Below are 487587 nucleotides of genomic sequence, written 5' to 3' on the forward strand. Positions count from 1 at the left end.
AATTTTTAACCCTGTTCTAGTTTTTCACTATGCATTTAACTTTTATTCTATTATATTTACTTTTTTTAATACTTTATCATCATTATTATAATTTTTATACATATTTAATTTCATTTTCCTGTAAATTTTTGTTTGTGCTTATTCACTGATGGCCATCTATTGTACTCTGTTTTCATGCCTTTTTAAGTTCGTTTAGATTTTATTTCTGTATATGCAATTATTCTGTGTATTGTATGCATTGTATGAGAAATAGGTTCTGTGGCTGGTTTCTTCACAGCATTCAGTTCCATATATTTGGCATTTGTGACGGAAATTAATGAGTTTTCTGTAACTTCCATTCACTTCTCATTTACTTGTCACCTTGTACCCGTGCACGCTAACTGTTGGCAGCGCTTTCATTGCACTGTCATTGTCTGCATTCATCCTAATTAACTAGACAAGCTGTAATTAGCTATAACTGATTCCCTTATATTTCGCTAAACATAACAACGCTAGTTCTCTCTCTCTATTTTTTTTTTTTTTTTTTTTTTTTTTTTTTAATATTTAATTTGAACCGGGGAATATTCAGTAGACACAAATTTTGCAATTTAAATTCAGTTGTCTATACATATATATATATATAATGTAAGAAAGACATACTAACTTAACTTAAAAAGAAACTTCATATTAAAACAATAACTACTACAAGCTTCTATTTTTTGGTTTATACTATAGTATTATAATAATATGTATAGTGTAGTATTAGTACTATGGTGTTTAGTATATATATTATAATATACATATATATGTAACCCTTGTACACGCATTGTAATATTTGGTTTATAATAATAGTATATACATTATAGTATTTGTGCTGTGGTGTGTATTATTATAGTGTATATATTGTAGTATTTGTGCTATATTTTAGTATACATATATGCTATATTTAGTAATTTCGTGTGACACTCTGTGATTTGTGCCTTTACTTAACACTCTCCTACCTTGCACATGTGCCACTCGGAACTGTGAATCAGCGTAAGTACTCATTACCTGGTGAAAATTAGTGATTAATGACCTAGCGAATTAGTGGCCTATTGACGTACGCTGATCTAGTGACAGTAACACAGATCGTTGCAGTGCTACTTTTCAGTGATTTAGTGTAAATTCGGATGACAATGATTAATACAGATACATCTGTAGTTCTAAATACAGCCAATAATAACAAACACCAACATCTGTGTTTGTGGCCAGCCAGGTAGCCCGGACCATTATGTCACCTTCTGCCCACTAACACGAGAGTGGCACATGCCGTTTTACAACACAGATCCAGCCTATAAAAGATTCTTTATTCGCCAATCAGCTATACTTAAAAAACTCAAAAGTATTATGGACAGACTGCAAGCATTAGGCCAGGACTTGTGTGATTCGGCTTAACCACAACTCTATCCTTTCCACATAACCAACCTTTATATCCAATGTACCTATGGCAATGTGCTTATGTATCGTGCCTTCATTAATTGTCACTCATTCTTACCTATGTTATTAATTGTCATTCATTATTTCATTAATCACCAGTGCATCTCCAATAATTGTTGCATACCATTACTTTAGTTTTAACTATCTAGATCAACGCACTTTTGTATCCAACGCACATCATTTGTTTAAGTGTACCATCCTTGTCTATGTATGTAAAGCCATGTAGAATAACACAGGATTTTGTGCTGTGACTAATCGTCATATATCGTTTTACTGTACAAGTACCATTTTCAGTGCATCTTCTGTATCAGTGTTTAAGCGTATCATTTCTACTGATGTCTATATTGCCATGTAGGATAACACACGAGTATGTATAATCATTAATCGTCATTTTTCGCATTAATACACAATTCAGTGTATCAGTTTTATTAATGCATAGGTGTTAAAGGTTTCATTTCTAAAAATGTATACATAGCCATGTAGGATAATTTATGTTCATGTATTTTTATTAATCGTCATCTTTCATATTTAACCACAAGTACCATCTTCAGTATGTCGTTTCTAGTATTAATGTTTAAGTGTAACACCTCTACTAATGTATGTATAGCCACGTAGGACGATACGCGATTATGTGTAAATATTAATTGTCATCTCTCGCAATGATGCACAAGCATTACACTCAGTGCAACATTTCTGTCAACTTACAGGTGCTTAAAATGTCTTATTTCTATCCATGTACGCATATCGCAGTAGGATAATACATGATTATGTGTTATCATTACTTGTCATCTTTCGTATTAATGTGAAAATATCATTGTCAGTGTACCATTTCTATTAATGTATAAATGCATCATTTACCATGTTATAAATGTTTATTAATGTATAAGTGTATCATTTCTATTACCGTATGTATAGCCACTTAGGATGATACACGATTACGTGTTACCATTATTCTTCATCTATCGTATAATGCATAAGTGCCATTTTCAGTATTTCATTTCCATTAATGTATAAGTGTTTAAGTGTATCATTTGTACTAATATATATGTATAGCCAAGTAAGGTAATACACGAATATGTGTAACCATTAATTGTCATCGTTCACACTGATACACAATTTTCATTCTCAGTGTATCATTTCTGTCAACGTATAGGTGTGTATGTATCATTTTTATTGATCTGTGTATAGTCCAGTAGAATAATGTATGATTATGTTATCAGGTTCAATGTTCCGTCTTACCTTCTTCGGGAACATGCAAGGACCTGACTCGGAACAGAGAGCTTACTAAAGCTATGTTCACTAACTGTGGGAAGTAGACAGGATATACAAGAAGGGTATACAAAACCCTTTATTTTTCTCTATTTACAATAACTTCCGTACTTCGGAATACAAAGACCCACTACTTGGGGTCTAAACGTAAAAATATAAAATTAAAACTAAACTCTAATTTAACTTTAAAATGATAAACGTGGAAGATTGGCCTTATATTAACAGGAAGCCGTATGTAGTACAGAGAACTGTGAACACTACAATACGTTTAAAAATTATCAAGAGGATTAAAACCTCTGGCCTGGAAGGCAACCAGCAACTGAGTAAAACTTCTAAGGTAAGCGGCCTGCTTCGACTAACTCCTTCCTCTCTCTCGCTTGGCAAAAAGCCACAACTTAAGTACTTGGCGTTCGCCAGACAAATTTTGCATAAATAAGTTAACGCTTTTAATTCTGGCCGGAAGTAGAAAATAAGAAGTGATAGTAAAGATTTAAAATAAAATAAACGTTAGTAAAACTTAAGATCCTTACATACTTCCCGCCAGAGTTAATTAGTTTGAAACTGAGGTCTAAAACAACCTTGTTGAAAACTTTTAGCTCTAGAATCTAACGCGAGGCCAATCTTTTACAAACATTTCTTACTAGAAACTATAAATTTAAAAAAAAAAATTGTTTTTACAATAGCAGCTCCCAGGACACACAATTTTTTTCATCTGTACTGCATCTAAACAGGAGCTTTTATTCAAATCTGGTTCTTTCCAGAGATCTGGAAGGAAAACTAGTTTAATGAAAAGTTACACAATGAAATGGCAAGTAACATGTATAATTATATTTCTCTTAACATTCTTATTTCATTCATAACTATTTTAGTTATCTCTCCCCGTGCTCTCTGATATGTGTTGTAAAAGAACACCAAACACGAATGTGTTTATGTCTATGTGTTCAACACTTCTTCCTACAACCAAACACTAACGTGTTAAAATTCAACATACCAAGACCTCGTAACACACCCTAATTTCAACTCTAAACCCTGAGGTACTATTCTGAAAGTGGCTAACTCTGAAGTGTAGCGTGAGAGAGCCTAACTACATCATTCAACCTTTAACACATATTCACCATGATTTAGTCTTTTTACAGTCACACGAATAAAAAAAAATTTAACATTACTTTCACTTTTACCATATCACGGTATTTCTTAACATTTAAAATAACAGATCACATTGTATATAAGAACATATTAACATGCCGTTAATTTTATACATTTGAAAACATACATTAGTAGTACATTGTTAACTTCTATTCTTTTCAAAGCAAGTGCCAATTCTTTCTACATTGAAATACTACATTTCAAAAAGTCTTTCAGACTAAAACTTCTTTCTTGCCAGAATGTTTTAAATAATATTTATACAATAACGTTTTACAATATTTAAGTCTTTACACAAGGCTATTATACATCAACTTTAGTTTTACGCGCGAGTAATTGAAAAACATAATACCAAAATCGGTAACAACTCATTTCTCGCCCTTTTGGCGATAAAGGTAGACCTCGCATGAGGTAAAACGTCTTGAAATCTGCCACTTGCAGTAAGAATGAAAGATTAACTTAAGTTTGCAAAGTAACATAAAATTTTACTTATCTTTGTGATATTCGGACATTCTTTTCTGGGCCCAGTCCTGAAAGCTCGTGCAGATTGTTGTTTGATTTATCCTCCTTCTTGTACGGGCTCGCCCTTCAGTGCCTTCCTCTAGATGCTTTCTTTTTTCTCCAGTTCGGTCACCATTGAATACCTTCTTTTTCGCTTCTGCCTGTGGTCTTGGTCGTTTGATGGCAGCTGGTCTTGTCGGAACCGGGAAACGTCTTTCGTGTTCTTGCTTGGACCTCGTTGCTGGCCGTTCAAATTTTCCTTCTAATTTTTCCTCCGTCGCTGGTGGCCCTTCCGCAGTTCGGCGACATTTGCTGCGGAGAGTCCTGTCGGATGAGTAGATCTTCCGTTTTAGAGCCCGGTTATATTTGCCGTCATTTCTCCTGGCTCTCTTTGCATACGTCGTCCTTCTCCCTTCTTCATTGTGGGGGTGTTCGTGAGCTCTCTTTTCTGGACGGTGGAAGGGCTTCTTTTTCTTGTTACCTTCAATTTTCCCGCGGGGAAACTTTCTTTTCACTTGCTCCTGCCTCTTAATGGCTTGCCCTTGTACTTGTCGTTGTTCCACCTCTGGAGCTCGTGCCTGCGGTGTCTGCCGTGCCGGATCCTGCAAAAGATCTTTGAAATCTTTATTACGATCATAGTAGGGTTTGATTTGATCAATGTTTGCGGAGCAGGTTTCACCATTTCTAGCTTTTAACACTACTACAGCGTGAGTTATTTTTTCTATGACATATGGTCCTTCAAATCGTGGAAAAAATTTGGCAGTTTTATCTTCTGGTGCTGAAGAAAGTGAATGCTTAATTTTTAAAACTTCATCCCCTACTTTATAAGTTAATCGCCGTCGTTTCAAGTCATAATATACTTTTTGTTTTCTATGTGCTACTTCAGTATTCTTCTTTGCTTCCTTAATTAGTTTTTCTATATCACCCATTTTAAATTCTGGGGCTCTTTGTTGCAGATAAAATAGTTTATCTAACGGCGTTATAATCTTTCTGCCTAAAAATAACTCAGCAGGAGTTTTGCCCGTTGTATCATGTTTTGCGGTCCTAAGGGCGAAAGCAAATTCATTGACATAGTTATCCCAGCTTTTATGAAAATTTTTAACATAACTACGGATAATTTTCACTATATTTCTATTGACCCGTTCCGCTATATTTGATTGCGGCCGATACGGGACCATTTTTAAATGACGTATGCCCAGTTTTTGGCACATGTCTTCAAATATATTACTTACAAATTGAGGACCATTATCCGATATAACTTTTAGGAGCGCCCCGTATTTTAAAATATATTTATTTAAAATAGAATCAGTAACTAATTTCGCGGAGGCTCGTTTTAAGGGAACAATTTCGGTCCACTTACTAAAATGATCAACCATAACAAGGAGATAGCGACTTTTATTTAACTGACTTTTTGGGAAAGGGCCCAATAAATCGATGCCAATTATTTCATTTGGAAATTCGGATTTAATACTATTTAGAAACCCGGCCGAGCGGAAATTAATATAATTAACTGCTTGACATGTTGGGCAGGACTGGACATACATCCTTGTTAACTTTTGCAGTTCAGGAAAATAGACTGCCTCGCGTACGCATTGGATAGTTTTTCGAATACCAGCATGAGAAGCTAAAGGGCTGTCAGGGAACTCCTGCAGGATATTTAATCTAAGACTAGCTGGGATAACAGGTCGAAATTCGTTGTTGGAATTCGTAGATTTTGTATAGAATAATAGACCATCTATTAGTTCGTAATGGGCCGCCCTATTTCTTATCGCCACAATATCTTGGTGGCTAAAATTTTCAGGATCCTTTAAATACTCATAAATGTTTCCAAACGCAGGATCCTTACCCAGTTCGGTTATTACAGTTTCTCGGGAATTTATTGTACATGCTGTGAGCATTGCCACCTTTACGGTATTTCCTTCTTCATCTATTTTAATTCTGGATAGGGCATCTGCTAGGATATTTTCCTTTCCGGGGGTATGCTTGATTACCAGATTATATTCTTGTAGCTTGAGTGCCCATCTTATTAACCTTGGGGATAAGTTTTTCCCTGAGTATAATCTAGTTACCGCCGCATGATCAGAGTACACTATTATTGGCGCCTTTCCAAAATAGACTCGGAACTTTTGCAGTGCTAACAGAACTGCAAGTGCCTCTCTCTCGGTCGCGGAATAGTTTCTTTGTGTTTGATTTAAAGTTCGGCTAAAAAATGCCACAGGCTGCTGATTTTGCGAAAGTACCGCTCCTACCGCATAATCCGAAGCATCCGCTGAAATTTCTAAATTCTCATCCTTTTCAGGAAATTTCAACACAGGGGCTTGCGTTAATGCTAGTTTTAATTTTTCGAAAGCACCATTGGCTACGGCCGTAGCCAATAGTGCTTTCCACGAGAATCTTGCCTTTTTCCTTTTTAATTTTAACAATGGTTCAGCAATAGCTGCAAAATTTTTTTATAAAGGACCTATAATATGAACGAAGTCCTAGAAAAGAAGAGAGCTTCTTTGCCGTGTTCGGAGTCGGATACTTTTGTACGGCGATTATTTTTGATTCGTCTGTCTCTATTCCTTTCTGAGATATCTTGTAACCTAAATATTTTAATTCAGGGGCTGCAAATTTGCACTTTTCGACATTAACTTTTAGACCGGCCTCATTTAATAAAGAAAACACCTGTCTTAAATCCTGTACATGTTGGTCGAGATTATCACTAGTAATAATGATATCGTCTAAATAGGTAAATGTGGACTTTCCAAGAACAGGCCTTAACACAATGTCCATACATCGGTGAAATGTTGCCGGCGCCCCTGAAAGGCCAAACGGCATACGCAAAAATGCATAAGTGCCAGACTTGGTTATAAAAGCAGTCTTAGGCACGTCCTCAGGCCTAACCCCTATTTGAAAATAACCAGTCGTTAAGTCTAAAGTCGTCATATATTTGGTGGATGTTATGTTCCTTAGGATTTCTTCAATAATAGGTAACGGATATATTTAGTTATGGAGTTTAATTTACGGTAATCAATTGCGAATCTCCACCTTTTTGGATGTGTCAAAGGATAGTCATTATTTTTCTTACATAAAACCACCGGGCTAGCATAACTACTTGAGATGGGCGTTATGATCTTTTTACGTAGCATATCGGTGATATGCCATTCTATAATTTTTTCCTTATTCTTATCATACCGATATGCTTTGTGGCGAACTGGCATTGAATCTCCGGTGTCAATACTATGGTTAGTAACCTGAGTAAATCCTGGAATATCACTAAATAACGAAGCAAATTCACTTACCACTTGTCGGATTCTTCGCTGTTCTTCATTAGGCAGGTGGTCAAGATTTAACATCGTCGGTTCAGCCTTTTCTGCACGAACTGGTTTCATTGTCAGCTTAAGGGACGCTTCATTAAAATCCAGCGTTGCTTGTGCCTCTGAAAGAAAATCTATTCCTAAGATTATATGTGCTTGCAGATTCTTTACTATAAAAAACATCACCTTTACTTGTTCGTCCTTGATACGGACATACAGCGGTAATTTACCTATACACTTACATTTTTCTCCTTGCGCCGCTAACACTGTCGTATTATCCGAATTATATATGCGGTATTTCCGAAAATACTTCCTAAAAAATTCTTCTGCCACACAGGAACACTGCGCGCCTGTATCCAGGAGTGCGGTGGCTGGGATATTATTCACCAACACTTCAATCTTCGGAAGAGTCAAATTTTTCACCATTACTGTATTTAACTTGAAGGAAGAGGGGTTTTCTTGGCCTTCGGATTTCCGCACCCTCCCGTCAGCAGAAATCCGTTTTAGTTTAAATTATTTTTCATTTCCGTGCTTTCCTTCTTTTTCCACTGGCCTTGAGAGGTTTTTCCTCGATTGCTATTGAACTGTCGACGTTCGCCGGCTGTTTTTGAATGCTCGGGTTTCAATGCCGTTTTTGAATGCCCACTGATTCGCTTTGCTTCCGTAGCCGTGTGCTTGAGTTTGCTGTAGTCTTGGCGCACCAAATTGGTTTCGCTGTTGATATTGGCGTCTTTTTCGACGTCCGCCGTTCTTCTACTTTCAAACTGGATTGCTAGCTCAAATAACTTTTCCAGTGTAGTCGGATTTCTTAATTCAATAAAGTCTTGCACTTAGGGCAGTAACCTGGGCAAAATCACTTGAATTATCTCAGGATCCGGACGGTTTCCATACAAGAGTTTGAAGAGGTGAATTTTTCTTAAAATAAAGCTTGAGAGATTTTCGATTCTTTGTTGATATATGCTGAAAAGTTCCGTTTCTAATTTCGCACGTTCCCTTACAACAGGGAAGGCTTTTACTAGGGCAGTCTTGAAATTCTCGTACGTATAGGTGGGACTTCCTGCTCGACCCAAGAGACTTCTGCCTATACATTTGAACCAGTTAAGCGCTTGGCCCCTCAAAGCGCTGGTAGCTAAGGTAACTTTTTGAAATTCGTGCACGGGGTAGAGCATGAAGTGGTCATCCAATTTTTCCAAAAAACTGGTTACCGGTGATTTTCCATTAAATGTTGCTTCTGGTTTCATCGAAGCGCGCATGGTCTGGACGATGTAACCAAATCCTTCCAGGGCGGCAGCTGGCATTTCTGGATTCTGAGCCGCTTCTGCAGGCAGCACAGGTTCTTCTTGAAACTCGGCCATGGTTATTCTTCTTCGTTGGGCGCCACTATCAGGTTCAATGTTCCGTCTTACTTTCTTCGGGAACATGCAAGGACCTGACTCGGAACAGAGAGCTTACTAAAGCTATGTTCAATAACTGTGGGAAGTAGACAGGATACACAAGAAGGGTATTTGTTGTTTGACTTCTGAATTGGTATATTATATTAGAGAAATAGAAGAAATAAAATGTCAGTGAAGAGGTTTCAATACTCAGTTTTGTTCATTAAATATGCAATTTAAAAATCTCGTACTGTCACTTCTGGCTGGAAGAGTGGAAGTACCTTTATAGCTTATTCTTGGCAACGTTCTACTTGCTTGTAGTTCGTTGGCCTTAAACCCTGATTTCTTCGATTTCTGCTAATACTGCTGCATAAAATAAATTGAGCATCAAGATACTCTTGTGTAGTAAATTAGCAAAATATCAAGGAGTTCACTGCGCACACTGAACTAGCTTTCGATAACATTCTAGAGACGCCAGTCATCTTTTAAAATATCAAACTCCAGGACACAAAAATGCAGTGTCTATCTCATTGACATCAATGATCAGAATTTGAGTATTTATTATAAGCTACATAATGCGGAACATAACATACGACACTCAAGAATATGCACTGTCATCTGCATAGTTCAGTAATATAAAAGATACAGCATCATCGAACAGTTCATATCACTGTCTCAATGTGACTTCATACTAAGAATGATGCAGTTTATGAGTTCATGAGGTTGGTCAATAAAGTTTCCAGGTCATCCACCACATTAGCTCTAAGTGGGCTAGCGTTGTGTTTTATAAAAAGGAATTGTAGTCCAAGTGTACTCCTGAAAACAGGGTTCATAGATGTCTTCTCTAGATCTCACAACAGTCTTGGAAATGGAATCCAGCAGGACAACGCCCCATGTCACAAGGCTCAAACTGGAGTGGTTCGAGGAGCATAAGGATGAATTCTAGTTAGTGTCCTGGCTAACCCGATACAGCATATTTGGGATGTTACGGAGCATCTTAGAGCTCAAACACCACCATGTCGGAGTATCTCGATTTTTCGTGACCGTTGCTTAGACATGTGGTACAATCTGTCTCCAGTCATCTGCCAAGAACTTGTGGCATCCATACTAAGGCGAGTTGCAGCTGTTTTGGAGGCCAAAGCTCGTGCAACGCATTATTGAGTAGATGTTCATAATGTTTTGGGTCTTCAGTGTAAAGTCACTCTCCCTGCACATTCATAATGTTTCCCTTGGGACATTGTCATCTTCCTATAAAAATTCCTTCCACATCAAACAATCTGTATCTTCTAAAGGTTTTCCTGAAAGCGTTTTAAGCTAAGAAGTTATTTTTCCTCGACGTGTCCAATAACACATTTGAAGTTGTGATATTTAACGCAATTTGAATTACTAGGAGGGGCAAATTTTTAATTAGTAAAATGCTTAAATGAATTTGAGAGATCTTTTCCTTTCCTCTGGGTGACTGTCTTCTCTGAGTTACAGCACCTCCACCTAATTTAGAGGTTTCGTATCTTCCATCGCTTTCCTCTCTTGAGATTTTATCTTGGCGATTGCCATTACCGAAATATTCTGCCCAATTTAAAACCGCATTGTGCCATCAAACCTAGGTCTCCTTCGGCTACTGGCTTCCGAAAATTTCCTCTTTGCTAGCATCTTCATGTACGCCTATTCATTGAGAATCGCTTGCTTTCAAATTTCATTGCTAGTGCAAACAATTCTTCTTGTGTACCAGGGTTTCTTAGCGCAAAAAATATTCTGAATCTGAAGAGAATGGATGCTTCGTTGAGGACTTTCTAAGGAAAATTGGAAACTGGCTCGTATACACGTTACACGTGGCCTTAAGAAGGGGAGCTTATAATTTTCGCTCCCTGGTTCACTTACTTTATGGAGGCCATATAAAAAGTTGGATTTCATATTTAAAAATCATCTAACACAAGGTATAGAAAGCTTTCAAAAAATTCTCTACTTTTTTTTTTTTTTTAAGAAAATCTAAACTCAGTAATTGAACGTACACTTTCGAATTCAATAACGTTACGAATTTTGTATTCAGAAAGGTAATTTTAGAATAATTAAAATTGAAATTGTTGTATTTTTCCGTGCAATGCAGCGCGAGACAAATGTTAAGAGAAAGCTACGCAGGAAAAATAAGAATACAGGGCACGTGCATTTAACATTGAGTAAATGGATACATGAATAAACGTAGTTGAATAAACGTAATTGACCACTATGTTAGCTGTAACCGTAATTCCATCCTCTTATTGCTTTCCAGAAATCTCGAGAAGCAGAAAGTACTGGAAATTTCTCGCTACCGGTTGAAAACTATAAAAGGCAGCAGAAAGAGCGTTTGAGTTCAGTTGCCTAGTTACTGTTGTTGGCAGTTGCTTAGTTCCGCGTGAACTGAGACATTAGACATTTCTTTAGATGTTAGTTATCACAGCTTTCTCTTTAGATTCGCTTTGCATTGCGTTATATTTTAACATTTCTAGTAGTTTGAAGTATAACTATCCTACTAAAAATGCCTCGTAGAAACCCATAAAAAATTTTTGCGGGGAATTGGCCTACGGGTACCCATACCCATACTCTGCGGGTACCCGTAGGCCAAATCCCCGTAAAAACCCACATACAGAAACCTGTACAACTGTACGGGTACCCGTAGGTCAAATCCCCGTAAAAACCCACAGACAGAAACCCGTACAATCGTACGGGTACCCGTAGGCCAAATCCCCGTAGAAACCCATAGAAAGAAACCCGTACAGCTGCACGGGTACTCGTAGGCCAAATCCCTGTAAAAACCCATAAAAAGAAACCCGTACAGCTGTACGGGTACCTGTAGGCCAAATACCCGTAAAAAACCATAGAAAGAAACCTGCACAGCTGTATGGGTACCCGTAGGCCAAATACCTGTATAAAACATGTAAACAGAAACCCGTACGACTGTACGGATACGAGTAGGCCGAATCTGTGTAGAACTGTAGGCACTATAAACAAAATCCCAGTAAAACCCATAGCCAGAAATCAGAACTTTATGCATATCCATTCGCCAAATCTCCATTAAAAAAATGGATATTCCGTATGTCTATGCTTCGTAAAAAACAGTAGACAAAAGCACGTACACATATACAGGCACCCATACGCCAAATCCTGTAAAAACCACTATACAGAAATCCACAGACCAATAAAGGTACCTCTTGGAAAAATCGCTGCACAAAACAATACACAAAAACCCATAGACAAAACCAATAAAATTATACCATAGTAGAGTATCCATACATAGAATCGTACATAGAAACGGGTATCCATATATAGAATCTCTATAAAAAACAATACACAAATAGAACTGTAGATCAAACTTCAATAAAAACATAAACCAGCAGAAGTACATAATTAGCACTGATGAAATGTACAGAACTAAATGGCGGAGAAAGCATGTAGAGTAATTTTAAATTATCTAGAAGCCCCTGTCCTTCTCAATGCACGTCAATATCTACAAACAAATTACAAACATTTGTGTTAATTATCTTTACAAAAATTTAAACTCCCTTTATATAATTTTGAAAATAAAATGAATAGAAAGATAATAATCAAAGTCATGATTCACAACCATCGAATGATATATGTACATATATATATGTAAGAAAAATAAAGAATATCCAAAAGATTAAATTAGCAGCGTAAAATTAATTTTCCTTCTCTATTCTAAAAATTGTAATCTCTCTGCACTGCATCATTTCGAGATTAATTCCTGTCATGTGACTCTTACATAATTTGATGCTGTAAAAGGAACTAAAACTCAAACAGCCAATAGTAATTTTACAGCAATATTAAATATAAAATAAAAATGCATCGAGAACCAAAATTAACTCGGTCTGAATTAAGATTTCACCCTTAACATAACGCATTTGCTTTCTACGCTTTGGCCTAGCTGGACTATAGTCTGTCAGCTCCTTGTTTCTTACTACAAATTTATCAAAGATGTAAATTTTTGGAATAGGGAAAAATAATGTGCCAACTTGTTTGTGGCTGCAATATTTGCTGAAAGAAAAGTTGAATTAAATCTACTTCGACTGCCAAATTTCTTATTCATTTTGGACTGGAGTTTCAACATCTCTAAGCCATCAAAATTCTTGCGGTTCATTACGGATTCAGCTGCTTGTATTCGACTAAGAATCTATTACAAATGTATACATCTCATTTGATGGTTGCGAATCATTACTTTGACTGTATATATATTATTGATTTGATTATAAATATATACATATAGTACTGTATCTCACTGCATATATTTGTATTTCAGTTCTTTAATTGGGAAATTAAACAGTGGTATTTAATTACATCAGCTTGTTTAACAATTTGATACCTAATGAGAAATGTATTGCCAAGGGATAGTACTTTCTAGCATCTGCTTAAATTTTAAGTTACCTACAATGCACTAAACCAAATTTAAAAACAAAACTAGAAGAAACCCTAATTTTCAGGAAGAGAAACACTATTAATAAGCAAGCAAAAAGAATAAGGGACTTGCACATTAGAAGCTTAATATACAGTTCAAATTTAGCATACTTGCTATCCCCTTAAAGCTCGCTTACCACTGATAATAACACCCTGCAGCTTATTATGACACGCATACACATAGATGTTTTGCGTAGAAGAAAGGATGAATCCTAGAATATAATGTAGTGAAGAAATAATAGTATACAAACACTATGTCGATCCTATTACAATACTTTGATTGTTACCTGTATCTCTCAGAAGATGAATGAAACATGAAGATAAAATATAATAAACTTAATAATATCCAAAATACAATAAATTATATTGTAACAAAACAAACTTTAAAAAATTTACAAGTCTCAACAAATACCAATTTTCAACGCACAGTTTGAGAATTAAGGAAATATCTCATAGCGTATAATATTTTATTCCGTATCTCACTTTTAGTGCTATATAATCTTTCACAGATTTTATATAAATAAAATCTATAACATAATGGGTATTTATACTATATGTAGCTCTTGATGTAAAAAAGATTAACTTTCGTACTGTAAAAATTCCATCTATGTGAATAAGTATGAATATACTCATATACACATAATTATAAGTATCTATTTATTAAATAACTAATTTAATGAAACTAAATTCCTATAGAAAAATGGGGAAAGTGTAGAATCGCCCACTGCTTGGCGTGTTTTTAAGAATTGCACATACTCGGCTTCCATGTACACATCAACCTATTTTCACTTAAAAAAACATCCCGAATATACTCATATACACAAAATTATAAGTAAAGTATTATTTATTAAGTAAGTAAGTATTATTTATTAAATAACTAATTTAATGAAACTAAATTCCTATAGAAAAATGGGGAAAGTGCAGAATCGCCCACTGCTTGGTGCGTTTTTAAGAATTGCACATAATCGGTATCCATGTACACATCGACCTATTTTCACTTAAAAAGTCAAAAGAAAATTGACAAAAATCCAATTCTCTTTACTCTTGTATAAGGCGCCAAACAAACGCCAAATAAATAAATGGGCGATTCTACACTTTACACGAAAAAATATCATTTACCTATATATATTAACAATTTATTATTACAAAAGGCTTTTCATATATCATCTCAAAGGAATATAAATTTAATTAAAGCGATGCATTATTGGAATAAATTTGAGTCAGTGTTTTAGATATAAGTTATTTAGATTTCTATTGTAGAAAGAATACTTTAGAAAGTGTATAGAAATATTATTTTGAACCATAAAAATTCTAAATAGTAAAATTTAAAGTATTGAAAAGGTAGCTATTGTTTTTGCAGTAGATTATATAATATAAAAATACCTCATGCTGAGCATTTTCTGCATTTACAATGCCAAATGAAATTTGTATAGTGCAGTATTTAACAATATAAATAAATCTTCCGTACAGCCTTAAACAAATGCAGTTAAAATTACTGTCATTGCAATTAAGCGGATATAGCACATATAGTTACATTTGTTTACAAAACGTTTTACGTTAATATCTATACAAACAAATAAATTTAGTGCAGAAAATTGTAACTACCATTTCCGCAATATAACTAATGAAAGAAAATAATGTTTAAATATTACTCCAACTATATTTGAAAGCAATGCTAAAACAGTGCCCTTACAAGATTCATGATCCGAAAAGTTTTGGTTTTAATTGTCTTGTAAAAACTTCCAATTACTTCTGCAAAATTCATACCCACAAAAAAATTACTACACCTAAATCAATTGATTATACAGTGAAACGTTCCTAAAACAATCAACTCCACAATTCCAGATAATACCAGTTTCCTGTAGCCTAACAAAACTATAGTGATTTTAAGTACTGCTATTTAATTATGCTGACAAATATGTCACTGTCATTTAAGAAAATAACCACTATATGAGGTTTCACTTAATGTAATTCACAAATCTATTTCTATTTCAAAAGCAATTTATGAAAAACACATTTGAAATTTTCTTCATCAAACTAATAATAATGAAAATTAAAGTATGCATAAAAATGATTACATGTGTTTTAACAAAATAGCACAAAATATTTAATGTAAAAATGTGGTTCTAGTCCCATACTTGTAAAGAAAAATAGACCAAAAAGAAAAAAAAAAATGTAAGCTACTATGATCATGTAAATTTTCACATGATTTTAGTTGTGAAAAAAATATTTCTTAAGCTTGTGTGTCTTTTCTACCCTATTCAATAAGTAATAAACACATTAAATATTTACTTCATTAATAAAACTTACCTTTTTTGCTCGCGAAATATAATTAGTACATTTTTTAAGACATAAAAAAAACATTCTTTTTGCTCGGCCACATTACATTAGTCGAAAATTTGAAAATTGAATCATGCAAAATCATTTTTAAGTAAGGTATGTTCAAATTTATTAGTACATAATATTCAAATGATAAAGCATCTACATGAACAAGCTTTAAAAAGTATTTCTAAACTGTAATAAAAAAAAATTCCAAAATGCAGTTTCAGAATTTTCAGTAGAATGCAAAAACTATATTTCTGCATCTGATCTAAACACACTGAACCAAATTATCAAATTTGAAATTATCACTTTTCAGTCTTTAAGCACATTGCTTTTCAGGATAAAAGTAAAGATGGAAAATCCATTTCACGCACAGAAACTCCATTTCACAACTAGTCAGCTATCAGCAAAGTTCTCTCAAACATTAGAAACAATTACACGTGCATGGCTTTAGAGGTAGTATTTGCTTTCATATTCATAGTCAGTGCTGGTATTTTATTAATTATTACTAATTTCTAAACAGTAAAACATAGTAAAATTTGTAATACAGTAAATCGTAGTAAATTATATATTGCATTACTATATCCACAAAGAAAATAACACCATCATCGCACAACAATAACTAGCAGGCGCCATATTGCTTGTTTTGGGAAACTTCTGAGAGTGGGGGAGAGAGCATGGGAGGGGGGGATTTTTTCCTCCCGTCAGCGTTAACACGGAGAAAAGTTTTGCGATTGTGAATGAACTTGGTCGCGTTAAAGAGATGTTGGTTGATACCGGTGTTTATTTGTAATATCAGAAATGTAAGTGCTTATGTGTGTATATTCAGAGAGCCAACTTGTAGCAAAAACCACCTCCCTAAGACGACCGCCTCTGAAAGAGACCAGTATTTCTGAAAACATAAGTATATTTTTGTATTGAACATTCCCTCTGTAAGACGACCATTCACAAAGAAAATTGGGAAAAAAAATTATGAGAAGGGGAGTATATATTGGTATTGAGCATCACCTCTCTAAGGCGACCACTAGCAAAGGTAAATTTTTATTTGCGGCTGGCCGCCTTAGAGAGACCTCGTTGTGTGTGGTGTATATGATTACTGTTAGTTTCCGAAAATTTTTTTTAAATCAAATAAATAAGCCTATTTAGTAAAAAACCTCTCTAAAACGACCACCTGCGTTTCCAGGTTATTCTGATGGTCTTAAAGAGATCATATTTTCATTCTGTTAATTTTATTGTTTATAAGAAGTCTATTAACGTCAGATAGAAAAAATAGCATAAACCTATATAAACCAACAGAATATTTATTATTATATTGATACCAGTAAGAAAACCAGTAAAAGTCAATATAAAACAATACAAAATAGTAGAAAGTTCTGACATTGATGTTGGTTGTATGGGTGTCAATTGATACCAGTAAGAAAACCCACAGAGATCAATAGAAACCAGTAAAAGTCATTAGAGACCATCAAAAATTTTATAGGTACCAGTAGAAAGTTTTACTGGTTTCTATGGGTCATTTTGAAACCAGTAAGAAAAACCCACAGAGACCAACAGAAACCAGTAAAAGTCAATAGAAACCCATAAAATCTTATGGGTACCCATAAAAAGTTTTACTGGTTTCTATGGGTCATTTTTAGCAGGGTACTGATTACACTCCGTGATATTGTGAACACTTGTACGAATATATCTCTGACGAAAATTCCCGAGATCTGACACATTTCTGTTGATTAGAATAAAATTTTATTAACTTATTATCGGACTTGTTACATTGAATCTATTACGAACCCGTAAGCACACAACAATATTAAGGAAATAAAGTCAGTATAAGCCTTTTTCGAATACTCTACATATGCACTGGAAAATTAAACAATTTAAATAAAAAATTCGAAGTATTTTCACACATTTTTAATAACTTATTTTTTGAAAACTTCGATAATTTTAAAATTTTAATTTTAAAAAGAATCACTTTTCATAATTATTTTAACAACAATTTAAATATCAAACTCTTATTAGGGCAACATTTAACACTAGCAAAGTTTTTTTTTTTTTTTTTTTTCTCACAATTTAGCTTTGTCGAGCTTCAAACTGAGATAACGACAAAACAGCAGAAGGGGGAACCATTCGTTGTGCAGAAATTTTCACAAACATATAAAATAAATACTCTTGAAGGAACATCATTGTCTGTGCGGAAATATGCTTAATGATTATTTCATTCATACGAATGATCAATATTCCCATAATCTGGGTGTATCATTGCTAAACACATAAAATCAGTAGTTGCAGCGCTAGAAATATAATTAGTTTAACGCTCTGTCAAATATAAGTTGGAAAGAAAAGTTCTTAAATCACAAATTCTACTAGTTTTGCCTTGACATGCATGAAGTTCCCTTAGCTTATGACTGCTGCAGCAATGAATTTAGCAAATATGCGAGAACGTTATCATTACTCAGTATTCGCCGCATCATTTAATTAATAATGATAGGCAAATACCCAGTGGGCTCACACTTCAATCATTTTAATTATGATGCAATCTAACCTTCGGTGACGTGGGATTCACTAGCAACCCTTCTTCGGAAGTCACTTACTTGGTTTCCTCCTTGCCATAGGGATTATCCTTCGTAGTCATCGATAATCGATATGCTCTCCGAGGGATAATTATACAGTGAACAGCTGTTAGCAAGTTATTAATGTCTAGAATGTTGCCACTGGTTACTAACTTAGATGAAATGCATAGGAAAACGCTAAGGAAATCATGAGATAGAGAATAATGTAAAAGTTGATAGTAACGTGAAGAAGCGGTTGGTTCTCTCAAGAGCATATGACTGCATTGCCATCCATCAGGAGTTATGTAAACAAAACCTTTTCTAGATATAAAATAACTGTACCACGTTTCAAATAAAGCAAATTCACATTGGACTGACAGACATTCATTTTAGGCATAAAGTGCTTGTGCATTCCAAAATGCAATCTAACGTGGTTTTCTCTTCATCCAGAACAAGCATTTGAAAGAAAACTAAAATTTGCAAAAAAGCATGAAGATAAATAAAATAAAAAAAATAATAATAATAAAAAAAAAATAAAAATAAAAAAAAAGCTGAAAGGTTTCAGATTTTAAATCACGTCCAAAGAGGCGTTTTTCTAACTTTTTTGTGTTACCTTTATTTATTAAATATCATGTTCTTTGCACTTAAACCATGAAATTCAGTTCAGTAGCAATGTTACAAAATAATTTTAAAACGAGCCTATCTTTAGAATTTCCGATACACAATTCCGCTCACTGGAGATAAAAAGGTTTCCCCCCCCATTAGTGTTGCCATTACTCGCTTTGAAATCGTTGAATTTATTACTCAAAAATTCGTTAAAGTTTTACAAAATATGAAATCGATCATAATACAAGTTCCAAATTTCAAATTTGATCTTCCACATGCCCATATTCGTAGGAGGATTACGTCATTTAAAATTCGATGGCTCTATGTACCGTTGTTTTATCACAATGCGAGAAATATACATACATTTATGCAGATTTTTTTTGTGTAATTAAAATATGTCTATCTGATTGTATCAGGTTCAATGTTCCGTCTTACTTTCTTCGGGAACATGCAAGGACCTGACTCGGAACAGAGAGCTTACTAAAGCTATGTTCAATAACTGTGGGAAGTAGACAGGATACACAAGAAGGCTATACAAAACCCTTTATTTTTCTCTATTTACAATAACTTCCGTACTTCGGAATACAAAGACCCACTACTTGGGGTCTAAACGTAAAAATATAAAATTAAAACTAAACTCTAATTTAACTTTAAAATAATAAACGTGGAAGATTGGCCTTATATTAACAGGGAGCCGTATGTAATACAGAGAACTGTGAACACTACAATACGTTTAAAGTTATCAAGAGGATTAAACCTCTGGCCTGGAAGGCAACCAGCAACTGAGTAAAACTTCTAAGGTAAGCGGCCTGCTTCGACTCACTGCTTCCTCTCTCTCGCTTGGCAAAAAGCCACAACTTAAGTATTTGGAGTTCGCCAGACAAACTTTGCATAAATACGTTAACGCTTATAATTCTGGCCGGAAGTAGAAAATAAGAAGTGATAGTAAAGATTTAAAATAAAATAAACGTTAGTAAAACTTAAGATCCTTACATACTTCCCGCCAGAGTTAATTAGTTTGAAACTGAGGTCGAAAACGACCTTGTTGAAAACTTTTAGCTCTAGAATCTAACGCGAGGCCAATCTTTTACAAACATTTTTTGCTAGAAACTAGAAATTTAAAAGAAAGAAATTTGTTTTTACAATAGCAGCTCCCAGGACACGCAATTTTTTATCTGTACTGCATCTAAACAGGAGCTTTTATTCAAATCTGGTTCCTTCCAGAGATCTGGAAGGAAAACTAGTTTAATGAAATGTTACACAATGAAATGGCAAGTAACATGTATAATTATATTTCTCTTAACATTCTTATTTCATTCATAACTATTTTAGTTATCTCTCCCCGTGCTCTCTGACATGTGTTGTAAAAGAACACCAAACACGAATGTGTTTATGTCTATGTGTTCAACACTTCTTCCTACAACCAAACACTAACGTGTTAAAATTCAACATACCAAGACCTCGTAACACACCCTAATTTCAACTCTAAACCCTGAGGTACTATTCTGAAAGTGGTTAACTCTGAAGTGTAGCGTCAGAGAGCCTAACTACATTCATTCAACCTTTAACACATATTCACCATGATTTAGTCTTTTTTACAGTCACACGAATAAAAAAAAAAATTTAACATTACTTTCACTTTTACCATATCACGGTATTTCTTAACATTTGAAATAACAGTTCACATTGTATATAAGAACATATTAACATGCCGTTAATTTTACGCATTTGACAACATACATTAGTAGTACATTGTTAACATCTATTCTTTTCAAATTAAGTGCCAATTCTTTCTACATTGAAATACTACATTTCAAAAAATCTTTCAGACTAAAAGTTCTTTCTTGCCGGAAAGTTTTAAATAAAATTTATACAATAACTTTTACAATATTTAAGTCTTTACACTTCGCTATTATACATCAACTTTAGTTTTACACGCGAGTAATTGAAAACATAATACCAAAATCGGTAACAACTCATTTCTCGCCCTTTTGGCGATAAAGGTAGACATCGCATGAGGTAAAACTTCTTGAAATCTGCCACTTGCAGTAAGAATGAAAGATTAACTTAAGTTTGCAAAGTAACATAAAATTTTACTTATCTTTGTGATATTCGGACATTCTTTTCTGAGCCCAGTCCTGGAAAGTAGCATAGATTATTGTTTGATTTATCCTCCTTCGTGTGCGGGCTCGCCCTTCAGTGCCTTCCTCTAGAAGCTTTCTTTTTTTTCCAGTTCGGTCACCCTTGAATACCTTCTTTTTCGCCTCTGCCTGTGGTCTTGGCCGTTTGATGGCAGCTGGTCTTGTCGGAACCGGGAAACTTCTTTCGTGTTCCTGCTTGGACCTCGTTGCTGGCCGTTCAAATTTTCCTTGTAACTTTTCCTCCGCCGCTGGTGGCCCTTCCCAGTTCAGCGACATTTGCTGCAGAGAGTCCTGTCGGATGAGTAGATCTTCCGTTTTAGAGCCGTGTTATATTTGCCGTCATTTCTCCTGGCTCTCTTTGCATACGTCGTCCTTCTCCCTTCTTCATTGTGGGGGTGTTCGTGAGCTCTCTTTTCTGGACGGTGGAAGGGCTTCTTTTTCTTGTTACCTTCAATTTTCCCGCGGGGAAACTTTCTTTTCACTTGCTCCTGCCTCTTAATGGCTTGCCCTTGTACTTGTCGTTGTTCCACCTCTGGAGCTCGTGCCTGCGGTGTCTGCCGTGCCGGATCCTGCAAAAGATCTTTGAAATCTTTATTACGATCTTTATTACGATCATAGTAGGATTTGATTTGATCAATGTTTGCGGAGCAGGTTTCACCATTTCTAGCTTTTAACACTACTACAGCGTGAGTTATTTTTTCTATGACATATGGTCCTTCAAATCGTGGAAAAAATTTGGCAGTTTTATCTTCTGGTGAAGAAAGTGAATGCTTAATTTTTAATACTTCATCCCCTACTTTATAAGTTACTCCCCGTCGTTTCAAGTCGTAATACAGCTTTTGTTTTCTCTGTGCTACTTCCGTATTCTTTTTTGCTTCTTTAATTAGTTTTTCTATATCACCCATTTTAAATTCTGGGGCTCTTTGTTGCACATAAAATAATTTATCTAACGGCGTTATAATCTTTCTGCCTAAAAATAACTCAGCAGGAGTTTTGCCCGTTGTATCATGTTTTGCGGTCTTAAGGGCGAAAGCAAATTTATTGACATAGTTATCCCAGCTTTTATGAAAATTGTTAACATAACTACGGATAATTTTCACTATATTTCTATTGACCCGTTCCGCTATATTTGATTGCGGCCGATACGGAACCATTTTTAAATGACCTATGCCCAGTTTTTGGCACATGTCTTCAAATATATTACTTACAAATTGAGGACCATTATCCGATATAACTTTTAGGGGCGCCCCGTATTTAAAAATATACTTATTTAAAATAGAATCAGTAACTAATTTCGCGGAGGCTCGTTTTAAGGGAACAATTTCGGTCCACTTACTAAAATGATCAACCATAACAAGGAGATAGCGACTTTTATTTAACTGACTTTTTGGGAAAGGGCCCAATAAATCGATGCCAATTATTTCATTCGGAAATTCGGATTTAATACTATTTAGAAACCCGGCGGGGCGGAAATTAATATAATTAACTGCTTGACATGTTGGGCAGGACTGGACATACGCCCTTGTTAACTTTTGCAGTTCAGGAAAATAGACTGCCTCGCGTACGCATTGGATAGTTTTTCGAATACCAGCATGAGAAGCTAAAGGGCTGTCAGGGAACTCCTGCAGGATATTTAATCTAAGACTAGCTGGGATAACAGGTCGAAATTCGTTGTTGGAATTCCTAGTTTTTGTATAAAATAATAGACCATCTATTAGTTCCTAATGGGCCGCCCTATTTCTTATCGCCACAATATCTTGGAGGCTAAAATTTTCAGGATCCTTTAAATACTCATAAATGTTTCCAAACGCAGGATCCTTACCCAGTTCCGTTATTACAGTTTCTCGGGAATTTATTGTACATGCTGTGAGCATTGCCACCTTTACGGTATTTCCTTCTTCATCTATTTTAATTCTGGATAGGGCATCTGCTAGGATATTTTCCTTTCCGGGGGTATGCTTGATTACCAGATTATATTCTTGTAGCTTGAGTGCCCATCTTATTAACCTTGGGGATAAGTTTTTCCCTGAGTATAATCTAGTTACCGCCGCATGATCAGAGTACACTATTATTGGCGCCTTTCCAAAATAGACTCGGAACTTTTGCACTGCTAACAGAACTGCAAGTGCCTCTCTCTCGGTCGCGGAATAGTTTCTTTGTGTTTGATTTAAAGTTCGGCTAAAAAATGCCACGGGCTGCTGATTTTGCGAAAGTACTGCTCCTACCGCATAATCCGAAGCATCCGCTGAAATTTCTAAATTCTCATCCTTTTAAGGAAATTTCAACACAGGGGCTTGCGTGAATACTTGTTTTAATTTTTCTAAAGCACTATTGGCTTCGGCCGTCCACGAGAATCTTGCCTTTTTCCTTTTCAATTTTAACAATGGTTCAGCAATAGCTGCAAAATTTTTTATAAAGGACCTATAATATGAACAAAGTCCTAGAAAAGAAGAGAGCTTCTTCGCCGTGGTTGGAGTCGGATACTTTTGTACAGCGATTATTTTTGATTCGTCTGTCTCGATTCTTTTCTGAGATATTTTGTAACCTAAATATTTTAATTCAGGGGCTGCAAATTTGCACTTTTCGACATTAACTTTTAGACCGGCCTCATTTAATAAAGAAAACACCTGTCTTAAATCCTGTACATGTTGGTCGAGATTATCACTAGTAATAATGATATCGTCTAAATAGGTAAATGTGGACTTTCCAAGAACAGGTCTTAACACAATGTCCATACATCGCTGAAATGTTGCCGGCGCCCCTGAAAGGCCAAACGGCATACGCAAAAATGGTTAAGTGCCAGACTTGGTTATAAAAGCAATCTTAGGCACGTCCTCAGGCCTAACCCCTATTTGAAAATAATCAGTCGTTAAGTCTAAAGTCGTCATATATTTGGTGGATGTTATGTTCCTTAGAATTTCTTCAATAATAAGTAACGGATATACCGGATATTTAGTTATGGAGTTTAATTTACGGTAGTCAATTGCGAATCTTCACTTTTTTGGATGTGTCAAAGGCTAGTCACTATCTTTCTTACATAAAACCATCGGGCTAGCATAACTACTTGAGATGGGCGTTATGATCTTTTTACGTAGCATATCGGTGATATGCCATTCTATAATTTTTTCCTTATTCTTATCATACCGGTATGCTTTTTGGCGAACTGGCATTGAATCTCCGGTGTTAATACTATGGTTAGTAACCTGAGTAAATCCTGGAATATCACTAAATAACGAAGCAAATTCACTTACTACTTGTCGGATTCTTCGCTGTTCTTCATTAGGCAGGTGGTCAAGATTTAACATCGGCGGTTCAGCCTTTTCTTCACGAACTGGTTTCATTGTCAGCTTAAGGGACGCTTCATTAAAATCTAGCGTTGCTTGTGCCTCTGAAAGAAAATCTATTCCTAAAATAATATGTGCTTGCAGATTCTTTACTATGAAAAACATCACCTTTACTTGTTCGTCCTTGATACGGACATACAGCGGTAATTTACCTATACACTTACATTTTTATCCTTGCGCCGCTAACACTATCGTATTATCCGAATTATATATGCGGTATTTCCGAAAATACTTCCTAAAAAAATCTTCTGCCACACAGGAACACTGCGCGCCTGTATCCAGGAGTGCGGTGGCTGGATATTATTCACCAACACTTCAATCTTCGGAAGAGTCAAATTTTTCACCATTACTGTATTTAACTTGAAGGAAGAGGGGTTTTCGTGGCCTTCGGATTTCCGCACCCTCCCGTCAGCAGAAATCCGTTTTAGTTTAAATTATTTTTCATTTCCGTGCTTTCCTTCTTTTTCCACTGGCCTTGAGAGGTTTTTCCTCGATTGCTATTGAACTGTCGACGTTCGCCGGCTGTTTTTGAATGCTCGGGTTTCCTTGCCCACTGATTCGCTTTGCTTCCGTAGCCGTGTGCTTGACTTTGCTGTAGTCTTGGCGCACCAAATTGGTTTCGCTTTTGATATTGGTGTCTGCTTTCAATGTCCGCCGTTCTTCTACTTTCAAACTGGATTGCTAGCTCAAATAACCTTTCCAGCGTAGTCGGATTTCTTAATTCAATAAAGTCTTGTACTTGGGGCAGTAACCTAGGCAAAATCACTTGAATTATCTCAGGATCCGGACGGTTTCCATACAAGAGTTTGAAGACGTGAATTTTTCTTAAAATAGAGCTTGAGAGATTTTCGATTCTTTGCTGATATATACTAAAAAGTTCCGTTTCTAATTTCGCACGATCTTTTACGACAGGGAAGGCTTTTACTATGGCAGTCTTGAAATTCTCGTAAGTATAGGTGGGACTTCCTGCTTGACCCAAGAGACTTCTGCCTATACATTTGAACCAGTTAAGCGCTTGGCCCCTCAAAGCGCTGGTAGCTAAGGTAACTTTTTGAAACTCGTGCACGGGGTAGAGCCTGAAGTGGTCATCCAATTTTTCCAAAAAACTGTTTACCGGTGAGTTTCCATTAAATGTTGCTTCTGGTTTCATCGAAGCGCGCATGGTCTGGACGATGTAACCAAATCCTTCCAGGGCGGCAGCTGACATTTCTGGATTCTGAGCCGCTTCTGCAGGCAGCACAGGTTCTTCTTGAAACTCGGCCATGGTTATTCTTCTTCGTTGGGCGCCACTATCAGGTTCAATGTTCCGTCTTACTTTCTTCGGGAACATGCAAGGACCTGACTCGGAACAGAGAGCTTACTAAAGCTATGTTCAATAACTGTGGGAAGTAGACAGGATACACAAGAAGGGTATACAAAACCCTTTATTTTTCTCTATTTACATTAACTTCCGTACTTCGGAATACACAGACCCACTACTTGGGGTCTAAACGTAAAAATATAAAATTAAAACTAAACTCTAATTTAACTTTAAAATGATAAACGTGGAAGATTGGCCTTATATTAACAGGAAGCCGTATGTAGTACAGAGAACTGTGAACACTACAATACGTTTAAAAATTATCAAGAGGATTAAAACCTCTGGCCTGGAAGGCAACCAGCAACTGAGTAAAACTTCTAAGGTAAGCGGCCTGCTTCGACTCACTGCTTCCTCTCTCTCGCTTGGCAAAAAGCCACAACTTAAGTATTTGGAGTTCGCCAGACAAACTTTGCATAAATACGTTAACGCTTATAATTCTGGCCGGAAGTAGAAAATAAGAAGTGATAGTAAAGATTTAAAATAAAATAAACGTTAGTAAAACTTAAGATCCTTACAATTGTACTGAAATGAGCTTTTGAAACATTTTGAATTTTAGAGTAATTTACAGAACATTTTGTTAGGCATAATAAATTTTAGCACTTTCTCACACAAAAATGAAAAAAAAAATTTTTTTCTAAGTTTATCATAAAAAGCTCATGTCAGTAAATATTAGGAAACCTAATAAATTAGCCAGAAAAATTTTAGATACCTGTGAGCAGTAACTCCTGAGAAAAGGTACATACATCGAGTATAAAAAAATCACGTTTAGAGAAAAATGTGTTTTTATGTAAAATTCCTCATTGATCAAAGCAGTCGAAGACAAATTAAAACTAGATTTTTTACAGTTCTAATTTTCATAGAGATTGAAGAATGGTATTTTTAGAAAGATAAAAATGTAGAGAATTTGAATATGCAAAAATCCGAAATCAGAATTTTTGAAGATTTTGGGGTTCCAATATTTCTTAATAATAAAGGTGTTAATGTTATCTTTTCTCATGTACGTAGGCAATCTAGGAAATGAAAGGGCTGATTGGTTGGCAAAACAAGCTACAAATCTTCAAGTAAATACTCCAATGATACTGCTTAAGGTCATTTTTCAAGGAAAAAAAAATAGGGATGATACAATACTCAAGTGGAATGAATTATAGAGGAATTCTACTACTGTCTCCTTGACTAAATTATATTTTCCTTCCATTCCTCACAGACTGAATAATAAGCGCTTTTTCTGCAATTTTCAAATTACTCAGTTTCTAATTGGACACGGTAATTTCAATTCGTATCTGAAGAGATTTAGATTACCTAATACAGACTTGTGTTCATGCAGTTTCAGGGGAGTGCAAAATGTCGAACATTTGTTGTTCTATTGTTCAAAGCTCACGGAAGGGCAAAAAGAACTCATTTCTAGGTTAAATTCTGTGAATATTACATTTCCTCTTCCTTTTCACGTATTTGTCCAAGACAAAATTGCTTTCTCTTTCTTCTGTAAATTTATCTCCTTACGTGTCATCTGTGAATTTGTAAGTTTACTTTATTTTGTGTTGTGTTGTATTTTTTTTATCTTACCTCTGTAAGCATTGTGTAATAAATACTATGTGGTGCACAAGGAATTTATAATTTTCAATTAAAAAAAAGTTAGTTAATTTAATAGTTATCATTTAAGTACGCAAGAACCAGTTCACATACAAGTACAATGTTAAATTATACTCTCTTAAAACAACTGAATAGACTTCCTCCCTAATCACTACCAGATTTTACGAGTAAACTGTATCTGTGGTAACGATAATAATTCAGTCATACGATGTAAATTATTAAAAACTATTAAAAAGGAAACGGATATAACGATTTGGAATAGAGTTCTCAAGATATTAAAAAACACAGTTCAGTGGTCTTGAGGCATGACTTTGGTAAAAGATATATGGAATTCAGAGATATCAAATATTTCTCTGTAAATAATTTTAAAACACTTTTTAATGCGAGGGCAATCCGATACTATTTTCTCGTTATCACAGGAAACCATGAAGAAGAACCAGTTTCCGAATTAAGGGTGTCGACGTTTTATCAATATTCGGGTGCGACAGAAATGAATTAAAAGTAGAATTTAAGTTGACAATGTTGAGGAGAAACAAGAAATCATCTATTTTTCTAGCCTACATACTCATGTAATTCATAATGAGATATGAATTAAAATATGAAGTATTTAATAAATATGCGTGGAAAAAATTTGCGAGAAAAAGTCTTCAAAACAGGCGGAGATTGTAGTATTAGATTAATTCTGTTTACATTAATTTATTGCATAGATTAAAATTCCCCCAGTATGCACTGAATATTAGACATCTTTCATTCATGCATTTTTTTATTGATATTACTGCATAATTTTTTAATTATTTTGCCTAGTTACTTGTCTACTTTAGTTCCCTTTAATTTAAGAATTTTATTGCCGATTCCGTAAGATAAATCCAAATTTTGCATTATAAGCCAGTTTGTACAATTAAATTTCTAATACACTGAATCCGTTGTATAATAATAGCTATAGTTCCATAGCTATACTTTAGCTTTTTGCGAAGGAAGTTTGCCTTAGATAAGTGACATTCAGTACAAAGGTTTATTATAGCTCTTAGATATACTAGACAGTTTCAAAGGTGGTCATCTTAGGGAAGCTCATCACGAAAATTTCACTATATTTGCATTCCATAGTAAGTATGATATCCTTTTTAAATTATCACAATATTCATCTTTGACTAAATATACTAAGGACATTCAAACCTTGAAGTGATAAAAAAAGTTCTTATTAATTTTAATTCAGCATTCCAAAAGCAGAAAAAATTTCGTGTTTTCATTTCGAAAAAGAAACGCTATGCTGTTGATGAAGTGAAATTTATTTGCATCATTATTTGCTGAAATAACCTTTAAGCATAGAACGCTAAATTATTTGCAAGAAATTAAGAATGCAACACTCAAAACGACGCTATGAGGTTATATGGTAATCTACATTACTACAGTCTTTTATTTCCCTATTAAAAGTGATCTTCCTAAATATTTAAATAAAAAAAAATTACAAAAGCCTCAGAAAATTCGAATGATGAAAATTAAACAAAGATTTGAATTATCGAATTTCTGATTTTTTATTTTATTTTATTTTATTTTATTTATTTATTTTTTGAAGTCCAAAGGAGTGTTAGTCCAGAAGGGCTATTATTTTCGAAGCGGCATTTTGCACCGGTACAAAAACGGCGTATCACTTTTTAAATTGCTGCCACCAAATATTATCACCCTATATTATATTTAAAGAAATTAAATAATGAAGAATCTGCATGATTGTCTGCATGTTTTTCACACTGTGAAAAAACAACAGTACCTAGAGCCATCAAATTTTGTATAATGTAGTTCTCCAACCGAATATGGACACCTAGAAGCCCGAATTTGGAATTTGTTTCATTGTCTATTTCATATTTTGTAAAACTTTAACGAATTTTTCATTAACAAACCCAATGATTTCAAAGCTAGCAATGGCAATACTGTATGAAAAAAAAATTATCTTCACCACGAAAGACTGTATACCGGAAATTGTGCTGTTTTTAATATTTTTGGTCCAAAGGGACGTTAGCTCGAAAGCTCTCGAAACGCGTACGTGTAATGTAGATGGGAGGGGAAAAAATCTCTCGGGCATAAGGTAAAATCCCAAAGCTTTTAGATTTTTTATTTTTTATTTTAAGATTTGAATGTCCCTACCCTAAGCTATATATCGGATTACCTAATTCTACTCTTAGGGAAATGCAACTAGGGCTTATTATTCATTTATTAATAGTATCAAGGTTACGTATTGTTTTAGAATGTTAAAAGCTGTTGTCGCGTATTGTGTAAAACCGTGATATTCTAGCTTTGCCAATGGTCTCCCCCTGGTATGATAATAATATTTTTAGTTCAAAGGGGCTTTATCTCTGAAGAACTATTGTTTTCGTTTTGCGATTTTGCGTTGAATCACTACAAATGTCCGTTTCACTTTCCAAACTGTTGCCACCAAATGTTAAAGTCCTGCATTATATCTGAAGAAATTAAATAATGAAAAATCTGCATAAATGTATGTATATTTCTCGAATTGTGATAAAGCAACGATACACAGAGCCATCCAATTTTGAATGACGTAACCCTTCTACGAATATGGGCATGTGGAAGACCAAATTTAAAATAATTTGTTTTATGATCGATTTCATATTTTCTAAGACTTTAACGAATTTTTGATTAACAAACTCAATGATTTCAAAGCGAGTAATGGCAACCTTGTACAGAAAAAAAAATATCTCCAGCGCGGCAGTCTCTGTATCGGAAATTCTAAAGATAGGCTCATTTTAAAACTACTTTGCGATAATGTTGTTGAACTGAATTTTATGGTTTAAGTGCGAAGAACGTGATATTTAATAAATAAATGTAACATACAAGAAACGCCCCTTTGGACGTAATTTAAAATCTGAAATCTTTCAGATTTTTTTATTTTTTATTTTATATTTTAAGATTTGAATGTCCCTACCCTAACCTATATATCGGATTACCTGGTTCTACTATTAGGGAGATGCAACTAGGACTTATTATTCATTTATTAATAGTTACTTGTAAATAACTGCATCAAGGTTACGTATTCTTTTAGTATTTTAAAAGCTGTCGTCACATGCTGTGTAAAACCGTGTTATTCTAGCTTCGCAAACGGTTGCCCCCCTGATATGGTAATATTTATTTTATTTTTTAAGCGTTTTGCTGTCATCGCTCTCTTTAACGACAAGCGTTTTGATATGAGGAAAAGAAGCTGAATTATTCATTTTTCCGCAGTCCTCGAGAGCTGGTTTACGCTTACATATAAAAAAGTTGTTAATAAAACAATAATAATGGAATAAAAATAAAAAATGCTATCTCGCAGCTGCGGTTTATCGTTCTGCTAGGGTACAAGAAAGAAAAAAAAAATCAGTAGTCTAATAAATAAAAATTCCGAAGGGTTGCTTTTTATTGCAAACGTCAACTACTGTATTGAGCTTCTAAAATGCAAAGGGAAGGGCAACCACAAGAAGATTTTAGCAAACCTATGGCTTCTAAGAAAAATGATTACAGCTTATGTTTCATCGTAAAGACACTCGTAAAGATTCATCTGTGGATTAATGTTTCAAATCTTGGGTAATTCCACTTTCTATTGCAATGTTTGCAGAAACAGATTGTAGACTACATAGAACATGGAGAAACAATTAAAAGATTTAACGAAATAAACTCTCGAATGCTTGTCACAACATATACCTGAACATCGAATTGTTGACTCGATAAAAGTTTCTGTGAACTTGATTGTTATTTAAATATGGTTGAAAAAGTACTTTCGAGAAGTTAATATCCCTCTTGCTTATAACTCATATGACATTTAAAATTAATAAAATACACACACACACTAAATAAAAGGAAAACGCTCTAGGAAATTTTTATATGCGTACTTAAAAAATGAAAAAAAATTCAATCAAAAAAGCTTGAATTTTTTCATTTTTTAAGTTTTCCTCAATCGTTTCTATGTCCCTCAAAATGTTTGACAGTGTTCTCATCACCTATAGGAAAAAAAAAAAAAAACGTGCTCAGCAAGTATATTTGTTTTTAAAAAGCATATTATAATCAACTCAGGACTCATCATTCAAGGACACATCCACTATTTTTGGCACTGTCGAAATTCTGTTTCCATCCCTTTAGCGTTCTGAGCACCTCAAAGTTGGAAACTTTATTTTAGGTTTTAGTTATCTGTTAATCAAAAATTCTTTAAAGTGTAACAAAATACGAAATTAATAATAAAACAAATTCCAAATTCCAAATTAGAGCTTCCAGATACCCATATTCGGTTGAGGATTACGTTATTCAAAATTTGATGACTCTTGGTACAATCGTTTTTTTCACAATGCGAGAAACTACATACATTTATGCAGATTCTTCATTATTTAATTTCTTTAAATATAGTAAAGGACGATAATATTTGGTGGCAACAATTTGAAAAGTGAACCGATATTTATAGTGAATCAACCCAAAATGACAAACCGAAATTAATAGCCCTTCTGGGCTAACGTCCTTCGGGCTAAAAATGTCTGATTGCACCTTTTAATTCGGGCGCCACTGTAGAGGTTCTCTCATCAAAAGAAAAATTATTCTTCTTATAATCATTGTTTCGAATATCATACCATAGCCATCACTCTTTGAAAATTATTATAGTTAACATATATAAATATTTTAATATGTATTTATTGCGTATACACAGTTAATTACTGACTGTTCAACCTTCAGTTATCCGATATTCTATGTTAATGGACATGATAAAATTGAATATGTAATAAAAATTATAATAATTATTATTAAGAAGAAGAATATTAATACACGCTGACAGAAAAAAATCGGAAACGACTTTAAAATGGTTATTCGAACATCATTCAGTCCTTTTTTTATCGGATAAGCGTGATACCTATGCTGCTATAACTGCTGTTTAGAATTGTGATTGTCATTTTAATGCATTTAATTACGAATTTTACAATTATGTCACATCATTAATCCCCTTCAGGAGTAAAATACATGTAATGAAACTAAATTTCTTGAGGAATGCTATTATTCATTACTGTCAATCATTATCAAACCTTTTTGCTTTTCGCATCCCATTAATGCAATGAGAAAAATGTTGTCAATTTGGCGAGGAGATTGTGGTAACCTTGCCACTCATTAAATGACGAATAACTCTGCAGCGAACCCCTCGACCGTCAAGAGAATCTTTCTTGTTGACAAATCTATTCCCTAACCCGCGGCATACACCCTGCCTTATGAATAAAAACACACCGTCGTAAAAGCAGTGCTTTGAGGGCCGGCTTGACTGCAAGACCGAGCTTACGGGCCTTTTACGATCATGGGCAATACTAAACAATTCTCGTAAAAACATTTGGTACAAATGACGCATATCTTTACATGGAATAGAGGCAGTTTCAATTCAGTAGAATGCGTGTTCAGTTTCTTTTGGAACAGTTCCCCGGCAAATCAGCTATCTTTATGTAGCTGTATGTGCACCCAAGTAGGCGATAACTACCTGACTTGAAAAGTATCAATCATACGGAGTTAAAAACTCACAATGAGTAGTTTATTGAATGTTATTAAAATTCTACCTGATCAATTATTTTTCAGTAAACTGCAGAAACTGCAATTCCACAACCAGTGATTGATGCCAACACGAGCAGTAACATGAAATTTTAACCGATTATTAATATACTTTGGACAAAGTTAGTTTCAAACACAAAGGAACGCACAAGGCCTATGAGGAATTTAACAGAAGCTCTTCTTTAACTACAAAGCGTTTAAAAAATTATAAGGAAACGCGAGTAAAACGATCAATAAAATTTTGAATTTAGATTTACTGTGAAGGAATAAAATTATATCCTTCTCCATCCTGAAAAAAAAAAAAAAAAAAAAAAAAAAAATGGAGACAGGAGGTAAGAGACAGAGAATTCTAAAACTATGAACCAAAGTCATTTCATATGGAGGATTATTTTAACTGGAACTGAAAAACTATTCTTTATTCGAAAAGTTCACATGGCGTACTCACCTGTAAGCAACAACTGAATTTGTCTGTTAAAAGGTTTTAACGTGCTAGTTATTGAAGAAGTGTATGGTTTGACATCATCCGGGACAGTTTACGGTGTCAAATAATCTTTCGACCATTGAGCTCAATGTGAACAAACGACGTTTAAAGCAACGGAGCTTTAGAAATCAGAAAACTTTTGATCAAAACACAAGCTATAAACACCTATTATTCAAAACTATGAACCTCTGACCTTAACGTGTCTCTAATCGATATGATCCGGGATAAAATTTCGTATCATTTAAGTCTGTAGAGTCATTAGCTTATTCTGAAAGAGGAAATGTGAAAAATGTGCAATGCCCTTAGACTCGAACTCTGGACCTCTCGAATACGCTTCCAGTTTGCTTCCAATTACACCACAAATGTACAAAGAAAAGGGGGAAAAATACCTTATATACCCCCCTCTTAAAGGGCGACTGGGGTCGCCAAATCTTGGTGGTGACGGATTATCGTCCACCACCTTTTAGTTCGGACGCCACTGTAGAGTTTGTAGGTAATTTCTGAAGCAGAAGTCAGGAAAAATATGCAGTGCCCTCAGGTATGTTAGGAATGCTAATGTAACTGTGTGATAAATAATATTTCAATTTTAATTAATAATTTTTCTGCTCTTTTTTTACATTTCAACTGGAACTACCCTAACGTTTTGAATATAGGACTTATACGAATATAACATATCGGTTTCAATGCTCATAGCAAAGAATGATTTGGCGAAAATCGGTCTCTCCAGCTTTCTTGTGTTTTCCACGATTTCCTACGGTGAGAATGTTTTACTTGAAAGCAGCTGAGGCATGAATGGATTTACGCTAAAGATAAATAGAGTAACGTCTAGGACTGCAAATCTGGAGTCATAATTTCAATAAACTCAAAAAATTAAATTGATAAGAAAAAGTATGCATACTTATGAACATAGCAAAAATATTTATGTGCGCACACAAAACGTTAAAAACGCCCCTTTGGACGTAATTTAAAATCTGAAACCTTTCAGATTCTTTTTTTCTTTACTTATATTACGCTGCCAGAGTTTCTTCTTCGAAATCTTTGCTTTCTAATGAACTCAATTATTTGAATTCGTCAATTATTTGAACTCAATTATTAGCCCAAAGGGCTATTAATTTCGTTTTGGCATTTTGTGTTGGTTCACCATAAATGTCCGTTCACCTTTCAAATTGTTGCTACCAAATAATAGAGCCCAGCATTATATTGAAAGAAATTAAATAATGAAGAAGCTGCATGAATGTATGTATGTTTCTCGCGCTGAGAAAAAACAACGGTACCTAGAGACATCAAATTTCAATAAGTTGTTCTCCACTAGAATATGGAGATCTGTATGCCCGAACTTGGAATTAGGAATTTGTTTTATTATCTATTTCATATTTTCTTAAACTGTAATGTTGCGCGCTTCCAACCTGCACGCAACAATAGTGGTTGCTGAGAACTGGAAAGTAGACAAAGTCTTGAGAAAGGTTTAAGTCCCTTTTTATTCAAATCTAGAAATTACAAATGCGTGCTCTTGACGGTCACAAACTACGCCGACCCGGCGGTAAAACAAAAATAAGAAACTGAAAAGAGATAATAACAAGTGACTAACTACGAGGCTCTCTAAACGTAACTAACCACACCGCGTTCTAAGATATCGCTGATAATTCAGGAAACTTCTGAATATTACGTTGAACAATTAACAAACTGCCGAGGCAAGCACACAGGCCGAAACGCGTGGTTCTTCAATTTCTAACTAGCCACCTCCACGCTCGTGAGGCAAGAAAGCACACTTTCGAACTCGTTTCCCTTCTGTTTAACTCAGATTACTTCCGCTGATAATTTGAATCCTTGCGCGTTCTACTAAAATTTACATACTCTGGCATTGGCAATTCCAGGGGAAAGTAAGGCTTGACAGGAAAGATAGTTTAAACTTAAAATAAATGTTAGGTAAAATAAATATAAACCCTACAAAACGTTAGCGAATTTTTGATTAAGAGACTCAACGATTTTAAAGCGAGCAATGGCAACACTGTACGAAAAAAAAAAAAAAAAAAAACATTTTTATCCCCAGGCGCGCGAGACCGTGTATCGGGAATTCTAAAGATATGACCATTTTAAAATTATTTTGCGATATTGCTCTTGAACTGAATTTTATGGTTTAAGTGCGAAGAACATGATATTTAATAAATAAAGGTAACACACAAAATGTAAAAAAAAAAAAAAAAAAAAAAGCCGCTCTGGATGTAAATTAGTATTTGAAGCCTTTCAGATTTCTTTTGAAATATTATTTTATTTATTCATTTCCTTTTGAAAGGGTATTTTTTCCATGATCATTGATAAAGGTTTTAAAACATTTTCATTTTGTCACTCCATTGTCAGAAACATACTCCGTTGTTAGAAATAACATTATTAACTTTATCATCATTCTATTTCACTCTTCTGTCAGCTGCAAAATTTTACGGATCTCTAGAAGTTCAATTTTAAGATTAATTTCTCACCTATCATTAAAATTCGTTGTTCAATTCTTGAACATTCCATCTTTGACTTTTAATTCTTGGGGAGTTTATGCATAAGTTGTCAGTGGAGTTTGAGATATATCTTCCAAACTAAAAGAGTGTTAAAACTTCGCGTTAAGAAGCACGAATGTTATGTCCTTAAAGGAGGAAACTACAAAATCTTCGATACCGATCACATTTGGAAATTGATTACTGTTTTGACTTTGAATCTGTGAAAATTCTCCATAAAGCTTCGTCACTTGGTGAAATGGAACTCCTTGAAATTTTTCACAAGAATTTATCTTCTTTAGTTAATGAAATTAATTCCAATTCGAGTTCGCTTTGCCATAGTAGTAATTCATCTCATTTTGGAAAACGTTTTCACTCCTAAAGAAGAGGGGCCTGCGTCTGATCGACCTCGAAGTCGATGCAGTTTCATTTATAATCTACGCCAAATTAAGGTTGCTTTTTTGTCTACATTTAAAATAACAGCATTTAGTGGGCGTATCTTCGATTTTTGATAGGCTACTGGAAGTAAAATTATATTTCAGCATAAAATTCAACTTGTTTAATTCGTGATCTTTTTTCTCCTTTTTCTCCCATTGCTTCTGGAATGCGTACAGCATATTTTAATTTCTTTTCGATTTTATCTTTATAACAACGTATCAGCATGTTATGATGGACGTTTCAGAAAAAAAATATTTCGCAGCCCTTAATATTTGTTGAATAAATGACAACTCTACTCCATTTCAAAATTACCGATGGGTAAAGTCGTAAACAACAGAAGAAAAACTTTGCGAGGTCGTCGGAAAATCAATTAGAAAAAATGAGGCGCAACCAATGGTCGTTTCCTGGTCTTAATAGCAATTTCTTTGGCGGAATTCCCTAAAGCCGGTGGAATGACGACACTATTAAAGAGAAGGTTGTGGGTGGACATACTGCTTTTAATTGCTCCGTTCTTTGTTTTTCAACTCCTAGTTGAGGAAATGTGTTTCAGTTGGAAACAGGAAGTATACCTCGCATTTCGTTTTTTGGAATTGTGCTCATAATAAAATATAAATCATTCTCTGCACTCATCGTAATGTATATCTATTACAGTATCACATTCAGGATCTTATAATGTATATGATATTAGACTGGTGTTCTCAGCCTCGCGATACCAAATGCGTAAATTTAAAATTGTTTTCCGCAACCCATATGCAAATAATTGCTCAAAAAGGATTTTTAGAAGCATATAAAATATGTTTTTCTGTTAATAATTAATTCATAATAATAAACTAATTTGTAAATTACAAGTGTATGTATGTGTTTGCCCTGTAAAAAAAAATGATGCTTCAAAACTTTAGCAAATAGCCAAAAATGTCTCCCTTTGCACATTTGTGAACCACTGACTAATAGGACAAGAAATTTAAAAAGAAGGCACTTTAATCAGGCACATAATGTCAACTAAATAGATCAGAAGTTTATTATATATATGATATGATGACTGGGAATATATATATGTAAGATAAAAATATGAAAGCAAACTTCTAAATTTAATTCACTATCAACTCTTTTATTTTCTATTTCACTTGGGAACTTCATCTATCTGTCCCAAAAATAGCGCTTTAGTCTAAACTGCGTCATTCAAATTAATCATGCGATCTTACGTAACCCTTAATGCAGACGTCTCTTGACAAATCATAACATTGTAAACCAAAACTAAAAACTGACTCCCTTCCTTCTTTCTATGAACTGATGCGACACTTTTTCTTGTGCTCTCCTCTTGGCCAGACGTCTTTCTGCAATTATGTATGTGCTACTACTTTCGCTTCAATGGGAATAATATCAAAATTGGAAATGTTCTTTAATAGGCACGAGTAGAGTGCCAAATGAATTGTGGCCACAAGTGAATTAAAATAAATAAAAGGAATTTAATCCGGCTCGATTGCTTATTCTTCAAAATGGATGGACGCTCTAAGCTTCAAGCATCTACGCAACTAGTATTTCTACGCATTTATGTCTCAGTGTTCTTATTTCAGTGCCTCCAAAAGTGTTCTGTCATTACATTCTTCGGCCAGTTCTAATTATGAAGAAACCTACATGGGTGTGTTATTCTGTGTTCACAGTGAATAATGGGAAACGTCCTGTTTCACCGAAAATTTTAATGCAAGTTTGTGCAGCATTCATAATCAAATCTTTCATGTCTTGTCGTATAACCACAGTTTCATTACATATATACATGACTTGGGAAGGAAAAACATTCCTGATGCAATATTAAAATCAAACGCATTGTATATTGTTGCGTTTTTTCCTTCTGACACCAGTTATTGCGTTATTCTTTTTTCTGACACCAGTTGTTACGTTACTTTCTTCCTTCACGTTCGTACGGGGTTCGTATGGATTTGGAGTAAATAATGATGATACTACTTGATGAAGTATCGAAACACACTTTATTAGGCCAATATTAAATCAGGACAGCTTCAAAGTCACTTTTACAGTCTTTGAAGATCTACTATAAACACTCGCTGGAACAATCAACGACACAGCCTTCAGGTTATCAGGCTATCACGGTGGAGACAGCTTCACTGCAAAGCACTAGAGTACAGCTCCCAACTCTGCTTGGTCGTTCTCGGAACTCCACGTACTCTCGAGACTCTCCACGCTGCAACTCGCGATGCACTCGACACACAGAGTACAGCTCCCGACTCTTCGGTTCAGTCGTTCCCGGAGCTCAACACGCTCTCTCGACGATGCACTAAGAGACTCCTTCGGTGCACTCGACGACCCAGTCGGCACTCGCTGGCCGGGTGGCAACTCGATCGACTCCACACGGACTAACTGACTCGAGACTAACTATCTCGCCCTCGCACTCTAGACGAGGCACACTCTCGATACTAACTAACTCGCACTCCAGATGAGGCACTCGCCCTCTCGATGAAGCACACTCCCTGATTGAGGACCAAAAGGGTTTATATAGCTTTCGGCTTGTGTTCGAGAACATTCTGGGTTAAACCGGTCAGAATTCGTTACAGAAGGTTCTCCAACCGTCCATGGTATATCGCCAATTTTGTCGCCAAATGAGCGATTTCTCGCCAAATGCGGCAACTCTGCCTTCTTTTGCTATTTTATGGCAACCCTGAAACTGCTTTGTGGGGAAGCCATCTTACCGCGCCTGTACATTTCGTAACAATATGTTATATGAATAACATCCTGACCCTGAATGGAGTAGACACTGATGACTCGAAAATACAAGACAACACTGGGTCTGGTTTATGCAGTAAACGTTTCCCCCAATGTACTCCCGTGGGACTCTTCATGTTGGATTTTCATGCAGAGATCCTTGCAATCTCATTGGCTGGAAAACCTCAAGACAAAGTTCGATTGTTTCTCTAAAGCAGTTATTCTAGTACAGCGTGGTCCTACCCGCGGCCGTCTTATTCATTTTGTTGGCACTTGGCCTTCTTACTAGAAAATAAAATGTTAGTTAAACATTTGCAAAAACAAATGACCCTTCTTACTGTTTTAAATAATAAATAATAAACATAAATAATTTTATTAAATATAATAATTAAATAATAAAAATTTTAAGGATTAGTGATACAATGAAAACTTGTAATATTGTAAATTTTTAAAGGGGAGCAAAGCCCAGAGATATAGAGCATTTATTGCATTTGTGAACAATTCAGATGCTGAGTATGGTGACATTTTCATTGTACTGTCAAGTGCGCTGGCTAAGTGCTGGAAATTGTCTGCAACAGTTTTTTGGATTGAGGAATGAAATTCTTGCTTTCCTCAAAAAAGAAAACATTGGGCATGAGTATCAAGAAAAATTCGTCCAGTTTTAAAATAATCTTGCTTTTCTGACAGATTTAACATCCCATCTAAATGTTTTAAACTTGAAACCATAAGGCAGAAAACAAAATATATCCTAGCTTTATGGACATATTGAAGGTTTTCGCGAAAAACGTAGTGTAATGCAAATTGCACTGAAGTCAGATAATACGGTACGCTTCTCATTTTGTCAGCGGCTGAAAGAACAAAATTACACAAATTTTAGTATGTTTCATGAAATAATTACTGATATCAAGAACACATTCCAGAACAGATTCCAGGACTTTGACTCTCTGAAAAAAGAACTTTTATTGTTAAAACCCATGGTGAATTTGAAGTACACGAGGTGCCTTGCGACCTTCAAATGAAAATTTGTAATCTTCAGGCAAATCTATTCTACCAGACTAAAAAGTGTCATGTCACTGAACATTTCTGCAAACTAATTTCTAAAGAACGTTTTCCCAAAACTGCATAAATTCTCTTTGCAAATATTATCGCTATTTGGCAGTATATATGTGTGTGAAAATGCTTTTTCTGTTTTCAAACAAATTAAAGCAAATGAGAAATCGCATTGAAAGTGCTTCACTGGAATCGAGTCTGAGACTTTACCTTACTGAAATTACAGTGGGCATTGATAAACTTGTATTAAAAAAGCAGTTCCATTCATTCCATTGATTTCTAGATTGTAAAATAAAGTGATGTATTAAACTAGTGATTTATATGTAATTCATTTTCTTTCTTTAATGTCTCTGGCCGTCACTCTCCTACACTAATGTTTGATTGGCCCTCGGGTAATTAAAGGTTGGACCACACTGTTCTAGTAGATTCCAAAGCAGCCATCCAGACTGTAGTTATAAATCATGACACAGATACCCAGATTATCTCAGAAATAAGACAAACCTTGAACTTTCTTTATAAACACAGCAAAACAATCGTTTTTCAATGGATCCCTTCACATGTAGATATCGACGGTAACGAAAAGGCAGACCCACTAGCCAAGAGAGGAACTCTTGCACTACAAGACAGCAAATCACTTCCTCTAGAGTCACTTAAAAGGCATATTTTTGAGAAATTAATGGATACTCTTAATGGTCTGAAATGTCTAAATCTGACCAGGCAGCAAAAGCAACAGCTAAATCCTGGGCTAACATTCAAGACTCATGGAAAAAGGCTTTGTCAAAAACCCGTAAAGAGGCTGTTGCAAACTTCAGACTGCAAATAGGTCACGATTGCATGGCACATCATCTTAATGAATTTGGCATCGAACATCTTCTTCTTAATAGAACTAGATAGTCTCAGAAACGCGGTGAGATAAGTAAACTATATTGGAATGCCAGAGCTTTCATGAGTTCCTTGTAAAGACTACATCTCTTTTGTCCCTTTCCTTGTTGTTTAAATTTTTAACTTCTTACTTCTCTTCCCATGTTCATTTATTCTGATTCTTTATAAATGTTTGTTCTTTTTTATTATTTATCATTGTTCATGTGTGATACTTGAGCTGTTTTATATGTTTGGATTGATATGTAACAACATATGTAACAACGTAAATCAGAAGTTACCAGAAACCATAGTTACCAGAAGCTTTTTCATGCAGAGGATTTTATCCTAAATTTAAAAGAGCTTAGTTTGCTCACTCTAGGAGCGGAGAAATTTTGCTCTGTTCCTAATATTTATTGAGGAGTAACAAATAGTCAGGCTTTTCTTTTCTTTTCTTTTCTTTTTTTTTTAAGTAAGGGGGGCTCACTTTTGTCCACTTTCTTTCGGCCATACAATTATTCCTGAATATTTCGAATACCACATAAAATAAAATAAACTTCAACATTTATATTTAAAACTTATATTTATGCTTAAAACGCATAAACTGAATTGCAAAAATTATAAACTTTTATTGCAGATTTGCATTTGGTTACTTCTTGCCTGTTTTATTGAACAATAAAAAAGTACTATGCCTTACGCAAACTCAAAAACCTCTTTTCCCATGTATTGTCAAAAAAAACTGTTTAAAAATGTATTGAAATACTTGACGCTTTCAATTTTAAAATTTTTTCCCATGGAATCTTTTAGTACAAAGCACATTTTAATTGGTGCAATCTCCCAGTGAACATAGGCAATTAGAAGCCATTTTCAGGCAAGATAGAGCACTGTATTTATAAACAATCACATTGCGAGAACAGGTTTACATTGCAACAGTTTGGTCTTGAAATACAGTGTTTGATTTTTATCCATAAAACCACAGTTCCATTCATCATTGGAACATCCACACAGAGACATTATGCTATTTCGAAGCAGGCGAGATGAAAAATCAGCAATGCCTTCGCCGGAAACTGAACCACACGGACCTCTCGAATACGCGTCGAGGGTGCCACAAAGGCATGCTAAGAAGGCGGGAGAAATACATTACATACTTCCCTTTTTAAAGGGCGATTGTTGATTAGGAGACCTAATCGCCACATCCTGGGGATGGAGAATCATCATCCACCACCCTTTTAGTTCAGCCGCCACTGTAGAGACATTAGGTTATTTCGAAGCAAGAGACGTGAGAAAATAGGCAGTACCCTCGCCGGGAATCAAATCTCGGACCTCTTGAATACGCGTCGAGCGTGCTGACTACTACACCGGGAAGGCATGCTAGGAAGGCGGGAGAAATAACTTATACACTGATGTCAAGAATTCAAATAGCGGCTCAGCTTTCTTCCTCACGACGTGGTACCGCCATGAGATTGAGAGAGTAAAACTGGATCCCATAAAGCCTGAATCCTGAGATAAAAATATACAGAAACTAAGAAAAACAATTTCTTAAAAAACTGAAATGTCTAATACTCGGAATTTCGACTCATTGTTATTTTAGCACATCATCTTGCTTAAGTTTTGATTAATTTGGCGCATATATCTTTTAGTTTAATTTATATTTACTGCATACATTTTAATTTAATTACATGTATAAGAGTGTTACCTGCAGCCAAACCCATTTCCAAAGTGACATTTATATGTTTTTGTATTTAGGATGGTTCTAAAATATCCCTATATGGTTAGAAAAGAAGTTATTATCGTATTGCTATATGCAATGACCTCTTTTTAATACAGTCAGTTCGGTTGACCATCTTAAAGCGAAATACGCGCAAAGACGTCTAAAATATATTTGCCATTTTTCGCCTGAAACCAGAAAATTTTCATCTTCGTATTTATGTACAAAACTAGCTCACTAGTATAAATAATTAGTTATTTTTCTTCACCGTTGAGCTTGCTTTCGAACATAATAATTATAATAGTGTTACGAATTTTAATGTAATGTAACATGAAAAATCGAGAGGGAGAAGCTATGCCGAAAAAGTAAGAATACATGGGAATATTGAGTAAATGGGTATCTCTATAATTTGGCGAGATATCGTCAAACTGGTAACTGTTTTGATAACTAATTTTCGTCACCAAATTTGGCGAGAAATCGCTAAAGTTTGCAAACTTGGCGACATTTTGGTCCTGTCCCTGTAAGAATTGGAGGCTCCCTTCAGCCTACCTGGACACGAGTGTCCCCATAGCTCAAAAGAAGGAGCCCCGTATCTCCACAAACGAGGGCAGCCAGTAACCCAGCCACCTCTAGACAACAAACAAAAATACTAAGTTAAAAATAAGTAAGCACATCTAACACAAAATTACAAACCAACACACACACACACACACACACACACACACAAAAAAAAAAAAAAAAAAAAAGACCCCACAAATTCACAACATAAAACACCACAGATATCTAAAACCCATACAAATACAGAATTCAATTTTAACAGAAGATTCCTACAAGCGCCCTATTTTCAATGATAAATTTCAATAGAGGAATAGTATATGATTTAAAAACTTTAAAATTAATGGCACTTACATTAAAATCAGTAAAGCTAAAAATCCGTCTAATAGAGGCTGTTAAACTACAATCAACCACAAAATGCCTTGCATCACCATCAACCTGGCAACTATTACATAGCTTATTTTCCTGCAGATTAAGGCCCACCAGCGGCCGAGCGGTAAAGTCGCTGAACACTGGTAGTTCGGTCCGAGGTTCGAATCCCACGAACGGGCTGGCTGCATGGGCGTTTTCGTGGTTTTCCCCATGTGTAACGTGTATACGAGCTAGTTTCCCTTAGAAAGTCCTCCACGAAAGGCATCCCTCCCCTTAGGCAGATAGCCCTAGTGTGCTTTGCCATAATTAAATACACCACACCACCACCTGCAGATTAAATCGGTTGAAATAGAAGGGAAACCTACCATGTCCAGTTAAAATCTGATTAGCATCAATATTGTTCATACATTTCATTTCATTCGTGATTTTAATTAGTTCCATAAATCCTTAAAGAGAGCCACTTTGCTAACTTAAAATTCTTTCATTCTTCGAATAGCAATTCTCTTCAAACTTGTTACTTTAATATCCATTGCACTGACATTTGAGACCGCCTGCTTGGGCAGGCTGTCGGCCCTCTCATTACCAATAAAGACCATATGGGCTTTAACCCAATGTAGCTTAATATTTAAATATGAACTCAAAGTTTCTAAATGACTCTTAATTTCGACAATTAATGGACTGAAATTGTCCGGTCCCTGTATCACCGCTATAAGTAGTGTAATTGAAGAAATGTAATTGATCACTGTATTAGCTGTAACCGTTTGTTCTCTTAGTTGCAGTTTTTCCGTTCAAATATTCTAAAAGCTACATTGATTTGGCGAAATCAATATAATTTTATTATAATACCTTTGTAATAAATGTTAAAATACTCTCAGTACTTATAATAATCCGTATTTATCAATACTAGTATACTAGTTGATACCCGCCCGCTTTGCTGGGCACACTATCAATATGAATGTGAACCTAGACTTCTTATATGGACGAAATTTCTAATTTCGAATTGATAATTAATGCAATTTTTTTTACTTTAAAATCGGGAAATATACTTTCAGTCAGTGAATCTGTCATACAGAGATTTTCACATCACCGATGAGGTACTGCGTATTGGCATGCGTCCTTATTATTTAACGTCCTTATTTTTAACTTAATATATTTAATTGTTATCACAAGTTTCATGAAAATAAATGTTATTATCTTTGTTATCAAATTTTTTAATCAATTAGATCAATTCATTAGATGCAAGTTATTTACCAATTTAATAGTTTTAGAGGAAAACGCATTCATTGGCAACATTTTATTTCATATCTAGTTTTGGCAACAATAAAAGAAAATTCTGAACTTGGGTTTGAAAACCAAATGTAAGAGAAACTTCTGTTGTATAACAAAAATCTATGTTGGATAGTATTTACGTAAAATTCGTTCTTAGTGCGCGTCTACATAGTGGAATGAGTAACTATGAAAAATTTTAAGTCAATCAGGTGGATAGTTTTGGAGATCTCGTGATGAGTCAGTAGTATTTCGCTTATATAGATTTATAATAATTTTAATTCATGACAACAATTAAAGCAAATTCCTCATTTAGTCTTGCAGAAATAAATTAAAAATCATAGACGCTAAAACGTGTTTTAGTTCATACATACGGCATCACTGATGAAATTGCGGAGACATTAGGTTATTTCGAAACAGGAGATGTGAAAAATGAGCAATGCCCTAACTGGGACTCGAACCACTGACTTCTCGAATACGCGTCGAGTGTGCTGACCACTACACCAGGAAGGCATGCTAACAAGACGGAGAAATATCTTGTAAAATAATCGACATACGAATTGAATTCATATACGTTTCATAAATTAATGCAAAAATCTGAAAACATGTTATCCAACGTTATTGTCGGGACGATATGAGATAAAAATTTTACTAATTTTTTTCCAAGACACATGACGTTTTCTCATCGTTTATTAATATTTGGACGCTTTCAGTTTATAATCAGAAAACATATGCTTGCTTCATAATCCGCTTTTTGTCATTTTTTGAAAATTTAACGGCGAGCTTTTTAATGGCCTGACTCTTGCAAGATAAAGTGTGTTACTTAGCTTTTAAAAGCATTTGCAAGTGATATATAATATTTTACTTATGCTTAAAAGAGAAAGAGATCTTTTTCAGCAATCGAAATAATAAATATTCGAAACAGGGATTTACATCTAAATGTTTTACAGTTTTGAGAGCGCTGTAATCTATAACCTTTCAAATAAACTGAGAACAGCTGTTTTGAGAAGCCCCAAGCATTTATATATAGCAACTAAGAAATAAGACTACTTAACGCGACTTTAAAAGAAATAATTTTATGAGTTGTAGTATGGACTTTAATAAAGGTAGCTAAAGTAGTTTTATTCATCCCTGCTTTTTTTGAAAAATTACATTTTTACTTTTTCTTTGCTGAAAAGTTCTTTTATGAGTAGATTTTTAAATCCTTGACAATTAATAAATTTGAATCTTAAAAATGCAAGACAAGACAACATTTGCATTAAGCAGACTTAATCAGACAAGAGCTTAGCAGACATCGGAGTCTAAATTTCAATCAATTATCTTCTGAGAAGTCAGTGTGGTAGAATCCCCAATGCTGAATTCTCTCATCAAAGCTATAACTCCACAGTCGCTTCCGTTACCCCACGCAAGCCATCGTAATTTCTCGAAATCCGGCGATTTAAAATAGTCAGGGGACAGAGACGCGAGGGAAGAGGACCGCATATGGTTCTTTACGATGACTTCTCAACCAAAATAGCTCCCGTTTTCTAGTAAAGCAGCCATTTCGGAAGCTCAAATCGTGACTTTCCGATTCCCCAAAACAATGCCCGAGTCTCCCATAAACAGTGACTAAATGTACATTTTTTGGCGGAGGTGATCACGCACAGCTTCTGCGCATGGGAATATACACAGAGGTAAGAGTTGCTTTTACCATTCAGCGAAAAGAAAATGCTAGAAAAAAAAAGGTACCTAAGAAAGATAATTAGATTGCCCTTGTCTAGACGGAGCTGAGAAGATTTGGTGAGGCTTTTAACTTGGTAGTTTCTCCTGCGACTTCGGCCACCCCCACTTCAATTTTATTTTCGAATAAAGTTACAATGCATTCTCCAGTGGCGAATTAGGCAGAATTAGAAGGCCGTGGAACAACATCGTTGCTTTTTGAACGCATGTTTGCAGATCGTATATGGGAATTTTATTAGACATTTTTTTGCGTTTATTTCCTACATTCTATAATGATTGCTTTGTATCTTAGAGATTATTTTTATTAAAATGCAAGTACCATTATTACTCACCACTAAGTTGTTATAACCAGTACAAATTTATTGTTTACGAAAGTGACGAAAGTGATATAAAACATTATTCATAATTGCTGTACCATTCTCCTACTCCAGTATTACTGCAAAGTGGCCACCTCTGCATTCTTATCAATCTGTTCACTATTTTATCACATCATGCCCGCTGCCCTGGATATTTCGTCGCGAAAATTTAATCTTTTCTTCGCTATGATTAGTGCCATATGCCAATGAGCCTATTAATCTGTAAAATCTCTCCTTTTCGCTTTCTGCCTTAGTGTTGTATTTATGTGTTTTAAAAAAATACCAAAAAATACATAAAATTAAAAAATACAAAAAAAAAAAAAAGTTTAAAATCATAAAACTTCCAAAAAAATCAAAACTTGATTTTTCCTATCCCTAAATTTTCTCGAGCTAATGTAGCTCCCTCTAGTGTGCATCATGATAACCAATTATGCAATTTTCTTATTTCTGCTCACTGCTTAGATATTTTTCTGATGTGGAGGTACATGGTTTTGAACCATAGGCACTCCGTAACTCATAATCATTGGCATTGGCATAAAACATTATTAAAGCACAGCACTAATTGCAAATTTAATCCAAAGCCGGTAAAGAAATCCTACTACATAGTTATAACTATCACTTTTTTTAATCGCTATGTAAAAAAACCAAAAACAAAAAAAAAAAAAAAAAACTATTTTAATTACAAAGAAAGTATATAATAGCTGAATATTTGCACTGAAGAGTTTGTAACACAACAACGCGATAAGATATAAAGATGAAAAAAGAATTCCAAACATACACGAGGTGGAAAGTAAGTGTTTGTATTAATTAGCCTGTAGGGGCATTAGCCAGAACGGCTATTAGTCTCATTCGCTAAAAGCGTTGAATCACTTTTTAAATTATTCCCACCAAATATTATCGCCCTGTTTTATAGTTAAAGAAATTAAATAATAGAAAATCTGCATGAATGTATGTATGTTTCTCGCATTATTAAAAACAACGGAACATAGAGCCATTAAATATTGAATAATGCAGTCCTCCACCCCAACGTCGACAACTGAAAAGTCCGAATTTGTTTCATTACCGATTTCATATTTTGTAAGATTTTCACGAATTTTTTATTAAAAAACCCAACGATTTCAAACCAAAGAGTGGAATAAACTGCACGGAATGAAACATTTTTATCTCCAGGGCACGAGATTGTCTATCGGAAAGTCTAAAGATATGCTGTTTTTAAATATATTTAACCCAAAGGGGTGTTAACTCAAATGCTCTCGAAATGGCTTTCGAAACGTGTATGCGTATGCTAATGAAAAAAGCGCCCCTTTGGGTGTAATATAAAATCTAAACACTTTTAGGTTGTTTTTCTGTTTTTGTTTTTGTTTTAAGGAAAGACGGTTTACACTGGTTCGTATTAAAAATTATTCAAACTGTTAATTAATAGATGTTTTCTCATTTTTTTTTCTTTTTTAGTCCAAAGGGGCTTTATCCCTGAAGGAATATTGTTTTCGTTTTGCGATTTTGCGTTGAATCACTATAAATGTCCGTTTCAGTTTTCAAACTGTTGCCACCCAATATTAGAGTCCTGCGTTATATTTGAAGAAATTAAATAATGAAAAATCTGCATAATGTATGTCCATTATGCAGATCCTCCCATTGTGATAAAACAACGGTACATAAAGCCATCGAATTTTGAATGACGTAATTCTCCTACGAATATGGGCATGTGGAAGACCAAATTTGAAATTTGTTTTATTATGGATTTCATATTTTGTAAAACTTTAAGGAATTTTTGATTAACAAACTCAAGGATTTCAAAGCGAGACATGGCAACACTCTACGGGGGGGGGGGAAACTGTTTTATCTCCAGCGCGCGGAACTGTGTATCGGAAATTCTATAGATATGCTCATTTTAAAATTATTTTGCGACATTGCTATTGAAAGTAATTTTATGGTTTAAGTGCAAAGAACATGATATTTAATAAATAAAGGTAACACACAAAACGTTAAAAACGCCGCCTTGGACGTAATTTAAAATCTGAAACCTTTTAGATTATTATTTTTAAATTCTGCTAGCTGTACCCGGCAGCGCGTTGCTGTGATTCAGTCTGGTTAAATTTAAAGAAACGAAAAGAGAAAGCGCATGTTTCTAATATGTTTAATTTAACAATGCTTTGGGTATACCACATTTCTTGTTCTTCCATTGTCTGTGCAGATATAGATATTGTCTGGTTTGTAGACTCTAGAACATGCAGCATATAACTGCCCATGTGAGAAGTAATCCGTATCTAGATTTAAACCGCATAATTCTAAAGAGGAATAAATGAATTGGGAACTACAATCTCTTAAATGGAAATTGGCATATCCGTTAGAATGACTGGATTTTAGGAATGAGGATATTTTCACATTTGAAAGGTATTGTCAAGTTCGTTGCTTCTACGACGTTGCTCATTAATTTTTGCTTCAAGCCAATTGCCGTTGCAATCCTTTGGTTGGCTGATATTTCGTAACATGATAATTGGCACACCTATTTTCAATTGCAGCACGTGCGGAGGCATCCCTGCCAAATAGAGTGAATTCAAACATTCTGTTGAGTAATAAACCGCTTTATCTGGGTCAACAGCAGTGCTGACGGACTTGTATGAGACTTCCTCGTTTTGAATGTTACACTAAATAATTTTAAGTTCGTAGATGTCTTTGTTATCGGCTGCAAGAATAGCTCGTTCACTCAGCCAATTGTGATTCTTATAATTGGTTTCAATATTGGGAGATACTTTTTCAACTGACGATCCTAAATTTATTCGCAAGCACTGGTTGGCTTAATCGCTGAATGAAACGATATGGAGTGCAACATCTTAGTATTTGTCGGGGAAAACTATCTGCGGGCATGGAGGGTATGTCTCAGTTCAAGGAAAACTTTCAGAAATTTATCGAAGTTGAATGTTTGACCGCACAATTGTACAATTGTGATGAAACAGGGTTAATTTATGAACTGTTAATAGCGAAAAGTCTTGCCTTCAAGGAAGAACAGTTAGCCCCTGGTTCTAAAAGGAGCAAGGAGAGGATAACAATCCTAGCATGCAGTAATGCAATAAGTGACCAAAAATTAAAACTTGGTGTCATAGGAAAATCGAAGAAACAGCATGCCTTTTTTAAGCACATTAAAATGGATAAACTTTCCGTTTTGTATTTAAGCCAGTCAAATGTCCGGATGAGCTGTGCAGTTTTCAAGAATGGTTCCATGAGGTATTCGTTCCACTGGTTGAGCTGTGTTTAAAAATCTAAAAACTTGCCAAGGAAGGTTATTCTGATTTTGGAAAAGATGTCTTGTCACCCAGATACTGAGGAGTTAAATGGGGAGATATCAGCAATGTTTTCAGCACCCAGTGTCTCAGTGTTATGCCAGCCAATGAACCAAGGAATTTGGGTTAGTCTCAAGAGAAGATATAGGCCCAAACTGTTATCCTCTCTTCTTTCTGCAAACGATGATGATCAAGATCTTATCCAGAACATAAAAAAAAAAAAAAAAACCTAACCTATTAGAATTAGTTGGATGGGAGACGGATGTCTGGAACGAGTTAGAGTCATTAATACTAGTTTGTTCCTGGAGAAAACTCCTTGATCACGAAGGAAACGAGTTAGTTGAACATGACGATGCAGAAATGCAAATTTACTCGACCTCCTGAAAAGAGTTCCTGGATGTTCAGAAGCCAATGAAAATGACGTCGAACAGTGGTTCCAGAATGATACCGAGCAAGACATTATGTCTGATGCAGAAGTTATTGCTGCTATCACAGTTAATGAAGAAATGCCGGAAGATAATGAAGGCTTTGAGTTTGAGAACTCCACCGAACAAACTCCTAAGATATCATATAGTGAGGGACAAAAGCTGTCGAAACCTTCCTACAGTATTTTGAACAACAAGTTGCGTCGGTAATAGACTTACTTTTCCTTCGTCGTCTTCATGATGAAGCAGCAAAACTCAGAGTTCAATGCGAAAAACAACAGGACATTGCGCATTTCTTTTAAAAAAAGTAGCAACTTTTTGCAAAGTCGGCTAGTTAGTTTTCATTAGACAGCTTTATACCTTCATAAAGTATTTTTTTGGGTCTGTATCAGGTAAATTACTGCACACTATGTGTTCGTGACTCTTCATTAGTAAAGGCTCTATGTCTTCAAAAAGTAGGTACTTTTCCTTTGTTCAAGGGTATTTTAGTAATTTAAGTTTGAGTTACAATATTGAATTCTTTGTAAACTGTTGTGTTCTCAAGCAACCAATAAATAAACGTACTGTATTTTTTGAAGAAACACGCGCACTTATACATTTTGAAACCTTTCTTCATAAGCCGGGATTTTCACAAACTCGGCCTCCTTTCGGTCTACGTTAGGCCAAGTTTTCGAAACTCGACTTGTAATTGGATTTTTTCCGCTCGCTCATCTTACTTTTCAACAATATGGTAACAAGTGTTTATGGCGCCCTCTGTAGGTGAAAAAACAGAATTTTATATTTTGGTCTTAAATTCCTTTTGTAATTTCATTCATTTAAACCATTCAATGTTCGCCCATGGAAGTAGTGCATATTACTAGAAAGCACAAGATAATAAAAAGGATTTACCTCATCAAGTATAGATAAAAATTAAACTTTCTGAAATTTTGTTTTGTTTTGTTTATTATTTTACTTGATATTGCTTCGACAATTTTATCCTATGTACTTTTAACTTAAAAAACTAATTTTTCATATTTTCTTCTCTTAAAAGAATATTTATTTTCTGTTATCTTAATACTCAATGTTATTAACTTTTAATGTGCAATTAAATTTTACATAGAAGTTAAATTATTAATTTAATTTTTACCAAATTCTTTTTTCCATATCATTTTAAACTTTGTAATTTTCATCATACTTTGAATTTTAAATTACTTATCATATTTTATGAACATATTTGTTCATTTACAAGCTGTTTATTATATTATTCGATTTCAGATGTTTTTAAAAAAATGTATGAATATTAATAACGTTCTATACTAAAACTGGGAAAAATAAATGTTTCTTTATGAACAGAAAGTGTAATAAATAAATTAAAATTAAAGAATACGCAGGAAACTAGAAACGATAAAAAAGGTGTCAAAGAAATTCAAAATTATATTTAAAATTTAATTATACAATACGATTTTATATGTCATGAGTAAATCCAATGATTAACTTAAAATTCAGAACATTTTAGAGAAAGTACGAAGAATATTAGAATTACATTCAAAATTAAATAATATAAGAATTAAATAGCGTGTAAATGAGCAATTACATTAGTAAAATGCAGAAAAATATGATATGGACACCATATGACTTCCTTGTTCATTAAATTATACACATTTATTGCTGCATTTCATTTAAACTTATTTCCCAAATTTCATTAGAAATATATTTCTCATTCAATCAATGCAATTCTGTTTTCCCAGCAAGTCAAAAATGCATAAAGCCTCAAAATATCTTCATTAAAAATTGTAGAAAAACACCAAGTACAATTAAACCAACTAAAATTAGAGTTTCTAAGCAAAACAAGAGATTCGGCTAGAGAAACACAGATTTTTCGATGCAAGAAACTAAAAGTTTACTCCTGGTCCCACTCCGCAAAAAAGACACTGAAGATGCAGAAGCTGACTTAATTCACTATTCTGCTCAGTGTCATATGTAAACAAATATGGCTGCTCCGTTAGGCTTAGACGTACTTGAACTTTTAAATTGTTGATAATTCTACAGCTATTGCAGCAAATTAACTAAAGGCATAAAAACCTTAATCAGAACATAAGAACAACATAATTCAACCATTTTTAAAGTAAAAAATGCACAATTTACTATTATGTAAGAATAAACAAAAATAGAGCTCACCAAGAAGAGTAACAGAGTGGGTATACATGTATATATATATATATATATATGTAAGATAAAAATATATGAATCAAAATTATAGTTTAAACTATAAACATTAAGTCTTCCTCTCGATTCTAAAATTGTAATAACTTCTCTGCATTGCGTCATTTCTAGATCACTCTATGGCCCGCGCAGCTCTGATGACGTAATAACCGTAAACCGAAACTTTTCTCTTCGCGTGCTTCCATCTTTCATAACTACGCACTTCAGCTTTTGCCCTCTTCTTTGCTAAGATGTAATTTCGCTGGCTTGCTTTCTTTCTCAACAGTATCAAAAATGTCAATCTTCTGTGGAAAGGCACGACTAGAGTGCAAAGTGATTGTGGCCACAAATATCAATTGCAAATAAAAATGGAATTAAAACTGCCTCGACTGCCAAGTTCTTTAGATATTACCAAGTTAGCATTACTAGCATACTACGCAATCAAAATCTTCTTCAATATGGGTCTCATCACGCATCGACAGTGTTCCGGCTTTTCCTTGTGATTTTATTATGACATATATATATATATATATATATATATATATATATATATATAACATTTGGTGCAGCCGATTGCAATCAAAAAGAGAGGTGAACAACTACATATTATAGCAGTTCTATACATAAAATTTCAACGTTCTGAGGCTACTCGTTTTTGAGTTATGCGAGATACATGTGTACGTACGTACAGACACCACGAAAAATTCTCTTCAGAATTCATTTTAAAGCAGTTTTATAATTTTTTTGGAGGAAAAGAGTCTTTTATTCTGTCCTTACGTACAGATGTCACTCAGAAACATCGTCAAATTGTATTCCATAGCCGTCAAAATGGTTATTTTCGTTAAAATATGCTGTCCGGAATTTTTCGCGATTACAATTACTTCGTTCAATGAAGTAAATGTAATGTAAAATTTAGCGTATATTGAAAATTACAAAATTTATAAAGGTATGGAAAAAATTCAATGCCAGAATTAAATTAAACATTAAAAATTAGTAACATTAAGTATTAAGATTAAGGAAAATAAATACGTTATTATGAATAAAAATATAAGAAATAATTTTAAATGAAAAGTACATAGAAAACTAGAAACGATAAAAATGTCAAAATAAATTTAATTTGAACAATAAACAAAATAATTTTTTTTCGAAAATTTTGCCTGCTACTCTCTGATGAGGTAAATCATTTTTATTATTTTTTCTTTCTGATAATATACACCGTTTTCTGAGACGTTAATATACTGAGACAAACTGATACTGAATGGTTTATAGGATAGAATTAAAACAAAATTGAAGATCAAAGTGTATGTCTCAAAATGTATTTCATCAACCGAGGACACATCCAGCATTTGCATGGTAGTATCCTGGTAGTTACATATTTCGCTGCCAGCTTTGAAAAACTAAATACAAGGGTGAAAACGAAATTAGGAGCAGTAGGAACCATGCACATCAACGCAAAAAGCTACCTGGGACAACTTACATCCACTAGTGATGTCATAGATGATGTTATTGGTCTCACCCTCTGTTGTGACGTCATTCATGACGTTGTACTTGGCCGCTAATGAAGTTGTTGATGACGTTATTGGATTCGGAGGCACTGTTGCAGAAGTGCTATTTTACCACTACTAAAGAAATTATTGCATGGATTAAAAATTATAAAAATAAACTATTTATGGAAGTGACGATGTCTTGAATAAAATGTGCTGAATCCGTAGTTAGCAAACTAAATGGTGAAGTTTTCAAAACAGATGAGAAATTCTCAGCAAAACTATTATAATGCTAAAGAAAAAATAAATATATCATAATCTAGGGATACCTCCCCACTCTCAAAGAACAGAATTTATGTAGCAACGGAACATTCGTTTGAAAAGACTTTTGAGCTGGAAATATTGACAACTTCGAAGCAAAACTGATTAAATGTAATTAAGTTACGTATAACTTTATGTACTAATAAGTTTTATCTATTTAATGGGCTTACAGACGTACTAAACGCAACATTTACTTCATTCTCAGTAACACGAAATAAATCCTTCTTTGGCATTGTACAGTGTTATGGCATACTTGATAAAATAAGTAGTGTTGTGTACGTACGGGTTCGTAATAGATTAAATGCACACAAGTCCGACGATAGGATTATAAAATTAATTTTTTTAAATGGAACTTTCCACAGAAATGCTCATATAAGTGTTCACAGTATAACAGAGTACTGTCATGCTCATATAAGTGTTCACAGTATAACAGAGTACTGTCAGTCGTTACACTTCGAATTGCTATGAACGTTAAACAGAGCACAAGCAAAGCGCATCTGAAAGGAGAAAACGTGCAACACCAAAGTCGCTCTGAGTTAACAACTTACAACAGCTGCCCAGAACAGATGGACTGGAATCGGACCAAATGGTCGCCAAACTTGGCGACTTTAGGCAATTACTTGTTAAATTTGGCGACAAAATTGTCGCCAAAACTGTTGCTGATTTGGCGATAACTCGCCAACTTCACGAGATAGCCATTTACTCATTTCCCGCGGAGCGTCCTCTCTGTAGATTTTCATTATACAGAAAAATACAAATTCACATATAATTTCACTAAAGTTATCCGTACATGTATGTACAAAACTCGTATCAATATCTAAAATGCGGAAAATTTGAAATTAACGCCAATTTGGTATATTTGTTTCCTTTTACTTTTGGGGAAGCCCCGACAGCACCGAGCGCTAAAGTCCCTGAACACTGGTAGTTCGGTTCGAGATTCGTATACCGCAAACGGGCTGGCTGCATGGGAGTTTTCGTGATTTTCCCCATGTGTAACACGTTAATACGAAGCAGTTTCCCTTAGAAAGTCCTCCACGAAGTCATCCCTCCTTTTCGTACAGTCCCTTAAGGCAGAGTACGTAAATAATAATAATAACTTTTTGGGGAGAAACAAGGAATTTTAGGAAATCGGTAAATCCGAATTCAGCTGTCTTTTTAATACTGTTCACAAATGCATTCTTTATTTCCATCTATAATACAAAAATAGACTTTTTAAATTCCTGCTGTTAGCTCATACACTCCCTATATCTTGTTCAAATTTTCAGTCGTTAATAAAATACTTTTTATTCATACACTCAAGTTCAAATACATTTTTCTAAAAATTGTAGTGGATGACACTTTGTAGAGATATCAGGTTATTTTTGGAAAACGGAGAGATTATTAATTATTAAATTAGCAACTGCCTTCGGGCATCGAACCACGTACCTCTGTAATACCGACGCAGCGTGCAGAACCACTACACCACGAAGACACGCTAGGAAAGGCGGGAGAAATACCTTATATACTCCCTTTTTTAAAGGGCGACTGGGGTTTTAGGAGACCCAATCGCCAAATCCTGGGTGTGGAGAATCCTCATCCAACACTCTTTTAGTTAGGGCGCCACTATAGAGACATTAGGTATTTTTGGAAGCAAGCAAGATGAAAAATGAGCAATCGCCTTCGCCGGGAATCGAACAATGGACCTTTGGAATATCGCCCCAGCGTACAGAACCACTACACCACGAAGGCACTAGGAAGGCGGGAAAAATACCTTATAACTTGATGTTAATACAGTTTTTTCTAATTTTTTTCACATTGCACAGTTTTTTCACTTTAATTCCTTGAGTCGCATCTGTCACATTGAGTCGTGTGAAATCATTAGATGAAGTAGTAATTAAAAAACTAGACTGCTCGAAACTCACTGGAAAGGTTCCTTACAATAATGAAACATTACAAGAAATGGATAGAATGAGAAATTATAGACCACCATCGGGTTCATAAATTAGAAACGAAAAAATTTTAATAAAAAGTAACTAAAATAAAATTTTTCTTCGTTGACCTAAGTAGGAATTGACTTTAATTTTTTATATATTACTTGTTTTTTCCTCCGTACGTACGTTTTCTGTATAATACATTTCTTTATGTAATTGTCACACATATATGCAGGGTTCTGCTGTATCTATCATCTTATATCCTACTAGTTTACTAGATTGGAAGTTACTAGATTGGAGTTTACTAGATTGGAAGCGCTTTAGTCTGAAAGAAATGATGAAATCTTCAGAAGGTTAAAATAACTTTTTCATTTAACTCTTGAAATGAACAGAAAATTACAGCCATGTCTGATGCGATATGGAGCATCTGCTACTTGCGGGTATTTAAATTAATGTAAGATAAAGTTAAATTCAATGTAGGTAACGTAGTCTGAGACTGCCAGACACAACTTAACTACTTAAGCTGGCTCATGATAATTAACAACGTGTATTTTAAGGCTCATGATAATTAACAGAGTGTATTTCAAACGTCAGCTAGCAAGATGCTAAAGCCGGTATATAACACTTTGGCAGTACTGGTGATAATACTGTTACGAAATGTACAGGTACGGTGGGATAGCTTCCCAGCATAGCAGGTTTAGGGTTTCCATATTGCAAAGGAAGGCAGGGTTGCCACACTTGGCGAGAAATAGCCCATTTGGCGACAAAATTGGCAATATGCCATAGGAACCTTCTGGAACGAATTCTTACCGGTTTAGCCCATACTGTTCTCGAACACAAGTCGAAAGCTATATAAACCCTGCTGGTTCGCAGTCAGTTAGAGTGCCTCGTCTACAGTGCGAGATAATGTGTCTCATCTAGTTAGTCCGTGCGGAGACGATTGAGTTGACAGCCGGCTAGCGAGTGCCGAGTGGGTCGTCGAGTGCATCGAAGAGTCTCTTAGTGTGTCGCGGTTAGTGCATCGTCGAGAGAGTGTGTTGAGCTCCGGAAACGACTGAACGGAAGAGTCGGGAGCTGTGCTCTGTGTGTCAACAGGGCATAGCGAGTTGTAGCGTGGAGAGTCTCGAGAGCACGTGGATTTCTGAGAACGACCGAGCAGAGTCGGGAGCTGTACTCTGGTGCTTTGCAGTAAAGCTGTCTCCATCGTTATTGCATGACAGTGTGAAGGCTGTGTCGTTTCCTAATTTATGAGAATTGGAAATGTAATTTTTTACCCAACTAATGGATAATATAAGAGAGAAATATTTCATTTATTAAGGACAAATAAAGAAAAATGCACGAGATATTTACGAATTTTGTGGCTGAGTTTCACATTACCGCTTTTTCGAAAAAGATCCCGTAGAAAATCTTACAATAAATTTTTAGCCCAAAGGGGCAATTTGCTCAGAAGGGTTATTAATTTCGTTTTGTCATTTTGCGTTGATTCACTATAAACGGCGAATCAATTTTTAAATTGTTGTCACCAAATATTAGAACCCTTATTATATTTAAGAAATTAAATAATGAAGAATATGCCTATATGTATATATGTTTCTCGCATTGTGATAAAACAACGGTACCCAGAGCCATCAAATTTTGAATAACGTAATCCTCCACCCGAATATTGGCATCTGAAAGCCCAACTTTCAATTTTGAATTCGTATTATTACCTATTTCATATTTTATTAAGCATTTAGGAGTTTTTGATTATGAAACTGAACGATTTCAAAGCAAGCAATGGCAACACTGCACGGGGGAAAAAAAATCTCTAGCACGTGAGACTGTGTATCCCAAATTCTAAAGATATGGCCTTTTAAATATTTTGTAATATTCCTGTTGAATTGAATTTTATAGTTTATGCGCGAAGAACATGATATTTAATAAATAAAGGTAGCGCACAAAACGTTAAAAAACGCTCCTTTGGGCATAATATAAAATCTGAAAGCTTTCAGGTTTTTTTGTATATTTTTTAATTGTGTTAGATGCGAAGTAGTAATTAAATAATTATTAGTACATGTTTGTAAACAGATGATTACATTTATTAACAGTTTTTCTTCTCGTATTGCATGAAATCAAAATTTTTATTTAAGTGAATAGTATTTTAATGCTTTAATATGTAACATAGTTTTTTTTTTCCTTTTATATACTCTAATTTTATGTTACACGATTTTTAAAAATGTACCTCAGTTGGTATTTCGGTGATTTAAATGTAAAAAATTATCCAGAGATTATAATAAAAATTAGAAAAAGATCAAAACTGTTTGTTAAGCTTCTTGAATGAAATCTCTAAAAATCTTTTAAAATTCGTGAGGGTAATCACAGCAGTTTTGACCTGTATAAAATTGTAATCGCACATAAACCATGTCCTCAATACTTCCTACATCAAAGAAGAAATCCACAAAAGTTGTTTAAAAAAGAAACGAACTAAGCTAATGCTACTAATTAATTCCTGTTCATTCTTTTCCAGCAGGCATCAGTTAAGAACTTACAGTTCAGAACTTATCAGTTCAGAACAGACTCGAATGTCATTGCATGCGTATCGGTTATCCTCTTAAAAGCAGCTTGATATGTGTTAGATAGAAATTTATCCTCCTAACAAAGGACGAACTAAAATCCAAGTTATTCAAGAAAACAGTTCGACATCCAAATATTTAAATCTTCATATTATTCGTCTTTAGGACAAATTCTTCAATTTTCTCCCAAACTGGATGCTGTTAACTCTTAACGCTTTTGCAATATTCAGAAACAATAAATGCGAAATTCGATTTTTCAAGCAGTTCAGTTTTACAGAATGAAAGAGTGTTTAGCCATTTAAAAGCGTAGATTTTAAGTTATTCTGAAATACATACATACGTTAATCACAAAATATACAATTATGCAATACTGATTAATTTATTCCCATACTAGCGGAAGTACACGATACAGTTAAGTTAGACTGAGAGTAATGTGTCTAACAAGAGAGAGCGATACCGCTGTAATCCTTCTTTAATAACGATGCAAAAAACACGATTCGTAGTCATACATTTTTTCAGTCTGATGCGATATGGAAGTCACATACAAAATTTCGATAGAAAAGTGAACTAATTCTCTCTCTCATTATATCAGCAACAATGGCACTCAGCTTTTAATGATGTTTGTCTTTCTAATCAAATGGTTGTGAAAGCTCAAGTTCCATCCAATATTTCACCTACATTCAATTTTAGTCGATTAAATGTGGCAAAAAATTTATCATAATGCATCAGAAATCAATAACGCGAATAAACACAAAAACACACGAACAGACATTCTGCTTTATATGTATAGATTTTGTAAAACTTACAAATTTTTGATTAACAAACTCTACGATTTGAAAGCGAGCAGTAGCAACACCTTTCGAAATCAAGCATTTTTATCTCCAACGCGCGAGAGTGTGGCCACTAGGAAAAATGAGTGCGAAAATGAGCGCTTTCATAGTTTTGAATTAATATTTCGGCTGATGAAAGTCGTACGAAGATGGGAATAGTCGAAATGGCTTCCCACGAATTTTTGGATTCGGGAATAACGTAGTCAGTGTTTGGCAATGCTATTTTTATGTCATCGTAAATTTTTTATTAATAGACTCTAGGATTTGAAAGCGATCAGTGGCAACAACTTTCGAAATAAAGCAGATTTTCCTCTCCAGCTTGCGAGACTGTTATCACTCGAAAAAAATGAGTGCGAAAATGGTCGTTTTCACGAGTTTTTAATTTATATCTCTGATTTTTTAGGCACTTTTTTTTTGGACAAAATGAATTTAAGATCATACAACATTATATATATATATATATATTATATATATAAGCTTTCTTCTTTATATATATATATTCTTTATATATATATTATAAAAAAGCTTTCTTCTTTATATATATATTATATGATGATATCATTGCCTTTAACAACCATAACAAAATAGAAGCAGCTAATATCTACCCAACTAGCTTAAAGCTAAATAAAACAAATACGGTGCAAAAAAATGTAGTATACCTTGACCTTAATATCATTGATTACAATTTTATTAAAGTCAAGAGGAGAGAATTCACTTTTTCTACACTAAAGTTAAAAAACTGGAATTCTAATATTTCCAAAAGAATCATCATTAACACAATTTTTTCACAGCTTCTTAGAATAAAAAGGATCTGCAATACAACAGAACACTTATAAGAAGAAATACTTTATTTCGTCACAATTTTAAAAAATACCAAATCCCTAAGAAAATAATTAAAAATACTTTAAAAAAAGCTGGCATTAGCCTTACCAATTTTTAGATAATTAGTTTTGGATAATGAAATTTTCTGCTTAAAGCCTATTGGAGGGCACATGATGGATGGCTAATTCAGATTATCTAATGTAAAAATTGTATAAATGTAAATGTACAGTTAATTCTTCTACAAACATTTTCTTTCCTCCAAAGTTTTGGCACTCTACTTTAATACTATTATGTAATAGTTTTAAATTACTTAGAAGGCCAGACTCTGCTTTTATTAACAAAATCGGGCCTTTTCATTTTTCATAGTAGCTTGACAGCCCTCTAGCTTGAAGAATGACTACTTTTATTAACAGATGATTATTTTCCAATTTACACTTTCTTTTGAGGCCAAAAATAAGTAATTTTAGCTGAATTAGCCATTTTCACTTATTTTTAACAGTTTTGTTCTTCCTACAACTTGACTGACGCCATTTTGAGTTCTTTCCGTGTCTTTTCTCCTCTGTCACCCCCTTCTGTAAAAAAGAGGGGGACAAGACTTCCCGCCAACTTACTCTCGCAGCCCATTGGCCTCTTCAGTTTTAATAGCTTCGCACGATGACGTCATTGTACGATAAGGAAGGTTGGTTTGAACAAGAAGGGATTTTGCGCCCTTTTTCCAAAAAATTTTTCGAAAGCTGAGGACGGAACCTCTCAGGTCAGTTTTTTAATTTTTTTTTTTTTTTTTTGTATAAGTTTTTGGTCTTAATAAGACCCTGCGACGTTTTTACTTACTAAAATGAATACTTTTTTTTACTTACAATGTTGATTACATTTTTATCTGTTTACAGCACCTTTCTTCTAATAAAAGTTACAAAGTCTTTGAGGTCTAAAGGACCAGCCCGTACGTTGATGTGTATTTTGACTAAAAGCAGACCGCTATTTATTTTATTTTATTATTTTTCTACTTTGATTTTGATTTTTATTTTACATAGCTCGGAATCATAATAGCCTTTGACACCTTAATGTGTTTTCAGCGGACGCGTCGGGAAAAAGAGACAGAGCAGTGGAGCTACGAAAAAAAATTTATTCAAAAAAAAAAAAAAAAAAAAATTCGGAAATACTAATATTCTTTTATAAAAATTTTTTTTCGCATTAAACAAGAGCTTCAATGGTCTGTTTCGGCGAAACGCGTAATGGTATTTAGCCTATTTCGTAGAACAGTTTTTTTCCCTTGAAAAGCCAACTGAGAGTACGAGTGGGCTAATTTACCATTTTTCCGCTATTTAATTATTGTTTTATTTAATTTTGATCTTAATTTTTATGTATAGGCTTATTATATATTGGCAATTTTTAATTTTAATTTTTTATGTATAGGCTTTTTATATTGAAATTTATAATCCATGTTTTTTGTAACTTCCTTATATATATATTTTTTTTCCGTCCATCTATTTTTCATGTGAGTTAACTTTTCATATTACACAACGGTCAGATTAATTAATTTTTTTCGTGCATTAGCAAGTCTTCCAGCACTAAAATTTGGCAGTTTTATCGCGCTTATACAGTTTTTCCAGTTTTACCAGGCAAATTTCTTATTGTTTATGTAGTACTATGTTACAACATTTCGTGGAGCTACAGCTCCTGGTAACTTTTTAGCAAGGTTGCTGCAATGTTCCTACCTACTACTATTCTTTCAAATCTTTTTGCAGAATTATGCGCAAAAGTTTTTGAGACCAGATAGGTCTTACGTCTAATTACCAGTTCGCTTTACATTTTCTTTTTCAATTAATATATATATATATATAATTGTTTCATAAGAATGAATTTAATTTAATTAAATAAATTTAATTTAAATAAATTTAAATACAAATTTAATTAAATAATTCTTTGCGCCATTGCTGCAAGGAATGAAATTTAAATTTAAACAAATTAAATTTAAATTTTAACAAACACGTATAAAAGTAAAAAAGCAAATTTAAAGCCAAAATTAAAAAAAGCAAATTTAAAGCCAAAAAAATTTTTAAAAATATATATATATTTAAAAAAATGTGTAAACATATAAAAGATTTAATTCTCGAACTAATCTACAATATCATTTAAATTCAGAAGCATAAGCAAATCAAGTGCAAAACCAATCCATGAAAATAAATTCACTAATTTAGCAAATTAAAATTAATCCATACATTTTTTTTTTAAATGCATAAGTGAATGATTGTTGAGCAGGCAGGAGACAGACTTATCAAGGGGAAGTTGCTTCCAAACCTAACTCTACAATCATTCAATTCGTGTTTCGTCATTCATGCAGGCAAGGGTAAAAGTCAAAACCAAAAGTAAAAAGTGAAGAATGTCCAAAAAGAAATACCAATAAAGTGGTACTCTTAGAAATTAGCATTTAAGAATTAAAGTTTTAAAAGGAAAATACTAATGAAGTGTTTTGAGAAACAAGCAAGTAAAGTCAAGTATTAATTTAAACTTTTTTTTTAAAAAAATTAAATTTAAAAAAAAAACTATTTTTTTATAAAAAATAATCTAGAAACTAATGTATTTTAGAAACCCTTGTCTACAGAAACCTCCCCGACACGAATATGCATATCAATAAAAAGAAACTAAAAAAGAACTAGACATAATCCATATAAACCAATAAGAAACATAAAGAACTAATTTATAATTTTTAAAAAACAAATATATACTTAAAAATATAATTTCATATCTAGAAAATACTTAATATATATATATATATATATATTATATTGTCATGTGTTTAAGAGTTTAACATCAGATGCGGTAAACTGACAAAGATATTTAAATAAATTTTAAACGGAGATGAAACAAAAAATTGGCAATATTCCATCTACCAAATTTATAAAATGTTTTTCAAATTTCATATACAGTTACTCAATAAAGTCTGCGTACATCAAGAAAAATAATATCAAATCCAAATTTTAAGGTGCGAAAAGGGTAGTTTCTTAAAGTTTTATTTTTTAAATATTTGGGATATTTTTAAATATTTCAAAGGGACTTTGAAATTATTTAACTGTAATATTTTCATATCTAATAATTTATGCACACTAATTTTTAAAAGATAAGTGACCAGAAATCAAAGCCAATAAAGTTTGCGTACAACGCGAAGGAGGCGGGGGATTTCTAATCTAACTTTTAAACTTCAAACTTCAGAATGCAAAGAAGGTTACACTTTCAAGGTCATTGACTTCCGAAGCAAATTTCACGTTGATTGGAAGTTGACATTTCTATTTTCTTTGACGAAAATGACAACCAATAAAGAAATTTCTTTAGTTACGAGACAACTCATTATCAAATTGAGAGATGAAGGTAAAACTCTTCGTTATATTAGTAAAACCATTGGAAAACCATTTTCTAGTGTGCAAAGAGTTATTCAAAACTATCTTGACACTGGTAGTCTTGCTGTAAAACCAAGATGTGGGAGACCGAAGAAGCTAAAGCAGAGAGAAGAAAGAAAAACTCTTACGAATTAAACAAAATCCTAAACTTTCTGCTGCAAGCATTGCAAAAGAATTTTTTTTAGCTAGCAACAAGGAAATTTCTCCTGAAACTGTACGAAAAGTGCTGCCAAAGTCTGATTATCATGGACGCAAACCTAGGTCTAAGCCATACGTTTCCGAGACAAATAGAAAGAAAATAATAGCTTTTGCCAAAACATATTTAAAGTCTTCGCAGGACTTCTGGAACAATGTAATTTGGTCAGATGAAAGTAAATTTAAAAGTAAATTTACAATATTTAAAGTTAATGGCCACCCTACTGTATGGAGAAAACCAGGAACAGAACTGAATCTGAGAAATTTAAATCCAACTGTCAAACATGGAGTTGGCGGTGTGATGGTATGGGGGTGTATGTCGTCGAAAGGAGTTGGAAATTTTCACATTATTGATAAAGTCATGGATAAGTAGGTTTATCTGGATATTCTGAAGAAAAATCTATGAGACAGTGCCCGAAATTTAAACCTTTCTAATACCTTTATTTTCCAACAAGACAACGACCCGAAACATACAGCTAAAATTGTGAAGGAATATCTCCTCTATCACACTCCAAGACAGTTTCGTACTCCTTCACAGTCACCAGACCTCAATCCAATCGAACATTTGTGGGCAAAATTGGAGAAACGAATTCGAAAACACAATATTACGCGAAATAAGCTAATTAGTAAATTGCAGGAAGAATGGGTGAAATTTACGTCGGATGACACTGAAAAATTAGTTCAGTCAATGCCCAGACGTCTGCAAGCTGTTTTGAAGAATAAAGGATATCCTACAAAATAGTGAAATAATGTAAAAACTCATATTTTGCTTTTTTTTTTTTTTTGAAAGTGTACGCAGACTTATTGGAGGGAATTTCTGAGTTTTTTTGACAAAATATATTTTTGAAAAAATGTAGATAGTATTACACTGATATTATTTACTTTTTATTTAAACTTACAATTTTAGCTAATAGAAGGAAAAAAATGCAATGATTAAAATACATTTTTCTATGCTTTAAGTGTTTTTTAATTTAAAATTTAGTCTGTACGCAGACTTTTGTGACTAACTGTATATTTTAAAATTCAATGAAAACAGGGAAAAGAAACGGATTAATTTAGTTTTGTTTATCGATGAGAACAAGATCTGCGGAAAAAAAGAGGGAAAGAAAAGTAAAAAAGTAGATTTAAAATGAAGATTATTTTACCAAAAAAGGATGGAACAAAGTATAAATCATGCAAATGGTAATTTGCTTTTTAATTGATCTCAGAGGATTGCGTAACAACTACAAAATTGCATCAGACATCTAAAGAACTCAGCTGGTTAAAGCTGCAAACAACATCAAAAGAGATAACTGCTTTAAAGTAAAGAAAAATTGTCACCAGTTTTGTTCTATCGTACGGTTGCAACGTATTACTGCTTCGCGAACTTTTTACTGTTTAAACGTATTTTACCAGTCATGAATATAATAATTCTTTCTGTTCAAGGTTACCGCACTGCCAACTGACGGAAATTCATCACTTCATGAGTTGCATGTTACTATAAGCATATGACGCTCGGAATAGCATGTTCGGCAACCCTGGGAGATACAACTCAACAACAAAATTCACACAGAAAAGCAAGCAAGAAACAAATAAATAACATCCCTCAACGCGTACCGGTGCCTCACTTTCAGGCTTGTTCATTCCAGCAAAAAAAAAAAAAAAAAAAAAAAAAAAAAAAAATCCTCACATGGCCTGAGGCTTGTCGGTCCAGCACTGATTGGCCGCCGCCGGTTCGCGCCTACAACAGGTAATCTGGGAAGGTAAAGCGGTAATTATGGCACGGTCAAAAAGGGCCCACCCCATATGGGCCCATCAGTTTCAATAACCGGAGCCGAGAAAAAGATGACCTTCGAGACCGCTAATAGTCAGCTCCTGATGCTGCGGTGATGGGCCGGTTACCTATTGAAATTGGGAGCTCCGAGGTTGGATTTTGCAGCAAGTTCGCAAAAATGAACACCAGTATTCTCTCTTTGAAAGTTAACGGAAATATTACACATGGACGGAATATTACCATTCTTCAGAATTTACTCTATCTGATACCGCGATAGAAATTCTAGCAATAAATTAATAGCTGAACAGTCAATAAAGATTGTGCGCATCGTTGCTGTACCTTTTACAGATCTTCCCCCAACCCTTTAATAAATTAACTGCGGATCTGATTAAATTCATGATATAGAATCCATGAAATTCCTACCCTTCATTTAAGAAGACTACATAGACGTTAAAAAACATATAAATGATATCAAATGAGATCTTAGGAACTATCCTGTTAAAGTGATTTATGTCTTTATATTGTAAGTAGTGTCTGCCTTAAAATGTTCCTATATGTATAAGAAGACACTAGAATTTGTGTAAATGATGGATTGTAATATAGAGAAACTGTTTAAAGTGGAAGTAAAATCTTTGAATTTTGGCAAGGTACGTAAGATCAAAAATTACTAATTTAATATATTAGAATAAACAATTAAAAGTCATCAATAGAATGGCCATTCAATTCTGAATGGCAAAAGTTTCTTATTCTGTACCTAGTTTTCAAAGCCACTTTTCAGTGTTCCCGAAAGAACTCATTTTTAAATATTCTTAATTTTAAAATACTTTTTAAATTATACCCAGGCTTGTTCCCAAGAGGAAAAAAATCGGATGTGTACACCATATGACTTCCTTGTAAGGAATATTAAATTATAAGCATTTTTTCTTGCATTTCATTTAAATTTTATTTCATCGAATTTCGTTACAGGTATATTTCTCCTTCAATTAATACAGTTCTCTTTTCGCAACAGGGAAATATACATAAGAACTGAAAATATCTAGATTAAAAATTGAATGATATAGAAAAACATGAAACACCAAACACAGTCAAAAGAATTTTTAAAAAAATTACAATTAAAATTACAGTTCCTACGCAAAAAAGAGGGCAGATTTTTCGGTGCACAAAACTGAAAGTTGACTTTTGGTCTCACTCGACACAAAGACACTGAAGGCGTAGAAACTGACTTCATTTGTTGTGGACGCTGTGCTGAGTCAATATATGGGATAATTTAATAACTTAAATGAAATGATAATTCCAGAATGGATTAAGAATAATTTAATTCGCAATAATAAAAGAAGACGTTACTTCTTTGTTGCGAAACTTAGCTTCTCTAGCTTGGCAACAAATCCAGTATTTTGCTAAATTTCAAGCGTAAACAAATATGGCTGCTATGGTAAAAAACAATTAGGCTTAGCCGCACTTAAGCAACTTTTGAATTGTTGATAATTCTACAACTATAACGTGCAGCTTAACTAAATCCATAAATACCTTAAACGGAAGATAAGAACAGCATAATTCAATCATTTTAAAGCAAAAAATGCACAATCTGCAAACATAGAAGAGACATATATTTATATACTTTTTGCGACTGATTGCAACTAAAACAGGAGGTGCAAATCTGCATGTTGTAAGAGTCCTATAAAGTGTTTTTCCCACTTTTTCTAGAGTTCATTCGTGGTGTAGTGGTTCTGCACGCTGGGCCGATATTCGAGGTCCGTGGTTCGATTCCCGGCGAAGGCGCTTGCTAATTTTTCATCTTACCTGCTTCCAAAAATACCTAATGTCTCTACAATACTACAGTTCAACGTTCTGAGCCTACTCGTTTTTGAGTTATTCGAGATACATACATACGTACGTACGTACAGACGCCACGAAAAAAAATCTCTTCTGAATCCATTTTAAATTAGTTTTTAGTTGTTTGGAGAAAAAGAGTTCTTTATTCTGTCCTTACGGGCAGATGTCACGCAAAAACATCGTTAAATTGCATTCGATAGCGGTCAAAATGGATATTTTCGTTGAAATATGGTACCCGGAATTTTTGGTGATTACAATACTTCCTACAAGGAAGTAAAAAATGGATTTATATTTAAAAACCATGAACGGGGCATTCTATGCTTCGAATGAATCCCACAATAACCTTCAATAAGATTGAGGATACAGTAACTCAAATTCTCGTACTCTTTCTGTTACACGCTTCAAAATAGTTTTATCGGTGTCCTAGAAGAAAGGAATTATTAAAACCAATTTAAAAAAATAAACCCCCGCAAATGTGCTTGTTTTAATTTTAGCAGACCGTGATCACCGGTATCGCCTGGTGGCGGTTCTGACTGTTAATCTTTCGAGCAAAATTTAGTGTCCTATATTTAGAACTTTTTAATTTAAAAACAAATTCTGGAAAAAGGCTAAGATCTGCACTGTTATTCAAATAATTTTTGATAAATTCCTTAAGAATTTGAACGTTAAGATTCAATAGTTTTAAGTATGTACTTCATTTTCTAAATTTTGTTTGTATATTTTCAATAAACATTTGACAAAATCAAAGATATACTTTAATTCGTTAACTTCATACTTCAAGATTTACTTCAGTTAACATGTTTCTATACTAAATAAAACTCCCCTCTCTCCTTTCTTCTTAATATTCTAAGGGTTTCTAAGGGACCCGATCGCCAAATACTGGGGTGTGAAAAGTCATCATCCACCCCCCTTTTAGTTCGGGCACCACTGTAAAGACATTAGTTTTTTCGTCGGGAATAGAACGCGGACCTCTCAATTGTGCGCTGAGCGTGCAGACCACTACACCACGAAGGCTCGCTAAGAAGGCCGGGGAAACACCTTATGATGGCATGTGGCATATTGGGAAGTAAGAAGAGACGAAATGCCGCTGGAATAGTTTCGGTACACAAATCATTTTAGGGAACATGAAGCTTGAAAATTCTATGACGTCACTTCCGACTGGATGAAAGGAGAGATACCTGTATTCCCTGAAATGTCCCTTATTCCTTGCAATTACTCTCTGTCTGTAGATCGCCAAACTTGAATTTCATTGAATTCTTCTCATTAAATAAATTGAAATCAGTTGTGTGCGAAAAGCTCTTTAACACTACGCTAATTGGCAAGAATGCAGTGATTCAAGAATGCAATACCGCTCATCTTGACATTAATGGCCGACAGTACTTATTATGAGGTACACAAATATTATTCCCGCACATCGTTATTTTTTGCCTATGTGTTTCCATTTAACTCATCTCCGTGTAGTTTCCTAATAGGATAGAGGCTTTCACAGACTTTCATTATCGACGAACGTATTCTCTCGATTCCATTTCACAGTGTGTCTTCATTTGCCTGTTCAGAAGTAAGGTCATAGGACTTTGAAATCTCATGTCTTCTGATATAATCCCGAAAATATTCTAACAATATTTCGTTTTCTTCTAGCCTGCCGAATATGTCGTCTAACACTGCGGAGTTTTATTTTTTTAGAAGGGGTGAGACACCTCGTATAAAACAATTCTATTTCGAAACCATTGCACAAATCAGATTTATTTGCGAGTTCAAAAATAAATGAATAACTGACACCATGTATATTTTATTTATTATTTTATGTTTTGCTTTACCAAAAGCAGAGTACGAAATATAATTTGCTTTTAATAATGTTAATAAAATTGTTTCAAATTTAAATCATGTCATTTAAAATAAGAACTTTATCATTGCAAATCAGTCATATGCATTTGAATTAAAATATTTTCGTTACACAAATAACTCTCAAATTTGCTCTTACCTAAAATTAGAAATGTGACTGAAACCGAATTTTGAATTAAGCAAAATTATATTTTATATAAGAGTGTTTCGAGAAAGAGACAACGTTTTATGAATTTCTAAATATGATACGGTGATGTCCTTTTGTCTATCAGAAGCAATATACTATGATGACACTGCACCTTAAGTTAAAGAGATAGTTGATAGTTGACGGGGGACGTGTGCACCATCCCTTTACCGTAATGGTTAATTGGCATATGCAACACGTCCACCTCTATCTTGAGCCAGATGGACCACACAGGCGCCTCGCACCATACACCGAAACCCAGCGACCAGGCCATCCAGGTGGCAGTCCAAAAGACCAAAGAAGCCCCCAGAAGCATGTTCACACCAACCGCCCGGGCCTAGTATTTATTGAGTCAAAGTTCAACAAATACATGGCCAGACAAGGGCTCAAAAAAAAATAAATAAATAAATAAATAAATAGATAAATAAAGGGTACATTTGAAGTTTTGACAAAGCATAAGATTACAAAGGTGCAAGTGCCAGTTTTGAATAAATACTAGAATCACATAGACATAATTAGAACAAAACACATACAGATAGCGATAACAATAGAAAACCAAAGGAGTAAACACCATTACAAAACTACTACTACTACATACTACAATACTACAAAACTACTACTAGAATACTTACAAACAGTACTACAAACTGATACAATGCTAAATATTACAAAACTGCTACATACTAGGCTGATAATAATGCTGATAGCATGATATCGATGATGTAATGATCTTAATACTGATGGTAAGTTCAATACAATAGTTAGTGTACAAAGCAAGGATACAATACATAAATACATTATGCAACTATATAAATACCAATGCAAGGTAAAGAGGATACATTATACAACTATATATACACGCATACACACATATATACATACATACACATATACAGATATATACTAATACAAGGTAAAACGATACTAATGATTCTGTACGAGATGCAAGACAAGATAGATAATTCAATATAAGATCAATAAGCCATATTGTTCAATACAATAGTTAATGCAAAGTTAATAAAACACTATTTATATTACTATACCAACTGTATATTTCCTATATTAGTGCAATTTTATACGACGCATATCTATACGATGCTCACAATTTAATATATATTACACAGTACTGTATTGCAGGGAACTTATAATTCAATTTTATACAAGATGATACATATCTATACTATGCTCACAATTTAATGTATATATTATATAATACATTATACAGTACAATATGATTTACAACTAATACGTAAGATAATGGATGCTATATCATTCAATTACAAAAGTTAATGCAAAATTATTTATATTACGATACCAACTACACATTTCCTGTATTGCAGGGGACTTATAGTGCAATTTTATTATGTATACGATGCTCACAACATTGCAATTTCATATAAGATGATACACATCCATACATAGCTCACAATTTAATATATATATTATACAATACGGTTATACGATATAATATAATGTACTGCAAATACGTAAGATATGTGATACAATAGGTAAATTAACATGCTTACAGGGTTAGCATACAAGACACAACAATAGGTACAATACAATACTAAGAGTAAATAAATAGAGTATGTGACAGTATATAGACAAATGCAATGTAGAAAAATACATATTGTCAAGTAATTGGTAATAATTCTATGCAATATGCAATACAAGACATATGATACAGTATAAAATCTATAAGCTACGTCTATGATACTATTTATAATTTAATGGAATATTTAAAGCAAAAAGAGACCAAAATACTACTTTAACTTTCATACAGTATTTTAACATAATTCCTAGTTCAGTAAAATAATTAATACAATATTTAATTCAATACGTATCTCAGGGTATAAAAAGAAGTACAATATATTTATTCTTAATAGTATGATGCCTATAAGACAATGTTCTTAATAACTAAAGCGAATTAAATGCAATACTTTGTATACAATACACAAAAGCAACACTTCAGTACAATACTGAGGATAAAAAGACATATTTTGCAACAGTATATATATACAAATGCAATGTATAAAAATACCTATGATCAATTCAATATTATTAATTCTGTGCAATATGCGATACAATGCAACAATATAGTTATACCAATATAATGTATAAAAAATACTTATGATCAATTCAATATTAATAATTCTGTGCAATATGCAAAACACGACATATAATTCAATATAATCAATAAACTAAATCTGAAATCTAAAGTCTAAAATTCTGCATGTAATTCAATAAAATAGTTAACGCCAAGTTGAATCAAGACTACTTATAACGTTATGCTAATAATCCAGTTTCTGTATTGCAAAGAATTTAATTTACAGTTCCATACTAAAGCATACATAGCGATACGATGTTCATAATTTCAATATGTTGCATCACTTATTCTTAGGGTAGAGCTTGTAACTCAACATAATATTACATAACTACCAACTTAATACAATAATTAATGCAAGAATTAAAATAATAAGTAAATTAAGTTAATAGACTAGTTAGAATATAATGCAGTACTTAGAGTGCAAATATTGTATATTGTAATTATAATGAAATATGATACAATGCTAATAGTTTGATACAATAGTTATTACAATGCCCGATACAATATTTTTGATATATAACCAGATTAGAATACTTAATATGTAGCTTGTAATTCAGTAAGATAGTAATACCATATGTATAGTTTGAGGTTGCGAGTATAATACTTATTGTGCAATATCTTATAGTGCATTTAAAATACAATACAATTTTTAATAATATTTGTAACAATACTGGGACTATTAAAAAGAAAGAATATAGTTATAATATGTAAATAGACAAGAATGCAACTGGAGTGTACAAAAATACAATTGTATTATGAAAACACTATGTAAACAGACAAGAATGCAACTGGAGTGTACAAGAATACAGTTGTATTATGAAAACAGGAAAAAACCATTAACATTAGACAACCTGACATAGATCAGATCCATAACTGTGGAGAATGTCCATAATTTTTGAGAGTTTTCTGATAAGGTACTTCTGCTTAATTAAAAATTTACTAAATGCTAGTTGATTATCCACAGGGAAAGGAATGTGAAATTCCTCCGTTAACGGGCATGTAGTAATATAATGTTCAGGTATGCCTAGAGTTCCGCAGACACAATATTCACTATTTGCAATTCCATGCTTGTAAAAGTAGCTTGGAAATGGACCATGCCCCGAGATATATCTTACTAGTTGATGATTTGTTATCTGACGACATTGATCCACATACGTAATATGATTGTACGTTCGTCGACCAGTTTCATCAGTATCCCATTCTAGTTGCCATTGGGATATAACTTTTAAAAGAAGAGCTCGTTTTAAGTGAGATGTTGGCCACTTAAGAATCACTTCTTCGGCCTCGGCATCGGTATTTTCGGCAGCTGATTTGGCTAACTTATCTGCCAAAGTATTACCGTGATCCCCAGCATGGCCCTTAGTCCAAGCTAGCGTGATGTTATTTCCCACTTGATTACGAAGTTCACATTGGATGTCCGAGATAAGCGAAGAAGAATGTCTGGGGTTTTGAATCGCTTGAAGCGACGAAAGACTATCAGTGATAATTATTGCCTCCATAGCACCACTTGTTTTACAGTGTTGAACTGCTTTGAGGATGGCTAGGGCCTCCGCTTGAAATACACTATTATTTCCATGGAGATGACCCAGCCACTGATAAATTGACTGACCATTATGAAAGGCTACAAGGGCACAGCCTGTCTGTTGATCTATTTTAGATCCATCAGTGTAATATTGAATGCTTGGGATAGGTGGCAGTGTTACGTCCTTAAGGAAAATCCGAAGTCCTGTTCCTTGAAGGACTGGATGCACATCCAAATGTTGTGAGGGTTGTTCATAGTGCAATGGTGTGAAAAGTTCATCAAATAGGATGAAAGGTTTTTTCAAAACCTTGACGGATTGTATTGCTGCTTCCTGCAGAATACGTAGATGAAGAGGTATCAGTCCCGCCATGACATTTAATGCACTGGATGAGGTAGTACGAAACGCCCTAGTTATCTGTAAGGCAAATTGACGCTGGAGACTGCAAGTGGCGCACTTTGCGACCCTGCATGGGTTCAGCCCATATAGCAGCCGCATAGGTGACCATTCTCTCGATAACGGTGAGATAAAGAACCTTTTGTATATAGGGACTAATTCCCCATCCACGACCCTGCATTTGACGCAATTTACATGCAATTATAACAGTTCGTCTCTTTAGTTTCAAAACATGCGGCATCCAGTTCAGTTTCTCGTCAAAGATAACGCCGAGAAATTTGAGCTGCGGTTTGATAGGTATACGTGTACCATGAATGGTGATTCGAGGCCGTCGAACCAAAGATCCTCCTTTTTTAGGGATTAATAAAATTTGCGATTTTGGTTCGGAAATTGTTAATTTAATTCTAGAACATAAGTTATAAAAGAGATCACAGGTTTCAATAGCATTTCTTTGCAACTCTTCTCGAGTTCGTCCTTGAATGATAAAAACTGTATCATCTGCATACGCACATGCCCGGGTATGTGCTGGCCAGTTTGCGGCAATAACAGAATTAAATGTTATATTCCATAAATCAGGGCCAGCACAAGAACCCTGCGGACAGCCTCTGTTTTGTTGTCTTGTAATAATGCCATGATTAGTGGAGTAGATAATTTTTCTTTCCGACAAGTAACTTTGAAATGCAAGAAATAAATTCTGAGGACAATCAGCTTATCGAAGTGCCTCCAGTATTGCAGGCCACCACAGTGAGTCAAAAGCATTCTTTAGATCTATACTGATGAAAGCACTGTGGTGACCATTGTTGCGATTACGATGTATATCTTCTGTAATTTTTGATAATACTTGTAGGGTAGACCTACCTGGTCTAAAGCCATATTGGTGATCACTTAAAAAGTGAATTTTGTGAAGATAATGTTTTAAACGGTAGACAATTATTCTTTCATAAACTTTTCCCAGAGCAGATAATAGACATATAGGTCGATAAGATGTGGATAATTGCGGATCTTTGCCTTTTTTGAGAAAAAGAACCACTCTTCCAGCTTTGAAGATACGAGGAAATACACCATTAAGAAATAACTTATTAAAATAATCACAGAAAAAGAAGATGTGGGAATTAATGATTACACGAATTATAGAATAGTCAATCCCGTCGGGGCCTGGGGCCCGTTTTTTTGGAATACTTCGAAGAGTGGTTTTAATTTCTGTAATTGTAATCTGTGGATCATCCTCTGTGTTAGGAATAGAAGTTTGCTGCCTAATTGACAAGTGCTCTGGGGAGTCATCTGTAATATCATCCTGAGGAAGAACTGATGCTAGAATATCATTAATAGTATTTTCTATTGGGCTAGACCCAGCAAGTGATGATTCTGAAAGATACGTTGATGCAGGCTGGAAAAGCTTATCTCGAGCGATTTTATAGGGTAAGCCAAATATTTCTCTATTTGATGTGCAGTATTTTCTCCAAGCTTCTATTTTGCTCTGCATAATCATCCGTTTATATAGAGCACGCTCTCTTTGAAAAACTTGAAGAGTATTAGATGTTATTCCATTGCGTCGTTCAGATTTTAATCGTCGCCTAAGCGCACGACACTTCCGCTGCTGTATGCGAAGATCAGAGTTCCACCAATGTAAAGTATGGAGCTGCTTGGTAGTTCGCTTTGGAAGTATTTCGTGACAAATATCTTGAAGATTTTGCATTAAGGACTCTGAAAAACGTTCAATATCTTCAGATATGGTTAAAGAGTTGATTTGGTGACGAAGACGATTAAGAGTTCCACGAATTTTTCGACTAAACTGATTAATTTTCCTGCCAGGAAGATTATAACGAGGTAAGATAGGTAAAGAACTATGTTGTGTTACTTCAAAAGTGATATATTTATGGTCAGATAATGAAATCTCATCTCTGACCGTCCAATTACTTGTTAAGTGAGAGGTATTGGCGGATGTAAAGGTCAGGTCCGGCCAACCCACAGCATATAGTCTGTCGAAAGTAGGAATTGTATTCGTGGCATTGAGTAATACATAATTTTTAGAAGATAAGAAGTCTTCTAACAGACGGCCTTTGGGGTCTGTTGTTCGATAGCCCCAAGCAACAGAGTGAGCGTTAAAATCGCCGCTGATAATCTGATGTTTATTACCAAGAACTCTTGTATAGTGTTCCAGGAAAGAGATTGTAGTGCTGATATCATCTGAGGGACTGGAGTAGATCGAAAATAATGCTATAGTAAAATTTTCTAATTCTAATAAAAGTGCTACTTGATCTTTAGTAATAGTAATAATTGATGGAGAGAATTGAGGGTTGCAATTAATTATTGCTGAGCGTGGAGGATCTTCTGAATTTTCTTGATGATATACAGTCCATAATAAAGGAAAACCAACCACTTTGCCATGTCTAGTATATGGCTCTTGAACGAGAAGAAAATCAATTTTGTTGCTTAACGCAAACTCTATTGCCTGGGCAGTTGCAACTTGAGCTTTCTGAAGATTAATTTGCAAGAATTTGATGTTAGGAACAGAATTACATGAAACATTATACTGGGCATCTCTACTCATAGGTGGTGATGCTTCGGATTCTGTCAATATTACTTTGGTAGCAGTAACAGGTGTTGGAGTTTGCTGCGTGGTCAATCGGGACTTGATATCTGCTGCCGTTGTTATAATCGATGCAATTGATGCATGCTGCTGTATCGGCATCGGCCGAACAGTCCTTGGTATCGTGTTGTCCAGCACACAATGCGCAATAGTGGACGCTGCGGCAGTCTTTTTGCAGGTGCCCAAAACGTTGGCACTTGAAACATCTTTTGACATTAAAGTGCTCAGTGATAAGGTGGCCTTGCCAGCCGATGTAGATGCGAGGGTTGCACATGAAGGTTTGATATGCCCTTGGGCTGCACTCGGCAACCCACTTGACATTGCGTCGCTGCTTTAGACGAAATATAAGTTTAACTTCGTCACTAGTGAGGCCAAAGTCTTCTTGTATGGTAAGCTGTAAATCCTCCTGTGTCAGATCTGGGGATAAATTATGAATTGCAATAAGGGTTTTTTTTGTTGTGGGATTCTTTACGTTAACAAATGTAGCTGCGCGATCAGACGTTAAAGTAGCTGCTAATTTTTTCCGATCTTCTTCCGACTGGCAGACCACCGCCAATCCACCCCGTTGGATAGGTTTGATCCGTTTAATTTGGACTCCAAGTTTCGGCAAAGGAAATTCTCGGGAAAGTTTATCTCTAAGCTTCCTGCTAGTTGTGTTCTCTTTTGGATATATTAGTAAAGTAGGTGTAAGAACTGACGGAAGGGATTGCTGTAATGCAGATGCATAAGAGTGTCCAGGAGCTGGAGAAGGCAAAGCAGGGGGATTTGGAACTAAAGGAACTTGCTGCAGAGATGAAATAATAGGTGGGTTATGAATAACTTCACAGCAGACCACTGTTGATGTATTCACCTCAGCCTCAACTGTGGGTGGTTTCGGGATGTAATCCGGGCCCTGAAGAGCCAATTGCCGTAACGCATCCAATGAATGGAGCAATTTTTCTCGTGGTTCGAAAGGAAGTGTATACTTTCCTCCTCGATAGAGAGTTGCAATGGCACGAATATGATCGTATAACAAATTAACTTTGTCACTATAATTGTTATCAGTTGCAAGCAATGCAGTAGGATCAAAGTTGTCATTCACTGGATCATCCGTAAACGAAACTGATTGTTGAGGCATAGCGATGCGTGAATATTACATAAGCTCACACTAGGTAATTAATTTCCCATAAGAAACAGACTGGTATAATATAATTACAAATGACGTTAATATGCTTTATATCAGTAAAACATAATGAATGTTCAATATAAACAGAGAAATAATATATTATTATATAAAATAATATATAATCAATCAAAAATATGTATACGATATGTAAAGGCACACAGAAAAGGCTCAGAAAGATATAACACAGCTAAAATAACAGTAAACAGTTTTAAAAACTATGGAGAATACACTGTAAGGAGTTTGTCGAAATTGCACTCGACGACGTGAAGGAGTTGTGTCGAAATTCACAAAGTTTCGACAAAATCAAGTATCATGTTTAAACTAGTATTCCGAGCCCAATGAACAGACCCTTTGGTGTTACTAGCATATTTTATAAAGTTTCAGACAGCAATCAGAAAATTAAGTTTATTTGGGTCCAGATTTTAGCTAGGTTCCAGAAAAGGTTAGTCTTAAGATACTAATATCGAAGATAATGCAGTTATAGCCATATTGAAAATATAATATAATAGTATATGAAGAACTTACCAATTTGCCGAAAACCCGGTAATCCTAAGTGCATTAATTACGAAGATATTGATTTTTGAAAAGAAATCACAGATTTCTGGACTTAGAATTTTTTCGACGGACTTCCTAAGCCTAGTACGGCAACCACGTGGTGGCCAGGCGGCACCCTTCCGTTACAAGGACGGCATATGAGGTGAACAAAATTATTGAACACACTTTTTCACAAATTTATTGAAAACTACGATGCACACATACTAATGCGATGTATCCTTGGATTCAGCTCACATTCACGCACAATTTGATTTATCACACGCAGTTCGCACTGTGAAACTTCCACTTGAAAAATCGAAAAATACCAGGAGCGCAACGCAGCGTGGTCTTCACAGGTCGACTGTCTAAACCGGCTCTCTAAGTTAAAGAGAGGAAGACAGAGCAAAAGTCTTTCATTCGCCTAACTTTAAACCAGGTCTAACTTCCAAGATTCAGTGATCTTAACCTTCTAGCACGCGCGTACGCGCGAAATTTACGACAAATTCAGTTTTTAATGCACATTTTTTGTATATCGAAACTGAGACGTCTGAAAGTCATTTCTATTCCTCCTTTCTACCCTTCCCCACATCATGGAATGTGCCAAAAGGAAGTCATTTGACTTTTCTTTCTTTATTTTTGGGAGGCTTTTCTGCTACGTGGCAGCTTTTTCATAAAAGTTACTACACACGCGTGGTTATGGGTGAAAATTCATGAAAAAAAATTTTTTTCCTCAAATATTTTGTAAATTTGTGTTAATAATTGCAGTGTATTATTTTAATTTTTATACATTTGATTTCGTAATTTTTATATCGGTTTTCATGGCAAAGAAATATGGGCAACCAGCTGATTTTGCTCGCATTCTTCAAGAATTATCTGATGTGGAAAAGGAAGACAGGGAAACCTTTGGATGGGAGAACAATAGCGATTTCCATTCTTATTTTCTTTTTATTTCTATTTTTTAGAAATAAATAGAACTATTAAAGTTAGTTTAAAGTGCGTTTTTGTAATCAGTAAGAAGTAAATTTCCTTGCAGAAGTAAGTAATGCTAAACTTACTTTTTTTCCTACCAAGGTGAGTGTGTTTTCCTTTTTTATTTGTGTACACTTGCCTTTGATGAATATTAAAATTAGCTTCGATTTTAAAATATAATTATTAAATAATACATTTAAAATTTTCTATAATGAAATACACCATTTCATTTCCATCTCACTAACATAAGAACTTAAAAATACTAATTTACTTATATTTGAATGTGATATCATTTGTATTTTGCAATAATAAGGTTAATATTTTATTTGTTAACAAATTTATTATCATAATTCACTTATTTCTGTCGTTTTTCGTGCCCAAAACTGTAAAATAACGGATGTCATAAAAATATGACGCGCGCGTGCTCACGTAAAATTGCCAAGCGCGCCTCCTGGAAGGTAAAGTATAGGAAATAGAAAATGAGAAAATCTCTAAAAACAGAGAGAAATTTTTAAATTCAAAGGCGTTTCTGATCTTCATGAAACAGGTTCAGGTTCAGGTTCAGGTGGAAATGTAGTGGGACACCCAATGTTTACTATAAGTAATGTAGATATAGTCCCACTACACTTCGGTTTATTTTTAAAGTAATATTCAAAATAGTACATAGTATAATATAACACATAATATAACAGTATAAATAGTATATCGATATTTTGATTGATATATCTATTAGATATAATTATAGTAGTTATAATAGGTATAATAATAGTAGGCTAACAGTCATAATTTATAACAGTTCATAATAGTTCCTTGAGATAAAGTTTATTATATGAATCTGTATCTTCTTCCTCTTCTTTTTCCTTTTTTTTTTTTTTTTTTTTTTTACTATATCATTATTACTGCAAGGGTTTATTTTTAAGATAATTAGATAATAAAAGTTTTAGATCAATTACAGCTTCAAAAATAAATTTTGACATTAATTACATTAGTGCTCACATAAATTTTTGCCTATTGAAGATAGATATTTGATTGTATTTTCTATTTTATTTTTTAAATGTTTGTTGGTCATTGCAAAACGAAGGAAGGCATTGATATTTGAATTAGGCAATTTAATATGAGTTGACTTTGTTAAGGGACATTGAGTAATATAATGGATTGGATCATCTTTATTTCCTCATACACATTGCTCAGAGTTTGAGATGTTGAATCTGAAGAAGTATGTGGGAAATGGCCCATGTCCAGTTAAAAAGCGGTTTATATAACCATTGACCATTATAGTAGGTAGAAACATTGCAGCGATAGGTCTTACGTCTCATTACTTGTTAGCTTTACAATTTCTGTTTCAATCATTGACCATTATACATGTATCATTTACATGAGGTGCTATTTGATCTAATTGTCTTCCTGTATTTATTGTTGTCCATTCTTCTTCCCGCATCTGGAGGCTGATTTTATGTAGATATTTCTTGAGGTATGATTTCGGCCAGGAGATTTTTCTTGAAGGGATATTATTGTTGGTAGTAGCTGATTTGGCTGCTGAATCGGCTTCTTCGTTACCAAGAACTCCGACGTGAGCCTTTATCCAATAAATGTTTGGTGATATTTGAGGATATTGGATAATTTTGTTAAAAATATCTTGAATTATTTCAGATGTGTGTTTGAGATTTTGTAGAGCTAGTATTGCTGATTGACTATCTGAGAAAATATTGATTTTTTGTAAATTTTTATCGATTGAGTATTCTATTGCCATTCGAATTGCGTGTAATTCTGCTTGGAAGATACTATTTTCCTTGGAGAGTCGATTTTGGAGAGTTATTTTCTGGGTTTGATCAATTTGTATGATACATGCACAGCCAACTCCTAAGTCCATTTTCGATCCATCTGTATATATTATTGGTGGAGATATATGATTGGTTGGAGGTTTTACTTTGCTATATATTTTAGGATTAGAAGCAGGATGTCTTCTGTAGGGATTGACTGAAATTTCAAAATTGTTTGGATTAAATATTTCATCATGTAATATGCAGGATTTTTTTAATTTGAGAACTGTGGCTTTTGCATGTTCAGTTTGTGCTAAAGTATGAAGAGGTGCTATTCCTGAAAGTACACATAGGGCAGCATTTGATGTTGTTTTATAACATTTTATGATCCGGAGAAGGAATTGACGTTGTATGGCTTGCAGTTGTTTTTGTTTCCGAACAGTCATAGGCTGCGCCCAAATTTCTGCACCATATAAGACTATTTTTGTTATTACTGTATTGAACAATATTTTTTGAATATGAGGATTTAGTCCCAATTTAGTCCTTAGACATAACGTAAGTTGTTTGCTATTTTTTGTGTTTTAGTTCTGATATATTTGAGATATTCAATCAAGTTGAGGTTTTTGTCAATGATTATGCCTAGAAATTTAAGTTTTGGAACTATTTTTACTCTATTATTTTCTATTGAAAATTTTGGTAGTCGAGTGATTTTTGAGATTTTTTATGGAAAATTATACCTTTTGATTTTTCTTCACTTATTGTCAGTTTCAATTTGTTGCATTCAGTTTTAAAAAGATGAAGAATTTCATTTACATTATTTTCCAGAATATTTCTTGTTCTACCACTGATCACAAAAGCTGCGTCGTCAGCAAAAGCAACACTTTGTGTATGGGTTGGCCATTTGAAAGATGTTATTGAGTTAAACTTAAGGTTCCAAAGGTCAGCACTAAGGCAGGAACCTTGTGGACAACCTCTTTGTTGAGCATATTCTATTATCTTATTGTTGTATATTATAAAACTTTTTCTTTCACATAGATAATCTTGAAGTAAGTTAAATATATTTTTTGGACAATTTGCTTTTCTTAATGCTTCAAGTACAGATGGCCACCATAATGAGTCAAAAGCTTTGGTTAGATCCAGGCAAATAAAAGCAGAATGCAGATTATTGGAGTTATTGATATGAATTTGGTTTAAAGCTGAATCTATGGCATTCGTTGTCGATTTATTCGGGATGAATCCAAATTGATTATTGCTGATAAATTCTATTTTTGTTAGATGATGTCGTAAGCGATTTGCTATTATTCTTTCTAAGACTTTTCCTATTGCCGGTAATAAGTTGATTCGTCTGTATGACTTTAGAGTATTTGCATCTGCGCTTGGTTTGCTAAACAAAATGACTTGACCAGTTTTGAAATGAGTAGGAAATGTGCTTAATTGTAGGCACTTATTACTGAGATCTAAGAAAATAGTTCGATCAATAGAATGAATAAGTTGGACTATTTGGTTAGGTATTCCATCTGGTCCTGGTGCATTATTTCTTGCTAAATTTTTTATTATATTAGAAATTTCCTTTAATGTAAATGGAAAGTCATCCATTGTATCTGGAGCTGTGTAACTATTTCTGATGTACGATTGTTCAGGAGTATCTTCTTGAGAGGAGTCTTGTAGAAAACTTGTTCCATGATATTAGAAAGAGTTATTAAAGTTGCATCTTGATCTTGATGTTGAGATTGATTGAGGTTTGAAGTAATGGAGATTTGAGTTGGTTTAAAAACTTTGTTCATACAGATCTTGTAAATATTTCCATACCTTTCTGTGTTTTTGGTACAATAATCTCTCCAGCATTTATTTTTAGCTGATAGTATCATTTTTTTTATACATTGCCTTTTGTTGTGAGTATATAATGTAAAATTTATCTTTCAGTTCTTGAAGGGAGGCTTTTTTCATTTTCCTATAGAATGCTCTTGTTTTTGTTTCTCTGTATCCTTAATTCTTTAGTCCACCAGTTTAAGTTAAGTTTATTATTTGGTTCTTGGGTTATAAATGATTGTTTGCAGCAGTGCTGTATGAATAATGTAAGGTTTTCCATTGATTTATTGAGTGTGATTTTATCAGATGAATTATTGATTTCCCGATGGATCTTAAAGAGATCTTGTTTCATGAGCTGATTTAAAGTTTTAATAGATCTTGGATTAATTTTAAATCGATGAGTTAAGGTTATTTCAAAATTAAGATCTATTCTGAATGAGATTATTTTATGGTCAGATAGCGATATGGTATCTAAAACTTCCCATGATAAAATTTTATTAGCTATTGATATGAGGTTGTAGTTAAGTCAGGCCCTCCACGTCCATGTATTGTTTCATACGTAGGTAGGCTGTTATCATTATTATGAAGAATTAAATTATGTTCTGCTATAAAATCTTCGACATGTTCACCTCTTGTATCAATATTATTATATCCCCATATTGTATGGTGGGCATTAAAGTCGCCTCCTATTACGTGTTGATATTTTGAATTCTTCCTTATTATTGAAGAAAGGCTTGTAATGTTATTTTCTAAATTTTCTAATGGCGATGCATAGAAGGAGGTGATGATAAGTTGATTTTCTTTATTATTTAATACTATGGAAACTATATCTTTACTTGTAAAAATTATTATTGGAGATAAGTATTTGTTATTGATGATGATAGCTGATCTGACTGAAGATTTATCTGAAGATTCATATTGAATACAATTCCAACAGTTTGGTATTCCGCTAACTTTTCCATTGACACAGTAAGGTTCTTGTATGAGGATTATGCCTGGATTGAGCTCGGTTGAAATTTGGACCAGGTTTGTCATAGACGAGTGGGCTCTTTGAAGGTTAATTTGTTGTATTTTGAGAGTCGAAAATTCTTTATTTTTAAGTATGATTTTCATGAAACATGAAAATAATACTTAATCTGTATCATTTTTACATCAGAGTTCAGCCGTCATTCTAACGTCATAACCTAGTCGTCATTGTAGCTAGCGCGCAGTCCAGCATGGCAGGTCAAAATGAAGTACAATGGATACCAATGTATAAACATAGGTTGTTGTTGTTGCTGCTGTGACTAATTAGCTTGTCTGAAATCAGAACAACCACACGGAATGCATCGTGGAAAGAAGTCAAAACTGCGCCTGTCGCTGGTAAGAGCCTTGGTTACAGGTGACAAAACGACTTTCCAATTTTGAAGAAGGGCATCCCCGGGGAATGGGTCCGAGGGTCTTCCACCCCTCTTCTCCTACCACTGAGATTTCTTGAGGACTTTTGGTTCGCTGCATATTTTAAGTGTCCTCATGCCGCACTGACCCTGTATATTTACAAACATTCGTGCCTTCTCCGGGATGCGATCTCGTGCTCTTCGGTTCAGTAACCCAGAGTCACTAATCACTATCCGGTTGGGCAGCTTAACCTTAGGTAATGTGGCAGAGGCCAGTTGCAGTACGTATTGAAACCCAACACACAGTAATTTGAAATTTATACTACTTCACATTTCAAAGAACAGATAGTTGGACAACAGCTCGCAGCCAACATCATACGAGACAATCAATAGATACCATGTTATGTGGGATTTGGATAGCAATTCAGAAGAAGATTACTCAATTTATTTTCAGTTTTTTTACCGCGGCAAACCCTAATTGTAATTATCTCTTTGGAGTTTAGTCTCCTTAGACATCTCCATGATTTTAATATTCCTGCTGGAAATTTCTTAGCTGAGAATATCCAGACAAAAATGAACCTGAATTATAGGCCAGTAATCTGATTTAGCCCTTTGCGGCACAGTGTGTCCGGTCTGGACACACCTAAAAATGTCCTTCTGTACGCACAGAAGAACTGACTGAGAAAGGATTTTTAGGTTACTATAGGTTACTCTGAACTTTCGTTATTTATAGTAGATGGCAGCTCAACACAAACCAGTCCATGTACTTTAGCCATGTTTAGTTTTTTGAGACCCTCATTTTTCAAAGAAATCTTCCAGACTTTTTTAGGGTATAAAAGGAATTGTTTGAAAAGAAATTTCTGTGTTATTTCTTTGGCTGTATGCTATTCTCTTTATTCTATATTAGTTTTAAATTTTCACCTTGAAATCTTGCCTAAAATCAAACTGCGAACCCTAGGTGTGCCCAGACCGGGCTCACCGACCATCTAGGACAACTGAGAGTCTGTATTCTTTGTTTCTCCACATCTCATCGGTCAGTTCATTGACAACAATGCTCGTTTCAGTACTCTTTTCGAAGCTCTATTCAATCAGTGCGCCCACTTTGGGCACACCTACAGAATTAAAACAATAAATGTTATCTTCACAAAATTTTACTTGTGTACTCCTCTAGGCCTAATTAGACTGCCTACTTTTTTTTTTTTTTTTTTTTTTTTTTTTTTTTTTTTTTTTTTCGTCTTTAAAAGGTAGCGGGCCGGAAAGGGTTAAAAGTAGAGGATCGTAGTTTTAAGTGTATCTTCAGAGGTAGTATAGAGGTATTTTCTTCTTTTCTTCAGTCAGCAAATCCTAACATCAAATTTAGAGCTTTCTAACCAAAATTCTGTTGTTGAGGATGTCTTCTTATTCTTCGTCAAAGTGTATTTATTTTCTTCTGTTCTTCAGTCAGGAAATGTTAACGTTAAATTTAGAACTTTCTAACCAAAATTCTGTTGTTTTTTGAGAGTGTCTTCTTATGCTTCGTCAAAGTATAGGTATTTTCGTCTTTTCATCGGTCAGGAAATGTTATCGTTAAATTTAGAGCTTTCTAGCCAAAATTATGTTTTTTTTTTTTTTTTTTTTTTTTTTTTTTTTGGTATCTTTTTATTTTTCGTCAAAGTTTTGAGTTGTGGAAACACCAGAGAGTTACGAAACTTCACGGGGAGGTCCTCCGAATACTTATAAGTACGTATTTTTTTTTTCTTTCTTTTTGCAGAGACCAGGTTAAGTCAAAAATTTACTAAGTCAAGAAGTTTTATAACATCTACTCTATCGCCGATCAAATCGCTGTATGCTGCGTCACGGTTTTTTCCGATTTTAATACCATAATTCTGATTGGTCTTTTGGTTTCGTTTCTTTCCCCTCTCTCTCTCTCTCTTTTTTTTTTTTTTTTTTTGTTTGTTTGTTTTTAATTCTCTTGAATCACTTAACTTTTATGCTTCGGACGGATTCTTTTGTTATGAAATCCGTCAAAAATATTCCACTCAGTAGTTTCAGTGAGAGATCCTCGTTATATATCTCTAATTAATGTGTTTTTTTTTAAAAAGGAATAAGTTTAAATTGACTAATCTTAAGTATAAGGCAATAAACCGTTTATCAACGACGTGTTTTCTCTCTGCATTCAAACACAGTTAAAATATCGAACAATGTAATTGCATGTACACTTATTAGAATCTTATTTTATTACGGATTGTTAAGATAATTGCAAGATTTTTTTTTTTTTTAAATGGTGGAAAGTTAACAAAGTAATGGGACGCAATTTCTTTACATCTCAAATAAAATATGATACTTGAAAACAAGTCATTAAAGGTCTGCATTTAAAAATAAAATTCATACAAATTCTAGCCTACATTACTTTTCGATATTAATCTTAAGTTTTTTAATATTGCTAATATATTTTTATTTTTAATCAATATTTTTACTTACTTATTTATTATATATTTATATTTCATTTATTTTATTTATTTTTAAATTTTATATTCAAAATAAGTTATTTTTACTTATTTCTTATATGGAATTCATTATTTTTGGATTGATGCAATGCAATGATGTAATCTGCTAATTTTGAAAGGAAAATACGAGGGCATTTCGAAAAGTAAAGATACACCGTACGCCAAAGGAAAAGAAAAGTTTTGGTGAGCAAGTTGGCAACACAGGTGTTAACCTTGAACCGTTAGCTTTCTCCTCGCGGTCGTTCGGCATTTCAACGTTGATTCTGGTTGGAGTAGGTCGTGTTTAAAATGGCTGCGCCGATTCAGAATCCCGCCAAATGCGAAGTGCGCTCTATCATACGTTTTCTTCATGCAAAAGGTCAGCGACCAGCGGATATTCACAAAGAAATTGTTTCTATTTATGAGAACATTATGAATCGACAAAATGTAACGAAATGGTGTCGTCATTTCTCTGAAGGTAGGACCGATGTTCATGACGAACAAAGAACAGGTCTGCCATCTGTGATCTCTGATGCCCTTCTTCAGATAACAAAGGAAGCAATTCGTGCGAATAGACGTCTCAAATTGAGAGAATTGCATCAGATCATACCAGAAATGTAAATGACAAATCTTTATGAAGTTGTGACTGACAAGTTAGGGTACAGGAAATTGTGTGCGCGCTAGGTTCCAACAGGCGGCAACCTTCTATGACTGTGGGATACAAAAGCTTGTGCACCGACTTATGTTTGGATAACGGGGGTGATTATGTCGAAAAATAATAAATAATCTAGTTAATAAGATGTAACTGACGTTTTCTAAGTAACTGTTTTTTTAAGGAATGCGAGCTATTGTATCTTTACTTTTCGAAATACCCTCGTAAATATATATTACATCTGGTTAGGCAGTGCTTGAAATCTCAAAACATAAAATTATATTAACTGCTTATACCGTCAAATTCTTTAAGTACTATTCAGAACATCATAATTCTTCGAACATATGAAACTAGTCCTTTATATTAACTTATTATAAACCAACATTTTGACAACATATGTTTATATTACTTCAATAATTACAATAGAAACATTTGTTTGCCTCTTAAGTTACCGCAGAGTAGCGGAAAAGGAGCAATAAGGGGTCTTCTGAAAAATAGTTATCGGTAGAAATGAAAGCTTTGTTCTGTCACTATAAACAAGAACGGTAATTACGAAAATGATGGGTTTCAAGGTCATATATATATATATATATATGTCATGATAGCTATTTTTGAACCTCTGACAAATCACGACGTGGTTTGTGTTCAGTGCAATTCGAGTTGTAAAAGTGGGCTTTTTCCCTCTCATCCGATTGGAACCCTTACTTTAAGATAAACTTAAAGGAAATGACAATAATAAAATAAAAGTTAAACCAAAAACCCTTTTATAGCGCTTCCTTTGCTTTTATGATTACCACCTTTTTGAGCTTTTCTAGTGTTTGTTCTGACTTCTGTAATGTTATTTTCATAAAAATAATATCAGAAAATAGTCTTAATAATCTAAGAAACTGTTAACTTTAGAACTAATGTAAAATTTTGAGATCAACTTATTTTTTATATAATCGTCATTGTTTCATTCAGAAAATTTATTTAAAAATGTAAAAGTAAAAATATTTTTGTAATGATTAATTTATGAAATAAAGTTCCATGGAAGCGATAGTACTAGAAAGGTCATATTCAATATTGTTATTAATTTATATTTTCAGAAATATTGTCATTTTCAAAGGCGATTGTGGCAATCGCTACCAGAGAATTTGCTGTAATTAACGCGAAATTAGGCATGCCATTATTTTGCCATAGTGTATATACCTGAATTGAGAAGACAATAGTGATGTAAGAAGCGATTAGTTAAAATAAAATTTTCAACTCGTACTGTACCGATAATAACATCAAAACTAGAAATTTTCATCAGTTTTTCAAGCTCAATTTTTTTGACAAGGATGTGCAACAACCCAGCTGTAATGAATATCTAGAAAACGATTTATTTGGAATTGGGATAACGTCAAGTATTTCGCTGTTGAGATGACTGAATTTTTTAGCTTGTTTAATACCAATTGTTTTTTCTTCTCTATAATTCTGCACACTTTTCCGATATTTGATGGAAATTATCGTAAACGAAACCATGTCATAAAATTTATTTAATTATTTTCGAAACTCTTTCGTTTTTGAAAGTTTATTTTTTAAATTTCAGTTCCACCATTTTCTTACTTCTGAGTCAAAATAAAAAGAGTCAAAGTTTCAAATAATTTTACTGAAAACGTCCTTTCTTGATTAATGATCGGACCTGCTTTCTTTCTCAAAATTTATATTATATAACTTATAAGGTACTTCTGCTTTCTTAGCATGCCTTCGTGGTATATTCGTAGGCCCGCGTATTCGAGAGGCCCGTGTTTCGAGTCCCGGCGAGAGCATTGCTCATTTTTCCTCTTTCCTGCTTTCAAAACATATCTAATGACTCTACAGTGGTGCCCGAACTAAAAGGTGGTGAATGATGATTCTTCGCCACCAGGATGTGGCGACAGGTTTCCTAAAACCCCAGTCGCCCTTTAAAAGGGGCAGTATATAAGGTATTTCTCCCGCCTTCTTAGCATGCCTTTGTGGTGTAGTGGTCAGCACGCTCGACGCGTATTCGAGATGTCCGTGGTTCGAGTCCCGGCGAGGGCATTTCTTATTTTTCATATTTCCTGCTTTCAAAAAATACCTAATGTCTCTACGAACTCATTTACATATTTCTTGCGAAAAAGAGTCAAAGTTTCAAATAATAACTATCAAATACTTGCACAAAAAATAAATAAATAAATAAAAACAAAATCTGAAATGTTTCAGATTTTAAATTACGTCCAAAGGGGCGTTTTTTAACATTTTGTGTGTTACCTTTCTTTATTAAATATCATGTTCCTCGCACTTAAACCATAAGATCCAGTGCAACAGCAATATCGCAAAATAGTTTTAAAACGAGCATATCTTTAGAATTTCCGATACAGAGACTCACGCGCTGGAGATAAAAATGTTTTTTCTGCACAACGTTGCCATTGCTCGCTTTGAAATCCTTGAGTTTGTTAATCAAAAATTCGTCAAAGTTTTAAAAAATGGGAAATCGATCATAAAACAAATTTCAAATTTCAAATTTGGTCTTCCACATGCTCATATTCGTTGGAGGATTACGTTATTCAAAATTCGATGACTCTATGTACCGTTGTTTTATCACAATACGAGAAATATACATACATTTATGCAGATTTTTCATTATTTAATTTCTTCAAATATAATGCAGGACTCTTAACATTTTGTGGCAACAGTTTGAAAAGTGAACCGACATTTATGAGTCCGACGCAAAATGCGAAAACGAAACTAATAGTCCTTCGGGATTCAAATCCCTTTGGACTAATAAATAAAATAAAATAAATAAAAAATAAAGCATTCGAATCAGCAGAATAGTCAGACATTATTGCATTTCCTTCTTAAAACCGAATGGAGCTCACCGGCACCCGAGTGGCAAGAGACAGAACTACTGGACGGTATCATATCGACTCAGGTTCAATACCGTGGCAAAGAACTCGTGGCTATCTGCTTAAGACGAGCGATATATTCGTGGCAGACATTTCTAACACGTTCGTAACCCAGCGCGATCCGCGAGGATCAAATTCGACTGTCGGTTTCTTGGATGAGATGACTAGTATTCAAGCAATACGTACCAACGAAACCGCATAAGTATGGTATAAAACTCTTCAAACTGTGCTTCAGCAAAAGGTACACATGGTCTGCGAAAATATATTCTAGACGTGATACCAGAGGAAGAAAGCAAGTTGGTATAGCCGAAGAAGTCCGCATTGAACTTGAAGATAAATTACTAAATGGGGGAATAAATTTGTTTGTCGAAAAGTTTTACACAAGCTATGAATCAGTAGTCAAATGTATAGATTTTAAGACGCATGTCGTTGGAACTGTACAGCACAACAAAAAATTTATGCCAAGTTTTGTAATGTCCTACCCACTGAAGAGAGATAAAGTGACAACACGAGAAGATGACAACGGTACTGTGGTGTTAAAATATAGACATGCGTACTAGTGGTGCGTACTAGAATATTATCAACAAAGCATGCATCTATTATACGACTTCAAGTTCGAATTCTACTCATCGTGCTGGTCCTCCGAAACAGAAAACTTTGGCGATGAAAACTTTGGCATATAATAATAAAAAAATTGGCATCGACAGGATGAAATGTTGTCACATGCCAGAACAATACAGAAAAACCTCAAGTGGTATCGGAAATTAGAACAGCAACATTTACTGTAGGAACAACTACAGTAAATGTTCATATCGTGTACCAGAGAGCCACAAGTAAAACAGGACATAATATTTTAACTTTAAAATGATAAACGTGGAAGATTGGCCTTATATTAACAGGAAGCCGTATGTAGTACAGAGAACTGTGAACACTACAATACGTTTAAAAATTATCAAGAGGATTAAAACCTCTGGCCTGGAAGGCAACCAGCAACTGAGTAAAACTTCTAAGGTAAGCGGCCTGCTTCGACTAACTCCTTCCTCTCTCTCGCTTGGCAAAAAGCCACAACTTAAGTACTTGGCGTTCGCCAGACAAATTTTGCATAAATAAGTTAACGCTTTTAATTCTGGCCGGAAGTAGAAAATAAGAAGTGATAGTAAAGATTTAAAATAAAATAAACGTTAGTAAAACTTAAGATCCTTACAGTTTGACTTCTACATTAGTACTTGTTCGGCGTGAAATTGTATCATAATATTGTACTTCTCCACTAGTTACAGAAAAGTCAAAGGTCACTAGTGACCAGTGGCATAATGACTAACATCAAGAATCATGAATTTGACTGCCATCATTGCCCTTTGTTTGCTGTTAACAATGGTCTTCGCTTTCATTTGCGTTTAGCATTGTATCTAGGTTTACTTACCCTGCCCATACGCGGAAATATCTTAACAATTGTATAAAATGTCAAGGATACCTAAAACATTAAAACAGCATCCATCATGCATCACTTTCGGCGATAAAAGCAGCATTGAAAACAGTAAAAATCACCAGAAAATCCCCCATGTCATAAATAAATCAAACAGCCAGTCAACGATCAGTCAACAAATCTAAACCTGCGTTCGAAATTAATCAACACTCAAAAAACATGCAAAATAGAAACATTACACTGATGTAGATAAAAGACCACAGTGAAGACTTAGGTAACGAGGCTGCAGATGTATTTGCATAGAAGGTAGCACAAAAGCAAATAGAAGAATTCCTTGATAAACATATCAAGACTCACACGAGAAATAACATACACACACAAAAGTTGACCAATATGAAGGTTATCGGGGATCAACCTGTTGGTCATTGGCGATCAGCCTGATTTGATAAAAAAGAAAAATTTTTTTAAACATTTATCTAAATTTACTCTTCTGTCTCACATTATGGGTTACTTATAGGTCATTCTTGGCCAAAAACCTTGAAGGACAGTGAAACCCTTAATTTCCATTTTATCATAAAAATTTAATATATTGCATTGCCACACACTGAGGATCCATTGGTCACCAATATTAAGCAACGGCCGTCGATTTGTGTAGATCTTTCGACGCTGACCGTCATCTTGCTGGTCGCCCGCAACCAACAGCCTTCATGAGCTCTGTGGCGCTAGCTTCGCGTTAGTTTCAATTTTAAAATGCATCTAAATGTACTCCAACATCAAATGTATATAACGTCATATAACTGTCAGTTATCATCAATATGTAGGCCACTGATAACCAACAACTTTCAAGGGCATCGATGGCCTATGATTTAATTTTAATTTTAATAATCTAAATTTGCTGCACTGCTCCACTGGTTTAGGCTAGGTGACCACAGCCTTTAAGTGATCAGATATTTTAACGGGTTTTGATGACAAACAACCCTGACGGGCACAGATGTTAACTGTGCTTGAATTTTATTTTTGTTAAATCACACTTTACGATAAGCTGCAAAGTTCACACTTGTCACGCATTGACAAACAGTTATCTCTTGCAGGTCACCGTAGATAACCTGTAGATAACTGCTGAAAAAATGTTTGACGGTTTCCAGCGTTCTTCAGTTTAATTTTATTTTATAAAAAGTCATTTAAATTTACTTAATTACCGTACATTGAAGACTTATTAATTAACGCCAGTGACCGGAAAAATGAAGTTTCCGGGTAACCAATAGCTTTGAGCGGAACGGATGTGATTCGATTTACTTTTAGCTGAAGAAAATATCTGTACGACCTGTACTATTCCACACCAGTGACCTCTTGGTTGATCAAAAGTGATCAACCAATCCAAAGGTCCCAAGGTACTCCAGTAACCAATCAATAGGTCATTGAAAATCAAATGTTTTGATGTGCACTAGTATCTTATGATTCAATTTTATTTTTTAAATTTTATATAAATTAACTGTACTATACTGTAGTGGTGATCTAGTTGTTGATCGTTGGTGACAGTAAACGTGAAGATCACCAACAAGCATTAATTTGGACCTGCATCAGTACGCCTTGCGTTAATGTCATTTATTTATTTATTTATTTATTTTTAAATTAAACTGTACCGCTTTCCACGAGTGAGAAAGCCTTGACCAACACCGATGAGCTTTGATTTAATTTCAAGTGAAAATTGAATTTAAATTTACAACATTGTCCCGCAGTTGTGAGATACAGAGTTATCCGAATAGGCCATCGGTTTTTAGGTCTCTAATTACCAACGGTCTTGAAGGGCCTCACTGCCCCGCTATTAAATTTTGATATTAGAAATGTTCTTAGTGAGTCCTTTAGTTAGAAACTGAACTGTCACATTACATTATGTTACTCTACCATTAATACATCATGAATTTGTTTTGGCGAGTGTTTCCATTTCGCAAAGTATAAGATTTTAATTTATCTACTTAACTTATCTGCTGTCTATTAACTAGTTCTCAGAGTTCTGATATTCAGCAATACAAAGGAGTACAAAAAATATGTAAAAGATTATTCTCTTCATTAATTATGACAAAACATACAAGGGCTGTCTGCTTCAGAAGAGAGATGCCTTTATGAAAGACTTTTCAAAGGAAAATGTTTTGTATTCCTGTTACATGCACGGAAATCATGAAAAAGCTCAACTAGCCAGACAAAGCCCATTTGAATCCGGTAGGAACTACCACTGTTTAGGGGTTTTATCCATTGAACTATTGGTTCAGATACTTTTCAGAATCCGAACAACTGGAACCTAATTTAAATATCACGAATGTGGGCTCAGAATGATAAATGAAACTTTTTTTTGCAAAAGCATAATCATAAAAAGCTAATACAACGTAAAACGTACGAAAATACTATGCCTCCCCCCCCCAAGAAAAGGAAAATTTAGTTTCTGGAATAATCTTAATTTTATATATTATTGTTCTATATATGTGTGTATAATTTGATAACTTCCTCTTAGGTATAAATCTACAGAGCTAATTATAATTTAACAACTCTAATTTTTCAGTCACATGGGTTAGGTTATTTAATTACGGCAAAGCCTCGAGGGCTATCTGCCTAAGGCGAGGGATGCCTTCGTGGAGCACTTTCTAAGGGAAATTGGCTCGTATACACGCCAGTCACATGGAAAAATATCGAATTAAAGGAAATAACGGGGAAAAAAAAAAAAAAAAAAAAAAAAAAAAAAAAAAAAAAAAAACACTCCTTTACAAATAGCTTTACCTGTTTATTAAGAGTTTGGAATATTTGAATACGGAGTGGCATATGATCCGGTAGTAATCTAATTTTGTGTGTCTTACTTGTCAAGATGTCTTCGCTGCTTTATGTTTTTGTATTCCAACGCCCCGTTTGCCGCGTTATTTTCTCGATTCGATGCCCCGCGCGCTGGTCATCCAATAAGATCATTCAATAAAGAGAAGTTGACATTCTTAGAAACCTCACCTGTGTTTGGCGCGTTTTCGCTCTATTTGGCGGATATGTAAATTCTCTTCGAACAAAAGCGTCTCCTCGATTTAGGGGTTAGTGCAAAATAAGTATGAAATGGTAAGCAATCTTTGTTTAAAATACTCTTAGAAATTTACGACATAATTCTGAATAGGGAAATACCAATTCAGAAGTGCGGGAGTTACCAAAATGTCAATTAAGTTGTAGTTTCTTTATTTTAGATTTTTTTAAGTTAAATCTATTCCATGATTCCTTTATTTCAGAGGTATGTCGATTTCTTGTACAAAATGCGGATAAGCTAAGTGTAAAAGAACAAAACTACCTTAAAACTTTAGAATTTATCTGAGGGATATTTCTACTTTAAACGTTTCTTTCCATTTGTGTTAAGGTGCCTTGCATGCATTATCTATGAGATTCAAGACTTAGGGGTAAGTTGTGCTGCTAAATTAATGGTAGGTAGGAATTTGCTTGATCTTTTCAGGATTAGAATTTTAGTTAAGATTTAAAAAAATCTATTAAGTAAGAAAACCTCTGGTAACGAAAATGTGATTATAAATAGTTGTCTATAGATCTTATCAGGCAGTGATCTTTAAACAAATATTTGTTACGAGCAACTGTATTTAGGGCAAGGAAAACGCATTGTCTTTTTCCTCTCGATGAACTTCTGATAAACGCAAACACGAAGGTGTTTTGTTTTACTGCACACGCTTTCTAAAATTTTGCTCTCAGAAACTGTTTCCTTGAATTTTGGCTCTAAGTACGACAACTTAACATGTTAAGCTCAAATTTTTCTGTAACATAAAATAAAAGATAGGTCATATATATATTTAGTTATACTTTATTTCGATTAGTATTATTTTATATTATATTTAAATTTCACGAGTTTTTTAATTCAAGATTCTTCTTTTAAATGACAAATCTCAGTGACATATAGACATCAAGGATTGGTAAATGCAATAGTAAAATACTTTTTTCAATAAATTGTACGCTTAGAGGCAAATTAACTAATGAAAATATGAATCACCTTTTAACTGTGCAATTAATGCATTTATATCTGACAATCTGCTAAGACTATTATCATAAGATATGTGAAAGTCATATATTTGGCCAATATAATATTTATGATTAGTCTGTTCTAAGTATTTACAAATAAAATTTCAAGTAATAAATCGAAAACATTTTTTTCATAAATGAATTTTTATTCGTAACTTCGAACAGTCGTTATATCTAAATAGAAAAAGTCATCGACAGGAAATGTTACTGTTCTTTACTTTGGGATTATTTCATCCATGTACTGACTTATTGCGCCTAGCTACCGAAAAAGAAATACTTTAATCTTTTAGAGCTCAAGTTTGGACTTTTCTTTATAATAGGCTGACTAATAAGTAAATGAGTTTTTACTATAAAATGTGAAATTGTACGCCAAATAATTAAACGGTGGTTGAAATTTCGGTGGTGCTTATCAAATGTGGTATTATTATGGTGAATTCAGAATAGTTGCGTTAGGGAAAAAATCGCCTTCGAAATGGATTAAGCCTGTTTAAAATTTATGCCAAATAGCTTTTTCCCTTCTTTTTCTCTTAAGAGTTAGCAGATAAAGATTTTGTCCATTGCAACATGGATTATGGATTATTCAGTTATGGCAAAGCACACGAGGGCTATCTGCCTAAAGAGAAGGATGTCTTCGTGGAGGACATTCTAAGGGAAACTGGCTCGTATACACTTTACACATAGGGAAAATCCACGAAAACGCCCACGCAGCCAGCCCGTTCGTGGGATTCGAACCTCAGAACAAACTACCAGTGTTCAGAACTACGAGAACTACCAGAACTACTTACTTTTGGCTACTCAGTTTTTACCACTTGGCCGCTGGTGGGCCCATTGCAACATGAAGCGAAATGTTTACGTGATATTATTCTGGAGCAGTTTCTGTCTTTATATCTTGCAACGTATCAAATCTGTTCGCTTAAAACCGAAGATAAATGTCACTTTTCTCGCTCTTAACAGTTATTAGATATAGTTCATTGCAGTTTAAAATAAAATAATGCATCAATTAACCTAGTCTATAAGGTACTTTTTCCCTTCTTTTTTCATGCCTTCGTGGGGTAACGGTAGCGCACTTGGCGTGTATTCGAGAGGTTTAGGTTCGAGTCCTGGCGAGGGCATTGCACATTTTTCACGTCTTCCACTTCAGAAAAGCCTTAAGTCTCTACACTGGCTCCCGAACTAAAAAAGGGGTGGTGGATGATGATTCTTCACCATCAGGATTTGGCCGGCTGGATCCCCTAATCCCCAGTCGCCATTTAAAAGGAGTAGTATATACGTTATTTTCTCCCCCCCTTTTTTTTTTTTTTTTTTGCATGACTTCGTGGTGTAACGATAGCATATTCGGCACGTATTCGAGAGGACCAGGTACTCGCAGAACTTCTAGTATCAGGAATTTGGTATTATTGTCCCATTTCAATTTTTTTCTTAAATAAAAGAGTATGTTAGTTTAGGATTAGGATTATTAATACTAATAACAGAAATCTTATTCGATAGAACTAATAATGTCATTAACGCCGCACAAACGAGACAGTGGTTAGAGACTCCTTCTACCGTACCGAAGAGCCGTGTTCGAATTCGGAGAAGGCATGGATGTTTGCGCATGCATAACGTTTTTGCGGAATGGAGGCACGGTAAATATACGTCAAGCCAAAAGTCCTTTCGTGTGGATTAGTGGTAAAAGAAGCGGTGTGGAAGACCCCCAGACAGCCCCCGGTGTTCTATTCCTCAAAACAGGTGTGGAACTGAGCAAAATCATACTGCCACTTATATGGTGTGCAAGGTTCTTAATGACAAGCATAATCTAATACGCCTTCCCACGATGTATTTTTAACCTCTCTCATCACTCAAAAAGAGGACACATTTTAATGAATGATTAGAGTAGCAAATTTGATTTTTTAGTTTCATCTGCTGTGGTCTTTTCATATCATTTTAATGGAATGATCATTTTAATAAGCGTCCACCGTATTAATATTGCCAGTAAGCTTCACTTAGAATGAAGATGCACAGATATTTACCTCCGAAATCAGAGAAAAATTAAATGTGAGAGACGAAAATGAATTATTTTTATAAAGGCTCTGTGTTTCCCAGGAAAACGAAGGATCCCAGAAAAATATTCTTAAAAATATCGAAGGATTTATGTTCACGCCAGATTTTTAATAGTTCTAGAAGCTTTTCATGAATATTTACGCTATGTATGAAATGATGCATGACATCAGCCCTGTTACCCAAAAGCTTATCAGAAAGGGTGATCTCTCAGATTTATATTATCCTTAATAATTCTGGAGCATAGAAGAGGAACCAGCTTTCAATCGTTGTGGCTGAGTGTGAATGCTTACAGATGAAGACAACAAAACATGAACTTGAGAAATTTCCAGTCTTTATTTCCACGCATATAAAATCATCTCCATAGGTGTTTATCCAATCATAATGAAATCCGAGATATTTCTATGATGCAATCATAACGAAATACGATAAACTGCTATGTAAATTGATTCTTAAAATTAAGACGCAGGCATTTTAGCCGGGGAAGGAAAGCGAGGAGAAATTAGCAAGGTAGAAGCTAGCAGAAGTGACGTAATTAGTTGCCAGGGGTATTTATACCAAATTGGATTTACAAGTACAGCTAATCTACGATTGGTTAGTTAGTAGCGTTACATAACGTAGAAAAATCTCGAATTTGGGAGAACAGATGAATTTAGGAGGAGAGCACCAAATTTAGAATGTTAATTTTGAGGTCGCCAATTATTTCTTAAAGCAGACATCGTATTTTTTATATCTTACACACACTCACATATAATATATACGTATATATTAAGGATAATATAAATAAAGAATTAAATGGAAGCAAATATTTTAGGACAAAAATTTCTGGCAACAGTTTAATATTTGAAATAAGAAATAGCGTATATTGTTTGATATTTTTAAATATATCTTTCTTAATATTAATATTCTTAGCTTCTTAATGTAATTCTTCTTCGAAAACTAACTGGGGACTGAAGGGTATGTTTTTGTGTTTTTCGAAGAGAAATTTTGTCATTGCATAAGTCCAAAAGATTGTGAAATAAATAGTATTAAAATTTCTAAATACTAAATAAGCAACATTACTAATCAGAAAGGGAAAAACCGTCAGTCAGTTTTCTTCCATATGGGAAGAAGACTCCAAACAAATAACCGAAAAAGGCATGTACTGTTTCTAATGTTAAATCGTTGATAGCAATAGAAAACATGCTGACGCAGAAATCAATTGAAAAATATTTAAGTACCACATCTGCCTCAACAGTAAGTAAAATAGTAAACCAGGATTTATAGCTTATAAAAGCTACAAAAACATAATGTTCTCTAGCTTTTCGCTGAAGCATTTGCCTCAATATGAAACAATCTGTAGAACCCTGTATGAAAAACTACTTAGTATGCGATAAATGGAAACACGTTGGGACTCTTGATGGGTTTAGGACTGTCGCAGGATTTTCTTATAATGAGAAATTAAAAACAAAATGAGTGGGAAAATTTTTGAAATCAACTCAATGTACCACCAAAAGAAAGTTTTATGTCGGATATTAACAGAAGAAACTCGATTTGTTTACTCCAATGACTTTCAGTGTGTGTAACTTCATTAAGGGAAATCAAGAAGTCATACTTCTGAAAGTACCACTGCATTTCTTGAAAAATAAAGACTAATATAGGTATTGCGCACATACCTATTCAAAACACTCCTGCTAAGTCCCCTAATGTTTCACCCATCGATCATTGTGCCTTTGGTCTCTTTCAAAGAGCTCTTCCTAAGCGCAAACCCACAATGATCGATGGACTGTGAAAACTAGTGGAAGAGCAAGGAAAGTTAATACACATGTAAATATTACGAAGAGCCCTTCCAGAAGGAATGGAGATCACGATGCAGGATCTCATAGCCACTTTTTTTTTTTGGACTTAAGTTCCAAAACAAAGTCCATCAGATCGAATACTTAAAACAGTACGCCTTAATTTTAAATGTTAATTAAACGACTCCTAAAACATTAAAAAATGTGTAACAACTTCTGTATATACATATATTACCAACAGATAATAATAAATCAAAATCATTATGATTTATTATTACTTCTTGGTTAATTAATTAATATCGCAGGATTCTGTGCTACTTTATTAATAATATATAGCGTCTTAATTTGAAATTTCTCAACTTTGTTTTGTACATGTTGTTTTTCAGAAGGTTATACAGATATATAAAACATCTCTAACATATATATATATATATATATATATATATATATATATAAATGAGTAAATGTAAAGTAAAAACAAGTTCAAGAACCTTATCCAATAATATGCTGATAGCAGCACCGATTGGGGGTAGTATTACAAAGTAAAAATTAAAATAATTTATTTAAATCCCTCCCGTGCTCAGCTCGGATCAAAACATATAAAATTAAATCGAGAAGCACAGAGACAAATTACATGGAAAGGTGCAAAATAAGTATAAATAATAATAATAATAATAATTAAATATGAAAGCTTTCCGATTTTATATTACGCGCAAAAAGGGACACTTTTTTCTTAAATTTTGTGTGTTAACTTTATTTATTAAATATCATGTTCTTCGCACTTAAACCATAAAATTCAATTCAACAGTAATATCACAAAATATTTAAAAGAGCATATCTTTAGAATTTCCGATACGCAGTCTCGCGCGCTGGAGATAAAAATGATCCCCCCCCCTCCGTAGTGCTGCAATTGCTCGCTTTGAAATCGTCGAGTTTGTTAATTAAAAACTTATTCCAAATTCCAAATTTGGACTTCCAGATCCCATATTCGGGTGGAAGATTACGTTATTCAAAACTGGATGGCTCTAGGTACCGTTGTTTTATCACAATACTAGAAACATACGTACACTTATGTAGATTCTCCCTTATTTAATTTCTTTAAATTATAATACAGAGCTCTAACATTTGGTAGCAACAATTTGAAAAGTGAACCTTTATTTATAGTGAGCTAACGCAAAATAGCAAAACGAAATTAATAGTTAGTCCTTCTGGGCAAATTGCCCCTTTGGACTTAAAAAGAAAAGAAAAAAAACTACTATCTTCTTTCTAAGTTTTAATGTTTTATTTTTATTTTTACTTTAGATTATGTATATAATATTATATATAATTAATGTATATAATCTAAAGTAAAATTGCAAATATATTTGTAACAAATAAAAACCTTATTAATATATTATTGTAATAATATATTGAAACTATATTATTGTAATGTGAATATTACAATTGTTTTATGTATGCTTATCGCCGTCCCAACTGCTTATCGAATAAGATACTTACTTAAAGTAAAAAATGTGAGGAGGAGCAAAATTTAATTGCAGTAATTAAATATTAATGAAAAAAGAGTAAATCGAAGTATTCATGCAGGATGCAGTTTTCAAATTTCCCTTAGCTTTAAAATACGAAAGCGTTATTTTCTTATTCCGCATGCCTCGGGAGGAAAAAAGGCCTTATCTTTGTAGAGACATTAGGTATTTTTTGAAGCAGGCATCATGAAAAATGAGCAAACGCCTTCGCCTGGAACCTCTGGAATACCACCATACCACGAAGGCATGCCAAGAAGGCGGGAGAAATACCTTATATCTTTACTACTTTTTAATTTTCGAGAAATCACGAAAAGTAAAACAAATTCTGTGATTCTTCTATAAAAATTGACAGTACGTTTCGTTTACCAGGAATGGGAAAAACAGGTCCAATAACGGCTTCATTGCGTTAACCGTTAATTTACCGGATATGCTTATACAGACACGTGAGAATAAATCCTTACAAATTTATTATTTTAGAAATGTTTTAATATTAATATAATTTTCATTAATATTTAGAGAATTTCATTTAAAATTGATTGTATGTGGGAATTTTAAAGTAATATCAAAAGTCTCGCACCTTTTAAAAATGGAAAAGTCTAGCAAAGGAACATTATAATAACAGATGCTTTAAAACAGAAGTTTTAAGTTTTGTAATCAAAAACAGATATTTTTTAATTTAATTTCTATAAATTATGGCTAAAATATTCTCTCATTAATAATTTCCGGCCTTTATAAGTGAAATTACTTAAACAACGAAGGTTTAATCTATAAAACAGGTTTTTCAAGTTTCCTGGATTTTCTCCACATAAAATTAATAATTAGCCAGATCCCTTTAGATTTCCAATAAATCATTTCAGAACAGCCTAATAACTTCTCTTTCTAAATAATCTGTTTGAGAATTTACTTATGTGGTAATAAAACTTTCATGTTAAATTAAAATCAAACAGCTTAACTACTTGGTAATTTCACATTTTGCATTATGTAGTTTCTGACTTATGTTATATTTTTTACTTTTACCCGGAAGTTTAGAAAATCTTCCACATTTTCACAATATTTTAATGAAAAATATTGGAGAAGATTGTATATTTTACAATGTTATATATATCACTTACGCTTATATATGACGTTCTTTTCCCTTACTTGTATAATTATCTTTTAGATGCTCAATAAATGAATAAATTTTCTGCTGCAATAATATATATTTTATAGGAGCTCATAGTAAATAAATATCAAAATTCTGTAATTGTATTTAACTTAAAACTGTAAAACTCAACAATAGAACCGCATTCATCACCCCTCACACTATACCACCATTCCTACTTTGAATGTTCCTAAGCTAATGAAAATATTCCGATACAGGAATTACCTTGAGGTAAGGAGAACAGCAGATGTGTTATCGGTTATAATTTCTAGAAACGCAAAAGAAAGTATGTCAGATACTTTCCCTCCTATATGCATTTTAGAAAGCAAACAATAACGGTTTTCTGTAATGCCTTTGAAAATCTGAACTAATAGATCTAAGGCATTTTAAATGCATATACCTGTAACCAGAAATTTAAAGACCCACGTAGGTAGCTGGAAGCAACTCAGTTTTAAATGACATATTCTTCTGGGCTACTTCCGGTGTCGTATAAACTGGTTTAGTATTACACTCTGACAGTCTAGCTTCTGAAGGCATTTACACGGACCCGGTTGCATATTTCACAAGTGCACATCTGTGTAGCCACCGAGGGAGTGGCATCTAGGATGGACCAATGGGCATCTAGTAATAATTCTGTCATGTCCAGTGACCTATCGCGTGCTTTAACATTTAAGCAAGATGTTTGAAAATATTTTGCCATGCAATTTTTTGTAGAAAATAATTAAAGCATCGCCGATTTCTTCTGAAAATTTTCATTGCTAAGTTAGATCAAATATAAGTAATTGCGAAGAAAGAAATATGTGATAAACATTTGAGCCCAAATGCTATCTTTATATAAAACTATGCATATGAAAAAAATTTACTCCAATTATATATGTAAATAGAAGTTAGCTATTTTTATTGCAGTCTATATGAAAAAGATGTTCTATAATAATAGCCAATGCTAGTGAACTGTACTAATTTGCATTCGTATACATTTAGCGTGTTAAATTTCACATTTAATAACTGTTCACTCTTAAATGTACTGTTTACACAAGAAATGCTCATCAAACAGAATGAATTTATCTTATTCGCAAGAAATATATTTAATTTATTTACATATAACTTTTAATGTTAACAATGGATATAATCAGATCATACACAATATGTACTCTGAATCTTACACTTTAAAAATCAAAAGAATGCAAGCACTGAAATAAGAAAACATTGGATACATTGTAACACTTCTATTCCTTCTCAGCTGAATTAAAAATATATATATATATATATATATATACACTTAAATTCTCTTAATCCACAGGTGTTAGTAAATGCATAATACTCTAGGCTAATTGTAGCTTGAGTCATTTTCTCGATGCAAAGAGCGATAATATGCCGTGAACATCAATCCAAATATTAATGCGTGATAAAAATCGAGAAAGTGAAATGTCAGAGATTAATTAATCAGAAAACGAAAGCACTACGAGATTTTCTACTAATTACTCTATATTTATAACTGCTAAACAAATCCAATTTCAAACGTAATCAACATACGCTCACATGCACGAAGATTTAGCGTTACAAGAGCAATTGAAGCTCATTGGTCCATTTTCGAAATCCCTCCCTCAGTGGCTACGCTGATGTACACTGTGAAATATGCGACCCGGTTCTTATTATCCGAAAGGACAGTCTATACTGTCCCAGAGGGTAGTGGCATAAGCCATCCGAATGGGTAGCGCAATGGCAAATTTTGAACAGTTTCAGTGTACTCCATAAGCACTGCATGTACACTATGTAAGCACTGTATGACCAATATACTATATTGGTCTCCATGCTCCTTGGAGTGGTGACCCTGGGAAGCTGGTGTAGCGATGTGCTGTTGTAGTGAAAATTCAATTTAAAATTACGTTTGAACTAGAATCCGCTTGTACTTGGGAATCCAAAAACTTTGCGGCAAGTCGTTCTAGTATTTTTTTCCTGGGAAGTTCTTGATGAATGCCTACCTCCCGCATGATACAGAAGTAAAAGCCACGTGCAGGCACGTGTTACACGTGCCTAGTGTAATTAAAGGCACATGGAGTGCCTTCAATTCTGGTGGAAAAAGTAACTCATTATTATTATATCCCACTTGAAGAGTAGAAAACCACCTTATGAAAAATCTGTTATGAAAAGAGGAAAAGTTAAACCATATTATTGTTTGAATTCTGACAAAACACATGTTCAAGGCCCTTGGGATATCAGTTACATCAAACTGGTGGGATTTCGTATATATGTTTTAATCTGACGGCATTGGTTAAAAAAGTTAAGGGACCTTTATAATTAAAGAATTTTAAGTATAATGACTCTGAATTTTCAAACGTGTTCCTTATCTGTCATATCGAAAATTAATCTTTTAACTTCGGTCATTTTGTATGCAAAAGTTGTATGCCTACTTTAATTAAGTTGTATGCTGATTACTTAATTAAAAGTAATCAGCAAAATACTTGTAAAGCTGTACGCACAATTTATATTTAATTAATTAAAGGAATGTTTCATTAATGATGACTTTACTCGATGATAGCCAATTAAAATTACATTTTATTACTTACACGACCCTCTATTCACTGGGCAAAAGCTTTTTTTTAATGTGTTATTTATTTTAAGAAATTTTCTAATTGGATGTATATGTTTAAAATCAACATTTAAGAAAATACGCTTACAGAGACCTTTTTCGAAAGCCATCTGTAACAGTGATTTTAATTTGTGTACATGTAATATGTAACAGCAAATTTTGACAAAGCTCTGCAATGAACTGAAACCTCAGTGATAATAATTTTCCCTAGACAAATCCGCGGTAAGCCTTTTTAGAACACCTGGCTACATTTATGCTGCGTATGAGGAAATTCGATGGTAATTTCAAAGCCTAGATGTAGCAAGGAATTTTCAGGAACTTTATTTATTTAACCATCGGCTGTTGTATCTTTAGTGGTTTATAAATTATGTTTATGTACATTGAACAAGAAATGTATGAAATAATTTCGTTTTAATCTGCTACATTTCAGTTTTACAACAATTTTACTAAGTTTATCACTGTTGTGCACTGAAATTCAAGTGGCTAAGAAAATGACTTCCGAGAATGAATAAATAATTTTACAAAATTTAAAGTAACAGGACACGAATTTTAATGAACTAGAGTTTTTCTGTTTAAAGTAACTTTTGTCTCTCAGATTTACCAATTATATTAATAAGCTGCACTACTATTTTAATTATGAAAAAATTAGAAAAAACTGAAAGAAGAAAAGTGGAAACAAAGAAAAATTAAAGGAGATCACTCGGACTTTAGCATATATATCATCTATTAAAATATACGTACAAATAATTTTGTTTATTAAATTTTCAATATAAATGCATGTTTTAATATTTAATAATATATAATTTATATTACAAGAAGGACTTATATACTGTATACGTGTTGGTAATAGTTGAATAATTCATATTTGTAAACTAAGTAAGTGTTGTATTATTAGAATATTTTTTTTATGTATTTGCCAATTATACAGTCTATCTGCGAATCAGTAACTTACTTAACCAGTTATTTATTTATTTATTATAATAGTAAATAATAACAATATTGGTAGTAAAATAACAATAATTTAGATTTTACATAAAACACAAAATGCAATTTTATATGAAATCTTCACCAATCTAGGGTTACCTTCCTCTTTAATTTTATATTTCATACAGTTCCTCTCTACATTTTACATGGCATATTTATTTATTTTTTATTTATTTATTACCATAACATAGTCAGTGGGAGAAAATTTCATAAGAAATGGATTCAATAAAAGTTAAGCTTTATTAAGACCAACTAATAATTAAGATACGATAACACGCCGAATAAGTATTAATTGAGAAGTTGAGTATTTAATTAATTTAGAAATTTAGGAATTTAGTTCTTGTTGTTTTACTTCTAAATTAAGACCAACTAATGTTGGTTAGATCAGAATCGAGACACAAATTTTCATCCTTCTTAATTTTTTTTAACCTAAAAATTATAGAAAGAGGGAAAAAAGAGAGATTGATATTTACACACTTTTTTCAATAAGCAAAACACTGTTATGGGTCTTGATGCGCGTGCTTATATTCCTAAATTATGAGTATTAAATTATTCCTAAATTACGAGTCCAAAATGAATCCTAAATAAAAAAAATTGCCATTATTCAAAAAGTTAGTTCTTTAAACCCCTTTTCTTTCAATCTTTTTCATGGAGGTTAAAAAACTTAAGGAAGGAGTGTAAGTTTATTTTTTTTTTTAATTTCTATTTATTAATTTTTTTAGAAGGGCCCAAAAATTCTAGTCACGGTTCTCTCCATTGCGAAGTCTAACACTGACTTGTGGCACCGACTGCCACATGTATTTTGATGTTACAACGGCGAAACTTGAAATTTATCAGATTGGGTATGCATCCTAGTAAGTGATAAATCATCATTCTTGCATAGTTTGGATGTTCTTCCCACTTAAACCACATAAAAGTCAATAGACAGCCTCGCACGCTGGGCATAAAAATATTTTTTTTCCTTACAGTGTTGCCATTATTCGCTTTGAAATAGTTGAGTTTTTTTAATCTGAAGTTCGCTAAGTTTCAGAAAATATGCAACGGATAATAAAAAAATTTGAAATTCTAAATCCTGTCTGCTAGGTGCCTATGTTCGGGTGGAGGATTACGTTATTTAAAATTTGATGGCTCTAGGTACCATCGTTTTTTCACAGTGTGAGAAACGCACATACATTCGCGTAGATTCTTCATTATTAATTTATTTAAATGTAATACAGGGCGATAATATCGGGTGGCAACAGTTTGAAAAATGATTCAGTCGTTTATAATGATTCAGCACAAAATCCCATTTCGAGGCTAATAGCCCTTCGAAGCTAACGGTTCTTGGGCTAATGAGACTTTTGAATTACTGTTATACCGAGCGAGTGTATATGAGTATCTATAATCAACTTCCAATTTAGAGGGAGTGAATTAATCGTATTGCAGCTTAACAGGACCCTGTCTGAAAAAAATTTCAGTTTGTTTATTGTACAACGATGGAAAAATTCCTCTTACATTAAACACTGATATAATTTACTTACCAAAAAATATTAGACTTTTTATTAAACCAATAGTTCAGATAAATTGTTAATAGTATTTTTTCATTATCCATTAAATAAATGATTCTTTTTTTTTTCTTTTTTCGGAGGAATCGTGATTTAACCGCGGACATTGTCTGTTGTTGTTATCCCAGTAAATAAGAAGAAGCTGAGAGTCATTTTATATAAATTATTCTTTTATTTGATAAATGACACTTCTGCAATCAAAAGAGAGTAACAGAAAACGTAAGAAATCATTACGGTATCAAAACTTCTGCTAAAATCTTTTGAAACATAGACTGTTCGTTATACAATTTTCAGATTACATTATGTTTTAAGACTTATTTGTGAAGGCTGAAAAAATATTTTAGTTAAGAATATTCATATAAAGGTTCTATTTTTTTATCAGATTTGAAAAGAATCAGCTTTACTTTGAGTTTGCACTATTTTACTTTGCACGAAATACAGAATATAGGATACAGAATACAGGAATCGTTTCAGCTTTTAACTAGGCTTTTATGATTTCATCAGAATTTTTTTGAGAATTTTATTTTTAAAATTTCCTTAATTTAAATTATAAAATTTAATTTCTTTTGTTAAAATCTAAATTTTGCTGCCAATATTATATTTTTATAACTTTAAAAGAAATAACGAATCCCTTGCGCTCTTAAAAAATATCACTAAATTTTTAGAAACAAGTAAATCTGAAACACATCGGAATATATAAGCATAAAAAATACAAATATGAATAGTTAACTGGAAATACGAAGCTACGAAAAGTTAAATGCAGGAAAAAATTTTTTAACACTTAGAAAGTTTGAACACTATTAACATACTGAAAAGAAAAAAAAAAGTTACTGACCTAAAAATGTAAGTATTCAGTCGAAGTCTAGACGATTTAAATTATTCCTGGGACGCAAATATATCATAGTTGAGAAATAAATGCAGAACTATAATTTTGTACACTTGCACCATATCTATCCATCACACTGGGTATGAAGTTATTTTTCATATGACATAGCATGGCAATCATGATTATTCATGTCTACAATGTTTACAGCAGTAAATTTTTTCAAGTATAATACGAGGATATTCATATCAGGTCGTATTTCAAGAATAATTCTAATTGAGCTATGACTAAATTAGCAAATTTAACTATACATTCAATTCCAAAATTAACTGCATGGAACCGAGAAATGAATAAAGTAAAAGGTAGAGACACAAAATGTCCTTTCAGCGTTCTTTCCTCTTACTTGAATATTTAGAGAAAGTTTTCGACGATAAGATTATTGTGCATGATCTGTTAGATAAACCAGAACCACTGCAAATCAAGAAATTTCAATACCATAATAATTAAATTGCATAGCATTGTGTCCCTGTCATATTGAAACTGAAGGTCATAATCATTCAGCTTAAAGAACGAAACACTAGTTCGGAAATCTGAGCTCTGTTTATTGATCTCTCTTTCGTGTTTTCGTACATTACAGAAGCCATATGAAACCTATTATACACCATATTGAAAAAAAAATTACATTTCAATTTTTCAAACAGTTGTTAGTGGAGCTCCTACAATATAGGTTACAATAATGTGTCGAATAACGATTATTGGAGAAATTAAACAAGAAGAACCAGAATAATGTTTGTAAATTTTGCAAGACTAGTTTGATGGTTTGTACAGAACCATATTCTTCAGCTGCCTAAGTGCAAATGAAAGGATGCCTAAGTGAAAATGAACGACATAAACCATTAAACGAAATTAGACCTGCTAAATTCACAAACATTATTCTAACATTTTACTCTGAGATACACATTACCTAATTTGCATTCTAATGGGAACTGTCTAAAGTAGAGGTTGTAATATTTTATTATTTAACAAATAACTATATTTATTATTGGAGTGGCAGCGCCCTATTTGTATCATGTAATCGTTGCTCAGCAACGTAACAAATTGTTTAAAATTGTTATTCTAAAATTTTTACCAGTAGTAGATGTATGAAAAATTTGTAACTAAAAGATTATATTTAAATTATTTATCTCCGTAAACTAAAAATAAAATTTATGTTTTATAGAGAAGATCATCTGTTATTTTGTTAAATACTGCAAAATACGTTACAGTCTTATAAAATACGTTACAGTCTTATAAAATTGGAGGTTCCACCGAGATCCTGAAAATAAGAATGCAATTATCAATTTCGATATTGCTGGTCTCCTAATCCCAAAAAGTTGCTGAAATTTTGCGAACAAATTTGCTAGCACCAATTGCCGAGCTTATTGTTTTCGAGAAGAAACGGATGTCAGAAGTCTGACGTCTTAAAGCCAGATTTTTAAGCGGATCATTGAAAGGTTATCTTTTGTGTTTCTATAACTTGCGTCCGAGCAAAGATTTGTCAGAACAGGATATTGATGATCTCTGAAGATAAGATAAATGTTTGGTTTCATAAAATTTTTTATTGAAATTAAGTATTTCATTTCAGAATTATATTTTAATAGTGTAAGTTTTTGTGTAAAATAATTGATACTAAAAATTTTAGGCGTAAATTATAATTGGTAAAAAATGTATTTTAAAATTATTATTTATCCTTTACTGTTATTTGTAATGAATTTTTATGTGGATAACTGTTATGTATAAGCCATCCCGGCATTTATAAAAAAAAAAAAAAAAGAACTACTAACTGTTTTTTTTTTTTTTTTTTTTTTTTTGAATTTGCTGCCAAGCAGACGCGAGGAAAATAAGTAGTAACGTTAAACAAATAACTATATTTATTACTGGAGTGGCAACGCCCTATTTGTATCATGTAACCTTTGCTCAGCAACATAAGAAATTGTTTAAAATTGTTACTCTCAAAGTTTTACCAGTAAACTAAAAATAAAATTTATGTGTTTTACAAAGATCATCATCTGTTATTTTGTTAAATACTGCAAAATACGTTACAATGTTAAAGCAAAATAATAATACAACTGGGGGCTAACTAACATAAATCCCTACATGGTGCTACTTTGGTAGACGGTTGCACGGATTTTTGGCGATTTATATTGGCGCAATTGTTGGCGCGGTTTTTATAGTCGTCAGCCATCTTGAAAAATGCTGTTTTTACGTATTTTACGCATAGTAAAGTATTCGAAACTTTAAAATTTTTTTCAAAAGCTCCGCCCCTCCCTATAGTTTAGCATGGTAATTCAGAATTGAAAAGCTGGGTTACTGTGCATGTAAGGCAAAACCCTTTAAAATAAATAATGTGTTTAAAACTCATCCCATATTCAGTTCAGAATAAACATATGCAAAAATAAAAAATAAATAAATAAAAAGGTGGGAAGGGGGAGAAAAAAGAAAACATTTAAACAAGATGCACAGTGGTTGACTGCAAGAAAAAGGGGGAAAAGGTATCAAAACCAAAAGTGAAATAAGAAATTTAAATCCTTCGCTGCATCGTCATCGGGGAGGGGGGAGTTAGCGAAAGAAGAAAATAAATCAATCTGTTTCTGAATCAACATAAATGCAAATTAAAGTTTAAAAATTAAAATAATTTAATTAATAATAAGAATGACAATTAAAATAACTTGCATCCTTATCAGTCCAAGCCCTACAGGCCAAAATAAACAGAGTAAAATATCTTCAAAATTACAGCTTAAAAAAACAAAAAAAAAAATTTAAATTATTATTATTTTGAGCAGAACATGTCCAAAAACAAACAAAACATCCAAATATAATAAAATAAAAATGTATATAAATTTTGAATCATTCAGGTCGAGTAGAAAACTTAAAAAAAAAGATTATACCATTAAATTCATAAAGAAGCAAAAAATGCTTAAAATCTAGTAATGATGATTTCAATTTAAGCGTATCGAGTCCATAAAATATGTATAACACAAGTTATATAACATATAAAAATTTGAATAAAATTATAAAACGAAAAATAATAAACAATAAAAAAAGTCTAGAATATTGCAGCAACTAAAGTTTTGAAAAGAAAAATGACGTATTCGTTCTATTTGATAATAAACCGTTCCTAAGCATATAACGGAAGTAAGTAATGTATTTAGAATTACGAATTTCAAATTGATAAGTAGCAAAAATAATTAGAAATTTAGAATATATATGTATGCTGTGTTTTACTTATATTAGGCATGAAGTTCATTAAGATATGATTTTAAGGTCTTTATAATGTAATTATTCTCATTTAATTCGTGCAGAAACGTTCTTCGACACAAAGACGCTTATCAAATTATTGGTGTTGAAAAATAACAAAACAATTTTTTCTCATCTCTTTCTAAGAGTTCAAGAGGATTGAGAGGAAAAATAAAATTAATCTTCCTGAAAACAAGTAAACTTTTATAAATTCAAATTTCAGAATGTGGAATGCTTTACATATATAAATGAATTAAAAAGCCATTAAAATACTATAATTTCTATTTCATCTGTCGAGAATTAGCCATATAAATTAAAAATTAGTTTTAAGCTAAATGCAAAGTATTTTATACCCGCACAATAAATAAATTAATTAAATAAAGATATAGGTATGAACCCATTATGTTTGGTTTTCTTACAACCGTTAAGCTATCATCATCTCCTTATATGGTTTGGTTTGGTTTATGTAATTATGCAAAACCTCGAGGGTTATTTGCTTGAGAGCAGAGACGCCTTCGTACAGGACTTTCTAACGGAAACTGACTCGTATACATGTTGCACGTGGAGGAAAACCACGAAAATGCCCATGTAGCCAGCCCGTTCGCGGAATTCGAACCTCGGACCGAACTGCCAGTGTTCAGCGGCTTTACCGCTCGCCACTAATGAACCCCATCTTCTTATATAAACCAGTCTGCTTTAGAAATTTTTCCACGTAGGCTTCTTTTCCTCCCATAATATAAGTAATTATAATATTACTAATATAAGTAATTCAGTCTAATCCGTCATCATCTTTATATCATATCCAAAATGTGGAATACCTGCATATGTAATGCAAAATAAGCTAAAAAATAAGTACGTTTAAAATCAATCCTGTATTCAGTTCCGAATAAACCAGATGCAAAAACTTCAAGAAATAGGGGGCAAAACATGCTAAACCCAAAAAATGGAAGAAAATATAAATATCTGTAGTTGTATCGTGGTCAGGGGGTTGGTGCTACGAATGAAGTAAATAAATAAATTAGCCTTTTCTGAACTTACAAGGACATAAAACTAAAATTTGTGTTGTGAATTATCTCACTTGTCTGACCGTAACATCAGAAAAAACCCACGAAATTCATCGTGGCATAAAAATCTAAAATTATATTTTTATGCAATTTTATAAAATTAGATTAAATAATAAAAAACAAATTTATAAAATTAGATAAATTTAGATTTTTATAAAATTATATTTTTATTATTTTTTATCTAAAATTAATCTTAGAAAAACAATAAACTCAAAAACTATCAGTAATTTGTGTCTTTATCAGTCCAAGTCTTAACACCTACCTATAAGAAAACATGTTCATTATAACGCAAAGGTACACATGCAGTCATTTTGACGGTGTATGCATTTTTAGTCCAAAGGGGCAATTTACCCGGGATTATTAATTTCGTTTTGGCATTTTGCGTCGGTTCACTATAAATGTCGGTTCACTTTTCAAATTTTTGCCACCAAATATTACATCCCTGCATTATATTTAAAGATATTATTTAAAGATTTATTATTTATTTTTTATATAATGACGAATCTGCGTAAATGCATGCATGTTTCTCGCATTGTGATAAAGCAATGGTGTCCAGAACCATCAAATTTTGAGTAACGTAATATTCCATAGAATATGGGCATGTGGAAGCCCTAATTTTGATTTGAAATTTGTTTTATTATCGATTTCATATTTTGAAAAACTTTAATAAATTTTTGATTAACAGACTCAACGATTTCAAAGCGAGCAATAGCAGCATTATACGGTGTGGTGTATTTAATTATGGCAATGCACACTAGGACTATCTGCCTAAGGGAAGGGATGCCTTCGTGGAGGACTTTCTAAGGGAAACTGGCTCGTATACACGTTACACATGGGGAAAACCACGAAAACACCCATGCAGCCAGCCCGTTCGCGGGATTCGAACCTCGGACCGAACTACCAGTGTTCAGCGACTTTACCGCTCGACCGCTGGTGGGCCAGCATTATACGGAAAAAACACTTTCATCTCCAGGGCGCGAGACTGTGTATCGGGAATTCTGAAGCTATGCTCATTTTAAAATGATTTTGCGATATTGCTGTTGAACTGAATTTTATGGTTTAAGTGCGAGGAACTTGATGTTTAATAAATAAAGGTAACACACAAAACGTTAAAAAAACGCCCCTTTGGGCGTAATGTAAAATCTGAAAGCCTTTTAAAAATTATTTGTTATTAATGTTTTTTTTCCTATTCAAAAATATCGAAAGGAATTAAAAATTAATGAACATTTAAATTAATTAACAAAGTTTGTTAAACATAACTGATAATAAGTGCATTAGAATTTTGAAACTTTTACAAAAGCAGTAAACTTATTGTTAACAAAAATTGACATATTATATGCTGGTGTAATGCAAAGTTTATAAACTCTACCAGTTCCAATCAACCAGTGTTGCTAACACGAGAACGTAAAAATGCCCATCGGTCACAAAATATCCAAATATTGCACCGCTAGGACCGCTGAATTTCAGAGAACACCAACATATAATTTTAATCACCGGAAACACATAAAACACCAAAACAAAACACTATTTCACTGTATGGAGGATATGTTGCAAGATATGTGTCATATGTTGAATCCGATATTTTCTTTAAACGATATATACAAAATTCAAAATTTTGGTGTCGTCTTATAGAGCAGATATTCACAAATAAAGTAAGCACAAATTCGCCATTACCACGATGATTTCTCCTCAATTCAAAATAAACTGCAATCATTATCGTGTTGGCAATACTGGTTGATTGGAACTAGGCACCCATCGGTAACGTAAAAATGCCCATCGGTCAAATTGACCGATGTGTACCTGTAGCTGTTAAGGCTGAAGCGCGTAGTGCGAAAATTGTACCATAAAGAAAAGAGAAAAATCCAAAACGATCGCGAAATAAAAAAAAAAAAAAAAAATTCTAAAATACTGAGTAGCTTAAGTCTAATAACGAAACTAATTAATAACACCTGAATAAACAAAACCATATGCAAAAGTTTGAATGCAAAAAAATTCGAAAAGACACAAGAATTGCAAAGAAATTTCGCAAAATGTATAACCATACACAAAATGAAAACAATATGTGTATGGTATATCTTAATAAATGAAACTGATAATCTTCTTTAGACGAGTACTTTGTTCATGCACTTCGTGATGTGTCGCCTTATTGAAGCTCCGTTTATTCTGATGCCTGGTTTTAAAGGGAAGATTTCTTGAGACGAATATTAAATCCATTTAGAAATGTTTTTACATAAATTCTATCAGTTTGTAGGGTTTATATTTATTTTAACTAACCTTTATTTTAAGTTTAAATTATCTTTCCTGTCAAGCCTTACTTTCCCCTGGAACTGCCAATGCCAGAGTATGTAAATTTTAGTAGAACGCGCAAGGATTCAAATTATCAGCGGAAGTATTCTGATTTAAATAGAAAGGAAACGAGTTCGAGGTGTGATATTCTTACTTCACGAGCGCGGAGGTAGTTGGCCAGAAATTGAAGAACCACGCGTTTCGGCCTGTGTGCTTGCCTGGAAGTAGTGTTAATCGTTCAAGTGATCTTCAAGTTTGCTGAATTAGCAGCGGTATTGTAAAACGCGGTGAGTTAGTTACTTTTAGAGAGCCTCGTAGTTAGAATCTTGTCTTTAGTTTCTTTTCAGGTTATTATTTTTATTTGACCGCCGAGTTGGCGCAGTTTGTGAGCGTCAAGAGCACGCACTTGTAATTTATTACGTTGAATAAAAAGGGACTTAAACCCTTAACAAGACTCTGTCTTTTATCCAGTTTTCACAGTCACCTCTTGGTTGCGTGCAAGTTAAAAGCGCAACGCTACAAGTTCATGCTACTCATTTTTCAATGCTGAATTACCATTTGCACAAAGACTTCCGCTGAAATTTCAAGATTAATTTTTCATTTCATTTTATGTCAGGAAATTGTTTTCAATCATTGGTCTAGACAGGGCTTCTTAAACTTTTTTTAGTCGCGACCACTTTTTATCACTGAGATTTTTGTCGCGACCCCAGGACCCCATTATATTTGTGAAAATTTTGTGAGTTCCCCATGAGCATTGCGCAAATCCGACACACGCGTGAGTGAAACTGTTAATTTTTTCACTATTGTAATATAGTATTGCAGTTTTAAGTCATTAACTTTAATTTCTAATTTTAAGACAATGAACAATGTGAAAATTTTAAATAAGTAACAGACGGAATGACAGCGTCACGTGCAAAGCAAGTAGAACGAACTTTTATATTATAAAAAGAATGCGTCGAAACGTATTCGTTTTTTATTTGTCTGTATTGTCTTATCGTTATTTATTTTCGGGTACATTGTGTAAAAATATTTGATAATTGTAAAATTATTATAAGTTAAAGAAATATCAAAACTGCTAACATTTTTGGCGACCTCCTGCTTCAAATAATAGACAAAATTTAAAAACTGAGTAGATTGAGTCTAATAACAAAACTTGCAAAATTACTAATCCCAAACCCGAATAAACAAAACCATATGCAAAAGTTTTAAAGCAAAATTCGAAAAGAAACAAGAATTGCAAAGAAATTTGCAATTCTGGGAATCGCTACCCACAGTTTAAGAAACTGTGGTTTAGAACAAATACTGAACAATTGTATGTGATTACTAATGTACATTGGGATACTTAAACTAAACTACGTACGGAAGTTAAAATAAACCAAAGATAAATTTATATTCATTTTAATTCATTTTTAACTGTTAACACATTTGCAATTAAATAAGACTTTTGTCAATTGTTAATGGTCTGTTTATCTGTGACCCATTAATGGATCAGTAGCTAATTCTTACAGACTGAATACACAAATACCTAAGAAGATTGATTTTTAAAGGTACAAATGCCTAAGAAGATTGATTTTTAAAGGTACAAATGCCTAAGAAGATAGATTTTTAAAGGTAACAAAGGCATTCCTCCATGGAAAGGCAGCCTAATTTTATTTTAATTAATTTACAGCCAGACTTATTGTTTAATTAATTGTCTTAATTAAGTTACAACCAATTGTGTTGATTGCAAAGGGATCACCGCTTGTATCGGCTAGATGCAAGATGGATAAAAGATGGGAAAACGTATCTAATTAACAACAGTATGTGTTGTTACTCATTTCAAGCCATTCGCTTTTAAACCAGTCCCCAAAAACTGCGACAAAATTTAATTGACAGCAAGTTGTGAATTGAGGATAAAAATTTATTTGTTGGATATCCCTTTTCAAAACAGCGTACGGTTCTGAAGCTTAGCGGCTTATCTTTCTCTCGTCAGAAATACTCTTGTAACGGCGCAATTTGGCGAGATTACGCGGAATTTTTTGGCGGTCCTGAAACAACTTGTTCCAGTAACCCTGTTGACAGATCTTCCTCAGAGAAGACTGAGGCTAGATGCGAGTGTTAAGCTGACCGTTTGCGCTTTTATTGCGAGGCGCGTTTGATTCTGCGTTGTTCGCGCACTGGTGATCAGAGCGCTGAAAAGCCGAGATAAATATTGAGGTATTGGGTAAAGAGAAATATTTTGATGACATTGTGCTAACAGTGCAATGGGTGCACGGACTACTACACTTGTGTTTTTGTGTTCATTCTTGTCTTTCGCTTCCAGTAACTGGATGTAAGTACCTATTAAAATTATTATTTTTCTTAAGTGAAACTTTTTTTTTTTCCGATAAATTTTTTTCCCCTCTTTACTTATGTATGGAACTCACTTTTTAATTATTAAGTTAATTACCTTTTTTAGCTTAAAATAAACAATTACAAATAAAGTAATGAAGAATTAAAAATTTTAATTTTCAAAAATGTTTCTTTTTCTTTTTCTTTTCTTTTTTTTTTTTTTTTTTTTTTCGGGGAAGAGAGGGAAGGAAATGAAGCTAGCTATATATTTCTTTTTAATTAAAACGCCATTAGGTGATCATTTCAAATAGAATTTATACCCATTTTTCGGGGGAGGGGTGCTTTAATTTAGTTAGTTAAGTTTTTCTTAGCATCTTTTCCGAGTTTTTCAAATAGGAGTATTACAAAGTATAATACATTTTATTACAGATTCTAATGTTGTCAAAATACTAAATTTTTTTTATCGGTTTTAGTTTTCCTCATCATTTAAATTGCATTTTAAGTAATGCTAAGTTACTTCTTTTATATTATAAGTATTTTTCCTGCAGTTTTTCTGCGATTACTATTCGCCCTGAGAGGATGCTATTCATGATTTTTGAATTTTGCGGTCCCTTTTTAATTAGTTTAACTTCCATTTAAGAGCCCCCCAAACTTACTGCATTAACTTGATTTATTTTTAAGTACGCTAATGAACAGCGGCATGTGAAAAATGCTGTTCTTTATTTTCTAACATGAAAATAGATTTTTCATTGTCTCATTCAAAACTTACTGCATTCAAAAAATAAACTTTCTTATTCATTCATTTTTTCTGTCATTGGTTATATCTTTACTTTTTTTTATCTTGTAAATAAGCATCCTCTTTTATTATTAAATTGTTCTTAGAAATCAAATTAGAAAACTTTACGAAACAGCTTTCTTTGGTTTCTAAAATTTTAATAAATTTCTAAACAATGGCAAATTTTTAAAATGCTTTCCGATGTCCTGTAATACTGGATTTCAACCGGCAAATGACTGTTAAAATTTCATTTTATAGTTATCTGAAATATTGCTGTGTTTTTAATTAGAATTTTATTTATTTCTTCTTTAAAGTTTCATTTAGCATTATTTTGCTATGTCTATTATGGACTTTTCTAAGCAGTTAATTATTTCGCAAAAAAAAAAATTGGTTTGATGACCTGCATTTTTTATGAATTTTATATTTAGTGTTACAGATATTTAGGAAACTATCGATTGAGTTAATTTCAGGTTTTAAGTTTAGAATTTAAATGCCAGTTAAACATTTTAGTATGTTGTTTGCAAATGCTAATCAATTGCAAATTATTAATAAGGTTTTTAAAAGATAGCATCAGAAAATATTTCATCACTTTGTTTCCAATAATGAATTTAATGTTTAAGAACAGAAACTTTACATCAAAAATATATTTTTATTGAATTATCAAGGAGCTGTAAGGCATAAAATTTCTAAGATTATTAAAAGAAAAAGAAAGGGTTCACAATAATTTTTTAACCAAACATAATTTTACAATAGTCTTTGAATCAGAAGGAATGAGAAAAATTGCTGAAAAATAGAAATATTTCCGTTAAATAATTTTTAGCGAGAGCGAAAATTATTTATAATGACATATGACAAATAATTTTTTGTTTTCGAGCTAAGTGAATTTTAAAATCATACAACATTATATATATACTATATATGTATAATAACAACAAAAGAAGTGCGTGAATAGGATTTTGTATTATTATGTATGTTATGTTTATTATATATATGTATATGCATATGTTTGCTTGTTTGTAATATTTTGAGAAGAAGGTCTTGAATAATTTATTCATTGTATATTTAGTTTGCAATTATAATTGCTTGGAAAAATTGCATGTTTCTAAAGGAATTGTACGCAGTTAAAGTTTGCAAATATCGAAACAATGAGGACATATGTTTTTATACGTGTGTAGTATCATTTTTATCATGCCAAAAGATTGTTCCGGAACTTTTTCATTTAATCCCCGGATCTTCCACGTATTACTATCGCTATTCTTTTTAAAGTAATGATGCTTTAACTATAATGATCGTTTGGATTCAGCCTATTTTGGTTGACATTAGTGGATTTTAAACTTGAATGCTTAAATACGTTGTATGTTGATTACGCTGAGCAGTTTAGAATCTTGAACCATGTTTCAGTCTTTGGATATATAAACATTCTGATCTAAAGCAGTTGTATATGATTTTTTAATAACATACTAACTTTAATTTATATGATAATCACAAAGCATAAGGAAATTCTAAATCAGTTCGTAAATTTAATAAATAGCACTATCTAAAAAGATTTTATCTCAAGTATATAGCGTAGCTTTAGTCATATCCGTAACTCAAAAATCGATGTTTTATCATAATATCTGATAATGGCATTACATACAGTGAAACTGTAATCGTTCTGCGTTTTTCTTCCATATTCTTATATTGTTTTCGTACCATTTTTAAAGCTTTTTTTCACTGTTTTTTTTTTAAATTTAAATCGATAGTAAAATTTGCTTTGTTGTTTCTTTGTATAAATTTTAATATGAAACTAAAAAAAATTAAGTTTTAATTACTAAATGGAACTGTCTCTCAGAAATTTTTATTTTTCCATTTCCTGCTTTGAGAAGAATTGTTACCAGAAAAAAAATTATTATGAAACTATTAGTATCTATACCTCCATTTATCTGACTTAAAAGCATGTGCTTCAAAACGTAATTTTTCCATAATTTATTCTAGACATTATTTTAACAAATAAACAAACAACAACAATAACAACAACAACAAAAAAAAAAAAATTCCAAGGCGTTAAGTTCTGAAAACCATAATCTACATGAAAAAATGTACTTCATTCGACGTGGTAATTTTCGGCAATGAATTATCTTTTGGTGTTATGCTATGTTCATATGAATTCCAGCATACATGGCACTCGGAGGCACAGAAGCTCAAATAAAAGTTTTGAATAACAATAAAAGTGTAATTCGTGTAATATTTTAAATTTACAAATAGTTATAAATTATAATTCAACGATATTGGGTATTTTTTCCCTTATATTATATTGGAAATAGTTTAAAATTTGTATAGTATAAAAAAGAAGTTTGTTTTAAGAAAAGTGTAAAAAAAGGTCTTTTTTTTTTTTCTAGTGGTACCTACCGCTAAGAAGGAAAGTTACCTGAAAAGATTTAAGTCAATGACACAGGTTTAGTGCTAATAATTTTTGTAACATTTAGTAAACGATAAATCGTATGCTAGTAATAATTACCAAAAAATTATTTCTTTTTCTCGACATTTAATTTTCTGTTGATCTGTTATGAACATATATTAAATGCAGTGCGTTCTTTAAAATTAATTCCTCTTTTTTAGCATTAAGTTAATTAACGTAGAAACCCTAACTTTCACAAAGCTTTTTATCTGATGTCCTGTAACAATTATTTGGACAGTTGCGATAAAAATGAAAAAGAGAATGTACTTTTCGAGCACGTTATATGTCATTTTGATGCCTGATATTACTCTCTAATATATATTATGGTTAAGGGACACGATCAGATTTTCAGAGCTAGATCTGCGTTAAAAAATGTTGGATAACTTTGATTTAGGAAGTTTTAAAATGCAAATAATATAAAGGATATGTGTTCCTGTTTTTGATGTGTATTACTCAGATGAATTCGCAATTGCATTGCTGGTCGTCTAAAAACATGAAATCGTCAAATGATTAAATATTTTTAAAAAATAAATTTGTATCTGTAAACGTATAAATTTGTATAAACGTGTACTGTATTAGTCGTTGTGATTATTATATTTTTACAGTTTTGTTTGATTAGCTATCTTTATATATATATGTATGTAAATACAAAAAGAAACTTAACAAGAGGCTAAAATTAAAAGCAAGATTTTATACCCGTCCTGGGCTGTAGCTGCAGGATTGAAGTAATATAGACTTAAAGATTCTAAAGTTAAAAGTAAATTGGAGTCAAAGCAAGGTTATTCAGCAACAATATTAATATTAGCTATCGTGAAAAAGAGATTCAACACAAAATCCAAACATATCAAAATTAAAATAAAAATTCATCATAGTACAAACTTTAAAAATAAAAAAGTAAAAGAGAAAAAATATATAGTTATAAAATAAAAAAAAATATCCCAATATGATTTCCGCGCATACTGTTTTATCTCTCTCTATATATAGATAAATATAAAACAATAATTCATAATTAGAAAACTTTTAATTTTATATTAATCAAAAAAAAGATCAATGCTATTTTTCGTCTGGAAAACCTTCATAACTTTTAAGCACAAGCTTAGCTTGTATGAAGAATCTGAAAATGTTATCTGCAGATGTATAGAATGCATAGGATTGGTTTTAAATAACGTAGCATAAATTGATAGAATCTGTGCATACTTTTGAAATTTTGCAGTACACTTCTGAGGTTTGCTTTTCCCATGAGATTTTGTAGTTGATATTTACGACTTTTCGTATAATAAATCCTTGGTGAATTTTTAGAATGTGTGGAAATCAGAAGGCAGGCTTGATGTTTTAATTGGGAATAACTGCAAGACACTTATGCATTTAGTTTCCAGTTATACGTTTACGCTAATTGCTTTAAATTACTGATGCTCCTTTCAGTCACTTTAGAGATTGTCAGATGAATTTTTGTTCTGTCACATAATGAATAAAAAGATCATAACTAAAGTAAAGGGCTAAAATAAAACTGTTTATTAAAACGTTGTCGTGCCAGTTACATTAACTCAAAATTTAAGAAAAAATAACTCCGCTAACTTGCGGGATAGCCAGATACACATTCAAACTAAACAGTACGAGGAGCACAACATTTAAACGTCTTGACTAAACCATAGCTGACCTTTAACTACGTGGTCATAAAGCAATCTCGACAAGCAGAGGCTTACGTCAGCATATCAAACTGCAATTGCAGGAAACTTAAACAGAACCACTGTCAATACCTATACTCTCAAGCGCCTATATCAGCCTATACTGTCAAGCGCTTTCTGAAGAACTTAAAAACCTAAAAGCTTTAACTATTTTTCATTCTAGTAGAAGTTGGCGGATTACGTAAAGCTAAAAAAGTAAATAAAAAACAAGATAGGCTTGCTATTTAAAACGAAACTTTAAACACTATTTGAAGCATTTTAATGTTATAGGCGTATGAGTGTTCAGTTCTTTAATATGTTCTCGATGTGGGAAATATATATTGTTGAAGAGAAATGCTTACAAATAAATACAAGTCTTCATAATCATTTTCAGAATGATTACTAGATGAAATAGTTTTATTCTTGAGTCAGTCTGTTAAAGAAAATATGAGTTCAGCTTTTCGAAGATAACTCTGTGTTAAAATTTCTTACTTTACATAATTAATAACATCGTCCAACAACGTGCAACGTCAGGTGGCCGCATAAAGATGTCAACAGTAAAAACGTGTGCCATTCACTAAGAGCAGTATTATTTTTATCAGGTTTAAAGGGACTCCATAATCTAATCTGGGAAGAACAGGGTGAATAAAGTACACGAGGCAATCTCGAACGTCTCGAGAGCCCAGAACAAAGCCCTGGGATGATAAAAACATTAAGAAACAACAGCTCCTATCAGAAACTGTTGACGAGATGACACTTCACTTCAATGCAATGCACTTGAAAGTCATCTATCCAGACAACGACGATTGACTAATGACGAGTCGCTGATTTTTTTCCCTGCAGGCTTCTGTATACTAGAAAAATTTAATTTTGTTCTGAATAAATGCATAAGTATACTGCCTTCATAATCAGGTTAATTCCCGTAATGTGAAAAAAATTCTGAAGCCATTCGAAGTAAATAATTGCTTTCTGCAATCGCGTTCCTTGTTCAGTGCTTAAGTATCCATGATTTATTAGAGCCCAAAAATTGTTTTGAAAGTTAAAGAAAGAAATGGTCCGTAAGTTACAAACCGCTTATTAAGTAACAGTAGTGGTTACTACATAGTACAGGTGCAAAAGGTTTCATTATTTTAACATTTCATGAGAATTATACAAAAATAGGAAGAAGATGAAATGAAATGTTAAATGTGCAGTGCAGCTTGCAGTACACTTTATTAATATTTTAGTGCCCACAGTTAGTTATGATTTATGAGTTATTATTAGTCCAAAGGGGCTATTTGCGTAGAAGGACTATTAATTTGGTTTTGGCATTTTGCGTTGATTCACTACAAGCGTTGTTTCACTTTTCAAATTGTCGCCACCAAATATTAGAGTTCTGTATTATCTTTAAAGAAATTAAATAATGAAAAATCTGCATAAATGTATGTATGTTTCTCTCATTTTGAAAAAAAAAGCGGTACCTAGAGCCATCTAATTTTGAATAACGTAATCCTCCTGCGAATATGGGCATCTGGAAGCCCAGATTTGAAATTTGGAATTTGTTTTATTATAGATTTCATATTTTGTAACACTTTAACGAATTTTTGATTAACAAACTCAAGGATTCCAAAACGAGCAATAGCAAAGCTGTACAGAAAAAAAAAAAAAAAAAAAAAAAAAAAACTTTTTTATCTCCAGCGCACGAGACTGTGTATCGGAAATTCTAAAGATATGCTCATTTTAAAATTATTTTGCGATATTGCTCTTGAACTGAATTTTATTGTTTAAGTGTGAAGAACAAGATGTTTAATAAATAAAGGTAAAACACAAAATGTTAAAAATACGCCGCTTTGAACGTAATTTAAAATCTGAAACCTTTCAGATTTTATTATTATTATTATTATTATTATTCCTTTGCTTTTGTGTTACACATATTATATCGTATTCGTTTACATAATATAAATGTTATGTTTTTCGGAGTTTCATATTAATCGTGATTTCGTATAATTACAATAAAATTTGGAATGTACGAATTATATGTAAGTACTTTGCTACTTCTGCAATTATGGATGCTATATTAGCATTGCCTTTGTTTATTAAGTCCTGTTATCTTGAAACTCTATTGTAGAAAGGCCTACCAGCGGCCGAGCGGTAAAGTCGCTGAACATTGGTAGTTCGGTCCGAGGTTCGAATACCGCGAACGGGCTGGCTGCATGGGTGGTTTCGTGGTTTTCCCCATGTGTAACGTGTATACGAGCCAGTTTCCCTTAGAAAGTTCTCCACGAAGGCATCCCTCTCCTTAGGCAGATAGCCCTCGAGGCTTTGCCGTAATTAATTAACCTATTGTAGAAGAGTATTTCTCAGCTTATGTACCTTTTTCCATCGCATTGGAAGTCTCGTGTAATAATGTGATATCAGGCGATTTTTTTTCTGATTCTAATAATAAAGCCATGTGTTAAAGAGACTTGTTGTAAAAGTAATATAACTGTCAGTAACATGCAGAAAAGCCATGTAATTGACACAAACTCTTTTGTACACTGGATACACAACTAATCGTCCTAAGCAAATATTGCTTGCTGAAAATATTTAGCTGGTTTTCATTTTTTACGTAGAAAAAGACCACTTATTTTTCATTATTTACAAAAGAATATTTCTTTTTTATGAATGGTAGAGACAACTGGCTAATTCCTTCTTCATTTTTACAACTTCGCCTTAAGTTCCCGCCCCCTGTTATTCAGAAGAAGTAGAAAAAGTATATTGGTTTAAAGCAAGGCGTCATTTTCAACCAAAATGTATGAAGTAAAATCTACTGAGCAAGATGAACATATTTAAAAAGATTAAAATAATTAAATGACTTTTTAAAAAGGATTTTTATCTTATGGTAACAGGCTCGAAGATCTGCTGCGAATATATGAAACTATGGATAACCGCGAACGCGACATATTCAATTATATCCGCAATGTCGCCTATAGTAAATAGTGAATTCGCAAAGCAAACCTCAAGCAATTTCGCATTTAATTTAATTTATTTTTGATTGGGGCGAACTGAAACCTGCCTGATAATTTTGACAATCCTTGCACAGCCATATTCCAGTTTTGGATCCTCACTCTCATTCTCATACTAAGATTGTCCTGGGCTCTTGGAGAGATCTGAAAGGTTACTGATGTCCTTTGGCATATCAGAATACAGTTCGCATATCTTCAGCTAAACTTACAAAATCAGCAGAATGAACTGGCTATAGTACACTCATGGTGTAGCCTGATAGTTCTACTTATATAGAAGTTTATGTAGGAAGCCTGTTGTGCATAGACAGGATTTATTATTCATTAAACAAGGATTCAGACTCCATAAGTCCCTCTAAAAGTTAAATAAAATCTTCAAGGATTGTGTCTTAATACAAGTTGGCTGTTACCTCTTCGATGAACTTTTTCATGGTGAATATACATGGTTGTAAAAGTTATAAGGCATTTTCTCCCTCCTTCCAGCAAGCTTTCGTGGTGTAACGGTAGTACACTCGGCGCGTATTAAAGAGGTTAGGTTCAAGTCCCGGCTAGGGCACTGCAGATTTTTCACATCTCCTGCCTCAAAATAACCTAATGACTCTACGACGTAACCCCACTTAATGTGATATTCCTCCATGATGATCTCGTACAAAGATGTAGTTCCTTTTCTTGCTATCAGCAGTATTCGAACGAAGACATGGTGAGTTAATTATGATAAAATATATAAAAATCACTGTGTGGACTAAATATGGGGGACACGTATTAGAATGACCTACAGCCTCGCTGAATCGATTCATGGTGTTTTTAGAGCAAGTAAAAGGTGTTAATTATATAGCAGCGAAAGAGATGCAAATTTAAATTTTCATGTATATAACTTGGGCATAAGACCCGGTGGCGCAGTGGCTAGCGCATCGCGCTGTACCACAGGTCCGGGTTTCGATTCCCGAGCTGAGCAAGGTTGACTCAGTCTTTCATCCCTTGAGTCGGTAAAATGAGTACCAAGTTCGCTTGGGGAGTAAACACTGGGTGTCCTGCAACCAAGTTGACCACTTGTTCAGGGCATATGCTCACGCGACCCGGGGCCGACGGTCAGGAAAGCAGATTTCGGGGCACTGCAGGCCTTGGCTCACTAGGGCTGTTGTGCCACCGAGTTTAGTTTAACTTGGGCATATACTATAATCGGTTATAGTCATCGCGTCGAAGAATAAACGTTGCTGTGGTTTCTAAGAAATTCATTGAGCTTTTGTGTTGTACTATGCCTACTTTGTCACGAAAAACGTACAAATAATAATACTTTTATGGTGTTGTAACATCTAAAAGTCTTGTGTTAAAGCTGACATTCTAAAACTGTTATATATATGATGAATGGGATGTGTAGCTTTTGGAATATCAGCATTCGTGTCTGATTAATCACCAGTGTTTTATCTTGATTGTGTCTGTCTCTTTTTTCTTAAATATATAGTATGAGTTAGCTGTGTCGCATTTGTCTAAAATAAAGCGCATCTATTGTACTTACGATGCATATTACGATATATACCTTTGAATGTATCATAATATTAATCTAATATTAAGATACATTCGGGTGTTAATGCAACTTATAAGTTGAATGTCTTTCACACCACGAATCACAACCAAATTGCATTTCAGAAAAAAAAAAAAAAAAAAAACTGCATTTGAATAATTCAGAAAGATGCATGCAATTAGTTCAAATGATTGCAACTGATTCATTTATTTATGAGTTTGAGTAATCAGTTTGCCATGATGTCTTTATCAAAATTCTGTACATAGAAGGACGATGTTATATGAATGTTATATTTTCTAAACTCCTAAATTGGCGAAGCTAAGGTATATACGTATATAAAAAAAACATAAGAAGGCACAAAGCAAAAAAGGCATTTTAATTTTAATTGCAAGTTGGTTGAACGCCTGCGCTATTCCTTTTGAACTTATCCTTATTTTGAAAATCTCGTCAAGTCTCTGGAATTTTTCTTTTCTACGTTTCAGGTGTCTGCACATGTAAAAAACGGCATAATCGTAAACCTGTGCATCTTTCTATCTTTTCTTTTCGTGAGTTACGAAGAAAGAGGAAAAGAAAGAGACAGTTAAACAAATAAGAAAAGAAAAGGAAAAAGAAATGTGCAAACGTATTCTAAATGAGAAGCGTAAAAACGATTTATCGTCTACTAAGAATGCTGGGGTATAATGCACTACATAATTATTGGGAGTGATAAAGAATGGGGGAAGAACTAAAACACTACGTCTCAAAGCCAGTACTTTATTCTTATCTCAATGCGTAAATGTGTATGTGTTTGGAAAGGAAACTTTCTTCAGATGTAACATCTGTGTACTGATATCTATGCATGTTTATATTTAATAGATGATTGGTTTTTAGTTTTAGAGAGAATAAAAAAATGTAAATCGCTGGACAAGAGCTTAAATTGTTTGTTTTATATCTTCAAAACAAAATTGCTTTTAAATAAATACATTTGCTATTTTAAGAAAAAGGGAATAGGTCTATATAGAAAGAGATCTAAACAAGTTGTGAAGAATTATTATACAAAGGAAGACTGCGTACTAAATATATTTTTATCATGCTTTTTCAACGTGTGACGTTACGTAGGGACCATACTTCAGAATTTTTCTCTTTAAGCAAATAAACATCTTGTGCAAAGGTATAGCTTAAATAATGAACCACAAACTTAGTAGAAGAGTCTGAATCCCGAGTCCATTGATCTTATTTTTATGAGGGAAAAAAATGCAAAGATTAATTTTGAGGGCCTTCTAAAATCCGCAGACCTAGGCCGAGGTCCTGCCGAACTATATGATTATAGGTAATCAGGCTGTAGATACCAATAGTAGTTGTAGTGGTCATTATCTCTGTCTAGTTTAGAATTAAACAAAAATATATGTATATGTACGTTGTATCCATAATAAGTGAAGCTGATATCCGTATTCTGGCATTTTTTAATTTATAAAAAAATGAATTTTGTGGAAAATTACGATACTTAATTTTTATATGGTCCTTCGCTCCCTGTAGTTAAATTTAGTACATATACATTCTAAATGATAAAATACAAAAGATTTGATTCTTGTATTTTTTTACTATTTATTTTTGTAGGTTGATTGTTTTCTGATTCTAATGTAATTCATTGATTTTTTTTGTTATGATTTACTAGTGTATAACATTCTTTAATTTATTTTTTTCTTATGGTATGCTGAAAGAATTTATAAGTTTTCAAATGATAAAAATGCGTTACTCTAGTACTTCATTGAAGTTTTATTATTTTAGAATCGTAATCTAATCATCATCCGAAAAATTCATTAAACTAGAATTATTTCTCATTTTTTTATTTATGGAAATAATGTTATGAGATGATTAAATGGCGAAACCTGCCACTGTTTCTCTAGAACACGAATTCAATGAAATTTTTAAATAAAATCTTTTTCCAGAAATTTATATTCATCGAAAAGTTTATACTGGTTATCATTTAATCTATAAATATCAGAAATCGTTTTCTGAACTGATGTTTCATTTTTTTTGTTACGCATAAATGCAAACATTCTATTTTCCAGTTTGCGTACGTAATATAAACTCGAACGTAATATAAACTTTAAAATTAAATAGCTTGGTCAAATTTAAGTAGCTTGGTCAACAGAATTCAAAACTTTTTTATTTTTTAAAATGAGTAAAACTTTTACTAAACTTAAACGATACCCTAAGTGCTGAAAAACCGCATAAAAAGTTGTTTCATAATTTTTTCAAAATTGATTACTGTAAAGACCCTTATTTTCGCGGTCCGTAGTTTTCGCGAAAATGAATATATCGGTGATTTCGCGAGTTGAAAATTTAGCGAATTTTATATGAACAGAACCGAAAGTTGAAAATTTTCAAAAGTATCTAAGTAAAGTTGAGAAAGTTGAAAAATTCCAAAGGTACATCTTTTGCATAAAGCATTTTAAGAAATTTCTTGTACCTTATTATTTTAAGAATTTCTTGTACCTTATTACGACAAGCAGAGAGAGCTTCTCGGGCTAGTTCCAGAACAACCTGGTGTAGCATTGTTCGATGTTTTTAAGACACATCAAGATCCTCTTTTTCTGACTGAACTAGAGAAGAGGAATATTATTCCAGTTTTCGTGCCCGGTTTCGGCACAGGAGAGCTCCAACCTTTGGACTTAACTAATGGCGAGTTTAAGCGTTTGCTCAAGAATGAGTTTATTGAGTGGTATTCTAATGAGCTTCAATTTCTAGAGGAAAAGGAATCTGTGGACTTGCGAATATCAAAACTAAAACCGATTCACGCTTCTTGGCTTGATATATATATACGCTGATATATATTTTTGAATGGCTTCAAAGAAGCTGGTATAAATAGTATTCTAAGTGAATGAGCTGCCTTCTATTAATTTTATTGTTTTATATTCGGGAAATATAGTTGTATATTACTCAAAAAATAGTTATAAGAAAGTTGTAAAGAAAAAGCTTGTAACTGTGCAATAAATCATTAAATTTTGGGTAAGTGCAAAATTTCCGATTTTTTATTATTATTTGAGGCGGGAAAAAAAAAGTATTTCGCGAGGCTTAAATTTTTCGCGATTACGACGGGCTCGCGAAAATAAGGGCCTTTACAGTATTAAAATTTAAAAATGCCATAACATGAATATTTGACTTAGTTAAAGCCTTTTTTCAAGTTGGAGCACAGATTAACAACAACAAACACATGATTTCAGTCTTTATTATTCTGACAATAATAAAGACAATAATAAAGACTGCGGTGTAATACAGTACTGATGCGCTTAATTGCCTGTATTCTGTTGCACCAGCAAAATAATATACAACCTGTTATTATGCAGTCTGTTGCAACTATTTTGCAGTTATAAATACTTATCAAATGCTTTTTGGAATTCAACCGTAAATTTTGAACTTAACAAAAGCCATTACGATGTATTCTATTCTTAATTCTGAAGCAAATTACGCTCTCATCTCGCCGTGAGCGATCACAGGTTCGAAAAAGAAAAGAAAAAAGAACCACTTAAACAATCATTTATAGAGGAAAAAATAATAATCTCACAAGCGTAGTTTTGCTACGCGTAATAAAATGACATCAGAATGAACGTGACTTACACAAAAGGCTGTTTTATTTAGTAATTGAATAACTTGCCATCTGCACAAAAATGGCTGAAGAATGTATATGATAAAAAGACAAAGGAAGGGAAAACTAAAAAGTACAGTAATTTATTTTTATCATACTGTGGTCGTTTCATCAGCCTGTTAATTACAAATGTTAATGTTAGTTACCTTTGTATATGTTGGAAATGGAATATTGAAATATGTCTGTTTAAACCATTATTACGGTTAGTACATTATTACGGTAAAAACTCATTGCATTGTTTTTGCTGAGTTTTGTCAGAAATTATAAAAATGTTAAATTTTTTGTTCTTAACAAATTTAGTTCCAGTTCATATGTACACATTGCACACACACACACACACGCACACAAAAAGGACAGTTCTATATCCCCCGTTCTACTGGACCGATTGTCGAAATTTAATTTGCATTTTCTATGTCTCGAAAGCGCGACGTAGGATGTATATTAGATTTACATACAGCAATTGTTCTAACACAGGTATTTTAACACAAAACCCGACCTTTTCTGAAATAACATACTAATGTTTTTCCATATTTCAATTCTACGACTCAAATTATGCTAAAATGACAAGTTTTGTAAAAACCGTACGAGTAGTTTTTAAAAAATTAGCTCTCAAAATTTTAGCTCCTCCAGGTTAATTGAATTTGGTATATATTTATTAAAAACCTCTTTTTTATAAACTTATTTGATTCTTTCTTTCACGGTTTGAAATTTAGGTTTATTTAAAATAAAATTCGCCCATTTTTTATGATTTACTTTTAAAATTTGTATTTTTAAGTAATTTTTATAAATTTCTCCAACAACGTTTTGAATTATAAATTATACAATTTTTACCATCATTTTAAAGTAGATGTATTTCTAAGCATACCGGCAAAAAATTAAGAGTTTTGTATTCAAAATTTCCTAAGATACACGTGAATTTACATTTTAGCGCATTTAGAAGTTTGGCATATCCTTCATAAGCGATAATAACGCCAAATGTTGGAGTTTTAATTAAAAAAATGGTAGGCAGTCTAATTAGGCCTAGAGAAGTACATAAGTAAAATTTTGTGATAGATAGATAGATAGGCACTTACCGTTTAATTCTTACGCACTTTGTTAAAATTATTTTAAAGTATGAAAGTGACCTTTTTTCCGCTCATGTACAATGTAAAAAAGGAAAAAAATAGGTTGTTATAAATTAAGAAGTTCGCCAAGGGAATTATTCTTGGCGCAAACTGAATAAAATGCGGCAAGATAATTTTTTTAAATTTCTCTATAAATTTCTCACCAAAAATTACAAAATTTAATATCTAAGCATAATTTGAGTTGTAGAATCGAAATATGGAAAAAATTGGTATGTTATTTTAGAAAAAGTCCGATTTTGTGTCAAAATACTTAAATTAGTATAATGCTATATATAAATCTCATATATATCTTGAGTCGCGCTTTCTAGACATGGAAAATTCAAGTTAAATTTCGATAATCGGTCCCGTACAACGGGAGATATAGAGCTGTCCGGTTTTGTTTGTGCAAGGGCCTCGGTTATCCGAATGGTAAATTCTTCAAAAATGTTAACCCTTTCTGCCACGCTACCTTTTAAAATTGGAGTTTTAATAAAAAAAGAGAAAGAGAGGCAGTCTAATTAGGCCTAGAGGAGTACACAAATAAAATTTTGTGAAGATAGCACTTATCGTTTAATTCTGTGGGTGTGCCCAAAGTGGCACACTGATTAAATAGAGCTTCGAAAAGAGTGCTGAAATGAGCACTTTTGTCAATGAACTGACCGATGAGATGCTGAAAAACAAAGAATACTTTTTCTTTTTTTACAGTTGTCCTAGATGTTCGGTGAGCCCGGTCTGGGCACACCTAGGGTTCGCCGTTTGATTTTAGGCAAGATTTCAAGGTAAACATTTAAAACTAATATAGAATAAGGAGATTAGCATACAGCCAAAAAAATAACATAGAAATTTCTTTTCAAACAATTCCTTTTACACTCTAAAAAAATCTGGAACATTCCTTTGAAAAATGAGGGTTTTAAAAAACTAAACATGGCAAAAATATATGGACTGATTTGTGTTGAGCTGCCATCTACTATAAATAAAGAAGGTTCAGAGTAACCTATAAATCCTTTTTCATTCAATTTTTCTGTGCGTACAGAAGGAAATTTTTAGGTGTGTCCAGACCGGACACACTGTGCCGCAAAGGGTTAAAAGCCTGGTTATGCTTCTTCTGTTCATTTCGTTATTTATTTTTGTTCCTTCTCAGTGAAGAATACTTGTTTTGTTTGGAAAACAGGGAGCTTATTGCCTGACTCCTTCCAAATCAATAGTTTCCTAAGGCCAACCCTAAAGTTGAAGTTTGTTAATTTTATAATTCCAATTGTCATGTGTTGTTACTGATGCTTACCTTTTTGATTTGAATCATAACTACTTCATGAATTCTTCCAAGAGGAATAAAAAAGATCTTTTCGCTGTCCAAAATCTTAAGCACCTTAGAGAATTATGGAACACTTGAGCACATAGCAGTTCCGCACAGTTGCATTTGCGCACATCATCCCTGCGGGAACATAAAAAATTCTAGCAGCTTTAACCAATTATGGACAAAAAGTGACATTTCTGCACAGCCTGTCAGAAACAATCAATCAACTTTATGCTTTATTGACAAAATTTTCTTAAGTAGTGTCCATTTCTGAGTGTTTTTGTGCATTATTAGTTTTTCCCGAAGATCTACTTAGAACATTCCCATTAAATGAATTTCTCCCTTACTGAAATATCTAAAGATCTATCTTACTAAACATCATAATCTGTAATCACGATTGGTATGTACGTAATATTGCTTAAAAATACAGTTAGGCATACTTACAAACTTTAAGTACATTTTTATATTTCTCTCTTAAGAAAATAATATGCATTTACAGGATTTGAAGACAATTACAGTTTTAAGTTACTAATAACTGCAACTTTCTTGCTCGCTTGCACGATTTAATCGAAACCATTGGTCAGAATTTCGAAAACATTTGACCAACTGTATAAACCTAAGTAAGTTTAAAATAGGCAGCTATATATCTTTCGCCTAAAAGCTTAAATTATCTTTAATTGTATTAAAAAATAATCGATTCGGAAGATACGAAAATAAGAAAGTTTAATATAATGTTATTTTAAGAAACTGATTTTTAACGTATGTCGTTTTAGTAGTATATTATGTTTCTATTTAATAAAAGCTATAAAAAACTGATTTGTTTACATGATATTGCGCGGAGTTCATACTACAATATTATATGATAAAATTTGACAAGTAAAGGTATTATATTTAAAGTATTTTAAAATTTGGAATATAAGATTAAAGTAGTGAATATATTATTAAAAATATCGAAATAAATATACAAAATTTCATCCATATGAACCAGTTATAAAGTTATATAACTTTAAAATGTATTAGATTTGTGGGATATTCTGATAATTTAAAGGTACCTGACTTTTTAAAATGTTTGTGAGATTTATCTATTTATTTTAACTAATATTTAATTTTAAGTTGAATAACTGTCCTATCACTCTGTTTTCACCCAAATTTTTCATGCCAGAATGTATATGAGTGTGTGTTTGATTATGGCAAAGCCCCGATGGCTACCTGCCTAAGGGGAGGGATGCCTTCGTGGAGGACTTTCTAAGAGAAACTGGCTGCTTTACAGAATGTAAATGAGATAAAGAGCGTTTATTCAGATTGAGGTAGAAAGAAGTACTATTTAAGGGAGCGTTTTTGGACGGGTTTTAATTTAAGCCTGGGCTACCACTTCAAGCCTGGGCCCATCGATATGGCAGTCAGTTCTCTTAGCCGCCATACCAACCAAAGCGGTGAATTTTGAAGTGTGTCTCTTACATATGTTCCATATATCGTCAAAAATTCTTTGAAAAGATGTCGATTAAGATTCTAATTAAAATCTAGCAATAGGATGCGGGTGAGTTGAACGAAATTGTCCGAAATCTTCTAATAACTTTTCTACTAGAATTTGATAACTTAGTTATTGGATCCAAAAGGCGTCTGGTAATTACCATGCCTGCCAGCACATTTTCTCCCATCTCAAACTTGTATCTCTTAATATAAGGTTTGGCCTGAAAAAAAAATTGCTTTGCAATTGCATTATTTCTAATACAGCGTCTAAGCTAAGGATTATGTTTTCAGTTATTAAAAAAAAGTTTAAAATTGTCATTTGTTTGCAAAAATCACATGGAATGCAATAGCTGAGATGATTTTAATGAGGGAAAATCAATAATACTGGAATTTGTTCTAGATACTGTACCCCTCCTCCCGAACATGTTCATTTTGCTAAAAGTATTATTAAATTTGAAAAAAAAAACTATCTAAGGCTTGAAATTGAATTATGTAATGTACCATAGTAAAATTGTTTACAGAAAATATTCTTTATCCCTCCCCCTAAATTTGAAAATTGAGTATTTGGATCTATCGCATATCCCTCAGTTCAAATTACAAATGAAATTTTACTTCTTCAGTCCAGTTTATCAGATGATTATATTTACCTTACCTCGAGTGAAATTCTGCTGTTAGTTTCCTTTGTTGATAGTGATAGTCAGTAACTCAGATATCTCTCTCATCATAAATGCCAGACATGGGATTATAATTTTAAAAGGTATCAATATTAAGAATAACTAAAATCCATTACTGCGATATCATGATGGAAATTTCATTTGTCACATGAATAAATTAATTTTATCTAGAAATAAGGAAAGAAACTTGATTTAAATAAATAACACAAAATAATATTGGAACTTCGTAAAATTAACAAAAAAAATTAGGTTAAGGTTATTTCGACAAATTCCCTAACCTAATTCCCTTCATCAACAGCAAATCAGACCCATGAGCATATATTCGTATTCATTATACTTTTAAATTTCGTAAGTTTTAAAAATCTTTAACATTTTTTAGGCTTTTTTTTAACAATTTTCTTTATATTGTTACTCTATTTACAAACGCTTTTCTTTCAATGCATTTCTTTTAATTTGCCTTGCAATTTCTTATTTACTAACTATTATTCTTTCTTTATTACTAACGAAGATAGATCTTTTGGATTTACAAAATGCATTTAGGTTTCTTTTTTCTTTTTCTTCTTTTTTTTTTTTTTTTTTTTTTTTTTAACTTGTGCAAATTTTAATATCTTTCCATAACATTTTAAGTTTACGCCTTTGTGTTATTCATTAATCTGAAGAGTTGATTAGTTTAAATATTGCTTCTAAAGATTACTAGGGATCAGAGACTAAAAATAGGTAGCCACCTGTAAATCGGAAAATTTTTCTCAATTTTTAACCGAAATGGGTATTATCCCAGAAGGGCCATTAGTGTCAAAATAGCATTTTGTGTCGAATCATTTTAAATGTCCGAATCACTTTTCAAATTGTTGCCATCATATATTATCTCACTATATTTTATTTAAAGAAACTAAATAATGAAGAATCTACATGAATGTATGTATGTTTCTCGTACTGTGAAAAAACAACAATCATGGAACAATCATCAAATTCTGAATAACGTAGTCCTCCACCCGAACATGGGCACATGGATGTTCGAATCTTGTATTTCGGATTTGTTTTATTATCTATTTCATATTTTTTAAAATTTAACGAATTTTTTATTAAAGAAACTCAAGGATTTCAAAGCGAGCAATGGCAACACACTATGCGGAATAAAATATTTTAATCTCCAGCGAGCGAGACTATCTGCCGGAAATTCTAAAGATCTGCTGTTTTTAAATATTTTTAGCACAGTGTGACGTTAGCCCAAATATAAAATCTTAAGGCTCTCAGATTTTTTTTATATTTCAGATTATTATGTTCTTCCCACTTAAAAGCATAGAAGTTCAACAGCAGTATCTCAAAATAATTTTAAAATGAGCATATCTTTAGAAAATTTCCAATACATAGTCTCGCGCTGAGATAAAAATGTTTTTTCCCCTACAGTGTTGACATTGATCGCTTTGAAATCGTTTAGTTTGTTAATCAAAAATTCGTTAAAGTTTTATAAAATATGAAATAGATAATAAAACAAATTCCATATTCCTGGTTCGGGCTTCCACATGCCCATATTTGGGTGGAAACGTACGTTATTCAAAATTTGTATCGTTGCTTTATGATGATACGAGAAACATACATACATTCACGCAGATTCTTCATTATTTAATTGCTCTAATATTAGGTTTCAACAATTTGAAAAGGGAACCGCCAGCGGCCGAGTGGTAAAGTCGCTGAACACTGGTAGTTCGGTCCGAGGTTCGAATCCCGCGAACGGGCTGGCTGCATGGGCGTTTTCGTGGTTTTCCCCATGTGTAACGTGTATACGAGCCAGTTTCCCTTAGAAAGTCCTCCACGAAGGCATCCCTCCCCTTAGGCAGATAGCCCTCGAGGCTTTGCCATAATCACACACACATTGAAAAGGGAACCGACATTTATAGTGAACCAACGCAAAATGCCAAAACGAAATTAATAGCCCTTCTGGGCAAATTGCCCCTTGGGCAATAACTAAAAAACATATAAATAAAAAATAATAAATAAAATAAAATTAATAGTAATTTAAGATACCGTAGTTCATCTCATTTCTGGCTTTGGCTGGAATTACGATTTCACGCAAAAACTAAAGAGTATCGGAGCCGGGCAGCGATGGGCCTCGGCTGAATTTAACCACTATATTAAACTAAGAATGTTACGTTCGATATCTGTGTACTTCTTTCAATATCCGTGAGGTAAGAGATATACTGTCAATTACCTTAAAACAAAAGCGTCCGTTTCGCAACATCCTGACGAAACAAAGGTGAGGAACTCTTATCAATACTTCTTCCTATTCTGATATCTTAGTTTCCGAAGATAGTCACTTGGGAAAATGAGTTCATATTATCTCAAACTAAGCTGAAAGCATTTATCTGTGATTTCAACTTCGCCTTCTGTTTTGCATTTCAGTGATGAGTCTGTTGTCATTCATCATAAGCAAGCATTAATTCATCGATATTAATGTCAAACAGACAGCCAGTCCATCTTATAACGAGATAGTAATTGAAGGATATTTTTGTCTTACTTACTAATATAGATATGTTAAGACAGCGGTCTCAAACGTGCCGAAGTACGTTTTACATACGTGCCGACGGTGCGATCAAAAAACAGCTGAAAGGCCAGAGGGGCTTTGTCCCTGAAGAACTATTGTTTTCAATTTGCGATTTTACGTTGGTTCACTATAAATGTCCGTTTCACTTTTCAAACTGTTGCCGCCAAAGGTTAGAGTCCTGCATTATATTTGAAGAAATTAAATAATGAAAAATCTGCGTAAAATGTATGTATATTTCTCGCATTGTGATAAAACAACGGTACATAGACCCACCGAATTTTGAAAGTAATCCTACTGCGAATATAGGCATGTGGAAACCCAAATTTGAAATTTGAAATGTGTTTTATTATCGATTTCCTATTTTGTAAATCTTTAAGGTATGTGCCTACCCTAAATTCGTCGTTTTGGTGAAACTTTTCGAATTTTGTTTTTATTTATTCATTTTATAGGCCATACATTTAGATTTCCAAAAATGCTTTATTTTTGTTTTTACGATATTTAGAAGAAAAGTTATTGTATAAAAAATAAATCGAAAGTGAATAATTTTTGGATGCCGGAAGTTGACTTTTAAACGGTCGTAAAAATGTAAACAATAAGTTTAAACAACTATTTTCTAATTATTAAACAATATAAAAGCTGTAAAAACAACACATCTTTCATTGTGTGACACTTTGCTGATAAAATTTCTACATGGGAAGACTCAAAACAGTAATCAGTGTTTTAATAACCCTTTGAGGACTATTTTACCTAAAGAAACTTTTTTCCAACTGAAAACATTGCTTTTAGGGGCACATATTGATGTATTATTATTTAATTCAAGATATTTAGGACTTTTACCTATTTTCAGGTATATAGAAATAGAAATTAATCCCATTATGATTGAAAGCTACATGGGAACAGACAAACAGCGAATTCAGAAATCGAAACGCCAAACTCTACAAGCAACAAAGTTTTCCAGAAAAATGCTAAAAGAAAGTCAAAATTAGTTAAGAATGAAGTAAAAGAGGGCCTAAAATACAAATACGACGAGTGTTAAAGGTCTAAAGTGGCTACAAAATTTTTTTTGCTGTATTAAAATCTTTAAATGTATTTTCTGAGAAATTGTGTTTTTCGTTACTTTTGATTGCGATTACGTTAATTTCTCAAAATGCATTTAGAATATTGAAATGAAATTTGAGCCAAAATGTTTTATTCATCTTTAGCTGTGTTCTGTAGCAAAATCTGACCTCTTTGTATTTATGTATTGATTTTATTGACAGTATTTTGAAGAAAGAAGATTTTTTTTGGCCTATATTTAAAAAATTAATGAAACGTTTTATAAAATCCCATTTAAATTCATAGTTTTATATCCCATCTTACTCAAGCATGTGTGTTTAATTAAAACTTTATGTATTTAAAAAAAAGTGCTTCGTATGTAGGCACATACCTTAACGAATTTTTGATTAACAAACTCAAGGATTTCAGAGCGAGCAATGGCAACGTTGTACAAAAAAAAAACATTTTTATCACCAGCACGCGAGACTCTGTAGCAGAAATTCTAAAGATATTGCTCTTGAACTGAATTTTATGTTTCAGTGCTAAGAACGTGATATTTAATAAATAAAGGTAACAGACAAAATGTTAAGAAAACGACCCTTTGGACGTTATTTAAAAATCTGAAAAACCTTTCAGTTTTTTTAGTCCAAAGGGGCTTTGTCCCTGAAGGACTATTGTTTTCGTTTTGCGATTTTGCGTCGGACTCATAAACGTCGGTTCACTTTTCAAACTGTTGCCACAAAATGTTAGAGTCCTGCATTATATTTGAAGAAATTAAATAATGAAAAATCTGCATAAATGATTGTCTATTTCTCGCATTGTGATAAAACAATGGTACATAGAGCCATCGAATTTTGAATGACGAAATCCTACTGCGAATATGGGCATCTGAAATCCCAAATTTGGAATTTGTTTTATTATAGATTTTATATTTTGTAAAACTTTAACGAATTTTTGATTTACAAACTCAATGCTTTAAAAGCGAGAAATGGCAACGTTATATAGAAAAAAATACTTTTATCTCCAGCTCGCGAGACTGTGTATATCGGAAATTCTAAAGATATGCTTAATTTAACATTATTTTGCGATATTGCTCTTGAACTGAATTTTATGGTTTAAGTTTAAAGAACATGATATTTAATAAATAAAGGTAACACTCAAAACGTTAAAAAAACGCCCATTTGGACGTAATTTAAAATCTGAAACATTTCAGTTTTTTTTTTTTTTTTTTTTTTTTTTTGTCTAAAGGGGCAATTTTTCTAGAAGTATTATTAATTTCGTTTTGGAGTTTTGCTTTGTTTCGCTATAAATGTCGGTTTACTTTTCAAATTGTTGCTGCGAAACATTAGAGTTCTACATTATATTTAATGGACTTAAATAATGAAGAATTTGCATAAATGTATGTATGTTTCTCGCATTATGATAAAACGACGGTACCCAGTGCCATCAAAATCTGAAAAACGTAATCTTCCATACAATATGGGCATGTGGAAGCCTTAATTTGAATTTGGAATTTATTTTATTATCGATTTCATATTTTGTAACCCTTTAACGAATTTTTGATTAACAAACTCAACGAATTCAAAGCGAGCAATGAAAACACTGTACGGGAAAAACATTTTTGTCTCCAGAGCGCGAGACTGTGTATCGAAATTCTAAAGTTACGCTCATTTTAAAATTATTTTGTGATATTGATGTTGAACTGAATTTTATGGTTTAAGTGCGAAGAACATGATATTTAATAAATTAAAGGTGACACACAAAACGTTTAAAAAAAAAAAAAAAAAAAAAAAAAAAAAACGCTTCTTAAAATCTGAAACTTTCAGATTTTTTTTTTTTTTTTAACAAAAGGAAAACTTTTCTATTAACAAAATAAAACGAATTTTAAATGTCGCTTACTAAATTTTTTCAAAACATACATAAATGATAATAATAATATAGAAATGGAAAAGAATAATATTCAAATAAATTTTCTATCTGAAATAAGTTTGGTACTTGCAAGACACTTCTGTTGGTTACGCAATGTATTGACAGCTAAATATTAAATTTTTAGATTGACATTTACTTCAAATAACTCTAACGTGTTTAATTAGTCTTTCAATAACTTACTTTAATTTAAACAAAAAATAAACAAATTATGAAAGCTTTTCAAGATTTCAGGGAAAATTTACTATGTGGGACAAAGCTTCGGAAAAATAATGACAACCTGATTTGTTATGTATTTTTTATTTATGAGTGAAATAATGTCTTTATTTTTTATTTGTGTATTTGTTTTCAATTTGTTTATTTGTGAATTTTTATGAGTAAGTAAGAAGCAAGTAATTATAAACTACTTCACTTCTTACTACAGTTTGGCACTTGTTGCAGCTTCGATTTTCATGAAGTTTGTAGGAAATCCTTCTTTTTTTCTTACCTTTCTAATTTTATTTCTTATTAAAGAGAAATTACTACAAATTACCTTCATCACGGTTTCTATATTATCATAGGTTAGTCGGGGTTTTAGCCCAGAAAAAGTTGCTAGTCTCAAAATGGCATTTTGCGTTGTATAAATGTTGTGTTGTATAATTCCGTTGTTGTTGAAAGTCTGAATCACTTTCCAAATTATTGCCACCAAATATTATAGCCCTGTATTATATTTAAAGAAATTAAATAATGAAGAATCTGCATGAATGTATGTCTGTTTCTCTACGGTTCCTATAGCCGTTCTCCGAGTGCGGTAATTCTGAATAACGTAGTCCTCCACAGGAACATGGGCAAGCGAAAACCCGAATTTTGAGTTTCGAATTTGTTTTATTATCTCTTTCATATTTTGTAACACTTTAGCGAATTTGGATTAACAAACTCAACGATTTCAAAGCGAGCAATTGCAGTACTACGGAGGGGTGGTCATTTTTATCTCCAGCGCGTGAGATTGTCTATTGAAAATTCTAAAGATATGCTGTTTTTAAATATTTTGTGATATTGATGTTTAAATGAATTTTATGTCGTTTGCGTGCGAAGAACATGATATTTAATAAATGAATGTAACACACGAAACGTTAAAAAATTGCCCCTTTGGTGTAATATGAAATCCGACTTCTTTCTTTCTTTTTTCCCCCCTTATTAATTTTAAACTTTGAAAAAAACTGTTTAGATATAAATGCATTCTCAAACAAAATGATTATTCTTAGAGAAAAAAATTGTAACCGAACGTATTTCTGTTTTGATAAGTGCGAATAAAAGTTACTGTTGTATCTTGATATCTTTGAATAAAATTTATATCCCATTGTAAATGAATTAACTTCATTTACAGATGTACTCATGAGTTATTCATATTCGGTTTTAATAGTAATGAAAATAATGTAAACTCGGACGTCAAATAACATAAATCTTAAAATATTTGTAACAAATACATAGTTGAAATGCACTCGAAAGCTGCATGAAATTGCTTCGGGGGCCGCCAATTGGAGACCCATATATTAAGATATCCACGGGCTTAGAATGAATGGCAATGCACTCATAATTTTCTGAAGTGGCCTTTTTAACAACCCTTCAGTTTAATTATAACTAACTGCAGGAACACTTCTGCGGCATTAGCATCAGATAGCATTTTATGAGATAGCATTTTATGAGCATCAGATAGCATTTTATAACTTGGTGCTTTGTCTGGTAAATATTTGAAGAGGAGCTTCGCTTTTGAAATTCTTTGTTTTCTAGATGAACAAGGTTTTAATTTTCGTGTCAGTGATTCAACTGGTCCGAACAGAATGGTAAGGAGACGTCAAAAGCAACGTAATTCGAGAGCTGTTAAAGTTAGACATTTATAGCCATTCTTCGGGAGGTATAGAGAAGCAAATCTTCACCCCAGATAATGAAATATAAGCTAATTACCACAGCCATTACGAAGACGAGACTGTTAGCGAACAGCTAAGCGGGACAATATGATCATTGAGCTCTTTGCATGTGCTATGTGAAGAGATAACCGTTTGACACCTGAAAGACGTATTTCTTTGTTACTCGAGTCATCTAGATGGATGAGATATCTGTTTACAATAAATGAATCGACAACACTGCAAACAAGAGAAGATTGTGTAAGCCATATTCCAGTTACGGACATGTGGTGCTGCTTCCCTAAATGACTTCTAATTCGTTCTGTTTCACGGAATACTAAAGGTAGACCTGATTATCTGCGTCCATCATAATTTTAACCATCTTAAGATATCTCTCGTCTGGTCATGGATGTGCTTGCTACAAAATCTGTCACAATTAGTTTTACTTCCCTTTTAACCTTTTACATGCCGTACTATGATCCAGAAATAAAAATCACAACTAATTCATCAAACTCATATTAGAATACACTCATAAAGACTATAAAAAAAATTGCCTTAATAAAATGTCTGTCTATAATTTCCCGGTTGTTCCCTTTTTGGAACATTGGCATGTAACGCTGTCTTTTCTCTTTTTTGTCGCTTCATGAAAACAAAGCATTGTATGATGAATGTTTTAAAATTTCATACTCTAATAATGGTTTACTGAACAATTTGATGTGAAATTACTAAAATTTAAGCAAAACTCATTAAACAAATTTACATAACTTTTAATTAGCATACTATTTTATAAGAAATGCAATGCAAAAAGTGTAAAGATACAATAAAAACAAATTTACATTTACGCAAGCTTGACTAACAATATACATAATATGAGTGAATGCTAGTTTAAAAATGTAAAATACCTTACCGATAAAAAATAAAATATTTTATCCTTTGGAAGGCGCGTGGGGTTGCAATCAGCAGTATAAAAAATATAAAACATTCTAAAACACTAATTTTTTGTAATCCGTTTTAGTAGTTTATCAGTGTCGAATTTTCTTCCTTCAAATTTTGAAATTTATCTTTCGAATTTCGAAAAAGTGTTTTGAAAGACACTACTTTCGAAGAACATTATTCGAATATTCAAAATGTTACCTAGTTAACTTTTATGTGTTTTATGTGCGAGTGCTCTTGAATTCGCTGTCACTCGAAATCTAAACTACTAAGACCATAGACATATACAAATACAATCGTGAAGAATGCTTGAATTTCTGATCATTGGTCGCAGAGATGTAGTTCCACCGCACTAACTGTACAGTCCCCTCCCCAGGTTTTTGATGGAGAGCATCCTGGTTAACGGTCCTAGGTTCAAATACTCTTTTCCACTACCACCATCCACTCAAGGGGAATTTCGATTTGCCGATATCGTAAATTAGCCCCATACTGCACAGACACTATACACTTACAAACATCCATGCCTTCTGCGGGATTCGAGCCTGCACCCATCGGTAATGGCAGCCAGCGTCGCCAACCATTACGCCGATCAAGCCAAGAGCGTAGACAAGATGAAACTTAAAAAAACAGGCTAAATTAAAAACTATAGCTTAGCTAATACAGCTAAAATTTGACAACAATTAATCACCGCTACTTACGAGTTCTTAGAAATTGAAATATAAAAACACGGAAATTATATTCAAACTAACCTGGCAGCTTCCAGTTTGCGCCTAATAATAGCAAAATCCGTCGTCAAGGCCCAGATTGGATTAAGTGGACGTCTAATGGAATGAAGAGTTTTTTAACGAGTTGCTATGGTTCTTTTTCTAAACTACCTATTCGTTTGCTATTTAAACTCAATTTGCATGCTGGTGATGGTGATAACTTACGGAGGAAATAGAAATGCAGAAAAGAATTAACATAAAAATAACGTGTGGGCTAAGATAAACAATACTAAAAGACCTTCGAGTGTTCTTTTTCAGAAATATTAGTAAAACTTAATCTTTTTTCTTTTTTGACATTAATTTTAAATTGCCAAATAGAGTTAAGCTTTACTAAATAAAACTTTGTAATGGATTAAAAGATTTGAGTTTTTTACTTATTTTCGTTACTATCTTATATTCTTTGCAATCTCTTTGAAGTAGTTATTTCATGAAGCAATGATAGTCTTTTTAAGTTGCTTATGCAAACGATAATTTTATTTAGTGTAACATGAAAATATTGATTAAAAGTAACTGATTAAACGAATTGAATTTTTTTATTTGTGTTGCACATAACGTATATTAATATAAGGTATTTTGCATTTGTTTAATGAACAATTAAAAACTTAAAAATAATATTGTAATGTCAAAATAAAAGTAAACAAAAAGAAATAAAAATATCTGAAAGCTTTCAGATTTTATATTACGTCCAGAGGGGCCTTTTTGTAACGTTTTGTGTATTACCTTTAGTTATTAAATACCATATTCTTCGCATTTAAAACATAAAATTCAATTCAATAACAATATCACAAAACATTTAATAAGAGCTTTAGAATAATTAAAATAATTCATTATTAAACATTTAATAATATCTTTAGAATTTCCGATACACAGTTTCGCGCGCTGGAGGTAATTATCATTTATTTATTTATTTTCTTTTTCCTACAGCGTTGCCATTGCTCGCTTTGAAATCTTTGAGTTGGTTAATCGAAAATTCGTTAAAGTTTTACAAAATATGAAATAGATAATAAAACAAACTTCAGATTCCAAAGTTGGGCTTCCAGATGCCCATATTCGCGTAGAGGAGTACGTTATTCAAAATTTGATGTCTCTAGGTACCGTTGTTTTTCCCAATGCAGGAAACATACACACATTCATGAAGATTCTTTATTATTTAATTTCTTTAAATATAATGCAGGATTATAATATTCGGTGGCAACAATGTGAAACATGAAACTCCGTTTTATAATTGACGACACAAAATGCTAAAACGAAATTTTTAGTCCTGCGAAAGAGGCCCCGTTGGGCTAATAATCGATAAAAATTCGAAACGTGCTTGAATTAAAAAATTAAATACGAAATAATTCTGTTAGGAATATCATTTAACCTTAAAGTAAGTTATAAAGAAAGTTTTTAAAAGTACGTCCAAGTGAATTTTGATAGTTTAAAAAATCATAAACCATCAGTTCTTAAAATAAATAAATAAATAAATAAATAAAAATAAAAAAATTTAAAAAATTAAAAAAAAGATGATGTAAAAAATATATGACTTCCTTTTATGGCCTATTAATTATGCACGTTTTTTGCTGCATTATATCAAAATATTACCAGCGAAGAATATCATTCAGAATACAAAAAATGGGAATAGTAATATAAAGGGAGAGAAAGCGTACTTTGAGTGAATGAAGACCGGGTTTAATTAATGTGCATTTTTAAAATTTGTGTGGCCTTCTTCAGCTACATTTTAATCAGCATAGTATTTGCTTTATGTACCAGAGGATTTTAATTTCTTTTGAGGTCAGTGTATAATGTAGTTTCTCCTTTCTTTTTCTGCATGCCTTTGTGGTGTAACGGTAGTGCACTCGGCGCGTATTCGAGAGGTCCAAGTTCGAGTCTCGGCGAGGATATTTCTCATTTTTCATGTACTCCTGCTTAAAAATAACCCAATGACTCTACACTGGCGCTCCAACTAAAATGTGGTGGGCGATGATTCTTCATCACCAGGGTTTGGCAACTGGTCCCTTAATCCAGAGTCGCCCTTTAAAAGGGGAAGTATATAAGGTATTTCTCCCTTCTTCCAGCATGCCTTCGTGGTGTAAAGGTTAGCACATTCGTCGCGTATTCGAGAGGTCCAGGTTCGAGGCCCGGAGAGGTCATTGCACATTTTTCATGTTTCCTGCTTCAGATAGTATAAGGAATCTACAAGTGTTCGAATTTCATAGGACCTGGGATATGCAGATGAAACAGAAGCATAAAATTTGTATATGAATTCTTTTAGCACGACAGTGAGTTCTAATAAATAATAAGCAAAAACATTAGAAGAAGACGCAACATTAATTGAACAATAGTAAAACATTAATTCCAACACTGTACGGGGAAAAAAAGATATGCTGTGCGTTAAAAATTAAATTTATAATTTAAGTAACATAATTTACGCAGCACTGTAAAAATATTCTATTTCTAGAACCCGGGTCCGTCTTAGTAAACCTGTTTCCGTTCAAGTTACGATTAAAGATTTAAGTCTAAAAGCAAAAATAATGAGAAAATAACGAAAAAATTGATCCATCTGCATGCTGTTTGTTCACTGTAAATTCTTAATCTGAAATTTGTTTTTATGCTATGGAAATTTTCATGAAGGTCTTCGCATACTAATGATTACGTAACTTTTATGATGTGGAAAGTTTTATAATTCCTTTTGCATTCAAATGTTCTGATTAAAGATAGCTGCCTTTCTAAAATTAGAACAAAACCTTCCCATTCTTTAGCATATTCTATTTAAGGATAGAAATCTTCTATAAATAGAGCAATTTAAGATAAGAAGCGACCGTAGTAATTTTAAACAACATGCCTTGTACTTTAATTTTCAAATATTTATTATTTAAATTCAATCCATCTTAGGTGCATTTCGGAATCTAGACATATGACAGTGAAGAATTTGACGACATAAAATTATCCCTTTATAACTTTTCCAGAAGTCTAAATTTATAAAGTCAATATTTTAAGCGAAATTATGTTGAAACCCACCTTAATAAACTGCCTTTACATGTAATGCAAAAGGTACACGTACTCAAAATAAGATGAATCATTTTGCATCGGAAACTTACATCATACTTCGTCATGATGCGAGCTTACTTAAGAGAAGCCCAAAATAAAAAATAAATAAGCAAGCAAAAAATAAAGCCAAATGAAGGTTAAAAAATCTGAAATTTTTCAAATTTTAAATTACGTCCAAAGGGGCGATTTTTTTTAACATTTTGCGTGCTACCTTTGTTTATTAAATATCATGTTCTAAGTATTCAAACCGTAAAATTCAGTTCAACAGCAATAAGGCAAAATAATTTTAAAATGAGCGCATATTTAGAATTTCCAACAGAAAGTCTTGCGCGCTGGAGATAAAAATGTTTCTTTTTTTTTGGTCCAAAGGAGCTTCGTCCCTGAAGGACTATTATTTTCGTTTTGCGATTTTGCGTTGGTTCACTATAAATGTCCGTTTTACTTTTCAAACTGTTGCCAAAAAATGTTAGAGTCCTGCATTATATTTGAAGAAATTAAATAATGAAAAATCTGCATAAATGTATGTCTATTTCTCGCATTGTGATAAAACAACAATACATAGAGCCATCGAATTTTGAATGATGTAATCCTCCTACGAATATGGGCATGTGGAAGACCAAATTTGGAATTTGGAATTTGTTTTATTATGGATTTCATATTTTGTAAAACTTTCACGAATTTTTGAGTAACAAACTCAACTATTTAAAAGCGAGCCATGGCAATACTCTACGGCGGGGGGAGGGGGACTTTTTTATTTCCAGGGGGCGCGGAACTGTGTATCGGAAATTCTAAAGATAAGCTCATTTTAAAATTATTTTGCGACATTGCTACTGAACTGAATTTTATGGTTTAAGTGCAAAGAACATGATATTTAATAAATAAAGGTAACACACAAAACGTTAAAAAAAAACGCCACTTTGAACGTAATTTAAAACCTGAAAATCTTTCAGATTCTTTATTATTTATTTATTTTTTGCCAACCAAAATTACTACGGAGCCATTGTTGAATCAAAATTCTCACTTCATAAATCACGGATTTTACATAAATATTACTGGTACCTAAATAATGGAAGTGCGCAACAAAAATTATATATTTCATTCGTTTAGAATAGTTAAATTCTGAACCAGAGTATATGTATGTAAGGTAATTAAATGATCAATTGAAATAATTATATGTATGTATAATTCATCATTTTAATTTTTTCTTCAAACTGTCCTTATATGCTCTAGAATTTATTCACTTAACAGTGTCCCTTTTCTTTATTAATAAAATGGTAACAGTTTACTTTGTCCGAAATAGAGGTTACGGATTTGTATTTATTCGTAAAAAAGATCCATTTTCTGAAACGAATAGGGCTTAAATACAAAACATTGAAGGGTTTGTGCTAAAAATGCTAAGAATAAACTTTTAACGGATTTTTTCCTTATAAGTTGTTGTAGAGTGGGGGGGGGGGGTACGTGCTTATCTTTCTATGTAGTCTATTGATTTCAAAATGTATCAGTTTTATTTCCAGAGAAGAAAAAAGGTTCAAGTATTTCGATTATGCGCTTCTGATAAGTGAACAATAGGCTATCATATTTCTTCCATTAAAGATAACAATTGCATTTGTAATGAATGTGTGTTTTTGTGGTAGTGTAGAGACGTAAAGAAAATAAGAAAGTAGTGCTTGCCAAGTTCATTCAAGCTTTGTTTTGCAGTCGTCATTTTGAGTCTTTGGCTGTTACAGCGCTTTTCAAATTGCAATCTGATCTTAGAAATATATTCTTTTTTTTTTTAATTGAATACTGTTATTTTATCATCCATTTAATATACCGCATTATGCCGGTGTATAAGACGCACTTTTTACTATGAAAATAGGTCTGAAAAACGGGGTGCGTCTTATACACCGATACTTGCGTCTTATACGTCGATACATATTGCGTCGATAAGTCGTTTGTGAATGGGTCAAAGCTTCATGGGATGCTGTGAAAACAGAGAAAAAATGTGCATAAAAAGGGGTGCGTGTTATACGACGGCAAATACGGTAACTATTTTACCATTGATACGTGAAAAGATTAATTTTTTGTGGAGAAGTGATCCAATAAACTTTGAATAGATGATGGAAAGAAATTTCGGTATTATGGGCAATGGCAGTACTTTTAACCTGTATGGGCTTTAAAATGTTCTTTAATTTTTATTTTGGTTGCATTATTTTGTAACTAATTTGCATTAATTGTGTTGTCGGAAGTTGATGGTACTTTATGTAGTTAATGTACACAAACTTCATGATTTTGTTTCTGATATAGTTTGTTCATAAAGTCAAGAGCCCCTAACTCCAAAATGAATAAATTATAAAGTATGTAGAATCGAAACGAAATTTCATTGGATTAGTGGTTAGCTCAGAATCATATAGGAAGGACCAAATATTCGGACTCCGGGTTTCTTTCAATTCTGTAACCTTTTTTTTGCTTTGAGGTCACTTAAAGAACAAAGACAATCGGGGAAAAATTAGAAGCTTAGGTAACACACGTAGTTTAGGAAATCTGCTTGCAGTATTGCGAAAATCTCCAAGAAGATGCAACTTCTTTGCATCCAAGCAGCGTAGGCAGAATTTATAACATTTATTGTAACATTGTGACACTAAAACAAGACTCCAAGAAGAATTGTAACTATATGTTATTTTAACATTCAAAAGTATATGTAGGTGAGTAAATAGAAGTAATTTTTGTATTAAGAGTTGAAGCCCAGAAGCAGAAAAGTTGTCTGACGATCTTTGTGTTCTTCGAAATGATATGGTTGTCATTTTTACTACGGAGATTTTTGTTTGATTATGCAAATTGATATTTTGAATTAGATTTTCTTTGACTCCTTGAATACTTTCTCTTAATTTGTCTTATTTTCTAGATTAAATCTTTCTATTTTATCTGTGTGTTTAAAGATGTTAATGTTAACTTTTCTTCACTTTATCGAGTTTCATTTCCAAATGGTAGTTAAAACACTAAAGTTTGTTTTTTAAATTTTAGATCTTAAAACAAATTTCATTTTTATAGTTGAATTGTTGTTACGATAATTTTATAATTTTATCAGTGTCTACAAAATTCGCATTGTTTAAAAAATTAGTTTTACTCGCGTAACTTTCATTCGCCATTGACATGTGTGAAAAAAAATTTGAAGTAATGCAATATTTCTATATACTGTAATAGTTATTATAGTTATCATATTATATTAGTTATAGTTATATTATATTAGTTATAGGTATTATAGTTATTATAGTTAGTAATGCGTTAACAAAAGAGATGGAAAAAGACTTCAACTAATGAATTTATGCCAAAAGTGTTTAATATTATATGAAGAAGAGAATGGTATCAGTGAGCTATAAAACTTCAACAATCTAACTTTTGTCCCACAAGTTACTAAGTGAATAAGACAGCTGAATACTGGTAATTCGACTTGAGTTTCAGCTCTAGTCCCAATGTATGGACTGGCTGCATGAGTGCTTTTGTGATTTTCCCCATGTGTAACATAAATATGGGCTACTTTCTATTTTAAAATCTTATGCTGGAGTTTTCTTCCTGCGTTAAAGGATTTCCTGTTAGAAAGGTCCTTCAACGAAGGTATTTTTCTCTTTAGGCAGATAATCCGTGTGTGCTTTGTCATATTTAACTAAACAAACAACCCTAACCCATTGGGTGCAAGTTTTAAACGTTCAATTTAAAACGCATTCAATATTACATAAAAGACCAAAAATGGGGAACTGTAACACTAAATTCAGTGTTTAAGGGATCTCATACACCTTAAACCCCTTATGATCTTCGAATATGTGACTGTTGCAAGAATTGGGATATTTTATTTATTTTAAAATCAATTATTTCCAACTTTTTACAGCTGATTACATAATATAGATGCTTTCTTAAATAGTAACCAGAAAGTATGTGTTGCCCCAAATATTTTTGTAATTTAATCCGCTTTGTGACAAAATTTTTCGTCATGTTTCCGCCTTGCGCGCATGATATTTTAAAAATGGTTAATGGTGCATATTTGAAATTCGATGGAATTCTTTATATGGGCACTATTTTCTAACTGAACTCAAAATCTGATGAATATTTTAATATTAAAAAAATTCTGCACGAAAATATTACAGATTTTTTAGTAAAATATATTTTATAAACTCAACTCCAAATAAAATAAAAATTTAACATGAAATTCTTAGAAATTTTGGTTCACAGTTGTTTTCACATGTTATAAAAGCTATATATTAAATTTGAAATTAAAATATGCAACAGAATGTTTTAAACTGGGCGCGCAAGGTGAAAACATGACGAAACATTTTGTCACAAAGCGGATTAAATTTTAAAAATATTTGTGGCAACACAAACTTTCTGATTACTATTTAAGAAATCAGCTATATTATGAAGTCAGCTCTAAAAAGTTGGAAGTAATTGTTTTTAAAATAAATAAGTTATTCTAATTCTTGCCACAGTCACATATTCGAAGATCTTGTGGGATTTAAGGTGCATGAGTCCCCTTAAGCCGCGGATACAAGTAAAATGAACAATCACCTTTCGAAATAGTACATTAAATTAAATTAGGAACTAATGGACATTTCTCTAGTGAAGCAGTACTTAGCTGCAAAACTCGAACTTAGCTAATCGATTGCAATTAAACATTTTTAGCATTAAAGGAAGAAACACAATTATTAAATTCAACTGCCATGAAGTACAGATGCATAAAAATCATTTAGTTAAAACTTGTACTTGAGTTCTGACGTATATGAATAATTAAAACATTTGCTTTTCGCCGAAACGCAAATTTATGTAGTTATTTTCTTTCCTCTTTGCAGTAATTTTCTTTGCATCAATAAAACCGATATTTGGGGAAAAAAAGTATTAACTCCCTTGTTGAGATAATGAACATCTAAGGATTCAGAAAATGAAATGGTTTTCTAGATTAGTAGCGATGTCGCTGTTCAGTTAATTTCGTATTCATTCACGTAACTGTATTTATTATTTGCCAACTCACGTATTACCTAATACTAATTATTGTTAATCAATACTTCTTAATTTATAAGAGTAATGATAATCTTTTAAAAAGGGTTTTATTATTAAATTTATTATGATGAGTAAATAATGAATACCTTCTAAATCTAATTTTATTAACAGCTTTTATATATGGAATCTAGTCAGAGTACTTTTTCGTATTCTGACAAATAAAGTTGATACATTCATATTCTAAAGAAGGAGGGATTTTACAAAATTGGAAGAGGGAAATAGTTATAATTCTAAGAAGATATTCCATTCAGTTAGCATGTAAAACAACGCAATGGAAAAATTAGTTACGATTATATTTTAGAAATTGATGTGCAAAGAACAGAAACATTCTCGAAGCAGCTTTTGTCATCTTTGATCCTCGGTAAGTATTGTCAGCTCGCAATACGCAAGATCTTTAATTTATTTTCCACGAGCCTTTGCGAACAGCCAATTCGCGGTGTGATTTATGACTTCGGAAGGTTAACGAAGTGTCGTCGCAGATGCGGTCAAGAAGGGGAGAATGACATTAATTACGGACGGAAAAATAAACGGGTATGTTAAAACACATAAGGTGATATATATTGTGAAAGAAAATTATTTTTAGGTCTTGTTCGGTAGCAATATATCAGGAATAAAATGTGGAATGGAGTTACAGACAAAGCTATCAACTGTTCTTTACTTTTTCTTTTCCCTGAACAATAAATTTAGACTAGAGTCTAATGAGAGTGATGTATTACTTTTTGTGTGTTATAAATAGGTTTTTCAACTACATCTTAATTTATTGGATTTTCTGTTTAAAGGTTGACATTAAAATTAAAATTTTTTGTTTTGTTTTTTCACTTTTGTTTCTCACTATCGTTTTGAATTCTTTTAAAGGGATAGAAATATCTTTATTTAAGATTCTTCTAATGTTTCTCATTAGAATAAATTTTTTCCCTTGCTTTGGAAGGGCCAGAACTTTCGGGTGAACTATTATAATTATAATTTAAATACATTGATATTGTACATCGGCTAATTCTGGATACAGAAAAGCAAGGAATTTCGTAGAAGAGAGATTTCAATTAGTTTCAAAGTTCCTCCCCCCCCGATGAAGTGACAAAGTTTTTAGTTATCATCAAACATAAAATTACAGTGGATGGACAAAAATATGGAAACACCTTGTGAAATGCATGTTTGAAAAGAAAGATTGATTTTAATGAAATATGTAGGTGGTGCTGGCGTTTTTGACTACTGACGCCACCTATACAACTTCGTAAATGTGCTAAACAGTTCAGTTGTTGTCGGAGTACTGTTATGTGAGGTTGTCATTGCATTATGTCAGAGTTAACAGACTTCGAACGTGGGCAAATTGTTGGAGCACGTATGGTAGGTGCTTCCGTAAGCAAGGTAACCGAGGTGTTTAGTGCTTCAAGAGGTACTGTATCGAAGATTTATTCCGCATATTTGAAAAGCGGAAAAACATCATCTGCTAAATCACAGCGCGGACGAAAGTGTGTCCTGAGTGATCGTGACAGACGATCATTAAGGGCAATTGTGACGAAAAATAAGACCACAGCTGCAAAAGTTACTGCTGAAATGAATGTTGTGTTACCGAACCCTGTGAGTACCAAAACAATTAGAAGGGAGCTTCATAAACAGGGAATTGCTGGCCGTGCTGCAATTGAGAAGCCACTCATCAGTGATGCTAATGCCCGTAACAGGAAAAGGTGGTGTTTAAGTCATAAAGCCTGGACTATAGAGCAGTGGAAGCGAGTAATATGGTCTGACGAGTCTTCTTTTACATTGTTTCCCATTTCTGGCCGAGTTTACGTCTGGAGAACGCCATCTCAAGCCTATAGTACAGACTGCTTGTTGCCAAGAGTGAAACATTGCGGGGGTTCTGTTATGGTTTGGGCAGCTATATCGTGGTTCTCTGCTAGCCCCATGATAACTGTGTCAGGGCACATGACTGCCAAGACTTATGTGAACATTTTGGCCGATCAAGTTCATCCCATGGTACAAACTTTGTTCCCCGATGGTGATGGTGTCTTCCAAGACGACAAAGCCCCTGTTCATACAGCTCACATTGTCCAGGACTGGTTTTCTGAGCATGAGGATGAGTTGTCCCATCTCCCCTGGCCACCACAGTCACCAGACCTGAATATTATCGAACATTTGTGGTCTACATTGGAACGGAAAGTGCGTTCTCGTTATCCACCGCCAACATCGTTATCTGAACTTGCCACCGTTTTGCAGGAAGAATGGTATAATATTACTTTGGCAAACACACAGACTTCAGGGTCGTATACCTATTGAATAAGCGAGGACCTAAGACTAAGACCTAAGGAGCTGTATTTATTTATTCCGAGAAGACTGCAAGCTGTTTTGGATGCCAACGGGTTTCCTACACCATATTAAGCAAAGAAACATGTTTTTTAAAGGTGTTTCCATATTTTTGTCCAACCCCTGTAATTACCTGACGAGCATTAATTAATTACTTAATTACCTAATAAGAATAAGGAGATTTTGTGTATTTAATTTAATTGAATATGGAAAAGCATATGAGGACTGGCTGTCAAGGCATGGTTTTGTGGATAATTTTCTTGGTAAAACAGGCTCATATTTGCATTACGTTTAAAAAAAACCTCGAAAATGCTGACTCACAGTGGTAAGCTGTAGAGGGGCTAGTGCGATCCATTTGTTAAATTTGCCTCTAATCTGCTAGTCCTAAGCATGAATAAAGTGTGAAGGAAATCTTTTGAAATTTTTTTGAAACTCAGAAATGCTTTTAAATGATTTCTCAGTGTCATAGATTTTGTTCTATTAGGAAAATCAATTTTGACTTTTAGAGATGTCTATAACACTTGCTGTTTCGTTTCCCATTGTATTATTTTAAGGTACCATAGTATTAACCATTCATCTAAATTGCAAACTGAAAGTTCTGAGAGTTGTTTGCAAACTGAGAGTTCTGAGAGTTGTTGTCTTTCTCTGACCATAAGCTCTTTGATTTATCTTTCAAATTTCAACAACACATTAAGGTTTAATTAACAAGTAAGTGGTTTAAAAACAATTATAGATACGTTTAATGTATACTGGCTGATGAAAATTTACCAAATATTAGAAAATAATTAATTTTATTTCTTTTGTTTTTTTACATTATAACAGTTTATTGTTTATCAGTAAAAACTGAGGTAATTAAAAAGTAAACCTTTTTAATAGTATAAAATCAATAATAAAGATAAATATCAATTGTAAAGAATTTACAACTATTTTACTGAAAGTTTTTAAAAATATTCACGTCATCAACGTACTTAATGAAAACCATTTGAAACCAAAATATGATTTGCATTAGTGAATTATAGTTAAGAATAAAGGCCCCCGTTATTCTTAATAATATTAAATTTAAAGATTAAATTCAATAATCTCTTAAGAGGGTTTTGCAATCGGAAAAATGAAAATGTAACCCACTTTGATTAACCTTTCTTTTTTTTATAAGTGTCGAATATCTGTTTGCCATACACTTGGTCAAATAGTGAATAAAAGTTTCATCTAGCTCAGAGTTTCTTAAACTGTGGGTGGTGTCGTGGGACTTGCTGTAGAGGGTCGCCGAAAATTTTAGCGATTTTGATATTTTTTTAACTTATCATAATAATTTTACAATTACCAAATATTTTTGCATAATGTAGCTGAAAGTAGATAAAGAAAAGAAAATACAAATAAAAAACGGAAACGTTTCGACACATTTTTTATAACAGAAACGTTTATTTTACTTTAAAAATTAAAGTTAATGACCTAAAACTGCAATAGTATATTACAATACAAGTGCAGAAACTGACAGTTTCACTCACGCATATGTCGAATTTGCGCAGTACTTATAGGGTCCCACAAAATTTTCGTAAATGGTTTGGAGTCCTGACAACAAAACGTTTAAGAAACCTTGATCTAAATGATAATATTAAGCATTGATTATCATTTCCTATAATTATTTCTTAATTAAGGTTTCCTATCATCAACCCCTTTAATTCTGATTCCTAAATTTTATTTTTAGGCCAGAGTATGAGCATAATGTTAATCGACTTTTAAACAACGGGATTTTTTTTTGAAGTACTGTGACATGACAACGCTTAGTTATTATAATCTTAACACCACTAAGAATTATTTTCTGTATTCCTATACTGATTTTTTTTCAAGAGATGTTAAAAGTTGCAAGTGACAAGTATGAATAACGCAAGTGTACTTATAAAAGAAAATAAACTCCCAAAAATACTAATTGACTGCTATTAATTTTAGAGGGTGTATCAGAAGGAAAATGACAATTAAAATTGCATTTTCGGGTAGCTGTTACTAATTGTAATGGATTAGAACATTTGAATATGAAATATATAAATATTTAAAAAAACACTTATGACTACGAAAATAGAAAAAGGTTTTTTTTCGGAATGCTTCCTTTCTTATAGAATGCACATGACTTCATGTTTGCTTAATGGAAACTAAAATTTATTAGCTAATTAATCTGTTCTCTATCGAGAATCTCTGTTCAGTGATCCGTATTAGTGTATCAACTTTTTTTTTTATATTTAAATGCTTCAAGAATAAATAGAAAAGGAGCTAAGCCTTTTTTCCCCCTCTTCATTATAAAACTGCATCCTTACTATATTAAGTTTTATAATATAGTAGGATATATTATTACTAATATATCCTACTATATTATAAAACTACATCCTTACTATATATTCATGTAAAATAATTTTATAAATGTAATTCAGTACAAATAAAAAAATAAGATGCAGAAACAACGTGGAAATGGAATCAGCATTGAGATTCTCTTTAAGAAATATGATGAAGCTTATAGTAGCGAAATATGTAAGAAGCGAAATAATTCCGTAGAATATTTTGTAACTCTTTATCATTGAATTGCACTAAATTACTGTTTATGAATGACATTCAAATATAATTTAATGATATGCGTGTATATATACATATTACACACATATATATGCATATATACACATATTACACACACATATATGCATATATATACATATTACACACACATACATATACGTACTTATATACATACATAGACACACACAGGTATTCTTAAGTTTAGAATGAAAAACAATTAAATATTTACATGGCATTAAAAATTTACAAAATGCAGTGAACCTCCTTTATAAAACGTTTTTATGATGTTTTACATATTTTGTCCTTTTTAAATAATTTTCTAATTTCTTAATTTTTTTTATGAGAAATTCCTTTTTGATGTGTTAGATTTCAATAGGATTTTTTTAAAGGTCTAATTTCAACTTCTTGTGTCCACAGACCACGAAGCTTACAGAAGTAAGTTATATAGCACTAACAAAATAAACGGATTTACAATGGCACTATAAATAGGGAAAAATTATTTAAAAAATAAATTAAAATAATAAACTGAAAGAGTAAAAGAAAAAATAAGATTAAGTGAAAAAAGTCATAAAATAAAGAAAACTCAGTAATCTAAATTGATAATGAAATTCCGAAAAACAGAAATTCTCTCTTAAGTCCGAACAAGATCAGAAAAAAATGGTGACCAAGATAACAATAGGCGCATCAGAGTTGCCTGAAATATCTTCCTCTGCTGGACGTGAAGAACGCATTCAAGATGAATATGCTTTACAACTTAATCCCCGTTATTGCAGCTGCACAAAGCACTTGAAGCATGTCCAAATTACTTTAAACAGCTCTTAAAATTACCGTGTCCGATCAAAAATTGTATTACTTTAAAATATGCTGAATGCTGAACAACTTTTATTCTATGAAAATTTGTACGAAAAAAACGTTTGGTCCATTCTGCTTTCGATGAGAACAGACATTCTCTATTTCAAATGCAGATAGCATCATTTCTATAAAAGCGCTTTCAGTGAGAAACAGAAATATGAATATTTAAATCAATGTGATGTTTCGTGGCTAGTTTTACTAGAAATCGGCTCTCTCACTTCCAAAATTTCCACAGTGTTCACGAACGAATGTCGATATCAAGATTTTTCAAGGTCTTAAAATAGTAACCTGAATTTCAGCAACACTTTTCTCTGAAACACTAATTTTCTGTATACCTGTAGAGAAAAAAGAATCACTGCATATTAAAATACGCAATGATCTCAAACCACTACAAGCATTTTGAATTCATTTCACAGCAAGGTTTAAGCATAGCAAATCAGCCTATAAAAATGAGCACTTGTTCATAAATTCTGTACTGTCTGAAATCTTCTCCTTGTTTATCATCATAAAAAGCAAGGTCAACCTTATCCTTCATCTTACTTCCGTCTGTAAGACAAATTAATTTGTATTTAAAGAACAGCAGAGGAATAGCCAACGACTGGTAGGGGATTCCTTTTAAAAGACTGCAGCAAGAAGAAACTGAAAGACCACCATCAAGAAATTTTATGAGGATTGCCTGCAAATGCTTTCTTTCATCGCAATGTTGCTCAAAATTTCAATATCTATGGATGGAATACCAGCGAGAGTAAAAGTGCTTCGTAACTAATAGACCTGCAGCCATGAACAATTCTTAAAAGAAATCTTTTTTTAATTTTCGTTAGAAGCTTTCGGTTTACTTTTTTTAGTAAGGAACCGCCCCAAATCCTTCATGCATAGGAAATAACTGCTACTATTCCTTACCTGTCAATCAGTATAAAAACATATGTTTTGACTCTGTAAGTGTTTTTAGAAATTTAAATAATCAGAATACCTTTTCACATTTTGAGAGATGGAAAATATACTTCCATTAAAATTTTTTATCCAAGATAAGTCATAAATACTTTATTTGAGTAATTTCTTATATAGAAGCTTTTTGAGTATTAAATTTATTTTGCAGTCAGTACTCTTTTTATGTACCATCATAAATTTGCTTTTAAGCGGATTGAATTTCAATTTATAAAGTTTAGACCATTGAAAAGCAAGTAAATCTTGAGACAAAAAATAAGCGTCAACGAAACTTTGCACTGAACGATTGGTGTCCGCCCGATATCATCGCGGACAAAAACGTCACGGAGAAAACAACGCAAGGCGAAAACGTCGTGCTACAAAACATCGTGGGAGAAAACATCGCAAAGAGAAAACATCGCAGTCCTAAAACATCGTGGTAGAAAATATCGTCGTCGAAAATAAAGCGATTCAAAAACTTCGCAGTTTAAAAACATCGTCGACGAAAATATCGCGGTAAAAAATAAAGTATCGACAAATCATCGCGGGACGATAACATCGCAAACCTGCTTTTTTCAAGCTTTAATAATTGTAAATGGATATTCCCATAATGATTTGTGAGCGCGAGATGGAAAGAAAGATAATTTTTACTTTCATATTTTTATTAACTAATAAATTTTTGCTGAAAAAGTAAGAAGGAAACTTAATACTTAAGAATAAACTGAAGCAGAACAAGAAATAATTTTCATTATAAGAGTATTAGATTGACAAAAGTGAAGAAAATAATCTCATAATTAGCAATTTTTTATAGATAAGGTCATGCAGTTACGTAGCTTCCTTTTACTAAACATTTTTAGATTATACTTTTAATGAAAAATTACCAGTAAAAACTTTATAAAAAATGATTTATTAATGACCTTTGTTAGTTAACTATGTCAGTTTAAAATTATATTAAGTGCTATAAGTTGCCTTAATTTTCTATGCTTAAATTTCCTTCTTACTTTTTCAGCAAAAATTTATTAGTTAATAAAAAATATGAAAGTAAAGATTATCCTTCTTTCCATCTTGCGCTCACAAATATTTATGGAAATATCCCTTTACAATTATTAAAGCCTGAAAAAAGCATGTCTGCGATGTTATCTCCATGCGATGATTTGTAGATACTTTATTTTTTACCACGATATTTTCGACTACGAAGTTTTTAAACTGCGAAATTTTTGAACCGCTTTATTTTGGACGACGATATTTTGTATCACGATGTTTTAGAACTGCGATGTTTTCTCCCACGATTTTTTGTATCACGACGTTTTAGCCTTGCGTTGTTTTCTCCGCGACGTTTTCGTCCGCGATGGTTTTGCCGCGATGTTTTCGGCTGTAACCAATTAGATCAGCCTTTTCAGTATGGCTTTATGCCGTTTAACTTCAGTAAACTAACTTTTTAGGAATAGTCACAATTTTAGCTTTCTTCCATGCCACTGGAAAGTGTTTCTGATCTAGATAGGCATACAATTTTTTGTGAGTTGTTGGGAGGTTTTCCATGTTAATCATGTGTTATAAAGTATTTCTCTCCCCTTCTTAGCATGCCTTCGTGGTGTAGTGGTCAGCACACTCTGCGCGTATTCGAGAGGTCCGTGGCTCGAATCCCGGCAAGAGTACTGCTCATTTTTCACCTCTCCTGCTTCGAAACAACGTAATGTCTCTACAGTGGCGCCCGAACTTAAAGGGGAAAAGTGGTGAATGATGATTCTCCACCACCAGGATTTGGCGTTCGGGTCTCCTTATCACCCAGTCGCCCTTTAAAAGGGCAGTATATAAGGTATTTCTCCCGCCTTCTTAGCATAACTTCGTGGTGCAGTGGTCAGCACACTCGGCGTGTATTCGAGAGGTCCGTGGTTCGAGTTCCGGCGAGGGCATTGTTCATTTTTCATTTACTCCTGCTTTAGAGGAAAAAAAAAACTAATGTCTCTACAATGTTTACAAACGTATTGTAAGCTAAATGAAACTGATTAATTGTATTCCACTTTTAATATTTTAAGGGGACAGTACACCTTTAAAATTTTCAAAAATTCGATTTTTTAATTTTCTGATATTTTTATAGCCCAATCATTTCTGAGTAATTTGACGCAATTGTTTTTTTCATACGTTCATTAGTTTGCGAGATATTGAAAATAATGTAAATATCCAAGCAGCTGTTTTTCTTACACCCGCAAAGATCGTGGCAGCTGCTGTAGTGTTTGTTTATAGTTTTAAAGGGCCTCAGTTTGGATTTCGTGTGCTGAAAGCCAGCCATTGCTATTTTTAAATAAAAATATGCCAGAGGAAGAAGACGAGATGAAACGTTACTTCTACTTTAATTTTGTTTTGATACGTTATCGCTTGCTTATCACGTTGTAGTAGAAAATGAGAGCTAAGTTTAAGAACTGTGATTTCGTTTGAAGTTTGTTGCCTTGTTTATAAGATTTTACCGTGGTTTATTGTGTGTATTTACTGATTATATTAACTAAATAGTACGCTTTAAATACTCTTTACAAGTACTTTATTAATTTAGTTATGAATATGGATTGTGAAACTCCTAAACGTTCTTCTGGCAAGCGTCAGAAGAAGCGAAAGTTTCATGGTAATCGTTTCACAACACCAGACAAGCAAAGCATTTTTGTGAGTGCTTCAGCAAGAAAACTTAATTCTAGTTGTTTTAAAAACGTAATTGTTGATTCTAAATTTAAAGGATATAGAATTTTGGATATAGAAATTTTAGTCAGTAATATTTCCAAGTATCTGTGTTGTAAACAATGTGGATCAGATGTACAAGTGTGCGAAAACAACACTAATGGATTATCTTCAAAATTTTTTCTGCTTTGCGATAGTTGTGGTGAACTGACTTCTTTTTATTCTTCGTCTATGATGGGTGACAAGAAAAACATTCCAGAAATTAATGAAAGATTTATGTATGGAATGAGATGTATTAGTCAAGGTCTTGCAGGTATGCGCACATTTTGTGGTGTAATGGACTTACCACCACCTATCCAAAGATCTGCATATTGTAGAAAATTAAGAAAAATGCTGTCGACAACTTCAAAAGTTGCTGAAATGTCTATGTCGTATGCTGCGAAACAAGAAATTGAAGCAACTGGCTGCTCAGACCTCACAGTTAGTGGGGATGGATCATGGAAAACGCGCGGCCATTCATCACGCGTGGGATTTGTGAGTGTAATTGGTGCAGAAACTGGTAAAATTTTAGACATTGATGTACTTTCATCATACTGTAAAGGTTGTGAATCTTGGAAAGGGCCAAAGTATGGAGCACAATATCTTTTATGGAAAGCAAATCATGAACAAAAATGTATAAAAAATCACGAAGGATCTGCAGGTAAGATGGAAGTTGATGGAATATGCAAAATATTCAATCGTTCCATAGAAAAGCACAGTGTCCAATATGTCAGCTATATTGGGGATGGTGATACGAAAACATTTTCTGAATTGCAGAAAAATCATAACTATGGAAGTGATATTGTGTTGAAAAAAATCGAATGTGTTGGTCATGTACAGAAACGAATGGGTAATAGGTTGCGACAATTAAAAATCAATATGAGAGGAAAACAATTGGCTGATCATAAGCCACTAAGTGGAAAAGGTCGATTAACAGATAAAGTTATAGATCAAATCACAACGTACTATGGTAATGCTATTAGGAGCAACAAGGGATCATGCATGGATATGCGTAAAGCTGTGTGGGCTATATTCTATCATAAGCGTTCTACCGATGATGAACCTCTTCACGAATTTTGTCCACAAAGTGAGAATTCATGGTGTGCGTTCCAAAGAGCAAAAGCTGCTGGTTCTGAGAAAGGATTCCAACACAAGAACAGCATGCCAGCTGCAGTGATGGACTGTATAAAACCTATATTTAAAGATATTTCAGATCCCAAACTTTTGAAACGTTGCCTTGGGGCAAAAACACAAAACTCCAATGAATCATTTAATTCCCTTGTGTGGAAACTATGCCCCAAAACAAGCGGATCGAGTAAACTTATCGCACAGCTTGCTGCATATGAAGCAATTATATCATTCAATGATGGGAGAATAGGTCGACTTGAATGTATAAAAAGAATGGGCTTTCGTGTAGGACAGTATGCAATTGAATCAGCAAAAAAAGCTGATAAAAGTCGAATTTTTGATGCAGAAATTAGTAGTTCAGCTATGAGTTTAGAAAGTCGCAGAGCAAAACGCATGGCAAACTCTGTAAAATTTGAAACTCAGAAAGAAATAGAGGGCATTCTATATGAAGCTGGAAAATTTTAAAGCTGCTTTATATTTTCTTTAATAAATTAAAATATTCTATAATACTTGTGTTATATAGATCTCTATTATATAGACTATGATCAACTTTTAACTATCACTTAAATTTTCTTCTTTTATTTAAGTGAATTTGCAAATTTTGTATTTTTTTAAAGAATTTAGCTTTTTTTCGAAGATATTTGTGCCACGTAAGTATACATAAGAAGTCATATTTTTGTCATTTTTTGATGTTTCATTCCAAAATTTATTAATACACTGGCAAATAGTCATAGTTACATGTATAAAATGTATTTTTTTATGAAAGTTCAAAATAGATTACTTTATTCATAAATTTATACTTTAATTGCATTTATCTCAAAACGCTGTTTTTACAACTTGCGCGCAGGATATTTCCAAAACTATTTAAGTAACTCTTTTGCAAATTTGTAAACACTTAACAACAATTATGATTACCCTTGTGTTCTACTGACATTGATATACATTGTAAATTAACACTTTTATGACCATCTTAAAAGCAAAAATTATGCAAAATTAATTTTTATATATATATTGTAATATTTAAGAATAAAAATTTTAAAATAATTAATATATAATAGAACAAAATTAGAAACTAAATCTTTTCTTTAATTTAGCATTAAATTTCTTACTAAAAAATAAATATAAAATTAAATATCTGGCGCGCAGTGAAAAGTTGAATTTTCGAAAAATGAAAACATAATTTTATTTAAGATAATTTTTAAGTATCTAAATATTAAATTTCCTTCATTAATTATTTTTTTTATTTTATTATAAACAATGGATCTACATACTCTGAAAGTTTTATGCATATAACTGGAATAGTTGTTTTTTAAAAAAATGAGAAACATTGGTCAAATTTTGAACATTTTCGGATTGTTAAAGGTGTACTGTCCCCTTAAAGTACTATTTTTTAGTGCTGGAAAAAGAACTGATGAATTTAAATGGTTTATTTTGAAAGGTTCGTCATCCTTTAATAATTAATTTTAAAAATGGTTACTTTTTCCTCCAGTTTCAGTAGTTTAAGCAATAACTTAATTTCTCAGTAAAGGGAAAAAAGTAATGAAATTAAATAATTTCTTGCATTTTCTTATATCTTTAATAACTACACTCATGTCCATAAATTAAGGATAATGCAAAATCAGGCAAAGAAAGAGTTAGAAGCAAAACAAATTTGACTTTTTTGTAAAGCTTATTTATTAAACAAAAGGTAAAGAGCAAAAAAAGATGCTATATGTTTGATATTATTAAAAAAATTAGCGATTTTTTCTCCCTGGAGCAAATTACAAAAAGAACCTATTTACAAAAAAACAATATTACATATGATTGTTAATACATTGTATGTCTCCCAGACGATGCAATACAGTCCGTACAACGCCTAGGCATGCTGAGTATCAAATCATCGATCTGATCTTGGGGGATATTACACCACTCAAAAAGCAATGCTCTCCGAAGTTCCGGTAGACATGTAGGAGGAGGTTGACGGGCTGCAACACGTCGGCCAAGCATGTCCCACACGTGCTCTACTGGATTCAAGTCCGGTGAGAATGCTGGCCAGTCCATACTGGTGATATCCTCCGATTGAAGGCATTCGCTTACGATGTTTGCACTGTGAGGACGGGCGTTGTCATCCATAAACACAAATTGTGTGCCCATGGTGCCCGAAACAAACGTACATGTTGTTCGAGAATGACGTCCCGATAGATTTGGCTTGTCATGGTTCCAATTTGAACATGCAGGTCAGTTCTGGAACCCAGAATAATTCCACCCCAAACGAGCACTCTTGCACCACCGTAACGGTGTCGTTCAATGATGTTTTCTTGGGGGTAACGGATACCTGGAGCTCTCCATATGAAAGTCCGGCGAGAATCAGACTGCAAGCTAAACCTGGACTCGTCGGAAAATATCACATAAGCCCACTGTTGCGGTGTCCACAATGCATGCTCTCTACTCCAGGCTAACCGCAGGCGACAGTGAGTTGCAGTAAGTGAAACGCATCTGACAGGTCTACGAGCATATAGACCAATCTGCCCTAAGCGTCTGTACACGGTCTGCCTTGAAATTGTCGTACCAGTGGCTGAAGAGAGCTGACGACACATGTCTGGGGCTGTGCTCCGCCTGTTTCTTTTCGCAGTAACTGCCAAATACCGGTCCTCATTCGGCGTTGTAACACTGGGGCGACCTGTGCTGTAATGTCTTCTCACATTACCATTATCTTGGAATCGTTGCCAAAGCCTGGAGATGACACTCTGGGCAATTCCAAGTTCGTCAGATACTTCCAGTTGGGTACGCCCACATTCCAGACGGCCGATAATTCTACCACGTAAAAAATCATCCAAATCCGTCCTTTGTGTCATAACTATTCGGTTATTGCACTGAAATGCTTATAAAGCACCTTCAAACAATTTTACTTCTTTGCCTGTAGTCCTTATATATCACTCTCTTACACTCTCGTCATTGTTACGTACCATCGGTGTCATCTGGTTATTTCCTGAAATTTGCATATGATTCTTGAAGATGTGTGTAGGTATTTTACAGGTGATATATTTATTTTAGAGTTCGATTTCCGCGTGACTCTGAATTATCCTTATTTTATGGACATGAGTGTAATATAAATGCTAATTATTTCTAATTTTGAAATTCTTGAACACTGGTAATTTGAGCAATATTATATTATTACAATATCATATTATTACGATTAACAATATTAAATATTACGCTATGTGGAATGCATGACAGTTTTGTTATATGTAGCATGAAATGAGTAAATTTTTCTTTAGAAATTCTTCACAAAAACATCATATACAAGAGAAATTATTCTTGCATTTTTTGCCTCAATTACTTAAACGTCTTTGAAATTTTCATTAAGGTGAACTACAATTTATTTACATAATGCATTTTTTTTTTTCAGAATAATAAATTAAATAATCAATGATGTAACTAGAATCGCTTAAAAAAGAATTGATTTTTTATCAAAATGCAGAAAAATTTGCATATAATGTATTAAATAAAGATGGCTACAAATTATATTTCCTTAAATAATGATCCTAGGCAATGCTTTCGGTCATAAAGCTTCTCGACATAAAATGGAAAACTAAAATATTCATTACACTTTAAGAAGTTAAATGCAAAATATTCATCATTTTTATGGTAAAATACATGAAAATATAAGCAATTGGGAAAGTTTTATGTCTGAGCTATAAATTTAATAACTTTTTAATATTTACAGAAAGCTAGTCTGCTGAATTTTTTTTCTGAATGCAAGTTCTTTTGGCGGAGGTGGGAATCATATAAAGTATTATATCTATGAAATCCTTTCATAGTGAAAGCCGTTTTCATAGAATTCTATATTTTATATATAAAATTGGAAGTACATGCCTGGTATCCATTAATCGAATGCACTGTGCAGGACAATATAAATTGCTGGAGCGTACAACTTTTGTTTTGTATTTTCTTCCTAAGCTCAGCAGAGAAATTGCGGTACTTGCTGGCTAACAAGCACAAGTCATTTAACCCTTTCGCCGTCCTCTCCTCTCCGCGAAAATCCCCCCCCCAGCTGCCGTCTGTTTTTCGTAGCGTGTAATGTTGTTTTCTCTGTACACCATAACTTTCCATACATGACTTTCGCAGTGGAAGAATATCAATGAATATAAAGTAAAATTATAAGGAAATAAAGTATAATGGAAAAATAACAATATCCCTGCTTATTTCTAACAGCAGGATAATTTGATAACATCTGATCCAGGCGGTCCTCTCCTCCCATTTTGTTGTTGTAATCTTTTACAATTATTGGTTTTTTTTATAGTTCTTTTCCGTGTTCCAACATCAATCATCGAGTTATTATGGACTGTTCTCATCAAACCTATATCCTTCTTGTCTATCCAATTCACAACCTCATTTTTTCTATTTTTCTGCTGAGTAAACGTGGAAGCCATCTCTCACTGTTTTGCATCTTATGTAAAATGGTGCGAATATTCATAAAACCTGGGGCAAATTCAATTAGAATTGGAATGTCTGATTAGTGCTACCCTCTAGGAGGTATTAGAACAAACAAAAATGAAAACTCAAACAAGTAAACATTTAGAAAGCGTTTTAAACGTTTAAAAGTTTTAAAATGTAGAAGAACGCTTGAGGCGCGTTACGCAGACCTGCGGAAGTTTCACTTGAAGGCGCTAGACGCGTTACGGACAACAAAGAGGTTAAGTCAGTAATTTGTTTTCTGGAATAAATCCCTAAACTTTATGCATAAAAGTACAGAGCAATTTGCAATTAACTATTAAAGCGTAATGTATATTTTAAACTATAAATCTACTCAGTAGTGCAACAGCCCTGGTCGGCCACGGCCTGCAGTGCCCTTTTTCTGCTTTCATGACTTTTGGACCCCGGAGTGTATCACAGCATATGCCCTGGGCAAGTGGTCAGCTTGTCACAGGACCCCCGGTGTTTAGTCCCCATGCGAACTTGGTACTCATTTTATCGATCCACTTAAGGCATGAAAGGCTGAGTAAACCTTGCCCTACGCGGGGATCGAACCCCGGACCTGTGGTGCTAGCCACTTTGCTACTTAGCGACGTGCTAGCCACTTTGCCACTGGGCGGTCAGTATATTCTTTACTGAGCAAAATTTTATAGTTAATGGAGACTGCAGAAAACAAATTATATCTTTAGAACTCTTTCACGTCCATTGCTGAAACTGTTTCCATACAATTAACTGCCTTTGGAAGTTCAATTCTAGAATCAGTATTTAAGAAAATAAGTAATCTGTGTTGCAACTTTTCACATACCCTATATATGGTGAATTTTTTTGTACAATCCTATCCCTTAACTGCATTGGAGTTAGCAAAACGATATACATGTTATGTAAGCTCAACTAAAGCCGCTTCGGCTACTTGTCGCTTTGGCTAGCACCACAGGTCCGGGGTTTGATCCCCGCGTAGGGCAAGGTTTACTCAGCCTTTCATGCCTTAAGTGGATCGATAAAATGAGTACCAAGTTCGCATGGGGACTAAACACCGGGGGTCCTGTGACAAGCTGACCACTTGCCCAGGGCATATGCTGTGATACACTCCGGGGTCCAAAAGTCATGAAAGCAGAAAAAGGGCACTGCAGGCCGTGGCCTACCAGGGCTGTTGCGCTACTGATACTTGTAATAAAAGACTGATATAACGGCAGCAATGAAACGCATGGCAGTTTCATTGCTGCCGTTATATCAGTCTTTTATTACAAATCTACCAATGCTTTTACAGCCAATAATCACGAACGAATAACAGGAACAAAATGGAGGAACTTGACAAATTACTGTCTTGATGCCAGCAGCAAGATAAAAATGTATTGACAAAATTTACGATTCAGGCTTTTAATACAAATTTACATAGCAACATAGCACAGCATGAAAGAATATGTGTCGCTGTTCGTGTCAGCTTGTTTATAGTAGTTCATCGACGATTGTAAAACGTGTTTTGGAGCTGTCCTGACAATATTGGCAAATAAAGTGTGTTTCGATACTTTATCAAGTGTCGTCGTTATTCACTCCAAATCCACACAAACCCCGTACAAACGTGAAGAAAGAAAAAAGCACAACAATATAAAGAAGAAAGTCTGTGTGTTTGTTCGCTAATAACTCAGTCACTACTGTAGCTATAGTCACCAAACTTTCTACAATTCTTTTCTGGGTGCTGGAAAAGGTCGACATCTACTTTTTCAAAAAAAAAAAAAAAAAAAAAAAAAGTAGCTAAAATCAGAGACATTAATTAAAAACTCTTAAAATGCTAATTTTCGGCCTCTTTTTTTTTCAAGCGGCAACAATGGCAAAAGTGATATATCAGCAACAATGGCTGCGTGCCATTGTTGCTGATGTAATGAGGGAAAATTAGTTTATATTTCTATCGAAATTCTTATGTGGATTACATATCACATCAGACTGAAAAATGTATGACAATGAATCGTACTTTTTGCATCGCTATTACAGAAGGATTGCAGTATTATCGTTCTTTCTGTTGTTAGATACATCACTCTTAATCTATCTAAACTTGCATCGGGTACTTCCGTCTACTAGAAAGTAAAATCAAAGTTATTCGTAAATAGTCATCATCAGTTTCTGCTGTATCACTTTATGAATGCTCTCCTCCCTTGTAAGAGGTCATATGAATGCTAAAGCGATTTTATTTCTGTGCAGAATGCGCTTACAAATTTTAATTAGAAATCAGAATAGTTCTTTTAATTTTGGAAATTTCAAAATTCATAATACCTTTATTTTCACTTATAAATTTTGATAATTTTTTTACTAAGATTACTAATGAATAAACCTATTATCAATTCGATTTATTCATTAATCATGGAAGCAGAAAATTGAAATGATTTACTGTTATTAGGAGCCTAAACAAAAATTAAAATTATTCGACTGAAATTAATATTTTATAAAGAAAAACGTAAGAATGTAAAAAAAAAAAAAAAACCTTAATGTGAAAAAAAAAATGATTGTCTTCTGTGATTATCAACCTTTTTTAAATACCCACTTGACAATCAATCAGACAGAAGACAGTTTGAAGGCTTTCCAGTTTAAAAATTATCTGTGGCGCGACGCCATTATCAGTAGTTATTGTGAGTGATATCAGGCTTTTTTTCTTATGAATGAACATTAACTATTTAATACTTTTCTGAATCCATTCATTATTTTGCATCAATTTGCCGTTGTTTACGTTTATTGGATGAATTGCACCATTTTTATCTCCACTTTACTAGTCCTTTTATGATGCTTAATGAGTCAACGAAAAATACGAAATTATGATGAAAGTCGTTAAAGAACAAAAGGACTCCAGTAATTGCTTAAGAACAATGAGGTTAAGTGAATGCAAATTCTTTCACCACTTAGCCAGAAAAGTGGTGAATGCATTTTTACTGGGTAATTTATATTCTTGAATAGATTCTTTTATTATTAGATAAATCATAAAAATTGCATAATTTGACAAGACTCAACCGTAAATTTCCTTTAATAAAATTATGGAAAATGATAATAGAAAGAATCAGGGAAAGTTGATAAGAATTTATATCTAACACAACAAACACTTATTTAAATATTGCTTAACAGTTTCATGCAAAAAATACAATGTATAAAATAAAAATAGTAAAATCAAGGCCCAATAATAAGAATATTGTTTATCATTTTAGAAAATTAGGATATATTTTAGGATTTTTTATTCTGCTTAGAATTATTATTGGGAAGCAGTCAGTGTTCTTAAAGAAAATTTGAAAAATTCAAAGTAATGATACTTACGTACAAATTGAACTCTTTTTTTTTAAATAAAAAAAGACTGATGTAGAATAAATACTATCGACAAGAAACTGCTTTTTATTACATTTTTGGCATGGTCCCAAAAATAATAACGTTGGCACTATGCCAAAGAAAAACATGCTTAAGAAACGAAACTGAAATTTTGTATCGTTTCGTATTAACCCATTTTCTAATTTATTCTCCAGTATTAAAGGAAGTTATATTCTGTTATGTTTGGTATGGTACCAAAGATAATATCGTTGGAACCATGCCAAAGAAACAGAACTGAAATTTTTGTCAGTTTCATATTCATGCATTTCCTAATCAGTACATGAGAAGTATATTTCCCCCAAAAGTTATTATGGAAATTATGTTCCATTATGTTTGGCACAGTGCCAAAGAAAATATCTTTGGGACCATGCCAAAGAAACGGAACTGAAATTTTTGTTCGTTTCATATTCATCCATTTTCTAATTTATTCTTCAGTGTTAAGAGAAGAGATGCATATTCTCTGAGTAGCACAATTTAAAAAAAATGCGAATCGGAAGAAAAATTATTACGTAAAATCATAACTCGAATTTTTCAGATAGCCGAACTCATGTCAAACCTTTAAACCTATTTTACTTGAAGCAAACAATTTTTCAGATTTGTGTTTTGGGTATTATGCTGACGATAAGCATCACATGTAATTAAAAAGGTGTACGAATTAAAAAGTAAATTCAGATGCAGATGAAAATCCCATGCAAAGAGAAAATGTTTGAAATTAATTGTTTTAAGAGAAAGTATGAAAGCTTTTCAGACCTATAATTATGAAACTATCTATTACACATCATTAAGGGTTTCTGGGCCAGGTTTAGCATTTTTTTATAATTCCAAATTATACGTATTCGACTGTATTAAAAGCAAAAAATAGATTAAAATGCTACAATTATTGTTTTTAAATGTGATTAGTAATACTAATAACATTATATATAAATTTAGAACTTCTATAAAATTTTAAAAAAGCATGAATTAGATAGAATTTAATAAAAAATAATTGTGCCGAAGTTAAAATTTTAATGGAAAACTTGCTGTAGGTATATGTGAATTAACATTATCACAAAGAATAGCAACTTCAGGATTATCTGCTTATTCGTTTCGTTAAGAAGGTCAGGCGAGAAGATTGAAGTAGGTCAAGTAAGGCAAGAGATTTTAGTCGAGAAGATTATCTCAGACAGGTAAGGAAGACGTGACATAATGCAATTTCAATATCTGGTTGCAAAACGTAAATTTAATAGATGAATATGAAAGGAAATATTCATCTGTTAAATTTACAAGAAGTACCTCTTCCCTACAAGAAATTTATGAATACTATTAAATAGTCAAGAAGTACCTCTCCCACGAAGGCAGGAAGAAGTAACAAAATGATTCAAAATGAGATGTTCTATGATTTACAAGCTTCGGAATCGTGAGGAACATTTGCAAGCTGCATCTTGGAAGCGCTTTATAGGAGATCTACATTTGCATATCTGCAGTGAATGATTGAAGCCTTCTATTACCTCTTCAGTCTTGTTCAACTATTGTAAATGAGTTCGGGCGTCTGGGTAAAGACCCTATCCCAATATAGCACGATAATATTTTTTTCGAAAATTGAAAACATAGCGTGGAATGACATAACGGGAAATTATTGGTTGAAGTTGTAGATGCAATTAAGAACTCTATTGAAGGTAGAAGGCATAAGTAATCATTGTGAAGAAGTCGGATGTAGTTCAATGAAGTCCAAATTTTAAGTGTGATGAATTTTGCAGAGCAAGACTGGCGATAAAAATCGTAAAAAACAACCTTATATTTAGCGTAGGTATAATGAAACACTCAATCGATTTCGAGGGCAGCTAAAGGTCCCTCCTCATCAGGAGAAAGAAATACATAGAAAGAAGAAAATAGGAATCACAGAAACACGTGGTGCTTATCAGCACTGCACGTGGTTATAACTAGATTTTTAATCAGAGTTGCACTGGCCGCCTACTTTTACTGAGCCAGGCTGTCTGATCAAGCATAAAGAAATATTAGCGAAGTTAAAATAGGGAGCGAGGGGCAAATGCACATTACGCTCAAAATCTGAACTTCAAATATTGGAAAGAAACCACTGAACGGACTTTTATACCCTCTGGTAGTACCAAGTGCGAGGAGGTAACGCCATCTATCGGCAAAAATAATTGAATTAAGACAGTAGAATTTTAAAGGCATTAGGAAGGACTAGATTGGACTTCAAATCATTAACTAAACTTTGTAAATCTTTGTGAATGTGAAAAGCCTCAAGAAAATCCAATTCGCCTATGGAAGAAGCCTTTTGGATGATTTTTGCAGACCCAAAATCAAAATTATGTTTAAAAGTCCAGCTATGATACGCTATTGAAGACTTGTTAATTTCCCCTTTTTTGACATAAGATTCATGTTCCTTGATACGAAACTTCAACGCTCTTTTTGTTTGGCCAATATATCTTAAACCACACTGACATGATATACTATAAATTCCCCAAGAATTCAAGACAGAAACGCAATCTTTTAGAATCGAAGGGTGAATTTTATTAATAGGGGAGAAACCGACTTGAAAATTGAATTTCTGGAGAATCCGTGCAATTTTATAGCTAACAGAAGGATAAAATGGAAGCACGACAAGGTCATTGATATTATTTCTAACAGTGGAATGTCTTCTTTGATGGGAATCTGAAAATTATTTGACGGCTTTATCAATAATCACGGGAGAAAATCCACGGTCAATCGCAACTGCTCTCAAATAGTTAAGTTCATAGGTAAGCAAAGATTCAGAGGAACAAACTTTTAGCGCGCGGAAAACATAATAGTAAAAAGAAGCCATTTTTTGCTTAACAGGGTGGCATGACTTGGCATGGGGTGGTAAACAAACTGCAAAGGGTTTACGGTACACAGTGGTGCTAAAATCGGTTTCATTGCGGATTATAAGAATATCGAGGAAGGGGAGGGAATTGTTGGATTCAATTTCAAGAGTGAATTGGATGGCTGGATCAATTGAATTCATAATAGATAGAATCTCGGATAAATCCTCTTTATAACCGTCAAAAAGTGCGAAAGTGTCGTCAACATACCGAATCCAAAGACGAAAAGATAATTTATCAAATAATTTCATCTCAAAATAGTGCATATAAATGTCAGCAAGTACCGGACTGAGAGGATTACCCATAGCCAATCCTTCAACTTGACGAAAATATGCATTTTGGAAAACAAAGTGGGTTTGACTTAGAGAAACTTTAGTAAGCGAAACCAACTCATTAATTTCAGTATGTGTGAAGTGAAATTCCCGAAGCCTAGTTTCAAGAAAATTTAGTGCTTCTTCGACCGAAACATTAGTAAACAATGATTTGACATCAAATGAAACCATAATGGAACGAAGTGGGGAAATATTTTTAAGTTTATCAATGACTTCAACAGAATTTTTTACAGTGTGAATATTGTTATCAAGTAGAGGAGAAAATCTGGAAACTAAATATTTGGCCAAAGGATATGAAGCAGTACCTATGTTGGAAACAATTGGTCGAAAAGGAATACCGGTTTTGTGGACTTTTGGAAGAGCATAAAGTCTAGCGCAATTAGTAATAGGCGGAATAAGTGATTTCTTCAACTGAGTTGGCAGAATGTGGGAAGATTTAATAGCACTTTTTACTTTCATGAGGTCCGAAGTTGAAGGATCTTTAGGGATCGAGCAGTATGGGCCTTCATTTATGAATTTAGAGACTCCAGTAATAACTCTTGAGTTCACTCTTGAAATTGAATCCAACAATTCCCTCCCCTTCCTCGATATTCTTATAATCCGCAATGACACCGATTTTAGCACCACTGTGTACCGTAAACCCTTTGCAGTTTGTTTACCACCCCATGCCAAGTCATGCCACCCTGTTAAGCAAAAAATGGCTTCTTTTTACTATTATGTTTTCCGCGCGCTAAAAGTTTGTTCCTCTGAATCTTTGCTTACCTATGAACTTAACTATTTGAGAGCAGTTGCGATTGACCGTGGATTTTCTCCCGTGATTATTGATAAAGCCGTCAAAAAATTTTCAGATTCCCATCAAAGAAGACATTCCACTGTTAGAAATAATATCAATGACCTTGTCGTGCTTCCATTTTATCCTTCTGTTAGCTATAAAATTGCACGGATTCTCCAGAAATTCAATTTTCAAGTCGGTTTCTCCCCTATTAATAAAATTCACCCTTCGATTCTAAAAGATTGCGTTTCTGTCTTGAATTCTTGGGGAATTTATAGTATTTCATGTCAGTGTGGTTTAAGATATATATGCCAAACAAAAAGAGCGTTGAAGTTTCGTATCAAGGAACATGAATCTTATGTCAAAAAAGGGGAAATTAACAAGTCTTCAATAGCGTATCATAGCTGGACTTTTAACCATAATTTTGATTTTGGGTCTGCAAAAATCATCCAAAAGGCTTCTTCCATAGGCGAATTGGATTTTCTTGAGGCTTTTCACATTCACAAAGATTTAGAAAGTTTAGTTAATGATTTGAAGTCCAATCCAGTCCTTCCTAATGCCTTTAAAATTCTACTGTCTTAATTCAATTATTTTTGCCGATAGATGGCGTTACCTCCTCGCACTTGGTACTACCAGAGGGTATAAAAGTCCGTTCAGTGGTTTCTTTCCAATATTTGAAGTTCAGATTTTGAGCGTAATGTGCATTTGCCCCTCGCTCCCTATTTTAACTTCGCTAATATTTCTTTATGCTTGATCAGACAGCCTGGCTCAGTAAAAGTAGGCGGCCAGTGCAACTCTGATTAAAAATCTAGTTATAACCACGTGCAGTGCTGATAAGCACCACATGTTTCTGTGATTCCTATTTTCTTCTTTCTATGTATTTCTTTCTCCTGATGAGGAGGGACCTTTAGCTGCCCTCGAAATCGATTGAGTGTTTCATTATACATACGCTAAATATAAGGTTGTTTTTTACGATTTTTATTGTCACATTAGCGTGTTTCTCTTCTAGTCAAGACTGGCGATATTAGATATATCTCTCAAAGGGCAGCATTACGTCCGTCAAGGAAGAGAGTGCGTGGCTGAATGAAGAGTTTAGTCTTGAGACCTTATTTTATTTGTCAAAAGACGGTGGTTAATTCAGCAGATAGGCGTGGCTATTCCAAAACAAATAAGATCCACTCTCTTTGCATCGTATTACAAAACAGCTGCTATCACTTTACTTCTGTGTGGGTTATTATTTGTATGTTATCATTTGGAACAAAGCCTGTAGTTTCTGGTGCTCTGGTGCTTTCTTTACTTTCAGCCAATAGCTAAGCTTCCGCCAGCCAATCGTTAAGCTTTCAGTCACGTGTATCATTTGTCTCATCTCATCATTCCCACTTCTCCATCGGTGCTTTACATGCAAGCTTCGACATCGACGGACATGCTTCATTTCCTATAGTCTTTATCACAAACAATTAGCCATCGTTTTTTCACCCTAGGGTGAAAAAACGTGTTTACTGCTGTGAGGACAATTCGACTCTTACGTTATAAGGTATTTCTCCCACCTTTTTCGCGTGCCTTCGCGGTATAGTGGTTTGCATACTGGGCCGGTATTTTCAGAGGTCCGTTGTTCGATTCCCGGCGAAGGCGATTGCTAATTTTTCATCTCTCCGGCTTTTCCAAATAACCTAATGTCTCTACAACGTTATTTTTTTACATGTTACGTTTATCACATATCTTGTCAGCCTGGGCTAGAATTGTGTCTCGTGGCCTGCGGCCACTTAAGAAGGTATCAGTTTCCATTGCGCTCTGGAATTCTCCGAAAGGAAGCTTTTAATAAGTGAACATTACTGTTTAGATCCCTGAACTTTCAAGTATAGAGTACCTTATATACTCCCTCTTTTAAAGGGCGACTGGGGTTTTAGGGGACCCAATCGCAAAATCCTGGGTGAGGAGAATCATCATCCATCACCCTTTTAGTTCGGGCGCCACTGTAGAGTCATTGGGTATTTTAGGAAGCAGGGTACTTTACATAATTTATCTGTTATTCACAGATAAATTATGCAACAAATACAAAATTTTGTTGCTCTGAAAGAGGTCAGCTAATTTCCTTTTATATATTTCACAAATACGTAATCTACTTTTTGTTGGCATTACAAGCATATATGTGTAAAGGTAGGATTTACATGGACATATATTGGGAGATGGCTAATGCGACAGATGAAAATAGTTTTAATTTAAATAGTCATTGATTACTTTCAACAACATAGTTATTAGTTTCAACAACATTACTTTCAACAGCATAGTTGTTTGTTTTAGTATCATAAAAAAACATTAATTCAGGCTATTTGAAAGAGCATCTCAGTTAAAATTTACCACGAAGGCAAAGACTTTAGAGAGAATGTTTGGATCAAAGTTTGCTATTAAGGTGCATAGGATGCATATGACGAGAATATAAAGCATTCATGCGGAGACTAATCCAGTTTCAGATTTAATAATACGTGATTTTTTTTCCAGTGCTTTATAGAGAATAACGTTTCTGTTTTCATTCGCCGCTGACCTCCAAGATCTTCAGCATCATATCACCAATGCTGTAGCTGCAGTTAATGGTGATATACTGGCGAGGGGGTAAGACAACACAGTTTGTCGCATAGACGTCAACGGTAAATGCGATCAAACTGAGCATTTGTGAAATATGTTAAAACTTAACTTTGTTAAAAGAATTCACTTAAAAAAATTGATGTCGCTTGTATACTTTATTCATTATAAATTTTTAATGTATTTCGCGGAATTATGAATAACATTAAACTTGTGAGATTATGTGACGTTAAAAAATATCCATTTACGTAATTTCGTTTTAGGAACCATAATAATGACTCATAGTATGATACTGAATATATTCTCACCATTTGCAAACATCCTTTATATTTGTGGAGTTATTGCGATTTTCCTGTTTGACCTTTAACTTGTGAAGATAATGCTGAGTAATCGTAACCTGTTTGTATGACATATTCTGTATTTTCTTTGATTTTTCTCGAGAAAGAGTGCATATTTATAATGGCAACAGCGCATTAACTAGATCTGTTAAAACCAGGTTATTTGTAAGGGAGAACCAGATTTTATTTAAGTACAATTCAAGAAGATGTCTCAGAGAATAAGAAACACGATATCAGCTCAGTAACATCAATAAAATCAGGGGTTATCGTTATAGAAAAAAGATGCTTTAAGCCAGAACTGGTATCAATGTCACGTATTATTAATAAGATAAAGTGGGAAGATTTAACTGCTTTTGATAGCAGACTGAAATAGTTGGTCCATAAGTGTACCTTTTGAACAGTCTTAAGGAAGCGTCTTTGGAATTATAGCATAAATGGGTTCGCCTTTTCTCTTATTCCTTATAAACATGGCTTAGTAAGAATGTTTATCTGTTTTTTAAATGTTTCATTTCCGTCGTAATTTCACATCAGGTATACATAAAATGGTCTGAGGCGAGACAAAATGATGACAATAAATTTCAGCTTAAGATAATTTTAATCGTTCATTTTGATGAAAAAGGATACAGAACCACTTTTTTGAGTTTGTGATTATATATAAACAACGGTTTGTATTATATCGTGCATCCTTGCTAGAAACGTGTGGAGGCTAAGTTTGTATTTGCTGTTTCAAAGTGTTTTTTCATTCTTTGAGATTAAAAATAATAAATCGAATTACTTTTAACAACACGATGCTCTAGCAAATGTAATCAAAGTACTTGTAACAATATGATAACTGTATTTTACTTATATATTGTTTGCATATGACCTAAGCTATACTTTATTTAGGTATTTTCTTTTACTTTTCAAAGCTAAATTATTTATTATTATACGTAAATCACCACGAAATTTTTAAACTTTAGGATGCTTTTTTTTGAGTAAAAAAAGCTGATGTGTATACTACGTGACTTCCTTCTACAGAATATTAAATTATACGCATTTTTTCCTGCATTTCATTTCAACTTATTTCCTCGAATTTCATTAGAGACATATTTCTAATTCAATTAATTCAGTTTCTACTTCATGGCAAGGCAAAAATACATAACTCAGAATATTTTCAATAAAAATTGAAATATAGAAAACATAAACACCAGAGACAGTTAAATTAGTTACAAGAACAATTTTACCATTAAAATTACAGTTTCTACGCAAAAACAAGCAGTTCGGCGAGGAGGCAAGAAGGCAGATTTTTCGGTGCACAACTACATGTTATAGCAGTCCTATATACAAAATTTCGACGTTCTGAGGCTACCAATTTTTTAATTTATGCGAGATACATACGTACGTACAGACGACACGAAAAAAATCGCTTCTGAATCCTTTTAAATCAGTTTTATAATTCGTTTGGTGAAAAAGAGTCTGTTATTCTGTCCTTACGTACAGATGTCATTGTTAAATTGCATTCAATAGCGTTCAAAATTTTCGTTGAAATATGATACCCGGAATTTTTCATAATTACAATATTTCCTTTACGTCGTACAAGGAAGTAAAAACCGTGTATTTCCATTAAAGTTTCATAAATTGCGAAAAAAAAATTTAATAAAATTATCATAACACTTTTAAAATTTTTGATTTTCGTAATTAAATTCTAAAATTAAAATTTTTAATTAAAATTTGTATAAGTTTAAAAAGATCGTAGCACATTTTTAAATTTAATTAGCAATAAAGTTATTACTGTGATCTAAATACTGATTTTTCATTAACAGATAATTTATCATTTAACGAATTTATTAAACAATGCATGTGGATATCTAAAATTTAATACATAAGCATGGAGCACGCTCATTTGAGGTTTAAAATGTTTTTATTTAGAAAAGAGAAAAAACCATCTAAATAGCAAATATCATTCTGAGCATTAGCATTTGCATTATATTAGAGTTTCAGTGGGAGTCAATTCACCAGATAATTTGATTTTAAACAGCTGTTTTTTTACGTCTCCAGATGAAACTCCCTGCCACTTCTTCCTTTGGATGTATGTGAAAGATCAAATGTTAGTTGTAAGCAAATTTAAAAGTTCTGTACTTTCAGAAATTGAAATATGTTTGGCAGGAATTTTCATATCACTTGACATTATACGTATCTAAAAAAAGAATTTGAAACGAGCATTCTTAAATAAAACTTTGCTTTCATTATTTTTAGTATATAGTTTTTTAAAATATTTAAATAATTTTCATTTTAAATTGTTTCTTTCTTAAGTTATAAAAATTTTAAACAGAATGATTAAAATATTTAAGTAATTTTCATTTTAAATTGTTCCTTTCTTAAGTTATTAAAATTTTAAACACAATGATTATTTCCGAATCATCCGTAATATTTAGCAGACAATTTGAGATTTGAATTTTGAATCTCAAACATCCCTGTACTTTCTGATGCCATTATACAGAGTTATTATCGTTGCTTTCATTCCCTTTAACCCATTAACCGCCAAAACTACAAGGAATGTTTCTTTTCTCATGAAAATAATAACAAATATTAAATTAAGCATTTATAACATAAATTTACTTTGAAAATAAAAAAAATGCTCTAACCTGTGGAAAAAGCGAGTGTTGCGTTCGCGCAACGTCAGCGGAATAAGACTACGGATGTTTAGTGAGTAGGATTGTACTCGTGCGATGTTTCTTTTGAGTGGAGCGCAGGATTACTTTTTAGCTGTATAACGTTTTATAAATCTACAAATCACTTTACTTGTAATTAATTTAATATTAAAATATACATTATATTTCTTTTACAAATACAGATTATTTCATTTGAAAGATTCAAACATGAAAAGTTTGATTACAATCATGATGTAAAGCTACATTACATACTTTGCATCTATGAACAGTCTGGCTATGGTAGTCTTTACAACACTTTTGTTATCAACGGACTTTACGATAAAATGTCTACCATCTCCATGCAATGGTTTTTGAATGCTGAATTTACTAGGTCTTTCTGTTGCTGATCTATTTCTGGCCAATTCTACACTCTCAATAGGTGTTTGCAAAACGAATAATGCATTCTCGCGTCTGAAATCTAAAAAAAGCCGTTATATTTCCAGTAGTAAAAAGTGGTGATATTTAGTAAGTTTAGATACGGTCTCACCTCATATAATTTATCAATATTGTCAATTTGACTATTGTCAAATGCAAATTCTGCTTCATATTCCTGTACTGCAAACGTGATATCAATTCTCGTACAACAGGAACAGAAATATCCTTATCAAAAGACCAATACATTTTTTTCATGAGGTAAAGAATGATATCCCGTAAGCAATAATATTCCAATAAATCTTCTCATATAAGCTTCAGATCCAATAAATTCTGCGCTTTTTTTTTTTTTTTTTTCTGAGCGTATATATTTGTCTGTTCAACGAGAAGAGAGTAAATGTCTAAACCAAAAAGAAAATCGAAAATCTGTGCACTAGTTTTACCTTGTGTTTTGTCTTTTATAATTTCTCTTCTATCTCTTTCGTCATGTTCTTCCTGAGACATAACTAACAGTTCCTTTTTTTATCCATTTCAAGATTTCAGTCTTCTGCTTTTTAAACTTTTTAGTATGACTATAACTGCTTTTAGAAGGCTGAAACTTACTTCTTACGTGAATTTCAACTTCCCCAGCAGTATCATTTGGTAAAATATCATTATCATTATTTAAAACATTGCCATTTCTTTTTTCTTTGCCACTAGCCTCTGCAATTTCTGGGAGAACAACAACAATATCAGTTTCATTCTGGTCTTTATTAACATTATCATCGTGTGTTTCTTCATCAAAAAATCTTTGAAGGGCTTCTTCTAATGTAAGATACCTCGTTCCAGGCATTTTTAAACAACCAGAACATGAACCAGAACATCGAAAGGAATGAGTGAAAAAGGAGATTGACTACCCGTTTCCTGCTGACGTTGCGTCAACGCAACACCTGTTTTCCCTTCCTTCCCAACACAAATATAAATATCTGACTGATGTAATGTACTGATAAACGGTGACATTGAGTACAAATAGATCACTCATAAAGACGGAGATTCTTTCGTTAAATATTTTCAGCAAAAATACCCGGTCGAAAGTTTTGCTTAAAGTATGAGATTAATTATTATAAACAAAATGACTGTTGAAGGCAAATATTTTTTTACAGAAATAATCTTCATAATATTCCCTACACAAAATCATCTGCTGGTATAAAATATCTTAGGTAGCTATATTTATATACGCATTTATTTTGACCGTTGCGTCAACGCAACACCAGCGGCTAATGGGTTAGTTTATTTTTATAGAAACTTCATCCTCGTCGATAGTTGTATTGCACTCAAGAATGTATATTAAACCATTTTCGAATTATCTTAAATATTGCACACCATTCTGAGGAATTTAATTTTTGTTTATTTGCTCGTGCAGTATTATATCCAGTATTCCAAAAATATCCCCGAATGCAATGGATTTCAAGTACAGTACAACTCCAGTTATCCGAACTCCGACTATCCGAATCGCTGGTTATCCGAATCACTTTCGGAATTTAAGAAGCAAAATTAAGACGGAAACATGGTGTTGGATAATCAATGATTTCAGACATTAAAAGGAGCAAAACCACACCTTTAAACTTTGCGGTCACTGCTTGGGCGTGGATGTAAGTTCTTCAAGATAATCAATGAAGGTAGCCAGCAACAAACAAACATTTAGAAGATGTCCTTTTAAAGTTTTTTTTTTTTTTTTTTTTTTTTTTTTTTTTTTTTTTTTTTTTTTTTGCAGCAACTTCTATGAGAAACGGAATTTCAGGTCCAATTCGTTATGAAAAAGCTAAGATCCTAGCTTAGAAGCTTGGTTGTTCAACATTTAAAGCAAGCAACGCCTGTCTAAGAAATTGTAAATGCAGGCACGATGTTCGTCAAACAGCTTACTTTGACCGAGATGTTCAACACTTGTAAGTACTGTACAGTACGATATATAAAATGTACGTAAAAGTGTTGCCTTCTCAATTTAATTAATTAAAACCCCTTTTTCTTAAAAAAAATTGTTTTTTTTTTTTTTTTTTTTTTTTTTTTTTCCTTGCATTTTCAACATACTGTACATATAGTAATTAATTAAAGTGTACGTAGACCGTTTCTTCGGAGAAAATCCAATTATCCAAATTTTTGATTATCCGAATGAGGTCTTGTGCCATTTGATTCGGATAATTGGAGTTCTACTGTAGTTCCTTTTAGCATCATACAGTCATACAGTTAAATGTTTGCATTAAAAATTCTCACTGCAAATGCATAGTTTATCTTATTTTATTTGAGCTGGTTTTTTTTTTTTTTAATAATATTGTAGTGTAGATGAAATGATCATATTAAAGACAAATAAAGAAGAAATTTGAACTGAATAAGTAACCATTTATATATACTTAATGAAAGAGCTGGAACACTCCTGACATGGAAGATTATAGAAAATGGAGAACATTCTTCAGTAAATGAAACATAAAGGTTTGGTTTGGTTTGTTTGATTACGCCAAAGCACTCCGAGGCTAACTGCCTAATGGGGAGATACCTTCGTGGAGGACTTTCTTAGGGAAATTGGTTCCAAAACACGTTACACATGGGGAAAACCAAGAAAACACCCATACAGCCAACCCGATCGCGGGGATCGAAACTCGGTTTGGTTTGGGTTTGTATGATTATGGCAGAGCTTCGAGGGCTGTCTGCTTAAGAGAAGGGATGCCTTCGTGGAGTGCTTTCTGAGGGAAACTGGCTCATAAACATGTTACACATGAAGAAAACCACAAAAAGCGTGGACCGAACTACCAGCGTTCAGCGAGTTTTTCGTTCGGTCGTTGGTAGGTGCGCAAAATAAAGGAAATAAATTTATAGAAAAGTTATTTAAACAAAATTAATTTTTAGATAACTTACGTTTGATGAGTTTCGAGCTTGGAACCTTCGGTTTCTAAAAACGGAAGTCTTTCCCACTGCGCCACGATGTACTCCATAGAAGAATTTTTGCTACATTATTAATTCTCCTTCTTCTTCCCTTTCATTTTTCTTTGTTTGTGTGTGTGATTGTTATTATTCTGTTATTATGTAAAAGCAAATCTCTATTTCATTCCTATTATATTCTAACTACAGTAGAAAATAACGCATACAAATTTATGCTATTATTTATTAAAACTTCGTTTCTCGTGATATAATCAAAGCACACATCTTTGATGCATGTCTTTTTGTACATTCTATTTGTTAATAATATTTAGTACTTCTTTGTAAATATTTTATATATCTGGATTATTTTTAATGACGCTACTTCATTCTTTCTTTAGTTGATATACAGCCTTTTCCTTTTTATAGGATAGCTTTAGTTACCTGTTTCCTTATTAAGTTACTCCAACTTTTGTTTGGCTTGTCATTCAAGCGTCGCTTTCATTCTTTTTAAAATAGTTATTAATTAGTCCCCTTTTACAATTTATATTTTGCTGCTATTTTTTTAAGTTTTTCTTTCCCAGCTTCTTTATATCCCATACTTAATTTTGCAATATTTCAACTTTTTACAGATTTCCTATTCTGTAACTCCAGTCTTCTTTGGGTTCACTATAATTTCTTTCCTCACAGTGCTGCGCATACTCATAAATTTATTCTTCTTTACTTTCTTAATAATTATTTCTTCTTCTTTTCTCAATAATTATGACCATCGCACACTTTTTTCAATCCACTATCCTTCCTTTTTTCGATTAAAACTCAGCCTGCCTTTCTTTTCTCAGAATGTCATAAGTAAAATTTAATTTCCTTATAGTATTAATCCCGTGTTCAACTTTGGTTGACACTCATATTTCTTTTTCTCTGCAACGGTATACGTACTGCATGCTTTTTCAATGTTACTGCAATCTTGTCCTCAGACGGTACTTACTTCTCAGACACTCTGAGAATATTAATTTTTCTTATTTTCCTTGTGTTAGAAATATGATTAGGTTGTGTTCCTCTAATTTTGCTATTTCAGCCTGCTGAATGCTGTTTTCAGTCTAAAAGGCATTAGACCCAAAGGGCTATTAGTCTCAAAACGGCATTTTGCATCGTTTCACTTTCTACGTTGCTTCACTTTTCAAACAGGTGCCAACAAATATGGTCGCCTTGTATTATATTTAAAGAAGCGAAATAACGAAGAATATGCGTGAAAACATGAATGTTTCTCGTCCTATGAAAAAACAACGGTACCTAGAACCATAAAAATTTAAATAACATAGTCCTCCAACCGAACGTGGGCACTTGGAAGACCGAATTCTGAATTTCAAATTTTGTAAAACTTTAACGAAGTTTTGATTAACAACCTCAACGATTTAAAAGCGATCAATGGCAACACTATACGAAAAAAGATATTTTTTATGTCCAGCGTGCGAGATTGTGTAGCGGAAACTCGAAAGATATGCTGTTTTCCTGTTTTTAAATATTTTGAGATATTGCAGCTGAATTGAATTTTATGTGGTTTAATTGGGGAGAAAATGATCTTTAATAAATAAAGGTAACACGCAAAACGTTAAAAATGCCCTTTTGGGATTAATATAAAATCTGAAAGCTGTCAGTTCTTTTAGTCCAAAGGGGCTTTGTCCCTGAAAGACTATTGTTTTCGTTCGGCGATTTTGAGTCGATTCAATACAAACGGCGAATCACTTTTCAAACTTTTGCCACAAAGTATTATAGCCCTGTGTTATATTTAAAGAAATTAAATAATGAAAAACCTGCATAAATGTATGTATACTTCTCGCATTGTGATAAAACAACGGTACCTAGAGTCATCGAGTTTTGAATGACGTAATCCTACTACGAATATGGGCACTTGGAAGACCAAACTTGAAATTTGGAACAATTTTCCTTACAATCTGGCCCTCTTCGAGATTGCTGACCGTTCTTGCAACAACAGATATTTAATTTATTTTGGAATTGTTTTTCTTTTAAATTATAAAAATAAATGTGTACTGATGTAACAAGTTTAACTATTAATTTCAATACGCGCATTTCTTAATAATTTTAGTTATTTTAAATAATATACTTATTTCATCATTATCAATTAGATTATTATAAATTAAATTTGATGTAATTTATAATATATTTAACTTTTAAAAACATTTATGCAATTAGTATAATTAACTAAAAGGAAAGGGAATATATGCACGTTAAGAATATCCTATAATCTTTTAATTATCCATAATTTAAAATGCTTTCTATACGGAAAAAAATGGTGTAGTAAGCAACATTCCAAAATTGGCATCTAACACCACCGTTTGTTGTACACTCGGTAAGAGAATCGCACATGAGAGCGTTAGCAGTTTGCCACATTTTTTTTTAAATTGCTTCTCCAGCTAATGAATCTATAATCATCACAAATCCTAATTTCTGCCGAAAAATAACTAATATTTTGATTTTTCATTTTTCGGTTACTTCATTTTCTACTTGCTTTGTTTTACTATACAAATGTTTTTCGTCTAGAAAGCATTTTAAATTAAGGATAATTAAAAGATTATAGGATATTTTTAACCTGCATACTTTAGTACTATCAAAAATTTCTAAAATCCATACACGGAATTTTTAACCGAAAATTTTGAGATATGAAGCTAGAAAGCTAGTTTTAAAAATATATATAGATCTGAATTCCTTTTAGAATGCTACAGATACATTGTCCTCACGTATGTGCTGTGACAGAGAGAGGCCAGGAAATAACAATTTATTCAGATGCGTATATTGCCCATCAGCGGCCAAGCGGTAAAAGTCGCTTAATGCTGGTACTTCGACCTTAGTGAACGGCTGTCCGGCATGGGGGTTTTCATGTTTCCCTTCATGTGTAACATGGATACGAGCCAAGTGTTCTTAGAGAGTCCTCCACGAAGGCATCCCTCCCCTTAGGTACGTAGCCCTCACATATTTTGCCATAATCAATTAACCAAAACTACATCCATTAATCCAAATAAAATATATGAAAGATTTGCACCTGTGGACTAATGTCAAAATTTGAAATTTCGTATTTCTTTGAAACATTTCGAGATGCTTACAGTTCTATACATTCAAATTGTAAAATTATGCTGAATAAGACGAATAACTTAGGTTAAAATTTTAGGTACTATATGACGAAAATTATTATAAATCTATAAAATATGTTGAAATTATAATGTAATTGAAAGTGGTAATATTTCAAAGAATAGAGTACAAGTAAGAATTCCAAAAATTAGACAAAAATATATAAAAAAAAACTACATCCATTAATCCAAATAAAATATATGAAAGATTTGCACCTGTGGACTAATGTCAAAATTTGAAATTTCGTATTTCTTTGAAACATTTCGAGATGCTTACAGTTCTATACATTCAAATTGTAAAATTATGCTGAATAAGATGAATAACTTAGGTTAAAATTTTAGGTACTATATGACGAAAATTATTATAAATCTATAAAATATGTTGAAATTATAATGTAATTGAAAGTGGTAATATTTCAAAGAATAGAGTACAAGTAAGAATTCCAAAAATTAGACAAAAATATATATATAAAAAAAAAAAAAAAAACAGTAAAAAGTATAAAAACTTAAAAAATATGAAAATTAGAATCTGTCATATATCATTCAGGTTCCAGTTTAACACTTGAAACAGATTTCATTAAAACAGTTATAATAGTAGATCTAGTTTAAGAATTAATCCCCAGAAAATCACGATATGAGCATAGAATCAAGTGTTTCAGAGTGAATTTTTTTGGCTTTTCAATGCCTTATATATTTCTTCAGCGCAGGAAATGCATAAACAAATTAGGGTACTTACGTATTATCACGTCGATCCTGAAGCTGTTGCTAAGCATCGCGACTTAGAGCCAGTTATGGATAAGAGGGACGTAATAGCACATTCATAATATCTGCGATTCCGTTTGATGCAACTCTGATTGATTCAGCCAAGTTTTGTTTTTATGAGCAAAGGTATAAATTAACTGTTATTGCTGAATTTTTTTCGTGCATTTTGTGTGTGGAGAGGTAGGAAAATTCAAATTTGGAATCTGCTTTCTACAAAGAACAAGCTGTAGATAATTTTCAAAACTATACGAACTTATAATAAAAAAAAGTCTGGACACCATATGGCCGACAAAATTAGTAATAGATAAAAACTATGGCCTGTAGGAAGTTTCCAGTCACTGGGTTCTAAACAGAACTTTCGGTAAAATCGAAGTACAAATCGGCAGAAGCGTTTTTAAGACGTGCAGAATCGAAACGGATGGGATATTGATTGTTTATTAAATAAAGATGCACGAGTTTCTTCAAAATTGTCAGGCAGGACTGCGGCAACTTTGGCGGGATCTCTGCGAACTTTAACTGTGTATGGGATAATATGTAAGTACACCATGCACACACACATATTTAAAAAAATACAGTTCTGTATCCGTTCTGCTGCACTGATTGACGAAATTTAACTTGCGTTTTTCATGTTTCGAAAGCGCGACTTAGGATGCATATTAGATTTACTTACAGCAATTGTTCTAATTAAGTATCTAAGTAAGTCTAGTTCTAACTAAGTATTTTGATACCTCTCTTTGAAGTATGCACTGGAAACAATTGTTCCATGCAATATGGACACGGCAGGCAACAACAAGTATTTCGACACAAAATCAGAATTTTTCTGAAATGAAAAACCGATTTTTTTTTCATATTTCGATTCTACGACTCAAATTATGCCTAAATATTAAATTTTGTAAAATTTGATGAGAAACTTACCGATAAATTAAAAAAATTATCTTGTCTCACTTTTTTTCAGTTGTGCCAAGAATAATTGACTTGGTGAAATTCTTAATTTATAATAACCTATTTTCCTTTTCCTTTCTTCATTGTGCAAGAGCTACAAAAAATGCATCGTTCATTCTTTCAAATGATTTTTAACAAAGTGCGTAAACCACATCTGGCGTTATTACCGCTTATAACAAATATGTCAATATATAAATTTGCGTATATCTGTGGAAATTTTGAATAAAGAACTCTTAACTTTTTGCAAATATGCCTAGAACTACATGTGCTTTAAGGTAATGGTAAAACTTTTATAGTTTATAATTCAAAAATATTTTCAAAAAATTTGTAAAATTACTAAAAAATACCAAATTAAAAAATAAATCTGGAAATATCTGCGAATTTTATTTGGAGTGAACCTAAATTTTGAATTATTAAAGAACTCAAGTAATTTTAATAAAAAGAAAAGATATATTTATAAATATATACCAAATGCAATTAACACTGAGGAGGTAGAATTCTGAGAGCTAATTTTTTAGAAACTACTCGTGCGATTTTTACAAAACTTGGCAATTTGGCTTAATTTGAGAATAGAAATATGGAAGTCGAAATGTAGAAAAAATAGAATGCGTAGAAACGAAGTATGAAAAAAAAATAGGCATATAATTTTAGACTTTGTATCAAATACCTATATTACAACAATATATTGTTGCGTGCGTACGGGTTCGTTATGAATTGAATGCACAAGTCCGATGAAAAATGAACAAAATTTATTATTATCACAACAAATAAAACAAAACTCTTAAATTTTCTCAGATATTCGTACAGTATTACAATATCTCACAGTAGTTATCTTTTAACTACTCAAACGTTCAACAGAACTTAATTCAAAACAGCTAGAGAAAGCTAATCCGCCAATTCGCTACCATCAACAAGAGCAGTTTTCTAAACAAACTCTTAAAACAAAAACTAACTAAATAACGAATTGAGAGGTTTTCATGCCGCTTATATAAGCTTTTTAAATGCGTGAGAATTTTCTGGTATTTTCTCGAAATCAAAAAGATATATTTATTTATTAAATGTTAAATGCGCGCGCTCTTGTATTTTTAATTTCCCGGCTTAGCTTTCTTTTAATATTCGTCACGCGCTGCACTGCACGGGAATAAAACAGTTTTATTTATAATTCTACTAACATTAACTAATTAACTATCTAAGTAAGAATATATAGAAATCTAATATATAACCTAAGTCGCGCTTTTGAGACAGGAAAAACGTAAGTTAAAGTCTTTAATCCGCCCAATAGAACAGGTGATATAGAACCGTCCCTTTTTTGGGGGCGGGCAAGATGTACGTAAATTAGTAATAAAAATGATAATACTTTTCTCCTAAAAACCTAGAATCTATGCTAATATTTGAAATAATCTGCTAACAGATATATTAATTCTAATTCGAAATTGCCATTTTATTCCCATTTTCATGCAAGTCTAAAATTTTTAGAAAAAGCGGGGGGGGGGGGTGAAAAAAAATCTTTGGCATTAGTGATATACATTCGCAAATGATATAATCAATAATTTAATTAGTACAAATTTAATTTCTTTCACATAAAATAAGAGATATTTGCTTTAAAGATCTCATATACCTCAAAATCGTATTTTTAGAAGAATTAACGCTATTGCTTTTACAATTCTTTGTTTCAGCCTTCTCAGCTTAAACATATTATATACCCAGTAGGGGAAACGACCCCGAGGGCGAAACGACGAAAAATACATTTGAAATGCAGCTGCTACAAGAATTGCCGTCAATAATTCAGGCTTACAGCTAATTCCTTCATTTATTATGAGAATTCACGTTACCCTAGTTATAACCGGTAATGCCCAAGGCGGCTGGGTGTCTTTGACTGGTCTTTTAATTTACTTTCTCTCTAAATAAGATCTCATGACGCTTGTTATATATGGACTCCGTAATTAAATGCCCACTTCAGTACCTGATGAAGCGATAACTTTTGGTAACATTCTTTGAAATTTATTTTTCTTTCGATGTTTAAAAATGAGTACTTTCGATGCCTAGAATGAGGAATGTATCCTGCAGTTTAGAAAACTGATTCTGTATAATGATGGCACAGTTTCGTCAGTTTCGTTCGTTGGTAACTATGTATACTGCGAAAAAAAAAAAGTTCTATATCTCCGGTTCTACTGGAGGCTGATTGACGAAATTCAATTTGAGTTTTTCATGCCTCGAAAGTGCGACTTAGGATATGTATTAGATTTATGTATAGCACTGTTCTGACATAGGTATTTTGACACAAAATCGAACTTTTTCTGAAATAACATACCAATTCTTTTCCATACTTCAATTCTACGACTCAAATTACAAATTACGCCAAACTACCAAGTCTTGTAAAAATTGCACGAGTAGTTTTTAAAAAATTAAGTCTCAAAATTTTAGCTCCTCGGTGTTAATTGAGTTTGGTATATATTTATGAATCTCTTTTTTTATGAAGCTTATTTGGTTCTGCCTTTCACATTTCAAAATTGAGGGTCATTCCAAATAAAGTTCATCCATTTTTTGATTTATTTTATAAATTTGTATTTTTAAATAATTTTTATAAATTTTTCAAAAACAAATTTGAATTATAAGCTCTAAAAGTTTTACCATCATCTTAAAGTAGACGTATTTCTAAGCATATTTGTTTTTTATTCAAAATTTCCGAAGATATACGTGAATTTATAAATTGGCGCGTTTTGAAATTTGGCATATTTGTTAAAAACGATTAAACATCATATGTGGTTTAAACACTTTGCTAAAATTATTTGGAAGTAGAAACGATGTCTTTTTTTTTTTTTTCCCGCTTATACACAATGTAAAAAGGTAGGAAAGAGTTGCCATTTTTTCCGCTTCGGCATAATGGAAGGGAAAGGGAAATTGGTTGCCATGTATTAAAAAGTTCGCCAAGTGAATTATTCTTGGCGCTAACCGAAAAAAATTTAGCCAAGATAAATTTTTGAATTTCTCCGTAAATTTCGCATCAAATTTTATAAAATTTAATATCTGGGCATAATTTGAGTCGTAGAATCGAAATATGGGAAAAATTTGGTATGTTATTTCAGAAAAAGTCGATTTTGTGTCAAAATACCTATGTTAGAACAGTGCTATATATATATATATATATATATATATATATATATATATATATATTCTAAATCGCGCTTTCGAGACATGAAGAACACAATTTGAATTTTGTCAATTGGCAGAGTAGAACGGAAAATATAGAACTGTCCCAATTTCAGTATGATGTGAGACTGTATGTAGTTAGATTATTAGTTAGAAGAAATTAATGCCTTTGCTATATATTTCAGTAACCGTTAAAAATAAAAATTGTTGTTTATAGTTGGTAGTCTTTAATAAATGAAGAAAAAAAGTTATAAAGCAGTCTCTGCACTTATCTCGTTATTTTTAAGTTAAATTAAGTTGTTAGCCTTTATAAAAATAATAAGGCTCTTTGATATAGTTGAACAATGAGCTTAAGTCTGTTTTGCTGTTTAAAAGTTAATTAAAAGCAGTCTTCATTTCAGCTATAAAAATATCATTAAAGAATAAATACTTTTCTATAAAACTAAAGTGGCAGTATTACTATTTCTTTGTAGTTTTTAGTTGCATTATTATGCATTGGAACACAGTAATTTTCAATTCAATTAACATACTAACTGTTGATTAATAAATCTTTTCTTTAGGATTTCCAAATGTAATGCGTGTTCGATGATGTATAAAAAGACAAACTTCCATCGATACTAAACTTTGTTTTAAAGACTTAAGTATTATTAAAAGGAGAAATTTTATTGTTTCTTGAAAAACAAAACAAAACAAAAAAATTAAGGAGAAATTACTTTTCCCTCATTGTAAAATATAAATATCCGAAGCTAGCTGTCGACTTCAGCAGTTGAATGAAATGAACCTCTGTCGGAAATGTGGTGCTTCGTCCGTCTTTTCATCATAATCTGTAGAGTCATTAGGTTATTTTTAAGCAGGAGACGTAAAAAATGTGCATTGCCCTTCCTGGAACTCGAACCTGGACCTGTCGGATATGCCCCAAGTGTGCTACTGTTACATCACGAAGGCATACTGGAAGGAGGGAGAATATACCATATAATACCACCCCATACAAGCACGCCAAGATCACCTCAACGGTCTGTTTCCCAGATGTTAGTGGGATGGAAGCGTGTCCTTACCTGTTTGCGTATCAACTGGTGCCGTGAATCGTTTGTCAGACTGAAATGGTTTAGTCTGTAAAGAAGACATGACCGTGTTTGAAGTATGTGCATGAGGTGTCCAGTTTTTGTGTTTTGTACACCACTGTAAACGGTATTGCCGAATAAATGCTGTTTACAGTGGTCAGAAATGCTCCAAGTTCCTCTTTTGCCGTGATTATCAAGCAAAATGCATGATTTGTTCCGGCTGTCATCAAGTGATTGCACAAGGGGTCCAAGATTGTGTAGGTCCAAGAGGGCAGGAGCTGATGGCGACAGCTTGTCACATGAGCTGTAAGCAGACATGGCATTGGTTGCGGGATTCCCATGGAAATCCTGCTAGAATAACATATTTACAAAATTCAAAGCAAGTAACATACAAATAATAATTCAAATAGGTGCAATTGACAATTTTGTGTGCTATTTACAACTATACAAATACCAAAGTTCACAGAAAAGTTAACAAGACATAATGATAGAGTCCTTAGATCAGAAAGGCGGGCGAATAAGCCACCTTTATGTAGTCGTCTGGTGACAATAAACCAGGATACCCGTCGTCCGGTTATCCAAGTGCTAAGCAATGCCACCCATTTGCTTGTTTCCATCTACCCCCGTCTGGAGGGCAATATATTGGTCATATGTCACCATTGCTTTTCTTGGCCGACCGACTACCTGCAGCCTTTCTTACATCTGTACCTGCCGTCTGGAAGGTTCTCCAAACTCGTGAAACAACACTTTGCCCCTCCTCAAGTTCTCAATATTGCTACCACGTGTGAAGGCTTGCAGCCGTACCGCAACGTATCATGTCACTTTCACTTGCAGAAGAATGCCCCTAAAAAACGCGCCTTTTTTTTTTTTTTTTTTTTTTTTTTTTTTTAAGTTGCTATGCATTGCGCTTGCTAACTCCTGCATGCCCTGACGTACCCTCTGACGTCATGATGCTGGTATGCATTACCTTTCTGCTGAGTTAGCCTTTCATTATACTGAACACAATTTCCATCAGTTTCATGGTTGTATATTAAAAAGTGAATTTGTATCTGTAAAGGTTGCAGATGTTTTGCTCATGAAGTTACTGTAATTATATAAGTAGAATATGTTTTTTATATGGGAAATGTGAAAGGACGTGTCTGGGAAGGTTACAGATATTTTGTGTGTAAGATACTTCGAAATAATTATGCACGTAGAACATGTTTTTTCTTGTGTGAAATCTCAAAGGATATGTGAATTAAGTTGATCGATGTTTTGTCTGTAACGCTACTGATTATAATAAAACATACTGACTTAAGTGTTTCTGATTAAAAGCAAGATCTGCAAATGCAAGAGAAGCAAAGCAATTTGAAATTTTAATGTCAAAATTCGACCTATGAAGCAGTTGCTTCATGAAGCATGACCTCGTTAAAGCAGTGAGAAGAATTAGCGATATGAAACTCGGACATTAAAAAGCACGCCATAAAGTCTGCGTCGAAAAATTTCTGTCAAATCGCATGGCTTAAGAAAACAGTTTTTCATATCTACCTGGTGGACATGAAAGACTTGAGGAATAGTTCGCTGAATAAAATTTTGGTTTTTGTCAGAAGTTATTCATGTTCCAAATATATTTCTCAAAATTTAAGCGAAACAGTCGTTAATAACAGGAGCAACGAAAAATTTTAATGCCAAAGGTAAAATCCACATTTAATAAAAACGGTGACAGTTACAGGTTTGGGAAGTACAACAAAGCATTTTATATTCTTTCCTGCTTATCAGTGTCTTTCGCAAGAATTCAAGGGAAATTTTGGAAAAGAAAATAGCTGGGAAATTCTAAGTTACCTTCAGAATTTAGATCCTGTTATTAATTGCAAATATTTACATTCGTCATGATAAATTCGAAAAGACATCTCAATATATGTTGAATATACATGGCATCAAAGAATGGTAAGTGTGTTGAAATAAATTACAAGGCAAGTTCAATAATTTATGAAAGGAAAAATTTTCACATTTTCTTTATAAAATTTCTGAATGTTTGTTTGTTTGTGTAATTATGGCAAAGCCTCGGGGGCTATCTGCCTAAGGGGAGGGATGACTTTCGTGGAGGACTTTCTAAGGGAAACTGGCTCGTATACACGTTACACACGGGGAAAACCACGAAAACGCCCATGCAGCCAGCCCGTTCGCGGGATTCGAACCTCGGACCGAACTACCAGTGTTCAGCGACTTTACCGCTCGGCCGCTGGTGGGCTAATTTCTGAACGAATAAAATGATAAATTCTTTATCTATCTAAAAAGCTGAAAAAAGGTAAATTTTACAAAAATTCATCTGTAGATTCCGGAATTTCTTAAGTATTTTATTTTAAAAGGTAAAATAAAAAGAAAACCGAAAATTATAAAAATATTAAAAAATGTAATACCACTTGAATAAAATTTTAAAAAGCTGTTAAACAAAATATTAAAAAAAATCTGAACTATTTCAGATTTTAAACTACGTGCAAAGGGGCGTTTTTTTAACATTTTGTGCGCTACGTTTATTTATTAAATATCATATTCTTCGCACTTAAACCATAAAATTCAGTTCAACAGCAATATAGCAAAATAATTTTAAAATGAGCATATCGTTAGAATTTCCGATACAGTCTCGCGCGATGGAGATAAAAATGTTCCCCTCCCCGAACAGTGTTGCCATTGCTCGCTTTGCAATCGTTTAGTTTATTAATTAAAAATTCATTAAAGTTTTACAAAATATGAAATCGATAATAAAACAAATTCCATATTCGGGCTGCCAGATGCCCATATACTATGGAAGATTACTCAAATTTATTCAAATTTTGATGTCTCTAGGTACCGTTGTTTTATCCCAATGCGAGAAACATACATACATTTATGCAGATTCTTCATTATTTAATTTCTTTAAATATAACACAGGGCGATAATATTTGGTGGCTACAATTTGAAAATTGATTCACCGTTTATAGTGAATCACCGCAAAATGGCAAAACGAAATTAGTAGTCCTTCTGGGTAAATTGCCCCTTTGGACTAAATATATACACAAATTTTAGTGTTTCGAAGCAAATTCTGGTAGAACTACGCAGCAGAACTAAAAAAGGGAAGTATATACTGCCTTAAAGTATATAAAATCGCTACACAATTTCCTGATGTCTATCGCTCAAGTTGAAAAGAAAACATGCTCTAAAGGGAGTCCGAAATATTTTGACCCATGAACCTCAAACGGAATCGAAAATAAACAAAGGAATATTTAAGTGAGCCAAAAATAAAATTACACTTGCGCAAGTCACTCAACAGATGGTAGCTATCGGCAATCGATGGAGGATTCCAGATATGTTCAGCGTTAGTAGAAGCTGTTAGTTTCAGCTTGTTATAGATTAATATGTCTGCCCCCTCCTTATGACAATCTTGGCAGAGGATCGATAAGCTACCGATAAGAAGTACTGATGATTAATTCTGTGCAGATCACATCCATTAAACGGCATGATGCAAGGATATTTACAAGTGTTAACATGTTGGGATGTGTAGCTCATTGATTTATTTAACACATCTCTGTTTGACTGATTTTAGCAGCAAATATTTATTTAATTCATATTTTTATTTAACAGCTTTATATTTTATTTTACTCTTTTTGAATGAAAATAAGACGTAAATATGCATATAAGAATGGTAGGAAGCATAAAATATTTAGCCCTCTGCACTCAGGGCCTTTTTCGCCCGGTGCACCAGAATCTCGAGACGTTTTTCAGCTTTTTTGACACATTTTTGACCAGTAACTTAAAAATCACTCACTATACACACATGGAAAAAAAAAAAAAAAAGATAAAAATCTCAACGGTTGTAGATTTCAAATTATGTCCAAAGGGGCGTTTTTCTTAGCATTTTGCCTGTTACCTTTATTTATTAAATATCACGTTCCTCGCACTTAAACCATAAAATACAGTTCAAGAGCAATATCGCAAAATAGTTTTAAATTGAGCCTGTCTTTAGAATTTCCGATATGCAGTTTTACAAACGCTGGAGATAAAAATACTTTTTTTTTTTTTTTTTTTCTGTACTGCGTTGCCATGGCTCTGAAATCCTTGAGTTTGTTAATCAAAAATTCTTTAACGATATACAAAATATGAAACCGATAATAAAACAAACTCCAAATTTCAAATTTGGACTTCCACATGCCCATATTCGCAGTAGGATAACGTCATTTAAAATTCAATGGCTCTATGTATCTTTGTTTTATCACAACGCGAGAAATATACATACATTTATGAAGATTTTTCATTATTTAATTTCTTCAAATATAATGCAGGACTCTAACATTGAGTGGCAACAGTTTGAAAAGTGAAACGGGCATTTATAGTGAGCCGAAGCAAAATCGCAAAACGAAAACAATAGTCCTTCAGGGACAAAGCCCCTTTGGACTATTTATTGTAGAACATTTTTATATTTTAACATTATATTTATGTTTACACCTTTATAAACATAATTTCTTAAATATTAGTCTCTGTAATTTTTCTGTGTATGATATATCATGCAACAATTCCCAAGATGCATGCCCGGCTTGTCGGGGCAAGTATTACAATACTGTGTCGTTTGATGGCTTTTTCCGGGTTCATTTCTCCGACAGCAGACTTCGTGATAGATAAGAAAGCATAAAATTTTGGATAAAAATATCTTATCATCTCCATTTAGAGGGGTATCATTTTACACTTCATAAGCTGATCCAGAAAGAGCGTAGGAACTCGCTTCGAAGAAACTAAACGTAAACAGATATTGCCGCGCATCGAGTTTCCGCATCAAACCAAGTGGTGAGCGAGAGTCACCTCTCGAGTTCCGGCATGAAATCACATGGTGAGTGAGAGTCACCTCTGGAGGGCAAAAGGTTAAATGTAAAGATTTTGATCATACAGTCAGGTCCATATGTCTCATTCTGTGGATGACGGCGCATTTTAAAATTTTAAAGGGAACCGAATTGATACACTACGGAATTTTATACAAAGAGTTAAAAAATCGTTATAGGCTTATCAATTCGTTATCGTCCTCAAATAATGTGCGAGTTCTATATTTCGATCTGAAAGATTTCTTAACATAAGGTACAGAAATTTATGAAAATTGTCACAGTACTATATGTAAGATCACTTTTTCAAGATAAATAAATAAACAAAAAAGGAAATTTGAAATCTGAAAGTTTCAGATTACCTCCTAAATTTTCGAAGAATTTATCATAAAGTTTCAAGACGTCAAAACATTTTCTTAAGAAAAAAACCTGTGTATCGGATATTCTGAAGATATGCTCATTTTAAAATTATTTTGCGATAGTGCTGTTGAATTGAATTTTATGGTTTAAGTGCGAAAAACATTTAATAAACACACAAAAGGTTAAAAAAAAACATCATTTTGGGCGTAATGTAAAATCTGAAAACTTTTTTATTATTATTTTTTATTATTATTAGCCCCAAGGGGCTTTGAAGAACTATTGTTTTCGTGTTTCGATTTTCCGTTGAAAACTTTAAAAAGCTGTAAAAGGCTGTATCACTTTTCAGATCGTTGCCACCAAATACTATCGCCTTGTATTATATTTGAAGAAATTAAATAATGAAGAATCTGCATAAATGTATGTATGTTTCTCGAATTGTGATAAAACAACGATACCTAAAGCCATCCAATTTTGAATGACGTAATCCTTCTGCGAATGTAGGCATCTGAAAGCCCAGATTTGAAATTTGGAGTTTGTTTTATGATCTATTTCATATTTTGTAACACTTTAATGAATTTTTGATTAACAAACTCAAGAATTTCAAAGCGAGCGGTCGCAACGTCGTACAGAAAAAAACACATTTTTATCTCCAGCACGTAAGACTGTGTATCAGAAATTCTAAAGATATGCTCATTTTAAAATTAATTTGCGATATTGCTGTTGAACTGAATTTTATAGTTTGAGTGCGTAGAATATGATAGTTAATAAGTAAAGGTAACACACAAAATGTTAGAAAAAAAGCTACTTTGGACGTAATTTAAAATCTGAAACCTTTCAGATTATTTTTAAAATTTTATTATTATTATAAGCATTTTTAAGACAGAGCGGAGAGATAACCAAATTGAAAAAAGGACTTAAGAGCAGTTATAAATTAAAGTTATAATTTTATCTTATATATATATATTATGTGTTGAATAAAGAAGAAAAACTTGTTCAATTTTTACTCGCACATTCATTTATTTTCCCTCTTTTTGTTTAATATCTAGAAAATTAGAAGATTTATAATTACGATTCTGTATTACAACTAACACACATTTCTGAACTAGGTTTGTTAATGCATAAATATAGTATACTGCGATGAAACCTATCCGGTTTAATATCCATGTCTACTTGGAAGCTGCGTTGCAAAAAGAGTCCAGTGTAAACAAACTAACTTTGAAACTTAAAAAATTCCTCCACAGCATTTATGAGCAACGGGTCCAGGCTTCTTGTTTTATGATTTCCTGCTGGGGTGACTGACACGGTGTTTGTTGTGGTACTATACAAATATATAAAGTAAGTTATGTAAAAATAGACCGAGGGAGTTTTAGACCCGCTCTTGTGTTAAGCTACTTTTAATATTTTCTCGAAATTCATTACGTAAACAAACATGGAGATATAATGAAGCTTCTGTTTTAAATCTTCACAAATATTTAAAAAAAAATTTTTTTTCAAGTAGTTTTACAACGTATGTATAGTCAGCGTCATGAATGAATATTTGTAAATGAGACTTACTGGTAAAGTGCTTTTGCAAATATCAGTATGCTGTCAGTCATATTTTTCCTCCTCCTTTTACTTTCATATTTTTACTCCAACCAGACTGTTTAAGAGTTCATTAATTTTTTTATTTAACAAGGCTTTTATAACAATAATCATTCATAGCGTGCTACAATCAGATGCCAATAATTGTATTTAGAAATTAAAATATTGCAGAAATGATTTTCTGCTATTGCGGAGAGTTCCAATTAAAGAATAAAATTTATATGGATTCGAGATACAGTGGAACCTTGAGATTCGAGTTTAATTTGTTCCAGTATTGAGCTCGTATAGGGAATTTCTCGTATCTAGAGACAAACTTCCCCATTTAAAATAATAGAAATCCAGTTAATCCGTTCCGCACTCCCAAAAATCTCTTTGCTATCTCATCTTCTGTCGACGTACCTGTTGTTTTTCGGGGAAGGTCTAAGTACAGATTCGTAGCCTTGGCGCAAATCATACCTTTCGACACCTTTTTAACTACTTCTCATTTCGAAAAACAGCTTCGAAGTACAGTAGAAACTCGGTTTGCCGACATTCTTTTAACAAACATTCTCTATTATCCATCAACGACATTTTAAAAAAGTTTGCAAAACAGATATAGCTCACATTAATTGTCATCCGCCTCATTTCTGTTAATGCCACATATTTCCAACGCTGTATATAATATGTCACTTACAGTCTTTCTATCATAAGAAAAGCTCTTGCCAGTTAGTCTGCAGCTGTCTGCTGCATTAGAAACGAGCCTTGACCCACCGGTGGGGTGTCTTGAAGATGAATGATAAACTCTTTTCCTCTCAGCCAACAGTCGCCGTAAACAAAATAACAATGAAGCACTCTTTGGTCCTTCCCTATTTGAAATATACTATCCCTGTTTCTATAGCGACCGCTACCCTACAGACACTGTGGCGGGACTGTTCCCGTAGACAGACAGTAGACAAATTTATATGAAATGAGAAATTAGTCTTTCACACATAGAATCGATGCAGCGAGAAACCTGTCATTAATTATTTTATGACAATTTTCTTTCGAAAGTGGTCAGTATTTCTGAGAACATAAGTAATATAAGTACTGGATATCAATAATAGTCCTGTCTTAAAGCGACAAAAGATCGGAATTGTCTGATAAGGTGAGTGGTAGTCTGATGAAGGTTTCATCCATAATTCTAAATTTTTAAATAAGTTTGATATCTGAAAAGCAGTTTCTTGCACACGTTATGTTCTACTTTGCCAGGCTGTAAGCTAATAGCTGATCGTTGTTACTGAAAGGTACTTTGGGAAAACAAGACAGCAGATCAAATTAAATTGTTATTTTTGTCAAGCGACCGGACACTTGCGACTTAATGCGTTCGTCGGGGGTGATCAATATCCATTTTGCCCAAGGTGCAGCACAGAAGGCATCCAATTTTGCACTTACGAGAACGAGAGGAGTTCCTCCCAGTTTTAATAGAGAAGACCTCTGAGATTAATTCTTTTCCACACTCTTCCTTACTGGTCTGGTTTGGTAGAAATGTAGTGGAACACTCAATGTTTACTGTAAGTAATGTAGGTGTAGTCCCACCACACTTCGATCTAGAGAAAGCCCAAAAGATCACAGGGCTCACGGAGCTGTCGTGGCGCGAAACATTTGTTTCACCTCACACCGACAGTCTCGAGAAGTCCCGTGAACCCCGGGACTCCGGACCTTTATTAAAATTTCGAAAATATATACAAAAATGTACATAACATTTAACAAGTGGTGCCATCGCACTTACATGCTTTAGATACATATCCAGTTTCGACTTGTACAATTTGGTCATGGTGGTAGCAATACATATATATTCGATATAATAAAAAACTGATACAATTAAATACAATACAATTTTGACTAGTTATCAATAGATGGTATAGTTTTGAGAATTTAAATTAATTAGCTTAGTACTTAAATGAATAGCGTAATTTAGTGTTTCAGTAATTCAATATATAATGCAATGTATAATTCAATTTAGTTTAGTATAGTAATTTAATACATACATTCGAATATAACACTGTTTACATATTCAATACATCAATGATAAATAGTTCATTGATCCTATTAGTTCCTAATAGTTTATAATTGTAATAGTTCATAAAAATTCAAAGTAATACATTGGCATGCAGATCAAATTCCTACTACAATATTACAATCCTCTTCCCTACTACAAAACCTTACGACAGGACTTTCGGGTCACCAGTATTTTATGTTCTTCTATGCCGTGCAGATGACCTCCATAATTCGAACCAGGCACGACGATACTGTAGCTATTAGCATTAACCACTATCCAGATCAAGGCGGCATCGATCTAAATTACAGTTTTCGACTTTTACTTTAATCGGGAGAGGAAAGGTTGCAATCTGATTCGTAGGTTCTTCAAACTTCAGTGTACATGCATGTGCGTGTGGGGGGAGGCAGTTCAGATGAGAGGGTATTTAAACTAAACTCAGTGGCGTAACAGCCCTAATGGGCCAAGGCCTGCAGTGCCCGAAATCTGCTTTCTTGACCGTGGGTCCCGGGGTGCGTAAGCATATGTCCTGAACAAGTGGTCAGCTTGGTCGAAGGACGAGAGGGTATTTATCAGTCAATAAATATAATGTCTGCTATTTCCAACTGATGGAATCAAATTTTAAAGTGAGAGTTAATTAAAACTTAAGTTCATTTCAAAGACCAAATTTGAGTTTTGAAGTTATCAGCGTTTTTTCCCGCATTTCGTTTTTGAATGTAAAATGATATAAAATGGTTCAAACAGTAAAGAATGTTACCGTTAAAAAAAGAGGGGAAAAAATCTATGATGTGAACGAAATTGTAAAAACAAACATATAGAAATGATTTCAGTCTAACCAATTACAGTTCAAAATTTCATCATTATTATCAGATTTTGTTTCTGATGCAGTCAGCAGTGAATGAAAGAAGGAGTGCCAAAACATTTGAAACCGACATGTATTGAAAACATTTGAACATTTGAAACCGACATATATTGAAAACTTCCTTTGTTTATTAAATTAATGGTACAAAATAGCATTTGTAGCAAAATGTTATTATAAAGTTGTAGGGTCCACTTGCTTATCTTCTAAGTGACAATTGTACGTGTAGTAAGTTCTGGTAGACTACACAGAAGGAAGGTTAAAAGTACCCTTTATTAAACTCTCAAAAATTTACAATGCGTCAACTTGACGCTAACACACTACGACTCCCTTGGGCGATAACTGAAATCACAGAACTAAACTAAAAATTCGAAGATGTTCATAAGCAGTAGAAAATTAAGCTACAGGGTTCAGATATTCCTGTTCTTTAAACCGGCGCCGAAACTAGCTGTAGCAAAGGAAATGCTGTTATGCCACGTTAAACCAGCAATAACTCCTGCAGTAAAAGCTCACGCAACAGAGGTGGCGGCAATACCCTAACTCTCTCTTTCTTTTTAATGGGAACGGGCTGGCTGCATGGGTGTTTTCGTGGTTTTCCTCATGTGTAACGTGTATACGAGCCAGTTTCCCTTAGAAAGTCCTCCACGAAGGTATCGCTCCCCTTAGGCAGATAGCCCTCGAGGCTTTGCCGTAATTAAATAATCTAACCTAACCTAACCTTTCTTTCTGGAACCCGATATTTAAACATTTTCGCCTCCAAGTAGAATTTGCATTCCTTCACGCGCGCTACCAAATTTAAATATTCTGGCATTGACAATTAGGGGAATGAAGGCTTATAGGAAAGATTAAAATTAAACTTTAACTTGTTAGTTAAAATGAATATATAAATCCCTCCTCATAGACAATATTAGTTTTCAAATTGCTTACTTTTTTATTCCGATAATTAACAGTTATTTATAACATATAGACAAATGAAATATCTTAGTTTTCATCGATTAATATAATTTTCTGGTCTTTGTTTGATTATTGACAAAAATTAAAAGTAAGCAGTAGCACCCTTTTGACATGTTAATAATACAGCAAAAAAGCCGAAAATTAAATGCTTCATCTAGTCTAGTTCTCATCTAACTAAGAAATAAAATGAGATTTAACATTAAAATTTTCTTCACAAATTTGAAGTGTTAGTAAAATATAAAATATTATATTAACTGTCAAGAATTTCAAGATATCCTGGTTCATAAAACACTAATTAAAATCACACATAACATCAAGGTAAAATTTCTTACACACTGGGCCCGGCTGAACTGTAGTTCAGAACAATCAAGATTATCAGTAATACATGAACATTTTCAAGAATTTTTTTCAAGAATCATTATGCATTTCAATACAAAATCAAGTTTTTGTAATCAAGAAATGTCACATAAATATCAAGAACATATCATATGTTTCAAGAATATCAAGTAAATTTCATCAAGAATTATTGTCATAACATTCCTGTTCAAGCATCAGGATTTAAATCAAGAATTTATATAACTCAAGATAATATTAAACAAATGATTTCAAAATCAAGATTATCAACTAAAATACTAGAATTATTACAAGAAACCTGACTTTTTTTTTTTCAGAATTAAATTAAAATTTTAAACACACTTATACATTTCTATAACCTTAAAATTTTCTAATATATACATTTCTTTAAATATTAAATATACAGTACTTTAAATAGCAATTAAATAAAATAGATACAACATTAGTAGCATTACGATTACATTTTCAATAAGAAATATACTATCATACAATATTAATACTCTTAGCACTCTAAATTTAGATAGAAGTATTTCTTATCGAAAATGTAATCGTAATGCTACTAATGTTGCAAAGCATTATTTTGCAAAGATTCAGTTATCACTCCTAACACTTATTAAAAGCTTATGTTTTCGGCTTTAAAACAAGGAGATCGTAGCTTAATTAATTTCTTTTAAAAAGTATTTTAATATAAGTGGGCCAATTACTCTTCTCAGTAACTAAAAATTGGTTATGTTGGTGTTAATCTCTAGGGTTTTATAATTATGACTAATCTATTGCATATTATACGTATTGTTACGATCTTTCTTACTTCTGACACCAGTTGTTACGTTATTTTCTTTCTTCACGTTCGTACGGGGTTTGTAGATTTGGAGTGAATAACGACAACACTTGATGAAGTAACAGAACACACTTTTATTTACCAGTATTAATCAGATAGCTCTAAAATCACTTTTACAGTCGTCGAGCTGTTATAAATAAACTGACACGTTCAGCGACACAGCCTTCACACTGTCAGGAAATAACGGTGGAGACAGCTTCACCGCAAAGCACCAGAGTACAGCTCCCGTCGAACTCCACGTACTCTCGAGAACTCGGAACTCTACGTACTCTCGAGACTCTTCACGCTACAACTCGCGATGCACTCGACGACACACAGAGCACGGCTCCCGACTCTTCGGTTCAGTCGTTCCCGGAGCTCAACACGCTCTCTCGACGATGCACTAACCGCAATACACTAAGAGACTCCTTTGGTGAACTCGACGACCCACTCGGCACTCGCTGCCCGGTTGTCAACTCGATCGACTCGCTACACGAGACACCAACTCTATACTGACTATCTCGTACTCTCGACGAGGCACACTCTGAGACACTCAATGACTGACTATCAGCTCGCTAGGCGAGACACACACACTGAGACACACTAACTGACTGCGGACCAGCAGGATTTATATAGCTTTCGGCTTGTGTTCGAAAACATTCCGGGCTAAACCAGTAAGAATGCGTTCCAGAAGATTATCTATCCGTGTATGACATACCGCCAATTTTGCCGCCAAATATCGCCAAATGTGGCAAACCTGCCTTCCTCTCTATTTTATGGCAATCCTAAAACTGCTTTGCGGGGAAGCCATCTTACCGCGCCTCTACATTTCGTAACAATATCATGCTTGGCTTATGGAGGATCTGCATATTTTCCTTTAAGAACTTTCATTTTCAGTGTTTCTCTGAAAATTACCATGTATATCAAGTTTTTAACGCAATTTCTGCGTTCAAATATGTACAAATTGTGCACAGAATGATGAGAAATAGCTGCTTTTAAATTATATCACCTCAAATTGTTGTTTTGAAAAGAAAAATGGTATGACTATAAAACGTTAATCTCTTCATACGTAATATTAGCTCACATCACTTTCGGCTGAAGAAAATACGGATTAGGTCGAAGATCATCTTTGCTTTCAGAGGGATATTCGAAAATCAAAAGCATATTCTTGCATTTACTCAAAAGCATATTCTTACATGAAATAGTCCTATTAAAAAAAATTCATTTTAGATAAAGCATGCTTTAAAATTCTGTTATTAGGGAAGAAGGCTATTGTCATTTCTTGCTGCGAAAGATAGCAACGTAAAGCTTATGTATTGCTGCAAAAGAATTTAATTGCCGATCTTATCAACGATAAGAGAGATAAGCTATTGTTTATGCCAGAAGTTGTCACTCTGAGGTGGCTTACCTGCTTTCAAGATGGGTTTGTTTGACCTCATAAGTAAACTTAACTGTAAACTTAAACTAAACTTTAAGTGTAATGAAAGATTCACGGTAAAGATTGACTACGGATGGTTTGAAATAATTTGTGAATCGAAAAAAACTGAAAATGTTAAACTAAACTCCCTATATAAGGACTCTGAAACCATCAATAAAGTCTTTTTTCTATACTTTTAATATATTAATAACATTTGTATGTCTATTTAATAAATAAATAAAATATATTTTTAAAGCGAGTCAACGTTAATTTTATAATATACGTTTATTGCACATAAGGATATAGATTTTTAGGTTTCGGTTTAGAGTATTGCTTACCACGAGAGTTGAAAAGAAAAGTAAATTTTTTTTTTAAAAAGTCCCTCCCTGGCGTTATGATTTTTAGGCTTTGGCGCCTCACTAATGACAGAGTAAATGAGACTGCTAGTTCATCATGAACTCCATTTCCGGCGACTAAGTGGGTTCTAGTGACTGCACGAACTTCCTGTGGCTTTTCCGATGTAATAAAATATGTTTTACCTCAATAAATAACCTAGCTTGACCTAGTTTTCCATTGGTTTAATTCACATTATATTGTTACGAATTGTGGACATAGATAGATGATTTTAGTGAAATTATATGTGAAATTGTTCAATTTTCGTGTAATGTAACATAAGAAATGTGTACAAGAGAGAAGCTATGCCAGAAAAGTAAGAATACAGAGACGAGTGCATTTAACATGTGTAAATGGGTATCTTGGTAATTTGTTGAGATATTGCCAAGCTGACAACGGTTTTGGCGACTTATTTTTATCACCAAATTTGGCGACGATTTTGCGACATTTTGGTCCGGTCCCTGTATCACCGTAATAGGTATTGTAGTTGAATAAATGTAATTGACAATATGTTATATGTAACCATAATTCGACCCTCATATTGCTTTCCAGTAATTTCGAGAAGCAGAAATTACTAGAAATATCTCAGCGGCCAGTTGAAAACTATGTAGAAATGTAGAAAACATCTGCTGTTAGTTACTGTTGTTGCGAGTTGTTAGTTTAGAGCAGCGGTTGTCAACCCTTAGAACTTCACGGACCACTACATATATAATTTTATATGTGGTGGACCACTAATATGAATTTAAAAATGATAAATACATTTATACAATAATAATCAGAAAACTACACATATTTCGTTCACATTGAAAAATTATATGAAATGTGCAAAAATCTTTCCTTCTTCTACAGAAAGTTTCACATTTCCGTATCACTAAAAAAGAACTTCACGAAAAGCAAGAACAAACTGGAAAACGGAAAGCAATATCAATTACCTGAAAATGTTATACCGCAAATTTTTAAATATTGTAAACACAATAATCATCGCTTACTCAGCAATGGCGCCATCGATCAACAGGTGACAGGTGACAGCAGGACAGGGCACCCGGAAGGCTTTCTATGACTACTGGGGTATTACCCTGGCCCTGCAACCATCTAGAGACTTCACAGTTGTAAGACGCTTAACAGATGTGTGCTCAATACATGCCACGTTACATCTACAGTATTATATGTGCACTGTCCATTACTGTACTAATAGCCTTTAACGACACGTTGGCTCGTGGATAACTAAAAACAATTACATTTCCATACTACGGATACATATACCATTGCTGTCCTAGCTACTTTAGGAAGCTTTGAGAATCGTTATGTCAATTATGTTTATTGCATGTGCCCTATTCCGGCCTGCAGAGGTCTATGCCCATTTTTTCTAGCTTGTCCATTATGCTTTTAAGCTTTTGCCGCGTATCTCGATGTTTTACGAGAAGGCGTTTGAAAGGCAGAACATTGGTGGTTGGGAATTTGATGTGCCATTCTGCTGTTAAGGGGCACTCCGTGACATAATGGTCTGGTGAGCCCAAGTTGTCACAGACACACATATTAGTTGTTGCTAGACCCCTTTCTGCAAAGTACGTCGGAAAGGGGCCGTGGCCTGTTATATATCGCGTGAGGTAGGGCGCTGAGATGAGCCGGTCTACCTCTACCTTGGAACTCATATGCTCTGCGGCCTTGCGGGATTTTGTCCCATTCATTCTGCCAGTTTCCAATGGCGGTCTCCTCTATTTGCCTCTTTAGGCATGAACGGGGCAGGGGCACCTGAATCTGCTCCGTTTCCTCATTTTGGGCAGCCTCCTTGGCAAGAGCGTCTGCTGCTTCATTTCCCTGGATTCCCGCGTGCGCCTTCACCCAGGAAATTTGGATTTTCATTGACTTTTCTTGTAGACGGAGGACTTCTTGCAGGTGCGAGATTAGTGCGGAGCGCTGGAGAGGGTTGTTGATAGCATAAATGCTTGACAGGCTGTCAGTAAATATCGTAGCTCGACTCTGCCGTGTGTCAATTGCCCATTTCACTGCCTTTGTGAGGGCAACTACTTCCGCTTGGAACACTGAGTTCTGTGCGCCCAGACGGCCCTTCCATTCCTTTGCTATGTTTCCAACTATATAGGCTATATAGGCACTGCCTACAGCGTTATCAATTTTTGACCCGTCTGTATAAAGCACGGCCCCTGATCCGTCTAAGCGCGGGGTTAACGCTGGTGAGTGGAAAGTCCTTATGCCCAAACCATATTCCGACGGATGTGTGCTTAGTTTGGACCTGTGTGTTTCGTAGACTTCTGGCAGATAGCATGTATCCCCATATGTGCATGGCTGTTGGAGTTGCGTCACCTTTGCAATTGAGGCTTCTTGCTGCGCTTTGATTGGGAGCGGCATAAGCCCTGCTAATACCGAAGCGGCCGCAGTCGACGTTGTCCTGTAGGTCTTCGTTATGGCCAGGACAAATGGTCGCTGTGCACTACTTAGCAATTTTGCCTTTCTGACTGTCATCGGGGCTGCCCAGATGGCTGCTCCGTAGGTTAGGACCCTCTCCGCGACAGTAGAGTAAAGTATCTTGCAGATATAGGGCTGAAGGCCCCAGTGCGGGCCTTGCATTTTTTGCAGATTGTTTGCGATTCGGCGGGCCTTTTCTCTTTGCGCTTTAAGGTGAGGCAGCCAGGTGAACTTTTCATCCAATATAATACCCAGGAGTTTTAGTTCTCTGACCCTTTTGATGGTCTTCCCATTAAGCTGGATGGTTGGGTTTCTTATTAAAGTTTGGCCTGGCTTATGATAAATTATATATTTCGATTTTGCCTCAGAAATTATTAGCTTTTTCTCCTGACATAGCCGTGAGAAGGTATCAATTACATCATTGCAGTTTTGCTGCAGTTCATCTCTACTCTTGCCGCCCACCACAAAGGTCGCGTCATCCGCATCATCATCTGTGTATGGGACGGCCATTCGTATCGTAGGATGGAATCGAAAGTTGCGTTCCACAAGTCTGGACCCGCGCACGATCCCTGTGGACAGCCTTTTGTCTGGCTTCTGGTTATGACTCCGCCAGTGTGTGTTACTATGAACTTTCTATTGGACAGGTATTGCTTGAAAACCTGCAAGAAGTTATCAGGGATCCTTACCTGGTGCAGTGCCTCTAAAATTGAGGGCCACCACAGAGAGTCAAATGCACTTTGCAGGTCCAGACTTAGGACCGCTGCATGCTGTTTCCTTTCATACAAGTGGCTGATATAGTCTCTTATCTTTGATAGCGCAGCAATCGTTAAGCGTAGCTCTCTGAATCCATATTGAGCGACAGAGATTGCCTCACTCTGCGTCATATGAAACTTAAGCCGCTGGACTAGGAGCTTCTCAGTTTCCCTATTACCAGGAGAAGACAAATCGGCCTAAAAGAGGATGGGCTGTTCGGATCCTTCCCTTCTTTCTTAAAGAGCACAACCTGCCCCGTTTTGTAAGGTTCCGGAAAGCTTTGCAGTGCTAGCAGTTTCTTAAAATAACGCGTGAGAAAGCCCGATCTTGCTTTAGGTATTGCTCTCACGATTGGATAGTCTATTGAGTCCGGACCAGGGGCTTTACTTTTCGGGAGAATTTTGATCGTTGCGGAGACTTCCTTCTCCGTAAATGGCATATCATCTGGGACAGATGTGTGCAGCGTATAAGCCTGGTGGTCGGACGGATCTGTAATATCCTCTTCCGGAAGTACGGCGATCAACAGTTAGACGAAGCAAAAACGGAAACTTACAGTGATGCAATAATAAACAAAAATGCAGATGGTTCTCAGAAAAATCCATTAAGTTGCCTATTGACAAGGAGAAAAACTGTGCTATTAACGACTACAATAGCAGTAATTTGAAAGGAAAGAGAATTTCAGTTCGCGCTATTATTGATGACAGCATTATATCCATGGATGCCAACTCTCACTTTCAAATGTCGTTAGATACACCTGCAAAAGTACTTAATTTTTTTTAAAAAAAAGTATAATGCATATTCCATAATAGGTTTTGTTACTGGTCTTTTCTTAAACTGAATTTTCATTAAAATATAAATAATGTCCCAATTTTTCTGCGGACCATCAAAATGTTTTCACGGACCACCGGTTGGCGACCGCTGGTTTAGAGTAAACTGAGCGATCTCCGGATTACCTTTCTCTTTAGGTGCGTTTTTTAATTAGTTGTGCTTAACGTTCTTAGTAGTTTGAAATATAATTACTGGCTGTATTCTGTGATACTGTGAAACCCGTACGAGTATTTCTGTGGAAAATTTCAGAACTTTGAAGTGTTTTTGTTAATAAAACAAATTTTATTAACCTTATAAGATTCTGTACTGTGTACTTTTAAGTTACAGTTGAATTTGAAGAATAAGAACTGGAAAGCGAATAATCGCTTGAGTTCGTGAAACAGTAAATAAGACTTGAAAAGGATTAAAGACCCTTTATTATTCCAATAAGGTGTCTTGGAGTTTTACATTATAGCCGACATTCGTTCTTGAACTTAGGAAACTAAGAACTAAAACTTAACTAATCTTAACTAAAAAGATATAGCCGAAGCTATCAAGATTCTAACCGACTTGGCCCCTTAAAGCTGAATAACGGCGAAGCTATCAAGGGCCTAAAGTACGGCCGAGCGTAATAATTATTTAAGAGAGAGAGAGCCTAAAAAGGCAGATGCGTACTAGCCAGAATCACTGGTTCTCTCTAACGAAGACAGTAGAACTTCGCGGTTAAATACTTCTCCTCAATTTGCATTCAAACGCGATTCTAAAAATACGTTCTGGTCGGAAGTTGTAACTTGAAATTCAGAAAGACAGGAAAGGAACTTTTTCTGAGGAAAGGAACTCAAACTTTAACTGTTAGGAAAATTAACATAATCCTTTTGTTCATCCAAATTATTACGAACCCGTACACACGCAACAATATATCAACATATCATACCTTATGCTAGTTTTCTCTCAAATATGAAAATCCTTCCATTTATCCATCATTAAACGAATTAAGAGTTAGTTATATCATAGTTATTCAGATCAAAATTATTGATTCTTATTAATTCAACCAAAATACTTAACGAAGTGTAATAAGTATCGATTGCTTTACTCCTACGGAATAATAAAAGCATCAGTTTCCTTCGCCAAGATACCAAATGCTCTTTTGTGTAATGCGTTTCCTCAAATGCACCTTTACGAGAAAACTAAGAAAACGAGCCAAAGAAGTTTAGTCTGTTCCAAAAACCTCGGAAGAAATACGAGGCACAAAAAGAATGTGAGCTGAGGCGATGAGCATTTGTGCCACAGTGCTGACGGAAATGAGAGTGAAAATAAACGCCCGAAGAAGCGAATCTATCGCCTCCGCTCTATATATCCCTGCTTCAACACCTCCGTCTCTAGAGGCATGGATCACTGCCCCCGTAATGGAGATACCACCGCACTTTTATTACAGAAGACAGATTAGTGGATGCATTGTGAGGATGAGAGACTTATTGTCGCGCTGGTGATGCCTCAAAGGAATTCTGTGATTACACAAATCTATTTCTGTTTCTCTTTCTAGACAAAGAAGTAGTTCTGTGATTAATAGCATTCCAACAAGTGAAATTAATAAGTTCGGTGTATAGCTAGCTTTCTAAGCATTGAATTTATAAAAATTGATGATCAACACAAGGAGCATTTGATCTGGGAAATTTGTAGATTCAGATTTGTTTCGGATATTTCGCAAATCTGCGGCTTTGAATTTTATGTTTATGAACCTCTAAAAGGAAGAGAAACTATCCCGATAACTTTTAGTCCAAAGGGGGTTTGTTCCTGAAGGACTATTGTTTTCGTTTTGCGATTTGGCATTGGCTCCCTATAAATGTCCGTTTCACTTTTCAAACTGTTGCCACCCAATGTTAGAGACCTGCATTATATTTGAAGAAATTAAATAATGAAAAATCTGCATAAATGTATGTATATTTCTCGCATTGTGATAAAACAACGGTTCGTAGAGCCATCGAATTTTGAATGACGTCATCCTACTGCAAATATGAGCATTGTGGTAGCCCAAATTTGAAATTTGTAGTTTATTTTATGATCATTTCGTATTTTGTAGAACTTTAACGAATTTTTGATTAACAAACTCAAGGATTTCAAAGCGAGCCATGGCAACACTGTACAGAAAAAAACATTTTTATCTCCAGAGCGTGAGAATGCCTATCGGAATTACTAAAGCTCAATTTAAAACTATTTTGCGATATTGCTCTTAAACTGAATTTTACGGTTAAGTGCGAAGAACGTGATATTTAATAAATAAAGGTAACAGACAAAATGTTAAAAAAAGAGAAAAAAAAAAAAAAAAACGCTTTTTTGGACGTAATTTAAAATCTGCAACCGTTCAGATTTTTATCTTTTTTATCTTTTCTTTTTTTTTTTTTTCATGTGTGTATAGTGAGTGATTTTAAGTTACTGGTCAAAAATGCATCAAAAGAGCTGAAAAACATCTCGAGATTCTGGTGCACCGGGCGAAAAAGGCCCTGAGTGCAAAGGGCTAAATATTTTATGCTTCCTACTATTCTTATATGCATCTTTACGTCTTATTTTCATTCAAAAAGAGTAAAATAAAATATAAAGCTGTTAAATAAAAATATGAATTAAATAAATATTTACTACTAAAATCAGTTAAACAGAGATGTGTTAAATAAATCAATGAGGTACCCATCCCAGCATGTTAACACTTGTAAATACCCTTGCATCATGCCGTTTAATGGATGTGATCTGCACAGAATTAATCATCAGTACTTCTTATCAGTAGCTTATCGATCCTCTGCCAAGATTGTCATAAGAAGGGGCCAGACATATCAATTTATAACAAGCTGAAACTAACAACTTCTACTAACGCTGAACATATCTGGAATCCTCCATCGATTGCCGATAACTACCATCTGTTGAGTGACTTGCGCAAGTGTAATTTTATTTTTGGCTCACTTAAATATTCCTTTGTTCATTTTCGATTCAGTTTGAGGTTCATGGGTCAAATATTTCGGACTCCCTTTAGAGCATGTTTTCTTTTCAGCTTGAGCGATAGACATCAGAAAATTGTTTAGCGATTTTATATACTTTAAGGCAGTATATATATATGCTTCCCTTTTTTAGTTCTGCTGCGTAGTTCTACAAGAATTTGCGAAACTCTAAAATTTGTGTATATATCTAGTCCAAACTGGGAATTTGCCCAGAAGGACTACTAATTTCGTTTTGCTACTTTGTGTTGATTCACTATAAACGGTAAATCAATTTTCAAATTGTAGCCACCAAATATTATCGCCCTGTGTTACATTTAAAGAAATTAAATAATGAAGAATCTGCATAAATGTATGTATGTTTCTCGCATTGGGATAAAACAACGGTATCTAGAGACATCAAAATTTGAATAAATTTGAGTAATCTTCCATAGAATATGGGCATCTGGCAGCCCAAATTTCGAATTTGGAATTTGTTTTATTATTGATTTCATATTTTGTAAACCTTTAATGAATTTTTGATTAATAAATTAAACAATTTCAAAGCGAGCAATGGCAACACTCTACGAGGGAAAAAACATTTTATCTCCAGGGCGCGGAACTGTGTATCGAAAATTCTAAAAATATGCTCATTTTAAAATTATTTTGCGACATTGCGGTTGAACTGAATTTTATGGTTTAAGTGCAAAGAATTAGGATATTTAATAAATAAAGGTAACACACAAAACGTTAAAAAAACGCCCTTTTGAACGTAATTTAAAATCTGAAACCTTTCAGATTTTTTTAATAATTTAGTTTCTGCTCATTAATATTCACATAAATAGGAAATAGTACTTGACATTTAAATTAAAGTATTGAATGGTTAAACTATGTAAATGATACAAATGTATTCCGACTAATATAAATATGCGATATAATCATTATTATTAAAACATATTTTCAGCACTACTATCGTTTACTTTCGCGCCTCTCATAATTAATTTACATTTATTCATTGTCCTGCGTGGGCAACACGCCTTCGCATTTTCGTCGCCATGAAATTCGGTCGCTAGAGCGTAGTTGACTTGAAGTGTTTTAAGATTTATTTTTAATTGAACTATGTAATCAAATTATTATTATATGTTTATGTATGGTTATTTAAGTATTCATGTGCTTACGATGTGACTTCTAATTTGACAACAAACTGGAAATAGTTGAATTCATTAAATAAATATAAAAAACTAAATTATTTCGGCGTCATTTCGACAGTCTACCTTTTATTCGTGATTAAAGTGTGATACACACAAGATAAATTCTGCTAACAATGTGATTTCATAATCATTTATGACTCTTTGTCAAAATGATGTCGATTTTTCTATTATTATTTGTTGAAAAAGGCATATTTGTCATAAATTAACGACCTGTAAAAACTATCATATTATCACTGAACTGTCTGAATAAAACTTCACTATCTTTAGCCACTATTTGATAACTAAATACTGTAAATAGAATATTAAACGAAACACAAATTTAATGTTACCAATTAGGTTGCAACAGTTACGTCTATGATTTGTTAAATCAAGCAGGTCAATATTAAAAATTGATTAAGCTATTAATGATCCCAATTTTAGTAGTTATTTTGGGGGCGGGGTCATAATTTCGCTAAAAAATAATAAGAGACAATATTTCCTCAATATAAATGCTTATAGAAACCAGTAATTATGCATCACAAATAGATAAATATCAGAAAATATTCTAAAATTATTTATGAGTATCAAAGCTAAACTTTAAATTTAGGTACTTTCTCAGTATTAATTTGAATTATTTCAAAATTTCTAATACTTCACTGTCCGTAATTAGGATGCTTTAGAAGGAAGTAGAAAAGGAATTTGCTTCAAAATCTTTGGGAAAATTGCCTTTTATACAATACACTGTTTCATGATCAAAGCGTCTTCTTCAGCAGTACCACCGACTTTCTATAGAGACAGCTTATTTTTTAATATTAATGAAATTTTCAACTTTGTAGTAGCTGTTTAAATTTTGTATGCAAAAGTTAAAAATATATATATATATTCAATATTCGGGCGGATGGGAGGCTGATTGAAAACTTCCCATAGTTGTGTGGTCATACTAGATGAACACGAGGGTGCCAGTGAAAGTTTGGTTTCTTTAAAAGTCCTTTATGAACGTAGCTGTTACATTGTCTAGCAGTATCTTGCAGAAAGAAGTTACATTGGTACAGCTTCATCATTATGGAGCGAGAGATTCATAAATTTAAAATCTAACTTCTTGTATTGTGTCTACAGTCCAAACGTCATGAGGTTAAAATGCTCATTAGCTATCATTTTTCATTTATTGCTATAAATTAAATGCAGTAATATCCAATTTAAGTTAATACATTGGTCGACACATGCTTAATTAATATTTTCATAGAAACGGCTACAAATTTAATAATGAATACATTTGCACCTATTGTTAAGTTATTAATCGCAACACTTGATTCCTAAATGTGATGAGAAAATCCCAAATTTCAACAGGTAATAGACATTAAAAAGTACTTTAACTCCATAAATTCGTTTTCAAATATGTCCTTAAAATTCGCATGAAGATGATGAAACATTTTGCTTTTAGCTAATCAAATCATAATGAATATTTTACTAATTGGAATTTTTGCACGGTCTTAGTCATTTCCAAATTTCCGTAGATATCTTTCCTTTATTTTGAAAAATTTTGTTATTGAAGTATATCTAGGATCAACACTTAAGAAAATAAAGCCTGTGGTCACCTTTTTTCATTATCACAATATGTGCTTTGCTTATTTTACACTTGCTGATTTACTAATTTAATTGTAACACAAAATTTTATTAAAATGCAAACATCCGAATGTGAGAAATGGGGTATACGTATTAGATTTAAATAACTAAGATAAAGATAACTAACTAAAGATCTCTTCTCTGTCTCATATAAGTATCAGATTTAAATAACTAAGATAAAGATAACTAACACAAGATCTCTTCGTAATCTCATATAAGTATCAGATTTAAATAACTAAGATAACTAACTTAAGATCTCTTCGCTATCTCATATACATATCATATTTAAATAACTAAGATAAAGATAACTAAAGATATCTTCGCTATCTCATATACGTATCAGATTTAAATAACTAAGATAAAGATAAGTAACTAAAGATCTCTTCACTATCTCATATGAGTATCAGATTTAAATAACTAAGGTAAAGATAACTAACAGAAGATCTCTTCGCTATCTCATACAAGTATCAGATTTAAATAACTAAGATAAAGATAACTAACTTAAGATCTCTTCGCTAACTTAAGATCTAAGTAACTTAGATAACTAAAGATCTCTTAGCGAAGATTTAGATAACTATCCCCATGTTCCTCTACGAGTCTCACATTTTTGTAAAGCATACATGAGTTTACCTTTTTAACAAGATCAAAATTTGATGCACACATGATGATTTCTGCTCAGAATGTGATTTCAAAATTATTTGTGACTCTTTGCCAACTTATTGAAATTTATTTATATTATTATTTGTTGAAGAAAACGTACCTGTAATAAATTTATTACTAATGGTAGATGGAAAGGTGTAACTACAAGAAGAATATTTAGGTAAAAATAACACGCCGAATAAGTATTAGTTTAGAAGCCAAACAACAAAAATCAGTGTTATATTTGCAAATTTTCACAGAGTATTTATACAAAATGTCTATTTAAAGTCTTAATTATTAATAATAGTTAACGACTTGGAACTAAATGTAGTACTTTTCAGAAAAATGGTCAACATTTAAAAACAATATCCCCAACGAAAGAGCTCTAGAAATCGGAATGCAAATTAGTATATCAGAGAGCTGTCTAGTGAATAGCGAAGATGTAGCAGAATACCTTTTATTTTCCTTTAATCTTCCGCTACGACATTTGAGCAGCCTGTAATTTCATGTTTTCATAAGGCACTTACTATGAAAAATTCGATCCAGACGATAAAGTAATTGCAATAAAGATCGGAGTGAACGTTTAATCAGATTTCGGAAATTCAAAGTGAACTACTTATGTAATATTTACCAAACACAGAACAAAACATTTTAGGGGTGAAGACCTGGTTTAGATGTTGCGATTGGCATCTGAACTAATGGAAGCGTAGTTTGCTGTTAATATCCACAGATACAGGTTGAAGCAAAGACAACCTGTACATCTATCTAGGCATATTAAATATCGCGACGGTTCAGCTTCTAGGAATTATGTATCGTAACTTCTCTGGGCAGAATTCCAAGGAGGAATTCCCGGAGGCGGTTTGAAAAAATGTGAAAACCTATAATAGCCATCGGCGTTTAATTTAGAATCAAACAACAATCATCAGCGCTTGACTTCTTCAACAATCATCAGCGTTCAACAACAACAAACATGAGCGTTTGTTTGTTGTTGTTACCGATATCACTTGTCTGATGATTTTCAGCAAAAGCCTTCGGCATTCATCGTGGCAAGGAATCAAATGCTCCTGCTGTTGGCAACAGCCTTGAACACCATATAGGTGACAGCCCGATTTCGATGAAGGAATGGTTTCTCTTTTCTACTTACTGAACAAGGCTATTGATGGAGAAACTCTGAGCGTTGTTGTTAGATAAGAATTTATGTGGATGTCAAATTCTACTATATATTTAGACCTACTTAATTTGTTTAAAGTGCTGTACCTAATTATGTGGTGGTTTACGTTAATCTGCTTCAGAATCGAGCTACAGTTCATTCTCCACTAGTCTTTCGAAAGTGGGCTATCCATGAGGTAAAAATTTCGAAACCGTAATTTGACAAACTATTGCTGACGCATGCGCTGCTGATCTAACACATTTGAAGATGTACAAATGTTTCTGGTGATCGTTGTAGCTTTGCTGCCCTTGAGAAATTCAAGGAGCGGGCAGTTATGGAGATGATTTTCTTCGGATTTCTGTCGGACCGTTTACAAAGGAAAATAAATGTAAAAATTCATAGCAGCACGTTTTTTTGTACATATGATTACTATCGCAATTTTACCAGAGCGGGATAACTTAGAGTTACATTCTTAAAAATGCACTGTATGAAAAAAACTTGTAACAATTAAACGACCACATTGAAAGCACTCAGTATTTCTAAGAAAATTAATACATATCCGTTCTAAATATCAGCGTTAGTCATGTTCTCTAAGGTAACTTACCTCGCAGCAAACCAAAATCATCTCGGAACTTGAATCATCATCCTAAAGAGCGCTTCGTTGTATATTAAATTTTGCCAAGCTGGTTGATGAATCCTCATTTTATTGCTTTATTGTATCTTTTATTACAAAGTTATGTTGGGTTAAAAAATTAAAACATATAGCTTTTATATGGACTCTTGTTAAATATTTTATGCAGAAATTCTTTTTTACTATAAAGAAAAAACACAAATTTTTAATGAAAACACTATATCGAACGCACATTTTGCCAATCAAAATTTGTAATCTTAATTGTGAATTTCACATATTATAAATCCTCAAAGTTCTTCAGTCGCAAAAAATATTTCTGGTAGTTTTGACCTTTGCTGGTATTGCTGTATATATATTCTACTGAAGAATTTAATTTTAGAAACTCAAGTGGAAGAAAAACACTCTTACTTATTTTGCTAAGAAAAGTAACAATAAATAAACTTAGAGGGCCGTTCCCATTAGGGTTTATGTGAGCTAACGGAGACAACTGACGTAACCGGCCCATCTCGAAAACCAGTTCTTTTCCCATAGGGCAGCAAATTGAAAAATCTGAACTGCAGACATAGCGGAGCTAGTCGACACATGGAACTGACTCCGTTAGCTCAGTTAAACCCCAGTGGGAGCGGCCCTTAACGGTGCAAGTCAGCGAGTTTTTTTTTTTTTTTTTTTTTTTTTTTTAAGTTAATCAATGAAGAATTCTTCAACCCGTGGGGGTGGTGAACTGGGGGATGCCATATTTACCTCCCTTTCGCCTTTGAAAGTGTTACGACTGTTAGAATGACATTCTCGCTCATTCCAGAGGATAGGAGTGTCATACCTTGGGAACTACTGATTTACCATTTTTACCGAAACTATAAAAATATTTGCATGCGTTTGATGAGTCAGGGCAGCATTTCTCGTTATCTGATGAGGTAAACACATACAGTGGACTGCAAAACGCTTTATTTCTGCACAAAACGAGCTATTTTACATGACAAGGAGAACAAGTGACTGAACCCACCAGGTATGGCTCTATTAAACGTAACTGCCACATGCAACACTAAATTCCTACAACTAAATTGCTGGGGAACACGATCTGATCTCTTATCATCTTCTCATCTTGGCTTACATCTTTATGCTTCTTTTCTTTATTCTTCTATTTCTTCTTTCTTTCTTTTATTTTTTCTCCTTATGTATGGAAATATAGTAAAATATAATTAATAACAGATACCATTTCATACTTTGCAGACATGAAATTTAAGGGGACTCATACACCTTAAAAACCCATAAGATCTTCCAATATGTGACTGTTGCAAGAATTGAGATAACTTATTTATTTTAAAAGAAATTACTTCCAACTTTTTACCGATCACTATATAATTTAGCTGCTTTCTGAAATAGTAATCAAAACGTTTGTGTTGCCACAAATATTTTTATAATTTAATACGCTTTGTGACAAAAGTTTTTGTCGTGTTTCCACTTTGCTCGCATAGTTTAAAACATTCTGTTGCGTAATTTAATTCCATATTTAATATATAGCTTTTATAGTATTTGATAGGCCCACCAGCGGCCGAGCGGTAAAGTCGCTGAACACTGGTAGTTCGGTCCAAGTTTCGAATCCCGCGAACGGGATGGCTGCATGGGCGTTTTCGTGGCTTTCCCCATGTGTAACGTGTATATGAGCCAGTTTCCCTTAGAAAGTCCTCCACGAAGGCATCCCTCCCCTTAGGCAGATAGCCCTAGTGTGCTTTGCGATAATTAAATACACCACCACCATTATAACATTTGGAAACTACTGTGAACCAAAAACTCTAAGTATTTCATGTTAAATTTTTATTTTATTTGGAGTTGAGTTTGAAATTGAAAATTGAAAAATAATCATTGTAAAATGTAGTGGTACTACTAAATTTTTTGAATTTTTGTTTAGATGGTACATGTTAGCCAAAAGGTTGAGAACTGTTGCATTAAAGCATACTTACTTTCAAGAAAAGCAAGTTGCCATGGCAGTTAATAAAAAGCTTTGATTCCTTCTTCCCAACAAAGGTGGTCTCAACTCTGCTGGCAAATAGTAATCATGGGATTTGTGATTGACATTTATAAACGACAGGGACACACTGAGGAAAAAAAAAAAAAAAGCACTGTAATCAGCATAAACGCTCAAGCCTTTTTTGCTATGCAAAAGCAATTTTGGGCACTTCATTCCAGTCATACTTATTTGTATAAAGCTGAATGTTTTTAACTTTTCAAATAAAATAAAATTTTATCTGAATAATAATAACTAATAAAAATTACTCTAAAAATACACGCTGTTATAATTTGTGAACTAAAATTAGCGTATTACTTCCTTTTACGATGTGAAAAAGAAATTATTGTAATCGCGAAAAGTTTCATGCATATTTCAACGAAAATATCCATTTTGACAGCTATCGAATGCAATTTAACGATGTTTTTGCGTGACATCTGTACGTAAGGACAGAATAAAAGACTCTTTTCCTCCAAAAAATTATAAAACTGCTTTAAAATGAATTCTGAAGAGAATTTTTCGTGTTGTCTGTACGTATGTGTACGTACGTACGTATGTATCTCGCATAACTCAAAAACGAGTAGCCTCAGAACGATGAAATTTTGTATATACGACTGCTATAACATGTAGATGTGCACCTCGTATTTTAGTTGAAATCGGCCTCACCAAACGTATAATATATATAATGGATAATATATATATATATATATATATATATATATATATATATATAATTATATATATATAATATGTACAATTATCAACAATTTAAAGCTGTTTAAGTGCGGTTAAGCCTAACTTTTAAATAACATGGCGGATATATTTGTTTCCATTTGAAACAGCGGAATAGTAGATTTGTCGCCAATCTAGAGATACTAAGCTTCGCAATAACAAAGATAATGCCTTCATTTATTATTGCGAATTAAATCATGCTTAATCCTTTCTGGAATTTTTTCGAGGAAATAAGTGTTTACTTCGTAATTTTTAATATAGATATTTTGACTTTTTATTTATTTTTGCCTTGTCGCGAAGTGAGAACTGAATTAATTGAATGATACTGAATCGTCTGTAAAAACCTGTTTCTTTTGTGTTTGGTTTGCTTAATTTCTTTTATATATCGTTCTAGATTTACTATAGTATTTGAATAGAACAAGTGGCAACGATTAGATAATTCTTCAAATGATATAAATTTTGTGCATTCTGAGATATAATATGAACAAAATATAACGCTGTTAAGTGAACTTAGCGCCAGAATGTAGCTATGATAAACAAATATGGTGAATTTTAAAGAGTGCATTTATTCTACTGTGGTTTATACGTTGTCGACGAAGTAGATTTAATTCAATCCAATAAGTTTAAATGAAATGCAAGAAAAAATGCGTATAATTTAAATTTTCCGTACAAGGAAGTCATGTGGTGTACACATCAGATTTTTTTTAGTAAACCCGAATAGTGAATAGTGGAACAAACAAAAATATGAGAATGTCGATATTTAATGAACCCAGACGATATTTAATTAAGCTCTAAGGAAAGGAACACATTTTATTTTTGTGCTTAATTAATCTTTGCTTTTGTGTTATTTATTTAACAACTGAACTGACTAAATCGTCTTCATCGAAACTAAATTTTACTGCCAGGTTAAAGTAATAAACAATAAACACAAAATCTGTATTCAAAAGCTGATAAAAATCGTTCGAATCAAAATAAATTAAAGATGTTTAGATAATGTTTATATACTTAATATACCTCAAATTAAGAACTTAAGATCGATAAATGGAATAGCAAAATATTAAAAGTTTTACAAAGAAAATTCTTAGTAATAAAAAAATTTAATTTTACGAATATAAAATTCTCGTTAAGTACTCTAAATAATGAAACGACAATGAGTACAACATCTTATTTCCAGGGAATCGCAATATATACATACAATAACCCACTTCCTTTATTCTGTAACCTCTCTACATAAAGCATCAATCTCTTCAAATCCATATCTTATCCTTTGCTAACAAAAGTGCTTCTTCGCATACCTCTATTCTTTGCGTTAACAGCGCCATTCAACTTTTTAAATTGGGATTTTACCCGTAAAACATTTTTATTTTCATTGGGAAGTAAGTAAGCCTTTTTTATTCTTTCTGTATCTAAGCACTTTGTATCACAAAGGATCCCAGTCCCTTGAAAAGCTCTAATAAAATTTTCGAGAGCCGTAAATTCTTTTTTCAAAAAATGTGGTTTTCAAAAGGCCTTCTAAAGTGACTCTTTAGAATGCGTAATCTTTTCGTCTTAAAGTTCCTTTAATGGCATTTCAAGGAGTGCTGTTCCTACGGAAGACCTCGATGCACAACTTCCGTACACTTTTAGTATCGGAGTGGATAAGTTGAATTTGGAAGTTTTTGTAACTAAAGCTGCGTTATATTTCAGATGCTTTAAAAAAATGATAAAATTTAAATGATCAAACCGAATGATCTCGTTAGCGTTTGACTCATATTTTGGGAGACCAAATAAGAAATATGCTTAAAACGTTAAAATTTTTTTCTGGAAGAGTGTCATATCCAGATTTTAGCTTTGCAGAACTTTTACTGTTGTCCAGTTTTATATTTTTATATATAATTTTCGAACAAAAACTATTATAATTTTGAATTAAATCATATTTATGTTTAATGCTGAAAGATTAATCTTTAACCCGTATAATAAAATATTTTCGTATTTAGTATAGTAAGATCCTGTATTATTAGTATAGTATAGCATATAAAATTATAATTTCTGTTAATACTTTTAAGATATATTTTCATTTATTCTTAGAAACATAATAAAATATTCATAAAAGAACTATACGTTAAAATAAAATATACTTACTTGTTTTACCGATAATGATGAAGATACCGGAACACTCTTTACATTCCTCAGACGAACAAAAAATCAGTAGGCGAATTGTGATGTTCAACTCCCTGGTGTATGAAGCTTAAAGTTTTCTTAATGATTTCTGGAATTTTTCATAGCTTTCATTTATGTGCATATTCAAATGAAATTACTTCCCAAATTAGCGGCTAAATTTTTACATGCGAATATTTTTATGCCCGTAATGTTCTACCCGTAAAAATTCGAAAAGTAGCATTAATTGGATGCTTGTGATGGCTAAACATTTATCTGTAAACAGATGTACATGTATTTAGGTTTAAAGTTTTAATAAATAATATATATAACTGAAAGATTTCAGATTTTAACGGTCGCACAAAAGGGTTTAAAGTTTTTAAACTCTTTCTGAGCTCGCACTCTATTAGTATCCTTTGCACCCACTACTGCTAGCCCTCTTTTTTGTCTTTATAGCTTTATTATAAAGCATCATTTTCTTAGCTCTTGCGCCATATATATTCAACAGCAAAATTAGAAGACTCTTAAAAGCAGCAAAACAACATATATATTTAGAATTCCCAATGGAGTGATAAGTACCGGCATGCACGTTTTTATTTTTTGCAGTCTTTTCTCAGTTCGTAATATCAGTGTTTAGTTTTCTTAGTAAGATGGCCTTTTTTTTTTTTTTTTTTTTTTTTTTTTTTTATTATTATTATTATTATTATTATTATTAACGTTATTCATTAAATTTCGTACTCTTCGCGCTTAAGCCACATAAAATTCAATTCAGCGAAAAAACGATAAAATATTTAAAAACAGCATATCTTTAGAATTTCCGATATACAGTCTCGCGCGCTGGAGATAAAAATGTTTTATTGTGTACACTGTTGCCACTGCTTGCTTTCAAATAGTTAAGTTTGTTAATAAAAAAAAAAAGTCATTAAAAGTTTACAAACTATTAAATAGATTATAAAGTAAGTACAAAATTCAAAATTCGGGCTTATATTCTGATACCGGACTACATCATTCATAATTTGTTGACAATGGCAGAAGCATGCGTACATTCATGGAGATTCTTTATTATTTCATTTCTTTAAAAATAATGCAGGGCGATAGCATTTGGGTGGCAACCAGTTGAAAAGCGACACGCTGTTTTTGTGATTCAACAGAAAATCCCGTTTCGAGGCTAACAGTCCATTTGGGGTAGCGCGTTTCTGGGCCAATAATGATGCTGCATTTTTCTCTTGCTCTTTAATTTTTCCTGGTATGACCTTGTAAGATTCTCACTAGTGTATTTCTCAGTTACTGTAGAAAGTGACGAATCTTAAGAACTAGTTAGCGAATAATCGCTTAAGTTCGTGTAGGGTAACTAACTCTTTATTATTCCAATAAGATTTAACAAAACTCCTTCTTGGAGTGTACAATGAAAGCCGACACTTGGGCTTGAATTTAAGAGACTAAAAATTAAACTAAAACTAAGATTAACTGAAGAGATATAGCCGAAGCTATCAAGATTCTAATCGAGTTGGCTCCTTAACTTTATTTGACTACGAAACTTATCAAGGGCCTAGTACGGCCGAGCGTAATAACAGCTTTGAGAGAGAGAGAGAGTAGCCAAAAGGCAGACGCGCGCAAATCAGAAACTCTGATTCTCTCTGCAAGTAGACTTCGCGGTTTAAATACCGCTCCTCCTCATTAAGTATTCAGAATGATTCCAAAACTACGTTCTGGCCGGAAATAGTAAGTTGAAGTTAAGAATTTGACAGGAAAAGGAAATTTAACTTAAAACTTAACTGTTAATAAAATTAACATAATCCTTAAAACCTTAGTGCCTTACAATACATTTCTCTTATCATTGGCACCAAGCTAAAATCCCGAAACTGCAGAATAGTTATTTTAAGAGAAGCGCATTAGATTTGATGTGTGTTTGTGTGTGTGGGCAAAGCCTCGAGGGCTATCTGCCTAAGGGAAGGGATGCCTTCGTGGAGGACTTTCTAAGGGGAACTGGCTCGTATACACGTTACACATAGGGAAAACCACGAAAACGCCCATGCAGCCAGACCGTTCGCAGTATTCGAACCTCGGACCGAACTATCAGTGTTCAGCGACGTTACCGCTGGGCCGCTGATGGGCTCTGATGTGTGTTTGCTTTCTGTGGTTGAGTTACAATTGTTTTGAATTAAAATGCTTTTATATGTATGACTCAGTTTTGGCAAAGAGACCGAAATATAACCTGAAAATTCTGGTATGGGAGAGAAGCAGAAGATCCAGATTAGAGTTCTTGGCCAAGTGTACGCAGTATACAGTAAGGCTATTGTTAAGGCTGCCTTCATTCGATTTATCCTAACATAGCTCCGGAAATCTAAAGAAAAAACCGTTAAATTAGCAGTGTCTCCGTAACACGCTTGTTCTCAAACGTACCTGAAAGTGCTAAATTTACTCTGATTCTTACTACCTATTGTGTACAGTCATTAGGTTAGTTGGAAGCAGGAGACATGAAAAATGAGCAATGCCCTCACCGGGAATCGAATCTGGACCACTTTTAAAGGACGACTGGGGATTAGGGGACCCAGTCGCCAAATCCTAGCGGTGACGAATTATTGTTCACCACATTTTAGTGCGGGCGCAGATGTAGAGTCATTAGGTTATTTTGAAGCAAGAGATGTGAAAATTTTGCTATGTCCTGGCCGGGACTCGAACCTTGACCTCTCGAATACGCGCCGAGTTCGCTACCGTTACATCATGAAGGCATGCTGTGGAAGGGGCAGAAAATACATTATAATTGTATCTATTGATTTCAGATATCAATAAATGATTTCTTTCGATTGAATGATTAAACATTTTCTTGATAGACCAGTGAAAGACGTTTATTCGATAAACCATATCTCTCTTTTTAGCCTAAAGGAGAATTAGCTTAGAAGGGCTGTTAGTCTCAAAGCGGGATTTTGCACTGAATCATTGTAAAAGGATGAATCACTTTCAAATTGTTGCCACCAAATATTATCGCCCTGTATTATTTTAAGATAAATTAAATAAAGGAAAATGTGCATGAATGTAGGTATATTTATTTCATTGTGGAAAAGCGACGGTACATAGAGCCATCAAATTTTGAAATCCTTAATTCTCCACTTGAATATGGGCATCTAGAAGCCTGAATTTTGAATTTCGAATTTGCTTTATTATCTATTTCATATTTTGTAAAACTTAAAGGGATTTTGGATTAACAAACTTAACGATTTCAAAGTTGGCAAAAGCAACGCCGTTCGGGGAGGGGGGACATTTTTATCTCCAGCGCGAGAGACTGTAAGTCGGAAATTCTAAAAACATGCTGTTTTTAAATATTTTATAGTTTTGCTGTTGAATTGAATTTTATGTGTTTTAAGTGCGAAGAACACAATATTTAATAAATAAAGGTAACGCACAAAAGCACCTTTGGACGTAATATAAAATTCCATTTTTTTTCCGTTATCGAGCTAACTTAAATGGTATGTAATGTATATCATCCAATCAGTAATATATTCCGTAAATGTGTGTACTTTAGCACAAATGCATTAATTCCGAGAAATTGCTTAAATATCACAATTGTTAACTGACGAAAGTGTAAGATTGTCTCAAAATGGATTATTTATTCAGTTTTACAGAAGTGCATTATTAATCTGTATTTTACAGTATAAACACAGTCCAAAAAACCAATTTTTAATTTATTTAAAATAATTTATATATTGAAACGATTTTTCAAATGTGTATTCTTTATGTAAGTAATGGGTCATAGAGTTGAGTATGGAAACAGAAAGTAGAATTAAATCATATTTATTTTTAGTCAAACTTGTTTCTAAAATTATGCATAAAAATAATTGTTTTTAATGCTAATCTAAAAAGACTTGAATAGTATTGTTGCGTTTTTCTTTTCTGACACCAGTTGTTACGTTATTTTCTTCCTTCACTTCACGTTCGTACGGGGTTCGTGCAGATTTGGAGTGAATAATGGCAATACTCCTTGATGAAGTATCGAAACACACTTTATTTACAAATATTTATCAGGACAGCTACAAAATGCGTTTACAGTCGTCGAAAATCTACTATAAACTCGCTGGAACAATCAGCGGCACAGCCTTCAGGTTATCAGGCTATAACGGTGCAGACAACTTCACTGCAAAGCACTAAAGTACAGCTCTCGACTCTGCTCAGTCGTTCTCGGAACTCCACGTACTCTCGAGACTCTCCTCGCTACAACTCGCGATGCACTCGACGACACACAGAGCACAGCTCGCGACTCTTCGGGTCAGTCGTTCCCGGAGCTTAAGACACTCTCTCGACGATGCACTAACCGCGATACACTAAGAGACTCTTTCGATGGACTCGACGACGCAATCGGCACTCGCTGCCTAGCTGTCAACTCGATCGACTCCGCACGGACTGACTAACTCGAGACTAACTATCTCACACTAAACGAGATACACTCACTCGCCCTCTCGACGAGGCACTCTCTCACTGATTGCGGACCAGCAGGGTTTATATAGCTTTTGGCTTGTGTACGAGAACATTCTGGGCTAACCCGGTAATAATTCGTTCCAGAAGGTTCTCCATCCATCCATCCATCCATGGCATATCGCCAAATGGGCGATTTCTTGTCGAATATGGCAACCCTGAACTTGCTTTGCTGGAAAGCCATCTTACCGCGCCTGTACATTTCGTAACAGTATTCACTGTAAGTTAGCTTATCTTTTATTCGGATTCAGATCTGATGCGGGTGATAATTCTGTTTTTGTTTCAAAATGTGTTTACTCTTCTGGAATCTTCAGGATGCGTAACTAATATCATTGTTTATAGCAATCTCTGAAAGTCTGTGATATGGATTCATTCTTCTTTCGTAACATGAAATGTAATCTAAGGGTAATAAATTGGTACATTTACTTGTATTATATGATTTGAATTTACAGAGAGTAAATTTGAGTGAATCTGTGACATTTAAGACGGATATTGTAATATTCTGATTAATAAATGTAACTTATTGAATCATTTCAATTAATTCGTGACTTTAGACATCCTTTGTTCTGATTAATTCTATATTTATATAATACCCTTTTATATACTTAAGAACTGGTTTTGAACAACTTTTAATTATATCCAATAAGCTGAATAGTTTTATATAGTTTCTCTGACATCATTCTAGTTACTTTTGAAATCAGTTAATTTCAGTTTTTCTGAATTTCTTTGCGCTTTTTTTTTTTTTTCAAAAATACTTCTGAAAAAATAGAATTCTTCCCTCCAGAAAGTCCATGTTTTTGTGTTTTCTATGTTTTTTTTTTTTTTTTTTTTTTTTTTTTTTTTTTTTTTTTTTATACAGTTTGGACAAGTTATATTGTTACTTTTAGTAATGATAACACATCGTCGTAGTAACAGCATTAAATTAAATAATTAATAGCTTGATTAAATGAGTTTGCTGTTTTGGCAAAATAGAAAGTATTATCACTTGGGAGGAAAATTTGTTGAAAGCCTTGTGCGCAAACGATCCACTGAAATAAATGCTCGTCTACAATTTTAGACCTTTATCATCATCGTCATTATTATAATTGTTTTTGGTTTATTTGATTATGGCAAAGCACTCGAGGGCTACCTGCCTAAGAGGAAGAATGCCTTCGTGGAGGACTTTTTTTTTGGCTCGTATACACGTTAGCATGGGGAAAATCACGAGAACACCCATGCAGGTAGCCCGTTCATCGGGATTGGAGCAAAAAGGGCGAAATACCAGTGTTTTGCGACTTTACCGCTCGGCCTCTGATTGGCCATGATGGCATAAAGGAAGATGATAATTTTAACTTTGCTACCTCTGTAGCTAAAGGGAGCAAATCTTAATTAAATATAACGTATTTAAAACTGTAAGGTAACTGGGGATTTGTTTTTATTTCTATTGTACAGTACATCCGTGTTCTACCGTATATCTATTTAACGTACCAGCGACGTTTTTGCAATGCAATTGCCAGCACAAACATTAAATCAGCATTATATTACAAATGAAGAAGAAAAGAATGAAAATGAAAAGAAAGTCGGATATTGTAATAAAGGTAAGAGAAAAAGACCAATTCATTTCATGATTTTACGGCTATAACTTCTTAAGGAATCGCTTGTTCATTTCCCAGAAATTCAATCTTTTTAATACATAAAGAATCAGCTCATAAGAAATGCAAGGGTGAATAATCAAATAAGTGTTTTCAACTAATGTAGATTACATTTATTTTTAAACCTTTCTTTTCAAACAAAGGGAATAATATAGAATGAAATTCATTGTTCAGAACAGTGATGGTAACTTCGGTTCGCACGAGTCCAGTTAATCCATGTATGTTTGGCGCCATGTGCCGCACCCATAAGCCATCATTGGCATTATGTTTGGTTTAGCCTTTACTTAGGAATATATGCTGGAATATTAAAACATTACTGGAAAATTGCAATTAAATTTATTTAAATTTTCTCTGTATAAGTAGTTTCGAAAATAGAGTAATACGAACAGTAGTAGTAGTTAAAAAATGATAATTTCAATAAAATTTTATTAAATTATTTATGCCTTAAAATTTTAAAATTCAAAAAAGCACTAAAAATTAAAGAAAGCACTGAAATTGCTCATTTCAAAACATCTTAAGCCTTTGCGGCACAGTGTGTCGTGTCTGGATACAACTAAAAATTTCCTTCTGTACGCACAGAAAAATTGAATGAAAATGGATTTATAGGTTACTATAGGTTACTCTGAACCTTCTTTATTTATAGTATAACCATGTTTAGTTTTTTAAGACCCTCATTTTTCAAAGAAATCTTCGAGATTTTTTTTTAGGATATAAAAGATATTGTTTGAAAATAAATTTTTATGTTATTGCTTTGGCTTTATGCTAATCTCCTTATTCTATATTAGTTTTAAATTTTGACCTTGAAATCTTGCCTAAAATCAAACGGCGATTCCTAGGTGTGCCCAGACCGGACTCACTGATAATCTAGGATAACTGAGAGTCTGTATTCTTTGTTTCTTCGAATCTCATGGGTCAGTTCATTAACAACAATGCTCGTTTCAGCACTCTTTTCGAAGCTCTATTCAATCAGTGTGCACTTTTGGGACACCCACAGAATTAAAAGATAAGCGCTATCTTCACAACATTTTACTCGTGTACTCCGCTAGGCCTAATTAGACTGCCTACTTTTTTTTTTCCCCCGGGTCCCATTTTTTTTTTTTTTTTTAAATCAAAACTCCAACTTTAAAAGCTAGCGTGTCAGAAAGGGTTAACTGAAATTATGTTTCGAACTTAACATGCCCAACATTTTTGTGATTTTATTTTATAATAGATGCGCATATAATGGATTTTTTTATACATATATATATAGAGATGATCATAGGTATTTACTCTTTTGGATGTAAACCTCTGTTGTATTGTTTATATACAACTTGTTGCATGTTTCAAATTATATAAGTGAAAGAATAACTTATTTATTGTTATCTACTAGCGTAATTCGCTGACTGAAATTCAATTTAATCCGTGAGTACTTAATTAATTTTAAGTTTTCTTTAGTATATGCAAATACTTGATTACGTTCCATTTTTCACCTTTAGTGGCTAAGGTGCAAAATAAAGAACAAGAAGAAAAAGGTGCTGAGGATTAAATATAATAAAGCCGTAAGATTTTTCAAAACAATGAGAGGTTGTTTTTTGCATTAGTTTTTGGTTTCATTTCCGTACACTTTGCATTTCCGCCAAAGAAATTCGCCTTTAAAGATGCTATTTTTAAGTTTAGATTGGTACATTATTACAGGCGATATTACTCGGCAAATTTCAGTTGCTGCGCTAGTGCGAATTGCGATGAAGTTATCTGGTTGCAGAGCCGTTTTTGTGTTTTTCTCCTCATACAACTTGAAAGCAAACCAGGTTTCCTTAAAAAGTCCTCCACAAACGCAACCCTTCCCTAAAAACAGATAGTCCTCTTTTTTGGTGCTTTGGCTCAATCGATTACAGTAGAACTCCAATTATCTGAATCAATTGGGACCGGAACCAATTCGGATAATTGGATTTTTTCTGTAAAAAGTGTCTACGTACATTTAAATTAATAACTGTATGTACTGTATGTTGAAAATGGGAAGGAAAAAAACTTTTTAAAGAGATTTTAATTATGTAAAATGAAAAAGGCAACACTTTTATATGTATGTTACATAGTGTACTGTACAGTACTTACAAGTGCTGAACATCTCGGTCAAAGTAAGCTGTTTGACGGGCACCGTGCCTGCACTTAAAATTTCTTAACCAGCCGTTGCTTGCTTTAAAGGATGAACACCCAAGCTTCTAAGCTAAGATCTTAGTTTTTTCACAAAGAATCGTACCTGAAATTGGGTTTTCCATAGAAAGTTGCTGCAAAAACCACTTGAAAACGACATCTTCTAAATTTTTGTTTGTTGCTGCCTTTATTGATTTTCTTGAAGAGCTTCCATCTTCGTTTTCAAGTATTGACACGAAGTTTAAAAGATTTAGGTTTGCTTCTTATAATATCTGAAATCGTTGATTGTCCAACACTACGTTTCCGTCTTAATTGTTTTCTTAAATTCTGAAAGCGATAGGATAGTCGGATAATTGGAGTTGTAATTACTGTAATCTAACCTAATCTTAACTGCAGTATTTTCTCGTTATAACGCAAGAGTCAGTAAACGCAAGAATGAGTTAGTCCAAGGAATAAATTCGCTTGATAAAACCACCAGCGTTGTAATGAAAATGAAAAGGACGGGGGGATGTAAAACAAACACTTGCATTTAATGAACAAATTGAATCTGAATTTCAAACTCCACTTTTATACATTACAGTCAACAAATTATGTTATTAAAGTGAAATAAACAAAATAGTACATAAATAACTTGTCAGACGGTACTATTTTCGCTGGTGATTAATGTACAGACCTAAACGTAATAGCGTTAATATTAGGTGAATTTCTTTCAAAGAGTGGCAAAAGGAAAACTCGAATTAGCAAATTGTTTTAAATCTCGCAAGATTTTATTTATCGCATCTAACCCGCCAATTTTCTTTTTCTACTTTTTTTTAAAAATTATTCTTCTTTTCTTTTCACCTTAGCTACGGAATTGAAAAAAAAGAAAAAAATATATATTTATGACAACGCTGTCGCCTGAAGATGTCCATCACCACAATCTGTGTTGCACGTTTGCGTTTCAATCTAGAGATATCCACTGTTGGCGAAATCATCGCCTTTTATTTACAATTCATTCTTCATATTTATATCGCCAAGTGATAAAAAATAAATAAAAGTTGTTTTCAGCTTCACCGGTGACGTCATTCTTTTATTTTCGAATAATGGTCAAGCAAATAAAGATTCGTTGTTGGTGAAATAGCATTTGTAAACCTTGTTTGAGTATGATAGCCACGCGAATGAAGAATGGGAGAAAGAAAAGAAGGTAAAGAAGAAAAGTTATAAGGGGGGTCAAGTGCATATTAAGCAAATTGAAGCCTGTATTTGAGTTCATCCGAGAGAATTACCCTCGTAATTCATAACGGGCCGGACTACTCTACTTAAAGATAGCCTTTCTGGATTTAATATATATACAAAAGAAAGTAAGCGGTCACAGGAAGAACTTGAATTCAAAGTCTAGATTATTAGTTTACTTTTGGCAATATTTGATATTCTGATTTGAGAAATCTACTGCGTTTTTGAATTTTTCTTTTTTCCCTAAGTAACATCCGCAAGGTTGATTAATTTTCATAAAGCTATTTCATTCATTGTAATATTTCTCGTTCGGTCACAGGAAGAACTTGAAGGCAAAGTATAGAAGATTATTGGCTTACTTTTGGCAATATTTAATATTCTGATTTGAAAAATCTAGTATGTTTTTCAATTTTTTTACCCTAAATAACATCTGTAAGATCGATTAATTTTCATGAAAAATCTAGTATGTTTTTTTAATTTTTTTACCCTAAATAACATCTGTAAGATCGATTAATTTTCATATAGCTATTTCATTCATTGTAATATTTCTTATTTGATTTTGCTCAAATGTGTTGAAGTGTTTTTAATTACAAGATAAAGAATGCTCATTTTTATCAGCATCGGTAATGCAATATTTATTCTCTTAGTGCTATCAGATGATTAATCCGGAGCGCCTATGTTAAATGTATAGCAAGTTTATTCGAAATAAAATGTTGTTGTGAACATCGATAAGATTTTCCAATACTTATTTTAAGTTAAAAATATAAAGTGGCAATACAGATACTTCTTTTGCCGCAATTAATTGCGCGAAATTCTTTCCAGTTTTATTTCAATACATAAGTTAATATTTTTCTCATTTCGAGTTCGTAATTAACTAAATTTTCCCGTCTTCAGTGTACCGCTTTACATCAAATCCTTCTTAGATCTATCTTTAGAATTAGTTACATACTTTAATTTCATCATTCATTTTCCGTTCAAAGTTTATTAAATTTTCTGATAATTTTCAGTTTTACATAACCTGATTCATAAACAACAATTCAGATGTTTTTTTAACCTTATCAAAATGTCTCATTATTTAATTATGCAAAAGTAGAAACGAAAAGCTAACTTTTTGGACGTTGAAGATACAAATTTTAGATTACTTTACAATGTTCGGCATTCGTTTACGAGTGTTTAGGTTTGAACGAAGCTACTGTTAAAGAAGCACAATAAAGAATGCAAATTTTGTTAGAAAAATCTGTTTTCTGGAACGAAACAACATAAAGTCATCGGCATTCTTGACGGGTATTGCAGGATAATAATCCACCAACGGCAGAGCGTTAAAATCGCCGAATGCTGGTAGTTTAGTCCAGATTTTGAATCCCGGCGAATGGGCTGACTGCATGGGCGTTTTCGTGGTTCTCCCTATGTGTAACGTGTATACGAAGCAGATTCCCTTAGAAAGCCGCTCACGAGGGCATCCCTTCCCTTAAGCAGCTAGCCCTCGAATGCTTTGCCATAATCAAATAAACCAAACCAGATAGGGAAAAAATATAAATCTCAATCTTTTTCCTTTGAGTTCATGCATGTTTTGTAAATATTTAGTTAACGAAATTTACAATTTAATTTTAAAATTTTTATTGTATTGATAAAAATTTCAGAGGAAGAGGGAAAAAAAATACGAAGAGGAAAAAAAAATCTGTTTTCAGATTGTGCATTCGGTTCACACGCAATTTCAGACTACTGCCCTAATGAGTAATTAGCTCGTGTTCGATATTTGACAAGTGCAGACCTATAGCAATGGTCTGGTATCGTTTCGAATACCTATTGTCGCTTGCATACGTACACAGCTAGTTAGTTACACGCCCTATACATCTAATGCTGAATTTAGAGCCAAAAAAGGCTGATTTGCGACCCAGTTCAAAAGCCCTTAACCACCGCACGCGTTGATCTCATAAAGTCAGATTGAATATTTGATTGATTCCAGATTCGGTGGAAGAATCGAGGCCATTCATCTTCGAACCATCTTTTACTTTAATATTATTAATGTTTTTTTGTTTTGATTTCCTTTAGTAAGTGTCGCCCCGTGCGCAAAAATCAGCGCCACATTGCAAAGCGCGATTGTACATCGATGATGATTGAAAAGTTGCAAAAAGAAGATCGATTCTTGGTTCTTCGTGTTGTTTCGTATCAGACGATAAAGAAAACAACTTGCTGTTGATGGCGGAGCGATAAGTGTTATGCCTTCTCTGTTTATATAAGGTATTAAATGTATATAAATTACGTCTAGTTTTCGCTTTTGGAACATATTGTTGCGTTTTTTTTTTCTGACACCAGTTGTTACGTTACGTTACGTATAAACGAGGTTCGTGCGGATTTGGAGTGAATAATGACAACACTTCTTGATGCAGAAGCGAAACACACTTTATTCAGCCAATATTAATCGGGACAGCTCCAAAGTCACGTTTTACAGTCGTCAAAGATCTACTATAAACTCGCTGGAACAATCAGGGACACAGCCATATATATAGCCAGGTTATCAGTCTATAACGATGAAAACAGCTTCATTGCAAAGCACCAGAGTACAGCTCCCGACTCTGCTCGGTCGTTCTCGGAACTCCATGTACTCTCGAGACTCTCCACGCTACAACTCACGATGCACTCGACGACACACAGAGCACAGCTCCTGACTCTTCGGTTCAGTCGTTCCTGGAGCTCAACGCACTCTCTCGACGATGCACTAACCGCGATACACCAAGCGACTCTTTCGATGCACTCGACGACCCTCTCGGCACTCGCTGCCCGGCTGTCAACTCGATCGTCTCCGCACAGACTAACTAGATGAGACACACTAACTCGCACTGCGGACCAGCAAGGTTTGTATAGCTTTCGGCTTGTGTTCGAGAACATTCTGGGCTAAACCGGTAAAATTCGTTCCAGAAGGTTCTCCATCCGTGCATATGGCATATCGCCAATTTTATCGCCAAATATTACCAAATGGGCGACTTCTCGTCAAATGTGGCAACTCTGCCTTCCCTTGCACTGTTATGGCAACCCTAAACCTGCTTTGCGGGGAAGCCATCTTACCACGCCTGGACATTTCGTAACAATATAAATAATCACACATAGAAAGTAAGACAGAATGTTCTTCAGCGTTGGCTCTGTTTTAATTATTCTGCAAAGAGCTAAATTATTGTGATCTTCATTAATTGGAATTTATTGAAGCTATCTTTGTTCATTTTGCATTATGAAGGATTCTTTGAAAATGTAATACAATAGAACTCCAATTATCTGAATCAATTTGGACAGGACACCATTCGGGTAATTAGGTTGTTTCCGAAGGAAAGGTCTACGTACACTTTATTTAATTACTGTATGTACTGTATGTTGAAAATGGGAGAAGAAAACTATTTTTAAAGAAAAAGAGTTTTTTATTAATTAAAATGTAAAAGCAAAACTTTTACGTACATATTATATAGCGTACTGTTAGGTACTTACAAGTGCTGAAAGTCATTGCTTGCTGAATATCTGAATATCTCGGCTAATTAAGCTCAAAATTTCTTAACTAGTCGCTACTTGCTTTAAAGGATGAACAACCAAGCTTCTGAACTAAAATCTTAGCTTTTTCACAAAGAATCGGACCCGAAATTGGGTTTCCCATAGAACGTTGCTCAAAAACCACTTGAAAACGACATCTTCTAAATTTTTGTTTGTTGCTGCCTTCATTGATTTTCTTGGAAAGTTTCCATCTTCGTTTTCAAGCAGTTAACACGAAGTTTAAAAGTGTAAGTTTTCGCCTTTTAACGTCTGAAATCGTTGATTGTTTAACACTACGTTTCCGTCTTAATTTTTTCCTTAAATTCTGAAAGCGATTCGGATAGTCTGAGCTCGGATAATTGGAGTTGTAATGTAGCTTAATAGTTGTATTTGTTTTGTTTTATTCTTATAGACATGCATGTTGCAGACATGTATGTACTTAGCAGGCATAAAAAAGTTTTTTTTGCATGAGTAATTAAACCAGAGATTTATTAGAAGAATATTAAACAAAGAACTTTCTCTGTCTGCTTATTAGTCTCACTGTATGCCCTTATATAAATGTTTCACAATTAGCATTACCATTTCGGCATTTTAGTGTTCATTTTTTATTCTGGTGTGCTCACGGCTGCCCGTGCATTCAATGGTAAACCGATATTTCGATGGTAGGCTGGATATTCGGAATAACCTACCACTTAGCAGTCAAGTTCTCAGTAGAGATCCATATTTTTGCGCTGTAAAATATTGCTGCCGTCATCAGCATTTAAATTAACTTCGAATTGTTTTATTATTCTTTATTTTTTTTCAATTAAGTTACTTCAGAAAGGGTAGATTTTTGCCACCCAAGTGTTTATAAAACTTTGTTGGTTAGCAATTTGTAGTGTTTCATCAATATTTTTATTCCCAGACTATTTCATGAAAACATTAACAACATTATTGGCATTAAAAACTCTCTAAGCCTTGGCATATCGCATATGTGGTCACTCATCCTTAGATATTGTATAACTGATCTTTGTGAAACTTGTGCTGTTTTTTATATCTGAAAAAGGAGCATAATATTTATTAACAAAGCGTAGTGTCATATTCCATCTATGAATTTCTAGAATCCGTCATTTGTTTGCCGCTACTTTCCTTTCTCTTAAATAAGAAATCATATTTTTTTTTTAGTTCTTCTGGGTCTGTAAGAAGGAAAGCAGCACTCTAACTACGCCGAGGTGCAGAAAGCAAGTACGTAGTTATACACACTGGAAGCTTATTAAGAGAAAGGTTTCGATTCTCGAAATTGTAAGTTCAGAAAAAACTACGTCATCATCCTTACGTAAAAGTCATATGATGTGGATCAATCTAGAAATATGACATTCCAGTCAATTAAAGCTATATTAGTTTTAGAATAGAAAGAAGTACCCAAATTAAAATGAGGAATTAAGGGGCTATTATTCATTTAAATTAATATTTGGATTTATATATATATATTATCTTACAAACACACACACATATACATATATATATGTGATCTATCAGCTTTTGTCCAGACTAAATAGATCGTTGAAGAAATATAGATGTAGTCGTAGCTTAAATTATCAGACGATAAGTTTAAAAAACAGGATCCATTTATTATTATTCAGGAGAAATAGCAGTTACAAAATCAGATATCCGGAGTAAATAAAAAGAATTACTAATAACTTTTTGTATGAAGTTTACTGCATCGTTACATTAAAGAAAAGCCCCCGATATGCTTTTGCGAGTCCTTTTATAGTCTCTGGAAAGGCGGAGCTTCCAAGAAATGACGTCAGCCTCGTCAGCCAATCCAGTTCGCTTTAAATATTTCCAGAACATTCTATAACTGTACGTGTAGAAAAAGGCGGGAAAAACAACTTGACTACGGGGCTGTAGATTTAAACACGTACTTTCAAATAAGAGACCGTCGCCATTAAAAATGAAAAGAACATACAGTTAGAATTTTAAGTGTATTCTTGACTATGGAATTTTTATTATTACATATATATATTTTATTTTGAACATAGGCATTACCATTCCATTATTTATTGTCTTTATTAAACCTTAATGTGTTTCTTCAAGCGGACGCGTCGGGAAATTGAACAGAGAATTCAGACTAAAGATATTGGCAAAGTTTATTTAATTAATTAAAAAATGTTTCGCGTACAGTGTCAATTGTCTGTTTCGGCGAAACGCGATATGGAGTTAGCTTGATTCGAAATTCATTAAACAATAACTTCCCCTGATGAGCCATAATGAGATTCGAATTGGGCTAATCTGCCATTTACCGTTTCTTAGTTTTTATATTTTTGCTCAAATAATTTGTTAGTACTTTTACTAATGTTTTAAATATACCTTAATTAGATTAGCATATTGCTAATCTAATTTTAACTTGGATTTTTACTTGGAAATATTTAAATGTTGTATTTTTTTCTCTTGTAACACATTTCATTGCAACTTATCTTACTTATGTTAATGTTTTCACGGAACCATAGTATTTCAGCGGCTTTTTAGCGTACGAACTAGGATGTTTCTTTTAACCTATATATGTATACATATATTCTACATGCATATTAACTTTTAAGTTTGAATCAAGTTAGGCTTTCACCTTTTTCCTTTTTTCTTTATTAGTATTTCATATGTATTGTGTTTTTACGTTATAAATAACAATTGGATCTTTACTTTGTGTTTAAACTACTTTGCAAAGGAACCGCAGTATCACTTTAGCTCATAGGCAATAGCTTGAAGAATTTACTTTTTAATATATATATATATATTATATATATATATGTGCGTGTGTATAACAAAATACGATAGCTGCTTTAAAAAAATAATTCGCGACCTCAAAATTAACATTCTAGATTTGGAGATCTCCCCCTAAATTCATCTGTTCTCCCAAATTCGAGATCTTTCGACGTTATGTAACGCTACTAACTAGCCAATCATAGATTAGCTGTACTTGTACATCAAACTGGGTATAAATACCCTTGGTAACTAATTACGACACTTCTGCTAGCTTCTACCTTGCTAATAGCTCTTCGCTTTGCTTCCCCGTCTAAACTGCCTTCGTCTTAATTTTAAGAAGCAATATACATGGCAATTTATCATATTTCATTATGAATGAATCATAGAAATGTCTCGAATTTCATTATGATTGGATAAACCCATATGGAGATGAATTTTTATGCGTGGAAAGAAAGACTGGAAATTCGTCAAGTACATGTTTTGTTGTCTTCATCTGCAAGCCTTCACTCTCAACCACGACGACTGCAAGCTGAGTCCTCTTCTGTGCTCTTGGAATTATGACATTACATATCTATGTAATATATATAAAATATTACATATATATGTAATATTTTTCCAAATTAATAAGCTGTAACATTTTAGCAGTCGGGCAATAAGTGAAGCTTGGCAATTTGGTCACATCGGAATTCTGGACATTGTTGTGGTTAAGTGTAAGGCTTCATCCAATGATGACACAGAAGGATTTAAATTTATAGCTCCATATCTTTATTCAATTCAAACGGCAGATCATTATTCTTTACTAAGGTAAGATTAACTTTCAGTTTACTACGTCATATTATTCGAACAAAGGGAGGCAGCTGAGAAGAGCAGCAGCATAGGTCTTAACAGCAAAAGGAGAAAGCAGTCTCTCTCTGACGCAAAATGGCGCGAATTCTCTATTTATAGGAGCGGTTACGTAATATGCTCGAATGTTCTCGAAAGTACTGGTCTAGGGGCGGAGATTCTGAAATTGCGGGAAATTAATTAGAGGTTGCTTATTAGCATAGAGCAAAGCCATCGTGTTTTTTATATTTTACATCTGTATATATATTAAATGAAGAGTGTCCTTTTTTGTTTGTGCGTATATAATTCATACAAGTCTACAGTTTTAACTTCGCTCTTGATGAAATTTTGCATACTTGACCTTCAAAACTAAAAAAAGGTCACTGTCCATGGGGCGTTAATTTTAGAAGGGTGCACTTATGGCACCTATCTTGCGTGCACCTTTTTTTCTCGCCTTTGCTGCTGCTTGAGTAAACCACGTCTCTCCCTCCGCCTTCCTTTATTGTCGAAAATATTAAACTGCGTATATCGAAATTGTGGGGCTCGTTTAGCATTCCTAGTGTGCTGCCAATTTAAGCAAAACTGTGCTTCTGAATAATTGTTAAATAAAAATGATGTTTTAAACATCAAGCCAGCTGTAATTTTCTCAACAGTCTTTTCGGCCATGATTAAAGAGTGAATTATTTTTCATCTTCCGCAAAAACTACATCACATACATATTATATACATGAATGAGCACACATGCTTTTTCAAATTTGAATAATTAAGATAAAGCTGCATTAATAAAAATGCACGAAATTCGTTTTAGGGAAAGAAAAACCTGTGAGCAGTTTGTTTTATATTTTTATGAGTTAATTAAACTGCTGTTTGTTTTCCTATTACAACAGAGGTTATTTAGTTGTACTTGTTAAAAATCAAGAAAATTCAACTTTCCTTCAACTCAAGCAACAAATTCATCTGGACTGGATTTATCATCTTCTGCAGCTTTCTTCAACCAACAAAAATAAATGAATTAAAGCAAAAATACGCATTAAAGTACTGATATTTTATTAAATAGTAATAATAATTTTTAAAAATATATACAAAAGGAAAACATAAATTTTATAAGATCGTATACGTTTCACTGGTTCCAGTCATCGCCATCAAAAATATGCAACTTTTACTGCAAAATATGCGTCATTGTTTTCACCTAGCAAGCAGAAAACTCCTTCAGTTTCCTTTTTCTCTGTTAGTCGTGTTAGTTGATCACGCCGTTCACGTACATGTCTGGAGCGGCTAGTAGTACCCTTTTTTTTTATGTTCCTTTTATTTCCCTAACTTTCCTTTAAGGTTTATTGCAGTAATGATTTATTACATTTAGGCTGGTTGGTAGTCATAGCTGTAATATAAATGCAGGGTCATAGTGATAATAATAAGTGTTGCCTTTTTAACGCCTTTTTATTTTCTTTGAAAGGGATGAACTCTAGGCAGCATTTATTTAAGGCGTGAAGTGGGATTTTTCTTTTTTGCTCCGTGTCTTTTCTTTTCCCATTAGATCCGGATATCAGGAATGTTACAGAGTCATAATCGACTTGGGTCGCTATCGAGTTTAACAAAATTATTTGATACTGTAACCTTTGAGTGGCGCTTCAGATAAATTGTAGCGCTTTACGTCACGTTTATGTTACTTTAATAGGTAATGATTCTCGCTGGAAAATTTTTAAGATGCCGTTCTTTTTTATGGAGAATTAAGTGCTAAATCTGTGTCTTTATTTCATATTTCTTTTAGACCATTAAAAGGCGTAACGTCGTAAATATTACACTAAGTTTCTGGAAGGTATTTGGAAGTATTCCGTACTCGCTGCGTCCTAAAACATATATTCGTAAATTTCTGACAGGTTCTCCAACATACGTATGTTGTTTAATCTTAAATGATGTAATGTTATTATAAGACGATAAATATAAAAAATTTTACTGCTTGTTTTGAATCATCTTCATTGCTTATTTCTTGAATAATAATAAAGCTAATGATTTATGTTTATCTTATTCAAAAATGTCATTTTATTACCGTATATTCTGGAGCAGGGTTTCTTAAACTTTTTTCAGTCGCGATCCCCTTTTTATCACTGAGATTTTTTCGCGACCCCCAGGACCCCATAATATTGACGAAAATTTTGTGGCACCCCATAAGCATTGCGCAAATTCGACAAGCACGTGTGTGAAACTGTCAATTTTTTTCACTTGTTCTGTATTATACTACTGCAGTTTTAGGTCACTAACTTAAATTTCTAATTTTAAAGACATAGAACAATAAGAAAATTTTAAATAAGTAACAGGCGAAATGACAGTGTCACGTGCAAAGCAAGTAAAATGAACGTTTCTATTATAAAACGAATGCGTCTAAATGTTTTCGTTTTCTCTTTGTCTATATTGTCTTATCTTTATCTATTTTCAGATATAATTGTGTAAAAATATTTGGTAATTGTAAAATTATTATAACAAGTAAAGAAATATCAAAAGTGCTAAATTTTTTGGCGACCCCCTACTGCAGATCCCCAGACCCCCCTGGTGGTCGCGACCCACGATTTAAGAAATGCTGTTCTGGAGTATAACGCAAACTGGTGTATAACGCTCACATATAATTTCAAGATACAATTTTTAATTTTTAGTTATATTCGCCGTATAACACGCACATTTTTCTTTACGAAGAAACCTGATACATCTTATTGATCTAAGAGGGCACAAAAATGTTTTACTATCGCATATTGGAAATATGGATGAAACTCCAGTTATGTTTAATTAGAGTCGGAGCCCCCTATACCGACAATGTTAAATTGGCCATTTTCGATGTACCTTTTCTCAAAATCTGCTGTAAATACGTGCTTGAATTTTTTTTCTGTAATTAAAGTACACCTATCTCATTATATTGAAATGAGCAACAGGAAAGAGCAAAATATAAGAAAATGATCCTACAGGCCAAACTAGAAAGCTGGAGAAAATTTTGCACGGAAAATACCGAAATATATGGCATACACCACAAGATTGCCACGTGTAAGCTTTTCAAACCCGCCTCCTTCCATCTGCTACCTGTCCCAGAGATCTCCAATAAACTCACAGAGACCATGCTTGCAGAAATCGTGAAGGCGGTCTTCGCCACAGACGACCCCTCCGAAGACACGCAAGCACATAGAATAATCCGATATGATACCTCGGACATTGATACTGCAGAAGATGCTTGTTTCAGAAAACAAGAAATATTGTACGTCTTAAAGTGCCTACCGCAGAAGAAAGCACCTGGGCCGGACGGAGTAGACTATCGTATAATTAAACTCATTGTGCGTTCGAATATCAATCTATTTCGACAGCTATTCAACAAGCTACTAAGTACCGGCACGTTCCCCAGGTGCTTCAAGATCGGCCAAGTAATTCTATTCCTTAAAAAGAACAAGGATCCGAGTAGAGCGGATGCCTACAGACCAATATGCTTACTATCAGCGCTTGGTAAGACATTTGAAAAGTTGCTAGTGAACAGGCTCCGACATCACTTGCTCTCTAGTAATTACCTGAGCGAGGATCAATATGGGTGCCGTACAGGCAGATCCACGATCCATGCTCTCATGAAGGTTAAAGAATGTCTCCTACAAAACAGATCGTCCGGTCATCACACCGCGTTCATCTCAGTCGATCTCAAAAGTGCCTTTGACACGTTGTGGTGGCCGGCAATCCTGCGGGCACTAAGGAACTCACGCTGTCCACGGAATATCTATCGGACACTGGAGAACTATCTCGCAGAACGAAAACTAATTCTGCAGCATAATAGTGGCATACTACAAAATAATCAAACAAGGGGATGTCCGCAGGGTTCTTGCGCGGGACCCTTCCTATGGAACTTAACGTACAATAGTATACTTACACAGTCGTGGCCAAGTCACACGAAAATATTTGCATATGCCGATGACACGGCACTAATAGTACAAGGCCCTACTAGAAAGCAATTGCAGAGGAACTGCCAAGAATCCTGCGACCTCTTTCAGGAGCGATGTGCAGCGCTGAAGTTGAAGATTGCCAAAGAAAAATCCCAAGTTTTATTGATTCCAAAAAAGGGAGGCTCCCTAACGTGACAACCACGCATCACGCTCAATGGGAAACGACTTGCAATCAAGCGAGAACTCAAATACTTGGGAATAATATTTGATGACAAACTGAATTGGTTAGCGCATGTGCTCTCCCTAAAACAGCGCACAGCAAGCATCGCTGAGCAGCTCAAGATGATGAAAGGATATTGCTGGGGTCTCAACCCCCATATCCTCAAGATCTTCTATAACACCGTCACTGAGAAGATCATGACGTATGGAGCAGCTGTCTGGGCCTTACCGATGCAGGGCAGAAAAGTAAAGCATTTGCAAAGCATCCAACGGCCGTTTTTATTAAATATCACGAGAGCATTTAGAACTTCCCCGACCAATGCACTGGCAGTCCTGGCTGGCATACTACCCTTGTCCATTAGTGTCGAGAAGGAAGCTACGTACCAGATAGTCAAGCAGCTCGGCCAAACTACGCAATTTGGGGAAGAGGTGTTTACTGCAGATAACCTCGAAAGAGCAGTCATCAGCCTTGACAGGCACCCGTCTTTGCAAGGACGGGGTGTTAATGTAAACTTAAAGCAGACCACAAGATCCACGAACATAGATGTTACCTATTATACGGATGGATCTAAAATAGACGACAGTGTGGGCTGTGCATATGCAGCACTTAAAGAGGGTAGAATAGTAAGCCAATGGAAGGGGCATTTGGAAGCGCACAATAGTGTCTTCGAAAGCGAGGCCACAGCTATAAGCTATGCACTGCAAGCGATAATTCAGCAGAGGCTATACAATAGTTATATAATAACAGACAGGCTGTCTACGTTATGCGCCATCCTTAACCCCGCCCACAGTTCTCCAATAATAGCAGCTATTCAGGAATACCTCCGTGCTCATAAAGAATTAAAAATTAATCTAGAATGGACGAAAGCCCATATCGGGAATCATGGTAATGAGACTGCAGATCGGCTTGCAGAAGAAGCAGCCCATAACGTCGAAGCAGTCCCAGTACAAATCCCATGGCCGGTTTCTCATTTAAAACGGAATCTGCGCGCCACAGCTCTAGCACTCTGGCAGGCTGCGTGGGACAACGAAGACACAGGCCGCCGAGCGCATACATTTCTGCCTAAAATAGATAGGGAACTACTGGTTGCACGGCCACAAATGGTGTATTTTATCACAGGGCATGGGCCCTTTCCAGTATATTTTGAGAGATTTGGAATCTCCAATTCGGATCAGTGCTGCTGCGGCGATCTGGGCACAGCAGAACACTACGTTCACTCACGAATGTCCTCTCACGGAGGGAATGCACATTCCGTTCCAGCAGACGAACAGGGAGGCATTCAACAGATTTATGGTCAAGCAGCGACACCAGACCAACAAAATTACTCATATAATTGATAAGCTAATGGACATGGATCCAGACGTATGCCATGTGTAAATATAACTGGTCAGTATGTCATCAAATTTCAATGTAAATCAGTATCATTCAAGCATAAGTAATCTAGGTATGTCTGCGATGTGTGTATATAGTGTGGGCAAGCGTGTCTTAATGTATGTTATTATTATTATTATTATTATTATTATTATTATTATTATTATTATTATTATTATTATTATTTTATTTTTATTTTTATTTTTATTGTGCTAGGTGTATATACTAGCTCTGTCTTATTATTCCAAAGCAAATTAAGGTAATGTCATGTAGGTATTTAGAAAGTATATGTATGTAACAGTGCTGGATTGCGTGTCAGCAAATATGTATTAACAGAAGCATGTAAATAACTACTAATGTATATCTGCCCTTGTTTAGCCATGTACAATGCTATTCTTGAAGATTCAAAATCACTGGACCCGGGCACTTTGGACGGGTGTCTAGTGTCTACCCGGTGGCATTTGGTTCGCGGAACTGCCAACCGGATGGTCCAGGCGTTGGGTTTGGGTGCCTCCCATGTGGCCTCTCTGGCTTTACTCTGTATAAGGGCGGACGTGGCCCTATATGCTAATTAACTTAATAGTAAAGGGGTGGTGGCCACGTCCTCCGTCACTATCACTATCACTATATTGAAATGAGATTTTGAAACATTTTGAATTTTAGAGTAATTTATAGAATATTTGTATGAAGCATAGTAAAATTTAGCATTTTTCTGACAGAAAAAAAAATTGTTAATCGCAAAAATCTCATTTCAGTAAATATTGAGAAACATAATAAATAAACCATAAAAATTTTACATACCTGTGAGTATTATCCTGAGAAAAGTTACGTCGATTATAATAAAAATTCGCGTTTGGAGAAAAACGCGTTTTTATGTAAAAATCCTCATTTATCAAAGCATTCGATGATAAATTAAAACTAGATTTTTTACAGTTTTAATTTTCATAGGGATTAAACTATGGTATTTTTAGAAAGCTAGAAGTGTAAAGAATTTGAATATGCAAAAATCTTCGTACTTCACCGTTTAATGTTAAGATGTAAAGGTAGACATATACGAACTATTAATATTACTTGTAAGTAACATCAATAATATTAACACTACACGTGGGGTAAAAAAGCATTTAAAGAGGTGCCTAAATTTTCATTAGATTTTTATGGGTAACATTTAGTTTTTTTTTAAACTAATATCTTTTAATTAAATAAGAAGTGCGCTATCTTCTGCTTAAATATGTATAAGCATTCAGCCTATTTTTATTTTAGCCCACAAGCGGTAAAGTAGCTGAACTTTGGCAGTTCGATCCGTGGTTCAAATTCCTTCAAACGGGCTGGTCTTTTCGTGGTTTTTCCCATGTATAAAGTGTATACAAGCCAGTTTGCTTAGAAAGTCTTCTAATCCTCCAGGAAGGCATCCCTACCCTTAGACAGATAGCGCTCTAGGGCTTTGCCACAATCAAATAAACCAACTATTTCATTTTAGCAAAATTTCGGTACTGTTGTCCTAAAGAATGGCGGAATTTAAGTAGCCTTGGTATGTTTTCTCTACAACCGAGATATAAATCAGGAATGTGATTAGAAAAGAAAATTTATGTTTCGGAAACTGTTAAAATGTTACTCATCTTCTTCTTTTTTAATGTGCAAAAGCATTAAGCTTTGAAAAAGTCTGTTGAGTTTTCCGTTTCTTCTTATTTGAAGATTAAAATGTGAAACGGACCGAAAATTCAGCAACATTTTACTGATTTATTTATAATTACTGCTTAAGGGATATAAACACCTGGAGAACAAAAATTAATATGCAGTTAATCCACTTTCTAAAGCGTAAAATATTTCTGTTTCTTTCTTTTTCTTTTCTCTTCTTCTTATTATCGACCCAGATAGAGCCCTGAACTACAAATGGCAAGAATTAAAAGGCATTGGGACGATTACATTAGGAGTGTGAGATAGATGCCTTCGAGAAGGGCTTTCTAAAAAGAATTGGTTCGTATTTAATTTGCGTCTTATGCATGAGGAAAATCACGAAAGTACGCACAGGAAAATATAGTAAAATTACTTGCAACATTGTTAGCAATTGCGATGTACAGTAACTTTATGCGGCATAATTATAAAGGAGCGGTATTTTCGTATAGGCAAATAAATTATCTGAATTCACCAAATAAAACTGTAGAAAGAAGGATTGATTATACTGCTACAAAAATTATATTTTTCTTTTATACACGTATATTATGCAACGTTTGAAGCAACTTTATTATTCCATTTTCTTGCACACATCCTGTAGTAACGGTTTAAATGTGGAAATGTTCATTGTCTTTGTTGCGAAAACTGCTACATTAGGCTACAGAAATTGCAGTTAGAGCAAACGTCTTACATTTAGAATGAAATTTCTGGCTAAAAAAGTATTCCTTACCAACTGATTTGAAGGAAAGCAATTGATTTCTTGGAATTAAAATATTGGCATATCGTGTTTGCTATAATAATAAATATTTTGAATCTCAAATTAATTGAACTTTTAGAAATAAAAATAAAGTCATTACATTAAGGAGTAAAAAATATTAAAACACATTTCATCAAGCTAATGTTAACATCGAGAGATATGTCGAATATATAGGAAGAAGAAAAGGTAAAATTAATACTCCCGGTTCCATGTCAGAATAACAGATTGAACGGAGGAAAATTAATTTTTGAATGTCGTTGATATGTAGTGTATAGTCATACAGAGCAAACGAGAAATATGCCTACATATTTGATCGTGTTCGGGTTAATAAGATACTGCCACTGGAAAATCAGGTCTCCAAACTGAAGAAAAATAAACAAAAAAAAAACAAAAAAAAAAAGAACTGAAATGTTTCAGATTTTAAATTACGTCCAAAGGGACTTTTTTTAACGTTTTGTGTGTTACCTTTATTTATTAACTATCATGTTCTTTGCACTTAAATCATAAAATTTAGTTCAATAGCAATGTCGCAAAATAATTTTAAAATGAGCCTAACTTCAGAATTTCCGATACACAGTTCGACGCGCTGGAGAAAAAAAGGTTTCCCCCCCCCCTCCGTAGAATGTTGCCATTGCTCGCTTTTAAATTGTTGAGTTTGTTACTCAAAAATTCCTTAAAATTTTACAAAATATGAAATCGATATAAAACAAATTCCATCTTTCAAAATTTGGGATTTCAAATGCCCATATTCGCAGTAGGATTACGTCATTCAAAATTGGATGGCTCTAGATACCGTTGTTTTATCACAATGCGAGAAATATACATACATTTTTGCAGATTTTTCATTATTTAATTTCTTCAAATTTAATGCCGGACTCCTAACATTTTGTGGCAACAGTTTGAAAAGTGAAACGGACATTTATAGTGAACCAACGCAAAATGCGAAAACGAAAATAAGTACTTCGGGACTCAAATCCCTATGGACTAACAAAACCGAAAAAACTCACTTCACTGCCTCAAACTGTTAACCAGTTTGGAACTTCTAGTTGTTACTACTGTTGCTACATCAGTGTTACTCAACTTTTTTTCTAATGTTATCAATTTTTGTTTGTAAGGATAAATTTTTGCTGATTAAATAAAAATTTCTTAGTTTTTCTCTTCATTTTCAAAAAAATGGAGTATGCACTGTATGACTATCATTACAACTCTTTCTTTAACATCGCTTGGTCCTGTTTCATTTAAAATGAATTCTTTACATTCCCATATCTCAATAAATATCTTGGGCCAGCAATCGATCATGAAGTCTGCTATTGAGGCGCCAGTCTTTCTGCCTTCTTGAATTCCACGGAACGAATCTAAAAAGCGATAGGTGCAACTTATAATTTAACACTTAAACGACCCGCGGGTTCGGAATGGATTTAATCACCAACTGTTACACCTCTACTCAGAATAATGATGATCTTGATCTATCAATCATTGGCTAGTAAGGGTCCAGTTTATGGCCTTGCTGCTGGAAGAACTGTACTGAAAGTAGTGATTACCGTTCTATTCTGTGGTGAAATACAGGAGCCTCGTGCAGCAGTTCTTGAATGGTTCTCTATCAGTAGAAAGACTGAAACATTTTCTTTTTTTAAAAGCTATGCATTATTTCCAAATGCATCGTAATCATTGTTTAACGTTTTAAACACAATATTGATGTCCTTATCAGGGATTTTGATTGACGAAATACATAGTGATCTGCCAATTTTGTTTTATACGCAAATTCACTAGCTAATGTGATGAGAAAACATTGTTCTGCCATTAGAAACGAGGGAGAACTGATGATTTTTCAGATTTTTGCTTTTGGCGTGATGCGTACGATATATATGTTTTTTAAAATGATATATTCTTGAAAATATCACTTTTTTCTCTCTTACTTACACGATTTGGGAACTTTGAAATATTTAGTGGCAGGTTAACTGAAGTGACAAGACTAACAATAAAGAAATCAGAACCTTCAGCTTTCAAAGAATGGACTAAAATATAATGCTTAATATTTTGAGAAAGTTGACTGACTGTAATCTAGAGAAAAAATAAACTGGTGGGTGAAACTAATTCACAGCTAGGAAGAATGTATTCTGGAGTCTCTGTTTGACACGGAAGAGAAGTTTCCAAATACGAATAATTGCTTTTGAATTCACAAATTTAAGATAATTAGCTCGTCTAATGCTATCTTGTTCAGAACAATCTGCTTTTGCAATTTAACATTTTCGTACAGCATAAACAAAGCAAATGTCACGTTAGATTCTGTATAACGCGCATTCGTGGACTATCAAATAAAGCTAGGTTATGTTCCACTTCAAGTTTTCCCAGAAGAGACTATGATATTTTATAAGTAAACATGAAAACATTCTGAAGTTAGGCTCATTTATTGTAAGAAAACAGGAAAACATTTTTATGAAATAATAATATATGGTAAAGCAGGTAATATGATATCGTTTAGCATTTATCTTTAATATTTGCCCTCCATCTCCAAAGGAAAAAGGCTTTATGAAATATTTCTCCCGCTTTCTTAGCATGCCTTCTTAGTGTAGTGGTCAGCACACTCGGCGCATATTCGAAAGGTCCGTGGTTCGAGTACTGGCTCGTAGTAGTTGCTCATTTTCCATCTCTCCTGCTTCGAAATATCCTAATGTCTCTACAGTTTTACCAACTGTAGTACAAGGAAAGAAATGCTAAAATGGCTCGATTTTTTATGTTCTAAAGCGAAACTTTGCAGACTGAAAAAAAAAACTCTGCAATGACATATTTTTTGCCACCTGTAGAAAGTCTGGAGTATGAAAGCACGTCACGTAAAATTATGACGGATGATACTGAAAGCGAACGCAGGTTCATTGGATCCAAAATGATTTCATACAAAAAAAAAAAAAAAAAAAAAAAACCCTCTTGTTTATTTACGATAAAAGCAAAAATGCATTTTATTTCAAGACAGGCTTTGTAAAACTGTCAGCAATTCGTACAATTCGAGAAATAAAATCGAAGGGCAATATTTATCTTCGCTTTCAGTTCTACTATTAGTCCAAAGGGGCAATTTGCCCAGAACGACTACTAATTTCGTTTTGGCACTTTGCGTTGATACACTACAAGCGTTGTTTCACGTTTCAGATTGTTGCCACCAAATATTATCGTCCTGTATTATATTTAAAGATATTAAATAATGAAGAATCTGCATGAATGTATATACGTTTCTCTCACTGTGATAGAACAACGGTACCTAGAGACATCCAAATTTGAATAACGTAATCGTCCATGGAATATGAACATGTGGAAGCTCTAATTTGAACTTGAAATTTGTTTTATTATTAATTTCATATTTTGTAAAACTTCAGCGGATTTTTGATTAAAAAACTAAACGATTTCAAAGCGAGCAATGGCAACACTGTACGAAAAAATAATATTCTTATGTTAAAACGCACGAGACTCTGTATCGGAAATTTTAAAGCATGTTTTCTCAACCCGTGGTACGCATACCACTAGTGGTACGAATGATAAAATTGTAATACGCAAAGAAGCAAGGTATTTTTAACTATTACGCTCAAAAATTAAAACCCCAACATCCTGATTGAGTTTTTTTCTCTAACACTCGTAAATTTATACGATCTGAGCTTTTGTTCAAGAGTGGTGGTGGTAGTAGTACTTTGTAGTGGTGGTACTAAAGGTTTTCAGTTTTAGTTTAGATGGTACGCGTTAGTCAAAAGGTTGAGAACCGCTGTATCTAAAGATATGCTCATTTTAAAACTATGTTGCGATATTGCTGTTGAACTGAATTTTATGGTTTAAGTGCAAAGAACATGACAGATAATTCTTGTCACTACATTTTCTTTCCTCCAAAGATTTTAGCACAATACTTTAATACTATTGTTTTAATAGTTTTGAATTACTTAGATGGCCAAAATTCTACTTTTATTAACAAATTGGGCCTTTTCATTTTCATTGTAGCTTGATCGCTCTCTAGCTTGAAGAATTACGACTTTTATTAACAGATGACTTTTTTCCATTTTACTCTTACTTTTGTGGCCATGTTGAGTAATCTTAGCTGAATTAGCCATTTTCACATTTTAAAACTGTTTTTTTATTCTTCTAACAACTTGACTGACGCCATTTTGAATTCTTTCCATGTCTTTTCGAGTCTTTCAACCCCTCTTTCACGCGGGGGGATACGAGTTCCCGCCAAAGTACAGTCTATTCGCATTGGCTGATACGAAATGACAATGTTTCACCCGCCTATGTCACACGACGAGAGGGATGGCTTTATACGACTCGGAGGGGATTACACCCCTTTTCAAATATGTTTCGCGATCAAGAGGACGGCTCAGCCACATTTCTGTTTTTTATGTTTTTTTTTTTTTTTTTTGTGTGTGTGTGTGTGTGTGTGTTTTAAATCTTTTTCTTGGTCTTAGCAAGACCCACGACGTTTATTTTCATTAGTATTTAATTTCTTTAGATTTGTTTTCAGAACCATAATATTTATAAAGGTTTTATTCTTTAAGCTAGCAGGACCAGCCCGTACGTTATTGTATAATTTGACTAATAGCAGACCGCTATTTATTTTATTTTAAATTTAATTTGGTTTTGCTCGGTGTTGCATTTACTTTTCTTACACCTTAATGTGTTTTTTCTGCGGACGCGTCGGGAAAATGGAACAGAGAATTGAAGCTCCAAAAAGATTTTTTCGGGACAATTCATATTATTTTAAAATATTTTTTCGTCAAACAAGAGCTTCAATTGTCTGTTTTGGCGAAATGCGTAATGGTGTTAGCTTGATTCGACATTCAACTAATTTTCCCTTGAAAAGCCTGGTTGGAGGTCCAATTGGGCTAATTTACCATGTCATAGGATCGATCCTTTGATCAATTCATCTTTGTCGGTTCGTTTTCCATCCACTTATGAATGTTATTAGTCAACTCTATTTGCAGGAAATAAACTGAGACACTTATGCAGGTTTAATAATAACATAAGCTACATTTTAATTTTGTAAATACACATTAACTTTTCACAAAGTATTGCTTTTATTCACATTTACATCAAACGCCCAAGTAATACAATGCATCTCTCCGTTCTTAACAAAAAAAAAAAAAAAAAAAAAAAAAAAAAAAAAAAAAAAAAAAAACAAGACCAACTCTACTCTCGGAATACAGCCAAATTTTATTCTTGGCAAATTTCTCATTTCAAATTTTTCCTCACGAGCATGCGTCCTTTTCGCATCAAGCACGTTTCTTCTTCTCGTTGCCAGATATTTTCCTCTTTCCTTTCAGCTATAAGTCGTTGGCTTAACTGTTCTTCCGGCAGGCTTGGTCGGTAGCATCCCCTTACCGAGTATGTGCATGACACGCCCCTGCCAAGAATGAAATTTTTCCTTTCTTTGGGACGTATTTCATTAATCAATATCCAAGCAAATTTTCTGTACATTACTTTTACACAATACCAACCTTGTACAGTATTAAATAAAACAAAACCGAACAAGCAATAAATTATTACAATCATACAAAGAAACAAAGAAAAAGAAAAAACAATCAAATTATATTAATCATATCATATTTGATCCAGACGTGAGAGTGCATCTGCACTTTGGTGCTGGATCCCTGGCCTATGACTAATCCGCAAGTTCCATTTCTGCAATGCCAGAGCCCACCTCGTCAATTTGGGACTTCGAGGAGTAGTTTCGTTCAAATATCTGAGAGGGTTGTGATCCGTTATAATTTCTACCTGAGCCCCATAGATCCATTTATCAAATTTATTCAGGCCAAATAAGACTGCCCAAGCTTCCTTCTCAATGCTTGCCCAATTTCTCTGAGTTTGAGAAAGCTTTTGACTTGCAAATGCAATAGGCCAATAGTTACCACTCTCGTCTATCTGGGTTAAACGGCAACCTACCGCCAAATTGGATGCATCACAATGGATCTGAAATGGCTTTCCAATATTTGGTGTGGCCAGAGATGTCACTTGGCACAAAGTATCCTTTAATTTCTTAAAAGCATTCTGTTCCAACTCCCCCCATAGAACAATATTGGCTTGCCTCTTCTTCGTCAACTCTGTCGATGGTGCCGCTATTTCTGCGTAACTGGGAATATAAGATCGATAAAATCCCATTAATCCTAAAACCGATCTCACATCTTTTTTTTGTGACTGGCCTGACGAGTTTTCTAATTGCTTTGACCTTTTCTTCATCAGGACCATGCTTGCGTCCTCCAATTATATGCCCCAAATATTTGATTTTTTTAGCTGCAAAAGTACATTTGTCCAAACGTACAGAAAATCCTAATTTTTCTAAAGTGTCCAGAACCAGAGAAATGTGTTTCAAGTGTTCCTCAAATGTTTTCGAGAAAATCACCCCGTCATCTATAAATGCCTGAGCATAATCACTATGACTCTGCAAAGCACAATTGATTTCCTTCTGGAATGTCCCCGAGGCTACTGATAAGCCGAAAAGCATTGTTCTCCACTGGTACACTCCATTCCATATTGCAAATGCAGTCAAAGGTTTGCTCTTTTCATCCATTCGGATTTGCCAATACCCTTTTCGAAGGTCGATGCTTGTCAGCCAGTTTGCTGCATCCGCCACAAAAATCAATTCCTGCATGTCTTTCATGGAAAATGTTGGAGTTTTCGTTACAGCATTCAATGATCTAAAATCTATACACATTCTAACTGTAGCAACTTTTTTTGCCACACAAACTATAGGATGAGCAATTTCTGACTCAAAAGGTTCAATTAATCCTAATTCTAGCAACTCACGTACCTGCTCATCTACTACTTTGCGGTATGCCATGGGTATTCCATAGCAATGCGGTTTCTTCCTAATAGCAGTAGGAATAAGTTCGATCTTGTGTGTACCTACTCGTCCTGGTTCCACTGGACGTGTAAATAATGTTTGATATTTCCTCAGTAGCCCTAAAAGTTTACTGCTCTGGACTGAATCTAAATTAGACATTTCTAATCCTTCCAGAGATTAAGAAAAACTCTTTTCTCCCTTGTTGACAGGTGTAGATTCAGTTTTCCCAAACTCTTCTTCCCCCTCCAAGATAACATTTACTGCTTGGGATCTAACTACATAAGGTCTAATCTTATTCTGATGATCATGTCTTTTGGTCCCATCGGGCATTTGTACTAAAAATGAGTGAGAACTTCTCTGTTCCAATATATTTGCAGGACCCTGCCACCTAGCATAAAGCTTGTTATTAGAATCGGGAATCAAGACTATCACCTTATCTCCCACCTTAAATGTTTTTATGGTAGACCTTAAATTATGATAGTGTGCTGTCCTCTCTTGTTGAATTTTAGCTGTGAGCTTTGCCTGCTCCGCTGCCTTCTCAAACCTATCCTTTAGATTTTGTAAATATGTATAAACAGGAGTTGCAGCTAATTGTAAATTTTCATGTTTCCCTGTCCATGATGATTTTAATATCGACAGAGGTCCCTGAGGTGTCCTGCCGTACATGAGTTGAAATGGAGCCACCCTAGTTGTTGAGTTGGGTACTTCTCTATAGCCCACAACACATAAGGAATTTGAAAATGCCACCCTCTATCTTCTTCTCTGATGACATGATGCAACATTCTTTTTAAAGTACCATTAAACCGTTCAACTAATCCATTAGCTTGAGGATATCCAGAGGTCGAAAACTTAGGACTGGCCCCTATTCGTCTCTCAAATTCTTGAGTCAAATCTGCTTTACTTGGAACCTTTACTGTCAATAATCTGATTGTCCTCGTTAACTCTTCTACTGATCTTTCCTTCCCATTCTCCCCTCGTTCGGGTGTAGTACTCCTATTCGAGTAACGATCCTGGCAATCTACCTTATACTTCTCAATGGCAATCCGCTCCTCTGCCTCTAACTTTAGTTTATATTCCCTTTCTTGCCTTTCCTCCTTTGCCTCCCTATATGTAATGATAACACTCAGAAGATCCTTTGCTACCTGCTCCTCATAGTTTTCACTAGCAAGAATCTTTTCCCTCAAGTCCAAAATCCTAGTATCCAAAATCCTAGTATGTAGGCAACACTTCAACACCAAACTCTTGTGCAAGGGCGACTAGATCAGCCTTTCTAGATTTGACCAAAAATGACATTATACGACTTTATGTTCAACTTAATTAAAATAACAGAAAATTAAAACTAAATCTCCTTACATAAAATTATACATCAAGTTAAATCCTTAACTTCTGTTGAATCATAAACACATAGTATCTGCATTAAATATCCACAACATCCAAATACTCAATAAATAATAAAAAAAAACATGTATGTTTATATATAAGCATTTGAAAATTAATGCAATCATATCTCATAAATAAAACACAAGCATTACTTAAATTAATGATCATTCACTCATATAATAAAAGATAAATGCACTTGCAAGGTAATTCAAGTCTCATATGATAATCACACTGATAATTTTTATCTTATAAAATACTTGTTAAAGTTAATTTACATTAACAGCAAATTTTTCATAAACACAAAAACATAAATAAATCACTTAACAAGAGAAACTGGTAGAAGATAACTATTCCACTTAATAAGCTTCGCAGCATTTGTAAGGAATTCACTTGAGCTTTTTCCGAGTCGACAAATATACATCCGACCAGCTGCCACCACTGTCATAGGATCGATCCTTTGATCAATTCATCTTTGTCGGTTCGTTTTCCATCCAAATGAATGTTATTAGTCAACTCTATTTGCAGGAAATAAACTGGGACACTTATGCAGGTTTAATAATAACATAAGCTACATTTTAATTTTGTAAATACACATTAACTTTTCACAAAGTATTGCTTTTATTCGCATTTACATCAAACGCCCAAGTAATACAATGCATCTCTCCGTTCTTAACAAAAAAAAAAAAAAAAAAAAAAAGACCAACTCTACTCTCGGAATACAGCCAAACTCATTTCAAATTTTTCCTCACGAGCATGCGTCCTTTTCGCATCAAGCACGTTTCTTCTTCTCGTTGCCAGATATTTTCCTCTTTCCTTTCAGCTATAAGTCGTTGGCTTAACTGTTCTTCCGGCAGGCTTGGTCGGTAGCATCCCCTTACCGAGTGTGTGCATGACATACCATTTTCCGCTTTGTAATTTTTATAATTCTTTGGTTTTTGCAATTTATATTTTATTATTATGTTTTAATTTTGTTTTAACTTGTTCCGTCGATCAGTTTTTTATAAGTGTTAACTTTACACATATCACATCGATAGGTTTTGCTCCTTTTTTGTGCATTCACATGTTTCCAACAATTGATTTTAACAGTTTTTTGTTCTGTATTTTATTTTGCTTGTAGGCTGTTTTTTCACCTTTCCATGTTAATATTTTTAAAAATTACTTCCATGTTATTTTTTTTTTAAAAATACTGCGTTGAACTATTTTTTGGAGCCACAGCTCCTGGTAACTTTTTAGCGAGCTCTCTACAATATTTCTTCCTATTATTTAATAATTTTGCAGCAATTTGCGCAAAATTTTTAAGACCAAATAGGTCTTACCACACTTTACTTATTAGCTTTTCAATTTCTTTTTAATATTTAATAAAAAAATGTAACACACAATATGTTAAAAAAAACGCCCTTTTGGACGTTATTTAAAATCTAAAACCTTTCAGATTTTTATTTTATTTACATTTAGCAGCATTAATTACTAAGAAGCGTAATTAATATTTTCATCAAACAATGATAGGATTTTGATTCCGTTTTCGGCATCATACTTGCACAGTTCAGTAATTTCTGCCGTGCAAACAGAGAAATCTAAAGAGAGATTAAAGCGTCTTAGCACTGTAAAGGTAATAAACATAAAAATTTCATACTAATGAGTTTAATGTAATAATCCCGTGAAATGCGAGCTCTGAATAACAAGATTGCAAAGGTTCAGATAACTTTATCGTAAGTCGAAAAAGCTGGTGAATACTTTAAAATTGCTTATAATTCTCAGTAAATTTACAGTAGAATGAACTGACTAATGCGAAGACTATTTTACAGTAAATTCCATAACATCTTATTTGTTGCATCTTAGTAAAACAAAAATGTCTGTCTTAAATTGGGAACTATCTGCTTCAAGTGTTTGGTATTCTGAATAACGTCTGGAGCTGTTTAGTTCGCCCCTTTTAATTTTGCCAATATCTCTTTCGACAAATAATTGTTTTTCACTAATTCGACATATATTTTGTTGGAGTTAATATTTTGAATGAAATTTATTTTTTAATCCTGTTTATTTCTTTATTTTGGGCTTTTCTTACTAAGCTCCCATCATGGCTAAGTATGATGTAAGTTTACAACATGAAATGATTCGTCCTATTTTGAGTAAAAGTGTACCTTTTGTAACATGTACTTTTTTGTAACATGTAAAGGTAATTTATTAAGGTGGGTTTCAGCAAAATTTCGCTTCAAATATTGACTTTATAAATTTAGTATTCTGTAAAAGTACTGACTGGTTATTTTCTTCACGCAATGGGAAACCACAACAACAACCATAAATAAAGCGATAATTTTATGTCGTCATATTTTCATTCTCATGTGGCTAGATTCCGAAATGCACCTAAGAAGGTCTTAATTTACATAACAAATAATTGAAAATTAAAGCACAAGGCACGTTGTTTCATATTACTGCGGTCGTTCCTTATCTTAAATTGTTCTATTTATAGAAGATTTCTATCCTTAAATAGAACATACTAAAGAATGTGAAGGTTTTGTTCTAATTTTAGAAAGTCTGCTATCTTTAATCAGAACATTTGAATGCAAAGGAATTATAAAACTTTTCACATCATAAAAGTTACGTAATCGCTAGAGTGCCGAAACCTTCATGAAAATTTCCATAGTATAAAAACAAATTTAAAATTAAGAATTTACAGTGAGCAGCACGTAAACGCGTCAATTTTTTCGCTCTGTTCTCATTATTTTGTTTTTTGACTTAAATCTTTATTCGCAAGTCGTACGGAAACTGGTTTATTAAGACGGACCCGGGTTTTGAGAACAGAATGTTTTTACATTGCTGCGTAAATTATAGTGTAAAAATTATAAATTTAATATTTTAATGCGCAGCATATCTTTTTTTTTTTTTCGTACATCGTTGGCATGCATGTCTTTCTGCGTTAGCTTATAATGTGTCTGCATGTCTTTGTTTATTACTTGTCAGAACTCACTGTCGTGCTAAAAGAATTCTTATCCAAATTTAACAACTTTCTGTTCTATCTGCAAACCACAGGTCCTATAAAATGCGAAAGCAAATAGCATGCTGATTAAAGAAAGCCTCACAAATTTTAAAAGTTCACATTAATTAAATCTGGTCTTCGTACTTTCAAAGCAATCTTTCTCTCCATTCATATAATATTGCCTGCTTTTATACTCTGAATGATATTCTACGCTGGCAATATTTTGATGTATTGCAATACATCTAGATCATCCTCAACTCGGCCTACATGTTCTTTAAGGAATCAGCGACCATGTTGCAGCAATAAATTTGACTTATAGCAAAGATTATGAGATAAGGTTGCAAAATTTAAAGTAAAAAATTCACCAAGAACAAAAGGAAAAAGTAAATTATTGTAGGAGTTTAATAAAGATAATGCTGCTAACTTTTTGTGACATGGAGAACGAAGGACGAAGAGCTCCCTTCTCGAAGTCTACCAAGCAGTGAATCGTTTGTAGAGTCACTGTTTTATTTATTTATTTATTTTTATGTTGGAGACAGGAAAAATTAGCAGTGCCTCGCCAGGACTCGAACCTGTACCGCACGAATACTCGCCAGGTGTGCTACCGTTACACTACGAAAGCATAATTACCTTTTAAGTTTTATTACGATATTTTAAAGGAACGTTTGAGCCAAAAGACCAGGATTCATTAAGGGACCAGGATTTTTTTCAGGATTCATTAAGATCGCATCTGCTTTACTGTACTCTGACAGCACAACAAGCTACAGAGGCTTTTAAGAACCAAAAGTTATTGCTTACCATATTTGGTACCTCCGAAGGCTTTTTTTTTTTTTTTTTATTTCAAAGCTTGAAATCCAGAATGATGGATCGACTTTTTTGTTGTGTAACTGATATCGAGGCCGAATATGAGAATGTTTTTTTTTTGGGGGGGGATTTGCCTATAAAGGCATTGGCCACTAGCAAAGCTAGATGTGGTGGCCATTTTATTGTGAAGGCACCTAATAAGAGGCCAGTGTTACCCCCTATGAAGGGACATACAATTTCACATCCATGCCCTCTCCGGGATTCGAATCCTGGCCCTTTGGTATAGCAGTCAGACTTCCCTAACCACTATACCATCTGGGTATTGATGTACAAATGTAGAACAACCTCCTTTGATGGGGATTCAGATCAGATTTATTTCAATTAAGTCTTCAATAATGGCTTTCCTTTGTCTTATGTCTGTTTAATTAGTTTGATGGAAACATTTCAGAGAAAAGCATCCTGTGTCTTGTTAAAATCCTGTGTCTTGTTAAAATCTTGTATCTTGTTAAAATCCTGTGTCTTGTTGTCTGAAATGTTTGCCATCATTTTGAGATGTTATTTTATTTAGAATGGAAATCAGAATTAATGAAATCTAATCAGGATACTTTCCTCTGACTAAGCTTAACGCTTAGTAAGCTTAACGCTTTTACTCTTCGTAACGCGTTAACACGTTTTCTTTTTAAATTATTAATAATATTGTTACGGATTTGGCATTTAAATAGTTAATGTTAATAGAATTGTAAATTAAATTGTTTTATTCCCCGTGCAGTGTAACGCCTGATGAATATTAAAGGAAAGCTAAGCAGGGAAATTAAAAATACAAGAGCACGCGCATTTAACATTTAATAATTATCTCTCTTTTTGATTTCGAGAAAGTTCCAGAAAATTCTCGCGCGCGATTTAAAAATCTTATAAAAAGGAGGAAAATTACTCAATTCGATGATTAGTTAGTTTGTTGTTGTTTTAAGAGTTTGTTTAGAAAACTGCTCTTGTTGACTGTAGCGAATTCGCGGATTAGCTTTCTCTAGCTGTTTTGAATTAAGTTTTCTCGAACGTTTGAGTAGTTAAAAAATGACTACTGTGAGATATTGTAATACTGCACGAATATTTTAGGAAATTTAAGCATATTTGTTGTGATAATAATAAATTTTTTTTCATTTTGCATCGGACTTGTGCATTCATTTCGTAAGAACCCGCACGCACACAAGAATGTAACGCGGAATTTTTCCTTTGATTTTTTGTAACGGTTTTCAGCATCTATTGTTTAAACACAAAGAAATACTGAATTTGAAACTTTCAAATTTAAGGTTAGGTAAGGTTATTTGGATATAATAAAATACACGATGGCTGCCTGCCTAAGGAGGGGGATGCCCTAAGAGAGAACTTTCGAAGATAAACTGGCTCGTATTCCCGTTATATGTGTTAAAAGCCATGAAAAACACCCTTGTTCGCAGCCTTTTTTCCTGGGTTCGAACCTACGTCAAGCTACTAATATTTAGCGGTTTTAGCCCTTCGGCCTTGAAACTTAAGATTTATTATAATATTACTATTCTTTGGAAATAAATCCATTTTCGTTTCAAATTCCTTTTTTTTTTTTTTTTTTTTTTTTTAATCCAGCTGTTTCAGAAGACTCTTTAAATCGTTGGTCGTCTTTATTTTCAGTCTAAGTTTTGTAGTTCTAATTTTAATGAAATGCGAAATAGCTTATTCATAGACAATGCCATCATAATGAGAAACTTTTATTTCTTTTTTTAATCGTATTTTTTTCGCATTTATATTTTTTCCCTTATTGTATTTTATGTGAAAAAAATCAAATATTTTTGACTCTGTAAAACAAAATACAAAACCCAGTTCTTACAACAAAATTAGTCTCTATAATTATTTGTGATTTATCTAAGGATAAAATCTATTTCTAAGTAAAAGCAATGAAATAAATTTTTATATAAGTAAGTCTTAAATCAAAGTACATATTCTGTTTTTATTTTCATTCCATTATAAATGCAACTTTGCTGTTTTTTAAGGGGCCTAGGTTAAGTATTTTGCATTACAGGCTAACCTATAAATTGTATACAATCATTTAAATTAATTTATTAGCTTTTCAAAAATATAAAGTGTGATATGTAATCTTGGAAAAAGTGTGTAAAATGTAAATTAATTAACAACAAAAATAATTTGCTATTCCCTAAAATAGCCGATAGGCAAGCCGACTTATTAGAGTTCGGATAATTGGAACTAGCGCATAATTCAGTAAACCTATTTCTAACTAACGCCATATCTTACGCATCTCCGCTGCAGAAATTTTGCATTGTTTTCATTTTCTTATTATGAATTTGATACCCTTCTGTTATCGGAAAAGATTCAAAAATGTATGTATATGCGTATGCATGTGCATGATATGTATATATATATATATACACATAAACACATATATCCATACACAACATGCATACGCACATACATTTCTGAATCCCGTTCCGATAATGGAAGAGTACCGAATTTTATTTGTAAAGATCTTAGGGTTCTTGATTCAATAAAAAAAATATTTTCTCATATTTCTTCATAAAATATATTTCAAACGAACTTATCTAACAAGTAAGAGCGAAAAATAATTTATGCATTTTGAAAAATGCTTATGTCAGCGGTTCGCAACCTTTTGACTAACGCGTGCCATCTAAACAAAAATTGAAAAACTTTCGTACCACCACTCCATTTTACAATGATTATTTTTCAGTTTCTCAAATATATATAAAAAAGTATATTTTGCTACTGCACAACCTGTTGGCTATTTTTATTAAACACAAACACATAAAAATATTCGATTAAAAATTGGTTACCGTTTTAATTATCAAAATTTAAGTTATAATGCTTGAAATCTAAAATTTAGTGTGAAATTTGTGCCTGTTTAAGAGAGATAAGTTTCTTTATGTCTGTTCTTATTTCACTTAGTTTTAAATGTAAATTAGGATCCACTTTTAATTTTATTCTGAAGAATATCCTTGTTCACACAAATAGATTTTGCATAAAGGCAATAAAAATTTAATACCTTTATTTGAAATGCTTTTAAATTATTTTTCTCGGTTAAGCCAAAAGTTAACAAGGCTACTATTTTTGAAATGTTCAGTTAGAATTCGATCACAGGAAATTTCTATCAATTGTTCTTTTTCTTCACGAGATTTTTCAATTCAATAGTTAAAAATATTTGTTCCTTTCAGTGCCACCTATTTTTCTCTTGGGTACCACCAGTGGTACGCGAATCATCGGTTGAGAATCGCTGTTTATGCCACTACATGAGATGAATACCGACAAGAGATATATTACACAAGATGTATATTGACAAGAATGTATCTTAATACTAACATCCTTATTCTTCTGAAAAACCAAACGATTCTATTCCACGTACGTGATATGTGGCATTAGAAATATCTTTCAATATTTACAATAATGCAATGTGTTAAAAAGTGTAACAAATGTGAAAAAAATCTTTACCTCGAGAAAAATTATCTTTTGCTTTGAATAAATGAATTTCATATTATAGCAAAATATAAACTATTGTCTCTTGAGGGAAATATTTGTTGCAAGCCTCGCGCTCAAGTAAGGCAACAAAAAATAATGCACTGCTACGTCTTACGTAATTCAGGCTTTTACTTGTTAAATAATTTCAAAGATTCTAATTTCCGTTAATTCACGATGACGTAATGTAGCAAAAAATGTTTTCCTGTTATTCGTCAACGTTATTTTTAACAGCTTAATTTTAATACGTATTTTTTTTTTTTATATATATCTGTATCTTGAATTTCCTGGAGGATTAATTCTTAAATTAGTAAGCTTATCTTAAAGTTTAGTTCGAAATTGCTTTAGACGTTACAATGAAATCATCATATAAAAGTTAAATTTCGATTTTTTACACTGCTACGAAACTGCTACGTCAAGCTACTAATACTGGTTATAGCCCTTCGGCCTTGAAACTTAAGATTGATTATAATATTACTGTTCTTTGGAAATACAATTCATTATTTTATAATAAACTGTATTTTTAACTTTTATTATAAAATAATAATACACTTTATTATTTTATAATAAACTGTATTATTTTTTAAGTTTATTATCTTATATTTTTAAAATTTTTCAAATATTGTTTCTTTTTAAAAACTTTCATGATAAAGTTTAAGTTTTTTCTGAAATTTTCAAATTGCAATTTGATCTTTTTACATCAATTAGAAATATTATCAAGAAAAAAAAAACTGAAAGGTTTCAGATTTTAAATTACGTCCAAAGGAGCATTTTTATCATTTCGTGTGTTACCTTTATTTATTAAATATCATGTTCTTCGCACTTAAGCCATAAAATTCAGTTCAAGACCAATATCGCAAAATAGTTTTAAAATGAGCATATCTTTAAAATATCTGATACATCGTCTCGCGCACTGGAGATAAAAATATTTCATTTTCCGTACAGGATTGCCATTGCTCGCTTTGAAATCCTTGAGTTTGTTAATCAAAAATTCGTTAAAGTTTTACAAAATATGAAAATATGAAATATGAAATCGATAATAAAAAAATTTTCAAATTTGGGCTTCCAGATGCCCATATTGGCAGTAGGATTACGTCATTCAAAATTAGATGGATCTAGGTACCGTTGTCTTATCATAATGCGAGAAACGTACATACTACATTTACGCAGATTCTTCATAATTTAATTTCTTCAAATATAGTACAGGGCAGTAATATTTGGTGGCAATAGTCTGAAAAGTGAAACGGACATTCAGAGTGATTCGACGCAAAATCGCAAAACGAAAACAATAGCCCCTTAGGAATAAAGCCCCTTTGGACTAATAAGGCAAAGATTAACATTTTAAGAAACGCGTTCATTCTTTTTAAGCTGCTCATTTTGATAAGCTATTACAGATTGATTTTATAGATTAAAATAAATTTAAAAGTTTTTCGTTTTGCCAAATAGTAATGCTTTTTAAGAATTGATTACTCTTGGAACGTGTGGCAGTTAAACTGAAAATATAGTTTAGTCACTGAAAACTACTCACATAGTTTCGCTTATTAAGGCAAATGGATATGTGTGTATGGTACCTTAACGTGATGGTCCAAAAATTTTGGAAAATCTCGACAAGAAAATTTAATTTTTTTTTTTTTTTTTTTTGTTAATCTGGTGTATATACGGAGTGCAACTTTCGCAAGCTAAAATGTAGTTATTACTCCTTCAAGTGGAGTGGAAAAAAGTAATTTTATTTTTATTATTACTAGAGGAATATTGAAAAGAATGTTTAAGCACCTCTCGACGGGAAACCTGGAGGTGTTAATTTGATATTTTTGCATTGTTTCTGAGAGTACCGTTTTGTGGCGTGATTGGGGTTCATTTTTCAGCGTGGTAATGCCCATTGTCTGCAGGCATGAGCAGACAGTTTTAGAAAAGCCCGAGACTCGAGGTCACGACTCAAGTCGAGGTCTTTGTACTGAAAGGTCATTCGTGCACCCATCGAGAGAATAATTCACTCCCCGACCTATTTCCCTGAGCACGGAATTCAATTTAGAGCAGATTTCTTTTGTTGTTACCGCTTGGGCATCGAAACAAATTGGACTGCAAACAATTAAGAAAAAAGAAGAAGTTGAAAATTCTCTCCGAATGGTATGGCTATACTGATTTTACATTGTGAGAAAAGAGTGATGATGACGCAATGATTTATTTCATTCAAATAAGAGAAAAGGTTTGGATTTTGCACCTCAGAAACATACAGTCATTGCTTCTTGCTGCTCATAAAGAACAGTTTCTTATTTAAAGTACTAGCAGCTTCGCTGCCAGCCTTCGTCTGGCTTTTAAATATACCAGAAAAATGGCTGAAGGGAACACTCAACTTTAAATTTAAAAACTGCGTAGAATTTTACTCTGCAGAAAAACTTCATAAAAAAAATCTGATGAGTACACCACATGACTTCCTTGTACGGAATATTAAATTATACGCATTTTTTCTTGCATTTCATTTAACTTATTAGATTGAATTAAACCTACTTCGCCGACAGCGCATAAACCACAATAGAATAAATGCATTCTTTAAAATTCACTTTGTTTACCATAGCGACACTCTGGCGCTAGGTTTACTTAACAGTATTATATTTCGTTCATATTATAAATCAGAATGCACAAAATTTATATCATTTAAAGAATTATCTAATCGTTGCCACATGTTCTATTCAAATACTATAACAAAGCTAGAACGATGTATAAAAGAAATTAAGCAAACAAAACGAAAAAGAAACAGTTTTTCACAGACGATTGAGTATTTCTCATTCAGTTAATTCAGTTTTCACTTCGCGACAAGGCAAAAATACATAAAAACTCAAAATATCTGTATTAAAAATTACGAAGTAAATCTTGAATACTTATTTCCTCGAAAAAATTCCAGAAAGGATTAAGCATGATTTAATTCGCAATAATAAATGAAGGCGTTATTTTTGTGTTGCGAAGCTTAGTCTCTCTAGATTGGCAACAAATCTACAATTCTGATGTTTCAAATGTAAACAAATATGTCCGCCATGTTATTTCAAATTTAACCGCACTTTAACAGCTTTTAAATTGTTGATAATTGTACAAATATTGCTTCCAGAATTACGAAAGGCATAAAAGCTTTAACCGGAAGATAAAAACAACATAATTCAATCCTTTTTAAAGCAAAAAAATGTACAATTTACAAACATATAAGAGTAAAGAAACTGAGATCACTGAGCCGGGTAATAGAGTGGATATATTTATAAATATATTTATATACGTTTGGCGCGGCCGATCAAAACCAAAAGACGAGGTGCACATCTACATGTTATAGTAGTCTTATATACAAAATTTCAACGTTCTGAGATTACTCGTTTTTGAGTTATGCGAGATACGTACGTACGCACGTACGTACATATGTTCGTACAGACGCCACGAAAAATTCTCTTTAGAATTCATTTTAAAGCAGTTTTTTAGTTTTTTTGGAGAAAAAGAGTCTTTTATTCTGTCCTTACGTATAGATATCACGCAAAAACATCGTTAAATTGCATTCGAAAGCGGTCAAAGTGGATATTTTCGTTGAAATATGCTGCCTGAAGCTTTTCGCCATTACAATACTTCCTTTTTACTTCGTACAAAGAAGTAAAAAATTATTACGTATAGCAAAATTACAAAGAAATAAGCGATATCCCTTAATACAAATATTAATTATCCTAATAAGTAAATTAACCAACTTTCCTTTACAAAATCTTAAGAACTCAAATGGTATAAAGGAGGTTAAGAACTTTGTTTCCTAAAAAAAATCACTCAAAACTTTTCAATATTTTCAAAACAGTGGAATGAGCAATAAATAACATAAAGGAATACAAAAAATTCTGAAAAGCAAAGTATAATTAATGATATTTTATCTTATATTTTCAAGAGAAAAAAATTACTATGAAATAAGCTATATCCCTTTATATAAATATGAATTATTCTAAAAAAAATTAACCAACTTTCCGTTGAAGAAAACAAATCATGCAAAACTTTTCAATGTCTTACAAACAGTGAAATAAGCAAAATATAACATGAAAGAACTCAAAAAACATAAAATTCCGCGCAGAATTTTACTCTGCAGAACAACTTTGCCAAAAAAAAAAAAAATCAATAAAAATAAAAATCAATAATGTATATATATATATATATATAAAGGAAAATGAAATATGCCAATCTCTTAAAAACAATGACATAAGAAATACGATGAAAAATTGTTGCCAAACCCATATTTCTAAAAGAATGAAACTATTCAAAATGATGCGATTTCATCAAAAATCTATCAACAACAATAAGACAGGAAAATTGTTGCCAAAATCACATTTTTAAAGCTGTGAAATGAGAGAAGTTTACTCGGAAGCTTCATTTAAAAAATGTTTTAAAAATACAAAATATTATCATTTTTCCAAATTTTTTGTTGTAAAAGCAGTCGCAAGGATGAAAGTTTAACGTGTCCAAAAATCAATGAAAAATAAACTGTACATTTAAAAAAAAAAAAAAAAAAAAAAAAAAAAAAAAACTTTTTTTAGAAAAAATCCCGTTGAAAAGGTGTTATGCTCCCTTTGTTAAATAAATTCGTATTTAATCGATGGGAAAATGGAGTGTGTAGAGTAAAATCTCGCTTTCCTATAGCCCATTATGTCTCAAAATGACGCTATTTCGTCACGAAACATAAAATAAAAAAATTCTAATTCGAATTTCGAAAAAAACGCTTAGAAAGTGCACTGGCTCTTGTCGAGATGCACCTATGTAGCAAATGTCGTAGCCGTGGGTCTATTAGCTTACGCCGCAGCACGAACGAAAGACACACACACACAGACAGACTCTTTCTTTTATTATATGTAGAGAAGATATGTAGAGATGACCGCTTTTTTTACCTTCCAGCACGAGCGCTTGGCAAGTTTACATGAGCACGCGCGCTTCGTATTTTTTACATCTGTTATTTTACCGTTTTTGGCACCAAAAATGACAGAAATGAGTGAATATTGGTAATAAATTTGTTAAAACATAAAATATTAACCTTATTACTGCAAAATATAAATAATGTCACATTCAAATGACAGTAAATTATTTTTAAACGCTTATATTGGTCAGATGGAAAAGCAATGATGTATTTTATTACAGAAATTCAAAAATTTATTATTTAATAACTATATTTTAAAATCCAAGCTAGTTTTAATATTCATCTGTCCTGTCCTGTTTATTTATCATCGAATAGAAGACAACTTGTTAGAAATAAAAATCTCTTGTAGCTCATCACAGCTCATCAACAGTTTTCAAAAATGTTCCTATTTCATCCTTTATATCCTTAGTATGGTGGTAAGAATATAGAGGCCCTTAGGTAGATAACGCTCACAATATTCATCTAATTCATCTTTGAGCAATTTGCATACTTCTGATTTTGTCACTTAGAAGATTTATCCGTACTAACACAGAAGATATCACATCCTTCCATTTTCCTATATCATTATTGCTATTATCATCTGAAATATATTGTTCAGATTTACTGCTGATATTATTTATCTCTATATTTTCCTCACTCAGATCGCTATTATTCTCGCATCCAAAGGTTTCATTGTCTTCTTTTTCTTCATCAGATAATTCTTGAAGAATGCGAGCAAAATCAGCTGGTTGCACATATTTTATTGCCATGAAAAACCGATGTAAAATTTATAGAATTCATACAAATTAAAATAATGCACATCAGTTAGTAACACAAAATTATAAAATATTTGAGAAAAAAATACTTTTCGAGTTTTTACACACGACCACGCGCTTGTGCGCTTGTCGTAACTTTTACGAAGAAGCTGCTACGTAGCGCAAAAGCCCAGTAAAAAAACAAAAAATGTCATACGACTACCTGTTGGTACATTCCATGGTGTGGGGAAGGGTTGAAAGGAGGAATAAAAACGACATTAAGACGTCTCAGCTGCGATATGCGAGAAGTGTACATTAAAAACCGAATTTTTCGTAAACTTTGTGCATAGCGCGCTTGATGGAAGGCTAACTAGGACCGTTTTTGGGGATCGAGCGCATCTATATAATTTTAACTACTATATAATTTGATTATTTATATAAGGCCTTTTACCGCCTTTTGAACAAAAATTGCTTTTAACTTTTAGTGTATTTAACTAAAACCTTAAAAAGGTAGAAAAATCACTACCTCTGAATGTAGGAATCTAATATAACTCAAGATCATATCCTGTTGATTTAAATTTCTGTTTGATTTTGAAATCCTGTCTCATTACATTTTAAAATCACGGGCCTGCCAGACTTGATTCATTAAATCTTTTGATTTAAAAACCGTCATTATTAGCAACTGAATGATAGCTTAGAAAAATCGAATTATCTTTGAAAAACCGTTAAAAATGGGCCAAATAACGTTAGAAATTCCTGAAAAACCTTCGTTTGAAAGGTGGTTTTTCGGTCTATCCGGTCGTGCATATACCAGAATTTTGTGAACATTAATCTAATCTTTATACAAGGGTTTATGATATAAATTCTCAGCACAAAATAAATTTTAGAAAAATACCTCTATCGAATTTTGAAAAATTCCTAGCTAATATTATATTACCATTGTAAATACGTATATAGAATCTCGTTCTTTTTGGGAGCCTAAATTAACGAGCTCTAAAGGTCTGTATGAGGAATTACTCCAGGTCTTTAGTACAACAAAGAAAGAAGTCAAAGAAGTCAGAAGAAACAAAGTCAGAAGAAGGATGTAAAGAACCCTTTATTCAATCGATATAATCACACAGATGGCTCCAGTTAGGCTTACATAAAGCCAACACTTCTGGCTTAACTCACACATGTAACATTGATCTTAAAATGGAATGTAATAAATTTAGCCTAACGCTTCATAGGATAATAACTTAATGCTCAGGAAGGCTGTGACTCGTAGAGGTCGGCGGAAGCAAGCCTAAGCAATCAACGCCACAGAATCAAATCTCTAGTAACTCAAAATAGCAACGTGGCTTTAAAGCAGGCATAGCACGCTCTAAAACCACCTTCAAAAACCTTCCCTTAAATAGCACTTCTTTCTACCTCATTTGAATACACGCGCGCTAGCTTATTAACATTCTGATAGGAAAGCATGGGTGAAAACGAGACTGAAAAGAAAGTTGCTTTAACTAAAAATTAACTGGTAATAAAATTTAAAAAATAAAAGAAAACCTGAAAGGTCTCAGATTTTAAATTACGTCCAAAGAGGCTTTTTTTTTTTTTTTTAATTTTTTGTGTGTTACCTTTAGTTATTAAATATCAAATTCTTCGCACTTAAAGCATAAAATTCAGTTCAAGAGCAATATCGCAAAATAATTTTAAATTGAGCATATCTTTAGAATTTCCAATACATAGTCTCTCGCGCTGGAGATAAAAATGTTTTTTCTGTACAACGTTGCCATGGCTCGCTTTGAAATCCTTGAGTTTGTTAATCAAAAGTGCGTTAAAGTTTTACAAAATATGAAATCGATCATAAAACAAATTCCAAATTTCAGATGCCCATATTCGCAGTAGGTTTACGTCATTTAAAATTGGATGGCTCTGTTTTATCACAGAGCGAGAAACATGCATACATTTATGCAGATTCTTCATTATTTAATTTTTTCAAATACAATACATGGCGATATTATTAGCTGGCAACAGTTTGAAAAGTGAAACGGACACTCAGAGTGATTTCGACGCAAAATTGCAAAACTAAAACAATAGTCCCTCAGGACTGTAAAGAACGCTCCTGAACTCTACTAGAAAGACCTATGATGCTCTTGACTAGAGAGAACGTCGTTAGCAAACTCCTCACATTACGAGTACTATAATTCATTTTAACACCTTATTTTAAAAAACTGTGAATGGCAACGACTTAACTGATACGCATACGTAAAGAGAAGAGACTTCTGTTCAGACGCCTGTCAGAGAGGAGAGGAGTTTTGGGGAAGCTCCGCCAGCGAGCTGAGGTGTGGAGACTTTGTTCTTCGAGTGATGACGAGTACCATCTTCGTTAACGTCTCTGATCGTGTCACCAGCTCGGATATCTACTAAAGTTTTTTTAAATGTATTAATGTTGTATCTGTGATATGTTGTGTGATTAAAAAGTGATGCATCACCAATACCAGTGTTGATTCCGTTCCCACTGAAGCATCCACGACGTCACAGACAAAAGAAAATAAAAAATTGGAGGTTCCAACCGAGATTTGTGTGACAAGAGACCAGGTATGTGTTCTCCACAATATTCATTTCCAGGCCTGAAGTGTATAATGTAGTTATTTATTACTTATTCGGGAAATCAATTCCCAAAGCAGAAGTAGCACATCAGTGCATACGAGTTTTAAACACTCACTGTGTTTGGTTTATAGTATATCTAACAAGATATTTTCCTTTTGTGGTATATTCGGGAAAACATTTTCCCATTAACACGTAGCACATCAGTGCATTTTATAGCACGTCAGTGCATAAGAGTTTTTAAAACAATCAAAGTGTTGCATTTATATATCTAACGAGATATTTTTCTTTTGTATGATAATGGGAAAAATCCATTCCCGTAAATAAACAGCACTTCAGTGTATTTATGTTTAACGTTTCGCTATAAATTGGTGTGATAGAATCTGAACTGTTTATTTTGTGTATATGTGAAAGCACATCAGTGCAATATTGAAATTTTCATTTCTAAGTCATTAGAAAAAAATTTATGTTAAATTCTTGTGAAAGAAATAAGTTGTTGAATATTTAAACACTTGTTACTTTGGTTTTCTCATGAAAGCACACCAGTGCTGTATTTTAATATGATGTGTTTTTTCTGATAAGTAGAATGTTAAATTTTTATCATTTCATTGTATAAAAATTAAAACTTTGAGCAGTAAAGAAATGTTCTAATAGTGTTCTGATTTAAACCTGCGCCTATCGAATTTACGTAGTAATTGCGTTGGCCATGTGGATTGCCAACGGAAGTAGCTGTTATGAAAACGATAGTTAATTAAAGGTGTTTATATTTATTGGCGCCACTCTGGGTTTTTTTTTCTGTCTGCCTGTACTAAATGAAAAGAATTTGTTATTAAATTTTTATACGAATTCAGTAAGGTTGTTTATTCGTTTTATGTTTGAATGGAAATAAATCCACAGTGATTAATGCTTTTATTAACCTTTTATTTTATTTGCGTAATTTTGTAAGAAAGAAGAAAGTGTTTTTAATATCTCTGATATATTTTTATGTGTATTACTTGTGAATAACTATTTGAGTTATTTGTTTTGAACATTTACTTTTGTGAAAATGGCATTTCTGGGGAAAGCTAAGAAAATGGATCTATTCCTTGTCGCTTCAGAACTTGGGGAAATAGCTTTAGAAGATATGAAAGTAATAGATTTAAAACATTTAATAACGAATAGTAAAAATTATGAGGAAGAATTTGTTAAAAATTTGTTAGAAAGTGTTATGACTGATAGAATAGAAAAGGAAAACTTAGAGAAGCAAACAAGAGCGAAAGAATTACAGTTAGAACAGGAAGCTAAGGAGAGGGAATTTCAGATACTACAACAAAATAAAGAAATTGAAAAGCAACAGTTAGAACTAGAATGCCTTAAAGCAAAACAGAACACTGAATCTGCTAAACCTGCAGGTGAAACCGTATTTAATCAGAATTTTCAGAAACTTATGCCCAAGTTTAATTTAAAAACTGATGATATCAGTTTATTCTTAGAACTTTTTGAGAGGCAAGCTAAAGTTCTAAAATTGCCCACGGATCAATGGGTGTCATATCTCATTGGTGTCCTTCCGGTTGAGGTAAATAATATAATTGCTAGGGAACCTGAAGAACAAGCTAGAGATTACCAACATATTAAAGAATTACTACTTAAAAGATTTAAATTAAGTGCGGAGAAGTTTCGGCAACTTCTTGTTAAGACTCAGAAAAATCCGGATTCTACGTGGTACGATTTTTATCACGAAATTAAGACATTTTTAGATGGGTGGCTTAAGGGATTAAAAATCGAAACATTTGAACAACTCAAGGATTTAATGTTGGTAGATCAGATTAAAAGGCGCACGCCTAATGAGTTTAAGGAACATTTTATAGATGAATGGGCTACGATCACTTCACCAAAACTGTTGGTGGGTAAAATAGAGGAATTTGAAGATGCGAAAAAGACGATGGTTGGGAAAACGAAATTGGGTGAAATGAAAACGAAAATATCTGGTAGACAAATGGGTGTTTTTCAGTCCACTGGTAACGTTTTCAAAAATAGAAAAAACCCTCAAGGTACACAATTTAAAAAAGATGATGATGCACGCAATGTTGGAAAAAAGTCAGACTCGAATTTTGATAGGAGAAAAAGACTCCAGTGCTATGAATGTGGATCTTTTGACCATTTACGTCCTCAGTGCCCTAATTTTAAAACCCAAAAGGCAGATTTGTATCGGATAAGCGGGAGATCAGAGAAGAATCTGTTAGATCCCTATACGTTAAATGGAAGAGTAAATGGTTTTGAAGTACCTATTCTAAGAGATACAGGAGCAACGGTAGATATTTGTCAGAAATATGTAGACAGAGATAGAATGAAGGGGGAACATGTGTGGGTTCGACATTTGTTGGATGATCATATGACTTGTTTACCTGTTGCTGAAGTAGATATTGAATGCGATTTGGGTACAGTAACCACCAAAGCAGCTGTTATAGGAGACCACTTAGACCAAGGGCGATATATATTAGGCAACCAGAGAGCGGCTCTTCTCAGAGGAACTGAGAAAAATTATTCGTCGTATGTCGGTAATGTTAATGCGGTCGTTACTCGATCTCAAGCACGACAATTTAAGGAAGCGGAAAATTTATGTGAGACGAATCAAAATTCTGAGCAGAATGAGTTAGAATTGGAAGAGGAGGACGATGCTCATGAGAGGTCAGAAAACAGTGAGATATTGCCTCCTGTCGACCTTTGTGTCCCCACAAGTCCTGCAATTCAAATTGACTCAAGTACTTTCATTGATGAACAACAAAAAAGTAAAGAACTTGCCCCTTTATTAGAACTAGTAAAAAGCGGAAGTAAAACAAGTTATGGGATTAAAAATGGGGTTTTAGTAAAAAAGAAGGTAAATAAGTTAGGAGGAGAAGAACATTTAATTGTTGTTACAGAAAACCTCAGAGAGCAAATTAAAGAAATTTGTCATGAAGGAACTTCAGGTCACTTAGGAGTTCTGAAAACAAAAGACCGGTTACTAAGGCATTTTTTCTGGCCAAATTGTTATAAAGACATTGAGGAATTCGTTAAAACATGCGACTCCTGTCAACGTGTAGGAAAAGCAAGTGACAAGAAGAAAGCACCGTTGGTAATAGTACCTGTGATATCGGAAGTCTTTAGTATGGTTAATGTAGATGCTTGCGGGCCTATGTCTACATCTACTGAAGGTAATAAATATCTTATTACAGTTATGTGCTTAGCATCTAAATATCCTGACGCCGTCCCGGTACCGGATATAACGTCGAAATCTGTTGTAAGTGCACTCTTGCAGGTATTTAGTCGGATGGGTTTTCCAAGGGAGGTTCAAACTGATCAAGGAAAATCTTTCATCAGTCGCTTAACGGTTGAATTTTTGAAGAGGTTTGGTATAAAAAATTCCAGAAGTTCGGTTTACCACCCCCAGAGCAATCCTGTAGAACGGTTCCATAGGTCAATAGAAAGGGTCTTAAAGGTATTATGTATTGAAGCTGCCCCAAAATGGGAAGTACAATTACCTGCCGCTCTCTTTGCCCTGCGGACAGTAACGCATGATAGTACAGGATTTAGTCCAGCTGAGTTAGTGTACGGGACCAACCTCAGAACACCTGTCGCATTATTGTATGAGAAATGGTTAGATCCTCAGGAAAAAGAAGATACCGTAATAGAATATGTTTTCGAATTAATCAATAGGTTAAAGAAAGGTAGAGAATTAGCTAAAGAGAAAATGGAAGAGGTCAGAGACAAAAGGAAGAAATGGTATGACAAAAATGCCGTGAAAAGGGAATTCCAGCAAGGAGATTCTGTATTAGTATTAGCAGTGAATCAACCACATAAACTCGCTCCTCAATGGAAAGGGCCGGGAAAAATAGAGAAAAGATTATCAGAAACAAACTATGTGGTTAGTTTTGAAGGAAATCAGGAAGGGAATAAAGTGTATCACATCAATATGTTAAAACCTTATCATAAGAGACCTGAATTTTTGAATATGGTACTCCTTCACAACGAGGAGATAGTTGAACCCTCGGAATTAGAGGAGGATTTTCCTTATATGTTAACCGACCCCAATGTGTTTGATTTTAATGAAATAATAGCAAAAGATAATCTTAAAGAAAGACTTAGTGATGCACAAATCCTGCAGTTGGGAAAGTTGTTGGTAAAGTTTTCTGCTATATTTTCGAATATTCCAGGGAAAACAAATTTAGTCGAACATGATATCGAACTAATCAGTGACAAACGCGTACAGCACAAGCCTTATAGAATGACAAATCGACAGAACGAAATTCTTAAAGTCGAGATTGAAAAAATGTTAAAATACAAGATTATTGAACCAGGACCCTCTGAGTATACTTCACCCATGATCCTTGTTGAAGCACCAGGTAGGGATCCTAGGCCGTGTATTGATTACAGAAAGTTAAACGAAATAACGCGTACTGAGTTCTATCCGATCCCCAATATAGAGCAACGTGTTGAAACTGTTGCAGCAGCCAAATTTATCACCTTGATAGACATAACTAAAGGTTATTGGCAAATTCTGCTGACCCCTAGAGCGAAGAAAATTGCTGCATCTACTACAAATTTTGGCGTATATAGGCCTTTGCGCATGCCATTTGGGCTTAAAAATGCTCCTCATTATTTTAGTAAAACGATGAGCGAAATATTGTGCGGATGTGAGAAATATGCTACCCCTTATTTAGATGATATTGCTATTTTTTCTGAAACGTGGGAGGAACATTTACAACATTTACATGAAATTTTAGAAAGAATAAGAAAAGCCAATATAACTATTAAACCCTCTAAGTGCAAGTTTGCACAAGAAGAAGTGCAATATCTCGGTCACATAGTAGGTCGAGGAAAACGTTCTCTAGCAGAACTAAAAATAGCAGCGGTTCAAAATTTTCCTGTTCCCACAACTAAAACTGAGATTAGAACTTTCTTAGGGTTAGCTGGATACTACAGACAATATATACCCATGTTTTCTGCTATAGCCGCACCTTTGACAGATTTGTTAAAAGGGAATAACAAAAAGGGTAAAATTGTTTGGAATGATGAATGTAATGAATCATTCAAATCGTTAAAAGAAAAGCTATCTAGTAGGCCTGTGCTACATGCACCCGATTTTTCTAAACCATTTATACTACAGACAGACGCATCAAATAAAGGATATGGTGTTGTTTTAGCCCAGAAAGATGATAAAGGAAAAGAACATCCCATATTGTACCTCAGTAAAACATTTACTGATAGTGAGCGGAAGTATTCCACCACTGAAAAAGAGTGTGCCGCAATTCTGTATGGAATAAAAAAACTGAAAGGGTATATAGATGGGCAGACTAAATTTTCAATTCAAACTGACCATAATCCCCTAGTATGGCTAAAAAATAATGCAGGTAGAAATGGTCGATTATTACGCTGGGCCTTAGCCTTGCAATCTTATAATTTTACGATACATCATAAAAAGGGAAGTGACAACTTAAATGTAGACTGCTTAAGTAGAAACTCTGTACATGCCAGTTAAATAGATTAGTTATCATTTCCTTTAAGTTGTCTTGTTATTTGATTATGTATATTGTATTTTTTTTTAAATTCATACTATATAGTAAATTGTAGCTTTATTCTTAAAGACCAAAAATTTTTGTTTTGGTTTTTCATATATTGTATGTGTATTTTTATTGTGTTCTTTTTATGATGGCCTGGTTATGAGAGTGGAGAACCTTTTTAACAGTGTGGTTTAAAATTAACTGGTAAAATGTTGAACAATCTGTATTGAAACCAGAAACTGTGAACTGTGAAGGTTTACTTCTCCTGTGTCCGGAGAAACAAAAACTGGAGGCGGAAGGTGTTTGTTTGTAGCGAACACCTGCCTGAACTTCTATTTTATCCTGCAAAGTTTTGTTTCCTCTGTGTCCGAGGAAAACAAAATCTGGAGGCGGAAGGAGTTAGTCTGTAAAGAACGCTCCTGAACTCTACTAGAAAGACCTATGATGCTCTTGACTAGAGAGAACGTCGTTAGCAAACTCCTCACATTACGAGTACTATAATTCATTTTAACACCTTATTTTAAAAAACTGTGAATGGCAACGACTTAACTGATACGCATGCGTAAAGAGAAGAGACTTCTGTTCAGACGCCTGTCAGAGAGGAGAGGAGTTTTGGGGAAGCTCCGCCAGCGAGCTGAGGTGTGGAGACTTTGTTCTTCGAGTGATGACGAGTACCATCTTCGTTAACGTCTCTGATCGTGTCACCAGCTCGGATATCTACTAAAGTTTTTTAAATGTATTAATGTTGTATCTGTGATATGTTGTGTGATTAAAAAGTGATGCATCACCAATACCAGTGTTGATTCCGTTCCCACTGAAGCATCCACGACGTCACAGGACAAAACCTCTTAGGACTAAAAAGAACAAAATCTGAAAGGTTTCATATTTTAAATTACGATTTTAAATTTTCAGATTTTAAATTATTTTTAATTTTTAGATTAAAATAAATTTTATATACGCCTTTATTAATTAAATATCATGTTCTTCGCACTTAAACCATAAAATTCAGTTCAACAGCAATATCGGAAAATAATTTTAAAATGAGCATATCTTTAGAACTTTCGATACAGATTCTTCGCGTGCTGGAGATAAAAAATGTTTCTTTTTCCCGCACAGTGTTGCCATTGATCGCTTTGTGAAATCGTTCAAATTGTTCAAAAATCGTTCAAAAATTCGTTGAAGTGTTACAAAATATGAAATCGGTAATAAAACAAATTTCAGTCATATTAGGGCTTCCACGTGCCTATATTCTATGGAAGATGACGTTATTCAAAATTCGATGGCTCTAGGTATCGTTGTTTTATCACAATGCGAGAAACATACATACATTCATGCCGATTTTCATTATTTAATTTCTTTAAATGTAATACAGGGCGATAATATTGGGTAGCAACAATTTGAAATGTGAAACCACCCTTATCGTGAATCGGCACAAAATACCAAAACGAAAACAAAAGTCTTTCCGGTAAAATTGGACTAATAAATCTTTGTGAAGATAATACATGTGAAGATTTATTAGTCTCCCTTTGGACTAATAAATCTTCACATGTATGTGTGACAAATTTTCAAGAAAATCGGATAGGTAGAACGGTTAAAATGTTTATTTGGAGTTTTCGTCGAGTGTCGATTTCGAATTGAAAAAAGAAACATCAAATAAAGTATTGCAAGAAGCGTATGGTTTTCTTGTGTTCTAGTTCACGGTATTATAATAATCGCAATTAACATCATAATTATATTTCGTTTTCTCATTCATTTTCTTCCATACTTAATATTTTAAATATTTTTTTCTCATGTCAAAAGTGCTGATTAATATTTCTATCGCTAATTCTTAATCTATGGCATTTACAGTGTTTGCTATTGTATTTATGTACTTGAAAAAGGCATGAAACCACATCGAATAACACACATATTATCTACCTAAAATCTTATTTTTTAACCTATGTAGAACGTTATTTTTATTGCGAAACCTCATCAGTGATGATTTGACCTTGCTTTTAAAAAACTCCACAATCCTTCAATTTAATGATTTAATTCGACATGATGATTAATTTGTTTCCAAGTATCGAAAAAACGTGAATTCTATAACCTTGTAAAACGTGTGTCAGCAGTAGTTTTTAATTATATAGTAAATTACAGCTCGAGAAGACCTTTTTCATTGCGTTTTTCTTATAAAGGAGTTAATAGAGTAGCAAAACCTTATGAAACATACATTAGCCGTTTTTAATTATATTGCAAGCTTGAGAAAATATTTTCATTACTTATTTCTTATAAAAAGGTTAGAAAAGAATAGGCTTGTGGAAAACCGTTTTAATCAAAACTTATTCTGAGAATTAAAACACAGGCGAAATATGTTTCCTTCATTCTTGTTCGGAGAATGCTTTCAATGCAGTCATGCTTCGAACTTGAATATTTTACCAGAAGACAAAGAATATGATCCTTCATTTTTCTTAAACAAAATTTTTATAATCCTGAATTTACAATTTTTTTCAAAGAATCATAAAGAAAGTAATTCTTGCAGTCTTGTTAATTCTTGCAGTCTTTTGACTCCAACTTAGCATTTTATCCTCCTCCCGAGGGCCAAGCTTTCCTTTTCTTTATTTTACATCTTAATTTACTCCATTTCTTGATCATGGATGTAGAAGAAGATCAGTGACGATTTCTTGATCAGTGATGAAGACACATGAATACTATGTTGAAGTTCGATCCCACACGAACGGGCTGGTGTCCCACACGAACGGGCTGGTGTCATGGTTGATTTTCGTCTTTTTTTCCCGTGTGTAACGTGATTGCGAAACAGTTTTCCCTTGGAAAATTCTTGCACGAGGGCATCCTCCTTAGCATAATAATCTTCTTGTGTTTTTCCATATTCCCATAATCGAACTTGACTTCACACTTGATAATTTCGAAACATAAATAGTTTGAACTTTGTCGAGTGCAATGTATTGCTTTTAAATCGCTGAACCTGTTAATCAAAATTTCATTATGTTTGCGCAAAATGTAAAATAAATAAAATCAAACTTAGAACTCAAAATTCGAGCTAAGTGCACATGCTCGGGTGAAGGACTGTTGAGTTCAAAATTTGGTGCCTCTAGATGGTGCCGAATATTTTCCACAATGCGAGAACAACTAAGTAAACGTTCTTCCGATCACCCATCCATCCTTCCGTCTTTTCGATCGTTAACGGTCCAGACGGGATAGTGTTTAGTGACGCTGACTGCTGCATCGAAAGGCTTGAGCTTGAATCTCGGAGAGTACATTTATATCTATAAGCGTATAGTGTCTGTGCGGCAAGGAAACACTTAAAATACACGGCGAGCCGAAATCCTTCTAAGAGGTTGGTGGTAGCGAAGAAGAGATGGGCCTTATGATGTTCGTAATAGTATCTGCTTTTCTTCAGTGTTCTGTACATTTCTAACAAAAAAGTTGAAAGTTTTCATAAGAAACAAGTACATTTCAAATAAGGCATTATTAAAAATTTTCAAACACATTTATCAACCTTAAAAAATAATAAAAAATTGTTTTATCTTTCGTGTTTCTATTCATGGTTATTTAAAATTAGGCAGAATGTATCTTTGCATTGGTATTGGTTTTTATGGGAAAACGTTCATTTATTGTGTCAGTCCATAAATTTCTGCGCATTTTTTGGTAAATTTTTAAATAATATAAAAAACACAATTTAACTTTTTAATCAATTATATATTTTCCTCCCTTATCTGCAATGTCTCGCCATCTTACAGGCAGCTTTTTAATGCCATTGCTGCAGAAAGACTGGTTTTGATGCAAAAAAACTTGAAAGTTCATTGTGTACATCCTGTTTAGAATTTAATTTTTTTCATAGTAAAAACTTTTGTAAGGCACGAAATAAGGGAAAATCACTTAAAGCAATATCTGGGTAGTAAGCAGGATGTGGCAAAAGCTCCCAATTCACTCATTTTTTGCAGCGCTGTTCGAGCCGTATGTGGCCTAGCGTTATCACGATGAAACAACACTTTCTTTATATTCACCCATCGTGGGCGTTTGTTGATCCATTCTGAGTTTAGACGGCAAAGTTGTTCACTATAAACTTCTGAATGAATCGTTGGATTTGGTTCTAACAGTTCAAAACATCCTGAATGGGGTTCATCATCCATGTTGCTTTTTCCAACTTAAAAATTTTTAAACCATTTCTGGGCAGTCCTTATACTAAAATTAATAGTGTGTTCACCATGTACACTATTAATTTTTATTGCTGCAAACCTGGCAGATTCACCACACGAAAATAAAAAATATAGCACAGCACGTTTATACATCTTCTATAGGTACATGCGTTCGATATTTACGAAAGTTGGAGATGAACTGAGTAATATGTTAGTCAAACGATGACAAGTTTCAACAGGTTCAAAATTGTATTGTTTTAGTAAATGCGTCATAGTGAATTCCACGCATACTCTTAATGCGCACGAATTTATGGACTGACCCGATACAAAAAAAAAAGACTATTTAGAGGATTTTTTTTTCCATGGGGCGAAAATACACATGGATAGACATGTTTCTCTTTCTAAATTCGTGTTTTCTTTAACGTCTTTCTTCGAGGAAGACGATTTGGCAGAAAATTACCCCTCCTTAAAGTAAAGAAACTTCTGTCACTCTTTTGAAATACCTAAAGATTTTATGTAAAATCAATGTTAATAAAATTTTAGTTTTGCTAAATGTTGTAAAAGAAAATCTCGAAAAGTAATCTGTACACACATTTAAATGTTTTCCGCTTATTTAAAGCACAGATGTGTTTCCGTCCTACTTTTTTCTTTTTCATTTCTTTTTTCTTCAGAGATTTTCTAAAAAATAGTTCATTTCTTCCAATTTCTCGGAGATAGGCGAAGGAACGAAATCAATGTGGTGCTAAAAACCGCGATAGGAAAGGTTCACAAAGGTTGCCATTAATCTTCCCAAACGGTGACCATTTGTATCGCCAAGATAGGAAGCGAACATAATAAGAGATTTCACTTTTTCGTTGTTCCAATTTTTTTCACTCTGTCCCCTTTATATTAGAAATTCAAGCGAAAAAAAATAGCGTGAATATTTTTGACTCACGACTGGGTGAAGAGCTGAAATAAGATACCCTACATTTTTGGCTTTTCTTTCTCTCTTTAGAATCTATTTTGGACTGAATCGTTCACGCTTAAGTAAACAGCTTTAATCTTCAGCTTTCTCTCTCTCTCTCCTTCTTCCCTCCCCCTTATCGATATGGTTCGGTAGTTTTATTACTTGAATTATTCACTGAGGTGGTAAGACACATGATGAAGCGTTATGTACTTTGCAAATAATCTCAAAGGTTTCTTACTTAGAGCGCAAAATTCGCTCTGATTATTATGTGTTATGTTATGCTTCTCTTGCAATATGTTATGCTTCTCTTTCAACTTTTCCCAGCAAAGTATTTATTGCACATCATTTAATTTAGTTAACTAAGTTACAAGGATAGCATAAAGCAGCAATTTTATACTCTCTTTTCTCTCATTCTTGTCGTACAATTGATAATATGCGATGCAAAGAGAAATAAAGCATCAGTGCCAAGAGAAAAATAAAAATAAATCCATATCAGTTGAATGGCTAAAATAAAGTAAAATGATCCATCCCACCCATACTTCTGCAGTAGATATGCATCTTTGGAATTTGGCAGCTGCAGCGGGATGGCAGCGTTCATCCGTTATTTCACCGTCTCACCGCAGAAGCCGTTGCCCAGTATGCATCATGGAGGATAGGCTGGTAACAGTACGCGCCAGAATTTTTTTGTTTAATGGATTATTACAAAATACACAAGAACTATCTACCTAGGTATAACTGCTTTCGTGTAGGACTTTTGCAAGGGAAAATGGTTCGTATTTACACTGCAAACAGGGAAAACTCCATGAATTCAGACGGAGTATAAAAGTGCTCTGCAAACTGAAAGACAATACAGACAGTTTAGCCCAGGTCTATAGCCTTTTATATTAGGAGGGTATATTTCAGAAATACGAGAGTTCAGCGGGCATAGTTGTCATTCACTAGAAATTTAAACCGATAAAATGTCTCTCCTCATTGCATTTTTCAGTAATCGCTTCAGTTGAAATTTATAATAAGCAGACACTTTTCTTTATAGTAAATGAAACAAAACTTTTTCTCCCACTTAACGTTAAAATGATGTGTTTTTTGCTTCTTATTCTTGGCGGCTACAATAATAATAAAAACAACCAAAAAAAAATAAAATAGAAGTCTGAAATGTTTCAGATTTTAAATTACATTCAAAAGGGCTTTTTTTTTTAAATTTTGTCTCTTACCCTTATTTATTAAATATCACGTTTTTCGCACTGAAACCATAAAATTCAGTTCAATAGCAGTATCGCAAAATAGTTTTAAATTGAGCCTATATTTACACAGATACAGAGCCTCACGTGTTGGAGATAAAAATGTTTTTTTTTTTTTTTCCTGTACAGCGTTGCCATGGCTCGCTTTGAAATCCTTGAGTTTGTTAACCAAAAATTCGTTAACGTTTTACAAAATATGAAATCGATAATAAAACAAATTCCAAATTTAAAATTTGGGCTTCCACATGCCCATATTCGCAGTAGGATGACGTCATTCAAAATTCGATGGCTCTATGTACCGTTGTTTTATCACAATGCGAGAAACATACATACATTTATGCAGATTTTTCATTATTTAATTTCTTCAAATATAATTCAGAACTCTAACATTGGGTAGCAGCAGTTTGAGAAGAGAAACGGACATTTATAGTGAACCAACGCAAAATCGTAAAACGAAAACAATAGTCCTTCAGGGACAAGGACTAATAATTAGGAGGATTAGGGACAAGGACCCTTAATAATTAGGGACAAGGACTAATAATTAAGGACTAATAATAAGGACTTTTGGACTAATAATGCTGATACTAATAAATATATAATTATATTAAAATCGAGTTAAGATATGTGTTTTCTAAAAGCCGTAATGTTCTAACAATTTCTTTTGATATTGCGAAAACGTTTATGAAAGAAGTTGCTTTAGAATGTTGCTCATAAATGTTTCTAGAGAAGCAAAAAAGCTGTAAATTGTTGTTGCTGCGCAACTGTAATAAATTGTTAACATCCAATAATCAGTTGAAATGAAATCATTTTCTTAGTATCAACCACTGATAAAGCAGTGTTATTTGTATCTTTTAGTTATCTTTTCATTTGAAGCGAAGAATGTGTACTCTGCTTACAACTCGAAATACAAATTCATAAAATGGCTTATTTACAAAGAGGTTATGGATGTAAGGTGTAGCACGCCTTTGTTAGACAGAATGTATGATAATAATGGAAATGTAATAGTTTACTAGATGCGGAATCAGATATTTCTAGCAGTCGAAAATGTTTTCGTTTAATCATGTGTTGTTGTCTAGATATCGCTAAGATTAATTTTGTTTTACTATTCAATTCGTACAGTTGTTAAAATTCGTACAATTGTACGGTTTGTGCAATTCCTAAAATGCAGTTAAAATAAGATTTTTAATAAAAATTATTCATTCTAGTTATACGAGAGTTTATTTTCTAATGATGAGTGCTTAGTTTCTGATGTCGCGCAACTGCACCACAGGTCCGGGGTTCGATCCTAGGACTGGGCAAGGTTGACTTAGGCTTTCATCCCTTATGTGGGTCGATAAAATGAGTACCAAGTTCAGTTGGGGACTAAACACGGGGGGTCCAGCGACAAGCTGAGCACTTGCCCATGGCATATGCTGATGCACTCCAGGGCCCAAAGGGCCAAGAAAGCAGAAAAAGGGCACTGCTGACCGTGGCCCACTAGGGTTGTTGCGCCACTGAGTTTCGTTGTTTTTAGTTTCTAATGAGTGTTTAATAAAAATTTAGAATTAGATATTTGGACGGTGGTGGAAAATTGTTTCGCAGATTTTTTGGAGCCCGCGAGCGCCGCGTTGTCGACCCCTGGTCACTAGACCAAGGTATAGGACAGTACAAGTGTCCATCCTACGTCCAGTGATAACGTCATGACGGCTTACCTGTATCAACCATCATATCGAGCCGAAAAGTGTACTATTTGGAATATTGACTTTTTGGTTCCAGGCTTAGTTCTTGGCAGCAGAATACGTTGAATGCTGGTTTTTTGTATTTCCCTCAAGCGAAACTGAACCATGAACATACTGCTCTTGAAATGCCTCTATATAGACTTATATGTTATGAAAGCAAACCTTTTGTATTTTACCATAATAATTCATTAAACTACTAAGGATGTATTTAAGATTTAGCTTTACTAAACTGAACGATATTGAGAAAAGCATATGCGGCATATATAAAGTGACCACACGTCACGATTTTTGCGGGACAGTCCCGCTCTTTGGAGGACTGTCCCGCGTCCCGCCGATTTTTAAAAATGTCCCGCATTTTAGAAAACATCTGCATTTCTTATTTTAAAATGTACTGTAAAAATATATTACCTATTATTTATTAATTATTATAATCAATATAAAAAATAAAAAACACAAAATCAAAATAAAATACATGCAGAGCAAACTAAATTAGGCGATGTAACGAGTTAGATTTACTCGATGGTGTTCGATCATTGTCGTTACGTCTCGTACAGGAATATGTATTGTCAATGGAGGAACAGCTAGCAATAGCTGAAGGGCTATTTGCTTTCCACACCATAAACTGCAATCAAAGTTTCAGAGCAATTTATTGTACGTTACAAATGGTCAAAACATTGTACGACAAAAAATTTGCATGTGCAAGGACAAAAACCGAAGTAATTATTTGTAATGTTTTTTCACCATATTCGTTTTCACAATTGCAGAAATTACACAGATAGATAAATACACATTTATATCCATATATTATGATGCTTCCAACCACAAAGATTTAAAATTATTTCCCAGAATTGCCAGACTTTTGATCCAAGAACAGGAATTAAAATTAGAATATTAGATTTTGTTTCATAGCCGGGGGGAAACTTCATAAATAATTTTCGATTCAATAAGTATTATTTTAAGAAAGAATAATATGAACAAAATTATTGCCTATTGTGAGGATAACACTAACGCAAATTTTGTTGGAAAAGCTAGAAGAGGCATCAATAACGTTTTTACGAAACTTAACGAACGTTTGAACTAAAAAATTATTCGAGTAGGTTGTGCAGCGCACATTCTGCACAATACTATTCAAACAGCATCTGACTTACTTCAAGTGGATGTTGAAAATATTATTCCAAAAATTTCTTCGTATTTTTATATATATACTGTGCGTGTCGAAAGTTTGAAGGATTTATTTATTTATTTTTTTTTTTTTTTTTGTGAAAGCGCAGAAATCGAATATAGATGAATTATTGGTTACAGCAAAACACGAAATATACGAACCATTAAAATCATACTTTTTATCACAAGCTAAATGTCCAAGAATATTGCAGCTCTTTTTTGAAAATGACACATCACAAATTTGGCTTCAGTTCATCCACTACCAAGCTACATTATTTCACAATGCTGTGAAAATTATTGAAGGGGACAAAATTTCAGTTACGGAAGTGTCAAATGAAATCAATAATTTAAAAACAAAATTGCAAGAAAGAACTGATAACGATTACGTTCCTTTAGTTACTTGAAAGGACATCACTAAGTTGGAAGAGCAAGGTGCCATTAAACGACCTGATTTTCTGAAAGAAGTCAGAAATTTTTATAATAACTGCTTGGAATATCTTGAAGAACGGACAGTTCAATTCGAGGATATTAAAAACTTTTATTGAGTGACATTAAAAAAGGAGATTTTACAGGAATATATGGAAAAATCTTTTTTTAATATATTAGTAACCATTTTCCGAAAAATAATATTTGCGAAAATGATACTTTTGATGAGTTGTCATTGGTAAAAAAAAATCTTTTTTTAATATATTAGTAACCATTTTCCGAAAAATAATATTTGCGAAAATGATACTTTTGATGAGTTGTCATTGGTAAAAAGATGCGTTATTAGTGATGAAAAAAATTAAATGTTGGTTGTCTGCAAATACGGAAGCAAACAAAAAAATGGGCGGAGTTATTCCTTGTTTTTAAAACAGAATAATATTCCTTATGAAAATATTTTGAAAATTATAGAACACGCGCTGTTCCTTGCAGGAACAAAACTGCGGCAACAGAACGGGGTTTTTCTAGTATCAATAAATATGGACAATTGAAAAAACGAAGTTGAACATTAAACTTTAAAATTTGTATTAAGCCTAAAATTATAATTTGACCAACTCATGTGAGAAATTTCACGACGTTTTATTAAATGATCCGAATCTATTGCAAAGTATTCACTCGGATAAAAAATATCACCGTGAAAGAAAGTCATATTTTTTAAATAAAATATTGAATTAATTAAAAAACGTAATATTCTAATTATTGCTTTTTACAATTATTTTTATAGTTACCAATAATTACGGTGACTATATTTTTTCGGAGAAAATAAAGGACACTTGTAACGTGACATGAGGGGGGGGGGGTTATGGTAATTTAAATTCGTGCTCAATAATTTTGTGTTAGGGGTGGGGGTTTGTGCGTTCGTGTGACGTCACAAATGTTAATTTGGGGTCTTCCAAGGTGTGACAAATTGTGACATGGGGATTGGGGATGGGCAGGGTCAAAATTATCCCAAATATTGCGATCATTTATGGACGCCTCTTGATTAAAAAAAACTCCAAAAACTTAGTAATTCAAAAGGTTTATTAAAACAATAGAAGCAGACATTAATATGTTCAACGAGTTTTAAATAATGTAATATGTAAATATAGGATATTAAATAATTTATTGCTCATACTTTCCAGATGTATGGATTTTTCGCAAAAGTGCCGGTTCACGCTTCAAAAAGTCGTGAAATTCAAGGCAATTCATTTCAAAGTTAAATTTTACAGCTATGCTGGCTTGTAATGTACTAAAAATTTCTCAAAATAAAGGACAATATGCTTATTTCAGGAAATAAATAAAGTTAGAGGACATAGCCTTCAAATAAAGGACTGTCCCCTGAAATAAAGGACGTCTGGTCACCGTACCAATAATTAATAATGAATATATTTTTGTATATTTACAGACAAGTATATAATAAAATATTTTTTTTAATTATTGGTCTGCTTTCGTAACTAAATTATAACTCTCATTTCATTCTATTTGTCCCACTTTGTCTCAATGAAAATGTTATCATATAGTATACGACACTTAGTGTATACTTTAGGAATATAATATATGACACATAGGTCATCGCAGTTGTGTGTAATGCTTGTTGATCGGACGAGAGACAACAATTTTGTAATATAATGCAAATGTTATAGTACTATATTCGGAATAAGAAAATCTGATTTCTAATCAAAAGAGGAAACAGACATTTAAATTATTATAGCCATTTAATATTAAATTGGAAATACAAAAAGAATCAAGTAGCAGACAGGCCACATGAAAGAATGTACGCAGAAAGAGAGAAGTATTCAAAATTTTTTGCATAGCATGGAGGAAATTTTTTTTTGGTTTGTTTGTTTACAAATGCAGTTTTATTATGAGATCTATTATTTTTCAGTGCTGTTAATTTTTATACCGCATAAAATGTCCTGATTTAAAAGATTTTTTCGAAGGCAATACGTGACGTAGTTTTCATAAACTACATAGCAATGCGTCATTGCTGAGTTAATTCACTTACACTTGTTTCAAAACTCTATTTGTATACCAATAATATCTCTTCCACGAATATTTGTGTCTCATTGTAACAATTCTATTGATATTCTAAAGACACATTCGAGAAGTAATATCAATTCTATGTGCCTTCTAAAATGACTCTCCAACTGTTTGCCAAAACCAAAGGATTTGGGTAGTTATTTTTTACTGTCTTTCACAGCCTTCGTGCGAAAGCAATAACCATTCCACTGGAGCACGTTGCATTAATGGCCCATTCGTCCTTGAAGCCGGAACGAGAGCTGCTATAATAAATATGCGAAAATCGGTGCTTTTGTCATATTCTATTATCGCTTTTCCGAAAGTGTACTTTACCTCTGCAGTTTTTCTCGCTAAAATGTTATTTCTGCTATTCGCAGTTTTGTTTGGAATTCTTTGTATGCTTAAAATAATTGATTTTTCTCATTACATCGATGTAACAGATCAGAATTAACTATTAGTTACGAAATTATTAGAGCAAGGATGACAGTTGCAATTGCTTTTCGAGTGGGTATTCGTGAGAAACAGACCATGCGATTCCCTTGGTGGCCAAAGGATTATACAGATGAATTGGCAACAATATAGGTAGCTGTTTAATTAATCTTTCGTATTTTCCTCTAAATAATTTTAGCCGAAAAGACCTATTATATTTCAGCATAGTTTAGTTTCTCGTATGTTTGCATGGAAAATATGCATTCGTATGTCCATGAAATATTTTAAAAGTGAATAATGAATAAACTGCAACACTGTTTTTCTTACATGTTTCACAAATGCTATATATCTATTTTTGCCCGATGCAGCAGCTACTTATCTATTATGCATCTCTGGAGGATTTACTTGGACAAACTAGCTAATGCCACAACTGACTTAAAAGAGTGATGATTGTCTTTTTCAATCACGCAGTTGTTCGCCTGATTATCACTGGGATCATGATCAGGCCGTTTGCGAAAATAGTTCATTTAAAATTTAACACACAGAAAAATACGATTTATAAAAGTATTAAAATAAAATCTGATTTTAAAAATCTGACCTATTTTAATATGGCATTATTTTTTTTTGATGATGTTGTACACTGTCCATTGTATCAATAATTAATCACATTCTCATTGCCTGATTACTAGCTAATACTTCTGGCTACTTCTTTTTGAACGTATTTTGAACTTGCCACTAAGAACTTAATAGGAAAAGGGTTACATGTGTAAATCTTGGCTATAAATACAGTAAATACAGTATATTAGTATATTTTGCCTTGTCAGAAAAAAAAATAACATTTTATCTGTGGATTTTATCTGTGTCATTGGAGAAATAAAATATGATAAAAGAAAAATGAAATTCATTTGTTAGCTTAACTATACATGTTTTAAACCTGCAGTTAAAAAACAATTCTGAAAGGTTTCAGATTTTAAATTACGCACAAAAGGGCGTTCTGTGTTACCTTTATTTATTAAATATCGTGTTCTTCGCATATAAAATTTAGTTCAAGAGCAATATCGCAAAATAATTTTAAAATAAGCATATCTTTAGTATTTCCGATACACAGTCTCGCGCTCTGGAGATAAAAAAGTTTTTTTTTCCCTGTACAACGTTGCCATTGCTCGCTGTGAAATTCTTGAGTTTGTTAATCAAAAATTCGTTATAGTTTTACAAAATATGAAATAGATAATAAAACAAATTCCAAATTTTTAATTTGGGCCTCCAGATGCCCATATTCGCAGGAAGATTACGTTATTCAAAATGGATGGCTCTAGGTACCGTTGTTTTATCACAATGTGAGAAACATACATACATTTATGCAGATTTTTCATTATTTAATTTCTTTAAATATAATACAGGATGATAATATTTGGTGGCAATAATCTGAAAAGTGAAGCAACGCTTGTAGTGAATCAGCCCAAAATGCCAAAATGAAATTTGTCTTTCTGGGCAAATTGCCTCTTTGGACTAAAAAACATGTGCAATTTTATCAGGACAGCTATATATTTTACTGAATTCAATACGTAAGATAAGAAATTTTCTTCTTCGATAAACACTTTTGTAATATAAAAATTTTTTTAAATGTCATGTATTAAAAAAAGAAGAAAAATGATAAATTAAAAATTTATTCATATGCATCCTTATGTCTCAGTTCGAAATTTTCAATAGTTTGATTTTTAAAATCAGATTCTATTTTTCTTGTAAGAGATCATTTTAGTATTTGATTTTATTCCATGCTTTCAATATGCTGTAACCTTTGGTGGTAAAATCTATTTTAATATGGCATTAATTCATTTTTTATGATCTTGTACACTGCTCATTGTATCAAAAATTAATCACATTCTCATTGCCCGATTACTAGCTAATACTTCTGGCTACTTCTCTTTGAACTTATTTTATCTCACTCTTTGGAAATATGAAACTTTTTATTGCAAATGCTGTTGTGCTTTAATTGTTCAGATAAAAACAACACAAAAGCTTTAGAACATTCTTTACTTAAGAATTAACACAGTAAAACAAGGAGAATTCCGATATCAATTTTTTTATTTCCACTATATATCTAATTTTACTTTAGACCATATTGTTATGAAAAGTAAAATATGTGTCAACATTATTATCAGACTGACGGAAATTCTTTATCTTGCATATATCAAGAATTGCGGTTACAAAAGTATTTCGAAAAAAATCACAAATGCTCCCCGTTTTATCCGAAACTTTGTTATCTGTAAGGACTCGCATACTGATTGCCCCGATGATGTTATTTTTTGCACCATACGGTGGTTTCTTCAAACGTGTCATGAAGTCCAAATACCAAGAAATAAGTTTAACGGTGAATTATGATCCTGTTATGGAATTCTAAATTTAAGATTTTTGTTGTCTCCGGGATTTTTTTTTTTTTTTTTTTTTTTGATCACAATACTTGGTAGTGTTTTAATATACGAACTTATCGTATGATATGTCATTCCTGAATAAATAAGTGTCTCTTTTCTTTGGCGTCATATTTAATACTTCATATCTGTTTTTCATACGCTTAGAGCCTAAGGGACAATTTTATGGTAACAAGACGAACCTAAAGAACAACTTTATATTTGGTCTAATAACATTATATCTGAAATAAGAAGGAGTATATAGCAGATGTAATACATATTTTCATAGAATGAACTCATGATGCACTTCAGAAAGATTTACTGAGAGTGTATGTCTATTTTTAAAATAGGAATGAAGAAATGATCAAATTAAAAAGAGATTTCAGAATCATTACAAATGAAAGTTAGAACTTTATCTTTGTAAACAGTGTACATGACCGCAAAAATTTTTAGATGGCATTATTTTCGCAAGCGTCGATCGTAAATATACACTTCCAGTTGTAAAAATGCTTTAAATGACGCGAATATTCATGTTTCTGCCTTTTTTTAATTTAAAAAATCAATCGCAAAAGCTGTGAAATCTTACTTGTATACGGTCTTGCGGTTCTTTTAAGTAAATGTTTGTACTGAGTATAAAAAATAAACACAATACTTTTAACTATAAAATACAACAAAAATTGACCAAGATATTTACATACACTGGCCAATAAATTTGAAACCCAAGATCAATATTTTAGATGTTAACCGAACCAATTTTTTACATTTCTGGCACGATGTATAGTTGCATTTAATGTGTCCCAAGGCAATATTAATATACTTTCTGTGTGGTGAAAGTATTCAATAGGAGGTAGTAATCATTTAGAGCAATCAGTTTCTGGCATGGATCTTTGAACTTTCTTCCGTATTCTGTAAATTCTGACTTGCAATTTTGGGGCGATGGTATACTGACTAAACGACATAAATTCTTGGTAAAAATTCCATTAAGCGAATCATTATCAATTTTAATATCGAGCCATCTTTTTCTCTAGCTTGTGCATTTGACGACTGCACTTCTATCCACAGGCTTCGGCTACTTTTGTCTTTGAAATACGTTTTCTAACTTTAAACTGCTTTTCGTTTAGCGTAGACATCCGCCTTTCACGTCCCTGAATTTCGCTTTTGATGTATCTCCAAGTAGCCGTTTTAGAATTTGTATTAATAGAAAATTGTCGTTTTCGATAGTGGTTGTAAACTGCACAGTTTCATTTAAATGTTTCAATCGTTACAGCAAGAATGAACATTTGGACATTGTAAAATATCGTACGAGACTGCAGGCTGATCGATTGTTTCTGACTGGCTGTGTGGTGTGCCACTACAAAAGATGTTCGCAATTAACGGATTTTCTTTTCACTTAGATAGAATTGATAACTGAGAATATATTTGCAAATCTATATTTTTTGTTATCAAAAAGGACGAAGATGTTATCAGCAGAGAGAACACGGAACCGAATAACTACCAATCGGAAACGTGATAATTGTATAATGATATTATAATTATTAGGTATTTCTCCCACTTTCTTAGCATGCCTTCGTGGTGTATGTAGTGGTCAGCGCGCTAGATGCGTATCCGAGAGGTCCGTGATTCGAGTCCCGGAGAGGACATTGCTCATTTTTCATCTCTCCTGATTCAAAATATTATAATGCCTCTACAGTGACGCCCGAACTAAAAAAAAAAATGGTGGATGATGATTCTCCACCATGAGGATTTGGAAACTGGGTCCCCTAATTCCCAGTCGCCCTTTAAAAGAGGGAGTATATAAGGTATTTCTCCCGCCTTCTTAGCATGCCTTCGTGGTGTGGTGGTCAGCACGCTCGAAGCGTATTCGAGAGGTCCGTGGTTCGAGTACAGGGGAAGGAGTTGCTCATTTTTCATCTCCCCTACTTTCAAAAAATACCTAATGTCTCTACATAGTAAGATACTCTTCAGATGTGCTATGAAGGAAGAAACCATACGTAATAAGGAGAAATTTTGCAGTTGCAATGAATATTCTTCATAGATATAAGTACTCTATGTATACTATATAAAAACTCTCTTTGAATATGAAAATTTAAGTATGTTCAGTTTCATAACCGTGGAAGCAGATTTTAACATCTGGCACAAATTTCATAATTTCGCTCCCTAATGTATTTTCATTACCACCCCATTAATACTTAATTTATTATGTGCCCACGCTCTCATTTTTAACCTGAGACCCCTCAATCGATTCAACTGTAAGAACTGTAAGAATTTCCTAAACATTCTGTAGCATGTGTTTCCTGTATATACTGCCAACTCCTTATATAAACAACTATATTGTTAATACTTTTTAAAGACTCGTAAATTAATATTGTTTATTCAGTACTTATGTATTTTTGTCATAAATATAAATCATGATAGATTTATTGTAATCTGTATTGATAACTTCATAATGATTTATGCACAATTATTGCACGTAAATTTTTCAGTAAGAAATGTGTCAAGTGCATGACTTATTTTCCTCCTAAATAAAATATATTCTATGAGTTTTTAGAGAAATACATTTTTTAATTTGTTTCGTTCTTTCGTAGTTATTTGGGCATGGTGGGCATGGTGGGCATATCTGTGACACCCCCCGACATGGCCAGCGAACAAGTGTCTTTATGCTCGAATGTGCCAGGTTTAGTGTTACAACAACAGAAAGTGTGCCAGGCGCATCCGGCTATAATCCGAGCTGTCAGCAGTGGCGCCAAACGTGGTATCGAGGAGTGCCAGAACCAGTTCAAACACGACAGGTGGAACTGTACAATCGAAGGTGGCGACAGCGTCTTCGATCACACTTTACAGAGAGGTAGGTTTTTTTTTTTTTTTTCTTTTTTTTAGTTATGAATGGTTACGAACTGTGTCATCCAAAACATGGAAGTGGTTAAGTGGAGAGTTTTTATTTTACAGTTATTGCAATTATAATAAATAATTATTGTTATGACTCTGTTATTAATTCATGCTTTGAATTAAGTTATCCATGTGATTAAACCATCCTTATGTCAGGGGCAAAAAGAAGGTGAGGATTTACTTCGTGCAACGCATTCAAAACGAAATCATTTTTATGCGTGGCCATTGCGATACAATTTGTAACTATGGTCTCTTTATAAGAACAAAGTAGCTTTAGATGTCATGCTACTCCATTAATCTGCTGTTATCTTTATGGAAACAAGTGAGCGAAATATCCTTTTTTTTTTTTTTTTCGGAGAAGAATTGTGGACATATTTAATGGATTTTTTTTTCCTTTCCGGAAAGAGATTAGTTTATTTCGTCAGTATTGTGAAATTTAAAGAGTGTGGCAACAATCACTTTAAAAGCTAGAGCGCTAATTAATTTATCAGCGTGGAAGAAAAGTAGAAAACTTCACGATGTCAACTGAATTAGAGATTCTGTTTTTAACTAAACAATTTGTTGAAAGTAAGTTGAATGGTATTTGTTCGATGGGCAATTGTCTCAGTAACTATAGTCAAATGCTTGATGTAGTAGCTTTGTTCAATGAATATTTAATAAAATTGCGTCGTTTGGTTTCTGATACCTTCTTAACCCTTAAGCAGCACAGTGTGTCCGGTCTGAACACACCTTAAAAATTTTCTTCTGTACGCACAGAAAAATTGAATGAAAAAGGATTTCTAGGTTACTATAGGTTACTCTGAACCTTCTTTATTTATAGTAGATGGCAGCTCAACGCAACCAGTCTATATACTTTAGCCATGTTAGTATTTTTTAAGACCCTCATTTTCAAAGAAATCTTCCAGATTTTTTTAGGGTAGAAAAGAAATTTCTATGTTATTTTCTTGGCTGTATGCTAATCTCCTTATTCTATATTAGTTTTAAAATTTTACCTCGAAATCTCGCCAAAAATCAAACGGCGAACCCTAGGTGGGCCCAGACCGGGCTCACCGATCATCTAGGACAACTGAGAGTTTGTATTCTTTGTTTCTCCGCATCTCATCGGTCAGTTCACTGACAACAATGCTCGTTTCAGAACTCTTTTCGAAGCTCTATTCAATCAATGTGCCACTTTGGGAACACCCACAGAATTAAAACGATAAGTGCTATCTTCACAAAATTTTGTGTACTCCTCTAGACCTAATTAGACTTCGTAACTTTTTTTTTTTTTTATCAAAACTCCGACTTAAAAAAGTTGCGTGCCGGAAAGGGTTAATCAATCGAAAACCGTTAATGACTTCCATTTTGCACACGAAAAAATGAAATGGTGTTTCCATTTATTAATATTTTATTTGATAAACGGGGTAAGACGAACTGCATTGCACTTTACTTCATCTTTAGACCAGTCTGACTGCAGAAAGCTGTTTCAGTAGATGGTTTCATTTTCGTAATTAGGAAAAATATATTAAAGTTTCTGATAACTATCATAAGATTAAAATGTAAATATTTTTACGAAATGTCTAGCGCGGTGAGGTAGCTTTCCCTCAAGGCAGGTTTAGGGTTGCCACATTCGGCGACAAAATTGGCGATATGCCATAGACGGATGGAGAACCTTCTGGAACGAATTCTTCCTGGTTTAGCCCAGAATATTCTCGAACACAAGCCAAAAGCTATATAAACCCTGCTGGTACGCGGAGAGTCACTCAGTGCGGATTCCATCGAGTTGATAGTCAGTCAGTGAGTGCTTAGTCGAGTCAGTTAATAGTCAGTGAGCGAGCTGTAACATGGAGAGTCTCGAGAGTACGTAGAATTCCGATACGTAGAATTCCGAGTCGAGAGCTGTACTTTGGTGCTTTGCCGTGAAGCTGTCTTCACCGTTATAGCCTGAAAGCTGTGTCGCTGATTGTTTCAGCGTGTTTATAGTAAGTTCTCCGACGGCTGTAAAAGTGTTTTTGGAGCTGTCTTGAATAATACAGGCTAATAATTTTGTTTAGATACTTCATCCAGTACTGTTCTCGTTATTCACTCCAAATCCACGAACTCGTACGTAGGTATAAAAAAAAACGCAACAATATAAAAAAAACATTCGCTTAAGTCTCGTAAAGTCTTCAATGTTTAACAGCATAAATCTTCACAGAAGTCTCACTATTGAAATTCGAATAATGCAGTGTGTTTCCTTCGTAGAAAGTCACAGCTGACTGTTTGCCACGAGCATATGATTATATAAGAGACTGGCATTTGCTTTTCGTAGGAATTCGTATTTTTAAAGATGCACAACGTAATGCATCACAGCAAATACTTAAGCCTGGAGCGCACACTCTCTTTTGAGTTACACGAGCGCGCGCCCTAGGTCCAAAAGACCCGTCTCGTGATTTTTGAAGAAAAAAACTGTTATTCTTCAGGTAAAAGTGTTACATTTATGCCAAAATTTTATGATCAAACTTTAAAAATGTGAAAATTATAAAATATTAAGATTTTAATTTTAATTTCATAATATTTTTATGAAATAAAATTTCTTAAAAGAATAGAAATACGTATTATATTAATATAGAATTTACTAGGAATTCATTATATTATTATTCAGGAATTATTGGGAATATACTGCCTGAAAGAACATCTTCCTCGGAAAGCTTCAAATTTTTCATCAATTGTTATGAACTCACCTACAGTGTAATATTTCTGTCATTTATTCACAAAATCTTCAAAGAACTCTCTTATAGGTGCAAGTTTATTTGATTCTTTCTTGACGACGCGATTTCCTATGTCATCAAAACGTAAACATCTTGATAAAAAAAAAAAGAAAACGTTTGTAGAACATTGTTTTGGGGAAAATTTCCAAGCCTGTTTCGTCTGTTGCCCACAGATCCCGAAAATTTACATGAAATGTCACAAAAATATAAAAGATCTATAAAAGCGCGAATTTCAATTCGAGTTGTGTGACGAGCATCTCACTCTCTCTCTCTCTCTTTAAAAGCTGTCAAAAATAGATGCAATATAAATATTTATATAACTGACGACTTTCAGCAACATTTGTTCACTTAGTAAACGTTCCAACGATTCATTTGGAGTCTGCACATATTTTGCCTTACCCATGTTTCCAGGTAGTTTGGTAATAATTTTTATGAGCAGAAGTTCTAACATTAGCTTTAGGCTTTTCTTTCGATCATTGTTGTTTTTTTTTTTCAAATAAAGCAATAAATGTCAATCTCATTTTCGTTTTCAGAATGCATCTCGAGTTCTGAATCAGTATCATGAGAACTAAAAAATTCATTATAACTTTCAGCATCGGTTTCTTCAATGGAGTGTTCAACAGTTGATACATCTTCTAATAATTTTTTCAAACGTAACATTTCTTCCTTATAGGATAAATTACGCGACATGTTTGCAGCTTTCTGTGCTACCACAAATGAACTACGTTGCAGCAATGCAAACAGGCGCGCTCGGTCTGAAAAACCCGATCCGATCAAAACAAAACTTCGAATCAAATTTCTGGTAAAAAAAAATTCGGAAACATAAAGACGACGGCTGAACCACAACTACTTGGGAAAAATAGAGGTGTAGAGGTGTTTCTAGAAAGGTCCTGGATCCAGCGCGCGAGTTCGCGGGTTAAATGGTCCCCTCCTTACTGCACAATCTGGCTGCTCATCACCTCATATTTGAGAACATCTCAGTCAGGTGAGCGCGTCTAATTTAATCAGTTGCAGCGTAAAGCTCTTTTCAGAGTCTGATTCCAATATCTTAAGACCTTGATGGTCATAGCTGTCTGAAGTTACTTTGATTTTCGAAGAACCTAGTTACGCTATCGGCAGATCGTAGAAAATATGGAAAATTTCCTTATCACTTAAAAAATAATGATGATGTAACTCATCGACGCTTAACTGATTGAAAGAAGGGTTCTCAACCAGTGAGAATTTCACAGTTTCAGGGGGGGATGCGATAGCCTTTTATTTACATGTTTAGTCTTAAATTAATCTTTAAATGTTTATTTACATGTTTAGTCTTAAATTAGTCTTAAATTAATTAATCTTTTATTTACATGTTTAGTTTATGATTATAAAAAACTATTTTTCTTAAAGTGTTATCATTTGTTATACTTTTTTAAGTTTAATTTATAAAACGCATTACAAATAGTCTAAATTTAAATAAATGTACACTGCGAAAAAAAAGGAGGGCAATTCTATATCTCCCATTCCACTGGGCCGATTGAAAAAATTCAGCTTTCGTTTTTTATGTCTCGAAAGCGGATATCTATTAGATTTATATATAGCATTGTTTTAATATAGATATTTTGACACAAAATTCTGAAATTACTGCCAGTTTGTTTTCCATATTTCGATTCTGCGATTTAAATTATGCCTAAATATTAAATTTTGCGAAATTTACGGAGAAATATATCTTGGCGTATTTTTTTTTTTTTTTCAGTTTGCGCCACGAATAATTCACTTGGCGAACTTCTTAATTTATAGCCACCTATTTCCCTTTCTCTTTTTTCATTGTACACGAGCGGGAAAAAGGTGACGTTCATTACTTTCAAATAATTTTAACAAAGTGCGTAAACCACATTTGACCGTAATATCGCTTTTAACAAATATGCCAAATTCCGAAACGCGAGAATATGTAAATTCATGTATAGCCTAGGAAATTTTGAATAAAAAAAACTGTAATTTTTTGCAGGTGTGCCTAGAAATATACCTCTACTTTAAAATGATGTTAAAAATTTTATAGGTTATAATACAATTTTTTTCGAAAAATTTATAAAAAATATTTTAAAATGCAAATTTTTTAAATAAATAATAAAAAATTGTGCGAATTACATTTGGATTAAGCCTGAATTTTGAATTTTGGCAGAAGGAATCAAGTAAGTTTAACTAGTTTATGCTACCTAAGAAAGTCAAATGCTATAACCTGAAAAAATATAAAACAGTTCAAGATTGCAAAATTATCCATTTAGTAAATTCAGAGAGATTTTTGTAATATGGAACGCAAGGTTTCCAAGTGCGTGCAAGAAAGAAGCGCTTGCTTCCAATACTTGTTCAGATACACACCGCGCGCGAAAAAAAAAAAAAAAAAAAAATAGTTGTGTATCTCCCGTTCTACTGGACCGATTGACGAAATTCAAATTGCTTTTTTCATTCTCGAAAGCGCGACTTAGGATATATATTAGATTTATATATAGCATTGTTCTAACATAGGTATTTTGACACAAAATCGGACTTTTTCTGAAATAACATACCAATTTTTTTTCCATATTTCGATTCTACGACTCAAATTATGCTTAGATATGAAATTGTGTAAAATTTGTTGGTGCGAAATTTACGGAAAAATTCAAAAATTTATCTTGGCGAAATATTTTCAGTTTGCACCAAGAATAATTCACTTGGCGAACTTCTTAACATGAAGCAAACAATTTTCCTTTTCCTTCCATTATGCGGGAGTGGAAAAAAGGCATCTCGTTCCTACCTTTTTACATTTTGCATGAGCGGAAAAAAAGCCACATCGTTTCTACTTCCAAATAATTTTAGTAAAGTGTCTAAACCACACATTTGATGTTTTATCGCTTTCAACAAATGTGCCAAATTTCAAAATGGGCCAGTTTATAAATTCACGTATATCTTCAGAAATTTTGAATATAAACTGTAATTTTTTGCAGGTATGTTTAGAAATGCAGGTATGTTTTACTTTAAGATGATGGTAAAAAATTTTATAGATTATAATTCAAATTTTTTTTCAAAAAATTTATAATAATTATTTTAAAATACAAATTTTAAAAATAAATCATTAAAAAATGAGTGAATTTTATTTGGAATAAACTTCAATTTTGAAATGTGAAAGGAAGAATCAAATAAGTTTAATAAAAAAGAGAGATTAATAAATATATATCAAACTCAATAAACATTGAGGAGCTAAAATTTTGAAGGCTAATTTTTTAAAAACTACTCGCGCGATTTTTACAAAACTTGGCAGTTTGGCGTAATTGGAGTCATAGAATTGAAATATGAAAAAAAAATAGTATGTTTTTTCAGAAAAATTCCGATTTGGTGTCAAAATACCTATATTCGAACAATGCTATATATATAAATCTAATATAAATCCTAAGTCGCGCATTTGAGACATGAAAAACGCAAGTTGAATTTCGTTAATCTACCCAATAGAACGGTATACGAGTATATAAAACATGATTTCCATTTTTTTTTCGCAGTGTACATTGCTACACATCTTCCGAGGCATATACTGCCATAGTTACGTTTACTACACCTCATGTATTATGTGTATACCAAATGGTAACTCAAATTCTCCTTTAAGTGAAACTTCCATAACTAAGCAAATGAAGATATTTAAAAGGAAATTAAGTGTTATTCTTAATATTTTTATTTCGAAGAATCAGCGAACAAGCGTTCTTCACGCTTTTATTTCTGAAGAGATGAAAATGGTGTCAGGATTTTGAATTTAATTTTTTAACTTTATTAATTTTTATAGAAGCCGTCATTAATGATGAAAAAGAAATTTTTTTCGCATTCAGTTTCACTGTCAACTTTATAACTTTATAACTTTAAGTATACTGAAAAAAAATAATTTTTGAATCAAAGTCGGAGAATAGCTTACGAAATATCATACGCCAAAACTGGCTTATAAATGTTTAATATCAATGACGTTCGCAAAAAAAATTATTAATAAATCAATAATAATTATGCAAAATGCAATCTCAGTTCAATGGAATTCATGTTTATGATTTTCCGTTGGTCTCTCTTTCAATATAGTTCAAGTCGATGGAGTTTATTTTTACAGTTTCTTTTTAATAATATCATAAATATACACGTGTAAGTCTTATTTGCAATAAAGTTCGATTTCATTGTTACTTCCCTGTATGAAGTAAAAAAAAATATTGTAATCACGAAAAATTCCGTGTATCATATTCCAACGAAAATATTTCATTTTGATTGTTATCGATTGCAATTAAACGATGTTTTAGCGTGACATCTGTACGTAAGGACAGAATAAAGGACTCTTTTTTCCCAAACGGAATTATAAAACTGATTTAAAATGGATTCAGAAGAGATTTTTTTTCATGGCTCTGTAGGTACGTATATATTATGTATGTATGTATCGAACATAACTCAAAAAGGAATAGCCCCTGAACACCGAAAATTTGTATGTGGGGCTACTAAAACATGTAGATGTGCACCTCCATTTTTGGTTGTAATCGGCCGCACTAAAAGTATATATATATATATACTTATTCTGTTACTTGGCTCCTTGAGCTCAATTTTTTTATTCTTATATATTGGTATATTGTGCATTTTTTGTTTTAAAAATGATTTAATTAGATTGTTCTTATGTTCCGGTTAAAACTTTTATACCTTTAGTTAATCTGCATGCAATAGTTGTAGCATCAACAATTTAAAAGCTGTTTAAGTGCGGCTAAGCTTAATTTTTCTTACCAGCAGCCATATTTGTTTACATTTAAAACTTAGCAGAATAGTGAATTAAGTCTTTCTGCACCTTCAGTGTCTTTTTGCCGAGTGGGACCAACAGTAAACTTTAAGTTTTGCGCACCGAAAAATCTGCTTTCTTGCCCGGTGGCTGAATTACTTGCTTTCGCACAGAAACTCTAATTTTAACTGTAAAACTTTTTTTTGTCTTTATTTTTGTTTTAACTGTAGTGTTTTATGTTTTCATATATTTTTGAATTTTTAATGCAGATATTTTGAGGTTTCATGTATTTTTGGTTTGCCGTGAAGTGACAAATGAATTAATTGAATGAGAAATATGTCTCTGTTGAATTTCGAGGAAATATGTTTAAATGAAATGCAGCAAAAATACGTCTAATTTAATTAGATTAGATACTTTAATTACGAAAAAAGTAATTTTTTTAAGCTCATTTTTACATTTTATGCTTCAAGGTTTCAAATTTATATCCCCTTAGATGTAAATCTAGAATTTAGTTGCAAGGCAATCGGCAAGTATTTTGAAATAACCAAAAGTTTTTTTTTTTTTTTTTAATTGTGAAACGTGTTATTTTTAATACTTTCCAAAATTCTTAAGGAAACTGATTTCACTTAATTTATTATCTTATTATCAGATGAGTTTTATTTCTAAGTTATCGAATCTTCAGTAATGTCAGTAAAATGAGGAAAAAATTTAAGGCACTTAAAATTTTCGACTCTTATTTAAATCAAAGTCTGCAGCCATTATATATAAATGACACTTTTGTTGTCAATGGCCTAGCTACCAAATAATCGTTTTTTTTTTTTTTTTTTTTTTTTTTTTTTTTTTTAAAGAAGCATACTTCTCTGCAGTACTGAAGACGAAATTCTTCAAGAACATTCAGGTCTTGGCAAAGTACTTTTGCTATTTGATGCAATAACGGGCATAAAATTCTACATTTGAGTATTTTTAAACCCTTTTTCTTGCTCTCTGCTTCTTTTGTTTCAATATAAAAAGTAAATGTCTTTCAAGAAATTTTAAGTAATTCTTCAAGACAAAAAGAATTCCGTCTTTTTTCCATTATTTTTCATTCATGGAGAATTGTTTTTCATCTGAAATTGCTTATTTTCCTGTGATGGTATTCGAAAAGAATTTTAACAATGCAGTCGCGTTGATGTATTTTTCTGAGAATTAGGATCAACGTTATGATTTTGGTAAATGTGCGTTGTCATATTTATTATTTTCTGATACTTTTTTGCAGGACTGATGTCGGTGCTTTTGTTTTCCTTAATGCAAACTTTCTATCATATACTGTTTTCTTTAACATCAGAAAAGTATTACAGTTTATACGTGAACTGCTCATATCATCCAAATTAATTTTTAAACAAAACTTTGACAGGAAAAAACGTAAGTGTGTTGTATAATTAATGAAAATTTTTACCCTTTTTTTCGGGGTGGGGGGTGTTAATTCTAATTTTACCTCTTTCTTGTTCCACACCATGAGGCTTATACAAGTACCAGAAAGCCCGGCGGTCATACGAAATGACCGCTGTTCTAGATATTATAAATTGTAATTAAAATGATTTTTGCAAAGGTGTCTACTAATTCAAACTGAATTACCCTGGGCTGGCGGCGAGAACGCCCCTTTGCTTACTGTCCCGCGGGATTTCCCCCTTAAACTTGCTTAATTGCTTAAAGTAGAGTGAAATGAAGGAAACCACTGGCGGTACATTTCTTAAGAGCCCACCGCTAGCTCAATAAATAAAGGTGATTTAAATAATAAAAGGTTAATTCACATGTCAAAGATCTCTTCGTACACAACATTTCTTGTGTAGATCTTTCCATTATTTTTCAGTTCGCCTTGCAGAGGACCATCCATTATTTTTAATTTTACGTCCGTTCTTTCACGAACAGGCAACGTAAAGTTGACCGTGTCCAAATGCAGGCTCAGGTAATAAAATGCCAACACGCTTAAGCATTTGGTCCTGAGACTTATGGATGGTCATAGCAAAGGCAAGTTTTACAGGAAATTATCTACGTCTCAATTGAAACGGCAACCCTCTGCCTTGGCAACTTCACCCCATTGGCTAGTACAGTTAGGCAAGCAACCCATAAACTATCGGCGACAAACGGACACTTAAGCCGCATATAATAACGATATTTATTTACTTCATTTCATTTGTTTTTCATCTTTGCCGGTTTTTGCCAGTTGCATATTTCCGAATTCTATTATATATAGATGTTAAATTTATTTATTAAATGTTAATTACACATGCTCTTGTGTTTTTAATTTTTTTCGGCTTAGCTTTCTCATAAAATTCGTCACGCGCTGCACTACACGGGGAATAAAACAGTTTACAGTTACGCAATCAACCAATAAACTATCGGCGACAAGCGAATGTTAAATTTATTTCTTAAACGTTAAATGCACGTGCTCTTGTGTTTTTAATTTTTCCGGCTTAGCTTTCTCATAATATTCGTCCCGCGCTGCACCGCACGGGGAATGAAACAGTTTACAGTTACGCAAGCAACCAATCGGCGACAAACACTTAAGCCGCTTATATATATATAGAAGTTATAGTAATAAAAAAATGTAAATAGCACTCCAAATGGGAGTAAAAATTATTAAAAGAATAATAAGCGAAAGGAAAAAATATGTAACAAAATAAAGAGAGCTCAGTAATCTAAACTGAGAATGAAATTCCGAAAGGCAGAAGTTGCCTCTTTAGTCCAGAAGTTCAGAAAAAATTAGTGGCTAAGATATAGATGGGTGATCTGTTGCCTGTTTGCCTGAAATATTTCCCACTGCTGGATGTAATGAACACACTCGAGAAGAATATGCTTAACAACTTCATCACCGCTAACTCCGGTGCACAAAGCCCTTGAAGTAAATTCACATCGCTTTAAACAGCACTTAAAATTGCTATGCCCACTCAAAAAATTGAGTCAGTTTAAAATCCATTCAAAATTTATCAGCTTTTATTCTGTGAAACATTGTGGTCCCTTGTGCCTTTGGTTTGAGGCCGGAATTTTCGACTTTGTTTATAATTAAAACTAAAGTAAAATTGTAATAATTAAAGCCCTTTTATATGTTGGATCCTTACTATACTCTTTTAAAAAATTTTTATCCAGTGATCTTTTATTTCAATTCATCCTTTTCATACAGGAACGGCCTTTAATGTTACTTACGAATCGCGAAGTTTTATCAAATACATAAGCATTGCTCGATTAGTTAATTGTTTTCTTTGTTGTAGTAGTGGTTAATGTTTAACCCTTGGCTAATTCAAGAGATATTGTGATGCCTTAGGCTGGAAAATGGATCTTATCAAGTCCATACTTCCGGATACGCCCTGAAATAATAAAGATTAGTGAATCCGGTGCGTATATTACTTTTATTTCAATTTATCTTTTCGACGCAAAGACAAGACATTGATCTTGACAACTGTTAAATTACGTACACACGAAATTTAAAATGTTATTTTGAGGTGCCTGGTAAAATATTTATATCCTTAAAACTAAATGTTAAAATGTAGCTCAAGTTTAGATAACATTCTAGGTATTCATATGCAGCAACAATCACGTGAACTCAGTTTTCAGGTATATGATGTTAGAAATCTTTCTTTGACTTGTTCATTTGTATCTTATTTCATTGTCAGAATAAACGCAAAAATATACTTGTATTAGAAAGTTCAAAGTTTAGGAATAATAATAACTTCTCTTGATCTTGCCACTGGCCATTACTTGGCCGCTACAGCTTTATTGTATAACAAGCAATCAGTTTAGAAGATACAGAAACAATATATTTCCATATATTTTTATTATTTTTTTAATACTTAGCGAAGTTGCTTTCTAGAAAACAGTAGCGTTGTCCCGAATATGAAGCAGCTTCACATAAAATGTTACAAAGAATTTTCTCTTTCCTTACAGCATACCTTCATGGTATAATTGGAAGCAATTCCTGCTAGCAATCAGGAGGTCCGTGTTTCAAATCCCGGCAAGGGGACTGCTAATTTTTCTCACATATCCTGCTCCAAAAAAATTTTAAATGACTCTGGAAGCACCCTCCAAACTAAAATATAGTAGACGATAATTGGTCACTACCTGAATTTGGCGACTGAGACTTCTCCCAGTTGTCATTTAATTGGGAAAGAATGTAAAGAATTTTCTCCTTCTTATCGCGTGCCTTCTCTGTGTAATTGTCCCAGCAAACAGTCGGGAGTTCTGGAGTTTGAATCCCTGCGATGACAATGCTCATTTTTCAAATTTCCTCCTCCGATAAAAATCCTAATATCTCTAGAGTGACGCTTGAACTAAAAGATGGTTAACAATAACTCGTCACCACCAGGATTTGTTGACTGTATCCTTGCTTTCCCAGGCACCCGTTAAGTGAGAAGAATATAAGGAATTTTCTGTTTCCTTACCGCGTGCCTTCGTTGGGTTATTGGAAGGACGTCAGATTAGTACTGGAAGATCTGGAATTTGCAATCCGGCGAGGGATTACTGATTCATTGTTTTACACTTTCTGTCCTGATGAAAAACCTAAATTTTTGAAGGTATTCTCCCTCAATAATAATAAATAAAAAATGTGGGCTGCTCTCAGGGCTCCTTCCTATGTTTGATTTAATACATGTTTAAAATGTTCTTTTAGAAAGATGTATAAAATAGTTCTCGTTCTAAATATAAGATGATGCTAGGTAACTATTTTTTTTTCTTTTAATGTAACATTTGTGGGATAATGGAAAATTAATATATTTTTAAATCTTATACTTTGCATATTTGATGAATATGGCTTTCATAGGGGCATTTTAAGAGGAGAAAAAACGGTCTTATATTAGAACTGATATATACATCTCAGTATTTCGAAATATAAAAATGCGGAAATCAATTTTATGTAATCTTAATAAAAAATTACATCGTTGATTTCGTTTGCAAAAATCAAGGCTTTCCAAATTTATTTTTAAATTATTTCCATCCCAATACAGCACTGTGAACTGAATATGATTCCCGTAGGAAAAACACAGCTTAAAAATTTATTTAAAAAGCTAAACATTTTATGAATATCGTTAATTATTTAATAAAATTAAAATTTAATGGCGAATATAATTTTCAGTAAATGTTATTCATTCATGATATAACGTATAATATTAATCTTAAACAAGTTGTTTACCTTTCTTGTACAATTACGTCATTCTGTAAGTACACGTCATAATATAGTTTCTAAATGTCATTAATTATTCATTCAAAATCTAATGTATAATACTAATCTTAAAAAGTAAATAAAAAAAACTGAAAGGTTTCAGATTTTAAATTAAGTCCAAAGGGGTGATTTTTTAACGTTTTCTGTGTTACCTTTATTTATTAAATATCATGTTCTACATACTCAAACCATAAAATTCAGTTCAACAGCAATATCGCAAAATGACTTTAAAATGAGCCTATCTTTAGAATTTCCTATACAGAGTCTCACGCGCTGGAGATAATTTTTTTTCTGTACAGTGTCGCCATTTATCGCTTTGAAATCGTTTAGTTTGTTAATGAAAAATTCGTTGAAGTGTTACAAAATATGAAATTGATAATAAAAAAAATTTCAAATTCAAATTAGGGCTTTCACATGCTCATATTCTATGGAAGATTACGTTATTTAAATTTTGATGGCTCTAGGTACCGTTGTTTTAACACAATGCGAGAAACATACATACATTTATGCAGATTCTTCATAATATAATTTCTTTAAATATAATACTGGGCGATAATATTTGGTGGCAACAATTTGAAAAGTGAAACAACGCTTATCGTGAATCGACGCAAAATGCCAAAAGGAAATTAGTAGTCTTTCTGGGCGAATTGTCCCTTTGGACTAACAAGTCGTTCACCTTCCTTGTACAATGTACGTCATTCTGTAAGTACACATCACAGTATATAAATGTCGCAGCTTATCATTTTTAATACCCCTTGCACTTTTTGCAAATCCTCTCAAATCAGGTTCAAGATTATTCTAAACCCACCACCCAGTAACTGTGAAATCACCCCAACTAAGTACTATCGAAAACTTACACTTAAGTGTAAAGTATACCAGGGATAAGCAAAGGGAAGTTAAGGTCTTGGAAGATGCGCCAAACAGGCCACTTACCAATGCAGTTAATACTGAAGAGGGCAGATAGTGGGAAAGTGTCGAAGCCATGTGGTTAATGTGGTGGTGGCTTCCGCTCTTTCGCGCTTCCCTTTGAATCTATCAGTTCTTCTTCCTCTAAGTAGCTTGGTATACTTCGCGAAAGCTGTGACGCTGAAATATCTGGAGTCTTGTATCTGCCCCTGTATTATTAACTTAAGTACCTAAATTGAAACCGCCTTTGACTATAAGGTACCTATCTTCCGAATTTGATTATTTTTAACCTTGTAGACTGATTGAATGATGACCATTTTCCCCTCAACAGCATTTTTGGTTTGTTTATAGATAAATATCAGTGACACTTTTCTTAAGTCTTTTATCGTGTAGTTATAAATAATGTAGTAATAATTTTAAAAGAATTCCGACTTTTTATGTGTTTATTGTGAATTGCAGGTATCGATAAAATACAGCATATTTTAATCACGATCAAAATTTTCGAAATAGAGGGCTACAAGCTACATATTCTTAAATACGGGTCCTAGCTGTGTGCTTCCAATTACTCTCCAAAGGTTTCGCAAAATTACATAGGTAATTTTTATGGAAGCGTTTTGAATATAAATGCAGGTTCTATATATAAATATATATATAAATTCAATAAGGTGTCGTGAGGTATTTTCTCTTTCCTTCTCGCATCCCTTCGTGGTGCAGCTGCTGCAAGCACACTCGGCGCGTATGTGAGACGCCCGGAGTTCGAATCCCAGCGAAGGTACTGCACATTTTTCATGTTTCAACATCGATAGAGCCTGATAACTCTACAGTGGCGCTCGAACAAAAAGGGTGGTAGACGATAATTCGTCGCCACCAGGGTTTGGCGATGCGTCGCCGTTTAAAAGGGGAGTATGTAAGTTTTTTCTCCTTCCTTTCCAAATGGCATTGTGGTGTCTCGACGCGTATTCGAGAGGTCCGGCGTTCCAATCCTGGCGAAGCCATTTCACACTTTTCACGTTCCATTATCGATATAACCTGATGACTCTACAGGATTATAATCGAAATACTTTCGATCAGAAGGAATGTCAAAAACGTTTCATTTCATTAGTTAAAACTCTTTTTAGCGATACATTCACGATTTTGAGTCTAAAACCTCAACAGTATTGCTTTAAAACTACAAAAAATTTTCTTAATATTGATGACTTAAAAATTAAAGAAGCCTTTTCCAAAATAAACCGAACCGCTTTTAGAAGTATATAATGTATATATATATATATTTAAGAAAGTGAAGAATATGTAAAAGATTAAATTAGGAGAGAAAATTAATTCCTTTCTGTATTCTAAACATAGTAACCGCTATTTGCACTGCGTCATTCCCAGACAAATCTATGTCATATGACTATACATAATTCTGATGATGTAAATAAAACTAAAACTCAAACAGCCAATAGTAATTTTGCAGCAATATTAACCATCCAATCAAAATGCATTGAAAACCAAAACTAACTCAGTCTGAATTAAGATTTCACTCTGAACATAACGCACTTGCTTTCAACTCTTTGGCCTAGCTAAACTGCGATCTGTTTGCTGCTTCATTCTTGCTGCAAAGTCATCAAAAATGTAAACTTTTTGGAATAGGCACAATTAATGTGCCAACTGGATTGAGGCCACAACATGTTTACTTCAATAAAAGTTGAATTCAATATACCTTGACTGCCAAATTTCTTATTCATTGTGGATCGTCGTTTCAGCATTCTAAAACATCAACATTCTAGCTGTTCGTTACGGATACGACCGCCTGCGTTCTACTAAAGAATATATTACATATATATATATATATATGTAATATAAAAAATATGGAAGCAAACTTCTAAATTTAATTCACTATAGCCTCTTATATTTTTTATTTCATTTGGAAACTTCATCGCTCTGTCCTAAAAATAGCGGTGTAAGGCTAAACTGAGTCATTCAAATTAATCATGCGATCATACGTAACCCTGTTAACCAATCACCAATTTGTAAACCAAAACTAAAAATTGAAACTTTTGACCCCCCCTTCCCTTTTTTCTATTAACTGATGCGTCACTTTTGCTTGTGCTTTCCTCTTGGCCAGACGTCTTTCTGCAATCATGTGTGTGCTGCTAGATTCGCTTCTATGGTAAAAATATCAAAAGTGTAAATGTTCTTTAATAGGCACGAGTGGAGTGCCAAGTGAATTGTGGCCACAAAATGAGAATTTAAATAAAAAAGGAATTTAATCCGGCTTGACTGCTGCTTCTTCAAAATGGATGGACTTCAAAATGGCTCCTGCTTCTTCAGAAATGGATGGACGCTCTAAGCATCAAGTATCTACGCAATTAGTATTTCTACGCATCTACGTTTCAATGTTCTTATTTCAGTGTCTCCAAAAGTGTTCGGTCATTACATTCTTCGGCCAGTCCTAATTATGAAGAAATCTACATGGGTTTGTTATTCTATGTTCTCAATGAATCATGGGAAAAGTCCTGTTTCATCGGAAATTTTAATGCAAGTTTGTACCGCATTCACGATCAAATCATTCATGTCGTGTCATCCAACCACAGTTTCATTACACACACACATACACATATATGTATATATATATAAACTTAAAGCATCTAAATAAATTAGTAGACTGGAATGAAAGGAAGGTAATTCCTCTATAATATAATAATTGCAACCGTGTATAAGAGGTTTAACACAATATCAAGCTAATGCAGTTACAGAGAGAATTCCTAGTAGAACAATCTCGAAGAATAAAACTGCGAAAGAGGAAATATACAAAATTCTACAAACAAAAATAAAAATTAATCTCCTTTTATTGAAACTCCAATTGAGAACTCATCAGATGAAAATGAATTAAAACTTCATAAAAGTCGATTAATATATTTCGAAAAATGTGTTTCGTTCTCCTGGTCCATTTAAAATGAAAAACCGTGTATATATGTATATGTGTGTGTGTAATGAAAATGCTGAATCCGAAAGACTTCTTAAAAAACTAGTCACCCGAAGTTGCAACTCTTTGTTCATACAAAAGCCTAAAAGATTTGAGAAACACTTTGTGAATGTCGAAATATTTTTGCGCAGGTTCTACTATATATACCACGTCTACACGGCCTGAAGTTAAGGTTGCAAATCATAGCTCTATGAGCCCCATAAATCGTCGGTGGCTTAGTTACAGCACAACATGTTAAGATTCAAAATCTGGTTTGTTTATTTAGCTTTTGCAAAAAGTTCCAAGAACATAGGACTAAAATAGGATACCCTTTCTAGATAAATTTCCGAAGTGGCACATATTCTTCTTAAAATAAGGGAAACCACGGAATTACCCGCGCAGTGAAACAATCTCACTGATGGGTTACGATCCTAAATCGTAACAACAAAATTTTCTCTGCTTCAGTCATGAGACGTGAAAAATAATGTCAAAAGGCAGGAAGGTAGAAGCGAGCAGAAACCTTTTCTGAATCTGTCAGTCAAACACTTAAATATCAGATGACCGTCCACGGTTATATAAGATCCTGATTTTACGTCTAACTGTTCTGGTGTTATCATCTTAAGGAATGTTAAAAATCGATATTTATGTTCTAAGAAATTAAAGTCTTTTTCAGAGGAGGGGGGAGGAGTTTTTCTCCGCGAGAAAGCTCACTGTATTCAGATTTCTTTTATTTTATGTTTCAGCACATGCTTGGGCTAAACAAATGGGGGATTTGACTTTCCTATGTATATTTCGATATAATTTTTTAATAATCTCGATATGTAGTAATTTATTATTAGGCCATAAAAGCTAGTTGTCTCTAAACACGGTTTTACGTTATTTCACTTTAGTGCGTTGCTTCACTTTTCCTTCTAGTCCGTTACCATTCGGATAAAACATTTCTCTTTTTTGCAAACATTTAATCTACCTATTATTAATCTCCTTTTATTAAATTTAAATTTATTTAAAGAAATACATGCATAGCACAAAAATATTATTTTTGTTTACTTTTTAAGTTGATTGATTTAAATAAAAATGCATTTATTTCATTATATATCAAATTAAAAAAGTTAAATATTTCTATAGAATTACACTCATATTTTTCACTTTTTAAATATACAGAAGATATATAATGATGCCATGTTAGTTTAAATGCATATTCATCTAATAGCCTATGAAATGTTTTGCTCTTCCACTTGAATCATCCCCTCCGATAATCTCTAAATAATAAACCATAGTTTTTTTGTGTCTTTTTATTATTTTTTTTAATTTTGATTTTAATTTTTATGTATTGGCATATTATATATTGGCAATTTTAATTTTTTATGTATAGGCATTTATAATCCATGTTTTTGTAACTTCCTGATATATATATATATTTTTTCCGTCCATCTTTTTTTCATGTGAGTTAACTTTTCACATTACACAACGGTCAGATTAATTAATTTTTTTCGTGCAATAGCAAGTCTTCCAGCACTAAAATTTGGCAATTTTATCGCGCTTATACACTTTTTCCAGTTTTACCAGGCAAATTTCTTATTGTCTATGTAGTACTATGTTACAACATTTCGTGGAGCTACAGCTCCTTGTAACTTTTTAGCAAGGTAGCTGCAATGTTCCTACCTACTACTATTCTTTCAAATCTTTTTGCAAAAATGCGCAAACGTTTTTGAGACCAGATAGGTCTTTCGTCTAATTACCAGTTCGCTTTACATTTTCTTTTTCAATTATATATATATATATATTACCTTATACCTATCCAGATTTATCCAGAATATAGATTTTTCTGCATGCGGCATTAAACATTTTCCTGGCTACGTCGCATGTTAACACACTGCTACACATACTAGCTACACTATACATTTCATAATATGCATTACGTTGATCATTTCACTGTACTTAAGGCACATTTACAGCTCAATGCTACACTTAATACACTATATATTCTTTGCAACATATTACGCTGAACATTATTCTTGACAATTCAGCATAGATTCTGAACAATGTCATGAATTAAATAAGACATAACTTGATTATATACTACATAACTTAGTTATATAAGACAGCCTTAAATAAATAACTTGATACAACACATAAATAAATTAAGAGCTCTTAAATAAAGATCAAAATTTCACATTACAAATTACACATTTGCACACAGAAATACACGTTGTTTACTTTGTGCTGTAATTGTAATATACAAAATACAGATTTAAGCACACAGTACAGCCCATATTACTTTTGATTAAATAAAATTATGTTAAAAGTTCACTGTGGCATAAATTTTGCTGTATTCTTAAAACATACCAAAAATAACTTTGTAATTAAACATTCTACTGGTTTCATTGCACGTTAACACACTGCTATATATAAAACACTCAATACACTAAAATTTTTATAATACATATTGCATTGAACACTGCACTATATTTAGGACACCTTACAAAACTCATATCTACACTTACTGCACTGTGTGTATTGGCTACATATTACATTGAATATTACTCTTCATTAAATAACATAGTCACTGGTAGTAACTCTTTGTTATATACGACATAATTCTTAATACAAAAAGCTTTAAAAAACTGTCAGAAATACACATTGAGAGTAAAAAAATTTACAGAATGCAAAAACATGCAATCATTACTTACTTAATTAAGCTTTATAATGCTTCATTGCCGTACTGCTGGAATATATGAACAATTCACTAACTTACAGTTATAACCTTTATAAAATAGATAAAAATAAATCGGTGTGTCACAAAGAAACATAACTTTTCGAAATTTAAAACTGAGCAAAATAAAACATTTAGATTGGATGATAGTTCTTAGAGGGAGGAGGAGAAAATAGAATTTCCATCTAGGGCCTGTATTAATTCCCTCGAAATGCGTGAGAATTACTATTTCTATAATAGCCATGTCAATTTAAATCCAAATTTTTAATAACAATAAAGTATTTTTAGTCCAAAGGGGCAATTTGCCCTGAAGAACTATTAATTTCGTTTTGGCATTTTGTGTTGGTTCACTATAAATGTCGTTTCACTTTTCAAATTGTTGTCACCAAATATTATTGGCGTGTGTTATATTTAAAGGAATTAAATAATGAATAATCTGCATAAATATATGCATGTTTCTCGCATTGGCATAAAACAACGGTACCTAGAGTCATTAAGTTTTGAATAACGAAATCTTCCACCGAACATGGGCATATGGAAGTCCAAATGTGGAATTCAAAATTTGTTTTATTATCGATTTCATATTTTGTAACACTTTAACGAATTTTTGATTAAGACACTCAACGATTTCAGAGCGAGCTGTGGCGACACTGTAAAAAGCACTTTTATCTCCAGCTTGCAACGAGACTGTGTGTATCAGAAATTCTGAAAGCTTTGCTCCTTTTAAAATTATTTTACGATATTGCTGTTGAATTGAATATTATGGTTTAAGTGCAAAGAACATGATATTTAATAAATAAAGGTAGCACGCAAAACGTTAGAAAAAACGCCCCTTTGGATGTAATTTAAAATTTTAAACGTTTCAGATTTTTTTTAAATTTATTTATTTTTTTTATAAGTCCAAAGGGGCTTTGTCCCTGAAGGAGTATTGTTTTCGTTCTGAGATTTTGCATTTAATCACTACAAATCTCCGTTTCACTTTCGGAACTGTTGCCACCAATTGTTAGAATCCTGCATTATATTTGATGAAATTAAATAATGAAAAATATGCATAAATGTATGTATATTTCTCGCATTGTGATAAAACAACGGTACATAGAGCCATCGAATTTGGAATGACGTAATTCTCCTACGAATATGGGCATGTGGAAGACCAAATTTGAAGTTTGGAATTTGTTTTATTATCGATTTCATATTTTGTAACATTTTAACGAATATTTGATTAACAAACTCAACGATTTAAAAGCTAGCAATGGCAGCAGTCAACGGGGAGAAAGAAACCTTTTTATCTCCAGCGCCGCGGAACTGTGTATCGGAAATTCTAAAGATAGGCTCATTTTAAAATTGTTTTGCGACATCGCTGTTGAACTGAATTTTATGGTTTAAGTGCAAAGAAAATTAGATTTAATAAATAAAGGTAACACATAAAACGTTAAAAAAAACGCTTCTTTGGGCGTAATGTAAAATCTGAAAGCTTTCAGATTTTTTTCATGTTTGTTTACAGGTTGAAATGGATTTACATTTCTAGTTTGTGACATATTAGCATAAAATTTGTAGTTTCTAACATTAGCAATGGTCTGAACATGCTCTATTAATTATTCTTATTAGTTATCCAATTCTAATAATTCCGGAACGGCTTGCACATCTTGTTACATGCGAACTCGAAATGCACTCCTGGATTTGCGATAAAATCGCTGGATAAAGCATACACTGCAAATTTTACGTTTTGGGGTTACAACATATAAAAGGTAACTAAGAGATTAGGTATTGCCTTTTAAAAGGGTAACTCTCTTAGGTATTACTGGTAATTTAATTCAAACTCGAATTCACGGTGTGCTCCGAAAGAACTACTTTGTAAAATTTCATTCATATTTAACCTCCTACGCGATTCAAACAAAAGCACTCTTGTTACAGAAATAGGGGACTTTAGATAAGCCTTTGACGTTAATAGTTTCAACGGATTTATGACCTGCTTAGAGAAGTTTTAACTATCGGCGCACGGAACGATCTCAATTATGAATCGCCGTTAATAATTTACTAGACATGTCGGTTCTCGATCATTGATCTCAGTAAATTATCTACTAAATGGGTCTATGCTGCTGTCAATTAGTCAACTCTGAGCTTTATCCAGGATGTTCCAAAATATTTGATATGGAGAAAGAAATTAATTTTTAAAAGCTACTTTTTATCCTTTTCTTATATATTAAAAATATACTATAAAAGTTATAACGTTATAGTTGGTCTGATACAAGATCAACATTAGTTCATGATGATACATAAGTTCTACAACCTTAGATATTAGAAATAGACATAGATAATACAAGTAGACTAGTAACAAGTTATTGCTATGTCCAAAAAAGCATAACAAAGACTTACAAAGGCTCAAACAACTTTTTGTTAAATTAAACTAACAAGGTTAAAATGTATTTTCTCCCTCCTTCTAGCATGCGCTCGTGGTGTAACGGTAGCACAATCTTCGCGTATTCGCGAGGTCCAGGTTCGAGTCCCGGCGACGATATTGCTCATTTTTCATGTTTCCTGCTTCAAAATAACCTAATTAATTTGACTCTACAAATAAAATAAGACGAAATAGGACACGGCTCGTGCTGCAGATAACCACCACTTGTGGCGATGCAAGTTAAATAATAACAGTCAAATATATTTAAATGTTGTTTAGCAGTCTAAGACTACACAGTTAAACAACTAAGCTAGTTAAAATAATTTACTGGAGCTTAAGTTTAAACTTTCGGCTGCAAGACAGTACAAAGACGAGATAATTAACAGGGGAACCAGAAAGCAATGCCGCTTTCTTACGTTAAATTCACACAAATACATTTTTAACACGTTTTTATTTTTAATCAATAATATAACCACCCTCGTTATAAACAACCTTTTGCCATCTAGTGTGCAGATTTCCCATCCCCGGACCGATATAAATCAATTGGTTTTTGAATAAAATATCTCAAGATGGCATTTTGGACGTCATTCAAATTTTCAAATTTTTTGGCACTAACAAAATGTTGTAGGGATCGGAATAAATGGAAATCCGAGTGTACGAAATCGGGCTAGTATGGTGGGTGATGCAGCACCTCCCATCCCAATTCATTCATTTTTTCCAGTGTCCGTCTTGCACAGCGCGGTCTTCAATTGTCGTGTTGCAGAATGATGCCTTTTCTATTGACAATCACCGGATATTTTTCGATTAAAGATTGGTTCATTCGATCCAATTGTTCGCAGTAAAGATCTTCGTTAACATTTTGTCCAGGTTTCAGCAATTCAAAATGAACGATTCCGCGAATACTCCACCAAATACCCAGAAGCGCCTTTTCGGGATGTAAACCCTTTGTAACCCCTATTAAAACTGCCTTTTGAGTTTTGGATTATCATATAGGACTTATTTTTTTGTCTCCACTAATCAAACGATCAAGAAATGGTTCTGTACGGTGCCGTTGAAGCAATACGTTGCACGAAATGGATAGGTTGGCTTTGTTCTTTTCGGACAGATTATGGGAGACTCAAACAACTGCTTTGCTTATTTTTCCATTCTGGTTTAAATGTTCTTGGATGGTCGACCAAGGTTGGTTAAGAGTGTTTGACATGGATTTGCTTCCACTTCTGCCCTTAGCATGTTGTTGTCGACATACGCAGAAACGACATTACTTTCCGGTACCCCTGTCACATATAGCTACAGCTGGTTGAATATTAATCATGCAATGTAAGTGCGAAAAACTCTCTCTCTCAAGATCTAAAACCCTCACCTTCAATACACTACAACTTAATTTGCATTCTGGTGAGGAATACGAAAAGAAGAAGTTAAAGTAAAATGATAACTAGTTAGTTTATTTTAAGGACTTTACAAACTAAAATCGAAAATTTACAGGAAATTGTTTTTGGTTTCAAAACTTCGGCTGAGCACACATTATGAATTTAAATCAGGATTTCTTAAACTGTGGGTCCCTACTCCCAAGGGGTTCGTAGGACCTGCAGCAGCGGGTCGCCAAAAATTTTAGCAGTTTTGATAGTTCTTTAACTTATTATAATAATTTTACAATTATCAAACATTTTTACACAGTCATCTGAAAAGAGATAAAGATAAGACAATACAGACAAAGAAAAAAAAACGAAAACGTTTCGACGCATTCCTTTTACTATAATATAAACGTTCATTTTCCTTGCTTTCCGCGTGACGCTGTCATTTCGTCTGTTACTTATTTAAAATTGTCACACTGTTCTATGTCTTAAAATTACAAATTAAAGTTAATGACCTAAAACTGCAATAGTGTATTACAGTACAAGGGAAAAAATTGACAGTTTCACTCACGCGTGTGTCGGATTTGCGCAATACTTATGGGGTCCCGCAAAATTTTTGTAAATGTTATGGGGTCCTGGGGGGTCGTGAAAAAATCTCAGTGAAAAAATGGGGTGGCGATTGAAAAAGGTTTAAGAAACCCTGATTTAAATTACCAAAAATAGTCGTAAATAGCACCCATTTAATAAGTAAACTGTTTTTCTAAATTGTAGTTATTTTTAACAAAATTAAGATGCGCAATTAATTTTTATCATGGATGAATTTACATTTTCTATTCATACCACATTAAACTTTCGGCCGAACTTCAAACTAAAAGAGAAACATGTCATTGTGAAATTTAAAGTAGTCACATAAACAACCTTAATTTGGCATAGATTTTGAGTAAAACTCTCTGGTTTTCTGGACCCTTAACATTCTTCTTCTAAACCCCTGTTCTTAGAAGGAGAGAGAAATTGCGGGTCTGGAATATTTTTCAACGTTTTCCCAAGCAATTTTGTTTCTCCTAAAGAAGAAGACCCGTGCTTAAACGCCCTCGAAATCGATATAGTTTTATTCAAACTCTACGCCTAACGAAGGTTACTTTCTTACCTAATTTTTAGTTGCTTGTTCTATAAATAGGAGCTTCGTTTCTCTTTGATTCATAAACGCCATCAGGGTTTAAAAAGTAATCTGACAGGATCTGGCTTGATATGAACAAAACATTTTGTTTATGAATACAGATTCGCATTAAATTCTGTCTTACCGTATAGGTAAATGGGCCTTTCATTTTGTATAACTTTAATGTTTTTTTTTTTTTTTTTTTTAATTTTGAAATCATCATTAAGCTAGCATTAAATTTTGAATTGAGGTTGGTGTGTTCCGCTTACATTGTTTGTGATTTTAAGTTTATTTTTATTTAGGCAGTTTTATAAAAAAAATGCTTTATATAAAACTTCTTATATAATTTTAAGTATATAATATCCAAATATATAATCTTATATAATTTATATAATATCTGATAAAACTTCTTATATAATTTTATATAAAGTATGCTTTGTATAAAATTCTTATATAATTTTATATAAAGTATACTTTATAGATTTTTAAGGTTAGGTTATTTAATTACGGCAAAGCCTCGAGGGCTATCTGCCTAAGAGGAGGGGTGCTTTCGTGGAGGACTTTCTAAGGGAAACTGGCTCGTATACACGTTACACATGGGGAAAACCACGAAAACACCGATGCAGCCAGCCCGTTCGCGAGATTCGAACCTCGGACCGAACTACCAGTGTTCAGTGACTTTACCGCTTGGCCGCTGGTGGGCCCAATAGATTTTTTTTTTCTAAAGAAACTTCATTTGTTCTCGCCGTTTTTCTTCAAGAATTTTAGGATATTTATTAGAATAATTTTTAATAAAATTATTTGTTTTGCAACCTTCTGAATTTGATTTCGTTTAGTCTTGGGAGATTTTCCTTTAGTTTTTTTTTTTTTTTTCCTTTTTAATTCTCGGTAGCTTCTTTCGTATCTTTATAAGCTTTTAATATAAATTAGTGCAATCTCAGCAGCTTTTAGTTGCAAAGTTTATCTGATTTTTTTCGATTCAGATTAAAGCTAATTTAACACGCATTCGAGCAGCCCCTTTTTTAGGTTTTAAATACTGATCATTTTAATTCGTTACTTGTTTTATTTCAGGATTTCCCGTAGTTGTGTATGATTGTAAATAGTTCGTTTGGCCGTTTTAGGCATTTTAGTTTTTCAGGTTACTGCCTAAAAAAAATATTTAGCGGGTTTTTATTCGATACTTTTTATGTATTTTTGAACCTTAATTTATATATATTTTTTAATTTCTTCTTAAGTATTGTAATTTTTCTGTCTAAAGGGTACGAATGCAAGTAATTGAAAAGGTCTAAGCATTTGAGAGCCACTGAAAGTTACTTTAAATTGAAAATTTATTTAAAAAATTACGGTTCTGTATCTGAAATGTCTCCGAGGAACGAAAATTGTGTTCGTAACTCATTGATCAACTTGGTTTTGGGCTTCAAAACACTTTTCCCTTGATAAGTTCTGTTTGAAGCGATGAACTGAAGAGATATTTTATTATGTCATGCTTTCAATATTGTTTCCGTTCTTGTAATTTTTTCTTGTACGACCTTTGGGTACGACCTTTTTCGAGATACAAAATGGTTAGGACCTTCATAGAAAAGAAATTGTAAACTTGCATATAAACTCCAACTATTTCCTTTTCATTTAAAAAATTATATATACGTATATATACAGAGGTAAGAAAAATAAAGAATATTTTAAAGATTAAATTAGCAACGTAAATTTCCTTTCTCAATTCTAAAAATTCTCTCTCTGCATTGCGTCATTTCGAGGACTATTTTATGCCATATGATTCTTACGTACTTATGATATAAATGGAACTAAAACTCAGACAGCCATTAGTAATTTTATAGCAATATTAGCTATCCAATCAAAATGCATTGAGAACAAAAACTACTCAGTCTAAATTAAGATTTCACCTCGAACTTAACGTACTTGCTTCCTACGCTTTGGCTTAGCTGGACTGTAATATGTCTGCTCTTTCTTGCTTACTGCAAATTTATCTAAAATGTAAACTTTTCGGTATAGTCACAATTACTGTGCCAACTTGATTGTGGCCACACACACATATATATATATATAAAGGAAGAAAGGAGAACAAATTAAAGACTAGTTTGTATAGTTTTTTTTCTTGTGTTTCTCATTTACTTTTCACCAGCGGACGCGTTGGAAAATGAAACAGAAAAATTGAGACTTAAGTAATATTTGGTATTTTTGTCTGTTTAATAGTCAAAAGGTTTTTTCGTGTTCAGTCTCAATTCTTCATGTTTTGACGAAATGCGTTATGGAATTAGCTGGATTCAAAACTCATTGTGCATTTCCCTTGAAAAGTCCGTAATGAGATTCGAATTGGACTAATTTACCATTTACCGTTTATCAATAATTTTGCTAGTATTTTAAATAATTTATGTGTTTATTTTAAAATGTTTGAGGATTGTTTAAACTTTCATCAACATTTTTCAACTTTTAAATTTGTTTTGAGTTTTACATTCATTTTTTATTTGTCAGTTTTCTTGTTAAGTATGTCATACTTCTTGTATTTAAATTTTTTGTAATACAATTTATTTTTACATAGTGCTAAAAAATTATACACGGGAACCACAGTATCACATTTGCTTTCAAGCAATAGCTAGAAGAATTTCCTTTTTACCTTATATATATATGTATATTAATGGCTATATTTTTAATGCTATATACAGCAATAGTTTTATATAAAGTATTCTTTATAGAAATCTATATAAAGATTACATATAGTTTCATTTAGGCAGTAGTATAAGTATACTTCATATAAAAACAAATTTTATATGAAGTTTGTTTTATATAAATATATATATAAAATATATAAAACTGCCTAAATGAAAGTGCCTAAGAATATTTACCAATATGAAGTGCATAATATGTGACGAAATCATTTATTCATGCATATTTTTGGCATTTAAAAATTAATAAATTTTTACAAGATTTTATTTTGACATCAAAAACATCTACAACTTAATTTTTCAATCATTTCCGTCACTTTACGGTATCGAATTGCCGTGTACCATCCTTTCTCTTTTCTTCCAATCTCCACGCCACGACAATCCATATCGCATAATATCTTTGATCTATCTTTTAATCTTATCGCCTCCCCCCCTTGCTGAAAGAGTCATTCCATTTTCTACGATGCCCCGAGATATAGATAGGTAGCAGGTTCAACTGACAACTGGAAGATCCGTATTTTGAAGCGGCTCAAGAGCGCAGTTAATTGCTTTAACGTTTTCTTTGTTTGAAAACGAAATCATCATTACAGTGGCACTCGAACTAAAGTGTGATTGACGATAATTTATCCCTAACTAGATTTTGTAAACTGGATCACTCCCTCTTTCCAGTCGTCCTTTAAGTAAAGGACTTAATAATAATTTATTGCATTTCTCCATGCGTGCTCTTGTAGTGCAAGTAATTAACATGTCCACCTGGCAAATGGAGAATCCTTAGTTCGAATCTATGCAAGAGCATACCTGCATTTTTCCATATACCTTGGATTTGAAAACCTGTTGATATCTACAGTCTTTCAAACTAAACTAGTGTATTTGTTTTCAGAATAAGAAACGATTTAAAATCACTCTTAATAACATTATTAATATACTTACCATTAATATAATCAATATAAGACTTTCTTACATTGCATACATCTGCGGACATTTTTCTTCTTTTTCCAGGGACAAAAACTAGTATTTATATAAGGGTGATTGCAATATTTCATCCTGGTACTTATTCCATGGAAAAAGCTAATAAAGTATCTGAAAATTTGTTGTAATTCTATTTAAAAAAAATTTAAGCAGAAAAAGAGATTTTTTCTTTTAAAACTTGAATATTGTGCTTTATAGATAATTCTTTTTTTTTAGTCATTCACATTTCTTCCTTATCATTAAGTAATTCATATCAGTTTTTAATTACATTGAGTAAATAAGTAAATAAAGAAATTCGTATCAATTTTTAGTTTCATTCTTGTTGTAATTTCTTTGAGTCATTATGTTTGTCAAAGTAATAAACATGAACAATATGCAAGACCTCACAATTGCTAGCCGGATGTGCTTTCAAGTACATCACAAAGGCACGCGGTAAGAAGGGAGAAAATACCTTACATTCTCCTCTACTTAAAGGCGAATGGAGAGGCGGGGTGCCAATCTCCAAATCCTGATGGCGACTTATTATTGTCCACCACAGTTCAGTTCAGCGCTGCTGTAAAGATTTTCGAAGTAGGAAACGTGAAAAATGTGCGACCGGGATTTTAACTTCGGACCTTTAGATTTCTACCCGGACGTGCTTTCGAATTACACCACGAAAATATGGTGAGGATGAGAAAATATCTTATATTTTCCGAAATTTAAAGTAACTGGGAACTCAGTATCCAAATATTATCGGTGACGAAATGTCGTTCACCAGATTTTTATGCGGCGTCACTTACACACTTTAGGATTATTTATTTTGACATTAAAGAAATCAGCAATGCCTTCACTGAGATTAGAACTCTCGAATTCTAGCCGGTTGTTCTTCCCAACTGCACCATGAAGGCACTCGATAAGGACAAAGAAAATACCTTGAAACTTCCTGTGGCGCTCATAACGTCATTGTTATTTCTCCGTTTTGTCCTTTGAGTGATTTCAAATAATGTCAAAAGGCGTTTTCTCCAAAAAAATTTTATCTTTCTCATAACTAATTTCCCTGTCTCTTTTTGAGAGGATAATGCAATTAAAAGCACATGTAAAACTTCCTTTCCGGTTCTAATTAGAAATGATTTAAGACAATCATAGAAAACACCTGGTCACGTTGCTATCCCAATGTCGAGAAATGATAATTATTATCACAGAACACGAATTTAAGCATTAAAGCGTTGCAGATGCATATGCAATGTATAATAAATCTGGATGAAATATACTTCTACTGGTATTTCAGGATAAAGATCATTTGATTCTGTTATAAAGTATTTATCCTGACTTCTTAGCATACCTTCGTAGTGTAGAGGTCAGCATGCTCGACGCGTATTCGAGAGGCCCGTGGCTCGAGTCCCGACGGAGGCGTTGCTCATTTTCTATCTCTCCTTCTTTCAAAAAATACCTGATGTCTCTACAGCGGCGCCCGAACTAAAAGGGTGGTGAATGATGATTCTCCACGCCTAGAGTTTGGCGACTGGGTCCCCTAATCCCCAGTCGCCCTTAAAGAGAAGCAGTATATAAGATATTTCTCTCGCCTTCTTAGCAGGCCTTCGTAGTGTAGTGGTCAGCATGCTGGGCGTGTATTCCAGAGGCTCGTGGTTCGATTCCCTGCGAAGGCGTTGCTCATTTTCTCTTCTTCCTGTTTCAAAAATAACCTAATGTCTCCACACTGGCGCCCGAACTAAATGGGTAGTGAATGATGATTCTCCACACCCAGGATTTGGTGATTGGGTACCCTAATCCCCAGTCGCCCTTTAAAAGAAGGAGTATATAAGGTATTTCTCTCCGCTTTCTTAGCAGGCTTTCGTGGTGTAGTGATCTGCACGCTGGGCGCGTATTTCAGAGGTCCGTGGTTCGATTCCCGGTGAGGGCGTTGCTCATTTTTCATGACTCCTGCTTTCAATTAACCTAATATCTCTACACTGTCATATCAGAATTGTGTCAATGCAGATCAGCCTATGAAGCTGTCTGTTATTTCCATTAAAATTGTATTTGTTTCATGCTTTTCTTTCTTCTTTAGAAAACTACGAGAATGGAAAACATTAAGTCATCTTATTCTGTCTTTTCTACGCTGGTCTGCAGCGTATTAAGGCAAAGAAATTATTTCTTTTTCCCTTATGCTTCGGTTTCCTTTGAAACCTCTGTTTACCAGTCTCCTTTTCTTATGGAATAAAAGAATGTCGTCTAATTTTTCACTTCTCCTTATTCTTTTCCTTTTAAAAGAAAATTTCAGGTTTATGTTAAATTCCATATGACATTAAAATTTTTTATGTTACCGTAATTCTGTTGCGGCAGGCGTTTTTGCTTTTTTAATTGCATTTAAAAAAGCAAGAACTCTAAATTTTTCCTCTTAAAAAATTGTTACCTTACTTATTTTTTACTAAATAATCTGCGTTTTTAAAGGAACTTCATGAACATTTAATCATTATTATTTTTCCCATGATGCCTAAATTGAATAAATTCGGGAAGTAAAATTTGAGGAATCTGGTAAGAACGCTATGTGAAACACGTTTAAGAATTTAACACTGAAAAACGGTATGAAAATAATATTGCGTAATTGTGCTTAAAAGATAATATTGCATGTAATATTTACGATGTATCGGTTCCAAATGCATTATTAAATATTTTTTTAATCTTTTAATTTTCTTTTTTGAATTAAAAATATCATGTTTTAAGATGTAAGTTTTAAAAATCTTATGATTTTCAGAAGTATATGTCATATAATTCTATACACCAGGAAATGAATGTATACTATATATACATATTCTACTAAACTATTTTAGAAAGAATAAATGTTTACTTCCTTGTACGAAGTAAAGAAAGAATTGTAATCACGAAAACGTTCGTGTATTATGTTTAAACGAAAATATCCATTTCAACCGCTCTCGAAATCATTTGAATAATGCCTTTGCTTGACATCTGTATGTACGAACGGAATAAAGGACTGTTTTTACCAAAAGTATTGTAAAGTGCATTTAAAAATGGATTCAGAAAAGATTTTTTTTTTCTTGACGTCTTTACGTACGTATGTATGTATTTCGCATAACTTAAGAGCGAGTAGCCGTAGAACGTTGAAATTTTGTGTATGGGACTGCTATAAGATGTAGCTATGTATCTTTCTTTTTCGTTGCAACCGGTTGCACCCATCGTATATAAATATATATATATATATTCTCACTCTGGCTCGGTAAGCTTAGTTTTTTTATTCTTACATGTTGATAAATTGTGTATTTTTTGCTTTTTGCATGCAGGTGCTGTAGAATGATCAACAATTTAAAACTTTAACTGGCGAGTTAAGCCTAACGAATGCCATTTGTTTACATTTGAAACTCAGTAGAATAGTGAATTAAATCAGTTTCTGCACCTTCAATATCTTTTTGCCGGGTGGAACCAAAAGTAAACTTTCAGTTTTGTGCAACGAAAAATCTCCTTTCTTACTCTCTGGCTGAATTGCTTGTTTTTGCGTAGAAACTCTAATATTAATTGTAAAAATAGTTTTTAATTGTTTTAACTGTAGGCGTTTTATATTTTTTAATTTTTAAGGAAGATATTTTGAGGTTTAATGTATTTTTGCCTTGCCGTGAAGTGAGAAATGAATTAATTGATGGAGAAATGTATCTCTAATGAATTTCGAGGAAATAAGTTTAAATGAAATGCTGCAAAAAATGCGTATAATTTAATTGGATTAGATACTTTTATTATGAAAACAGTAATTTTTTTGTAAATTCATTTTCACATTTTAGCTGTTTTAACTGTATTTGGTGTTTTATGTTTTCTGTGTTTTACAATTTTTAATGAAGATGTTTTGAGTTTTTTCTTTGTCGCGAAGTGAGTACTGAATTAATTGAATGAGAAATATATCTCCTATGAAATTCGAGGAAATAAATTTCAATGAAATACAGCAAAAAATGTGTTTAAATTAATAGGCCATACAAAGACGTCATGTAGTGTCCATATAAAACTTTTTTATTAAATAAAATTATTAATGCATGTTTTTCTTCTATTTCTTCTTTAAAACTGTGTTATCAGCAGTCTTGTATATGAAAACTATCTTTAGTAGTAGTACAAGAATTTACTTTATTATTCTGATAGATATAAAGAGAAGAAATTATACGAGATTCTCCAGTCTATAAAGTTTGACTTGTTTTGGTAGTGTAAACTTCTATCAAACTTCTAACAGATGTCAAGCGAATTATCGCTCCGTCTGAACAGAAGTACAGAGACTAAAGAAGGTTTTAAAACAAACATTTTTATTAAGTCAGAACTGGAACATAAATGCTCTGCTCGTGCTTGCAAAGTAGCCATCCGTTTGTGGTGATGTAACTTAAAGTAAGTTAAAATTTTAAAATTAAGCTGGGAGTCAAAGTTTGCACAATTCAGTGTAACGCGAAGTTGGCTTACAAATCTAATCAGCATAAGTTTTTAAATATCTGCACTATAATGCAAAGCCGAAGAATTTAATCTTATCTGAGCTAGCAAATACATACTAACGTGGCCTCGAACAGAAGAAACACGCTCTATCTTACAGCCTAACAGCCTCGGCTTGAATACTTACAAGTTATTTGTATTCTGGTAGGAAAACGGAAGAGAGAAGGGATAATAAATATCTAAATCATAAATAACTGGTTAATTTAAGTAACAAGTCTTACATGTCAATTAAAAAACTGAATTCTTAAATAATAATAAAGTGCTTAAATATTTTATGTGTCTCATAGCTCGTTACACATACAAAATTATATTTCTTTTAATATGTGTTCCATATATAACAATTTAATTACAGCGCTAATCAAATTTAATCTAGTAACTAAGCTTTTAGCTGTATTTTAATGCTGGCAATTCTTTCTTTGCTTGCAACAATTCCATAAAGGAAAAGAGGCTTCACCGATTGCAGTGTTTATGAGCAGTGAAGAAAATGTGCAGTAAAACTCATACAGTTTAAAAACCGCACTAATAAATCGCTGTGAAGATAAATGTCTAAAAACGTATTATAATGTATAAAGAAGTAAATAGATATATATTGCTGCAAAGAAATAAAAAAAATCGCGTCGTAGATAAAGAATGTGACTGTAAATGCCACTGTATTGATTAAACTATTTTATAACTTAAATACTGATTTTTAAGTTCCAGAAAATGTCTGATACTAGAGTAAGACTGCTAGCTTTGTATCAGTTACTTTCTTCGCGTAAAAAATAATTGTCAAAAAATTAGTCCAATAGTGTAATTTGCAGGTTTAACAACAGTTTTCGAAATTTTCCAGTTCCCAGTCATAAATCTCCCAAACTTAAAAGAATTCTAACAACTCAGCAATTTTAATTAAATGCTTTTAATTGGAATCCACTTTTCTGAAATGGTAAAGAAATATTATGCTCAGACGATTATCTTCCATTTTTCTTTTCACTCTTTAGTTCATTTACAATTTAATTTGATACATTTAGAAGGGGCGTTTTGGCAACAGATAAACAACTCTTACCGGATAGAATAAGCATATCCAGCCACTTGCGTTGTGGCAAAATGGACTCAGCCGTAGAATGATATATGATTAAATTTATTGGAAAACTAACGGAAAGTATACAGTTGTGAGTATACAATTGTGTTAAGCAATAATATACTTTTTATTTCACTTTCTGTCGAAAACCTTGACGAACTGTGGTAAGTATTTTGTATTAATAAAAAATTACATGGAAAATAGAATTAATAGAACAAGAAAACAACAACAACAGTGGTCAATTAATCTATTCGTATAATTCCTTATTTTCTTGGATAATAAACGCATCATAACTGTATTGTTTTGCAGTAATACTGAAATCTGTTAAATAAAAAAATTTCAAAATAAAATTTTTCGGAGATTTTTATTGTAAGGAAGTTTGTTAACCCAAACTTATATGTGTCAAAAAAGTGTCATAACAATTTTTAAGTACAGTATTTTGAGAATAACTTTCATTCAAAATAATTCACCTCAAATATCAAAGTTCACTAAAAAACATTAACCAAAATCTAAGAGTACTTCAGCCAAATTTCGGCAGTTTGCTAAAATAGAACATTTAAAAGAATTATGTCGACAGAAAGATACTGCATGTTCATTAAAAGTTCATTGTATTTATAGCAGAATGATTACTCTAGTAAGGTTTCTGCATTTCAAATGTACAGTATATGTAATTTTTAAATATATTATGCATAATAAATTAAACATTAAATCTCACTGTTTATAAAAATGCATCGTGATATTAAAATTTCATGCCACGTCTCAAAAATAAATTTCAGATAAATTTTGAACTTGTATATATATAAAAGCATTTAGATACGTAAACTGTACAGGAATTAAGTTTTTCATACTAATAAGCATTTTATATAATTATATAAATTTATTTCAGTTCTTATAAAGTGAATTTTTTTACATTGTGCATACAGTTTTTTCAGTAATTTAATTGATCTGCTATTTAACGTATGTATTGGAGGTAGAACACATTAATAAATCAACATGCGGTAAAAAAAGGAAGCTCTTGTTGTTAATTATAGCTCCAAAGCGGCCAACTTCAAATACATTTATTTATTTAGGGGTAAAAATTTTTATAAAGTATTAAGAAGAATTAATATATTTTAATTATTAATGCTACATAAAGCCTAATGGATTTTAAGAAGCAGCTTCATTAGTTAGTAAAAAGATGTAAATTTACTGACGATTTAAACATGCGAGTTAATACCAAGAGATCAATAGAAAGAATTTTTATTCTTTTTCCTTTCTTTTTAAAAAAAAGAATGCTTTTTTCCATTATGAAAGTGGCTACCATAAACGTTTTTACTACTAACGTCTGAGAATCACATAAGTTTCACGTTTCAGTAATTTTGGCGATTAACCACATGATGGCTGCTCTAAATAGTAGACGCTGTTTTTCCTGATTTAATAAAAAATTAATAAAGGAAAGAAGGTTGTAAGTGTCCATCCTTTCATAGGAGGCAAAGGTAGCCCACCTATTAGGTGCCTCCATAATAAAGTGGCCACCACTTCTAGCCTGTTAGCGGTCCGCCATTGGATTTAAAAAAAAAAAAAAAAAAAAAAAAACTTAAAATAATATAATAGAAAATCTTCGCATGTCTCTCTGATACAAATATTTTTTTTTTCCTAACAGACAATATATCTCGTATCATCCTTTAATATGTATTATGTATCATGCATCTTGATATCTGCTTATATTAGTATCTTCTGCACCTTGTATTTATATATCTTGCAACATCCTGCAATACGTAACCTATGTTGTAAAATGTAACCCTGTACGTTTTAACAAATATCTTGTATCATTGTGTAATAATTATTATATATCTCGCATCATCCTTTAATATGTAACCTATTTTGAACCTTCTTTTCTTAAGTATGTGTATGTCACCTTATGCATGTCCTTATATTTGTCACCTTATGTATCTATCGCACCTTATGTTCTACGTATCATGCATCCTGGCATCTGCCAATATTTGTATTTTCTGCATATTGTAACATATATCTCGCATAACCCTGTATCATGCATCTTATTTCGCACCTTCTACCATGTATCCTGCCACTTATATCACTCTGCACCTCATATTATGTATCTTGGCATCTGCATATATCTGTATCAACAGCATCTTGTATCATATATCACGCAACATCCTGTAACATGTAACTGATTCTGCTCCTATATATCTTATATTCATAAGTATGTGTACGTCACCCAATGCGTGTCACATTAGATATATTCTTATGAATGTCCCCTTATACATCTCATGCACCCCATGTTCCTACGTAAGATGTATTTAGGCATCTGAATATATATGTATCTTCTGCACAGTCTATCTGTAGCGACCGTATGTTCTTATGTATCATGTATCTAGGCAAGAGATAAAGGTGGACGTGGCGCTATACCGATTAACCGTATTGGTAGAGGTATAGTGCCCACGTCCTCCGTCGCATGTCGTAACAGACAATGCGATGGATCAATAATGTTCACGGCAGCACTCGAACCACGGATCTTGCAATTGTTAGCTGCACGGGCTAACCACTTACATCATCGGAGCTCTAACGGGGAAATACGATAATTTTTTATACACTTGGTTTTGAAGGCATGGAAAGATAAAAAAATTAGAACTTGAAGAGGAGGTTATAAAGTTTTTATCCTTCCTTACTGAATTGACTCCGTCAATAAAAATACACAAAAACACATTATAGAAGAAATACAATCACTTTTGAAAATTACTGTGTTTACTATACGACACTCATTCACTACTCTCAAAAACGTATGTAGCTTCTCAAATTACATTACAGAAAAAGAAGGCGCAAGAATATATATCATGTGATTCGTCATCAAATCGTTACCACAAATTCGATGCAAATAGCATAATGAAACTAAAACAATATGTAACAGAAATTAAATAAATTTTTAAAAAAGTAGTTCTTAAAAAATGATGATCGTCGCTTATAATTAATGCACATGCGCCGCTCCTACACGTTCTCCTCTTGTCTGAGACAGTATTTTTCTGCTATTTCGTAACACTCTTGGTGTTGAAGTTAACAATTTCAAAACTATTATTACAAATAATGCAAATATAAACGTAATACTACAATAAAATACTAGCAAATTATAATATTGAGGAATATGCATTTAAATCATTACAGCAAAGATTTTCAACAATTCCCTATTAACAGCTAATCAGATTCAGCAATAAATAAATGTTTATAATAGAGATATAAAAATTATTCTACAGGAAGTAACCAAATATCTCGAACATTTCCTTTTAACAAAATTTGATTAGGCAGTCTTGCAGTTACTAATCGTACTCTGCTATTCCTACCTTGAACTGCTCTCCGCACTAACCATTTCACTTCAGAACCTAAATGGATACATTTACATATCTAAGCTCTGAAAAATTAACGTTCTGCAGGCTTACACAGTCTTTATCAGGACAGTGATACCAAGCATAATGTTCATGTTTGCGAACTGTGAACATAGTATAAATATCAGCATTTAATAAAACGCCAATGCACAGCCCAGACTTCAATCTTATTGAGCATATATGGGGACACATGCAAGACCTAAATAATAAATTTATGTTTTTTAATATTGTTACGGATTTGGTATTTAAATAGCTAATGTTAGTTGAATTATAAATTAAATTGTTTTATTCACCGTGCAGTGCAGCGCGTGACGAATATTAAAAGAAAGCTAAGCCGGAAAATTAAAAACAAAAGAGCGCGTGCATTTAACATTTAATAAATAAATATCTCTTTTGGAGTTCGAGAAAATACCAGAAAATTCTCGCTTATTTTAAAAGCTTATATAATCTTATATAAGCGGCATGAAAACCTCTCAGTTGTTGTAGATAGTTAGTTTGTTGTGGTTGTAAGAGTTTGTTTAGAAAACTGCTCTTGTTGATTGTAGCAAATTCGCGGATTAGCTTTCTTTAGCTGTTTTGAATTAAGTTCTCTTGAACGTTTGAGTAGTTAAAAGATAACTACTGTGAGACATTGTAATACTGCACGAATATCTGAGGAAATTTAAGCATTTTTGTTGTGATAATAATAAATTTTGTTCATTTTTCATCGGACCTGTGCATTCATTTCATAACGACCCCTTACGCACGCAACAATTTTTGGTGACAAAAGTGGGATTTGAATGCCAATAACAAGAGCGATGGAAGAACAGTTCAGGCAGTTGATATCAGCCTTTGCCTCATTTAAGGAAGAAATGAAAGCGGGACAAGAAGAAATGAAAGAGAAGATGGAAGCTGGTCAGGAAAAGATGAAAGATTCTGTTAAAGATGAGATGAAACCCCTTAAGGAAGAAATGAAAGCCGTTCAAGCTGGTCAAGAAAAGATTGAAGCTGGTCAAGAAGAAATGAAAAGAGAAATTACCTGCATAATAAAAAACAAGTTTGAGGCTATGGAAAATAGAATGAACATGGTTGAAAATAGAGTTGGAAAAATTGAAGAAAAGGTTCCTGAATCGAACAACAAACTGATAACAGAGTTTCTGCAGTTGCCAAAGAAGTGGATACTTTAAGGAAATTCGTAGCGACAGCAGGGAGCAATTCGGATGGTTTTAGATGTTTACCCATGCCTGCTCGCCCCTCACTGAAGCTACCCACTTATGATAGGAAGACCTCCTGGCAAGTGTATAAGACCCAATTTTCTATAGTTGCGGATGCGAATGGATGGGATTCCCAAGCTAAGACCTGTCATATCGCCGCTTCTTTGAGAGCAGACGCAGCGGATATCCTGCAGACGTTTCCCGAAAACCAGAGATTAGACTTTGAAGCTCTATCTGGCGCATTGCAGCTGCGCTTCGGAGAAAAGTGTTTAAAAGACTACAGCAGGCTTCAACTAAAATCCCGTCAGCAGAAGCCCACCGAAACACTTCAGGAGCTCGCCACGGATGTTGAAAGGCTGTCACATCACGCCTTTTCGGAGTGCCCGACAGAAACCATGGAAATCCTGTACCTGCAATACTTCATCGATGGCATCCGGGACCCTGAAATATAGAAAGCTCTGCGAATGGCGGATGTGAAGGACATAAAAAGCGCTCTGTTGTACGCCATGAAGTTCGAGGCAGCCCAGCAAGCAAGTCGTAGAGATCGCTACCCAGTCAGAGCTGTGCGAGTCCACGAGCCAGTGGATCAACTGATGGCTCGTTTAGATGATTTAGCCAGAGACGTCAATGCTTTGATACGGATTTGATAGGAGTGAGAACAAGTTGGCTCTAAGGTGTTGGAAATGTGGTACTGAAGGGCACATACGACGGCATTGCAGAACACCCCAGGGCACGGATAATAAAATGAATGATTTGATAAGACCAGTGAATGCCTCGAGACGGAATACTGGTGAGAAGAAACCAACCTAAAGTGCTGGAACTGCGGTGTTGAGGGCCACATACGAAGAAACTGCAGAACACTCCAGAGCACGGAAAATAAGAGAGGCGGGTTAAACAGACAATTGAATGCCATGGGAAGGAAAAGGATTGACAAAAACCAAAGTACTGGAACTGTGGAGCTGAAGGCCACGTACGAAAAAATTTCAGAATACTCCAGGGTACGGAAATTGAAACTATTTCTCAGCAACGACTCAAGAAACAAATTAATGACCATATTGAGGAACGGAGGATGCCAGATAATGAAAAATCCTGTTTTAAAGTGCTTAAGATTTCTACAGTGAATGGCAACAGTAACGGACTGTCCATCAATAGGAATATCGATGGAGTTCCTTGCAATATGATCCTTGACACAGGTGCTAATATTACCATCATTCGGAAAGATGTAGCTGAAGGATTTAAGGATAAGTTCATTTGGACGCCATCCTGTGTCACCCTTCAGACTGCGACTAACGATAAGATCGACAAAGCTGGGAAGTTACACGTGAATATCACGTTCGGAAGTGCCGCCTACCATCACACAGCATATGTGGCGGATATTACAGATCCATGCATACTCGGATTGGACTTTTTAAGGAAATACAATTTTTTCTTAGAATTCAAAAACAACAAACTTAGTTTGTTGTTTTTGAATTCTAAGAAATCCACTTATGAAGCTATCCACTTATGATAGGAGGTCTTCCTATCATAAGTGGATAGCTTCAGTGAGAGGCGAGCAGGCATGGGTAAACATCTAAAACCATCCGAATTGCTCCCTGCTGTCGCTACGAATTTCCTTAAAGTATCCACTTCTTTGGCAACTGCAGAAACTCTGTTATCAGTTTGTTGTTCGATTCAGAAACCTTTTCTTCAATTTTTCCAACTCTATTTTCAACCATGTTCATTCTATTTTCCATAGCCTCAAACTTGTTTTCTATTATGCAGGTAATTTCTCTTTTAACAGAATCTTTCAGCATCTGAGGACATGACTATCCATCCTCAGAAGGAATCCTCATTTGGAAACGCCGATGCCTTGTCTGAAAGACCCAGCTCACAAAGTTTGTGTTGAAAGTTTGGTGTACCTCAATACTTGTTTAACATACCATATGTTAGGCACTACTCCCAAATTTTAAGCTCTGTGACTTAACTTTCACCACGTTTTACTCCTAGAAATGTGAAAGAAAGTAAAATAGCCAACCGTTATTATATTATAATAATTTTAAATTACAAGTCCAGCCATGGCTAGTGCTCTGTTGTCCTTCCATTTCAAATTAAGGCGAGCTTTGAACTTTTCTTTGGGTTACATCCGGAAAAAAAGTGTATTTTCTATTCAGTTATGGTTTTATTTGTATGAAATTGAAGGCAATATATTTAATTTTACAGAAAGAAAAACTATTGTCTACATGCAAAATGCCTAGTTTAAAATTCGTCTTGAGAATTGCTTTTCTTTCTCTCTCCCTTTCTGTTTCAGGGGGAAAAATAAGAAGAAAGAAATCAATGACACTTGAAATCAATGAAATTTTGCCAACCTCGCAGCATTTAATTTCTCTTTAAGATATAATAGCATTATGTTTCTATATAGAGTGATCAAGTATATGTCTAAATAATAGTATAGGATTTTATTGTAAAGATAAGATTGTTATTAAAATATCCTCTATCATCCTTGCAGTGCTTTCGTTATTATTTATAACTATCGTTACTGTAGCTACTTATATTCATTAAATGACTTTGTATAAAAATGGGCGCCCCTGGTATGCATGTCTAAATTCAACGCTGGAAAAATGTAAAAAATAACAAGTAAGTTTATTTTTCTTAGTTTAGAAATTTCATAAATAGGATATCTATATATACATAAAGAAGAACGTCTGTGTGATTGTTCTCTAATAACTGAATCACTACTATAGCTATCGTCACCAAACTTTCCACAATTATTTTCTGGGGCTTGGAAAAGGTCGACGTCCACTTTTTTCCAAAACAAATAGCTAAAATTAGAGATATTAATTAAAAACTAGAAAAAAGGATCATTTTCGCCTTCATTTTTCCGAGTGGCAACAGTCTAGCAAGCTGAAGGTGAAAATTTGCTTTTTATTTCGAAAGTTGTTGCCACTGCTCGCTTTCAAATCCTAGAGTTTGTTGATAAAAAATTTCTGAGTTTTACGATGAAATAAAAAAAGCATAGCCAAACATTAAATACATTATTCCCGATTCCAAAAATTCGTGGGAAGCCATTTCGACTATTCCCATCTTCGTACGACTTTAATCAGCCGAAATATAAATTAAAAAGTATGAAAGAGCTAATTTTCGCACTCCTTTTTCCGATTGGTAACAGTCTCGCGCGTTGGAGATGAAAAAATGCTTTATTTGGAAACCTGCTGCTACTGCTCGCTTTCAAATAGTGGAGTTTGTTAATCAAAAATTTGTAAGTTTTACAAAATCTATGCATACAAGGGAAGAATGTATGTTTGTGTGTTTGTTCGCGTTATTGATTTGTGATCAATTAAGATAAATTTTTTTGCCACATTTAATCGAATACAATTTTAAATTGAATGTAGGGGAAATATTGGATGGAATTTGAGCTTTCATAGGCATTTAATTAGAAAGACGAAAATCGTTGAAAACTGCGTGCCATTCATTGTTGCTGATATAATGAAAGAGAATTAGTTTATTTTGCTATCGAAATTTTTATATGGGTTCCATATCGCATCAAACTGAAAAATGTATGACTATGAATCGTATTTTTTGCGTGTTATTAGAGAAGGATTACAGCGGTATCGTTCTCTTTGTTACTCTCAATCTAATTTAACTGGCATCGGATACTTCCGGTAGTTATGCTAAAGTGAACACAAAACTGTTATATATATATTTGGTATCGTTATGTTTTACGGATGTTGAAAATATAAAGTCGCAAGAAAGGTGCGTAGAAAAAATGGTATTTTTGTTTCGTGGATTAAGAAAATAATCTTTTCTAGATTTTTTCTAATCGGTTTCAGTTAAAAGTTTGTTATGGCAGAAAGGGTCAGAAGTTTGGTTTTTATTTGCCCTCTCAACTCGTTAATATATATATATATATATACATGCACCAAAAAAAATCATAGTGATAGGTCAATATATATATTTGAAAATTGGGTGGGGGAATTCCTTTAATCTCTGCATCTGTCTCTGCTAAATCTCCCCTTCATGAGACTATAACATATGATCAGTCCGTATTCGAAGCTCTCAATCCACCCTATGTCCTCAGCCAAACACTCTATCCTTGACACAGCAAACACACAAATAGAAATTCTCCATTTCATTTTCCACCTTCAACGCCCTATTAATCCCCTAACCTGCTCCAGGTAATACCCTATTCCGTAGGCGAAACAGATACCGCCGTAAAGTAAATAGAGTGCTCGATGGTAGTCCTGTAAATTTGTTTGCGAAAGCGTTCTCACTTTCCCCAGAATAAAACAGCTGTTTAAACATCTCTCGTACTCAATGTTACCCTTGCTTTTCATTGTCATCATCTTCCGCTGCTCGGTACAAGAGTGTAAGCGGCTCCAGAACAAAAGAAAGGTGTTTAAAAGAAAAAGAGCTCTTCTCTTTTGCGGTCTTTTTGACCCCGTGTTCTTAAATGTGTAATAAAAGGCAGTGATGGTTGCAATTGGTGTTTGTGATGCATTTGTTTGTTGACACTCGCCTCGTGCGCTCTTGCTCTCAATGTTCAAAGATAAAGGAATGCTATTTGCTGATCACATATTACAAAATTTAAAATTTTAAAAAAATTAGAGATATTAGATTACCAAGGTCTTTCAAGATGGCCATGTTTGATGTCTTTTAATTATGCTTTATTATAAAAATATAAATAAGATTAATAATCTTATACAAACAGATTTGAACTTCGTTGGCTAAATAAACGTCGTCCGTTATCCCATTGCTATTCTGAGATCTTCATTTAGAACATAATATTCTTCTTGATTTATGTAAAAACTTAATTAGGGTGAAATTTATCGGTTGAATTGAATCTTGTTTGAATAGAATTAATGATTTGCGAAATTAGAAATACTAAAACTGGGTGTGTCGCTCTAAAATAAAGAGCATTTTTAAATATTACTACTTCATAATAATATTACAAAATCCTCTTTGTTTCGGATTTATATTTTCGATTTGAGCTGTACTTGTTCAAATCGAAAGTAATTACTATTGAACAAAATAATAGCAGTGATATAATCGAAAGTTAAAAATAAAAAATAAAATCACTGACAGATAAATTTTCTGTGTTAATAAGTGTGTATGTTTTATACAGCAACTAAAACACAAAAATTATCCATCTTATAAAATAAATCTGATGAGTACACTACATGACTTCCTTCTACGGAATATTAAATTATAAGTATTTTTTTTTACATCTCTATTAACGTTATTGGATTTAATTAAGTCTACTTCGTCGATAGCGCATAAACCACAATAGAATAAATGCACTCTTTAAAATTAACTACATTTCGTTACCATAGCTACACTCTGACGCCAGGTTCACTTAACAGCGTTACATTTCGTTCATATTATAACTCAGAATGCACAAAATGTATATCATTTGAAGAATTATCTAATCGTTGCCAGATGTTCTATTCAAATACTATAATAAATCTAAAACGGTGTATAAAAGAAATTAAGCAAACAAAACAAAAAAAGAAACAGTTTTTTACCGACGACTTAGTATTTCTCATTCAATTAACTCAGTTCTCACTTCCCGACAAGGCAAAAATACATAAAAACTCAAAATATCTATATTAATAATTACGAAGTAAATCTTAAACACTTATTTCCTCGAAAAATTTCCAGAAGGATTAAGCATGATTTAATTCGCAATAATAAATGAAGGTGTTATCTTTGTTGTTGCCAAGCTTAGTCTCTCTAGATTGGCAACAAATCTACTGTTCTGCTGTTTATAATGTAAACAAAGAAATCCGCCATGTTATTTAAAAATTAGGCTTAACCGCACTTAAACAGCTTTTAAATTGTTGATAATTCTACGAATATTGCTTGCAGATTTTCTAAAGGCATAAAAACCTTAAAATTGCTTGGGATTTTTTAGAAGAGAGATACTCCAATAAACGTGATCAGGTTTTCGCTCAGATAAAGCGTTTCATGTCAATTTCTCCCATACAAAATGAAAGCCCGTCTTCTATTTTGAAATTAGTAGACACAGTGAATGAAAGTGTAAGGTCTCTGGAAATATTAGACCAAAAAATAGAGGGATTCGCAGAAACATTTCTTGCATATATTTTGCTGCAAAAATTGGATGTTTCCACTCGTCTTTGGTGGGAAAGAGATTCAAAAACAAGTGAGTTACCTAAATTATCTGAGCTTATTACATTTCTAAAAAATCATGCTAGAACTTTGCAGTCGTCAAAGTCATCTAATGTGTTTAATGCAAAAAAGGGTCAACCTATTTAAAAGGTGACTGCCTTAGTGTCAAATGTTAAAGGTCAAGATTTTAAATGTATTTGTTGTAAAAGTATCAATTTTCACAAGTTGTATAAATGTAATTCTTTCTTGAAAATGACTGTAAGTGAACGTCTTGAATTTGTTAAGAAACATAAATTATGCTTTAATTGCTTGGGTTTTAATCCGACTCATACTGCAAAGAACTGTCGTTCAGAATTCAGCTGTTCAAAATGCATGAAAAAACACCATAGTTTACTGCATTTTCCCAATCAAGACATTTCGCATTCACCTGCTACTGTAGCGAGTTGTGTGGGGAAGGAGGAAGCACTAGCTAATAATTCTGACCCAACTTTAGTAGACAACTCGGAGCTGAACGCTGAAGCCAGATGTTTTGAAATGTTATCTAATTGCAACCAAATAAACAATTCTGAATTTAGTGGTTCGTCAGTAACTGCTTCACAAGTGATTTCGAAGGAGGTATTACTATCTACTGCTATTATTTATGTTAAAGATTCTTGCGGGAATTTTATTGCTTGTCGAGCTTTACTTGACTGCGGAAGTCAGTGTTCGTGTTTCACCTATGATTTCGCTAATAGGCTTGGAATAAAAGGGAGTAAAATTAACACATCAATTTCATGTTTAAATGGAAAAGCTCTATCGGTAAAATCCAAGCTTACTGCTGTGATATCAAACAAGCGTGATTACCACCGTGCTCTCGAATTCTTTGTTGTACCTAAAATTAATGATTTGGTACCAGTGAATTATTTTAAATTTTCATTTTCACAGCTTCCGCAAAAGATCAAACTAGCGGATCCTCATTTTAACAAGCCCCAGAAAATAGATGCCTTGTTAGGTGCAGAATGCTTTTATGAACTATTGAAGGCTGATCAAATTCATCCACGAAATTCTAATTTAACTCTTCAAAATTCCGTATTTGGATACATTGCTACCGGTGTAAATGTTGGTTCAAATTCAGGCAATACGATTCAGTGCGGATTTATGAAAGTCGAAGAAGACTTAAATTCACTAATCAAGTCCTTTTGGGAAATTGAGGCTGTTACAGAATCACTCAAAATAAAAAATAAAGAAGAAGTAGAATGTGAGGAGCATTTTAGAAAAACCCATCAGAGGGATATTGAGGGTAGATATGTAGTGACGCTACCATTAAGGCAAGATGTTCATTTGGGTGATTCTTCGCAATTAGCCACCCAACGGTTAAATAATTTGTGGAAGAGACTAGACAAAACCCCTGACATGTCTAGGATGTATTGTGAGTTCATGAGTGAATATGAAGCGTTACGGCATATGCAAAAAATGCAGAGTGTGACGGAAACTCCTAAAGACATAATGCCTCATCATGGTGTTTATAAGGCAGACAGCAGTACAACTAAGTTACGAGTGGTATTCGACGCATCGGCTCCTTCATCGTCTGGTTTTTCATTAAACGACTGTTTGATAAATGGAGGTGTAGTTCAAGATGACCTATTTTCTATCTTGCTACGATTTAGAAAGCACAAGGTGGCTTTCACTGCTGATATATGCAAGATGTATCGGCAGATTCGTATAGATCCTGAGCAACGCAAACTTCAATGCATCCTTTGGAAACATACGTTGAATGATGCATCTAAACTTTATCAATTACTTACGGTAACATATGGAACAAAATCAGCGCCTTTTTTTAACAACAAGAGTGTTGAAGCAGTTAGCCTTAGATGAAAAGGATAAGTATCCATTGGCTTCTAAAACGACACTCAACGATTTTTATGTTGATGACATTTTGTCTGGTGCAGAAGATGTCACCACTGCTGTAGAATTGCAGCGGCAGTTAATAGACATGCTACAATCTGCGAAAATGGAATTGCACAAGTGGTGCTCAAACGAAAAAATTCTTTTAGAACAAGTTCCATTCGAAAACAAGAGTATCGTTTTGGAGAATCTTCACAAAGCACCGTAAAGACTCTGGGTTTAAGATGGAATCCAGAAGAAGACTCTTTTAGTTTTACTGTGTCTAGTTCGTCAAAAATCTGTACAAAACGCACGGTTTTGGCTGATATTGCTAAACTGTTTGATCCTTTAGGTTTCCTAGAGCCTGTAATCATGCGTGCTAAGATATTCCTGCAAAGGCTGTGGCTTTTACATCTAGAGTGGGATGATCCACTTCCTTTCAAAGAGCAACAAGAATGGGAGACATTTCAAAAGGCCCTACCAGAGTTGAAACAAATCAAAGTCCCTCGTTGCACTCTAATAGAATCAATTAAAGAAATTGAGCTCCACTGTTTTGCTGATGCTTCAAAGTGTGGATATGGTGGAGTAATTTACTTGCGCTGTGTCTCTAAAATTGGCGAAGTTAAAGTGACTTTACTTTGCAGCAAATCTCGAGTATCGCCTATCAAGGTAATAACCATTCCTCGTCTGGAGTTGTGTGCAGCAGAGCTCCTTTCCAAACTTGTGTGTAAGGTAATAACATCTTTGAGTTTATATGTTGACAAAGTTATTCTGTACACAGATTCAACAATTGTGTTAGCCTGGATTGCTACATCTCCTCATCTTCTAAAAGTGTTTGTGTCAAATAGAGTAGCTCGTATCCAAAAGCTAACTAAGGATTTCTGCTGGCAACATGTCAGAACAGCAGACAATCCCGCTGACCTAATTTCTCGCGGTCTGAGACCGGAAATTATTGCTGACAACTCTTTGTGGTTTCAAGGACCAAATTTTCTGCATCAACAGGTCATTAATTATAGTAGTGTTAATAATAACTTTGAAAATTCAAATGAGAACTATGTGCGTAAACTGAAACTTATTTCTAATGTAAATTTGACAGTAACTGTTAAAAATTCTCTTTTGGATTATGTTTTTAGTATTACTAATTGTTATGCTAAATTAATTAATGTTTTTGCTTATGTTTTAAGATTTATAAGAAATTGTAGATCCAAGGAAAAACAAGTAGGTCATCTGACAGTAGATGAGGTTTCGTTAAGCGAAAATAAATTACTTTCCTTAGTCCAATGTCAAAACTTTCCTGAAGAATTCAAGAACTTAAGTAAGAGAAGGGAAGTATGTAAAAATAGTCAGTTAAAATTTTTATGTCCCTTTTTAGATGAATCTAAAGTTATTAGAGTAGGTGGTAGACTGCAGGAAGCTAACTTACCCTTTAACACAAAGCACCCTGCTGTCCTGCCAAAAAATCATAAACTGACTCATTTAATTATGTTACACTACCATATTCGAAACTTTCATACTGGAGCACAAGCGCTTTTGCATAGTGTTAGACAAAAATTTTGGCCGATAAGTGGGCGTAATCTTGCTAGAAAGATAGTAAGAGGATGTGTTACGTGTGCCAAAGTAAAACCAGTATTGCTGGATCAAAAGACGGGAAATTTACCATTAGAGAGACTGAATCCATCCTTTCCCTTTAACCATACTGGTGTTGACTTTGTGGCCCTTTTGGTATAAAGTATACAACTCAGAAGAAGAGCGTAGTGCACAAGATTTATGTTGCAATTTTTGTTTGCCTCTTGACTCGTGCAGTCCACCTCGAGATCGTTTCAAATTTGTCTACAGAATCATTTATTGCTGCTTTGAAGCGATTTATTTCTAGAAGGGGTAAATGCGCAACCTTATTTAGCGATAACGCTCGAAATTTTGTTGGGGCTAGCAATGAATTGAAGCGACTCTACAATTTGTTGAAATACCCTGATGAATTCTTAACCAAATATTTGACATCTGAAAGAATTCATTGGAAGTTTATCCCTCCCAGGGCTCCTCACTTTGGAGGTATCTGGGAGGCAGATGTTAAGTCGTTTAAGTTTTATCTTAAGCGTGCAGTTGGGAGATTGATTTTTAGATTTGAGGAGTTTCTTACAATTTTGAACCAGATTGAAGGAATTTTAAATTCACGTCCAATATCCCCTTTGTCAAATGACACCAATGATTTAGAAGCTCTTACACCCGCACACTTTCTAGTCGGGCGACCTTTAACATCAATAACAGAGCCTGATTTAACTGATTTTTCTGATAGTTCTTTAAAGCGCTGGCAGCGCACTACTAAAGTAACGCAATATTTGTGGAAAAGATGGCAAAATGATTACATCAGTCATTTACAGCAACGGTTTAAGTGGTATTTCTCTAAGGATAACGTTAAAAAGGGCCCTATAGTTTTAGTAAAGTAAGACAACATGCCCACTTCGACTTGGTTACTGGGTAAAATAGAAGAGGTAATTTTTGGTAAGGATAAAAAGGTTAGAGTTTGTATTGTAAGAACCAAGTCAGGTTTTTTAAAAAGACCAATAACTAAATTAGCTGTACTACCAGTAGATGTTACATAATTTCATGTATATTTCCTGAGTTCAAAAAATTGTTATATATATGCATTGTATTTTAATTTAGATGTTGTGCATTTCATGTTCTATGGTTAATTATGTTTGTTGCTTTTGTTCATGTGTATCAATTTAAATTTTGTGATATATGATTTGGACTATATGGTGATTTAAAACTGTTTAATTTTGGTCATTGTTAACTATGTAACAAATGCCCAACCCGGGCGGTATGTTAAGGCAGAAGTGATCTGGCAACCACGATGGGAGAAAACGACAACGTGGTTAGCTAGCGGCCATTATTAGTGTGCTTGATTGCGTGCTGAGAGGTGCACCTATGCGATGGCAAGAGTGTCCATCCAAACAGAAGTTGAAAGAAATAAAGCTACAGTCCATTAAATCTTGGTGTTTGTGTTTCCTGAGTACTTTTATGTTTATTCTCGAACATATTGTACTATATTAATTGCTGAGTAAGTCTTAATATTTTAGTTCTATTTTGAAACACCACAGGGGGAATCATATTATAAATGTTTTTTTAATTTAATATTTCTTCTTTTGAAAATCTAATTATTATTTTGACAGGATTTAATGAACGTTTCCTATAAACAGTTTTTTCATTTGCTTCATAATGACGAATAAGATAAATTAAATTCCTATTACTTTTTTAATTATTTCATAATATTTTCTAGTAAATGCGTAAAAATATTAATTCACTTGTGCTTAATTTCATAACTTATTCTTCAAGCTTATTCAGGAAAACTGCTGCCTTAGGTCCTGAAAAATGAGGGAAAATAAAGCAAATGAAAAGTTAAATTTCGGTGGGAGCCCTGTGATGTGAAGTTAGTTTCTTCTACTTTACTGCATCGTACGAGGAGATAAATTAGAAAACTTTTAATATTTTGTTGAGTTAAAGGTGATGATTTCCTAACTGATATTTTTAATACATATTTATTGAAATATGAAGCAAAAACATCAGTTATCCGCGTAAATGTTATGCGATTTTAATTTAAAGATGATTTAATATTCTTTCATCACACCCTAACGACTTACTGTTATGTAAACTGCCATTAATTGCAGCTGCGAAATGTAGGCAAGGCTCTAAAATTAAATGCCATCTGAGCGTCATTCAGCTACCGCCATTTCCTGGTTTATAATTACGAAATGCTCTTGCGAAACATCAGGTAGTTATTTTAAAGATTTGCTCAGTGACAATATATCACACATTTTTTATAGGATTTTTAAAAATCTGTTTCGAAAATTTTTGAAATTTTAACTTTTTCTGTCCCTATTTTTATTGTTTTCTTTTCGCTCCCTTTATAGCCCAAAAAGCCTATTATTCTCAAAATACGAATTTGCGCTGTTTCACTTTTCATTCGATTCTGTTACCATTTGGAAAAACGGAAGATATTATGCTTTCATATTTAATCTGTATGTTATTAACTAACAAACTAAACTATTTACAATTAATATATGTATTTCTTAAGAATATTATTTTTTAATTTTTAATGTAATGGATTTAAATAAAAATACATATAATTCATGATATATGTAATCAAAAGAAACATTAAATATTTTTATAGAATTACATTACCTATTTCTTCACTTTTTAAATATGAGGAAGATATATAGCGTTCCCATGTTAGTCTAAATGCATATTCATCTAATATCCTAGAAAATATGTCGCTATTCCACTGGGTGATCTCTATCGAGAATCGCTGCTGATCAACCATATTAAACTTTGAAAGAGATCTTTTGGGCGATCGTTAAAATCTTGAAAACTTTCAAATATATTTTTTTTCATTTACTTATTTTTGTTGAAAAAAAAAACTCTCTTTGCGCTTCGCTATTAAATTTAAAAGTGGAAAATCATTGTTACTTTGTTATGCAACATTTTACCTTTTATTTTTCATTTTTTGTAGTGTTCCTCGCCCTTTGTCTAAGATGAACGTCGAGGAACCTAGTTAACTACGTAGCAACTTATCGCTGACTTCAAACAACTAAGGCGTAGACTCGAGAAGGATTAAAATACCCTTTTATTCACTCAAATAATAATAGCAGTTGGCCACTTCTCGGGTTTTCAATAAAGCATCTACACGGGCTTTAACTTAGAATAACAAACTAAACTCGAGACTTAACCGAAGCTAGACGCGATTATTTAACGTACTTGGCTCATAAATTAAGCTAGCGGGCGAATATCAATAGGTACGTATAATACGGCCGAGAGTAAGAGCTTCAAGAATGACTTAGCCAGAAGGCAAACGCACACCATTAAGGACTCCTAGCATCCTACATCTAAGTAAGCTGAACCTTCCTTAAATACTTCTTCTACCTCATTTGCATTCAACGCGATTCTAAAAAGTCATTTTGGTAGGGAGTTGTAAGTGTAAATTAGAATTGAAAGAAAAGGATTTCAAAATTAAAGTTATAAGGTATTTCTCCTGCCTTCGTGGTGTAGTGGTTCTGCACGCTGGGCCGGTATTCCAAAGGTCGTGGTTCGATTTCCGGCGAAGGCGTTTGCTTCTTTTTCATCTTACCTGCTTAAAAAAAGTACCTAATGGCTCTACAATGGAGCCCGAACTAAAAGGATGGCGGATGATGATTTCTCCCCACCCAGTATTTGGCGGATGGGTCCCCTAAAAACCCCAGTCGCCCTTTAAAAAGGGAGAGTATATAAGGTATTTCTCCCGCCTTCCTGGCGTGCTTTCGTGGTGTAGTGGGTCTGTACGCTGGGCCGGTATTCCAGAGGTCCGCGGTTCGATTCCCGGCGAAGGCGTTTGCTACTTTTTCATCTTGCCTGCTTCCCAAAAAAAAAAAAAAAATCCTGATGTCTCTACAAAGTTAGTGCTGAGGATACAGCAGAATGGAATGGTGTGTGATTCGCCAGACCCTGGGTTTCAAATTCTAAATAATGATGAACTTATTGAAGGTGTGAGAAAACATGACTTTATTGTCGAAGTCGAAGCAGACACGGGACCATCAGCTAGTGAAGCGTTTGCCATCCTTGAAACTGGAGCGTTAGCCCGAGTGTGACCACATGGAACTTCTCATTGTCAAGCGGAGGTGCGACTTGGCTTCTCGAAAACGAATGAAGACAGTCAAATAGCTGACTTTGACCGATATGTTCAGCAAGGGAATGACTTTCAGCATTTCTGACTACTGTACAGTTCGCTATACAACATGTACGCGTAAGTGTTGCCTTTTTATTTTAATTAATTAAAACCAGTTTTTTTTAAATAGTTTTTTCCTCCCATTTTCAACATACGTTACATACAGTAATTAATTAAACCCTTTCTAGACCCTTTCTTTGGAAAAAATGCAATTATCCGAATTTTTGATTATCCAAGTAGGGTTCTGTCCCAGTTGATTCGGATAATTGGAGTTCTCCTGTATATATATGTATATATATATAATTTAAAGTAAAGTGAAAAGAACAAACGATAAAAGACCTATGTGGTTAAAAACTTTGCGCATTATGCTGCAAAATTTAGAAAAATGTTAAAAGAAAAATCGTAGTTCGTACGCTAAAAAGCCGCTGAAATACTGTGGTTCCGTGAAAATATTAACATAAGAAAAATAAGTTTCAATGAAATGTGTTACAAGAGAAAAAAATACAACATTTGAATATTTACAATTAAAAATCAATACTAAATAGTAAGCAATATGCTAATCTAATTAAGGTATGTTTAAAACATTAGTAAAAGTACTAATAAATTATTTGAGCAAAAATATAAAAATTAAAAAGCGGTAAATGGCAGGTTAGCCCAATTCGAATCTCATTATGGATCATCAGGGGAAATTATTTTTTAATGAATTTCGAATCAAGCTAACTCCATATCGCGTTTCGCCGAAACAGACAATTGAAACTGTACGCGAAACATTTTTTAATTAATTAAATAAACTTTGTCAATATCTTTAGTCTCAATATATATATATATATAATTTAAAGTAAAGTAGAAACAACAAACGATAATATGTATATATATATATATATATTCTGGACAATGTTGTGGTACTTTATTATATCTAGAATTCTATTTAGTAGTCACTATCTTGTAAAGAAAAACATTTATTACGGAGAATGGCTGCAAGAGTAAAACAGACACGAATTATTTTCGAAATAAGTATTACCCGTAAAAAGTTACGTGAAGTCAAATGATAAAATCTATAAGAAAGGTGGGAAATGATTCAGCCGTAATAAATGTAATTACGTATGAATCAGAATTATTGTTTTCCCAGTTGTGCCCCTAAATCTCAGCCCTTCATCATTTTTTTTTCTCTTTCTGCTACCATAAGTAGCGAACAAATATTAATGCTCTCACGTTCTTTTTTCTTCTTTTCGGAGCTGAAAATAGCCGATGCGTGAAATTCAGTTAGATTTGAAATAACATTCTTCTCTCTAAGAAAGAAATCCGTAGAAGGAAAACGAAAAAGGAAATAAAAAGTTGCGGTTGGTCCCATGTCATCTTCGCCATAAATCAGTTGCGTCGCAAAGCGTGACAAGACGAACGCCCCTTTTCATATGGAAATGTGGGACGGTCTGATGTTATGACTTCGCTTCAGATTGCAGTGACAGAAAGAAAAGGGAAAGGGGAGGACGACTGAAGAGAAAAAGAGTTGTGCCATCCATAAAAATGTCCGACAGCACGAGGAATGTCGTGGAATTGACTCCGGGACTAATAAAATAGAGACGGAATGTCAAATCGTTCATCATTGAACTGAGAGAGTGAAGTTCGAACAATTTCCATGATGATTATATTATGGTGAGAATTATTATTTATTGAATTCTAAGTTTCTAGTAGCAAATGCCGTGTCGTATATTTTTGTTAACCGGAAGGCTTCACTGCAAATTTTCAACATTATCTTTGAAACTTAATTTACTTCATGTAGTGTCATTGTGTTGACATTTGCAATTTTTCAGTTGCTCCCTATTTTGCTTTGAATCCCATATACTGAATTTCGACTGTGTAACCAACCAAGCTGTGGAATCCCATGCACTGCATTTTATCTGTTAAAGAATCTATTGTATTAGCGAAAATGCTTCATTCAGAATAAGTTCTTTGGTACTCTAATTTGGCTTTTGTGTCTCAAGTTTCCTAAAAATCCAATCACGGAACTACAATTTTGACCGAACTTAATTTGCCAGTTTGGCATCATCATTCTTACTTGAGTAAAAGATGAAGCACCTTCGCATTTATTAATTATTGTTCATTGAACGGGAGTTGGTTTGTTCCCTTTGAAAAGTCAACTAATTTCCGAACAATGGCGATAATTACTTGGTTTATTAAATTTCTTTTTCAAAGTCTGAATTGGTGGTATTCATGATTTAAAGTCAAGGCCCCTTAAAGTTTTTTTCATGGTTTGCATTCATTTTCGGAATTAAACTTCCTGCTTTTAGGTTCCCTCATTTTGATACATTCTACTAAATTTATATTAGGAGATAAGGTAATCAATATTTCTTTGGTAAAGGAATTATTATTATCTTACTTTACAGATATTGCGCTTTACAGATATCACACTTTACAGATATTGCGTAAGTATTAGAAAAACTTGTTTTCCATTTCAGTGAATTTTAGTTCATTCAATACATATATATATATGTAATGAAACTATGGTTGGATGACACATGAATGATTTGATCCTGAATGCGGTACAAACTTGCATTAAAATTTCCGATGAAACAGGACTTTTCCCATGATTCACTGTGAACATAGTTTAACAAACTGGTGTAGATTTCTTCGTAATTAGAGCAGGCCGAAGAATGTAAAGACAAAACAATTTTGGAGGTATTGAAATACGAACGCTGAGACGTACTTGCGTGCAAATACTAATTGCGTAGATACTTGATGCTTAGAGCGTCCATCCATTTTTGAAGAACCAGGAGCCGGATTAAATTCCTTTTATTTATTTAAATTCACATTTTGTGGCCACAATTCACTTGGCACTCTACTCGCGCCTATTAAAGAACATTTACAATTTTGATATTATTGTCATAGAAGCGAATATAGCAGCGCACACATGATTGTAGAAAGGCGTCTGGACAAGAGGAAAGCACAATCAAAAGTGACGCATCAGTTCATAGAAAGAAGAGAGGGAGTCAAAAGTTCCAGTTTTTAGTTTTGGTTTAAAAATTTGGTTATTGGTTAAGAGGCATCTGCATTAAGGATTACGTAAGATCGCATGATTAATTTGAATGACGCAATTTAGTCTTAAACGCTATTTTTAGGACAGCTAGATGAAGTTCCCAAATGAAATAGAAAATAAAAGAGGTTATAGTGAATTAAATTTAGAAGTATCAAAGCATGTATTGCATGTATAGTAGTATCAAATCATGTATTTGTGAGTGGGTCATTATTTATGTTCTAAATGTAGAGAAGAAAATAAATAGCCATTAAGAAAAATGCCGATGAATTATTTTGTCAAACAAACTGATACAGTAACCGATTACTAGAGTATATAAACTAGATGTGGCATGACTATTGAATGGATTAGCATTTATGGAGCTGATAATTGATTGAATTAATTCCTAAGCCTAGGTTTTTTCCATTCCAAATTTTCAATCAAAGGAACTTCCGTTCTTTAGTTAGGAAAAACATTCTGCTTAAGTACAAGATCAGTATGTGTGATACATGATGGAGATGAATATTTGGAATATCCAAATTTGTGTGGAATTCTATCTCTCTGTAATCAATAATGCTTTTATCAGTTTGTTTGGAGTACAGAAAGTTTCATAAAAGGGTTCTGTAGCAACACTTTAGACTATAGAGCAAACCACGCAAATATTTCAAGTAGAACTTTTCTCAAAAGAATCCAGGTTGTGTGCAAAACTCTCCTTCGTGTTTTTCGATAGAGAAATGTGTCTATCATAGCAGCCACCTCAGCCTCCTTTCCGTCTTATAGCAATGTACTTTAAATCCACTGGTATGATGAATATTGCGCGTGTACTGGGGTTAAAAAGCATTCATTCACATAGATACTCCGATTTTTGTGTATTAATAAAATGAAACCTCAGAACTCGAAACCGTTGAAACAATAGCTTTGACCTTTACGCTTGGAGTCCTCCAGCGGCCGAGCGGTGAAGACGCTAAACACTGGTAGTTCGGTCCGAGGTTCGAATCCCGCGAACGGGCTGGCTGCATGGGCGTTTTCGTGCTTTTCCTCATGTGTAACGTGTATACGAGCCAGTTTCCCTTAGAAAGTCCTCCACGAAATCATCCCTTCTTCTCAGATAGTCCTCGTGTGCTTTGCCATAACTGAATAATCCAATCCACTCCTTTACGCTTGCCCAGTATGTGGAAGGGTAATATTACAAGACGATTTTTCTTCCCCACACCAAAATGAACTAAGGCACATTAAATACGCGGTATCTTTAAGAAAAACCTGTGATGCGCACGAGTTAATAACAGGTGCAAAAATGCAATTTTCTTCTTTCATTTTAAGCTTAAGACTGATAGTAAAAACTTGTGATGCGTTAAAAATTTGTCTATTGATCACTTGTCGTATCCCCAACCTATTTTTAACTTATATTTTTGCTAAAAAATTTTAGTTAATTGTTTCATATCTTATTCGAACTTTCGCAAATAACGAATGGATAATAAACACCTTTTATACTTCGTGGGGAAGCAGTTTATACATTAGATTTCTTTATTTTCAGTATGCCATTTTTTTTTTTTTTCATTTGCCTTTCAAATATCATTGATCGATCAAACGTCGCTTTGTTTAGCATCACTTTTCAAAATCAGTATTATCTATACAGTTTTTAGACTGTTTCCGTCTCCCCGTAAGGGAATTATTTAATCCATAATGATTTAATTCTCCAGTATTGTTTGTTCTGTGTACTTTCCGTTGCAGTTTCACACATGTATTATCACGATATCATTTTTAAACCGTTGAATCAAAATGGTAATTGTAATACTAATTTAGTCGTGCAAGAAATTGTAAATATTTTTGCACAAAGAAACCAACCAAATCCATTGTTTCTATACTTTCACAAGTTGCAAATTTTGGATCTTCTTCTAAAACTTCTTATTTTGTAGAGACATTAGGTTTATTTCGAAGCAGGAGACATGAAAAATAAGCAATGTTCTCTCCGGACTCGAACCACGGACTTCTGGAATATGCTCCGAGTGTGCTACCGTTACACCACGAAGGCATTCAGAAAGGATGGAGAAAATACCTTATAATTTAAGAAGAAACAGCAATATATATATATATGTAATATTTTGTCAGTCGAGCACATAAGTGAAGCTTGGCGATCTGGTCACATCAGAATTCTGGACATTGTTGTGGCTAAGTGTAAGGCGGCATCCAATGATCGCACAGAAGGATTTAAATTTATAGCTCCATATCTTTATTCAATTCAAACCGCAGATCATTATTCTTTACTAAGTTAAGATTAACTTTAAGGTTATTACGTCAAATTATTCGAGCAAAGGGAGGCAGATGAGAAGAGCAGCAGCATAGGTCTTAACAGCAATAGAAGAAAGCTGTCGCTCTCTCTCTCTCTGACGCAAAATGGAGAGAATTCTCTATTTATAGGAGCGTAATATGCTCGAATGTTCTCGAAAGTACTGGTCTAGGGAGAAGATCCTGAAATTGCGGAAAGTTAATTAGAGGTGCTTGTTCGCATAGAGCAAAGCCATCGTGTTTTTTATATTTTACATCTCCCCCCCCCCACTCAAAACGAGAGGCCGGTCGAGGAAAGTATTAGTACATTAGTGAAGTAAGAAAAAGAGTATGAGGAAAGATATGAAGAAAAACATCCAGGACACAGTTTACAGGCTTTAACTATGCCCTATCATAACTCATGACCTTTCTCATATAATTTTGCTGTAATAGATCCTGTAGTAGAACGCAGGTGGTTGTATCCACAATGCACAGCGAGAATTTTGATGCCGTAGAATGCTGAAACGCCGATCGACAAGGAATAAGAAATTTGGCAGTCAAGGTATATTTAATTTAACTTTTATTTCAGTAACCATGTTGTGGCCACAAACAAATTGGCACATTTATTTTGCCTACTCCAAAAAGCTTACATTTCTGATAAATTTCCAGTAAAAAGAAGGAGCAGCCAGACAGCAGTCCAGCTAAGCCAAAGCGGTGAAAGCAAGTGCGTTATGTTCAGAGTGAAAAATCTTAATTCAGACTGAGTTAGTTTTGGTTCTCAATGCAGTTTGATTGGGTGGTTAATATTGCTGTAAAATTACTATTGGCTGTTTTAGTTTCATTTACATCATCAAAATTATGTGAGATTCATATGACATAGATTTTTCTCGAAATGACGCGGTGCAAATAGAGGTTACTATTTTTAGAACACAGAAGGGAATTAATTTTCTCTGATAATTTAATCTTTTACATATTCTTTATTTTTCTTACATATATATGTGTGTGTACTATTTTAAATCATCGAATATCCAAGAAGCTGAAAGCAGTACACTGCTGGTCATTAAAATTGCTACGCCATGAAGAAAGCGCGCAACAAAACTGAAATCTGCTTGAAAGTTAGAACATTATGAACATATGGAAATGATAAGCATTTTACGACGCGCATGCATTACAGGCAAAAATACACCTCGAACACTAGCTTCTGTTAGAAAGTCTTTTATCAAAGCATCTCTTCCAATTAATAGTCCTAGTCTGCTTTTCCATAATTAAGTATTCTAAATCTAATTCTCTTTCATGTTTAAATTAAAAACTTTCTCGTTTTGGTCTACGGTACTAAGCTTAAAACATATAAATGTTTCACAAATTTACATTCTGGATTTTTTTTAAAGTTTAGGAATTTGCTTTTATCCGTAGAATCTCTCCTCTTGTCACATTATTGCACGTTATGCGAAACTTAGTAGTTATCATGCTTTCCTAATTTTTATAATATTTGTCTGTAAGCATGATTTGGTGCGCAGTTTGTTTATATTAAAAAGACTTAAAGTATCGGCTTTGTGCAAAAGGTCTTTGTCTTATTCTTTGGGTACAAATTTAATGCCATGTTTACTATACGACTGCACTTTTTTAAAGCTTTATGTCATAAGATTTTTACTGTCTTAGGAAGTCTAACTGTCTTAAACAAGCATAAATATTGCACATCTCATTGCTATCAAGTCATTCACTCTTTTTGTATAATGCTCAAATGGCTATGACACACTTACTGTCTTTGGTATGGGGATAACCTTAAGTCTGTACGTCTGCATAAACAAAAGGCGAAGTGTCATTACACTCCCAGCAATTCTTCTCTAGAATAGAAAATATATATACTGTTCCTCAGTGTCAGCATGGCACTTATCTTGTTATTTTTGTCGATTTGCTTTAATGTTCTGCTACTAGAAATCTTATGTTATTCGCTTTGCGAATTTTCTGACTATTTTTCTGCATATTTAAGTACATACTACTACTTTTCTACATATTAGAGCTGTTTATAATTTTTACTTCTATCAGTTCTACTGAATTTTAATTACATCTTCAGTTTGTTTTCTCTTAAAAGATTTATCATTCATCATGTCATTCGTTTAATTTCAATTATTTTTATCTCGTACGGAAATGAAGTTTCGCCAGTAATTCATATTTTCCTTGCATATTCCAGATTCGTTATCCGCGTTATTTACTTTCAGTAAACTGCTCGCATTATTGTTAGTCTCTAGGATTCATTATGAACTCTTTGTTAACGAAATTGTTCTAAGTAATGTTAATTAAGTATCACTCATTATCAACTATCATTCGCAAGTATTCTAAGTAATGTTAATTCGTAAGTATTCCTAAATGATGGTAACTAATAAGTAAACACTCTGTATAGTATGAAATCAGTTAAAAAGCGAATTAATGCATTTTAACTGATTTCATAATATGCAGAGTGTTTTAAATTGCTTCTCAAGGATTCAGATGTAATCAATAATCTAGAATTTCTATTCATATAATTGTCCAGTTTTCTTGCTAATAATCTGTCCATCCTACTGGTTTAGCAATTTACTGTATCTTTGAAATAATAATATTGCAAAGAAGAGTACAGTTTATCCATAGTACAAAGAGATTTCTCTCTTCGCAATTGCATCTGACAAGTTTGGAAAAACTCTGTTTAAAAATGCGGCTGATCTGCAAAAGCTGAAGTTTGCATATCTGTCTGTCCTCGAAACAAGCCGAATTTTACTTCTTAATTAAATTTTCTTAATTAACGAATCCCTGTTCTAGAACAAGATCAGAATCAGGATTGCAAATTTTGTTTGTACACTTCAAGAATTTATAAAGATTAACTATTTTTGCTAATTTTTCGAGCTCAAATTATCTTTACCATTTCTTTCATTTAAAATCTGATTCTTTGTTGTGCGCTGTTAATTATTTTCCCTTTCTATCGATTATTACGAAATGCTCAGGTATGAAATCACTCATTTCTAAATGAAGATAACAGAAACTGTTTCCTTCTTTCTAGAGGCAAGAATTTCTTAGATTGATAAGGTCATTTAGTTTCTGCTTTTCTTCCTCTCTATAATACAGTGACAGTCTGATCCTGATGGGCTCATCTTTTAGAGAGAGCTCCGCCTCCCAGTGTCTGCTATGAGTGAAAAAAATATGCAGGGTAGGGGGGGGAGTTGGCGATTAGAAAAATGCTGCCTTTTACATCTATAAGCCTGAAGGGGGATGTCAGTACGGAGGTATTTCAGCATTCCATATGTGTAAGAACAAAAGTGGGAGCCCAGAGTCTCACAAGAAAGGTAGTATGTCTAAGACTTGGAGATAAATTATTAGGAGGAATACCAAGTTTTGTGTAAATGCTGCGGGAAGCGTCTTCTTGGAGCTGTGGTTATTAAATGTGGGTCAAACAGTTGCAAATATGAAAGGTGCAGGTTTATGGACTACCAAGAAATATGCTGCTAAATTTCAAATTGTTGAAAAATCGTAAAAATAAAATGTAAAATATTTATGCTCTATACTAATATTTTTCAGCCTTTTTTCTACAATCAATCAGCCTTACGATTTACTGAAAAGAATTTTTTAAGTAGTGTCCCTCTTGCTCTGACGGTAGATTTCTCATAAATATAATTTTCTTATTTGAGTGCGCGATTTCTTCAAGACCATTAGTCCAGAAAAATTTCACCAACTATATAAACTTAGTGTTTAAAATGAGCAACTACTAAGGCTCTCGCCTAAAAACTTTAGAAAATTATCTTTAATTATGTTAAACGATATTGGAGTTACGAAAATAAAAAAAGTATAAAAATTATCATTTCTTAAAAATAAAAAAAAAAATCTGTTACTCTAAATGTAGATATGTTATCTTTTCTATTTTGAAAAAGAAGAAAAAAGCTAAAAATGCTGATTTGTTTACATCATGTTGCATGAAGCATTTATTACAATAGTATGTGAGTGACAAAAAGTATCTTTTTAATATTTTAATATTTGGCATATAAAATAAAAGTACCAAATATATTATTAATGATAGTGAAATAAGTAATAAAAATTTCAAGCTCAAAAAACATACAAAACTTGAGAAACAAACTTCTTCGAGGATTGGGATACACCTAGACGACTCGGAATCCCATAGCAATGCAGTATGGGAAATGAGATCCTAACGAGATAGGGGCTTGTTAGGAAAACCGTCGACAGCCACCTCCAAAGGTATTGCGATAGAAAATATGAAAGCATCGTGATTCCAAATTGACACTAAAAGGCCATAAGCTTAAAATAAGTCACGATTTTCCTGATAACAATGCTGCCCGAACTTTCATAACTTGAGCACCGCATGCAATCTCGCATCTTTTGAAGTACCCCGGGCATTGGTCGGACATTCGCAGTAGCCACGAAGATGCGTCATTTCAAAACACTTAGAACATTTCAAAACGTAGCTTATGTTAAGCTTATGGTCTTTAAATGTCAATTTGCGATCACAATGTATTCATATTTTCCATCTTAACACGTTTGCGGGTGGCTGTCGATGGTTTTTCTGCGACAACCCCTATAATAATCCCCACTATCTTGTTATGATTGCATTTCCAACCCTACATTGCTGTGGGATTCTAAGTCGGAAGGTGTACCCTACTCTTCCTAGAAGTGTGATCCTCTAGCTTTGAATCACCCTGACACCAGGAAATCATGAAAGTTCTACGCAGCTCGACCTTTCATGCGCATATGATAAAATTTGGAACGAACTATCCGTGTTTCGAGACACTCGGCCACTAATGAACTGTTCAAGGGATCATACAGGAGTTGCAAAATACTATATTTTTACTTCCTTGTACGAAGTAAAAAGGAAATATTGTAATCGCGAAAAGTTTCAGGCAGCATATTTCAACGAAAATATCCATTTTGACCGCTAGCGAATGCAATTTAACGATGTTTTTGCATAATATCTGTACGTAAGGACAGAATAAAATACTCTTTTCCTTCAAAAAAATTATAAAACTGCTTTAAAATTAATTCTGAAGAGAATTTTTTGTGGCGTCTGTACGAACGTATGTACGTACGTATGTACGTTCGTGCGTACGTACGTATCTCGCATAACTCAAAAACGAGTAGCCTCAGAACGTTGAAATTTTGTATATAGGACTGCTATAACATGTAGATGTGCACCTCGTATTTTGGTTGCAATCGGCCGCATTAAACGTATATAAATATATTTATATATATATCCACTCTGTTACCCGGCTCAGTGATCTCAGTATCTTTACTCTTATATGTTGGTAAATTGTACATTTTTTGCTTTAAAAATGATTGAATTATGTTGTTTTTATCTTCCGGTTAAGGATTTTATGCCTTTAGTAAATCTGTGTGCAATATTTTTAGAATTATCAGCAATTTTAAAGTTGTATAATTGCCGCTAAGCCTTTTTTAATGGCGACCATTGATGTTTACATTTGAAACAGGAGACTAGTGGATTTGTTGCCAATATAGAGAAACTTAGCTTCGCAACAACAAATATAACGCCTTCATTTATTATTTAAATCATGCTTAATCCTTTCTGGAATTTTTTCGAGGAAATAAGCGTTTAAGATTTACATCGTAATTTTTAATATAGATATTTTGAGTTTTTACGTATTTTTGCCTTCTCGCGAATTGAGAACTGAATTAATTAAATGAGAAATACTCAATCGTCTGTGAAAAACTGTTTCTTTTTTGTTTTGTTTGCTTAATTTCTTTTATACATCATTCTAGCTTTATTATAGTATTTGAATAGAACATGTGGTTTTGTTTGCTTAATTTCTTTTATACATCATTCTAGCTTTATTATAGTATTTGAATAGAACATGTGGCAACGATTAGATAATTCTATTCTTTAAATGATATAAATTTTGTGCATTATGAGTTATAATATGAACGAAATATATAAGTTAACTGTTATATAATTATTGGATTATATAACAGTTAACTTAGTTTCCGTTATAAAATTATTATATAAGTTAATTGTTATATAATTATTAATACTGTTAAGTGAATCTAGCGCCAGAGTGTCGCTATGGTAAACAAATACTAGAGTGAATTTTAAAGAATGCATTTATTCTACTGTGGTTTATGCGCTGTCGGCGAAGTAGATTTAAATCAATCCAATAAGTTTAAATGAAATGCAAGAAAAACTGCGTATAATTTAATATTCCAATACAAGGAAGTCATGTGGTGTACACATCAGAGTTTTGCTATATAATAATATATACAGTTTCAACAGGTGATGGGTGAGGAATAGAAGTCCCAATTTCCTTCGAAACTCTATATAAGCCCGGAATTCGGGTATATAAATTTATGCTCACAACTAGTACTGTCACAAGACAACAAGCTTGGAAACATATAAACTGCTGAATTTCACCATGCTATCGGCCATTTCTATAATTTGCAGCTTACAAGCCGTTTACTTCTTTAACTCATAAAAGTTTTTTGTGCCGAAGGTAATAGAAACCATGAGTGTTGAAGCAGTGGTTATGAGGAGCACGACTGTCTAAGCATGTACTACATCAGCTAGGCTATTTAATCTACGTGTTCCGCCATCTCTGATTCAGGCACTACACGGACTGACCCTGCAACTCCGTATTACGCGGGAGGGAGGGGAAAAGTTAAAAAGACCCCAAAAGGGAGTCCTTGCAATAGGACTCATAAACTGCTTGCAGTGGGACCTTGCTCCAGTGCATATTAAAATTATGAATTGTCTTTTAGCAACCTTCGCTGAACAGGTGACTTAGGGTCACCACTCCCAAGCGCAGACAACGAAGGGCGGGAATGCCTGTAAAAGAACATATCACCTAGCCGCCACGCTACCCATTCGGATGGCCTAAACCATGACCGCCCGGTACAGCAAAGGCTGCCCTCACTGGCCGTAGGAACGGTTTCATGTTCTTGTACCCCCAGAGCCCATGTTTGTACCCCAGGTCTTAGTAAAATAATAAGCCAGTGTATGCAATTCCAGAGAGGGCTACATCAACTCGTAAATAACTTAAACACAGAACATTCAAAATGAAAGGCAAGAAAGAAAAAATTCAGTTCTTTTTTTCTCACTGATAAACCATCTCCGAAGGCATCCTTTTCCTTAGGCAGATAGTGTGCTTTGTCATAACTCCAATAATCCAGCTCAGTCCTAACTCACTAATAATATAATTAGGTAAACACCCCCAATCAGCTTTCCAAATGTAGTCAAGAAATTTTAATTCGTTCCCTAAACCTCTTCTCTAGCTAAGGAAACTGTTGAAAATATGCCTTTCGTGCCAAGAAAAGAGGTGGAAAAATAATTAAGCTTTAAAGTGTAGATCTCGTACTTAAATGTGCGGTTAACAAATTAACAAATATAATAAAACTTGCGAATTTTAAATGCTAAGCCAACGATATAGGCATGCGCCCCATGCGCATGCCTTTTCAGTTACTGAGTAGAGCTCTACACATTTGGCGGCAAATCGTTCTTTTCAGAGATCGATTATACCATTCGTTGACTTTAACAAATTTTGACTAGATTTGATTTTTAATAAAATTTAGTATTCTACATTTTCACTTATTAAGACTTCGGATAATTTGAGTTTACTTTATCCGAACCACATGTTCTCGCTCTCACCCCCCACCCCATTTTTTTTTGTTTTTTTTTTTTTTGTTTTTTGTTTTTTTTTTGTGTGTGTGTGTATGTGTTAAATAATGCTCAAATGAAACTTATTTCCAAAACAAGCTAAATTCTGCAAAACACTTATTATTTATTTATTCATTTATTTTCTTTTTACGCATGAATCAATATGACTCGGTTAGAAAAAGTGAACACGAAGTGTTGGAAGAGTAGAGAAAACTGACTTCAGCTATCTTCCGTTATTCCCCCCCCCCTCGAACATAGAAAAAAAAGAAAGAAAGAAAGGGGGGAAATGATACAGAATTAAATTAAATATTTTTATTCCCCTTTGTAAAGTAAATTTCTTTTTAGCTATTTTGTAGGTCCGTACTGCAGGAATTTATAATTATAAGTCCTGCTTCTTTCAAATGAATTAAAACATATTGTTAATTCTTTTCGATTTTTTAACCTTGTTCTTTTTCAAAGCAATACGCGAGCATTATATAACGCTTCCTTCTTAAGGTTATCAGTTAGAAATGTAGCATTTTACCTCCTACTTCATTCCCTATTTTAGTGAAATGAGTGTCTTTTCTATCTCAGGTTAATGTCTTCAAGAGAATATCTATATGAAAAGAAAATTCAGTGAATTCATGGAGGTAGGAAGTAAGATGAAGTAGCCCTAAACAAGTTTCTCCCGTACCCTGCTCTGAAGCACTGGTGATCCCTACGTGGTGACCAAAACATTGTGTCATTTACCATTGAGTTCAATGGGATTTGACGCGTTCGGATGTAAATATTTTGTAATTACGTCGTAAATACACATATAAATGTATATATTTTCTTTTTCTACAACACTTCAGAGTCCTAAGTATATGAAAACAACATATTTTTAAACAACATTTCATTCTGAATGGAATTAAATGCTTTAATTTTCGCAGAACAGTTTTCTCAGAATGGTTTAATTTGAATGAAATATTTTCACAAGTTTTCGTTAATTACATTAGAAAAAAAATTTAAGGTAATTCGATTTTATTCGGTTAAGGTACAAAAATTAAGATAAAAGTTTACTGTATTATTAATATTAAAATTATGCATTATTTCTTTTCTATTTATAGAGCTTCATCCTAAAATACTGAAAAAATAATGACATGATTTTTTGGCTTCTGAGGCATCTTTTAAATCGAAAAAAATAAGTCAATTTATAATTAATGCTCTATTCGGTTCATTTTAAATTAGTTAATTATTAGAAATTAGCGAAATACATTAAATAGTACTTAACTTTCTCTGAACATTTCTGAAAGGGAATAAAATAAGGATTTTTTTAAAGTATTGTTTAAAACTTGTAACTGAGTTATTATAAAATGTAAGGGGAATAATTCTTTTAATTATACTTAATTATAATCAGATTTTTTTTACCCTTCATTTCAACAATACATATTCCAAAACTCTTTATTACGTTCTTAAGTGCGCATCTCATAGCATTTGCTTTACAATACCTTTTAACAGATTGCTTTCCAATACGAACAATTCTTGCTTAAATAGTTTTATAACGTATTTGTCAACAGGATTTCAATTTATGTTTACAATTCAATATTAAAGTAATTATATATTTAAATAACATTTATAATCATTATAAATTAGATACATTTAATAATTAGATTTCTTCAGAGTTGTTTATAAATGAATAAATTCTTCATTTCAAGTACATTAATAAATAATTTAATTAATATTTATGTATTTTGTTAAAGGCAGATACATGCTTTTTGCAAGCACATTCATAAATACCCATACATATTTCATATTTTTTATTTCCGGCATGTGCAAATCTTTAATTTCTGTGCATTCACTATATTTTATTTTTAATTAACCCAAATAAGTAAAACTTGTAAGCCCAAAGGGATTTTTTTTTTCAGATATATAAAATTAAAATGATGAGTTTAAAATGAGAAACAGTAAAGCTTCTCCTCTAAAAAATTTTAAAATGTACATGTTACAATAATATATGGATGTGAAAAAAATTTATTTTATTTAAAACATTTTGGCGTTTGGAACATAACATAAAAGTAGGGAATACTCTATCAAGGGTATCGAAAGACGAATACAATTTTAAAGGTACCGTAAAGTATTTTTCATTCTTTAAGCATAACTTTTTCTTAAAATTTATATTTTTGTAGTTCAACAGCTTAGAATTTTATAAAACAAAGTCATAATCAAAATCGCTGTTGTTAGTTATCGAAAAATAACCATGATGTGATTTTTGCGTAAATGTCACTAAACTGTACAAATTGCTATTATCTATCACACTACGTTTCTTTCATGTGAAAGTGTCCCTTTTTCGATTTGTATGGAACTGTCGTGTGTCGAAATACTATCAGAACACTGTCAAGCGAGCTTCTGAATGTAAACAAAGAACACCCCATCTGGTGACCGAAGCTTCGAAGCAGTGCTTCACTTCTAGTGCCGGTTGGCCACTCCTTCCTTTCTTACCTCCATGAGTGAATTATTATTTTTGTTTAATGGCCGGGCGTTTTTTTTAATAGATATTAGCCTTGCGCCACTACAGGGGCCGGACGTGGTGGTCATTTCATTATGGAAGCACGTAATAGGTGTCCACCATTGCGTCATATGATGGGACAGATAGTTACAGTCATGTCTTCTTCGAGATTAGAAGAGCCCATCGCTATGGCAGTCAGGGTCACTAGCTACCATACTGGTTGGGCGGTTATTTAGTAAATTAATTCTTTGTCCCTTTTAATTCCGTAGGCTTCAAAACAAACACGATATTTATTCGCACTTGAAGTAAAAGATTATTTTACTTATTATCTTAACGTTCGATAGTAGATAGAAAATGGGGGTTCACCCACACGCGGTGTGCGGTGTGGGCGTGGCCAATGACGTCACACAGAAGGCGGGGCCAAAGGCAACGTCATCACACTAGGAGGCGTGGTTTCGAGTGGAGTTGAGGTGTTTTTAGATTGCTGATTGAGTTGTAGACCTCCTGCTTTTCATTTAAAGTTAGTTTTTTTTTTAAATTGGCAACGGGAAATATTTTCTGCATCTTAATTTTGATGATATAGCGATGCTGCCCTCTATTAATGAAAAAGTGAATTATATGTTTTAGAAATATATTTTTTAAGTCTGGTGTTAAAATTATTCAATGTGCGACTCTGAAAACAATGTAAAAGAAACAAATATAAAGAAAAGACTTTCCTTTAATGAAACTACAAGATAATTTTCTTTTTATTACTCAATTTTATTCTGATACTTTTATTCTTTCTAGTTTTCCATGAAACTTTAACTTATTTCTCAGGTTTTCTGTTCATAATAACATATTTATTTACTGTCATATTTTTTTAATACTTAACGTTTCTAATTTGTAATATTTTATTTAATTTCCACATACTATTTTTTTTTCATACCTTTCATACCATTTCAGCATACCCTGATTTTTAACTTATATATTATATTTCACAAACGTTCCCGCACATGCTGTTTATTTGTTACACTACTTAATTTTAGATGCAATTTCACACTTTTTTTAACGTTATAATGTTCAATATATTCTGAATTTTAACTTCATTTACTTTTTTTAAACCATTCTAGTATTCTATACACACTTTAACTTAGTGGTTTGAAATTCTATTTAAAAAGAAACGTTTATTTTTCGTGATCTTAGTTCTTTTACTAAATTTTCTACAGAATTTCTAATTTCTTTTACATGTTTAACAATATCTTCCTTACATTACCGAATATTTTTTTAAAAAACTTAAGTCTATAACTGTTAATTGCGTTTCTTACGTTCATGATTTCCCTTCTGTGTTTCCATTTCTTAATTCTAGTTTAACTTATTTATTATAATGTTTTTATTTCTGTCTCATCATTCGTAATTCCAACATTTTATCCCTTTTTATTCATTTTAACGATATGGATTGTTTTCATTTACTCCATATTCAAATATTTCTTTACAATTTTTAAAATACTTGTTTTATTCTCCGATCATAATAGATCATCTACAGGTTTTACTCAGAAATTTCCATTCACAACTTTACAGTTTAATACCATTTATATCTAAATGCATTTCTTTCTCATATAGTTTTACGATCTTCAAAGTTTCTAACATCATGTTTAGTTTTAAATCCCTATTACCTTTATGTGTGTTGATAATTTTCATTTCTAATTTTACAACCACGTTCAGTGTTTCATCCACACATACCAAAATATTTCTTACATCTTCTGGTATTTAGTCTATGTCATATTTCAGTACTTCAAATGAATTTACACTGCTCACACTATTATTTTTTCATGTTTTAGAGACACTGACTATATTAATTTTACTATTTTTCATACACTAATTGCATCTATGTCAGCACTCATGATAAAGTAGCAATTGTTTTGCATCACATGCATAAAGAAATTCTTAAAACCAACTTTTTCAATATCGTATTCAAATTACTGTTTTCCAGATGGGAATTACCAGTATTCTTTGGTTTTACTCTGTTACATCTTTTTAAATTTTAACATCTTACTTTTAATTCTAACATACATCTTTCGAACAGTTTTTTCTTTTAATAATAGCCTTACCTTATCTGTTCAAATTAATTCTTTAATTCACCTTCTTTACTACCTTTCAATACCTTCATAATTCACTATGCAAACGCAATGTCTTTCACTGACATTCTGTTTAATAATACTACAAGTTTCCTTAATTGACAAAAAGCGAATCATTTCTCAGTTCAAAATAGAACTACTATATTTCGCACAAACGTTACCTTCATCCATTCAAGACACCCCTTAACCTGTAACTGACGTAGCGATAGGAAAGGAGACTCTTATCATATGCTCTTTCGACATTTGAAGTTTCTAGAACTTCTTTGACAAGTATATCAATACCATCAGAAAATATACTTAACATTTTTACCCAGTTTAAAGGCAACATACTGTTATAAGAATGGTTTTAGTTAAATTTATAAGACAAATAAACACATTTTGTGCTAAATAGGCATAAACATTTAGATTCAGAATATTTCTTTTTAATCCAATGTAAAACTTGAATTTCATTCATGATACGGATTGTCTCTTGATTTTTTTGTTTACCTTACACTAATAGAAAATTTTTATTTTACAAGTTCAGCTTTTAACGAAATAGAAATAAAAACTACGATACACCTGGTGTTTTTAAGAAAAGGAACTTTGATATAATTCTGGAAATGTAAATGCTTTTAGAGTTTTTTTCTTTCAATAACGTTGATTTTCATTACTTTACTAACTTCAATAATTCTCTTATTAGCTAATATGAATGAAAGAAGATTGTCAAAAATGTGACACAGTATAATTCTTACGAACATACGTACCTTTACCAGCATACAGATATTACCGATTGAAATGAAGAAAGATACAGATATTTTACTCCAATCTACATTAAATTAAAAAAATATTTAAACTTTCATACATTCCAAAGAATAAACGAAAACTCAATAGATATTGTCATGTTTGTATATATGAGATAAAAGTTTTATGAATGGTATTTAAAGTAATGCTTAGAACTTCATAAAAGCGAACATTCACTATGTTAATACACATATCATCAGTTATTTACATAATTCAATGTAATATTAATCATTACATGTACTATATGCATATATATTTAAAGTTTAATTGTCTTACAATTGAATAATTAACTATTGAGAGAAAGAGGTTCATATCTTACACTATTTAATTCACATGGAACAAATTTTTCCATCAACCACATTGAACCGCGTTTATTAAATTCGCCAAAGCTCTTTTATTTCTGCATTTTCACACTCACGACACATTTTAAATGTAACTATTGATTACCATTTCAAACACCGATATCATAACTCAGTGTAAAACTACATCATAACTCATTTTTTCCCTACTAACTACAATTTTATATATTCAAGAAGTACATCTAAGACATGATCATTTTCTATGTTCTAGCAAATCGATTCAATTGCGAACATACTATTAAGACTTGCGATTTTAGAAGACTTGCATGTATTAACGATGTCAACGTTTCTTCGTTTTTGTAAGATTCGTATCAAACCATGTCGCATTCGAATGTGGTGTAAGAGATCACTTTTTCTTTTAAACACTTGTAAACAATGGATGCAATTTATAAGAAGAGAAGTATCATGCTGTTTCAAAACATCATCATCAGCATATTTCTGTTTCTTTTGACACCAGCAAAATTTAAAAAAAAAAAAAAAAAAAAAAAAAAGGTTTGTGAGATTTTCTTCAAATTCTGTTTTACTTGAAAAAAATGTCCGAACATTCAATACGATGTAAAGATTCATATTGTTTTAAATTCTTATGCTCACTAAATATTTTTTATCACGATTTACTCTTAAAAGTAACTTTATAAGTTTTCATATCCTTTTTACATGAAAAGAACTTGTGATATTTTCAACACGAGTGAATCACTTGAAGCATATACTGCACTGTAAGCATACAATACTTAAAAAAATTGTTATAAAAAATAAAAATACATTCATTTCACCAAGAAGCTTTTCTATTTAAATACATTTATTTATTTCCAAAGAACAAGTTTCTGTATTATACATAAAATATACTTAGAATTTTCTTTCATTAGTTAATATCAAATTAACAACAATATCCATTTACTGATATTTGATATACATGTTTGCTTTAAAATTAAAACTAAAATTTCAATATATTTCTATTAAAAAAAACATAAGGAAAAAAAAATACTCATAACATCAACCAAAGACAGAAATTTAAATAGAATAGCTGTACTTATATTAGTGCATTTTTATAATCTTCATAACATTTCGATTCAAAAAACCTATTACAAAATAAATGAAACATTTTTTTCTGCGTTAAAGAATCTCTTATATTTTTAAAATTAATACATAAAAATATATCTTCCCCAATATATTTAATTCTATCCTCAACACTTATTATAATGCAATCATGTCTTGTTTGTGAAGGATGATTTACAATACAACCTTCGCATTTATATAGCTTTTTTATCACTGAATTTAATTCAGTTTTGATAGAGTTTATGAGTTCTTTAAAAAGTTCATCATCATCACTTACCATATCCAGACAATTGTTTTTACATTTGATTTGCAACGGTAAAATAATTTCAAAAATACTTTTATATAAAGTATTAGATACATCAGGAATAATTTCTTTCAATTTTTTAAAAATATCACAGTTTACTTTTAGGTATGTAGGTTTTAGTTTAAAAGAATTTTCATCTTGTTTAAAAACTTGTTGAAAAATACACTCACCTTCTTTGTTGAAAACTACCAACTCATTATTGCAAATGATGCTGGCAGTCGTATAGACCAGATTAAATTCATATATTTTTGAGGAAAATTCTTGCCATGTTGCAGGAGTTATAACAACACCGCGTGTAGTAGGGTATAATATTTTATTTTGTTCCACACATTCACGTAGATGAATGTTCATTCTGTTTTCAAACTGATTTATGGACACAAAATATCCCCAACCAAGAGTCCACTGTGCAATCAACTTCGAACTTTCTTTTTTCTGTTCTCGATTATTCGGCATGAAGATATTTTCAGGAACAGACTTCATATAGTGGGCAAACCAGTCATCCTCTGGAAGTTCATCCTCATTATCTTCCAAGCGTCGTTTTTTGATTTTCGAAATTTTTATGTTTCGGAATGTGATACTAATTCTAGGATCTTTAACGTCAGGTTGAGAGGGTATTCCATGCATCCAAAATTGGTTCGTTGGGGGTTTCATTACAAGGAGAGTTCCACGAGTTAAGTCCACGCTTCGAGATGTGAAATTTCGCCTGGTAAATACCATTTGACGTTTTGCACCTGAACTGATGATAGGTATATCACTTTCAGGTTCGAGACAAGTTTCATTGTCTTTATGCGTTGAAATTTTCGCCACTCCGTCAGGATAATAGTTCAATAAAGCAAAATTATATTTTTTGCCAGTTATCGTTTCAACATAATCTTTTACATTTAGAAGAGTTTGAGTCCATGGTTCTGCACAAATGCTCGTTCCAGAGAATTCGTAACTAAGTCCTTCATCACCAAAACCGAGTACTTTTCTTCGTGGAACATACTGAGTCCCATTAATTTCAAAACTAATATTTTTAAAATCATAATTTGATAGTTCATCTAGCAAAATATCAGCTTCATTTCGTGAATAAAATTCTTCGTATAATTCCACATTTAACTCTGTATCACATATATTCCTCATATTCGCTTCTGAATCTAACGATCATGATAACGTGAAGTCTACAGCGCTTATCAAGGATCTTCCTTCACTTCTGTATGTACTGTCAAATTTGGAATAGCAACAACAACCTTAAGATAATACATTCTTTCGCGTATGATTATCAGAGTTTTAGAAATTTTCCATTACTCTATCATGATAAGTGGATGATGCTTTTAAGATTCTCCTTATGCATATATGTAATATCGAGGTTCAGAATAACAACATTAGGACAGTATAACTCTTTCCCACTATCCTATCATGATTATTTTTACACATATGACGCCGGAAAGACTGGCTTCACAAACAAGACATGACAAGAATGTATTACGATAAGTGTTGATGAAATCATTTCGTTAATGTATGTTTTAGATAATTTTTGCTATTTAAGAATGCTACGTATTTCTATATCATTCAGAATTGTCGTTAGATTCAGAAGCGAATATGAGGAATATATGTGATACAGAGTTAAATGTGGAATTATACGAAGAATTTTATTCACGAAATGAAGCTGATATTTTGCTAGATGAACTATCAAATTATGATTTTAAAAATATTAGTTTTGAAATTAATGGGACTCAGTATGTTCCACGAAGAAAAGTACTCGGTTTTGGTGATGAAGGACTTAGTTACGAATTCTCTGGAACGAGCATTTGTGCAGAACCATGGACTCAAACTCTTCTAAATGTAAAAGATTATGTTGAAACGATAACTGGCAAAAAATATAATTTTGCTTTATTGAACTATTATCCTGACGGAGTGGCGAAAATTTCAACGCATAAAGACAATGAAACTTGTCTCGAACCTGAAAGTGATATACCTATCATCAGTTCAGGTGCAAAACGTCAAATGGTATTTACCAGGCGAAATTTCACATCTCGAAGCGTGGACTTAACTCGTGGAACTCTCCTTGTAATGAAACCCCCAACGAACCAATTTTGGATGCATGGAATACCCTCTCAACCTGACGTTAAAGATCCTAGAATTAGTATCACATTCCGAAACATAAAAATTTCGAAAATCAAAAAACGACGCTTGGAAGATAATGAGGATGAACTTCCAGAGGATGACTGGTTTGCCCACTATATGAAGTCTGTTCCTGAAAATATCTTCATGCCGAATAATCGAGAACAGAAAAAAGAAAGTTCGAAGTTGATTGCACAGTGGACTCTTGGTTGGGGATATTTTGTGTCCATAAATCAGTTTGAAAACAGAATGAACATTCATCTACGTGAATGTGTGGAACAAAATAAAATATTATACCCTACTACACGCGGTGTTGTTATAACTCCTGCAACATGGCAAGAATTTTCCTCAAAAATATATGAATTTAATCTGGTCTATACGACTGCCAGCATCATTTGCAATAATGAGTTGGTAGTTTTCAACAAAGAAGGTGAGTGTATTTTTCAACAAGTTTTTAAACAAGATGAAAATTCTTTTAAACTAAAACCTACATACCTAAAAGTAAACTGTGATATTTTTAAAAAATTGAAAGAAATTATTCCTGATGTATCTAATACTTTATATAAAAGTATTTTTGAAATTATTTTACCGTTGCAAATCAAATGTAAAAACAATTGTCTGGATATGGTAAGTGATGATGATGAACTTTTTAAAGAACTCATAAACTCTATCAAAACTGAATTAAATTCAGTGATAAAAAAGCTATATAAATGCGAAGGTTGTATTGTAAATCATCCTTCACAAACAAGACATGATTGCATTATAATAAGTGTTGAGGATAGAATTAAATATATTGGGGAAGATATATTTTTATGTATTAATTTTAAAAATATAAGAGATTCTTTAACGCAGAAAAAAATGTTTCATTTATTTTGTAATAGGTTTTTTGAATCGAAATGTTATGAAGATTATAAAAATGCACTAATATAAGTACAGCTATTCTATTTAAATTTCTGTCTTTGGTTGATGTTATGAGTATTTTTTTTTCCTTATGTTTTTTTTAATAGAAATATATTGAAATTTTAGTTTTAATTTTAAAGCAAACATGTATATCAAATATCAGTAAATGGATATTGTTGTTAATTTGATATTAACTAATGAAAGAAAATTCTAAGTATATTTTATGTATAATACAGAAACTTGTTCTTTGGAAATAAATAAATGTATTTAAATAGAAAAGCTTCTTGGTGAAATGAATGTATTTTTATTTTTTATAACAATTTTTTTAAGTATTGTATGCTTACAGTGCAGTATATGCTTCAAGTGATTCACTCGTGTTGAAAATATCACAAGTTCTTTTCATGTAAAAAGGATATGAAAACTTATAAAGTTACTTTTAAGAGTAAATCGTGATAAAAAATATTTAGTGAGCATAAGAATTTAAAACAATATGAATCTTTACATCGTATTGAATGTTCGGACATTTTTTTCAAGTAAAACAGAATTTGAAGAAAATCTCACAAACCTTTTTTTTTTTTTTTTTTTTTTTTAAATTTTGCTGGTGTCAAAAGAAACAGAAATATGCTGATGATGATGTTTTGAAACAGCATGATACTTCTCTTCTTATAAATTGCATCCATTGTTTACAAGTGTTTAAAAGAAAAAGTGATCTCTTACACCACATTCGAATGCGACATGGTTTGATACGAATCTTACAAAAACGAAGAAACGTTGACATCGTTAATACATGCAAGTCTTCTAAAATCGCAAGTCTTAATAGTATGTTCGCAATTGAATCGATTTGCTAGAACATAGAAAATGATCATGTCTTAGATGTACTTCTTGAATATATAAAATTGTAGTTAGTAGGGAAAAAATGAGTTATGATGTAGTTTTACACTGAGTTATGATATCGGTGTTTGAAATGGTAATCAATAGTTACATTTAAAATGTGTCGTGAGTGTGAAAATGCAGAAATAAAAGAGCTTTGGCGAATTTAATAAACGCGGTTCAATGTGGTTGATGGAAAAATTTGTTCCATGTGAATTAAATAGTGTAAGATATGAACCTCTTTCTCTCAATAGTTAATTATTCAATTGTAAGACAATTAAACTTTAAATATATATGCATATAGTACATGTAATGATTAATATTACATTGAATTATGTAAATAACTGATGATATGTGTATTAACATAGTGAATGTTCGCTTTTATGAAGTTCTAAGCATTACTTTAAATACCATTCATAAAACTTTTATCTCATATATACAAACATGACAATATCTATTGAGTTTTCGTTTATTCTTTGGAATGTATGAAAGTTTAAATATTTTTTTAATTTAATGTAGATTGGAGTAAAATATCTGTATCTTTCTTCATTTCAATCGGTAATATCTGTATGCTGGTAAAGGTACGTATGTTCGTAAGAATTATACTGTGTCACATTTTTGACAATCTTCTTTCATTCATATTAGCTAATAAGAGAATTATTGAAGTTAGTAAAGTAATGAAAATCAACGTTATTGAAAGAAAAAAACTCTAAAAGCATTTACATTTCCAGAATTATATCAAAGTTCCTTTTCTTAAAAACACCAGGTGTATCGTAGTTTTTATTTCTATTTCGTTAAAAGCTGAACTTGTAAAATAAAAATTTTCTATTAGTGTAAGGTAAACAAAAAAATCAAGAGACAATCCGTATCATGAATGAAATTCAAGTTTTACATTGGATTAAAAAGAAATATTCTGAATCTAAATGTTTATGCCTATTTAGCACAAAATGTGTTTATTTGTCTTATAAATTTAACTAAAACCATTCTTATAACAGTATGTTGCCTTTAAACTGGGTAAAAATGTTAAGTATATTTTCTGATGGTATTGATATACTTGTCAAAGAAGTTCTAGAAACTTCAAATGTCGAAAGAGCATATGATAAGAGTCTCCTTTCCTATCGCTACGTCAGTTACAGGTTAAGGGGTGTCTTGAATGGATGAAGGTAACGTTTGTGCGAAATATAGTAGTTCTATTTTGAACTGAGAAATGATTCGCTTTTTGTCAATTAAGGAAACTTGTAGTATTATTAAACAGAATGTCAGTGAAAGACATTGCGTTTGCATAGTGAATTATGAAGGTATTGAAAGGTAGTAAAGAAGGTGAATTAAAGAATTAATTTGAACAGATAAGGTAAGGCTATTATTAAAAGAAAAAACTGTTCGAAAGATGTATGTTAGAATTAAAAGTAAGATGTTAAAATTTAAAAAGATGTAACAGAGTAAAACCAAAGAATACTGGTAATTCCCATCTGGAAAACAGTAATTTGAATACGATATTGAAAAAGTTGGTTTTAAGAATTTCTTTATGCATGTGATGCAAAACAATTGCTACTTTATCATGAGTGCTGACATAGATGCAATTAGTGTATGAAAAATAGTAAAATTAATATAGTCAGTGTCTCTAAAACATGAAAAAATAATAGTGTGAGCAGTGTAAATTCATTTGAAGTACTGAAATATGACATAGACTAAATACCAGAAGATGTAAGAAATATTTTGGTATGTGTGGATGAAACACTGAACGTGGTTGTAAAATTAGAAATGAAAATTATCAACACACATAAAGGTAATAGGGATTTAAAACTAAACATGATGTTAGAAACTTTGAAGATCGTAAAACTATATGAGAAAGAAATGCATTTAGATATAAATGGTATTAAACTGTAAAGTTGTGAATGGAAATTTCTGAGTAAAACCTGTAGATGATCTATTATGATCGGAGAATAAAACAAGTATTTTAAAAATTGTAAAGAAATATTTGAATATGGAGTAAATGAAAACAATCCATATCGTTAAAATGAATAAAAAGGGATAAAATGTTGGAATTACGAATGATGAGACAGAAATAAAAACATTATAATAAATAAGTTAAACTAGAATTAATAAATATAAACACAGAAGGGAAATCATGAACGTAAGAAACGCAATTAACAGTTATAGACTTAAGTTTTTTAAAAAAATATTCGGTAATGTAAGGAAGATATTGTTAAACATGTAAAAGAAATTAGAAATTCTGTAGAAAATTTAGTAAAAGAACTAAGATCACGAAAAATAAACGTTTCTTTTTAAATAGAATTTCAAACCACTAAGTTAAAGTGTGTATAGAATACTAGAATGGTTTAAAAAAAGTAAATGAAGTTAAAATTCAGAATATATTGAACATTATAACGTTAAAAAAAGTGTGAAATTGCATCTAAAATTAAGTAGTGTAACAAATAAACAGCATGTGCGGGAACGTTTGTGAAATATAATATATAAGTTAAAAATCAGGGTATGCTGAAATGGTATGAAAGGTATGAAAAAAAAATAGTATGTGGAAATTAAATAAAATATTACAAATTAGAAACGTTAAGTATTAAAAAAATATGACAGTAAATAAATATGTTATTATGAACAGAAAACCTGAGAAATAAGTTAAAGTTTCATGGAAAACTAGAAAGAATAAAAGTATCAGAATAAAATTGAGTAATAAAAAGAAAATTATCTTGTAGTTTCATTAAAGGAAAGTCTTTTCTTTATATTTGTTTCTTTTACATTGTTTTCAGAGTCGCACATTGAATAATTTTAACACCAGACTTAAAAAATATATTTCTAAAACATATAATTCACTTTTTCATTAATAGAGGGCAGCATCGCTATATCATCAAAATTAAGATGCAGAAAATATTTCCCGTTTCCAATTAAAAAAAAAAAATCTAACTTTAAATGAAAAGCAGGAGGTCTACAACTCAATCAGCAATCTAAAAACACCTCAACTCCACTCGAAACCACGCCTCCTAGTGTGATGACGTTGCCTTTGGCCCCGCCTTCTGTGTGACGTCATTGGCCACGCCCACACCGCACACCGCGTGTGGGTGAACCCCCATTTTCTATCTACTTTCGATACAATTACCTAGCTTTTTCAATGTGCACGGAAAAATCTTATAGCCTGTAAGCGTAAAATCGTAGAAGTTAAAAAAACCCTTACTTAATTTAAGAAAATTCGAAATTTTGTATTAGAGCATTTTGCTATAGAAGTTCATTCAAAGAAATTTTAACACTATTACTTCCACCAATAGTTTTTAAAGAGGAGAAGGATAAGGTGGAATTCTATCTTTGACAAACAGATTTTTAAATTATTAACTTTCGTGGTATTTAATTCAGATTGTTTAATTCATTCACAGTAAATTAATTAAGATATCTTTTCATTCGTGGCTATATGTATTAATTGTATGTATAAAATTATATATGGGAAATTACATGTCATTAACGAAGATTTACTTGTTATGAACTACTGAGCGAAAGCTTACTTCATGTTACTTAATTCAGCTCATTCAGTGCACTGAGGTATGTAACTTCAAAGAAGTAAAATAAGTTCCAGAGAAGCGTATATTTTAAATTCTTAAAGTAAACATTTAGTATTTTCTTTACATAGATGAAAAGAGGCTTGGAATTCTATCTTAGCTTTAACAGACGTTTATAACAGTGATTAATATTGCCTTTTTTAATTGCTATCTTTCAAATGAACCTTTCATCTGAAAATTAAGGTCATTAAATTATAAATTAAAGCATGTTTTTTAAGAAACAAAAAGTGTGTAAAACTATTTCTGTTTCTATGTTGAAAAACTTAATATTTATTTTTAGCTATGATTACCTTTCACTTTGGTAACGTCTATCGATCTATTTGTTAGATTGCGCTCACCTCAATAAGGTCCAAGTTTGCAGTTTCTGTTTTCATTCATTCCAATATGCTATTGTTTTACTGGCACACTCGGAAATGTTTAAAAACGCCTCCGTATACATTTTCCATATGACAAAAAATGTCCAAATGTATTCCTAAGATAGGGAGGGTATATCTATGTAATATTTGTTTGGATGTTAAGAAATGTATATAGATTGTCCGTAAATATATTAATATTTTGACGAAATTCATCGCAGTGCTTTTTAGGGATTTCAAAATAATGTATTTTGTTGTACTATAATTAATTTCTGCTTAGCAATGATATTTCGTAATTTGATCATTTGCTGCTTTCTGCACAACAAGTGATAAAATTCTGAAATATCTAATTTAAATATTGTATTAGATATTTCGGAATTTTATCACTTGCTGTTGGTAAATATTAAGGTATCTTGGCAAGTTCTAAAATTTAGCTGTCTTCAAACATTTACAGTAACATATACATCGTGTCCCCAAAACGTAGCTACATCCTTAAATATTTCCTAAAATATTTTTCCTAAACATGTATTTCTAATTACAAAGTTACTCAAAATAGAGATTTTTGTTGGAACATTTTCAGCGCTGGATGGAAGAATTCTTGTAAATTAAAAAAAAAAAATTATCTTTTTATATGCTTTTTGTAGATCAGCAACTTCACTTGTTAAAATACTGACTAGCGGGCTACAGCTAAAGCTAAATTTACAAATTCCACGTACACATGAAAAGAAAATGCATAAAAAAATTTCGGTATAAATGAAATCAATTTATTCTTTCCAAGCAATAATCAATTCGTAAATAATTTTTTGTTACCAAACCAGGGAACAAAAATCTTCTGACACTTCACGTTAATACGTATACGTATTATATCATGATTTAAATTTAATATAATGTAATAATTTTTTCTCAATATCATTACAAGAATTAACGTGGTAATAACATACCGTGACGTATTTTCTGAAATGATGCCTAAATGGCAATGGATATTTTCTGTTTTCAAAATTCTTAAGGTAAATATATCAAAAAACGCATATAGTTAACTTATCCAGTGAATCACTAAATTAATTATAATTAAAATAAAATTTGCCTGAACCTTAGACATATTTATCTCATCATAACAAGAATTTAAAAGCTACGGTGACATTAAAGAAAAGTTAATTCATAACTTATATCACTGCATTATATTTGCTAGTCTAATATATATTATATTTGCTAGTCTAATATATGTTATATTTGTTACTCTTTCAATTACATGGATTCTTTAAGTATGTCTGTTTTCATTTCCACTCTTTTTTTATTTCTACATAACTAAGTTGTACCTAAAGATACCAGCTGTGTTTTTTTCCCTTCAGCTTACAAAATGGAGATGCTTTCGTCAAATGACAATTCTTGTGTGACTGATATAATCCTATTTAAGTTACGTGAACTCTTTTAGTAAATATCTTTATTTGCATTCTTTTCGCATTTCAACTTTATAAATTTTTCTTGAAACTCTCAATACTTTTTTACAGTGTACGAATGGGAAGGATACTAAGATATTACCAAGTGGTATAAGAAACTAAAATCTAAATATAAATGAATAAATATGCAAAAGATTGCAAAACTGGAAAAATGGTCCTCTATCGCTATCAAGCAAGAATAATTCCATTCAACTTTAGTAAATATGTTCCTTGAAGATACATGTAGTATTTTCCCCAAAGTTTAGTTTATCGTTATTTTAGGACTAAAATTATTAAAGTAAGAAACGTGTTATAAAAAAGTAGGCTGCTTAGGTTGTTTTGGGATCTATGATTATATCTCAAAAAGCTTTTGATGCAATTTTTAAACTAAATATTCGTTCAGTTTGGTTACACAAAATGTTTAGAAGATTAAAATAGTGTTAATAAGGTATGCAATTTAATTAAAAATCATGCTGTTTGTAAACATAAAGAATACGCTTTACCTTGTAAGACTTTCAATGTGTAGATCTCAGTTACTGTAGAAAGTGACGAGTCTTAAGAACAAGATAACGAATAATCGCTTAAGTTCGGGTGATAAGAAACAACAAGATAGAAGGGTAATTAACCCTTTATTATTCCAATAAGATTTAACAAAACTCCGCCTGGCAGTGTACAAACAAAGCCGATACTTGGGCTTGAACTTAAGAGACTAAAAATTAAACTAAAACTAAGATTAACTAAAGAAATATAGCCGAAGCTATCAAGATTCAAATCAAGTTGGCACCTTAACTTATTTGACTACGAAGCTTAGCAAGGGCCTGAGTACGGCCGAGCGTAATAACAGCTTTGAGAGAGAGAGTGGCCAAAAGGGTAGACGCGCGTAAATCAGAAACTCTGATTTTCTCTCACTCTGTAAGTAACTTCGTGGTTTAAATACCTCTCCTCCTCATTAAGTATTCAGAATGATTCCAAAACTACGTTCTGACCAGAAGTAGTAAGTTAAGAATTTGACAGGAAAGGAACTTAAAATTTAACTGTTAATGAAATTAAAGCATGTTTGAGATTGCAACAAATCTTTTCACATTTAATAATTTCTTATGTTCAATTTTCACTTTGGCACTTAATTGTAAAAGCAAGCTTTGACACTACCACTTCGATGAAATGAATCGTCATCGCTAACCGCGAAATCATAAGGCCCATCTTATAACAGTGGTGTAGCAAGCATAACTGGCACCCGACGCAAAATACCTTTTTCGAACCCCCCCCCCACCACAAAAAAAAACTTTCAGTAATATAATGTATAGAATATATTCGTAATAAGAAAATAATGCTACTAATAATAAAATGCTGAATCTGCCATAACATACTCAAAAATATATTATAAGAATAGTCACTATCGAACTACACTAGCCTTGGATTCGGAAATGCATCTGTGTTGGCGGAAAAATCAGACATACGATGATCTAGAATTAATTAAAAGGGTGTTATTTATATAAGTGTTTCTAAAAAGTACAGTTTTTAAACAATTAAAAGTTTAATATACATTGTAGATAAATAGATATGTCAGCTTGCCTACTACAACTCAACTCTGCCACCCTGATAACCCATAGCAACCAAAAACTAAATCATATTTATTCTATTCAATTGTTATAATTATTTAACGATCTGTCTCAAAAAATTGTACTACCATAATTGGTGACACGTATTTATTACGAATAGCAACCTTCAATGTTGCACGAATATGGAGTTTATATGTCCAAATTCTGAATAGCAGTAAGTTATCCAGTGTGATGAGATGCAAGTAAGACATTTCACCTGTCATTTCAAGCGTTGTGCCGCATTCCGGTGAGTCAACATATTTCTGTCATAATTTCAGCGGATATATGTATCTTCTACTGCACTTGCGCCGCCAATTTCTCTGATTTCAAGTACCAAGAAACTGTCACTATATACATATTGATTATTTTTCGATACATATTATTATTGTGCATAATTGATTAATCTAAAGTGGTTGACAACGATGCTACGTCACAATTGACGCAAGTAGTAGTTAAGCCACCTCATTTTTTGTCTCCGAGACCCATTGTTATGGTTCATTCAATTGGATGCGCAGTTTAGTCACATTACTGCCGATGAAACTCAATTTTATACAGCGATCGCCGCGTTAGAATCAGAGGTACTGCAATCAGCTCGTGAAATAATTTTGAATTCGCCGGTGACGAGCAAATACAAATCTTAAAAAAAAATTAATTTCTGTTTATGAAGAATCCGAGACAGTTAAAATCCAGCAGCTGTTGCACGATTTACGGTTGGGTGATATGAGGCTTTTTCAATTCCTGTTTAAAATGTCAGACTTAGCCGCCGGTAACCTGACGGATAGCATTCTTAAAACATTAGGGATGAATAGACTCCCATCTAACATGCAAACCATTTTAGCGGCCAGTAGCGAGCTACTTAAAAATCTTCCCGAAATCGCTGATATAATTCACGAGTTGGCCATTCCAGCGCAAATACACGCAGTGCAAGCTCCTGCTATTGTGGCGTTACAGGCTCAAATTGATAATTTGTTCAAACAAGTAGCTTAGTAGCCATCCAAGCTGAACCTTTTCAGCGCAATCGCTTCACATCATGTGGTGGAAATACACGTCGTAGCCCACTGAGGAAACTTTATGAAAGCCGGGTATTCATAACCCGAGTATTTGTTTTCATCACCACAAATTTGGAAACAAGGCAAACAAATGCCGCCCACCGTGTCGTTACATCGACCAGGGAAACGAGAAGGGCCGTTGCTCGAAGTTGTGAACAACAGCGGCCGAAATTTTGCAAGCCTTTTCGTCATCGAAAATAATTCGGGCTTTAGGTTTCTTGTAGACACCGGGGCTGATGTTTCTGTCGTTCCACCACATTTTCACGAACAAAAGCGCCTTACCAAGTTACAACTTTATGTAGCAAATGGGAAACCAACTTAACATATCCGGGAGTAATTCGCAATAGTCAAGATTTAAACATTAAACTGATTTCGGGTAACTTCCCACGGCATCAACTTCTCAGAGAATTCCCTACAAACACGCGCCCAGTTATGGGTATTTCCGAACCCAAGTACGATGTACTACATTATATTGAAATTACCGGACCTCCAATTGCAGCTAAACCAAGACGCTTACCTCCGGACAAGCTTGAAGCCGCCAAAGAGGAATTAAGAATTTCAATACATTATGGAACAGGGAATTTACCGTCCTTAAAAAAGTTCATGGGCCAGTCCGCTCCATCTAGTTCGGCAATGAAATGTAACTGGCTTCCGTGTGCGATTATCGTCGGTTAAATGCAGGTACAATTCCTGATCGTTACTCAGTCCCGCACTTTCAAAACTGTATGCAAGTTTTAGAGGGAAAAGCTATTTTTACAACCCTTGATCTTGAGCGGGCGTATCACCAAGTACCCGTTAACCCAGCTGATATTCCAAAAACTGCGGTTATTACGCCTTTTGGACCATTTGAGTTTTCGGTCATGACTTTCGGCTTATGCAGTGCCGCTCAAAGGTTTCAACGCTTCATGAATCAGGTGTAAATCGGCCTCGATTTTTGTGTACCTTATTTTGATGACGTCTTAATTGTCTCCTCTTCAGAGCAAGAACACCTATCACATTTAGTTATGGAGCTCAAGTGGTATATATGAGTAAAGGTCTCCGGACCAAATACTTTGCAACAAAACTGCGGATCTACCTATCACATTTGAGAACAATTTTTGAACGTTTTTAAAGGTAAATCCTTCCAAATGCGTTTTTGGCCAACCAAGAGTATCCTTTCTTGGTCATGAAATTTCCGCTGATGGCGTTCGACCCCGCCCAGATAGAGTCACCGGCCCTATCCGCGATATACCCGAACCATCTACAGTGAAGGATTTAAGAAGATTTCTTGCTATGCTCAATTTTTATCGACGTTTCTTACCTCAGACAGCAACCATACAAGAACCTCTAAATTCGTTTTTGGTTGGAAGCAAGAAAAACGATAAACGTGTTATAACCTGGGCCACAGAATCTCGCAAAGCGTTCCAAAAATGCAAAAATGATTTAATTTCGGCAACAAATTTGCAGTATCCTTTCACATCTAAACCATTATCACTCTACGTTTATGAGGTACTTCTCCCGCTATCCTAGCATGCCTTCGTGTGGTGTAGTGGTTCTGCACGCTGGGCCGGTACTCCAGAGGTCCGCGGTTCGATTCCCGGCAAAGGCGTTGCATATTTTTCATCTCTTCTTCCAAAAAATAACCTAATGTCTCTACACGGTGACGCATGAACAACAGGTATAGGAGCAGTTTTACAACAGAAAGATCCAGAATTATGGAGACCACTTTCATATTTTTTTAAAAAACTGTCACCAGCACAAACCAGATCGTGAATTATTAGGAATTTATGAAGCTGTCAAATAATTTCTACATATGCTAGAGGGACCCGTTTTCATGATCTTCACAGATCACAAACCCTTAACCTATGCTTTTCAGCGTTCAGATAAAGCTTCTCCTCGTCAAATGAGACAACTAGACTTCATAGGACAATTTTCAACAGATATCCGTTATATCGAGGGTTCGCAGAGTCGTAGCAGACCCCTTGTCTCGTATTGAAGAACTAACCGTTCCTTTGCCAATAAACTTTGCTGCCCTTGCGGATGAACGACACTGGGATTCAGAACTACAAACCCTCTTGAAAAGCAAATCTTCCACCAATCTCACCTTGCAGCTTATGCAGCTGTCACCTGAAAAATCACTTTATTGTGATGTTCAGGATTCAAGATTTCGAGCTTATGTTCCCTCTGGGTTTCGCCATGCCATTTTTAGTCAGTTACATCGTCTGTCACATCCTGGCATCAAGGCTTCGAGGAAACTGATACAGTAACGTTTCGTATGGCTTAGCATGCAAAAGGATATAGCCAACTGGACACGTTCGTGCTTGGAGTGCCAAAGATCTAAAATTGTCAGACACACCACCAGTTAACTTAAAAATTTTAATTTGTCCTCATCTCGCTTCAATCCCGTGGACCTCGACTTGGTCGGGCACTTATGTTTATTAATAATAATATAACACATGAATACAATTAATTACTATGTATACATTTTTCTTACCTTGGATGAAGCAAACTTATCATTTACTTCATCAATGTCGATCCTTTCAAATTTTTCGCTTTCCACACTTAAAAATGCTAGATGACTTAGGGGATCTTGTCCCATCGTTGATTGTAAATACGTGAAAATTTATTTTAATTTGCTGAACGAACTTTCATAGCTAGCATTTGATAATGAAATAGTAATTAAGACACACTAACGTGCAGAACAAATACTAATACAGGAGCCAAAAAACAAAAATCAGCGTTATATTTTCCAAATTTTCACAGGACTAGTTTCGATGGTTTTACAGAACCGCCATCCTCAGCTGCAAAACCGAAAATGAACAAGATAGGAAATAATGATTAGATAAGAAAGCCTGGACAAGAATAAGCAAGTAGCGCCATCTGTTGGTGAAACCAGAACTAAAACATAATTTCTTTAAAGGCCGAAGGCAAAGATGGACTGGAATTAGGATCGTTAACTAAAACAGAAAGATTTTTTTGAATGTGAAATGCCTCTAGAAAATCCAGTTCTCCAATAGAAGATGTTTTTTGAATAATTTTGGCAGCAGAAAAATTGAAAGTATGAAATTCGGACCAACAATGTTGAGCAACAGAAGACTTCTGTGTTTCCATTTTCCTAAAATATGCCTCATGCCCCTTGACGCGAAATTTTAAGGCTCTCTTAGTTTGGTCAATGTAAATTAAACCACACTGGCAAGGAATCCTATAAATACCCCAAGTATTCATATCCGGAATGGGGTCCTTGAGTAGGGAACTCGGAATTTTATTGATGGGAGAATAAACAACTCGAAAGTTAAATTTCTGCAAAATATGTGCAACTTTATAGCTAATTGATGGAAAGAAGGGAATGACAACAGAATTTTTATAATCTCCTAAAATAAGAGTGTGCCTTTTAGTGTGTTGAGATGAAAATTTTTTAACTGCTTGATTAATAATGTTGGGTGAAAAGCACCTGTCAATAGCTATTGCTTTTAAATAATTTAGTTCTTCATCAAGGGATAGTTTGGAGAAGCAAGCTTGAAGAGCACGGGAAACATAGGAATAAAATGAAGCTAACTTTTGTTTAGTCGGATGACATGATTTAAAATGAGGTGGAAGGCAAACCGATGAAGGTGTCGGTAAACCTTCATCGGTACTGAAGTAGGTACGTAGTACTGAATTTGGATGTGTTACATGTGACCAGAATGTCGAGAAACGGAAGAGAATTGCAAGTCTAAAGTTCAAAAGTGAACTGAATAGCAGGATCAATAGAATTCATTGTTGAAAGAACTTTATTTAAATCATCTTTATTACTTTCGAACAGTGTAAAAGTATCGTCTACGTAACGGAACCATGCCGGGAAGTTTAAAGTTTCAAACAATTTTGATTCATAATAATGCATGTAAATATCAGCCAGGAAGGGACTGAGTGGGCTTTCCATGGCTAATCCCTCAGTTTGCTTGTAATATTTATTTTGGAAAACAAAATGTGTTTGTTTTAAACAGAGTTGAGTTAGAGAAATTAGCTCATCAATTTCGATGCAAGAGAAGTGAAATTCGCGAAGTCGGGTTTCTAGACATCTTAATGCACCCTCCACTGGAACATTGGCGAATAATGATTTTACATCAAAAGAAACCATGAGTAAATTTCTAGGAGAAATGTTTTTAACCTTTTTTTACAAACTCTATGGAATTTTTTATGGTGTAAATGTTATTGTCTAATAGAGTTGAAAATCTAGAAACTAAATATTTAGCTAATGGATATAAGGCAGTACCTAAATTTGATACAATAGGGCGGAAAGGAATACCACCTTTATGAATTTTGGGAAGAGCATATAATCTGGCACAATTCGCAACAGATGGGATAAGCGAATGTTTTAAGTTCCTTGAAATGATTTGTGAAGATCTGATCGCAGTTTTTATTTTTGACAGGTCCAAAGGCGAAGGATCTTTAGGGATCGGATTATATGGTCCTTCGTTTAAGAGTTTAGTGACACCATCGATGTAAGTGTTCTTATCCATGACGACTATCTGGCCGCCTTTGTCGGCCTTTGAAATGATAATATCCGGGTTAGAATGAATTTCGCGCATTGTAGCTCTTTCTCTCGCAGTTAGATTTGGTTTCAAAGATTTATTATTGAATTTCACATTATGAGCGATAAGATGCCTAATCATTTCTTTCTGTGAATCTGAAACTTTACTGAACTTGAATGCTTTTTCGATAGGAGCCAAAATCTTTGGAATCGAGGGTTTACAGGTTTGTGAGAAGTTAAAATTATATTTTAGAATTCTCTCTTGTTCTTCTGAAAGACTTACATTAGAAATATTAACTATTGGCTTGATGTTTACAATGGGAAGACAAGATGACTTGGTTGAATCGGTAGACTGGAAGGCCATCAGTCGTTTACAGGAGAGTCAAACGCAATCCATTGTAGCGGAAGCGTTAGGATTTTCCAAAAATGTCATTTCCAGATTATGGAATCGGATTTTGGAAACTGGATATGTTTGAGAAATTCGGGACAAGGTCGTGTTATCGTTTTAAAATAAAAAGCGAGAGATATACGTGCATTTCGTTTAAAAAAATAAAAATATGTCTCTACTTTGGAGAAATAAAATGGTCAGAAAGAACGTTTTGGTTGATGTACGGCAAACATTTTATTACACATCAAGAAAATAAATAATTAATTATATTACAATAATTATTAATTTTAAATATATTTTCCAGAAATCGATCAAAATAAAAACAGAAATTTTCCGGAAAATCTTGTGTGGAGACCATTTGGCGCCCCTCTACGAGCGGCGCCCGGGGCATTATGCACCCCCTTGCCCCCCCTCGCTACGCCACTGTCTTATAAGCTCATAATTTCAATGTAACAAGGAAAGTATATATTGTTAGGCTGACATCTGCATATGTGGGGAACAGGGAACTCCTGATCACTACGCTTTCTCATGCCCCTTAACTGAGGATATTCACACAAAATTCCCAAGAACTGACCTCCTGGCATTCCAAAGATTTTTAATTAAAGATAAACATCAATATCCAAAGTTTCAGAAAATTATGAAACGACTCTCTTCCTACGGCGTAGATCTCTGTCAAGTGTAAATCCACATACAGTTTAAACTTAGTGAACATGCTGTAATTATGGACAAAATGGATCCGCTCGTGAACTGAACTTTATAAACTGCAATAAACCAATATATCTGAAATAACCCATGGACACCTACCTCTTTAGCATTATTATAACAATTCATTTAACATTGTGTTGCCAGTACTAATTATAATTATCTCATTATGTTTATTTGTTTATTAATTATGTTTATCTCCTATTTTTGTTGCACCAAATCAGATGTTCAATTTATCTTGTGAATCTCAAATTGTATTCCTACTATTTCCTACTATTATTTGTATTACTTATGCCCTACACCATTATTTATAATAAATACTGGATGCGGGGCGTACTGTGGAATTGCACGATGTACCATAATAGGCAAACTTTAGACCTTTTGAAAAGCTTCAGTTTATGCAAATTCTTATAAAACTTGCAATTACCCCTTTTTTTTTTTTTTTTTTTTTTTTTCTCTCAAAGAGTAAGTATGGGAAGGCATTACCAGTTGACCTATGGTACATCGCTGGTGTCCCCCATACTTTTACCTTTACCTATATATTGTTAGGTATTGATCCTTTTCGTTGTACTGTAAATCATGTAATTTATAACATCACTGCAAACTTCAGCAGTAAAAAATGACCTTTAATCTCAGTTTTGGATTGATTTCAGTACGATCCATTACACATTTCTACTGTTTGTACTTCTGTTTGACGTTTAACTTCCTTTATGAACCTGCGCAACATACAAAGCTGTCATAAAGCTTTTCATGGTTGAATTTATTCGAAAAGGATATGTCGAAATTTTATTTTTTAGGTTTTAAAAGTAGGGCTATATTTTTGCAGTTTTATGTTATTTCTTTATTTTGAAGTGGATAATATTTTTTTGTAAATTATTACACCCGGAAATATCTTTATAACAGAGAAATATAAACAGTGTTAGTTATTATAACAATAGCTTTCACTTTTATGAAACGCTGATGCCTATAATTGATCGTCCGAATGTCATCTTGTGAATAAAATCTCAAAGTACCCGGAGATGAAAAAAACATGATTAATACGGATCAGTCCATTCTAACTGTATGGAGCCAATCAAAAATTCCACTACTTACAGCTGAAATAGACACTGAAATCACAAGTCACAGATCAGAAATTTGAAACTTTGAAAATGATTGATAACAAATGCATTGTCTGCTTTGCTATAAAATAATCATTTCCGCGAACTTTGAACCATTGCTTGCATTTCGTTAAAGAATCGCTTCTATAAATTTTGAACTAAAGTTTCTGTAATGCGTATTTCTGATTTTAAAATTCCAAATGCAGCTCTTCTTATTCTCAATCTCTTAATTCCGAAAAAGCGCCTAAAATTCGTTTAACACTTTATATTGTTGAAACCTTTGATTTTTCAATGTGTAGCATGCTAGTAAAATTATAAATACGTGAAATCTGAACTGAAATTCGGCATTGTCATGCCCATTCAGCAAATAAACAAGATAGTTAACATGCGAAAGTGTAGGGAAAACTTTTTGCTGACTCGGAAAACCCTTTTCCTTTTAAAAGAACAGAGAGCCAAGGTGACAAAATGCTGTAACATATCAACTACCATTCATCGAAAAGAAAGACCTAGGCACCATGCCAGAATTAAAGAAGTGAAAAGGAAATCAGCTTTCAGGATTCTGAAATATATGGTAGTGATTGCAAAAGATTTGTATATGGTGCAAAGCAAAACGAGTACCAAAATAAAGCTGCGAAATATATGAGAGTTAGATTTCTAATCTTTTATAGAATAAGGCTATTGTGATATGGCTTTTTGGCTCAGCCATCGAAATAAGAACGTTCTAATCGATTTCTCTTATAAAACTGGTAAAAATTGTGATGCTGTCCGTAAATTAATTGATTTAACCTTTTAATAACATAACAATTCTTAACTAACCTAACTATAACTAAGATACATTAACACGCCGAACAAATATTAATTTAGAAGTCAAACAACAAAAATAAACTTTATGTTTTCAAATTTTCACAGGACTGTTTTCGATGGTTTTACCGAACCAACATCCTCAGCTGCAAAAGCACAATTGAAGGAGATAAGATATAATGATTAGATAAGATAAGAAGGCCTGGATAGGAGATAAGCTACTGGCGCCATCTGTTGATGAAAACAGAACTAAAACATAATTTCTTTAAAGGCTGAAGGCAAAGATGAATTAGAATTAGGGTCGTTAACTAGAACAGAAAGATTTTTTTGAATGTGAAATGCCTCTAGAAAATCCAGTTCATCAATGGAAGATGTTTTTTGAATAATTTTGGCAGCAGAAAAATTGAAAGTGTGATTTTCGGACCAACCAATGTTGGGCAACAGAAGACTTCTGTGTTTCCTTTTTTCTAACATATGCCTTATGTTCCTTAACGCGAAATTTTAAGGCTCTCTTAGTTTGGCCAATGTAAATTAAACCAGACTGGCAAGGAACCCTGTAAATACCCCAGAAAATCATATCCGGAATGGGGTCCTTGAGTATGGAACTCGGAATTTTATTGATGGGAGAATAAACGACCCGAAAGTTAAATTTCTGCAAAATAAGTGCAACTTTATAGCTAATTGATGGAAAGAAGGGAATGACAACAGAATTTTTATCTCCTAAAACAAGAGTGTGCGTTTTGGTGTGTTGAGATGAGAATTTTTTAACTGCGCTTTTGCAGCTGAGGATGATGGTTTGGTAAAACCATCGAAACTAGTCCTCTGAAAATTTGAAAATATAACGCTGATTTTTGTTGTTTGACTTCTAAATTAACCTAACTATGTTAAGTAAAGGTGATGAACGAAAATTAACGTAGTGCCTAATTTCATCCATTTAATCCACAAATAAAATAGAAAACCAAAAATAGTATAGAATTTACTGGATTAAACAAAAAAAAAATGACAAAATAAAAAATTTCAGGAAAATATATTACCAGACGATTACTAAATAATATGTTGTTATTTTGAAAAAAAAATTACGTGAATTCGACAACGTTTATTTTGCTTCAAAAATATTGCTATAACTTTTTGTCAAAATCATAAGAGAATCAAAACACAAACTTTCGTCACACATCAGAAATTTTCGTGAGACTATAGTATCATAAGGATAAAATTATTAATCTAGATATTAGATACAGATGTAAATGGCGTAGTAAGGTTGATGTTGTAGCACGTAGAATTCATAGAAAGTAGATCCATATTGAAGAAGAAGAATTCTTATTGCGTAGAATGCGAAAATGTTCGATTCGTAATGTCTAAGAAACTTGGCTGTAGAGTCGGATTAAATTCCTTTTCATTTAAATTGATATTTGTGGCCACCATTCACTTAGCACTCTAATCGTACCTATTTTCAGAAAATATACATTGATATTGTTGCGAAAGAAAGACAACACAGCTAGCTGGCGCCCAAGCAGCACAGAAGTTGAAGCTATAGTGAACAATTATCCAATATGAAATTTTACCAAGAAAAAGTTTTGGTTTAGGTTAGAAAGGTTTCAATTCTCAAAATTCTAAGTTCCGAATTAGCTACGTCATAAGCGTTACACAAGCCATGTGACATAGATTAATCTAGAAATGGAGCAGTACAGAAAAGTTATTATTCGTTTTAAAATAGAAAGAAAGTACCCAAATTCAAAATGAGGAATGAAGAGGCTATTACTAAATTTAAGAAATTAAATCATAAAGCTGATTTATATATTTTTATCTTACATATTTATAAACAGTGAGGGACAGACGGAGAAATATGTAATAAAAATGTGGTCCAAAGGACTTTCAAAACTAAAATCGAGCACTAACGCTGCTGAGATTGTTAAATCTATGTAATTAAACAAGTAAATTAATACTTTTCAGGATGTATAGTAAAAAATAAAGTAATCAAGCAATGAACCAAAATTTAACTAACATGATACTATTGTGAGAAAAGAAAAGAGTGCTGAAAGCCTTAGGCAAAAAATTCTTAAAATATAAATTATACAATTAATGATGTAGGTAACTGAACAAATTCAGATAAGACTCGTCTGGTATTTATCTAAAGTTCTTCCATCAGCTAACATCAAGGAGTTCTATTAAGCGTTTATTTCCTTCTTGATTTCAAAATTTCTCTCTGTTATATATTTTAATTAATTAACTGTGCTTTCAAATATCAAGAATAACACCGCTGCGCTAATAAAAAAAACCTTACTGAGGTAGATACTAAAGTCTTAAAAATAATTGTAACTACTATATATTTTCGCACATAAGACGATCTTCAGATTTTCGTCAAAGTTTTATAGTTTTTGCATATATCTGCCTTATAAGATGATCCCAAACTAACAAAAACCTACGAATTTAGTTTAGTTCAACAATCATCTCGAACAAATTTTATTTTCTTGCATCTGACAACACTGCCTATCGTGTCGAATCGCGAACTCAAATGCAGTTCTAATAAGATTCGTTGTAAGTTGTATCGTGTATTTAAAAAATTTGTACTGTAACCATCCAAAAGATGGTTCCATGATTAGGACTTTAACATTAGACTTTTATTTCAAAATAGACTTTTAACTTTAATTACTTTAAGACTTTAACGATGCCCAGGACTTTTAGCTTTAGACTTTTACTTCAATTAGACTAACTTTTAACCAGGACTTTTTAACAGGAAGCAAGCTTTAAGTTAAAAGTCGTGAACAGGCCAAAAAATAGAACAACTGTGCTGCAGAAAAGGCTTTCAATAAAGAAAGAATAAAGAAGCTATTAAAAAAATGCCAATGAAAAAAGACTTTATCAGGAAAGGAATAACATGCTGACCAGATTTCCAAAATAATGTTGCAGAATGAGTACAAGAACAGAGACAGAATTGTTATGTTGTTACAAGAAATTTGATTAGGGCTTTATGCATTGAAATGGGCGCGGCCAATCCAGAATAAGGCAAAGAATTTGAAGCAATGGAATGTTGATGCAGTCATGAACAGAAAAAAATCTGATAATACAACAGAAAACAAAAATTGAGCAGAAATTGCCACAAGATCTTGACCATAAAGTCACGAGGTTTCCCGAGTTTGTTATTGGTATGAGGCAAAAGTGCAACTTTCCATTATCTAATACTGGAAATTGAAATACGAATGAACTTCGAATTGATAAAAGAACTATGGAAACAAGAGGCATAAAATTTTTTTAATGAAAAGACTAAGTTTCTAGTAGCATTAACATACATGGCAGATGGAACAAAGTTAAAGTACATATTCGTTTTCAAGAGACATACAACTCTTAAAATAAAATTCCCGCCATTCATTTTTATATATTTTCATGAAAATGTGTAGAGCGACGAGAATGGTGTAAAATTGTGAATGGAAAAATGTGTGGCAGAAGCGACCAGGTGCTCTACGAAATCAACATAGTTTATTGATGTGCGATATGTTTCGCAGTCACGTAACTGAGAAAACAAAAAGTCGCTTAGCACGGAATAATACTAAGATAACTGTTATACCGAATGTGCTGTGTGATTTCATGATCAGATCGCAGGAAAAAATAAAAGTGGAAACAGTAATCAAATCCTTTAAAACAGATGGTATTTTTAATTCTATGGATAACATTATAGACGGTTTTATTATGGAATATTGATGATGAAGCAGAAATCGAACTCCTTAGAATGTGACGAAATTCTCAACAATGAAAATGAGGATGTATTTGAGGCGCTACTTGCGTTAGGTGATGAATGTGCCGATTTTGCAGAATTTTAAATACACTGATGTATAATTTGTTTTATTTGATAATAATACTAGCAGCTACGGGTTCAGCCTTCGTCTGGCTTTTAAATGTACTGGAAAAATGCCTGAAGGGAACACCAAAAGTTAAATTTAAAAACTGCGCAGAATTTTACTCCGCAGAACAATGTCATCAAAAAAAAGTGTATTACATATAACAAAATTACAATGAAATAAGCAACATCCCTTAATACAAATATTAATTATCCTAATTAATAAATTAACCAACTTCCTGTTACCTTCTCTCAACAAGCGTCCAGTATCCCACAGAAACAATAAATATAAAAACTGCACAGAATGATCGCCCTCATTTTTCCAAATGGCAACAGTGCTGATTTTCAACATTCAGCAGTCCAGTATACAATTGAATGAAAAACGGTTGCCAAAACCACATTTCTAAAAGAATGAAACTATTCAAAATGAAGCGATAAAATCGAAAAGATAAAATTTAAAAAAATTTGAATCGAATTTTGAAAAAATCGCTTCGAAGTGCGCTGGCTCTTGTCTAGATACACCTATATACCGAATTTCGTAGCCCTGGGTCTATTAGCTTACGCGCAGCACGAACGAAAGACACACACGTTCTTTCTTTTATTATATGTAATTATTTTAAATAAATTTCAATCTTGTTTTATTTTATTTTATTTGTTCTATAAGACGACCTCGAATTTTTTAGACCTTTTTAAGGATTCACCTATTGTGTTATATACTAAAATATACGGCATTTAGGAAACAAAAGTAATTACACTTGGTGTAACAAAAATAAAAAAAAAGTACTAAAATTGGATAAAAATCGGTAAAAACGGACGATTTTTAAAAACTATAAAAATAATTACATTTCTAGGTTGGTAATAAATCAGTTACAAATGAATCATTTCAATTCCTCAACGACCAGAGTTATAATAATCAAGTTCTTGATTTTTTACCCTTTTTTGCAATTTTATCCCTGAGATTATGTTCGCTTCTCTTTAATTAATAAAATAAATATTTGAATGAAACGAATAAATGAACGAATGTTTATTAAATGAATACACATGCATAAGATTTAATCATCCAACAAAGAGATATCCGCAGAATTTAATTAAATATGAATATTTGTTATTTATCTTAAGGAGAAAAATAGTGAAAAAATTCGACAAGTGCGAAGAACGTGATATTTAATAAATAAATGTAACACACAAAACGTTAAAAAAACGCCTCTTTAGATGTAATTTAAAATATGAAACTTTTTGGGGGGGGTGTTTTTGCAGTAAGTACAATTAAGAATTCCTTGTAAACTTCAGAATCTGACGTGGCAATAAGAAAAAATATAGACATCTTAGTTTGTATATGTTGATTCATAAACGGTAACAGAATTCTAAATTAATCCATTGCAGATTTCAGAAATTTTTCATCTTTGTTTAATTTGACTTCTGATGCGCTTTAAATTTTGCTATAAATCTTTTGCAGCTGCATTTTAGATGCTTTCGTTGAACACGTTTTCACCTTGTGTAAAAATGTAATGTCACCTTGTGTAAAATCACCTTGTGTAAAAAATCCGAGAAATGTTGTAGTTAACAAAGATCTATCAAAATTCGCTTCAACATTTTTTTAAATATGTCAGAAAATGATCGAAGTATTTTCTTCTTAATGTACCAGAATTTTTTTTTTTTTTTTTTTTTTTTTTTATCTTTCAAATAATGGAATAGAAACAGTATCATAAATGTTGTGTTAAAAAAAAAATTGAAGTGATCTGTGGAAAGTTTAAAAGAAATCATACGTGGCTACATACAGACATAGAAATTATTGACTGTATTTATCAGACTGAGTTAAAGTCATTCAGTATAAAAGTTTTATTAAAGAATATGGTATTTTATTAATTTAAATTTATTTTTTATTAAATCATTATAATATGTTTACTTTAAAAGTGATTACATGCTGTAAGAAATACCTTCTTTCGGGTTTTTTTAATTGATATTTTTTCATACATAAAAAAATTATTATAGCATGTACTTGAAATTAAAAATCTACATTGCGTTTTAAAATTTTATTGGAGTTGATAAATAATAGTAGTTAAGTTTTTTTTCAAATAAAATTGATATTTTTCTCAGATTTCGGTGGATTTTCTTAAATGTATTAAAACAGAATACTGATATGAATATATTTTATATAACAATTTATCGCACTGGTTTTCTAGATTGCAGATTTGATTTTTTTTGTGCGGAAAATAGAATTAATTTTAATCCTGTCTTTTTTAATTCGTCGATGAATGAGAAAAAAGAATGGTAAGGCCATTTTCGTTAATCTTTCCTGCATTTTATAGTGGTTAATTATATTTTCTTTTTTATTGAACTTTTTATTGAACACAAAATATTATTTTCACATTTGATTAATCTTGTTGTTGCTATTGTTGCTTTTATGCTCACTTGTCTGACGTAGCTCAAGCCCATGGAATTCCTCGTGGCAAGGAGCGCTAGATTACTCATGCCGTTGGCAACAGCCTTGAACACCATTCAGCTGACAGTGCTAAGTTCTACCCCCAATTTTGATGGAGAGCACCTTAGGGGGACGAGTCCGAGGGTCTCCCACCTCTCTCCACTTCCACCAAATCACACGAGAGAACTTTCGGCTTCCCGCATATTTAGAGTGCAGTGTATATGCCGCATCGACACTATACATTTACAAGCGCCCATACCTTCTCCGGGATTCAAACCTACGGTAGTCAGCGACGCTAACCACTATACCGGTTGCGCGGCTTAATTAATCTTTCATTCGGATAGCTCGCATTTGCAGGTTAGGGCAGAATTTAATTTTCTTTGTAAATATAAAATGTATTTTTATACTTAATATACTTACTTAATCATTTCCTTGTTGTTAATTTCTCTTGATATCAGAATAAATTACAAAACGTAACTATGCACTTCCTTTCTTTTCGGTACTACGTTGTTTTCTGAATGGCAAGGGTAACAAACATAAGAATTTCTTCTGCTACTTTCCCAGCATTGTTAGAATAACTCATTTAGCTCATTTTCGTTGTGGAGTATTGTTAAATAAACTAGTATTATTATTTCGTCTTTATGTGAAAAAAGTCATAATTAAGTATATATATTAATGATAGAAATCACAACAAATCCTCAAAGCAAAGGCGAGAGCTGTGATTTTATGTAAAAGCTGAGTTGTCCGGAAATAAGAGAAGGGGAGACTTTCGCAATTCTGACTCATTCTTCATAGCAAAAAGAGCGCAATCAGTTACGGTTGCTGGAAATCTCATTTTTCGCATCTGTTACGCTTTTGTAAAAACCCAAAAGTCCCTGTGGGGATTCGAGGGATCGTTTCTACTTTATTTTATTGTTGCATGATTTTAAATCTCACTCATGGGGCTGTATAGAAGTGTATCTTATTACTTGTCCTCAAACATACTATGAATGGGTACTCATTTTAAATGTTATATGGCTGTAAAAGACTGTAAAATGTAAATACATATTTAACACAATTATTTTGAATTAATTCAGCATTAACAAAATGTAGTAATAAAAAAAATCTGAAAGATTTCAGATTTTAAATTTCATCCAAAGGGGCGGTTTTTTTAACATTTTTTGTGTTACCTTTATTTATTAAATATCATGTTCTCGCACTTAAACCATAAAATTCAGTTCATGAGCAATATCGCAAAATAATTTTAAATTGAGCATATCTTTAGAATTTCGGATACACAGTCTCGTGCGCTGGATATAATTTTTTTTTCGTACAATATTGCCATTTCTCGCTTTTAAATCCTTGAGTTTGTTAATCAAAAAATCGTTAAAGTTTTACAAAATATGAAATCGATGAAAAAACAAATTTTAAATTTCAAATTTGGGCTTCCAGATGCCCATTTCGCGAGAGAATTACGTTATTTAAAACTTAAAGGCTCTAGGTACCGTTGTTTTATCACAATGCGATAAATATACATACATTTACGCGGATTCTTCATTATTTATGTTCTTTAAATATAATACAGGGCGATGATTTTTGGTGGCAACAATTTGAAAAGTGAAACAACGCTTGTAGTGAGTCGACGCAAAATGCCAAAAGGAAATTAATAGTCCTTCTGGGCAAATTGCCCCTTTGGGCTAATAAAACTTTGAATAAATGTAAAATACAGAGTATCAGAACTATTAAATGAAATACCCATTAAAGTTTTGACTTTAAGACTGCTTACTCAAATGATAATCTAATAAACACAGAGATGGATGTAGAAATGTTATCCGATCAACATCAAAGACCAACTGATGTTTTATGAAAGTTTAGTGGTTTAATACTTAATTATATTCGTGATTTGGTAGTGAAACTTGATATATTTTTTTCCTAAACTGCAAATCAAAAAAAGTATATGTGTCTTTGATCATAGAAAGGAAAAAAATATTTTTAAATATATTTAATCTTCTATAACCTCGGTTCCAGATGATTTGAATATTTTGTGGAATGTGATCGCCTTAGAGAAGTGATTTTCAGTACTTAATTTAATTAATTCTCAGATATAATAGTCACTTTCAAAAATCGTCGTCTTAGCTGATTTGCGAAAGGTTCACTATATCTTTTTAAGGTAGAAGTTACGCATTTCTTACACGCAGTTGCACTTCCATAAATGAACACTCCACTCCAGAGAAAATTCCCCATTAATGGACAGTTTCTGAGTCCCCGAACGTTTTAAACAAGAGACCAATGCACTTCCATTTAGCGGACACTCCTTGTTAATGAGTAAAATTCTTAGTGCCGTGAAATGCTTGCTAGCGGAACTTTCAACTTTAACTGATTTGTAAATATATATACTTATAAGCATTATGTTATTTTATAAAAAAATATCATAATAAATAAAAAATAAAGATGTAAAATAGTAAAAATAACTTTTTCTTTAAAAGCAACATGCCAAGTAATAAATCTAGACTAGGAAATGTGGTTTCCTCTTAAAGAATAGTACTTCTGCATAGGCGTGTAATCAAATAATATTTCCTAGAAAACGTATGAATAACTATATTCGTCCTTTTATAATATTAATAATCCAAAGTGGTTGACAAACAGACAAAATTGCTTTCATAGTTTCATGGCCATGTGTTTCTGAAAAGTTGTAGAAATCGGTAGGTTTTACGAAGTAGAAAATATGCAAAATCAGGTGTGTCCTCGCAGGGATTCGAACCTCGGCACTTTCTGCTGCTAGCTGCACTTCCTCCTGGATGTGTTAGTCATCTGAACGATGAAAATGCCCATGGCGGGGAATGCAATAATTCCTTACATTAAACTCACTTAAAGGGCGAAACACAAGACCCAGTGCTTAGGGAGAAGATGATGGCGACTTTAAAATTGCTATCAGATTGGAAGCTGTTTTCGTAACATTTTGGGAAATCTTTCCGTTTAGGAATTTAACGTATTTAATTCTTTCATTCGGATTGTGAGCTTATGCGAAATATCATGTCGACCTTATGTGGAACATTTTCGCTTTCGTCCTAAAATATTGAAATAGAAAGAAGCCTTTCGTTTAAACTAGTTCTGGAAGAACACATCCCATGGAAAGTTACGTATTGCGTTTCGCTTTCGCAGATGTAATAACAGACTTATCGTTCAAGTTATCTTCAGAAACATTTGATTTGTAACATCTGTTTAATAAAATGTTTCTCAAATATTAGGTACCTTCAAATCATTCACATCTAAGCGAAAAAATATTCCTATGTTCAACACACTCGTAGAAGTGTTGGTAAGGCAATATTATTTGAAATATGAAAAATTATATCCTAATCACTTTCGAAGTACATCCAACGGAATACATGTGCTCGCTCCAGTATTCTTGATATTTCTGGTAGCATTGGAAGAATCCCTTTTTGACATCTAGCATAGATTGCTCTTCTCATTGTTTTCTGCAACATAAATTGTCTAAAAAATCTTGATGTGGGAAATCATGTTAGCAAATGAGAACAGCGAGATTAGAAGATGAGAATCCTGCAAATGGGATGTGTAGCATGGCGGACATTTCCTTCTGATCAAAGAAACCGAGTTGCTCCGATTGATATCATTTCTCACATTTTTTCCTACAAAGACTACAGTCATTTTATCCCGAATATAAGATGTTTTCATATATAAGATGATCTTACGTTTTACAAGGAAAATCTCTTTTTGTATTAAAGACTGTTTCACATATGTGAGCTTGACACGGTAAAGATATTTGACAAGTATAATAATTAATAAATCTTAATGTCATACTTTGAAGCAAACTTAATGAATATGCTTTCTTTTAACATAAAAATTAAGGGATGAGTAATAAATTATAATTTTAAATGTGGTTTTCAGAACACTACCTGAAGATAATGCACATCCTCTTATATTGAACCCAGAGGCAAATTTAGATTTGATAAGGTCCTAAGCAATTTGAGATATAAAGCCCTTTATAAAGCCTGTTATACTATATTTTAATTTCCTCCATCCTATAGCTTCTTTAGCTTATACGTAAATCCTGCATTGGTTGGACCCAATGAGGTAATAAGACGCAGATTTGTACCATCAGGTATGTACATTGCGCAAAAAAAAAAAAAAAAAAGGGGGGGGCAATTTTTTATCTCCCTTCTACTGGGCCGATTGACAAAATTCAACTTTCATTTTTTATGTCTCGAAAGCGCGACTTAGGATATATATTAAATTTATATATAGCATTGTTTTAATATAGGTATTTTGACACAAAATCGGACTTTTTCTGAAATAACATACCAATTTTTTTTCCATATTTCGATTCTACGACTCACATTATGCTTAGATATTAAATTATGTAAAATCTGGTGCGAAATTTACGGAGAAATTCAAAAATTTATCTTGGCGAAATATTTTCAGTTTACGCCAGGAATAATTCCCTTGGCGAACTTCTTAACATGAAGCAAACAATTTTCCTTTCCTTTCCCTTCCATTATACTGGAGTGGAAAAAAGGCACCTCGTTCCTACCTTTTTACATTTTGCATGAGCGGGAAAAAAGTCACTTCGTTTCTACTTCCAAATAATTTTAGTAAAGTGTCTGAACCACATTTGATGTTTTATCGCTTTCAATAAATATGCCAAATTTCAAAATGCACCAATATATAAATTCTCGTATATCTTCGAAAATTTTGAATAAAAAGCTGTAATTTTTTGCAGGTATGTTTAGAAATACGTCTACTTTAAGATGATGGTAAAATTTTTATAGATTATAATTCAAAAAGTTTTTGAAAAATTTATAAAATTATTTTAAAATACAAATTTTAAAAATAAATGATAAAAATGGGTGAATTGTATTTGGAATGAACCTAAATTTCGAAATGTATTCACTCAATGTAATAAGTTTGTAATGAACCAAATAAGTTTAATAAAAAAAGGATAGATTAATAAATATATACCAAACTCAATTAACATTGAGGAGCTAAAATTTTGAGAGCTAATTTTTTAAAATTTACTCGCGCAATTTTTACAAACTTGATAGTTTGGCGTAATTTGAGTCGTAGAATTAAAATATGGGAAAAAACTGGTATATTTTTTTCAGAAAAAGTCCGATTTTGTGTCAAAATACCTATATTAAAACAATGTTATATATAAATCTAATACATATCCTAAGTCGCGCTTTCGAGACATGAAAAACGCAAGTTGAATTTCGTCAATCGGCCCATTAGAAGTGGAGGTATAGAACAGTCCCCCCCTTTTTTTGCGCAATGTACATTCTGTGTTCCAATAAAATATTTTCAAAATAATAAACTATTCTTCTTTTTGAGTGAATATATTGTCTCGCCTGAAACATTTTGTAAAATTTTGTTTCAATTTAATATATCTTTTTGAAATGACCTTTAGATAGAAAAACTGGTTTGGAAAATGAGAATTGCATTTTTTTTTTTAGAATTCACGTAATATTTGACCTTATAAAGGGAATTACATGATAATTAACAGATTTTTCAATGATGATTTCTCTCTAGAATAGTAAAATGCATTATTACTGCATTTTGTCAGAGTGTATATCACATCTTGATAAGGTATAGAACAAGAAGAATGCATCTCTCTCAAATTTCAGTTTACTATTTGATTTATACAATAATCAGATCACCATGAAGCACGTTATTAACAAGGAGATTGATAGAAATATTTCCAGTTATATTTATGTCATGTATACGTATAATATACGTATAATACGTATATATATAATTATATTTATGGCATGTAATAGAAGATTTCTGTTATTGACGATTATTTAAAAGCTACGCTTCTAGAACTTGTCGACTAAGTATATATTTTATCAACTTTATGACCTTTTAATTTTTTATTGTCATTTTCTACCGCAAGCGATCCTTGAATGCCGGATACTATCTCAGATCTCATGTTCTAAAAAGTAAAAATTCTCAGACGTTTGGCTCAGTTCCGATGTCGAAATTTTCAACTTTTATTTCCCCTCCGGTGCATCTTGCTCGCGAAGGACCACACCCAAGTTGGCAGCTCTTCCAGAACTTCTTTTTGAAAAGGTAAGAAAAAAGGGGAAATATCTCCAAGACAACCATCTATTTTACTTATTGTGACAAAGAAATCTTTGATTACGTTTCACAGCGAGAGAAAAATGACTTAGGCAACTTGTAACTAAAAATGCATCACTGAAAATAAGATTTAAAAAGAAAAAAAAAAAAAATGGTCGCGGATGTCGCTTACAGTAAACTGTCTGATATATTGAAATATGGTACCTGTAATTTTTATACACTCTAGAATCATTCGGGTGTAATACATTGCTGCTCTTGAATCAGAACCAGTACGTATTTCGTTCAGCAATGAAATAAAATGATTTTGTTTTACAGAAGATGTCTGCAAACTATAAGACTAAAGTTTTTCAAGCTATCCAAATGAAGTTGTTTAATAAGAACTAATGGCAATAATTACTAATAAATCTCAGTTTCCTTGCAGTCTGTTTATTTAGAAGTTTAACTGGAACTCCATGCCCGGCTTTATTCAACACATATAAGTATCGCTAGAGATTTAAAAACTCAGTATTAGAAAGTGATATTCTTCGTTCAGTGCATCTAACATTAAGTAATATATACTACATTTTCCATTTAAGACCTGTTTTCTGTAACCTAAAGCGAGATCTTGGTAGCCTTTCAAAAGTTCAAAAATATTAATAAGAAATTCAAGAGCATTCATCAAAAATGAAGGCCCACCAGTGGCCGAGCGGTAAAGTCGCTGAACACTGATATTTCGTTTCGAGGTTCGAATCCCGCGAACGGGCTGGCTTCATGGGGGTTTTCGTGTTTTTCCCCATGTGTAACGTGTGTACAAGCCAGTTTCCCTTAGATAGCCCTCCACGAAGTTATCCCTACCTTTAGGCAGATAGCCCTCGTGTGCTTTGCCATAATTGAATAATCCCAATCCAATCAGCCCACCAGCGGCCGAACGGTAAAGACGCTGAACACTGGTAGTTCGGTCCGAGGTTCGAATCCCGCGAACGGGCTAGTTGCATGGGCGTTTTCGTGGTTTTCCCTATGTGTAACGTGTATACGAGCCAGTTTCCCTTAGAAAGTCCTCCACGAAGGCATCCCTCCCTTTAGGCAGATAACTCTCGTGTGCTTTGCCATAATTGAATAATCCAAATCCAATCATCAGAAATGATTCTTCTAAAAAAAGCAATATCTGTCTAGAATTTCTATGAGCATGCCAAGAACCAAAGGATGTGCTATCGAATAGAAGGAATGTCCGTAGAAGGTTAAATAGTGATGAAACTGTTTGCTACATATCTCTTTTACATTATTTATTAAAAAAAATTATTTATCTTTTTCATAGATATTAATGTATCATATTTTGTACACATTTTTTTATTCACTTAAATTTAAAATTCCCGTTGGCCATTGTAACATCACTTTTATCACTGTATGGTCCTTTGTACCAAGTTACTATAGGGTTTTTTTCCACGAATGTTACAGAGGCATTAAAAAATCCTTAATGATTTGCGTAAAGATTTTCCGGAAGTATGTGGTTAGAAGGCAAATGTATATCACCCTAAGTCATACTGCTGTGGCAGCAAATGGACATTAGTAGCTTGACCTAGGTTCAAATCGCGGCGAACGACTTGCATTGGCATTTTTCATGGTTTTATTCATCTGTAACGTGAATATGAGGCAATTTTCCATAAAGCATCCGCTTCTGGTTGGCAGATAACCCTCGAGCGGTTAGCCATAATGAATTGTCTAAATAGTCTGCTCTACCGTAGTTGATTCTATAAGCCTTTTACTCCATAAATTTTATACTTTGCTTCAGATTTGACGAAAGTAACATAATAAAATTAACACTAATTAGCAGTACAGTTTATCGACACATAATTCAAAAAATTAAAATTCGCATTTTACTAAGAAATAAAAAATAAAAAATAAATTAATGTTATGTAGGGCTCTTATTATGAATTTAACTCTTAGATGAGTAACTAGAACAGAATAATGTTTACTGGTGGATTTGGAGGGAATGTCTACCAACTACCAAATGCATGACCTTAAATAAAGACAGTCTTATCAGCATACTAATAGAACGAGACTAAGGAAAAATACTGAATTCTTCCGTCTACTCTCCTTTGTCAGGACAAAGGATATCCAGTGAGGAAAAATACTTAAAAATTTTCTAAAAAACTGGAGTTTTGCGTTTTCCCTTTTTGTTTTCTTTTAGAATTTGAATTTTCAAACAAGCAAGAACATGTTGCGTATAAAAAGTCATTATTTATCCTTAAATGAGATAAATCATCTGCGAAGAGACATTATTTGCTGTATTCCAGATACTGTGAATATTTTGAATAAAATATAAATAAAAATTTAGAAGTGGTAAAATAAAAACCGATGAAACTAAAGTTCTTATTATTCTCTTCTCTTTAAAAGAGTCATAAATTAGGACAACCTTCTATTTTTATTATTATAAACAAAATGTATTTTTGCGTCTCAGTTTTTACTTCTATTTTTTTTTAAAAGATTCTTTTGTGAAAATGGTCACCAGAGAGAGGGGATTTTAATGCTATTATATTCTCAGAAATACTACCTACCTTCAGAGCTAGTCGACATTTCATTTACATTAATTTCTAATGAAGTTCTTGTTGTTCTTCCTTTCTTAGACAAGTAAATAGGAACTATTCGTTGTTAGAGTAATAGATTTTTATTTAAAATTAACAATTTTATGTCAATAATATTCATTCCGAATTTATAGTACTGACGTCATATAATGAACCCTTCGTTGGCAATTATCTGACTAAGAAAACAATTTCTCAAAGTAATCAGCATTTCTGAGAACAAGAACAAAATACCGACACTGAAAGTCCCTTTTCAAAGATGATCACCTCCACAGATCTCGTCTGGAACTGTGAGCGCTCGTTCAAAAGAAGGTTCACTGTAGATATACTTAAAGCTTACATTTGTTTGTTTGTTTTTTTCCTTGATATTGTTTAATTTTATTACGCATTTCATATTTTTAATTTTTTACACATATTACAACCTTCTCTAAAGCGGCCACCAACTGTTCGAGATATTTCGTTTCTTTTGATGTAATCGTCCTAAAAAGGCGAGATTCTGATGTTTGTTTATATGGTTAGAAACACTTGTCACTTTCAGAGCTGAATGATTGATAATGCAAATACTAACTATTCAAATATTGTTAAACGGAATTTTGAAATTTTTTGTTCAAATTCATCCTTTCGAGTTCAAATTCATCCAAATCAAAATTCCTCCTTTCGAGTTTAATCAGTGTTATTTATATGCCGAAGGATAGCTTGGAAATGACTGTGCTCTTTATTAAATATTAAAGCGTCACATTTTTTTCAGTTCGCACTGTGTATTCCCAGGCATGAAACCTTAGAAGAAAAGCATTGATTAGTGATATTTGACGTACATGAATATGCAGTTAAGAGATATTTGCTCTACAGTTTGGTTTTTGAAATCAGAATTTCGTAGCAGCCTCTCATCTTTAGTTGAAAGAGGAAGAATTTTATATAGACTCCTTTTCTCAAGACGTGATAAAACCTATAGTATGGAAAAGGCAAAAATTTCTCGTGCGATATGTTTTAGAAAAAGAGAGTAACATCACAGTGGTAGCTCGGTTTTATTTCGTCAGTCATACATTTGGGCAATACCAACTCAGAGTAAGTATATATTAGCAAAAAATTATTTAAAACTGAACAGTGATTTTAATGATTCATTCTTTTTTTTTTTTTTTTTAGTTCAAAGAGGCTTTTTTTCTGAAGGACTATTGTTTTCGGTTTGCGATTTTGCGTCGATTCACTACAGACGGTGAATCGCTTTTCAAACTGTTGCCACAACGTATTATCGCCCTGTGTTATATTTAAAGAAATTAAATAATGAAAAATCTGCATAAATGTATGTATGTTTCTCGCATTGTGATAAAACAACGGTACCTAGAGCCATCGAATTTTGAATAACGTAATCTTCCTACGAATATGGGCATGTGGAAGACCAATTTGAAATTTGGAATTTGTTTTATTATCGATTTTCTATTTTGTAAAACTTTAACGAATTTTTGATTAACAAAGTCGAGTATTTCAAAGCGAGCAATGTAACGTTGGACAGAAAAAACATTTTTATCTCCAGCGCGTGAGTCTCTGTATCGGAAATTCTAAAGATTATTTTGATTAAAGACCATTTAAAAACTATTTTGCGATATTGCTGTTGAGCTGAATTTTATGGTTTAAGTGCGAGGAATGTGATATTTAATAAATAAATGTAGCACACAAAATGTTTAAAAAAATAAAAAAAAATAAAAAATAAAAACGCCCCTTTGGACGTAATTTAAAATCAGAAACATTTCAGTTTTTTTTTTTTTTTTTTTTTTTTTTTTTTTTCCGGATCGTTGAAAATTTTGTGCTGAAATATCTTTACGAATTATATTACTTTCCGGAAATACCTTTCGCTGCGCATTCAGGTTAGCTTCGCCCCGGTTACAGAGAGAAAGGAAATTCGGAAACAACGCCGATATGTCCGTGTGTTCTGTAAATTACCAGCCTCGACAGTTTAGCGCAGGTTTTCTTCCTAATGGTTATCGTTCGTCTAAAAAGATTTTTCTGTTTCGCTGACTTTGTCGTTATCTGTATGACAAATGTCACTGAAACCATTGCAATAGTTCAATCGCTGGCAGTCATCTGGTTACTCATAAAACTGACATTGTATTTAATCTCCCCTTCCGAAAAAACGATCTTCTCATGCGATTGGCTTTCCAAACCCCCGGAGGCCCAGGAAAAGAGCGCGTGCAGCTGAGGCAAGTTAGTCAAGGCTTGAGGGAATGTGGCAGGTGTATTCCTATCCATCCGAATAGGTATCGGGTGTCCCTTTCATCCCGCCGACGCGGCCTAAAGAAGACAGTAGGCCCCCGTGTTCCATCCACTACCTAGAGGTCGCTGCCCTCGGCTTGTCCCCAAGGGCTAATTCGGAATCTTTGTTGACAATGTTGCATACATGTATGCTATTTCTGATCATACATCATAAAATTGACAGTGTATGAAAAGAATTTGTTAAATGTGTGCAAAATGACAGTAGTATATTCGGAAACAATTTTTTGTTACTGTGCTGTATATGTGTTTCTATGTTTGATGTGACTCTTTATATTAATTTAAATTTCACAACAAACATAAGCATCACAGTCGTTTAAGTAAGTACTATCGATCTTAAGCATGAAATTTATGCGCTAATCCGTTTATTGATTATCTGCAAAAATTCCCAAGTTGGAATTTTTATAAAATCATTATATCAATTACTTGTTTTTCATATTTTTACATAACAACGCGTTTATTTCATGTAATTCTTCGCAAACGGAATTTATTTTTTAAATAATTTATTTCAGCAAATATTTATATATTATTATTTATTATCTCTTGCAAATAAATGTTTAGAAGAAACTTTAATTTCCGTTATACTTCTTACTGAGCGCAGCCTGAGATAACCACTGACCTGACTTTGTTGTAAAAGTCTTACAGTGTTAGTAGTCATCCTAGCAGAAGGGAAAATTTCCTCTGTGTAAAAATATACATATAAATATTACATAGGCATACAAGGCCTGTGTATAAGCATAGATATGTTGATTACAATCATTGTCTTGTACAAGTTACATATGATAGATACATAAAATCATGACAGCTTTGTGTACGTTTAAACATTATATGAATTCATATTTACAATACTTTTACTGAGATAAACAAAATTAAACTTGTAACTCATTTACACATATTATACTTCTTACTGCAAAAATTAAGAAAAAGTTCAAATAAAATAGTTCTCGATATTTTTATAACAGCGTAAGGACTAGATTTATGAATGGACAATGCAAATGAATTATGAAAAGTTTTGTATTAGCTGTTATGTAAGTCAGGTTTTTCAAATGAGAACATGCGATAACTACAGGAATGGAAGTAATTGGCAATAAGTCTATTCCTGGTCTAACTAATTAATAACAAAATATAAAATTAAAAAACAATACTAGAATTTTTGAAGTAACTGGATTCGATTGATAAGTGGTTTTGGTTACAGCTAAATTAATCGACATAAATAATTTCTATTTGTTTAATATACAATCATAATTACTGAGAAATATTTGAAAAACTTTGATGCGTTAATAAATTATTCCTTATTACACTTTCAGTTTGGTTAAACACGCAGAAATAGCACTGATAAAAGAGAGATGGTAAAATGAATAATTTCTCTCTATAAAGAAAATATCTTCCTGGAAAAGAAAGCAAATATTTTTTGATTTGCGTTCTCTTTTATGATGTAACAGTCAGGAAAAGCTCATTTTTTAGTAGCTCCGTTGGTAATTTTTGTTTTCTTTACCTATCTCACCCTTTCTCTCTCCTCTTTGTGATATTATGAGTATCACACCTTTCTTTAAAAAAGTTTTCTTTCCTTTTTTTTATTTTTTAAAAAAGACTTAATACAAGTTTGTGGAAGATTTGGCTGAAATCTGATACCATTCTTCATTTAGCAGCTGATAAGTCAGGCACCGATTTCGAACAAATAGATAAGAGCACTCAGATGGTAATTTTAACTCATTCCATAGATGATCAGTTCGACTGAGTCAGATCTCTACCAGACAAGCTCTTCAATGTATCTCGGTGAACCATTCAGTTACAAACCTTGACTTATTAATGGAGGTTGATTTACAGAACTGTCGAAAATGTTCATGCAAACTTAGGAATCCATAATCTGTTCTTTGAAAACCAAAGTACTCAACCACTGTCAGGTATGTAACTTTCCGCAGCCTTTCTTCACACCTGCTTGCTAATGTCAGATTGCCAAAGTGTATGTCAGTTCATTCTGCATAATGCATTTCAGAGGTTCTATAGTTCTAAATGCGTTCAAGCTTTGCATCACTGTAATTTTAGTTGAACATTGACCATCGTGATTTTTGACTTCTTACGCCAGGCTTCATATGCATTTAAACTTCTGCCGGCAAGCCTGTTGTAAGAATGGCTTTTGTTGCACATCGGAATTCATTATTCACTATGGCAGCAGAAATCAACCGATTTTTTTCTACAGTGTTCGACTACCTACTCTGAACTCCGGATTACCCATTCTTTATATTCAAAATAAAAATTTCAATATTTTGGTAAAGATTCGCGGTTTTTAGTGAAATAAACCTCAGTTTGAAAGCTTGATAAGAAATTAAAAGTTTAATGGGTGAAAGAAACAGATCCTTCATATCGAAACAGAGATTTGGCCGATAAAGAAGTAACAGCTTCAAGGACTGAAAATATCAATAAAGAAAACGTAGACCTGTGGATGGGAAAAGATAGCAGCAGTCACTGTAGGATTTTATCAGGCCAAAACATTCTTGATGCAGTTACTCCAGCAATAGTGCGCAAAGAGGAAAATGCAGGTGAAATAGAAGCGGTTGTCATAAAAAAGGCACTACAATGAAAAGGAAAGTGTTCGACAACAAAAAGTAAACAAAGAGTGTTCAAATTTTATAAAGTCATAGTTTTGTTTTGCGTTTGTCATACTGTCATAAAGAATTTCGACAATGCTCTTAAACAGAAGGAACATAATGTACTTTTACATAAATAAAAGTGAAAAATCTATAGAAAAATGTTATTTTAAATTCTACTTTATTTTATTAACTTTATTTTAAACAGCACACTATATATTATTTTTTCTAAAGTTCTGAAAAATCTGGAGGTGCTATCAGTCTCAAACCTCACTTTTTTATCCGTATCACTTTTCAAATGTTACCACCAAACATTATCGCCCAGTATTGCTTTTGCAAGAAGTAATATAGTGAATATAAAAAAAAAGTATGACAACAAAAATAAAAGGATATTGCCACCAAATGTTATCTCCATGCATTATTTTTAAAGAAATAATATCTTGAATAGCAAGAAAATATGTGGAGACATTTAACACTTCATAGAGTGTCATATTCTTTGGTAACATAAAGTAACGAGCTCTAGAAAGACTGCATTATCCTGGTCTTACGATACAGATAAAGTCAGAAGAAGTGTGTAAATAACCCTTTATTCACTCACAAAGAGTTTCAGAGATGGGCCTACTTGGATGTACTTTAACAAACTTTTCTGGCTTAATTTAAACAAGTAATGTTGAAATTAAAATAAAATGTAATTAGACTAGCCTAACGGTTCACAGGATAATTTAATCGTGCAGGAAGGCTCTGACTCGTAGGAAACGGCGGAACAAGACTAATGGCTAGAAGCACTCAACGCCACAAAATCAAATCTCTATTAAGGTAACAATACGGCCTCTAAGCGTGCTTAACACTAAAATCAACTTCCGAAATATTCGCTTAATAGGACTTCTTTCTCCCTTAATATAAATAACCGCACGCTAACTGATTAACATTCTGGCAAGAACGCATGGGTGAAAAAGAGAGTGAAAAGCATGGGTGAAAAGGTAAATTGCATTAGTTAAAAATTAACTATTAGTCAAAGTAAAGGAATCTCCACAACTTTACCGGTAATTTTAAAAACATCCGATATAAAATACTTCTAACTTTCATGCGTCAGTTTATTTTCCATTTGGCGAAGCATAAGATATTTAAATTTTTCTGCCTGTTATTGATTTAAAATCTTTATTTTACAAACAAAATTAATGAGATACATTCCGCAAGAGAAGAAGAGGAAGAATGACCTTGCTTGTTTGCATTAGCTGTACATAAGTCACATGATGTCTGAGGTCATCTGCATTCTTTGTTTACAAAAGGTATAACTTCACGTGATCAATAAAGTCAACGAATGTATCTCATTCAAAAGCAACAAATTCAGTTCTTATCTGTTTTACTAATTACTAGTTGGACCTATGAACTTACCCTAGCTTGATTTATTAAAAGCGTTATATATATATATATATATATATATATAAGATAAAAATGTATGAATCAGAAATATAATATAACTATAAACATTAATTCTTCCTCTCTATTCTAAAATCGTAATAACTTATCTGCATTGCGTCATTCAGATTAATCATGCGATCTTACGTAACCGTTAATACCAGATGCCTCTTAACAACCAATCACCGAATTGTAAACCAAAACTTTTCTCTTCGCGTGCTTCCATCTTTCATAACGACGCACTTCAGCTTTTGCCCTCTGCTCTGCTAAGATGTAATTTCGCTGGCTTGCTTTCTATCTCAACACTATCAAAAATGTAAATCTTCTGTGGAAAGGCACGACTAGAGGTGCCAAGTGATTGTGGCCACAAATATCAATTGCAAATAAAAATGGAATTAAAACTGCCTTGACTGCCAAGTTCTTTAAGTACTACGCAATCAAAATTCTTGAAACCTCAATAGAAAATTTAATTCAGCTCTTCAAATCATCGTTTTGTGATAAATCCAAGATAATGTGAAAGAAGTGAATCATCAAATTTGTTTTTTCAGTGTTTAAAAAATAACAGATCATTCTTCTGCTGCGGTGTTTTGCAAGTGCTTCAAAAAAATAATCACGCGTAGTGTTTACAGATTGAAAGTAATCTCTCGATAAAATGAGAAGTTCGAATGCCTAGTGAAAAGTAAATCATCAGTGAATTACCGTTTAGGAATCAAGCATTACAGCGGGTTCAAGGTCGATCTGAGATAGTGTTTGCAAGTATGTGCGACAGAAAGTTATTTGCACTTCCGCTTTTTCAACAGCTCAAAAATTATTACATTCGTGTGAATCTAGCTCAGGAACTAAATTATTTAATGTGCTTCGGATTCTATAGTTTTCATTTCAACTTTGGTTAAAATTTCTGGTTAAAATTTCTGCAATTTGTTTTGAGAAAATCTGAAATTCTTGTTAATTAAATTTTCTAATTCTTCATAATTATGTGTGAGCAAATTAAGTAACGAGTTTTAAGCTATTTAAATTATTCATAGGGAAGGATATTAAGATAAGTTTTTATGTTTTTGAAATTTTGTTGAAAATTTTGAATACGAATTTTATAATTATTCTAAAAATAAAGGTGTAAAAAATAAGTGAAATTATTACAAATATGTAATATGAAATTATGGTAAATGCATGTTAAAATTTATGGGTTATTGTGTGTTAAGTATAGTATGATGAGGGTGTACTGGTTCCTTCAACAGAGCCCTGTAATTACGTCTGTACAGTTGTTCCTTTTACCCTCTTCATGCAAGATAATGTTGGAGGCTCTCATTTTATGAATGCATGTAAATTTTTTATATTATTATTATTATATTTTTTTTATTATGGAATGTATTAGTGCAGTTCTCAAAGGCCAGTTACCTTAATGCAAGGAACGGAGGCCTTTTCAAGTAACTGTCCTGGCACCCTGGGCCACCAGTGCAGAGAACACACTGTTTAGCTCAAGAGGACAGCCCTATTGATGGATATGTTTGTTTAGAAGTATTGCGAGGCCTTCCAGTATGGTAAAATAAAGGAATTGTAAATGAAAGATGATAACGGTGAAACCATAATTTCTGAAGCTTACTCCTATTATTATATGGTATTAAAATACAATTTATCAATATGAAAATTAATATCATAAATATTTATGTGCATTTAATTATAAGTAATGATTATGTAAAAGTTTTTGTGATATTCTGCGATAACAAGAACCTTCCCTGAAGAATTATGATTATGTGAACTCTCAAACAAAAAGACTTTTGGACCGAAATGCTGAAAAATTCAATAGGACTCTTAAAAATTTATTTTAAAAAAATTTATATTTATAAATTATACTTTACAGGACAAAAATTTTATGATTTACTTTTTTTTTTTTAACATTTGCTAGTGCTTTAACTCTTTCTCTTAAAAAAGGCTTCTCTGTCGCTACGCTTTTTTCTTTTTGAAGGGGGGAATATGTAAGATAAAAATGTATGAATCAGAATTATAATATAACTATAAACATTAATTCTTCCTCTCTATTCTAAAATCGTAATAACTTATCTGCATTGCGTCATTCAGATTAATCATGCGATCTTACGTAACCGTTAATACCAGATGCCTCTTAACAACCAATCACCGAATTGTAAACCAAAACTTTTCTCTTCGCGTGCTTCCATCTTTCATAACGACGCACTTCAGCTTTTGCCCTCTGCTCTGCTAAGATGTAATTTCGCTGGCTTGCTTTCTATCTCAACACTATCAAAAATGTAAATCTTCTGTGGAAAGGCACGACTAGAGGTGCCAAGTGATTGTGGCCACAAATATCAATTGCAAATAAAAATGGAATTAAAACTGCCTTGACTGCCAAGTTCTTTAAATACTACGCAATCAAAATTCTTCTTCAATATGGGTCTAATCACGCATCTACAGTGTTCCGTCATTTCCTTTGCTTTTATTATGATATATATATTGGCTAGAACCTTCTTTTCACATCCCAAAATGGCAAACTCAACAACAGATAGATGGTTCTTCAAGCTGTGTGACAGAATTCAAACTCACATCCGCGTCTGAAACGGAGACGAGCAATGGCGTGATTCCGAAGAATGAAGAACTATGATTTTGTCTCACGATGTTATCATGTTTTGATGACACCATTGTACAGACGTATTTTTCTTCTTACTTCTTTTATGTGTTATCTTCCTGTTAATTATTTTCGTCATTAAAAAAATCATAAAATGTCGGCACCGTTCTCGTCACTATTAGCACTGAGTCTAACCCTATCTCACATATATATATGTATTTTCTTTTTTATAGTAACTATTTTAGGCGGCTACCTTTTAAGTTAAGTACGTGTTAAGTAAAACCGAAAACAAACGTGATTCGACGCTAAAGTAAAGTTCGAGAATGATTAAATTTTCTGGGTTGAAAAAGCTACAGCAACGCTTTACAGTGCGTCATAAATTCTAAAAATATGTTGTTTTTAAAAGTTTTGTGATTTTGCTTTTGATTTTTTTGCGAAAAAGTTATGTTTAATAAAAAAATTAAAAATACAAAAAAGTTGTGTTATCAGGAGTGAGGTATAAGAGTAAACAGACTCAACGAGAGCATAAAAAATCTTAAAAAAACCCTCTGGTGCGAAGTTATATCTGAATCCTCTCGTTCCCCCCTTTTTATTTTCTTTCCCTTTTATTAGTCCAAAAGGGCTTTGTTCCTCAAAGACTATTGTTTTCGTTTTGAGATTTTGCGTTGAATCACTATAAATGTCCATTTCACTTTACAAACTGATGCCACCAAATGTTAGAGTTCTGCATTATATCTGAAGAAATTAAATAATGAAAAATCTGCATAAATGTATATATATTTCTTGCACTGTGATAAAACAACGGTACATAGAGCCATCGAATTTTGAATGGCGTAATCCTCTTACGAATATGGGCATGTCGAAGCCCAAATTTGAAATTTGGAATTTGTTTCATGATCGATTTCATATTTTGTAAAACTTTAACGAATTTTTGAGTAACAAACTCCACAATTTCAAAGCGAGCAATGGCAACAATCTACGGGAGGGGTAAGCCTTTTTATCTCCAGCGCGTGGAACTGTGTATCAGAAATTCTTAAGATAGGCTCATTTTAAAATTATTTTGCGACATTGCTATTGAACTGAAATTTATGGTTTAAGTACGAAGAACATGATATTTAATAAATAAAAGTAACACACAAAACGTTAAAAAAACGCCCCTTTGGACGTAATTTAAAATCTGAAACCTTTCAGATATTTATTTTTAACTACTATTATTATTATTATTATTAATTTAATTAAGTAATAATGATTGTGCAACGCTAAATTAAGTATTCTTGCAAGCCCATTTTCAGACTGCCCTGTTTTCTAGTTATCCATACAGATTCGTGCAAGTGCATGTCAGAGAGTTTGTGAAGCCTATCTCTGACTGATTCACAATTCTAGTTCAGTTCCTAGTTGCAGTTATTCTGACATCATCCAGGCTGGATCTTTTATAATTTCAGTATAGTGAATAATTTGAGTATATGTGTATTGACCACTACCGGGAACTGCGTTTGGCACTATGCTAACTTTGGCTGATAGGTGTCCGCTGAAAACATCGCGCGCGAAAGCGTAGCGGAGAAAACAACGCAGGGCAAAAACGTCGTGGTACAAAACATCATGGGAGAAAAGAAAGCAACGAGAAAACATCGCAGTTTTAGAACTGCGATCGTGTTACAAATATCGTCATCAAAAATAAAGTGGTTCAAAAACTTCGTAGTTTAAAAATATCGTCGTTGAAAATATCCTGGTAAAATTAAGGTACCTACAAATCATCGCACGACGATTCCATCGCACATATAAGTTTTTCAGGATTTAAAAGCTATAAATGCATTTTCGCATAATGATTTTCAGAGCGCAAGAAGGAAAAGGGATATATTTACTATTATATTTCCTATTTTTGAATGAACTAATAAATTTTTGCTGAAAAAGTAAGAAGGAAATTAAGGCATTTAAAAATTGAAAATGAGTAGAAAATTAATGCAACTTATAGCAATTAATAGAATTTTAAATTTGCACAGTTAATTAACAAAGGTCATTAATAAATTAATATTTTTATAAGGTTTTATTCATAATTTTTCATCAAAAGTACTCCTAAAATGTTTAGAAAAAGGAAGATAAGTAACTGCACGAGGTCACCTCTATAAAAATTGCTTAGTTAATTATCAAATTACTTTCTTTAGCGTTTATTAATCTGATTTTGTTTTGATGAAAATTATATTTTGTTTTGTTTCCGTTTAATTTTAAAGTGTCGTTAAAATTTTTTTGCGCTTACAAATCTTTATGCGAAAATGCATTTACAGCTTTTAAAACCTGAAATACGCATGTGTGCGATGTTATCGTCGTGCGATGATTTGTTGGTGCTTTATTTTTTACCACGATAGTTTTTATGTCTATGTTTTTAAACTGCGGAATTTTTGAACCTTTTATTTTCGACGACGATATTTTGTATCAGGATGATTTAGAACTGTGATTTTTTTTCTTTTCTCCCACGATGTTTTGTACCACGACGTTTTCACCTTGCGCTGTTTTCTCCGCGACATTTTTGTCCGCGATGTTTTCGGCTGTAACCGGCTGATATTATGGGTGACGGGTACTTTTTCTGTTTTCGTCATGTACTTTATTTTTGTAATGAAAACATCTCAGATGGTCAGTTGATTACGAAAATATTACGCAACGACTATTGCAATTGTCTCGATTTGTTCCCATTCATGAAAGACCCACCTGTGGTCAAGTGTCATAATATTACGCTGAGAAATGAAATAAACTTATGAGAAAAGAAAAAAAAAATCTGTTTAAAACGAAAGACATTTTTTAAATAAACATTAAAGATTTCTAGTATATATTTCTTGATATCGGCAGTTAATGTGATTTAAAATAATAATAATTAATTAAAGGAAATGCTTTTTAGTTAGCATGCTTAATTCTCGGATCTACTACTTTGTTGCATTGTGGTTAAAACTTAAAAAAGGCTTCAAAAATATTCTATTTTCTTTAAAAAATAATTTTTCTTGTTTTTTGATTTATTAATATTAAGCGCATTTTTCTGCTTTCTTGTATCGAATGCAAACATTATTTACCACGTAGAAATTTCACCATATATCTAAAAGAAACGGAAGGAAAAAAAATATTTTTAAATTTGAAAATTTCACTGAATGTGGGTTCCAGCTTAATTATACAAAGGTAAACGTGTGACTAAATTTTGCATAATATAAAGGTATACATAATATTATACATAATATATATAATAGTTTATATTACACACTCACACAGACACATATATACATGTGTGTATATATAGGGTGGTGGTGTATTTAATTACGGCAAAGCACACTAGGGCTATCTGCCTAAGGGAAGGGATGCCTTCGTGGAGGACTTTCTAAGGAAAACTGGCTCGTATACACAGCTCGTATAGTGTGCATGGGGAAAACCACGAAACACCCATGCAGCCAGCCCGTTCGCGGGATTCGAACCTCGGACCGAACTACCAGTGTTCAGCGACTTTACCGCTCGGCCACTGGTGGGCGTATATGTAAGGAAAAAACAGATGAGAAAGGGAGGCAAGAGTAAAAAGCAGCTTAATGAGATACTCATTACAACTCTGTTAGCATGAATTTAGACCTGTTTTACCAATTTAATTTTTAGATTTAATAAACTGAAATTTAAAAATTAAAAGAAAGTTATTTACAAAATTGGTAAATTTGAAATAAGTCAAAACCATAAACTAAGAAGGAAAATTTACATATATATATATATATGAATAGGAAATATAATATAAGCTGCTTGTTAGGAGTTAGTATTGCTGTAAATTGTGTGGTTTCTGGTATCTTGTCTTCGAAATACAGTTTGTTTCCTATGCAGTAGCGAAGATATTAAGCCTAATAATTCTCAATGCGTACGCATAAAAATGCTGTGCCGTATTGCTGTTTGATCATGTACGTATTTGCGAAGGTCATGTATACGGATTTAAAGAACTCCATTTAAAAAAGAAATTCGGTATCATCGTTGCTACAATTGCGATGTAGATTGATGTTCAGGTCTCTCAGATCCAACAACTAATAAGCTAAATATGTATGTATATATTTAAACTATTAATATTATACGCGTCGAAATATCACCCATAGAAACTAAAAGCTACAAACTTGATAGTTCGTGTGGGAATGCTTTAGGTCCCTGGATAACATGAATAATTTTTTATATAAGTTAATAAGTTTTGATTTATTTTGATTTATAACTTTATTATACTAGCATTACAAAAATGTAATATGAAGATAAATATAATTCTTGCTTACTTAAATGCATATCAGGTTTTAAATTAATATATACTTTGTACGCTTCCAGAAAGTCCAGACCTGAAAGACGAAAATAGTGCTTTGTAATCTCAAGAAATGTCCTATTTATAGAGGTGAAGGATTTTTTGTAGCAACCATGTTGTACCTGTAAAATCAAGCTCTTAGATAAAAGGGGAAAACTTTTCAAGTATCTTCTTTGTTGGATTCCTTATAATGAATGCTAGGGGGGAGAAATGGAAAAGTTGGGTATTGTTCTTGAGTGTCGTACAGTTGGCATATTAATAAGATTATATTAATTAAAATTGCACTGCTATAACTGCATTCATTAAAATCGCGCAGTCTGTACTCACCTTGGGCAATCAAAGAATGTCCCCGGAATATAAGGAACGGAAAAAATGTCACCCGGAAAATAAGGAACGGAAAAAAAAGGAACTCTAAAATCTCGCCAAATATTATCGCCAATCTGAATTGGGGAAAACAGCCAAATTCTCATCTAACCAGGAGGGTTATAAAGGGCCGTGTTGAGGGAGTGTTAAGTGTAAGACGCTGAACTAGCTGCACCATACCAAGGTCACTTAGAAAAGAGGTTTTTTTCAAGACAGGACTTAGAAGTATCTATTTATCCCTGTTTTCAAGATGCCTCTGGGAAGATCTCATTTCTCCCAGACTTTGTTTCGCACCGTTCTGGAAAGAGATCTAGTTTCAGGGAAGGTCCCTCGGAAGAAAAGAATAAATGGAAAAACAATTTGCTCTAACGTATTAATGATTACCGTCTGTGGAACTAAACGATTTCGTCTGTCCCTGACTGAAAACTAACACTTTGTTCACAGCTCTGTTTTATGTTGCCATTAAAGGCCTGGAATTCGCTGTTTCATAAAATAACTATATTTCATGATATACCTTAATGAATCAGTTAAAGTATATAAAATTATTGGATTCTGCGATATAACTAGTTATTTTATAGAATAATGATGGTCTAATCAAATCGTTATGAAGTATTAGTAAATACCTTCGTTATTGTATTAGAAAATGCCTTATCGTTAGCAAAGATGGCACACGTAAGCTGCTTTATTGAATGCAGGACTAAGTAGCCTAATTATTTTTATAAGTTGTAAAAATATAACTATTGGTGCTCTATAGTCTGTTATTTTTTATTGCTGTTTAATTAATAAAGCAATAATATTTTTATTAGTCCCAAGGGGCTTTGTCTCTGAAGGACTACTGTTTTCGTTTTGGGATTTTGCGTTGAATCGCTCTGAATGTTCGTTTCACTTTTTAAACTGTTGCCTCCAAATATAATCTTCTTGTATTATATTTAAAGAAATTAAATAATGAAGAATCTGCATAAATGCATGTATGTCACTCGCATTGTGATAAAACAGCAATACCTAGAGCTATCAAATTTTGAATAACGTAATCCTCCATTCGAATATGGGCACCTGGATGGAAGCCCGAATTTTTAATTTCTAATTTGTTTTATTATCTATTTTATATTTTGTAAAGCTGTTAGAAATTTTTGATTAACAAACCCAACGATTTCAAAGCGAGGAATTCCAACACTGTACGGGGCGGGGGGGGGGGATATGTTTCTAGCGCGCTAGACTATGTATCGGAAATTCTAAAGGATATGCTCATTTCAAAATTATTTTGAAATATTTCCCTTGAATTGAAGTTAACGGTTTAAGTGCGAAGAACAGGATATTAATTAATTAAAGATAAGACACAACATGTTAAAAAAAAAAAAAAAAAAAAAAAAAAAAAAAAAAAAAAAAAAAACGCTCCTTTGGACGTAATTTAAAATGTGAAATCTTTCAGATTTTCTTTTTATGTATTCTGTTTTATTTTATTATTAATCAGCTAATCTATCCGTAATATGAAATGTATTTTTCAAGAGAATAGAGATTTATCATCCGTTGTTTTATAAAACAAAGGATTTGTTTAAAAGCCAAATTGTTTATTTTTTTACTTTCACAATCTATCTTTAGTTAATCTACAGAATAACTCGTTATTTTATAGAGCAATTAGTAAAGTGTGAGATTATTAATCCATTGTTGTTGTTATTTTTGTCGCGACTTATCTCCCTTGTCTGACAGTAACATTAAAGCAAGCCCTCGAAATCCATTGTGGCATGGAGTGCAAGATTTCGCCTGTCGTTGGCGCACTCTACTGTTGACAGTACGACTTTGCTCAGTTCCGGCCTAAATTTTGAAGGAGGGAACAGGTCCGAGGGTCTCCCACCGCTTTCCCTCTGCAACCAATCTCTCAAGAAGCCTTTCGGCTTGCCAAAAATTTAAAGTGCTCCCATGCCGCACAGACACTATACATTTACAAACATCCATGCCTTCTCCGAGATTCGAACACGGGCTCTTCGATACGACAGTCAGCTTTACTAACCACTATCCCGGTTGGGTAATTTATTAATCTATTATACACTTTAATCGACCTAACTAGTTAATTCACGAAATACCTAGTTATTCTATGAAATAACTGAATTATATGCTTTAATGATAACATATATTGCATCACTAATAACGTCAACTGGTAAGTCAGGATTCATAATGCTAAACTTAGCTGAAAATATCCTAGTCATATCTCATGCTTTAGCATTTTACCCATTTATGGTGGAATATTTTCAGTTATGAAGCATTATTTGTGTCAATTCTTAATGATCGATGGAACTAATCCCAACAAATAGATTTCGTAGCACTGAACTCATTTTTATACAAAGCGAATCAAATACGAGTGTGTCGCTTTGTAGAGTCATTAGGTTTTTATGAAGCAAGAGACATGAAAAATGTGCAATGCTCTCGCCGGGACTCGAACATGAACCTGTCGAATACCCGCCGAGTGTGCTCCCACGTTACACCACGAAGACGTGCAGAAAGAAAGGACAAAAATAGCAATTTTTAGTATATGTACTGGGTATTACGTAAATATTTGACTAAAGATACAATTTACAACTAAGTGAATGTGAGCTCATGAATCAAAAGTATTAAATAATACATGTTGATTCTTAGAAATTATAAGTAGAAGAGGATGTTAAAAAAATTAATCAAATTTCGAGTTAATTCTCAAAATGTTTTCTACAACTACATACTGGGTAGTTTAAAACTTAACTTAAACTATGTCAGAAATGTAAAGGCAGGTAGAACTGACCTAAATAAGCAGATTTCTTTTAGGAATGTGTGTGCGGTAATGGCGCGTTGAGCCAGTAGAAAGCACTGATGAATGCTGCGTATAAAAGCTAGCGCGGCTAACTGATGAGTGCGAGGTTAGCTGGATTTCCACGTTTCCAATTATTTTGGTCTTCGGTGGAGGTGGTCGTCTTAGAGAGAGAATGCTCAGTACAAGCGTTTATTTCTACTCTGGGAAATTCTTTTGGAAGAGGTTGCCACAAGAGGGTTCATTGTATATTAAATGTTTAAATCCAGATCAAAGGGTTATAGGATCCATTTTAATTAGATTTTAAAATTTTAATGTGATTTTGAAATAAACCTCTTAATTTTTAATAACTATGATTTTCTTGTTTTCCTATTCAGCCTTAAATGCAAAACAATTGTTTCCTGTGCAAATACGCTACTTTTAATTAAAAGCAAATGAGGGAAAAATATGCGACAGTTAATAAGCTAAAAAATTAAGTACTATTCTTATCGCAAACCGTAACTTTAATATCCATCTACAACTGTTTGTTATAATACTGTTTTACACCAAAGCTCAGAGGAATTCGTTTTCAATTATGCGACAGTCAATGCTTCACTAAAAACCGCAGCTTAAGGCTATAACTACGTGGGGTGCGGGGGGAGCAGTTACTAATGACCTGACAATGACACTCGCTGGACAACCCGCCTTCGCCCGCTGGATACTACTCTATTTTTACTGTAAGGGAGAAGCAGAAGCTCGCACATCTTCTTGCAATCATTCTCAGAAGTTTCGGTTATCCGAAGCTACGGTTGCTGTGATAAAACTTTCATCTCCCAACTTGGCGATCTTTCAAACCATGCCGTACATTTCCCATTGCAGACGAAAGGTGACTTATTTTCCGTTTCCTTATTTTCCGGTGACCATCTTTCCGTTCCTTTTTTTCCGGGTAACATTTTTTCCTACAACCATCATGATAGCAAAGTATACAGCTTTGCATGATAGTTCGTTTTTTCTCTCTGGTCTTTTGTCGAGTGGGCTTCCATCTAGTGGACTTGTGTCAAGTAACTCGTTAGATTGATATCATTGCTATTTTGATTGTTTTAAAGGGAAAAAAATTAAGTCCTTGTTAATAATAAGTTAAAAACAGAGTTTTCTCTCTGAATATATTTCAACCGCCCACATTTCTTTCTTGCATCGTGTGTTATGATTATCATGGTGTCTTCCTGCGTTCGCGGTTGTCAAAAACGTTAGTGTTTCCGCGAAATCATCCATCTTCAATACCCCCTTTCTCAAAGGGGTTACATAGTGGGGGGCTAACTGGACGTTGGCCTCTCCTGAAATGTTGGAAAGCAAAAAAATTTTAGATTAAAAAAAAAGGTTTTTTTAAAAGAAATGATCGAAAAATATTTACGATCTCAGATACTTGCATGAATGAAGCTAATACTGTATTTAAAAGAAAAGAGAGAGATGTTCAAACTCTGCGATGATTTTATGGCTATGAACTAAAAGATTGTTTTCTAAAGTAAAAAATAATATCCTTCCGAAATTCTCATAAAGGTGAGTTATACTAAAAATCTTTCAAAATAAATATTCGTCCTAAAACAAAGTTTTAGAATGACGTTACTTCTTCTAAAACGATTTTGGTCTTAATTGCGCCTTTGCAGCTTTTAATTCTTTTATTTATGAAAATCCAATAAACTACATTTTCCTTATTTCTATACCGAATTTGATATTGATAACCTTTATAAAGGGCATAAGGTGTTTTTTTTTCTTCCCTTTTAGTTTTAATAATGTCTAAAACATCCATATTGATGAACATAAGATGTGAAAATAACAGCTAATATTGTAGCAGAATTACAAATAGAATGGAATTAAAGATTTCGAGAGGAGCCTTAACTAAGACACATCTTCAACCTAACAAACTTTAACTCATTCACAAAGAAACTGCCCAGTTCTTCTTAATGACTCATCATGACATCTCCTGAGGAGCTGTGGGGGGGGGGACTGTACTCTCCGATTTCGTGGAAGCAGGAAGAATTTTGAAAAACGCGAAAAGATGAATTAAGGAAACAACTAATTCGATTATCATATTTGTTTATAAATTAATCAACTGTTATTATTAATCTCTTTTTGTTAACATTTTGTTGTCTTTTACAAAAAACGTTTAAAACATATTTTATGCTAGCACATAGTTTAGAGAAAGTTAAGTATAATGCGGAGAATTTTATATCGGCTCTTTTAATCTGTTTTGGTTTTCACAGCTATGCATGACAGACTCCAGTCCATGTTTTTGTATGGACTTGCAGCTCAAAGATTAATATGAATGGCTATGAAAATAATAAATCGCTTTCTACTGTACCATGAAGCTCTCTTCACGTCTACGCTTCACTGGAACCGAAGGCGAGCATTATTACCTCGTTTGGCGGTGAGTTTTGTGTCATGGAACGCCATAATTTCTTTCTTTTCTCTATCCGACCGGGGAGGGAGAGAGTGAAAAGAAATCGGGACTACTGTTTCGAGACGGGAACATAAAATCTCCGAGGGTCTCGGCAGACCCCCAAGCGGGAACGGGAAACCATAAACAGCGACCCCCCACCGCTGACAGTCGTGTAGCTAAGCCTGCAAATAAGGACTATTCGCGTATCTAATGAATGGATAACATGAACCCGTAGAAAGAACACACCTGAAGTCTCAATCTTTTGCTCGGAAAGTTTCACCCACCCACCAAGTGGCCTGAAAGGAAAAAAAAAGGATCGCACAGCTTTTCCTGAGTTGGGTGACGGTTTATTTGATGCATTTTCAGCAGTTTTGAAAACATACATAATATTAGAGATATATAGTATTTATTATAAAACATACATATTAATATAAACATACCTTATTATTAACATAGTAATATTCAGTAACATAATATTTAGAGGATATTTACTTACACACTAAATTATATCAAGTCAAATTTTAAAAGTTGCTGTATTTTCAATCAAATATACTGCAATATATTTTGTCATGTATATAATCTGAATATTCTTCGTACTCTGATTCATCAGCTTCTTAATCTAAATTGTTTAATTTTGGAAAACTTTGTCAATTTTAATTTTAAAACATGGATTCGGATTGTAGCATAAGCTACGTAATTCATAAGTTATACATGACATTACACTTGTAGAGTCATTAGGGTTTTTTTGGAAGCAGGAGATGTGAAAAATAAGCAATGCTCTCGCCGGGACTCAAACCACGGACCTTTCGAATTCGCGTCGAGCGTGCTGACCATTACACCACGAAGGCATGCTAAGAAGGAAGATAATAGTTAATAGAAAAAGGTATCTTCTCTTTCGTTTGACTTAACTTGCAATTTGAGTAGCTATTTTAGGCAGCAGCTGGCAAACTTCATGCAATCAGTATTGAAATAAATAGAAATACTTGGCTAGGAATTACTGTAATCGAAGTACAAATTTTAAATGCTCTCATTTGGTTAAAGTAGTTCAAAAATGTCAGTTTTTCATCAAATCGTATTAATAACATTAATCATGTCAATATTAGGTTAGTTGAATATGGCAGTGCTGAAAAGGGCTATCTGAATCTCATCAGATCAAAATAATTTTAGTTGAAGAATCTTTCGCTGTCGATATGTTGCGGAAATGCAATATAGTTTCTCCACACACACGTTAAGTGTGAAACGATATAGATTTTATAGAGTTAGATCGAGAAAAAGTATTGAATATGAAATCGCCTTTATCCCGAATCACCTGTAATAGGCTTTCCTTTCGAAAGAAAAAAGGTGACATATTCGCTATACGTGTTTGCTATATTCTGTATATGTTTAAGATAGTTTTGTATTCAAGATTCAAATTTAATCTATAACTTAAATAGAAATCGGGTAGAAAGGGAGGAATAGACCTCAGTGCTCACACACAAAATGAGATGCAAATGTGTGTAGCCTGTTACTAGAAGCAATAGCTGATTGAAAAGTTTATTATTTAATGTTTCACGGTTTATTAATATTAAAAAAGCAATTTAAAAATTATAATGATAGAGATTTGCATTTCCAAAAAATTCTTAAGGTACCCATACTTGATAATATACATATAAGCACACCAAGTGAAGATACAATATAAGTATCCCCGTATAAATGCACGACTCCCTTGTAAAATGTTCAAGCGAACAGTATGCTTGTCGTTTTTCTCAAAATTCTAACTGTAAACAACTTAACTACCAGATTTCGGTGAAGGAGTCAAAAGAAAGCTTCCGACCGCCAAACCACAATAGATTGTTGTTTAAGATATTTTGAGATCGTTCACGAGCTCTTGAAAGGAACAACGCGGTGGCTGACGAAAGGGCGTAATCTCCTGTCCGCTTGTGACCATCACAATGCATTCTTTTATAACATGCCTTCCATTTCTTGCAGGCGACCAGTACTCGACAATGGATTCTGCTTTTGACGTCTACTTCCTCTTATTATCCGAACTAATTTAGTTGTAAAGGAGACCACCACCGAGCAAAAGAATGCCTCTCTAGAGGAGAGGTTGGATCATTCAATAAATTACAAGGCCGCCTGCGTGCCTGGTAGCCGAACCACTTGTTATTACAGCCCTCCTAAGAAGATTTTGTTACAAAGCCTATATGTATATACTCTAACTTCATGATATTATTCGACGAATATTAATACAACAGTAGTGGGGGGATGAATGGAATATGGGCCATAAACTTTGTGTTCCTATATCAATTTGTAAAAGAAGTATATAAATTCATCTTTAGTTAAATAAGTTATAAATATATAAAAATAGTTAACATATAAGTGGCTAAGATTCCAATGACGTTCATACTCGTTTTCCTTCATATTATGCGACAGTTTGTGTGCACTTTCTGTTTGTTTAAATGCAGATTTCATTCTGATTCCTACTTGATAGCAAAAATGGCATCGTTGGCTTCAATCTGTCGAAATAAAAGCATTATTTTCTAATGGTATTTTGCGTCACAAACGGCATGTATCTCCCTCGAACTCTTTCTGAATAGAAAACTTGTTGCTGACAATGATATATACATATGTATGATAAAATCAAACTCAGAAGTAGTGACCAGCAGGCATTTTGGTGGCGTAGAAGTGTTGATCCATAATGAATAGGAAATTGGAGGCGAAGGCAGATTAAATCTTCATTATTTATATCAGCAAACATGTTACGGCCTCAAACAAATTGGCACATTAAATGGGCCTATTCCAAAAAGTTTACATTTTAGGTCAGTTTTCAGTAAGAAAGAAAGAACAGATGGGCTGCAATTCAGCTAAGCGTAGGAAGCAAGCCAGCGAAATTGCGTCCAAGCAGGGCAGAGAGCGAAGCTGAAGGGGTTAGTTATGCAATATGGAAGCACACGAAGAGAAAAGTTTTGGTTTGAGTTAAAAAGTTTCAGTTTCAAATTATTACGTCATCAGCGCTACGCAAGCCATGCAAAATGGAATGATCTAGAAATGACGTAACCCAGAGAAGTTATTACGATTTTTATAACAGAGAGGAAGAATTAAAGAGTTACCGTTAGCTTAAATTATAATTTTGATTCACATATTTTTTGCCTTACATATCCCCCGACTTCAAGGAGAAAAAGGCTTATTTTGATTCACATATTTTTTGCCTTACATATATAAGTGTCAGTGGTACCGATTACTGTGAGTGAAAAAAAAATAAATAAACCAAAGCTGAGAAAAATAAACAACAAAAAAAAAAGTCATGGTAAAACTTACGGTGGAAAAAAAAATCAAGACGGGAGAGCTGCCAGGAAAAAAATGCTAAAAGAAGAAAACATTGCATGATAGAGTTTAGGATATATGGATACAAAATGAAGTTACAACATTAGCTTTAAGCTATAAAAGTTGTGTGATAATGATAGTACTCTTGAAATAAAGTTGTTAATTCGATTAATACAATATACCCGACATACTATTTCGCAGTGACTTTTACCTGCAAATTACTAACATGCTGCTCTTCGGAGTATGACATTCGGGATAATATTGATTTAATTCTCAACTTTTAAGTGACTTTTATTCGTACAATCTTAATATTTAACCATGTTTCTGCTGCATATTTTTAAACGTAAAATAACCAAATGTGCGTCATATTTGTCATACATTCACATATTTATATTCAAACGTTTGTTTGTTTCAAAATCTGTATGTTTAATAAAGAAAATTTTTTATAAAACTGATAAATTTTCATCAGAAATATTTTTAACAGAGTTGAATATTCGTGATTTAATTATTAGCTTCAGAGATATATATAAGTCATTCATAATTACCTCCAGGGTTTCAAAAATTTATATTATTATAGCCATAATACACTGACGAGCCAAGATATTATGACCATCCCAACATTTTTCAATGAACTCGTCTGGATGACGTGGAGGGCATGTGATTAAGTGGGAATGGTATTTAACTGATACTAGAGAAGGTAATGAATTGCTCTTGCACTTAACTTTTGCGTCTGATGGGAAAGGCAGCAGATCTAAGCGAATTTGATAGAGGGCAGTTTGTAATGGCTTGAAGATCCAGAGAAACTGCAAGACTGGTAGGTTGTTCACGATCTGCCGTTATCAACATTAGTGCAAAGTGGATAAATGATGGTGAAACTAGCAGTAGACGCCAAGGTGTTGACGTCTACCCGTTATCAAAGAAAAAAGACGTCGTAGACCGTTCTGCTTAGTACAGCAAAATCGGTGGCTCAACTGACAGCCCAATACTACGCAAGTTCAAGTGCAAGTATTTCGTAACACACAGTTCAGCGGACACTGTTGGATATGGGACTGCGCAGCAGACGTCCCACTCGTGTGTCTCTGTTGATCAAGTGTCATTGTAAACTGCGCCTACAGTGGGCTCGGGAACATCCATCAAGACTGGACCATGGATAAGTGGAAGACAGTTGCCTGGTCGGATGAATCACGATTTCTCATTCATCATGTCGATGTTCGTGTCAGGATACGCCGTCTTCCAAGGGAATAGATACTCCACCTGTACAGTAGGTCATACTCAGGCTGGTGGTGGCGGTATTATGCTTTGGAGAACGTTCTCATGAGCGGCTCTTGGACCCTTAGTTATGGTAGAAAAGACCATGAAAGCTGCGAACTAGCTGAATGTAACTGTGAATCAGTTGCACCCTTACATGACGTCTGTCTTCCCAACTGGAAATGGAATCTTCCAGGAGGATAACGACCCATGTCACAAGTCTCGAATTGTGTTGGAGTGGTTTGAGGAGCATGAGGATGAATCCCAGTTGATGTCCTGGCCATCTGACTCGTAGAATCTTAACCCGATAGAACGCATTTAGGATGTAATGGAGCGACAGCTTAGATCTTAAACGCCACCATGTCGGAAAATCTCGACTTCGCTTGACCGCTGCATGGATATTTGGTATAAGTCTCCAGTCATCTACCAAGAACTTGTGGCGAGTCAAGGTTAGTTGCAACTGCTTTGCAGGCCAAAGGTAGCACTACTCGTTACTGAGTAGGCGGTCATAATGTTTTGCCTTTTCAGTGTATATACAGCAAAATATATTATATCAATATATAAAGAACATCTCTAAGTTGTGTGTGTATTTTAAAAATGATTGATATATACATCATTCGTTATTGCAATAGACTTTGATCTCACACGAATGTCCAGGCCGACCTGCTCGTTTTGCAACAGAGAGGTAGCTAGTTTCCTCGAATTTACTACGCAAAATTGTCTTCTCTGCAGGTGCTTCTGTTCTATATTGTGTATGAAATTTCCGTTATATCTTCACAAATGATTCCAATTTAGCAAATTGCAAAATTCCCCAAGCTTTGTGTTCGCCACCCAATGCCTTACTTGCATTGTACTACACCTAATGTCATAGTTGTTCTTTAGTGACTAAATCTGCAGTTGCATGATAAGGCATATTACGAGTGTAAACTTGAATCTTATTTTACTGTAAACTTTTGAAACACCTAAGAGAATTATGAATCGCTTCATATTTATATGCACGGAATTCTTTCCAGTTTCAAAATGGTTAGCCTGCCTTTTACTACGGTTCGTGTTCATAGGGAATAATAATCAGCTTTTTTATTGCTTTTAAATTACAATCATTTCCTAATAAATGGGTAATAAAGTAAATGGAATATTTACATTTTGCTCCATCCGTAACAAAAGACAGTTTCTATTCCAGGACGCAATTCAAGTAAAGTTACCAAATTCACGAATGAGGTAAAACTTTAATATTATTATAATAGCTTTTGCCTTGATTACCAAACGTAATAAACAGTCATGCCTATAGCAACAAAAACTAGCAGCAATAAATTAATCATGTTTATCCCTATTGTTGATTTATGTGTCTGATACACAGCAAATCAACTACTGTCTACCCATCTAAAGAAAGAATTCAAAAAGTATGCCTATTTTACTTTTGTAATCCCCTGTGGAGTAAGAACGTGACAGGTTGTACGATGACATCCCGCACTGAAGGCCTGATTTCGAATTTCGATAAGAAGTTCTAAATTTATGTCAAACTGACAAGGTGCAGACAGCACAAAAGATATCCATTCGCTCCCTCTTTGCGAAAACGCTACTGTCTGCGGGAAAAAAAAAAAAAAAGATGTATCGCTGGTCAAAAATTTCTGGCATTGTCTTTATTTAATAACTAAGAGGGAAATATTCCTTGTTTTTCAAATTATCCTTTCATTGCTGTATAGTACTAAAAAAATTTAATTAAAACAACATTGCATGATTTTGCTTAATGGAATAAATTTGGATAATCTTGATATATAATCTGAAAGCTTTCAGATTTTACATTACCTCCAAAGGGGCGTTTTTTAACGTTTTGTGTGTTACCTTTATTTATTAAATATCATGTTCTTTGCACTTCAACCATGAAATTCAGTTTAATAGCAATGTCGCAAAATAATTTTAAAATGAGCCTATCTTTAGAATTTTGCGCGTTGGAGATAAAAAGGTATTTTTTCCTCCGTAGAGTATTGCCATGGCTCGCTTTTAAATCTTTGAGTTTGTTACTCAAAAAATCGTTAAAATTTTACAAAATATGAAATCGATCATAAAACAATTCCAAATTTCAAATTTGGTCTTTCACATGCCCATATTCGTAGGAGGATTACGTCATTCAAAATTCGATGGCTCTAGGTACCGCTATTTAATTTCTTCAAATATAATGTAGGACTCTAACATTTGATGGCAACAGTTTGAAAAGTGAAACGGACATTTATAGTGATTCAACGCAAAATCGCAAAACGAAAACAATAGTTCTTCAGTGACAAAGCCCCTTTGGACTAATAATAATAATAATAATAATATAACCCACATCTTCGTAACCAAAGAATCATTAAAAAGCAATTTGTAATTCTTCATAACGTTATGCAACAAATACCATTAATGCTTGTACCATTGACATTACTAATAAAAGATTTTAAGCCATTTAATAGTATATATCAGGATTATAAAACGTTTGATTCTGCCTTCTGTATACGCATTAAAAATAAAAAAACTCAATGAAAGTGAAAAATTTTTGTAGTAACATATAAATTCAGTCGTCTTTCTCTGTTCCTCCCCCCTTCATTTTATTCAAACGGCAGTATACTTATTAGTAACATTTTGATACTTTTCTCTTTAGACCCTTTCCAATTTTTGCTAAAAAAAAAATCTGATGCAGACGCTACTTGACTTCCTTGTACAGAATATTAAATTATACGCATTTTTTCCTGCATTTCTTTTAAACTCATTTCCTTGAAATTCACTAGAGATATATTTGTCATTCAATTAATTCAGTTCTCGCCTCGCGGCAAGGCAAAAATACATAAAACTTCGAAATGTCTTCGTTAAAAATTGAAAAATATGTAAAAACATAAGACCAAATAGAGTTAAAACAATTAAAAATACAACTTTTACAGTTAAAATAACAGTTTCTGCGCAAAAACAAGCAATTCAAACAACGGACAAGAAGGCCGATTTTTCCGTGCACAAAACAGAAAGTTTACTTTTGGTCCCAATCGGCAAAAAGACACTGAAAGTGCAGAAACTGACTTAATTTACTATTCTGCTAAGTTCCAAATGTAAAGAAATATTGTTGCTATGGTAAAAAAATTTTTACGCTTAGCCGCATTTAAACAACTTTTTAATTGTTGATAGTTCTACAACTATTGCATACAGATTAACTAAAGGTATAAAAACCTTAACTGGAAGACAAGAACATTATAATTCAATCATCTTTAAAGCGAAAAATGCACAATTATACAACATATAAGAATAAAACAATTGAGCTCCCGGAGCCGAGAAACAGAGTGGATATATATATATTTATATACTTTTGGTGCCACCGATTACAACCAAAAAGGGAGGTGCACAACTACATGTTATAGCAGTCCTATATACGAAATTTCAACGTTCTGAGGCTACTCGTTTTGGAGTTATGCGAGATGCATTCGTTCGTATGTATGTATAGACGTCATGAAAAAAAAATCTCTTCTGAATCCATTTTAAATCCTTTTTGCAAGCCGCTTTGTGAAAAAGAGTTCTTTATTCTGTCCTTACGTACAGATGTCACGCAAAAATATCGTTAAATTCTATTCGATACAGCCAAAATGGATATTTTCGTTGAAATTTGTTGCCCGAAAATTTTCGCGATTACAATACTTCCTTTACTTCGTACAAGGAAGTAAGAAAAGGTCAGAGATAGATATTGGGCTTTTAAAATTAAAATACTTGAGTTTTTATCTTATTTAACAGTTAAGAGTTTAGTTTAAGCAGATGGCAACAAGAGATATCAGTTTGTTAAGGCGCAGCCCACAAAAAGATCATAGGGCGGTGTAAAGTCTGCCATGAGGGTGGAGGTGCACCCCTCACATAACATCACTTTGTTAAACGAAGAAAAACGAAATATTTGTATGATTTCTTGCTGTTTAATATTTCGATAAAGTTAATTTAATACTAAAATTCGAGTTTACGATTTCTATTTATTGTGCACTTCATAAATATGCATGACTAAATATTTCTTCTTATTTTTAATAAATTGTACTTTTGCACAAATAGATAATATTTCATATTAGGAAAGTAAATTTTCTGAAAATATCGCAGGCTTTATACTTTTAAAGGTAAAATTTTATGTTAGCTGTCAAGTGTTAAGATGGAATTTGGCTGCAGATCACATTGATAATATTAGCATAATTTGAATTTGATTGATTTTTAAAAGTTAAGTAGCGATTTAAAAATATGGTGGTCTACTAAAGGCGCAAAATTACTAACGCTTTCTACTAAAGGCGCGAAATTTAGTTGAGGGGTCCGTATATATGCACCAACTCCCCGACACTAATGAACAATATCAAACTTTTCCATCCCTCTCGTTAATATACAAGGTTATGATTGCTTTGATTTTGATGTACAAAATATTACTCCTTTGATACTCGATGATTTTCCACTGGAATTTGCGTCAAGTATGTTGGTGTAATTCTTGACCAAAAATTAACGTGGATAAAGCACATTGAATTCCTTTCTACCAAATGTGAAAAAAATTATTAACGGTTTTCACCGAATCGCCAAAAATACTTTTGGATTAAACTATGACGTCAAGAAACTGATGTGTAAGCAGAGTATCGTACCTTTTATTTCTTACTGCAGTCGCTCTTAGGGACTTGTTCTTGCAAAAAAGATTAAGAAAAGAAATCTGAGAAAATTTCAACTGAGAATTCTTCTTCGTATTATTAGTGGTTATAGAACCTTTAAGTTATGAGGCAACTTTTGTTCTTGCAGGAGTTCCGTCTATTGATTTCGAAACTGAAGATAAGAGTAATATTTTCGAGGCATTGGCAACTGATACTTAGGAAGACTTCATAAACGGAAATGTTCCCTTCCCTGATCTTCCTCATCCAGCTACTTTAGAGTCTATAAATTTCTGAGATTATAAAGAGACTACTGAAATGAGTTTTTATATGGTTTTCTTTACAGATGGCAGCAAAACGAACAGCAAGGTTGGCCTTGCATTTGTTCTTTTTGAAGGCCATTCTGAGGTTTGTTATTTTAAACACCGTATACGGAACGAATCCACAGTTTTCAAGCAGAACCTCTGTGTATTTGTCTTGCCGTCATATGGATCAAGGATAATGGAACAGCATCCTCAAGGTACCTTTATTTGTTCCGATTTTCTTTTTTCCTTTCACCTTTTGAACAGCATTACCGGCAACGACAAATTAGTAATCGAAACCCTACCTGTCAGATCGCTTAGAAATAGCGGAGTGGATATCCGTTTTGCTTTTGTTCGTCCTCATGGATTCTATGGAAATGTAAGAGCAGATATCTTAGCTAAAGATGCCTTAAATTTATCCATAGATAGCAATATTAGCATTTCAAAGAGCTATTAGAAATCCTTTCATCATGAGAAGCTTTTAGCTAGGTGGAATAAGGAATATATTTCATCTTGTAATGCTGAGGTCACCAAAGAGTTCTTTCTTTTTATCGTGTCTACTTGCGAAATAGTCGCTGACCCGTTTTGAAGCAAAAAAATCGTCAGAAATGTATAATATTGTGTAGTAGATTTCCCCGCATAAATAGTCACACCTAGACTTTCACAATGAAAAATTGGCAGAAAGAGTGCGGCTATTACGCGAATAAACATGGTATTTACCATAGACTGTATTCCAAGTTCTTCCTTGGGCCCACCAGCGGCCGAGCGGTAAAGTCGCTGAACACTGGTAGTTAGGTTCGAATCCCGCGAACGGGCTGGCTGCATGGGTGTTTTCGTGGTTTTCCCCATGTGTAACGTGTATACGAGCCAGTTTCCCTTAAAAAGTCCTCCACGAAGGCATCCCTACCCTTAGGCAGATAGCCCTAGTGTGCTTTGCCATAATTAAATACACCAACACCAAGTTCTTCCTCTGTATTAATTTCAAAGTATCTCACTTTTTATCTGGTCACGGTAAATTTGCAAATTACATGTTTCGTTTCAATCTAAGATAAAGTAATTTATGTGAATGTTAAAAAAAAAAAAAAAAAAAAAAGTACTTCAAGGTTGTGGAACATTTGATTTTTTTCATACCCTACCTTTGATGGCCTTAGATTATGCTTGAAGAACGATTTGAAAATGTTCGGCGTACGTGTCTTGGCCAGTGAACTTATCTGTTTTCGTGAAGTCCAGACTACTGTTCTCTGTTCTTTTTTTGTTCGTTTTATTTATGCATATTATATTTAATGTTTTATTTAACTGACTTTCGCAAGCCCCGTGTTGTACATCTGTGGTGCACGGGGATATTGCGTATTCAAAATAATATACGTAGGTTAATCCAAGAAAAAGTTTACAAGCAGAAGCATTTGAAACGTAATAATTGTGGAGCTAATATTTCCACTCAGGGTGGTTGACAGATGGCGCTAGTTGTCCTACAGCGGTTCTACGAGTAAATAGCGTGAGTACGCAGACACTTAAGAGCGACAGTAATGGCACGACGTCTAGAAAAGTGGTGCGAGACGTAATTCGATTCTTATGGGCCAAGAATGTGGCCGCATCCGAAATTCACAGACAAATCGTTGAGGTATACGGGGACAAAGCAATGAGTAGACAACAGGTAGCGAAATGGTGTCGTTCTTATCAAGCGGGCAGGGAGCATGTGGAAAACCGCAATATGGAAGAGAGCGGCCGTCCAAGTTCTTCAAGGACGGATATCAACACGACACGTGCTGAAGAAATCGTCCAAAGTGATCGATGAGTAACCGTGCATGAGATTGCCTCAGAGTTGGATCTGAGTTATGGTAACGTTCAGGGTATCGTAACCGATGGGTTGCGATATTCCAAAGTTTGTGCCCGCTGGGTTCAACGTGCGTTGTACGCGGAGCATAAGGCCACTCGAATGATGTGCAGCCTCACATTTCTTCAGCGATACCATTCAGATGGCCAACACTTCATTGATCGTATCGTTACCGGTGATGAAACATGGCTTCATCACTTCAACCCCCCCACATTCAAAAGAGCCACGATGGAGTGGAAACACGCTGATCACTGACGAGGATGAAGTTTAAGGTCACACCCTCTGCCGGTAAAGTGATGGCAACTGTTTTCTGGGATACGATTGGTGTTATCCTAATCGAGTATTTGGAGCGTGGCGATACCATTAAGGCCGATCGTTATTGTGCCACCTTAACGAAATTGCATAAAGCTATCCGACGCAAACGGCCTGGATTACTGAGGAAAGGCGTCATTCTTCTGCATGACAATGCCAGGCCCCATACAGCTCGCCAGACTCAGGAATTGCTGCAAAGGTTCAAGTGGGAGGTCTGGAATCACCCCCCATACAGCCTCGATTTGGCTCCAAGTGACTAAACGTTTCACCTCAGACGATGCAGTGAAAACAGCTGCCGAGAAATGGCTCAATAAGCAGAGCCCTGATTACTACCAAGACGGGATAAACAAGTTGGTCGAACGTTCTGACAAATGCCTAAACTGGTTTGGCGACTAAATGGAAAAGTGAAGGCCAGATGTGTCTCTTGATTCCCATTTGTATCTTGTTTCTATTGTTAATAAATACTTTTTCATTTAATTAAGACACAATAACACGCCGAATAAATACTAATTCAGAAGTCAAACAACAAAAGATTCATCCCTGAACACTATACGATGCCAGTCTGATGGCAGACATGATGATCGGCTGCGACACCACTCCAGATGACTCCGCCGATGTTGTGGGGTCAAAGGCAAACGTCTTAAAGGCATCTGTGAGCGTAACCCCGCCTCGAAAAAGCGCCATGAGATGGTGGACGGTACCACGGGAGGTCAAAGCCTTTCCCCCCCCCCCCGGAATCGGTGACGGGAATACCCCCTGTAATGTCTAAGGAAAGAGGAAAACTTCTTTTGCTTTGTGAGGTTGTTAAGTTCTCTGGGGAAATGATCCGCGCAGTTAGGCAATACCGAAACATAGATTGTAATGCATCTTTAGTTACTTTAGTTATATGTAGTACTATACTTTGCATCTGAAAGGTTTGAAATGTTTGTTAGCATAAATCGCCGACTGGATATTTTCGCGAAATTGTTAGCGTCAGTCTTCAGCCGCGAAATTTGTGTAATTCGTATGCCACCATATTCCTTAAAATGTTAGCAAAGTTTTACGCTGCATCCTCCGCCCTGACTTTTGCTTTTTTTTTAACTCTGTAAAATTACGAGTTAAAAAAAGTGTGATAAAAAGACTTTCTATTGGCGCGTTTTCCCTATAGAGTTACGCGTTTTGTCCTATATAATACCTCAATATATGTCCTATACAATATTTGACCTATATAATACCTCAATATATGTCCTATACAATATTTGTCCTACCTAATACCTCAAAAGGCGCGTTTTGTCCTATATAATACCTCAATTACCTGTAGTGCTGGCTTAGCTTCGACCTGTACCTGTCCTATAGAATGTTCAAATTTCATGCATTAAAAGGCAAATTTCCTATAGTGAAATTTTAGCGGCTGTATGTTTTTATGATGTATAAATATATAGCTTTTTCGTGCATTTACTGCAGAATATGTCAAAGACCAAAATATTCAATCAAAGTGTATAAATAAGTCACACTGATTTTTCTTTTCTTACTAGGCAGCCGGGAGACTGCTTTTATTTATGCCATCACGAGTGCGGGTGCGACGCATGCTGTGACGCAAGCCTGCAGCGCGGGCAACCTTACCGACTGCTCGTGCGACACGTCTCGGCAGGGGCAGAGCACCCCCGAAGGTTGGAAGTGGGGCGGATGCTCGGACAACGTACGCTACGGAATGATGTTTGCACGCCAGTTCGTTGATGCTCCGGAGAGGGCGGAGAGGAAGCGTGACGTCAGAGCCATGATGAACTTGCACAACAACAATGCTGGAAGACTTGTAAGTAAAGTTACTTCGAATACTTTATAAGGTTACTATTATTTTAAATAAGCAGTTATTTTATGATTACGGTCTGTACTATCATTTCTATCTTCCGATTCCCTACCAGAATGTAAATTAGTTCAAGGGTATATAATAAGAGATTTTCGGACTATGAGACAGCATGTTTCTGCCTGTGTGCGCGTACGTTACGTTTCTCCGAGTTCTGATAGCCTGAATTTCTTGGTTTTGCATTATTTTCTGCCAGTGTTTGAATATCAACGCCGGTTGCATTGTGAGCCACCTTCGCATTATAAACTGAATTGTGCAGTCCTTGACTACTAGCTTATTTAAATTTTGATTTACAATTGACAGTTATTTAATTTATTTTGCTGCTGTTTAAAAGCTGGCTGTGTCTGTAATCACCAGATGTGCATTTTCCTCTATTTATAATAAAAGGATTCTTTACATCCATCTCAAGCCCCAATTGTTATTTTAGACTTAGCAATAATTCGCTGTCAGTCTGCCTACAGTTTGGATACAGTTTAAGATTTCTAAGACCAAACTTTATAACTTCTGGACCGAATAATTAAAAAGCATACAATCTTGCTCCAGCATGGTAATTCTTTCAAAAATTATACCTAGATTATATTATGTAAAACAATGTATTTATTTCTTTAGCTGCTGCGTTTTCCCAAAAATGAGATTCGATCTTAAAGTTTCGGTCCATTCATGGTCCATGATTTCAGTTCCTCTGACTGAAAACTTCAAGTAATTTGAAGTAAAGCCTAGCAAACCTGTGTAATTTTTGTGAAACGCTCACCGTCGGTACAAGTGCACTTCGTTGTTGTTTTCTTGTCCATGTAATTTCATGGAAGAATGGTTGCCAGAGCCTCAAGGAGGCTGGATTTCTACTTCCCATCCCAATTATGAAAAGCACCCTGGGGGGGGGGGGTTCGACGGTCTCTCACCTCTCTTCCCTATCACCAAACCCATGGAGGTAGGAAAGGGAGGAGGGGCCATTCCGCGCTAGAAGTGAAGCACTGCTTTGAAGCTTGGGTCACCAGACGGGGTGTTCTTTGTTTACATTCAGAAGCTCGCTTGACAAGATTCTGATAGTATTTCGACACACGACAGTTCCATAGAAATCGAAAAAGGGACACTCTCGCATGAAAGAAACATTCATAGTGTAATGGATAATAGCAATTTGTATAGTTTACTGACATTTATGCAAAAATCACATCTTGGTTATTTTTCGATAACTAACAACAGCGATTTTGATTATGAATTTGTTTTATAAAATTCTAAACTGTTGCACTACAAAAATATAGATTTTAAGAAAATTGCTAAAAGAGATCTGCCAAAATTTATTTTCTAGAAGATTTGAAAAGTTTGAAACTTGATGGCTAAATGTAAATATAAAATTATGTATGTTAAAATATTTGTAATTAGGCACATAGGTCAGATTAAGTTTTTATTAAATAGAGTAACGCATGCAAGGGCTATCTGCCTAAAGAGAGAGATGCCATTGTGGAGGAATTTTGAAGAAAAACTGACCTTTGAGTGGGTATTAAAAATAATACTTATAATTTTCACTCAAATTATATTCATATATATTTTTTATGTAAAACTTTCGGGTCTATGCTAAATTAGTGTAAATTACTTTACACGAAAAATATAGTGAATGCACAGAAATTAAAGATTTGCACATGCCGGAAATGATAAATAGGAAATATGCATGGGTATTTATGCATGTGCTTGCAAAAAGCATGTATCTGCCTTTGACAAAATACTTAAATATTCATTAAATTATTTATAAATGTATTTGAAATGAAGAATTTATTCACTTATAAACAACTGTGAAAGTACTGTGAAGAAATCTAATGATTAAATGTATCTAATTTATAATGATTATAAATGTTATCTAAATATATAATAACCTTAATATTGAATTGTAAACATAAATTGAAATCCTGTTGACAAATACGTTATAAAACTATTTAAGCAATAATTGTTCGCATTGGAAAGCAATCTGTTAAAAGGTATTGTAAAGCAAATGCTATGAGTGCGCACTTAAGAACGTAATAAAGAGTTTTGGAATATGTATTGTTGAAATGAAGGGTAAAAAAAAAATCTGATAAGTATAATTAAAAGAATTATTCCTTTTACATTTTATAATAACTCAGTTACAAGTTTTAAATAATACTTAAAAAAAAAAAAAAAAAAAAAAAAAAAAAAAAAAAAAAACTTATTTTATTCCCTTTCAGAAATGTTCAGAGAAAGTCAAATACTATTTAATACCTAAGTATTTCGCTAATTCCTAATAATTCTCTAATTTAAAATGAACCGAATAGAGCATTAATTATAAATTGACTTACATTTTTCGATTTAAAAGAAGCCAAAAAATCATGTCATATTTAAGAAGGTATTTTAGGAAGAAGCCCTATAAATAGAAAAGAAATAATGCATAATTTTAATATTAATAATACAATAAACTTTGATCTTAATTTTTGTACCTTAACCGAATAAAATCGAATTACCTTATTTTTTTTTCTAATGTAATTAACGAAAACTTGTGAAAATATTTCATTCAAATTAAACCATTCTGAGAAAACTGTCCTGTGAAAAGTATAGCATTTAATTCCGTTCAGAATGAAATGTTGTTTAAAAATATGTTGTTTTCACATACTTAGGACTCTGAAGTGTTGTAGAAAAAGAAAATATATACATTTATATGTATATTTGCGATGTAATTACAAAATATTTACACCCGAACGCGTCAAATCCCATAGAACTCAATGGTAAATGACCCAATGTTTTGGTCACCACGTAGGGATCGCCGGTGCTTCAGAGCAGGGTACGGAGAAACTTGTTTAGGGCAACTCCATCTTACTTCCTACCTCCATGACCAAACCGCACGAGAGGACTTCCGGCTCTCCATATAGAGTGCCCCCAAGCTGCAAACGCACTATCTATTTTAGAGACATTAGGTTATTTTGAAGCCACAAGACGTGAAAAATGAGCAATGCCTTTGGCGGGAATCGAACCTCGGACCTCTCGAATACGCGCCGAGCATACTGATCACTACACCACGAAGGCATGCTAAGAAGGTGGGAGATATACCCTATATACTCCCCCTTTTAAAGGGCAACTGGGGATTAGGGAACCCAATCGCCAAATCCTGGTGGCGGAGAAACATTATTCACCACCTTTTTTAGTTCGGGCGCCACTGTAGAAACATTAGGTTATTTCATAGCAGGAGGCATGAAACATGTGCAGTGCCCTCGCCGGGACTCGAACCACGGATCTCTCGAATGCACGTCGAGCGTGCTGACCACTACACCACGAAGGCATACTAAGAAGACGGGAGATGTACTTTATACATTTATAAACATGCATGCCTATTCTGGGATTCGAACGCGGGCTTTTCGGTACCGCACTAGGCTCCTAACCATTATATTGTCTGGGCGACAGTACAAGTGGATACGCGAGTTTAATCGTCGTCATAGAGCAAAATTCAACTGCAAACATTAAAATATATGGAATTTCTGTGTCAAACCCTTACCAATGAAAGCATAATACAGATTTTATTAACCAAAATATTAGGTTTTAAATTTATACAACCCTCCCACCTCTGATGGTAAAACTATTTTCATAAAATTGTGTACCTGGCTTGGAGAAAATATGAAAATGGAAATATATACGATCGGTATTTAAAAAATAAAGCCTTAGCCACTTTTTTGAGCACCTGGTATATGCTCAGCAATTGCTTTCATAGCAACGGAAAGGCAAAATCAGAAATTGATGTTTTAATCTAACTTTGCTTCTTCCTATAACTACTAGCTTCCCATCTATTTGATGCATTTGTAAATAGATTCTTCCGCGCAGTGTTTTGTAACAGACGCCTAGAATTTTCATTTCCAGTGCTAATCAAAGCAGAAAACTTAAACCTTATTTATATGGGGATTGCCCCAGTATACCAGCTACCCGCACCGTTATGACGGCTGTTATGGCAGCTGTATGGGCACATTTTGTGCCGGGCACCAGTGTTGAGGTTTTTGACTTAGAGAACAATAGCTAACTTGCATAAATGTGCCAGCACATTTGTAACAGGGCATCATTATGATATAATTGGGGTTTTTGAATATATTTATATTGCAAAAGAAAAGCTTCATTAAATTGTTAATTTCCTATGAATTGTTATACGTTTAATTTCCAGTACGATTCCCGACAACAGAAGGGACTACTATATGGGGTAGTCTTCACGTGTATGTAATTAAGAGCCAATCCATATAATTATGAGACGGGTCCTCTTAGATACTCCGTTACATTAGACATCTGTGTCCTTAAATAAATCTCTAGGTATTTTCGCTGAAATTAAATCATTTATTTTTTAGTACTCATGATGAATATATACCGTCATGAATGGAAGCTCACCTTTTTACTATCAGAAATGTAACAAGGTAGAGAATTCTTATCCAGTGATTAAGAGAAACTAAAATAAACTCTTTAATGAGAAATCGGGTTTCATTTAATATGGCCATATTTCACCAGCCTGTGGGGTAAAAACTGGTTTATTCCCAGTAAAATAATCCTTGAGCAACAAATCCTATTCTGTACTTAATTCCATGTAAAATTTCAATTATATACATATATACGAAAAAAAGAACTCTTAATATGTTAAAATTACCAGATCCGATATGACTCGCTATCTAGCAATTAAGTTATAAGTTATTTTTCCCTCCTTCCTAGCCTGCCTTCGTGGTGTAGTGGTTCTGCACCCTGGGCCGGTATTCCAGAGGTCCCTGGTTCGATTCCCGGCGAAGGCGGTTGCTAATTTTTCATCTCTCCGGCATTCTCAATTAACCCAATGTCTCTACAGTGGCGCCCGAACTGAAAGGGTGTTGGGGAGGAATCTCCACATCCAAGATTTGGCGACTGGGTCCCCTAAAAACCCCAGTCGCCCTTTAAAGAGGGGAGTATATATAGCGTGCCTTCGTGGTGTACTTAATTCTGTCAGCACATGCGATGGGGGACGTGGGAACTGTTCCTTTACCATGAAGGTTAATCAGTACAGCACCACGTCCACCACTGTCAAGAGCCGTGTGAGAGCTGTGGTCATACGAGGGTCTCGCACAAGGTGCCAAAGGCCAACGTCTGATTCAGAGCACCCAAAGGGTTGATAATATTATTCTTACAATATTACTTATGAGACTGCTATTAGAATACTACACTAGAATATACATAAAAATAACTAGTAATGTACAGCAGAAGATAACATGAGAATATACATAAATACTGACATATCATACAGAATACATACCTATCATACAGATGATGGAGAGAATTAGAATCTTATAAAATGGGGGTATTATTGCATATTGCATTTGTATACAAGAATTTGTTATAAAACATTGAATTAACTTATAGCGGTATTCATTATACAGTTGGATTAACTGAATGTTTTAGAAACAGTGCTATTACACTAACTGCATCAGTTATACTTGTTGCAATACACCCTTTTGTTTACTGAAGAAATGAACTATTACATAAAAAAATAAACTAATATAATATGCACTAATGAATGAATACTAAATGAACTAATATACTAAATGAACTAATATAATATACAAGTGGTCAGCACACTGAGCCGGTATTTCAGAGGTCCGTGGCTCGATTCCCGGCGAAGGTGATTGCTCATTTTTCATCTTGTCTGCTTCCAAAAAATACCTAATGTCTCTACAAAGTTACTTAACTTATTTACCGTCTAGTAACTAACTTATAACTAATATGACTCGCCATCTAGCAAGTAAGTTAAGTTTTAAGTTAGATATCAATATTATTTTATTCTACTAAGTAACATTTTGTGTTTTCTTGATGTTATTCTTTACAAAGCAACTCAAATATCTAATTTTGGGACAGATGACAAGAGTGAAAGGTATTTCTTATGGACATTTTTGCATGTCATAATGAAGCATCATCCACTTGTATGACTTGGGTATTTTCCTTCATACCAAAAAAGATCTTAAGCTTTGCGCAGGTAAGACTTAATTGAAAACTTAATCACGATTGTCGCAATCATTTTTCTTTGGTCTTAACGAGATTATAGGTTCATATTTTACGTCTCCGGTACAACTGCTTGTGTCAAAGCTTTAAAGTATTGCGTCGAATGCTCAATAAGCCGCAAGAAATGGAAATGAGGTATAGAAGCAAAACCTCAAGCTAGCGACAATGAAATAGAAGGGGGAAAAACTGTAACCATTAATCACCAACATCTGGACGCGCATTCCCTGCGCTTTTTTAAAATCAAGCTACCATCTCGCGCTGTGGACATAACGTGATCAGACTTTCAGCTAATAACAGTCATTCCGATGAACGTGAATAGCTAGTTGCCTTAGAACGTGTGAGACCTAGGTTCGACTTCATCACCTTCGATGAGGCGAGGATCGATTAATCACGGTTAATTCGCTTATAATCGATTAATCATAATTACTTGTTCTTCCTCGAGACAAGATGTGTATGATAACAGAATCCAAAGTACACTGTTTCTTTCTTTCTTCATATGTCTGTTTGTCATGTCTCAGAAATTAGGAAAATATGTTCTCATCATAGAGAGTTGTTAATTAAATTTTCTTATGGCATGAGACATATAGTATATCTCTTGCGAGATTAGTAGGATAATAATTAAATAAATGAAGATCCTTACCTTATGAGTGATGTTTATTCATAGCTGAATGAAAAGCAATAATTGTAATAAAGCTGTACGAAATTAAGCAATATTTAATAGTTGAACTAGGCAGAGCAAATTTTAAATATGCTATACAGTGAAACAGGAGTTAAATAAGAAAGAGGCATCTCTACCGCAGATCCTTTGCCCATCGACATTTAGATCAATATTAGAAAACCAATCTTAATTTAAAAACCGCTTGGCAATCAAGCAAATTTCTCCCCCGCACTATTCTTGCTTTAGGTATTGAGGAATTCGTCATAAATTATCAAGATATTATTTAAGAGGTTTGCCCAGAACAACATTTCTCGATGAATTTATAAGGTATTACTTAACATGCCTTCGTGGTGTAGTCGGCCTTTAAAAGGGGGAGTATGTAAGATATTTCTCCTGCCTTCTTAGCATACATTCGTGGTGTAGTGGTCAGCACACTCGAGAGACCCGTGGTTCGAGTCCCTCCATTGCTAATTCTCACGTCTTCTGTTTCCAAACTCTCTTAATGTCTCTACAGTGGTGCCCGAATTAAAAGCGGTGGCGAATGATGATTCTCCACCACCAGGATTTGGCGATAGGGTCCGCTAATCCTCAGTCGCCCTTTAAAAGGGGGAGTATATAAGATTCCCGACTTCTTAGCATGCCTTCGTGGTGTCGTGGTCAGCACACTCTGCGCGTATTCGAGAGGTCCGTGGTTCGAGTCCCGGCGAGGGCATTGCTCATTTTTCATATCTCCTGTTTCCAAATAACCTAATGTTTCTACAAATTTTCCTAGATTTGATCATTTGATCCTAAATGTTTACAAAGCAGTTTAAAGTATCGTAAATTAATAAATATAATTCTGTAAAAAAGAATTACAAGATTGATTATTTTGAATTTAAGTTCACTTTCGATTATTATTTCGTTTTTCATGGAATGCAAAGCAGTTCCTGTGCTTGTATATAGTATCTATATTCCGATTGATTATAACAACAACCCCATGTAGTTTAATTGCCTTATTTTACTTTGTAACTGTTTCCATTTCCATTGTTTCAAAAATTCTCTGTATTTTAGTTTTGCTGTATAACTAAAGTTCTAACTATGAGTAAAGAAGGAACTTGCAAAATGTATTATTTAAAATTTTTTTTTTATAATCACCGCACAGCGATTACACAAATTAATTGCTTCAAATTTATTAATATGTCATAAAATAATATGTTATTTGACAAAAAGTATTTAGTTAAATCACTGTTTGACAACAATAATTCATTAAGTAAATTGTCCTTTGACAAGAATAATTGAATTAAATTGATATATGATAAAAAATATAAAATTCAAAATTACTAGCTTTACTTTGACACTTTGACTATGTCCCCTTCTTGTTTTAAAAATACTAACATGTGAATCTAAACTACTTCATCTGAAAGTGGTCTGAAAATTAATCTGTTTCGTGATTTTGTAATCATGCTGCAATACGGTAAACTTTCAACCAACCAGATTAAAGAAATTTTTGTCCATTAATAAATACCCAATGCTGCTATTGCAAAAGGCTCTTTTTCTTCCCTTCGCTTGATGCTGGCAATGTAAGCTTCTCGCTATTCTTCATTTCTTGTTCCAAAATATGTAAGATACACGAAGCAAAATGCATCCAAAATGAATTATGATGTAGAATGTGTGAAGAAGAATTAAGTCTCGATAAACGAATTGTGTCTTGTTAATTTCGGCCACGACTCCTTCCATATGCATCTATTCTATAAGACCCATTGCCAATCCATAGCAGCTGTTCTTCTAATCATCTTATTACACATGAAAATCTGAAATTCACTAAATCTTAAATTCTATGTTGAAAGATGTTAAATTCACTTAGTTCGAAGACAAGTTTTTCTAATACTTGCGCAATAGCTGCAAAGTAAATAATAATTTATTTACTAAAGGAATATTGATTATATTATCTCCTAATAAATTTATATATATATATGTAAGAAAAATAAAGAATATGTAAAAGATTAAATTAGCAGCATAAATCAATTTCCCTTCCCTATTCTAAAAATAGCAACATCTACTTGCACTGCGTCATTTCGAGAAAAATCTATATCATTTGACTCTTACGTAATGTAATGTAAACTGAACTAAAACTCAAGCAGCCAATAATAATTTTACAGCAATATTAATTATCCAATAAAAATGCTTTGAGAACCAAAACTAACTCAGTTTGACTTGAGATTTCATTCTGAACATAACGCAGTTGCTTTCCACGCTTTGGCCTAGCTAGACTGCTGTCTGTCTGCTGCTGCTTTCTTGCTACAAAATTATCAAAAATGTAAGCCCTTTGGAACAGGCACATTTAATGCGCCGACTTGTGTATAGCCGCAACATGTTGCTGAAAATAAAACTGAAGATTTAATCTGCCATCGCCTTGAATTTCCTAGTCATTATGCATCAACTCTTCTACGCGATCAAAATTCCTGCTTCTGAATATATTACACACACACGCACATCTGCAATGTTTCTACCTACTATATATATATATATCCAAATAAGAATTTCCGTTGGGAAAAATCAAGAGCAATGTGTTAAACAAATATTTAAAATCGAAAGCAATGTGCTAATATATGCATATTGCTTTTCGCTTGATCGCTTGATTTTTTGCAACGGAAATTTTTTGAAAAGATATATATATACATTAAAAACTCTACATTATTTCAGATTAAATCTGCGACTATGTTCTAAAACAACACTTCTAAAAAAACAGCATACAAAAAATAAAATCCTTTTTTTGGCTGAGATACTTGAATAATAAAGGCAGCACATAGTCTAGAAACTTTAGCAATTGTGGGTTTTTTTTTTTTTTTTTTTTCCCCTAAAAACCGACAACCGACTTTTGTGATTTTCGCGATTAAAAGCAAAAACATTACACTTTCTAAATATTCGCATTTTTATATGTATAAAAAGAAAGTTTTTAACAAATGTTTAATTTTTTGTAGTTATTACGTCTATATTAGCAACAGTTACGCTAAAAGATATAAATTTTGAAATAAGGGTATATAATTAGACAACTACAGGTTAACTGAAAGAATTTCTAAAATCTGAAGCCTTTTCAGTTAGATTTTATAAATTGGAAAAAACTATCGATCTTTTATGAGATTAGATAGCTTTTCCCAAATATGGATAATCAGACCAGTAAATAATTGCACTTGAATTTTGTATTACCGGTTTTATATCGTCATTTTACTGGCCAAAACTGGCCAAGCTAATATCAATTCTTTGAAATGACAATGATTTAGCTTACAGTTTTTCAACTTTAGCATCCCCCTTGGATGAGATACTGCAGATTCACGACTTACAAGGTACTGAAGAATCTGCTAATTTAGTAATGGAATTTAGTAATGGATCAATGTATGTTCCTCGATTTAGTTACGATTCTAAAACCCATAATACGTACTTGTTTCTTTAATCATTATTTTTAAAGGATATTTCTGCTAACCATAATGATGTGTGTTGTCTTTATTTAGACTTTAATAGCAGTTTTAAAAGCGCGATACAAAGAGCTTATTCCTACCCTCGCCTATATACGGATTAGTTTCAGCATCGGGTCGTTTTTGCGTATTCTCATCTCTTTTCCGGGAGTAAATTGAATTCCGTTCTTGTTTACGAGCATGGTATTTTCCAGAATCGGAACTAAAAGCCAACAAGAGAAAGCAGAAACTGCAGGTAATTGACAGGTGTGTGGCAGTTGGGAATGGGAGCCTCCCCTTGCTTCCATTGTCAGAGAGAATTTCGGAACGGAAGAATTCTCCAGTGTCGGTAACAACGTGACCTGCCACTGCGTGTTGCGTCAGGAAGCATTTAGCGCAGAGAAGATAGGGAGCGAGAGAAGAATGGGTGTTCGAGCGAAAGAACTTTTTTAGAACTATTAGGCGTCGATTGGAGTGGAGAAGGATGGTTCTATTGCCTGCGAAAAAGCAGCTGTCAAAGTTAAATACCACAATGGCGTAACCCCCCTTCTTACGAAGACAATTGTGGTTTATTTGCTTTCAAAGGAAGAATAAAACGCTCTCTTTGCATTTATTTTATAAACATTCGGAGCAGTTTGTCTGCCGGTGAAAGCAACTGACGCAAGCTGATAAGCAAAAAATTAAGGGAAAGCAATTTTAATTTGCAATATTTTGGTAATCGAGGAATTTATATATTAAAAGTAATGAGATTGTAGTCTTTCTTAACTACTAAAATTTCAAGTGATGTTTTTACTATTAAATCACAGATATTGAGTGTAGAGCACACTTTAAGTATCAGTTCATTAAATGTTTTTATCTAAAGATAATACATTTATCGAATTTTTCATCCGAAATGATATAGTTCTATGTCAAATGAGAAAATTAATCTTTTAAAATTCGGAATACGTTATCGATTCTATGAGGCTTTGTTCCATCTGACATGAATCAAAAATCGCTGAATGCATCATATGCTACAGAAGTAGGAAGGAATATTTCACGAGTCAGATTTGATAGTCTAGTCATGAGCTACCAAATTTCCCTCGAAAGAGGAAAGCTTCTAGAAACACTGGAGAGCCACTTTTTAGAAAGAGAGCACTCAACAACTGCTCGCTTAGTGTACATATGAGTTTTCTTTGATCAATGAATTATTTGCAGTGTCTCAGAACCGAAATATTGCTTGTTGATAGACATACAAAAATGAAAGTGGCTCATATCGCGAAACCGAATGTTAATCATTCGACTCTTCTGCCCTTATGGATATAGCCAAACGGAGTACAGTTTGAATTTTACAGATTTTATGGCAGATGCCCACTTACTTAAATACTGTAAATTGAACATCCATTACAGTCCTTACTTGGAAATGAAATAATGCTAATTTCTCTTTTAAGAAACACTCTTCTTCAGGTTTCGTACAGAATTACTTTCTTCTTCTCGTATAATCAATTAAAGCGTAATATAAACGACTATAATTCTCGATGATGAAGTTTTGCACTTGTGTTTCTACTCTATTTCAAGTCAAAAATATTATAGTATAAAATAATAAATTTAGGTAAAATGCATATTTTAATCGCCACCTTTATGTGTAATGCAGCGGTTCCCAACCTGTGGTGCATGTACCCATGGGAGGGTACCTAACGGTTTAATCAAGGGTATGCAAAAAAGAAAAGAAAATATCATCAGTGACGGAAAGCAACAACGGGTTATAATATACGACGCTAGAAATGCAAAACATTTAGAAAGTTTAAATACGGCATCGAATAAAAGGTGAACACAATTTTTCCTTTTATTTTAAAAATGATTTTCAACTGATTGTTTCTTGATGGACATCTTTAAAAAATGATATATTACTTTATAAGGTATTTTTTTCGCATTCGTGGTATAATGGCCCTCACACTCGGCTCGTATTCGAGAGGTTCGTGGTTCGAGTCCTGGAAAGGGCATTGCTCATTTTTCATATTTTCTACTTCAAAAATAACCTAATGTCTTTATAGTGGTGCCCGAACTAAAAAGGGTGGTGGATGATGATTCTCCACCACCAGGATTTGGCGGTTGGGTCCCCTAATCCCCAGATCGCCCTTTAAAAGGAAGAGTATATAACGTATTTCTCTCGCCTTCTTAGCATGCCTTCGTGGTGTAACGGCCAGCACATTTGGCTCGTATTCGAGAGGTCCGTGGTTCGAGTCCCGGCGAGGGCATTGCTCATTTTTCATCTCTCCTGCTTTCAAAAAATACCTAATGTCTCTGCTACTTCTTTTGGATTTCAAAAAGAGAATACTATTGTTACGTTTTTCTTTTCTGATCCCAGTTGTTACGTTATTTTCTTCCATCGCACGGGGTTCGTAGATTTGGAGTGAATAACGGCGACACTTGATGAAGTATCGAAACACACTTTATTTACCAATCTCAATCAGGACACCTCCAAAACACTTTTACAGTTGGCGAAGATCTACATTAAACACGCTGGAACAATCAGCGACACAGCCTTCCACACTGTCAGGCAATAACGGTGGAGATAGCTTCACTGCAAAGCACCCGAGTACAGCTTCCGACTCTGCTCGGTCGTTCTCGGAACTCCACGTACTCTCGAGACTCTCCACGCTACAACTCGCGATGCACAAAAGTATAGCTCTCGACTCAGTACAGTCTAGGACGAAACTCGACGATGCACTAATTCGCGATACACTAAAAGACTCTCTCGATGCACTCGACGACGAACTCGGCGCTAGACTTCGAGACGTTCGCTCAATGACTGACTATCAGCTCGCTAGACGAGGCACACACACACTAACTGACTGCGGACCAGCAGGGTTTATATAGCTTTTGCCTTGTGTTCGAGAACATTCTGGGCTAAACCGGTAAGAATTCGTTCCAGAAAGTTCTCCATCCGTCCATGATATATCGCCAATTTTGTCGCCAAATGTGCGATTTCTCGCCAAATGTGGCAACCCTGCCTTCACTTGCCATTTTATGGCAGCCCTAAAACTACTTTGCGGGGAAGCCATCTTACCGTGTCTGTACATTTCGTAACAATATGAAGACATAACTGACAGGACACATTTTATAAACAATGAACACGTGAAAAGAATATTTTCAACTTACACGTATACATCTTACATCTAAACAATTATCACAGCAAACGGTATGCTCTTCGTGATTTAAGACTTAAATTTTGATCCTGATTTCAAAACATTATGCTCAGCAAAGCGGAATCAGCGATCATTTCTATAATGAGGCTCAAACTGTAGTTCAAGATTACATTACTAAGGCTGTTTTTTAAGGAATTTTATATTAATTTTTGATATGCAATATAGCATAGTATTATCCATTTTGTGGTCAAGAATAATGGTTTTTAGATTTAGAGTATGATATAAATTTATTCATTTTGTTTTTAAATTCATTTTGCGTTGAAGTAGCTAATGGGGTTATCTTGTAGATCGAGTCTTAGTCTTAAGTTTAGTGAGAATAAAGTTATATTTTAATATACTTATTATAGGTTTAGTTATTTTACTGTAACATAACCCTATTTCAAGAAAGCTTAGGGTTCTTAATTTAGGTGTAGGTCTTATTATGTCAATAAATTTATCAATTAACCCATAAGGAAGATAAGGTCATAGGTTCTGAAGAAAAAAATTAAAAGTATTCTTTAATTACCAAGTTTTAATAAGGTAAATGCCAAAAACAAAAACAAAACAATCCTCCCCCCCCCCAAAAAAAAGGAAGTTAGAAACTTTTAGTATAAAATTTGAAACACTTAAAACTAGAGCTTTTCGATAAAATGCATGAAACTTTTTAAAGAAAATAACAAATAACCTTGTAAGAATTATATTTATTTATCTAACAGTTAAATTTTGAGTTAAACTTCCTTTCCTATCGTTTCTTAATTTCAACTTACCACTTCCGGCCAGTAGTTTTAGAATCACGTTTGAATGCAAATTGAGGAAGACCGGTATTTAACCGCGAAGTTCTACTGTCTTAGTTATAGAGACTAACTACTGCCTAGCACGCATCCGCCTTTTTAGGCTACTCTCTCTTAAGCTGTTATTACATTAGGCCGTACTTTAGGCCCTTAATAGCTTCGCAGTCAATTAGCGTTAAGAGGCCAACTCCGTTAGAATCTTGCTAGCTTCGGCTATATCTTTTCAATTAAGTTAAGTTTTAATTATCTTTTTATTATCTTTTCAATTAAGTTAAGATTAGTTAAGTTTTAATTCTTAGTTCTTAAGTTCAAGCCCGAGTGTCAGCTTTATTGTAAAACTCCAAGACGGAGTTCTGTTAAATCTTATTTGAATAATAAAGGGCCTTTCCGAGTTTTAATTACTGTCTCCCGAACTCAAGCGATTATTCGCTCTTAAGATTCTTCATATTCAATTGTAACTTAAAGATCACAGTGGAGGATCTTACAACCTTAAAAAAATACAGCAAAATAGATGTGAATTTTAGCTTATCAGGTCCTCCCTTTTTATTCACCAGCATTAGCGTTTATCATCAATATTAATTTAAGTTCACCATTTTCATTCCCATTGTCAACAATAACATTTTTTGTTTGCTAATTAAAACAAAATATTTTAATATAAAATGTGAATTTTTTAAAGTATTGCTTGTGAAATTTTAGTGTTTAACTGCTCTACATTAGTATAGTGCAGTTCATCGAGCTCGTACATAAAATTATATGACTGAATTTTATACTTCTTTTGTAACATTAGTCATAGAAAAGATTAAAAACTCATTTTTTAAGTAAAGTACATTCATTATTTTCTCTGAAAATATTCAAGGTCCAAGGTTATGACATTGTACAGATAAGGAAAAATGCCATTATTTGAAATGTAATGATCGCTTAAGCTGCATGCCAGTTTAAATTAATTTAATTCAATATCTCGAGAGTTAACACTGTTCCGCTAATTCACTAACTGGTGAATAAAAATAAAAGTAAAGCATATTTTCCCCTATCGTTTATCAGTGTATCTTTAGTTCTAAATTTGAAATACAGTAAACCTCTTCATGGCAAACAAGTAATGACCCTGAGATTACCACTTCTGAAAGTGACTAGTATTTCTGGGAATATAAATAAGCATTACCTCAACAGAGCCGAATCGCTTATGATAGTCGTCGTAGAGAGGGTTCACCATATAATTTACCATTTCATAATAAAAAATGCAGATTATGATGTTTAACAAAATTTTATGTAACTAAACATTGTTTAAACATCAGTAGTAAAAAAATAACTTCGTTCCCAGAGTAAGGATATGCAAAGTACCTGGAGATATTACAGATTCGGTTCCAGGCTACAGTAATAAAATGAATATTCCAATAAAACTGGTCACATGAAACTGCTAGCAATGCAAATAAAAATATCTACTCAAATGTGCTTAGCCTGTAAAGCTGTAAGGTTCTTTCGTTTTTTTTATCATCTAAAGCAGAGATTTTAGCATGTATAAAGAACTTTTACCTTTCATTCATGTCTTTACCTTCTTCAAAGGAGGGGAAGTCTTTTAATCTGTCTCCTTGTTTGATCCTTTCTGTGCTTTTTTAATAAGAGTAATTATTTCCAGATTTTAGATTTATATCTGCGAAATGCAACTCTTTCTTTCATCCGAACGTTTAAGCTTATTAATGGTCTTAATTCCAATCTAATGTTAGGGGTATAGTTTAAAATATTACAATAATTAGCACTGTCTATTTAAATGTATTCAATATATACAAATATTATAATTTGTGCGGGAAAAAAGGCAGTTTCAACTAGAGAAAATATTAATTAATAGTTGTCTGAAAATTTGAATAATGCACCCCATACTAGTCTCAGAATTATCATGTAACTTAATTTCAATTTAATCACTTGAAAAATTTGAAATATTGCGATAATGCCAGAATATAACACATAAAACACAAAGCAAGCAGTTGCGGCTGGAATTACGGCGCCAAAGTACTATTACCACAAACCTACGTTTTATTAAATTTAGAAGAAAAAAAAAAAAAAAAAAAAGTACATTATGTCTGCCAACAAAACAAAAATAAAGAAAAAAAAGTTATGTCTAGAATTCCCCAAAGGTGCATAATCGCCAACACCGCCAAGTTGACGGATGGGCAACTGGCAACCATAGCATTCCTGTTAGAGAGTTGCGCGAAAGAAAGGCGGACCTCTGCTTTTTACTCAGGTGGAGGCCTAATCATTAGGCTTCATTAGTAGCATCCAATATCTCTAGTTGCGTTACTCTCTTTGGTTTTGTTTCTTACCGCGTCTTTGCCATCTCATCCCTCCTCTTTCTCCATCGTCGTATCGTAAAGCAGCAGGGTTGCCATAACTCGCACGCATTTATAAAAAAACTGAAAATAATATTACAGTTTGGAGAGCGGTACTCTGTGTTATAAAAGTATACATCACGCAAAAATCAAAGAACATCCTCATCTATTCTTTAAGAATTCAGACAATGTTAAACTTGATTTTAGCGCCTTTAATTGCGGTAGGCTGTTACAGAAGGATTTTCTTTTTATTCACTTGAATTTTTTAGCAGTTCACATTTAGTTTGAGTTCTTAGATTAAGATTAAGTGCAGAAATATATATTTTCCTCGTTCTTCCTCGGAAAATAATTAATGAATAATATAAATTAAGAAATATAAGATGCTACGGTAAACATTAGATACAAAATGCATTTTACATGTTTCAAAAGTTTCTGATCCGAATTCTGGATGCATGAGCGTTTTCTTAATTTTGGACCATGACCATCATAATAAGGCCAGTTTCCCTTAGACTTTCACGAAGCCGTCTTACCTCTTCAATTGATATAACTCGCATGCTTTGCCTTGACCAAATAAACAAACGAACATATTTTCAATTCACCAATAGCCGAGGACAAAAATCTTCGTTACTCTTTTAAATTTATGCACTTTCTTTTTCTTTCGTGCGTCTCTTTACTTTAGCCTAAGGGCTGTTAACTTCGTTTTGGCATTTTGCGTCGATTCACTTTTCAGACTGTTGCCATCAACTATTACAGTCCTGTTTTATATTTAAAGGCATTAAATAATGAAGAATCTACATAAATGAACGTATGTCTCTCGCATTTGTGCATTTGTCATAAAACAACGGTACCTAGAGCCATATAACTTTGAATAACGTAATCCTCCAGCGAATATAAAAGCTCTAATTTGGAATTTGTTTAATTATCTATTTCATATTTTGTCAGATATTGAAGAATTTTTGATTGAGAAACTCAACGATTTCAAAGCGAAGAATGTACGGGGAAAAAAAGAAATATATCCAGCCCGCGAGATTGTGAATCAGATATTCTAAAGAAAGGCTCATTTTAAAATTATTTTGCGATATTGCTGTTGAACTGAATTTTAAGGTTTAAGTGCGAAGAACGTGATATTAAATAAATAAAGGTAACAAATAAAACGTTTAAAAATGCCTCTTTCGGCATAATGTAAAATCTGAAAGCTTTCGGATTTTTTTTTTTTTTAATATTATTTATTTATTTTCCCTTAATCTAATGTCTTTTTCGTCAGAAAAGCAATATAATGTTTGCATTTTACATTCTACAAACTTTAATCTCATTCTCCCATGAAATGTATCATTCTGCTTTTAAATATATCCTTGTTTATTCTAATTGATGAAACTCTTCAGAATTTAGTCCTTAAACGAAGATCCCTCTTTGTTAACAAGGAACTTAGGACAAAATTTAGCCCTTATTTTACTGTTCAAATACTTGCATAGGATAAGGAAATACATTATATGTTTATGTAATTAACAGTGCATTATAAAAAGCATTTTTACTTGATTAAACCAGTAAATTACATAAGTGAACATGGTGTATGGTGTATTTAATTATGGCAAAGCACACTAGGGCTATCTGCCTAAAGGGAGGGATGCCTTCGTGGAAGACTTTCTAAGGGAAACTGGCTCGTATACACGTTACACATGAGGAAAAACCACGAAAACGCCCATGCAGCCAGCCCGTTCGCGGGATTCGAACCTTGGACCGAACTACCAGTGTTCAGCGACTTTACCGCTCGGCCGCTGGGGGGCCACATAAGTGAACAAACAACAATTAAAGCAGCGAATAACAGTACAGGGAATAAATGTATGCGTTTATATGTATGCAACGTAATTATAAATCAAAACTACATATATTTTTATTTGAAAACAAAATTAAAAATTTTCAACATTCATGTACTATTTGTATTTTTTTGTAAAAATTAAACTAGTGATTACAAATGTAACTTGAACGGTTTCAAACTTTAAACTATTTTGGTCGTGTTTCGTTAAACTACTGCTTCATCTCTTACTGAATTTTTTCTACGTTGGTTTGCTTTTGTTCTTCCTCTCACTCGATTGCGTTAGCGAGTAAAATTCCCCCCCCTCCTCTTTGATGAAATAATCTGATCTGTTTTACCGATAGCTGCTATATTCGAAGATCGGATTATTTATAATTATGTAACACCTTAAACTGCGGTCTGTCCATGGGCGTTATAACAAAGGAGTACTGAAAAAGTAAAATAAAATGCAGACTCCTTTTTAGAATAAACGAAGATGATAATATTTATCTGCTTATAATGATAAATGAATACTTCTTTATTATGTGTAATTAATATTTATAAAACTTGTAAATATTTAAATATTCCCATCCATCTGCTACTAAATTAATGAATTAATTGTTTTCTGAAGATCTGAATATTATAAGTACAGTTATCTTAGACACTAAAATCTTACAAATAATCATACGATTATCATTTGGCTTAATTTCAGTCTAATAAATTGATTTATATTTATTGATTTAAATCCAACTATTTTATACGAAAAAGTATTATTTTTATTTTTGTAAGAATATCTTTATTAATAACGAATGATGTTCCATTTCGGCCTTATTCCGAAACAGATGTGACGATTTTATTCCTAATTCAACCCGAGCTGGAAATATCATTTGATCACCATTCCTAATTTAACTTTCGTTTTCCTTATGACTCTTTATCCTCCATTCGTTATACCAAAAGAATCACGTGATTCTAGTAACGTCTAGTAATTAGTCCAAAGGGACAATTTGTCCTGAAGGACTATTAATTTCGTTTTGGTATTTTGCGTTGGTTCATTGTAAATGTCGGTTCACTTTTAAATTTTTGCCACCAAATATTATCGCCCTGTATTGTATTTGAAGAAATTAAATAATGAAGAATCTGCATAAATGTATGTATGTTTCTCGCATTGTGATAAAACAACCGTACCTAGAGCTATCCAATTTTGAATAACGTACGTTTCCACCCGAATATGGGCATCTGGAAGCCCAAATTTGGAATTTGTTTTATTATCTGTTTCATATTTTGTAAAAATTTAACGAAATTTTTTAAATAAAAAAAAAGATTTCATAGCGAACAATGGCAACACTGTACGGGGGAGAAAACATTTTTATCTCCAGCGCGCGAGACTATGTATCGGAAATTCTAAAGTTATCCTTACTTTAAAATTATTTTTGCGCTACTGCTTTTGAACTGAATTTTATGCTTTAAGTGCGAAGAACATGATGTCAAAAATCACCCCTTTGTACGTAATGTAAAATCTGAAAGCTTTCAGATTTTATTTTTTCTTCGCTTTTTTTTCTTTTATTAGCTTGTAGCACTATACTGCAATGGTTTAGAAAGCTCTAAGAAAATTGATGGAGTTTATCGGAATATGGAAGGGCCAAAAGGCCTTGGTTTATGATGTCAGGCTTTTAAATCAAAATATATCAAATAAGCAACGGGTTTCCAATCTAAGAATCGCAATGAAAGTATTTTCATAATCGCAGATGAGGAAGTGGTAATTGGCCAGGAAAGTTATGCATGTACAAGACTGAAGCAAAAATCGATGTACAGAAGTGCACTAAATTCATAAAAGGGGTGTAAAAGCGCAGATCGTGGTATAAATGAAATTAGAGGATAATTCTCGATAGGGCTGAAATGGGAATAAAATAACTGAACCTTCCCTTCTAAGACCTAATTGCGACAAAATTCTTAAGTTACAAAATTGTGAAAGGGCTGAGTTATGAAATAGCTCAGTGAGTAATAAGCCATTACCAACGATGAAATAAAAATTAATTCTATGAATAAATAAATTATTTGAAAGAAGACTATGAAAGAAAGAGAGAGAATTAAAAAATTACAAACATTTCAAAATTTTAAAATTAATGCAGAATTTAAGCAATTCAAATTCAAACTCACCTGGAAGTTACATTAAAGAAATGACTATCCGAGGTCTGCATTCTACCAGAAACTGGAATGAAAACACCCGAAGAGTGTCCGAAATAATTGTAATTATGCCATAAAACCAACTGCTGTTTACCTTCCACAAAATAATTTTGAAAAAGTTAGGATTTAAAATACGTTATAAAGTAATTATTGATACCCTGCACTAGTTTTAAAGATGCTTATAGACATCAGTTAACAATAATAAAATTCTAATCGCAGTGCTGATTGTTGTTGTTGTTGTTTCTCATCCCCGTGACCACTTTAATGAGCTAAATCAGGTTCCTGAGCCCATTCACCCTGAAAGAGTCCAGTACAAAAAGGGGGTCTTCAACCAAATCCTGTCTGGTAAGCCCTAGACGGTAGAACACTTAGTGCATATTTCAAAGTGTTTATTACCACCGACAAAAGTCATTGATAGCATATGGCCACCAAGGAATCTAGTAAGTGTAGTTTGATCTCGTCTATTGTGCTCTGAACCAATGAGCCACCAGTGCCCTTACTCTGATACCATGGGTGACTGGTGGGACCATCCAAACGGCCTTATTCTTTGCCTTACATTTAGAAAAAAGTTCCGTATAAGTAAGAGGAGCGGCAGGCGTTGTGGTCTCGCTAGCACCAGCTCTAGCCAAGCTGTAACACAGTGCTGTAATAAAATAAAAGTATACTAAATAAGCTAAATAAGCACTATGATAGCGAGATCATTGCCACAACAACGAAAAAAAGTTTAACAAAGTAAAAATATAGGAATTTTTTTATTCCTGCTGTTGTTGTTTGTTCTAACAAAGAAAAGTAGTTTTTTAGCAAAGTAAATTTCCGAGGGAACACAAAAGGAGGGGAAGACATTTTGAGAACGAAACCTAGGAATGAAATGTGTCATGAAATATCGGCTGGTGCAAAAGAGTTATTACTTTTTACTTTTCTGACTAGCATACAAAGTTACAAATGTAACTTTTATCTAAAGTAAGCCGGAGAAATAAGGACGCGTTAGAAGACAGATAAAAGGTAGTTTCTATCTACCCATCAAGGTGAGAAGTTATTGTCCTGATACCTATTTGACATATATGGTATTTCTGCAAACTGCTTTTCTTTATCGATAACAGATTTTATGAGTTTATGTACCTTGCTTAATATCATAAGTCGAAATCTCATTTGACAGATCGATCGGGACCTGCGGAGAAGCTCCTTAAGTCCTTCGACATAAAAATAAGCGTAAAAATATGCAATGAAACACAAGAATTAATCTTAGTAAAGTGAATAAACAAACTATATTTTATAAAGTAATATCTCAATTTATCAAACCCGGAACGATTGCTTTCACACGTGCATCACTCGCAATTTTTAGTACGTAATGAAGTTCATAATAATTAACATTATTTATTCTCGCATCAATCGTTTCACGAAGTATTGTTTTAGTCCATTAATTGTTCCTAAATTACGTCCTCTGTGCAGCATTTCCCGCACGTATTATTTGGATAGGAAAAAATAATTGAAGCGAAATTATTATTAGTCCAGCGTTACCCAGAAGGACTATTAATTTCGTTTTGGCATTTTGTAGTGATTCACTACAAGCGTTGTTTCGCTTTTCAAATTGTTGCCACCAAATATTATCGCCCTGTATTATATTTAAAGAAATTAAATAATGAAGAATCTGCATAAATGTATCTCGCATTGTGATAAAACAACGGCACCTAGAGCCATCCAATTTTGAATAACGTACATTTATGCCCGAATGCATTTTTAACCTCAAATTTGGAATTTGTTTTATTATCTATTTCATATTTTGTAAAACTTTAAAGAATTTTTGATTAACAAACTCAAGAATTTCAAAGCGAGCAATGGCAACGTTGTACAGAGAAAACATTTTTATCTCCAGCGCGCGACTCCATATCGGAAATTCTAAAGATATGCTCATTTTAAAATTATTTTGCGATGTTGCGCTTGAATTGAATTTTATGGTTTAAGTGCGAAGAACGTGATATTTAATAAATAAAGGTAACACAGAAAACGTTAAAAAACGCCACATTGGGCGTAATGTAAAATCTGAAAGCTTTCAGTGTTTTTATTATTATTATTATTATTATTATTATTATTATTATTTGCATTATTTTTTATATCGAAGAAGAAGGTAACAATGAATAAAATATGATGCGCAGCTTCAGTACGACTTTCAAAATTTTTCTAAGCATTAACGTGTTTTTCAGTTCGCTGGGTATGAGCGATTCATTCTGACTGTGAAAACATTTCGTCTCGAAAAACAAACAGCCTTAACGTAAAATTAGCCAAGAAGCAAAGGACAATATATGCATTCTTTTATTAGAAAACAAATTTTTAATGCTGTGTTCTTGTTGACGATAATAAATATTACAGTGCAAAGTCCGTAATCCGGACGTCCATTATCCAGAATAATCTATAATCCGGACCTCAAAGGCACAAACATTCCGCATGCGCGTAGAGAATGCGCATACATTACACATGCGCGCGGTGAAAGAAATGTTTAATAAAGTAAACAAATAAATATTAAGCTTTTTCTTTGTAAAATTTGATATCCTTTAGATCATAATTGCTCTTTATTTCATAAATTACATTTTCATATTTTTAATTGTATAATTTATGCATGCCATCTTACGAGATTTAAATTGATGATCTATAATCCGTAAAAACCCCTTATCCGGAATCGCTGAAGTCCGGATTACGGACTTTGTACTGTATTTGTATTTGAAACAATGCAAATAAACTAGATTCTAGAAAAACTAAAAATAAGCAATAGAAATTTATGTAACATGAGTAAAGGCTCAGTAATATATAACAGATGGGCAGTAAACTATTGCTTATTATCAAACATTTGTTCCTCCTAATATATTGAAAATAACCAGGCGCATAAGTTCACAGAAGCTGTTACTTTTACTCATATATATAGTTTATTGTATGATAGTGCCTTCTCTAGCTTTACAACTTATCGTGTTGTTCTGCATTTTCTATATATAAACGGAGTAGCCAGGAATGTTTTCTACGGTAGTATACAAGAATTCAACAAGAACACATACTGGCAACTCGACGGATTACTTCCTTAACCCACCCCCATAAAAAGAAATCCGATAGGGTGAAATCTGAACCTCTAGCCTGCGATTCCTATTAAGTGTCCTGGGAAACGCTCACGGGGCCATTGCTTAATATGTGTTGTGTGTTATGACTTATCTCTCTTGTCTGCCAGTAACATCAGAACAAGCCCACGAAATACATCGTGGCCAGGAGCGCAAGATACGCTTGAGCACCTCACAGGTGACAGTGCTATTTAGCTCAGCTCCGCACCCAATTTTGATGGAGAGCACCCCCGGGGGGAAGACGAGTCCGAGAATCTCCCACCCCTCTCTCCTTCCAACAAACCACAAGAGAAGACTTTAAGTTTGCCGGCTATTTATAGTTCCCCCATGCCGCACGGACACTCTACATTTACAAACATCCGTGCCTTCTCCGGGATTCGAACCCAGACCCTTCGGAACGGCAGTCAGCGACGCTAACTACTGTCCCGTTGGGGCGGCATTGTTTATTATTCAAGGCATAATGCGGAGAAATATCATCTAGTGGAGTGAGTGGAATGAGTGGTATAAACCGCAGTTAATGCCAATAAATTTTATCTGGGGATATTTCTCTTGAATGACAGCATACCGAAAATTCCGCAACTTAGCATACGCATATCTTCTAAATAACACTTGCGCTTGAATACCTTCCTTCAATGCAATTAACTCTTCTTGCATCATAATTTTAGCACAATTTTTTATAGTTATTTTGTATGAGTTCTTCCTTACTATCTGATTTAGCTTTATGTCAATAAGCAATTAATTATCAATTTTGCAAATAATTTTTTTTTGTAATCAATGGGATCTTGATTATGACGATCAATTGCAGGTACATATTCGGCTATTGATCTCTTGATCATCATTGAACCCCTTTAAAATTCCATCGACCCCAGGGGATTGATGCCGTATCTAATTGCATGCCTTCCAACTGAATTTCTTTGTTAACTCTATCGATATTATTGAAGCTGTAACTGCATCATTATAATTCTATTTCTTTTTCCCCCCTTTAAAACTGATGCAAATTTTAGCACCACTGTTTACCTTAAATATTTTTCTATTTGTTTGCCTTCATGTCACTCCGCTAAGCAAAAAATGGTTTGTTTTTCACTCTTATCTACTTCGTGATCTCAACGCTTGTTCTTCAAAATCTTTGCTCCTCAATTCTTTGAAATCGCTTGCTATTGACAGAGGATTTTGTCATACATTCATTGATAAAGGCCTTTAAAAAATGTTCCCTTGTCATCAAAGATATTCCGATGTTAGAAATAACATTTAATAATCATGCTGTCATTTCCTTTCATCCTTCTATCAGATATAAAATTGCACAGATCTTCCAGAAGCTCAGTTTTCAGGTCATTTTCTCTCTTTCAGTAACTTGTTATTCGATTCTTAAAGATTCCATCTCAGGCTTTAATTTTGGGGTAATTTACGATATCTCTTCTCAATGTGGTTTAAGATATATCGCCAAATTAAAAAGGAGTTAACATTTTGCGTCAAGAGCACAAATCTTACGTCGGAAAAAGAGAAATAAAGAAATCTTCTGTAGTTAATCATAGTTGAAAATTTAATTACAATTTTTACATTGGTTCTGCGAAAATTATCCGTTAGTTTCTTCAATTAGTGAATGGTATTTGTTCACGCCTTATGTAAATTTTGATTTTGTTCCCTGCAAGAGGGCGCCTGCGAGCGCCGAACTACTTGTATATCTATTGTACGAACTTGTTCTTCACACAGTCTAATAAACGCAGTAACGAACGTTTGTGTCTACTTTCCATCCGCTAACAGTATTTTCTCACTGACAAAATTTCATCTTTTTTAGACAAAATTTTATCTTTTTTAAAAATTTTATCTTTTCGTCTTTGATATGATGCCAATTATGATATATGTTACTTGGCATCATATCAAAGACATTAATTTCTTCCCTACGCTTTTAGAAATGTAACAATATCTTAGTTTTTCACGTTTAACTTTTATTTTGCTCTTACAATTGACGTTACATTCACATTCACTTTGCTCCGCTCTGTTACTTTTGATATAAATATGATGAACTATTTTTATTTTTTTCATATAGTATATCTTATTATTTTCATCTATTTTTATAAAATAGAAGGTACTGTTTGTAAAAAGTGAAGTACTATTTAGGTAAATAAAAAGAGACTGTAAAAATAGAAGTACTGTTAGTAGTTGTAAAAATAAAAGGTACTATTTAGTAATTTTTTTCCCTAAAAGAAAAAATGCATGTATCTGATCGCCCTTGAAATCCATAGAGTTTTATTCAAAATCTACGTCAAACTAGTGTTCCTATTTTCCCTAATTTTAAGTTTTTATTTTATTGAGTTTCTCTTCCAATTTGAAGATAGATCATGCTTCAAAATTGTTATTTTGTTCAGAACACTGATTTTATTTTCTTACATGTATCGAAGGAAATGTAAAAATATAGGTCATGAATTATTTGTAAATTAAATAAAGGGATATCTCTGAGATAGGTCTCAAATGGGAATAAAATTTGCTGAATTTGGTTTAACGCTTAGCTGAGAATAAAATTGTCAAGACTGGTAATTCTGAATTGGCCGAATAGGCTTGGCTCAAAGATATATTATATGCCAATTCGGATACATGACGTAGAAATACTATATAATAACACTTGTCGCAAAATGTTGTTGAGAATTAAAAAATTTTTTCTTTGCTGCTCAAACGAGCAATATAATTTTAGAAAGAAAAAAGAATAAACGAAAAACAGAACCTTGGGATGTTCATTTGTGTTTCGTAGCCGTAACTAAAACAGGAAACCCCTCCGGCTTAGTAACAAAAACAATGTTACGTATATCATCCTCCAAAGAATTTGTGCATGATTATACAAAGAGATTCAGCGATTTATTCAGTATCAGTAGAACTTTAAAACTGTCAAAGAAACAATAAACAATGTTATGTAAATAGATAATAAAAACTATTGTCATCTAAAGATTATGATAAGAAAGATCTTAATATCGAAGGAAAATAATAATGTTACGTTTTTAATTGGGGAGATGATAAGGAATTTTTCTCCGTGAAGGTGCAACTTTGAAATATTGCAGGTGATAATTGAGCCAAGATGGCAAACCTCTTAGTCCTAGTTCGCACCATCCAATCGACGTCATCGAGATCGGCACTTAACGTGTTTCGACGGGAGAAAGCACACTTAATTAACCTTCGAGATGCAACCGGTTTTTATTTTTGATGTTTTGTTCCTGCCTTTCGCCATAAGAAACGGCATCACCCCCCTGTCTTAGTTCAAAAGGTAAAGAAAGATAAACTATGTGGATCAAAAGAATTTTTAGTGGGATTAACGAATGAGAATTTTATTTATTGAAGAAAATTATAACAGTAAGGAGAAACGCAATTGTTTGAAAGGCTATTCTAAAATATGTATTTTGCTTTAAGATTTTCAAACAATAGTAGCTTTGGTATGTACCATTCTCAGGTATTTAACTTCTTCATGATCTTCTGTATTCAGCTTTTTCACCGTGTTTTCTAAAACGGTATTCGAATTTACTTACAGATTTTTTTTTCTACCGCTGAAACAATGGCAAGAGTATGTTAATCTTTAATTAAGCCACTATAATTAACACTTTTCAAGATTTTTTTTTTTTTTTTTTTTTTTTTTTTTTTTACAAATTAAAGCCAATGCAGTGAATGAAAAGTTAAGTCATTTGAGGCGGGGGTTTTTGGGGCAAAATATGCATCTTTACGGAAGGTATCAGAAGTTTTGGAATTACAAAACTTACTTAGTACATCTTGTTTTGAAAGAGAAGCTGAGTAAATACATGACTGTAGTTTGTCCAGCTTGAATTATTGGCGGCTAAACGAAAGCCACATATATTTTTGTGATTTTTTTGGTATATATATATATATATATAAAGAAGAAAGTCTGTGTGTTTGGTTGTCCTCTAATAACTCAGTCACTACTATAGCTATCGGCACCATTTCTACAATTCTTTTCTGGGTCCTGGAAAAGGCCGACGTCCACTTTCTTAAAAAAAAAAAAAAAAAAAAAAGGTAGCGAAAAATCTGCTCTATTTCGAAAGTTGTTGCCACTGCTCGCTTTCAAATTCTAAAGTCTGTTAATAAAAAATTTCTAAGTTTTACGATGAAATAAAAATAGCATTAGCAAACATTCAATACATTATTCCCGATTCCAAAAATGCGTGGGGAGACATTTCGGCTATTCCCATCTTCGTACGACTTTATTTAGCCGAAATATTAATTAAAAACTCTGAAAGCGCTAATTTTCGCATCCATTTTTCCGAGTGGCAACAGTCTCCCGCGTTGGAGATAAAAATGCTTTGTTTCGAAAAGTGTTGCTACTGCTCGCTTTCAAATCGTAGAGTTTGTTCATAAAAAATTTGTAAGTTTTACAAAATCTATACGTATAAAGAAGAATGTCTTTCTGTGTGTTTGTTCGCGTTATTGATTTGTGATCAATTATGATGCATGTTTTGCCACATTTAATGGACTAAAATTGAATATAGGTGAAATACTGGATGGAACTTGAGTTTTTACGACCATTTGATTAGAAAAACGAAAATCATTAAAAACTGCGTGCCATTGTTGCTGATATAATGAGAGAGAATTAGCTTATTTTTCTATCGAAATTTTTTACGTGGGTTCCATATCGCATCAGACTGAATAGATGCATTATTCTCAATCTAACTTAACTGGCTTCGAGTACTTCAGCTAGAACAATATAAATGTGAATCGATTCTAACTTTATAGCTGTGTACGAAATCACACATGTATTTTTTAAAATTAAATAGTCTTCAAATGCACTCAGTATGTCGTCCACTAGTAGTCAACCAACTAAACCCGGGAAACATTGGTCCTGGTTTCTGTTTTCTAGATGCGTTTAAATAGGCTGATTACATGAACAATTTGTTGTTTTCCAATGTGTTACGCATATAGCGCATTTTTTTTTTTTTTTTTCCTTCCGAAAGTTCTTCATTTACTTATTTAAACTTATTATAAGCTTAATCCCTAGTGTTTAAGTATCCCTATAACTAAAAGATCTAATCCTTAATCAAAGCCATAATAAATTATAATTATTAGCGTATTTTTTCAACAATCATAATTAACATAAAAATCGCTGTTTAAAACCTATGCGCTTTCTTCTTATCACTATTTTTACATACTAATAAGAAAAAGAATTAGATGACTGGTGACTGGTGACTATAACATAGCAGCAAAGGATATTTGAGTGGTTATTTCATGGTTATAAAAGATAAATGACTGATTAATTACAGACAAATCGTTCAAGGCCTATCTATCAAGCAAATCTTTTGCGCAGAGTTTCTGAAAGTGGCCTTGCATAACTGTGTTTCTTTAAAATAGGAACTTCAAGGTTATTTTCTCCCCCCTATTTGACTCATAACCATGGAAACAACAGCTGCGGGGAAAAGGTCGAGTCGCTTAATGTATTTCTATCTACTACATTTGAGTGTTTCATTTCATGAAAAGTGTGTGAAGCTGATTTGAACTACAATGAAGTGGAGGAAATAAAGAGTGTGTGTTGACGACAACGCGAGTTATAATCGAAAATTATGACGGGTGCTGGCAACAGCTTTGAAGTGCCTATTTTAAAGACACAGAATATAGCATTGCACATCGGAAAGCAACACGTTTTTATTCAATGAAACTGTTTCATCTCAGGTGACTGATTCAGCACAATGGACAACTGGCGATTTAGGCTGTTAGTGTATTAAAACCAAAAACCGCTTAAGGCTGTTGCTAATAAAATCACGTGCAATTTTGATTCATATGGTTTTATTAGAAATGAATTAACTCACATGAATCCAAATACAAATTTCATCTTCAATTCCAAATAAATAGGATTCACAGGAATTGAAAACAAAATCGCGTACCGGCGAAAATAGCAAAATTCAGCTATATTTATATTTGAAACTAATTATCTAAACTGCTGTTTAGTTTTATTACTACAGTATCAGTTACAATCATCTATATGCCACATTATTAATGGCTTTTTTATGACACATCAGCACTGCAAGTCATTAACAGATAATTGACACACATCTGATTTGAGAGCTGAATATATACTGTTTCGAATTTTTCATGTTTATGATATTTTCCTTTACGGTCTAATCAATATCATTTCCTTTCCTACGTTTGCTATCATTTGCTGTTAACATTAATTTTTTTTTGGCGTTTTGTTACGTTATTGAGAGTAACAATCTCATATTTTCTAAATCACTCTTATAATCACAGCATTGTCGAATTACTCTCAAACTTATCATGAACCAATATGGGAATTTATATTTTATCCTCACGGCATGCGGATCACTTCATTATTAGCAGTACAATAATGAGTTTCGATAGAGGCTAGACTTCGTGTCCGAGAACATCGGTGTTGTACCACTCGTCTGGAAGTACTTTAAATGGCTGTTTTGCAATTTAATTAGTTTCCCCCCTCTAAAAATCTAGACAAAAAAAATTTTTATTAAATATTTTGAACAATACCTTAATATTTTTTCTTGTTAGAAAGGCGCTTATACAAGGTGGAAAATAGAGTGCTCGAAAGGGGAAAAGAAAAAAAAAAAAAGAATCTTTAGTCCGAACGTGTTTAAAAGCTCCAATCATCTAGAGAAAAGAAAGAAGAAAAAGATCTGTAAACCTGCATCTGGAGACCACCCCCCAAGAAAAAATGGACTGCTTTTACGATTTCCATTGACTTCGGTTGCTCTTTTATACACCGAAGCACAAAGACAATCCTTGTTCTTTTTAAGAGAAGCTCATACCAGCTGCTCCAGTTCGGCTTTTTCCTCCCCATCGCCTGCTTTCATTTAAAGAGAGAACGAACAAGACATATTGGTGCCCTTTCTCCTCCCCCTTTTTCTGCCAAACACTTGGTCTACTGAAAATTGGCATTGAAACTTCATGCTTATGGCGAGAATTTAGTTATGGACGCGCCAGCATGTATTTTTCCATTGACAAGATGGAACTTAAAATAAGTGTATCTTTCAACACAAACTACCATCAAGCAAATATTTCACAGAACTTCAATAAATGTTATTATAATCGTCATTACTGTTGAGTTATGCTTGCCCAATTTCTTATGGATAGGCATATTCTGTATATATGATAGTTCAAGGATTCGCTTGGACGGTCATTAGTAGGTAGTTCAGTTCAGGTTTTGTAACTAAAGTAGCCTAATAAAACCTCGAGCTCATTTCTAAACATAGTGCTTACTCCATTAAAAGCCAATAAGCTTAGAACGAGAAAAGACTTTCCGAGAAACCAACTTTCCTTTCCGTCTCTCTGTGGATGCCTTAAAATTCATTTCAGACCAGCAAACACAACCACTTCGAGGAACAGCTTTTCAAAATTTCGGTGGATTTCAAGAGCATTCATGCAGCAATATGCTCCGTAGATTTTCTTGGATGTTTGCAGTTCATGATTTTTAAAGGTGGCATAAAGAGACAAATTTAGCTGTTTGATCATTGATACAAGATTTCTGATACTTGTAATTCTAGAATTAAATTTGATTAAATTGTATTAAATGCAAATGTAATATCATTATATTTTATTATTAATGTAAAGGATAATTAATTATTTGTAAATGATAAAAATGTCGATATTAAACAAAATACTGTATTCTTGTTTTTAAAATCCTAATATGCATGAATAATATTTGTATTTTCAGTGGCAATTCAAATTTAAGCGTAGCCCTTATTGTGTTTATACTAATAATGATTTAATATTGATAAAATGCATATACAATAAACTGTACTATAAAGAAAAAGTTTTCACTGGTGTTAAGATAGAGTTCATTGTACTTTCTGTGAGAAAGAGCAAGGTATTTCTTTCGCCTTCTCAGCATACCTTCGTGGTGTAGTGGTCAGCGCATATTCACGACGCATATTCGAGAGGTCCGTGGTTCGAATCCCAGCGAGGGCACTGCTTATTTTTTACATCTGATGTCTTCAAAAAATCCTAATGTCTCTGAAATACTGCTGACTTAAATTTGTGCTTTATGAAAAGAAAATCTTATAAAATAATAGCAATTCCTCCATCTCCGTTCTGTGATTTATTATTTACGAATAAAATAAAATAACTTGAGTGCTCGTTATACGAAAGCTTAAAACTGACTACTGAAAAACTGTTATACATAAATAAGATAGCTGGAATACTTGTATTAACATTGAAGCCTGAAAACTGGCAGATCATAGGTTTGCGGGCAAATCCTATCCTTTACCGCAATGACTTGGTAATACCGCTTGTAAACGCTTCCATTTCATTAAATGCCTCAACTTTTTCTAAGCATTAAACTCCGTTTCATATGATTGTAATTTTGCTTTTTAAACTAGAGGTTAACTTAATTTTTATTTTTAATAACTCTTTGGACATGAAGTTTTAAAATATTCTAATAGTCATTTATCTTGCTCAAATTCATGAAATTCGAATATATATATTATACACCATCCGTGTTTTTATAATTATCATTTATCAATATTTTATAAATTTTACCACCTCCCTGTTGTAGCTGATAAACAGGCATCTGCGCAGGCTACTAGTTTAGCCTATTCTGTGTCTGTGACTTGCTGGAATGTCGTATTAGCAATCGAGTTCCAGAGAGCTGGTCTCAGACATGAACTTTAGCGACACCGCCAAAGCCAGATTTAGACTTAAAAAGGCCATAAGCTATTTGGGATCTAGGGCACTTTATAAGTCTGTTATAATGTATTTTAATACTATTTATACTATCTTTTAATTTTTTTTTGGGGGGGGGGGCCTAAGCTGTAGCCTGTGTAGCTTATACGTAAATCCGTCCCTGGACACCGCCTAACATAGATTTCTTGATAACAGTGTTGTCCAACATAATTTGCACTCTTCGATCTTGCAGATAGCTTCATATGAGATCAGTTATGATCTCTGGGCATGAAACAGAGTCAAGACTGCAGATAACATAAAGCCAAATTACAGTAAAATTCCACTTAAAAAGGGGGTCTGTTTTAATAAGTTTCAGTGCTAAATGAGGTCATCTTAACGCAGAAATATTGAGGATAAATGAAACAGAAGAGAGAATAAGAAAATTTACCAGTTTATTTTAACTGTTTTTTTACTTCCTTGTACGAAGTAAAAAGGAAGCATTGTAATCGCGAAAACTTCAGCCATTATATTTCAACGAAAATATCCATTTTGACCGATATCGAATGCAATATCCATTTTGACCGTACGTAAGAACAGAATAAAAGACTCTTTTCCCCAAAAAATTTATAAAACTGCTTTAAAATTAATTCTGAAGAGAAATTTTCGTGGCGTCTGTGCGTGCGTACGTACGTACATATGTACGTATCTGGCATAACTCAAAAAACAAGTAGCCTCAGAACGTTGAAATTTTGTATATAGGATTGCTATAACATGTAAATGTGCACCTCCGTATTTTGGTTGCAATCGGCCGCGCCAAACGTATATAAACATATATATATCCACTTTGTTACTCGGCTCAGTAATGTCAGTTTCTTTACTCTTATATGTTTGTAAATTGTGCATTTTTTGCTGTAAAAATGATTGAATTATATTGTTCTTATCTTCCGGTTAAGGTTTTTATGCCTTTAGTAAATCTGCAAGCAATAGTTTCAGAATTATCCACAATTTAAAAGTTGTTCAAGTGACGCTAAGGCTAATTATTTTTGCCATGGCGGCCATGTTTGTTTACATTTGAAACAGTAGAATAGTAGATTTGTTGCCATATTGCGAAGAATGAATATCTTTATTATTGCGAAGCAAGCTTCGCAATAATGAAGATAACGCCTTCTTTTATTACTGCGAATTAAATCATGCTTAATCCATTCTGGAATTTATTCCAGGAAATCAGTGTAGTTTAACTGTTGTTTGCTGTATTAACTGCTGTTGTTTGTGTAATTTCTTTTATACATTGTTTTAAATTTATGGTAGTACTTAAATAGAACATGCGGCAACGATTAGATAATTCTTAAGATGATATAAATTTTGTGCATTCTGTGTTAAAAAATGAATGAAATGTAACTTTTTAAGTGAACCTAGAACCAGAGTGTAGCTATGGTAAACAAGTATTTTAAAGAGTGCATTTATTCTATTGTGGTTTATGTGCTATCGACAAAGTAAATTTAATTCAATCCGATAAGTTTAAATGAAATGCAAGAAAAAACGCGTATAATTTAATATTCTGTACAAGGAAGTCATGTGGTGTACACATCAATTTTTTTTTATTGTGTAACATTTATTTTTAAATACTCTTCTATTGCGGGAATTATATACTTATTTATTGCTTATATCGATTTTTATTCATAAAACATTCATGAAAATCAAAAATGAGATTCATGTAAAAATTACCATGCCTTCTATATTCCTGTCTCAAGTAATTCCTTGATAAGCTCTTGAATAATATCCTTGTTCCTTACATAAAAATTTAAAGTTAGCGATTTCATACACTAAGATCCAGGGAGCCCAGTTTAAAATCGTTTCTAGAAATATCTGAAATTGGAAAAATCGGAAATTCTTAAATTTCGGTTCGCAAGTTGATTTTTCAAACATTAATTTAATACTAATTATGAAGAATATAATAAAAATGGTGTGCAAGTTATTGGTTAGCTATCCAACAACTTGCGTATCATCCGAAATGGGCTCTCCAACTCAACGCTGCTTCAAACTTGTTGTTGACGTGCTGCAATTAGTCGGATGTATTGTTTCTAAGCCTTCAACTTGAAGAGTGTGTGGCGCCATCTCGTGAGGATATTCAGTATTAGACTGCAAGCCTATTTAATTCCCGAAAGCGAGACTTGTAAGAGGCATTAAAAATAAATAATGCAATATCACATTAGCCGGAATATATGACGGCTCGGCATGCTAAGCGATGTTGAATTTTGAAACATATTTTTTAAACGTTAAGGATAAGATGCAGATTTATCGTACTTGCTTTAGGATAACATTTATATAGTTCCAAAATTTGCAAGTTAAATATTAGTATTAAATGGTTTTCGAAAATTCCTTTGAAGGAAAGAAAGAACATGGTCTTATACTCGGACCAGTATCATATCATTATTTTTATATAACATGAAAATATAAAATTCACAGTTTGAAAAACATTTCTTATACAAAGCAAAAATCCAGAGAAAATGAAGTATGACAAAAATGATGAATTTCCCATGGAAAAGAGTACTAAATTACACCTTTCAAAAACCTACTATACTGTTTTGAACTTTTTATTGCCAGGTAAAGCTTTTTATTTATGGTAAAGCTTTTTATATAAATGTTAATCTGCATATTTCTTGTAAATTGCAAATTACATAATTAATTTATAGCATTATCCCCCCATTCCTTTAAAAATAATTTTCGTGTTCAAATTTATTTCTCAGATGGTTTCTTTTGCTTGAAATTCCTCGTATTCTTCTTTAGCTCTTTGTAGCTATAGAAATATTCTTTATATATCTCTTTTGCGCAGATTTCATTTTATACTCGACGAGGGATCTTTGAGCCTAAAATTTCCCCAATTTCTGTAAGATTTTCTGTGTATTTAGTTGTATCAATTTATATTTTATTGAAAATTTCAAGGCAAAATTTTAAACTTTTCCGGTTTTTACTTTTATATTTCTAGAGGAAAAAATAAGAAGAGTAAATATTTTTATTTAAGTGTTGATCTAATATTTCCTGTTTTGCGTCAGCGTCAGCATTCATAATCTTAAATGAAGTGTAAAGTTTGAGGACAATTTTACTCACATACAATTAAAACTAGTATAATTCTAATCATAACCCTTCTCGAGAAAGAGTTGCATTGTTATGTTTGTGGAATTTAACTGTCGTAAGCCGAATTTATCGATCAAAGAAAACGATTCTGCAGCATGCAGTCTCTCACTTTGCTTCTTTTTCAGTTCTTCAGCGTATAAAAATAATTCTGAGCATTTAAATCACTAATTCTATTTTAAATTTCCTTTATCTTATGCAAGTAATTCTATTTTAGGTTTTTATTGTATCTATTCCTGTAATTTTCATATTTTTACAAATTACTTTTCCAGCTCATTCCGGGTTAATTTAGTAGATTCAGTAACTTTACTTGATTAATTTTTAAAAATTTGATTCTATTTCAACTTTCTAATTCCTTTTTTGTCTGTTTTCTTTATTTTTAACCTAATTAAATATCGTTTTATGCCGCCTTAGCAGCAACTGAGCAGGATATTGTTCTCAAAGTCTTATTTTCATATCTTTTCAATTTATATATATATATGTCATAATAAAAGCACTAGGAAAAGACGGAACAATGTAGATGCGTGATTAGACCCATATTGAAGAAGATTTTGATTTCATAGTATGCTAGTAATGCTAACTTGGTAATATCTAAAGAACTTGGCAGTCGAGGCAGTTTTAATTCCATTTTTATTTTCAATTGATATTTGTGACCACAATCACTTGGCACTCTAGTCGTGCATTTCCACAGAAGATTTACATTTTTGATATTGTTGAGATAGAAAGCAAGCCAGCGAAATTAGATCTTAGCACAGTAGAGAGCAAAAGCTGAAGTGCGTAGTTATGAAAGATGGATGCACGGCAAAGAGAAAAGTTTTGGTTTACAATTATTACGTCATCAGAGCTGCGCGGGCCATAGAGTGATCTAGAAATGACGCAATGCAGAGAAGTTATTACGATTTTAGAATAGAGAGGAAGAATTAATGTTTATAATTATATTATAATTCTGATTCATATATTTTTATCTTACATATCCCCCCTTCAAAAAGAAAAAGGCGTAGCGACAGAGAAGCCTTTTTAAAGAGAAAGAGTTAAAGCCCTAGCAAATGTAAAAAAAAAAAAAAAATAAAATAAAATAAAATAAATAAACCATAAAATTTTTGTTCTGTAAAGTATAATTTATAAATATCAATTTTTTTAAAATAAATTTTTAATTTTTAGAGTCCTATTGAATTTTTCAGCATTTCAGTCCAAAAGTCTTTTTGTTTGAGAGTTCACATAATCATAATTCTTCAGGGAAGGTTCTTGTTATCGCAGAATATCACAAAATAAACTTTTACATAATCATTACTTATAATTAAATGTAATGAACATAAGTATTTATGATATTAATTTCATATTGATAAATTATATTTTAATACCATATAATAATAGGAGTAAGCTTCAGAAATTATGGTTTCACCGTTATCATCTTTCATTTACAATTCCTGATTTTACCAAACTGGAAGCCTCGCAATACTTCTAAACAAACATATCCATCAATAGGGCTGTCCTCTTGAGCTAACCAGTGTGTTCTCTGCACTGGTGGCCCAGGTGCCTAGACAGTTACTTGAAAAGGCCTCCGTTCCTTGCATTAAGGTAACTGGCTTTTGAGAACTGCACTAATACATTCCATAATAAAAAATATAATAATAATAATCATATAAAAAATTTACACACACTCATAAAATGAGAGCCTCCAACATTATCTTACTTGAAGAGGGTAAAAGGAACAACTGTACAGAGGTAATTACAGGCCTCTGTTTTAGGAACCCAGTACTCCCTCGACATACACTATACTTAACATACAATCACCCATAAATTTAACATGCATTTACCATAATTTCATATTATGTATCTGTAATAATTTCACTTATTTTTTTACACCTACTTCATTTTTAGAATAATTATAAAATTCGTATTCAAAATTCTCAACAAAATTTCAAAAATATAAAAACTTATCTTAATATCCTTCCCAATGAATAATTTAAATAGCTTAAAATTCGTTACTTAATTTGCTCACACATAATTATGAAAATTTACAAAAATTAATGAACAAGAATTTCAGATTTTCCCAAAACAAATTGCAGAAATTTTAACCAAAGTTGAAATGAAAACTATAGAATCCGCTGCACATTCAATAATTTAGATCCTGAGCTAGATTCACACGAATGTAATCATTTTTGAGCTGTTGAAAAAGCGGAAGTGCAAATAATTTTCTGTCGCACATACTTGCAAACACTAACTCAGATCGACCTTGAACCCGCTGTAATGCTTAATTCCTAAACGGTAATTCACTGATGATCCATTTCACTAGGCATTCGAACTTCTCAATTTATCGAGAGATTACTTTCAATCTGTAAACACTACGCGTGATTATTTTTTTGAAGCACTTGCAAAACACCACAGCAGAAGAATGATTTGTTATTTTTTTAAACACTGAAAATACAAATTTGATGATTCACTTCTTTCACATTATCTTGGATTTATCATAAAACGATGATTTGAAGAGCTGAACTAAATTTTACATTGAGGTTTCAGGCTGCAGGAAACTATCCTGTCGACTAATTTTCATAATAAAAGCACAAAGAAAAGACGGAACACTGTAGATGCGGGATTAGACCCATGTTGAAGAAGATTTTGATTGCGTAGTATGCTAGTAATGCTAACTTGGTAATATCTAAAGAACTCGGCAGTAGAGACAGTTTTAATTCCATTTTTATTTTCAATTGATATTTGTGGCCACAATCACTTGGCACTCTAGTCGTGCCTTTCCACAGAAGATTTACATTTTTGATATTGTTGAGATAGAAAGCAAGCCAGCGAAATTACATCTTAGCACAGTAGAGAGCAAAAGCTGAAGTGCGTAGTTATGAAAGATGGAAGCACGGCGAAGAGAAAAGTTTTGGTTTACAATTATTACGTCATCAGAGCTGCGCGGGCCATAGAGTGATCTAGAAATGACGCAATGCAGAGAAGTTATTACGATTTTAGAATAGAGAGGAAGAATTAATGTTTATAATTATATTATAATTCTGATTCATATATTTTTATCTTACACACACATATATATATATATATATTACAATCTCTAATTTACTTATTTTGCAGCATATTGCGCAAAATGTTATCTAGACCAAATTGGTCATTCAGTATTGTAATAACTACCTTGCTTGTTATATATATATATATATATGTAAAAAAAATAAAGGCTATATAAAAGATTAAATTAGGAACGCAAATTTCCCTTTTCAATTCTAAAAATAGTAACCTCTCTTTGCACTACGTCATTTCTAGATTAATCCATGCCATATGACTCTTACATAATTCTACATAATTCTAGTGACGTAAATACAACTAAAACTAGAACAGCCAATAGTAATTTTATAACAGTATTAACTATCCAATCAAAATGCATTGAAACCCAAAACTATTTCGTCTGAATTAAGATTTCACCTTGAACATAACACACTTGCTTTCTACGCTTTGGTCGAGCTGGACTGCAGTCTGTCTGTTCCTCCTTTCTTACTGCAAAATTATCTAAAATTTAAGTTTTTTGGAATAAGCACAATTAATGTGCCAACTTCTTTGTGGCCGCAACATGTTTGCTGAATTAAAAAATGAAGATTTAATCTGCCATCGCTTCCAGTTTCCTATTCATTATGGATCAACACTCCTACGCCATCAAAATTTCTGCTAGTCATTACTTCTAAATTTGTTTTTATCATATATATATATGTATATGTTATGTGCATGTATATTTGGCTAAATTCTTTTCTTCACGCTTTATCAGGCTATCGCAAGACAGATGGAACAGAAATGCCGCTGCCATGGAGTATCTGGTTCTTGCGAGTTGAAAACATGCTGGAATAAATTACCCAGTTTTGAGCAAGTTGGGCACTTCTTGAAGACCAAGTACGATAACAGCATCCAAGTGTCCGCCAAGGCTAAACGGAGGTTACGGAGACGAGGAAAAGTGAAGCGCAAAGTACCGGTACAAAAGGAGGACTTAGTCCATATACATAGGTCGCCGAACTTCTGCGTGGAGGATCCTAAAAGGGGAATCCTAGGAACTGGTGGGCGGCGATGCAATAGGACTGCTTCTGGTCCCCAGTCGTGTACTCTTCTTTGTTGTGGCAGGGGATATAATACTCAGGTAAGATAACCCTTAATATTTATGCAAATTACTTTTCAGAGATTTTTAATTTTGTATTACGTCTTCATCTTGAAACACATCTTCATCATGATATTGAAACATTGTTGAGCATATCGTTAAACTTGTAATGTAAATAAAGCACTGTTCATAAGATTGGATCTATGAAGCAAATAGCTGCTTTTCCCAGATTAATAATTTGTTAAAAATGGAGAGAAAAATCGATATCGATATAATGTGTCGTATAGCATGCTGCAAACTGTGTACATCTAAGCTCTGTAGTGATCAATAAACGATTATCAATGAAACAGAACTTTGCCAAATTAACACTGCTTTACTACCATTAGATGTTTAGGCTCTGACAAAAATATATCAGCACATTAGAAATAACAGCAAACTTTTGCTCCTTACTGTATCATTACAGGTGCAGCTAGGAGCAGCCATACTATCAGGATTTATCCCAGCAATTTCACATATTGAAGAGATAGTGATTGAACTTTTTTCACATGTACAATGTTCATGTTTGGCATTATGGGATTTTAACAGCCGAAGCCTATGATGGCACATAGGCACTGCAAATAACACTTCACATAGACCAGGAAATGTCGTTAGTGGACTATCGACAGATGGAAGACAGTCGTTTTAATAGATGGAAGAAGTAATGAATCCCATTTCCTCCAGCGCCATAAAGGCGGCCAAGTTTGAATGTGATGTAAATGGCATCAAGTCGTGTCTCTTTTGGTTGCTCAGTTGAAATTTAAGTAGAGGATGGACACAGAGTTTTGGTCCATGACCATCTTTGCCATCAATGATGCCATTGTTGCCATTAACATTAACCTAAAACCATGATGTTGTAACACTGAAATGCTTACCAAAATGCTGTACGGAACTGTAACTTTGATCTATTATCTGCAAATCTAATAATTTGTCTAATTAGGAAAAGAACATGCTTAATTCTTGGCAACCATTGTGAAATGTAGTTTTGTATTATTTAAGGATTACGAACAACGTTAAAAGTACATGTACATACATATTTTTGTATACTAACTTGATACAATTGAAATGTAAAATATGAATATTAATATTGGCCAACGCAATAATTGGAAAATCAGTTGTGGATGACAACTACATGCATACCTTATCCCTTAAATATCATTATAAAAACTGTAAACTATTACTATATATATAGTACACATATATAATGCTACATTTTCGCTCCTGGTGGTAAAACTCGAAATATTGTATATCGCATAGCTTCAATAAAAATTCATTTAAGTGAATTGTCTTCCTTTACTAAAAATACCTCATAACAGAAGAAAACACCGTCACCCGATTTTGTTACATCAAAGATCAATAATTAGGGAAGGATTACATCGGTATCGTTCTCTCTGTTGTTAGATACATTACTCTCAATCTAACTTAACTAGCATCGGGTACATCCGCTAGTTGGATATAAAAAGAGAGGAAGAAAGAGGTAGATAGATACTGATAATCAATAATTATATACTTAGACGAATACGTATCTGTACAACCGTGCCCACAAATGTCCTTAACCGGCCTTTATTTTCGCAATTGTTGACTGTATATATATACTTCCTATTAAATTACCAATTAAACCAATATTCTCAAGTCTTAAATAATGAAAATTCACGTTTTCGTGTTATAAATTTAAAATAATAATAATTTTGTATAAAAAAACGAAATATAACTTTTTACACGTTCCTCCTGTCACTATATGTATATTTATTAAAATGTTTGTAGTCATTATAAAAAATAAAACATAAAAAGTTTAATTCTCGTACGACAAAAATTGATCGAGATATTTAATGTCAAAATTTGCGATATTTGACATCATTTGAATTTGCAATGAGAAGTCGGAATACACTGCTGGCCATCCAAACTGCAACACCAAGAGATATCACAACAAAATTTTAGTAGATAACATGTTGACCAAGTATCAAATGATTAAATTTATAGACTTCTGTGAAGTGTGGTTCCTTCAAGAATCAGTAGCCAGAGTAGCCGCCATTGTTGGAGATCACCTCTGCCACACGCCTTGGCATTGATTCAAAGAGACTTTGGATGTGTTCTTGGGGTACAGCAGACCAAGCAGCTTCCACACGTTGCCAAAGTTGATCTGGTGTGGCAGCTTGGGATGTAATCTGGGTCAATCGTTCAGCAACCATGGACCACATGTTTTCTATCGGCGAAAGATCCGGAGAGCGAGCCGGCCAGGGAAGTAATTCAATCTGGCGATTCACGAAGAACCCTTGGACAATGCGTGCCACGTGTGGTCGTGCATTATCCTGTTGAAATATGGCTGTGGGCAAGCCCTGAAGGTAAGAAAGGACAACTGGCTCCAACACCTCGGAGATGTAGCGCTGGCTGTTTAAAGTACCGGCAATGCGTATTAGAGGAGTGCGAGAGTAATATCCAAAACCGCCCCATACCATAATACCCGGTGCAGGACCAGTGTGACGGTGCATAACGCAGCTGTTCAGCATCCTCTCTCCACGGTGTCTCCAGACTCGAATCCGACCATCGTGATGTTGCAGACAGAAGCGTGACTCGTCAGTAAAGACAATTTCATTCCATTCTACCGTCCACGTACTTCTTTTATCGCACCATTGGCGGTGAAGACGACTGTGGTTCTGCGTCAAGGGTAGACGAAGCAATGGACGTCTTGCGGACAGACCACTCTGCTGTAAACGGCTTCGAATGGTACGCGCAAACACTGGATGACGCGTTACAGACTGAATGTGCTTCGTGATGTGATTGAGCGATCCGTCACTGCCATGCGCACAATGTTCCTGTCATCACGTGAAGTAGTGCACTGAGGTGGATGCGATGGAACACTTCAGTCCGTCGTACCCTCCTGCATCCAACGGTCACATATCCGCATTACTGTTGTTTGGTTTCGTCCAACACGACTACCAATTTCCGTAAAAGATAATCCACACTCTCGGTAGGCCACTATCCTTCCTCTGTCGAACTCGGTACTTGATCAAACGATGATCGCTGTTTACTACGAGGCATAATTGATTTTTTTTTTTTTTTTTTTTTTTTTTTTTAAGAAACCACAAGAAAAACACAATTGCCGAAATTGAAAACGTCGAAAACTCCAACTTAAATAGCGCTTTGAAGTGGCGCCACAGGCACGCGTGATGTGCGTCTGCGCTGAAATTCTAATTATTTGCATATCTCACCTCCGCTAATGCATGTTGTAAATTTCATGTTGTTTGCATGCTTCTTTCAGGGTGTTGCATTTACGGTGGCCAGCAGTGTAAATAAATTAGGAAAATTCGAGATTGATTTTTCACCTTTAAATGCAATTCAATGATTTCACTAGTAAATTTCACTAGTAAAATGATTTCACTAGTTTGTAAATTGTACATTTATTTCTAATTTTGTTACATTTGGTGTGCCGAAAGAATTCTCACTCACGTAATTTATAAATTTTCAAATCTAAAAAATATGCTATTAATATTCTCGTGATGTTTTATTGCTTTGAAATCAAAATCCGGTAATTATAAAATGTTTATTAAAGTACGATTGTTTTTAATTTTTAATTAATGCAAATAATATTACGAGTTGGCTATGTATCACTTCAATTTGAATATGAGTCCCGATTTCTGTATACTTCGATCCATTATTGTCGTACGGTGTCAAATTTTGCTAAAACAATTTAGGGCATAAAGAGCATGTATATGCTTAATGTCAATTTGTAGCATGCGGTTTACTGACAGAAGAATGTTATTCGCTCAGCCTAATTTTTTTTTCTATTGAACCATACTTATTAAAATTTTATCATCAATTACCAGATTTTCGAGCTATTTGAGATCTCCAAGCTTCTGAAATTGATATTGAAAAATCAAAGACATTATATCATTCTTCTGCATATACATTTCAGTAATGACTTAAAACGAAGGTGAGCTTTAATTACGTTTACAAGATTGTATAAATTGTCAATTATATGTTAATTACCATTCAGCTGTCATTTTTCTATAGGCAAAAAGATACATACATTTGAATATACTCCTTTAATGGTACTAAATGTATGTCGATACATAACGAAAGAACTCTCCAAATATAAATTTTATATGTTTTTACTTCCTTATATGAAGTAAAAAGGAAGTATTGTAATCGCGAAAAGTTTCAGGCAACATATTTCAACGAAAATATCCATTTTGACCGCTATCGAATGCAATTTAACGATGTTTTTGCGTGATATCTGGGCGTAAGGACAGAATAAAAGACACCTTTCCTCCAAAAAAATTATAAAACTGCTTTAAACTCAATTCTGAAGAGAATTTTTCGTGGCGTCTGTACGAACGTATGTACGTGCGTACGTACGTACGTATGTACGTATACGTACGTATCTCGCATAACTCAAAAACGAGTAGCCTCAGAACGTTGAAATTTTGTATGTAGGACTGCTATAACATGTAGATGTGCACCTCGTATTTTGGTTGCAATCGGCCGCACCAAACGTATATAAATATATTTATATATATATCCACTCTGTTACCCGGCTCAGTGATCTCAGTATCTTTACTCTTATATGTTTGTAAATTGTGCATTTTTTGCTTTAAAAATGATTGAATTATGTTGTTTTTATCTTCCGGTTAAGGTTTTTATGACTTTCGTAATTCTGGAAGCAATATTTGTACAATTATGAACAATTTAAAAGCTGTTTAAGTGCGGTTAAGTTTTAAATAACATGGCGGACATATTTGTTTACATTTGAAACAGCGGAATAGTAGATTTGTCGCCAATCTAGAGATACTAAGCTTCACAATAACAAAGATAACGCCTTCATTTATTATTGCGAATTAAATCATGCTTAATCCTTTCTGGAATTTTTTCGAGGAAATATGTGTTTAAGATTTACTTCGTAATTTTTAATGCAGATATTTTGAGTTTTTATGTATTTTTAGCCTTGTCGCGAAGTTAGAGCTGAATTAATTGAATGAGAAATACTAAATCGTCTGTGAAAAACTGTTTCTTTTCTGTTTTGTTTGCTTAATTTCTTTCATACATCGTTTTAGCTTTATTATAGTATTTGAATAGAACAAGTGGCAACGATAATTCTTCAAATGATATAAATTTTGTGCATTCAGAGTGTCGTTATAGTAAACAAATATAGTGAATTTTAAAGAGTGCATTTATTCTATTGTGGTTTATGCGCTGTCGACGAAGTAGATTTAATTCAATCCAATCAATTTAAATGAAATTCACGAAAAAATGCGTATAACTTAATATTCCGTACAAGGAAGTCATGTGGTGTACACATCAGATTTTTTAACTTGCACATTCAGGTATGGAATGGATTGGACTATTCAATTATGGCAAAGCTCATGAGGGCTATCTGCCTAAAGGGAGAAATGCCTTCGTGGAAGATTTTCTAAGGGAAACTGGCTCGTATACACGTCACACATGGGGAAAACCACGAAAACGCCCATGCAGCCAACCCGTTCGCGGTATTCGAACCTCGGACCGAACTACCAGTGTTCAGCGTCTTTACCGCTCGGCCATCCATGTAAGGAAAATTGGAAAAAAAAATAAAAATAAAAAAAATAATAATAATTGCGAATAGTTGCTTATGCACTGAGTCTATTTTGATAATAGTGAACAGTATCTATGTTTAAGGAACCAACAGATGAAAGTGTCACATATTCCGTTAATAGATTACATAGCTAACTGAACATTGATTCTTTGAGGTTAAGCTGAATTATTATGAATTTTCATAGAGAATAATAAATTGGATTGTCATTTCTGAATGATTAGAGTTTCCTCATTTAAAGCTGATGAAATGAAAGGTTTCAAGCAGGGCTTAATTTCTAAGATTAGAAGTACCGGAGCCCTATGGAAGACCGTCAGCAGAGAGGAACAATAATAAATAAATAAATAAAATGACCATTAAACTCCTTAATAATTTTAAAATTAAATAGTTAATTATTATCAACTTAATTAATAGATATTTAATTAATGTTTATAAATTGTTATTTAATCAATAATTATTATATAAGTAATTAATTATAATTTAATTGATAACTATTATATTTATTGAAATAATTAAAGATTCAAGTAATTAACTAATTAAAATTAAATAAAATGTAAAGAGATAAACTGAAATTATTACGCGATTTTTAATATAGTAATTTTATTGTTAAAATAAAATTTTCAAGATAAAATTTTTACTGAAATTGTTATTTAACTACATAAAAGAAGTGCCGCAGCCTTCTTATTCAAGGCTCCGGTGCGTTCCGACTAGAATTATAATTTAGTACAAAAACTAAGAAGCACCGGAACCGAAATCCGGTGGGTTCCGGCCCAATTTAAGTTCTGATCGTAGGGGAAGGAGTTCTTTTATCATCACAAAAGTTAAATATACTTAAAGTATAGCTGATGAAAATTCCAGGGCAAAACAGAATGAGGGTATGAGTGGGTGGAAACAAAAAGTGAGGGGAATCTTGGTGAGAGAAAACGTTCTCTTTGACCGCGGCTCTCTGTTCATATAATTATAGCCATCGAGCAGATGGGTGTCAGGGGTAAAGGGGTAAATGAGTCTTGAATCTGACTCCTAAATGTTGAGTTGCTGGTTTCCCTTCCCCCCCTTGCAATTAGTGGATACTGTGGGAAAGACGATGTATAGGACGTGCTTGAGCAGTTTATCTCAGTATTTCTCTCTTATTGTACTCGCTGTCACTTAACGCACATTTAAGAACACAAATTTTCCTTTCTGCGAGGATAACTAACTATAAGCATCGATAACAATATACTAGATACAATGGCATGGCGAGAAATTTAGGCGTTCCTAAACAACCTCCCCCAAATTTATTGCTTTTCTTAAAGGGAAAGGTTTCCGCATGCGAGTGAGGGGACTTTACTTGAACGTCTCATGTTCTCATGATTTCGTATTTCTAGGGAAATAGAGTATTGTAAGGTCTGCTTATTGTTAAACTAAAACGTTAGGAATTCTAAATTTTGTTCCCTTTAAATTGTGATTCAGTTTTATAAAAAGAAGTACCGGAGCTCATCTTATTTAGGGCTCCGGTGCGCTCCGGCTAAAATTGTAATTTATCTTAAAAATTGAGAAGCACCGGAGCCGGGCTCCGGTGGGCTTCGGCGCAATTTAAGCCCTGGTTTCAAGTCGAAAACAGTTTGTTACACTTATATTCATGGTGGGAATGAAATCATCCATTGCCAAATATTTGAGGGTATATATTTGCATTTACTCTCAAAATTAGTATTTTAAATAAATTATGATAAAACTATGTATTCATAAATTTTAAAATATAAATAAAGTAAGCGTATGAACTATGTGTTTACTTTATATTATATACAATATATATGTAGTCTTTATCACAAAATGAGGGACATAAACTATCAACTAATTAACAACTAATATGTTGCCATTATCAGAGAAATGGGTATTTTATAATTTTCTCGAAAATTACCAAAAGGGGCATCTTCATTAAAGAGTTTCAAAAATGGAAGAAAATAAAACGTATTGAGATAATTACGAAAATTTTTTGTTTATTTAAATATCTTATCTTGTGATAAAGATGTTCTTGTGTATTCTTAACTTTTTTTTTAATATGTCTTTTTTTTTGTGCAGGTGATTGAGAAGCTTGAACGCTGTCAATGCAAGTTTCATTGGTGTTGCATCGTGAGGTGCAAGACATGTGAAATCAAGGAAGAAATATACACATGCAAGTGATGGCTACTTCTCACTCTCTAAAGAGACTGAGAGATTAAGAATTTAACCATCAAGAAATGAACCTTCGAAACTCAGTTATTGCATTTCTGCATTAACCGGTAGATGTGGATGAGTTCGGATAATCCTACGGTTGTTTATGGCACCCTTTCTAAAGCAGGAAGTCTCGACAAATCAGCAGGACCGGATTTTCTCTATCATTTGTATGCGCTATTCTTTTAAAATGGGTCGCCTGGCATAATATGCTCCAGAGGAAAAAAAAAAAAAAAAAAAAAAAAAAAAACTGTTAGAAAAGCGATTGAGCACTTGGAACTTTAAGTATCTTGAGTAAAGAAAGGACCGCAAAATGTATCACCAGTTTCTTGAGTATTACGAAATCAGAAAAACGTACATTTCATTTTGTAATCTAATGTTTCTAAGGGACACAAATAATTACTGAATGTCGCTCTGGAATAACTGAATCACTGTTATATGTTGTTCAATGTAACAATGCGATTAGAAGCTGTTTTTAAATGATAAAATATCGAACTTGTATTTGCATTTATGAATTCATGGATAAAAAAACAATGTATTAATCTGTGTGAATTTGGAGATGCTTTAGTTTATTGAATTTACTTGCATTTTGGTTAGTTTGTTTTGGGAAAACAACATCTCTGTCTCATTAGTGCATCTGACGGAACGAAAGAGGCATAAACGTTAAGTTTATATACACCTGAAAATGAACATTATGTGAAGTGAAAGCGTTTAGAGGACTGGTGTACGAAACACTGTAAATTTCCATTGTTTTATGTCAAAATCAGCACCTTTGTGGTGATGTAGCTAATCATTTCTACATATTCATTTTTATGTCATTGACTTTCAGGTATTTACCTTTTATTATGTCTTGTTTTTTAAGCAGTCAGCATTTTGAATATACTTGTTTTGATTTGACAATGCACTGATATGCATATTTACAAACAAAATTTCTTCACTGCAGTCGTTACAATTAATTTTTTATTTAAATTTAATCAGCAGTTTTTTTCTTTAAAATACTGCTTTCGAAATAACTTGGGCTTTGAACTTATTTCTGATATTATACTAACTGAGAAAAAGTATTATTAAGTGGGTATACCTATCTTTCTGTGATTAAAGTAACATAGTATTATTTATAACAGCCCAGGGTATTCCTTTGGGCTCCAGTTTTCATGTAATTCCATCAAACGGTAGATTTAAAAAAAAGTAAGTTTCCAGAATTGAGATACATCAAGAGAAATGTAAGAAAAATTATTAAATAAGTATTTATTACATTTGCCGCATAGAACTTATTCAGCATGGATGCTAAGATATCAGAGGAGACTCTTAAATAAGTACTACGACTCATTATAAATTTAAAATTAACTGTAACAATAACTTTTAAGAGTTATCCGAAATTAAAAATACACATAAACAAGATGACCACAAATTTCATTCCGATTTCAGCATTTTTATTACACTCAAATGATTAAAACGACGGGAAAAAATGCATGAACCAAATTCTTAAAAGTTTTGCTCCGTTATTGAAATTCAGGCTCAGGAAAGCGCGTACGGTATGCGAGCCAGAAGAAACTCAGCATTCCAAAATCAGTTGTCTGGAAAAAATTTAACGCTTCGAAGTGTGTTGGATACAACGCTTGCAAAAACTGAAATTCGCAAGCAGTCTGAAGCATAATGATTTCTGTTTTCAATTTGTGGAAAGTTAGATAATGATAAGATGTTTATGGACAAGTTAGTGTTCGATGATAAGACGGCATTCCTTCAGCCGGTCTTGTGAACCACCATAATGTAAAGAATTTAACTGATTACTGCTCGAAAATATTTTGCAGTAGAATAAATTTAAAGTAAAATCAAAGTCATATTAAGAATCAACTGTTCTGAAAGGCATTGCCTGTTATTAACAGTGTTCATAGCATTAGCGTAAGTAGTATACCCCACTATAGTAGGCGGAAGTGACGTCAGAGAAAAGGGGCGTGTCCTCCTCCATATTGGATCACGTGACGACCGTTCGCCATTCTGGATCACGTGATCCAACATGGCGGAAACCACGCCCCTTTTCTCTGACGTCACTTCTGCCTACTATAGTGGGGGTATACTACTAGCGTATTCAGTTGTGATTCAAATCTGAGAACATGAAAATCTTCATTAATACCTTTCTCCAAAAATATTTAATAGTTACGCTCTTTTATAAGTTCCCTGTACATCGTAACTATTAACTCTGCAATTAAAGCTCTAACTTTCGAAAATAATTGTTATCAATATAAAATAGAAAATATCCTTCAAAATACAAATAAGTATATTTGTATTTTGTGTAATTTGTCATCATATTTGTGTTATGGCTAATTTTGGAAAGTTTGAGTTTTCTTTGTCATTTTCATTGTTGACGTATTTAAGAAAGAGCCAGGACGTAATTTTTGTCTTTTATTATTATAAAAAAATGTACGGATTTCATTCTTCATTTTATTTACTTAAATAGCATTACTATTTCACTACTTTCTTATAACCTTCCGGGCACAGTTCTGTAGCTTATATGCTTTAGATAAAGCTAAAAAATCTTAAATAAGAAGATTATTAATTTTTTTTTTCTAAAACGATAATTCTGATGTTTGCTTGTAACTCATCATGTACTTAATGATAATTCACATCTTTTTAAATTCAGTTCATCAATGAGGTAATTAATGTAAATTAATATAAAATAATAATATTTTATTCCGCACCATTCTAGTGAAACTGCAGTCAGACTTGTAGAAAGCTACAGAAATCTTTATATAGGCAAAAAGTATATGATCAGAATGCAAATTTTTAATAAAAATAAAATCACTGTAATTGTTGACTTTGTGCTGTTTTATAACGATAAGTCGTTGTTATAATTTTCTTGTAATCTGTATTCATTTTCAAAACAGCTTTTCTTACATTAGTCTTGACTAATGTAAGAAAAACCAGAAATCATGATATTAGTCAATGATCTTTGACTAATTGATATTAGTCAATGATCTTTGACTAATATAAAAGTAAAAAAAAAACTGTGACGTTGATAAATATTGTATTAATTTTATGTTTTCTATTTTAGTTCTAAATTCTAGTTAATTATTGAAATGCACCTTGCCGAAAGTATTTAGGAAAAAAATGTGTTATTTATTTATTATATTTTATTGGCATAGATAAGATCAGTGTCGATGAACAAATAAACGCTAAAACTTGAGGTTTGTGTGCTGTATTTTATTGATCATGCGTCGTTCCATAAATTAGTATATTACTGATTGATACATACTGTTATGCCGTTGACTCAACCGTGCTGAGTTAAAAGTGAACTCATACTTTTTACAAATTTCACTATGTCGGTTTTCTACATTTGTACCACTGCATGACTAATCCTTTTCCAATATCACGTGAACCAATTTTAGATATTACTGCACTTTTCACTGCATAACTCAAATAAAATAATTGAGTGAAAGAGCACCTGTATATAGCCTTCTCATTTAAATGTTTTCTAGAGTTATGACATGTCGCGTATGTGATAACGATGCATTTTTGGACTGTCAATATACATTTTGTACATTGTTTTGTGTATAGAGCATTGCGTATATGTGTGAATTTGTGAATACTAGTCTAGTGCTGTTGTCCTGTCCCTGAATTAAACCGTGTTAGAGATAAAGCATCTCAGTGCCAACGTTTTGTCGAAATGTTTCCAGCATTCTGCACAGAAAGGTCACAAGGAGTTTTCAAGTAAAAAACTACTGCTTTGAAATTCTGCTAATAAGAAATACTTCATCTAAAAAGAATATTCATTAATTTTGTTTTTGTAAATTTAACATCCACTTGAACTCTTAAGGGGCGTTCAGACTGGGGTTTATCTGAGCTAAAGGAGTCAGTTCCATGTGTCGAGTAACTGCAGTTCAGATTTTTCAACTATAGGGTTTTCCCTATGGGGAAAAACTCGTTTTGGAAATGGGTCGATTATGTCAGATGTCTCCGTTAGCTCAAATAAACCCCAAATAAACCCAGTCTGAACGGCCCTTATAATGGTAACTCATCTTAACACATGCCAAAATCGGGTTACTAAAATAAATATATTTATTGTACCTCATTTTGGCTTCTTAAAATATGACAATTCAATTTGCATTTTAGTTTAAAAATTCGGGAACTTTGACGTAGACAAATATTATTATACTTTTAGGTTTTCAATTCTAGTTCTTAATACATGCAATAAACTTTCAAGTATTAAGTATAAGTATTAAGTATAAATAAAATTATACAATAGAAGTGCGCAGTATACAGTTTTAGAATGGTCTTAGCACATTTTAAAAATTACGATATAAACATTAAAATAGCATTAAAAATTACATAAACTATATTTAAATTGCCCTTTTTGTATTAATACTGTATTATTATAATTTAAAAACTAAATTTTAGTTTTTAGACAACTTGGAATAACAACTACTTGCGAGTGGCTGTTTCCTCAAGCGCGTGCATACAGAGAAGGCACTTTAATATTATAAGCAGTTTGCCAGACCAATGCATTATTAAACGAATGTAACGAAACGTAATGTAGCATAGCATAGCGTTATATAACGCGATGCGAAACGTAGGGGGGGGGAGAATAAGCTACAAAGATTCTCATATCGATAAAAAATATTTACTAGTCATGTAAAATTTATTTGTATTTACCATCAATAAAATCTCAGAAATCGTTACCGTTCTAAGGTTAATTAAATGAGAAGCTGCTTTCACTAATAAAATTCTGTCCATATGACGTATTCAACGTAAAAATATTCTGTTCTTTTAAAGCAAAGGTTATTTATTATCTCTTAAAGAAACAATCAGAAATGGACTCTGTTTTAAATACATTCCTTTATTTTAATTACCTAAAAGTGTCTGACACTTTTTGTGATTTTGTCATGTTGATGTTTTATGTTGTTTTCTGGCTTTGACAACCCATCTTTTTGCCTAGCCTAAGTATAAAAATAAGAAACATAATTTTCTGCATGGTGAAATGGAATTTTGGATGTTTAAAATATCTTTTATGTTTTCTTTCTTCATTGAAATTAATATAACAAAAAATATTAATTGTTCAGGTGAAGAAAAATACTGTTGTTTAAGAACAGATTTTGAATTTTAGACGTGAGCATTTCTAAGAAAATTTACGGAATTTTGCATGTTTGAAATACCTTTTATGTGTTTGTTTTTCTTTGAAGATAACTGAACAAGAAAATCTTCTTAATTGTTCAGGTGAATAAAAGTATGATTGTTTTCAAAATCATGTTTTGAATTTTAGGCACGCGCATTTCTAGGAAAATTTATAAAACTTTAGCTATGACTATATTTTTAGTTTTATTCAACAATAAATTTTTACAAGTATAGCTGACTTGAAAATATTATACTCTCGAAAAGTAGAATGCATTTTTTAGCTTAACTTTCGAGTAAGATTCATTTTAGGACATAATAGTAAATAAATTTTCTTTTGAATGATTAATTCGACTGAATTCTGAAAGTTGATTAAGTAAGAAGACAGATGCTATATTTGAATTCTTTAATTAACTATTATTATATCTCTTTTCTTAGAAAAGCCAGGTAATATGTTTTCAAAGTTTTTGCCTACAGATATACTATCCAAATATTTTGTTCTTTTAATAATTTTTGCAATATATTTAACCTTTGTTAAATGTTAAATTCCACAGTCAATGGAAACTGTCATAATAATAATAATGTTCAGCTTTAATAATCTGTCACATTCCTTTGAATTTTTTTAAGTACTTCAGTAACGTATTTCAGAAAAATTAGAAATTACAGCATCTTTTTAATATTATGCAATATAACCAGTATATTGAATAAAATTAGTAAACAAGTAATAATATCGAAAAAAAGCACGTATAAAAAAGCTATTTGAATAATCCCTAATCTTGAATACATTATCATTTACATGTATTCAGGTATTTGCTTTTAAAACGTAACATGCATGTAACATTTAATTATGTTTAGACATGTAACATGTTTAAAATGTAGCATATATATATTTTCAAAGCATACTAATAGTGGGAATTATATATCATTATTGCTTTGATAATTTTATTCGAAAATACTGGAATAAGCTGAAGAATAAAAGTGATATTTTGAGTGTCTAATTGGTTTGGATAATGTAAGAAACCTTAATAATTTTGACAAGTGTAGAACAAATTTTTCCTAATTAGTTTTCAAAATTATATTTTAGTCTATTTATTATTTATTTGTTGTTTCAGTGAATATAAACTTCTAAAATTGATCATTATATAAAAGTTTTGTACAATGTGAATCAATTATATGTATCTCTAAATTTGTAAATTATTAATAGAATTTATTATGAATAACATAAAACTTTGTAATTATTTTGAATTTTTTGTGAATAACATAACAAACTTTGTAAAATGAATAACATTATATATAAAAAGAACCGTGTTATTATTGTGTTATTGCTTGCAATTTGTTTAATACTGCATGAGGTTTTACTATGGATTATTGTAAAATATTTTCATTTAAATCAAATCATTTTATTCAAAAGTTTACTAGTATTTCTCACAAAATATTGGAATGCAGCATACATACTATATAAAATAAAATGCGAGCAATTTCTCAAATTTTCGGAAGAAATACTACGTGTAGTGTTTCACAAAACTGATTCAATTGATTCACGTAGAAAATTATCTGAATTTAAAAGTCATTTTTATGAGACAGTATTTATACAAATTATAAGCTTATTTTGGCAATTTATGTGTTAAAAATGGTTCAGGAAGGCCATACAAAAACAATCTTAAAATTAACATATGATCTTAAAATATATAACATATGATTATTTAAAACGCTATTAAAAGTACGAAGTCGTTAAACCGTAAATTTAATTTAATTGCTTTAAAATTAATACTTAATTTTGGGTTACCAAACAGATGATTAATTTAATACAGTTTTTCAGAATACTGTAGTCAGAATGCTTCCAAATGTAGCAGGCCCCTTATACGACTCAGGTTTGAAGTTTCATAAGAACACGTCATTAGTTCGTGTTTTAATTATTGCTCTGACAATCTCTATCATTATTAGAATCATTATTATTTTAATAATTTGAATTAGTAAACATTTTGAATAATATTTGTTGCTGTTGCATAAGGGTAAACAAATAACCTCCTTCGGAGTATAAATTTCTGCAACTCTTTCATTCCATGGATTAAGAAATAACATTTATTTACATGATGACTATTATGTATTCAGGTGAATTTTTAAATCACAAATTTCCCGGTATCTTAAATCGTTTAATTTCCACCAATGGTTTAAACAAAAGCATTTTCCATTCTTTCAGTAACTAAACATTCATAATATATAAAAATAGGAAAAAAAAATTAGACAAATTAATATGAGGATAGAAAAAAATATTGCCGTTTTTAATTTTTGATCACGTTTTTATGCACTTAAAATTAAAATTAAATACACTTAAAATTTAAATCCCAAATTCAAACAGAAAATAATGAAACTACAAAAAAAGGGTAAAAAACTAATTTAAGGTAAAGGTTCAAAAAGAATCATTGAAAAATTGTGTAATTTTTTTATAATGACCTTCTAGAGTTATTTCCTCAAAACTGACCAGTTTCTTGAAGTATAATAACTAAACTGTAAGACTGCGATTAAATTAATGTTGTATAATAGCAAATTTTATTTTTCTAACAGTAAATGTGCATCATCATCTAAAATTATGCATCAAAAGTCAGATGCAAAACTAAAAAGCACTATTACACTATATGATTTATGATAATCGCAAAACTAGTTCTTCTAAAATAATTTATCGCCTTTTACAAAAATTTAAAGGTAACTTAAATATTGGCTTAATTCAACTAGAAACATTTTTTAAATTCCAAAAAATAGCACAAAAGCCATTTAAACTCACAGCTCGCAAACCATTTGTGACGTATTTATTAATACATTTTTCTGGTTTCCAAAGTATATTTTATGAATTGAAGTAGTCATTAAATGATTAAAAAATAAACTAAATAAAATTCACACGTTCAGCTCGAGTTAAGGCGCCTAAAATCTATCCATTTGTTGGTTTTACTTTTTAAATTACAAATGACATTTGTAAAATTAGATTCTTTAGTTTTTAGTAAGAAATTATTCATATGGAACTCTAAAAAATCTATAATTTTACCTTTGGAAGTTGTTCACATGCATTTTAAAAATAAAGACAAAAGAAAACTGATAACATAAATAAGCCATTAAAGTGTCTTATTTTTATTCATATGTATGTATTCAATGTATTGAGAAACACAGCTTTAACACAAGTAAGCACATTTTATCTTGGCATTTTCGATTATTATGAATTCAGTATTGAGCATTTGAACAATGTGTACATATATTTTCACACTGCAAAATTTAAACGTTTGTTTTTCTTGACAAAGTATGAGATATTTTATGGAATTTTTGGCAAACTGACATTCATTGATATTTCACTAGACTCTGTAAATGTTTGTAATAAAGATATCATGCAAAGAAATGTGTTTTGTCTTCTGTCTTCATTACTAAAAGCACTAGAAATGAAACGAATTCATTGCTTTGAAAATTTTGGAATATTATGAAAATAGATGCTGTATGAAAATAGTCGGAGGAAAATAAAATACTAAAATACTGATTAGATAACTAAGAACGTTGTGCAGTAGAATTAATGACTGAGGAAAGTAAAAGACGTTATAAAGAAAACACTCTCGTTTCAGAATATGAATTAAGGCATTAACAGCAATTTGAGGTGGATTTTATGTGCATTTTAAAAGTTATTCGGTATAAATAAAGAAAAGGATTTCTTTGTTGAATAATATACATAATTAATTTTATGAAAATTATTTATATGGTTAGTATATGAATTAAAAAGCAGACCTTTTTAGTTTTTTATAGCAATTAAAAAATAATAATTAAAAGGAGTTCTTGTTTTACTTTTAAAGCATTTTTTAGCTCCTCTTCCCTCTAAAAAATATTTTTATAAGAATTTTATCAAAACAATTTTTAATAACTTTTCCCCTTAAAAAAAAGTAGGAGGGAGAATTTTAGAATGTAGAAAGTATATGATGTAAATGGACTTGT

General features: G+C 33.2%; 1 protein-coding gene and 1 non-coding gene across 3 annotated transcripts; one reads left to right on the forward strand and one right to left on the reverse strand.

Moving 5' to 3' along the window:
• The first annotated feature begins 116786 nt into the window (after positions 1-116786).
• LOC118184757 (protein Wnt-16-like) lies at positions 116787-487008 on the forward strand. 2 transcript variants are annotated; one of them, XM_085823077.1, is made up of 6 exons: positions 116789-117012; positions 120165-120220; positions 293249-293508; positions 431124-431401; positions 470406-470768; positions 478387-487008. In XM_085823077.1, the coding sequence occupies exons 3-6, from the start codon at positions 293259-293261 to the stop codon at positions 478486-478488; spliced, it is 993 nt and encodes a 330-aa protein (XP_085679203.1). In that variant the 5' UTR covers positions 116789-117012; positions 120165-120220; positions 293249-293258; the 3' UTR covers positions 478489-487008. The 2 variants fall into 2 exon arrangements, with proteins under 2 accessions (XP_085679202.1, XP_085679203.1); XM_085823076.1 differs by lacking the exon at positions 120165-120220 and having other exon boundaries at positions 116787-117012.
• TRNAA-UGC (transfer RNA alanine (anticodon UGC)) lies at positions 434660-434732 on the reverse strand. The gene has a single exon. It is a non-coding gene; the product is annotated as a tRNA-Ala (tRNA).
• Positions 487009-487587: the final 579 nt, after the last annotated feature.

The sequence above is a fragment of the Stegodyphus dumicola genome, chromosome 1, assembly GCF_044657685.1.
Source record: "Stegodyphus dumicola isolate Sdum_Otavi_A_Nest chromosome 1, ASM4465768v1".
Lineage (NCBI taxonomy): Eukaryota > Metazoa > Arthropoda > Arachnida > Araneae > Eresidae > Stegodyphus > Stegodyphus dumicola.

What these genes read in the sequence shown, in the direction of transcription:
- LOC118184757 (XM_085823076.1), top strand. Translation starts at nt 116,945, where the DNA reads ATGGGTGCACGGACTACTACACTTGTGTTTTTGTGTTCATTCTTGTCT. An exon ending in CGATCACACTTTACAGAGAG is followed by an intron (nt 293,509 to 431,123) that starts GTAGGTTTTTTT and finishes TTTTCTTACTAG; the next exon opens with GCAGCCGGGAGACTGCTTTT. An exon ending in ACAACAATGCTGGAAGACTT is followed by an intron (nt 431,402 to 470,405) that starts GTAAGTAAAGTT and finishes ACGCTTTATCAG; the next exon opens with GCTATCGCAAGACAGATGGA.